The 474,274-nt window shown below is 44.3% G+C and overlaps 5 protein-coding genes across 32 annotated transcripts; 2 read left to right on the top strand and 3 right to left on the bottom strand.

Annotated features, from left to right (window-relative positions):
• Window positions 1–7,614: 7,614 nt before the first annotated feature.
• On the bottom strand, window positions 7,615–22,981 carry LOC146344366 (uncharacterized). 4 transcript variants are annotated; one of them, XM_084857155.1, is made up of 5 exons: window positions 22,635–22,936; window positions 22,181–22,266; window positions 21,511–21,603; window positions 18,583–18,701; window positions 18,412–18,495 (listed from the first exon to the last, which is right to left on the bottom strand). In XM_084857155.1, the coding sequence occupies exons 1-4, from the start codon at window positions 22,640–22,642 to the stop codon at window positions 18,586–18,588; spliced, it is 303 nt and encodes a 100-aa protein (XP_084713281.1). In that variant the 5' UTR covers window positions 22,643–22,936; the 3' UTR covers window positions 18,412–18,495; window positions 18,583–18,585. The 4 variants fall into 4 exon arrangements, 1 of the variants encoding a protein (XP_084713281.1); XR_014792200.1 differs by lacking the exons at window positions 18,412–18,495; window positions 18,583–18,701; window positions 21,511–21,603 and adding an exon at window positions 7,615–7,928 and having other exon boundaries at window positions 22,181–22,981; XR_014792201.1 differs by lacking the exons at window positions 18,412–18,495; window positions 18,583–18,701; window positions 21,511–21,603; window positions 22,181–22,266 and adding an exon at window positions 10,853–10,908 and having other exon boundaries at window positions 22,635–22,712.
• LOC146344367 (uncharacterized) lies at window positions 13,758–18,341 on the bottom strand. The gene is made up of 2 exons (XM_084857153.1): window positions 17,737–18,341; window positions 13,758–17,406 (listed from the first exon to the last, which is right to left on the bottom strand). Exon 2 carries the CDS (start codon window positions 15,198–15,200, stop codon window positions 14,172–14,174), a length of 1,029 nt encoding a protein of 342 aa, XP_084713279.1. The 5' UTR covers window positions 15,201–17,406; window positions 17,737–18,341; the 3' UTR covers window positions 13,758–14,171.
• A 188-nt stretch (window positions 22,982–23,169) lies between the features above and the next one.
• On the top strand, window positions 23,170–157,100 carry TULP3 (TUB like protein 3). Of its 4 annotated transcripts, none has more exons than XM_084859951.1 (11): window positions 23,170–23,231; window positions 30,147–30,198; window positions 39,622–39,784; window positions 63,621–63,797; window positions 81,096–81,229; window positions 103,214–103,411; window positions 115,855–115,967; window positions 116,619–116,733; window positions 128,770–128,868; window positions 136,623–136,794; window positions 138,108–157,100. In XM_084859951.1, the coding sequence occupies exons 1-11, from the start codon at window positions 23,188–23,190 to the stop codon at window positions 138,239–138,241; spliced, it is 1,401 nt and encodes a 466-aa protein (XP_084716077.1). In that variant the 5' UTR covers window positions 23,170–23,187; the 3' UTR covers window positions 138,242–157,100. The 4 variants fall into 4 exon arrangements, with proteins under 4 accessions (XP_084716077.1, XP_084716079.1, XP_084716078.1 ...); XM_084859953.1 differs by having other exon boundaries at window positions 136,623–136,760; XM_084859952.1 differs by having other exon boundaries at window positions 30,150–30,198.
• On the bottom strand, window positions 153,511–465,330 carry TSPAN9 (tetraspanin 9). Of its 22 annotated transcripts, none has more exons than XM_084859980.1 (11): window positions 463,934–464,025; window positions 340,825–340,950; window positions 333,686–333,942; window positions 328,994–329,073; window positions 195,262–195,290; window positions 194,481–194,595; window positions 193,071–193,145; window positions 190,547–190,648; window positions 186,818–186,955; window positions 179,696–179,779; window positions 156,435–159,120 (listed from the first exon to the last, which is right to left on the bottom strand). In XM_084859980.1, the coding sequence occupies exons 4-11, from the start codon at window positions 329,054–329,056 to the stop codon at window positions 159,049–159,051; spliced, it is 678 nt and encodes a 225-aa protein (XP_084716106.1). In that variant the 5' UTR covers window positions 329,057–329,073; window positions 333,686–333,942; window positions 340,825–340,950; window positions 463,934–464,025; the 3' UTR covers window positions 156,435–159,048. The 22 variants fall into 22 exon arrangements, with proteins under 22 accessions (XP_084716100.1, XP_084716106.1, XP_084716092.1 ...); XM_084859966.1 differs by lacking the exon at window positions 195,262–195,290 and adding an exon at window positions 286,798–286,995 and having other exon boundaries at window positions 194,481–194,672; XM_084859969.1 differs by lacking the exons at window positions 195,262–195,290; window positions 333,686–333,942 and adding exons at window positions 286,798–286,995; window positions 393,937–394,064 and having other exon boundaries at window positions 194,481–194,672.
• Window positions 306,269–312,154, top strand: LOC146344370 (uncharacterized). The gene is made up of 2 exons (XM_084859983.1): window positions 306,269–311,985; window positions 312,041–312,154. Exon 1 carries the CDS (start codon window positions 309,948–309,950, stop codon window positions 311,241–311,243), a length of 1,296 nt encoding a protein of 431 aa, XP_084716109.1. The 5' UTR covers window positions 306,269–309,947; the 3' UTR covers window positions 311,244–311,985; window positions 312,041–312,154.
• Window positions 465,331–474,274: the final 8,944 nt, after the last annotated feature.

The following is a 474,274-nucleotide window of genomic DNA, read 5'->3' on the forward strand; positions in this document are numbered from 1 at the left end:
CAGTTCTTCTCCACCCCATTCCTCAAGAGGCACATCATAAAGTAGTACAGGTTGCTCTGGATTACCACCACTCAGCATAGGGGCGCACTGGAGCCACTGGTCTTCATAAGGCCAGTCTATCTGATTAGCTGAAGGCATACAAGAGGAAGCAGCAGCCCTTATACTGTGCCTGTGACCTGCTGAACTTTGCAAATAAGTTCCCTGAATTTGCTTTTTTCCTCTCTTCCAATCCCCTTTCCTTTTGTGTTCTGTATTTTAGATTGTAAGCCTGCAGGCAGAGTCTTATTTTTTGTAAGCTACCTTGGGAGTCTTTTTGACTAAAGGGCAAGATAAAAATGCTATTAATAAAATGAATGCTAAAATATGTATGTTTGTGATCTTTTCTTTCTTTCCTTCTGGAAAGTAAGCCGTTCGCCTTTTGACTGACATAATTAATTTTGAAGCCAGGCAGCATCAATGTAAAATTTATTTCATGATGAAGTTCATTGGAGATACAGGGGGGTGGGGAAACAACAAGGCTGCTACCTCCAGGGGAGACGGAAAACTAACTCCAGGAGGGTACGGGACTCAGGCTTGGTTTCAGCACTAGCTTATTTCCCCAGGTCCTGTTATCAGTGAAGCCCCCAGAGCAATAGGGAGCATGAAAAGGGTCGTATATCCAGTACTTGTTTTTCTGTTTTGGAGGGGCTGCTACTGCCAAGGGGAAAGGGGCACTGTCAGCAGCTTGGCTGAGCTCGTGAAAAGTGATCGCAGCTGCACTCAGGAAGAGCGACAGGAATTTCTGCCACACTTGCTGAGCAGCTCGCTGCCCAATGCCCTTTTCCCACAATTGGTTGGCATGTCCGGTTCAGACAACACGCCAATCCATTATGGGGGAAACAACCCCTACAACAGACCATGGCTTATTAGGGTGGGTTGTTTGGGGAAAAAACCCACCTGATAACACTGGTCTGGGTTTGGATGACACACTAACCCACCATGGGTTGTTTCAGACAACAACCCATCATTGTTGGGTTGGCATGTCGTGTGAATGCAGTCACAATCATTGCCGCACCTCTATCCAAGCAACACCATAGAATCATAGAATAGTAGGGTTGGAAGGGGCCTATAAGACCATTGATTCTTATATGACCTAAGTCCAATCTAGGTCAAATCATCCCTGACAGATGGCTGTCCAGCTTCATTTTGAATGCTTCCAGTGTGGGAGTGCCCACTGTCTCCCTAGGTAATTGGTTCCATTGTCGTATTGCTCTAACACTCAGGATGTTTTTCCTGATATTCAGCCAGAAACTGGCTTCCTGTAACTTGAGCCCATTCTTCCGTGTCCTGCATTCTGGGATGATCGACAAGAGATCCTGGCCTTCCCCTCTGTGACAACCTTTCAAGTACTTGAAGAGAGCTTTCCTATCTCCCCTCAGTCTTCTCTTCTCAAGGCTAAACATGCCCAGTTCTTTCAGTCTCTCTTTTAGAGCTTTTTTTCCAGTCCCCTGATCATCTTTGTTGCCCTCCTCTGAACCCTCTCCAGTTTGTCTGCATCCTTCTTAAAATGTGCCCAGAACTGGACACAGTACTCCAGATGAGGCTTAACCAGTACTGAGTAGAGGGGAACTAGTACTTCCTGGGATTTGGAAGCTATGCTTCTCTTAATGCAGCCCAAAATAGCATTTGCCTTTTTTGCACCCACATCACATGGTTGGCTCACATTCAGCTTGTGATCGACAACAATTCCAAGATCCTTCTCGACGGTAGTGTTGTTGAACCACGTATGCCCCATCTTGTAACTGTGCATTTGGTTTCTTTTTCCTAGGTGCAGAACTTGGCATTTATCCCTATTAAATGTCATTCTGTTGTTTTCAGCCCAGTGCTCCAGTCTATCAAGATCACTTTGAATTTTGTTTCTGTCTTCCAAAGTATTAGCTATCCCGCCCATTTTTTGTGTCAATCTGATCAGCATTCCCTGCACCTCCTCCTCCAAGTCATTAATAAAAATATTGAAGAGCACTGGGCCAAGGACTGAGCCCTGCGGTACCCCGCTCGTTACCTCTCCCCAGTTTGAGAAGATCCCATTGATTGAGTCCGATTCTGTAGCCAACTGTGGATCCACCAGATCGTTGTTTCATCTAGTCCACTTTGAGCTAGTTTGCTCATCAGGATATCATGGGGTACTTTGTCGAAAGCTTTGCTGAAGTCGAGGTATATGATGTCTAAAGCATTCCCACAGTCCACCAGGGAGGTTACTTGATCAAAAAATGAGATCAGATTTGCCTGGCAGGATTTGTTCTTGACAAATTCATGTTAACTTCGAGTAATCACTGCATTGTTTTCAAGGTGCTTACAGATGGATTGCTTTATAATCTGCTCCAGAATTTTCCAAGGATTGATGTCAGACTGACTGGTCTGTAGTTCCTAGGTTTCTCCTTTTTGCCCTTTTTGAAGATAGGGATGACACAAGCTCTCCTCCAGTCATCTGGCACTTTGCCCATCCTCCATGATTGCTCAAAAAGAATAGACTGTGGTTCTAAGAGTTCTTCTGCCAGTCCCTTTATTACTCTAGGATGCAGTTCATCTGGCCCTGGAGATTTGAACTCATTCGAAGTAATGAGGTGTTCCTGGACCATATGCCTATTGAGCTCAAGCTGCAATCCTGCCCTTTCAGCCTGTACTTCGCCTTTGCCAGGGGACAAAGACCATGTGCTCCATAGTCTGGCTTTTTTCCTACATGTTTCTGAAGTCTATTATTGGGCGCTATTAGAGCTGTTCTCTCCGTTGTGGTGCATGAGCCTTCATCCATTGCTACCCCCAACTTTACGTCTCCCTCCCCTGTAGGATTCAGTTTAAAGCCTTCCTGATGAAGTTCTTCATGCTGTGGCCAAACATGTTTTTCCCAGCCTTTGTGAGGTGCAACCCATCCCAGCCAACAGTCCATCTTCCAGGAAGGATAGCCTGTGGTCCCAGAATCCAAATCTCTCCTGCCAGCACCACCTTCATAGCCGGAGTAATTCACCCGGAGTATTTTTGTTTCCCTTTCTATCCCTCTTCTGACTACTGGAAGGATGGATGAGAAAACTATCTGGGCTCCAAAGTTCTTGAGTTTCCTTCCCAAAGCTTCGAAGTCTGACGTGATTTCTTTGTAGCTCCATTTGACAGTATCATTTGTTCCCATACGGATGAGAAGAAAGGGATTCCTCACAGTGGGCTTTATGAGTGTAGGCATCCCTTCAGTCACATCTCTAATCCATCCTCCCAGGTGACAACATACCTGGCAAGTCCATGGGTCTTCGCGACATACTTGGGTTTCGATCCCATGCAGCAAGGAGTCTCCCACTACTACTACTCTTTTTGTTGTTGTAGGCCTTGGTTTCATCGCCTCTGCTTGACTGACCTTCATCCTCTTGCTCGCTCTCATGCAGGTTCCCCTGTAATTTTTCCTCTGCAGGCTGTCCTCCAGTCTCATCCTCAAGTACCTGGAAACGGTTCCATAGCAACACTGCTTCCACTGATGTAGAGTGGCTTCTAGTTCTTCTGCTCCTGTCACCCTTTTCCAAGGAGTATCCTCTACTTCATTTTTCCTCACCTCAGCATTTTCCTCTTCTGCCTCATCTTACTGTTGCTCTTCTAGCTTTTGTTCTTCACTTTGCTGCTGTAATTCCACCATTCTGTTCAGTTCCACCGTTCTGTTCAAGAACTCTTCTCTTATTCCCCGGAGGGTCGACACTCACCGCTCCAGTCCTCTTACTTTTTCTTCCAACAGCGTGATCAACTTGCACTTGTTGCACATGTAGGCCATGTTGATCTCAGGCAAGAAAACAAACATGGCACAGACCTTGCAGGTCACCATCACTGGAGAGTCTTTTCCTTCCATAGTCTATTCCCTTTATGTTTCTGGCTTTCTGATTGTACTGGAATAGCCTGTGCTTTGTCCTCTATTCCTTGGAAGTTAAAAACATAAGGGAAGATCAGTCTGGCCAGTTACTACCTAGTTCTCACATTGTCAAACTTATCTCCCCACTATCTTTCCCCTCCATTCCTCTTCTCTTGTAGGTTTTCTCTTTTTAGTTTGTAAGTTTGAGGGTAGGGCCTGTATTTCTCATTGTTTAACATAAGCTCCTTGGGAGACAATATTTGTCTTAAAAGCAGGATAAAAATATAATTAAATCTTGCCTGAAAGCCATGTCCTTTGAGCTAGTGCATATGGGTAGAGTTATTTTCCTCACAGAGCAAGAAGAGCTATTGTGGGTGGGAGAAGGCTCTTCTTGCTCTGTGAGGAAAATAACTCTACCCATATGCACTCATCTGTTTTCCTCATCACTACCCTCAGTGCTGGATTTAGGAACAAACCATGTAAGCCACAGTTTAGGGCCTCATATTATGAGGGGCCTCTAAATATGTTGAAGATAACCAAGATGTATTATAATTGAAATTGCTTTGGCTTAAATAAGTTGGAAAGTCTGGTGTGACTTACAGCAGAGCTGCCTTATATAGAGAAAGCATGGCAACACAGCATTTACTATTAGAGGCAGTAAGTGCAGATTAGAGCCAGTGTGTGAGAAACCATGTGGTGGTGGGGGGGAGGTTTGGCTAGCTCCTCACCCTACCTGAATGTAATTACAGCACCCCCAAAGGAAGTGGGAGTTGGCTGCCAGTTACAGCTAATGAGCCAACATGATAACGGGCAAGATACAAGAACAGAAGAAAGACCCAGGAGGAGAGGAGGAAGGAAGAGATACTGAAGAGTCCTGTTTGTGAGGCCCAATGTCAGGGTTGTCTTTGAGCATATAGAGTGTCAGAGCAGTTCAGATTCTGAGGAAGAGCTGCTTCACATGGAGGAGGAACTTTTCCAGGCTTCAGAGGCACAGCTGGACAGAGAGGCCCTCCCTTCACACATCCCTGTGAGTGATAGTGAACAGGGGGAGGTGAGGGAAGGACAATCTGAACTCTGAGACGCAAGGCACAGGCACAAGTGGGAAATCGTTGGGGCTGAGCTTAGGTGCTCTGCCCGATTGGCTCAACGTCAACAGCTGTGCCTAGAGGTGTCATGGGAGAGGGGGAGAGCTCTCCCCCTCCCACCCCTTAAGTTAAGAGAGTTTGCTGCCTTCCCCCCCCCCCCCCGAACAGAGACCAACTTTCGCTCCCCTTTGAACTCCTTGAAGGCTTTTCCTTTGTAGTCTGTGAGTCTAGCAATTTGCATCTGTATGCCTCATTAGGGTAAATGGAATTAAAGCCTTGGAAACGCAGCCTCTTGTCTGAGTGTTGATTTGGCTATTGGAGTTCTCAGCAGGGCAAAAGGGGAAACCTGAGAACGTACAGGCTAGTTTTTGGTTGGTTACATTAACTGTGATAGGAGATACCTTTGAGAAAACCTTAGTCTCTTTGATGAGCCAGGTATCTCTTATGTAGTGCCTAGCTAGAAAAATACTTAGATTTATCGAAGAATTGACAGAGACTAAACATCTCTGAGGGATTATTGTTAGCAGCTTATCACAGTCTAAAAGAAGTTCAAATCAACTTTATTAAGTGCTTTTATACACGCCTTCAGAGAAGGCTATCGAACACTGTTTAACTACAAGCACTGGGTGGTACCCTTTCATTACGCTTTTTATTATACTGTAATACACTTTTTTCTCTTTATTTTTATGGAATGGGCCTCTGAATCCTGATGTGGCTTAGGGCTTCAGCATGTCTTAAACTGGCCTTGACTACACTCATCTTTATTACCATTTAAATGGCAGAGTACTGAGAGTGAAATCCCATTCTATATTTTAGCTATGGTTTAGTTCTGAAAACTACTGTGATTGCTGGAAATCAGTTCTTGTAATAATAAGATTGCTTCAAGTCTGTGCAAACTGTCTTATCACCTAACAAAACTTAGGTCCTTCCTATCAGAGATTAAGGGAACAAATATTTGAGTGCAAAGGATGGTGTGGTTTTGAGCCAGGCATGAGACCTACCATCTCTTATTTGAGAAGCAACACCCTTGATTCTGATTTACCCCCATCTCTGTAGACCTCTTCGTACTAGCAAATGAATTCCATTTCATTGCCATGAGTTGTGCTGGCAGCTAGTTGTTTAGACCAAAAGAAAAAGGGAGGAAAGGATTAGACAAATTCAGAGATGGTAGGTCTTCTAATAGTTTTACCCATAGGAACTACATAGAACTTCTATGTTTAGAGGCAGTATCATTCCCTTTATTTCTGATTTAAGTCATCCTGTTCCATCAACATGCAAGAGAGAGATATCAGCAGACTTGGGGTAACCACACGGTTTGGTTACCAAAAAAATAGTAAGCAAAAACATACAGGAGCACTTCCCCACCACCCCATAGCCCAATGGTTCAATGGCAGGGAATGTTAGCTAACAGGTGGGGGGCAGAACTGACAACGGGAGGGGGAACAGAATGGAGTGGCTGGAGGAAGATAAAGAAAGAGGCAGATGGATGTTATAAAAGGGAGAGAAAACCATCTCATTTTCTGGATAGGTCACACCCTGGTTCACACTGAGAAGCTATCTTTAAATGCCCCCAGGGACAGAACTGAGCTGTCAAAAGAAATCAATGGAAAAATCCTGGATTTTAATGTAGCTGTGTTAAAGCCCACTGAGGATGCTCAGTAGGAATGCTGAGTGACTGTTGGAGACAGAAAATGGGGAGGAGCAATGGAACAGAGTAGTTACAACTCAGAACATTGCAGTTTTGGTGCAGAGCCCCACTTGTCCTTGTTGTGGTCCATCGACAACGTGAATCTTGAGATTTGCCAATGAGTGCACATGACTCCTGGCAACATGGATCTCTTTATGATTTATTTACAGGCCCTATGTTACTGGCTTTGTACTTTGGCCTGCACCTGTGTTTATAAAAATGTACAGGAACTTTTAAATGTTTTGTTAAATTTAACAGCTACAGTCTTCCTTTCTGAGCAATAACTAAACTTTGACTGGATTACTTTTGACTGTAGGTGTCTCTTAATCCCTACATGATTGTTTACAGGCCATATGTTACTGGCATATCGGTGTACTTTGGCCTGCACCTGTGTTTATGAAGACAGAGACTTGTTTGTGTTCATACTTCATTTTGCTCCAATTTGCAATTAAGTTTGTTTAATTATACTTGACATGTTTTTGATATTAATGTTTTTGATATTTTTGATATAGTACACTGTTATAAAAGATAGCCTAATTCTTGGAAAAAAAGCTTTATGGACATTAATCAGCTCCTAACTTTGAAATATGGTGAAAACCGTTGTTCATGGAATCTGTCTGTCAAGAGTTTTCCAGCGAAGTGGGCTACACAATAATCGGTCAACAGGAAGGCAGTCAAAAAGGGATGAGCAACTAACTCCTGACTTTGAATTTAAATACACACACACACACACACACACAGAGTCAGGGCCAGAAATATTGGAACAAGGATAACTGTTTTGGCAGTTGGCCTCTGTACACCACCACATCGAAGTTGAAAGGAAACACACCCAGATGGGAGCAAAGTCAGGACTTTCAGCTGTAATTCAAGGGGCTGGACAAAAGTGGGGCACTAACCATTCAGGAAGTACAGCCAGTGGCATACACACACACACCCATCGTTGGTGGCTCATAAGTAATGGAACAAACCAACATCATTTCAAACTTAAGGATTGCCTTTAATACCTGGATGAAAATCCTTTGCAGTCAATGACTGCCTGAAGTCTAGAACCCATGGACATGACCAAATGCTGAGTTTCCTCCCTCGAGATGCTTTGCCAGGCCTTTACTGCAGCTGCCTTCAGCTGCTGCTTGTTTGTGGGTCTTTCTGCCTTCAGTCTTGTCTTCAGTAAGTGAAAAGCATGCTCTATAGGGTTGAGATCAGGTGACTGACTTGGCCATTGAAGAACTTCCCACTTCTCTGCCTGGAGAAACTCTTGGGTAGCTTTTGCTGTATGTCTTGGGTCATTATCCATCTGCAATATGAAGCGGCATCCTATCAGTTGGGCAGCATTCGGCTGAAGCTGAGCAGAAAGTATATCCCTATACACTTCGGAATTCATCCTGCTGCTTTGATCAGCAGTCAGGTCATCAATAAACACCAGTGACCGGTTCCATTGGCAGCCATACATGCCCATGCCATAACCCTGCCTCCACCATGTCTGACAGATGATGTGGTATGCTTTGGATCATGTTCCACCACATTCAACAGTTATCCTTGTTCCAATATTTCTGGCCCTGACTGTATGTAAGAGAAGATATCAGCTCCTACGGACAAACAATGGGAGGATCATCACTTTTTAGCTCCTGCTCATCTGATTTCAAAAGTATCAGTCTCATGGAAATATAATGTTAAACTTCATGGACTTTGGTCTGATCTAGCAAAGCAATTCTTTGTATGACACTTGTAACATCAAGTAATAACCTGTACGTGTATATTAGAAAAATTCATGGAGGTTAAGTCTACCAACAATTATTGCCCATTAATGCTAAAGGTATACTTCTGAATTCTAGAGGGTGAAGAAAAAGGGAAGAGGACTGTCATCTTCATGCCTTGCAGGTGTGCTGTTTCCAGAGGCATTGGCCTGGGTGCTGTTAAAGTCATGATGCTGTAGTAATGGCCCTGGCTCTGATTTAGTCCGATCTTAGCATAAGAAAATGAAGAGAAACAGAGCCAGAGCCCTCCAGATCTACCTGATGTCATTTTGGAGGATGTGCACCATTTTTCACTTCCCCAAAGCAAGTCAGAGTTTCCCATAGGAAAATAATTCCCATTATTTTAGTGTAGCTATGATAAGACATCAGTGTTTCCATCTGGAAACAAAAGGCAGCAAGGAGTTCATGCTCTTTCTATTTCAGATCTTATATAATTTGAAAAGGATAGTGTGATGTTCGTTTTTTAGGTTTTTTTTTTAAGTCTTTACACTAATTTTAACATAAAACACTACACAAAACCATAACAAAATGCATATAACTATAACAAACAAATATACAAAAATGGGGGGGGGAGTAAATTCAGAGGCTGGAGCCCTCTGTCTATATGCCCTGCCGGCAAGAGCAAGGCAGGGTGGGAGGAATACAGAAATGATTTTGCCTCCTGTTGCTTCTTAAAAGAAACAACAACTTCGAGCCTATCTCGGTGATTCACCTGCAGTGGACAGGAATGGTGATGGAGAGCTGTAGGATCCTACAGATCCTGGCTTCTCCCCTGCCCACTGACCATCCTGCCTCCTTTTTGCCCTCTGCGCCTCCAATGCTGCAGCGACCTTGGAGGAGCAGGCATTGCAGTACTTTGCGCTGAAGCTGCGAGGGGGAGGCAGAATGCTCTGATGTCGGATTCTCCCTGCTGAAGTTGTAGAAGCATCTACAGCCTTGGGAGGAGGAATTCAACATATTATTTTTTATTTGATTTGAACCCCACTTTTCTACCAAAAATGGCACTCAAGGCAGCTTACAATCACTAATAAAACTAGATAAAAATAACAAGCAAATACATTAAAACAATTAAAAACACAACAACCACAGAGTAAAAACAGCATTCAGCTCAACAGACCCACTTAACCACCAAAGGCCTGCTTGAATAAAATGGCCTTTGCCTGCTGGAGGAAGGACAGCAGAGAGGGAGCCAACCTAGCCTCCCTCAGCAGGGAGTTCCACAGCCTGGGAGTGGCCACTGAGAAAACCCTCACCACCAAACTCACCTCTGAAGATGACAGTATCGAAAGAAGGGCCTCTCCTGAAGACCTCCTATATGATCCTGAAGGCAGGCTTGTATAGGAGAAGGTGGTCTTTCAGGTAGCCTGGTCCCAAGCAGTACAGGATTTTATAGACCAGCTGATATTTCCAACAGTTTTTGAAGGCAGCCCTATGTAGAGCATGTTACAGTAGTCCAAACAGGATGTAACAAAGGCATATGTAACTGTGGTCAGATCAGACATCTCTAGAAACAGGTGCAGTTGACCCACTAGCCTCAGCTGCACAAATGCACTCCTGGCCATCAACAGAACCTGGGCATCCAGGTTCAAGGCCGAATCCAGAAGTACATCCGAACTCTGAGCCTGAATCTTCAGGGAGAGCATAACCCCATCCGGCACAGGTTGTATCCCTTTCCCTGATCTGCCTTTTGACTAAACAGGAGCATCTCTGTCTTGTCTAGATTAAGCTTCATCTGCCAAGGTGGCCAAAGCAGTCTCAATCCCATCACCAAGCCTGAAGCCAGATTGAAATGGATCTAGATAATCCGCATCATCCACAAATCCATGGAGCTGAGAAGCCACCATATGCTCCAGCACCTTGGCCAAGAATGGAATACTAGAGACTGGCCAAAAATTATCCAATACAGTGGGGTTCAGGGAGATGGTTTTTAAAAAAAACACCACACACACACAAAGGTCTTACCAGCACCTCTTTTAGGCAACATGGAACCAAACCTGATTGTATAGAGGTGCTCACCACTACCATTATACCCACTCAGCCAGCCACTTCTATAAGCCAGGAAGGGCAAGGGTCCAGCACACAACTCGTAGGCCTCACTTCTCCAAGGATCCTGTTCACATCCTTGCACTGTACAAATTTAAAAGTATCTATTGTAACTGGGCAAGCAGGGGCCAACGTTATATCTACTGGATCTGTATCAAATATGGCATCCAAGTCAGCACAGATACGATGGATTTTAACTGCAAAGTATTTCATAAATTGGTCACAGCAGGGTATTGAGTGGTCCACTTTCTCTTCTTGTGGGAAGGAGTATGATAGGCCTCTGATCACCCCAAAAAACTCACTGGGCAACTCTGTGCAGATGCAGTAGTGGCAGAAAAGTGCACTTTCTTTGCCTCTCTCATTGCCATCGAGTAGGTTTTCAAATGAGCTCTAACCCATCTTCGATCAGACTTGTTTCAAGGTTTCTGCCAATGTCACTCTAGTTGATGTTGTACTCATTTCATCGCCCACAGCACCCTGGAAAAACAGGGCTTGTTAGGCTCCAATCCATGGGAAAGATGCTCAGGAGCAATTGTGTCAACCACCCGGCCATTCCAGAGATTAACCAGGGCTTCAACAGAATCCCCTGCCAAGATGACAGGGAAATTCCCAAGAGCCATCAAAAAACCATCTGGATCCATCAGTCTCCTGGAGCGGATTATCTTAATCTGCCCCAGGCCACCACAGAGGCTCTGAGTCCCAGCAGTCTAAACTCCGCAAGATAGTGATCTGTCCACAACAACATAGAATCATAGAATCATAGAATAGTAGGGTTGGAAGGGGCCTACAAGGCCATCGAGTCCAACCCCCTGCTCAATGCAGGAATCCAAGTCAGAGCATCCCTGACAAATGGCTGTCCAGCCTCGTCTTAAAGGCCTCCAGTGTGGGAGAGCCCACCACCTCCCCAGGTAATTGGTTCCATTGCCGTATTGCTCTGACACTCAGGAAGTTTTTCCTGATGTTCAGCCGGAATCTGGCTTCCTGTAACTTGAGCCCATTATTCCGTGTCCTGCACTCTGGGATGATCAAGAAGAGATCCTGGCCTTCTTCTCTGTGACAACCTTTCAAGTACTTGAAGAGTGCTATCATATCTCCCCTCAGTCTTCTCTTCTCAAGGCTAAACATGCCCAGTTCTTTCAGTCTCTCTTCATAGGGCTTTGTTTCCAGTCCCCTGATCATCTTTGTTGCCCTCCTTTGAACCCTCTCCAGCTTGTCTGCATCCTTCTTAAAGTGTGGTGCCCAGAACTGGACACAGTACTCCAGATGAGGCCTAACCAGTGCTGAGTAGAGGGGAACTAGTACTTCCCGGGATTTGGAAGCGATGCTTCTATGAATGCAGCCCAAAATAGCATTTGCCTTTTTTGCAGCCACATCACATTGTTGGCTCATATTCAGCTTGTGATCGACGACAATTCCAAGATCCTTCTCGCTCGTAGTGTGGTTGAGCCACGTATCCCCCATCTTGTAACTGTGCATTTGGTTTCTTTTTCCTAGGTGCAGAACTTGGCATTTGTCCCTATTAAATGCCATTCTGTTGTTTTCTGCCCAGCACTCCAGTCTATCCAGATCACTTTGAATTTTGTTTCTGTCTTCCAAAGTATTAGCTATCCCTCCCAATTTTGTGTCATCTGCAAATTTGATCAGCATTCCCTGCACCTCCTCCTCCAAGTCGTTAATAAAAATGTTGAAGAGCACTGGGCCCAGGACTGAGCCCTGCGGTACCCCGCTCGTTACCTCTCCCCAGCTTGAGAAGGTCCCATTGATAAGCACTCTTTGAGTCCGATTCTGTAGCCAACTGTGGATCCACATGATCGTTGTTTCATCTAGCCCACTTCGAGCAAGTTTGCTCATCAGGATATCATGGGGCACTTTGTCGAAAGCTTTGCTGAAGTCGAGGTATATGATGTCTACAGCATTCCCACGGTCTACAAGGGAGGTGACTTGATCAAAAAATGAGATCAGATTTGTCTGGCAGGACTTGTTTTTGACAAATCCATGTTGGCTTCGAGTAATCACGGCATTGTTGTCAAGGTGCTTCCAGATGGATTGCTTTATGATCTGCTCCAGAATTTTCCCAGGGATTGATGTCAGACTGACTGGTCTGTAGTTCCCAGGTTCCTCCTTTTTACCCTTTTTGAAGATAGGGACAACGTTAGCCCTCCTCCAGTCATCTGGCACTTCCCCGGTCCTCCATGATTTCTCAAAGAGAATAGACAGCGGTTCTGAGAGTTCTTCTGCCAGTTCCTTTATTACTCTAGGATGCAGTTCATCTGGCCCTGGAGATCTGAACTCATTCAAAGTAATGAGGTGTTCCTTGACCATATGCCTGTCGATCTCAAGCTGCAATCCTGCCCCTTCAGCCTGTACTTCGCCTTTGCCAGGGGGGTCATAGACCCTCTTTTGGGAGAAGACTGAGCCAAAGTAGGAATTGAGCACCTCTGCCTTTTCTTTGTCATCTGTTATCATTTTGCCATCCTTATTTAATAGCTGAACAACCATTTCTTTCCTCTGCCTTTTACTATGCACGTAGCTGAAGAAAGCCTTTTTGTTGTTTTTAGCATCCCTCGCTAACCTCACCTCGTTCTCCGCTTTAGCCTTCCTGACGCCATCCCTGCAATTCTGTGCTACCTGCCTGTACTCTTCCTTTGTTACTTGGCCTTCTTTCCACTTCTTATATGTGTCCTTTTTTGTTTTCAGGTCATCCCTAAGCTTTTTGTGAAGCCACATTGGCTTCTTCTGTTGTCTTCCACCTTTTCTTCTTGTTGGAATGGTTTGTGATTGTGCCTTGAGAATTTCCTTTTTTAAAAGTTCCCACCCATCTTGGACTCCTTTTCTCGCTAGCATTGTTTGCCATGGGACCTTACTGATCATTGTTCTGAGTTTATTAAAATCAGCTTTCCTAAAATCCAGGGTACGCGTTTGAGTACACTCGGCTTTTGCTTCCCTTAGAACCAAGAACTCAAGTACAACATGGTCGCTTTCCCCCAGAGTTCCTGTAACTGCTACTTTATCCACTAAGTCATCTCTGTTGGTTAGGATCAAGTCAAGGATAGCCGATCCTCTAGTTCCTTCCTCTACTTTCTGTAGGAGGAAGTTATCCGCCACACAAGTCAGGAATTTCCTGGAGGGGCCATGTTTTGCAGAATTTGTCTCCCAACAAATATCGGGGAAATTGAAGTCCCCCATTACTACTACACCATGCTTCCTTAAAACATTGGCTATTTGCTTTTCAAAAGTTTCATCCTTGGCTTCTCCTTGATTGGGTGGCCGGTAGTAGACTCCGACCACCAGGTTCCTTTTATTCTTTGCTCCATTTATTTCAACCCAGATGCTCTCGATGGGGCTACCAAGCTCCTCCTCCTGTATTTCTGTGCAGAGATATGTATTTTTCACATACAGTGCAACCCCGCCTCCCTTTCTGTTCCTCCTGTTCTTTTTGAACAAGTTATATCCTTCAACTGCTGTATTCCAGTCATGAGAGTCATCCCACCAAGTCTCAGTTATACCTATCAAGTCATAATTTCCCTCCTGTATTAAGAGTTCAAGTTCATTCTGTTTGTTTCCCATACTCTGGGCATTAGTATATAGACATCGAAGACCATGTGCTTCATAGTCTGGCTTTCTTCCTACATGTGTCTGAAGACTATTATTGGGCGCTATCAGCGCTGTTCTCTCCATTGCAGTGCATGCGCCTACGTCCATTGTTACCCCCAACATTACATCTCCCTTCCCCGTAGGATTCAGTTTAAAGCCCTCCTGATGAAGTTCTTCATGCTGTGTCCAAACACATTCTTCCCAGCCTTTGTGAGGTGCAACCCATCCCTAGCCAACAGCCCATCTTCCAGGAAGTATAGCCCGTGGTCCCAGAATCCAAATCTCTCTCGTCGGCACCACCTTCGTAGCCAGTCATTCACCCGGAGTATTTTTCGTTCCCTTTCTATCCCTCTTCTAACTACTGGAAGGATGGATGAGAAAACTATCTGGGCCCCAAAGTTCTTGAGTTTCCTTCCCAAAGCTTCAAAGTCTGACGTGATCTCTTCGTAGCTCCGCTTGGCGGTATCATTTGTTCCCACATGGATGAGAAGAAAGGGATACCTGTCAGTGGGCTTTATGAGTGCAGGCAACCTTTCAGTCACGTCTCTAATCTGTCCTCCCGGGAGACAACATACCTGGCGAGTCCACGGGTCTTCGCGACATACTTGGGTCTCGATCCCACGCAGCAAGGAGTCTCCCACTACTACCACTCTTCTCTTCTTCTTCTTGTAGGCCTGGGTTTCATCGCCTCTGTTTGACTGACCTTTAGCCTCTTGCTCACTCTCATGCAGGTTCCCCTGTGATTCTTCCTCTGCAGGCTGTCCTCCAGTCTCATCTGCAAGTACCTGGAATCGGTTCCACAGCTCCACCGCTTCCACTGGTGCAGAGTGGCGTCTAGTTCTTCTTCTCCTAACTGTCACCGTTTTCCAAGGAGTATCCTCTACTCCATTTTTCTTCTCCTCAGCATTTCCCACTTCTGCCTCATCTTGCTGTTGCTCTTCAAGCTTCTGGTCTGCCCTTTGCTGCTGTAGTTCCCCCATTCTGTCCAAGAACTCTTCGTGTTCTCTTATTCCCCGGAGGGTTGACAGTCGCCGCTCCAGTCCACTTACTTTTTCCTCCAGCAGCGTGATCAACTTGCACTTGTTGCAGGTGTAGGCCATGTTGTTCTCAGGCAAGAAAACAAACATTGCACACACCTTGCAGGTCACCACCACTGGAGAGTCTTGTCCTTCCATAGCCCCTTTTCCCTTTTTGTGTCTAGCTTTGTGATTGTTCTAGACTAGCCTGTGCCTGCTCCTCTACTCAGTAGAGGTTAAAAGCAGAGTCCCACTGGTGTGGAAGTGTGTGTTACAAGACAAATAAATGGGAAAAAGTTAGTTAAAAAAAAAATGTTAGGGGCCTCCCCCTTGACCTCCCCTGCCGAACTCCCCTGGCCAACTCCTGTTTGCTCCCCCTGTGCACTCGCTCTGTTCGCTCGCTCTCTGGGAGCTTGCCTGCTTCTGTAGTCCCTGGACCAGCTGGAGCAGCTTGCTCTGCTCTGCTCTGCTCAGCTGGGAGGCGGGAAACAGACTGAAGCTTCCCGCCCAGTCAGCTGCTGGGAGTACTCAGGCCACACCCCTCCAATTCAGTTGGAGCTCTCAGAAGCTCCTGGTGAGCTCACAGCCAGTCAGAAGGATAAAGGGCAGCGCCCTGGGCTTCCTGCAACCCACTTACCTCTTAGGCTCTGTCTCCTTTGTCTCCTTTGTCTCTTCAACCACTGCAACTCCCCTGGCCAACTCCTGTTTGCTCCCCCTGTTCGCTCGCTCTGTTCGCTCGCTCTCTGGGAGCTTGCCTGCTTCTGTAGTCCCTGGACCAGCTGGAGCAGCTTGCTCTGCTCTGCTCTGCTCAGCTGGGAGGCGGGAAACAGACTGAAGCTTCCCGCCCAGTCAGCTGCTGGGAGTACTCAGGCCACACCCCTCCAATTCAGTTGGAGCTCTCAGAAGCTCCTGGTGAGCTCACAGCCAGTCAGAAGGATAAAGGGCAGCGCCCTGGGCTTCCTGCAACCCACTTACCTCTTAGGCTCTGTCTCCTTTGTCTCCTTTGTCTCTTCAACCACTGCAACTCCCCTGGCCAACTCCTGTTTGCTCCCCCTGTTCGCTCGCTCTGTTCGCTCGCTCTCTGGGAGCTTGCCTGCTTCTGTAGTCCCTGGACCAGCTGGAGCAGCTTGCTCTGCTCTGCTCTGCTCAGCTGGGAGGCGGGAAACAGACTGAAGCTTCCCGCCCAGTCAGCTGCTGGGAGTACTCAGGCCACACCCCTCCAATTCAGTTGGAGCTCTCAGAAGCTCCTGGTGAGCTCACAGCCAGTCAGAAGGATAAAGGGCAGCGCCCTGGGCTTCCTGCAACCCACTTACCTCTTAGCCTCTGTCTCCTTTGTCTCCTTTGTCTCTTCAACCACTGCAACTCCCCTGGCCAACTCCTGTTTGCTCCCCCTGTTCGCTCGCTCTGTTCGCTCGCTCTCTGGGAGCTTGCCTGCTTCTGTAGTCCCTGGACCAGCTGGAGCAGCTTGCTCTGCTCTGCTCAGCTGGGAGGCGGGAAACAGACTGAAGCTTCCCGCCCAGTCAGCTGCTGGGAGTACTCAGGCCACACCCCTCCAATTCAGTTGGAGCTCTCAGAAGCTCCTGGTGAGCTCACAGCCAGTCAGAAGGATAAAGGGCAGCGCCCTGGGCTTCCTGCAACCCACTTACCTCTTAGGCTCTGTCTCCTTTGTCTCCTTTGTCTCTTCAACCACTGCAACTCCCCTGGCCAACTCCTGTTTGCTCCCCCTGTTCGCTCGCTCTGTTCGCTCGCTCTCTGGGAGCTTGCCTGCTTCTGTAGTCCCTGGACCAGCTGGAGCAGCTTGCTCTGCTCTGCTCTGCTCAGCTGGGAGGCGGGAAACAGACTGAAGCTTCCCGCCCAGTCAGCTGCTGGGAGTACTCAGGCCACACCCCTCCAATTCAGTTGGAGCTCTCAGAAGCTCCTGGTGAGCTCACAGCCAGTCAGAAGGATAAAGGGCAGCGCCCTGGGCTTCCTGCAACCCACTTACCTCTTAGGCTCTGTCTCCTTTGTCTCCTTTGTCTCTTCAACCACTGCAACTCCCCTGGCCAACTCCTGTTTGCTCCCCCTGTTCGCTCGCTCTGTTCGCTCGCTCTCTGGGAGCTTGCCTGCTTCTGTAGTCCCTGGACCAGCTGGAGCAGCTTGCTCTGCTCTGCTCTGCTCAGCTGGGAGGCGGGAAACAGACTGAAGCTTCCCGCCCAGTCAGCTGCTGGGAGTACTCAGGCCACACCCCTCCAATTCAGTTGGAGCTCTCAGAAGCTCCTGGTGAGCTCACAGCCAGTCAGAAGGATAAAGGGCAGCGCCCTGGGCTTCCTGCAACCCACTTACCTCTTAGGCTCTGTCTCCTTTGTCTCCTTTGTCTCTTCAACCACTGCAACTCCCCTGGCCAACTCCTGTTTGCTCCCCCTGTTTGCTCGCTCTGTTCGCTCGCTCTCTGGGAGCTTGCCTGCTTCTGTAGTCCCTGGACCAGCTGGAGCAGCTTGCTCTGCTCTGCTCTGCTCAGCTGGGAGGCGGGAAACAGACTGAAGCTTCCCGCCCAGTCAGCTGCTGGGAGTACTCAGGCCACACCCCTCCAATTCAGTTGGAGCTCTCAGAAGCTCCTGGTGAGCTCACAGCCAGTCAGAAGGATAAAGGGCAGCGCCCTGGGCTTCCTGCAACCCACTTACCTCTTAGCCTCTGTCTCCTTTGTCTCTTCAACCACTGCAACTCCCCTGGCCAACTCCTGTTTGCTCCCCCTGTTCGCTCGCTCTGTTCGCTCGCTCTCTGGGAGCTTGCCTGCTTCTGTAGTCCCTGGACCAGCTGGAGCAGCTTGCTCTGCTCTGCTCTGCTCAGCTGGGAGGCGGGAAACAACAGAACTATAGGAAGTTCCTCCACCCCCAGATCACCTTCATCCCATCCTATGCATAAGACGAGCCCTAAAGTGTGCCCTGCCAAATGAGTGAGGCCAGATACTAATTGGGACAGACCTATGGTTGCCATGAGGGACATGAAGTCCTGAGCCACTCCTGGCAAGGTAGATTCCACATGTGACTCCACCTCCCTGCCCCCCCCGGTCTTGCCTGCTGGAACACCAAGAACCCAGATGGGCATAGTTGGGCCCATCTGATATGGGAGACAACTTGGGAGCAACCAACACCCTGTTGTGCTTCCCACCCCCATAACAACTCAGCAGCCTCCAACCACTATATCTGCCCTTTACTGTTCCAATGGCTGCTCCCTGTACCTTCGTCTGTACCTTTTAAAAACACATCATCCCACCAGCAGGCAAGAATTGTAGGTCAAATAATATATATACAGTTGGCAGGCAGATGAACAAGCAAGTAGCTCTCCCAAAGGGGCAACCCCCATTGGTGGTAGCCCTGCCCAGGCTGCCCACCTTTTTATGCAACAGTGGGCTGATGCAATCTCTTGCAGCTGGCAGAAGGTCTCTTGGAGAGAGTGCAAGGTCAGGGGTCCAGTTCTGCAAAGAGAGGCAGCGTTTTCTGGCCTCCAGAAAGTCTCTCTGGGGCAGCCAGAGGTAGAAGACACAGTGGTAAAGCTTGCTTACAGTCTATCTGGGCGGTCTCTCTTCTGTGCCCTCTCTCAGTAGGGAGATGCTGGTGGTATCAAGCTGGTATCCTGTGGTCCCTGGGATACTCTCCCAAGGACCACAGGATTGCTCTGCCACTAAATAAGAAAAAAATAGTAATAAAGAAAACTGTAATATATATGATTGGACCTTGTCTTTTAAATGTTCAAAAAAAATAACAATCTTTGTACAAATTTGTCATGTTGTTACATTGTCCTTGGGTAAAATATTCTTGCAACAGCAATAAAAAGATATATCCCAGATTTTCCCAAACCAATCTGAAATACTAGGTGGTTCTGACATTTTCCATTGTTGGCCTGTATACATCCTTCTCCTAATATAAGTTGTAAATCTACAGATTCATTTTTCAAATAGCACAGTAAAATAGTCTTAAGATTAGCTAATAGTTGGAATCAGGTAATCTGATGGAATGTAACAAAAGTTCCATTCCAGAACAGTTTAATGCTTGGACAGTTTCAAAATATATGGATAAGATCTGCTCTAGGCAGTTGACACCACACCTCCAGCAGTTATCTGAAGTGTTAGGACAGATTTTACTTAACTCATATGGAGCATGATACAATTGATATATGATTTCGAAAAGGTTTTCTTTCAGACTCTCATTAAAGTAACTGGTATATTGAAGATCCTGGTCCATTTTTGTTCCTGTATTTGTATATCTTTATCTCACTTTTAAAAAGGAATCTGTGATTGTTCCAGATGAATATGATTACTAAAATTTCTACTTTATTTTTTAATCAAATTTTGAATTATATAGTTTATTTGGCCCCTCCAAGAGATTCCTGTCTTGTGTTGCAGATAACTTCCTCCTACAGAAAGTAGAGGAAGGAACTAGAGGATCAGCTATCCTTGACTTGATCCTAACCAACAGAGATGACTTAGTGGATAAAGTAGCAGTTACGGGAACTCTGGGGGAAAGTGACCACGTTATACTTGAGTTCTTGGTTCTAAAGGAAGCAAAAGCCGAGTGTAGACAAACGCGTACCCTGGATTTTAGGAAAGCCAATTTTAATAAACGCAGAACAATGATCAGTAAGGTCCCATGGCAAGTGATCCCAATGAGAAAAGGAGTCCAAGATGTTTTTAAAAAAGTTTTTAAAAAAGGAAATTCTCAAGGCACAATTACAAACAATTCCAACAAGAAAAAAAGGTGGAAGACAACAGAAGAAGCCAGTGTGGCTTCACAACAAGCTTAGAGATGACCTGAAAATAAAAAAGCACACATAAAGGAAGTGGAAAGAAGGCCAAGCTACAAAGGAAGAGTACAGGCAGGTAGCACAGAATTGCAGGGATGGCATCAGGAAGGCTAAAGCTGAGAATGAGCTGAGGTTAGCGAGAGATGCTAAAAGCAACAAAAAGGCTTTCTTCAGATATGTGCATAGTAAAAGACAGAGGAAAGAAATGGTGGTTCAGCTATTAAATAAGGATGGCAAAATGATAACAGATGACAAAGAAAAGGCAGAAGCGCTCAATTCCTACTTTGGCTCAGTCATCTCCCGAAAGAGGGTCTATGACCCCCCTGGCAAAGGTGAAGTACAGGCTGAAGGGGCAGGATTGCTGCTTGAGCTTGATAGGCATATGGTCAAGGAACACCTAATTACTTTGAATGAGTTCAAATCGCCAGGGCCAGATAAACTGCACCCTAGAGTAATAAAGGAACTGGCAGAAGAACTCTCAGAACCACTGTCTATTATCTTTGAGAAATCATGGAGAACAGATGTATGGGCCCCAGGAGCGTAGCCAAGTCATTTATAGTGTTAGAGGGCCCTAGAGATCCATAATGCTTGCTTAAGTTTATTATTGGTGCAATTCCCTTGCTAGGAAGCCTCTGAGCATGTGAAGATGATTCAAAAGGCCGACAACAGTCTTCTCAGTGCATTCCTTGCTAATGAGTAGAAAGCCTTACCAAGCACTCTGCCTGGGAAGCAAAGTTTGTTTACAGGTGGCTGTGCTTGAGAACCAAACACTGCTAGCCTATGCTGGGAATGCCCGCTAGGGGGCGCTTGCTGCTGTTATGCTGCTTATTGCTAACATGTATTGTATATTTGACCCATTTGACCCAATGGCTCTTGGTTCAGAGAAGCTGTCTGATCCAACCATTGGGTATGCCTGTGTGCTGTAAGTTACCCAATAAAGTACTCCTTGTAAGTAAACCTTTGAGTCTGATTTATCACTATCTTGGCACCTCTAACCTAAGAGTTCAATGCCCACGGCTGGGGCGACACAATGGGTGAAGTGCCAGATGATTGGAGGAAGGCTAATGTCCCTATCTTCAAAAAGGGCAAAAAGGAGGAACCTGGGAATTACAGACCAATCAGTCTGACATCAATCCCTGGGAAAATTCTGGAGCAGATTATAAAACAATCTATCTGTAAGCACCTTGAAAACAATGCAGTGTTGACTTGAAGCCAACATGGATTTGTCAAGAACAAATCCTGCCAGATGAATCTAATCTCATTTTTTGATCAAATTAACTTTGATTTTTTTGATTCCCCTTGTGGACTGTGGGAATGCTGTGGACATCATATACCTCGACTTCAGCAAAGCTTTTGATGAAGTGCCCCATGATCTCCGGATTAGCAAACTAAGTAAAAGTGGGCTAAAAGTATCTTAATATTCATCTTTGTAAGCCACTCTGAAAGCCTTTTTTGGCTGAAGAGTGGGGTAAAAACACCCCTAAAAAGATGAAACAACTATCACGTGGATCCACAGTTGGCTACAGAATCGAAGTCAAAGAGTGCTTATCAATCGGATCTCCTCAAACTGGGGAGAGGTAACAAGTGGCCCAGTGCTCTTCAACATTTTTATTAATTACTTGGAAGAGGAGGTGCAGGGAATGCTGATCAAATTTGCAGATGACACAAAATGGGACAGGATAGCTAATACCTTGGAAGACAGAAACAAAATTCAAAATGATCTTGATAGACTGGAGTGCTGGGCTGAAAACAACAGAATACCGAGAAATGCCAAGTTCTGCACCTAGGAAGAAGAAATCAAATGCACAGTTACAAGATGGGGGATACTTGGCTCAACAATACTACAAGTGAGAAGGATCTTGGAATTGTTGTCGATCACAAGCTGAATATGAGCCAACAATGGGATGTGGCTGCAAAAAAGGCCAATGCTATTTTGCATTAACAGAAGCATAGCTTCCAAATCCTGGGAAGTACTAGTTCCCTTCTACTCAGCACTGATTAGGCCTCTTCTGGAATATTGTATCCAGTTCTGGGCGCCACACTTTAGGAAGGATGCAGACAAACTGGGGAGGGTTCAGAGGAGGGCAACAAAGATGATCAGGGGACTGGAAACAAAGCCCTATGAGGAGAGACTGAAAGAACTGGGCATGTTTAGCCTTGAGAAGAGAAGACTGAGGGGGGATGTGGTAGCACTCTTCAAGTACTTGAAAGGTTGTCACAGAGAGGAAGGCCAGGATCTCTTCTCCATCATCCCAGGGTGCAGGACACAGAATCATGGGCTCAAGTTACAGGAAGCCAGATTCCATCTGAACATCAGGAAAAACTTACTGTTAGAGCAATACGACAATGGAAACAATTACCTAGGGAGGTGGTGAGCTCTCCCACACTGGAGGCATTCAGGATGAAGCTGGACAGCCATCTGTCAGGGATGCTGTGACTTAGATTCCTGCATTGAGCAGGAGGTTGGACTCAATGGTCTTATAGGCCCCTTCCAAGCCTACTATTCTATGATTCTGTGATTCTATTTTCCAAACCTCAGAATTTGTTTTATCATGCAATTACCCATATTTAGCTAATAACTGATTTACAATATGCCAGACCAGAGTATTGGAGGAGAAATCACATGATTATTCATAATCAAATATTGGTTTGCCAAGAGGCCATTTTGTGAAAAATCTAATAATTGACTACTTACAGATAAAGGGTGTGTGTGTTTTAAAACACAGCCCATTATCTCCATTTTGAGGAACTGAGAGAGTGGCCTATGACCACCCTGCAGTGTGTTCTACTGTTAAAATTGCAAGTTTGGATTACCTGTTCATACACGACAGCCCTCAGGTGGCTCGAAAAGCCAGTCCCCTTCAGTTGCACTCCTAAACCCCCTCCCAGCACAAATGCAGCACTCAGTTGCATGTAGAATCCTTGTGCTGCTTCCGTTGAATGCAGCATGCAGACAAGAGGTGCTTTTAAATATTGAAAAACTAAAAACAGCATTTCCCACAAGAAATACTATCTGAGTTAGAGCATAAACTCGCTCTGCTACATTTTACTTCTCTGTGAACACACTCCTGCCCAATCACAGCTATACTAAACTTCTAGATTCCCCATGGATCTCTAGGGGCAGCGCTCACTTCCGCTCTGGAAAAGGGAAAACGCGGTCCAAGGGAACTCAGAAGTTCGCCGCCTGTGTAAGTGATGTTATGAGGTCTAATTTCACACCCCCTTCATCGTATCCAATCAGAAGATGCCGTGTTAGGCGGGTTTGCCCAATGGCAAAAAACTGCAGTGTCGGCATTGGTTACCAAGGAAGGCGCAGGGCGCCTGGGAGCGAGCGCCCCCTGACCCGGGTCTCTCTCGGAATGGCAGGATGGCGAACGAGGGCGGGCCGGCCTATGCAGGCACGGGGGCCAGGTAAGGGCCGGGGCGAGGCCCTGGGCGGCACGCGTCTGGCGAGGCCGCCCTCGCCCCCTCCGTGCCTCTCTTCCCGGAGAGGGGCCCTGCCGCGTCAGGCGGGCTCCGGGGGCTGCCGGCGCGCATGGTGTGTTGATCCTGCGCGGGCGCGGCGCGCCCTGTTTACAGTTTCCAGAGAAGTCGCCGCCTTAGCTTGCCACAGAGAACAAGGGATCGCGGTTGCTGTTCTTTGTAGTGCTTAAATGAGGGCATAAGTACACTGACACCAAAAAATGCTTAGCACTGCGGCTTTTATTTGAAAGGAATTTCTATTTTGATTGTGAACAGAGGCAGTAGAGAGTAAACAGTAAATAGCGACGTCTCCTTCCCTTGGCGTGGAGCAGAGGCTGGACAGAAGCGGGGGAGGGACTTCCCGGCGAAGGGGAGGCCTTGGAACCTTCCTCCGATGGGTTCTGCTGCTTGAGGGAGGCAAGCAGCGACGCGTGCAGGCAGCCGCTCCTAGGTCTTCTCTCTTGCTCACCATTGCTGGGCACTGTGGCAGGGAGGATTGGGGCCCCAAGGGGCTGCCTCTGCACGCTTGCTCCCCCTCTCTGGGCAGTGCAGCATAGAAGGCTGGTCCTTGAAGGAGCAGCCATTCCATCCACTCACACACCTGTTGTTGTTGTTCAGTCGTTCAGTCGTGTCCGACTCTTCGTGACCCCATGGACCATAGCACGCCAGGCCTTCCTGTCCTGCGCTCTCTCCTGGAGCGTGCTCAAGTCCATATTCATTGCATCAGTGATGCCAACCTGACTACCACAATCAGACTACCACACACCACATAAGCCTGTAGAGGTGGCATTGCTCTTCCAAGGAAGCAAAAATTGGGCAAGTGATGGTTGCTGTTTTCTCTGATTGCTCACCCACCCTCTCCCTCTGCCGTGTTCTATCTGTTCTCTCATCCTCTCTCTTTGGACAATAAGGCAGGAAGGACTGGGTTTAGCAGGGCCATCCAGAGGGAGGAAGTGAGCAACAGGAGTTGGTGAGTCGCTCACTCACCCTATTTTACTGGGTGATATAAAGGAGTGGGAATGATACAGCAAAAGGTGTCAGCTCCTGGGTGGACCAGCTGCAGCATCTGTCTCTCAATTTGCCCTCTCTCAGTGGGTGGCCTGGAAGATTGGGCTAGTTGGGCCCAGTCTCCACCACCACTCCACTCAGAGTGAAAGTGCAGGTGAGTGAGTGAAACCATGAGCTGGGTGATCTTTCAATGATCACCCCTCTATGTTTCACTGCCCAGAGACAGAGGGCAAGCAAGTGGGCAGAAGTCGCTCACAGTCACTAGGCAGCATTAGGGATCCAGTCCTCCCTGCTGTTATGCCCAGAGAGTGTGAGTAAGTGAAAGGAGGTAGGAGCAGCCACTGCTTTCTCTTGCTTGCACGCTTCCCTCAGAAGTGGCAAAGCTCAGAGGAGGTGGTGTCATGGAGAGGACTGAGGAAGGGATCTGGGGGCTTCCTGACTGGGGAGTCCCTCCCCTCTGTTCTTTTCCAACCCTTGCTACAGGGGCAGCAAAAAGGTGGGAAGATTGCTATTTGCTGTTTACTGTTTACCTCTCCTCATCCAATCAGCTGCTTTTCTTCAAAATAAAAGTGGCAATGATAAGCATATCCTTTTTTTAATGCCATTTGTACTTATGCCTCATTTAATGACCACAAAGAAGAGAAAAAACTGTTGTTTCCTGCAACAGATTTTTGATTTGTAGTGCTAGGAGTCCTCTGTCTAGAAGCATCCTAAATTATTGTACATTGCCAAGAGGACTAGGTTAATGGGCAACTAATACATGTAAATAATAAAATAAGGGTAGTTTACCAAATTAGATTACTTTTCTCTATGAGGATTTTGAAGGATACGTACATCACCAAAATTTAAAATACATTTTTTTTATTCTCTATCACAGTGAAACATGGAAACTAAAATAGCCTCAAAAATTAAATGCGTGCCATTTAAAAATGTGTGCCATTTTGACAGGGCTGGGCAAGTTCTCTGAGCCTCCTCCCACCCCATATTTTCTTACTCAAACATAAGTTGGATTTACATTTTAGTTTCGGGGTAATGCATGGGCCAGTTTCCATATACCCCCCCCCCGCAAAAAAAACACATACTGACCTCTCCTGTGACCAACAGGCAAGCATGCAAATTCCCTGCCAGTTTTCAGGATTGTTCCTCAGGCCCATAGTCCTTCACTAGGCATTGCAACCTTAAATTCTCCCTCCAATTCACCGGTTATTGCAACCTTCCATGGTGGAAGCAAGAGTCCAAGATTTGAGCCACTTCAAACTCCTGACCCCCCATCAATCATTATCTGTGGGGGAGGCAAATTGGTAGTTCTGTGAGGGTCTCCAGAAACCACAGGAGAGAGCAGGGATCGATGAAATATTGGGTGGATCTGAACAGTGGTGGGTGTGCTTCAATCTGGTAGGGCCCTATTCTTTGGACATCCAGCTTCTGACTTGGGGCCCCAGAAGAGAGATTCTGAGGCAACAACCAAACCCAATGTTCTACCTTTATTTCAGGACCTTCTTGACACTGTCTGTTGGCGTCAACCTTGTAATCCATTTTAGCTTGCTCTAACTAGTCCTGGGAAAGGTGTTGCATTGCAGGCAGCTCGTGTAGGAAGGCTCCAGCTGCTGATACTGTCATGGATTCTAACCTCGGAAAAGATCTTGGATGGTAGTCATAATTAGCGAAGAATGGAGTCTGACACATTGAAGATGTGTTATATCTGAATTCCACCAAGGGAAACAGGGACACCCAATTATCCTCTTGATAATTCAGGGTTCTTAGCCCTTTGACAGGTTTCACAAGACCACACATAACTTTTCACCTCATGATTTACCTGAGGCCACAAAAAAATCTCGGGTAACAATGCATTACAATACCCAAAGTTTCCTACTGTTGGGAGTCGTGACAGTGTTGTAACACCTCTGCCCTCAGATGTCCGGAGGGTACATAAATACGCTGTAGGTGGCAGAGAAGCCCATCTTGCAGGAGAAAGGGGAGCCTGGATTTGGCCCTCCCCCCTAATTTGGTGTTTCCAAACTGGTCATGAAATTGCTCTTCTCATAAATGTTCCAACCATGGTTGGGGCTCAGAGATCGCTGCCAAACAATAACGTTTATAATATCTAAAAGCAAACCAAAATGTTCAGGTAGGGATCTTAAACACAGAATTTTAGGTTGGATAAAACAAGGAAGAAACCACTGAATCAGCAAATCAAGCTGTAAAATCTGTCAGTAAATCTGTCAGCACAGAGAATATTTAATGATAAAAAAAAACCTGCCAGTTTAAGACCAGAGTTAAGAGTATCTCTTGTTGGCTCAACTTCACAAAGCCAAGAACTGGAAGCTAAGGCTGATGTTTTAACAGAGATGCCCCATGATGAGTAATGATGTTATGAAATGGCACAAATTGTGCTTGCTTACAGCTTATGCTCCATACACCACATTTTTCCTCGGTCTTTGAGGCCCAGGTCCGGATGGGGAGGATGAACTGCCTGGGACTAGTGAAGATGCCCCATGTCCTAGTCCTGTGTTGCTTTATGAAGCATCTGAATCTACTGTATTGCTAGAGGGATCCTCCTGTGAGATGACCCAGGCCTGTTTGTTGCTTGTAAGCAAGTACAATCTGTGACATTGCACAACATGATCACAGGACAGGTCTGTTAAGGCATCATCCCTAGCTTCCAATTTTTTGGCTTTGTTGAGCTTGAGCAAACATGAGATAACCTTAACTCTGGTCTTAAACCAGCAGGTTTTTTATCATTAAATATTCTCTGTGCTTGTGTTTACTGATAGATTTTCTTCCTTGTTTCTCCCATCCCGGACATAACTTTGTCAGCAGTTGCTGCCATAGGCTTTCATGGGGCAGAAAAACTTTGATAACTTTAAACCACTGCTCAGAATTTCATCAAAACAATGAAAGACACACTTCTTTGACAAGCCAGAATAACATGCATCATTCACTTCCGCATAATTTGAAAAAAATATATGATGTATCAAGCTGCAGTGTGGAGTAAAAAGTACAAATGTGTTAATTTCCAGCACTTTTTAACTTGCTGGATGTGTGGCAATTTGGATCAGATTGATCTGAAATTTCGCACAATTGTAGTTCTCATCAAGTAGCTATGGATGCCAGTTTTCAAGATCAGGGTGTCATCTTTATAAGCAGTTGAATGTTGACCTATAAGGGTGGAAACTTTTTTTTCTGACTCACCTAAACTAAAGGGGCATTCCCATGCTCCTTTAATCTCCCTACTGCCATTAAATCTGCCAAACCAAGCTTCATGTACAACCCGAGGCTTAGACCATGTCCAAACGTGCAACTGCAGCAGCAAAATCCCAACCCAAAGAATTACTGTGAAATCGCCTTCTTGTTCTTCTGGAAAAGTTGTCTTTGAAAAGGTGAAGAGAGTGGAGCCACAGCAGCTACCGTGACAGCAGCAAAGTCCTGTCCAGAGGCACGCAAATGGGATTGCTCTCCTTCTCATCAGAATTTGATTAGGCTTGCACCCTAGGCTTTCACCTTAGGCAAAGATTGAGCCTTATTACCTGAAGGAGAAAGGGGAAAACACAAGATTGGCAGCAGCCTCAACTGAACTAAACAGCCCTCCCTAGCTTAGCTCTATCCCTCATATGGTTCACCGCAGTCCAAGGAAAGATTTAATAATGGCTGAAGACATCAATACTTAACAACAAAATAATTGCCTTGTAGGATCAGATGAAGGTCTTATCTAGTGCAGCATTCCATTTCTAATATCATCAAGAATGTGACGGACTTCTCCCCAAAATCTGATACTCAGAATTATTGTTCTTCTGAATATAGATGTTCTATTTACCTATTGACCTGGTTTGCACGACATGACAACCCATTGTGGGTGACAAGCCAGAAGACCGATTCCTATAGGGTGGCTTATGAGTGGGCAACAAGCCACCCCAATAACCTATGACTCGTTTTTGAGGTTGTACCCACGAAAGGCTGGCATGTTGTCCAAAACTGGACATGCCAACCTGTTGTGGGCATCAGGCAGTGAGCTACTTGGCAAGAGTGGCAGGAACCCCTGCTTCTTTTCCCAAGTGTGGCCGCAGTTGCACTTCAGCTATCAAAAATATACAGGCTTGCCTTGCCTGGAGCCTTGTATATTTGAGCTGTCAAACATACGAAGTAAGAGACAAAGACTAGACTGTATATAGGCTGGTTTGACAACCTTAGACAGTTGACAGGTGGAGAAAGGGGGTGTAGATAACCCCATTAGCAGGGTTATCTCCTTGCTAAGTGGGTAATGTTGAATACTTGGAAGGTGAGGAAAAGTGCTCAACGTTCCCCACTTAGCAATGAGTTCCCCAGGATTTAAAGGGTTGCCCCAACTCTTGGGGTGCTCTCCTTACCGTCCACCCCTCCCCGCGTCAACAGCAGCTCTTTTTCATAGAAAAGTTCATGCCACCCCCTTTTGACAGGTGTCAAACGAGACGCGGTTACTGTGATTGGGAGCAAAAGGAGGGCATGAACTTTTCTATGAAAAACAGTTGCTGGGGACTCAGGCAAGTGGGGATTTGAAGCAGGGCACCCTGAAAGTTCAGGGCAACCCTTTGAACCCTGGATAAAACCTTGCTAAGGCGGTGATCTACACCCCGTTTCCACACCTGTCAATGGCTGTCAAACTAGCCTATGCACAGTCTAGTGTTGCCTCTTATCTTGTATGTTTGGAAGTTCAAACATACAAGGCTCCAGGCAAGGCAAGCCTGTATATTTTTGACAGTCGGAGTTGCATTCTTGCACAACTCTGAAAACCCAATAAAAAAAATTAAACGGGGGGCCATTTACACATATTCCCGGGGGCCAGAAAAATGCAAAAACAATATTTTGGCCCTGTTTTACATAAATAAAAGAAAAAAAAATTTAAGGGTCCAATCACGACTGGAGTTGCAATCAGAGTGGAGACGGGGGACTTGGGGGCAGACAAGATGGGTTCTGCTGCCAATTCCCCTGGGATACCAGGTGGAGTTGGCTGTAGGACCAAAGGGGAAGGAGTGCCAGATCATCTGTCAGGCTCACCATGGGTTGTTCCAACAACAACCCACACTGTGTGGCTTATTCTGCAGTGTGGGTTGTCTTGACATGCGAACCTGGCCAGTGTGGCTAATACCTTGATAGATCAATCCTCCTGAACTGTGTACTCCTTTTTGAAAGCTTCCTTAAAGCTTCCTTAACCACATCTTTTGGTAGTGAATTTCTTAAGAGAACAATCCTACATAGGATACTTCGAATTCCTGGCTCCAAGGTCAGAGACAGAGCTCTGACCCCGGAGCCAGAAAACCGTGCTGCTCGGCCCCTCCCCCTTGTAGACAGCAGAGAGAGAACTGCACCAGCTACTTCTTCGCTCTTGGAAAACAGAGCGTGGAGCCGAGGAAAAGGGGACATTCCTTGGGGAGGGGAGAAACCCTGGGTGGCTGCGATATGACATAAACTATGGCTGCCCCAGCCTCTTTCCACTCTGAGGCACTGCTGCTAGATCGGCAAAATCGCCCATCTAGCAGAAATGAAAGGTGGCTGGAGCATGGAGGCGAAGATCTCCTCTGCTGTCCTCCAGCCCTGCATTGGATACTTGGCAGCCTCTGAGTTCAGAGGCTGCCAGCAATCCACATAGGATTGCACCCTAAGCTAATTATGTGATATGTGAAGAAGTACCCCTTTCGGGTTTTAAAAGTATGTCATGTGTTTAGAGTAGATTTAGTTAAGAGGCAGGAAAAGAACAACTGAATGTCAGTACTTTACAATTTGTGGTGTATGTTGGCAATTAGAATTTGGCTTTGAATCAATGATAGGAGTTTTGTGGGGGTTTATTTACTGGAAATGCTAATACTTTATTTCTTCTCTTAGTAGCTTTGAGGATGAAACTTTGAAACTGAGGCAACTGAAACTGGAGAACCAGGTAATCAAATCCACAAGACAGGGCTGACAACTACTCTAGCAGAGGAAAAGGGTAGTTGATCAAACTAATTTCAGAAATTAGGATCTTGATACAATTGTGTAAATTCATCTAGTTACACATCCTTTATACTTGGTAGATAACTGGTCAAGAATATTCAGTACTAGCAAAATGGTTATCCTTAAGATGGGTGGGGTGAGTACATGGAGAAGAACTGTATGTTTCAAGGACTCCTTGGGGTGCAGTGCATCTCTGGGTGCTCTGTACAGAGGGATATGGTGTAATACTGCAGAAATTTTTCTGTGAGTACCAAGCCACCCATTGTCACAGTGAAGGGAAAGTGTTACCGCACTTGCTTGGGATATGTGTCTCCATACACATATGAGAACTGCTTCCTGAGTTCAGGGAGTAAGCCTTTCTGAAACACAAATTACAGAAGTGGGTGGAATTAAGCTGTAGACTTTTCCCTCTGTGACCCTGACTCTATTCTGTTGGCTTCTGTTGATCCAGTAGACCTGGTCCAGAAACTAACACATCTACCAAAATGCACAGAATCACAGCGTGCATAAATTTAGGAACTTATAGCAAGGTAGCAGAGATGAGGCCAGAGCTTTTCCAGAAAAGAGATGCTTTACTGCCAGATTTATAAGAGATCATGGTAAATTACTGAAGGTTTGTCCTGGAAGGGTGGGGAGGGTGAGAGATATGGAGAGAGGGAGATGAGGTGACAGCAAACAAAGAGAGTCTGCATGGTGATGCTTCAGTGTTCAAGGGGAAAAGGTAGAGATGAAGTGGTGTAAGCTGGAAAGCTAAAGAGAAAAAGGAGAGAGACGGAGAGAGAAGAAATCAGAGGGCATTTACTTACTTATTTATTTGACATATAAATTGCACTCTCTGTCTACCAGGCACCCAGAGCAATGTACAATAAAAACAATAAAATGAAACACAGGAGGAAAAAACATACAATAAAATAAGAGTGGCATTAACATTAAAAATTGAAGAATGACAAAACATTATACAACATTAAAAGCCGGATAGAACAAATAATTTTTATTGCCTGTTATCACAACGCATGCCCCCTCTGCCAAGGCGAACAGGTCCCTCTGTCCTCTTTCCAAGGGCCTTTTGACACTCTGGACAAGACACGCAATAGCGGCGTAACTGTTCATAGATACCTGGCCAATAAAACCTTCTCAAAACCCTCTCTATGGTTTTCTCAAAGGCTAGATGGCCTGATGCAGGTATGTCGTGGGCCAACTGCTTTATTTCTTTTTGTAATGGCTGTGGAATTACTAACTGGTGCAAAACGTCTTGAGGTTTTTGGGGAACGACTCTATACAATAGGTCTCCTAACTCAAAATGAGGCCCTTGGACTGGACCTGGAGGTGACTCTGTAGAGGCATGTTCTTGAGCCATAGCTGGCCCTAGGGAGGAGTCATTCTGTTGAAATGCTACTAGCTGAGCTCGAAAAACCCGAGCTAGAATTGGAGGCATTTCTACCTGTTCTCCTGCATGGGCTTCAGTACTAGAGGACTGCGCTACCAGATTGGAGAAGCCTGGCCAGTCTCTGCCAACTAGTAGCTCCTGTGCTAGACCTGGCACCAGTCCTACTTGTAACAATTTAGTTTTCCCAAACAAGGAAATTTTGGCCCATCTAGTGCTATAGGGTTTAATGTCTGCATGGATGCACTTAACTAATAGTACTTTATCCAAAGGCTCCTCCCGGGTTGTCTTATAAGGGTCCTCCCATACCCAGTGTCAGTAAGAGCCAAAACCACCTTTCCATCCACCTCAGCTGTCACCAACCATTCTCCCATGGGCAAATTGCCTATCTTAGCAATGGCAGCCAATAAACTCAATCACGGGGTATTCCCCTTTAAGAGGCTTCATCTCATCTTCATTTCTGGAGACCTTGGATGCTTGTAACCATCTAGCCACTTGTTTTAAGATAGATGGCTGCCTTTATGGTTGTTGTTCAATCAAGCATGAATGTAGTACCTCTTGGGGTTTAGGATGGAACTCCCTTGGGATTGTGCCTGCATTCTCCACCAGTCAGAACATGTGCCCCCTCTGCCAAGGGGAACAGGTCCCTCTGTCCTCTTTCAATCCCCAAATAATTATGGTGACCACAAAAATGCAGAGATTATAGACTATATTAATTCCTGTTACAGCACAGGATCAGTCAAATCAGTAGCTGCAGGATCAGGATCTCTTTTCGGTACCTGTAGTAAATAGTTCCAGGATATGGCACATAGTCTCTTGATCAATAACAGTAAGTATCTGCAGGGTCCTGGAAACCAGGTCACAGCATGAGGAGCATAGTTGCAGGACTGGGGTGGGCGCTCTCAGGGCAATACTGGCAAGTATCTGCTGGAGCAGGCTGAAGGTCTACAATGCAGGTAGCTGTGGGTTGGAGTGCATAACCCCAGAGCAGTAGAATCTGAGGGACTGCATACATGCAGTTGTTTGAGGTTGATGAGTAGTTGCGGAGTCAGGAGGACCTGGTTCCTGAGCTTGTTGGGGAATGAAGCCAGTCTTTTCTCATCCACCAGTTCCTGTAGGCTTGTGACTGCTGTGGACTGAACAGGTAGGTCTCTTTTGGGTTTGTTAGCAGACCCTCCTCTGCTGTAGGTCCCTGGCCTTCAAGAAAGCCCAGCTGCTCTTCTCCCTTTGCCTTTCTCCCCTTCTTTACCTTCCTGTCTTTATTACTTCTAGTGGCTCCTTTTAGCCACTCTTCCTGAGCCTCTTTCCTCCCCACTTGAGCTTCTAGCCTTCAGGTTTTTATCCTGTGCTTCTGCCCCACCTCTTCCTCCTCTCCAAGAGTCCTGGACCCATTTAAAGAGCCCCTGTTGTGATTCCCTTTTCTTCTATTTAGCCAGCCCTAACTGTGGTTAGCTACTGCTGCTAGGTGACCAGGAATACCTAGGGGACTGTACAATGACCCCTGATGCCTCCTCACACCTGTCTAAAGCAAAATAAAGAAGGAACCAATCTCACCTCCCTCAGGAGGAATTTCCATAATAGTCACGCTGCTACACAAAGGTGTAGTTTGGGGTCTTGATAACTCACCAACATAGCCTCTCTAGGTGGTGGGACATATAACAGGATCTCTAATGATGATCATAAATTATAGGTTCATATGGAAAGAAGAGGTCCTTCAGATACCTTTGTCCCAAACTGTTTAGAGGTTTGTAGATCAAAGCCTGCACCTTGAATTGTGCCCCCAAATATACTAGAAGCCAGTGAACTTCATTCAAGATTGGTGTAATGTGCTCTACCAAGCACATTCCTGAAAAATGTCTAGCCACCACATTTTGTCTAGCTGTAGTTTCCCATCACTTTCAAGGGTAGCCCCACACAGAGTGCATTACAGTAGTCCAAACACAAGGTGATTAAGGCATGAATCACCATAGCCAGATCTTCCTGCCACAAGATAGGGCATAACTGACAAACCCGATGAAGCTGCGCAAAGGCACTCCTGTCCACTGTTGCAATCTGACCATTCAGGAGCAGTGCCAGATCCAAGAGCATCCCCAAGCTGCATACCTCATCTTTCAGAGGAAGTGCTACTCTATTCAGAACAGAATGTACCCCCAATTACAGATTAGGTTGCCTAATGATTGACAGAACCTCCATCTTGTCTGGATTGAGCCTCAGTTTGTTCACCCACACCCAGTCTCTCACAGTCGATGGTTCTGGAATTCTGCAGCCTCTTTGGCACCAGTTGAAAAGGAGAAATAGAACTGGGCATCATCAGCATATTGATGAGGCCTAACCCCAAAACTCTGAATGACTTCCCCTAGCTGCCTCATATAGATGTTTAAGAGCATAGAGGACCAAATAGAATCCTGAGGAACTCCACAGACCAAAGGTCAGAGGGCTGAGCAATGGTTTCCCAGTACTACTTTCTAGAAATGCTCAGCCAAATAGCCAACCACAGTAGAATGGTGCCTCCAAGTCCCAAATCAGCCACACGTCCCAGGAGGATACCACAGCCAATGGTATTGAATGCTGTTTAGAGGTCCAAGAGAACCAACAGGGACATACTCCACCTGTCAAATTCCTAGTGTAGGTCATCAACCAAGGCTGTTTCTGTCCCCAAACCAGGCCTGAATCCAGGTTGAAAGTAATCAAGATAATCTTCATCCAAAAAAACCTGAAGTTGTGACACTGACCCACCTCCCCACCCCTGCTCCAGGACCTTACTCAGAAGAGCCATCTTTGAGACTGTCCGTAATTATGTAGGATTGTGGAAGTCAATGACGATGTCTTTAATAAAAGACTTACTACAACCTCCTTTAGAGAGACCAGAACATGCCCGTCCCTCAAGTGGAACAATGCAAGACAAGTGAGATACAGCAAGAGCAGCCTTGACATTTTGAGGGTATCCCAAAAAGGACCCACGTATTTCTCTATGGACCATTGTTGTTAAAAGACAGACAGCTTAGAGGTGTCTCTAAGTAAGAAACTTACAACATTTCAGAAGGATAGGTGCCGCATGTGGAAGGGAAGCTCTCAATTTGGTGAAGGGGAGAGAAAGTGATTAGCTTCCCCTTCCCTCCCTGCCTGGGTTTTTTTTTTTTTTTTGAGCCATTTGTATGAAAATGGCACACATCATAGATGTGTCCCTAGGCAAGAAACCTGCAAAGTTTCAGAAAGATGCAGGGAGTAGGGACTTAACAATGCTTGCAAACCAGTGTGAGGCTTTTTTCATAGTGAAACTGGGTGGCTGCTCTGACATCAGAATGAGTGCAGGCTCCAATACAAGTCTTAGAAAGAAGAAAGAAACTAGAGTGGCAACTGAATGGAAGATTTCCAGGTGAACAAAAGGAAAATAATGTCTTAACTTTGATAAAGAGGAATGCTTGACTCTAGACGTGGATGTGTTTCTGTATTTATCAAAAAGTCACACAAGAACTTGAGGGTCTCAATAGGCAACTAATAAGTGGCATACTGTTATCTTGATTGAATTTAGAAGCAGGAATGATTTTAGCATTAGCATTTCCAAGAATTCCCAACCATTTCAATAGAGGGTGCCGATAGCACCTACAAAATACATCATCTGTTTAAAGCCCTTGCCAGCTAACATTTCCAGACATAATGGAGACATTCGACCCAAGGTGGGTAGTATGGGACCAAAGGTGGTCAGCTGTGCTCTTTGGTAACAAACATTTTGCACACATTGCAAGACTATTGTAGTGCTGTGCTTTACTTGTCTCTTTAGGAGTGAAAGGCAAGAATTCAATTACATGGAGGAAAGTATACATGGGACACCACTGGGATAGGTGCTAAACCATCTCCCTGCCCATGGGAAATCCTGGTGTCTGTAGTAAGGGTCAGATTCAGTCCCTCTCAGTGTTTAAGATCATATTTCTTGATCGCTTATCATGAGTGTAAGAGAATTTTGGGATGGAATATTGGGAATTATAAAGCTGTGCAAGCTGGCTACATAGTTAAGATGACTGGCTTTTTCAACTTTTTACTTTGTATATACCTTGAAAATATTTTGTTACAAATTAAAGACAATTTGACTGATCAGTATGAGGTTTGCAACAGAGAATCTACCTGTAGATAGGTATGATCTGCCCTAATATCAGAAAAAATCTGAGAAAAGTGGGGTGGAGGGCACTTCTCTATGAAAACCACTTGTTGCCGATTTGGGGAGGTTTAGACTGGGTGGCGTGTGTCTAGAAGGGTCGGGGAAGTACTTTACGTGAGGGAGGGGATTATTTTTTATTTCGACATGCCACTCTAGCGCAATTCTGATGGAGCATCTGACAGCTGCTGGGGACATCGCGTTCCTGTTAAATCTGCCCATGTTGGCTTTAAATGGGGATTGGACAAATGCAGGGAGGATAAAGTTGTCAATGCTTATAGTTGCTGGGGAACAAATAAGAATAAGAGTAAGAATAACAATAGTTGATGGAGGAGCCTACTCCGCAGGATGACTACATGCTACTGTTTAGCCTAGCCTTCTCTCTATTTTTCCACTTCAAAGATTGTTTAATTATAGGAAAGCATTAAAACATACAGGCTCCAGGGAGACAGTGGAGAAAGTGGCTAGGGGAAACATTTTTCTCCCTCTCTCATAATACTAGAACCCGGGGTCATCTATGAAGCTGATTGGTGGGAGATTCAGGACAGATAAAAGGAAGTATTTCTTCATACAGCTCATAAACGATGGAATTCACTTCCACAAAATGTAGTGATGGCTACCAATTTGGATGGATTTAAAAGGGGATTGGACAAATTCATGGAGGATAAGGCTATCAATGGCTACTAGTCCTGATGGCTATATGCTACCCCCAGAATCAGAGGCAGTATGCCTATGTACCATAGTTGCTGGAGAACATGGCTCTTATGTTTGTAAATGTACCTGTAGATCAGTTCTGTGTGCACAGAAGTTACTTTTCCGTACAAAAAGCTGACAATGGGAAATTGTTGATTTTGTGCTTGGGGCTGCATCACTGGATTACAGCATCTTTGGGCTATAATGTCATTTCAGGAGTATGGATTTAATAAAGGCTGATTAACCCATGAAGTGTATAAATGTATGTATTATATAAATAAACCTATGTATAAATATTTAAACGCAGCAGTTGTGGCCAATTTGGATTAATATGGATCCTTTCCCCATTTAAATAACCCATAGACAGAACTAAAATAAACTGAGCACAATTCATTCATTGTAAAAGCTTACAGGGATTTTAAAGTGAACTCTTTCACTCATCCCAATAAATTATTTTCTACATATAAACTATGTAGAAAAACTGCAAAGAAGTTGGGTTCTTGGGACCTACTGACAGCTGACAGATGGCTGTCCAGCTTCATCATGAACGCCTCCAGTGTGGGAGAGCCCACCACCTCCCTAGGTAATTGGTCCCACTGTCGTATTTTTTTATTTTATTTATTTATTATTGCATTTATATCCCGCCTTCTTTCCTCTTTCAAGGAACCCAAGGCGGCTTACATTCTCCTCCTCCTCTCCATTGCATCCTCACAACAAGAACCCTGTGAGGTAGGCTGGGCTGAGAGTCTGTGACTGGCCCAAAGTCACCCAGTGAGCTTCCATGGCCAAGTGGGGACTAGAACCTGGATCTCCCGGCTCCCAGTCATTCTTATGTTCGTGCTTCTAGGGCACCCTTTGCAGCCTGGTCCCCCCCTCCCCAGATGTGTTGGGCTGCTACTCTACTCCCATCATTTTCTGCCAGTCATTCTAGCCTACTCTGCAGGGTTGATGTGAACATGAAAGAATGAGGACAGGCACTTCAGAAAAAAATGGATTTAATAAACAGGAAGTTAACTATGTACAGATACCCACCCCAACACACCCCAAACTTGGGAGGTTGCTGCCTTACTGCTAGGACTGCTGCTACCACTCCTCCAGCTTGTGAATCCTCCTTTGTAGAGGGTGATCTGTAAGCAGCTTGTGAAACTTGGTTTGTAGAGAGTGATCTGTAAGAGAGGAAATAAGCTTTCTGTCAGTCTTGCAGGACTGTATGTGAACAGCGCAGTCCTCCCCCCAACACCACTGCAGGCACTTACAGTTCCTGTTAATGGAGCAGTGATATCATTCCACAGACCGGAGTATGTCCTCCACCCAGGTGGTCTGTGTCCAAATGTCTGTCTGAGTCCCCACTGACCATATGGATGGTGGAGGCTCAGGACTCCATTGTGCTGTGGTGCTTGTAATGTGAGGTGCAATATGCATCACTTGACAGGCAAGCAACATTCCCCTTTCCTGCCCTTCAACCAGGCACATTGCAGCATCCTTACTGTAGCTCGGGACAGGAATGGGATCCTCTTCCTCCTCTTCCTCTGGGAGGGCTGTCTCCTCTGGGGAGGCTGGTTCCTCCTTCTCCACCACTACTGCTGGTGTTCCTTGATCTGGCTGTTTGGGTTTGAGTGGAAAGAGAGGTTGTTGCCCACATGCACGCATGCACACACACACTTATCAGCCAAGATACTGAGGTCTCATATTGACTGTCACCCAAGATTCAACAAAATTCCAACCATCCTGCACAGAGTTGGAGTTTTCCATTGCTGTCATCCATTTTGGTTCATTATGGCTCCTCTGGTATTTGCTGAATACAGTGGTTCTTTGGGCCTAACAGATCCAGATTGCCAGACTTCTGTACTTTTGGTAGCACCTTCCTGTTCAAATAAAATAAATTCAGTAGAACCCTTTTCCAGAACCTTCTCCAAAGGAGAATATGCCTGGCCTTATCTATCTATCTATTTATCTATCTATCTATCTATCTATCTATCTATCTATCTATCTATCTATCTATTCATTCATTCATTCATTCATTCAAAGCATTTTAATACTGCTCTTCAGTCAAAAGGCTCCCAGAGCAGCTTACAAGAATAAATAGACATTCCCTGCACTCAGACTTACCATCTAAAAAGACTTGAGACAAAAAAGGGATTGGGAAGAAGGAGGGGAAAAGGCATGATGGCGATGCTTGATTCAGTTGCCCGGGTGGATGGGAATATTCTGGAACCAACTGAACTCAACTTTGCACTGCATCTATGCACCTTCTTGCATAGATGCAACTGAACTCAACTTTGCACTGCATCTTTGCACCTTCTTGCCTGGCATATTCCTACTTTCTTCTCTTCTGCAGTTGCCATTCTTTGAGTTCTGTTTCTTCCATACCATCCCATCAGGACAAAATCTTTCCTCAGAAACCCTTCTAGTGGCAGTGGAGGGAGGGAGGGAGGGGCCATGGCTGGGAGCTAGATGGTGGGCAGCTTACCAAGTTGTGTCTGCTTCTTCTACTAGCATGAAATTATTACCTAACTATCTGCATAAATCATTGTATCTTGGATACAATTAACTTTACCCATCCTATTCTTCAGTGGTGGAATGCCAGTATAGATGGCACCAAATTTTTGTGTTTTTAATTTGACCTCTGAAACTTGGTAAAAATCAATAGAGTTGATGATGTTAGCATTTCTCAGCTCACTCAGAGTATTTGCATTAAAGATGTATCCCAAAGCTGCTGCATAGTCTCTGAGACGGAATTCAGTTTGCATCTTGAGTAACCAGATGCTGGAAGATTCTTTTGTGACAGCAGTTGGTTTTCTGTCCTGATTTAGATTGGTCATGGTGGTTGGAACTTTCAAATGGTAACTATGTAAACTATTCATAACCTGTTTTACTATAACATCAGATCTAAAGTAGTGGAAGAAGTGGACATTCTGAGACCTTAGTGATATGTGTCCTTTCTCATTTTTTAACCAATAGAGTATTTATTATATAACATTTTCTTAGCTTTGGACTAATCTGAAATAGTCTTTGATCGAAAATAGACTAAGAAGTCCCTCCTTCTTAGTCTGAACTACTGCACCAAACACTACAGTCTTACAGGAATTGTTAAGACCTTTTGCCAGGAGTATGTAAATGATTTTATTCTTTGACAGAGAACTCTTCTAGAAAAGAAGCAGAGGAAGAAGCGCCGTGAGCCCTTGATGGTACAGCCAAATCCAGAAGCAAAGTTGCACAAGTTGAAGCCCAAAGTGTGTGAGGAGCAGATGCCCTTAGTGGGGCCCCATGCCCCAGCCTACAACAGCGTTGTCCTCCATGGTGAGAAAAGTCTTCATATGGATAGTAACCGTCCTAACAAAACCACCAAATTCATGGGCAACTGGCACTCTAACACCTTATTAAATATTCTCAAATAAGGGATCCATGTGTAGCAAAGTACATAGCTAATCATTTGTCAAGGTTGAAAAGGACACATATTAAAGACATTAAGAAGCTGCATAAAATGCACAGCTCAGACAACACACCCTTACTCATCTTGAGTGAAAAGCAGGCAACGTGTGAGGAATTCCAACGAGATGTCCTCTTCAGAGACCATTAATACTCTATCCAGTTAATGACTCTGTAAATATTTGACGCCCAAACAGCATGCCTGAAATCATTATTATTATTATCATTATTGTCATTTCAACAAATACCAGTCCTTATTTGCTATTGTGTTCATGTTTTCCACAAAATGATAGAATGAGGGGTTGCTGTGTTAGTCGCAGCAAAAAAAAAAGAAAGTCTTGTAGCACCTTAAAGACTAAGAAATTTATTCTGGCATAAGTTTTCATGGACACTGCCCATGTCATCAGATGCAGTAATTTTAACAATTAAAATATAAGATGTGCTAGTAAATGAAAATTGGATTCTTACTCATCTTGAGTGAAATCCCATGTTAGTCCTACTTGGAAGAGACCCATTGAAAGAAATATGACTTAAATTAGTCATGACTGACTTAAGTTCCATTCATTTCAATGGGTCTAAGTAGGACTAATTTTGGATTTAACCCCTTATTACTTAGATATTACAGACAATGTTCTGTGTTAACAGACAAGACAGACCACAGAAGTGGGTAAAGGAACATATAACAGATCATACCAATCTGCTTCATGGAAATTTTATTTATTGGTTTATTTATTGAACTGCAATCATGCCTTTTTACTAAAATTGTGTGTGAGCAAGTGTACCAGCTGAAGTTTCCAAACACTTTTCAAAGGCAGCCCCACATAAAGCACAAAGAGGATGTAACTAAGGTGTGTGACACTGTGGGCATGTCTAACATCTCTAGAGACAGGCACAGTTTGTGTACTAGCCTTAGTTGTGGAAACACACGCCTGACCACCATCATAAGCCTCAAAATTCTATTGCTTATAAAAATGGCACCTGTTGAGCAAATAACATGAAACTTGTGCCCATGATCTACTTGATGAAGTCTACCATCGTGCCAAGTTTCAACCCAACCCCATAAAAATTGCTAGAGGTAAAGCACATTTAAAAGTACTGAAAATTGACACTCTTTTTACTCCAAATTTTGAACATGTATTCGATATATTTCTATCAAATTTGGTAAAAACTACTTACGTACTTTATTCAGGGTTCTCAGGGGGGCAAGGCAAACTTTCATTGGTTTGGTAAATTTCTGAGCAAATGGTTCAAATTTATTAAGGTTTTCCTGCCCTGTTAAAGTCCATGGCAGCCACTTCTGGCAGTGTTGTGTTGTGCAGGCTCGTTTTCATTCTGAATCTAGAATGCTGTCAATATTCCAGAGTTTTCAGAGGGATTCTGTGTATTAGAGGGAATTGAGTGGATTATCTGTGCAATGCCTGTTCCATTAGGTATGGAATGTGACCTCACAAGGAGCAGAACCCTAGCATGGGGGGATAGGGAGGATTTAACCCTCCTCTCCATCCTGCAGAATGCCTGGAATATCCTTTTTGTCCTGAGGATCTGCCACAGTAGATTCTGAGAAGGAATTTATATCAGGCAGTTCTGAAGAAGAATGGAAGATTTGAGAGAGGAAAGAGACTGGGAGACCAGAAGGAGAGTGAATTAATTAAAAGCACCAGCTAGAAAAGGCACTGGAGCAGGGAACTGCAGCCAGCTGCAGACCACATTCATCCAGCAACAGCTTTGAGGCCAGAGAGTGACAGGCTGATGCCTGCATTTCCATTCCAGCCCAGGGCTGTGTAGCAGCGGCTTCCCTCCAATTTTTTGGACTTTGTTTGTTTGTTTGTTTGTTTGTTTAGAGACATACCTTAAATTGTATAGTTATCTGAATTGGTCCTATTGATTCCTTTCCTCCTTTCCCCTCCTTATTAAATACATTCTTGGCAGGAAAACATTTTTGACTTTCATTAGCATTTTTATTCAATTCTGAAAGTTTCATAGTGGTGTTTTTGGTGGGTAGTTAAAATATACACAACGCACACAACTTATCTTTTTATAATGGTTTAGGTACAACTAGTAACTTTTCTAGAGAGCACAATCATATGCATGCCCCACTAAACACAGCAGGACTTATTTCCATGTAGATTAGCAGAATTGTTTTTATGAGCAATTGCTTGCATTTTTTTTAAAGTAACCCAATAATTTTCAAAAATACATTATGTTAGGAAAATTGTTTGCGAAAATGTGTATATTAGGCAACAATGCATACAAAATGCATGTATTAGGACAGATGTGCAAAAAAACCTTATGAATTTTCATGCAAACTCAAAAAAAATATCTCAGAGTTCAAGATGAACCAAATGTAAGATTTGAAAAATGAGAAACTGAGGGAAGGCAACACTGACAGATTCACTCATCCCTAGTGTGAATTCACCTATTATCTTAGATCCTCCTACACTACTGTGAAGATAAACAGGGAGGGGATGACAATCATGTAAGCTATGTTGAGGCATTTCATTCAGGAAGAAAGGTGGGATAAAAATGAAATTTTTAGAACGAGTGTAATGTGTAGATACTTGGCATATTTATGTATAACCCCTGCTACTTTTTCCTAATTATTATAGGGCATCTGTAGTGGCCCAATGTTAAGAGTGAGTCAGCTGAATTGCATTCCGCCAATATAACCAGAAATTGGGGCGGGGGGTTATATGGTTTATGAGACAATAGCTCAACAGATTGATCTGAAACTTGGCAGTGTAGGAGAGGTGGGTTTGAGGATGGCCTGTGACAATTTTGAGGTTAAAAGGGGCAAGGAATCACTTATTTATATGAATTTAGAGTTTGATGATTGCCCACCAGCAGTTTCACAGATACCGTCTGTGTGTTTTTCCCCATAGACGTACATGGGGTTTACTTCATGGTAACATTTCTCCATTTGTACAGCATCTCTTGGGAAACAGTTTGTCATCTTAGGTAAGGGAGGATTTGTATGTGCTGTGTCCCAGAAGAAGTATAAGGTATTTGTAGGTTTTGAAAAAAGTGATTTTTTTCACCCAGTTTATCCAATGGAATTTTATAAGCTCATATTTGCAGGATAGGAGGGGAGTAACCTCGGAGAGAGCAAAAGGGTGGTGTTTCAGTGGGCGTGAGGAGACTGGAGAGGCCAGGATATGAGCTATGCTGGGGTCTCTCCAGCCTCCTTCCCTCGCCCTCTGAAGCATTGTTGCTAGATGGGCAAAAAAGCCTGTCTAGAGAAAAATGTAGGGTGGGCAGGCAAGGAGGCAAAGATTGCCTCTGCTGCTTCTCCCACCCTGCATTGGATGATCAAAAGCCTCTGAATTTGGGGGCTTCCGATCATTGAGGGTGCAACTGATAGGACTGTGCCCCTACTGCTCTTAGGCTTAGCCTTAGCAAACAGTTTTTTAGACTGAGTGTAGTGCAGCCGAAGCAGCCAGCAGCGTGATTTGTGATAGCTACTGCCAGCACACTGCAGAGATGAAGAGCTCATGGGGGGAAGAAGTGGGAAGCAGTAAGTAGGTCATTGCCCTCCTAGCCCACACTGGCCAGCTGTAACTGAAGTATTTCCTTCCCATCTAATGCCAATATGCCTGTCTTGACAAATTATGGTTCTCCAGCATTGTTGTGAACTTCTCAGGCCTCCAAATAATTCACAAGAGTTATTTCCTGTAATGTCTGTAGTTTCCATTTGTGAATTTATTTCATTTTTCAAAACACATGCATCTCTCTAATACTTCTATAATCTGCACTGCAAAATTTTCTTCAGATAACAAATAATTTCAGATATAACTTTATTGGAAAATCTGCTGTGACTGATTTGAGAGATCCAAAAGATTTCCTTAGAATATTATCTACAAAGGTTTGAGACATATATGCCTTTCAAACACATATTTCTATACTATAAGCTGAATTATGTATTTTTTCCCTTTGTTGTCCCTTTGTTGTATTTTGAACATGGATTTTTTTTATACAGCATGCTCCTTCTACTCTACCCGAAGGATTTGAGCTGGACTAGTTTTGCGGCCAACCTGTATTGGGATGGCACACATGTGGAAGAACACTCTGTCCTGACACTGGTTGTGAGCAGTGGACAGCTTAAGCCCCCTCCATCCCTAGCTAGTAGTTTTCTGCTCAGGGTTTGTTTTGGAACTTTGTTCAGTGATTGTAAAGCAGACCAGTTCAACTTGGAATGACTTGGAGAGTGCCCAGTCTGACCAGGGGTTGAATCTGAGGCGAGATTTATGGAAAACCTACAAATGGCAATAACATTATTATTTTTTAATTGAATTTCATTTCCAGACATAGTAGACAGTACAAAGGCAGCAGACTTTCAGACAAATAGGTTCAGCCATTCTGATGGTAGGCGTCTTTCAAATTTGATTTTTTTTAAAGATAAGTACCTATAACTGTCTGTGGTTGTTTTGTTTTTTAACAGATAATTTGTTAACAGTAAACAGATGATATTTGCAGCATAGTACCTCTTTTGTGACCATAAAGTCTGCCAAACTCCGGACTGCAGGATGTGGGTTGCAAGAGGAGTCTTTACGGTTTTAGGGTGGGAAAACGTTTCGCTAATTAATCCTGTTGTTTAGTGGGCAACGTCTATGAACACAGCAGACATTGTGGAGGTGCCTCTTGATAAGAAACATGCCAAATTACAGAGAGATAAAAGCAGGGGATTTTGTTCTAAGTTTGTTTATATTTATTTATTAAATTTATTACCTGCTGTTCATTATAAAATAATCCCAAAGGGGGGTACAAACAATAAAGCACAGTAAAATAGTACAGCATTGACAAAAACATAAGCAGGGGAGAACAGTAATAGATAAATAATAGTTTACCTGCTGCAGCAAAAGAAAAGTGAGAACAATTCTGTCAAAAGTCTGGGTAAACAAGTAGGTCTTCAGCTGGCACAGAAAGCTTGTAAGACTTTATGCCACCTGTATATGAGGGGGGAGGAATTCCACAGTTGAGTGCCTGTATGGAGAATGCCCTCTCTCAGATTGCCACATACTGAACTCCAGGCAAATGTGGCACTGTCAAGAGGGCATCCCCCCATAATCTTAATATGTAGGCAGGTACATAAGGGGGAAGGTGCTCCATCAGATAGCCAGGCCCTAAGCTGTGTAAGGCTTTATATGTCAGCATAAGCACCTTGAATGTGGCTCAATAGTTTATTGGCAGCCAGCGCAACTCCTTCAGGATGACTGTAATATGTTCCCAATAGGGTGTCCCACTCAGCAGCTTAGCTGTGACATTTTGTACTAGCTGCAGCCTCCTGGCCAACCTCACAGACAGTTCCACATAAAGATAGTCCAGTCTTGAGGTTACCAGTGCATAGATCCCTGTGGCCTGATGCATTAATCTGGGGTTCTGATCTTGTCAGGATCCTTACCAAAATAGATTCGGGATAAGCCAAAGTGAGACAAATTCACAAATGGATCAGTTTAACAGTTTATTGATTATACATCTGATAGTAAATAGATGCGGAAATAAAGCAAAGCAAAGAACCGCAAATCTCCTTTGTGCTGACCGAAGCTGGCGACTTCCCCCACAGCCACGCATGGATCTGGGTTCCAATCAAGATACACAGGCCCCTCTTCTCAGACTGATACTCAGTTACCCAGGTTGGTGTGCACACGTTTTCCCTCTGGCGCAAACCCAAATTGGTTGGGCCGTCGTCCATCTTTTATACCCTTTTCCAATTTCTTAGTGTGTGCTCAAAGCATCACAGGAAAGTAAATGAATTACTTCCCCTATGAGTAAGGGGTCCCAACATTCCAACACAGGGGGAAAGAAAATCCTCATTTCCTCAGTGCAATAGAAAAGTAAAGCAAATAGAGGAAATTAGGCAGCTTTGTAACTGTTGACATGAGGATTACACCCTTATCAGCATTAGACAGCTAGCAATTCTTAACATGTGGATTGGTGCCTGCTTGAGAAAAACCTATGTGAGTTGCCTAATGGCCTACTCTAAGAAACAAGAAACCTTCCTCAATTTTGCCTTTATACATTTAATAAATTCTGCAGGGCATGTCTATGAAAACTCACTAAACCCTTCACCATTTCTTCCAGTGTCCAATCCACTACACCAAGCTATTTCTGTCCAGGAATGGCTGTAGCTGGTATACCAAGCAAAGTCGGAAAAAGGCACTCCTTGCTGTATAGGCCACTTGTGTCTACATAGACACAATTGGATCTAGGAGCGCCCCCACAGTATACATCTGCTCCTTTATAAAGAGTGCAACCCCATCCACAGGCAACTTCCCTAATTCCTGGACATGGGAACCACCTATCCACAGTGCCTCCATCTTGTCAGGATTCAGCCTCAGCTTATTGGTCCTGATTCAGCCCACCACTGCATCTAAATACTGGTCCAGGGCCTGCACAGCCCCTCCTGACTCAGATAATATAGGGAAATGGAGTTTGGTATCATCAGCGTACTGATGACATTTTTACGCCATATCTCCTAAAGACCACCCACAAACAGCTTCATATAGATATTGAACAGCATCTGGGACACAATGGAGCCTTGAGGGACCCCACAAGTTAACTGCCATGGGCCTGAGGTATAGTCACCCAGTGGAGGAGGTAGCAGCATGCAGACTGAGGAGGCAAAAATGAGTGTCAAGTGCAAGTATGCCTTAGGCCTGTGAACTGAATTGTCACATGCAGGGTGACAATCACCAAGCCCCTCTAGGCAGGCTGGCAGCAGGCAGGCAGAGAGATAGGCAGCTAACTGAAGTAAGAAACAGTACATGTTTGTCAGGCAGGCACAGTTCCCCTATTAATGTGTAGGAGCACTATGATAGAGCAGCAAAAGGGGGTATGGATTGAGAGTTGAGATATTGCACTGAGAGAGCAGCATGAAGTGTGGCAGAGGCAGGAAGGCAGGTGGTGGGGGTGGAAGAGGGCAGTTTGAGGAGGCAGCAAGGAGTGTCAGTCTCAACTATGCCATAGGCCCATGGGTTGGCATGCAGTGAGTGTGACACCCACCAAGGCCCACTGCTTCATCATCCATGCACTAGGCAGATGAGCAGGGAGACACAAGCGGTGGTGGACGCAGGCAAGCAGTTTGAGGCAGCAATGAGTGCCATATGCAACTATGTCTCAGGACCATAGGTTGGCACATACTGATCATGATGGCCACTGATGGAATGCTTACTAATGATGCCTCCTGTTAGAAAGGCAATTAGCAGAGTAAAAACAAAAGGCAAAACAGAATGAGCGTTTCCAAGTCCCACTTGCACACGTGGCTATCTTAGAACAATAACAGAGAGACCAAACTCTTCTTCAGTGAAAGAAAAGAAAACAGTTTACTTACAAATATTCTTGCATATACAGTGCAGGTACAGTGTAGAATTCCAAAAGTGTTTGTTCAGTCCATTTCACCGGCTGGAGCAAGAGCAAAGACTTGTTCTCCCAGCAACGGTGGAAAGTCAGAAAGATTGGCTCCGTAGGGTTGTATTGGAATTAAAAAGTGTCCCTTGCCAAAAACTGGAGGGGGGGAATGCAACCCCCCACCATGGATTCTGTTGCCTCAGGGCTTCATGGTGGTGGTGGGGTTGGTTTTCCCTCGCCAAGCAGATTTTCGGCAAGGGGCGATTTTAAGTCCTAATACAACCCTATGGAGCCAATTGGCTCCATAGGGTTGTATTGGAATTTGAAAGTGCCCCTTGCTGAAAATTGGCAGGGTGGAGAAATCCAACCCCCCCGCCATGGATCCTGTTGCCCCTAGGATCCATTCCAGGGGGCTGGAATCCCCCCATCCGATTTTCAGCAAGGTATGCTTTAAAATTAAAACAAAAATTAAGCACATTCCCCAGGCACAGGTAGGTGCAGAAAAATTCCCCTGGTCCCATTTTTTTGCAGAAACGGGGCTGGTAAAAAAAGAGGAGGGCTCCGACCATGATCAAGATCATGATCAAAGCTGGGAAGGGTGGGATTGTGGGGGCGAAGGGGGGTGACAGCTAGGTGTCATTTGGTGTCATTTGGGCACCATTGAAGTGGTTGTCACTGGCAAGGTAAAAAGGGCATAGGCAGTGCCTCCATAGGGTTGTATTGCAATTTATAAGCACCTCTTGCTGAAAATTGATGGGGGGGGGGGATCCAACGTCCTGTCATGGACCCTGCTGCTCCAAGGATCCCCCCGCAGTTGATTTTTGGCACGGAGCACTGAAAAAAATTGCATACAGTCCCCAGGAACTGGCAAGTGTGAAAAATTTCCTAGTCCCATTTTTGCACAAAAATGGAGCTGGAAATATAATTTTTAAAAAGGGATCTGATCATGACAAGATTGTGATCAGAGTTGGGAAGGGGACTTGGTCTGCCCCCAAGTCCCCTGGAATGCTGAGTGGAGGACTGAGGGGGAGGGAGAGGGGATGAGAGGTCAAACAAACCATGCACTGCGAGTTGTTTGCCTGATCGTCTGCCGGGTGTGCTAACCACGCTCTGTGGGTTGTTCACAAAACACAGTGCATGGGTAGTCACCCATTAGGGGCTAGCATCTTGTGTGAATGTGCCCAATATAATGCACAGAGTTCAAGAGAAGGGCAGATGTACATGGGAGACAGTGTTACAGAATTGGCCTGTGCTGAGTGTTTTCAAACTATAGGTCCAGTATTTAGGAAGAGTTTGGCTACCCATAGCTGGTCAATACACTTTAAACAAAGCATATACCAAAAATTGTTTTAGGGTGCAATCCTATGCATGTTTAGTCAGAAAAAAGTCCTACAACTCCCAGCATTCCCCAGGGAGAAGGGCGTTGCTGGGAATGCTGGGAATTGTAGGACTATTTTCTCTCTAAACATGCATAGGATTGTGGCCTTAGGTGAATTTAATTTTAATTCATAATAACAAGAATTAGTAGGGGGAAAACCTTTTGATCCAGTTTTTATTTTTATTAGAAATACACTTGTAGCATCACATCAAATTATAACTTACATAAAATGACATAAAACACAAATCATTGCAAACACTGAGACATTACTATTCTTTAGACATAGAACATACTAAAACCTATTACAAACAATAAAAAGCAGTGATCCCCATCAAATACCTTAAACAATAAAACATCTAGACATCAATACCCTTTAAACAATGAAACGTTAAAGGACAATAAATTAGACAATCAAGGAAATGGATTACCATGTATCACACCTTGCTTTGCTCTTTGGTACTGCATCTTTCAGATAAGTTAATAAATAAATTCCAGGATCAAAGGATATAGTATATTGCAGAACGTTACTAATATTAAAATAATTTATTTCCAAAATCTCCTTGCGTCAGAACAATTCCACCAAAAAACCATAAATTCTGTTCTTCCCTTTCCACACTTCCAACTAATATCCTTAGAATTTTCACAAATCTTAGATAACTGTAAAGGAGTCATGTACCACTCACTGAGAAGCTTAATTACATTTTATATTAAAGACACAGAGGCTGTATATCTGTTTAAGTTATTCCAAATATATTTCCATATTTCATCTGATGGTCTTACTCCAAGTATTTTATCCCATCTTTGAGTGTAATCTGGTCTTCTGTGTTCTTCAGTGCGCATTATAATTTGGTAGATTTGGGTTAGCATCTTTTTTGGTTTGTCCCCATATCTGGGACAATTGTCTTAATCCTCACTCTTGATTTCTTAAGGCTCAGTCTTAACTAGATAGGCGGCAGCCTCTGAACTCAGAGGCGACTGCCTATCCAAAGCAAGGCAGGAGAGGCACAGGGGGATCGTTCCCTCCACACCTCTCCTGCCTTGCTATTTTTCACTAGACAGCCGTTTTGGGCTGTCTAGCTGCGGGGGGGGGGGGGCAACTGGGAGAGGAAGCTGCCATACGACACATTGGATGTGTTGTACGCGCAGCTCTGCTCTCCCTGCCCCAAAATGCCCCCCCCCCCGGAATACCCCCTTTCAGTCGCTCTGCACTCCTCTTCTGAGCGCGGAGGACAGGGCTTCTCCGCGCTGCCTCTGAGGTATTACGGACAACGGGGGAGGTCGGTTTTCTGGGAACTGGCCTCAGAGTGCAGGCTCCTAGGTCAGTTCCCGGAAATGAGCATATCCTGTGGCCCCCTAGACAGTGTCCGGTGGCCATAGGATTGCTCCCTAAATCAGCTATTTAAATATTCTCTAATTTGAAAGTATTCAAATAATAGTGATCCTGTGTTAAGTATTATACTCTCCAATTGGTCTAAAGGCTTAACCTGATTACCATCAATCCAATCAACAAATTTATCAACCCCATATTGTTGCCATTTTATAAAATTACCAACTACTCCATTTTTTAAAATTGTGGCTCAAATAAGACTGAAGCCATTGAGGGACATAAATAGCCTCTTAGTTTATTCCAAACTGTCAGTTAGGCTGTAATAATACAACTGATTTCCTTTAACAAATTTCTGTCTTTCAGATTTTTCCAAAACAGGGCTTTTAATGGTATTTTAACAAAACTTTGATCTGAATTATCTATATACAGTCAGGGACAGAAATATTGTAACAAGGATAACTGTTTTGGCAGTTGGCCTCTGTACACCACCACATCGAAGTTGAAAGGAAACACACCCAGATGGGAGCGAGGTCAGGACTTTCAGCTGTAATTCAAGGTGTTGGACAAAAGTGGGGCACTAACCATTCAGGAAGGACAGCCAGTGGCATACACACACACCCATCATTGGTGGCTCATAAGTAATGGAACAAATCAATATCATTTCAAACTTAAGGATCGCCTTTAATACCTGGATGAAAATCCTTTGCAGTCAATGACTGCCTGAAGTCTGGAACCCATGGACATGATCAAATGCTGAGTTTCCTCCCTCGAGATGCTTTGCCAGGCCTTTACTGCAGCTGCCTTCAGCTGCTGCTTGTTTGTGGGTCTTTCTGCCTTCAGTCTTGTCTTCAGTAAGTGAAAAGCATGCTCTATTGGGTTGAGATCAGGTGACTGACTTAGCCATTGAAGAACATCCCACTTCTTTGCCTTGAGAACCCCTTGGGTAACGTTTGCTGTATGTTTTGGGTCATTATCCATCTGCAATATGAAGCAGCATCCTATCAGTTTGGCAGCATTCGGCTGAATGTGAGCAGAAAGTATAGCCCTATACACTTCAGAATTCATCCTGCTGCTTTGATCAGCAGTCAGGTCATCCATAAACACCAGTGACCCGGTTCCATTGGCAGCCATACATGCCCATGCCATAACACTGCCTCCACCATGTTTGACAGATGATGTGGTATGCTTTGGATCATGAGCTGTTCCTTTCCTTCTCCATATTTTCTCTTCCCATCATTCTGGTGCAAGTTAATCTTTGTTTCATCAGTTCAAGAATCTTATGCCAGAACTGGGCAGGCCTTTTTAGGTGTTTGCTGGCAAAGGCTAATCTGGCCTGTCTGTTCTTGAGCGTTACCAGTGGTTTGCATCTTGTTGTGAAGCCTCTGTATTTACCTTCATAAAGCCGTCTCTTGACTGTAGACGTTGACGACGACATGCCTACCTCCTCAAGAGCGTTCTTGACTGGCTAGATGTTGTGAAAGAGTTCCTCTTCACCCTGAGCAGCATTCTGCGGTCATCCACTTTAGTTGTCTTCCATGGTCTTCCAGGCCTTTTGCTGTTGCTGAGCTTGCCAGTTAATTCCTTCTTTTTCAGGATGTTCCAAACTGTTGTACTGGCCACTCCCACTGTTTTTGCTATCTCTCTGATGGGTTTATTTTGTTTCCTCATCCTAATGATGGCCTCCTTCACTCGCATGGACACTTCTTTGGACCTCATGTTGGGAGTTCCAGTGAACAGCTACCAAATGCAAATGTAACACTCAGAACCACCTCCAGGCCTTTTATCTGCTTGATTGGTCATGGGGCACCCAGGAAACAGGCCACAGCTGGCCATGCAGCTGCTTGTCAGCCATTTGTTCCATTACTTATGAGCCACCAACGATGGGTGTGTGTGTATGCCACTGGCTGTACTTCCTGAATGGTTGGTGCCCCACTTTTGTCAAACCCCTTGAATTACAGCTGAAAGTCCTGACTTGGCTCCCATCTGGGTGTGTTTCCTTTCAACTTCAATGTGGTGGTATACAGAGGCCAACTGCCAAAACAGTTATCCTTGTTCCAATATTTCTGGCCCTGACTGTATCCTTCTCTAATTTCATAATTGTTGTTGTTGTTCAGTCGTTCAGTCGTGTCCGACTCTTCGTGACCCCATGGACCATAGCACGCCAGGCCTTCCTGTCCTGCACTCTCTCCCAGAGTGTGCTCAAGTCCATATTCATTGCATCGGTGATGCTATCTAGCCATCTCATCCTCTGCCGTCCACTTCTGCTTTTGCCTTCAATCTTTCCCAGCATCAGGGTCTTTTCCAGTGATTTTTCTCTTCGCATTAGGTAGCTAAAATATTTGAGCTTCAGCTTCAGTATCTGTCCTTCCAATGAGCACTCAGGGTTGATTTCCTTTAACTTTGACTGATTTTACCTCCTTGTAGTCCAGGGGACTCGTAAGAGTCTTCTCCAGCACCACAGTTCGAAAGCATCAATTTTTCGGCGCTCAACCTTCCTTATAGCCAGCTCTCGCAGCCATACGTTGCTACTGGGAAAACCATAGCTTTGCTTATATGAACCTTTGTCGGCAAGGTGATGTCTCTGCTTCTTACTATGCTGTCTAGGTTTGCCATAGCTTTCCCCCAAGGAGCAAGCGTCTTTTAATTTCATGGCTACAGTCACCATCTGCGGTGATCTTGGAGCCCAAGAAAATAAAATGTGTCACTGCCTCCATTTCTTCCCCTTCCATATGCCAGGAAGTGATGGGGCCAGATTCCATGATCTGAGTTTTTTTAATGTTGAGTTTCAAACCAGCTTTTGCACTCTCCTCTTTCACCCTCAACAACAGGCTCTCTTCGCTTTCTGCCATTAGGGTGGTTTCATCTGCGTATCTGAGGTTGTTGATAATTCCCCCGGCAATCTTAATTCTGACCTGTGATTCATCCAACCTGGCGTTTCTCATGATGTACTCTGCATATAAGTTAAATAAGCAGGGCGACAATATGCAGCCTTGTCGTACTCCTTTCCCAATTTTAAACCAATCGGTTGTTCCATGTCTGGTTCCTACTGTTGCTTCTTGACCCTCGTACAGGTTTCTCAGGAGAAAGGTAAGGTGGTCTGGTACCCCCATCACTTTAAGAATTTGCCACAGTTTGTTGTGATCCACACAATCAAAGGCTTTAGCGTAGTCAATGAAGCAGAAATAGACATTTTTCTGGAATTCTCTTGCCTTCTCCATGATCCAGCGAATGTTGGTGATTTGATCTCTGGTTCCTCTGCCTGTTCGAAACCCAGCTTGTACTTCCGGTAGCTCTCGGTTCACATACTGCTGAAGCCTAGCTTGTAGGATTTTGAGCATCGCCTTGCTGGCATGTGAAATGAGCGCAATTGTGCGGTAGTTTGAACACTCTTTGGCATTGCCCTTCTTTGGAATTGGAATGTAAACTGACCTTTTCCAGTCTTGTGGCCATTGTTGAGTGTTCCAAATTTGTTGGCATATTGAGTGCAGCACTTTAACAGCATCATCTTTTAGGATCTTAAATAGCTCAGCTGGAATACTGTCATCTCCACTAGCTTTGTTGTTAGTAATGCTTCAAAAGGCCCGCTTGACTTCACTCTCTAGGATGTCTGGCTCAAGTTCAGTGACCGCACTATCATGGCTATCAGGGACATTAAGATCTTTCCTGTATAGTTCTTCTGTGTATTCTTTCCACCTCTTCTTAATCTCATCTGCTTCTGTTAGGTCCCTGCCTTCTTTGTCCTTTATCATGCCCGTCTTTGCACAAAACGTTCCCTTGAGATCTCCGATTTTCTTGAAGAGATCTCTAGTCTTTCCTATTCTATTGTTTTCTTCGATTTCTTTGCATTGTTCATTTAAGAAGGCCTTCTTGTCTCTCCTTGCTATTCTCTGGAACTCTGCATTCAGTTGGATATATCTTCCCCTTTCTCCCTTGCTTTTCGCTTCCCTTCTTTCCTCAGCTACTTGTAAAGCCTCGTCAGACAGCCACTTTGCTTTCTTGCATTTCTTTTTCTTTGGGATGGATTGAGTTGCTGCCTCCTGACCTCTGTCCATAGTTCCTCAGGCAGTCTGTCTATCAGGTCTAATCCTTTAAATCTATTCCTCACCTCCACTGTATATTCATAAGGGATATAATTTAGGTCATACCTGAATCGTTCAGTGGTTTTCCCTACGTTCTTCAATTTAAGCTGAAATTTTGCAATAAGAAGCTCATGATCTGAGTCACAGTCAGCTCCAGGTCTTGTTTTTACTGACTGTATAGAGCTTGTCCATCTTTGGCTGCAAAGGACATAATCAATCTCATTTTGGTATTGAGCATCTGGTGATGTCCATGTGTAGAGTCGCCTCTTGTGCTGTTGGAAAAGAGTGTTTGCTATGATCAGCGTGTTCTCTTGGCAAAACTCTATTAGCCTTTGTCCTGCTTCATTTTGTACACCAAGGCCATGCTTGCCTGTTATCCCAGTGATTTCTTGACTTCCTACTTTAGCATTCCAATCCCCTATGATGAAGAGGACATCTTTTTTTGGTGTTAGTTCTAGAAGGTGTTGTAGGTCTTCATAGAACCGATCAACCTCAGCTTCTTCGGCCTCAGTGGTTGGGGCATAGACTTGAATTACTGTGATGTTGAATGGTTTACCTTGGATTCGTACTGAGATCATTCTATCGTTTTTGAGATTGTACCCCAGTACTGCTTTTCCCACCCTTTTGTTGACTATGAGTGCTACTCCATTTCTTCTAAGGGATTCTTGCCCACAGTAGTAGATATAATGGTCACCTGAATTAAATTCGCCCATGCCTGTCCATTTTAGTTCACTGATTCCGAAGATGTCGATGTTTAATCTTGCCATCTCATGTTTGACCACCTCCAGCTTACCTTGATTCATTGATCTTACATTCCAGGTTCCTAAACAATATTGTTCTTTACAGCATCGGATTTTCTTTTCACCACCACACACATCCACAGCTGAGTGTCCTTTCGGGTTTGGCCCAGCCGTTTCACTCTTTCTGGCGCTACTTGGAAATTCCCTCTGCTCTTCCCCAGTAGTATATTGGACAATTTCCGACCTGAGGGGCTCATCTTCCGGCGTCATATCTTTTAGCCTTGTGATACGTTCCATGGGGTTTTCTTGGCAAGAATACTGGAGTGGGTTGCCATTTTCTTCTCCAGTGGACCACATTTTGTCAGAACTCTCCACCATGACCTGTCCATCTTGGGTGGCCCTGCACAGCATAGTTTATGGCTTCACTGAGTTACGCAAGCCCCTTTGCCGCAACAAGGCAGTGATCCATGAAGGGGAATTCATGATACCAGTCCATAATTCACATTAAACAATTTGTTTGAAAATAGCTCTTCAAATGTGGTAAAGAAACCCCGCTTCTTTTCTATTGATAATTATTGTTATAAACTTTATTCTAGGTTTTTTATTCTCCCACACAAATCTATTAAACATATGTTGCCATAAGTTAATTCTTGATTTTGATATCACTATAGGAATATTTTGTAATAGGAAGTTTATTTTATCTTGTTCATCTTTATGGCTGCTATTCTTCTTAAAAATATAGTTTAAGATGTTCCATCTATCCAATTCCAATACATCATAATTTAGTATTTGTAAATATTCATTTGCAATGGAAAACTCAATCCCCAAATATTTTGCTGACATTTTGTTAACTTTAAATTTTTCTTACTTTCAAGTATCATTAATTCCTGTTCTGTAAAATAAAAAGTTAACAACTCTGATGTAATAATACTAATCTGACAGCCAGCTATTTTACTAAATTCCTTTAGGGCGCAATCCTAGCGGTTAGATGGCCATACGATAGGTCAGTTCCCAGGAACTGACCTCGGCGCCCACGCTCCAAGGTTGGTTCCCTGAGAACCGACCTCCACCCCCTTCCGTGCTGCCTCATAGGCAGTGCGGAATGGCCCCGCACTCGGAAGGGGAGTGCGGAGCAGCGAAAACAGGGCGTTCTTGGGGGCGTGCTGGGGTGGGGAGGCCGGAAGTGCCATTCTGACGCTTCTTATGCATCGTCCTGCGTCTGCCCACCCCACTTCAAATTTCTGCGGCTAGACAGCCAAAATCAACTGTCTATCTGCGAATGCGGGGCGGCTGAAGTGCGGAGGGGTTGATGCCCTCTGCGCTTCTCCTGCTCTGCATTGGATAGGCGGTCGCCTCCGAGTTCAGAGGCAGCCGCCTATCCCGATAGGATTGTACCCTTACAGTGTTAAAAAATAAAATTAAAGTTCCAGTTCCAGATTGATCAGGGAAACATCATCTTCATATGCACAGACCTTAATTTCTTGGGGCAGTGTCCAATAACATCATCCCACAAACTCTAATAGCGCTAACAGAGCTCTGCTGAGTCTTTCTGTTGCACAAGTGGTTACCCATTTGGTGGTTGCCCAACTGAGGTTTTCTCTACTGAGGTTTTCTCGCAAATCCCACAAAAACAAACCAGAGATGAGCTTGCAGTATCCCCTAGTTTGGAGGAAGTCAGTAAAGCCATTAACCAAATGAAAAATAATAAAGCTAGTGGACCCGATGGGATCCCTGTTGAAGTCTTTAAAGAAGGTGCGCCTGAAGCGACACAACAGCTTCACAAGCTCATCGAAAAAATCTGGATGAGGGAGGAGATCCTAGCAGACTTCAGGGATGCCATAATTATCACTCTCTTTAAAAAGGGTGATAGAACAGATTGTGGAAATTATCGAGGCATCTTCCTTCTAGCTATGGCAGGCAAAATCCTGGCAAGGATCCTCGCAAACCGCCTTCTACCTATCTCAGAAGACATACTTCCTGAATCCCAAAATGGTTTCCGCCCTTCCAGGGGGACAGTGGATATGATCTTCACTGCATGACAGCTCCAAGAAAAACGCAGGGAGCAAAACCAGCCTCTGTACATGGTGTTTATTGATCTGACTAAGGCCTTCGACACTGTAAATCATACTGCTCTCTGGACCGTCCTTCTGAAAACAGGATGCCCTAATAAATTTGTGAACATCTTGCGGCTCCTCCATGACGACATGACGGCAACAATCTTGGATAACAATGGCTCTCAAAGTGATCCATTCAAAGTGGGATCAGGCGTTAAACAGGGATGTGTCATTGCTCCAACCTTATTCGCTATCTTCATCGCTATGATTCTACACCTTGTTGAAGGGAAACTTCCCGCTGGTGTAGAAATCATATATCGAACAGATGGAAAACTTTTTAATCTCAGTAGGCTGAAAGCAAAAAGTAAGGTAATCCTCTGTCATAGAACATCAATATGCTGATGATAACGTAATCTGCGCACATTCAGAGGAATATCTCCAAACTATCGTAAACATCTTCGCAGAAGCATATGAAAAGTTTGGCCTCTCACTTAACATCAAAAAAACCAAAGTGCTTTACCAGCAAGCACAAACCAATCCCTCTGTAGCGCCATCAATCCAGCGTAACGGTGTGATGCTGGAAAATACCTATCATTTTTCTTATCTTGGCAACCATCTCTCCACAAAAGCCGACATCGATGCTGAAATTCAACATCGTCTGAGCTCTGAGACTGTAGCATTCTCCTGAATGAAGTGCAGAGTGTTCGAGGATCGGGACATTTGCAGGGAGACCAAAATGCTTGTTTACAAAGCCATTGTATTACAACCTTACTGTACGCCTGTGAAACATGGACCATCTATAACTTGATGGGTGAAGTGCCAGATGACTGGAGGAGGGCTAATGTCCCTATCTTCAAAAAGGGTAAAAAGGAGGAACCTGGGAACTACAGACCAATCAGTCTGACATCAATCCCTGAGAAAATTCTGGAGCAGATGATAAAGCAATCCATCTGTGAACACCTTGAAAACAATGCAGTGATTACTCAAACATAGATTCAAGAACAAATCCTGCCAGACGAATCTGATCTCATTTTTTGATCAAGTAACCTCCCTTATGGACCGTAGGAATGCTGTGGACATAATACACCTCGACTTCAGCAAAGCTTTCGACAAAGTGCCCCATGATATCCTGATAAGCAAACTAGCTCAACGTGGACTAGATGAAACAATGTTTCGGTGGATCCACAGTTGGCTACAGGATCGGACTCAAGGAGTGCTTATCAATGGGACCTTCTCAAACTGGGGAGAGGTAACGAGTGGGGTACCGCAGGGCTCAGTCCTGGGCCCAGTGTTCTTCAACATTTTTATTAATGACTTGGAGGAGGAGGTGCAGGGAATGCTGATCAAATTTGCAGATGACACAAAATTGGGCGGGATAGCTAATACTTTGGAAGACAGAAACAAAATTCAAAGTGATCTTGATAGACTGGAGTGCTGGGCAGAAAACAACAGAATGACATTTAATAGGGAGAAATGCCAAGTTCTGCATCTAGGAAAAAGAAACCAAATGCACAGTTACAAGATGGGGGATATGTGGCTCAACAACACTACCGTCGAGAAGGATCTTGGAATTGTTGTCAATCACAAGCTGAATATGAACCAACCATGTGATGTGGGTGCAAAAAAGGCCAATGCTCTTTGGGCTGCATTAATAGAAGCATTGCTTCCAAATCCCGGGAAGTACACGTTCCCCTTGACTCAGCCTTGGTTAGGCCTCATCTAACTGTACTCTGTCCAGTTCTGGGCACCACACTTTAAGAAGGATGCAGACAAACTGGAGAGGATTCAGAGAAGGGCAACAAAGATGATCAGGGGCCTGGAAACAAAGCCCTATGAGGAGAGACTGAAAGAACTGGGCATGTTTAGCCTTGAGAAGAGAAGACTGAGGGGAGAGATGATAGCACTCTTCAAGTACTTGACAGGTTGTCACAGAGAGGAAGGCCGGAATCTCTTCTCGATCATCCCAGAGTGCAGGACACGGAAGAATGTGCTCAAGTGACAGGAAGCCAGATTCCGGCTGAACATCAGGAAAAACTTCCTGACTGTTAGAGCAATACGACAATGGAACCAATGACCTAGGGAGGTGGTGGGCTCTCCCATACTGGAGGTATTCAGGACGAGGCTGGACAGCCATCTGTCAGGGATACTGTGACTTGGATTCCTGCATTGAGCAGTGGGTTGGACTCGATGGCCTTGTAGGCCCCTTCCAACCCTACTATTCTATGATTCTATGATTCTAACTTCTCAAAAAATTCCACCAACGCTGCCTCCAAAAAATTCTTCAAATTACTGGGGAAGACCGACGGACCAATGTGAACATACTGGAAGAAGCAAAAACCACCAGCGTTGAAACAGTGATTCTCCAACATCAACTTCGCTGGATCGGCCATGTTGTTCGAATGCCTGATTATTGTCTTCCAAAGCAGTTACTCTATTCCCAACTTATGAATAGAAAATGGAATATTGGTGGACAGCAAAAGAGATTTAAAGATGTTCTTAAAGCTAATCTAAAAAAATGTAACATAAGCACTGAGAACTGGGAAGCTCTAACTCATGAGCATTGCAACTGGAGGTCAGCCTATATTAAAGGCGCTATGGACTTTGAAGAAGCACGAGTACAGAGCAAAAGGGAGAAACGAGCTCAGCGGAAGGCATGTCAAGCAAACCCTCACCGTGACCGCCTTCTACCTGGAAACCTATGTCCTCACTGTGGGAGGCTGTGTAGATCCAGAATCGGCCTTTACAGCCACCTGCAGACGCACTGCTAGAGATTAACGTGTTGATTGACCTATCTTCTATGAATTTGTCTAGTCCTTTTAAAGAGTTATCTATATAGATTCTATCTTTGGAAGACAATCTTACTCAGTCACGAGTGATCGCCATGGTGATGATGATTGTGGAATCCAGAAACTGTTGTCCCTCCTTCAGATTAAATACCATTACTGATTTCCAGTAGCAAGAGCCAGTGATTTTCTTGAGTCCCTTGTCACACTATTGTTAAGGAAATATCCAAGGCAGGTTAGGTTGACCAGTCAGAAATTTATTAAAGTACATCACAGCCATGGGAGAGACAGATGAAACCGTGTTTCTCACCCTGCAAAAGAAAACAGGATGCATTTATTCAAACTGAAAGTTGGAGAACAAAGAAAATACACTATGCATGCTCAGAAACCAATTAGTACTCAGCAACAGTCTTATTAGCACAGCGGCCTTCTTATCTTTAGGGATGAGTTACTTTGGTGGATAGGAATTTCCTGCATATGAGCAAGTTACAGTTACGTTCTCATGGTCAGACACATACACATTCTCTAAATCCTATCAGGCACCTTGCCAGAACCAAACTACTTACAGGCCTAGTCAGGCCTACCTTCACAGTATCGAATGACAAGATGTGATGGGCCATTGACAGAATTGCTCCTGAGCACCCTCTTTGGCACTGTGGAGTTCAGAGGGCTCCTTGTTTTACCAAAGAGCTTTGGACAATGAAACAGGCCAGAAGACAGTTGGAGTGCAAGTGGCATAAAACTCATCATGAGGGTGATTGAACATGCATGAGAGCACATAATCGTGCCTACTGCATGGTGGTGAAAGTGGCAAAGAAGGTTTATTTTGCTACTTCTATCACATCCTTGAATTACTGTCCAGCTGAACTCTTTCAAGTGATTCAGGGGTGGCTGTCTACCTCAGTGAATCCAGCCTCAGAGGCCTTCTGGATGAGTTTGAATGAGTTTCAATTTTTGAAGCCTGAGGAGGTGGACAAGGCACTTGCATCTGTGTGACCCACCACATGTTCTCTTGACCCTTGCCCATCATGGCTTCTTTGAGTGGTTGAATCAGGGGAGTGATGAATGCATCACTGAGGGATGGTGTGGGCCCCATTGACTTGAAGGAGGTGGTGGTGCGACTTCTCCTGAAACAAACCTTCCTCAATCCAGAGATTTATACTATCACACAGTCACAAATATCCCTTTTGGGTAAGGTGCTCGAGAGAGTGGTGGCATCTCAGCTGCAGGTGCTCTTGGATGAAACTGATTATCTTGATCCATTCATGTCTGGATTCAGACCTAGTTTTGGGACAGAATTGGCCTTAGTCACCCTGATGGATGACCTTCTTAGGGTGAGGGACAGGGGGAGTGTGATCCTACTGATTCTTCTCAATCTTTCAACAGCTTTTGATACTGTTGGTATCCTCCTAAACTGGCTCAGTAATTTGGGAGTTTGGGGCACCATTTTACTGTGTCTGATCTCTTACTTACAGCGTCAGTTCCAGAGAATAATACTGGGTGACTGTGCCTCAGCTCCCTGGCAGTTGAACTGTGAGGTGCCACAGGGCACTATTCTGTCCCCAGTGAAGCCGTTGGGAGTGGACATTAGGAGATTTGGTAAGGTGTCATCAGCATGCTGATGACACTCAGCTCTGTTTTTCTGTAACAACTGAATTGGGAGAGGCCATGCACATTCTGAACTGGTGCCTGGATGCAGTTATGGGCTGGGTGAGGGCTAACAAATTGAAGCTTGAAGAGACACCATGGGTGGGTGGTTCTCAGATCTGGGGACTGGGTTGCTGACAAGTTCTGGATAGGGTTGCACTCCTCTGAACAAACAAGTACACAGTCTGGGGGTGCTCCTGGATCCATCCTTGTCAGTAGAAGCCTGGATGAACTCAGGGCTCAGAGCCCCATTACCAGCTTCGGCTGGTGCGCCAAACATGTATATTCCTGGAGAGGGATAGCATAACTGCTGTGATCCATGCACTGCTAACCTCACAATTAGACTACTATGTTGTTGTTCAGTCGTTCAGTCCTGTCCGACTCTTCGTGACCCCATGGACCATAGCATGCCAGGCCTTCCTGTCCTCCACTCTTTCCCGGAGTGTGCTCAAATTCATATTCATTCCATTGGTGATGCTATCTAGCCATCTCATCTTCTGCCGTCCCCTTCTCCTTTTGCCTTCAATCTTTCCCAGCATCAGGGTCTTTTCCAGGGAGTTTTCTCTTTGCATTAGGTGGCCAAAATATTTGAGCTTCAGTATCTGTCCTTCCAATGAGCAGTCAGGGTTGATTTCCTTTAGGATGGACTGATTTGACCTCCTTGCAGTCCAGGGGACTCGTAAGAGTCTTCTCCAGCACCACAGTTCGAAAGCATCAATTCTTCAGCGCTCAGCCTTCCTTATAGTCCAGCTCTCACAGCCATACGTTACTACTGAGAAAACCATACCTTTGATTATACGAATCTTTGTCGGCAAGGTGATGTCTCTGCTTCTTACTATGCTGTCTAGGTTTGCCATAGCTTTCCTCCCAAAGAGCAAGTGTCTTTTAATTTCATGGCTACAGTCACCGTCTGCGGTGATCTTGGAGCCCAAGAAAATAAAATCTGTCCCTGCTTCCATTTCTTCCCCTTCTATATGCTAGGAAGTGATGGAGCCAGATGCCATGATCTTAGTTTTTTTAATGTTGAGTTTCAAACCACCTTTGCACTCTCCTCTTTCACCCTCAACAAGAGGTTCTTTAGATCCTCTTTGCTTTCTGCCGTAGGGTGGTATCGTCTGCGTATCTGAGGTTGTTGATAATTCTCCCGGCAATCTTAATTCCGACCTGTGATTCATTCAACCCGGCGTTTCTCATGATGTACTCTGCATATAAATTAAATAAGCAGGGCGACAATATACAGCCTTGTCGTGCTCCTTTCCCAATTTTGAACCAATCAGAGTGCAGCAGCTAGGATGTTCAGCAGAGCACCTAGCTATACTCACATAACACCTGTATTAAAAGAACTGCACTGGCTGCAGTGCAGTTCTTTTAGCTACTGAGCTACAAAATAGTTAAAGGTTTTGCTGTTGACATACAAAGTCCTAAATGACTCAGGACCAGGCTACTTAGCTGACCTTCTTATTTTATTATTTATTTATTTAGTACATTTATATCCCTCTACTTTTCCTCTTTAAGAATCCCAAGGCGGCATACATAATCCTCCTCCTCTCCATTTTATCTTCACAACAACCACCCTGTGAGGTAGGTTGCACTGAGAGTCTGTGACTGGCCCAAAGTCACCCAGTGAGCTTCCATGGCCGAGTGGGGACTAGAACCCAGATCTCCCAGCTCCCAGTCCAACACTCTAGCCACTACACCACACCGTCTTCCCACATATATACCCAGTTGACCCCTGAGATCTTCTGAGGAGGTATTACTGGTGGTTCTGTGGCCAATGGAATGTCGTCAGCTAGTGGTGTGTAAACAGGCCTTCTGCATGATGGCACCCACCCTTTGGAACACTCTCCCATGTCTGGTTCAAGAGGCAGAAACAGTAGCAAGTTTTAAAGCCTCTTGAAAATATACCTATTCGCACAAGCTTTCCCTGACCTGTGAAGAATTCTGTTACTGACCTGTTGTTGTTATAGTATTGTAATGTTTTAAGATGTTTTTAATGTTTTAATTACTATTTTATCTGAGCTGTTATATTGTTACGTTGTATTTTAATGTGAACTGCTTAGGGATTTTAATATATTAAGTGGTACAGAAATATTTAAATAAGAGCCTCCATGTTCAGATGTAGTCTACTTCCGAATACCAGTTGCTGTTGGGTAGTCAACAGGCTTCCCGGAAAGACTGTTGGAAACAGGATGCTGGACTAGCTGGGCCCACTTCAGTATGATCCAGCAGGCCTCTTATACAGCTTGCATAATCTAAGGAACTCTGGAATGTGTAGTATTTAAGACACCATATCTTACAGGAATTACTTAATTGCTATCCATCACATGTTTCAACAATCCATTTCACTCTGGCTAACAGGCATTGACAGTCCAGCTATCTTTCTGAAACCAGTGATACAAGAATGGGGGGCTGAATGCCAGATACTTTCAGTTGGATCATCCACAACAGAAGAAGACACTGAGCTAGAAAAGAATGAGGAAGCTCAAATAGATACAGCTTCCAAGGTGGATCTGCAAGAGATCATGCAGAAACAAGGTGAGAACTGCATATAAAGAGTGGTTTAACAGGGATCTGAATCAGGATTATTTCAATTTATACTACTAGTATTATAATTAGATATTTTATGATAATATCACATTATGAGTGTGCCTAGGGTTTTCTCTACTTTGAAGTTAGATGATAATTTCCACATCACCTACTGGCAGAAGATCAGTGTTTTCCCCCCAGTTTATTTTGCAGTTAAGGGCAGATTCAGATAATAAACTTCAGTGGCATTTAGTGGAAGCCAGTGGGGGAGGGGCGGAGGACAGGTCAGCAGAGGTGGAGCCAACGGGGTCACAGGAGGTGAAACAGTCTTTGTATCCCTGACAGCCAGCAACCCCATACCACAGAAAGGAAGAACTGAGGCACATAAAGTTTTAGATTGTACATGCAAAGGAAGGGGTGGGGAAATCACAGCTGCGCAAAAGAACTCATTTGGACCCACATTCTCTTGTTCCGGAAACAACTCCCATTCCACAGAGAATCATGAGTGAATGGGGGGGGGGGCGCTGTCACACAATCACACAAAATCATGATGCTGCCACCACTAATGAGGATATTCTCAGAGCCAGATAGCCAGGGCCAGCTAAAGGCCATGATGGACCCCAGGGTGGCCATCTTCAGCCTCCTGTTCTGCCCCCAATACTGACTGAACTCACTACAGAAGATGCACACACACAAAGAGAGAGAGAGTCAACAATGTACAATAATAATGCAGAAATATTTTTCACTACATATTTTAGTGGAAATCATCTTCTACGCTTTCCAGGAAGCAAAAGACTTATCTCTCTTCCATGGCAGAAAATACAAACACAAGCTTCTCTTTTACAAAATACAGCACACAGACACAGAACACATAAACATATGTTGATGCACTCTCTCATACACACACGCACATACTCAAGAAAGAGACATAAACTGACTTGCTGCCTCTCTCAGATGCAACAGCCAAACAGGATGCAGACGTACATAGCCACTGGTGGCCCAGGACATTTTGCTGCCTGAGGAGGACCAACAAATGTCTCCCATTTCTCTCTTTTTTAAAAATCTCTTTTTATTTTATTTTTACAAGTAAAATAAACACTACCAGGAATATAATCAAAATCTTCAGTTTCCAACATTACAGTATTCTAAAAAAAGAAAGGAAAGGGAGGATAGCAAAAGAAGGAAGAGAAAAAACGAAAAAACAGAATTATATTAAACTTCAATAAAGATAAACCAAATATCCAAACAGTCTTCAAGCACAGAAATAGAAGTAAACAATCCATTTCCATTAGCCATAAATTACTATTCAGTTAACACATATTAATAAACATTAAAGGTTTAACCAGCAAGGAACAGCAACAACAATAATCCCATAGTGATAAATCCCATAGTGATTAATAGTGATAATACTAATAAAAATGGGGGAAAAGAGAAGTTTAAGAGGAAGACAAAAACAGGAACAATTTTTTTGTATATTTTAAGTGGTATCATATCTAAAAATAGATTTATATGTGTACTCACACATACGCACACAAATATGCACTTTATTACAATATAACATAAAAAAAGAGGAGAGAGAAGGGAAAAAAATGCAAACATTTATCTTTGGCCTACCTCCTGACCAGTTATCAGCTAAAACCCAAACAACACTTCAAAAGAACAGTAAAAATGGCTAAGTTCCAACTCCAGAGGCTAAGAGAGTTGGTTCCCCGAGTTTAATTTTAATACCATTTTAAAATGTTTCTGCACCGTCAGGATCCAAGAATCTCTTCATCTGATTTTCAGAAAGAACACAAAATATAGCCAGATATTTAATAAGATATTGCAGGTTAATTTGCTTTTCCAAACTTCTTGCCTTGGCAAATTGCCTTCTTCTGTCAGCAATTTCTTTAGTATCATAAAAGAGCATAATTTTGTCATTTGCTGGTCCCCACCGGAACTCACCTCATTCTCTTGCCAAACGCATAAGGTAGTTTTTTGTGGAGACTCATGAAAATTGAACAATAACAGTCCCAGAAGTCCCTTTCGTGCCACGCCTTGAACCAGGAACACAATATGCATGCTCAATATCAAGTAAGAAATCAGATGGCAAAGCAAATAGCTCATGCAAAAGTTTATCCATAAATTCCGCCAAGCCTGTATCGGTAGCCACGTCTTTAATACCAAGGATATGTAGATTCGCTCTGCGTTTGAAGGCCTCCAGCTGAGAGATTCAAGCAGACAAAACATTATGGGACACCTTCATGGCCGTTTCATGTGCAACAATCTGATCTTCAAGATCATTAACCTTCACTTCCGTCTTTTGAAAAGAGATTATTAATTAAACCCACAGCCCCCTGAAGGGCGGTTATTGAGTCCTGAATTGTTTCAAGTTTCTTTGACTGCTCTCGTAGCTGCAAAGACATAGTTTTTATCAAAGCAAGCAACTCTTAATCTCTGGCATTTCTAGAAACCTTTGCTGGGGGAGCCATTGGGAGGGTAGGTGGAGTTTTCAAGCCTTTCCTTTTTTCCTTTGGTTCTGCCATCCCCCACTTTCCAAAGCGCAACATGCAAGTATAATTGCAGAAACAAGAAAAACAAACCTACACAAATTTAATTACAAGTCCTCAGATATTGCTGGTAGTTTAAGTTCAGATATGTTGTTTGGAGCCGTTTGTCCTTGTGTCTCCTAATTGCTTAGAAGTTTCAAACAGTGTGCAGTGATGACACTCCGGCATCTATTCTTAGACTTCAGCCGCTCTGTTTCTTCACAAAAGGAACTGTTCTTCCAAGATTTCATTTGGATGGTACTGTAAGCTTCCCCTTTTAATTCCAGGGGAAGATAAAAAGGTTTCTCAACCGTTTCCCCACTGTTTGAGATAAGCAACCTGCAGAACTCTGCAAGTCACTGCCGGATGCCATGGCTCCAACCAGATGTCCACCAAATGTCTCCCATTTCTCAAAGGATGATCTGGGCCAGTCACTACCTCTCAGCCTAACCTACCTCACAGTATTGTTGTGAGGGTAAAATGGGGAGGAAAGGCAGAACATAAATGTAATAAAATGAAGTAAATAATTTTATACTAAAAATATAATTGTCTATGTTCATAATAAGCCTCCTAGCACGTAAAATGGCCATCTGTGCATTGCATTACTGTGTGCACATATTTGCATGCATGTACACCAGAAAGAAGCATCCTGTACTCCACTTGGGTATTTATCTTATAGAGGCCCTGGGGAGGGAGCCTGAAGACTGACACCAACTTTTATAACTCATGTTAAACATTTGTAAAACCTCTTGCTTCTCGTATGCCCCAGCCATATGTCTCTATCTTTTGCACGAACATCAGCTCAAAGAAACTTCATTAGTAGCAAAAACAATGAAGGGTCTTATGGCACCTTAAAGAGTAACACATTTTTTCTTTTTAAAATTTTATAAATTTTTATTTCTGGTTACATAAGTCAAAAAAATCTTCATTCAGCATCTGACATTTCAATTTCTATCTGGTATTTTAATATTAATTAATTTAATACTCCATAACTCCTTGCTCACAAATCTTAATTCCTAGGTCACCATTGACACATCAAGTTTGATTTCAGACACGTTGGAAGAGGAGTCATGTTTCCTTAGATCTATGCTCTCCAGAACACTATTTATGCCAACAGAGGCATATGCCCATGTTCTACCAAATTTACAAATTCAATAAATTGCATCCATACCCCTCCAAACTTATCTATCTTTAATTACCCTCAGGCTATCATTAACTTTTTTGTCAATTTCTCTAGGACAGTGATTTGCCATACTGTCTGGTACCAGCTTTCAATATGAAGCCCTTTACAATCCTTCCAGTGTTTGGCTATCAACCACCTTTCTGCTAACAGTAAATGGCTCACTAAATTCCTTACTTTGCAGACCATCATCTAATCCTGTGTATACATTCAACATGGCTAAATGTGGAGATGGTGAACCCATTGTCCCGTTATGGAACTACTCTCTTGAAACACTGTTTACCAGAATTTATTTACCTTGGGACACGCCCTCCACATATGCATATACATTCCTATACCTGTGCACCCCCTCCAGAACTCCAGGGATGTCCCAGGGCTCATCCTTGATCATTTCCTTTGTGTGAGATACCATCTGTGGGTCAGTTTTAACATTAATTCCCTATTTTTCACCGATACTGTTTTAAATGAACACTTATCCCACAATACATTCCAAATACCTTCCTCTATATGAATTCCAAGGTCAGTTTCCTGCACCATCCAGAGTGGGTGACTTATGCCTGTTTCAGATACTACAATCCACTTGTATAAATTAGATGTCAAGCTCTTGGTAACTCCTGCATATGTAACCAACTCCTGTTCGAACGCTGTCAACTTCCTGGTAGCCATGGTTTGTATTGCTAGCTGAGAGAGAAAAGACTGTAGTTGTGCAATGGTTATCACATTTATTGTGGCATAAGCCTTCATGGACTACAGCCCACTTCATCAGATGCATGGATATTATGTTGATTTTCAGGTTTGTATATGGTACATATGGTGTGCATGTGGGTGGTGGCGGCGGGGGGGCTTATAAGCAGTGAGGTCAGAAGGAAATTTAATGAAGAAAATGAAGGCCAAGTATCCTTCTTTCCATGGAATATTTCACAGTCCAGTTCCTCCCCCCCAACTGCATTTCTCTAAAAACAAATAAACACAAACCACCCAAGCCACAAGCCAACTAGATAACAACACTGGATTATACTGCAGTGATGTCACGCAGTACTGTCCCTCCCAACAATACGGCTATAACAACCACAGACTATTTCTGGCACTGATGTAACTCATAGTCAGACACAGCACCAAGTTCTCAGCACACAACAACCACAATAGTAATAATAATCCACACATAAGCACTCCTGTGAAACCACTTTTTTTTTTCATTTCAACAACAACCCAAATTGCACAGAGAAGGAAACTGAATTAACTGTCTTTGAAATAACCCAAGTGTGTGCAGGAAGTGGGTGGAGACACATCTATTCCTTTTCCTTAAGGCTTCAATCCTATGCATTCTTACACAGGAGTAAGGCCCACTGAATTCAGTGAGATTTACTTCTTAGTAGACCTATAGGATTGCTCTACTCATCCCATTAAGCCTCCCCCCCCCTTGCACACATGCACACACACACACCCCAATTTCTCCAGAGTATATAACAACACAAAAGCAATGTGTGGCTGAGTCGAGATTTAAAGCAAAGGGGTGGGGTGGGGTGGGGGGAGAGCAATAATAATAATAGTAGTAATAGTAATAATATTATTATTATTGATGATGATGATGAATCATATACTCTGCCTCCCCCCACTCTATTTAAAGAAGTTTACATACCAGGATTGTGCTGAGCTGAGCCAGCTCTTCAAAGTAAACAGAAAAATAGATAGCAAGTAAGCCAGCCAGACGAGCACGCACACATACGCTCTAACTTGCTTATCTCTCTCCTTTTTCCGCCTCTTTTTTAGCTTAATGATTGGCTAGCTTGGCTCAGCCAATGACCCAGCCAGCAATGCCTTTAAGGGCAACAACCCTTCTGGAGGGAAGGGGGTCTTATTGGATAGTACAGGCTCAGCACTTGCACTGAGCAAATTTCATATTATTATTTTTTAAGAAATGCCTAACCCAGAGCAGCTGGGCAGCCTCTAAGCATTTCAAGGCTCTGCGTGTGCAAGAGCAGGTGCAGTTGACGAAAGGAAGCTACTGTGCTGGAAAAGGGGCAGGCACAGCAGCAGCCGCTGCTGAAGATCAACAGGAGAGGGAAGCAGCAGCTTGGCGAAGGTTTGTTTAAAAAAAAAAAAATCAAGGGAGGCGATTTGGCAGTACCTGAAGAAAGAGTCTCCCTTTTCTTTTTTTAACATGACTCCTGGGCGGGCTCTGCCCTTCCTGCTGTTAATGGCCTACTGTCCCTGGTAGTGTTGCATGATATGCAACTGTATGGTGGATTGTACAATGTAAGTAGATTGTCGCATATTGTGTATTCTGCATGACTGCATTGTAAATTGAATGTGTATTTTTTAGTATACTGGATCAGGATAAATTTTCAGGAATATTTTAAGCCCTCATGCCCTTCTCTATTTGTAGTTTTTATTGATATTTTAAAAAATGACAATGCAAAATAGTATTCCATGAGACAAACCCATTGATTGCTCATCTTTTCCTAATCCACCTCAGCCTACTATCCCAATGAGAAAGGGAAATGGGTGGGGGAAAGTGAAAATGTGACCTAAGGAGAGTTTTAGAATTAAATTTTAGAATTTCCAGAGTTGTTTTAATAAAAAATGGGAGCTGATAAAGCCACACTTTCATCTTCTCCTTGCCCAACCTATAACACTTTCCCCAATTGTAGTAGTTGTGGCTTTCACTGTTCATAAATTGTTTAACCCTTTAATCTCCCTCGTAATGCTTGTGATGCAACGTTTTTGGAAGTTACTGGAAGCCCCAGAAGTGAAGCAGCTGTTATTACCTAGGCCTGTTGCAATGGCCTTCCAGCACATAGACAATCACAGGATAGGCATGAGCAGAAGAGCAGCTTGAAGGAAGTGCTGTGGAGGAGAGAGGCAACCACTGCTTTGACAGTTCCTTACTTGGTAAGTATCTGCTGCATTTTGTGTGTAACCTAAACCCCTTTTTGCTTTGCTTGTCAAGGCATGTTAGATGTGTGGGTTTTTAAAGAACCATTTGATCCAGTAAAGGAATAGCCTTACGCTGTACTATGCAAGAAAAGCAGAGCAAGCCCTGTGTGTACGTTCAGTGCAGTATCTTTTTTCTTCAGATGGGCCAAGATTTTAACTTCTGACGAATCGTGCCATGTGCTTCAGTGTATGCAAGAGGTCCAGGGAGCAGGATGGAGTAACGTTGGCAGATAAGAATGCATCAAGATAATGAGGAGCAACAATAATCTCAACCATTGTCACTAAAGCTTTGAGGTCACCTGGATGATCTCTTGAAATCTTTCCGTGGCAACACCAGCATGCCTATGATTTCCACCAGGATTTATTTTACAACTGTTTTAAATTAATATTGTAATGCTGTGAAATTTTTAAAAGACAGTGAAGTCTGTTTGCTTAAAATTAGGTGGCCTGTCTGTTGTGTTAGATGATCAAGTTTGTTTAGCAGTACAGACTGTTGTTGAGACGGAGATGTTTTATGTGAGAAAATGAGGCCTCCTTTTAATCTTTGTATAATTTGCCTGCCAAAGGGAATACTAATATTTTCTCTTTTTTATAGATGGGTTGAATGTCAGCAAGTCCTGCTTTCTCAGCTGCAGAAATCTAGGGATTTTAGCCACATGTTCCTGCACTGATGCACAGTTGCAGACAGTAACCTGGTGTTTGTTTTCTAGAGAGGCCCAAGTAGCTGTAAACAGCTTAGAAAGCACATTCTATTAGTATTTTCTTATCTACAGTTTGCAGGGGGTACAAGCTACTTCTTGCTAGATGTCAAATAGTAAATAAATGAGCAGATTTAATGAAGTGTCATAGAATCATAGAATAGTAGGGTTGAAAGGGGCCTACAAGGCCATCACGTCCACCCCCCTGCTCAATGCAGGAATCTAAGTCAGAGCATCTGTAACAGATGGCTGTCCAGCCTCATCTTGAATGCCTCCAGTGTGGGAGAGAACACTGCCTCCCTAGGTCATGGGTTCCACTATCGTATTGCTCTAACAGTCAGGAAGTTTTTTCTGATGTTCAGCCGGAATCTGGCTTCGTGTAACTAGAGGCCATTATTCCGTGTCCTGCACTGTGGGATGATCGAAAAGAGATCCTGGCCTTCCTCTCTGTGACAACCTTCCAAGTACTTGAAGAACGCTATCATCTCTCCCCTCAGTCTTCTCTTCTCAAGGCTAAACATGCCCAGTTGTTTCAGTCTCTCTTCATATGGCTTTGTTTCCAGTCCCCTGATCATCTTTTTGCCCTCCTCTGAACCCTCTCCAGTTTGTCTGCATCCTTCTTAAAATGTGGTGCCCAGAACTGGACACAGTACTCCAGATGAGGCCTAACCAGTGCTAAGTCGAAGGGAACTAGTACTTCCCGGGATTTGGGAGCTGTGCTTCTATTAATGAAGCCCAAAATAGCATTTCCCTTTTTTGCAGCCACATCACATGGTTGGCTCATATACAGCTTGTGATCGACAACAATTCCAAATCCTTCTCTCTTGTAGTGTTGATAAGCACTCTTTGAGTCCAATTCTGTAGTCAGCTGTGGAGCCACCAGATTGTTGTTTCATCTAGCCCACTTTTAGCTAGTTTGCTCATGAGGATTCGAAAGCTTTGCTGAAGTCGAGGTATATTATGTCCACAGCATTCCCATGGTCCACAAGGGAGGTTACTTGATCAAAAAATGAGATCAGATTCGTCTGGCAGGATTTGTTCTTGACAAATCCATGTTGGCTTCCAGTAATCACGGCATTGTTTTCAAGGTGCTCACAGATGGATTGCTTTATCATCTGCTCCAGAATGTTCCCAGGGATTGATGTCAGACTGACTGGGCTGTAGTTCCCAGGTTCCTCCTTTTTCCCTTTTTGAAAATAGGGACCACATTAGCCCTCCTGCAGTCATCTGGCACTTCACCCGTCCTCCATGATTTCTCAAAGAGAATAGACAGTGGTTCTGAGAGTTCTTCTGCCAGTTCCTTTATTACTCTCGGGTGCAGCTCATCTGGCCCTGGAGAGCTGACCTCATTCAAAGTCATTAGGTGTTCCTTGACCATATGCATATTGATCTCAAGCTGCAGTCCTGCCCCTTCAGCCTGTACTTTGCCTTTGCCAGGGGGGTCATAGACCCTCTTTCAGGAGATGACTGACCGAAGTAGGAATTGAGCACTTCTGCCTTTTTTTTGGTCATCTGTTACCATTTTGCCATCCTTATTTAATGGCTGAACCACCATTTCTTTCCTCTGCCTTTTACTATGCATGTATCTGAAGAAAGCCTTTTTGTTGTTTTTAGCATCTCTTGCTAACCTCAGCTCATTCTCAGCTTTAGCCTTCCTGATGCCATCCCTGCAATTCTGTGCTACCTGCCTGTACTCTTCCTTTGTAGCTTGGCCTTCCTTCCACTTCTTATGTGTGTGCTTTTTTGTTTTCAGGTCATCTCTAAGCTTGTTGTGAAGCCACATTAGCTTCTCCTGTTGTCTTCCACCTTTTCTTCTTGTTGGAATTGTTTGCAATTGTGCCTTGAGAATTTCCTTTTTTAAAAATTCCCACCCATCTTGGACTCCTTTTCTCGTTAGCGTTGCTTGCCATGGGACCTTACTGATCATTGTTCTGCGTTTATTAAAATTGGCTTTCCTAAAATCCAGGGTACGCGTTTGACTACACTCGGCTTTTGCTTCCTTTAGAACCAAGAAATCAAGCATAGCATGGTCGCGTTTCCCCAGAGTTCCTGTAACTGCTACTTTATCCACTAAGTCATCTCTCTTGGTTAGGATCAAGTCAAGAATAGCTAATTCTCTAGTTCCTTCCTCCACTTTCTGTAGGAGGAAGTTATCCGCCACACAAGTCAGGAATTTCCTGGAGGGGCCATGTTTTGCAGAATTTGTCTCCCAACAAATATCGGGGAAATTGAATTCCCCCATTACTACTACATCATGCTTCCTTGAAACATTGGCTATTTGCTTTTCAAAAGTTTCATCCTTGTTTTCTCCTTGATTGGGTGGCCAGCAGTAGACTCTGACCACCAGGTTCCTTTTATTCTTTGCTCCATTTATTTTGATCCAGATGCTGTCAGTGGGGCTACCAAGCTCATCCTCTTGGATTTCTGTGCAGAGATATGTATTTTTCACATATAGTGCAACCCCACCTCCCTTTCTGTTCCTCCTGTTCTTTTTGAACAAGTTATATCCTTCAGTTGCTGTATTCCAGTCATGAGAGTCATCCCACCAAGTCTCAGTTACACTTATCAAGTCCTAATTTCCCTCCTGTATTAAGAGTTCAAGTTCATTCTGTTTGTTTTCCCATACTCTGGACATTAGTATATAGATATCGAAGACGTCTATATACTATGTGCTTCATAGTCTGGCTTTCTTCCTACATGTGTCTGAAGACTATTATTGGGCACTATCAGAGCTGTTCTCTCCGTTGCAGTGCATGCGCCTATGTCCGTTGTTACCCCCAACTTTACATCTCCCTTCCCCGTAGGATTCAGTTTCAAGCCCTCCTGATGGAGTTCTTCATGCTGTGACCAAACACATTCTTCCCAGCCTTTGTGAGGTGCAACCCATCCCTTGCCAACAGCCCATCTTCCAGGAAGTATAGCCCATGGTCCCAGAATCCAAATCTCTCTCATCGGCACCACCTTCATAGCCAATTATTCACCTGGAGTATTTTTCTTTCCCTTTCTATCCCTCTTCTAACTACTGGAAGGATGGATGAGAAAACTATCTGGTTCCAAAAGTTCTTGAGTTTTCTTCCCAAAGCTTCCAAGTCTGACGTGATTTCTTTGTAGCTCCACTTGGCAGTATCATTTGTTCCCACATGGATGAGAAGAAAGGGATACCTGTCAGTGGACTTTATGAGTGCAGGCAACCTTTCAGTGACGTCTGTAATCCGTCCTCCTGGGAGACAACATACCTGGTGAGTCCACGGGTCTTCGCGACATACTTGGGTCTCGATCCCACGCAGCAAGGAGTCTCCCACTACTACCACTGTTCTCTTCTTGTTGTTGTAGGCCTGGGTTTCATCGCCTCTGTTTGACTGACTTTCAGCCTCTTGCTCACTCTCCTGCAGGTTCCCCTGTGATTCTTCCTCTGCAGGCTGTCCTCTAGTCTCATCCGCAAGTACCTGGAATCAGTTCCACAGCTCCACTGCTTCCTCTGGTGCAGAGTGGCTTCTAGTTCTTCTTTTCCTAACTGTCACCCTTTTCCAAGGAGTATCCTCTACTGCATTTTTCCTCACCTCACCATTTCCCACTTCTGCCTCAGCTTGCTGTTGCTCTTCAAGCTCCTGTTCTGCTGCTGTAGTTCCCCCATTCTGTCCAAGAATTCTTCGTGTTCTCTTATTCCCTGGAGGGTCAACTGTCGCCGTTCCAGTCCTCTTACTTTTTCTTCTAGCAGCGTGATCAACCTGTACTTGTTGCAGGTGTAGGCCATGTTGTTCTCAGGCAAGAAAACAAACATTGCACACACCTTGCAGGTCACCACCACTGGAGAGCCTTGTCCTTCCATAGTCTCTTTTACTTTTTTGTGTCTAGCTTTCTGATTGTTTTAGACTAGCCTGTGCCTGTCCTCTACTCACTGGAGGTTAAAAGCAGAGTCCCACTGGTATGGCAGTGTGTGTTGCAAGAAAAAAAATATATATTTTTAAAAATGTTAGGGGCCTCCTCCTTGACCTCCCCTGCCGAACTCCCCTGGCCAACTCCTGTTTGCTCTCCCTGTTCACTCGCTCTGGTTGCTCGCTCTTTGGGAACTTGCTTGCTTCTGTAGTCCCTGGACCAGCTGGAGCAGCTTTCTCTGTTCTGCTCTGCTCAGCTGGGAGCACTGGAGGGAGACATGGCAAATGTGACAGAGCCTGCTTAGTTTTAAAAAAAACCTTAAAAGAGTGGCAGATGAATATATTGGATTGAGGCTGGGCTGCCAAGAGGATAGAGAGCCTCCCATCTGCCCTATCCTACAATCCATTCTGCCCCTCCCTTCATCACTTATGTCTAGGTTAGCTGGGCAGGAAGGAAATTGAGACTAGGTTATGCTGAGGAGGGAAAATTTTAAACTCCCCGGTTCCCCTCTTACCTCCCCCTGCTCCCAGGCCCAGCCCAGTCTTGTCTTGATGTGAACTGATCTCCAAAGTTCCTCTCTTTGTGGCAGTTTCATTGTGATCTACTTTTCCACTATGGTAACTGGGCAGGAAATGAAAGGTCACACTTTGCAGGTGCTTATGTTGGGTTCTCCGCTCATTAAGGAATGAGGCTGAAGGTCAAGGTTGAGTTAAGCACTTCTTTATTCATGCATGAAGGATGGTCGCTAACAGGTGGGAACAGCAACCTTCTAATAAGCACACATTTTTATATTTGAGATAGGAGACAGCTTAAGGGCTAATCACAGTACAGCTTAATGGCCAATCACAATACAGCATATGTCATATATTATTCAAGATTATTTCTTATCATATGATGATTCTTAAATTAGTACAGATTTTGCAAAGCTTACAGAAACCGCTTCTTAGGAAACAGCAGGATACATCTGGCACATTACTCAAACCCTTACCAAGTTCTTCTTTCTATTTTGAGCACCCTTACCAGGTTCTTCTTTCCATGGAACCCTTGGGGCCTGGAAGTACTGACCTTTGATTTAGGACAAGGTTAACTAGGCTAATTGACCATTTTAGGATAATCAAATCTTTTAAATAAATGATTATACCCCTTAAATCTTCTCAGTCGCTCATTTGATACTTACATACGTGAAGTAAGTATCACACTTAAATTCTGCCTAGCCTTTCTGCTTTTTTTCCCGACTAAAATACTCTGCTCATCACTTTTATCTTCTCTAGGGACTTGTATTTCTTCGTACTCAACTTCATGCTCAACCCTCGCTTCTACATACTCGCCTCCGTCTTCTGTGGTGGTTATCATGCTAAAGTATTCATGTTCAGGGGTTATCTGCACTTTCTTTGCTTGTCGGCAAAGACACAAGGACACTTTTTATACTAGGGCTACCAACACAATCAGTATAACTACTCTTATTATCCCTATCAAGATTTTGGCTAGTAGGTGCTTTGTGCTATTCTAATGTCTGGCAGGAGGTGATCTAGCTAACCAAGATAACCTCTAGCCTGGTCATTGTTAACCTGATGCAGGACATGCACTGCTGCTTTCATTTTTGACAAGTCTGTTTCTATCTTGCTGTCATGGTTGACATAAAAACAGCAAGACTGATTTATTACTGTGCACACTTCTCTTTGCTATGCTAACAACATGTCTAAGGTTATTTTATTCTGTAACACCACTCTACTCAAGAGGAGATTTCTTCTTTTAACTCTCAAATGTCATCTATGGTAGCATTTATAGAAATCTCAATTTCTATGGACACATTCAGTATCGCTCTTTCTAGGTCATATATCCTCAACCTAGGGAGCAGTATATGCATGAAGGAATGGAATCTTGAGCTTCGTTTTATGAGGGGCTTCTCTGTTTTTGTGACCTCTTGCTTGCTACGGACTTTATGGGCAAAGCTCTCTAGGTTTGTGATGCTTTTTGAAGTCAGGCGCTTGTGTACAGCGTAATGAGGCATTACATACACGAGAGTGCACCTGCCTCACTAAAAGGGAGAGAGGGCTTTGGATACTTTTGTTCCACACTGAAAATAGAGTCCTTTTGTACTTAAGATGAGTGTTAGTGCATTCTCTTTTGCTTAGAACTTACCCTCTTTTGGATGGTTTGAGTATTGCAGTGTCTCATGACTGAAATGGTGACCTGCACATCTTTTAGCAAAATTTGTGGTAACCCACTTTTTTGTGGTCTCATCTTATGCTTTATTGTTTTTGTACCCACACAGTATACTTGTATGTACTTGCTGAGTATTAGGAGAGGGCACTAAGTTATCATTGCTGGAACATAAAGAAGCATTAAAAGAGGGTTTTTGAACAGCCTTATTCTCATAAAGGAAATAGAGAGAATGGTTGAAGAGAAAGGAAGATTCTTCAGTCTAACTGGGGTCTGTGAAATTCAAGCAATTTCTACTTACAGCAGATAACTCATAAGGGGGTAGTCTTGAAAAACCTAAGGTTTGTTCTTGTGCCCACTGGCTGACATCACCCTATACCCAGTTAAGTTTGATCTATTCTCTGTCTTCAGAATCAAACCACAAGATGTGAGCACATTGGTTCTCAGGTATTTACCCCAAATTTTGCCTTGACCTATTGCGGTGTTTTAGACATATTGGAAAAGTAACAGACGAGGGCTCTACTTAGCCTAGGGAATGCCTTTTGACAGAGCGTGGTTGTACTACACTTTTAAAAATTCTCTTGTGACATATTTTTGTGAGGCTTCTATGGTCCACTCCCCAGTGTGAACACGACTGGGACCCTGCTTTGTATTGCTCACTTACTCATACAAACAGTCTTCTGTATACTAAAACCTTCAGTTGGTACAAAAAATATGGCCATTCCACTTTTTCTGTTGCATAGTTCTTTATACCTGAAAGTATCATAGCAGTTCTGCTGTCATATGATGAATGAACAGCCACTAAGGTTGCTATCATGAAAGGTGGAAATCTCATGTAACAATTCATAGTGAATCCAGGTAAGATACTGGCCTGCTCTCAGACCTAGTCTGTATTCCTGCAAACACTTTCACATCTAGATACAATATCAGCAGCAGCAATGGTAGCTCGGACAAAGCAATCCTCTCTCCATTGATGTTCCCCAATTGCCACTTTGTTTGCTACCACAACTGCGGAGGAACAGACTACATCAGAACATTGTGGCCCAAGTGAAGAAGCTCTGTCCCTGTAAGGACTTTGGGCAAGTCATTTCCTCCGTGGCCGCTGTGGACAGTGGATTGTCCCAAATGGGTAATACCAAAAGCAGTTTGTTTATTTAAAATGTTTATATACTACTCTTCATCCTACTTAGGATTTCAGGGTGGTGGACAATAGAATTTCCTCACAGTATGCATACAATAATAAAGGCAACAGATAAAAACCTGTAACAATTAAACTCCAAACTATCTGGATGATTTTAAAGGGCTTTTTTTTTTTTTTTGCTGGACACCAAAAAGATGGTGTCATAAGCGCCGGGTGACCCGTTTTAGGGAGGGTATTTCATAACCAGAGCACCGCTGCCAAGAAAGCCATTTCGTTAGTTATTGAGTAAAGTACCTCTGATAAAGGAGGCACCTAGAGAATGGCCTCAGAAGACAATTTTAAAGCACAGGAAGATTGAGATGGGAAGAGGTGCTACTTCAACTGTTTGGGTGCCAAACCACTTAAGACTGTAAGGTAAGTACCAGCACCTTGAATTGGGTCTGGAAGCAAACAGGCAGGCAATGAAGTTCTCTCAGAATTGGCATAATATGCATAAACCTGGCCATACCATTTAAAATCTGGCAGCCATCAATTTTCACTCATTGAAGCTTCCAAGCTGTCTTCAAAGCCAGCCCCACATGTAATTCATAGCAGTAATCCAACCAAGAGGTTTGCAGTGCATGGATCACTGGGAGCAGACTATCCCTGTCCAGAAACAAACGCAGTTGAACCTGGTAAAAGGGACTCCATGTCACCAAGGCCAGCTGGACAAATCTGGATTTAGGATTTTCAAACCTACTGTTTCAGGGGGAGTGCAACCCCCTCCATAAAAGGTTGGACCTGAAAACCATCTACTCACACTGCCTCCATATGGTCAAGATCCATGAATCTGCATTTGTAGAGAGGCTGGTCTGCCCCAAGCTCTAAACAACTAATCAACAATCTCTAAGTAAACGAAATGAACCAGAGGGTAAAGGAAGTTGCAGGCAGTTTGGGTATGAACCTCCAGGCCAAGCTAGCTTCGCAGCGATACCCCTCCTTTAGGGTGGCTCCCTCCTACATTGGTTTCCAAGAGTGGCTATCTGGGTGGAGTGTCTGAGCCCTGCCCCTAACTTTTCCCACTTAGTTTTGTGACATGCCCTAGTGTATCTCAAGTCACGCCCCCCTTCCTCCTCGGAAACATGAGTTCCAATGGTGGAGGGAGGGGGCAGGGACTGAGCTTGGACCATCTGTTTGTCAAGGCTTTTGGAAGAATCTCTCCCAGCGTCTAGGTGCTCTAGGGAGGGTCCCTCCTCCATGCTTTGATTAAACAGTTCTAACGGAGCTCTCAGACATCTGAATGAGCTGGGACTCATCCCTGACATACATCCTAAAGTATCAGGTTTGCAGTCAGGGGGTGTTTATTGATCCAGCACTGTCATCAGAGGCTCAAGTGACCTTTGTGGCTTGATGAGACTTTTATCAGCCAGCTGCAACTTTACCTGGATGGAAATAGCTTGACCGCAATTACCTATGCTCTGGTGACCACCAGGTTTGGACTTCTGCAATGTATTGTACATGGGACTGCCTTAAAGAAATTGTTCAAAAAGTGCAGTTGGTGAAAAAATAGGATTGCTAGATTACTAACTGGAACTGGGCAGTTTAATCGTATTATGCCTGTGCTTTATCAGCTGCACTGGCTCTCACTTGGTTTCTGGGGCCAATTTAAAGTCCTGGTTTGAAGGCCCTAAACAGCTTGGGACTAGGTTATCCAAAGATCTTCCTCAGAGGCCCTACCTCGTGTGCCCCTGCCAAATGCAGTGAAGCAGGTGACTACCAGCAAGATGACTTTTTTAGTACTGGCATGGTACAGTCTTCCCAAAGAAAACTGTCTAGTGCCATCCCTGTGGCCTTTTCAGTTCCAGGTGGACCTTTCTGTTCACCCAGATCCTTTAAATAACTCATGTAGCCTCTCAGTTTTTAATTCTGTGTGGTTTTGGGGTGCTGTGTGTTTTGTTGTTGTAATTTATGTTGCTTTTGATATATGGTTTTATGTTTTATTTTCTACTGAATTGTTTTATGCTTGATGATTGTAAGCCTTCCAAAGAACTTTATGTTATGGAGCAGCATACAAATATTTAAAAAATTAATAAATAAAACCTCTAACATTTGTCCTCTTGTTCAGTATTTATTTCTAACATACGTTTACCCTGCCTTTCTACAAAAGCACCCCCTAAACAACTTATATTTCAATATTTGTAAAAATTTGTAAAAGAAATACAGGTGCTAACTATGGCACATTAGCTTCATTGATTAACGTTTCGCTCTTCTGATGTTACTATTAGTTGTAACTAGGGATGTCAGAGAAATCCACAACAGATTCAAATGAGTTCAGATTTCTATGAATCTGAGCTGTGGATTCTGCAGTGGACAGCCTTTTTCTGAGTCATGTGGATTCCTCAGACATGCAGACCAGTTTTTCACTTTTGCGGGGGATTTGCACTAATGTACACTTTTGCAAATGCACTAATACACTTATACATTTGCAAAAGTGCATCATAGTACTAATGTGACTTAGTGCAAGTTGAATGAAATTCTAGTAAAAAAAAAAATCCAATTCTGTCAGAGTGGATGATGGAACAAAAGGTGCCTGACAATCTGCAAAACACAGATGGAACAGATTTAACAAAATCCACACATCCCTAGTAGTAATGAATGTTAGTACCTCGTATGTGTATCTATAGTTATTTTGTGATTTAAATGTGTGGACAACCATGGGAAGGATATCTGTATATTGACGACCCTGGATTCATGGACACTTCTGTTTAAACATAGTTTAACCTAGTTTATCTGGCATTTTCACAGGTATCTCTGGAAGTATGAATTTTGATGAGGAGGACACTGCTGAAGAAGCAGCAGCTGAGAAGCAGTCAGGATCTCATTCACCCTGTTTAGAATCTCAGAGGCCTGCTTCTTCAAACAGCCAAACATCTGCTCCAGTAAGCATGAAGTCTCTTCTCCCAAAAAGAGAAGCCTGTGCTTTCTTGTGCCTGCCTCCATATTAACCCTTCTAAATTCAGTCTGTGGAATCTTGCCAATGTGCTCATCTGCAAACTTCATGAGATATTTTCTGTTAGTTTTAGTCCTGGATATGCCATGTCGTCTTGGGCTGAGAGCTGAAAATTGACATCTCAGTATAAAGTAAGGTGGCAAAACTTCACTACATTTTTTTTGAAGGTACAATCTCTAGATTGTATTTTCATGTGATAGCCTGTTCTGATGGGTTGCTTAAGCTTTTTATGATGTCCTCAAGATGGCTGAAGTCATCTTTTTCTAACTTTTCTCATTTAAGCTGTAACATATGAACCAAGTGTCCAATTTAAAATTTTAAAACTGCACTGGAAAACTAATGAATTCTCTTACAAATAACTAATTGTAATAATGACCTTATATGTTAACAATGTCATGGTACAAGCCATATATCAAGAAAAAAGTTAAATTTCTAAATTTATAGAAATTTCTAAATTTCTAATTTTGTATTTAATTTAATTTTAATGTTCGTCATCACTGCAGTCATCTTCTGAGCCCTCAAGTTCAACTGCAAAGCCTACATCTGTTTTCATGTTTGCTACATGACTGTAGTTTTCACACAGCAAGCAAGTCTATTGAACAGGCATGAGCAGTTTGGCAGTTCATAGGAATGCACACACTTGCATGACAACATCTCCAAAACTGCAATAGGTGCTGGTGGTTCATGCATCCAGTCAGTGACAAAATTGCCATCTCTCTCTGTCATCTATCCATACCCTTTGGGGCTAGGTACATGTGGCTGATTTTTTAAACTACATCTCAAAATTCCTACCTGGAAATTGGCCCTTTGAGTGTGTATGAAACAGCAGCCATTGCATGATGGAAGCTGACTGGACTCCACCTCTCTTCTCTTGGCCCAGAAAAGTTCATTGCATAGGTAATTTAAGTAGTGCGGGTAATTGGAACATAGATTTGACAGGTGAATTGCTGTAACTTCTCAAGCATCTCTGTAAAGATTTCCCATGACTTCCGTAGTTGACTGAACATCTAGTAGTTTTTGTCCTTTCTCAGTAGTTTCAAGGGAGTTACCTTGCCCTGACCTGCAAAAGCACTCACAGTGTCTCAGTCAATGAAAGCATGTGGTCCAATCAGGGCATCAGACACATCCTGTCCAATTGAACTTGTGAGTTTGCTTATATCAGTACATCTTGTGCAACTCGTTCCACACTTCACAAACATGGGGCATGGTATTTCATTTGCAAAGCTGATGTATAGTACCAGTACATCGGTGTCTTCTGAAATGATAATAGATTTTGTCCTTGCCTTTGCTGCCTGAAGTCAAGCAGCGGCATTCTAGTGTAAGCTTCTTGTGTAGACCTCAATTCACAGAATTCTTTCCAATAGTCTTTGGTGATTTTGAAAAAGGGCTCCTCACCTGTTACTTAAGTGTTTTGTCTTCCAGCTTCTTCATGTACTTAGACATCCTCCACCAAGAACTTGATGAGCTCAGGCTTGTTAGATGAGCTGCACAGATACCGTCTTAACTGCTGGATTTGTGTGCCAGTGCAATATTCTTCAACTGCAGACTAACGTTAGTGGCTCACTTGCATTTTTCAGCATCTTTGATAGAGGTTTCCAGGTAAACATCAAAGACAAAATCTGTCTGATCATGGCTCATTGGATTCAGCCAACTGGTTAATTAAAGCTTGGATATCTGACTCAGCTTTTTTTTAATTCTGTTCAGATGGAAATCTGGATGTGTCATTTGACTGCTGCACTGACCAATCATCTGTTTCAACTGCTTCAGAAACATGCTCCTATATTCTGATGTCAGATAGTACTTACTGACAGCTCCTTGATTGAGGCCAAATCCTTTTGTTCTTCCTGCCTGGTGTTTGAGTATCTTTGTTGACTGTTTCTTCTGTTGTCTGGTCTATGGGAATTTGTCCTAAGGAGTTGCTAGATCCCAACTGTACTGAAAATCTACCCTTGCATGAAATTTTCATGTATGTCTGGATGCTTAATGGGCAGCCTGGTCATCTGGGTATACTGGTGTAGAAGATAGCATGCATAACTCAGTCTATAGGCAAAGCACCATGGGATCATTGCATGGATGTGTGTCAAGCGAAGCATCCAATCACCTTTGTGTGATGCTCTAATTAAGCCCAGCAGACTTTCTACCATGTTGAGACAGTATACCCCAAATGCTGAGAGACTTCCATTTCTACATCTGAGGTAATTAAAATAGTCCTCAAAGAGCTCCATAATCCTTGAACAGGTTAGCTGACCAAGGATTTTCTGCCGCAAAGCTGTGCACACATCTTGGCAGAGGTTGCTTATGCTGTTCAGCATGTCATCCAAATATGCAATGCCTTCTGCATGCATGTCTTTCAACCATGACTGGAAACTATGCCATGCTAGCTGCATGAGTGAGTGCTTCATAAACCAGCTTGTGAAGTCTGACTGCATGGTTATACTTGTGACCTTCCATTATCCCTGTTACTGAACCTTCTGCAATTGTGTCTGACTCAGTGCACAAATCATGCAATCCTGAATCCTGAAACCACTTAACAATGATGGCCAAAAATGTGCATATGGTGTGAAATACACCTATTCCAATTATGGTGGTATATTTGAATTTCTCTGGATGCTTCTATGTGAATTCAACAGCTTTGGCATAAAGTGCCTGATCAAAAACACACACAATCTTGGACAACTACAGAGATTGCATGATGTTGATAGACTGGTTTAGCACCTCATATACAGTTGATATTTCAGTTGCTGGAGCATGTATTGTGGGCAAATAGCAAATATTGTCCTGCACTATGGTGACATCATCACAGACAAGTATGTTGAAGCCTGTCCAGTTGCTTGTTGCTCGCTCCTCATGATTTGACATGCGTGCCAGAAGCCATATGAGATTTTTCTGAAAAGGAGGGCAAAACAATATGTTTATGTTTACCTCTACAGTATAAGTTATGGGTGGCCCTTCCCTCTTGCCAGCATTTTATATTGGTAACATAAATGTCTGGCTAGAAATGCTTCTTTTCTTTGTTTTTTGTTTTTTTTTACCACCTGAGGCATTGGTTTAGGCAAATGAGGCCCAATGATCTTAAGCTGGATGGCAATTCCATTGGCTTTGTGTGATGTTCCCTTGCCACTGAGTGTGTCCTCTAACCAGTCTATATTGTCCCAGGACAAGGTGGTTGGGATTCTAGGGTAAAGATTAGATGGAACTGCAACATCTTCTCCTGTCGTTGCAAGCTTTTGCATGCAGGGAGCTATATCAATCACTAGAAGTAGGGAGTATGCAGTGATTGTGGATGGATGATAGAGATGGCAATTTTGTCACTGACTGGATGCATGAACCACCAGCACCTATTGCAGTTTTGGAGATGTTGTCATGCAAGTGTGTGCTTTCCTATGAACTGCCCAATGGCTCATGCTGTCCAGTGGACTTGTTTGCACTGCTGTGTGAAAACTACAGTCATGTAGCAACCATGAAAACAGATGTAGACTTTGCGATTGAGCTTGAGGACTCAGAAGATGACTGCAGTAGTGACGAACATTAAAATTAAATAAAAGAAAAAAGAAAATCTTTGTAGCTGCGAAATGATAACATTGTAACTTTTGTAAATTAAAACATGCATATTGAACAGTTGCTGAACAGATAAAACTACTAGATATTTCTTTGCAATAACACAAAGTTACCTGTTATCCACACATTGGGTAAAATTACATGAAATGTGTTTATGCCCATATGTGTCTAACTATGGCATATCAAAATTAATGTACTCAAGCTGTGGCTTGTTGGAAAGGTAAAAGAGTACCCTACAATTGTCTCATACCCTTTAGGTGCATATCTGGATCAGGTAACTTGTCATATGCAGTAAACTGTATAAAAATGAGGGGAAATTTAACTTTTTTCTTGATATATAGCTTGTGCCATGACATTGTTAACATATAAGGTTATTATTACAATTAGTTATTTGTAGGTAACTAATTGTAAGTTAACTAATTGTCCAATATACTACTGGGGAAGAGCAGAGGGAATTTCCAAGTAGCGCCAGAAAGAGTGAAGCGGCTGGGCCAAAGCCGAAAGGACACTCAGCTGTGGATGTGTGTGGTGGTGAAAAGAAAATCCGATGCTGTAAAGAACAATATTGTTTAGGAACCTGGAATGTAAGATCAATGAATCAAGGTAAGCTGGAGGTGACAAGATTGAACATCGACATCTTGGGAATCAGCGAACTAAAATGGACAAGCATGGGCGAATTTAATTCAGGTGACCATCATATCTACTACTGTGGGCAAGAATCGCTTAGAAGAAATGGAGTAGCACTCATAGTCAACAAAAGGGTGGGAAAAGCAGTACTGGGGTACAATCTCAAAAATGACAGAATGATCTCAGTACGAATCCAAGGCAAACCATTCAACATCACAGTCATTCAAGTCTATGCCCCAACCACTGAGGCCGAAGAAGCTGAGGTTGATCGGTTCTATGAAGACCTACAACACCTTCTAGAACTAACACCAAAAAAAGATGTCCTCTTCATTATAGGGGATTGGAATGCTAAAGTAGGAAGTCAAGAAATCACCGGGATAACAGGCAAGCATGGCCTTGGTGTACAAAATGAAGCAGGACAAAGGCTAGTAGGGTTTTGCCAAGAGAACACGCTGATCTTAGCAAACACTCTTTTCCAACAGCACAAGAGGCGACTCTACACATGGACATCACCAGATGGTCAATATCGAAATCAGATTGATTATGTCCTTTGCAGCCAAAGATGGAGAAGCTCCATACAGTCAGTAAAAACAAGACCTGGAGCTGACTGTGGCTCAGATCATGAGCTTCTTGTTGCAAAATTTCGGCTGAAATTGAAGAACGTAGGGAAAACCACTAAACCATTCAGGTATGACCTAAATCATATCCCTTATGAATATACAGTGGAGGTGAGGAATAGATTTCAGGGATTAGACCTGATAGACAGAGTGCCTGAGGAACTATGGACGGAGGTCCGTAACATTGTTCAGGAGGCAGCAACGAAATCCATCCCAAAGAAAAAGAAATGCAAGAAAGCCAAGTGGCTGTCTGATGAGGCTTTACAAGTAGCTGAGGAAAGAAGGGAAGCGAAAAGCAAGGGAGAAAGGGGAAGATATATCCAACTGAATGCAGAGTTCCAGAGAATAGCAAGGAGAGACAAGAAGGCCTTCTTAAATGAACAATGCAAAGAAATCAAGGAAAACAATAGAATGGGAAAGACCAGAGATCTTTTCAAGAAAATCGGAGAACTCAAGGGAAGGTTTTGTGCAAAGGACAAAGAAGGCAGGGACCTAACAGAAGCAGATGAGATTAAGAAGAGGTGGAAAGAATACACAGAAGAACTATACAGGAAAGATCTGAATGTCCCTGATAGCCATGATAGTGCGGTCACTGAACACTGAATGTCTCTGATAGCCATGATAGTGCGGTCACTGGGTTTCGAAGAGGCAGAGGAACTAGAGATCAAATATATCAGTCTGTTTCCCGCCTCCCAGCTGAGCAGAGCAGAGCAGAGCAAGCTGCTCCAGCTGGTCCAGGGACTACAGAAGCAGGCAAGCTCCCAGAGAGCGAGCGAACAGAGCGAGCGAACAGGGGGAGCAAACAGGAGTTGGCCAGGGGAGTTGCAGTGGTTGAAGAGACAAAGGAGACAAAGGAGACAGAGGCTAAGAGGTAAGTGGGTTGCAGGAAGCCCAGGGCGCTGCCCTTTATCCTTCTGACTGGCTGTGAGCTCACCAGGAGCTTCTGAGAGCTCCAACTGAATTGGAGGGGTGTGGCCTGAGTACTCCCAGCAGCTGACTGGGCGGGAAGCTTCAGTCTGTTTCCCGCCTCCCAGCTGAGCAGAGCAGAGCAGAGCAAGCTGCTCCAGCTGGTCCAGGGACTACAGAAGCAGGCAAGCTCCCAGAGAGCGAGCGACCAGAGTGAGTGAACAGGGGGAGCAAACAGGAGTTGGCCAGGGGAGTTCGGCAGGGGAGGTCAAGGGGGAGGCCCCTAACATTTTTTTTTTAACTAACTTTTTCCCATTTATTTGTCTTGTAACACACACTTCCACACCAGTGGGACTCTGCTTTTAACCTCTACTGAGTAGAGGAGCAGGCACAGGCTAGTCTAGAACAATCACAAAGCTAGACACAAAAAGGGAAACGGGGCTATGGAAGGACAAGACTCTCCAGTGGTGGTGACCTGCAAGGTGTGTGCCATGTTTGTTTTCTTGCCTGAGAACAACATGGCCTACACCTGCAACAAGTGCAAGTTGATCACGCTGCTGGAGGAAAAAGTAAGTGGACTGGAGCGGCGACTGTCAACCCTCCGGGGAATAAGAGAACACGAAGAGTTCTTGGACAGAATGGGGGAACTACAGCAGCAAAGGGCAGACCAGAAGCTTGAAGAGCAACAGCAAGATGAGGCAGAAGTGGGAAATGCTGAGGAGAAGAAAAATGGAGTAGAGGATACTCCTTGGAAAACGGTGACAGTTAGGAGAAGAAGAACTAGACGCCACTCTGCACCAGTGGAAGCGGTGGAGCTGTGGAACCGATTCCAGGTACTTGCAGATGAGACTGGAGGACAGCCTGCAGAGGAAGAATCACAGGGGAACCTGCATGAGAGTGAGCAAGAGGCTGAAGGTCAGTCAAACAGAGGCGATGAAACCCAGGCCTACAAGAAGAAGAAGAGAAGAGTGGTAGTAGTGGGAGACTCCTTGCTGCGTGGGATCGAGACCCAAGTATGTCGCGAAGACCCGTGGACTTGCAAGGTATGTTGTCTCCCGGGAGGACAGATTAGAGACGTGACTGAAAGGTTACCTGCACTCATAAAGCCCACTGACAGGTATCCCTTTCTTCTCATCCATGTGGGAACAAATGATAGCGCCAAGCGGAGCTACAAAGAGATCACGTCAGACTTTGAAGCTTTGGGAAGGAAACTCAAGAACTTTGGGGCCCAGATAGTTTTCTCATCCATCCTTCCAGTAGTTAGAAGAGGGATAGAAAGGGAACGAAAAATACTCCGGGTGAATGACTGGCTACAAAGGTGGTGCCGACGAGAGAGATTTGGATTCTGGGACTACGGGCTATACTTCCTGGAAGATGGGCTGTTGGCTAGGGATGGGTTGCACCTCACAAAGGCTGGGAAGAATGTGTTTGGCCACAGCATGAAGAACTTCATCAGGAGGGCTTTAAACTGAATCCTACGGGGAAGGGAGATGTAATGTTGGGGGTAACAATGGACGTAGGCGCATGCACTGCAATGGAGAGAACAGCGCTGATAGCGCCCAATAATAGTCTTCAGACACATGTAGGAAGAAAGCCAGACTATGAAGCACATGGTCTTCGATGTCTATATACTAATGCCCAGAGTATGGGAAACAAACAGAACGAACTTGAACTCTTAATACAGGAGGGAAATTATGACTTGATAGGTATAACTGAGACTTGGTGGGATGACTCTCATGACTGGAATACAGCAGTTGAAGGATATAACTTGTTCAAAAAGAACAGGAGGAACAGAAAGGGAGGCGGGGTTGCACTGTATGTGAAAAATACATATCTCTGCACAGAAATACAGGAGGAGGAGCTTGGTAGCCCCATCGAGAGCATCTGGGTTGAAATAAATGGAGCAAAGAATAAAAGGAACCTGGTGGTCGGAGTCTACTACCGGCCACCCAATCAAGGAGAAGCCAAGGATGAAACTTTTGAAAAGCAAATAACCAATGTTTCAAGGAAGCATGATGTAGTAGTAATGGGGGACTTCAATTTCCCCGATATTTGTTGGGAGACAAATTCTGCAAAACATGGCCCCTCCAGGAAATTCCTGACTTGTGTGGCGGATCACTTCCTCCTACAGAAAGTAGAGGAAGGAACTAGAGGATCGGCTATCCTTGACTTGATCCTAACCAACAGAGATGACTTAGTGGATAAAGTAGCAGTTACAGGAACTCTGGGGGAAAGCGACCATGTTGTACTTGAGTTCTTGGTTCTAAGGGAAGCAAAAGCCGAGTGTACTCAAACGCGTACCCTGGATTTTAGGAAAGCTGATTTTAATAAACTCAGAACAATGATCAGTAAGGTCCCATGGCAAACAATGCTAGCGAGAAAAGGAGTCCAAGATGGGTGGGAACTTTTAAAAAAGGAAATTCTCAAGGCACAATCACAAACCATTCCAACAAGAAGAAAAGGTGGAAGACAACAGAAGAAGCCAATGTGGCTTCACAAAAAGCTTAGGGATGACCTGAAAACAAAAAAGGACACATATAGGAAGTGGAAAGAAGGCCAAGTAACAAAGGAAGAGTACAGGCAGGTAGCACAGAATTGCAGGGATGGCGTCAGGAAGGCTAAAGCGGAGAACGAGGTGAGGTTAGCGAGGGATGCTAAAAACAACAAAAAGGCTTTCTTCAGCTACGTGCATAGTAAAAGGCAGAGGAAAGAAATGGTTGTTCAGCTATTAAATAAGGATGGCAAAATGATAACAGATGACAAAGAAAAGGCAGAGGTGCTCAATTCCTACTTTGGCTCAGTCTTCTCCCAAAAGAGGGTCTATGACCCCCCTGGCAAAGGCGAAGTACAGGCTGAAGGGGCAGGATTGCAGCTTGAGATCGACAGGCATATGGTCAAGGAACACCTCATTACTTTGAATGAGTTCAAATCTCCAGGGCCAGATGAACTGCATCCTAGAGTAATAAAGGAACTGGCAGAAGAACTCTCAGAACCGCTGTCTATTCTCTTTGAGAAATCATGGAGGACCGGGGAAGTGCCAGATGACTGGAGGAGGGCTAACGTTGTCCCTATCTTCAAAAAGGGTAAAAAGGAGGAACCTGGGAACTACAGACCAGTCAGTCTGACATCAATCCCTGGGAAAATTCTGGAGCAGATCATAAAGCAATCCATCTGGAAGCACCTTGACATCAATGCCGTGATTACTCGAAGCCAACATGGATTTGTCAAAAACAAGTCCTGCCAGACAAATCTGATCTCATTTTTTGATCAAGTCACCTCCCTTGTAGACCGTGGGAATGCTGTAGACATCATATACCTCGACTTCAGCAAAGCTTTCGACAAAGTGCCCCATGATATCCTGATGAGCAAACTTGCTCGAAGTGGGCTAGATGAAACAACGATCATGTGGATCCACAGTTGGCTACAGAATCGGACTCAAAGAGTGCTTATCAATGGGACCTTCTCAAGCTGGGGAGAGGTAACGAGTGGGGTACCGCAGGGCTCAGTCCTGGGCCCAGTGCTCTTCAACATTTTTATTAACGACTTGGAGGAGGAGGTGCAGGGAATGCTGATCAAATTTGCAGATGACACAAAATTGGGAGGGATAGCTAATACTTTGGAAGACAGAAACAAAATTCAAAGTGATCTGGATAGACTGGAGTGCTGGGCAGAAAACAACAGAATGGCATTTAATAGGGACAAATGCCAAGTTCTGCACCTAGGAAAAAGAAACCAAATGCACAGTTACAAGATGGGGGATATGTGGCTCAACCACACTACGAGCGAGAAGGATCTTGGAATTGTCGTCGATCACAAGCTGAATATGAGCCAACAATGTGATGTGGCTGCAAAAAAGGCAAGTGCTATTTTGGGCTGCATTAATAGAAGCATCGCTTCCAAATCCCGGGAAGTACTAGTTCCCCTCTACTCAGCACTGGTTAGGCCTCATCTGGAGTACTGTGTCCAGTTCTGGGCACCACACTTTAAGAAGGATGCAGACAAGCTGGAGAGGGTTCAAAGGAGGGCAACAAAGATGATCAGGGGACTGGAAACAAAGCCCTATGAAGAGAGACTGAAAGAACTGGGCATGTTTAGCCTTGAGAAGAGAAGACTGAGGGGAGATATGATAGCACTCTTCAAGTACTTGAAAGGTTGTCACAGAGAAGAAGGCCAGGATCTCTTCTTGATCATCCCAGAGTGCAGGACACGGAATAATGGGCTCAAGTTACAGGAAGCCAGATTCCGGCTGAACATCAGGAAAAACTTCCTGAGTGTCAGAGCAATACGGCAATGGAACCAATTACCTGGGGAGGTGGTGGGCTCTCCCACACTGGAGGCCTTTAAGACGAGGCTGGACAGCCATTTGTCAGGGATGCTCTGACTTGGATTCCTGCATTGAGCAGGGGGTTGGACTCGATGGCCTTGTAGGCCCCTTCCAACCCTACTATTCTATGATTCTATGATTCAAATCGCCAACTTTCGCTGGATCATGGAGAAAGCAAGAGAATTCCAGAAAAACGTCTATTTCTGCTTCATTGACTACGCTAAAGCCTTTGATTGTATGGATCACAACAAACTCTGGCAAATTCTGAAAGAGATGGGGGTACCAGACCACCTTACCTGTCTCCTGAGAAACCTGTACGAGGGTCAAGAAGCAACAGTAAGAACCAGACATGGAACAACCGATTGGTTCAAAATTGGGAAAGGAGTACGACAAGGCTGTATATTGTTGCCCTGCTTATTTAACTTATATGCCGGGTTGGATGAATCACAGGTCGGAATTCAGATTGCCGGGAGAATTATCAACAACCTCAGATACGCAGATGATACCACCCTAATGGCAGAAAGCGAAGAGGATCTAAAGAACCTCTTGTTGAGGGTGAAAGAGGAGAGTGCAAAAGCTGGTTTGAAACTCAACATTAAAAAAACGGAGATCATGGCATCTGGTCCCATCACTTCCTGGCATATGGAAAGGGAAGAAATGGAAACAGACAGATTTTACTTTCTTGGGCTCCAAGATCACCACAGACGGTGACTGTAGCCATGAAATTAAAAGACGCTTGCTCCTTGGGAGGAAAGCTATGGCAAACCTAGACAGCATAGTAAGAAGCAGAGACATCACCTTGCCGACAAAAGTCCGTCTAATCAAAGGTATGGTTTTCCCAGTAGTAACGTATGGCTGTGAGAGCTGGACTATAAGGAAGGCTGAGCGCCGAAGAATTGATGCTTTCGAACTGTGGTGCTGGAGAAGACTCTTACGAGTCCCCTGGACTGCAAGGAGGTCAAATCAGTCCATCCTAAAGAAAATCAACCCTGAGTGCTCATTGGAAGGACAGATACTGAAGCTGAAGCTCAAATATTTTGGTCACCTAATGCAAAGAGAAAACTCTCTGGAAAAGACCCTGATGCTGGGAAAGACTGAGGGCAAAAGGAGAAGGGGACGGCAGAGGATGAGATGGCTAGATAGCATCACAGATGCAATGAATATGGACTTGAGCATGCTCCGGGAGAGAGCGGAGGACAGGAAGGCCTGGTGTGCTATGGTCCATGGGGTCACGAAGAGTTGGACACGACTGAACAACAACATTAGCGCTAATGCAAATTAGTGCAAGTGGAACAGCATTCTGGTTTAAAAAGTCTGATTCCCTCAATGAGTGGATGACAAAATGAAAGACACGTGACAATTCTTGAAATGCAGACAGAATGAATTTAACAAAATCCATACATCCCTAGTGAGTACTCTTGAGAGCGAAATCTCAGCTGATTGTGCATGCCTCAAGGATTGAGCAAGGGCCTCCCCATTCAGCTGCCTTGATTTTACTTGTTTCTTTTCTGATCCCTGCAAGAGTAGGAGGTTAAAGAACTTTCTCTCCGGGAGTTTTGGGAGCATTCTTGCAACATTTTGGCCTTTTAATTTTAGTTTTATTTCATTGTCAATTTTCTTCCATTTTCTTCTGTTGTCTATCATTTTGACAGCCCATCGTAACTCTTTCAAGAAGTGTCGTAATTGCATGAAAAAGATACCTATTTCTGATAGCGACAATTACTACCTTGTGTTTAGTCAAATAATATAGAGTTAATACCTGTTTGAATTGTCTAAAAAGTCTAAACAAGCCTACAGAAGCTGCAGTTTGCACCTGATGGCTTCTCTGCTTTGCAGGCCTCTGATGCTATGTCATCTGAGAAATCTGAAATCATTTCCTTGGGCAAGAATGATCTATCTTTATCTGACCCAGCTGCTCTATTCATAGCTTCCTTGGGTTCGACTCTTCGCTGTACTGTTAGGATTGCTGTGCCTCCACCTTTGGTCTTAATTTCAGTTCCAGCCTTGGATTGTAAAAGCTGTGCTCCCTGTCCAATGTCTCAGAGGTTTTAGGACCATTAATCCTACTCTTAGCCTCATAAGAAGAGCCATGCTAGATCAGACCAAGGGTCCATCTAGTCCAGCATTCTGTTCATACAGTGGCCAATCAGCTGTTGACGGGAAACCCACAAGCAGGACGTGAGTGCAATAGCACCCTCCCACCCATGTTCCCTAGCAACTGGTGCACATAGGCTTACTGCCTCTGGTACTGGAGGTAGCATAGAGCCATCAGGACTAGTAGCCTTGTCCTCCCGGAATTTGTATTAAACAAGCTCCCTTTTAAAGCCATCCAAATTGGTGGCCATCACCACGTCTTCTGGTAGCAAATTCCATAGTTTGACTATGCGCTGTATGAAGAACTACTTCCTTTTATCTGTCCTGAATCTCCCACCAATCAGCTTCATGGGATGACCCTGGGTTCTAGTATTTTGAGAGAGGAAGAAAAATGTCTCCCTATCCACATTCTACACATGGTGCATAATTTTGTACACCTCTATCACATCTCCCCTTGCTCACCTTTTTTCCCCAAGCTAAACAATCCCAGTTGTTGTAACCTTCTCTCATAGGGGAGTTGCCCAAGCCCCTTCATAATTTCTGTTGCCCTTTTCTGCACTTTTTCCAGCTCTACAGTATCTTTTTTAGGCGCAGTGACCCGAACTTTAGGTAGTATTCTTAGTACGATCGCACCACAGATTTATATAAGGGCATAATTATATTTATATAATTGTCAGTTTTATTCTCTTTCCTAATTATGCCTAACATGGAGTTTGCCTTTTTTACGGCAGCCACACACTGGGTTGACATCTTCATTGAGCTATCCACCACAACCCCAAGATCTCTTTCCTGGTCGGTCACTGCTAGCTCAGATCCCATCAGGCTATACTTGAAGTTGGGATGTTTTGCCCCAATGTGCATCACTTTACACTTGCTTACATTGAACCCCATTTGCCATTTAGATGCCCCTTCTCCCAGTTTGGAGAGATCCTTTTGGATCCCTTTTTGTTTTAATCATCCTAAATAATTTGGTGTCATCAGCAAACTTGGCCACTTCCCCGCTCACTCCTAATTCCAAATCATTTATGAACAAGTTGAAAAGCATTGGTCCCCACTATTTACATCCGTCCATTGGGAGACTTTACCATTTATTCCTACTTTCTGCTTTCTGTTCTTTAACCAGTTACTGATCCATAAGAGGACCTGTCCTCTTATTCCATGACAGCTAAGTTTGCTCAGAAGGCTTTGGTGAGGGACTTCGTCAAAAGCCTTTTGGAAGTACAAGTAAACAACATCTACTGGATCACCCCTGTCTATATGTTTATTGACACTCTCAAAGAACTCTAAAAGGTTAGTAAGACAGGGCTTACCTTGTGGAAGCCCTGTTGATTCTTTTTCAGCAGGGCTTGTCCTTCTATATGCTTACTCATTTTATCTTTAATAATGCTTTCAACCAATTTACCCGGACAAGACGTTAAGCTAGCCCCCCTGTAATTTCCCAGATCCCCCTTGGATCCCTTCTTAAAAATTGATTTTACATTCTCTGGTACAAAGGCTGATCTTAGGGACATGTTGCATATTTTGGTTAGAAAATCAGCAATTTCATATTTGAGTTCTTTGAGAACTCTAGGATGGATACCATCTGGGCCCAGTGATTTATTTGCTTTCAATTTATCAATAAGGTTGAGAACGTCATCTTTTGTCACCACTATTTGCCTCAGTTCCTCAGACTCCCTTCCTGAAAAGATCAGTTCAGGCACAGGTATCTGTCCTATATCTTCTGCAGTGGAGACAGAAGAATTCATTCACCTTCTCCTCAGAATAAATGAAGAAAATGAGACATGGTAAGAAGGGAATGTTTGGTGCCTATCCTTGGCACTGAACACTTCCAGAATGGAACAGTTCATCTCATTTGCCCTGACCCCTCTACTATCTGACCTTTTAAATGACCTCTCTGCAATTGATGACAATTCACTCGTTATCAATCCTGACTTTGCTGCGTACATCTTTAATGGCTGCTCCTCCTTTTACAATCCCCAAAATCTGCATTCATGAACTTGATGGCCCCTTCAGATTTCTTGTCCTTCAGTAAGTTTTTGGATACAGTGTTGGATCATTTTCACTACCCCCTTAGTATGCTGTGAACTGAGTCTGAGTCTGATATTCAAGCTATTCCTCCTTTTTTGAAGGGGGAAATTGACATTTGCTTTCACCTCACTGGGTCAGGACCATACGGAAACTCATTGGATTTTTTTATCTGGACAAACCACAAGAAAGCATTTCTAGACCTCAAAATAGCCATGATCAGAGCTTAAATCCTTCATTATGAATATTCAGACTGTCCTTTCTGAGCTGAACACTGAATCCTCCCTGCCCATGCACCCCACCCCGATCCTATTATTACAACTCCTGTTACGACAGGGGAATTTTTACAACTTCTGTTATGACAGGACTTCCATCTGAGATGCTCCTTGGTATGCTCCCATTTATGATGGTTATGGCAATTGATCTTGATGTTTTTCACATCCCTGTTCCCAGCCTACCACCACCATTCTACAGCTTTACTGTCCTTCTATATACATAACTACCTAGCTTGTGTGTATCATTAAGCACTTTGCAGATAAAATCAATTGGATCAGGAGTGCTATTTCATGCACTGTGGATACAGTTAGTTAATGAGGGGCGGCCAGTAGCAGACTGGTTGTGTGGGATCGGTTCTAGCTTCTTCCTTCTGAGGAAGTGGACAAGATGCTTTCATCTTTAAGGCCGACCACCTGCTTACTCGATCCTTGCCCATCTTGGCTCATTATCAGCTGCAGGGAGAGACTTAGGGAGGGGATCAAGGCAGTGGTGAATGCCTCCCTCGAGGAAAGTGATGCCATCAGCCCTCAAGGAGGCGGTGATAAGACTACTGTTAAAGAAGCCCTCCTTGGATCCCCAAGACTTGAACAACTTTCTCCCAGTCTTGAATCTGCCGTTTTAGGGCAAGATCATTGAGCGGGTGGTGGCTTTGCAGTTGCAGGCACACTTGGAAGAAGCCGATTATCTGGATCCATTTCAGTTGAGCTTCAGGCCTGGGCACGGGACAGAAACGACCTTGGTCACCTTGGTGGATGATATGGGGAGGGCTCTGGATAGGGGTGAATGCTCCTCCCTTGTTCTCGTCGATCTCTCAGTGACTTTTTATACTGTCAACCATGGTATCTTCCTGGACCGTCTGGAGGGGTTGGGCATAGGGGACACCATATTACAGTGATTCCATTCCTTCCAGGTACGAGAGGGTAGCTCTGCAGGGGGAGACTTCAGACCCTTGGCTGCTAATTTGCGGGGTGCCACAGGGTTCTATTCTATCCTTGATGTTATTTAACATCTACATGAAGCCACTGGGGGCTAACATCAGGAGGTTTGGGGGGCAGCTGTCAGGAGCACCCTAGCGGCCTCTTTCAGTACACTCCAATAGCCAACTCAAGACACAGACGAAAGGATTCTTTTTTAAGGCTTTAATTCTTTTACAACTTAATGACTCTTTCAGATGCTAATCACCAGCGACTAAGCAATGAACAGTGGAGTAGCCTATGCTCCGGGTAGGCAGTTGGTCCCCGTTTGAAGGAGAATCACTTGAAGACCCTGAACTTATGGGCTAGGGAGAGATCCTCCCTCTTTCCCTTGGGTCCACGGGACGCGGCCGTTGCTTGCATGCCAAATGGGCGCTACGCCTCCTTTCCGTGCCCTCCATCGCTTGTCGCTCCCTGCGTCTGCGTCGAGCGTCTAGCAAGCCCCCCTCCCGCACTCTCTTACTGCCCGGGTCACTATCTATCTCAGGAATGCCAGCAGGCGGAATCTCTGCCAGCTGCTGTGCCTGTGAGGGATGAGCTGGCTCCTCTCCCACGGATTGCTGATCCTCCTCAGAATCAGAACTGCTCTGGGGTTCTATCGGCTCAGTTTCCACCCTGACAGCAGTGTCACCAATATGCAGATGACACGCAACTCTACCTCTCATTTAAATCCTCGCCAAGGTTGGCTGTAGAAACCCTGTCCAAGTGTCTGGAGTTGGTGAGTGGCTGGATGGAAAGGACTAAGCTGAAACAACCCCGACAAAACCAAAGTAGTTTTTCTGGGAGACAAGGGGAGGTTGGGGGATGTTGACCTGGTGTTGAATGGGGTGCAGCTAACCCTGAAGGACCAGGTCTGCAGTCTGGGGGTCATTTTAGACTCCCAGCTGTCCATGGAGGCTCAGGTGTCAGCCGTGAGCCAGGCAGTGCTGTACCAACTCCATCTGATACGGCGGCTGCACCCCTTTCTCCCTAACCATCTGCTCCCATCAGTAGTTCATGCCCTGGTCTCCTCTCGCCTGGACTACTTTAATGCACTCTATCTGGGGTTACCCTTGAAGACAGTGTGGAAGTTGCAGCTGGTGCAGAACGCAGTGGCCCACCTGATTAAAGGCAGCCATCAGCGAGATCACATCACTCTAGTGCTGAAGGAGTTGCACTGGTTACCAGTTGTTTTCTGGGCCCAATTCAAAGTGTTGGCATTGACCTTTAAAACCCTATATGGTTCTGGCCCAGTCTATCTTAAGGAGCGCCTCCAACAATACCAGGAATGCCACTCAACGAGATCAGCCTTGGTAGGCCTTCTGTCTGTCCCATCAGCCAGGACAGCTAGGCTGTTGAGGACTAGGGAGAGAGCCTTTTCTGTGGTGGCCCCCACTCTGTGGAATTCCCTCCCTAGTGACCTCCGCCATGCCCCCTCTTTGATGAGCTTCCACTGGGCTTTAAAAACCTGGCTGTTCAGGCAGGCATTTGGGGTAGGTTAGGGTTTTTAGAGCAGTGTTGTTTTGTTATGTTGTTTTGTTTAGTTGATTATGTAAATTCGTTGTATTTTGTGTTATTAATATTGTACGCCACCTAGAGTGGCCAGGTAGCTGGCCAGATGGGCAGCTAATAAATCTAATAAATACAATAAATAACTTGTGAGGAAAGGTTTCTCCGTTCTTCCAGCAACTTTTCCAGATGTTTTCACCCTGAAGCCTCCCAGCTGGCAAACAGTAAATCAGCACTGTTCAACATCAGCTGGTTATGGTTCAAAAGAAATTCCAGGATCAAGTGTCAAGTTAGTACAAAGCCATTATTCCTGGCTTTGTCTACTACATTATTCTTTGACATGAAGGCTCACATCAAAGATTTTCCCTTTGGTGCCCTTTTAAACATGGAAACAGGTGACACACTCTAACATATAAAAAAGACTAGATCTTTTTCATGATCCTTTGGTGTCACAAGTCAGTTGCCTCAATCCCAGAAGACCTGCCTATGGCATCAGTATCGATTACAGCCCTATTTGCTATCAGATCTGCAATCTTCTAAGCACTTTAAACCTCTCTCCTCCAAGAATCCCTATCCTTGTTCAAAGTCATTTACATCTAGACTGAAGTTCTCTGGTTCCTTCAAATGGAGTCCCTACCTTTAACAATTCATCTTCAGCAATCCATAGTTCCGATGATAGCGTAAACACCAGCATCCCTAGCATTCCTATAAACTCCTGCTTTAGCACTTGACTCCATGGATACGTAGAGCCTGGGACTCTACATAGGACTAGGGATGGCGGAGAATTCCACCACGGACTCCAGGGGGGCCGGATTCTTAGAATCCGGCCCCCCCGGGGTCTGTGGTGGAACGGACCACCCCACCCTGCCACCCCGTGAAGTCCGACCCGGCTGGATCCTACAATGGCCTTTGCCTTACTGTGATAGGCTACGTAAATCTTTACATAAAGTGCAGGGGAGCAAATGGCGTCTGCTACGCCATTTGCGTCCCTTTGCCTTACTGTGCTAGGCTACGTAACATACCTATGTAACGGTAAGGCAAAGGGACACAAATGGCGTAGCGGACGCCATTTGCATCCCTGCTCTTTACCGTGATAAGCTACTTAAAGATTTACGTAGCCTATCATGGTAAGGCAAAGGGACGCAAATGGTGTCGGCTATGCGAGACGCTATTTGTGTCCGAAGACCGGCTGCGGCCAGCGGCTCCACGGACTTGGAGCGGAGCCGTCCAGGGAGGATTCCAGGGGGGAGGACCAGATCACTTCCCCCCTCCCACGAACCCTCAGCAGAGCCAGGTAGGTGGGGTTCATACACCCCTACATAGGACTACTGGATTTTAGCTATTGTTCCTATGAGCTATGTGATTGAATTTGACAATCTTCTGTCTTTTTATAGGGCAACATTCCCTTCCTACCACATTTCTTGTAGAAGATGTTTGTGTGCTGCTACAGGTCACAGCTACACCTTGGATTACACTCCCAGTATTTTAAAACTAAGGAAGTTCTATACCACACAATACCCAAAGCTCTGAGTGGTTTGTTGTTGTTGTTGTTCAGTCATTAAGTTGTGTCCGACTCTTCGTGACCCCATGGACCATAGCACTCCAGGCCTTCCTGTCCTCCGCTCTCTCCCAGAGTGTGCTCAAGTTCATATTCATTGTATCCTTAAAAAATAAAATATTATACATAGTATAAAAACCATTTACATACAAACATATAAACAGACAGCACACACACACTAAAATATATATGCTATTTTAAACAAAAAACAATAAGGACCTGATTAAAACCTTATCATATGCTATCAAGTGCCTGAGAGTAGAGGAAGGTCTTAATCCAGCACCAAAAACATAACAGTGTTGGCGCCAGGTGGGCCTCATTGGGGAGATTGTTCCCCAGTGAGGGGGGCCATCACCGAGAGGACCTTCTTCCTTGTTGCCACCATCCAAGCCTCCCTCAGAGGAGGCACCTAGAAGAGGGTCTTAGATGATGAGCATAGTAAATGTGTAGGTTCATGCCAGGAGAGTGCAAGCAGGCCAGAATCAATGTTATATGTTCAGACCTTCTTGTCCTTGTTATCAGTCTGGCTGCTGCATTTTACACAAGCTGCAGCTTCTGAACCATCTTCAAAGGCAACCCCACGTAGAGCTCATTGCAGTAATTTAACTGGAGGTTACCAGAGCATAGATGACTGAAGCCAGGTTATCCTGTCCAGATAGGCCTGTAGCTAGGCCATCAAGTGAAGATAGTAGAAGGCACTCTATGCCCCTGAGGCTACGTCAGCCTGAAATGACAAAGATGGCTCCAGGAAAAACTCCAAGCTATGAACCTGCTCTTTCAGGGGAAGCTCAACCCCATCTAGAACAGGTTGACCACCTTCCATTCGGTCAGAAAAACCACCCACGAACAGCATCTCAGTCTTATCTGAATTGGGCTACAGTTTATTAGTCTTCATCCAGTCTGTTGTCACAGCCAGGCACTGATTTAGCACATCCACAGCCTCACCTGGTGAAGATAAAAAGGAGAAATAGAGGTGCATGTCACCAGCATATTGATGACAATGCACTCCAGATGACTGCACTCAGCAGTTTCATATAGATGGCGGACAAAACCAACCCCTGCAGAACCCCATACTGGAGAATCCATGGGGCTGAGCAATATTCCCCAAGCGCTACCTTCTGGAGCCTACCACCCAAGTAGGAGCGAAACCACTGCAATGAAGTACCTCCACTCCCAACTCAGACAGTCACCACAGAAGGATACCGTGGTCGATGGTATTGAAAGCTACAAAGAGATCAAGGACAATCAACAAGGTCACACTTCCTCTGTCTTTTTCCTGACATAGGTCATATGATCTTTTTCATTTGGCATTTTTATACTACTCACCAGAGATGTGTTCTTTGCGGTCATACATCAACAACCCCGAGGGACTTCACCAAATGTAAAGCCATGGTAACTGTTGATCTTTCTTGGAGTGTCACACTTGTCTCCTCCTCCTCTTCTTCTTCTTCTTCTTCTTCTTCTTCTTCTTCTTCTTCTTCTTCTTCTTCTTCACATTTCAACAACTTATATCAACAACTGGCTCAATGTTGCAGATGCAAAGGACCGACACCACCATGATCTCAACATCACTCTCCAGTTGTCATCTGCCCCTGATTTCTATGTCAACAGAAATGAGTCTCAGCTAAAACCCACACAGCATATCCAGTTTTGTAGGAGCTGTCCAGAATTCAATATCTGCATGAGCATTACTTCTCAAAGACAGAAACAGCAGCGACCATAGACTTCGAATCATAGAATAGTAGGGTTGGAAGGGGCCTTATAAGACCATTGAGTCCAACCCCCTGTTCAATGCAGGAATCCAAGTCAGAGCATCCCTGACAGATGGCTGTTCAGCCTCATCTTGAATGCCTCCAGTGTGGGAGAGCCCACCACCTCCCTAGGTCATAGAATCATAGAATCATAGAATAGTAGGGTTGGAAGGGGCCTACAAGGCCATCGAGTCCAACCCCCTGCTCAATGCAGGAATCCAAGTCAGAGCATCCCTGACAAATGGCTGTCCAGCCTCGTCTTGAAGGCCTCCAGTGTGGGAGGTCATTGGTTCCATTGTCATATTGCTCTAACAGTCAGGAAGGTTTTCCTGATGTTCAGCCAAAATCTGGCTTCCTGTAATTCGTTTTCTAGTTCTTAAAATACCAAGTGCTCCACCTTCTGCAGCAGGTGGGCCACAATGAAAACTCACTGAAGGATGCATTCCTGATGATAACCTGTTCCCACTGATTTCTCAGGTATCAGTATAGCTGACCTAGCCCTCCCAAATTTCTTCCAGATGCTCAGCAAGATGCAGAATTGTTGTGAGCCCTTGGTGGCTCCATCAGAGATCAGCACATTCTCCAAATTGGCACTGAGAACCTGCTACCTGCAAGGTTCTTCTCCCCCAGATCCATGGTAGTATATTCTAATGTGTGAATCTTGAATTGATGCATGGAGGTTCCAGCATTAGTGGGCAATTCCTGTTAAGCCTTTAGCCACCTGTGACTGTATCTTCTTTCCTTCATGACAGTTTTCATAATCTCCATAAATTCTGCTCATCATGCTATTGAACTCTGTGCCATCTGTTCCAATTCTCCTTCTATTCAGATGCATAAGAATAAGGTGACATTTCATTTTGATGCTACTTTCTTTCCAAAAGTGGATTTCTGACTTTCCCCTTAATCAGGACCTAGCCCTCCCAATATTCTTCCCAGATGTTCAGCAAGATGTGCAGAGAGCCTTTTCATTCTGCCATGTCACTTTTTTGTTTTGACCCACATCTGTTTTTCAGTCTCAGGAGCCTACAATGGGGACATCAGATTTCTCCTCAACTCCTTAGCTTCTACAATTTCTCTCTGCAATTGACTACTTTCACTGCTTTACTCAGAGGAGTGTAAAGCAGGTATTTGGTGTACCCCTGCAGTCTGCATAAAGCACTGTGCCTTGGATATGGGGGTCTGATGGGAGGCAGGATTTGGAAGGGCTATTCTGCATCATTTATTGTCTTAATACCTGAAATCCAGATACATCATGTAGTCTCCCATATGCGTGCCTGGACAGAGACAACAAATAGAAACAAATTGCTTACCTGTAATGGATGTTGTTTGAGTAGTCATTGAAGCTGCGCAACCCACCCACCTTCAGCAGGCATCCTAGGTCCCTATGGAGTCATCTCTGCAGTGGTCAAAATAAAAGTGAGAGGGAAGGTGGTTGCCTTGAGGGATGCAGAATTGTTTGGGAGTTCCCTCTTGAGGGGAAAGGTATGAATGCCTAGCTTTTTATGCACTTTTTAGCTCTAGAAGGCTCATTATACATGCCTATACAAATGACTGCTAGCTAGTCCTTTCCTAGTCCAACTTCCCCTCCCCAGCCATAAATATTCCTCTTGTTTAAGACATCCCTTAATCAATAGGCCTTTATTCTTCCACAATGTATGTGTTGCGGGGGCTCTTTGTCCTGACTTTGTTTTTCAGAGAAATAATTTATTCCACAGGAAATGGGTGCTTCCTGTGTGGCACTGCCTCAGACAGATGCACAGCTGGGAGAAGTGGAGAACTTGGAGGAGTTTGTACTACGTCCGGCCCCTCGTGGCATTACACTGAGGTGTCAGATCACAAGAGATAAGAAGGGGATGGACCGAGGCCTCTTTCCTACTTATTACATGCATCTAGAATGGGATGACAACAGAAAGGTACTGTGAGCAACAAGATAATGTTACTACATTAATTGTGTGTAATGCAGACGTTACAGGGGACCAAAAAAACAAAGGACTTGGACCCAGCTTTGGTGCTCCAGAAAATATACCACTTCTTCTTGGCCTGATTCAGAGCCAGTCCACTTCAACTTGGTACTGAACCTGAGTTGACGGTTCGAAAACCAAAGCTTTGTGCTTCCCATTGACTAGTATGGGAAATCTGAAAATAGCTGTAGCATTTGTTCTCTTGATCATAATTGGATGATACCTGCAGGCATAGCAGCCCCTTAGGAGGGGATTATGCCATCCCATTGTCAGAAAAATAGATGCAGTGGTCTTCGTGCTATGCACCTTTATATTTTGGGGGTTTTTAAGGAAATGTACAATACATTTTTTTTATTTCTTAACAGAATTGTATGACAGTTTCAAGTATTGTTGCCCCTTCTATGGGGATCAGATCTGCCAAGTTTCAGAAAAATAGCCACGGGGGGGTTGTGCAAGAGCTGCCTTGACATTTTGAGGGTCTCCAAAAGAAGACGTGCTTATCCTCCTTATGTTCCTTGTGGAGCATTGCTCTGAAAACTACCAGCAACCTAGAGGTGATCCTAAGTAATAAACCCAGGAAGTTCAAAAGGATAGGTGCAATGGGTCGTGTGGAAAGAGAGCTCTCCAATTTGGGGGTGGTGGAAGGGATGTGCCTCCCATCCTCTTCCCTATGGTTTTGGGGGTTATTTGTATAAAAATGGCACACATGCCAGAGGTGTCCCCAGTCAGGAAACTTGCCGTATTTCAGAAGGACAGGTGCACTCGTGAACTGTTACACTCTGTCTACTGCACAAAGCAATATCAATCTTGCAAGGGGAGAATTCGCATATTGTACTCTTTGGTTGGTTATCTGAACCAGAATCTTCACAAAGGCAACATATTTTGATGGTTTACTATATCTTTCTATTACTAGTATCATCTAATACTGTTTTACTTGAGTCAGGAGCTAGGCAAAGGCAATGTGGGAAAGAGAGCAGCTAGGCAGGTAGTAGCAAGCAGAGGAGGCAGGCAAGCAAAGGTAGTTGGTGGTGGAAGCTGGCAGAGGCAGGAGGCAGTGCCAGATGCAAGTACACCTAGATAGCTAGCCAATGAAGTACAGTGCTAATTAGTCAGCAAAATGCAAGTACCCTAGTGGCTCTTGAGCAGCCAGCAATGCCTTGAGCAGCCAGCAAAGCACACTTTACAGTTGAACTGACCAGAGCAATGCAGCCAATACTCACAAACCTTGACACCTCATTTCAACAAGATGAGGAAACGCAACAAACCAACTTGAAGATGATTCTAGTTCCATTTCTTATACAAAAACAGCTGGGGTGAGACCTTCTCTACATACAGAGCACCATTCACAGTGTAAAAGAGCAGAGCAAGGCAGCTTACACTCATAAATCTTGATGCTGTAGTACAGAAAACAAACAAACCAACTAGCAGATGATTCTGACTCCTTTTCCTCTATAAAAAGAGTTGCCTGACATTTGCAGTGGAACTGAGCAGAGCAAAACAGTAGTCTCTACTCACAATTCTAGCCTCATCTGCATACCATTTGACCAGGAAGCTGTTAATTTGCTCCTATTTAACTTCAGAACTTATACCAATCTGGTTCTAGATACCGTAGTGGGTAACCAAGCCAAGTACAAACATCAAGGCAGACATCAACACAGACTAAAAAGTAACTTGAAATGCAGTAAACACTTTATTTAAGAAAATTATAAAAATTAAGAAAATTAGCATAGTAGTTCCATGAAAATAATTTAGAAGCTTCTTTATGATTACATTATTAGTAGTGAAAGAGAATGTAACATGAGTTTAAGATTAACTAAAAGTATTGCAGTTGATAAAGCTGGCACTATAAATGTAGCAAGCAAGTTAAGAAATTGAGCTTCTAACGTTGTTGTTTGGATAATATGACTCCCTCTCAGCACCCACCTACACTTTACTTGTGTTTTAAAGCTAACCTAAAACTTGCTAACAGTTCTAATTTCACCTTGACTTCCTCCTTCACACTACTTAAATGTGAAAAGCTAAACTAAGGGCAAAATCATGTTTAGACAGAAAACAGTCCTACAACTGAGCTTAGACTTTTTTCTGTGTAAACATGCATAGGATTGCACCCTAAAGTATTATTAAGTTCCTCTAGGCATGTGGAGAATTAAACTTGACATTAAATATAGAAGTTAGAGAGAAAAACGTAAAGTCTAAAAGTGGCAATTAATGGCACTAAAGGGGTTAACCAAATCTGAGATTAAAGGGTTAACCAAGTTTGATTCTAAGATAGCTTCAAACTTCAAAATAATTCCATCTTCAGAAATAAGATGAAGTCCCAAGCTCAGGAAATATTCTAAGACCTAATTTCAGAAAGTAAAGGGTTAAAATTATTTGCAAGTGCTGAAGTCTAACTGTCTAAAGAGATCCATATTTATCCAAATCCTTGGGTCCGGTAATTCAATAAAAATCAAAGGCAAAGAGCAAGAAAGCGAAATAAAGAGAAAAAGAAGCCTAGAGCTTTTGTGCTTTTATACACTTGTTCTGGCCAGAGGTAGACACTGCAGTGAGTGATGAGACAACCATCTTCCAATCAAAAATAGGGTGCATGGGTGAGTCTTTCAGTGCCAGATTAACAGAAGCTTCAAGATTTGTCCTCCTAATCTGATGCACATCGACTATACTAGATATTACAGAAGCCACAGAGGAATACTTTGAACTTTTGAGCAACAAACAAACACGGATTGAGTTTGAGCCACAGGGTGCCATAAGGCATACTTGACAGGTTGATGCACCTGGAAAGTCTGCCACCAGCATAAACCAGTAGGAAAGCTGACTATGTCACCAAAGTGGTAATATAGGGAGCACTGACAGCAGAAGAAAAGCTGGAGTGAGACATGCCTAGCACCCTATTCTAGGGGCATGTTTCATGACTCTAGGACAGGAGTCATAAAACAGGAGCCATTTAGCTCCCTGCCCCCTAAGAGCTGCAGTCTGTGTGGCACCCTGTAGAAAAAGATCTGGCAGTTTGCCACCTAGCAAACCACTCCATAGGGATATGGAACACTAGAGGGTTTTAATTTAGCTTGTTTACAAGCTAAATGTGTCCCTTTTAGCACTCTGTAACAGGTAACAAATTACCCTCCATGCAGCCACACTTTTCCTTGGTCTTTCAAACCTAAATCCTAATGGGGAGGTTAAAGTGCCTGGGACCAGCAAAGATGCCCCATGTTGTCCTGGTCTTGTATCGCCGTATGAAACATCTGAGCCTTACTGTATTGCTAGAGGAATCCTCCTGTGAGTTGTCTATTGGATGCTTATAAACAATCACAGTTTGTGACATTGTACAACATAATTACTAATCATGTGCCACATCTGTTAAGGCATCAGCTTACAATTTCCTGGCTTTGTGGAGGTTGAGCCAACATGAGATAGTCTTAACTCTGGTCTTAAACTGTAGTGTTTGTTGATCATTAAATTTCCCTAGTTTTAAAAAATGAGATTAATTATTACAGTGTTCTGAAAAAAACAAAAATACCAATTAAAAAACATAACACAAACAAGTTATTAACTGAGTAAATGTGTACAAATGAATAGTTATATCCCTGTATGTTCAGAAAAGCTTGCTTTTGAGTAAGCTTGTCTAGGATTCTTTTCCGTTTCCTCCCTCTTTTTGTCCGTGATTTGTCAGGCAGAATGACTATCAAAATTACCTCACTCATGTCTCAGCTGACTGTTTCCCCTTACCCCTCTCCCATTGTCAGAATGCTGACAGGAACAATGGAATTCCTCTCAGCACTCTGAAGACACTGGCATACTGGCAGAATTCTAGCTTCAGAGTGAAACTGAGCATGCCCAACATAACTTTGCCAGCAATTGCATAGGCTTTCATGGAGCAGAAAAACCTTAATAACTTTTGAACTGCTGCTCAGAACTTCAACAAAACAATGAAAGACATCTTGACAAACTTGAATAAAGTATATGTTTTGTTTTCACCAAAATATGAAAGAAATATATGATATGCCGAGCTGCAGCTTGGAGTAAAAAGAACAAATGTGTCAATTATCAGGACTTTTAAACTTGCTGTACCTGTGGCAATTTTTATTGGTTTGCTTTGAGATTTGCAGTCGTAGACCTCATCAGACAGATCATGAGTATGAAGTTTCAAGTCATTTTTATAAGAAGTAGAATTTTGAGGCTTATACTGGTGGAACATTTGTGTGTGTGACTCACCTTAACTAAAGGGGCACTCCTGTACCCATCCAATATATTCACATTATGTTACACACAGTGTAGAAATGGCATGGTTCTCTACTTAGGCTTGATGAAAGCCTGATCATTGAGAGGGGAATGAGGGCGCTAATTAATAGCTGTTCGTTGAGATATTTGGAGATGCATCACATCCAACAGCTAGGAGAAATAGGATGAATAGCTGAGGTGCCGTCAGGGTTAGATGCTCAACTGGTGCCATTTTTACAATCAGTAGAAGTTTGAGACTTACAGTGGCAGAACCTGTTATCTTACAGGTGTTAATTGAGAGCCAGTGTGGTGTAGTGGCTAGAGTGCTGGACTGGGAGTTGGGAGATCCGGGTTCTAGTCCCCACTCGGCCATGGAAGCTCACTGGGTGACTTTGGGCCAGTCACAGACTCTCAGCCCAACCCACCTCACAGGGTTGTTGTTGTGAGGATAAAATGGAGAGGAGGAGGAGTATGTACACCGCCTTGAGTTCCTTGGAGGAAAAAAGGCGGGATATAAATGTAATAAATAAATAAATAAATAAATAATTTCTCCTATGGATGTGTCAGTCATATTAAAGAGTCCATTTCAAATGAGACCAACAGACAAGCCTGCTGTTGGGATTTTGAGGAGCGTTGATGGGTATCTTGTTTGGTGTATGCATTTATTTTACCTGGACAGTATATCTTTGGACTTTGATTTCTTTCAACACCATGTTTTGATGTAGTATTTCTTAATGTGTTTCCCACTCTAGTGGCCCGATGTTAAGAATGAACTGGCTGAATCATATTCTGTTAGTATAATCAGGAATTGCATGACAGTAGGTTATTTGGCTTATACTGAGAAAAGAGCTTGACTGACTGATATGAAACTTGGTTGTGTAGAAGAGGTGTATTTGAGGATGGTCCATGCCAATGTTGAGGTAGAAAGGGCAAGAAATTGTGTATTTATAGGACTTTCAATTGTGAGGAGCCCCAGTGAAGCTCCAGCTCTCAAAGTGCGAGGAGCCCCAGTGATGAAGTGACTCAGCCCCAGTGATGAAGCATCTCAGCCCCAGTGATGAAGCATCAGCACGCAAGCAAGTTAAGCACCCATGTGAGAATAAGGTAAGTGCTGTTTACTTATTTACCTATTAAATTATCTCAGGTAATCAGTTAAAATGTATTTTAAAATATATAGTCCTGTATTGGCAGGTGCCACTGTGCAGACCTAGCTAGTGGAAGACTCTGCTTATAAACGAAAAAAGTGTAGGCTAGCTTCAGTTTGGGCTCAGTGTAGGCTCAGGGTTTAGGTCTTATAAAGCAGCTTATAAACCAAATTTCAGCAATAGACTCATCTTGTTTGAGCATTTAGTTGTTCATTTAGTTTTTAAAAACACACAAAAAAGACTCAGCCTTGTAAACCACATCCTTTCCAAGTTCAGATACCTATTGTCAGCTCCTCAGCAACTGCAGACCAGTAGTTGAGCAAAAGCGTCCCTTGCTGATTAAATGAGGCTCTCTAATCAGTTTGGCTGCAGCAGCAGTTGGGGCAAGCTAGCTAGAGCTATAAAAGGAGGCAGGCTTATGAAGGAACCAGCATTCTGAGTGCAAGGAGCCCCAGCAATGAAGCATCTCAGCCCCAGTGACAAAGCGTTAGCATGCAAGCAAGTTAAGCACCCATTCAAGTTTAGCAACCAGGTGAGGAGGCCAGGGTAGTTGATTCATACCCACCTTCTTCTAAAAATAACTTAGTTTTTCAGGTAAACAAATCCAATAACAACGATAATGCTAATTTTAAAAGAACAGTTGTGAAGGTAGAAAGCGAGCAGTGGTATGGGGGCTATCCAGTATATTGCACTGAATGCCACATGTATGACTGTCTGCCAGCTGGACAGAAATTGTGGATGTGTGTTTGGTGTAATGAGCTCCTGGATCTCAGGGAACAAGTTTGTTCCCTGGCAGCGAAGGTTGCTGACCTGAAGAAGCTGAGAAAGGCAGAGAGGCTGGTGGATGAGACCTTCAGGGACCAAATAGTGGTGTCCCACTCCTTGGGTGATGGCTCCTCTGCTGTCACAGAAAATGGGAGTCTTGGCAAAGGAGAGTGTCATTCTGAGGAAGAGGGAAATGCTCCCTTAGAAGGGTCCAGTTCCTCAAATGACAAACAAATATCCTCCTGCATTGAGGATGTGCCTCTGTGCCTACTATCTCTGATAGTAAGAGATAAATCATTCGACACATAGATCACTAGATTTGAGATGGGTGTGTAGACTGCACAGTGAGAAGGTTGCGTGCCTGGTGCAAAGGTTGCAGATATCAACCTGTCTGTTTCCTGTCTCCTAGCTGAGCAGAGCAGAGGAAGCTGCTCCAGCTGGTCTAGGGGCTATACAAGGAAGCAAGCTCCCGGAGAGCGAGCAAACAGGGAGAGCAAACAGGAGCTGGCCAGGGGAGGTCAAGGGGAGGCCCCTAAGATTTTTTTAAAATTTCTTTTTCTTGTAACACACACTTCCATACCAGTGGGACTCTGTTTTTAACCCCCAGTGAATAGAGGACAAAGCACAGGCTATTCCAGTACAACCAGAAAGCTAGAAACATAAAGGGAATAAAGACTATGGAAGGAAAAGACTCTCCAGTGGTGGTGACCTGCAAGGTCTGTGCAATTATTGTTTTCCTGCCTGAGACCAACATGGCCTACATGTGCAACAAGTGCACGTTGATCATGCTGTTGGAAGAAAAAGTAAGAGGACTGGAGCGGCGAGGGTCGAATAAGAGAACACGAAGAGTTCTTGGACAGAACGGTGGAACTACAGCAGTGAAGTGAAGAACAGAAGCTAGAAGAGCAACAGCAAGCTGAGGCAGAAGAGGAAACTGCTGAGGTGACGAAAATGAAGTCGAGGATACTCCTTGGAAAAGGGTGACAGTTAGAGTAGAAGAACTAGAAGCCACTCTACACGGAACCATGGAACCGTTTCCAGGTACTTGAGGATGAGACTGGAGGATAGCCTGCAGAGGAAGAATTACAGGGGAACCTGCATGAGAGCGATCAAGAGGCTGAAGGTGAGTCAAGCAGAGGCGATGAAACCAAAGCCTACAAAAACAAGAAGAGAAGAGGAGGAGGAGTGGGGGACTCCTTGCTGCGTGGGATCGAAACCCAAGTATGTTGCGAAATCCAGGTATGCTTTCTCCCAGGAGGACGGATTAGAGACCTGACTGAAGTGTTGTCTACACTCATAAAGCCCACTGACAGGTATCCCTTTCTTCTCATCCATGTGGGAACAAGTGATACCGCCAAGAGGAGCTACAAAAAAATCATGCCAGGCTTTGAAGCTTTGGGAAGGAAACTCAAGAATTTTGGGGCCCAGATAGTTTTCTCATCCATCCTTCCAGTAGTTAGAAGAGGGATAGAAAGGGATAGAACAATACTCCTGGTGAATGACTGGCTACAAAGGTGGTGCCGCCACAAGAGATTTGGATTCTGGGACCATGGGCTATACTTCCTGGAAGATGGGCTGTTGGCAAGGGACAGGTTGCACCTCACAAAGGCTGGAAAGAATGTGTTTGGCCACAGCATGAAGAACATCAAGAGGGCTTGAAACTGAATCCTACGGGGAAGGGAGATGTAAAGTTGGGGGTAACAGTGGACAAAGGCTCATGCACCGCAACGGAGAGAACAGCTCTAATAGCACCCAATAATAGTCTTCACAAACATGTAGGAAGAAAGCCAGACTATGAAGCACATGGTCTTTGATGTCTATATACTAATGCCCAGAGTATGGGAAACAAACAGAACGAACTTGAACTCTTAATACAGGAGGGAAATTAGGACTTGATAGGTGTAACTGAGACTTGGTGGGATAATTCTCATGACTGGAATACAGCAATTGAAGGATATAACTTGTTCAAAAAGAACAGGAGGAACAGAAAGGGAGGTGGGGTTGCACTATATGTGAAAAATACATATCTCTGCACAGAAATACAAGAGGATGGGCTTGGTAGCCCCATTGAGAGCATCTGGATCAAAATAAATGGAGCAAAGAAAAAGAACCTAGTGGTCCTTTTTACTACTGGCCACCCAATCAAGGAGAAAACAAGGATGAAACTTTTGAAAAGCAAATAGCCAATGTTTCAAGGCATCATGATACAGTAGTAATGGGGGACTTCAATTTCCCCGATATTTGTGCCAGGTTCTGCACGTAGGAAAAAGAAGCCAAATGCACAGTTGCAAGATGGGGGATACCTGGCTCAACAACACTACAAGCGAGAAGGATCTTGGAATTGTTGTCGATCACAAGCTGAATATGAGCCATCACATGTGGTTGCAAAAAAGGCAAATGCTATTTTGGGCTGCATTAATAGAAGCATAGCTTCCAAATCCTGGGAAGTACTAGTTCCCCTGTACTCAGCACTTAGGCCTCATCTGTTAGGCCTCATCTGGAGTACTGTGTCCACTTCTGGGCACCGCACTTTAAGAAGGATGCAGACAAGCTGGAGAGGATTCAGAGGAGGGCAACAAAGATGATCAGAGGGCTGGAAGCAAAGCCCTGTGAGGAGAGGCTGAAAGAACTGGGCATGTTTAGCCTTGAGAAGAGAAGACCGAGGGGAGATATGATAGCGCTCTTCAAGTACTTGAAAGGTTGTCACAGAAGGGAAGGCCAGGATCTCTTCTTGATCATCCCAGAGTGCAGGACACGGAGTAATGGGTTAGACAGACATTGTCTGTTTTTTCTCCCCATAGACTTATATGGGTTCACTTTGTAGTAACATTTTCCCATTTGTTTAACATCTCTTGGGAAACAGTTTGTCATCTTAGGTAAGGGAGAGGGTATAGTCTGTTCTGTGCACCAGAAGAAGTATAAGGTATTTGCAGGTTTTGAAAAAAGTGTGATTTTTCTCCCTATTTTAGCCTACAGAATTTTATACACTCTTTTTCAGAGGATGGAAGGGGTAACAGAATGAAGTGTGAGTGCAGTGCTCTGGTAGAATGGCAGAATCTCAACCCTTTCGGCTCATGAGGAGACAACTGTAGGAAATTCTTACTGCGGGGACCATGTAAGATGAGAGAGAAAGAGGGATTGTGATGAGAGATTCTGAGGAGGTTGTACAGGGCCAAAGGAGAGGCAGAGTCAAATGTTTAATATATCATAGAATCATAGAATAGTGGGGTTGAAAGGGGCCTACAAGACCATCGAGTCCAACCCCTGTCTCTCTCTCTATAAGAAGTAGTGAATGGACCTGGCTTCCATTGATATGGTGAAAGCTGCAAGCAGACTTACACAGAGTTGGATGCATTTTGCCGTCCCTGTCTTAGTGAAGGCATGCTTGTTGGCATCCGTAGCCATGGCCCCTGCCATGGTGCAGCCCTATAGCCACCTGAGGGAGATGTCTTCTCACTCCATTCCCCTGAAGGAATTCTCCTGACAGGATGCTACCACACAAAGGGAGCAGGCATATAACATATTAAAGGTGAATTGCAACAACAACATAAAAGGTTCCCCCATTATAAACCTCCACATTCTACTGCTTATAAAAATGGCAGCTGTTGAGCTTGAAGCATGGCATCCATAATCTACCAGATAAGGTCTACAATCATACAAATTTTCAAACCAATCCAATGCAAATTACCACAGATCCAGGAATTTCAGTGGTCCTGTCAGCATTCTGATAGTGGGGGATGAGTAGCAGGAAACTGTCAACTGAGATAGAAGTGAGGTACTTTTGAAGTTGAGGGAATCACTGTCACTGATGAAGAGGGGATAGGGAGGGAAAGGAAGAAGGTATGATGGACTCCTGTGCAGGCTTACTCAGAAGTAAGCCTTTATGAACATAGAGGGACATATTTATTCATTTACACATATGTACCCAGTAGGGATGTACGAAAGTGACTTACCTTTCACGGATTATGTTGATGGTGTGGGGGGGAGGTGTTCCATCCCTCCCCCAGGAATCCTGGCCGGGGGGGAGGCGCTCCGTTCCTCCCCGCGGAATCCTCGAACGGCCGGCTGTGCTCCACGGCAGCTCCGTGGAGCAGCCGGCCAGGCCCAGCCAGGCCAGAGCTGTCCGCAGCCGGATTTCCGGCTGTGGAGGGCTCTGGGTAAAAAACAAAAACAAACCGCATACGCAAATGGCGGCGGCTATGGCCACCGCCATTTGCGTTCCTCTTTTTTGGCCGTCTTAATCTACGTAAATATTTACGCTGACTATGATGGCGAAAATCAAGGGGAACGCAAATAGCGTAGCGGGCGCTATTTGCGTCCCTTTTTCATTCACCGTTTTAGCCTACGTAAATCTTTACGTAGGCTAAAACGGCGAATCAAAAGGGGACGCAAATAGCACCCGCTACGCTATTTGTGTTCCCCTTGATTTTCGCCATCATAATCTACGTAAATATTTACGTAGATTAAGACGGTAAAAAGAAGGAACGCAAATGGCGGCGGCCGTAGCTGCCGCCATTTGCGTACGTGGTGTTGTTGTTTTTTAAACCCGCCCCCAACCATGATAGGCTACGTAAAGATTTACATAGCCTATCACGTCTTTTTTTTCTTTTTTTCACAAGCCTGGAAATGGCGGCGGCCGGTCAGAAGACCGGCTGCCGCCGCCGCCCGGAAGATCCGCCCCAGGTAAGTCTCGTCCTGGGGGGGATCTGCGGGGGAGTGGCAGGCCGTTCCGCCACGGATTTCGGGGGGCCGAATGCACTGGCATTCAGCCTCACCGAGATCCGTGGCGGAATTCTCTGACATCCCTAGTACCCAGCCAACTGTGTGTGTGTATGTTTCAGAATCATTCCATAAGTTGGAAGTACTGCAGGGCTATTGCCATCAGTATTGTGCCAGTGCTAATACTTGTAAGGTTCTGTGGTGAAGTGCATTAAACAGACTCTGGTGAATTAAGAGTTAATATTCATAGGAGGGGCCACTGCCTCTTAAAAGCAGTGTGGGAAGAAGAACCCCTTGTTATTTGTTTATTACATTTATTATTTTATTACATTTATATACCGCCTTTATTCCCCTTGCAAGGAACCAAAGACAGTTTACATGATCCTCCTCCTCCCCTTTTACCCTCACAACAATCCTGTGAGGTATGTTAGGCTGAGAGTAAATGTCTGGCCCAAAGTCACTGAGTGAATTTCATGGACTAGGAAATTTCCCACGTCCCAGTCCAACACTCTAACCACTACACCACACTGGCTGGTACTGTTGAGATGGCTGATGGAGGGAGGAGAGGGGATAGGAAACTAAAGTCTTGATGTAAGCCATACTCAGAAGTAAGTCACATGCCTCTGGAAATAGAGATGGGAGACTAGAACTACAGATGCTATAAACTATAATCCTATGCAAGTTACCCAGATGTAAGCCCTACTGACAGGGATGGACAAGTTCCTGGAGCCAAGTCCCTCCTCTTTTTTTCTTATTTAGATATAAGTTGGATTTCATTTACTGGGACAGATTTATCTGTCTAGTAAGTCAGGATAGAATTCCATTTGGAATCCACAATTTTATTATAAATTGCAGGAGGGGGTTCCAATAAACAGCTCTAGACACTCCCTTCTTTATTAAAATACAGCATAAAGAAACCTTCTAGGTATCTCAAAAGCTGGCTCCCTAGATTATGGCTTTGGTTATTTCTAATACTAGTATTATCATACTATTAGGCTTTTGATCTGTTTTAGTTAGCAAACATTGTTACCTGCATTTAATTGTTTGTTTGAGGTATACACCTAAAAAAATTACTGCAACTTCAAATGAAATCATTCCAAGATTACCATTTGTGAAGTATTTATTACCTGTGTATCATATAGATTGATTTACAAGAAAGCAGACTCAAATACTTTGGGGAGAAATTTCCTTTTTAAAACTGAGGGCAATTCAATCGTCAAAAAACCTGCCAGTTTAAGAACAGAGTTATGGCTAGCTCTCGTTGGCTTAAGTTCCACAAAGCCAGGAAACTGGAAGCTAAAGGCATAACTGACATGCCCCATGATCAGTAATGATGTTGTGCAATGTCACAAATTGTGCTTGCTTACAACTTACCCACAATTTTCCTTGGTCTTTCAGGCCCAAATCCAGATGGGATGGATGGAGTGCCTGGGACCAGCAAAGATGCCCCATGTCCTGGTCCTGTATGCAAATTGTAATATTTACTAGAGCTCTCCTGATTTTTTTCCCCAAAGGTCTTTCCTTGATTATTTTTTAAAATATTTCTAGGTTTTCCTTCTTGCGGGGAGAAAAAGGAAAAAGAGCAAAACATCAAATTATCTTATTTCAGTTGATCCAACAGATTTATCCAGGGGAGGAGAAAGTTTTATTGGAAAACTCAGGTGAGAGTTTCAAAGTGAACAAATGAACATGACAATCTGCCTTGTACTGTCAGACAATTGCTCCATTTACTGTGTACTTGAACTGATAGCAGGTCCCCAGGGTCTCAGGCAGAGGTCTTTCCCATCCTTCCTACCCAAGCCCCTTTTGAGCTGAAGATGCCAGGGTTGAACTTGGAATTGTTACCATGTAAAACTTTACCAGTGAATCCCCACCCCCACCCCCCGTATTCAGTGATATTTTTGCCCTGGAATAAGTATTGGAGGACTGCCATTACAGATTTCATGTCTTGGTTCCACACCAAAACAGCTGAACCTATCCTTACTTAGGCTGAGTATGTTTTCCTTTATTGTGTGGCTTGTAATGGCTTTTTTGTGTGATAGTGCTTATTGATATAGAGAATTTATACATTGAATCCTAATTTATATTGCTTATTTATATACAGAATCCTAATTTAGACAGCACTGGGCTTGATGGAGCAACTGTCTGCATATGCTCATATATGTGGAGGGCACTGAATCCCAAGGAGTTCAGGATCCAGCAAATGGGGTGGGGCAGATTTTCTTATTATGCCCAGGGCATAAAAAGACTACATTGAGCTTTGTGTGAAGAGAAAGGAAATCATCTAAGTGACTTGTGTTCCCAAATCCTAGATCAAATCTCATGGGGACCAAATTTACTGTCTACGATCATGGGGTTAGTCCGGTCAAAGCACAGGGCCTGGTGGAAAAAGCCCACACCCGGCATGAGATGGCTGCAATTTGTTATGTAAGTGAACTTACTGTTGGGGGTTGGGAGCAGAGGAAGAGGGTATTTTTTGTTTGTATCATTGCCAACCCATACTGGAGGGAGAACCTTTGGAGGTATGAGTTCCTGTAACCTCTGCTATCTTGGGTTGTAATCCTGACTGGGCTGAAAACCAGAATGTGGTAAAATGTATTTCACTCTATTTGTAATCTGAGGGGGAAATCTTGCTTTTATTGTTCATAAATCTTTGCTAAAACAATTTCTATCCAGCCCTTCTACACCAACTGTACTCAAGGTGGCTCACAATAAAACTAAGTTGTAAGCAGAAACTAGCAATGAACTGTCATCATCTAAAATAAGCGAGACCAAATTAAATTGATCACATTCTGGAATAAAATAACCTTTACTGTCCACAAAATGACAGGCCATGAGGGTGCCAACCATACCTCCCTAAGCAAACAACTGAGGAAGGCATCGCTCTTGTGTTCACTTATAGGACCTCTGGCAGAAAGGGAACACAAATAAGAACCTCTGAATGGAGATATCAGGAAGGTTCATATAGGAGGCAAATTCCAAAGAAAAGGATTTTGTAATCGAAGATAAAGAAAGATAACCCTTTCTTTAAGGAGAAAGTTGGAGTATGTGTATCAAATTACCTTTAGCTTTGTTGTTGCTCAGGTGCTTGTTAGAAATCTTTTGCTCTGTTCTCTTCTTGGCTTTTGATATAATTATGTGCTCAGTAAAATATATTATTTTTAAAGAGAAATCCAATTTGTATTGTTACCGAATGTGGTCCTCTAGACAACTTCCACATTTTCTCAAAATGCACATTCATTAAGGGACCTTTCAACTTTGGCAATAGGGCATCTGGCAGGAGGAACACAATGACTCACCTAGCTTCTTCAAGAACCAGGGAACTGATTAAACACGAGCAAGAATTTAAAATGTATACCCATTAATCTGGGGAAATTAACATGGTACAGGAGAAAGCTATCAGTGGTTACACGTCATGATGGCTGTATGCTACATCCGGTATCAGAGGAGGTATGCCTATGTACACCAGTTATTGGGGAACATGAGCAGGAGGATGCTGTTGCACCTACTTGTGGGTTTCCCACAGGCAGCTGGTTGGCCACTGTGTGAAGAGAAGCTGGACAGCCATCTATCAGGGATGCTTTGACTTAGATTCCTGCATTGAGCAGGGGGATGGACTTGATGGTCTTATAGGCCTCTTCCAACCCTACTATTCTATGACTCTGTGATTCTATAATGTTGGACTAGATGGACCCTTGATCTGATCCAGCACAGCTCTTGTTATATTCTTAGCATTCAGGAATCGAAACAGGGAAAACTTACGAAACTTTGCAAAAAAACCCCTCAGCGGATTCCAAGAGAACCAGATTGTGGTAGGAAATCTCTTAGTTCTCTCAGCAGCTGAATATGAGGGTCCAGTGATTAAAGGTAGGCCATGAATGTGCATGAACAGACTGATTTTGTATGAACTTGTGAATATAAAGAAGTCAAGAGCTGGGGATTAAGGAAATTTGAGTCCCTTAAACTCTTGGGAAAGAAAAAGAAAGGTTTGGTGTGAGCTTGCAAGAGTGGGGAGGAAAGAAAGGATTTCAGAAAGAGGCGCCATAATCAGGTTAGTCCCATTTTACAGTCCCAGGTCCCATGGTTTCCATAACCTCATAGGGTTGCTGATAGGGTAAGTGATGTCCCCTACTGTATGTCCCAGTGCTGATTCCCAAGGTAACCACCTTGGGAAGCACCACTGGGACATACAGTAGTGGATGAGTCAGAAAGATGCTGACCCCAAACTAGCATGCCATGCAACCAGGGGGGTGTTTCCACCAGCAATTTAGTCGGAGCATGCTGTGTGTTGAGGTCGTTAAGGATAGATGTCATGGCCATCCAGCAGCCACCCTGGAGGAAAAACCGGATTTCCTGAGATTGCTTCAAGTCCAATTCTTTTCCTCAAGTCGGGTTCTCCCCGGTATAGTTGCTGTGTCCCCCAACCCCTGCATTGACCTTGGGTATGCTAGCCCTGCCCAGGGTGTGCCTTTCGCCATGACCCCGGTCAAGGGGTGTTTCCTCCCATTGTGCTGAATGAGGCTTGCCCTCTTAATGCCCACAGAACTTAGAGAGAACCCCCTCAACTGACAAGGCACAGCACGATCTCGAGGCTCCAATTCTCCTTTGTTTGGTTAATTGCCTTAGGAAGAAACGTCGACCCTTTGTTATAGAGATCATGCAGGTTAAAATGGGGGCTGGTTTCCGTCTTTGTGTTTACTGCTCTCTTTCCCAGCACAAGCATTTGTGTGTCTACTCAGAAGTAACTCCCATTATGCTCAGTGAGGCTTGCTTCTGAAATGCAGGTGCATCTGGACTTTCAGGGGAAAGGAGAAAGGGGAGGGGGGAAGCCTCTCTTACTGGTTGAGTAGCCCTTGCCAGTCAGATGATGTTCACTCCAACCCCCACCCCCACCAGGAAATATGTTCTGTGAAGCGATTTTTACTGGTGCAGAGAACCTGCTCGTGGAGCCCTGCATGGACCAAAGTGCAGCAAAGCTGATTCCTTTTAAAAAAATCCATTACTCCTCCATTAGCTTCTCCTTCTGTTGTCATGGAAACACAGCCCAGGACCGTTTTCCCCTTGCAAACAGATGGGGGGAAACTAGTGAGCAACTTATAAAAAAAGAATTAGAATTTATTTAACAGGGAAAAGTGGGGAGGAAGCAAAACAAACACCCAAATGATTTCTGGTTAAAGAGCCTTTCTATGCAAGGTTCTTATTGTGCGCTCATGCTTCCTCACTCATGGTAATTTGCAGGTCCTTTACATGCCATCGTCATCCTTCAGGGCCTCTCCCTTACTTTGCAACATTATTGCAGGTTTTTTCCCCAACTGGGAAAATCTAGGTTTTTTTCTCAGTGGTATTATAAGAGCCCTGTGCAATTGCGCAACTCTGCTAAACCACAGCACCACCTAATGGTTGTGCAAAGGACACAAATGGAAAGGCAGAGAAAGACACACACACCTCGGGAAAAAACATGTGTAAAAGAGTCTATTTTAATCCTGTCAAGAATCTGAAAGCAAAAGCCTTGGTAAAGGTGCAGCTTAAAAGCCTCCTGTGGAAAAGCCCATAACAACAGAATGTGATTCAGCCAACTCACCTTTAACGTAGGGCCATCACAGGGCCCTACAGTTATAGTCAACTTGGGTCAAATATAATATCCTCATTTACCTTGATCAGATCTTCTGGAAGACATGACCAAGTGAAAGGAGTCTTAATGAGGAAACTTGAGGGAGCAACCAAAAGGTGTTTCAGCCACAGTCCTTTGCACTAGTTGACCAAGGAAAGCTGCACTAAGTGGCTGGGCCTCTGACCAAAAACAGTTCAAACTCACATCAAATTTGTACACATACACATCATAGAAAATAGGGTGCAGAATAGGAGGCTATACTTTGTACAAAAACCTCTTGAAAACAGGATAGAAATTTAAAGATACTTCTCCCTGAGTCTTTGTGACTCGTTCCTGTAGCTGAAGTTTGGAGTGTGTTGAAACTCTCGGATCTCAGCGGGTACATGAAATATATATCCATTTTTAAAAGGATTACAGTGGATCTTAGCCTGTGGTGAGGTGTGAACCTAAGCAGCCAGACTTGGATGAAACTGGGCAAAAAGTGGCAGAGAAGTGACAGAACTGTGGCATCCCATGTTTCTCTGTAGGCTTGCCCATCGGACCCCGGAGTTTGTTCTACTGCAGACAAGTGGTTGGAACTCCTTCCAGCAGTGGGGTGGCAAGGAGAACCAAAAGGCAATTTCCAATGGAATTTTTCAATTCTAAGTTGGTTCTAGTCCAACAGCTATGAACAGAAATGATCTATGAAGCTGCCACCTGTGATTTCAGCATAAGGAATCTGCCTTTTAGTGATTTCAGCAGCCAAATGGGACTTTGCCTCTGGGAGGAGAGGAACATTGAGGGCTTGGAGCCCTAGATTTTTATGCTGCTTCCACAAAGACTTCAAAGGAACAAATGAAATACATTTGCCATTTTTGCAGGTAACCATCTGAGAGGTGGATCAGAAGGGTTTCAAATAGATCATAGAATCATAGAATAGTAGGGTTGGAAGGGGCCTACAAGACCATTGAGTCCAACCCCCTGCTCAATGTAGGAATCCAAGTCAGAGCATCCCAGACAAATGGCTGTCCAGCCTCATCTTGAATGCCTCCAGTGTGGGAGAGCCCACTACCTCCCTAATTGGTTCCATTGTTGTATTGCTCTAACAGTCAGGACGTTTTTCCTGATGTTCAGCCGGAATCTGGCTTCCTGTAACTTGAGCCCATTCTTCCGTGTCCTGCAGTCTGGGGTGATCGAGAAGAGATCCTGGCCTTCCTCTCTGTGACAACCTTTCAAGTACTTGAAGAGCGCTATCCTATCTCCCCTCAGTCTTCTCTTCTCAAGGCTAAACATGCCCAGTTCTTTCAGTCTGTCCTCATAGGGCTTTGTTTCCAGTCCCCTGATCATCTTTTTGCCTTCCTCTGAACCCTCTCCAGTTTGTCTGCATCCTTCTTAAAATGTGGTGCCCAGAACTGGACACAGTACTCCAGATGAGACCTAACCAGTGCTGAGTAGAGGCGAACTAGTACTTCCCGCTGTGCATTTGGTTTCTTTTTCCTAGGTGCAGAACTTGGCATTTATCCCTATCAAATTTAATTCTGTTGTTTTCTGCCCAGCACTCCAGTCTATCAAGATCACTTTGAATTTTGTTTCTGTCTTCCAAAGTATTAGCTATCCCGCCCCATTTTGAGTCATCTGCAAATTTGATCAGCATTCCCTGTACCTCCTCCTCCAAGTCATTATTAAAAATGTTGAAGAGCATTGTGCCCAGAACTGAGCCCTGCGGTACCCCGCTTGTTACCTCTCCCCAATTTGAGAAGATCCCATTGATAAGCACTCTTTGAGTCTGATTCCGTAGCCAACTGTGGATCCACCGGATCATTGTTTTATCTAGCCCACTTTGAGCTAGTTTGCTCATCAGGAGATCATGGGGCACTTTGTCGAAAGCTTTGCTGAAGTCGAGGTATATGATGTCTACAGCATTCCCACGGTCCGCAAGGGAGGTTACTTGATCAAAAAATGAGATCAGATCCATCTGGCAGGATTTGTTCTTGACAAATCCATGTTGGCTTCGAGTAATCTCTGTGTTGTTTTCAAGGTGCTTATAGATGGATCGCTTTATCATCTGCTCCAGAATTTTCCCAGAGATTGATGTCAGACTGACTGGTCTGTAGTTCCCAGGTTCCTCCTTTTTACCCTTTTTGAAGATAGTGACAACATTAGCCCTCCTCCAGTCATCTGGCACTTCACCCGTCCTCCATGATTGCTCAGTGAGAATAGACAGTGGTTCTGAGAGTTCTTCTGCCAGTTCCTTTATTACTCTAGGGTGCAGCTCATCTGGCCCTGGAGCTTTTAACTCATTCAAAGTAATTAGGTGTTACTTGACCATATGTCTATTGAGCTCAAGCTGCAATCCTACCCCTTCAGCCTGTTCTTCACCTTTGCCGGGGGGTCATAGACCCTCTTTTGGGAGAAGACTAAGCTAAAGTAGGAATTGAGCACCTCTGCCTTTTCTTTGTCATTTGTTATCATTTTGCCATCCTTATTTAATAGCTGACCCACCATTTCTTTCCTCTGTCTTTTATTATGCACATATCTGAAGAAAGCCTTTTTGTTGCTTTTAGCATCCCTTGCTAACCTCAGCTAGTTCTCAGCTTTAGCCTTCCTGATGTCATCCCTGCAATTCTGTACTACCTAGATAAGACAGTTTGGACAAAACTGTTACTTTAATAGCTGCTATTTTCCCTTACCATGATAAATTGGGTTTTGTCCATTCTCTTAATATTTGTCTGAATAAACTGTAGTTCAGTTTAATTATCTTTTGTAGTTTGCCTGGTAACTGGATTCCCAGGTATTTTATGTTTGAAGAATGTGTTGGTTTACAGTTTATTCAATTCCATTCTGTTGTCACCTCCCATGTTCAGACTTAGAATATTTGATATTTGGTAACTGATTGTCAAACCTGCCTGTTTTCTGTATTCTGCTATGATTTGTAGTACCCTTGGTAACTCACCTTTGTGATTTGACAAAGTTAGGGCTATATTATCAGCATATAAATTAATATTGTGTTGTTGCCCACTGATTTGGATCCCTATTGATGGCTCCTTTCTGATATCATTTGCTAGGGGTTCTATCGAAAAAGCAAAAAGTAAGGGCAAAAGAGGACAACCCTGTTTTCTCCCTCTCTGTATATTGATTGGTGGTGACTCATAGCAGTTAATCTGAATTATTGCCTGATTGGATTCATAGTCTCTGAGGTACATTTATAACATTTGTGCCCATATCTAGACTTTTGCACATTTCAAGTAAAAAGGGCCATTCCAATTTGTCAAATGCTTTAGAAGCATCCAGAGAAGCAATTATAAATGGTTTAGTCTTAAATTAGGTACTATGATGAATGATATTGAGGAGTCTTCTTATAGGATCAACTATTTGCCTATTTAATAAATCCAAATTATTTATTATTTTATTTATTTATTTCATTTCTATACTGCCCAATAGCTGAAGCTCTCTGGGCGGCTCACAAAAATTAAAACCAAAAAACACAGGATAAAACCATATAAAATATAAAAGCATTAAAACCACAATATAACAATACAACCAGAATAAAACCTAGCAGCAATGCAGAGATTTAAAATACAGATTTAAAACACCAAGGCTAAAAGACTTGGAAGCTAAAATGCTATGATACTGGGAGAATAAAAATGTTTTCACCTGGTGCCGGAAGGAGTACAATGTAGGTGCCAGGCAAACCTCTCTAGGAAGCTCATTCCACAGCTGGGGTGCCACAGCAGAAAAGGCTCTCTTCTTGGTAGCCACCCACCTCACTTATTTTGGCAGGGGCTCACAGAGAAGGACCACTGAGGATGATCTTAGGGTCCGGGCACACACATATGGGAGGAGGTGATCCCATTGGTTTTCATATATGTAATCTGGGGGCAGAATGTTGAATTTGCTAGGAGGCTTGTACAGATGTTATCATCTTGATTCAATAGTCTGATCGGTCTATAGGAATCTGGATCATTTGGATTTTTATCTGGTTTTGGTATGAGAATTATTCTTGATGTTGGCCAAGGTGCTGGAATAGGATTATTTTCCAAAATATGATTAAACAAATTCACCCGGTATGAGGATAGAAGTTCTTCAAATACTTTATAAACATTGCTGTTGAAACCATCCATGCCTGGTGCTTTGTTACTCTTATTTTTTGTAATTGTTTCATAGAGTTTCTGAGAAATTACTTTCTGGTTTAGAAGAATTTTGTCTTCAGTAGATTTCTTGAATATATTGGATTGCAAATACTGTGGTTTAAATTTGGTTTAAGTTTGGGGGAGATGTGGTATAAAGTTTTTTTTAAGTCTTTGAAAAACTTCATTTATTTTTACTACGTGATATTCTTTTTCCCCTTTCTCATTTTTAACTGCTGATATTTTATTTTGTGATTTTTTTTCCTTTCTGATATAATTAGCCAAATGTTTTGAATTTTTATTTCCAAATTCATAACATTTTTTATTAATGTATTGTAAATTCATACCTACTTTGCCTAAATCTAGTGTTTTCAATTCGTTTCTTTTCTTGGTTAGACTGGAGTGTGCACTATGATGCATTTTTTAATGTTGTGATTTTAGTAATTTAATTTTCTGTAATAGTTGATTTCTCTTCAGTTCCTTACTTTTCCTTATGTAATTAATTTCTTTGATAAAATGACCCCAAATAACTGATTTCATTTAGCAGCTCGTTTCTGTACAACTGCTATCGCTTGTCAGAGGGTGATGATAAAATAATAATATTTTAACATTTTATCAAGGTTTTTATATTGGGATTTATATATTCTTATTATACTGTTCTGTGATTATTTGGCCTCAATTCCTTGTATACTGTAGTTTTAGTACTTTATATTTTACATGTGCTGGTCTTCAACCAAAATAATCTGAATCTGATTTCATTACATCTGAAAGGGTGGTAATATCTATATCTAGCATGTTACATTCTTTGAAGTAGTTACTTAGTTCCTGCACCAATTTTTCTTTTGTTTCCTGCCTAAGCAGAAGAATTGGGTTCAGCCTACATGAATGCCTAATCTCACTTTAGCAGACATGGGTGCATGATCTGAGACTGTAATGTTACCAATACTAGCTTTAAGCTATTTGGTAGACAAATATCTGAAATTAAAATGTAGTCAATTCTGGAGTATGTGGAGTGTTTATTTGAATAGAAGTTATAGTCTTTCTCTTGTGGACATTTAGTGCACCCAGTGTCTGAGAAGTTAAATTCCTGTAAAGTTCATGCGATCTGTCTCTCCTGTTTTTGTGAATGAATTCCTTCCTACCTCTGTCCAGACTCTCATCAATTACTGCATTCAAATCACAACCAAGTATTACTCCCCCTTCTTTGAACTTGTCTATAGCAGGGGTCCCCAACCCCCGGGCCGTGGACCGGGACTGGTCCGTGGTCTGTTAGCAACTGGGCCGCAGTAGGGGTGTGCGAAACCCCCTTACCTTGGGTCCGCGCGGATCCATCCCTCCCCCCCCCCCGGAATCCTCACTGACCCAGGCTGGCTCCGGCCGCTGGCGGACTTCCAGCCACTGGGTTGCAAATGGCATCCCTGCTCTTCAAGTAATAGGCTACATATATCTTTACGTATCCGATTACTGCAAAGAATAAGGACGCAAATGGTGTCCTTTGTGTCCCAGCAGCCAGAAGTCCCCAAGCGAAACCATCCCCCCCCGGTCCGTGGAAAAATGGTCTTCCACGAGACCGGTCCCTGGTGCCAAAAAGGTTGGGGACAGCTGGTCTAGAGTACATAGTGTGTCTTTTAGGAATTGTAATTGACCAACATTGGGCTATATATAGCTCTCAATGTCAAGTTCTCATTGTCTATAGTACCTCTAATAAAAATGTGTCTCCCGCATGGGTCCTAGACCCTTGTCTATTAATGTACTATCAACCTTTCTTGTTAGCACAATGAGTACCTCTTGAGATTTTGAAAAACTGGGGCGGAGTACACTTCTCCTATTCCTGGGTAATTGAGCACCTTGCTTTTTGGGGTGGGAGTTCCTGCAACATTATCACATCTGGGCTCTCTTTTTTAAAGAATATTCTGGACCTGCTGGCGTTTTCGTTGTGAACCCATACCCTTTTCATGAAATGAAACTACTTTCTGTTCTGCCATTTAAGTTTTAAATTGATTGCCAAAATATGCATATGCATATATACAGTCAGGGCCAGAAATATTGGAACAAGGATAACTGTTTTGGCAGTTGGCCTCTGTACACCACCACATTGAAGTTGAAAGGAAACACACCCAGATGGGAGCCAAGTCAGGACTTTCAGCTGTAATTCAAGGGGTTGGACAAAAGTGGGGCATTAACCATTCAGGAAGTACAGCCAGTGGCATACACACCCCCCCATCGTTGGTGGCTCATAAGTAATGGAACAAATGGCTGACAAGCAGCTGCATGGCCAGGTGTGGCCTGTTTCCTGGGCACCCCATGCCCAATCAAACAGATAAAAGGCCTAGAGGTGGTTCTGCGTGTTACATTTGCATTTGGTAGCTGTTCACTGGAACTCCCAACATGAGGTCCAAAGAGGTGTCCATGCAAGTGAAGGAAGCCATCATTAGGCTGAGGAAACAACATATGCTTCCCCTCACATACACTCACATACATACGCATATGGTGTATAGACATAGCCTTTTTGCTTAGAATAGATAGTGGCATTAATTTTCTTATCCCTGTATAGCCTCAGTATGCATTCCACACATATCGCACCTTGAACTAACAATAACAATATCTCAACTAAAACATCATCCCCGTTTCCTATTGTCCAGGTGCTCTCCTCTGAGGGCTCCCTTGTCATGGTTAGAGTTTCCATGACTACCATAGGGTGTAATCTATGTTGGGGGTGGGGCAGGAGCACAATTTCATTCGGATCACTTCTCCTCCCTCTATTGTACATATATCTGTAGGTTAACAAACACAGATTTCATGCGTGCGCTACCTGTAACTGCACTAGCACTCTGTTCTTCTCATGCTACTGTTAGTCCAGTCTCTGTCTTTTAGTATTTAATCTTCTTGTACCGGTTCTCTGCGCTTTCCTCTTTTTTTGCTTGATGATTCCCATTCCACATCCTGTGGGTCTGGGTCGGTCACTACTTCATCTGTGTCATCCTGCTCTCCTGGTGGATTCTCTACAGGGAATCTTAAAGGTTTAGGGCCTTTAAAAGATGGTTTGCTTTCTTTAGAATTTCTGGTGTATTTGTTCTATTTGCCTTGTAGACAATTAACTTGACTGGATAGCCAGTCTTGACTGGATAGCCTATACCCAACCCCCATTTTGCAGAGTTGCTCTGTATAGGGATGGAATGCCCTTCTTTTCTATAAAGTTTCAGGACACAGGTCCTGAAAAAAATTTATTTGAGCCCCTTCTTATTCCAGCTTCCCCTGATGCCTTGTAGCCTCCAAGATGGCCATTTTTTGTGAGTCTCTCCTGAGACATGCTATTATGTCCCATGGCCTTGCTCCAGGTGGGGGTTTTGCATAGAGGGCCCTGTATGCCCGATCAGTTTCTATATTAACTAGGTCCATTTCAGGGAACAATTGCATAAACTGTTTTGTTAAGAATTCACTCATGTTTCCCCTTCCAGAGTCTCCCTAAGCCCTCTAATCAAAGGTTTGGCTTCCGACTCCTGTTCTTCATGGATTCTAGCCGGTCCTGGAGATCCGCATTAGGCTGGATCAATCTTGCTAATAATTTTTGATATTTCAAACCAAGATTTAGGGCTTCATTAGGTGTGTTTGAGATGGTTGACATTTTCTCCTACTTCAGTTACCTTGTCTTTAAGGGCTGGATGGTCTGAGACCATTCATGCCTCATTTGCTTTAGATGATTAGCAACCTCAGCCATTGGGTGGGTTACTCCTATCAGGGGCTTTCGCACACTTTTCCCCATTAACCGCTCGTTGTCTTCTTAAGAACATAAGAAAATAAGAAGAGCCATGCTGGATCAAACCAAAGGTCCATCTAGTCCAGCATTCTGTTCACACAGTGGCCAAACAGCTATTGACAGGAAACCCACAAGCAGGACATGAGTGTAACAGCACCCTCCCACCCATGTTTCCCAGCAACTGGTGTACATAGGAATACTGCCTCTCATGCTGGAGGTAGCATATAGCTATCAGGACTAGTAGCCACTGATAGCCTTCTCCGCCAGGAATTTGTCTAACCCCCTTTTAAAACCATCCAAATTGGTGGCCATCACTAGATCCTGTGGTAGCAAATTCTACAGTTTAACAATGCATTGTGTTCAGTCCCAAGGCCTCAGTCTGAAGCTTTGTTTTTACTATTGCTTCTGGAAAGAGTGTCCATGCAAAAATGGGGTTGGGGGAGAACTTGCTTGCTTTTGAGCTTTTGTTCTGAACTTCCTAATGAGTACAAGAATAAAATGGGCCAATTCTGTGTTAATGTAATACAGTTCTTCTCTTTTATTTGTAACGAGCAAACTCCGCCCCCGTTATGATGGTGTGTGTGTTTTCATACATGCATGCACATTGTGAGGGCTCAGATATTATGACGACTGTTGTGTATGTGGGGGCATACTGTGTTGAGTCGAGTGAAGTATATATAATTGACAGGAGTGACACATTGCAACACCTACCAGACTACCCAGTGTCACAGGAGGATGGAAAACTTTGCTGTCAGTCAGCATCTCCAGGGGCAGCATTTTCTCTTTTATGGGAGAAAATAAACAGCTGTTAGAATGGGAAATAAGTCATAGAATCATAGAATAGTAGGGTTGGAAGAGTGAGATGGAATGTTGGGAGTTCATATGCCTTTTTCATGAAACCATGGGAAAAGTGTGGCCTTTCTAATACAGTAAAGACAGCATATTTAAGATTAATCTTATTTTTCCATTTCTACCTACTTTTTCAAAAGGAAACCAATGTGCTAGGATTCAAGGGACCCAGGAGAATGTCAGTTATTATTCCAGGAATGTATATAGATCATCAGCGAATTCCAATCAGGCCACAAAATGTAAGTTTGGAATTGGGTCACACTTGCAATATACAGAAAAAAATGGGGTTTCAGATTTGAAAGATCATAGCAAATATCAAGAGTCATACGGCTGGATCATTGGAGAAGGGATTTCTCAGTAGCATTTGTGATGCTGCTGTTCAGGTAACTTTTCAGTCAGTCTCCATAAATAAATTCCATTATTTCCTTTAAAGTCTAGCCAGTGTAGTAGATACCTTGAGTGATATTTTTGGTAGAAATGTGGTGTTCAAATCAAATCAAATCAATCAATCAATCAATCAGTGTGAATGTAGCATATATTCAAGGATCAAAAAACCTGCTGTTTTAAGACCAGAGTTAAAGCTACCTCATCTTGGCTCAAGCTCCACAAAGCCAGGAAATTGGAAGCTAAGGCTGATACTTGAACAGATGTGCCCCATGATCAGAAATGATGTGCAATGTCACAAATCATGCTTTCTTACAACTTACCTTCCATGCACCCACAAGGCCCAAATCTAGGTGGGGAGAGTGAAGGAGAAAAGAGGTTACCCAAACTCCCTTTATGTATGTATGTATGTATGTATGTATTTATTGCAATTATATCCCGCCTTCTTTCCTCTTTCAAGGAACTCAAGGCAGCTTACATTATCCTCCTCCCCTCCATTTTATTCTCACAACAACAACCCTTTGAGGTAGGTTGGGCTAAGAGTCTGTGACTGGCCCAAAGTCACCCGCTGTCAAGATTCCCTTAGCCCCCACTTCACTTCACACCCAAACATACACAGATGAGGGGCTTCAGTCTACAGCTTTTAATCCATTACTTCACAGGGTCATACAGATGCAAATTCTCAGAGACTCTCTGTCTACAAGGAATGCCTTCAGGGGTTTCAAATGGAATTTACAAGAGTTGCCTGCTGTTTGAAGAGGGAGGTGGGGGAATGGGAGGAGGGAAATCCTGGCTAGCAGAGCTCTTCTTGGCTTGTCGGTGCCCTTCCAGCCAACTGTCGATGTGCCGGCACAACTGGATGTGCTCAGCTCTCTTCTAAGATCTCGTCATTCAAGCTGTCCAAAAATTGGGCCACCATAGCTGCATCTTTCCACTGTAAATCCTGCATCAGCAAGTGAAAACTGGTAGCATAACCTGAAACAGTCCTTACCTTGCTTGAGGTGGTGGATATCCCGGGTCGCCGTCTCCGCATGAAGGAGGTCACCATCCCCCCCCATCGCATTCATGAAACCCTGGTAGTTCGCCAGCAGGGGGTCATTAGCGAGGAGACGCGCTGAAGCCCATTTAGCCTGAAAGCGGATTAATGATAAACCCCAAATGAATCTGGTGTGTCTGGAAATCCTCTGGCCGGAGGTGCATACACAGTTCTGACTGGGCACGGAAAATTTGAAACAGTCCTTTCTCTCCAGCAGATTTCTCCGGCAGTGCTACTGGGCATTTCCGACGGGGAGGGAGTGGGGGTGGAGCGGTCGATTGTAAGTCTTGAACAGTGCCCAATGATTGACCTGATCACGAAGAGCCTGGTTCTCCTGCGTCAATGTGTTGAAAGCCTGTTCCGTGGTGCTGCCTGAGAGCGCGGTCAATGAAAGAGACGGATGAAGAGAGGACAGAGGAAAAAAAGAGGACGGCGGGCAAGCTGTCAGGATTCCCTTAGCCCCCACTTCACTTCACGCCCAAACATACACAGATGAGGGGCTTCAGTCTACAGCTTTTAATCCATTACTTCAAAGGGTCATACAGATGCAAATTCTCAGAGACTCTCTGTCTACAAGGAATGCGTTTGGGGGATTCAAATGGAATTTACGAGAGTTGCCCACCGTTTGAAAAGGGAGGCGGTCTCGCTAGCCTAACTTAAGTAGGGGAGGTCCCTCTCTTGTTGTGAGGACTCTAAGCACAGCTTTTCATACAACGCCAGTTGGGTAGACCGTCTAGGTTCCACCCCTGCCTTCTCTCTCTTTGCTCTGCGCCTGCGCCTGTCATCTATTATGTCATCCTCCTGTTCGCTGCCTATCATGGGGGTGGTGAGGAAGGACCCTCAAGCTCAGCCATCTGGATGTTTGTAACCTGAGAAGCAGGCCTACTCATATCTGGACTAGCCTGGGAAAACACCTTCCCCATGAATGATGGTTCTCCTTCAGAATCTGAACTGCTATCCCACTCCCTGCGCTCAGAAACACCCCTGACACCCAATGAGTTTCCATGGCCAAGTGGGGACTAGAACCTGGATCTCCCAGCTCCTAGTCCAGCACTTTCACCACTACAACCCCTTGGGGCACAGAAATAAAAGTTCATGCCTACACCCTCTATTTCAAACCCCAAGCCTAAGGCTTTTCATCCCGCAATTTTACTGGGGCTTCTGCTTCTGGATTCTTTGTAGGATTAAGATCGGCCCTTTACATATGCTTCCCTTTCTCCCCTTTCCCCCCCTTTATCTGTTTTTCATTATACAGCCACTAGTTGGCACTGTTGTTATAGCACCACTTCATTTTTACACAGACAAATTCAAACTGATTCAAACCACTTCTTTTTATTAGCTCATTATTTCTGTTTCAAATTAAGCCGTGAAATGGTCAGAAATGACGGGAGAGGCACTGGAGGTTGACAACATCATGTAAAGGACCCGCAAACTTCCGTGAGTAACCAATCTTAATCACAGGATAAATTCTCATGTGGAGAAGCCCTAAAACTCTAAACAGTAGCAAGACCAAACAGAAGGCTCTGAATTTAGTACTGAGGCTTAACCAGAATAAAGCATGCACAAACTTGAAATAGGTGTGAATTTTATTTATAATAAGGAAGGGAGAAATGTATACAAAGATCAGAGAAAACCAGAGAAACCCTTTGGAATAATGAGAAACCCTTTGGAACAATGCTGCAGGCAAAAATAGCAAAGGAATACCTAAGTCTATCCTATACTTTACCTAAGTAACGGTCTTCCAATAGGACAGGGCCCAATCCAGGATCCAAGAACTCCACAAGCCTGGAGGCAACTTGGCACAGGTAAACAAATGTAAAAATGAAGACCAAAGGCCCTTGATAGATGTGAGGAGAGCTTCCATAGCCAATCCCTAGGTGGCTGGACAGTTTCTTCAGAGGTAACCTCCTGAGCCAGTTGCTAGCTGGCTGAATAGTGACAAGCCTCCTTAGCCACTCACTGGCGGACTGAATAACTTCCTTAGCTTTCAGGAGGGGAGGCGTGTGTGTGTGTGTGTGTGTGTGTGTGTGAGAGAGAGAGAGAGAGAGAAAAACTCTCACCACAGCCCAGCTGAAATCAGTCAAATTTTGGCAAGAGTTCAGCGCTGGCCTTGATGATCTGGAGGCTAAAACAACATGAAATCACACATGCAGGTGGCTTAATGAATGCATGCAGACCCAGCTTCAGAAAATGTAGTTTTTACAGGCAGCTCAGAAGGGAGCTTTCTTGACAGGGAGGATGGAACACCTGGGACCAGCCCCATGTTGTCCTGGTCCTCTATTGCCTTATGAAGCATCTGAGCAATACAGAACCAAGACAATGTGGGGCATCTTTGCTAATCAAGGAAAAGTGTGGTGCATGGCGGATACGTTGTAAGCAAGCACAATTCGTGACATTGCACAACATCACAGGTCACAGGGTACATCCATTAAGGCATTAGCCTTAGCTTCCCATTTCCTGGCTTTGTGGAGCTTGAGCAAACATGAGATAGCCTTAACTCTGGTGTTAAACTGGCAGGTTTTTTGACCATTGAATTTCTCTGGTTTTTAAAAAGGAAATTTATAATTACAGTGTTGGCAATCCTACCCTCCCAATGTATTTGAATCTGCTTTATTGCAAGTTTACCTATATGGGATTACTTAACTAGTGGCAATCATGATTTCATTTCAAGAATCAGGATTCTAAAATCTTGGGGAGAACTCCCATGGATAGAAGAGGCTGTCCTCTGCAGACAATAGCCATCCACTTGTAGAAGCAATGTGAATGGTAAGGGAGGACCTGGAGCTGGCGAGCTCATCCCTGCTTTCCTTCTTCACAGTTTATACATGATGAGAATTACTGAATAGGTTTAGATTCTCACAGCCATCTTACTGAGCATACAGTGTAATGTGTGAATATACCTCTAGTGTGAGACATGATCCTTGCATGTCCTTTTCCCGCCAACCAGAAAGTAAGAGCAAGGGTTGGGGCCCTTGTGCTACATTTCAGAAAGGTGGTGTGAGACCCTGATCCTTCTGCTCCCCCCCACCTGTGCATTCCAACCCCACCCCTCCCAAATTATCTGATGGTCAAACTTCATGTTACCTTGAAGATGTAACTAAGCCCCCCCCCCATTTTTTGTTCTCAAAGATTGATCAGGACCCTAGAGTTGTAGGTAGGTGACATTAGCCCTGTGCCCTATACCTGCAGTTCATATCACAAGTGGATGCCACTTGGGGAATGTAAACTGGAATCATGAGGAGCCTGATCCAGATTGGGACCACGGGGCAGGAGGAGAGGGGAAGGATTGAAGCCTCCCTGTCCCCACATGACAGGGTCCCATGTAATCTCACATTGCCTGGACATGTTCCATAACTGTAGGCATTGAGCATGGAAGCCCTCTATAACAGAATCCCTCTGAAAACCTTGGAGCTAGTGACAGAATTCTTGCTTCAGAGTGAATCTGAGTATGCCCAGCAGTTGCTGCCGTAGATTTTCATGGGGCAGAAAAACCTTAATTACTTTTGAACAGCTGCTCAGAACTTCACTGAAAGGACCATCTCCTCGACAAACCCAAATAAGGTACATCAGTCATTTTCACCAAAATTTGAAAGAAATGTATGATACATCAGCTACTGATGTAAGCAACAAACAGGCATGAGTCAACTCACTGGAGGATTTAGAATTAGGTTTAAGATGTTGAAATCATTTAGATATATAGTTTCAATAATCTTTACATCAACCCTGTAAGGTGAGCCATGACAAAGATTTCAAAAGAGATTCAGAACGGAACACTAAATGAAGTGAGCCAAGCCAGGAACATGAAATCAAGTGACATTGTGGAAGTTTCTCTCTGTCACTGTCTCTCCCCCCCCCCTCTCTCTCTCTCACACACACACACACACACACACTCAAACAAACACAGATATGTGCAACACACATGTCCCAACACACATGCAGCAGCAAGTCATGCGCAAACAAATGGAAAAGATATGCAGCACTGCTTCACAAACACACACACACACACACATACAGATACAGCAGCTTCCTCCGACCACCCACCACCCCATCTAAGTGTCTTCCACTTCTGCAGCTTGCTCATTCTACCAGTGGTCATTTTTCTTTTTCTGTGTTGCAGTTCTTGCCCTTAGTTTACTGACTGATAAAAGGGGAATTTTGAAACCTCGTAAGAGTGTGTGTAGTATTACCAGACCACCAGTTTTTTTTTTACATAATCTAAGTTGCCAAAAGGGGAAATTTATGGTATAATCTTATGTATCTCTACTCAGAAGTCAGTGGAGTTCAGTGGGATTCAATTGACTTCACTTGAAAGCAAGGCTTACAAACTACTATGATACAGTTATTCTTCATCAAGTAATCCCCATTCTTTGCTAGGTAATACCCATCACTCCATGCGAGATATACTAATGGGGTAAATCATCTTGATTTGCTAATGAATAAAATCATGATTTCGCCCATCAATAGAATAGCTGGCATGGAGATATTTGACATATTTCAGACACCAGGAGAGAGAGGGAAATAAACAACAGTAATCTCAAACGGTGGGCTGGAGGGGCCTCAACCCACCTTCTGGAGGGCCTCAGCAATTCAGCCTGTACAGCGTCTCCTCACTTACCTGCCCCAGGAGCAGCAGCAACTCCTGGCATGTGCAGTGCATAGGCAGGCATGGTAGCAGGTGTTAGTTAGGAAGCAAGGCTGTAGTATGCAAAGGAAAGAAAGGAAGAGAGGAGAAGAGAAGAGAAGAGAAGAGAAGAGAAAAGAGAAGGAAGGAAGGAAGGAAGGAAGGAAGGAAGGAAGCAGACAGCCTGGCTGGATGAGTGTGAGGAAGGAAAAAGAGTGAAGGGAGGTGAAAAGAACAGCTGGACTGAGGGAGAGGTATTGGCCAGTTTCCCACCATCAGCAACACTTCATTCCAAATGCCATAGGGAATCATTGGAGGAATCATGGGATCATCTTCAAATCAAAATATCTGCAAGAGATGAACATTGATTTTCATAGAAAACAACTACAAATCACAACACTTACTAATAAGAGTGGTTTTAGGGAACAACTCCAATGACCTGTAACACAGCTGTTTCTAGGGATCATCTCCAAATAAACAAAGAAATAAGAATGCAATGAACAAAAGGTGATTGCAGTGTTTCATAAAGATCTAAAAGCACCATTTTCAAATGGCCTAGACACATGCTGTTGGTGCGGGAGGGGGTTCCAATATCTGTCAAGGATTATTTCTTTGCTTTCAGATCTCCCCAACACACCCCAACAACTTCCCTTTACAAATGGCCTTTACTTCCAAAAGGCCATAGGAAAGCATTGGACCGAGACAAGCAGCTACACATTAAACAGCAGCAGCCCCAAAATGCTCACAGGTGATAAACGTCGTACCCCTAAACATCCCCAGAGCTGCAATTACATGAATACTCCATAGGAATATCTCCTCCTTCTACATGGCCTCAGTATTTAGGTGTCCTTCAGAATGGCCATAGGAATGCATTGGACTGACATAAGCAGTTCCCCAGAAAAGAGCAGGAGCCTTCAAAATGTTCCCAGGTGACAAAAGGAGTACCACCGAACACTCGAAGAGTCCCAGTTTGATACATGCTCCGGAGGAATAGCCCTTCCTTCCGCATGGCCATTATACTGAGGTGTCCTTCAGAATGGCCATAAAATACATTGCACTGACACAAATGGCTCCCCAGAAAAGAACAGGAGCTCTAAAAATGCTCACAGGTGACAAAGGGTGTACTACCAAACACCCCAAGAGTCCCAGTTTGATGCATGCCCCATTGGAATGGTCCTTCCTTCTACATGGCAATTATACTGAGGAGCAGCCCCTCAGGAAACAGCAGGAGCCCCCAGACTGCTCATGGGTAATAAGTGTTAGCACCCAGAACATACAAAGAGTCGCTCTTCGATGCATGCTCCATGAGAATGGCTCCTCCTTGCGCATGACCATAATATTCGGGTATCTTTCTGAATGGCCATAGGAAGGCATTGGGCTGGAAAAGCGGTCCCACAGAAAAGAGCAGGAGCCTCAAAACTGTACACGGGTGACCAAGTTAGTATTCATTTTACATATTACAGGCTATGTAATAAGAATAATGCAATACAGAATAATGGCTATGTAATACAGAATAATGGCTATGTAATACTGAATGTCTCTTCAATAACTTGAAAGGCAAAGTAGAAAACTTGACCTGAATGTATACATTTATTATGAGTAGTTAATTTGAAAAATAACTAATCCTCAACTATTTCTGGCTGTTTATAAAATGTGGAAAATTACTGCCATTATGAAATTTATCTAATTATGTGAGAATTAGAGAAGGATAAGACAACATTCGTATTTGTTCTATATTGGAATAAGAAATATCAGAACATCCAGCCCATTTCATTATGGGTAAGTATGTTTTCTTGCTGGATTTTTGCTAACTTGGACTTGTTCTGTTCAACATAGGAATTAAAAAAAGCAGGAATGTTGAAGAATTATTGGTAGTTTTACACACCAAGCAGAAGGGAAAGAGCAGTAAGGGAAACCCATATATGCTTTTTCCTTCTTACTCTCTTCCTCAGGAACATGAGAGTTTGCTGTCAAAATGGCAAAATAAAAACATGGAGAACCTGATTGAGTTGCACAACAAAGCTCCAGTATGGAATGACGATACCCAGTCATATGTCTTGAACTTCCAGGGGAGAGTCACCCAGGCCTCGGTAAAGAACTTCCAGATCGTCCATGAAAATGACCGTAAGAGCTAAGGAGGGTTGGAGGGCCAAACTCCCCATACCAAGGGTGAGGTGCCAAGGGTGAGATGGAGAGTACACGCAGAATCTTTCACCAAACACTTCAGGATTTGATTGGGAGGAGTCAGGACCAGTGGTTAACTTCTAAAAAAAAAACACTGCCAATGTCCCAATAAACCACTCATTACATGTTGATTTCCTAAATACTTTTACCAGCACTACAGCCACTCTGAATTGCCAGATTCCCACACCAGAGCCCCCTCCTTTATCTAAGCCTTCCTCTGATATGCTTTTTTTCCCTTCTAAAATCCTTGCATCCAAAACATAAGACCTTGGCCCAACTTAACCATCCCTTTCATCCAGGTCTCCCACTCCACTGGACACAAGCCACCATTACAATAATCCATTCAAACTCCCCTAGTTGTATAATGTTGGCGAATTTCACTCTCCATATTGCTAAATTTTAATACAATGGAGAGATACTGATGTTGCATGTTATAGAGTGACTGTAGCAGTGCTTGGGCTTCACCCATGGGTTATGTGTGGGCAGGTGGCAGTAACCTTTGTACTATCCCGAGCTCAGGATTAATCCTTTTAACTGAAAAACAAAAAGGAGAAGATGATCTGTGGCTAAGTGCATGGGTTAACAGAAATAAGGCTGAGGGGATCACAGCTTTCAATGTGCCCTCAGGCTAGCGCCCACCTTGTTACAAGATGATGGGATGAGCCAGGCCAACCATGCTGCATAGAGTTGGCTTTCTGTAATGGTCCAATGAGGGATGATTACTCCCTCTCTTTCTCTCCAGATCTCACAGAGATGGTGGTCAGCCTGTAAGGTCATCATGAGGTGAAGGAAGAGTACAGTACTGGGTATTGCACTACAAGCATATGGTATCAGTCATTGGTGGATCAGCACCTTTGCCCTTCAATGAGTATTAGCTATCTAGACCTTGATAGTTCATCCACTTCTGTTTCCCTAGGTCTTATGTTTGACTGTCCTGAACTTATGGACAAGAAGAGGTGGACAACCACTGAGGGTCCTTCAGGATTTGAAAAGCATGGGAATGAAAATGGGGAAGATAGTGATAGAGAATTTCTGCCTAAAGGCAGAGTGTATGCAGATTGGAAAATTGTGGCGGGGTGGGGGGAAAGGAGGAATAACCACAGAATTATTATCCCAACTAAAGTGTATACAAAGCAAAACAGAGATAAATTGGATGGTTCCAAGTTTGGATGTTCCCACTCAATACTGTCTCCATATGATTCAGCAAGATTATGACTGTCTCTCTCTCTGTCTCTCTCTCTCTCTCTCTCTAGCTGACTACATTGTGATGCAGTTTGGCCGTGTAGCAGAGGATGTGTTCACCTTGGACTTTAACTACCCCCTATGTGCTCTTCAGGCCTTTGCCATTGGACTCTCCAGCTTTGATAACAAACTGGCATGTGAATAACAGACATGACACACCAAAGCCTCCTGTTGTTTCTCATCCTGTGCTAATATCTGAGAATAAAAGGATATAGTTGGGGAGATTTCCCAAGTTTCAGGCCATAGTGGGGAACATTTTCCTTCAGTGTTTTGTTTTGTTTTTTAAATTTCAACCTGCTGAATACAAATCTATCTGTGCTTTAGCTTTGACCCTAAAACCAAGAGTGGCAGCTAACTTAGCTGACACCAAGTCCTTATCAGCACAAACTTGCTCTTTTTACTCATTTTACTCATAATAAACTCATTCATGAAATCTTGCACAATGAGTCTGTGTCATGAGAGCTACAGGAAAGCCACATTTTATAATGTTCATATGAGATACAGCAGTTTAAAGATTTTCCCTTGAAGTACAGCATTCATTTGTTTGCATTTATATTTTGTGCACTAACATACCCCCCCCCCCATTTTTCCTTTTGCCAATTTAGATTCTATCAAAACATGGAAACAAACCAGCTGTATGAATTCTGTAAAGTGGGTATCCTATTATTTTGCCTCCAGTATATCCTCAATAAAAATATTTAACGTGGTGATATAAGAATAACTGGAAGTCATAAATAGTTATTTTAAAGTATTATGGAATGTTCTTTCTGTGGTTTTAAACCTTTCATGGTTGTTCTGATCACAAAATTATGCATATATTTCAGCTTTAATTGAGATGTAGTGATTTTGGTAACCATATTGCTTTTAAATTTCAATTTACTCAGCATCACGATATCACAAAAGGCTGATCTATACACCAAACTATGCATAATTTAATGCTTTATGACTAGCACAGTTCATTATATATTTTGTCCAGATTTTGTATTGTTGTCTGATGGCTACCACTTTGTAATTTTTCAGCTTAGGTGTCTAAAAAGCTTTGGGATGGTCTGCCTAATATTAGCTTGCCCTCAAAATGTTGTCAAAATTAGCTAAAGAGTGTGGCTGCAAGAGCAAGTTTATGCTGGTAAGGAGCTCGTGTCAGTCATTTTGGCTGCTCTCCTTGGTTTTAGGTACAGACAGATTTGGATTCAGCAGGTCAAAAATGGTTTTTAAAGAAATCCTCAAGCAAACATATTCCCCTCAATTAGCGTGAACACCTGGGAAATCTCCCTGACAAATAATCTGTGGGGTATAGTGCAGAAAGTCGTAGTTATTGTGTGCTTGTTTACTTAGAAATAAATGTTGACATGGAGGTATTCGTGAAGAGAATAAAGAAAATATAATGGCGTTATTGCTGTCAATGCTGAGAATCCTGAGAGAAAGGCTTTTTAGGAAAGAAAGCTCTGGTATTAAGTCCTGCCCCAGAGCAGCTGAGCATCACTGGGGCGAAAAATTCCTGCTGCTAGAATCACATTAATGGAGATATGCCACCGATTTGCCTCAAATAGGATGCTAGTTCCACTGATATAACTATTCCCGTAAGAAAAGATGTCTTGCTATGCTGCATTCTTATTTTTCAGCAGTGTTTGTGGTCTCTGTCCTTGTTTGTTGCTCTGCTGCTCTCTATGTAATAAAAAGATTTATTGTAGGATTATATCCTCCAGTAGCACGTGTGAGAAGTAGACATTCATTGGCAGTGTGAATAAGGCAACATTCAAAGTGGGATCCTGTCATTTTGTCTCCTCTTCTTGATAATGCCTTGTAGAAATTGAAGAGGTGACTGGAAAGTCTCTGAATTGCCATGCTAGTTTGAAGATCAATATAAGGATTTGTAATTCTATGTTTCATTTAGAGAGCAATCTTATGGCCACTAGACACTGCCTAGAGGACCATAGGATTTTTCAGTTTATTGGCTCCAAGCTTGTAGACAGCACCCCGAGCTCAGAGCCTGGAAACCGTGCCCCCACCCTGCATCCTAGAGTAATAAAGGAACTGGCAGAAGAACTCTCAGAACCGCTGTCTATTCTCTTTGAGAAATCATGGAGGATGGGGGAAGTGCCAGATGATTGGAGTAGGGCTAACGTTGTCCCTATCTTCAAAAAGGGTAAAAAGGAGGAACCTGGGAACTACAGACCAGTCAGTCTGACATCAATCCCTGGGAAAATTCTGGAGCAGATGATAAAGGAATCCATCTGGAAGCACTTTGACAACAATGCTGTGATTATTCGAAGCCAACATGGATTTGTCAAAAACAAGTCCTGCCAGACAAATCCGATCCCATTTTTTGATCAAGTTAACCTCCCTTGTAGACCGTGGGAATGCTGCAGACATCATATACCTCGACTTCAGCAAAGCTTTCAACAAAGTGCCCCATGATATCCTGTTGAGCAAACTAGCTCAAAGTGGGCTAGATGAAACAATGATCCGGTGGATCCACAGTTGGCTACAGAATCGGACTCAAGGAGTGCTTATCAATGGGACCTTCTCAAACTGGGGAGAGGTAACGAGTGGGGTACCGCAGGGCTCAGTCCTGGGCCCAGTGCTCTTCAACATTTTTATTAATGACTTGGAGGAGGAGGTGCAGGGAATGCTGATCAAATTTACAGATGACACCAAATTGGGCGGGATAGCTAATACTTTGGAAGACAGAAACAAAATTCAAAGTGATCTGGATAGACTGGCGCGCTGGGCAGAAAACAACAGAATGACATTTAATAGGGATCAATGCCAAGTTCTGCACTTAGGAAAAAGAAACCAAAGGCACAGTTACAAGATGGGGGATATGTGGCTCAACCACACTACAAGCGAGAAGGATCTTGGAATTGTTGTTGATCACAAGCTGAATATGAGCCAACAATGTGAAGTGGCTGCAAAAAAGGCCAATGCTCTTTTGGGCTGCAATAGAAGTATAGCTTCCAAACCCTGGGAAGTACTAGTTCGCCTCTACTCAGCACTGGTTAGGCCTCATCTGAAGTACTGTGTCCAGTTCTGGGCACCACACTTTAAGAAGGATGCAGACAAACTGGAGAGGGTTCAGAGGAGGGCAGCAAAGATGATCAGGGGACTGGAAACAAAGCCCTATGAAGAGAGACGGAAAGAACTGGGCATGTTTAGCCTTGAGAAGAGAAGACTGAGGGGAGAGATGATAGTGCTCTTCAAGTACTTGAAAGGTTGTCACAGAGAAGAAGGCCAGGATCTCTTCTCGATCACCCCAGAGCGCAGGACACGGAATAATGGGCTCAAGTTAAAGGAAGCCAGATTCTGGCTGAACATCAGGAAAAACCTCCTGACTATAAGAGCAATACGACAATGGAACCAATTACCTGGGGAGGTGGTGGGCTCTCCCACACTGGAGGCCTTCAAGACGAGGCTGGACAGCCATCTGTCAGGGATGCTCTGACTTGGATTCCTGCACTGAGCAGGTGGTTGGACTCGATGGCCCCTTCCAACCCTACCATTCTATGATTCTATACCCCCTCCCCCCTCGTAGCCTGCGCAGGGAGAACCATGGTGACTGCCTCTTCCTGCTCATCAAATGGAGCGTGGAGAGGTTGAAAAGGGGCTGTTCTGAGTGGCGGGAATGGGAGGACCTCTTTATGTCATTTCCTATGGGGTCTCCGTGCCCATTCCTGCCCCCTCTCCAAAGCCCTAGCTAGACGCGTGAAATCGCGCCTCTAGCCAAGACTGCGGGGCGGACAGGGCATGGATCTGCGTCGGGTAGGTACCAGCCTCTGTGTTCAGAGGCTGACATCTATCTCGATAGGACTGCTCCTTTTGTGACAAGCCTTTCTTTTTTTCAAATGTTGAATTAGATTTGTTTCTTTTTGAGAACTTATTTAAGAATGCAGTACCTCATGTTACTAGGCCAGGAAAGCATTTTTGCATGTAAGTCAATCTTCCGTGACTTATACCTCCAACTCAACATTTAGAATGGTCTATTGTGTGTGTATTCTTTCCTTTGAACTTTTATCTCGGAGAGTGTAATCCTATGGTCCCTGGGGGAGCATCCCAGTGACCATAAGATGGCTCGGGAAACCCCTCCGAAGTCAGAGAAAATGCTCCAACCTCAGAAGGGGGAGTCAGGGGCAGCTGGCATGGAAATAACTGTTTCTCCGAGGTCGGGAAATCAACCTCGGAGGAGGACGAAAGGGAGAGTTCTGGTGGGCGGAGAGTTATGCTGAGCCTCCCCAGCCTCCTTCGTGCTCCCTCCAAAGTGCTCTCGCTAGAATGGCTGAAAAGCCCATCTAGCGAAAATACAGATCAGAGGGTGGGGAGGTGAAAATTGCCTCTGCCATTCCTCCAACACTGCTGGCTTCAGTCTGGCAGGGCATAGGAATCTCCCAAGCCCCTGAGTTTAAAGGCTTCTGAGCAGTGAGGGTGCAGTCCTACGGACTGCACCTTCCTAAAAGGAAGATAATTTCTTGCTTTAGATATTACATAGTGGCTGGTGGGATGCCAATAAGTATTTTGGATAAATACTTGGGATAAATACTTCCAGTGGAAATAATGTTAAATTCTGATTTTTACTGGAATATGAAAATAAAAACTTAATAATTGTGTGCATTTATTGTCCAAGGCACAAAAGAAAGCTGATGATTGTGCTTGTTAAGCCAAACCTTTATAGTCCATGGTTGCTTGCAGATTGTATCTTATAATAAGAAATATTGTTTTTTCACCGAAGGGGCCTTGACTGCCTCTTAGTTAATATCATCCTGCTATCTCCTTTCAAAGCAATGGGTAGGAGAAGGGAGAATTCTCCACATTATCACCAAACAGTCCCTGTTATCCTTTGGGTGAAGTCATGACGGTTTAACATATAAAACTAATATATATTTGTAGTCTGAACTGGCACATTTGGAGCATTTTGAGGGACTGCACCCAGTAGCGTTATCCACGTGAGCAGATAACTGGGCTGGCCGCCCGCGAGGCCAGACTTGGTTCCAGCTCACGGCAGAGTCAGACTCCTTTGGTTAATACTGGTAGATTTTCTGAAAAAGAAAGATGTGATTTCCCATAATATCATGCTATAGTCTGCCTGTGGAATTAGGCTACGACCATGATTTTAAACAAACATGCAATAGACTTGCCTGTTGGAGAAGCGCTATAAACTCTGGCATGTCGGAATTGACTAGATAGTTTTTTGATCTGGCTGTGGATTGTATTTCACATCTTTTTCGACTGTTAATATCAGTACAAAGGACACCATTTACATCTTCGTTGCTAATGCAAACGTAGTGTCATGCGTCACTTTAGTGTCTCCTGTGTGAGCTTTTGCCTTCTCTGTAATATAAATCAAGGGGCTGGGGAACTCTAGCTGCCTTACAAGTGTATTTATTCTGCAGAGACCTCCACTATGCCTAATCCAATATGGTATTAATTATCAGTGGATACTATGTACTATGGTCAAATAACTAATAAATTCTGATTGGTTGGTTGATTGACTGAATTATATGTATATGCAATTATCAAAATATCTGCTGGTTTAAGACCAGAGAGAAGGCTATCTCATGTTGTCTCAAGCTCCATAAAGCCAGGAAATGGGAAGAACTGGTCCCTGGGGGACCGGGGACCAGTTTTGGAAGAACTTAAGGTGCACTTCGTTGATATTCCTGTGGCAGCCTTACTCTCGGGAGCCATGAATCTTAAGGATGGGGATGCCCTGCTTAAGAATCTAGTGAAAAGCACATTGAAGCAGTGTTAAGGCTCATGAGGCCACTGTCTTGGTGCTTAGGGCTTCCTCCACAGCATCCTTTCTCTCTCTCTAGGACTTAACTTCCTTTGGGTAGAGGGTATTATTAACAATAAGGGGTTGGATAGTTTCACCCTACTTAGGAGTTCATTAAAACTATATAAGACTTAAACCTTTATCTCACATGCCAACAGGATTCCACGATTTACACGGCATGTTCCATTGCTGTGACTGCACTGACAAGATGTTCACTCTGGTTAAAACACTGCAATGTGAATGCTTAGTCCAAAGGAAACCTAGCCACTGTTCCCTTTGTAGGGCCTGCATTGAGCAGGGGGTTGGACTTGATGGCCTTGTAGGCCCCTTCCAACCCTACTATTGTACTACTATTCTATGAACTCAAGAACTTTGGGGCCCAGATAGTTTGCTCATCCATCCTTCCAGTAGTTAGAAAAGGGATAGAAAGGGGAAAGAACAATACTCCGGGCGAATGACTGGCTACGAAGGTGGTGCCGACACGAGAGATTTGGATTCTGGGACCACGGGCTATACTTCCTGGAAGATGGACTGTTGGCAAGGGACAGGTTGCACCTCACAAAGGCTGGGAAGAATGTGTTTGGCCACAGCATGAAGAACTTCATCAGGAGGGCTTTAAATTGAATCCTATGGGGAAGGGAGACGTAAAGTTGGGGGTAACAATGAATCCTATCTGTGTGGCCACAGAGGTGGAGGTGGCTGGGGAAATTAAGGGCCTGCTTTTACTGGGGTGAAGGACTCAGCGGCAGAGGCCCTCCTGCCCAGGCCTACCTGCCCAGGGATGCCAGCCTGGCAGGGTGAGGGAAGCAGTGGCAACATCTCCCTCCCTCCCTCCCTCCCTCCAAACACTGCAGTTCCCCCTACAGTGTTATCAGCTGTGAGGCAGAGATACCATCTGTAGAGACACCATCTGCTGCTGCGCATAATTAGGAGAGTTCCAAAGACTCTCAATCCATGTTAAACAGCTTTGTTTTTTAATGGAAACTTTATTTTGAAAAAAGAAATGGCATTTCACTATAATAGAAGAGGAATAGAAAGCCATCAGTGTTTAAGTGAGTAGCCTATATTTTTTTTCAGAAATAGTGCACCAAGAAAGTCACCAATCCATGTCTCAAAGTCTTTTATTTTTGGATTTAAACTGCTCTTTCTCCCTCAATCTGTCACCAATGTTCCTAAAATTGTCATGGTATGTAAAACCACCACTCGTTCTGGCACCTGTCAATTTCAAAAAGATTGGTTAAACCATTCTGATTTTGTAAAGGTTAGAACGACCCCCACCTGATAACTATTTTATATGGTGGAATACTTTTTTCTTTTTCCCCTCGGGATGATAACTATAGATGTGGTGGCTATATTTCAATTACAACTGTTAAACAACTTCTATGGCCTCGCTCCCTATATTCCAATAATTATTATTTTGTCTCTTCTGGTGAAAATGGCTGGTTGTCACCTCATGTTCCTGGAGAAGGAGCAATCTTCTAGGTCACCTTGTTCCAGGTGGGATTGAACTGGCACAGGTCGAGGGGGTCAGTAACATCACTTTCATCTAACTCAGCTAGTTATGGTACCACAACCTCAAGTGCCTCGCAGATGGCTACTGTCTCTGATTCATCCTACGCCACCAGGGTTTTGCTTTCATGGGAAAGCAAAACCATGCAGGCTGTCAATACATGGCTGGAGCACCCTCTGTCTGCAGGTGGCAAGTGCTGGAATATTACAACTGTGACACCTTTGTCTTCCAGAGATCTGAGGTTGTTCAGGGCCATAGGACTTGGGGATTTCAGGAGTATCTTTCCCCTTAGTTGGCTCAAGAATCCGAACCCCTTCTATGTCATGGGTTGTTAGATGCAACAGGTATCTCTGGTAGCACCATGTAATTAGGAACATGATCAGGTTCCCCTCTTCTCATTCTTCCAGATGTCTTATGTGCAGATTCAGTCTGTGAGTTTTGTTTTCCAGGTCCTCTACCTGGAATTCCTGGGTGAGGGTGGCAAGCTTTAGGATTTTCTTATCATGGCTTCCATGGCTTCATTTGCTGTAGGTTCCAAGTTGGTCAGTTTCACTGACAGCAGTGTCAGTTTTCCATCAAATGGCTTCAGTGCAACTGACCAGTCTTCTTAAAGCTCTGTCCATAATTGGCAAAGGAGATCTTTCATGTCATTGTCTGCCAGTCTGTCATCTTTGCCTTTGGTGCCTTTTGTGGCTTTTGTGGCTACTGACACAAACATGGTTCAGTTTTTGAAGTGGGATCTCTGGAAGCAAAGAAGTCTGTAGGGTACAAATATGTTGTTAAGGAGATTGTCTTGAGTTGGATAGAGGCTCAATTCATCCCTTTGATGCTATCCAGTTTTTTTAAAAAATGAAAACACAGAAATTTTCACAGTTGAAGAGGGTGGAATATAGGGCATGTTGTACATGGGGTAAGTAAGGTTCATAACCAAAAATCTAGAGACAGACATGAAGTTACGGGATTAACTATGACCACAAATTTATGAATGTACAACAGTGCAGGGCAGTGGGGCATGCCTGATGTGCAACCACTCTGGCCAGGCTTTGTGGCCAGCCCCAGTGCAAGGCAAGCATGCAAAAAGAAGTGCATCATAACACTGATGTCAGGTGGGCAAGGCTTGAGAAGCTGGCCCCACCCGACCATGGCTGTACTTGCTATTTTGCTGGCAACAACTCTTCCTCCCTGGAGTACGGGTATCATCAGTTGAGGTACTGAGGATTTTTTTTCCCTGAGCCCCCAGAATGGTACAGGGGATGCTGCATTTGCCTACTCCATACAGTGCACAAACTGGGGATGTTGGAGCAATCCAAAACGGACTCATGAGTCCAGATTTCTTGCAATCCAGTCCGTGAATTGCAATCCAGACAGGCATCTGTGTGCCAGGCAGATTCTATGGAAATGCAGCTTTTTTTAAACTCCAAAATTTACAAATAAATTCACAGCAAGTTACAGAAGCAGTGACTTCCTTATAAATTTAGTAGTGTGTGTGTGGGGGGGGGCAGTATTGTGCTTAAGGGTAACATAGTGAGCAGAGATCCTAATCTCTTCTGCAAAGTCTCCTGTCTTGGTGCACTTGCTGGAATATCCATAGGAGGACTTGAGGTCCTTTCATGGGCATTCCAGGAAGTCTGCTGGCTGGAATGCTGCCTATGTCTTTCATAGATGGAGGGAAAGCACCAACTGATAGCAAAAGGGATTTGCTTGCCTTCAATCTTATACATGCTTACCTGACAGTAACTCTCATTGAAATCAACAGGATTTACTTTTGACATCCAGACCTGAGCTGCAAATTAGTTAAATAACTGAAGTCTTCTCTGAGATCTCAATGAACACAACAATGCTTTCTTCTGAGTAAACACATCTAGGAACCTGGCTATAAGGTTGCACTGCTCTTACAGGTTTATGGTTACTTTTGTTGTTTTTAAATTTTAAAAATTCACTACGCTGGAATAGTGGCAATCTAAACTTGTGCAAGAGCTTTATTTTTTTAAGGTCACAGGGACTTGTTTTTCTCAACAAGCCTTGATGTTTTACTGCTCCAGTCCTCAAGAGTGTTTAGAATCCAGTGTCAATTCTAACTTCAACAGAATACAAATCGACTTTAAAAGAGGGAGTTTGGCTGAGCTGACTCATTGTAAAGTGGGACTCAGAGTGTGGTTTCATAAATACACATGATCCTTTACTTTCCTGGGAGCTACTGAAGTAAGTGGGGTTTGCTTCTGAGTAGGCTTGCATAGGAGTGTACTGTAGGTCTGCATAGAGTAGCAGGCTTCCTGTAAACTTGAGCCCATGATTCTGTGTCTTGCTCTCTGGGATGGTGGAGAAAAGATCCTGTCCTTCCTGTCTGTAATAACCTTTCAAGTACTTGAAGAGCGCTATTATCTCTCCCCTCAGTCTTCTCTTCCCTAAACATGCCCAGTTCTTTCAGTCTCTCCTCATAGGGCTTTGCTTCCAGTCCCCTGATCATCTTTGTTGCCCTCCTCTGAACCCTCTCCAGTTTGTCTGCATCCTTCTTAAAGTGTGGCGCCCAGAACTGTACTCCAGATGAGGCCTAACCAGTGCTGGTAGAGGGGAACAAGCACTTCACAGGATTTGGAAGCTATACTTCTTTTAATGCATCCCAAAAAAGCATTTCCCTTTTTTTGCAGCCACATCACATTGTTGGCTCATATTCAGCTTGTGATCGACAACAATTCCAAGATCCTTCTCACTTGTAGTATTGTTGAGCCAAGTATCCCCCATCTTGTAATGTGCATAATTTCATCCTGTTGTTTTCTGCCCAGCACTCCAGCCTATCAAGATCATTTTGAATTCTGTTTCTGTCTTCCAGGGTATTCGCTATCCTGCCCATTTTTGTGTCATCTGCAAATTTGATCAGCACCTCCTCCTCCAAGTCATTAATACAAATGAAGAGCGCTGGGCCCAGGACTGAGTCCTGCAGTACCCCGCTCGTTACCTCTCCCCAGTTTGAGAAGATCCCATTGATAAGCACTCCTTGAGTCCGATTCTGTAGCCAACTGTGGATCCACCTGATGGTTGTTTCATCTAGCCCACTTTGAGCTAGTTTGCTCATCAGGAGATCACGGGGAACTCTGTCGAAAGCTTTGCTGAAGTTGAGGTATATTATGTCCACAGCATTCCCACAGTCCACAAGGGAGGTTACCTGACCCAAAAATGAGATCAGATTCATCTGGCAGGATTTGTTTTTGACAAATCCATGTTGGCTTCGAGTCATTACTGCATTGTGTTCAAGGTGCTTACAGATGGATTGCTTTGTCATCTGCTCCAGAATTTTCCCAGGGATTGATGTCAGACTGTAGTTCCCAGGCTCCTCCTTTTTGAAGATAGGGACAACATTAGCTCCAATCATCTGGCACGTCACCTGTTCTCCATGATTTCTCAAAGATCAAGGACAGTGGTTCTGAGAGTTCTTCTGCCAGGTCTTTATGACTCTAGGATGCAGTTCATCTGGCCCTGGAGATTTGAACTCATTCAAAGTAATTAGGTGTTCCTTGACCACATGCCTGTCAATCTCAAGCTGCAATCCTGCCCCTTCAGCCTGTACTTTGCCTTTGCCGGGGTGGGTGGGTCATAGACCCTCTTTTGGGAGACGACTGAGCCAAAGTAGGAATTGAGCACTTCTGCTTTTTCCTTGTCATCTTTTATCATTTTTCCATCCTTATTTAATAGTTGAACCACCATTTCTTTCCTCTGGCTTTTACTATGCACATATCTGAAGAAAGCCTTTTTGTTGCTTTTAGCATCCCTCGCTAACCTCAGCTTGTTCTCTGTGCCTGATGCCATCAATCAACGCCCTGCAATTCTGTGCTACCTGCCTGTACTCTTCCTTTGTAGCTTGGCCTTCCTTCCACTTCCTATATGTGTCCTTTTTTGTTTTCAGGTCATCTCTAAGCTTTTTGTGAAGGCACGTTGGCTTCTCCTGTTGTCTTCCACCTTTTTTTCTTATTGGAATTGTTTGTAATTGTGCCTTGAGAATTTCCTTTTTTTAAAACTCCCACCCATCTTGAACTCCTTTTCTCGTTAGCGTCGCTTGCCATGGGACCTTACTTATCATTGTTCTGAGTTTATTAAAATCAGCTTTCCTAAAACCCAGGGTACGCATTTGGCTACACTCAGCTTTTTCTTCCTTTAGAACCAAGAATAACATGGTCGCTTTCCCCCAGAGTTCCCATAACTGCTACTTTATCTGCTAAGTCATCTCTGTTGGTTAGGATCAAGTCAAGGATAACCGATCCTCTAGTTCCTTCCTCCACTTTCTGTAGGAGGAAATTATCAGCAATACAAGTCAGGAATCTCTTGGAGAGGCCATGTTCTGCAGAATTTGTCTCCCAACAAATATCAGGGAAATTGAAGTCCCCCATCATGCTTCCTTGACACATTGGCAATTTGCCCTGAATACAGAGCTTGGCATGATGGCATGCAGAGCTTGTCACTTTAAAAAGTTTTTTGTAAAGGAGTTGCTTTAGATAAGGTGGGGAATGCTTGGGTGGGGTTTCTATCACCTCCAAGTCAAGAAAAACCTTTTGCTATCAATGGGCTTTCCCTCCATCCTTGAAAGACGCAGGGATCCTCCCACTTCCTGGAATACTGATGAAAGGAGCTCCTGGGTTTGCAATCGGTGGACCTAAAAATGCAATACAATCCTAACGTTTCCTATAGACGACAGAATGAAAGATGCCTGACAAGCTGCAAAACACAGATGGAAGAGATGTCATAAAATCTGTACATCCCCAGCACAAACAGGGCAACTGGCATCTGGTGGGGTGCTGTTAAATAGGGCACATAAGGCCTTGTGTGATGGCCTTATGAACATCCTGCACCTCACCTAAGGGCAGCAGGCTCACACTGGGTATGCGTGGCAGGTTGGCAAGGACATACAAGTAAGCAGCAGTACATGCCATAGACAGGCCCACAAGCCTTTCTGCTTCTGTCCGGGACTGCCACAAACTCTCAATGTCTGCAGTATATGGATACTTACGCTTTACAGCTCATGATTTATAATATAACAATATGTGTAACAAAAGAAGCAAAGCAAAGAAACATGTAGGCTAATCTCTTACATGACCATTTAAAAACAAACCAAGAACCTTGATATAGCTTGTGTATGTTGTGTATATATGTATGTCATCCTTAATATCAATTCAAATATGCGTAAAATATTTTACTCAATATCAGATTTTATTTAAAAACATGCTAAAAATGTGTAGCTAAATAATCAAAGCAATATTTGTTTCCTTTGGGAAAAAATGCATACCCACGCACTCACCAAATTCAAGGCAAAAATGTAGTGTTTTGAAACAAAGTCAGGCAAACAGGTTATAGGACAGTTAGAAAGTTTTAAAATATATACCAGTGAGTATAGAACTATTTTTCCTTAATAGCTGGTTTTATTCACCTTAGGAAGAATATTGCTTTTTGTTGTGTATCCACCCATTTGGGCACAATCCCATCCTCCCGCATATTAGGTAGAGCTACTTTCCCTTCCTCCCTCTCCCCATTGAACATGGCAATGCCATTACCTTCAATGTGCACCTCTCATATTTTAATCCAGCCATCTTGTTCCTCCCTCTGGGCCATGAGTGTAAATTGCCCAATGTTTGCTTTGAAGCCATGGTACTAGCAATGATTAGCTACCATTCGCTTGTTTAACTCGCAGCAGCATAGTCTGGATTTGGTAGTTTAATACTGTGCTCAAAATGCTGAAATATGTTAGGCAATATATATATGCTATACATACTGAGCTCTCTCTGAAGGTTTAAGAGAAAGCCTGCTATGTGATCTGAAGGCCTAGTTCTTAGTGAGGGGGTAAACAAGTATCTGGGCTATACCACTTCAGACTTATGGCTCCTCCATTAGGGACAGGAGATAAATTAATTGGATTTGCATTTTTATGTGAACTTGCCAAATTTGTACTTTCCGAACCTGCAAATGAACCAGAATGCAACATTCACACTTTTCTGAATACTGCAAAAAAAAATGCACACACACAAAAGCACATCACAGGGAAAAGCATGCACAAAATGCTTATATTAGAGAAAAGAGCACACAAAATACATATATTTGGAAATGTGAGTACAAAAATTCATATATTAGGAGAAATGTGCACAAAACTACATACGAATTTTCATGTGGACATTTTCGAAACAAAATTGCAAAATTGCTGAAATGGGATGGAATGAATGTTGGAAAAATGAATCTGAGCAGAATCTGAGCAGAATGACACTTAACAAATTAATTCATCTCTGTACATAGAATATTAGGGTTTTAAAGAGAAGACTAATCAAGAACCCCTCTCCCTGGCATCTATTTTTTATCAGGATATATTTTTTTTGTAAGGAAAAGCACTCAGCCATGTATGCCCCTATCTGCAGTCTGAAGTGGAACAGTCCAGACATATCACCTCAGTGAGGATCAAACTCCCTCTGTCAACAAGGCAAGATGTGCCACTTGATATACGAATGCCATGTCACATTACTTAGGCACTGCAAACAGATAACCATTGCAAACAGATTTACCATTATGATCAGGGTATTGAGAAACTCGACACTTTACATGGCAATCTTGTTTACTGTGAGCACATATGGCACCCCGACACATACATATAGGTATTTTTCAGTATACACATCTGTTCACAGATATATGTGTTTGCTGCAGGAAACACGTGTTCACTGCACAAAGTGTGAAGCTGCTGTTGTTTATCAACAAACTAGTTTTTTTCTGCCTTCGGTATAGAGTTCTTTTTTTTGGCTTTTGTTAAAAATAACACCCCACCCCAAATAAGAATTACAGATTAAAATGTTATGATTCTACAGGTACCACTGTGCAACTTTGAAAGGATTTTTTAACATGTTGCTGCTTAATTTCCTGTGTGTGAGATGAAGGGATAGTTAGAGTTGGCTCACAGAAAACACTTGAACTGACTGATTCCTCTGACAGCTATTCTTGAACAAGTTATCCACAAAATCAACAGCCTTACTTAGGGGATAAATAACACAAACCAACATGAACTGATGTCAGCCTTTGAATATGAAATTCGATATGATGACCATGGGGCTTCTGTCAAAATCAGCAATCTTTTATTGAATTCCCCCTTTGTTCCAATTACATATGATAATGAAACATGTGACATTTCATCACATCCATTCTCTCCCTGCCAGGCAGTGCCAGTGATTTGGAATAGGGGAAGGAAAATGCACAACATAACATGATGTCTTGCATTTCCATTACTATGCTTAACATTAAGCAAATTTTCCTCCTCCCTTTCCTTTCCATTCATACCCATATCAGACAGAACTCCTAGCACACATGGTCCCAATTTTTCTGTGATACGAGTCAGAAAATAAACCAGATGTTCTGACAACTCCATCTGAATATTTCAAGTCATGAAAAGTAAATATGAATGAAAATGAATTTCATAGTATTTCACTGTAGGATATTACCAGCAGGTTATAAGCCAGGCGTTCCCAACTGTTTTGGACCAGTGGGCACATTTGGGAATTTGCTGTGGGTACCAACACAAAATTACTCCCATGGAAGGTGTGGCTAATCACATAATGGCTGCCATGGGGGCCTGGCTAGTCAAAAGACAAGTAACCCACCCAAGAAACTGAGTAAAAGCAGAGAAAATGTCTGAACTTCAAATCCATTCCACATATCTGAAGCACAACAAAATACCAATTTAAGGTTGCAATCATATGCATGAGGCTAAAGGTCAGGAGGGGGAAGAAACCGGGAGGTAAAGAGGTGTGGGAGGGAAATAGTGAATCTAGAGGCTGTGAAGGAGGGGGAAATAAGGAAAAGGGGTAGAGGGGAGAGAAAAAGTGAAGCTGGAAGCCATGGTTGTGGAGGGAAGAAACAGAGGTAAATGGGGGGGGGGGAGATGTGTAGGGCTGGGGCGGGGTGATAGCAAAGTAGTGGGGAAGAGCAAGGCTAAGAGGGGGAGAAACAGAGAGGCAGAGAGAGAGAGCAAAAGGGAAAGGTCTGTGTGAGTGGAAGATTGAGTGGGGCCAGGAGGCAATTCTTTCCTTCTCTTCCTGCCCACAGAACAGCTGATAAGCAGCAGGTTCAAGAACAGGAAGGAGAACTTGGAGAACATTTTTCAATTAAATTTTTTTTTGAAGGGGGCAGGGAGCGGGTGCCATTGGAGGTCCTTACTGTAAGGACTTATTAGAGTCTTATATAAAGGTTGTTGTGAATGTCCACAGTTCTCAGGCATGGATTGCACAGCACATGCTGAAAACCCTCATTAAAGAGGCAAAGACAGGAAGCAAAAGGGGGAAAGCAGAGAAGGAGAGGTGAAGCTGCAAGTGTGGCGAGCAGAGAAGCCAAGGGCAAGCCACCTCCTTTATTCTTTCTGAACTCCCTCCACCACTATAATGAGGGAGTATAGGAGCCCTGTCTCCTTACAGGCAGGATAAGTCCCAGAGTGTGCCAAAAATGTAGAACTTGGAGACGTACAGAGACGGCAGTCGCTTCCCCAGTGAGGATGGAAGTAACGGCTTTCATAGTGAGTATTCCTGGATACTCCATGAGGATTTTAAGACAGACCAAAGCTCCGAGGGATGTTTAGGGGATTAGTCCATTCTCACTTCTGGATTGGGTGTTTCAGGACGGAAGGTTATTAATCCTGTTAACATCTGGTGAATGTCAGAAATTATGGCCTGTATCTGCAGAAATTATGGCCTGTATCCACATTCACTGGCCTATGTATCTGCGGTCTTGGTCATTTATGACTGATCTGTGATCATTGAGACCTTGAGTCTCAGAATTTTGGACATTCCCTGTACAACAGGGGTGGGGGATGTCTTTCAGCCTGAGGGCTGAATTCAACTTTGGAGAAACTGCCAGGGGCCCACCACTTTGCTAAGGGGCAAAGGTCCAGAATATTAAATATACCAGCATGTTGTAGCTCAAGGCTCTTCTTGCCAGTAGCTCGGCCTGAGGGGGCATTTCAACCTTTTAGGGCGGGCGGGGTGGAATAGCTCAAAAGTCAGGAAATCACAAGACAGTAAGTGTTTGGGGACGGGGGGCATGGAGAGGAGGCATGAACATCTAAGGAACCCCAGTGGGCCAGATTGGGACCCTGGGCCTGAGGCTCCTCTCCCTTGTATGTGGTGAATGTTAAACATGAATGAGACCAGGCCCTTTTGACACCCCCATATTAGTTCAATGATGATGACGCATATCTGTTCTCTTTCCCAGCTACTTTATGAACAACAAATACAATTGGGGAGGCAAGACCTAGTTCAGTCTTATCATGTCATCTGTTTTGGGGAAAGGGCCCCCGCGCCCTTTCCCCTCCAAACGGATTGTTTGGTGCTTGTAACTGAAGCAAGCAACACTATAAATGGCTGAACATTCGTTTTCATTCATATCTTCTTTTTACAGAGCAGCAAAATATAAAGAAAGGCCCTTGCCAAAGGGAGATGGCACATCGTAAGAAGCAGCAGGAGGGCTGCCATATGTTCAAGTTTGCATTCAGGAATGTCGGCAAAAAATGTAAAATACAATTTATATGCAGTCTTGGAAAACTGAAGCCAGACCAGCACTCTTTTGTGAAATGATCCAGACACATTGGAAACAAAAAAATGGTAATTTTTACGATTTTTAAATCGTCAGCAAAACACCAAATTCATCCTCTTCCAATCATTTCCATTTGGAACTGTCACAATTATTTCCCCTACTTTCCTCTAACCACTTCCATTCTCCTTGTTGGAATTTAAGGTTTTGAATAACAACAAATATTGTGAAAGAAACTGCTTTTTAGAAAAACATCCACAACCAATAATGATAATTTAAGCTGTCTGAAGGGCAAGATGGTGCTGTCCTTATTTCAACCTGCACAGATCGCATGAAATTAGAATTAATAGCCCAACCTGGGAACCTAATCTCACTAAATCACAGTGTGGCTCCCTTACTCAGCTGAAGGCCATTAAGGGCCAGTTTATACAGTCAGTAACATTGAGGGTTTTTTCTTTCAACAAGACTCCTTCAGGCTGCAGGTAAGGGGACTAGGTGTTTGCCTGCACATAGATAGCCAGCATCTCAGGACAGATGCCTTAGCCTAGCTTCTCTCTGACATTCTAATTTTCTGCATGACTGGGGAAAGGAGGGGACCCAGGCTGCAATTCAGAAGCACTAAAAGTGTGTGTGTGTGTGGTGGGGAGCCAAAGGAGAAGGTGCACCAAAAGGGGGGAGCAATATCTTTCTCTTGGCAACATGATCCTTTCACTTTTAAGTGTTAGACTGACACTTCTCAGTGTCCCCACCTTTTCCCCAAATCTCTAGCTACTGTGGGAGCTGTGAAAAGGGGGGAGTTAATACCTCCCCTTTTTGGAGTAGCTGGAGACTCAGGGAAGAGTTGAAAAGGCGGAGAACACTGAGAAGTGTCAGTCCTCACTTAAAAGTGAGAGGATCACATAACCAAGGGGGAGATATCTCCCCCCTTTTGGTGCGCTTACTCCCTTGGCTGTTTTCCCCAATTTTTGTGCTTCTGAATTATGCTACTGGGACCCTCTTTTCCCTTAATATTATTCCTCCCCAGGTCCTTCACAACTGTATGTAAAATAGTTGATAGGCAACTTCATCTTTTCCATTTCCTTGTATGTTACCTAGTCCTCTTTGCAGCTGCCTTTGACAGCTGAAACAGACAAGGAAATTGACCAGGCAAGACATATCTGCTAGCCACAAGACTGCACTTGTCAAAGACTGACAATTATCATCATCATCATCATCATCATCAATGAAGCCAATTGTGCATTTCTGAGGCACTGAAAAAAAGAAGTTGGGGGTAATGAAAAGGGGAAGCGACTGGAGCAGGGAGGGGGCCTGGACTAGAGACAAGGCATGTTCTGCCACAAAGGCTGGAGGACTGAGGGGGAAGGAGGGCCACAGCAACAAGCCACAGCAAGCCCAATAGTCTGTTGGCTGCACCGTGGGTTGTTCCACCAACACCCAACCCACCATGGCTTATTCGCAGGGTGGCTTAAGTGTAATGTGCAAAGTTAGGACTAATAGCATTGTTTTTCTCTTTTCCCTTTTGGTAAATCTAATTAAGGATGGATGTTAGGAAACATTGTCTTATTTCTACTTTGTAAATATGTGAATATATTTTGTAAATTTCTAAACTTTGAAAAATATATTTTTTTCAAAACAAACAAAGAAACCCTTGCTTTTTTAAGGTTTAAAAAGAGGAGCCTAGAATGAACTCCATGACTTGCCTGTCAGCTCACTTGAACTTTGGCAAGTAAAGAGAAATGCCTTGGCTAATCCTACAGCTGGACTTTGTCAGCACAAAAGAGTGGGGAAGCCTCCTCACTGACTCTTGTCTGCTGGTCTGGACTTGAAAAGATGGAGGGCACTTACAGCCCATATAAGAGGCATTGTTGTTGTTCAGTCGTGTCCGACTCTTCATGACCCCATGAACCATAGCACGCCAGGCCTTCCTGTCCTGCGCTCTCTCCCGGAGCGTGCTCAAGTCCATATTCATTGCATCGGTGATGCTATCTAGCCATCTCATCCTCTGCCGTCCCCTTCTCCTTTTGCCTTCAGTCTTTCCCAGCATCAGGGTCTTTTCCAGAGAGTTTTCTCTTTGCATTAGGTGGCCAAAATATTTGAGCTTCAGCTTCAGTATTTGTCCTTCCAAGGAACACTCAGGGTTGATTTCCTTTAGGATGGACTGATTTGACCTCCTTGCAGTCCAGGGGACTTGTAAGAGTCTTCTCCAGCACCACAGTTCGAACGCATCCATTCTTCGGCATTCACCCTTCCTTATAGTCCAGCTCTCACAGCCATACGTTACTACTGGGAAAACCACAGCTTTGATTATACGAACCTTTGTCGGCAAGGTGATGTCTCTGCTTCTTACTATGCTGTCTAGGTTTGCCATAGCTTTCCTCCCAAGGAGCAAGCATCTTTTAATTTCATGGCTACAGTCACCATCTATGGTGATCTTGGAGCCCAAGAAAATAAAATCTGTCACTGCTTCCACTTCTTCCCCTTCTATATGCCAGGAAGTGATGGGGCCAGATGCCATGATCTTAGTTTTTTTTAATGTTGCGTTTCAAACCAGCTTTTGCACTCTCCTCTTTCAAACGTTTGATATATGTATACTTTTGCTGAACAAAGTTGTAGGGACATTTCATTCTTAAGTTAGGAGTAATGCGAGTTGAACTGTTAATATGCCTATCAACCAGCCATTATGCACATTCACCATGCCTCATGGGTAATCTGTCCACAAAGAGGGAATTGGGAAATGTGCATTCCTCAACTGCATTTTGTACATTTTGTATGCATACCGGGCAGTATGCATAGAGACTGACAGGCCTTGGGGAACGTTGTATTTTTAACCTTCTCCTGGAAGTATGTACATCCCCCCATCGATATGCATAGTCCCCAAGAAACATGCCCTCTTTCACTGCACATATGCCACGTGTAGTCCACTGTTTAATTTTATGCAACTGGTGGCATCCACTTCCACTGATCTGCTGCCTAGTGAGCTTCAACCTCATTTTCTGCTGCTCAGCTGAGTAGCATGGGGGATTGGAAGAGGAGAGGATGAAAAAGTTTGTTGGCTCTTGTTGAGGAGAATCATAGGCTATCTTTCCTTTCAGTCCTAGGTTTTACAGGGAACCAAAAGGAAAACCTTAGTACAACATTTGTAAATGCACACCACTGGAATTATTAAAAGTAACCTGTTCTTACAGAGTTGTGAGAATATCCAGAAATAAGGAGTAACACATGGAAGTTTGAGGGCTCTTGGTGTCTTTGCAGAGACACGGGACCTGGCAGAAAAGCCGGGTTTCCTACCAAGTGTTAACCAGCAGGGAGAAGCAGCCAATTCTGGCTCTCTGATGAATATACATTTCCAAATACATGTTTGCTTCATTTTTACATTAAGTTTTAAGATGTACATCCGAAAAGTCTTAGATGTATATATCTAGAAAGTCCTGTGTGCCCCAGCACCTCATTATAAAAACAGCTGCATTTTTTCTGTTTTTAAATGGCAAAGTCTAAAATGGTACTCTTCAAAGACCGCACAGTAGAAGTCATGAGCAAAGCATGGAGGAAAACAGTAAAAAGTTATAAATGAGGCTACAGAGTAAGATTACAATAAGATAACCCACCCACAAAAAACAAACAAACAAAATGAAAAACAATCAAAGCAGCTCCAATTCACAGGGCTCTTCATCTGAGTGGCTTTTCCAAGTCTCTCAGAATCATGTTGGGCATAAGCAGTTTGTTGACCTATGAGAAGCACTTCACAAGGGTTCTTTCTAGAAGTTAAAACATCCATCAGTCAAGTTACTTTCACAGGTTTAACATGGATAAGTACAGTAAAGACTATTCCTTAACTAATGTTGGTCAGCAGTTTAAAAAATGGATCAATGTATTAGTGTAGAAAACTGATATGCTTTCAATAGGTTTCCTCTCTTCTTTGGCAAAAATGGTGAATGAGAAGAAACAAAAGGTAAGTCCAGTAATATGTTGTGTTCAGTTTTTAATCAATCATGTAACAGATGCTGTAGATTGATTGGTGGGTTGGAGGCCCCAGGATTCTGGATTCAACAAAGCTGGATTCTCGTTTCCAGGGTTGTCCCCCCCCCCCCCTTAGTGGCAAGAGAGAAGTGCTGATGTAGTTGTCTTATGCCATGTTTTATGCATCGTATTTTTTACCAGTCCTGCGAATCTGCTGGAAGAGAGTCATGGAAAAAGCCATGCCAAGTATCTGAAAGAAAGCAAAGAAAAATAATTTAAGATTTAGTGCTTACAGTTGATATGGCACTGTTTTACAGTGCTATCTGTAAGACAAGGTATTATTGTTAAGGACTAGGTGATGCTGAAGTGAATAGTGGCTGCTCTGAGACTAGAATTGCTGCTGAGATTGTGGCGCTCCTCTTCAGGTGACATAGATAAGGAATTCTGGGGGAAGCCAAAAGAGCTTCAATAAATCTTAGGGTATTTCCACACATCTCTATGTTGCTGCTGAGTTTCACCTCAAGCAAAATGTTAAGTAAATGTGAAAGCCCAAAGCGTTTTGACAAGCTAGCAAAATGCATCACGTTTTCCCCACATACCGCTGCCTAAGGATGTGCAGACCATCCTAGCTCGCACTGTCACAGACACACCCACTAGCCTGGGGGCTGCACGCATGTCTCTAGTGAAAAGGGGCTGTGTGCACAGGGTTCTTCTACACAATAAGGCACCCTCAGCCATTCAGGTTTTCAGTTCTTCTATGACAAAGAACTGTCATAGGGTGTTTTCCCATTGATGCTGAATCTGAAACCAGCAGATGCATCAGCATTTTGCAGACTTGGCCATAGAATCATAGAATAGTAGGGTTGGAAGGGGCCTACAAGACCATCGAGTCCAATCAATGCAGGAATCCAAGTCAGAGCATCCCTGACAGATGGCTGTCTTGAATGCCTCCAGAGACCACTACCTCCAGGTAATTGGTTCCATTGTCGTATTGCTCTAACAGTCAGGACGTTTTTCCTGGTGTTCAGCCAGAATCTGGCTTCCTGTAACTTGAGCCCATTATTTCGTGTCCTGCATTCTGGGATGAACAAGAAGAGATCCTGGCCTTCCTCTCTGTGACAACCTTTCAAGTACTTGAAGAGCGCTATCCTATCCTACCCCCCTCAGTCTTCTCTTCTCAAGGCTAAATATGCCCAGTTCTTTCAGTCTCTCTTCACAGGATTTTTTTTCCAGTCCCTTGATCATCTTTGTTGCCCTCCTCTGAACCCCCTCCAGCTTGTCTGCATCCTTCTTAAAGTACAGTGCCCAGAACTGGATACAATACTCCAGATGAGGCCTAACCAGTGCTGAGTAGAGGAGAACTAGTACTTCCCGGGATTTGGAAGCGATGCTTCTATGAATGCAGCCCAAAAGAGCATCTGCCTTTTTTGCAGCCATATCACATGGTTGGCTTATATTCAGCTTGTGATCGACAACAATTCCTAGATCCTTCTTGCTTGTAGTGTTGTTGAGCCACGTATCCCCCATCTTGTAACTGTGCATTTGGTTTCTTTTTCCTAGGTGCCAAACTTGGCATTTTTCCCTATTAAATTCCATTTTGTTGTTTTCTGCCCAGCGCTCCAGTCTATCAAGATCACTATGAATTTTGTTTTTGTCTTCCAAGTTATTAGCAATTTTGTGTCATCTGCAAATTTGATGAGCATTCCCTGCACCTCCCCCTCCAAGTCATTAATACAAATGTGGAAGAACACTGGGCCCAGTACTGAGCCCTGCAGTACCCCGCTTGTTACCTCTCCCCAGTTTGAGAAGATCCCATTGTGCTGCTTTCCCTCCATGGGTGCTTTCCCTCCCTCCCTTGCCTTGCCTTCCCTTTTCCAAAAAGTGTCATAGTGGAACCAGGGCTCACAGGGTCAAAGCGTCAGGGATTTTTGATTAACAGGGATGATAACCTCATGCTTCTCTGCTCCCTCTGAGCTTAGCTAATCTCCAATTAGCTGGGGAGCACAAGGGGAAATGGATTTTCCCAGCAATAATATATTGTTGTGAGCTATTCCCATTGCAATGCAAAGTATTTTGGAGTGAATGGAGTTGAAAATGGCCGGAACTGATTTGTTGATATGAATTCTCCTTTGGGCATGGCTATGGGGACTGTCATGATGAAACAGACTGAAACTACTCACCCATACAGCTGCCTGAGTACTCACAGGAGCTGTGTGGGCGGGGAGTTTCAGTATGTTTCCTGTCTCCGAGCTGAGCAGAGCAGAGGAAGATGCTCCAGCTGGTCTAGGGGCTATACACGCAAGCAAGCTCCCAGAGAGCAAGTGATCAGAGTGAGTGATCAGGGCGAGCAAACAGGGGTTCGGCAGGGGAGGTCAAGGGGGAGGTCCCTAACATTTTTAAAAATTCTTTTTCTTGTAACACACACTTCCATACCAGTGGGACTCTGTTGTTAACCTCCAGTGGATAGAGGTGAAAGCACAGACTGTCCCAGTACAATAAAAAAGCTAGAAATATAAAGGGAATAGAGAGTACGGAAGGAAAAGACTCTCCAGTGGTGCCATGTTTGTTTTCTTGCCGGGCCTACATGTGCAACACTTGCAACAAGTGCAAGTTGATTACACTGTTGGAAGAAAAAATAAGAGAATTGGAGCAGCAAGGTTCGACCCTCCAGGGAATAACAGAACACGAAGAGTTCTTGGACAGAATGGTGGAACTGCAGCAGCAAAGTGAAGAACAGAAGCTAGAAGAGCAACATCAAGCTGAGGCAGAAGAGGAAAATGCTGAGGCGAGGAAAAATGAAGTCAAGGATACTCCTTGGAAAAGGGTGACAGGAGCAGAAGAACTAGAAGCCACTCTGCACCAGTGGAAGCAGTGGAGTTATGGAACTGTTTTCGTGTACTTGCAGATGAGACTGGATGACAGCCTGCAGAGGAAGAATTACAGGGGAACCTGCATAAGAACAAGCGAGAGGCTGAAGGTGAGTCAAGCAGAGGCAATGATACCAAGGTCTACAAGAAGAAGAGTAGTAGTAGTGGGAGACTCCTTACTGCGTGGGATCGAAACCCAAGTATGTCATGAAGACCTATGGACTTGCCAGGTATGCTGTCTCCTGGGAGGATTGATTGGAGACGTGACTGAAGGGTTGCCTACATTCATTAATCCCACTGACAGGTATCCCTTTCTTCTCATCCATGTGGGAACAAATGATACCGCCAAGCAGAGCTACGAAGAAATCACATCAGACTTTGAAGCATTGGGAAGAAAACTCAAGAACTTTGGGGCCCAGATTTTTTCATCCAGTAGTTAGAAGAGGGATAGAAAGGGAAAGAAAAATACTCTGGGTGAATGACTGGCTACAAAGGTGGTGCCAACACGAGAGATTTGGATTCTGGGACCACGGGCTATACTTCCTGGAAGATGGGCTGCTGGCAAGGGACAGGTTGCACCTCACAAAGGCTGGGAAGAATGTGTTTGGCCACAGCATGAAGAACTTCATCAGGAGGGTTTGAAGCTGAATCCTACGTGGGAGGGAGATGTATAGGAGGGCTTTATACTACAGTGGAGGGAGACGTAAAGTTGGGGGTAACAATGGATGAAAGCTGATGCACCACAACGGAGAGAACAGCTCTAATAGCCAGTGTAGCGTAGTGGTCAGAGTGACGGACTGGGAGCCGGGAGATCCAGGTTCTAGTCCCCACTTGGCCATGGAAGCTCACTGGGTGACTTTGGGCCAGTCACAGACTCTCAGCCCAACCTACCTCACAGGGTTGTTGTTGTGAGAATAAAAGGGAGAGGAGGATGATAATGTAAGCCACCTTGGGTTCCTTGCAAGAGGAAAAAAAGCAGGATATAAATGCAATAAAAATAAATAAATAATAATAATAGTGTCTTCACGGACTATAAAGAACATTGTCTTCAGTGTCTATATACTAATGCCTAGAGTATGGGAAACAAACAGAATTAACTTGAACTCTTAATACAGGAGGGAAATTATGACTTGATAGGTGTAACTGAGACTTGGTGGGATGACTCCCATGACTGGAAGTTCAAAAAGAACAGGAGGAACAGAAAGGGACGTGGAGTGAAAAATATGTGAAAAATACATATCTGCACAGAAATACAGGAGGATGAGCTTGGTAGCCCCACCGAGAGCATCTGGGTTAAAATAAATGGAGCAAAGAATAAAAAGAACATGGTGGTCGGGGTCTACTACCGGCCACCCAGTCAAGGAGAAACTGAGGATGAAACTTTTGAACAGCAAATACCCAATGTTTCAAGGCAGCAAGGTGTAGTGGTAGTGGGGAACTTCAATTTCCCCGATATTTGTTGGGAGACAAATTCTGCAAAACATGGCCCCTCTAAGAAATTCTTGACTTGTGTGGCGGATAACTTCTTCCTACAGAAAGTAGAGGAAGGAACTAGAGGATTGGCTATCCTTCACTTGATCCTAACCAACAGAGATGACTTAGTGGATAAAGTAGCAGTTACAGAAACTCTTGGGGAATGTGACCGTGTTATATTTGAGTTGGCTCTAAAGGAAGAAAAAGCCGATTGTAGTCAAACATGTACCCTGGATTTTAGGAAAACTGATTTTAATTACCTCAGAACAGTGATCAGTAAGGTCCCATGGCAAGCGACTCTAACGAGAAAAGGAGTCCAAGATGGGTGGGAGTTTTAAAAAAAGGAAATTCTCAAGGCACAATTACAAACAATTCCAACAAGAAGAAAAGGTGGAATACAACAGAAGAAGCCAATGCAGCTTCACAAAAAGCTTAGAAATTACCTGAAAACAAAAAAGGACACATATAGGAAGTAGAAAAAGGCCAAGCTACAAAGGAAGTGTGCAATTCTGGCAGGTAGCATAGAATTGCAGGAATGGTGTCAAGGGACAAGAAAGCAACAAGCAAGGGACAAGAAAGCAACAAAAAGGCTTTCTTCAGATACATGCATAGTAAAAGCCAGAGGAAAGAAATGGTGGTTCAACTATTAAATCAGAATGGCAAAACGTTAACAGATAACAAAGAAAGGGCAGAAGTGCTCAATTCCTACTTCAGCTCAGTTTTCTCCCAAAAAGGGTCTATGAGCCCTCTGGCAAAGGCAAAGTACAGGCTGAAGGGGCAGGATTGCAGCTTGATAGGCATACGGGTCAAGGAACACCTAATTACTTTGAATGAGTTCAACTCTCCAAGGCCAGATGAACTAGAGTCATAAAGGAACTGACAGAAGAACTCTCGGAACCACTGTCTATTCTCTTTGAGAAATCATGGAGGACGGGTGAAGTGCCAGATGATTGGAGGAGGGCTAATGTTGTCCCTGTCTTCAAAAAGGGCAAAAAGGAGGAACCTGGGAAATACAGTCTGACATCAATCCCTGGGGAAATTCTGGAGCAGATTATAAAGCAATCAATCTGTAAGCACCTTTAACACAATGCAGTGATGACTCGAAGCCAACATGGATTTGTCAAGAACAAATCCTGCCAGACGAACCTGATCTCATTTTTGGATCAGGTAACCTCCCTTGTGGACTGTGGGAATGCTGTGGACGTAATACACCTCAACTTCAGCAGAGCTTTCAACGAAGTGCTGGATGATATCCAGTGTGGTGTAGTGGCTACAGTGTTGGACTGGGATCAAGGAGATCTGGGTTCTAGTCCCCATTCAAGCCATGGAAGCTCACTGGGTGACTTTGGGCCAGTCACAGACTCTCAGCCCAACCTACCTCACCGGGTTGTTGTGAGGCTAAAAGGGAGAGGAGGAGGATTATGTACGCCACCTTGGGTTCCTCAAAGACAAAATATAAATGTAATAAATAAATAAATAAAATTATATCCTGATTAATAATAAATTATATCTTGATTATATCCTCAATGGGCTAGATGAAGTGATCAGGTGGATCCACAGTTGGCTACAGAATTGGAATCAAAGAGTGCTTATCAATGGGACCTTCTCAAACTGGGGAGAGGTAACGAGCGGGGTACCCGCAGGGCTCGGTCCTGGGCGTAGTGCTCTTCAACATTTTTATTAACGACTTGAATGAGGAGGTACAGGGAATGCTGATCAAATTTGCAGATAAAACAAAATTGGGCGGGATAACTAATACCCTGGAAGACAGAAACAAAATTCAAAGTGATCTTGATAGGCTGGAATGCTGGGCAGAAAACAACAGAACATTTAACAACATTTAACAACATAACAACAACATTTAACAACAACAACAACATTTAAGAGGGAGAAATGCCAAGTTTTGCACCTAGGAAAAAGAAACCAAATGCATAGTTACAACAATACTACAAGTGAGAAGGATCTTGGAATTGTGATGTGATGTGGCTGCAAAAAAGGCCAATGCTATTTTGGGCTGCATTAATAGAAGCATAGCTTCCAAATCCCGGGAACTACTAGTTCCCCTCTACTCAGCACTGCTTAGGCCTCATCTGGAGTAGAGTACTCCAGATAAGACCTAAACAGTGCTGAGTAGAGGGGAACTAGTCCAGTTCTGGGTGCCACACTTTAAGAAGGATGCAGACAAACTGGAGAGGGTTCAGACAAGGGCAATGAGGATGATCAGGGGACTGGAAACAAAGCCCTATGAGGAGACACTGAAAGAACTGGGCATGTTTAGCCTTGAGAAGACTGAGGGGAGATATGATAGAGCTCTTCAAGTACTTGAAAGGCTGTCACAGAGAGGAAGGCCAGGATCTCTTCTCCATCAGCCCAGAGTGCAGGACACGGAATAATGGGCTCAAGTGACAGGAAGCCAGATTCCAGCTGAACACCAGGAAAAACTTCCTGACTGTTAGAGCAGTATGACAATGGAACCAATTAACCAGGTGAGTTGGTGGACCACTCTGGAAGCATTTGAGACAAGGCTGGAAAGCCACTTGTCAGGGATGGTTTGACCTACATTCCTGCATTGAGTAAGGGGTTGGTCTCGATGGCCCTTCCAACCCTGCTATTTGATGATTCTATGATGAATGCGCTTCACAATTGACCACATATGGGGGAAATGTTCACCTCTCTACTGACTTTGTGGCTGAGGTGTGAGTTGAATTGGGAAATTCCCTGCTTACAGCGAATGGTGTTAAACACTAACTCTCCATAGTTATTAAATAGAACAGCTCTAGTTATATTAAAGTATGTCTGTAGCATGCTGCTATGTCCGGGACTTCCCCCCTAACAAGTGGGAGGTGCGACAAATGCTGCTGTGCGGAGTGCTCCTCCTGTTCAGTGTTCCAACTGATCAGCCTTTTTCCAGGATAGGCAATGGAATTGTAAATTGCCCCCTCCCTCATTTGTCTGTCTCCCCAAACAGTGACTGGACTCCCCTTAAATGTTTCCTCCCCCTAAAGCAGGGGTGGGCAACCTGCAGCCCACCACAAGTGCCCTGACCCCAAATGCTGCTGCCGCCACAGTCAGACAGGGCACGTAACTCCGCACCTTTGTGCACCCTGTTCCCAGAAAATTGGCTCCCAACAGCCCATCCAAACAGCTCTTGGATGGGCTGTGGAAGTCTGATTCTGCAGGGGAACGGGGAATCCAGGGAGAGCCATTTCCCCGTACCGTGTTTCCCAAAGGATCACTGAGGCGTGTGGGGGAGGGGGAGAGAGGCTTTAACTTCCCCACACAGCGATACTGATCAAGATCACTGTTCCCTGTTGCTACTAGCAGCAGGGAAACAGAGATCCGGATCACTGTGGTGTGTCTGTGGTGTGTGCGTCTGTGATGTGTGAAGGGTGTTTCTGTGTCTGGGTTTGGCTGGCGGGTGGGTGGGTATGAACATGCGTATATATGAGAGAATATGTTCTACCACTTGTGCAACCCTGCTTGTTTGTGCAGCCCCCAAAGGGTTGTGGGTAACAAATGTTGCCCCCAACCTCCAAAGATTGTCCATGCCTTTCTTAAAGCATGGGCGGAGAACCAGCCCACAGTCAGACCTGCCCCCCGCCAACAGTCTTTAAAAATTGTTGCCAATAGAGGCATTTTTAAAGCATCACTACTGTTGGGGAGGGGGGAATGTGGAGGGTTTGCTTTTCCTGGGGGGTGGGGGGATGGATGCAGCTCAGGAGGGAAGGTTTAATCCTTCCTTCCCTGTGCTGGTCTGGGGAATTCCTCCCCCAATTCCCTCCATGATAAAGCTTTCAAAGGCACCAATGGGAGCCTTTTTCAAAAACTTATTGCTGCATAGGGCCGAGAAGGGGAGGCAGCAGGGAAGGGAAAGAGTGAAAGAAAGGGGAGGAAGAGGAGGGAGGGGTGAAGAGAGGGAATGTGTGTGTGTGTGTGTGTGTGGGTGTGAAAAAATTTGTCTCTAGCCCCACCCACTGCTGGCATGCAATCCCTGAGAGCTATCATCCAAGGGAACGGAGCCCTTGGGGAGAGGGGCATCCCCAACTAAGTGGCAAAGATTGATTGTCCTTCTGGGATCCCCCAAGCATGCTGATAACTCCCTCTTGATCATGGGTGGTGCTGTTTTGGCCACTGAATGATGGAATGAGTTCACTATTAGTATATATCATAGAATCATAGAATAGTAGGGTTGGAAGGGGCCTACAAGGCCATCGAGTCCAACCCCCTGCTCAATGCAGGAATCCAAGTCAGAGCATCCCTGACAAATGGCTGTCCAGCCTCGTCTTGAAGGCCTCCAGTGTGGGAGAGCCCACCACCTCCCCAGGTAATTGGTTCCATTGCCGTATTGCTCTGACACTCAGGAAGTTTTTCCTGATGTTCAGTCGGAATCTGGCTTCCTGTAACTTGAGCCCATTATTCCGTATCCTGCATTCTGGGTTGATCAAGAAGAGATCCTGGCCTTCTTCTCTGTGACAACCTTTCAAGTACTTGAAGAGTGCTATCATATCTCCCCTCAGTCTTCTCTTCTCAAGGCTAAACATGCCCAGTTCTTTCAGTCTCTCTTCATAGGGCTTTGTTTCCAGTCCCCTGATCATCTTTGTTGCCCTCCTCTGAACCCTCTCCAGCTTGTCTGCATCCTTCTTAAAGTGTGGTGCCCAGAACTGGACACAGTACTCCAGATGAGGCCTAACCAGTGCTGAGTAGAGGGGAACTAGTACTTCCCGGGATTTGGAAGCGATGCTTCTATGAATGCAGCCCAAAATAGCATTTGCCTTTTTTGCAGCCACATCACATTGTTGGCTCATATTCAGCTTGTGATCGACGACAATTCCAAGATCCTTCTCGCTCGTAGTGTGGTTGAGCCACGTATCCCCCATCTTGTAACTGTGCATTTGGTTTCTTTTTCCTAGGTGCAGAACTTGGCATTTGTCCCTATTAAATGCCATTCTGTTGTTTTCTGCCCAGCACTCCAGTCTATCCAGATCACTTTGAATTTTGTTTCTGTCTTCCAAAGTATTAGCTATCCCTCCCAATTTTGTGTCATCTGCAAATTTGATCAGCATTCCCTGCACCTCCTCCTCCAAGTCATTAATAAAAATATTGAAGAGCACTGGGCCCAGGACTGAGCCCTGCGGTACCCCATATAATATATGGGGTACCGCATATAATAATATCTACACAGCTACTGCCAAAAATGGCGACAATATATTGTACAACTTGTGTTCCCTTGTTTGTTTGTTTGTTTATATCCCACCTTTCTGTCAAAAAAACTCTGGCACTCAGCCCTTTCATACAGTTGGACTGGTATCTGACTATTAATACCACCATGAAGCAAATCAGTGTGGGTTGGAATCATGATCTATATCAATACTGAGAAATTAATTACAATTAATGATAGAACCAGTGTGCTATCATCCCAGTGATCTGAGAAAAGGCGAGATGAATTCAAATCCCCCCTTCAGTCATGAAACTCCAATTTGGTCTTAGGCATCACTGGCATGCTATGGTCCATGGGGTCACGAAGAGTCGGACACGACTTAACGATTGAACAACATCGCTATCAGGTTATATTGACAAGTAACTTAGCTCACTAGACTATTGTGAGGGTAACATGAAACAATCATTTTTCCTCAGAGGAAGAGCAGAATAAGTAGGACTTTTCTCAAGGTGGAAATCATATTCTCGCAAGATGCACAAGAAAAGACTCAACATCTTTGAGCAACATGTCCACCTGTTGTCTTCTATGAAGATGGAGAAAAATGTGGTGGGGAAGCTTTGTTCTGTAGCATAGGTTCTTATTGTAAGCATCTTGTACTCCATATTATTAGTTATCTCAATTAAAGAACATGCCTCAAATGATTCTCATCTTTGACAATACTTCAAAACCTATGATTTATCAAAGAGACTGATACATTTATTTTAAAAAATCTTGCTTGCCGTATCACCTGTTACAAAGAAACAAAGCCAGGAGGTTTTCTGAACTAGGCTTTACAGAAAGAGAAAGGGCCCACAAAGATTGTGTTTTGAACTATATACACTGCCATTTGAATATACTTCATAAAGAAGAATATACTTCACCTTGAAAAAGCATCTGATGGACTCTAGTCCACAAAAGCGTATGCCACAATATATGTGTTAGTCTTTATGGTGCTACAAGACTCCTTGTTGTTTTCATTCTGACCAAAAGGGTGTGAGTGCATGAAAGCTGTCCTTAAGTTGTCATGGGATTCTTTATTGTTCCCTGTATAAGTTCTACAGAACATCTACCCACAACATATTAAATAAAATTAATGAAGTATTTTATATTCCAGGGGTGGCCAAAGTTTTCAGACCCGCTAAGCCAAAGTTTGACAGCCACAAGACAAAGTTTACACATGCATTAAATATGTGATCATATTAAAAATATAATATAATATTAACATAAATTGGTTTCAGTTGTTGTGTTAGCTTCTCTAGTAAATTCTGAAAGCAGTGTTATTTTAACGTAGTTAGCTTATTTTTCTTTAATTCTATCAAGGAGACTGTATGGGTGGGAAGTGAGTAATTTACTTGTCCTATATAGAATTGCACTTCCCCTGCAGCAGGGGTGCACAGCTCATGATCTGCATGTGGCATGCTGTGTAGCCCCTCTACTCCCACCCACGTTGCCACCATCAAATTCCTCCTGCCCCCTCACCAAGCAGCATTGCTATTGTACAGAAGCAATAATAGCTTTAGCCTCTCCCTCCCTCAGCGACCCTGAAGCAGCCCTCCCCCTGTGATCTTGCTGCAGGATCTCTGGAATGGGCAAGGTTAAAGCCTCCCCCCGCCGTCGCCACTACAGCATTCTTGCAGGATCACTGGAATGGTAAGAGTAAAGCTTCCCTCCTTCCCCAGGGTCTGTGGCCCTGGGGGCCCCTGCCAACACTGGATGTGGCCATGGGCCCAAAAAGCCTGTGCACTCCTGCCCTACAGGGTCTGGGGCTGCTCTTGGATTCATCTCTGTCACTGGAGGCCCAAGTGCCTTGGTGGCAAAGAGCACCTATTACCAGCTTCTGCTGGTACAACAGCTACAACCACTCCTGGGAAAGGACAGATTGGCCACAGTGATCCATGTACTGTTCACCTCAAGACTGGACTTTGTAATGTGCTTTATGTGGAGATGCCCTTGATAATGGTTTGGAAGTTGCAACCGGTGCAGAATGGGGCAGCTAGATTGACCAGTGGAGCTTTCTACTGTGCTAAAAGATCTGCCCTGACTGCCAATGTTCAAGTTGTCATTGCTAGTTTATACGGCCCTAAACAGCTCAGGACCAGGTTATGCAAGAGACCACCTTCTTCTATATAGGCTACCCAGTCGGTACACTCTGAGAGCAAGGCCTTGTGCACCGAGGGCCTTCTTCCTTGTGGCATCCACCCTCTGAATGGAGACAGGTGAGCTTCTAGTGTAGAGTGTCTCAAATTGTCCACTGACAATTTGAGACACAGCTGTTTGCCCAGGCACAAGCACTGCCAGCTACCCTTGGTTATTGTAGCACAATATTTTATTGTTTTGTTACTGTCAATATTTATTCATTGGTTTTATTATATTTTATCAGGTTTTTACTTTGTGAACTGCTGGGATTATTTTTTTTTTTGTTCTCCTCTCCCTGCTTCATCTTCCCTGTCACTCCCCCAACCCAGTTCTCTCTCTTTGGCCATGTTTGGACAATCGTGAGGGCAAAAGAACTCCTTGTGGGTTCCTTCCCCACCCCCCATGCATGGCAGTTGCATAATTGCTGTGTTGTCTGAACCCGGCGTGCAGCTCAGCAGGGTACCCACCCCACAACCCCAACTGCAAGTTGACATGTCCCCTCTTGTGCCGTGTGCTGGGTTCAGATGACCCAGCAACCCGGGCTGCATCACAGCAAATTGCAGTTGCACGACCTGCATGCATGGAGGCAGGGAAGGAACCCAGACTGGGGTCTTTCACCCCCATGATCATCCAAACCCATTCTCTCTCTCCTTGAGGAAAATTACCCCCGCCCCATGGAATTAGACTTGGGAAAAACGCTGCCATTGGCACAAACGGAAGACATTTTTTTCTGAATTTAATTGACATTTTAATTGACAATTGATTTTCAGGGGGTATCACAGTAAATGGGGAGGGGAGGGGCTCTCCCTACTGAGGTGAGTCCCCCCTGAAAATCTTCCCCACACACAGTAATTAAGCACAGAAAATGCACACACACTCCACTGGCACCAATGGACGTTTTCCCCTAAGCTTATGTGAGGGGCTTCAGCATTCACAGAGGGGGTGGTCAGCTCTTCCCTGTCCAGCTTCAAACTCCCCCCTCCCTGAAAATGACCATCCACATGGCAATTAAGCTTATAAAAACCCTTAGTGGGTTAGTGGACACTCAGGGCTCCAGAAAATAGGCCTGAGGCTCTGGAAAACAGATTTGGGACATGAGCCCAAGGCTGAGCTGCACCTCTGACATTGGACCTACGTTCCTGGAATCCCCTCGCCTTCCTGCCCTCCTTCCTCTAGTGCTGGGAGCAAGGGCAGCCGTGATGGATTGTGGATTGTAGCTTTCCTAAACTTGTCTGAACTGCCACAACAATAGGGAATCATTCCAACCATGTTAGAGTCATCTTGAGCCCTGCTTCTGTCCAGCTGTGAGGCCTGGCACACCAGCAGCCCCAGAAAAATGACACTGGACTTGGAGTTTGGTTTTGAGAACCATCTCACTCCTCCAAAACAATATGCCATTACAAGGGGGCAAGGAATTCCTTCCATATAAACATATCTATTCTCTTTGGCTAGAGACTGTGGTATAATGATGAGTGATCACACTCCTGTCATCGAATTGCAGAGATGTCTAAGAAAAGCTTTGCTTAGGGCTATGACCTTGCAAGTGACACACTTCACCTGCAACTTCAGCTAACCTCCAAGAACTCTCTCAAGTTTTCTAATTTGTCCTGTGGAAGCTGACTAGGTTGGGCAGCCATATCTAGCTCAGTACCTAAGAAGGTAAGGCATGTGGCCAGGCCTTTGGGCTTCTCTACAGCCAAGGGAATTCCTAACAATGTGGATAATTCTGCAAAGCTGTTCATCAGTCAGGTGCACTGCCTGGAACCAGCCTGCCCAGCAAAGAGAAAGTCAGCCAAAAAATTTGCAGTGGAAGGTGAACTGGTCAAGTTGTGAAGGGCGTATTCCAGGAAAGTACAAAATGTCTTGAAAACAGAGCATGACATGGAACAGCCCATGGGAAGGGCCTTTCCCACATAATACTTCTCCTGAAACTTAAATCCTAGCAGATCAAGGAAGCTGATAAACAAGCAACAACCCAAAGACAGAATGAACGTTGCACTTATCAGCGAAAGACCCTCACGCCCTAACAACATTCACTTCCTTGTCAAATGATGAGTGTAAACTCACTCAGTATGCAATCATTGACAGATACTGCCCCCACCCCCCCCCAAACACATACATACAGGGGATGTGGATAAGCCAATATTCACTTGGTGCCAACTTATTTGGGACTATACCAAAAAGGGAGACCCTCAGATTTTGATGGGGAACACAGTCAATGGGGCCTCCATCTACTTCTGGATTTTATACAGCACAGCCTGTTCCATGCCTTGGAGTGAGCTTTGATTCTTGCTTTTGAAATGCTGGCACAGCCCTGAAAATTGAATTTTAAAAAGCCAAACCATAGCCAAACCACAAATCTGTTGTCTACCTGTCAGGGTAATGACCTAGTTGGGCTGTGGTCCTTGCAGTAAATTCCCCACTCCTGCACCACCTTTCCCCTCCTTATTGCCCTTCTTGGGTTATTGACCCTTAGCACATGATGCACTGGGATGGGATCTGCGACACACAGCACAGGTGTGCGGCCTGAGCAGCCCCGCTAGACTCAGATGAGCCAACCACCATCTTCCCTACGCTCTGAGTTAGATCTGGCTTGTGTCATACATTGCAGCCATAATTCTTGGTGTTCCATATCTCAGCAAATAAATGGGTGTCCCTCATGCAGAAAGTTTCATTGTACTGCAGCCATGAAGTTTGTACCCCATTAAATTCAAACTGCAGAACAGAACCACCACCACCTCTATTTACTCTTCCCCTTTCTCCTCCAGGCTCCTCGAGACACCATCCTTCCCCTCCCTCTGATCCCTACCTCCAAACCTGCCAATTCCTTCCTTCCTTCAGGCCCCCAAATCTCCTTTCTAATTCTCTTCCTTCCTCCTTTATTTCCTGTGCCCCACTCTCCACACCACTTTCTTCCACCCTCCACCCAGCATTTTGAACCCCACCTCACAAACAGAACTGTGACCATTTTATTTTATTTTATTTTATTTTGAATTTAAGTTATGAAGGTTTTATGAGCAGGGGGTTGGACTCGATGGTCTTGTAGGCCCCTTCTAACCCTATGATTCTATGATTTATGAATGGGGTAATTAATTGAAGGGGAACTGATTAAGTTTTTAAGCATTGGGAAATTAATTGCCCCCCTGATTTGCCCCTGGCTTGCTTTTGGATTAGTGGTCTGTCAAATTTTTGAAACTCAATTTTGGTGGTAAGGTTGCCATTTTTAGGTGTGTTTGTGTGTGTGAAAGGGCTCATGAAAAAAACTATCAACAACTCTTTTTGGTGCATTTTTCACATCTGTTCAGAGCCACTGAACATTAATTATAATTGAAGGAAGGAAGGATCTGCTTTGGGAAGATCTGGAGGTGGGGTGTAAATTAATGAAAAAACTTATTTGGGATAATTTGGATGAGAAATTGATTGGCTTGTTTTGCCTTCTGTGAAATTTAAATGAATCCTACCAATTGTTCCTAAAGTTGCATAGATAGATCGCATATGCAAATTTTTATGCTGATTTTATTGGCCTGAATCTTTTACATGCCCAGCAGTGCCCCTGCATGTTGTCAGCCTGGCCCAGCTTTATTGATCGTGGTGCACCTCAGGGCCTAGGGTGTCATGACCTCAGAATCCAGCAGTCCCCTGGACACTGTCTCAGAAACTGAAGAATCAGTGGTGTCAACAGAGAAAGCACTGGTCTCAAGTACCACTGAGGAATCAGAGACTACTGATCCCAAGGCTTGTAGCCTGGACTAAGAACTGTGGTCTGCAAGCCTATATCCAAGAGCTCCACAATCCATGGAGCTGGTGTACCAGTGCTGGCAGCGTGCCTAGTATGAGGTCTTAGAGCATTCCTAGGCTCTTAAACCCTTTCAGGCTTTGTTGGAAAGCCCTTCGGAGTCTGAGCAGAGACTTCTCAACCGAAGCATAAAAGTCTGGTCTCAGACCTTGTTGGAGCAAATTGTGCATTAGTGCTGCAACATTAGGTCTGGCTTCCTGCAGTGAGCCGAGTGGGCTCCTGCTTCAGACAGTTTACTCTGACCCACTGACACAGATGCTGTGTTGGCCCAAATGGCTATGTGGGCAGCTGAAATGGTTGACCCACTGGCTCTTTCACTACCATGCAGCTCCTCTCCCCCCCCCCCCCCGGAAGCATCCAGTGAGTCTTCTGGAGAGGTTTTCAAGGACGAGAGCCCTATTTCCCAGCTTCCTGGCTCAGTGTCAACCCTACATGGGAGTCAAGACAGGTTTCCTGCTGAAAGAGAATTCTGCTAGTTAACCATGTGTGTTACAGCTGTGTAGGATTTGTAGCTGAGATAAAGTAAGCCTTTGATGACTTGCTACAGGTGGAAACAGTTAGTCACCACATCCAGTGCTTACAACAAGGGCCCAGCTCAGTCCTAGAATATGGCAGCCCCTTTCACATGTGGGCAGAAGACCTGGCCTGGAATAAACCTGCCCTTGTTGACCAGTTGTTGGAGAAACTGAGAGGTGAGTTCCTGGATGAACTGGTCCAAGCTGATCCACCAAGGAACCTTCCAAACCTGTTTAACACGTGCCACAAAATTGAAGAACACATTGATCCTTGCTCTTGTACCCATCTGCACAGCTGGCTGTGGATCCAAAGGAAAACATTTATGTCAGCAGCTGGACCTCTGTCTGTACTATGGTGGGGTGGGCATTTTGCCAGTGTTTGTCCACTCAAAGACTCCAACATTAGTACAATTTGAACTCTACTGCCCCTGCTACATAAGGCCCACTGACACAGAAGATGGCGCCAGAGATTCACAAACTGGCACTCACTTGACCCTACTATTGGTCCTATGCCAAATAGCCAGCTCCTGAAGGCTAATGTCATTATAAACTTGGGGACTTATAAACTTTTAAATGCAGGATCACAACTCCCTTTTTCACATGCTTCCTTCTCCCCGTATCTGAGTCTTCCATTATCTTGCATTGATCTCGCTCCTCTTCTTGCTGCTTTTACTCTTTTCATGGAGGAAACTGAAGGGGAATACAGTGGGGTAATTTGATAGCTCATTATCTGCGATCTACTTAAAAATGGAACAAAGGGCATTTAGTGCAGGAGGGTCATGGCATTGTGTAAAAAACCTGCAAATGTCCGTGAAGGAGCAATCTCAATCGCAGGATAAAAGCTCCATGTGAAGGAGCCCTGAGCACTGTTGGACTGGCAAACCCCAAGGATGCAGGAAAACATGCAACAATTTTTAGGTTTTGCCATTTATTATAATCAGGACCTCTTTGCTCTTTCAGCATGTGTATGAGAGAGAGAGAGAGAGAGAGAGAGAGAGAGAGAGAGAGAGAGAATGCCTGTGAAAAAGAATGCCTCTCTGTGTGTATGAGAGAGAAAGGGAGAGAGAATGCCTCTGTGTGTGTGTGTGTCTGTGTGTGTGTGATACACACACACAGAGGAGGGTAGGTAGGGAGAGAGAATGTTGGTTGTTGTTTTTTACAGGAGCATGACTTCCCTATGGATACAGTAAAATTTGTACTAGAGCACATGTACATTGACTGCTACACTAAAAAAGAAACATGCAATACATTCAAGAAAATGGTGGAATTGGGAATGCAATATCATTTGCAGCTAAAGTGTAATGCAAAAACACTTTGAACTCCTGTTTCTTTGAGTCTGCTCTGTAACTAACATAATGCCAAAAGCTAGCAGCCTTTTCTGACTACATTTTAAATGCAAGCTACTATAGAACATGGGTGGGCAGCTTACAGAGTTCAGGGGACCAATTGCCCCCTGGACCCAACTGGGTGCCACCCCCTGGCCCAGCCACTGAACCACCAAATTTGGAAGAAGGATGGAAGAAGTGGGGTCCTGACTGAATTCTTGAAAGTCTATCAGCCTTTGCAGTGGAACTTTCAAGCCCAACATGCCTTTGACCAGTTTTACCAAGGCTCCAGTGTTGGTGCATGCCAATCCACAACTGCAGTTCATTGTGGAAACAGATGCCTCCAGTGTGAGGGAGTGAGGGCAACACTCATAGACTCCCCACACCTCTGTGCTTATTTCTCTAGGAAACTGACTCCATCTGAGAGTCAATGGGAGAAGGAACTGTTCACCAAAAATGCTGCCTTTGAAACCTAGTGCCATCACTTGGAGGGTGCCCAGTACCCAGTACCTCCCATCACTTGGAGGGTGCCCAGTACCCATCACCAACCCATACTCAGTACCCATACCCAGTACCCATACCCAGTACCCATCACCAACGACTAGAACCTAGAAAACTTACAGATTGCATGCAAGCTCACTTAGCCTCAGATTGATCAGGCTCTTTTATTCTCCCGATTCAAATTTCAGATCACCTATGTGCTTGAGCTCACAAAACAGGAATGCAGATGAGTGTTGGAATTGTTGTAGATCACAAGCTGAACATGAGCCAACAATGTGACGTGGCTGCAAAAAAGGGAAATGCTATTTTAGGCTGCATTAATAGAAGCAGCTTCTAAATCCCGGGAAGTGCTAGTTCCCCTCTACTCAGCACTGGTTAGGCCTCATCTGGAGTACTGTGTCCAGTTCTGGGCACTGCACTTGAAGAAGGATGCAGATAAACTGGAAAAGGTTCAGGGGAGGGCAACAAAGATGATCAGGGGACTGGAAACAAAGCCCTATTAGGAGAGACTGAAAGAACTGGGCATGTTTAGCCTTGAGAAGAGAAGACTGAGGGGAGATATGATAGCGCTCTTCAAGTACTTGAAAGGTTGTCACAGAGAGAAAGGCCAAGATCTCTTCTCCATCATCCCAGAGTGCAGGACACGGAGTAATGGGCTCAAGTTACAGGAAGCCAGATTCCGACTGAACATCAGGAAAAACCTGACTGTTAGAGCAATACGACAAAGGAACCAATGACCTAGGGAGGTGGTGGGCTCTCCCACACTGGAGGTATTCAAGATGAAGCTGGACAGCCATTTGTCGGGGATGCTCTGACTTGGATTCCTGCATTGAGTAGGGGGTTGGACTCGATGGCCCTTCCAACCCTACTATTCTATGATTCTATAAGTGCAGATCTGTAAACTAGAATATCTTGAGGGAGAGCAATGAGACCTCTTTGCAACTATCCTGAAGTGTGAACATTCTGCAGTTACTGTGGAAGACCATGCTCTCATAGAATTCATTTATTCTTATCAGCACAAGGATCCATGTGCCCTTCCATCACTCCAGGAAAAGGGAAGGGAAGGGAAAAGCTGCTCTACCAGCCTGGCAGTTATCCAAGTCAGCTCTATCAGAACTCTCAGCTCTACATTCTTGCTGGGCCTGTGAGGAACCAGGTGTTACATGTTTGCTACAAGCAGGACACTTCAGGCTGTATAAGATCTCAGAGTCCTCTGATGACTTCTGATGGCTCTGAATGTTGTCCACACTGCAATAATATGTGGGTACATGTGATACCTGCTGCAGATGAAAAAACCATACTGGAAAAACCAAAGGAGTGTTGCTGCCTCTACCAACAGGACCCTGGAAAGTACTGACAATGGATTTCATCACAGACCTACCTCTGTCCAGACAATTCACAAACATTTTTTGTAATTGTTAATGCCCTCACCAAGATGGCTCACTTCATTCTGTGCCAGGGGTCCCCAATCGCCCAAGAAACCAACACTGAATTCCTTCACAATGTCTTTCACCTTCTGGCCCACCTCAAGGGGCTTCCGTCTGGTCTCAGACCTTGTGGAAGCAAGTTGCTTTCTAGAAGCTCTCCCAGGTGCTGCAATATCTGGCCTGCCTTGCTGCCCTAAGCCCCCTGGGCTCCTCCAGTCTAGAACAATGATACATTCATGTCAGTTAGGACCCTTGGAGTCATTCTGCCCTTTAAGGCCAAAGCAGATAGTGTACCCTGGTTAAGGAAGATGCTCAAAAGCTGGTCCAGGGTGTTACCCCCTAGCCTAGGCAAGTATAGGCTGATAATCCTGGATATCTTGTAGGCAATCCTGGTTCAGTTCAGTAGGTTGTGCTATTCTCCAGTTGAAACCATTTTGTTAACAGCAGCTGGCCTCTTGGCATTTTTTTTTTGGCAATGAGTATGGGTGAGCTCTTTGTGCATTCCCAGGGGGACAAGTCCAGCAAGGCACCCAAACTTGGAGATGTGTGCTTTCCAGCACAGGCAGTTGTGGTCACCATTCACTGTTCCAAAATGAATCAGAAGGGCAAAAGGCTCACTGTTGATTTCAAAGGAAGCACTTCCCTAGCATTATGCCCTCTTCAAGCTCTGAGTTGTTTTAAGGAACTGAGGGCACATGGGAATTAATCTTTCTACTGCTGCTCACTCAATTTCAATTCTGGTCCATTATTTGGGTGGCCCTTGCATTGGCATGTCTTGTTCTGCAATATGATTCCCATTCCTTCAGAACTGGTGTGGCCACAGCAGCCTCCCAATCCAGGCTGTGGGAGCTGGCAATCAAGCTAATTGGCAGGTGGAGATTAGCTCCACAGAAGCTGGCTGCCAGTTAGCTACTGAGCCACATGTTACTGGTTTATAATGCCCTAAATGGTTCAGGATCAGGTTATCTGAGAGAAGACCTTCTCCTGTATAGGCCACCCCAGTCTCTATGTTCTGATGAACATACCATGGCCTAGAGAAGGAGGGCTTTCTCAATTGTGTCACCCACCATGTGCAATGATCTCCCCTCATTTATCTCATTGCAGATGCTTGTTTAGCTGTCAGATAAAGCTGTGGCCCTTTCAGCCCACTTACTGTTTTGTGTCTTCATTCTGAGGTGTGAGGCAACTGGTTTTGAAAAAAGATTTGACACTATGTGCCAAAGAAAAGAAGGACAATGTTTCTCCTTTGTTCAATGCAGCAATCTCAGACCAGATTTCAAGCCTGAGATCACTCTCTTTTATAATAAAATTAAAAGTGGTATGGTACTTGTGGCCAGATGGTCTCCAGATGTGGTCACAAAATCAAACAGTGGCCAATGGTGTGTGTTTTTTCAAATATGGTGGCCATTGCCTGCTGAAATGCCTATATTGTTTGGAAGCTGAACAACTATTCTAGTTTGAAGTGACCAAAAGCATTTTAAAGCAAACTGGTCTAAGAAGAAATTGCATTTCGACCTAGCCCTTACCTATATTGATCTATTTGCTCAACAATAATCATATTAGCCTTGCATTATGAGGATACACATACCTGCATTATCAGGATACACATTCCAACTGTCCCAAGAATATGTTTATTATCATCAAACCACATCTTGACTTTTTCATAGCAACCCTGAAAAGAATGTTAAAAAATCATTTTGATCATACATGGCAGGAGGTTCAGCTTGTATACTGAAAAAGTGTAGAATTTGCAAAATTCATACAGATTTTTAATCTGCTTAATCATGATGATAAAATACTTATCCTTTTGGCTTCTCATTTTAAATAAGAATGTTGTTGACCAGAAGGCTTTCATTCACAAAGAATGGACAAAATTAATATAATTGAACAACAACACCAATTCATGTTTATATGTTGAAAAAGCAGTTTGCGAGGTCAAATGGCCTTTAATCTCAGAATGTCAGCATTTTGGAGACTTATTTGTAAAATAGTTAAATCTACTATAAGATTCCCATGAAGCAACTCATGGGATACTTCATGAAGTATCCCATGAAGTCATATACACAATTGCACACATTTACATGTGCACATAACTTTTTACTATGGGGAATATCTGACTTGTGAAGGGTCCTCATCTGGCCCACCAGATGAGATTAGCTCCCCCAGTCACTGCCACTTTTCCCCAGGCTCTGCCCCTAACTGAAAAATCTCTGATTTTTACTACCATGCTGCACTTAAGTTTTTTTTTTAAAAAAACCTCCATTAGTGCGTAACTAAAGTACAGGGGGAACTTTCAAAGATGGTTTGCTACTGGGAAGGACTAACTCTCCCCTCCCCAATAGTTGTGACCCCCCTTGTGAAATCACCCCTTCATCCCAGTAGTGCCAATGGAGGCTATTTTGAAGCCTAATTGCAGTGCGTGAGGCATATTTTGGGGAGTGCTTCTGCTGGGGAGGGAAGGGCTAGCCACCCCTTCTCAAAAATCATCCCTCCCCCACTGAAATCAGGCTTTTAAAAAGCCTTATTGTAGGGGGGATTTTTAGGAGGGAGGACTGTGTGTGTGTGTATGTGTGTATGAGTGAGAGAGAAAAAACATGTGGCTGTGTGTAAATGGGGTCTGAACAATTTTGAAATGGGAAGAAGAAAGGCTTCAAATTTGAGCTTTGGTGACTAAAATGTCTAACTCAATAAAAGAGTAGGAAGAATGCCTTTTAGACCTTTTCCTCTTGCTCTTTCCTCTTACAAGCTCAGCCAGTATTGTAGAACTGATCACTTAGCTGAGTAAATCACAAGTATCATGGGCAGGAGGTAGAAATTTGGTGACAAGGGCGGCTATGGCAGGGGTAGGCAAGCTGGTGTCCTCTGGATGTTTGGGACTATAACCCCATAAACCCCAACCAGTATGGCTGACGGTAAGGAATTATGGGTGTTATCTGGAGATAACATCTCGAGGGCACCACCTTGCCTACTGAGCTATGAGCAACTCATTGAAAAGGTGGGTTTTATGCTGTTTTGTTCTTGCAGATTGTTTCCCCCAAAGATCTGAAGGTGATAAGAGTCCTCAGTACCAGCAATACAATTCAGCCCCCCACCTACACATTTTCATTCCTGATAAGAGCTATTTCTGTGTACAGTAAATGCTCTCTTCCTGTCCCCTCCTCACATGTTTCCACTGGACTGTACTTGCGGAGGGTGACTTGGAGGCTGACATGGGGGCTCCCCACGTGATTGAGAACACTGGAAAATAATGGGTCTCAATTGTGTGGAAAGCCTCCACAGATACAGAAGGCTTGCCTCTTCAGAAAGTCACTCTTTCTGGGCAATGGAATCATGGTAGGAGGGAGCAGACTGAAGTGCTCCCCTTCCTCACACATTTACTGTATACAGAAATAGGGCCAAGGTCTCTTGTCAAATAGGTTCTGTAGACATTTGAAGCACTACAAGAATTAGCATGCAAGGCAATTTGACAATGAAATATGCAGAAAAGGTGAGGTTATTTCCATTTATTAAAAGTGTTTACCACACAAGATGTAAATCTATTTGAATCTACTTTGACGTATTTCAACTTCTGGAATTTATTTATTGAATTATTATTATTATTATTATTATTACATTCATATCCCACTTTTTCCCCATGATGGAACTCAAGGTGGTGTACATAGGATTCCAAGCACTAGCCAAAGACACCCCCCCCCCCTTAGATTCAGCAAGGTTTTTCAATTGTTTATCTTCAGGTCATGCCCTGGGGCAAACTGGTGAGTGAACAATGCTAGTTATTAAACAAGTCTGTTAAACTGAAAGCTTTAGGCAGCAATCCTATACACACTTAACTTAGAGTAAGTCCTACTGAATTCAGTGGGGCTTAGACAAGTATAGGATTGCATTGTTTATTTATCTGTGTACTTAATTGCCAAGTTGGATTGTATTTTTCTTAATAAAAAAGGAAAACAATGAAGTTAGACTAAAGTCTAGGATCAGCATCAGATGTCAGCACAGTGGGGCAGCTGCCAAGGGCGCCATTCTCAAAAAGACCCACAGCTGCCTGACCGCCACCCATGACCTGCCAGTAGTCCTGCCACAGCTAGCCTGTGTGAATGAGATGCCAGCCCTCCTGGGGGAAGCCTCCCTTCTTCCAGGCACTGTCATCCACGACATCATCTGCGGGTGCTGGAAAGCACAGCAGGGGACTCAGGAGGAGCTGACTGGGAAGGAGGAGGCACGGCTGAAGCAGCCTGGGGGTGCTTCAAAATGCCAGTGACTAGCTGGGAGATTCAGGGGGTTTCTGCATGACAACGGAAGGAGAAGCGAATGGAGGATTACCCGGATATTTTCAAGGGATTGGCTTTGGTGCGCAGGGATCCATGAGTGAGTGCACCGCGCCAGTATAAGTCGCTTCACAGAAGATACTTCAGGGTGGGGGGTGGGTTGGAGTGAATGTCATCTGACTGGCAGGGGCTGCTCAGCCAATAAGAGAGGCTCCCCCCCCAGGCTCCCCCCCGCTTTCTCCTTCAATACAATCCTGAGAGGTTTCCTTCAGTGTCTTGCCAAAAATCACTCTCTTTCTCTCTCCCTCCCCCATTAAGTACTTTCTTAAACCAACAATCATCACAGGAACACAGAGATCCCCCTGCCTTGAAGCTGCCAAAGCTGTGAACAATCTTCTTTTCTCCCCCATCCCCTGTATTCCTTCCTTCCTTCAATAAACAATCATTATAGGAACACAGTATTCTCGCTGCCCTGCTGCGGTCAATTGAAGCTTCAAAGCTCTCATTATGGCTCTCTAAATGCATTATTTCGATTCATGGGAATCTAGTAACTTTGGGAGTGCGCATTTCAGGAACAAGCCTCATTGACCATAATGGGAGTAACTTCTGAGCAGACACACATATGTTTGTGCTGGGAAAGACAGGGAAGGGAAACAAAGAAATGGGAAACCAGCCCCCTTTCTAACCCGATGCTGGGTGCACAAAGGTGTGAGTTAGTTACTTCAGAAGGGAATAAATGGAGAATTGCAGCTTCAGGAAAGCGCTTTACAGCCTTTAGGGAAGTAGTGCTTTAAAATGTGCTATTTCAATTGAGGGGGATCTCTGTAAATGCTGGTGTGAGCATTCAGGGGACAAGCCTCATTGACCACAATGGGAGTTACTGCTGAGTACACAATAAATGGTTTGTGCTGGGAAACATGGGGACAGGAAACACATGGACAGGAAACACCCCTTGACTGGGGTCATGGTGAAAGGCACACCCTGGGCAGGGCTAGCATATGGAGGTTAAGGCAGGGTTGGGGCATACAACAACTACACTGCAGAGAATCCGACTTAAGGAAAAAATTGGACTTTAAGCAGTCTCAGGAAATCTGGTTTAGATTTCCTGGCAAGGGTAGGTTGTTGGAGAATGACTGAATTTCTTTCCTTCAGAGGACATGAGGCTCCTTTTCTGGGCTGGGAGTGGATGCTTGACAGAAGTGGGGGTGTAAAATTATCCTCCAAAGGGAATATAGGTTCTGCTTGGTGCCTCCTCCTCATCCAGAAGCTCCTTTGGGAGCTTTCACAACAAAATGTGGCTGAGGGACTGTTGGAGCAAAGGAGACCAGATGCACAAATACAACATACAGAGTGACCCATCTCATTGTCTGGTAGGTCACTTCTTCGTTCACATCAAGAAACCATTTTTAAATGTCCCACTGAGCATAAGTTCCCTTAGAAAGAAGTGCAGACATCCAAGATTTTAATGTGGCTGTGACTGAGCACCAGCTTGCCCATTCTCAAACAAAAGATAGCAAAAAGAGGAGTTCCTGTGCTTTCTAACTCAAATATTCTTTAGTGTGGAATGGGTTTTTTTCCCCAACATTTTAAAAATGTTGCCCTGCCGTAGCGGAAATGCAGAATGCTATGATTCTATGATTCTATGAATTTCAAGAAGTTAGTGGTGAACAACAATTGCTCCTTTCATGCCTAGACTTCCTGTTGGACCTGGGCCCTTTTAAGTAAGCAGCTATGCTTCTGTTTTTTACTGTTTCTCAGACTCAGCTATCTGACTGAGAGGGTATGACTCAAGAGGCTATTATTTACTTCTAGAGAGTCCTTGGCTAGATCGCAAGGTCTGTCCCCTTGTGTGGGCAAGAGCGTCTGGGATGCCATATGGCTAGCTCTGCTGGCTGCTTGCCACTTGCTAGGGCTAATCCTCTCACTTTGCAAGAACGTATAAACATTCTCAAAATTGGAATATGGCCAGAATATAGGTGTGATCAATGTGGGCATAATAATATATAAGTCTCTGAGTCACTCCCAGGGTGGAATCCCAATGCATGCTGACCCAGGATGCAGGGCTGCATTCCAGGCCATTACTGGAGTCTGGCTGTTGCTAATTCTAAGAGGGTTCCCAGCAGCTGTAGGGATGAAAGCATTATAATCTTGATATTGATGCAACCATTGCCTTGTAGTCTTTTACTTTCTAATTTTGTTAGTTTGTTCCTGCTTAATAAAATCTTTAGCCTGTACCCACTGCTGAGTTCATTGCTTCTGAATCCTAAAACGAACTGCTGCCTATTGGCAACACACCTGCCACTGCGAATTCAAGGTAAATGTGGGTCAACATCTGCATAATTGCAACTTGGAAGGGGCTTATGATAGCCCTGTGGTGTTGCTCCTGCTGAATGCTGGTTGAGATAATAGTTTATAGCAAGTCAGCAATGTTGTCTGACAATGTTGAGTATTATGCTCCTGTTGCAGATTGGGGCTGTGCTAAGAGACAGTAATGTACAGCAGCCCTGCAACCCAGCCTCAGCCCCATTGAGGGTCAAAACTGGGGCTGAGGCTGGGCTGGATTCCCAGCAGAAAACACATACGTATAAAACAACCTCCAGATCAGCAAAGGCTGATCTCCTAAAATTGCTCCCTCATAACGTCTCTCAGGCCAAACCCAGTATTCAATTTCATGCAAGAAGCCTCGTGCTCCAATAACTTGCAGGCAGACAGGTTGTGCTTTCAAATGCCACACCAACACACCAGTTCAATTTTGCACACCAAGGAGCAGGGGGTCCTGCCTTTGCTGCTATCTTTACTGCTATCTTTTGTTTACTGAGTGGACTTCTGCTGTCCAATCACAGATACAGTAAAATCTTGACTTTCTCCGTTGATTTCTCTCACTTTCAGTCCAGGGGTGGGGTGTGGGGAGTAAAGAGGTCTATTGAAATCAGAAATTCAAGTACGTCTTTGTATGGCTTTGTATCTCTGTGGGAAGAGAGGGGACAATAGGAAGGAGAGCAGGTGGAAAGGGGAAGAGAAGGCATGTAAGATTGTTAAAAAGAGGAGAAAGGAGGGGGGCCAGCAGGGAGGAGAAGGGGGTGTACATTGGCTCAAAAATAGTTGTAGCGGTTTATATCCATAGACAAAGCTTTTCAGTTAATTATGAAAACTGATGAGTACTATGCAAACATTTGCACAAACCAATGCTTGGAAAAATTCCTAAAAAAAACCCCAAAACCTAAAGGACAACGTTATCTGTGAAATCGTCACTTAATGCAACTTACTAAAGGGGCATGGGACAGCCCTTCTAGTTAAGGTGATTGCCAACACTGTATTTATAAATTTCATTTCCAAAACCAGGGAAATTCAATGAGCAAAAATTTTTCTGGTTTAAGACAAGAGTTAAAACTATCTCATGTTGGCTCAAGCTCCATGAAGTCAGGAAATTGGAAATCGGAAGCTGATGCCTTAGCTGATGTGCCCTGTGAGCAGTAATGATGGGCAATGTCACAAATCGTGCTTGCTTGCAACTTACCTTCCATGCATTCACACTTTTCCTTGCTCAGCAAAGGTGTCCCATGTTGTCCTGGTCCTGTAAGGCCATATAAGGCACCTTGCCTTGCTTCTAGAAGGCTCCCTCTCAAAATTTAACCCACCCTGCCAGCTACTGATGCAAGCAACAAACAGACATGGGTCAACTCACAGGGGGATTTCTCTACCAAAATAGTAAGGCTCAGATGCTTCATATAAGGCGATAAAAGACCAGCACAATGGGGGGCATCTTTGCTGGCCTCAGGCATTCCATCCTCCCCATTTGGGACTGAAAGACCAAGGGAAAGTGTGGTTACAGTGGTAAACTGTAAGCAAGCACAATTTATAACATAGTTCAATATCATCACTGCTCACGGGGCACGTCAGCTTCCAATTTCCAGTTTTCTGGCTGTGTGGAGTGTGAGCCAATATGAAATATCTTTAACTCTGGTCTTAAACCAGTAGGTTTTTTTGATAATTGAATTTACTTTGATCTGTGCAGCGCAATCTTATGCATGTTTACTCAGCAGCAAGTCCCAACGTATTCAATGTGGAGTCTATTCCTTAGTATGTTTGCTCAGGATTGTCAATGATTGAGGCTGCAATCCTATATTCATTTACTTGCGAGTAAGCCCCATTGAACTTATACAAATATAGCATAATCAATGCAGCAATACAAACGTATACATTGGTCTACACTTGTTTAAGAGTAAGTTAACCAGCAATAGTAAGAGTTAACCAGCAAGTCTTTAATCAAAAGTTTTTGTAATAAAATGCCTGCATACTGCTACAAGTCCCATTTTATATTTAAAAGATGAGGAAGGAGCAGCAGCAAAGGGGGCCCAGTGATACTCTGCTCTCCAAGTGCCCACAAAAACCTGGAGCTGGCCCTGCTAAAGACAAAAATCAGATTAGGCGTAAACTAGTATTACCGTTTTCCACACTAAACTTGTGTTGGTAGAATTCTGACCACAGTCTTGGGAATTTTCCATGCAGCATCTGTCAGGGACAGTTCTGTCACCCAGTACCGGATACCAATCTTTGTAATCAGTAACCCCACAGCAGTGCATCTATGAGACAAGGATAAAAAGAGACCTTATACAGCCTGGAACTGAAAGCACATTTTAGAGTAGTCTTGCTAAGATCACCACATTATAGAATCATAGAGTTGGAAGGGACTTCGAAGATAATCTAGTTGAACTCCCCACTCAGTGCAGGCTCCACATTGCAGGGTGCACCTACGGCATCCCTGACAGATGGCCATCCAGCCTCAGCTTAAATACCTCCAACCAAGGAGAAACTCCACCTCTCAAGGCAATCTGTTCTACTTCTGAACAACTCTCACTGTTAGGAAATTTCTGCTAATGTTAAGGCGAAATCTGGTTCCCTGCAATTTCTACCTGTTGGTTCTGCACCTGCCCTGTGGAGCAACAGAGAGCAAATCTGCTCCATCTTCCGCATGACAGCCTTTCAGATATTTGAAGACCACTGTCAGGTCTCCTCTTAAACTTCCCTTCTCCAAGCTCTTTCAACCATTCCTCAGAGGACTTGGTTTCTGGACTCCTCACCATCCTGGTTGCTCTTCTCTGGATGTGCTCCAACTTGTCAATGTCCTTCTTCCAGAACTGAACACAGTTCTACCAATGCGGCCTGGCTAATGCAGAATAGAATGGAACAATTCTGTGATTTGGACACTGTGTTTCTGTTAATGCAGCACAAGTTTGCATTAGCTTTTTTACCTGCTGGCTCATATTCAGCTTGTGATCCACTGAATATCCACTTAGATCCTTTTCACATGTACTGCTTCCAAGCCAGGTCTCCACCATCCTATGCATTTGACTTTGATTTTTTGTACCTAAATGCAAGACTTTACATTTATCTCTGTTGAATCTCATCTTGTTAGATTAGGCCTAGTGTCCCAGCCTGTCTAGATTCTTTTGAGCCTTGATCCTGTCTTCTATGGTGTTGGCTGACCCTCCTAGCTTCATGTCATCTTCAGATCTGATAAGCAACCTCTCTACACCCTCATCCAAGTCATTTATAAAAATGTTGAATCGCACAGGTCCTAGGACAGAGCACTGTGGCACTCCACATGATAGAGATACTGAGATCACCTCATTATTAACAAGTTGGATATTAATTTAAAAAATGGTTGTGTTATTTAAGAAACCTGGACACTAACAAAGGCAGGTTGCTTACCTGTAACTGTAGTTCTTTGAGTGGTCATCTGTGCATTCACACATATGGGCTCCATGCCTGAGTGGAGCCTCGTTTCAGGAAACTTCTATAGCTGAGGAATGTTTATGTCGGAACCCTCCCCTACTGTCCACTGCACATGTCCTAACGGGTTCCCGCCAGCTCCCTCAGTTCCTGGAGCCCGCCTAGTGTGGCCTTGAATTCGAGGGTATTATCACACCTCAGTATCAACATCAATACTGACATTGACACCAAAGCAGAGACAGTGGGTGGGTTGTGTGAATGCACAGATGACCACTCAAAGAACTACAGTTACAGGTAAGCAACCTGCCTTTCTTCATGGTATCTGTGCATCACACATATGCGCGATTAACAAGCTCACTTACCTCTTTGCCTTTGTCTCCTCTTCCACTGCAACTCCCCTGGTCAACTCCTGTTTGCTCTCCTTGTTCACTTGCTCTCTGGGAGCCTGCTTGCTTCTATAGTCCCTAGACCAACTGGAGCAGCTTCCTCTGCTCTGCTCTGCTCAGCTGGGAGGCAGGAAACAGACTATTTCACAGTCTGTAGGATGATAGGCAGAAACGGGATTGCCAGTGAAGCCGACACCTCTGTGAACACTGTGTCGAAAACTGGTTCCTGAATGCGCTCTGTTGGTTGTTGAGTGTCTATTCCCAATGACTGAGCCATCCTCATAAACTGATCTGTAAAATAAGCCATATCCTCCAAAGGAGAGGACCTATATGGCATGCTGACTACATTGTCCGGAGACGAGACTGATAGCAGTACTGAGGAGTAAGAGGATGAATCAGAGAGGTAGTCTTCACTGGATTGGGGGGAACAATCTCCTCTCCTCTCAATCCCTTTCTGTCCAGACCTTGGTGGTTGTGGTAGCAGCTGTGCAGAGACATGGTTAACAACCTCCACTGGTTTTTCAACTGGTTCCCTTCTCTTAAGAGACAATGACCTCAGGAAAACTGGAGGAGGTGCTACAAAGGGTTCTGTCAGAGGATGAGAAATTGTCGATTGCAGTGGTGGTCAGAATCGAGGAGAGATAGCTCCCAGGTATCTCACCCTATCATAGTTCTCTATGGGATTGCCAGTCATCCCAGTAGTAAGGCCTCCAAGAGGGAAGAGACCAGTCAGAATATCTGTCCCAGTCCCTAGGGGGGGAAGTGGAACACTCCCTGCTCCCTCTCCACCTCATATCGAGAAGATTTAACTGAATCTGGTGATCTGTCTCTTATGCGAGTGTCTCTAATCAGTCTCAGAGGCATGGTAAGGGTAAGAGGCCTCTGACTGCACTGTTCTGTCACAAGTGGGGAGTCTCTAATCTCTCCCTCTGATGTCGAATGTTCCTGCATCGATTCCGGCCTCGGTACCGATATGGGGATCTGCCATATCGGTGACTCGAACAGTGGTGGAGGCAGTGGCAGAGCAGGCAGAGAAACTTGTTTATGTTGTTTCTTTGCCTCCTTTTTCTTCTCCTTTTGTTCGTTTTATGCTCTCTAGCTCTCTTGGAGATGTTTTTTGTTGTTGTAAGAGCCAAGGCATGACCTGGTGTTGGAGCTCATTAGACTTGAGGTCGGGGCGAAGGTCCCGGGGAGGCTGGAATAGGCAGTGCCATTATTACTAGTTGTAAAGGGTGAGCCTCAGCTCGCTGGTCAACCACTTTGGCTGTGTGCACCACTTCCAGTGCCCTTTTCCACAGAACCGCCCTGAGATTATCTGTTCAGTTGCGGCAGGCCTGTTTTGAAAAAAAGTGTAGGCATGTCTCTGCAACATGGGCTTCACCCAAAGAAAACAAACAGAGTGAATGTCCATCTGTTGGTGAAAGTTTATCGCCACACTTTATGTACTTTCTGAAGGGTGCCTTCAAGGCCATACATGGCCCCCTTTGCGATCTCTGATTGCCTCAGCAAGCAAAGAAAGGACACAAAAACCACCACTTTTCTTTTTTAGACAAATGAGAAAAAGAAGAAATAATTACAAGATTGAAGAAAAAGCAAAACCTCAGCAAAATATTTAACAGCACTCCCTTGAGAAAGTTTCCTAAGAGGCAACTAATATGGCGGTTGAAAATGAACTGAGGGAGCAAGTGGGAACCCTTTAGGACATGTGCAGTGGACAGGGGGGCAGGGTTTCTGCCAAAGCGTTCCTCAGCTATAGAAGTTTCCCGAAACAAGTATCCATGCAGGAGTGGGGCCCATATGTGTGATGCACAAAGGTCATGAAGAAGTGAATATTTGCAGAGAATTAGGGTCCTGAAATATAGCCACTGTATGCTTTACCCATTTGTCACCAATTTCAGTTCATTCCACCTGTTCATTGTCATGTATATATTAATATCATGGTGTGCGGATGTTGCGTACCAGGACCATCCAACATACAGATGAGAGTTAACAATTATTAACATTGCAGAATGAGTATCTGTGCCATTATACAAAGAAATATGCCAGTGTCTTTACCTCTGCTTGAATGATATTCCAGGCATTCTTCAGCCCAACATTATTGTCTGTGTTGTAAAGCTTGAGACCTTCTTTCAAATCCTGCTTTGCATTTTCATTAACCTGTTTCATATAAACAAGTGTCAGCAACAATGTGCTACAATTATCACCATTTAGAAATGGAACCCTTTGATATGATGTTGTTAGAAATTGTATATGTGTGGGAAAGCAAATGGAGCAGAATCTCTCCCACTTATATGTCAACTTCATCTCAGTTTTGCAAGCTGAGAACCATTTGCCACATGCTGGCAAATCTAGATTAAAATATCTTTTTAGGAAGTGTTTTGCAGTTTATGCAAAGAGTAGACTGAATGGAAAGGAGACCCAGTGTCTTCTTCTAACAGCTGGTCACCCAATTTTATATACAATTTCTGTCATACAATTGTATATACAATTTGTGTCATACAATTTTAACACTATATGCATAGAAGTCCTATTCAATATTTCAGAATGTATTTCAGTAAAGAGAAGTTTTGTCTTTTTTCAACAGATATGTATCTGGGACCTGTGTGATGTGATGGACAAAGTATTGGACTTGAACTGGGGAAACCTTGGTTCAGATCCTCAGTCAGCTATAAATGACTCATGGGCCAGTCATTATGTCTCAGCCTAACCCACCTCTCAGAGTTGGATGAATGGAAATGGGTGGGATAAAAATCTGATTCTAACATTAATTCATTCACTGAATTCAGAGTATTTTTTTGCCATATGGTACCTAGGACACCGAACAAATTATTAACATTTAAAAGTCCCACAATTTTTATAGTAGAACTCCACAATAAGAACATAAAATAAAAAGGCAGAAAACATTCCAAACTAAACTAAAAAAACCTTACATAAATATATCAGAAACTCTCTCTCTCTCTCTCTCTCGCACGCACGCACGCACGCAAACATAAAATATATCAATTTGCTTTATGGAAATAATACTCCAGGAAGTGATGTTCCAAAAAACAACAGTGGGGTGAGAGCTATTCCCATATAAACTGATTTATTCATGATGGTCGCTCCCCCACACTGCGCCATCCAGTAACACTTTTTCTCTTGGGACTGCGGTGATCAACAGTCAAATACTCCTGTTGGGTTCTCAACACTGTTGGGAACAAGTATTCACTTTCACATCTAGGGTGCAATCCGATGGAGATAGATGTCAGCCTATAGACTATTGCAATGCCCTTTACATGGGGCTGCCCTTCAAGATGACTTGGAAGTTGCAGCTAGTGCAAAATGCAGCAGCTAGACTGCTGACTGGAACACCTCATAAAAATCATATAACACCAGTTTTAAAGGAATTTCACTGGCTGCCAAGATGCTTCTGGTGGGAATCTAAGGCTTTGGTGATAACATTTCAAGCCCAAAGCAGCTTGGGACCCCGATATTTGAGGGAGCGCCTCTCCCTATATACTTTCCTGAGGACTAAGATCGTTTGGAGGGGCCCTCCTCTGTGTCCCACCAGTGTGAGACATACACTTTGGTGGGATGTGAGAGAGGGCCTTCTCTGCTGTGGCAGCCCGGTTGTGGAATGCCCTCCCTTTGGAGGCCCAATTGGCGCAGACACTGGTCTCATTTCAGCGCCAAGTAAAAATGTGGCTTTTTACCAAAGCCTTTGAGGGCTAAAATGCATTCCCATTACCTAAAGTAGCACACTGTTTTAACTGTGATATTGTTTTAGACTTTAATTGGCATTAACGTGTTTAATGGTTTAATATGCTTTTAGCTGTTTAAATTATTTATTGTTTTATACTGCTTAAATTGATTTTATCTGAGATCTTAATGATATAGGGCGGGATACAAATGTTTAAAATAATAAATAAATAAATATCCTTTGCAGTGCGGCTGGAGCCTCTCCTCCATGCTCCGGCCGCCCTGAATTTTCAGCTAGATGTGTGATTTCATGAGTCTAGCCAGGGACTTCAGAGTGGGGGAGGCTGTGCAACGCATAGGAAGCCTTGTACAGAGGCGGTCTCCTCCCTTCCCTGCCCCCAGGACCGCCCCCTTTTCACCCTCTCCATGCTCCGTTCCCGAGGGGAAGAACCGTGCCAACTACAAGGGGGTGGGGAAGGGCAAGGGGAGTGCAGTTTCTGGGAACCGAGCTCAGAGCTAGGGCTCTGAGCTCAGTTCCCAGAAGCCGAAAAATCCTATGGCCCTCTAGACAGTGTCTTGTGGCCATAGGATTGCTCCCCTAATGTTCTATAATGTAATATAATTTCCATCAGTAAAATTTATGGCTTGGCAATGAACTGGTGAATCTTGCATAACATCACAAATGAGCGTCTATGTTTCCCATCTGCTTAGCTCTCTTTGCAGTTCTTTACTCTGCTGAATGTACCCTTCTTAGAGAACTTTTTTTCATATAAGCCCCCCTTGATACCAATTATCTGTGGAAGGGGAAAATGTCAAAGCTTCTTTTTGCCTAGAACACACACACACACACACGAAAGCAGCTTAGCTTCTGAGAGGGGCAAAACTTCTGAATGGGGCTTACCTTGTCCATATAAACAAAGAATAAAATGAGTAATATCAGTTCAGCCAGGAGAATGATCAGCAAAACAATGAAAAACTGAAAGAAAAAAGGAACAAAGAGGAATGTTACAGTTAGAGAAGGGGAAAGGTTAGAATGTCTTATGGAAATGAATAAGAAATCATGAGTTGTATTGTGTTAAATATTGTGATAAATTTCTGTCTAGCACAGTAAACTTTGTGTCATGACTTTCTTATATCCTTTGACATTCTTATGTGTTAAGTTCACCAAGTTTATTCCCATATTATCATGCAAACTTTTCTATTTGTTTTTAATTTAATTTAATTTGGAAAATGTGTAATGTTTTTAAAGCCCTATTACACAGTGACTAGGAGCCTCTCTACATGAGGCTTCTATGCTGTGACTGAAATTGGTTACTCACGGAAGTTTGCAGGTCCTTTCCATGACATTGTCAGCCTCCAGAGCCTCTCCCATAGGACCTTTATCCCATTTTTTTTAAAGATCAGGGATAATGAGCTATTAAAATACAGCATGTGGAATTTCTCCATGAAAAGACGAAGTCAGGTGATAACAGGCGCTATACCACAGTGCCATCTAGTGGGTGTATAATGAAACATATAGAACTCACAGATAAAGGGGGAAAAGGCGGGGGAGGGAAGTGCATGTAAAGGGCTGATCTTAATCCCTCAAAGCTCTGGTAAAATTGTGGGTTACAAAGCTTTAGGAATCTGTAGCTTTAGGAATCGGTAAGAAAAGGCAATGCATGTGGTACTGGGCATAGAACTCAGCTTCCTGGGATTCTCAGGGACCTGTGATTAGATATCCCATCTCCTTAAGGTTTGGCAAATGTTAGCTGTGGGGGGTGGGGGGTTTCTGATCCAGATCAGGCCCATTGCAATGAGGGGGGGCATGCCACTTCCTGATGAAAATCAACCCTGAACCCCAAAGTTTAAAGGTGTTACTTGTTTGATTTTTTTTTAATTGGGACAGGTAAGGCACCTTGGGTGCCAATAAAGATACCCAGGGGTTGCCTACCCCCACCCTAGAATATGCACAAGACATAGCAACCACTGTTGCCATGAAAGTGAATATTACAGGAGAGGAATATTATCCAGAAAATAATCTAATTCTGCCTCCTCTTTTTCCCCCTGCAATGACTATTTCAGTCTGTGGGTGGGATATGAAAGGGAAGAGAAGCCTGGATCATCCAGGACTCTTAACTATAGATGGAAAGTAAGAGTTTGTTTTAGCTGGTGACAGGGCTAGGTTGTAGACTGCTTCCTCGTGGAGCAGGGGACAGAGAACAATTTCTCAGTTTTCTGGTTTGACACATGCTTTGTAAAAACAAAGGGAAACTAACTAGCTAAATAAATTAATAAAAACAAAGAAAAGAAATCTGCTCTTCCTACTTACGCTTAGAAGGAGGCACTTATTTTCCTTGATAGCACCCAAGCAGCCCAGGAAGCCAGTCACCATGATGATGGCACCAATGGCAATGACCAGGTTGGCAGCAGACAGTGATGGGAAGCTGGGAGAAAATGTGGCAAAGTTTCCTTGTGACACTGACAGCCATATTCCCACACCCAAGAGCCCGCAGCCACATAACTAAAGAGAAAAAGAGACATTAAAAAGCACACGTTTAAGCTTTTTCAACCGGGACAAGAGTTGAAATTTAATTTGCAAATTTGTGGACTTTTTTTTTTTTTTAGTTATCAGGAGCCATACCTGAAAATGTGCATCCTCCTTCCCTGCCCAATTCAGAGCTATTCCCCTTCCCAGCCTTTACATGCATAAAGGACTAGAACTGTCTTCTGTTTTTGTATCTTGGTTGGTTTTATCTTTTTTCTTTCTTTTTTTTAATCCAATCTTTTGTGTGTGTGCTGGTGAGCATGACCCAAAAGGTCAAAAGTTTTGGATTATACAACCCAGATGTGTGCAGAGGACAAAGACAAAAGTTTGCAGGAGGCCAGAGAAAGGTCAGAGGAAGAGCTTAGGAAAAGGAATCTAGGGCAAATGTGAAAAAGAAACTATGCTTCTAATTGGTTAGAACTGAGGAGGGAAAAGAACGAATTTTAAGATAAAAAGTCTAAGGCAGAAGCAGAGAAACAGAGAGAACAGAAATGAAAGGAAAGAAGGCCAGAAAGTGTCAGAACTGCTGAAAATGGAGAACTGGTTGAAAGAGTGCTGGACTTACGACAGTAAGATATCGCTCGGATAACGGACCTGGATGAAATAGCAACAGTCTAGTTAGGGTAGCTGGATGTATTTATCCCTGTAATAACCTATTTTTACCCTCATATCCATTCAGATTTTAAAACATTTTTCTACTAACATTTTCTTCAGTATTTTTAATATTATTTTTAGCTATTTTTCATTACATATTTAAACAAAACATTAATCAACACTTTAGACTACAAGTGCATAAACATCCATATTCAGTACTGGAGTGGCAAAGTTATACTAATTATAGAGAGTTGTGCAATGTATATATTCAAATTTCTAAGACATTATATCCTTCCAAATGATCTCTGTGTGACTCGTGATCTGAAGTCATTTTCTTTTTGGTTAACAAAAGTCAAGAATGGAAACCACATTGCTATAAAACTATCTTTGTTGGTCATCTCCCTAATCAAGCTACTGTGATGATAAGTGAACTTCTCGACTAGTGCCGCTTCCCAAATCTTGGTAGGCCACCCTTGGGCAATATGATACCTTGGACTTGGTTTTCCACCCTTTTGCTAACCTCCATGCGTATCGCTGCTAATAAAAGAGAGACTAATACTTCATAGCTTACAGGGTTCATTACATCATCACAAATGGATAAATGTGCTAATAAAAGGTTTGGTGAAATTTGTTGTTGGGTCATGTCTGAGATTTCTTTAAAGATGTGACTTCTGGTTGGAACCAATGTCGCCCTGGCAGCATCCCACGGGCTCTCCGTGGGAGCTTTCTCAAACAGCTTTTTAAAAGGTTGAAAAACCTTTTCATCTCCCTGCTGGAATTAAAAGGGGGGGGGAAGACAGCATCTGGATAACATCTTGGAGAAAAGTACTCCCCACGAGGTAGCGGGGGGGGGGGCTGGATTCCAGGATTATCTCCCCAGAGCTTTACCAATGCAAAAAGCTGTTCTGAAACTCCTATTTATAGGAGAAAACAGGGCTGACATGTTCCATTGTAATATATGCTTTAAGAAATATCAACAACTCCTGAGGGATGATTTAAGAAATATTAACAATATTTGAGAACATCTGAGGACCTGCAAGAACTGTTTGAAAAGAAACATGGCTACACCGAGGAGAAGAAAGAGGCTGGCATCACCTCCAACTCCCCCCGTACCTCCTGTGTCAAAAGTTTCGAAAACAGAAGATATAGGGGAATTATTTACTCTGATAAAGACTTTATCTTTGCAATTTACGGAGCAAGCCAAAAGGTTGGATTTAATCCAAAATTCCATCACCGCCTTGCAAGGAGCTGTGGATCTAATTAATGCGTCTTGGCAAAAAATGGAGATGGAAATTAACAAGCCAGAAGACTGAGTGGCAGGGAATGAAACTACAACACAAGTTTGTTTTAAAAATGTCTCTGACAGAATTTCTCAACTGGAGGCCTTCATGCGCAGATCCAGTGTACATATTATTGGGATTAAAAATCTGTCTAATGATGTAAAATTGCCTATTTTTGTGGATAAACTTTTGCATGAAATACTCCCTGTCCCATCTGATTATTTACTTGACATTGAGCAGGCATTTCATGTGCCAAATGCAAAAGGGACTGACTATACCATCATAGTCCAATTTGCAAAAGTCTCCACAAAGAATTATATCCTGCATTTGGCAAGAGAGGGTGGAAGCCTTTCCTGGAAACAAGATAAAGTTATGTTATTTCCAGATTACATCAAAGAGGTGGCGAATAAAAGAAGGCAATTCATCAAAGCGACAAATATGGCAAAACAAATGAACTTACAATGTTACTTAAAATATCCTGCTACACTTTGCATTGTGTCTGACGGTCAGATGAAGAAGTTTCTAAATCATGAAATGGTGGAGGAATGGCTGAATGTAAAAATGCATGAGATTTCTGTTACAACCCCATAAACTGGAATCTTTAAACAAGCTCTGTTAACTGTTTATGTTTAGTCTACATGATCCAGGCTAGGTCAGAAGATACATGATTATAGATATATTAATTTATTCTCTTTCATTTTTCTTTTCTTGCTTTTCTTTTTTCTTTATTCCAAAATAGATATGATACGCTGTATTTAAATATATTGTTTGAGGGTGTATTGTGCACATGCATTTATATATCTAGTATAAAATATATTACTGATTGTTGAAGGTTTATTTTAAGCTTTATTATTATATAACGCTGTATTCTTTTTAATCATCATCATCATCATCATTAATATAGTCTACTGGGAATGAACTGTATGCCTGTTTCTTTGATATAAGATTGATGATATGATATTGAAATGTAAGGTTGTTTATTAAACTGTAAGATTGTTAATGTTTTTAAAAAAAATTTTTAAATTTTAAATAGTTTTTAAAATAGAATGGCATCGGAGGCCGGGAGGTATTGGAGTTTAAATTTAATCCTTTAAAGGGGAGGAGGAAGGAAAGGGAAAGAAATTTATTTTCTTTTTCTTTACTTCTTTTCCTCTTTTCTTTTCCTTTTCCTTTTTTTTCCTTTTTCTTTTTGTTATTGTTGTGTCCTCATAAGAATATTGTATTGCTGGGAAACTGTAGTATTGATCAGATTGTTGGTATTCTTGGTATTGTTTATTTCATTTATAAAGATAAAATAAATAAAAATATATATTTTTTTTAAAGATTTCTTTAAAAATGTTTGACCAAAATGCTTGCACATGAAAATATTCCCACCACATCTGGATCAGTGTCCCCTGGAATGACACCCTCATAGCTCTCAGTTTATGTGGTGTAATCTCACTGGTATAAAATGCCACCTGAATACAAGTTGAAACATTGATTTTTTGTGGGCTGATGTGGTACTTAATGGTTGCTTAGACAACATTAATTCCCAGCTTGTTTCTAATATTGTTCCCAAATCACTCTCCCAAACTTTTGAGCAAACTAGCTCAAAGTGGGCTAGATGAAACGACTATCAGGTAGATCCACAGTTGGCTACAGAATCGGGCTCAAAGAGTGCTGATCAATGGGATCTTCTCAAACTGGGGAGAGGGAATGAGTGGGGCACCGCAGGGCTCAGTCCTGGGCCAGTGTTCTTCAACATTTGTATTAATGACTTGGAGGAGGAGGTGCAGGGAATACTGATCAAATTTGTAGATGACAAAATTGGGCAGACTAGCTAATACCCTGGCAGACAGAAACAAAATACAAAGTGATCTTGATAGGCTGGGCAGAATGACATTTAATAGGGATAAATGCCAAGTTTGGCACCTAGGAAAAAGAAACCAAATGCACAGTTAAAAGATGGGGGATACTTGGCTCAACAACACTACAAGCGAGAAGGATCTGGGAATTGTTGTCGATCACAAGCTGAATATGAGCCAACAATGTGATGTGGCTGCAAATGCTATTTTGGGCTGCATTAATAGAAGTATAGCTTCCAAATCCTGGGAAGTTAGAAGGGGGAAAGAACAATACTGGTGAATGACTGGTGAATGACTGGCTATGAAGGTGGCGCTGGTGCGAGATATTTGGATTCCGGGACCACGGGCCATACTTCCAGGAAGATGGACTGTTGGCAAGGGATGGGTTGCACCTCACAAAGGCTGGGAAGAATGTGTTTGGCTACAGCATGAAGAACTTTATCAGGAGGGCTTTAAACTGAATCCGATGGGGAAGAGAGATGTAAAGTTGGGGGTAACAATGGACAAAGGAACATGCACCACAATGGAGAGAACAGCTCAAATAGCACCCAATAATAGTCTTCATAAATATATAGGAAGAAAGCCAGACCATGAAGCACATGGTCTTCGATGTCTATATACTAATGCCCAGAGTATGGGAAACAAACAGAATGAACTTGAATTCTTAATACAGAAGAATAATACAGAAATTAGGACTTGACAGGTGTAACTGAGACTTGGTGGGATGACTCTCATGACTGGAATACAGCAACTGAAGGATATAACTTGTTCAAAAAGAACAGAAGGAACAGAAAGGGAGGTGGGGTGCACTATATGTGAAAAATACATATCTCTGCACAGAAATACAGGAGGATGAGCTTGGTAGCCCTAACGACAGCACCTGGGTTAAAATAAATGGAGCAAAGAATAAAAGGAACCTTGTGGTCAGAGTGTACTACTGGCCACCCGATCAAGGAGAAGATAAGGATGAAACTTTTGAAAAGCACATAGCTTTTTAATGCGTTTCAAGCAAGCATGATGTAGTAGTAATGGGGGAATTTGATTTCCCCAATATTTGTTGGGAGACAAATTCTGCAAAACATGGGCCCTCCAGGAAATTCCTGACTTGTGTGGTGGATAACTTCCTCCTACAGAAAGCAGATGAAGGAACTAGAGGATTGGCTATCCTTGACTTGATCCTAACCAACAGAGAAGACTTAGTGGATAAAGTAGCAGTTACAGGAACTCTGGGGGAAAGCGACCATGAGTTCTTGGTTCTAAAGGAAGCAAAAGCCGAGTGTAGTCAAACATGTACCCGGGATTTTAGGAAAGCTGATTTTAATAAACTCAGAACAATGATAAGTAAGGTCCCATGGCAAGCGACTCTAATGAGAAAAGGAGTCCAAGATGGGTGGGAGTTTTAAAAAAAAGAAATTCTAAAGGCACAATTACAAACAATTCCAAGAACAGAAAAAAGGTGGAAGACAACGGAAGAAGCCAATGTGGTTTCACAAAAAGCTTAGGGATGACCTGAAGATAAAAAAGGACACATATAGGAAGTGGAAGGAAGGCCAAGCATCAAAGGAAGAGTACAGGCAGGTAGCACAGAATTGCAGGGATGGTGTCAGGAAGGCTAAAGCTCAGAATGAGCTGAGGTTAGCAAGGGATGCTAAAAGCAACAAAAGAGTTTTCTTCAGCTACATGCATAGTAAAAGACAGAGGAAAGAAATGGTGGTTCAGCTATTAAATAAGGATGGCAAAATGATAACAGATGACAAAGAAAAGGCAGAAGTGCTCAATTCCTGCTTTGGCTCAGTCTTCTCCCAAAAGAGGGTCTATTACCCCCTTGGCAAAGGCAAAGTACAGGCTGAAGGGGCAGGATTGCAGCTTGAGATTGACAGGCATATGGTCAAGGAACACCTAATTACTTTGAATGAGTTCAACTCTCCAGGGCCAGATGAACTGCAGTAATAAAGGAACTGGCAGAAGAACTCTCGGAACCACCGTCTATTCTCTTTGAGAAATCATGGAGGACGGGTGAAGTGCCCGATGACTGGAGAAGGGCTAATGTGGTCCCTATCTTCAAAAAAGGGCAAAAAGGAGGAACCTGGGAACTACAGACCAGTCAGTCTGACATCAATTCCTGGGAAGGCTGTGGAGCAGATTACAAAGCGATCCATCTGTAAGCACCTTGAAAACAATGAAGTGATTACTTGAAACCAACATGAATTTGTGAAAAACAAATCCTGCCAGATGAATCTGATCTCATTTTTGGATCAGGTAACCTCCCTTGTGGACTGTGGGAATGCTGTGGACATAATACACCTCGACTTCAGCAAAGCTTTCGACAAAGTGCCCCATGATATCCTGATGAGCAAACTAGCTCAAAGTGGGCTAGATGAAACAACCATCAGGTGGATCCACAGTTGGCTACAGAATCGGACTCAAAGAGTGCTTCTCAATGGGATCTTCTCAAACTGGGGAGAGGGCATGAGCGGGGTACCGCAGGGCTCAGTCCTGGGCCCAGTGCTCTTCAACATTTTTATTAATGACTTGGATGAGGAGGTGCAGGAAATGCTGATCAAATTTGCAGATGACACAAAATTGGGCGGTATAGCTAATACCCTGGAAGACAGAAACAGAATTCAAAGTGATCTTGATAGGCTGGAGCGCTGGTCAGAGAACAACAAAATGACATTTAATACAGATATATGCCAAGCTCTACACCTAGGAAGAAGAAACCAAATGCGCAGTTACAAGATGGGGGATATGTGGCTAGGGATGTATGAAAATCACTTACCTTTCGGGGATTATGCTGATGGTGGGGGGGGGGAGGCGTTCCGTCCCTCCCCCCGGAATCCTCTCCAGGGGGGGAGGCGCTCTGTTCCTCCCCCCTCCTGGAATCCTGGCCGGCCGGCTGTGCTCCGCAGGGATTCTGCGGAGCCGCCGGCTGGCTCCGCCAGCAGCCGGACATCCATCCCTGCAGTCACCCATGATAGGCTATGTAAATGTTTACGTAGCCTATCATGGCTGATTTAAAAAACAAAAACAAAAAAACGTGTGTATGCAAATGGCGGCGGCCATGGCCGCCGCCATTTGCGTTCCTTATTTTGGCATGTCTTAGTCTACATAAATATTTACGTAGACTAAGACGGCGAAAATAAGGGGAACGCAAATAGCGTAGCGTCTACGCTATTTCCGTTCCCCTTATTTTCGCCGTCTTAGTCTATGTAAATGTTTACGTAGAGTGAGACGTGCCAAAATAAGGAACACAAATGGCGGCGGCCATGGCCGCCGCCATTTGCGTATGCGCGTTTTTTGTTGTTAAGTCAGCCGTGATAGTCTACGTAAAGATTTACATAGCCAATCACGGTGTTTTTTTTAACATCTAGCCGTGATAGGCTACGTAAATCTTTACGTAGCTTATCACGTTTTGTTTTGTTTTTTAACCTGGAAATGGCGGCGGCGGCAGCCAGTCAGAAGACCGGCCGCCGCCGCCGCCACCGCCAGGAAGATCCGCCCAAGGTAAGTCCCGTCCTGGGGGGGTGGCGGGCCGTTCCACCACCGATTTCGGGGGGCCGAATGCGCTGGCATTCGGCCTCCCCGAGATCCATGGCGGAACTTTCGTACATCCCTATATGTGGCTCAACAACACTACAAGCGAGAAGGATCTAGGAATCATTGTCGATCACAAGCTGAATACGAGGCAACCATGTGATGTGGCTGCAAAAAAGGCAGTTGCTATTTTGGGCTGCATTAATAGGAGCATAGCTTCCAAATCCTGGGAAGTACTAGTTCCCCTCTACTCAGCACTGGTTAGGCCTCATCCGGAGTACTGTGTCCAGTTCTGGGCACAACACTTTAAGAAGGATGCAGACAAGCTGGAAAAGGTTCAGGGGAGGGCAGCAAAGATGATCAGGGGACTGGAAACAAAGCCCTATGAAGAGAGACTAAAAGAACTGGGCATGTTTAGCCTTGAGAAGAGAAGACTGAGGGGAGACATGATAGCGCTCTTCAAGGTTGTCACAGAGAGGAAGGCCAACATCTCTTCTCTATCATCCCAGAATTCAGGACACAGAATAATGGGCTCAACTTACAGGAAGCCAAATTCCGGCTGAACATCAGGAAAAACTTCCTGACTGTTAGAGCAATACAACAATGGAACCAATTCCCTAGGGAGGTAGTGGGCTTTCCCACCCTGGAGGCATTCAAGATGAGGCTGGACAGCCATCTGTCAGGGATGCTCTGACTTGGATTCCTGTACTGAGCAGGGGGTTGTACTCGATGGTCATAGAGGCCCCTTCCAACCCTACTATTCTATGATTCTATATAGGGCTTCTTCACACGGAGCTTTTATCCTGCTATTGAGATTGCTCACTCATAGAAGTTTGTGGGCCCTTTAGATGATGCTGTGAACCTCTAGGGCATCTCCTGAACGAAATGACCTTTATTCTGTTTTTAAATAAATTGGAGATACTGAGCTATCAAATTACCCCGCTTGTGTTCCGCTTGAGTTCCCTCGGTGAAAAAGGAAAAGCCGCAAGAAGAAGAGCTGGACCAATGAAACATATAGTCAGGGCCAGAAATATTGGAACAAGGATAACTGTTTTGGTAGTTGGCCTCTGCACACCACCACATTGAAGTTGTAAGGAAACACACCCAGATGGGAGCCAAGTCAGGACTTTCAACTGTAATTCAAGGGGTTGGACAAAAGTGGGGCACCAACCATTCAGGAAGTACAGCCAGTGGCATACACACACACACCCATTGTTGGTGGCTCATAAGTAATGGAACAAATGGCTGACAAGCAGCTGCATGGCCAGCTGTGGCCTGTTTCCTGGGTACCCCATGACCAATCAAGCAGATAAAAGGCCTGGAGGTGGTTCTGGGTGTTACATTTGCATTTGGTAGCTGTTCACTGGAACTCCCAACATGAGGTCTAAAGAGGTGTCCATGCGAGTGAAGGAGGCCATCATTAGGCTGGGGAAACAAAATAAACCCCTCAGAGAGATAGCAAAAACATTGGGAGTGGCCAACACAACAGTTTGGGACATCCTGAAAAAGAAGGAATTAACTGGCAAGCTCAGCAACAGCAAAAGGAAGACCACAGAAGACAACTAAAGTGGATGACCGCAGAATTCTGCTCATGGTGAAGAGGAACCCTTTCACAACATCTAGCCAGGTCAAGAACGCTCTTGAGGAGGTAGGCATGTCATTGTCAACATCTACAGTCAAGAGACGGCTTTATGAAGGTAAATACAGAGGCTTCACAACAAGATGTGAACGCCATTGGTAACGCTTAAGAACAGACACCCCCTCATGGATCACTGCCTTGTTGTGGCAAAGGGGCTTGCGTAACTCAGTGAAGCCATAAGCTATGCCGTGCAGGGCCACCCAAGATGGACAGGTCATGGCAGAGAGTTCTGACAAAATGTGGTCCACTGGAGAAGGAAATGGCAACCCACTCCAGTATTCTTGCCAAGAAAACCCCATGGAACGTATCACAAGGCTAAAAGAGATGACGCCGGAAGATGAGCCCCTCAGGTCGGAAGGTGTCCAATATACTACTGGGGAAGAGCAGAGGGTATTTCCAAGTAGCGCCAGAAAGAGTGAAGCGGCTGGGCCAAAGCTGAAAGGACACTCAGCTGTGGATGTGTCTGGTGGTGAAAAGAAAATCTGATGCTGTAAAGAACAATATTGTTTAGGAACCTGGAATGTTAGATCAATGAATCAAGGTAAGCTGGAGGTGGTCAAACATGAGATGGCAAGATTGAACATCGACATCTTGGGAATCAGCGAACTAAAATGGACAGGAATGGGCGAATTTAATTCAGGTGACCATCATATCTACTATTGTGGCCAAGAATCCCTTAGAAGAAATGGAGTAGCACTCATAGTCAACAAAAGGGTGGGAAAAGCAGTATTGGGGTACAATCTCAAAAATGATAGAATGATCTCAGTACGAATCCAAGGCAAACCATTCAACATCACAGTAATTCAAGTCTATGCCCCAACCACTGATGCCGAAGAAGCTGAGGTTGATCGGTTCTATGAAGACCTACAACACCTTCTAGAACTAACACCAAAAAAAGATGTCCTCTTCATCATAGGAGACTGGAATGCTAAAGTAGGAAGTCAAGAAATCACCGGGATAACAGGCAGGCATGGCCTTGGTGTACAAAATGAAGCAGGACAAAAGCTAATAGAGTTTTGCCAAGAGAACACGCTGATCATAGCAAACACTCTTTTCCAACAGCACAAGAGACAACTCTACACATGGACATCACCAGATGGTCAATATCGAAATCAAATTGATTATGTCCTTTGCAGCCAAAGATGGAGAAGCTCCATACAGTCAGTCAAAACAAGACCTGGAGCTGACTGTGGCTCAGATCATGAGCTGCTTCTTGCAAAATTTCGGCTGAAATTGAAGAACGTAGGGAAAACCACTCAACCATTCAGGTATGACCTAAATCATATCCCTTATGAATATACAGTGGAGGTGAGGAATAGATTTCAGGGATTAGACCTGATAGACAGAGTGCCTGAGGAACTATGGATGGAGGTCCGTAACATTGTTCAGGAGGCAGCAACGAAATCCATCCCAAAGAAAAAGAAATGCAAGAAAGCCAAGTGGCTGTCTGAGGAGGCTTTACAAGTAGCTGAGGAAAGAAGGGAAGCAAAAAGCAAGGGAGAAAGGGGAAGATATATCCAACTGAATGCAGAGTTCCAGAGAATAGCAAGGAGAGACAAGAAGGCCTTCTTAAATGAACAATGCAAGGAAATCGAGGAAAACAACAGAATGGGAAAGACTAGAGATCTCTTCAAGAAAATTGGAGATCTCAAGGGAACGTTTTGTGCAAAGACGGGCATAATAAAGGACAAAGAACGCAGGGACCTCACAGAAGCAGATGAGATTAAGAAGAGGTGGAAAGAATACACAGAAGAACTATACAGGAAAGATCTTAATGTCCTTGATAGCCATGATAGTAATGTCCTTGATAGCCATGATAGTGCGGTCACTGAACTTGAGCCGGACATCCTCGAGAGTGAAGTCAAGTGAGCCTTAGGAAGCATTAGTAACAACAAAGCTAGTGGAGATGACAGTATTCCAGCTGAGCTATTTAAGATCCTAAAAGATGATGCTGTTAAAGTGCTGCACTCAATATGCCAACAAATTTGGAACACTCAACAATGGCCACAAGACTGGAAAAGGTCAGTTTACATTCCAATTCCAAAGAAGGGCAACGCCAAAGAGTGTTCAAACTACCGCACAATTGCGCTCATTTCACATGCCAGCAAGGTCATGCTCAAAATCCTACAAGCTAGGCTTCAGCAGTATGCGAACTGAGAACTACCGGAAGTACAAGCTGGGTTTCGAAGAGGCAGAGGAACTAGAGATCAAATCGCCAACATTCGCTGCATCATGGAGAAAGCAAGAGAATTCCAGAAAAACATCTATTTCTGCTGCATTGACTACACTAAAGCCTTTGATTGTGTGGATCACAACAAACTGTGGCAAATTCTTAAAGTGATGGGAGCACCAGACCACCTTACCTGTCTCCTGAGAAACCTGTACGAGGGTCAAGAAGCAACAGTAAGAACCGGACATGGAACAACCGAGTGGTTCAAAATTGGGAAAGGAGTATGACAAGGCTGCATATTGTCACCCTGCTTATTTAACTTATATGCAGAGTACATCATGAGAAATGCAGGGTTGGATGAATCAGAGGTCGGAATTAAGATTGCTGGGAGAATTATCAACAACCTCCGATATGCAGACGATACCACCCTAATGGCAGAAAGTGAAGAGGATCTAAAGAGCCTCTTGTTGAGGGTGAAAGAGGAGAGTGCAAAAGCTGGTTTGAAACTCAACATTAAAAAAACTAAGATCATGGCATCTGGCCCCATCACTTCCTGGCATATAGAAGGGGAAGAAATGGAAGCAGTGACAGATTTTACTTTCTTGGGCTCCAAGATCACCGCAGACGGTGACTGTAGCCATGAAATTAAAAGACGCTTGCTCCTTGGGAGGAAAGCTATGGCAAACCTAGACAGCATAGTAAGAAGCAGAGACATCACCTTGCCAACAAAGGTCCGTCTAATCAAAGCTATGGTTTTCCCAGTAGTAATGTATGGCTGTGAGAGCTGGACTATAAGGAAGGCTGAGCGCCGAAGAATTGATGCTTTCGAACTGTGGTGCTGGAGAAGACTCTTACGAGTCCCCTGGACTGCAAGGAGGTCAAATCAGTCCATCCTAAAGGAAATCAACCCGGAGTGCTCATTGGAAGGACAGATGCTGAAGCTCAAATATTTTGGCCACCTAATGCGAAGAGAAAACTCTCTGGAAAAGACCCTGATGCTGGGAAAGACTGAAGGCAAAAGGAGAAGGGGACGGCAGAGGATGAGATGGCTAGATAGCATCACCGATGCAATGAATATGAACCTGAGCACACTCCGGGAGAGTGCGCAGGACAGGAAGGCCTGGCGTGCTATGGTCCATGGGGTCACGAAGAGTCGGACACGACTGAACGACTGAACAACAACAACAAGAACAGACAGGCCAAAAGTATGGAGAAGGAAAGGAACAGCTCATGATCCAAAGCATACCACATCATCTGTCAAACATGGCAGAGGCAGTGTTACGGCATGGGCATGTATGGCTGCCAATGGAACCGGGTCACTGGTGTTTATGGATGACCTGACTGCTGATCAAAGCAGCAGGGTGAATTCTGAAGTGTATAGGGCTATACTTTCTGCTCAGATTCAGCCGAATGCTGCCAAACTGATAGGACGCCACTTCATATTGCAGATGGATAATGACCCAAAACATACAGCAAAAGCTACCCAAGAGGTTCTCAAGGCAAAGAAGTGGGATGTTCTTCAATGGCCAAGTCAGTCACCTGATCTCAACCCAATAGAGCATGCTTTTCACTACTGAAGACTGAAGGCAGAAAGACCCACAAACAAGCAGCAGCTGAAGGCAGCTGCAGTAAAGGCCTGGCAAAGCATCTCGAGGGAGGAAACTCAGCATTTGGTCATGTCCATGGGTTCCAGACTTCAGGCAGTCATTGACTGCAAAGGATTTTCATCCAGGTATTAAAGGCAATCCTGAAGTTTGAAGACCACAGAAGACAACTAAAGTGGATGACCGCAGAATTCTGCTCATGGTGAAGAGGAACCCTTCCACAACATCTAGCCAGGTCAAGAACGCTCTTGAGGAGGTAGGCATGTCATTGTCAACGTCTACAGTCAAGAGACGGCTTTATGAATGTAAATACAGAGGCTTCACAACAAGGTGCAAACCACTGGTAACTCTCAAGAACAGACAGGCCAGATTAGCCTTTGCCAGCAAACACCTAAAAAGGCCTGCCCAGTTCTGGCATAAGATTCTTTAGACTGATGAAACCAAGATTAACTTGTACCAGAATGATGGGAAGAGAAAATATGGAGAAGGAAAGAATCAGCTCATGATCCAAAGCATACCACATCATCTGTCAGACATGGTGGAGGCAGTGTTATGGCATGGGCATGTATGGCTGCCAATGGAACCGGGTCACTGGTGTTTATTGTAGGATTCCACTATTGTGTTCCTCCTCCATATTGTCCACTTGCTGTGACAGATATAGCCAGAAATTTTGTGTGTGTGTGTATATATATATTTATATCAAAGGGGATTTGGGGAAAATGCAGCTCACATTAGGATCACTGTATAGTTCCAGCATTAGAACAGTTCAGACAAGGTATGGTCATAGTGGAAGGAGACTTCAGTGAAGTGTCAGATGTCACATTAAATGAAGTGGAAGAGCAGAAAGCGATTGGCAGGGTCCAAATACTTTAGCAGAGATACTTAGCAATCAGCACCAAAAACTATACTTTTTACTCTTCGAGGTATAACTCCTTGAAGATTAAAAGACTGATTACCTTGCAATGACCAAGGTGCAACTGATTACCTTAGGGTGCAATGACTAAGGTGCTAGAAACTCTCATAGGGGCTATCATGATCACTGATTATGCCCCAATAAGCTTAATGCTTGCTCTTCAGGACAAGCAACCAAGGTCATAAGCTTCGTGTCTCATTCCAAAGTGAATAGCTAAACTCAACTCAAGGCAACTCAAGGGGCCAAGGGGTGCCCCGATAATTGTGGTCATGGGTAGGGGGAGATATGACATAGGGGGATTAACAGGCCAGCTGAGGTGAAGAGGGGCTAGATCCTTACAGCTGTCCCCTCTTCTGGTTCTTCCCCCAATCAGATGGTTCCTGGTGGTCTTACCAGCTTGCCCTTGGGTCTGGTGCTGCTGCTGCTGAATGTCAGGTCGGTCTAAAACAAAATCTTCCTCATCAATGATTTGATTGTGGATGAGGGGGACGACCTGATATGTATTATTGAGATCTGGGTGGGTGAACTGGGAGGGGTTACTCTCCTCCAGCTGTGCCCTCATGGGTGCAGCACCAACACTGACTTGAGGGTCAGGGAGGGGGGGTTGCTGTGGTCATAGGAATACAATCTCCCTCTCTAGATTTCCTGTTCATTTGAGTGCGGGTCTTGAGTGCTTATACCTTGCATTGGGTACCCGGGACAGATTAGGGATTCTGCTGGTGTACCGCCTACGCCACTACCCATCAGATTTCCTACCTGAGCTGACAGAGGTGGTCTTGGATTTGTTGTTGAGGACCCCCAGGATAAAGGTTCTGGGGATCTCAACTTCCATGCTGAGGCCACTGTATCAGTGGCTCAGGACTTCATGGCTGCCATGACAACCATGGGACTGTCTCAACATGTCATCAGCCCAACGCATGCAAAAGGACACATGCTTGATCTGGTTTTCTTGACTAGGCAGGTGGATGGTGATCTGAAAGTGGGGGGAATTAACATCTATCCCCTTGTCATGGTCAGATCACTTCCTATTGAGGTTTAGACTCTTGGCTAGGGGTGTGCGAAACAATTACCCTGTTCCGGCTGGCTGTCTGCGGTGTGGGGGGAGGCAATCCGTCCCTCCCCCCTGGAATCCTCCCCGGCTGGCTCCGCAGCAAGGCCACGGAGCCGCTGGCTGGGGCCGGCCGCAGTCAGATTTCCGGCCGCTGCCAAGCTGCGGCCGCAAATGGCGGCCACTATGCTGGCCGCCATTTGCGTCCCTGCCAAGCTGTGATAGGCTACCTAAGTATCTACGTAGCCTATCAAGGCAAAAGGCAGGGACGAAAGTGGCGGCCACTATGCCATTTGCGTCCCTGTCTTTTGCCATGATAGGCTACGTAGATACTTACGTAGCCTATTAGGCCAAAGAGCAGGGGGTAGAGGCCGCCATTTGCGTCCCTGCCTTTTGCCATGATAGGCTACGTAGATACTTATGTAGCCTATCATGGCTTGGCAGAGACGTAAATGGCGGCCAGTGAAGCGGCCGCCATTTGCGACCGCAGCCCAGCAACAGTCAGAAGACAACCCAGAGCCGCCGCCAGAGCTGCCGCCGCCTCCTCCAGGTAGGTCTGTTCCGAGGGGAGGATTTCAAGGGGTGGCAGAAGGGTAGTCCGTTCCGCCATGGACTCCAGGGGGTCGGATTCTAAAGAATCCGGCCTCACTGGTGTCCATGGCGGAATTCTCCAACATCCCTACTCTTGGTGGCCTTTCCCCTCTGCTATTAAAATGGTCCACCCCGGAAGCTAATGGATTCCGATGGATTCCAGAGGGCTCTGGGGGATTTTCCTGCTGGTATGGCTGGTGCTCCTGTTGAAGCCCAGGTCACTCTGTGGAATGCTGAGATGACTTGGGCAGTTGACACGATCACGCCCCAGTGCCCTCTCCCTCTGAGCAGAGCCCAGCCAGCTCCTTGGTACTCCTTGGTACCTGAGTTGAGAGTAATGAAGCAAGAGGGGAGATGGATACAATGCAGGTGGAGGAAAACTCCTGCTGAGTCTGATCGAATACAGGTTAGAGCTCATTACTGAGCCTACTCTGTGGTGGTGAGGGTGGCAAAGAGACAGTTTTTTTTCCACCAGCATTGCATCTTCTCAGTATCGTCCAGCCTACTAACAGTCTGGGCCAGGGAGAGAGACTGTGAAACCCTCAGTAGCGCACTGTGATGAGTTTGCATGGCACTTTGAAGATAAAGTCGCTCAGATTCGTCATGAATTGCACACCATGATTAATGCAGTTCCATTAGTAGAGGCGTCCAGAGCACCATCTGGTCCAGTTGTATTGGATGAGTTTCGGTTATTGAGGCCCGAGGATGTGGACAAGGTACTTGGCCAAGTTGTCAATCACCGGTGTGCTTGGCCCTTGCCTTTCATGGCTTATCACATCGAACAAGGAGGGTATGTCCGGCTGGGTCAAGGAGGTTGTAAATTCCTCCTTGAGAGAGGGAGTGGTCCTGGCCTCTTTAAAAGAGGTTGTAATCAGGCCTGAAAAAGCCTAACCTGGACCCAGAGGATGTTAACAACTATAGGCCAGTGGCTAACATCTCCTTCCAGGGCAAGGTGCTTGAGCGGGGGGTTGCAGGACAACTTCAGGCACTCTTGAAGGAAACGGATTATCTAGATCCATTTCAATCAGGCTTCAGGCTTGGTTTTGGAATAGAAACTGCCTTGGTCACCCTGTGGGATGACCTTTGCCAGGAGAGGGACAAGGCGAGTGCGACCCTGTTGATTCTCCTGGACCTCTCAGTGGCTTTTGATACCATCGACCATGGTATCCTTGTGGATAGGTTGTCTGGATTGGGAGTTGGAGGCATTGCACTGCAGTGGTTCCACTGGATGGCCAATTCCAGAAAGTGGTGCTGGGGGATTATTGCTCTGTGCCATGGCAATTATGCCATGGGATTTCAAAGGGCTCTATTTTATCCCCAATGCTGAGCAACATCTACATGAAACCTCTAAGAGAGGTTATCCAGAGGTGTGGGCTGAGGTGCCATCAATATGTAGATGACACCCAACTCTACCTCTCATCAAACCCAGGTGAGGCAGTGGCTGTTCTGAACATGGTATGAACATGGTATTCTGAGCCTGGGCATGGTAATGGACTGCATCATGTGTGCTCTGTTTACCCACTGTAAAACAGTGGGGCTTACTTCTGAGTAGACAAGCATAGAATTACATCATTTAATCTCCAGCCAATAAATATGTGGGTTTAAAGATGGGGGAGGGGAAGGATTGAGAAATACACTCGTTGTGTGTGTGTGTGTCAGAAATTACCTTTTCTTTCATCACTTCCCTTCTACCAAGACATGCTAGGTCAATCTACTGGTGTGTGTGTGGGGGGGGGGGGGAGGCGCTACTTAATGCCAACATTCTTTATTTAATCAGGGGTTGGGAGAAGATAAGAGAGAAATATCTTCCTTTATGGTGGGTGGACTGGATATGAAATACTGCTCCGTTTTTTAAAAAATGGGGAGGGAGGGAGAGGGGGAGAGAGAATTATGGGAGGGGAGCAACATTCAATTTTCTCTGAAAATGTCTAAGAGATAGAACCTTCATGTTCAGAGGCCGTGTACCTCTGATTGCAAAAGAGAGAAAGGGACAGAGATATAGTGTGTGTGTGTGTGTGTGTGTAAGAGAAAGAGTTTTTTGTTTTTTTTAAAGAAAGCTTGTAAACATTTGTTACTGAAAAGCAACCTTGTGGTGGCTGAGGGTTTTTTTTCTTATTTTAAAACTGTAAAATTTATTTAAAATCCCTGTGCCAGCTGGCAACACCATGAGGGACTTTGCACATACTTTGCACAACACTGCCTAGAACATGATGTCACATACTCCTAACCTCCTTTTGGTATAATCTGATGCCTTCAGTTATGTGGGAGAAGTTAAAGGTGGTGGTGGTGGTGAGTTTTGGGGGGCTAATTAAATTCTTTCCTTCACTGAAGTGACCAACCTTCTGCAGAAGCCAAAACTTGCAGTTTGGGGCAGTAAAACCAGATGCTATGTGAAATACCAGTATTTCACAGGGAGGTCTTCCTGCCCTTCCCCCTCCCTCTTCATATTTTTATTGCATGCAAGCTCCCAGCAGTGAGCATGTAAGAGTAGAAAGGTAGGGAGAGACAGAAAAGAATAAGCAGACTATGGAAGGAAAGGTGGTAGTTTCTCCTATACTTTAAAAGGTTACTGAGTTGCTGTGGGAAGAAGCAGGGTTTTATTAAGGTAGAAGAAAAATATTCAGGGCATATGCCCTGGTGTGCCCTCTATAATAACACCATTGGTTCCACTTAAAAACAAAGTCTGGTAATACTAGAATCTGCCCATGCCTGTATAGATAAGATTATATTTAACTCCAGAAAATTTAGTACAGCATATTCCTAACTCCAACATAAAGTTTTCCCATTTTGTCCCAACAACTACCAGCCCTACCTGCAGCATTGTGTGAAGCAGGGCAAGTTGGGAGACAATGGCTGGCTCAAGGTCACAGGGTGAGCTTCTTATCTGAGGAGGGAGTTAAACCCAGGCCTATTCATTCTAGTTTTATGTAGCTGCAAGTTTAACTCTAAACCAGGAAACTCCAAGTCTGCTTTTGCACTCTTGAGTAGGGATGGACGGACCTACCTCCATACATGCTTGCAGGCCGCTCACGGAGCTGCTTCCCACCCCCACAAGCCCCACTGCGCGAGCCCTGGACATCCTGACAAGCACCCAGCGAGCCCCACAGGGCCACCCACCTCTTAGCGAACTGCCAATGAGAGGCGGCAGTGGCAAGGAGAGGCAGCGGGGCAAGTCATTGTGTCTTTGTCATTGTGTCACCTGTCATTGTGCCCAGGTCTCCCTTCTTCCTGCTGGGGCGGCCAAGGGAGCCTTGCATGCAACAACAGGCACTGGACTTCCCTGCTGCCTCTCCTTGTGAGCAAATCTTCTTTCTGCCTGCTGGGGTGTCATATAAAATAAACCTCAGTAAGTGCTGTACCTATGGAACTTCTCACCATTCAGAAGTGGGGTAAGCATAAGAACAATAAGTTCCTGCCCGCTACTACAAATCTTTCTTTTTTGCAATCTGATAGATGTTAACACATAAGAAGGGGATTTCCCATGTCTGTGTGCTTTCTTATTTTTTTTTTTTTTTATAGATAATGGCTATTAAGATGAAGTTGACCACTATGGAGTCTCTGTGGTGGGTCCTGGAAACAAATGTTCTGCCTGTTTTGGATGGGGTTATACATTCCCTGAAAGAGCAGGTATACAGTTTGGGGGCACTCCATCACCTACTCCTTCACTCTGTAGCAGCCATGTTGGGGGTCAGACTAAGTGGTCTCATGTTCTTGCTGAGCTAGCATAGTTTGGCAGGAACAGCAATGTAGAGACTTCCCCTGTCAGCAAGCCGAATTGCACAACACAGTCATGATTTTGCCTTTTTGCTTACTGCAAGACTGTATCCTTGTTCTCAAGATAGAATGTCCTATGGCCCATTTCCTGTACTATAAACAACTATACCAACTGTAAAACCACAGGAGAGGGAGTGGGAGAAAGGGTCGCTTGTGTGTCATCATCTCTATAAAAGTAATGTGTGGCTATGCCTCGGGGCTTTTGGCTCTTTGGAAAAGATTCCAGCCTTAAGCCCGCGCGTTAAATAAAGAATACTCATTTTTCTTTACTCCGTGGTCTCTCTGACTCTGATTTCTGCTACATAAATGGTGCCGTGACTCGGATGTGGCAGGCTCTGAGACAGAGAGGTGGCAGTTGCTCGGCGCACGCCTCCCTTTCTTGGCGCCACCGACCTTTTTGTCGGGTAAATGGGAGGGAGCCTGCGCCGGGATCGCCCAAACGGCAGCGAGCAGCAAGAGAACCTTGGGAAGCGGAGAAAGGAACTTGAGCCCTGCCTGTATCGCAGCTGCAATTGAGTTGAAACCCACATTGGAAGCCTTCAGGAGTAAGGCAAGTATGGAGTAAAAATGGGCCCCGCCTTTAGGGAGAAAGGCCACTGGGCAGAAAAAAAGAGGGCCCCGCCTTATGAAGAAGGTCAGTGTTAGTATACGTATACGAAAAGAACCTACTCCTTGCGAGTAGAAGGGGGGCCTGATCACACCCCCGAGCGGGCGCCAGTACCCAGCACGCCAGTACTCAGTAGGAAGCTGAGGAAGCTGGGGAAGCCGCTTTCCGCTCTGGTGAAAAGTGGAACTCTTTGCGTGTGTGAGTATGCCCGTCCCTTGATTTTAATGGGCCCTGAGCTTTCAGCCAGAAGAGCAGTATAATTGCTGGATCTGCTCCATCATGCCTTACCATGCAAAAAGTGTTTTCCATTCATTGTGTTAAATTGCAGAAAAAGTTTGTTGTGTATATTTTATGATTTCTTAAATATCATAAAATATATGTGATATTTGCAGATTAGTGTTAGTTGCAACTCCAAATAATACTAAGTGTGGTTCCCAATGGATGACAAGGAGAAAGAGAAAGGCAAGTAGAAAAGAAGGAATAGAGAAAGTAGAAGACAGATAGAGAAGAAAAAAGAAGAAGAAAAAGGAGGCAAGAAGCAAAGAGAGAAAACATTTGTAGAAAAGAAGCGTGGCCATAGTTGCCCCCAGGGTAAATTAAAAGCAGCTGATTGTGCCTGAAGCTTATTACCTGGGATAAAGTAGCCACAATAATGTAATAGTTCTTTAAGATAAAAAAAAAACGTAACTAGAAAGAGAAGAACAGCCTATCCCAAATGTGTGTCATTGAGACTAGTGTAGGGCAGAAAAGTTTAAGTAAGTGAGTTTAACTTGCAAAAAGACAAGGCTGGTGCATAGAGCGGAAAGTTTTATATAAAAAGTTTGAAATATGATCTGCAATACAGGCAGATCAGCAAAAGAGAGAAAAAGCAAGAGAGGGAGAGAGGTTTCTCTCTCCCAACACACAAGCGGGGCTAAAGCGCCTCACCCATTATCAAACCCTGCTGTTAGAAGCCATGACAGCAAGTATGAAAAAGTCAGTTAATATAACCAAAGTGTCTAAAGTGCTGCAAGGTGCCACCGAAGCCCCCAGAGCGTACTTGGAGAGTCTTTTAAATGCCTATTGCCAGTATGCCCCCTCGACCCAGAGGCCCAAGAAAACGGAGACGAAGAAATGAAAAAGACCCGGCAGAGGCAGAAGATTCTTAAGAAAAAAAACAGTGTGCCCAGTGCGGACAAGATGGACATTGGTGGCGTAAATGCCCAAATGAAATAAATCAAATACATGAAAGAGAAAACCAAAGGGGCCAGAACGGGCGAGGGAGGAGACAGCTTAGTTAGCAACCAAACTGGAAAGCAGGGGTCTATAAAAATGTATAAAGAAGCCCCCTTCATTAAAGTGGCTAAAGCCAAAAGTCTTAAATAAGACAGACCGGGCCCCCTTAATCTCAGCCCTGGGAAGCCCCTAGTCACTGCCACTGTGAGGGGCCATGACATTGACTTCATAATTGACACTGGAGCAGCATCAAGAGCAAGCAAACGTTAGCCTTAAACAAGAAGTCCAAACACTGGGCAAAGTTCTTCAAGCCCAGTGTCGCTTTGTCTTAGAAAATAAGCCCCAATTCCCATTACAGAGATTCATCCTTTCCAACCAGGAGATAAAGTATGAGTTAAAGAGGGAAAAATGACCCTTTGACTCCCAGATGGAGAGGACCAAAAACTGTTATACTTTCCACCCCCACAGCTATGAACTCGTGTACATTAAACACGAGTCAAGAGAGCGAAAGGAGGGGAATGGACTGTAAACAGACATCCTAAAAATCCTTTAAAAATCATTCTGAAAAAGCAGTAAGAAGACTCAGGCTAGACCTTACTGTGGACACACCCTGCGTACGGTCAGACCTGCAACTGGAGAATTGAAGAAGGGGACTAGACCCTACTGCAGCTTGCCAGGTGAATAGCTGCCCAGCGTACGGTCAGATCCCAAAGAAGATCAAACATGAGTGTTGTAGTGTTAGTAGTGTTGCATTGTGTTTCCTTAATAAGGTGCAAAAAGGGGGGCCTGCCCCTGGAGAAGGTAGTTTGTCCCAGCAATTTGCTGATAATTACTGGCTTCACTTAGCTAACATCACTGGGATAAAGTATTTTTGTTTACCAAAAGATATACCTGCAAACAGGCTTATTAGTTCTTGCCTAATACCTGTCTGTAGACATCCTGGGAAAATTCAAAAAGATACCATGTTAAGAGTTTAGGGTGTAAGTTTAACTTATTCCCAAAATGCTAATTGGGGCGTGGTTGCAAAGATCCTACCCCCTACAGAGTTCACTCTACGCACCCCCATCGTTGCTGAAACAAATACTACGTGTGCACGAATGCTTAATTGTCAAAAATTTTCCAGAAAATATAAAGCTATCCCTGGCCCCCTTCCACTGTAATAAAATTCAAAACATATCTTTTAATGATGCCCACATACTTTTGCCTCATGGATGGTTTTAGACATGTAGTTCCCGCACTTGGTCATTCATTCCTGCCAACTTGTCTAATAACCACCCATGTTGCCTCAGCCGCCTGGTGCCAATTCTTCCCCTGTGGCCCGAGAAAATCCGTTGACGGCAGCCTCGAGCACTCCAACTAACTAAAAATTGTAATAGTCATGTGCAGTTATATTCTGACTCAGAAAAATTGGCCTTAGCAATGTCACTGGTTGGGGTTCCAGGTTTAGCCTTGGCTGATGGTCTGGAGATCAACCGGTTAGCTTGCAGCTTAGCCAAAAGCATAAATGCCACCTCACGAGCATTGTCATTGTTAAATAAAGAGTTGCGTGATCTAAGAGGTGCGGTTCTAGAAAATAGAGCTAGTATAGATTACCTCTTCCTTCTTCATCATTTGGGTTGTGAGACACACCAAAAGCTCTGTTGCTTTAACTTAACTGATAATGGCAATGCTGTAGATGAACAGATCAACAAACTGCACCAAATAGTCGCTGATATCAAAATAGAGCAACATAATTGGCTCGACTGGTTGACCTCTTGGCTTCCAGATCTCAGCTGGCTCAAAGCATTATTTGTTCTGATTTTACCAGTAGCAGTGGTAGGGGTACTGTTATGCCTCTGCATCCCCTGGTTTATGCGTTGCTTAAACAATCTGTTTATTGCCTCAGCCACAAAAACAGCCGCCCGCTATGCTTTAATAGCTCAACAAGATATTAAATAAGAAAGTTGCCATAAAAATCCTGTGTTATGCCTTGCCAACCGAGATGTCTACTTGTGTAATGAAATGCTATAATTGTAATAAAATTATGCATTTAAGGGGGGAATGTAGCAGCCATGTCGGGGGTCAGACTAAGTGGTCTCATGTTCTTGCTGAGCTAGCATAGTTTGGCAGGAACAGCAATGTAGAGACTTCCCCTGTCAGCAAGCCGAATTGCACAACACAGTCATGATTTTGCCTTTTTGCTTACTGCAAGACTGTATCCTTGTTCTCAAGATAGAATGTCCTATGGCCCATTTCCTGTACTATAAACAACTATACCAACTGTAAAACCACAGGAGAGGGAGTGGGAGAAAGGGTCGCTTGTGTGTCATCATCTCTATAAAAGTAATGTGTGGCTATGCCTCGGGGCTTTTGGCTCTTTGGAAAAGATTCCAGCCTTAAGCCCGTGCATTAAATAAAGAATACTCATTTTTCTTTACTCCGTGGTCTCTCTGACTCTGATTTCTGCTACAACTCGAGGTCCAGGTGGTCTGTTATATAGAGAACCTTTTACCAGCTTTGGCTGGTTCACCAACTTCAACCATTCCTGGATAGAGATAGCTTGGCTATAGTGACCCATCATCTGGAAACCTCCTGAATGGATTGCCCACAAGAATAGGCAACCCTTCTTGGGTCAAGGGCCACTTTTTCATGTTCTAGAACTGGATGTGAGTTGCACATCAGAAGGAGACAGGGCCAGAATAAAAAGGGATGGGGCAGGGGAAAATAGGGTAGGGGCAGAGCAAAAAGGGGGTAATCAATAATTTTCTTGATGTCACATTACCTGCAAGCAAAGAACATTTTTATTTCCTTAAATTCTCCTGCCAAGTTATTTTACTTTTCATTTTAAAAAGTGCCATTATATTCCACCACCCCATTTCCACAGGTACACTTAGGTTCTTCTGGCTATGAAGCACCCCCATCTGCCCTCCAAATTCATACTCACTGAGTTTGCCAGCAAGAGCTCCTTTCAGCTGATGCCCTGGTTTCCAAACACAGAGGGCAGGAACCATAAAGCCCTGTGAGAGCAGATGCCAGAGTGTTTGCTCTAGGAGGGCCCAGAGGGGAGAGAATTGATGGCAGCAATGTAGAGTCAGTAGGAGGGAGAGAGGAGAAGGTGGCAAAGGCGGAGGAGCACAGAAAGAGAAGAAAACGCAATGGTGGTGCATTCCCAAAGAGGCGGGAGTGCAGAGGAGGAGAAAGAGCACTGGCAGGCATGCGATCCCACCTTTTGGAAGAGGTGGTGGAGAGGAAAACAGTGGCAGCAGGTATGCAATGCCTGCCTTTTGGGAGGGGTGGGAGATAAACAGCAGCAGCGGCAAAACCTGCATTGTTGATCACTGGGCAGGCCCACCTTCTGGAAGAGATGGTGGGAAAAACCAGTGGCAGTGGATGTTACCACTTTACCAATCAATGCAGCATTGGGGAGGGGAGGGGAGGGGAGGGGAGGGGAGCAAAGGCTGCAAAATTACAAAGGCAGCCAGGGCTGAGGAGGGTAAGGAGACAGCAGCAGTGACGCAGGAAGGGCTGCACATCTGGCAATGGTGTGGAAGGAGTAAAAATTGGCAGCATTGCTGGTTAACCCATGGGGGGGCACACAAAAGGTCTTGAGGTTGCCCACCTGGGATTACTATAATGTGTTGTATGTGGAACTGCCCTTGAGGCTGACTCAGAAGCTTCAGTTAGTTCAGAATAGGGCTACAAGAATTATTACTTGTTTAGCTAGGTGGAGTCATATTATATCTATCCTTAAGGAATTACATTACCTGCCTAATGTAATTTCTTTCTTAGCCTAATTCAAGGTATCGATGGTTACCTTTAAAGCCTTAAATGGCTTGAGACCCAAATACCCGAAGGAGCACTTTCTTTCATACCATCCTCCTCATGTATTAAGATCTTCAGATGAGGACCTTCTCCAAGGACTCTCAGTGGTTGAACTACATTATGCTTGTACAAAGGAGAGGATTTCACTTCCCCTGAAGGAGCAGGTTCACATCTTGGGGTTCTCCTGGAGCCATAGTTGTCACTTCAGGCTCATGTGGTCTCAGTAGCAGCAAGTCCTTATCTGGACAGGGATAACCTGACTTTAGTAGTTTATGCTCTGGTAACCTCCAAGTTAGATTGCTGCAATGCACTCTATGTAAGGCTGTCCTTGAAGACTCATGATAGTTATAATTATAACTAAAAAAATACAATATAATAAAATAATATAAAATCTTTAGTGCACAAAACTAAAAAAAAAACAATTTTAAACAGGTAAAAAACAGTTACAATAAAATACTGGGACCTGATAAAAAGGACATTAAAAGCCTCATCATATGTCATCAAATGCCTAGGAGTACAGGACAATCTTAATCTGGCACTGAAAAGATGACAATGTTGGTGCTTGGCAGAGTTCAGTGGGAAGACTGTTGCACGATTGCGGTGCGACCACTGAGAAGGCTCTCTCCCTTGTTGCCCCCCCCCCCCTCAGGGGAAGCACTTGGAGAAGGGCCTCAGATGTTGATTATAATGTCCAGATAGATTCATATCAGGAGAGGCACTCTGTCAGGAAGTGTGGTCCCAAGCCAGGTAAGGCTTTATAAGTTAAAACCAACATCTTGAATTTGGCTCAGAAATGTACAGGCAACCAGTGCAAGCAGGCCAGAATTGGTGTTTATATGCTCAGAATTTTGGGTCCCTGCTATGAATCTGGCTGCTGTATTTCGCATAGGCTGCAACTTCCAAATAATCATCATCTGATAGTCTTATCCTCCATGTGATTTACATAGGAGCAGCTCTAACAACTTTTCAGGACTCAAAACTATTCAGAGGAATACTTAGACATTCAATCTCAATCTCAATCTCTCTCTCCCTCTCTCTCTCTCTCTTTCTCTCTCTCACACACAAACACACACACACACACACACACACTTGGATCCAAGTAGACTCACTGAAATTAATGGCAGTTAAATTTTCTTACCTACTACCCTTCTCTTGGGGATTCCCCAAGATTTGCTCTGGATGGAATAAAGAAGAAAAAAGACCAGAATAGGGGAGGTTAGAACAGGAAAAGAAATTGTGACTGGAAATGGAGTGAGAAGAAAGATAATTCCCTAGGCCAAGGGGCTCCTTCAGAGAGGTAGCACTTTAGAGAAATCTGTAGAGGGGGTGGGAAAATTGTACATACTTTAATTAACTTTATGAATCAAGGTGGCTGAGGTGTTTTTCTTACTTTTTAAAGAAAGTACGAAAGTTTTTCTTACTTACAAACATTTAAAATCCCTACACCTCCTATCAGTGCCCTGAAGCACTTTGCACACAGAGCCTTTTTACATGAGAATAGTAGGGTTGGAAGGGGCCTACAAGGCCATCAAGTCCAACCCCCTGCTCAATGCAGGAATCCAAGTCAGAGCATCCCTGACAGATGGCTGTCCAGCCTCGTCTTGAATGCCTCCAGTGTGGGAGAGCCCACTACCTCCCTTCATCATTGGTTCCATTGTCATATTGCTCTAACAGTCAGGAGGTTTCTCTTGATGTTCAGCCGGAATCTGGCTTCCTGTAACTTGAGCCCAGTATTCCGTGTCCTGCATTCTGGGATGATGGAGAAGAGATCCTGCCCTTCCTCTCTGTGAAAACCTACTTGAAGAGTGCTATCACTCTCCCCTCAGTCCTCTCTTCTCAAGGCTAAACATTCCCAGTTCTTTCAGTCTCTCCTCATAGGGCTTTGTTTCCAGTCCCCTGATCATCTTCGTTGTCCTCCTCTGAACCCTCTCCAGTTGGTCTGCATCCTTCTTAAAGTGCGGTGCCCAGAACTGGACACAGTACTCCAGATGAGGCCTAACCAGTGCTGAGTAGAGGGGAACTAGTACTTCCCAGGATTTGGAAGCTATGCTTCTATTAATGCAGCCCAAAATAGTAACTCCCTTTTTTGCAGCCACATCACATGGTTGCCTCATATTCAGCTTGTGATCGACAACGATTCCTAGATCCTTCTCGCTTGCAGTGTTGTTGAGCCACATATCCCCCATCTTGTAACTGTGCATTTGGTTTCTTTTTCCTAGGTGCAGAGCTTGGCATATATCCGTATTAAATGTCATTCTGTTGTTCTCTGCCCAGCGCTCCAGCCTATCAAGATCACTTTGAATTCTGTTTCTGTCTTCCAGGGTATTAGCTATACCACCCAATTTTGTGTAATCTTCAAATGTGATCAGCATTCCCTGCACCTCCTCATCCAAGTCATTAACAAAACATTGAAGAGCACTGGGCCCAGGACTGAACCCTGCGGTACCCCACTCGTTCCCTCTCCCCAATTTGAGAAGATCCCATTGATAAGCACTCTTTGAGTCTGATTCGGTAGCCAACTGTGGATCCACCTGATCGTTGTTTCATCTAGCCCACTTTGAGCTAGTTTGCTCAACAGGATATCATGGGGCACTTTGTTGAAAGCTTTGCTGAAGTCGAGGTATATTAGGTCCACAGGATTCCCACAGTCCACAAGGGAGGTTACCTGATCCAAAAATGAGATCAGATTCGTCTGGCAGGATTTGTTTTTCACAAATCCATGTAGGCTTCGAGTCATCACTGCATTGTTTTCAAGGTGCTTACAGATGGATTGCTTTATAATCTGCTCCAGAATGTTCCCAGGGATTGTTGTCAGACTGACTGGTCTGTAGTTCCCAGGTTCCTCCTTTTTGCCCTTTTTTGAAGATAAGGACCACATTAGCCCTTCTCCAGTCATCGGGCACTTCACCCGTCCTCCATGATTTCTCAAAGAGAATAGACGGTGGTTCTGAGAGTTCTTCTGCCAGTTCCTTTATTACTGCAGTTCATCTGGCCTGGAAAGTTGAACTCATTCAAAGTAATTAGGTGTTCTTTGACCATATGCCTATCGATCTCAAGCAGCAATCCTGCCCCTTCAGCCTGTACTTTGCCTTTCCCAGGGGGGTCATAGACCCTCTTTTGGGAGAAGACTGAGCCAAAGTAGGAATTGAGCACTTCTGCCTTTTCTTTGTCATCTGTTATCATTTTGCCATCCTTATTTAATAGCTGAACCAACATTTCTTTCCTCTGTTTTTTACTATGCATGTAGCTGAAGAAAACTCTTTTATTGCTTTTAGCATCCCTTGCTAACCTCAGCTCATTCTGAGCTTTAGCCTTCCTGACACCATCCCTGCAATTCTGTGCTACCTGCCTGTACTCTTCCTTTGATGCTCGGCCTTCCTTCCACTTCCTATATGTGTCCTTTTTTGTTTTCAGGTCATTCCTAAGCTTTTTGTGAAGCTGCATTGGCTTCTTCCATTGTCTTCCACCTTTTTTTCTCTTGTTGGAATTGTTTGTAATTGTGCCTTTAGAATTTCCTTTTTTAAAAACTCCCACCCATCTTGGACTCCTTTTCTCATTAGAGTCACTTGCCATGGGACCTTACTTATCATCGTTCTGAGTTTATTAAAATTAGCTTTCCTAAAATCCAGGGTACACGTTTGACTACGCTCGGCTTTTGCTTCCTTTAGAACCAAGAACTCAAGTACAACATGGTTGCTTTCCCCCAGAGTTCCTGTAACTGCTACTTTATCCACTAAGTCTTCTCTGTTGGTTAGGATCAAGTCAAGGATAGCCGATCCTCTAGTTCCTTCCTCTACTTTCTGTAGGAGGAAGTTATCCACCACACAAGTCAGGAATTTCCTGGAGGGGCCATGTTTTGCAGAATTTGTCTCCCAACAAATATCGGGGAAATTGAAGTCCCCCGTTACTACTACATAATGCTTCCTTGAAACATTGGCTATTTGCTTTTCAAAAGTTTCATCCTCGTCTTCTCCTTGATTAGGTGGCCAGTAGTAGACTCCGACCACCAGGTTCCTTTTATTCTTTGTTCCATTTATTTTAACCCAGATGCTCTCGATGGGGCTACCAAGCTCATCCTCCTGTATTTCTCTGCCGAGGTATGTATTTTTCACATATAGTGCACCCCACCTCCCTTTCTGTTCCTTCTGTTCTTTCTGAACAAGTTATATCCTTCAATTGCTGTATTCCAGTTATGAGAGTCATCCCACCAAGTCTCAGTTACACCTATCAATTCCTAATTTCCCTCCTGTATTAAGAGTTCAAGTTAATTCTGTTTGTTTCCCATACTCTGGGCATTAGTATATAGACATTGAAGACCATGTGCTTCATGGTCTGGCTTTCTTCCTACATGTTTGTGAAGACTATTGGGTGCTATTAGAGCTGTTCTCTCCATTGTGGTGCATGATCCTTTGTCCATTGTTACCCCCAACTTTACATCTCCCTTCCCCATCAGATTCAGTTTAAAGGCCTCCTGATAAAGTTCTTCATGCTGTAGCCAAACACATTCTTCTCAGCCTTTGTGAGGTGCAACCCATCCCTTGCCAACAGTCCATCTTCCAGGAAGTATAGCCCGTGGTCCCAGAATCCAAATCTCTCTCGTTGGCACCACCTTCATAGCCAGTCATTCACCAAGAGTATTGTTCTTTCCCTCTTCTAACTACTGGAAGGATGGATGAGAAAACTGTCTGGGCCCCAAAGTTCTTGAGTTTCCTTTCCAAAGCTTCCAAGTCTGACGTGATTTCTTCATAGCTCCACTTGGCGGTATCATTTGTTCCCACATGGATGAAAAGAAAGGGATGCCTGTCAGTGGGCTTTATGAGTGCAGGCAACCCTTCAGTCACATCTCTAATCCGATCTCCTGGGAGACAGCATACCTGGCGAGTCCACAGATCTTCTCAACATACTTGGGTTTCCATCCCATGCAGCAAGGAGTCTCCCACTACTACTATTCTTATTGTTGTAGGCCTTGGTTTCATTGCCTCTTAACTGGTCTCTTGCTTACTCTCATGCAGATTCTTCCTCTGCAGGCTGTCCTCCAGTCTCATCCTCAAGTACCTGGAAATTGTTCCATAGCTCCACTGCTTCCACTGGTGCAGAGTGGCTTCTAGTTCTTCTGCTCCTGTCACCCTTTTCCAAGGAGTATCTTCTACTGCATTTTTCCTCACCTCAGCATTTCCCACTTCTGCCTCAGTTTGCTGTTGCTCTTCAAGCTTCTGTTCTTCACTTTGCTGCTGTAGTTCCACCATTCTGTCCAACAATTCTTCGTGTTCTCTTATTCCCTGGAGGGTCGACACTCACTGCTCCAGTCCTCTTACTTTTTCTTCCAACAGCGTGATCAACTTGCACTTGTTGCATGTGTAGGCCATGTTGATCTCCGGCAAGAAAACAAACATGGCACAGACCTTGCAGGTCACCACCACTGGAGAGTCTTTTCCTTCCATAGTCTCTATTCCCTTTATGTTTCTAGCTTTCTGATTGTACTGGAATAGCCTGTGCTTTGTCCTCTATTCACTGGAGGTTAATAACAGAGTCCCCACTCATGTGGAAGTGTGTGTTACAAGAAAAAGAACTTAAAAAAATTGTTAGGGGCCTCCCCCTTGACCTCCCTTGCCGAACTGCACTGACAAACTCCTGTTTGCTCTCCCTGTTTGCTTGCTCTGATCGCTTGCTCTCTGGGAGCGTGCTTCCTTGTATAGCCCCTAGACCAGCTGGAGCAGCTTCCTCTGCTCCTTTCTCATTTATTTCATAAAATTTAAAATTTATTTCATAAAGAGGGGGAAAGAAGCAATAGGAACAATTCTAATAACTATACAATTTAAAAGAAGTCCCTTTAAAAAAATAGGAGTGGATGCAATTCAGTATCTTAGCCACTACGCCCTACCAACTTACTGTGTATTTAGTCTGCAAGCTGTATTTTCCCCTAGATAAATAGAGATTGGTGGTGGTTAGAATTAAAGGCAATCCCAAAGCTATTTGTGTGTTTCATGAGGTAGCAAGCAAGTGGTTTCCTGAAATAAAGTGGGGTACCTTCTCCAAGTAAATCAAGAATTACCAGTTCAATCACCTGGGGAGGGTTTTCTGTAAAATGTAGCTTATACATCATTTAACTAAAATAAAATAAATAAAACAAAATGGGTATCCCCTACATGTAAACAAGTCCTAAAACTTCTTTAAGTTGAATTTACTTTAGACATTTGGTGAAGATGTCAATGCCCCTTTTGCATTTCTCCTAAATATTTATTTAGAAATTGATAAAAACAAATTGTTGCCCTGACAGATAAGGTTGTGCCAGTTCATTGTATAAGGATATAAGCTCTGTTGTCATAGACTGCCTCATGTTGTTGGCCTTTGAAATCAGGGAAAGAATGCCATCTACAGTGCCAAGCTTGTGTCTGCTGAAGCAGAGAGAACCTATTGCCCCCTAGTTTGCCAAGCTGCCTTTGGCCTATATATAGCAGTTCCTCACAGTCAGATGGGAGCTTGGCTGGACTGAGGCTGACCTTGTTCTTGGTGGGCCTGCATAAAGCAGATAACATTACTGTATGATCCATTTGAAGAGGCCTGCATGAACTGCTCAATGAAAGAGATATTCCAAAGGCTCAGCTGTGGCAGCCATTTGGCAAAAGGGCCAGAATTAATAATGTCATTGCAGTAAAGTCAGCTGTTCTCTAGCTGCAATCCCAGGCATTAGAGAAGTTGGTCCAGAAATATTTCATCCATCTGCCAGGAGTTTCAGATCAACTTGGCAAGTTTCTAATTTTAAACCTGCAAAGGGAAAATGCTCTCTCATTTTTGTGCAATATGATCTGTATATGTGGAGAACATTAAAGAATACCTTCTCTCTAAAATATCACAGTCCAGCAAAGTGATCTGAAGGCACTTATCCAGTGAAATAAGCCTAGGCTGATGCTTTCCAGTGTTTGTGTTCCAGATTTGCTAGCTTCAGCATCTGTCTAGCACTGCCCATTTTTGGGTCCTTGATTCTGACAAAATATGGATGTCTCTTTGACAATGCAATCATATGCATGTCTACTCAGAAGGAAGTTCCACTGAGTCCAATGGGATTTATTCCCAGTTACATCTATATACAGAATTGCAGACTTAAAGTTTCAAATCTGACAAAAAGGTGAAGGTAGAAGAATTTTTCCTGTAACTTTCTGGACTCTTCTGTAAGCTACAGCAAAAAGTGGCATAGGTCTGAACATTGCTTCTATTAACATAACTGATGGCCATCCTATTTTTCATTCAACAGATTCCATCTATTACACAAATTATTGAACCATGAAGATATATAAACTACAAGACTTTGGTAAAATAGGAAAGGCTGGAAAAAATATTTCAAATTACAAAAGGACACCAGCCAGCATATAACCACTAGACTTGCACATGGCATTAAAAACCAATGATGGAAGCATAATTTTTTTAGATAGCCAGCTATCTGATTTTTATGTGTGTTAATTCAGAATAAGACTGAAGACAGAGAGGAAGGGAATGTGACCCTGTTGATTCTCTTGGACCTCTCAGCATCTTTCAATACCACTGAACATCGTATCCTTCTGGATAGGCTCTCTGAGTAGGTTGTGGGAGACACTGCTTGGTGGTGCTTCCAATCCTATTTGGAGGGCCAATTCCAGAAGGTGGTACTAGGGGACCATTGCTTGAATCCTTGGGTGCTGTATTTTGGAGTCCCACAGGGTTCTATCCCCCCCTCATGCTGTTTAACTTCTACATGAAACTGCTGGAGAGGTCAACTAGAGTTATGGGTTGAGATGCCGCTATTATCGAGATGACACTCAGTTATATCTCTCTTCTCTGCCACATGTCGGTATGACTGTGGAAGTCCTGGATCAGTGCTTGGGCTGGATGAGGGTGATTAAACTGAGATTCAGTACAGACAAGAGTAGAGCGAATGAGAATCATGTAAGCCACTTTGAGGAGATTCCTTGAGGAAGAAAGGTGGGATAAAAATATAATTTTTAGAAGGGGCTTAATGTGTGATTACCTGACACATCTGTGTTTGTTGTCTGCTTAGAGTTACTTGTTCATAACTATTTCTTTAAGTTGAACATTCCCAGTAGATTCCCCAGTGTTCTGACAGGGAACTGCCACTGCTATAAACTACAGTCCTATGCAAGGTAACACATTGTGTTTGCTTACAACTTAACCTCCATGTACCCACACTTTTTCTTGGTCTTTCAGACCCAATTCCAGATTGGGAGGATGGAATGCCAGGGATGAACAAAGTGCTCTATGTTGTCCTACAAAAACTTATGAAGTATGTGGTCTTAAACCAGTAGGTTATATTATAATTGAGTTACAAGATAATATGTGAGAAACACTTTATAAATGTTGATAAGACCATTCAGATGACTGTACAGCACTCTCATACTGGAGTAGCTTGGCAATCTGCACCAACCTGCCAAATGGAAATAATTTTACACCAAGTACGCTAAAATCATTGTCTATAACCACCCAATGGGGTGGTTACATATACCCAGAATAGAGGATATAAACACACAAACTAACAAAAAGGCAACTGTAACAGAAAGGGGAGTGGCAGAATGATTGACAGCCAAGGCCAGAATGGAATGGTGGATGGAGTTCGTGGCAGCTGGAGAAAGTCAGTTAGAAGGTAGACAGAGACAGGAAGGAAGGAAGGAAGGAAGGAAGGAAGAGCAAATAAAGTGAGGCTAGCAGCACTGAGTGTTATGTAGTTGGCACATCCAACTGGACACTCACAAAGCCCTGCTCCTCCATTTTGTTACCAGGCAGGCAGGCAGGCAGATAGAGGCAGACTCTAGGTTGCTTCAGGCTGATTGCAAGGCCCACATGACAGCAACAATATCTTAAAAGTAAGTATTATCTGCCATGCCAACTTTTGATGGTAGTGTGCCTGTAATGGGGAATCTGGGTTTGATTCCAGAGAGGAAACCTGAGAGGGAGACTCAGGTGGTGACAAAAAATAACAATACAGGACTTTTTTGCAGCTCTGTAATTGGAATGAGTAGTACACTTTAAATCCTTCAATGAGGATGTATTAAAGGGCAAATCTGGTGCCCACCCAGCAGCCACGATAATTCCAGCTATGTTAAAGTTGCTGCAAATAAAAAGCTCATAGCTGTATCTTGGGATTCAGTAGTCAACAATGGTGCATGAGCAGGAGAGAGCAGACACTCTGCCTACAGTACACTTGCCATTTCCACTGAGCCACCCACAAGCGGCTCCTTTGTAGGTTGCTTAACGTGTCATCCAAACCTGGAGTGCAGGCCAATTAGGTTGTCTAGAGTCTTTGGTCAGCTTCTTAGAGCCTGATTATGTGTTTGGAAGAGAGGTTATGGGGACTGGGGCGGGGGGCGGGGGAATCAGTGTACTGATGGGTAGAGGGGGGCTAGAGAATGGCACTGGGAGGAAAGCTAGCCAGTTAAGGGGAAAGTGGCGCAGATAGTTAACAGCTCTGCCATGATCCAGCATCCAGAGGTTTAATGGTTGCCCTGTCAACCTGCCCTTGGGTCTCTGGATGCTGCTCTTAAATGCCAGATTGGTCTATAATAAGATCTCCCTCATCCATGGCGTAACAGAGAATGAGACAGCCAATCTGGTATGTATAACTGAGACCTGGGTGGGCAAACAGGGAGAAGTTAGTATCTGCCAGTTCTGTCTACCAGGATACTTGGTTCAGCATCAGGGTAGACTTGAAGGTGGGTGGGGTGTTGCCATGGTTGATAGGAGTTTTCTCCACATTCCCTGTCCATCTGACTACCAGTGTGGAATATTTGCATCTTGTGTTGGGCCAGTGGAACAGACTGGGGATTCTGCTGGTCTACCATCCACGCCACTGCCCAGCAGTCTCCCTACCTAAGCTGAGAGATGGTCTGGGATGTGATGCTGAGGCCCCCCAGGCAGCTGGTTTTGGGGGATATCAACATTCATATTGAGGGCACAATATCTCTGGTGGCTTAGGATTTCATGGTCTCCATGACAACAGACAATCGTGTCCATCAGGCTGACACATGTAGCAAGGCACATGCTTGACTTGTTTTTTTCAGCGGGCCATGGGGATGGTGAGCTGAAGGTGGTGGTGAAGTTCTGAATCAGTCCCTTTGTCATGGTCAGATCACCTCCTGTTGAAGACTTACAGCAGCTTTTCTCCTCAGCAATGGTTTAGCATCTGTTAAGATGCTGAAGAATCCAGATGGTTTCCAGACAGATCTGAAGGTTTTTCCAGCTGACATGGCTGGCTCTCTTGTTGAAACCCTGGTCATTCTGTGGAATGCAGAAAAGACCCAGGCAGTCAATATGATTGCTCCTGAGTGCCCTGTCCACAGTAAAGTTTGTACAGCTCCATGGTACACCCTGGAGCTGACAGCAATGAATCAAAATAGGAGATGGTATGAGCATAGATGGAGGAAAACACCTGATGTTTTCAGGAGTACTGTTATGTGCCTATGCTCAAATATAGTTGGTGAAGGTGGCAAAATATGGATGCCTCTGCCTCTATAGAATCTTCTATGCGCCACCCAGCAGAGCTTTTCAGCGTTGTTTGGGGCTTATTATATGCTGGCCCTAGGGAGGCTGTGGAGCCATCAGAGGCCTGCTGTGATACAGAATAATAGAATCATAGAATAGTAGGGTTGGAAGGGGCCTACAAGACCATCGAGTCCAACCCCCTGCTCAATACAGGAATCCAAGTCAGAGCACCCCTGACAGATGGCTGTCCAGCCTCGTCTTGAATGCCTCCAGTGTGAGAGAGCCCACTACCTCCCTAGGGAATTGGTTCCATTGTCGTATTGCTCTAACAGTCAGGAAGTTTTCTTCTGCCTCAGTTTGCTGTTGCTCTTCAAGCTTCTGTTCTTCACTTCGCTGCTGTAGTTCCACCGTTCTGTCCAAGAACTCTTTGTGTTCTCTTATTCCCTGGAGGGTCGACACTCGCTGCTCCAGTCCTCTTACTTTTTCTTCCAGCAGTGTGATCAACTTGCACTTGTTGCATATGTAGACAACAAGTTTTCAGGCAAGAGAACAAACATTGCCCACATATGTTTGCAAGGCACTTCCAAGATAAAATCTCTTGCATCTGCTGGGATTTAGACTTCAGCATTATAGCGGGTGGATCAGGTAAGATATCCAGAGCAAGGTCTTGCCCAGTTTTGTTGGATGAGTTTCAGTTGGTATAGCTCAAGGACATTGACAAGGTGCTTGAAGAGGTTGATGCAACCACTTCCATATTGAATCTTTGCCCCCTTGGTTTATCAAAACTGGCAGGGAGAGACAGCTGGCTGGGCCAAGGAGGTAATTAATGCCTCCTTGCAAGAGGGAGTGATCCTGGGCCACCTGAAAAAGGCAGCGATAAGACCACTCCTGAAGAACTCCTCTCTAGACCTGGAAGATCTTAACAACTTCAGGCTGGTAGTAAATGTTCCTTTCCTGGACAAGATCCTTGAGTGGGTGGTTGCCAACCAGCTCCAGATGCTCTTGGATGAAACTAATTATCTGGATCCATTTCAGTTGGGGTTCGGGCCAGGTTCTGATATGGAAACAGCCTTGGTCACTCTGTATGATTACCTATGTTGGCAGATAGACAGGGGAAGTGTGACCCCGTTGATTCTCCTTGATCTCCCAGTGACTTTTGATACCATAGGTCACGGTATCCTTCTAGGGCAACTGTCTAGTTGGGAGTGGGGGTACTGCACTGCAGTGCTTCCACTCCTACTTGCATGGCCAGTTCCAGAAGGTGGTGTTTGTGGGATATTATTCAGCCTCATGGGGTTCTGCAGGGGTTGGTTTTATCCCCCATGCTATTTAACATCTGCATGAAAACACTGAGTGGGGTCATCAGGAGTTCTGGAATGTGTTGCTATCAGTATGATGATGACATGCAGCTCTGCTTCTTCTTTTCATCTTCATCAGGTGAGGTTCTGGATGTCTAGATCACTGCCTGGCTGCGACAATGGACTGGATGAGGGCTAATAAACTGAAGCTCAAACCAGACAAGACTGAGAAGCTGTTATTGGGTGGTTCTTCTGACCGGATAGAGGGTGCTCATCTTGTTATGGAGAGGGTTGCACTCCACCTGAAGGAGTAGGTTTGTACTTTGGGGGTTCTCCTGGAGCTGTCATTATCACTTGAGGCTCAGGTAGCCTCAGTAGCACAGATTGCCCTTTTGTCAGCTTGGCCCAGCTATGCCCATATCTCGACAGAAATAACCTGTCTTTAGTATTCTATGCTCTGGTAACCCAAAATTAGATTACGGCAATGCACGCTACATAGGAACATGTTTGAGGACTGTTTGGAAACTGCAGATTGTGCAAATGCAGCAGCCAGATTAAGAGCAGAGTTCGGAAGGTCTGAACATATAACACCAATCCTGGCTCACTTTTACTGGCTGGCTGTATGTTTCCAAGCCCAATTAAAGGTGCTAGTTTTAACATATAAAGCTTTACATGGCTCAGGTCCACAGTACCTGATGGAGCATCTCTCCTGATATGAACCTACCTGGACACTACAATCAACATCTGAGACCCTCCTCCAAGTGCCTCATCCAAGGCAGGCTTGGATGATGGCAACAAGGGAGAGAGCCTTTTTAGTGGTAGCACCCCAACTGTGGAATGCTCTTCCAGGTGAGGTCCACCTTTCACCAACGTTGTCATCTTCACAGTTCCAGGATAAAGTTGATTGGATTTGCCTTGACTTGGACTCTGATATCGGGTCTTGTCAGAGTGATGTAACCTCTGCAACTGCTTGTCCAGTTGTCTTGGATTATTTTCAATTTATGGATCTCAAAGCTGTGGACAGGTTGTCTCAAGGAACAAGGGCTGCTACCTGTGTACTCGACCCTTGCACTTCTTGGCTGATTAATCAACCAAGGACGGACTGATGTTGTGGCTAAAGGAAGTGATTAATGCCTCTTTGAAGCAGGGGGTTATTCCCTCTTGCTTAAAAGAGGCAGTAATAAGACCTTAAAGAAAAGCTCCCTTGACCCAGGAGATCTATCTAACTATAGGCCAGTCTCAAATGTACCATTCTTGGCTAAGGTGATTGAGAAGGTGGTGACACTGCAACTCCAAATGCATCTGGATGAAATTGATACCTAGACCCATTTTTGTTGCGCTTTTGGCGAGGATATGGGACTGAGACTACTTTGGTTGCCTTGGTGCATGGCCTATGCTGGGAACTGGATGTAGGAAGAGCACTCTATTAGTTCTTGGACTTTCAGCAGCCTTTGATACCTTCTGGACTGCCTGGCAGGGCTGGGCCTTAGGGGTGTTGTTTTGCAGTGGTTCCGGTCCTTTCTGTTGGGCCATGTCCAGAAGGTGGTGCTGTTGGAGTGCTGTTTAACTCCATGGTCTTTGGTCTGTGGTTTCTCGCAGGGCTTGTCCCCCATGTAGATATTAAACAAAGTCATCTGGAACTTTGGAGTGAGGTGCCACCAATATCCTGATGACACCCAGTTCTATTGCTCTTCGTCATCTAACACCAGAGAAGCAGTCAAAACCCCTGTACATTGCCTGGGTTAAATAATGGGTGGGATGAGGGTGAATAATCTGAAGTAAGATCCAGATGAGACAGAGGTGTTGTTGTTCTGTAGAAAATCTGACTTGGGGATTGGGATTCAATCTGTCCTGGAAAAGGTTGCTGTCAGGGCTTGGCTTCAGCACAGCAGTAGGCCTTGTAGGTTATAGCCAGAATTTGATTAGAAGTAGCCCGGAAGGGCTTGGGCCTATTCAGCCTCTGGAATGTTAGAATCTGTGTGTGCTTAACTCTGTCAGTGTTCTCAGAGCAGAGCCAAGGGCAGTCACCCAACTCCCTGTCCACCTGCTGGTCTGGCCTTGGCAGGCAGGGAGGCTGGAAGCTGTCTGTGAGAACCTGACAGAGGTGGGGTGGGGATTGCAGAAGGGTCGCCCAGGTTGAAGCATCAGTGTTGGAGGGCTGAGCAGTGCTGCCCTCTTTAGACAGGGGCCTTGCTGAAAGGCTAAAGGCCCTTGTCTGTCAAGGCTTCCAGCAGGGGTGTCTTACAGTCATGCTTTCCCTTTTAAGCTGATGCATAGGCGAAGAGCCTTTCCTAGGAACAAATTGTCTTCATTGCCAAATGCCTTCTCTGTTTGGATCCATCATCATCTGGACTTTTGGAGGCACTCTGCACATGGACTCTCCCTAAACTGGAACTTTGGTCTTATAGGCCCCTTCCAACCCTACTATTCTATGATTCACAGACTTCAACTCTCATTTGTTGTGGATTGTGTGTCTTTGTTTGTCATCAGCTCAGCGTATTGGCAGGCTGGGTTTGATCTATGAGTTTTGGACTTTCCTTTGCCTGGATGCATGCAGTGTAGAGTTAGCAATGCGAAAGTAGCAGCACAGAACTCCGTGCATGTCTGGGTTTATCCTTCCCTTGATCTTGATAGGCCTTGACCATGTATCCTGGAGTTATCAACAAAAAGCTTCGAAGTTGGATTCTCTATGGGTGTGGTTTTGTTTAGGCCTTTCCAGAATTTATCCCTTGATTGCCTGAGGGGTCATTCCAGGAATCATTCTCATTCCTTGCCTGGGGTTTGGAACCCCATGTAAGGATTGCCTGGGTTAGGTACACCAGGAATCCAGAGTCCCTTCCCTTGTGTTCAGAACTGTGGAGATGGCAATGGGGAAACCACGTTGATGAGGATCTCAGTCACGGAAGTAGTGTTTAGTTTTGGACTGTTCTGGAATTACATAGAGCCTATAGCTACTGACCATCAGCTATATGAATTCTGAAGAGTGTAACCATTAAGCTTTTACCGTGGGATTTCCTGCAGTCAAGTTATCTCATTGATTTGGGTGTCTGGTGACAGATTGCCTAAGTGTGTGCACTGGGGGGATCAGGAAACCTGACAGTTTTGTTCCCCTGAAGAATCAGGTCTGTAGCTTGGGAGTGCTCCTTGATCCTACACTGTACTTTGACCTTCAGGTGACAGTGGTAGCAAGGAATGCATTTGCACAATTACGCTTGGTGGTCCAGCTGCAACCCTTCCTGAATTGGTCTGACTTGGCAAGAGTTATCCAGGCCTGTCACATGTTTGTTGTTGTTGTTGTTCAGTCGTTAAGTCATGTATGACTCTTTGTGGCCCCATGGACCACCCCCTGGCATGCCAGGCCTTCCTGTCCTCCGCTGTCTCCTGGAGTGTGCTCAAGTTCATATTCATTGCATCGGTGATGCTATCTAGCCATCTCATCCTCTGCCGTCCCCTTCTCCTTTTGCCTTCAATCCTTCCCAGCATCAGGGGCTTTTCCAGGGAGTTTTCTCTTCGTATTTGGTGGCCAAAATATTTGAGCTTCAGCTTCAGTATCTGTCCTTCCAATGAGCACTCAGGGTTGATTTCCTTTAGGATGGACTGATTTGACCTCCTTGCAGTCCAGGGGACTCGTAAGAGTCTTCTCCAGCACCACAGTTCGAAAGCATCCATTCTTCGGCACTCAGCTCTCACAGCCATACGTTACAACTGGGAAAACCATAGCTTTGATTATGCGGACCTTTGTCGGCAAGGTGATATCTCTGCTCTTACTATGCTGTCTAGGTTTGCCATAGCTTTCCTCCCAAGGAGCAAGCGTCTTTTAATTTCATGGCTACCGTCACCGTCTGCGGTGATCTTGGAGCCCAAGAAAATAAAATCTGTCACTGCTTCCATTTCTTTCCCTTCTATATGCCAGGAAGTGATGGGGCCAGATGGCATGATCTTCGTTTTTTTAATGTTGACTTTCAAACCAGCTTTTGCACTCTCCTCTTTCACCCTCAACAAGAGGCTCTTTAGATCCTCTTCACTTTCTGCCATTAGGGTGGCATCGTCTGCGTATCTGAGGTTGTTGAGAATTCTCCCAGCAATCTTAATTCCGACCTGTGATTCATCCAACCTGGCGTTTCTCATGATGTACTCTGCATATAAGTTAAATAAGCAGGGCAACAATATGCAGCCTTGTCGTACTCCTTTCCCAATTTTGAACCACTCGGTTGTTCCATGTCCGGTTCTTACTGTTGCTTCTTGACCCTCATACAGGTTTCTCAGGAGAAAGGTAAGGTGGTCTGGTACTCCCATCTCTTTAAGAATTTGCCACAGTTTGTTGTGATCCACACAATCAAAGGCTTTAGCGTACTCAATGCAGCAGAAATAGACGTTTTTCTGGAATTCTCTTGCTTTCTCCATGATCCAGCGAATGTTGGCGATTTGATCTCTAGTTCCTCTGCCTCTTCAGAACCCAGCTTGTACTTCCAGTAGTTCTCAGTTCACATACTGCTGAAGCCTAGCTTGTAGGATTTTGAGAATGACCTTGCTGGCATGTGAAATGAGCGCAATTGTACAGTAGTTTGAACACTCTTTGGCATTGCCCTTCTTTGGAATTGGAATGTAAAGTGACCTTTTCCATTCTTGTGGCCACCATTGAGTGTTCCAAATTTGTTGGCATATTGAGTGCAGCACTTTAACAGCATCATCTTTTAGGATTTTAAATAGCTCAGCTGGAATACTGTCATCTCCGCTAGCTTTGTTGTTAGTAATGCTTCCTAAGGCTCACTTGACTTCACTCTCTAGGATGTCTGGCTCAAGTTCAGTGACTGCATTATCATGGCTATCAGGGACATTCAGATCTTTCCTGTATAGTTCTTCTGTGTATTCTTTCCACCTCTTCTTAATCTCATCTGCTTCTGTTAGGTCCCTGCCTTCTTTGTCCTTTGCACAAAACCTTCCCTTGAGTTCTCCGATTTTCTTGAAAAGATCTCTGGTCTTTCCCATTCTATTGTTTTCCTCGATTTCTTTGCATTGTTCAATTAAGAAGGCCTTCTTGTCTCAACTTGCTATTCTCTGGAGCGCTGCATTCAGTTGGATATATCTTCCCCTTTCTCCCTTGCTTTTCGCTTCCCTTCTTTCCTCAGCTACTTGGAAAGCCTCCTCAGACAGCCACTTGGCTTTCTTGCATTTCTTTTTCTTTGGGATGGATTTCGTTGCTGCCTCCTGAACAATGTTACGGACCTCCGTCCATAGTTCCTCAGGCACTCTGTCTATCAGGTCTAATCCCTTAAATCTATTCCTCACCTCCACTGTATATTCATAAGGGATATGATTTAGGTCATACCTGAATGGTTGAGTGGTTTTCCCTACGTTCTTCAATTTAAGCCGAAATTTTGCAACAAGAAGCTCATGATCTGAGTCACAGTCAGCTCCAGGTCTTGTTTTTACTGACTGTATAGAGCTTCTCCATCTTTGGCCATAATCAATCTCATAAACATAATCAATCTCATTTCGATATTGACCATCTGGTGATGTCCATGTGTAGAGTCGCCTCTTGAGCTGTTGGAAAAGAGTGTTTGCTATGATCAGCATGTTCTCTTGGCAAAACTCTATTAGCTTTTGTCCTGCTTCATTTTGTACACCAAGGCCATGCCTGCCTGTTATCCCGGTGATTTCTTGACTTCCTATTTTAGCATTCCAATCCCCTATGATGAAAAGGACATCTTTTTTTGATGTTAGTTCTAGAAGGTGTTGTAGGTCTTCATAGAACCGATCAACCTCAGCTTCTTTGGCCTCAGTGGTTGGGGCATAGACTTGAATTACTGTGATGTTGAATGGTTTGCCTTGGATTCATACTGAGATCATTCTGTTGTTTTTGAGATTGTACCCCAGTACTGCTTTTCCCACCCTTTTATTGACTATGAGTGCTACTCCATTTCTTCTAAGGGATTCTTGCCCACAGTAGTAGATCTAATGGTCACCTGAATTAAATTCGCTCATGCTTGTCCATTTTAGTTCGCCAATTCCCAAGATGTCGATGTTCAATCTTGCCAGCTCATGGTTGACCACCTCCAGCTTACCTTGATTCATTGATCTTACATTACTAAACAATATTGTTCTTTACAGCATCGGACTTTCTTTTCACCACCAGACACATCCACAGCTGAGTGACCTTTCGGCTTTGGCCCAGCCGCTTCACTCTTTCTGGTGCTACTTGGAAATTCCCTCTGCTCTTCCCCAGTAGTATGTTGGACACCTTCCGACCTGAGGGGCACATCTTCCGGTGTCATATCTTTTAGCCTTGTGATACGTTCCATGGGGTTTTCTTGGCAAGAATACTGGAGTAGGTTGCCATTTCCTTCTCCAGTGGGCCACATTTTGTCAGAACTCTCCGCCATGACCTGTCCATCTTGGGTGGCCCTGCACGGCATAGCTTATGGCTTCACTGAGTTCCGCAAGCCCCTTCGCCACAACAAGGCAGTGATCCATGAAGGGATCATATTACATGACATAAACTGTCACATGTTTAAACTACTGCAATGTGTGGGGCTACCCCTGAAGAGTATCCAGAAGCTTCAATTAGTGCAAAATGTGGCGACTAATCGGTGCATGGTATTGGGACCGTATTACACATGTCCTGAAAGACTTGCACTGGTTGCCAATTGTTTTCCGGGCACAACTCAAGTTGCTGGTTTTAACTTTTAAAGCCCTAAAAGGCTTAAGACCAGGCTATCTGAACGACCACCTGTCTCACTATGAACCTGTCTGGGTGTTAAGATCTGGGAGAGGGACTTTTGAGGGTGCAATTACCCGCAGAAGCCTATTTGTTGGGCACGTGTGATAGGTTTTTCTCTTGTACTGCTCCCAAACTATGGAATGTGCTTTCTCAAGAACTACGATTGGGCCCCATTCTCTTGGCCTTTGGAAAGGGAGTAAGGATGCATCTTTTCAATTTAGCCTTTTAAATGTGTAATGTTTTCCCCATTTTTTATGTTCTTGTTTTTATTGTTTTATTATTTCAAATTGTTGTATACCACTTTGATGGCTTTTTATACATAAATGCTAATAATTAATATATAAATAAATAAAGACTTTCCTCTATTCCCAAGGAATTTGATCCATATGATGGGCATTCATGTCAATTGTTTGATCAGGCCCCAGTATCTAATTGTAACTGTTTTCTGCTGTTTTATATTGTTTTTAAATGTAGGTTGAAGATCCTATATTATGTTTTTATTATCTTGTATTTCTGTGTTGTAATTTTGTGACACACCCAGACAGCTATAGAAATGAAATAAATGAAATGGGTACGAGGGCTGCAGGAACAAGAAGGGAAGGGGAGACATGATCACATTCCTTGTCAGTTGGTTTGCAGAGATCTGTCCCTACCTACATCTAATGTACATATAGAAATATAGAACACATTCTATATAGAGCTATATAGAAAGTGCTCATCGCGCTCTTGGACCTTGACCGCAATCCAGAAATATTACAACCCACTTTGCAAGATAGCCTGGAAGATCCAAGCTATGACAGCCTTAAACAATCTCAGGTCTCCAGAATACAAAAGTACCAGATTACAAATATTTCAGGACCTAGCATCTGAAACACTCCACAAATGGAAAGCACTCTGACCATAGTGGCTATAGATAGCCTTATCATCTATGAACTTGTCGAATCCCCTTTTAAAGCCACCCAAGTTGGTGGTCATCACTACATCGTGTAGTAGCAAATTCCACAGTTTAACTATGCGCTATGTGAAGAAGTACTTCCTTCTTTCTGTCCTGAATCGCCCACTAATCAATTTCATGTGTTTCCAGGGATCCCAGAGACCAGGGATTTCTCCAAGGGTTGGAACACAAGTACAGTAATCCCAATCTTCAAAAAGGGGACCATAAGTTTGCACCAACTAGTCTTATTGATATTGCAGCAAAACTATATGCTAGAGATTTGTTAAATAAACTGGAATATTGGGCCATCATTAACAATATCCTGATTGAAAAACAAGCTGGGTTTCAAGCAGGCCATTCAACTCTAGATCATCTTTTTATTGTTTATCACACTTTTGGGGGGGATTTAAACAAACGTTTGTAGCACAATTCAGGCTTAGGGTAAAATGCAGCATAGATCTTACTTAGAGTAGACCCATTGAAATGAATGGTATTTAAATTAGTCAGTTACTGAGATTTGCATGCACTGAAATAACTCATTTAATTAATGTGAAGCTTTGAAGCCTCGATTGTTCAGCTTCAAGGGAGGGAGAACACTGTGTTCCTTTACTGATTGTTGCTTTAAGGAAGTAATTCATGTGGGGGGGAGATTGTAGGCAGCATTGGCAACTTCAGAGGAGGGAGAACACTGTGTTCCTTTAATGATTGTTGCTCTAAGGAAGTAATTAATGTAGGGTTGGGGAGAGAGACAGGAGGGTGATTTTTGTCGAGGCACAGGAGGAAACCTCCCAGGATTTTTTCGAAGGAGAAAGGGAGGGGGGAGAGCCTGGATGGTGGGGGAAGCCTCTCTTATTGATTGAGCAGCCCCGCCCCACCCAGAAGTTTGTTTTGTGAACGTACTGGTATGGTGCACTTTTTCGTGGAGCCCTGCATGGACCAAAGCCGATTCCTAGGAAAATCTGGGTAAGCCACCATTCCCTTCTCCTTCCGTGGTTGTGGAGACACCACCCAGGTCTCATATAAACAATCAACACACTACTGAAGTAACTTTAAAAATTAACTGTTTATGAGTTCCATCCTGCAATATTTCACACCAGAAAGGAGAGGCCCCTCTATTCTATTGATTCTCAGTTAGAAAATATCTGTCATTAATGAGACAGAGGCATCTCTGTTCTCTTGTAATCCAGCAAAGATGGAGGCAAGGAGGAGTTTAAAAGTGGGAATTCAAGGACCATCAAGAAGCAGAGGAGGTCCTTTATTTGAGCAATCAGTGGATACAACCTCTATTTGCCATCATGGAGAGATTCGATCTCATCAAGACAGGGATGTAACATAATCACATCTGACTGTTTTAACAGGACCAATGGAGTCACCAGATATTTAGAGGAATAGGTCTCATTTCCTCCCAGCAATTCTTCATCCAGGTATCCTATATCTTGCCACCTTCACTACCTTTGTTGGCACTGTATCTGCTTTGCAGCTTTTCCTGATAACTTACCATACATGGCTTATTCTTTTCAAAGAGGGGAGTTATCTCTACTTCTACCTGCACAAGCTTACGGGCTGGAAGTTCCATCCTTTCACTAGGGGGGCCATACTGTAGACAAATGCTATGTGGGGTACCTGTAGAATGCTGTTTTATATAACCAACCGAACCCTTTTCTGTATTGAAATATTGATGGTCTTGCAAAGACAAATTTGCCCCTGGGGCCTTAGATTCAGCTAAATAATTCGGAGTCTCTAAGTGATGAGCTGGCTTTGTTTTCAGCCTATGCGATTGGATAGTAGCTTTCCCTCCATCCTGCTGATCAACAGCATCTATGTGACATTTATTTAGATTATTCTCAGAATCCTGATTACACTTATTCTTCAATATATTGTTAAGGGTAGAAAGACTCAACAGAATACCTTGCTGTTAAAGCTGGAAGGACATAAAAACTATTAGCCCTTCCTCTTCTGGGAACAGATTGCACAGGCTGGTATCTTTGATGCTCTTAATCTTCATAGCACTGATGGGACTTTGTAGGAATCCCTTATCAGATGACTAATTAAAAGAAGTACATATCCAACTGGTGGTGGATCAGTAAAAGTATAGCTGGAGAGGTTCTCTGTGGCTCTTCTTACTACCCCTAAAGAGATAACATGTCCCTAAACTACCTGCAACGTTTTATACCCTTCTCAGAGACTAGCTCTTTAACACCCTATATTTTTTCTACTACAGTATTTACTGCAAATGTTATAATAGCTTGGGTAGAATTATAGTTGTAGAAGAAATATTCTGTCTCTACTATGTACTCCATTGTCAGTGGGATTACAGTCAGAGATGTAAATTGCAGGAAATGTAATTTGTGCTCAGATTCTGACAGCTTACTTTTGGGTTTTAGGTAATTTTTATTAACTGCAGTTATTATGATTTATTTACCAGTGTATGCTGCTGCACAGTTTCCTGGCCAGTGGGTCTCAAGGAGGTTCAAAGGAGACTTTGGGCACAGTCACACAGCATGCTAACCCATGATGGGTGACAAGCTACACACTGTGGGTCATTTTGCAAACAATGCACAGTGTATGGTTGGTGCACCTGACGGACCATCAGGCGCCCCCCCTTCCCCCTCAAGTCCTCCAGCTGGCTCTGCCTGGCATCCCAGGGGACTTGGTGGCAAAATGGTCTTGTCTGCCACCAAGTCCTCTGTCCTTGCTCCAATCATGATCGTGATCAAAGTTGCTTTCCCCCTTCACCCCACCTCCTTTCCACTAGCCAAGCTCGAGCTTGACAGCTTCTTTGAAAGCTGTCAAAATCCCATGTGGTGAATAGAAAAGGAGTGAAAGGGGGAGGGGAGGGATGCACTTTTCTATGAAAGTGAGGTCCTGCCAACTCAGGGTGGGGTGCACTAGAATTTATTTATTTTATTTATTTAAAAAATGTATCGGCTGCCTTTCAGGGTAGAAACCCTCCCAAGGCGGCTCACAGCAATAAAATACATAAAAACAGTTAAAATATTAAAAGCAATAAAAACATAAACACAATATAATAGCGATAAAAACAACAATAAAAGCTGACAATAAAACCAACAATGACAGCAACGACAGCAATCATATCAAGAGAAGGCCGTGGTAAAATAGCACATTTTCAAGGCCTTCTTAAAAGCCTGCAATGACAGAGCATGGCAGACCTCTGATGGCAATTTGTTCCAAAGGTGTGGGGACACTGGAGAGAAGGCCCTCTCAAGTGTGGTCACCCACCTAACTGCTCTCATGGGTGGGCAGATGAGAAAGGCCTCTCTTTCTGATCTTAAAGTATGGGCAGGCTGATATGAGTGAAGGCGGTCCTTCAATTAACTTGGTAGCAAACCATTTAGGGCTTTAAAGGGCAAAACCAGCACTTTAAACTGGGCTCAGAAACACACCGGTAATCAGTGCAGCTGGTGCAGTACAGGCATTATGTGATTGAATTGCCTCGCCCACACCAATACTCGGGTGGCCGCATTCCGCACCAGCTGAAGTTTCTGAACCATCTTCAAAGGCAGCCCCACATACAGCACATTACAGTAGTCCAGCCTGGACATGACTAGTGCATGGATAACTGAGGCAAGGTCCACCCTCTCCAGATAGGGCCACAGCTGGTATACCAGCCTAAGCTGGTAAAAGGCACTCCTGGACACCAGAACCACCTGAATACTCCCAGACTGCATACTTGTCCTTTAGGGGGAGTGCCCCAACTAAGACCAGTTGTAAACCTCCATCCGAAGTAGTTGGTTTCCCAACCCACAGTACCTCTGTCTTGTCTGGATTAATTTTCAGCTTGTTCACCTTCATCCACCCCAAACAGCCTCCAGTTCAAAAGTTCCACAGCCTCCCGGGGATGTACAGATGGAAACAAGAGGTAGAGCTGAGTATTATCTGCATACTGATGACATTTCAGCCCAAACCTCCTGATGACTTCCCCCAGTGGTTTCATGTAGAGGTTAAAAAGCATGGGGGAAGAGACAGAACCTCACAGCACCCCACAGGCTAATGGCCATAGGGTGGAACAGAAGTCTCCCAGCACCACCTTCTGAGAGCACTCCTCCAGAAAGGACCAGAACCGCTTTATAGCTGTGCCTCCCAAGCCCAGTCCAGATATACGATCCAGAAGGATGCCATAGTCAGTGTATTGAAAGCCACTGAGAGGTTCAGAAGAATCACAGAATAGTATGATCGAGAAGAGATCCTGTCCTCTCTGTGGCAGCCTTTCAAGTACTTGAAGGGCGCTATCATATCTCCCCTCAGTCTTCACTTCTCAAGGCTAAACATGCCCAGTTCTTTCAGTCTCTCTTCATAGGGCTTTGTTTCCAGTCCCCTGATCATCTTTGTTGCCCTCCTCTGAACCCTCTTCAGTTGGTCTGCATCCTTCTTAAAGTGTGGTGCCCAGAACTACATACAGTACTCCAGATGAGGACTAACCAGTGCTGAGTAGAGGGGATCTAGTACCACACGTGATTTGGAAGCTATACTTCTATTAATGCAGCCCAAAATAGCATTTGCCTTTTTTGCAGCCACATCACATGGTTGGCTCATATTCAGCTTGTGATCTACAACAATTCCAAGATTCTTCTCGCTTGTAGTATTGTTGAGCCAAGTATACCGCATCTTGTAATTGCCCCCCCAAAACCAACAGGGTTGCACTCCCCCCATCCATTCCCTGGCATAAGTCATCAACCAAGGCGACCAAGGCTGTTTCCATCCCATAACCAGGCCTGAAACCTGATTGGAATAGATCTAGGTAATCAGTTTAATCTAAAATGGCTTAGAGTTGTGAGGCCACCACACGCTCCGGCACCTTCCCCAAGAATGGCAAATATGACACAGGGTGGTAGTTATCTGAAACCATAGGATCTAAATTTGGTTTTTTCAACAAGGGCCTCAGCACAGCTTCTTTCAAAGCTGCAGGGACGTCACCGTCCCTCAAGGAGGCATTTACTACCTTGGAGGTCCAGATCTCACAAGCCAGGATGGACAAGGGTCTAAAGGGCAAGTAGTAGGCGTCAGTCCTCCACGCAGTTTGTCCACATCCTCAGGTTGCACAAACCAAAAGGTATCCATAACATGACTAGATGGTGCACCAGCCCTATCCATATCTGGCTATGTCAAAACAGTGGCATCCAAGTCAGCATGAATACAAAGCAATTTTATCTGCAAAGTGTCTGGCAAATTGTTCACAGCAGCCTTTGAGGGTCCGAGTTGTTGTTTTCCAAGGCCTACACCCAAGAGGCCCTTAACCACATGAAAGAGTGCCACTGGATGACACTGAGCAGATGCAATGGTGGCGGAGAAGTAGGATTTCTTCACTGCCATCACCGCCACAGAATAAGATTGCAAGTGGATTCCTACCTGTGTTTGATTGTATTCGTTCCGAGTCTTCCACCACTTGTGCTCTAATCGTCGACATAGTCGTTTCATCACCCTCAGCTCCTTGGAATACCAAGAAGCTGACACGGTTCTACGACTAGGTCAAGGACGTTTGGGAGACATCATATTAATAGCCTGGGTCAGCTCCTCATTTCAAGTGGTGACCAGGACCTCAACAGGACCGCCAGCTAAGCCTGCGGGAAATCCCAAAGAGACCTAAAAAATCCATCTGGATTCGTCAGCCTTTCGGGACAGACCACCAAATTTGGTCCCCCACCCCTGCAGAGGTTACAGGTGGCCTGAAGGTCAAAACTGATCAGATAATGATCTGTCCATGTCAAAGGAGTCACTACTGGCTCCCACACCCGCAGATCATTTTCTCCCAAAACAGCACGGAAAACCAGGTCCAAAGTGTGACCTGCTACATGTGCTGGGCAAGATATTATTTGAGACAGGCCCATGGTTGCATGGCAGCCATGAAATCCTGAGCCACTCCTGACAAAGTAGCTTCAGCATGAATATTGAAATGCCCCAAGACCAAAAGCCTTGGGGTCCTCAAAATCACATTCGAGACCACCTCAGTCAGCTCAGGTAGGGAGACCATTGGGTAGCAGAGTGGGCTGTACATAAACAGAATCCCTATCCTGTCTTGAGTGCCCAACACCAGGTACAGACACTCAAAACTGGCTGACTATTGGATAGGGAATCTGACCAGGGGGCTAGAGTCTCTGTAGATCAAGACTACCCCCCTCCCCGCCCCTCTAGTCGAGCGTGGTGCTGTATGAGAAACCCTGGTGGACACATTTGGGAGAGATTGACTCCTCCCTGTTCATCCAACCAGGTTTTGGTAACACAGGCCAGGTTGGCATGTTCTTCAGCTCCTTAAGCTCAGGAATGATACTTCCTTTTCGAGTAACCGTCCTGGCATTCATCAGCAGCACCTTCAGGCTACAGGTGACTGCAGGCAAGCCACCAGAATTACTGAGGTTGGAAGGCGAACTGGAAGGGGGCAGAGCACGCAGGTGTCTCAATCGCTTCCCCCTGTCCCAATGTCGTCACCTCCCACCAACACCACACCCTCTGCCCAGCACTACATCTATAGCGGCCCCAATTTCCTCCACCAGTAAACACATTTCAGGCCCACTAAAACCACATTCTAGATTAGGGTTAGCTGATGTTGCTCTCCTGTATTACAGATTGGCATGCTGGAGGAGGTTAGGTGGTAATACCTCCCCCCAGGAGTAGATGTTCCTGCTGCCATTTTTGCTGTTGTACCTGTGTCTTATTTTGTTTGTTTATTTACAAGCAAAATTTATTGTTTACAATATTTATATACTGCTCCACATCAAAGATTTCACAGTGGTGAACAGCAAGATAAAATCCTATAATTAAAATAATTAAAACATTTTAAAAGAACAGATTCTGAACATAATAAACCGTGGCTGGTCACTCAAGGAAAGCCTCTTGGAATAACAACATCTTCAGGAGGCGCCGAAAGCAACACAACTTTGGCTCCTGCCTGACCTCCAAAGGCAGGGAGTTCCACAGGAAGGGGGCCACTATGCTGAAGGCTCTCTTCCTGGTAGACTCCAACCGGGCCATAGGTCCATGTGGAACCACCTGATGACCTCAGTGAGTGGGCAGGTTGGTAAGGCAGAAGGCGCTTTCTCAGGTATCCAGGTCCAAAGTTGTTTAGGGCTTTGTACACTAGTACTAAAACCTTAAACTTGGCCCGGTAGCGAACAGGCAGCCAGTGCAGTTCCCTCAGCAAAGGAGTTATATGCAGAAAAGGGGCAGCTCCCGACAACAGCAGAGCCACTGCCTTCTGCACTAGCTGCAGCTTCCGGACCAGCCTCAAGGGCAGCCCTACATACAGCACATTGTAGTAATCCAGTCCCAAGGTTACTAATGCCTGTACCACTGTGGCCAAGCTATCCCTGTCCAGGAGAGGCCGTAGCTGGCGAACCAGCCAAAGCTGGTAAAAGGCACTCAAAGCCACAGCGGCCACTTGGGCCTCCAGCAGCAATGATGGATCTAGGAGTACCCCCAAACTACAGACCTGATCTTTCAGAGGGAGTGCAACTCCATCCAGAACAGGCAATGCACCTATCTCCCGGACTCAGGAACCACTCACCCACAGAGCTTCCATCTTTCCAGGATTCAGCTTCAGTTTATTGGCCCTCAACCAGCCCATTACTGGGTTTAGACACTGATCCAGGACTTGCACAGCCTCTCCTGATTCAGGTGTCACAGGGAGAGAGAGCTGTGTGTCATCAGCATACTGATGGCATTTAGCTCCAAATCCCCTAATGACCGCTCCCAGTGGCTTCATATAGATGTTAAACAACATTGGGAACAAGATGGTGCCTTGAACCATCTTCAAGGGTAACCCCACATAGAGCACATTACAGTAGTCTAGATCCTAAAGGAAATCAACCCTGAGTGCTCATTGGAAGGACAGATACTGAAGCTGAAGCTCAAATATTTTGGCCACCTAATGCAAAGAGAAAACTCACTGGAAAAGACCCTGATGCTGGGAAAGATTGAAGGCAAAGGGAGAAGGGGACGGCAGAGGATGAGATGGCTAGATAGCATCAGTGATGAAATGAATATGAACTTCAGCACACTCTGGGAGAGAGCAGAGGACAGGAAGGCCTGGTGTGCTATGGTCCATGGGGTCACAAAGAGTCAGACACGACTTAACGACTGAACAACATGATGAGAGGAGACCAAGGCATGTACTACCGATGGGAGCAGATGGTCGGGAAGGTAGGGGCGCAGCCGCCATATCAGATGGAGTTGGCACAGTGCTGTTCAGCTCACAGCTAACACCTGAGCCTCAATTGCCAAGGGGCCGAGGAATGGTCACCCAATGTTACTCTCTGGAATTCACCCCGCAGGTAGGACTGGAACCACTGTAACACAGTGCCTCCGATACCCATCCCACGGAGTTGATCCAGGAGAATACCATGGTTGATGATAGAGAATACCATGGTTGATGATATCAAAAGCTGATGAGAGATCGAGCAGAATTAACAGGGTTGCACTCCCCCTGTCCCCTTTTCAATAAAGTTCATCCATCAGGGAGACCAAGGCTGATTCAGTCCTGTAACCAGATTGAAACCCAGACTGGAATGGGTCTAGATAATCAGTATCCTCCCAGAGTACCTGCAGTTGCTCCACCATGACCCTCTCAAGTACCTTCCCTAGAAAAGGGGTATTTGCGACTAGGAGGTAGTTGTCTAATACCGTGGGGTCCAGAGTGGGCTTCTTCAGGAGTGGTCACACTACTGCCTCCTTAAGGACAACAGGGACCACCCCCATTTGTTTGTTTATTTATTTGCATTTATATCCCACCTTTTTTCCTCTTACAAGGAACCCAAGGCGGCTTACATTATCCTCCTCTTCTGCATTTTATCCTCACAACAACAACCCTGTGAGGTAGGTTGGGCTGAGAGTCTGAGACTGGCCCAAAGTCACCCAGTGAGCTTCCATGGCTGAGTGGGGACTAGAACCCGGATCACCCAGCTCCCAGTCCAACACTCTAGTCGCTACACCACACTGGCTCTCACACCCCTTCCCACAGGGAAGCATTTATCACTCCCTGAACCCACCCAGTCATACCTCCTTGGCTAGCTTTTATCAGCCAAGAGGGGCAGGGATCGAAAGGGGACGTCATTGGTCGCACTACTGCAAGCACCTTGTCCACATTATCAGGCCGCAGGAACTGAAATTGATCCCACAAAATTGGGCAGATGGTGGCATCAGACACCTCATCTGGAACTGTGATAACAACAGCATCAAGTTTGCTGCAAAGACAAACGATTTCATCCTCAAAGTGAGATGCAAAAAGGTCTCAGCGGGTCCTCGATGGGGCCAGGGCCCCATTTGCTGAGGAGGGTGTTAGACCACCCAGAAGACTTCTGCTGGATGGCTACTCGAGGACACAGTGGAGGCAGCAAAATAAGTGAGGAAAAGGTGGGATGAGATAAAACTTGTTTTATGCCATCACAACCTACCTATAGATTAATAATTTCCATGGTGTAATGCAGATAGATCAACAATCGACGTCCAAACATAAGCATGCAGGTGGAATAGATTTTGATTTGTGTTTATTGTGTTAATGCCCAAAAAAGGAGGCTTTAGTTGAAAACTCAACATCTACACAAAGACTACTCGATGTTGGAACAATTCGAAATGAGGGCGAAAATAGTGATTAGAAACACCTTGCAGAACACTTGCAAAATACAATTGCAAAGGAAATAAACCAATATAATGCAAGGTAGCATCTGTCCTTTTATAAGAACTGCACACACAAAGGTAAATCTTGATAGACTAAAGGCCAGATACAAAAAACAACTGGCAGAACATGAAAATGCTGGTGAGAGCTCAGTGAGCAAGGAGGAACTTCTCTGTTGTTGTTGTTTTTCAGTCGTTCAGTCGTGTCCGACTCTTCGTGACCCCATGGATCATAGCACGCCAGGCCTTCCTGTCCTGCGCTCTCTCCCGGAGCGTGCTCAAGTTCATATTCATTGCATCCGTGATGCTATCTAGCCATCTCATCCTCTGCCGTCCCCTTCTCCTTTTGCCTTCAGTCTTTCCCAGCATCAGGGTCTTTTCCAGGGAGTTTTCTCTTCGCATTAGGTGGCCAAAATATTGGAGCTTCAGCTTCATTATCTGTCCTTCCAATGAGCACTCAGGGTTGATTTCCTTTAGGATGGACTGATTTGACCTCCTTGCAGTCCAGGGCACTCGTAAGAGTCTTCTCCAGCACCACAGTTCGAAAGCATCAATTCTTCGGCGCTCAGCCTTCCTTATAGTCCAGCTCTCACAGCCATACATTACTACTGGGAAAACCATAGCTTTGATTAGACGGACCTTTGTCGGCAAGGTGATGTCTCTGCTTCTTACTATGCTGTCTAGGTTGGCCATAGCTTTCCTCCCAAGGAGCAAGTCTCTCTGTACAAGATCCCAAAATGCAATTACAAAACACACACACAAAACCCTGCTTTTTTTGCGCTAGATCTGAAGCTAGGAGACATCCATTGCATACTATTTCCACTGAAGATGCAGGTCAGAAGATCTATGATGCTGTTCAGTTGAGTTAAAATAGCCAATGGAAACTGAAGTTGAGTGGATGCATCAGTCAAAAAGATGCTCATGCATATGACATTGTATATCACAAAGACTGCTATACAAAAAATGTATACAATGACTTGAAAAGTGCAGAAAAACCTCCTGAAACATCACCAGAATGTGCCAACATATGCAAGTCAGGCAGAATTCATTGACTGTTAATTAGAAGCCCTTTTGGAAGGTAAGGTTGTCACAATGGCAGATGCTGAGAGACATTACAAGGAAATCTGTTACTCAAAAGGTGTTAAAGAGGAAGATAAAATATCGAGAAAATCTCTGACACTTATTAAAAATGAAGCTTTTGAATGGACGTAGTATTCAGCAAACCTGTCTCCAAGAACCAATCACAGCGTATTTCTTTGACATCAGTTAATGATGCTGTGCTTTCACATGCTGAAGAAAGTTTCAACATAAATTCAAATCTGAAGACTCTGTATCAGCTGCTAAATTACTACAGAAAACCATCCAGACAGAGAAGTGGAAATTTACAGGTTTCATCATGCAGGAGCAAGTTACAAAAGCAATACCACAGGAGGTGTTATCCTTTTTCAAATGGTGTATAGGTGGGAGAAGAATGTTTGATAGCTTGCAGGTTGAAAACAAACATCTGAACCAGAAGGCTACTGCTTGTCACAAATTCTTATGCATGAGTGCCTAACAGAAAGGCAGGCCTCCTACAGTACCTTAACCTTAGTAAAGTCAAGACACACATGTGAACTTCAACTTCAGGTCGCTGTTGGCCTAATAATACATTCTAAAACTCACAGTAAATTCTTGGTGCAGCTTATGCATGGTTTGGGATCCTCAATCAACTATAACAAAGTTCTCCAGCTTGAGACAAATAATGAAATTAAGCAATCATTATGGATCTCTAGGCCCCTCTAATACTATAAATGACTTGGCTACGCTCCTGGGGCCAAGAAATCAATAAACCTTAAAAACTGTTCCTCTCCTCAATTAGTTTTTCAAATTTAGACAACTGCATTCTTAGAATGCCTGTCCTAGACTGAGTATTTATGTAGCTCATAATTTGCCAATATTGGAACCACTGGGGCTGATCCAGTTGCATTTGTTCTTAGTTCAGTCCAACACATACATTGTCTTTGTCTTAACATGTCCTTATTAGTTGTAACACCATATTTTACCCACAACGAATCTTTACCAGCATCTGAAAATATTTTGTTATATATGAAGGAAGTTAAGGGGGATACACCTGGACTTAAATATTGTTTTACTGTATCCCATACTTGTATTATGGCCAAAATAAAAGGGTTTTTAAAACCTAAATTATATTACTATTTTTACTGAATTTTGGCAAATGGTAGAGGGGAACTTTACAACTATTTTGTTCGATCATATACCAAGGGTTAGTGTTGTTTACCGTATTCCATCATATTATCTCTTTTAATCTCATTGCTTAGTAGTATTTTGCAATGTTTGGGCATAATATTCCACCTTGAGATTTAGGTCTTTGTAATGCTATTAAAGCTGTTCTGCGTTTCTTATTACCCCATATAAAATCTTGTAATGTTTTTTGCCACAAAGCTAGGTCTTTGTTGTTTATCTCAATTGGAACATTTCTAGAATAAACAACCACCTAGGTAATACTGTCATTTTAATAAGGGCAACCCTACCAAACCAGGAAAGCTTTAAGTTATTCCATCTATTAATATCCCTTTTTACGTTCCCCCAAAATGTGAAATAATTTATCTCCTTCAGTTCTGAAAAATCAGTTGATTAAAAAAATACCAAAATAACAGATGAGTTTACTTGGCCATTTAAAATTATATTATTGGACTATTTCTTCTCTATCCTGTTCTTGAACATTTATTCCCATCAATTCTGTCTTTAATTTATTTAATTTATATCCAGAAACTTGGCTGTATTAATCTATTATTTGTTATACATGAGCCAGCAATTCTTTAGGGTCTTGTAGTGATAACATCACATCATCAGCATATAAGCTGATCTTTAAGTCCTGATATCCAAATTTTATTCCTTTAATATACTGATTTTCCCTAACCTTTTGTGCTAAAGGCTCTATGCTTATGACAAATAAAAGTGCAGATAATGTCAAGTTCCTTTTTGGAGACTACATGTATTTGATAGTTGACCGCTGATCATTATTCTTGCTGTAAGTTCTTTATAGATTGCTTTTATACAGTCAAGAGAGGATAATTCTATGTTGAATTTCTGAAGAGTCGGAAATAAGAATTGCCATTCTTCATGATCGAATACCCTTGCAGCCTGGTGACTGCACATATGTATGGCATTTTTGTGCTACTGGCACTTTTATTGATGGATCTGATATTCCTGAATTGTGGCATGTTTGGTACAGTGAGAGCACTGTGCAACAAATCATCATGGGAAAACATATTCAACATGCTGAAGAAGCTCACAAATGCACACTTGTTGCACTGTATGACTGCTTGTTGAAAAACACCTGGAAGTGGGCTTCAAGAAACATCCATGTGCGGAAATTCTTAGTAAGGTTGAAGAATTACAAACCAAATGTATCAAAAGCTGAACTATTCAAGACCTGCTGGCAACCATCAAGAAATGTAATATCTCTGGAAAAATGAAGGAAGTTGACAATGTTCAAGGACAGTCTAACCCAACATTTAAAATGATGTGGGAATATATGGCAATGGTGGAATCTTTGTTGCAAGTAATAAGAACTGTGAGAAGTAGTGACTGGAATGCACACATTTCATCAGTTGAAGGAATCGCTAGGTAATTATTATCTTGCAGAAATGAGTGCTTTGAAAGAGTCAGATCCTGACTCAGGGAAGAGTCTGAAAAAGGAAACTGGGTTTGAGGAAAACTAGTATTCCATTCTGTGCTCTTGGAGCTGAAGAACTTGAACATCAAAACAGAGCTTTGAAGGTTACTGGGGGTTTAGCAGACATTCCACAATATCCTAGGGCACTTGCACGATATATTTTTAACAGCACCAGTACCTGAGGAGACATCAAGCGTGGCAGGGATACCAGAACAAGCAGCACCACTCAAACATCATTATGACTCTGAAGAAGCAGTAAACAGGGAGGATACTGAAATAAGCCAATTGTGTATTGAATTTAAACAGATTGGAAATCCATTTTCATATGATGGACCTAAACTTGTTAACATTGCAACCAAGGCAGTTTTTAGTGAGAGTATTACAAAAGATGTTGGTCAGCTCCATGCTCTTGGCATTAGATTGTATGATGAGTTCAAAACACAGAGACTCACCTCTGAAACTAGCACCATGAATTTATGGGATCCTATCAAGAAGAACACACTAAATCTGTCTTCAAGTGCCAAGAACAAAATAAAAATAACAGTGGCTGGTACTGTTAAAGAGTTAAGAGCAGACAGATCACTATTTGCCTGACTACTTGTTGTAAGCAGATCATAACGTCAAGTAGACTTACATGAGACATTAGGACTCTATGAATTCTCTGTTGTACCACAATCACTGTTTAATGATGATGGCACTATGCATCTTTGCCAGCAAAAAAGCAAATTGACTGAAATCTTGATGTCAATTCCACCACTATCACTGACACAAAGCAGCAGCACAAACAGCAAACAACTCCAAAACCAGAAATTACTAATACTCCACATGAAAGGACCTTCTCTATTGCAATTGTTGATGGCATAGCAGAGATACAAGCTTTGGATAAGTCAAATAGCATTCAGACATGCAAAGATATGGCTGAAGCATTCACCCAAAAAATTTAACATATACTGGGGGTATAATGAAATACACTTAGTGTTTGACACATACAAAGAAAAATCAATCAAGGGTATGACAAGTCAAAAGGGACTCCAGGGGATTGCACCAACCCAATACAAAATAATGGACAGCACAAACATAGCTAATGTTACTATGTGAGCTACTTTCTCACATTAGCACCAAAGTTGAATTAACTGCTTGCCTAGCTGAAAAATGCTTCGGCATGTACAAATGACCAAAAAGGACTTTGTAGTGGTGTGGCATACAGAAGTAGCCACCTCGCATTGTCCTTTGAACTGTCTTCGTAGTACACAAGAAGAGGCAGACATGAAGATAATTCTTCATGCCATCAATGCCATAGAAAGAGGAGCTACAAAACTCTGTATATTTGCACAGGACACAGATGTTTTGTTTCTTGCTATAAGACGGTATCCAAAACTTCCCGCTGAGTCTTACTTAGTGCCTAATTCAAGAAACATTATTTCAATTGCAGAGATATTCCTATCAATAAGCTCCTTAAAGGCTTCTGCATTACTTGCATTTCATGCCTTGTCCAGATCTGATTGCACAGGTACTTTGTCAGGGAAAGGTAAAAATTTCATACGGGAAAGCATTCAGTACAGTGATTGAAGTAACCCTTTCGGCCCTTAATTCACTAGGAACATAAGAAGCAATTCCTAACAGGTCCTGGATAAATTGGAAGCATTCATTTGCCAAGTCTGTCAGCCCAGAACCAGTGTAACTAGACTCAGAGCTGCGCTGGTCTATGTTTTCTAAGAAACAGACAAGCTGGGAAAAGTTACCACCTACAAGAAGTGCTTTTGTACCTGCAAGGAAGAGTCCACCAGGTCATGATCTGGAACCAAGCTGACCAATCATGGCCAATAATGGACATGGATGGAAAATGGAGAATGGAAAAATAGCTCCCATTCTCTGTGAAATGCCATGTGCTCCAGATTCCATTCTGCAGTTGATAAGATGTTTGTGTGTGAAGAACAGATGCAGTCCACCATGTAAATGTTTAGTAAACAACCTACCATGTACAGATATGTGTGAGTGTGGAGGAAATTATGAACTCTGTAATAATGATTCTCACACTGTACTGGACTTAACAGACTCTGACAGTGAAGATGATTTCAGCCAAGATGATGTTGATCACAAGTAGTGATCTATTAAAGGACACTATATAATTAGGTTATGTCAAGTTTAGTAATTTTACCAGTTCAGTCCTAGTATATAATCACATTTCACAACTTAAAATAAAGTTACAATAGCACAAATTTAATTTTTATATGTTTTATTTCCTGTGGAACATCCCCAAAACGGTACAAATGAGGTTAAATACTATAACTATGCAAATACCTGAGAAACCATTGACTTTACAGTGAATGTTGAACAAACAAATGTTGCAAATGTTGCATTAAAATATCTTTAAAATGAGACCTTAACATTTAAAATCTGTCCATAAATAATGGAGATATTGACGATTTTATGAATTTCATTGGTGGCTATCTTGATGACAACATCAATACTACATGACACACACCAAAGAGTGACACCATGGAAATTATTCATCTATAGGTAGTTTCTGATTAGATGAAACAAGTCCCACCTTTTCCCCACTAAAACTGCCACAGAGCATGATTTTTAGAATCAAAGAATAGTAGGGTTGGAAGGGGCCTATCAGACCATCAAGTCCACCCCCCTCCTCAATGCAGGTATCCAAGTCAAAGCATCCCTGAGAGATGGCTGCCCAATTTCATCTTGAATGCCTCCAGTGTGGGAGTGCCCCCCCCCCCGTAATTGGTTTCATTGTCGTATTGCTCTAACAGTCAGGAAGTTTTTCCTGATGTTTAGCTGGAATCTGGCTTCCTGTAACTTGAGCCCATTGGTCTGTGTCTTGCACTCCAGGATGATCGAGAACAGATCCTGGCCTTCCTCTGTGACAACCTTTCAAGTACTTGAAGAGTGCTATCATCTCTCCCCTCAGTCTTCTCTTCTCAAGGCTAAACAGGCCCAGTTCTTTCAGTCTCCCTTCATAGGGCTTTGTTTCCAGTCCCCTGACCATCTTCCTTGCCCTCCTCTGATCCCTCTTCAGTTGGTCTGCATCCTTCTTAAAGTGTGGTGCCCAGAACTACATACAGTACTCCAGATGAGGACTAACTAGTGCTGGGTAGAGCAGAATTAGTACTTCCTGGGATTTGGAAGCTATAGTTCTATTAATGCTTCCCAAAATAGCATTTGCCTTTTTTTGCAGCCACATCGCATTGTTGGCTCATCTTCAGCTTGTGATCGACAACAATTCCAAGATCCTTCTCACTTGTAGTATTGTTGAGCCAAGTATGCCCCATCTTGTAACTGTGCATTTGGTTTCTTTTTCCTAGGTGCAGAACTTGGCATTTATCCCTATTAAATGTCATTCTGTTGTTTTCAGCCCAGCACTCCAGTCTATCAAGATCACTTTGCATTTTGTTTTCTGTCTTCCAGGGTATTAGCTATCCCACCCAATTTTGTGTCATCTGCAAATGTGATCAGCATTCCCTGCACTTCCTCCTCCAAGTCATTAATAAAAATGTTGAAGAGCACTGGGCCCAGGACTGAGCCCTGCAGTACCCCACTCGTTCCCTCTCCCCAGTTTGAGAAGATCCCATTGATAAGCACTCTTTGAGTCTGATTCTGTAGCCAACTGCAGATCCACCAGATAGTTGTTTCATCTAGCCCAGTTTTAGCCAGTTTGCTAATCAGGATATCATGGGGCACTTTTGTACATATGCTCCTGGACTAAATAGCATCCTAGGGTACTAAGGGATAAAATATGTGGGTATAATTTCAGAGCCTCTGTCTATAATTTTTTTAGAAAACTGGGATAACAAGTGAAGTGCTGCAAGACTAGAGGTGGGTAAATATTGTCCCTGCCTTAAAAAAAAAGTGTGTTGGGGGGGAGAATCCAGGCTATCGGCTAGTAAATTTGATGTCAATATCTGGGAAAGTTCTAGAAGAGATAATTAAGCTGTCACTCTGTCAGCATTTAGAAAAGAATAATTTCATCAGAAAGAGCCAACATTCTTAAGAACAAGTCATGTCAGATTAACCTTATGACAGACTAAATTTATCTCCTTTTTTGATAGAGTTGCTAGCCTGCTTGATCAGGAGAATGTTGTGAATATATATCTTGATTTCAGCAAGGCTTTCAAAAAAGTCCCCCATGACATCCATGCTGGCAAGCTTGGTAGAGTAGGGACTAGAAGTTGCTACTGTTCAGTGGATTTATAGCTGGTTGATACAAAAGAGTGCTCATCAATAACTCCTTGTCACCCTGGTGAGAAGATGCAAGTGGGGAGCCACAAGTTTCTGTTCTGCTGCCACCAATTCACTTACAATACTTTAAAACCTCCTATTAGCCTGATATACGAGTCCTAGGCATGAGATGGACACCAACACTAGAGATAAGATGAAATATTAAACAAATTAATTTATTAAAGGGATATTTTGTACATAATGGATTATGAATATTTACTTTGCGGTTTTCATAAGACTGCTTAGTAGCAATGATTAAAGACTCAACAGACACTGTTGCTGCTACAAGCCTCTTAATGACTTCTTTTATCTCAGGCCAAATTCCCTAAACCTCCACCCCAGCCAAATACACTCACAAGCAGGTCCAGCTTCTGGGTACACTCTTCCTCTGACACCTCTGGTTGTATTTCTGGCTACTTGGACAGTTTCTCAAGGTTTTTACTGCCTGCTTGTATAATCTTCTTCTGGCAAGATCTAGGGCAGCCTGCCAGCATAACACAGCCTCCTGCTCCCTACCTGATCGTCACCAGCCACCAGGTTATCGCACAGAGAAAGAATAGCTTCACATCCCGGCCTAAGACATTCACTTTCTCCTCACCTTTCCTCCTAGTCCTTCTACATCACCACACACCAGCCAGCAGACCTTCTCCCTCCCTGACTCTCACAGACTAACTCTCCCCACTCGCAACTGTCATTTCCCAACCACTCTTTTCCATCTATGTAGAATCCCCAGCCAATCAGAATTGAATTTACCTGATCCAGGCCATCTAACGATATTCAAAGCGATTGTCTCTCTCCCCACTTCAGAAAATCCCTAAGCAACTACTACACAGGCCTTTGATAGTAACAAAAGAAGGCCTCAGGCCTACTCAGATACACTGTAGCTTCAAAGAGGTCACACAACAACCACAATATTACACAACAACAACAGGCATTTAAAGGGTCCCCCCTTTAAAAATCATATGAAATCATGAGGATCCCCTTTTGATTTCATGGATCCTTTTTTTAATTTCTTCCAACACAAAGACAGAAACCAGCCCCCATTTTAACCCACAGGATATCTATAACTAAGGGGCACTGTGTCTTGTCACTTGAGGGAGTAAATTGCTGGTGGAAACACCCCCAAGGACTGCTAGCCATCTCCTGCTCACAAGGAGGAGACAGCTGCAGGGGGGGGGGTGCTGCACTGCTGGTTGGCTGTCCTTTACAGCCAACCAGGGAGGAGAAGAAGAGGTGCATCGCACATACACCCTGGCTAGCTGTCTCCTGCTCCTGGGGAGGAGACACCTTGCAGCTCCTCCTCCTCGTGCCTGGGCAATTCACAGTGCTTTTTGCATATAAATCTATGTGCACACAGACTTCCAATCACCATGTTTTTAAAAAACATGGCGATGGTGGCAGAGGTGGAGGGACCAGCAATTGGAGCAGGGGCTGGGGGGGCATCCGGAGAACCCAGACAGGGGTGGGTTCTCACTTCTCACATCCCTAAGTAACACCACCAGAATTATCTCTGTCTCTGAAACACAGCAATTTTTCTCCAGCTATTCAGTCTTCCCCCCTCCTCCACCACTCTCTCTGACTGGAGATTGCTGGGTTACGTTCAGCCCTGATTTGGCAACTAGAGTTTCCATTTGCCAAAGTTCCCTCCCTCCTCCTCCTCCCTTCTCCCCTTCCCTCCTCCACAACCACTCGCTGAACTTTCTTAAGCTGATACTTTTGGCACCAGGCTGTCTGAGTTGCTCAGAGTGAATCACTGACTTGGACGAGACACTTCTTATACAAGCTGCTTTGCCCCAGGGTGCCTCGTTGCTATTCTGCTTCACTTCGTATCACACAGAGGCACCTCCGAAGCAGCCCGCTTCGACACTTTATTCAGGTTTCAGACCGAGGCGGTGCACAGCCCTAGTAAAACCACATTTTTGCAAAGTCCTTTTGTGATGGATTTTTCCTTTATTGTGACTTCCCTGCCGTTTTGGGACTCAGTGTGTCCTAAACTGGCAGTACTACTGGGGGATGGTGAGGGGTGGTTTATGAGGAACGGAAAGTTGCAACAGCAAAGGGTGGAGGAGAGGAGAGGTGTTAACTCATTCCCGTTGGCTTCACCCTCCGCTGACCAAGATCGGTGGATTTTTTAAAATAGTGTTTGCTAATGCATACCTGCAGAATTGTGAAACTGAATAACACACACACATTTCTGCTTGCTTCTCTCCCGCACTCTCTCTGTGCCCTGCCCAGTGAACTGAATAGAATGCTGCTTTGCCCACCCCCCCCACCGCCACCTTTGAAAAAAATAAAGTTTGGAACGTCTTTTCAAGCCTTCGCAATTCTCTCCTTCATCCTTTTTATTTCTTTGTCTCAAGGAACAACTAGCTGAAAACACAACGATATACATGTCTGCTCAGAAGTAAATTATTTTCTTTTCAGTGAGGTTTACTACTGAGAAAGTAAGCACATTGCTTTTGGAATGACTTTTAAAAAAATCCACTCCTTCCCACCATCACACCTGTGCAAAAGCTTAATGGATGTAAAAAAGAAAAAGAAAAGAGGAATGAAACTTGTTGATATCCTGAGACATCAACCACCTTCAGTTACACACACAGAGATACTGCATATCACATGAGCACACAGAAGAGAAATGTGCTGTTGAGGAGTCTCTGAAAACATGATGGGGGAAGGATAGAGCTGAAGCAGGAAGGCCTCTCTGCCACTGGAAAACAGACTTAAGAAAGAGCAGAGGAGGGCCAGGAAAATTGGGGTGGTGGGGTGGATAGAAATAAAATTGAGGGAAGAGAAGGGGGAAATGCCCTAGCTTCACCCACGCCACCTCTGCACTGCATGAAGGGTCAATCCTGGCAGCCATCACCAACAGAAAGGAGTCAAGTGGACAAGCAAGGAAGGAAAGGCTCTGGCTTCCCTCCTCCCCCATAAAAAGCCTCCACGACCACGCACCTCAAAACAAACAAATAGGGCTGGGTGGGGCAGCCATCAATCCCAGAAATCTAGCACACGCAATGACCCAAAACAGTGCAGGCGTGTGAGTGAGCATGTAGCAAAATCCTTAACTTTGCACATGCTCCCCACATGCACCAAACAACCTCCAGAGTGCCACAGCAAACACAAGGCAGGCGGTCACAGGGGAGAATGGGAAATGCCCCTGCATCACCACTACCCAACACAAAAGCATGGAGGTAAAGCAACACTGCCAGATGAGTTGAACGGGCTGGAAATTCCACTGCTTTACCCACCCAACCCCAACAAACAAACAGAAGGCACAGAGGACAAGCACCACATCTCAGTGCAGTAACTGAGTATCAGCTGTTGGCAAGCATCCATCCTGTCCAGGGAAGGAACATTAAGCCCCTTTCCAGATAACAGACTGTGTGAATGCCTCCAAGTAATGTGGCTACTAGAGCATGGCTAGAGTTCTTCCCGATATGTGACATATTTCTCTGCATAAAAGTTTACCCCACTGAATAGTCGGGGCTCTCTGCCCCTTTGCTGACAGAGTGCCTTGCTGGCCATGCAATAAAGCACTTTCAGATCCAGAAGTCTTACCTGTGTCTAGTGTGATCCATTGTCCGGCTCGACAACAAACAAGGAGCATGTTCCGCTCATACAACAACATCTACATCAAACTGCTGGGGGAAAATGATCCAGGGATGCGGACTGAGGTGCCATCAATATGTGAATGACACCCAGCTCTACCTCTCCTTTTTATCTCACCCAGGTGAGGCAATGGATGTACGGAATCAGTGCCTGAGCAGGGTAATGCCAACGAACTAAAGCTCAATCCATGACAAGATAGAGGTACTGTTAGCATGTGGTTCATCTGCCCAGTTGTGTGGTGCTCAGCCTGCCCTGGAGAGGGTTGCCCTCCCCCTCAAAGATCAGGCATGCAGCTTGGCAGATGGTTCAGAAACTTGAGTTAGTTCAAAACAGAGCTGCTAGGTTACTAACTGGGACTGGCTAATATGATTATTCCCTTCATGGATCACTGCCTTGTTGTGGCGAAGGGGCTTGCGTAACTCAGTGAAGCCATAAGCTATGCCGTGCAGGGCCACCCAAGACGGACAGGTCATGGCAGAGGGTTCTGACAAAATGTGGTCCACTGGAGAAGGAAATGGCAACCCACTCCAGTATTCTTGCCAAGAAAACCCCATGGAACGTATCACAAGGCTAAAAGAGATGATGCCAGAAGATGAGCCCCTCAGGTCAGACGGTGTCCAATATACTACTGGGGAAGAGCAGAGGGAATTTCCAAGTAGCACCAGAAAGAGTGAAGCGGCTGGGCCAAAGCCAAAAGGACACTCAGCTGTGGATGTGTCTGGTGGTGAAAAGAAAATCCGATGCTGTAAAGAACAATATTGTTTAGGAACCTGGAATGTAAGAACAATGAATCAAGGTAAGCTGGAGGTGGTCAAACATGAGATGGCAAGATTGAACTGTAGCAGCCATATCGGGGGTCAGACTAAGTAGCCTCATGCAGTCTCATGCTTCATGTTCTTGCTGAGCTCTTTCTCCCTTGAATATATTGTTGTAAGCTGACGAGACACAGGAATTCCTTATCTTGTCAAAGGTCATACAATTGTATATCTTGTTCTCTGCTGTTCTCTTCTGTTCTCTCCTTATCATGGCTACCCTATAACCCAGTTCTTGTATTATAAACAATAGTGCTAAGAGAAAAAATGTTGAGGATTGCAACCCCATGCGGGAGGGAGAGGAGGAGCCGTTTCATATGTGTCACAATGTCTATAAAACCAATGTGCTAATGTAAATCAGGGCTTCTGGCTCTTTGGAAACGATTCCAGCCTTAAGCCCGCGCGTTAAATAAAGAATCTCTTTTTCCTTCACTCCGTGGTCTCTCTGACTCTGGGTTCTGCAACATAAATGGTGCCGTGACTCGGATGTGGCAGGCTCTGAGCCAGACAGGTGGCAGTTGCCTGCTCTTGATCGCTGCACCGGGAAGACGAGCTCGGCGCATGCCTCCCTTTCTTGGCGCCACCGACCTTTTTGTCGAGTGAATGGGAGAAAGCCTGCACCGGGATCGCCCAAACGGTAGTGAGCAGCAAGAGAACCTTGGAAAGCGGAGGAAGGAACTTGAGCCCTGCCTGTATCGCAGCTGCAATTGAGTTGAAATCCACATTGGAAGCCTTCAGGAGAAAGGCAAGTATATGGGAAAAAGAGGGCCCCGCCTTTAGGGAGAAAGGCCACTGGGCAGAAAAAAAGAGGGCCCCGCCTTATGAAGAAGGTCAGTGTTGGTGGTATACGTATACAAAAGAACCTACTCCTTGCGGGTAGAAGGGGGGCCTGATCACACCCCCGAGTGGGCGCCAGTACCTAGCACGCCAGTACTCAGTAGGAAGCTGAGGAAGCTGGGGAAGCCGTTTTCCGCTCTGGTAAAAAGTGGGAAAAGTGGGTGGCAGGGACATATGGATGTAGTGGAGAGATTGATGATTGTGTGAGTGGCTACTGTGGTTTCTGACGCATACCGTTGACCGTCCGGGTGCCCAGGCCAGTAGCAAAGTGCGTGGTGTGAAAAATCCTCTTGTGTCGGCCAGTGAGACCCCTTACTCACTGACCAATTCCCATTCCCTAATTGTGTCTGTCTTCAATTTAGGAGGGAGGCTATGGGTGGTGGGGGAAGCAAACCTTGCACCCCCTTGAGATGTATGTCAAACAAAGAAGGAAAAAGGTTTTTTTAAAAAGATTCAGAATAGAGAGAGAAAAAAGCAAAAAGCTCAAGGTCGAGCTGAGAGGAAAAAAAACAAGATCTGAGGCTGTTAATTAGAAAAATGTTGCAGGACAGTCTGGCTTTTAAGAAAGCGTGGGAGCGTGAGAGTGTAAGGCCGAAGAAGTAGCTGTTAGCCTAGCGCGCCGAGAGAGGGGGGGCCGGAAAATTGCCCACAACGTTCTGAGTTGTGCAACATCATCACCTCGCCTAATTGAGATAAAATCCCTAAGAAATGGAAACTGAAAATGAAGACTCAGAAGATGAAGGCAAAATAGAAAATAAAGGTGAAGAATCAGCCCCAGAGCACAGGCTAGACCCCTCTTCGAGTGAAAAGTGTGCCATAAGACTGTCCCAAAGCAGAATGAAGCGGAAAGACCACGTTGAAGATCTCTGTCAAGGTAACCGTGTTTAGCTTTGAACTGTGTTAAAATTGCATAGAGCCTGTAGCTACTGACCATCAGCTATATGATTTCTGAAGAGCGTAACCATTAAGCTTTTGCCGTGGGATTCCCTGCAATGAAGAAATCTCACTGATTTGAATGTCCAGTGCCTAAGTGTGTGTGCTAAAGAGACCGAGAAACCAGACAGCATGTTCCTGGCCAAGCCAAAATCACGCTACTGCCATGCTCCTGGAAGCTGCAATAAACTGTGTAAGCTGGGAGACCCAACCTGATTGAGAAGAAAAGAAGATATTGGAGCAACTGTCTTGAAAAAACAATGAGATCTGTGTAGCTGGCTGGCTGACGCTGTCAGTGATGTTACAACTTTAAATTAAGACTGTTTTCCTGTTTGAGACCCCAGCGAAGAAAGCTAACCCGAGTTATTTGTTGCCCGTGCCAAAGCAAGAATTTGGTGGCCCTGTACCTCATCGTGTCCTGTTTTGAGCTTGGGATTTACAAATACAGACAAACTGAGAAGCTTGCCTTTGAAGTCCTGCAAATCACCCCACCGCCTTCCCGAAGATTAATGGCTGCCTGAAAAATGCAAGTATAAAGCGATGCCCATCACCCCCCAGCGTCCTGAGTTTCGGCACTCAGTGTTTCAGTGCTTTCGTGTACCAGGTTAGAAGAGAAAAAAAAAAGAGTAAGTTTTTAAAATGTCTGTGAGAGAACCTGACAGAAGTAAAATAAAATTTACAGAGGAGTTGCCCAGGTTAAAGTGTCACGGCTAGAGAGCTGAGCTGTGCCGCTCTGTTTAGACAGAGGCCTTGCTAAAAAGTTAAAGGCCCTTGTCTGTCAAAAGGGGTGTAGGGCCACACTTTCCCTTTTTAAACTGATGCAAAAGTAGAGAGCCTTTGCTGGAAACATCACATCTTCATTGCCCAGAGCCGTCTCTGTTTGCTTCCATCAATGTCTGGGCTTTTTAGAGACACTCTGCACATGAACTAAAATTTTAAATTGTCACAAACTTGCCATAGACAGTGCTATGAAGCTTTTGATAAACTTGAACTCTCATCGCTGTGGACCATGTGTCTGTGTTTGTAGTCAGCTCAGTGTACAGCAGGCTGAGTTTGATCTATAACTTTTAGATTTCCTTCTGCCAGAACTCATGCAGCATAGAGTTGCCGATGCAAAAATGGTGACCTAGAACTCTTTGTGTGTGTGGGTATGCCCGTCCCTTGATTTTAATGAGCCCTGAGCTTTCAGCCAGAAGAGCAGTATAATTGCTGGATCTGCTCCATCATGCCTTACCATGCAAAAAGTGTTTTCCATTCATTGTGTTAAATTGCAGAAAAAGTTTGTTGTGTATATTTTATGATTTCTTAAATATCATAAAGTATATGTAATATTTGCAGATTAGTGTTAGTTGCAACTCCAAATAATACTAAGTGTGGTTCCCAATAGATGACAAGAAAAGAAAGACAAAAGCAAGTAGAAAAGAAGGAATAGAGAAAGTAGCAGACAGATAGAGAAGAGAGGAGGGAAAAAAAGAAAGAAAAGGCAAAAGGCAAAGAAAAAACATTTGTAAAAAAGAAGCGTGGCCATAGTTGCCCCCATGATAAATTAAAAGCAGCTGATTGTGCCTGGAGCTTATTACCTGGGGTAAAGTAGCCACAATAATGTAATAGTTCTTTAAAATGAAGAAAATGTAACTAGAAGGAGAAGAAGAGCCTATCCCAAATGTGTGTCAGTGGGACTAGTGTAAGGCAGAAAAGTTTAAGTAAGTTTAACTTGAAAAAGACAAATAAAGAAACAAGGCTGGTGCATGGATCAGAAAGTTTTATATAAAAAGTTTGAAACATGATCTGCAATACAGGCAGATCAGCAAAGAAAAAGAAAGCAAAAGAAAGAGAAAAAATTTGTCTTCCCATACTAATAAATAAAAGTGTTATCAAGCACTTTGGGAAGCGAAATTGTTTACAGGAAGCTGTGCCTGAGAACCAAACACTTCTAGCCTATGCTGAAAATGCTTGCTAGTGTTGTGCTGCCTCATGGGTAACATGTATAGTATAAAAACCCATTTAGCCCAATAGCTCGTGGTTCAGAGAAGCTGTCTGATCCAACCATTAAGTACGCCTGTGTGCTGTAAGTTACCCAATAAAGTCTCCTTGTAAGTAAATCCCCCCCCCCTGCTGGAATCCCAAAACACAAGTGGGGCTAGAGCGCCTCACCCAGTATCAAACCCTGCTGTTAAAAGCCATGAAAGCAGGTATGAAGAAGTCAATTAATATGACCAAAGTGTCTAAAGTGCTGCAAGGTGCCACCGAGGCCCCAGAGCGTACTTGGAGCATCTTTCAAATGCCTATCGCCAGTATACCTCCCTCAACCCAGAGGCCCAAAAAGACGTGGACGAAAGGAAAAAAAAAGAAGACCCGGCAGAGGCAGAAGATTCTTAAAAAAAGAACCAGTGTGCCCAGTGTGGACAAGATGGACATTAGTGGCATGAATGCCCAAATAAAATAAATCAAATACACAAAGGAGAAAACCAAAGGGGCCAGAATGGGCGAAGAGGGAGACAGCTTGAGAGGGGCCGTGACATTGACTGTGAGGGGCAGTGACATTGACTTCATGATTGACACTGGAGTGGCATCAAGAGCAAGCAAACGTTAGCCTTAAACAAAAAGTCCAAACACTGAGCAAAGGTCTTCAAGCCCAGCATCGCTTTGTCTTAAAAAAATAAGCCATTCCCATCACAGAAGTTCATCCTTTCCAACCAAGAGTTAAAGTATGAGTTAAAGAGGGAAAAATAACCCTTTGACTCCCAGATGGAAAGAACTCAGAACTGTCATACTTTCCACCCCCGCAGCTATGAAAGCAGCTAGAGTTAAACCCTAGATACATTGGACACGAGTCAAGAGAGCGAGAGGGGGAGAGTAGACTGTAAACAGAAATCCTGAAAATCCTTTAAAAATCATTCTGAAAAAGCAGTAAGAAGACTCAGGCTAGACCTTACTGTGGACACACCGGGAAACTGTCCCCCTGCGTACGGTCAGACCTGCAACTGGAGAATTGAAGAAGGGGACTAGACCCTACTGCAGCTTGCTAGGTGAATAGCTGCCCAGCGTACGGTCAGATCCCAAAGAAGATCAAACATGCGTGTTGTAGTGTTAGTAGTGTTGCATTGTGTTTCCTTAATAAGGTGCAAAAAGGGGGGTCTGCCCCTGGAAAAAGAAGTTTGTCCCAGTGATTTGCTGATAATTACTGGCTTCACCTGGCTAACATCACGAGAGTAAAACATTTTTGTTTGCCAAGAGGTATACCTGCAAACAGGCTTATTAGCTCTTGCCTAATACCTGTCTGTAGACATCCTGGGAAAATTCAAAAAGATACCATGTTAAGAGTTTATGGTGTAAGTTTAACTTATTCCCAAAATGCTAATTGGGGCGTGGTTGCAAAGATCCTACCCCCTACAGAGTTCACTCTACGCACCCCCATCGTTGCTGAAACAAATGCTACGTATGCACAAATGCTTAATTGTCAAAAATTTTTCCAGAAAATACAAAGCTATCCCTGGCCCCCTTCCACTGTAATAAAATTCAAAACATAACTTTTAATGATGCCCACATACTTTTGCCTCATGGATGGTTTTAGACATGTAATTCCCGCACTTGGTCATTCATTCCTGCCAACTTGTCTGATAACCACCCATGTTGCCTCAGCCGCCAATTGAACTGGTGCCAATTCTTCCCCTGTAGCCCGAGAAAATCCATCAACGGCAGCCTCGAGCACTCCAACTAACTAAAAATTGTAATAGTCATGTGCAGTTATATTCTGACTCAGAAAAATTGGCCTTAGCAACGTCACTGGTTAAGGTTCCAGGTTTAGCCTTGGCTGATGGTCTAGAAATCAACCGGTTAGCTTGCAGCTTAGCCAAAAGCATAAATGCCACCTCACGAGCATTGTCATTGTTAAATAAAGAGTTGCGTGATCTAAGAGGTGCAGTTCTAGAAAATAGAGCTGGTATAGATTACCTCTTCCTTCTTCATCATTTAAGTTGTGAGACACACCAAAAGCTCTGTTGTTTTAACTTAACTAATAATGGCAATGCTGTAGATGAACAGATCAACAAGCTGCACAATATAGTAGCTAACAAAACAATAAGACAAAACAATTAGCTCAATTAGTTAACCCCTTGGCTTCCAGATCTTAGCTGGCTTAAAAGCATTGTTCATCCTAATTCTACCAGTATTGTTCATAAAAGTTCTGTTATGTCTCTGCGTTCCTTGTCTTATGCGCTGTTTAACCAATCTGTTTTATGTCTCAGCTAGTAAAACTGCTGCCCTCTATGCTCTAATAGCCCAACAAGAGGCTAAGTAATATGTATGTCACAAAAAGCTTTGTATAGTTATCAGAAATGCTATAATTGTAATGAAATTATGCATTTAAGGGGGGAATGTAGCAGCCATATCGGGGGTCAGACTAAGTAGCCTCATGCAGTCTCATGCTTCATGTTCTTGCTGAGCTCTTTCTCCCTTGAATATATTGTTGTAAGCTGACGAGACACAGGAATTCCTTATCTTGTCAAAGGTCATACAATTGTATATCTTGTTCTCTGCTGTTCTCTTCTGTTCTCTCCTTATCATGGCTACCCTATAACCCAGTTCTTGTATTATAAACAATAGTGCTAAGAGAAAAAATGTTGAGGATTGCAACCCCATGCGGGAGGGAGAGGAGGAGCCGTTTCATATGTGTCACAATGTCTATAAAACCAATGTGCTAATGTAAATCAGGGCTTCTGGCTCTTTGGAAACGATTCCAGCCTTAAGCCCGCGCGTTAAATAAAGAATCTCTTTTTCCTTCACTCCGTGGTCTCTCTGACTCTGGGTTCTGCAACAGAACATCGATATCTTGGGAATCAGCAAACTAAAATGGACAGGCATGGGCAAATTTAATTCAGGTGACCATCATATCTACTACTGTGGGCAAGAATCCCTTAGAAGAAATGGAGTAGCACTCATAGTCAACAAAAGGGTGGGAAAAGCAGTACTGGGGTACAATCTCAAAAATGATAGAATGATCTCAGTACGAATCCGAGGCAAACCATTCAACATCACAGTAATTCAAGTCTATGCCCCAACCACTGATGCCGAAGAAGCTGAGGTTGATCGCTTCTATGAAGACCTACAACACCTTCTAGAACTAACATCAAAAAAAGATGTCCTCTTCATCATAGGGGATTGGAATGCTAAAGTAGGAAGTCATGAAATCACCGGGATAACAGGCAAGCGTGGCCTTGGTGTACAAAATGAAGCAAGACAAAGGCTAATAGAGTTTTGCCAAGAGAACACGCTGATCATAGCAGACACTCTTTTCCAACAGCACAAGAGGCGACTCTACACATGGACATCACCAGATGGTCAATATCGAAATCAGATTGATTATGTCCTTTGCAGCCAAAGATGGAGAAGTTCTATACAGTCAGTAAAAACAAGACCTGGAGCTGACTGTGACTCAGATCATGAGCTGCTTCTTGCAAAATTTCGGCTTAAATTGAAGAACGTAGGGAAAACCACTAAACCATTCAGGTATGACCTAAATCATATCCCTTATGAATATACAGTGGAGGTGAGGAATAGATTTAAGGGATTAGACCTGATAGACAGAGTGCCTGAGGAACTATGGACGGAGGTCCGTAACATTGTTCAGGAGGCAGCAACGAAATCCATCCCAAAGAAAAAGGAATGCAAGAAAGCCAAGTGGCTGTCTGATGAGGCTTTACAAGTAGCTGAGGAAAGAAGGGAAGTGAAAAGCAAGGGAGAAAGGGGAAGATATATCCAACTGAATGCAGAGTTCCAGAGAATAGCAAGGAGAGACAAGTAGGCCTTCTTAAATGAACAATGCAAAGTAATCGAGGAAAACAATAGAATGGGAAAGACTAGAGATATTTTCAAGAAAATCGGAGAACTCAAGGGAAGGTTTTGTGCCAAGACGGGCATGATAAAGGACAAAGATGGCAGGGACCTAACAGAAGCAGATGAGATTAAGAAGAGGTGGAAAGAATACACAGAAGAACTATACAGGAAAGATCTGAATGTCCCTGATAGCCATGATAGTGCGGTCACTGAACTTGAGCCGGACATCCTAGAGAGTAAAGTCAAGTGGGCCTTAGGAAGCATTAGTAACAACAAAGCTAGTGGAGATGACAGTATTCCAGCTGAGCTATTTAAAATCCTAAAAGATGATGCTGTTAAAGCGCTGCACTCAATATGCCAACAAATTTGGAACACTCAACAGTGGCCACAAGACTGGAAAAGGTCAGTTTACATTCCAATTCCAAAGAAGGGCAATGCCAAAGAGTGTTCAAACTACCGTACAATTGCGCTCATTTCACATGCCAGCAAGGTGATGCTCAAAATCCTGCAAGCTAGGCTTCAGCAGTATGTGAACCGAGAACTACCGGAAGTACAAGCTGGGTTCCGAAGAGGCAGAGGAACTAGAGATCAAATCGCCAACATTCGCTGCATCATGGAGAAAGCAAGAGAATTCCAGAAAAACGTCTATTTCTGCTTCATTGACTACGTTAAAGCCTTTGATTGTGTGGATCACAACAAACTCTGGCAAATTCTTAAAGAGATGGGAGTACCAGACTACCTTACCTGAGAAACCTGTACGAGGGTCAAGAAACCTCTTGTTGAGGGTGAAAGTGGAGAGTGCAAAAGCTGGTTTGAAAGTCAACATTAAAAACACTAAGATCATGGCATCTGGCCCCATCACTTCCTGGCATATAGAAGGGGAAGAAATGGAAGCTGTGACAGATTTTACTTTCTTGGGCTCCAAGATCACCACAGATGGTGATGGTAGCCATGAAATTAAAAGACGCTTGCTCCTTGGGAGGAAAGTTATGGTAAACCTAGACAGCATAGTAAGAGCAGAGATATCACCTTGCCGACAAAGGTCCGCATAATCAAAGCTATGGTTTTCCCAGTAGTAACGTATGGCTGTGAGAGCTGGACTATAAGAAAGGCTGAGTGCCGAAGAATGGATGCATTCGAATTGTGGTGCTGGAGAAGACTCTTACGAGTCCCCTGGACTGCAAGGAGGTCAAATCAGTCCATCCTAAAGGAAATCAACCTTGACTCCTCATTGGAAGGACAGATACTGAAGCTGATGCTCAAATATTTTGGCCACCTAATGCGAAGAATAAACTCCCTGGAAAAGACCCTGATGCTGGGAAAGATTGAAGGCAAAAGGAGAAGGGGACGGGAGAGGATGAGATGGCTAGATAGCATCACCAATGCAATGAATATGAACTTGAGCACACTCCGGGAGAGAGCGGAGGACAGGATGGCCTGGTGTGCTATGGTCCATGGGGTCACGAAGAGTCGGACATGACTTAATGACTGAACAACAACAACAACAGTTCCATGGAACATGGGAGAGTGATTGCTATGGATTCATGTTTTTACATCACGGGTACTCCATGAAGTACAGGATCAATAATTTTAATACTTTGCTCTGTGGCCATGGATGTGATCTGTGATGTAATGTTGCATTTGTGGGAACACTATATTAAAATCCAGAGGACCCATAAGAACTGCATCTTGAAAACATTTTTTTCTTGCCATCCTGGATCTGAGAAATCTAGGATCCATGGACTTGCTTTGTGATATGATTTTGGATGTACTACACATAAAATCCATTTGATCCATCAGGATCCATGCCTTGCATAAATGGTTCACACCATTTGAGGTGAAGCAGAAGATCTGGGATCTGCTGGGAAGCAGTAGGTGTGGGATTCTTAGTTTGCATACTTGGACAAAGATGGGTTCTGTGCTTTGATGGGGGGGTTGGGCAGGGGGGACCCAATGTAAAAATTCAGAGGATCCATATTGAACTGTGCTTCTTATCCATGGTCTTATGACGGTGCTATGAAGCCCCAAATCTATGTTTTTTGTCACTCATTCCCTTGGCTTTGATGTGTTCTGCGATATGATGGTGTTTGGGGGGCATTTCCCTGTAAAAATCATGAGGCTCCCTGCTTTTGGATCCATGTTTTTGTCCTGTGGTTGTGCCCATGAGCAGCGGAACCCTGGTTTTTCTGGTTCAGTCCATGGAGGCAGATGTGCTCTGTGATTGGATGGTGGTTTGGCAGATTTGCTCTGTAAAAATCATATGAAATCAAGGGAATCCTTGCCTCGGATCCATGTTTTTGTGCCATGGCTGTGCCCATGAGTGGCCGATCATGATTTTCATGGTCCAGTTAGTAGAGGAAGATGTAGTCTGTGATTAGGTTGTGGTTTGGGGGATTTTCCCTATAAAAATCATAAGGATCCCTGAGGATCCCTGCCTGTAATCCACATTTTTGTGCTGTGGCAGCACCAACGAGTGGCAGAGCTGTAAGTTTCATGGTTCAGTCAGTGGAGGCAGATGTGTTCTCTGATATGATGGTGTTTGTGGGTATTTTTCTTGTAAAAATCATGAGGATCCCTGCCTCAGATCCCTGTTTGTGTGCCGTGGCTGAACTCACGAATGGCACATCCGTGATTTTTCTGGTTCAGTCCACGGAGGCAGATGTGCTCTGTGATTGGATGGTGGTTTGCGGGATTTGCTCTGCAAAAATCATATGAAATCAAGAGGATCCCTGCCAAAGATCCATGTTTTTGGGCCATGGCTGTGCCCATGAGTGGTGGATCCATGATTTTTCTGGTTCAGTCCATGGAGGCAGATGTACTCTGTAACTGAATGGTTTTGTGGGTCTCCCCTTTACAAATCAGATGAAATCATGAGGATCCCTTTTTGATTTCATGAATCCTTGTTTTACCCAGTCCCTTTCTCTCTACCCATGTGTTTATGTTTATTATAGGGCCAAACTTGACTGCTTCTGAGAGTGGCCTCCTTCATTTGCGTTCTTTTTACTGCAAAACTGCTAGGACTCACAGCTGCTGTTTGGCTTTTACCACCCTCTATCCTTGTCTCTCACAGACAGAAGGGGCTGTTGAGTTCCTTGTAAGGGAAAGAGGGCTTAGTACTCTTATAGCATAAAAACCTAAGAACATAAGAAGAGCCATGCTGGATCAGACCAAGGGTCCTGTCAGGAGCACCCTAGCTGCCTTTTGCAGTCCCCTCCAATAGCCAACTCAGGACACAGACAACGAGGATTCTTTCCAAGGCTTTATTCTTTTATTTCTTTATGACTCTTTCAGATACTAATCACTAGCGACTAAGCAAGGAACAGCACTGGGGAAAGATAGCAGAGTAGCCTAAGCTCCAGGTAAGGCAGTTGGTCCCCGTTTGAAGGAGAACCAAGGGAAGACCCTGAACTTATGGGCTATGGAGAGATCCTCCCTCTTTCCCTTGGGTCCTCGGGACGCGACCGTTGTTTGAGCGCCAAATGAGTGGTACGCCTCCTTTTGGCGCCCTCCATCTGTTGTTGCTCCCTGCGTCTGCGCCGAGCGTCCAGCAAGCCCCCCTCCAGCGCTCTCTCACTGCCAGGGTCACTATCTATCCCAGGAATGCTGGCAGGAGGAATCTCTGCTAGCTGCTGTGCCTGTGAGAGATGAGTGAGCTCCTCTCCCATGGATTGCTGTTCCCCCTCAGAATCAGAACTGCTCTGGGGCTCTATGGGCTCAGTTTCCACCCTGACAGGTCCATCTAGTCCAGCATTCTGTTCATATAGTGGCCAACCAGCTGCTGACTGGGAACTCACAAGCAAGGCATGAGTGCAACAGCACCCTCCCACCCATGTTCCCTAGCAACTGGTGTACATAGGCTCACTACCTCTGGTTCTGGAGGTAGCACATAGCCATTAGGACTAGTGGCCTTTGATCGCCTTCTCCTCCATGAATTTGTCCAGCCCCTTTTTAAAGCCATCCAAATTGGTAGCCATCACTGCATCCTGTGGCAGCAAATTCCATAGTTTAACTACGTGCTGTGTGAAGAAGTACTTCTTCTTATTTGTCCTGAATCTCCCACTAATCAGCTTCATAGGATGACCCAGGTTCTAGTACTTTGAGAGAGGGAGAAAAATGTCTCCCTATCCATATTCTCCACACCATGCATAATTTTGTAGACCTCTATCATGGCCCCCCCACTTACCTCTTTTCTAAGCTAAACAGTCCCAAATATTGTAACCTTTCCTTGTGTGGGAGTTGCTTCAGCCCCTTGATCATTTTAGTTGCTCTTTTCTGCACTTTTTCCAGTCCTACAGTATCTTTTTTAGGTGCAATGACCAGAACTTTACACAGTATTCCAAATGTGGTCGCACCATAGATTTGTATAGGGGCAGTTATATTCTCAATTCCTTTTCTAATTATGCCTAACATGGAGTTTGCCTTTTTTGCAGTGACTGTACACTGGGGGCCGATCTCCATTGTGCCCATCATCGCAATGAATTCGGTGTCCTGTTGGGTTAAGCACTCTCGCATTAAAACGTGATTATCCACACTCACCCATTTTCCCCGTTGCAGTGCTTCATCGAATGCACGAGCTTGGTTCACACTCGAACGCTGTGCTGTTTTCCTGCTCTTAAAGATGGAGGCTCTCATTGGAGGATCAGAAACTCTTCCTGTTTCTGCTGATTCCACGCCCACCATACTCACAGCTCTCGACGGCCCCATGTCATCTTCCGGCTACTGATCGCATAGCTTCCTCAGCACTCAATGTTTCCTCAGCAACAAGCAAAGGGCTGGATGTGCGTGTGCTTGTCTGATCTTGGAAGCTAAGCAGGGTCAGCCCCGGTCAGTAGTGGGATGGGTGACCACCTGGGAATCAGGCTTCCTGCATTGAGCAGGGGGTTGTTCTATCCCTTCAAATGAGACTTAGTTTTACCCACTTCTGCTTTTTTTTTTTTTAAGGCGTTATCTTCGAAGAATCATGCCTTCTCCACAATTTTTTTTTCTAATTCAGGCATGGTCTTCGAAGATTACGTGCCCATCTAATCACAGATTAGATGCCCATTCTCCCAGCTTGGAGAGATCCTTTTGGAGCTCTTCACAATCCCTTTTTGTTTTAACCACCTTAAATAATTTGGTGTCATCCACAAACTTGGCCACTTCACTGCTCACTCCTAATTCCAGATCATTTATGAACAGGCTGAAAAGCATTGGTCCTAATACCAATACCAATCCCTGTGGGACCCCACTATTTACTTCCCTCCTTTGGGAGAATTGACCATTTATTCCTACTGTCTGCTTTCTGTTCTTTAACCAGTTACTGATTCATAAGAGGACCTGTCCTCTTATTCCATGACTCCTAAATTTGCTCAGGAGTCTTTGGTGAGGGGCTTTGTCAAAAGCCTTTTGGAAGTCCAAGTAAACAATGTCTACTGGATCACCCCTGTCTACATGTTTAAGGTAAAGGTAAAGGTGTCCCCAACCAGTCGTGTCCGACTCTAGGGTGCGGTGCTCATCCCCGTTTCTAAGCCGAAGAGCCAGCGCTGTCCGAAGACGCTTCCGTGGCCATGTGGCCGGCATGACTGAACACCGAGGTGCACGGAACGCTGTTACCTTTCCCGCCGAGGCAGTACCTATTTATCTACTTGCAATTTCTTGCTTTCGAACTGCTAGGTTGGCAGAAGCTGGGACTGAAGACGGGAGCTCACTCCGTCACACAGCACTCGGGTCTCGAACTGCTGACCTGCCGACCTTCCAGTCTGCAGTTCAGCATCTTAACCACTAAGCCACCGCAGCCCTTACTGTCTACATGTTTACTTAAAGGAACTCTAAAAGTTCCTTTAAGCCCTTACTGTCTACATGTTTACTTAAAGGAACTCTAAAAGGGTAGTGATACAGGACTTACCTTTGTGGAAGCCGTGTTGATTCTTTTTCAGCAGGGCTTGTCCCTCTATATGTTTGCTAATTTTATCACCCTATGTTAAGGGTGAATTGGCTGAATTGCATCCTGCCAGTATAATCAGAAATTGGGGGCAGTGGGCCATTTGGCTTATACTGTGAAAATGGCTCAATAGACTGACCTGAAACTTGGCAGTGTAGGAGAGTTGGTTTTGGGGATGGTCCATGCCAAAAGGAGAAGATGCCCCCTCTGTGGTTACACAGTCTCCCATAGCACTAGTTGGTCCTCAGGATCCTTACAAGTATTAACTCAAAAAACACACAAAGTCACTAACTGGGTAGAAGTGTAGAAATGAAGCGATATTTCCAATGGAGCAGAATCCAATTGAGCTCCTATGCTCCCGCTGATTCTTTTCTGTTCCGATTCCCTTCTGCAAGCAGTGGGTCCTGCCAATTCCATTGCGGAAGTTGGACCCACCACTCACCCAAGGGAGATTTAGTGCTTCCTAGGGGAAGCCCTGGAACAAGCCGAAACACTAATTTCTGGAAGAAGCCCAGTCAGTGGAGCTCCCTTATGCAAGCTCTGTGGACCTGCCTCCTTCTAGAAACAAGTGTTTCTGCTCATTTCAGGTTACCCTGGAAATGCTAAATTGCCATTGCGCAAGTGCTAGGGGCTGCTTGCGCAGCAGAATTAGCACAAGAGAATCGGTGGGGGCATAAGCGCCTTGTTGGATTCTGCCCTTTATGTTCAGAAAGGCACAGCTTTGCAGAATACCTTTATCTTTTCCCTCCCTATCCTCTCTTCACCAGTTATATTTTTCAGGCAGAGTGACTTCTTCAGACTTCAAAATTGTCTCATTTGATAGCCCCGCACTGCCAGAACGTTGATAGGAGAACTGCACTAGGAAGCTTGACATGTGATAAGAAGATCCCATTGACTTGAATGGACTGGGGCACTCAACACTCAGTGAATCTCAATGAAAATTAGCCTATTTACTGGCTATTCTCAGAATCCAATTTATCAAACCTTTCCCAACTTTCTGTTTTGTCTCTCCTAACCCCTTTTTTGTTGTTTATTCGGTCAGTCACTTCCGACTCGTCGTGACTTCATGGACCAGCCCACGCCAGAGCTTCCTGTCGGCCGTCGCCACCCCCAGCTCCCACAAGGTCGAGTCCGTCACCTCCAGAATATCATCCATCCATCTTGCCCTTGGTCGGCACCTCTTCCTTTTGCCTTCCACTTTCCCTAGCATCAGCATCTTCTCCAGGGTATCCTGTCTTCTCATGATGTGGCCAAAGTACTTCAGTTTTGCCTTTAATATCTTTCCCTCAAGTGAGCAGTCTGGCTTTATTTCCTGGAGTATGGACTGGTTTGATCTTCTTACAGTCCAAGGCACTCTCAGAATTTTCCTCCAGCACCACAGTTGCTGTGGTTGCTCCAGCATCTATCTTCCTTCGCTCAGCCTTCCTTATGGTCCAGCTCTCGCAGCCATAGGTTACTACGGGGAATACCATTGCTTTCACTATGTGGACCTTTGTTGTCAATGTGATGTCTCTGCCCTTCACTGTTTTATCAAGATTTGTCATTGCTGTCCTCCCAAGAAGTAAACGTCTTCTGACTTCCTGGCTGCAGTCAGCGTCTGCAGTAATCTTTGCACCTAGAAAAACAAAGTCTGTCACTGCCTCCACGTTTTCTCCCTCTATTTGCCAGTTATCAATCAAGCTGGTTGCCATAATCTTGGTTTTTTTGAGGTTTAACTGCAACCCAGCTTTTGCACTTTCTTCTTTCACCTTCGTCAGAAGGTTCCTCAGCTCCTCCTCGCTTTCAGCCATCAAAGTGGTATCATCTGCATATCTGAGAACGTTAATGTTTCTTCCAGCAATTTTAACTCCAGCCTTGGCTTCATCAAGCCCAGCATGTCGCATGTTGTGTTCTGCGTACAGGTTGAATAGGTAGGGTGAGAGTACAACCCTGCCGTACTCCTTTCCCAATCTTAAACCAGTCCGTTGTTCCGTGGTCTGTTCTTACCGTTGCTACTTGGTTGTTATACAGATTCCTTAGGAGGCAGACAAGATGACTTGGTATCCCCATACCACCAAGAACTTGCCACAATTTGTTATGATCCACACAGTCCAAGGCTTTAGAATAGTCAATAAAACAGAAATAGAGGTTTTTCTGAGACTCCCTGGCTTCTCTGGAATTTTGCTTTTAATTGGGCATATCTCCCCCTATTGCTGTTGCCTTTTGCTTTCCTTCTTTCTTGGGCTGCTTCCAGTGTCTCAGCAGACAGCCATCTTGCCTTCTTGGTTTTCTTTTTCTTTGGGACGTTTTTTGTTGCCGCCTCCTGAACAATGTTGCAAACTTCTGTCCATAGTTCTTCCGGGACCTTATCTACTAAATCTAGTCCCTTAAATCTATTCTTCACCTCCACTGCATATTCATGAGGAATATTAGTGAGCTCATATCTAACTAATCTGTGGGTCTTCCCGATTCTCTTTAGTCTGATTCTAAATTGTGCAATAAGAAGTTTGTGATCTGAACTACAATCAGCTCCAGGTCTTGTTTTTACCAACTGCATAGATGTCCGCCACCTTTGGCTACAAAGGATGTAGTCAATCTGATTTCGGTTTCGACCGTCTGGTGAAGTCCATGTATAAAGTCGTCTCTTAGGTTGAAGTATAAGGCATTTGTAGGTTTTTCACTCCATTTTAGCTTATGGAATTTCATAAGCTCATATTCACAGGATGGAAGGGGGAATGAAATGTGAGTGCAGTCCTCTAGTGGAATGGCAGCAACTCAAACCTTTTTGACCCAGATGAGCTGCTGTGGGGAGATTCTGAGGGGACTGAAAAATAGGAAAGATAGAGATTGTGAAAAAAATAATAAGAGGTGACTGTGAGGAGAGAGAAGGAGACAAAGATGGTAAAGGAAGGTTCTCAGGAAACTGCAAAGAGGCAGAGACTGAAATTGAAAAGAGACATCCTCAGGAGGCTGAGGAAAGACCACGAAAGAGAGGAGGAGCAGCAGCATTCTGCCCCCCCCCCCATTACCAGTCAGTAGGTGCTTGACAACCAACTGTCAGTAACTGCAAGGTCTACAATTACTTCTGTGTCCTGGACTGCGCAGCTAGAGACAGGTTTTATTTTAGGAACATATCACTATTGGTAGTGGCAACTGATGGCCCATCTGACTGGTGGGGGTGGAGGGCGGGTCAGCAGAGGCAGAGCCAAGGGCATCATCGGAGGCAGAGTAATCCTTTGAAATACCACAGAAAGGGGAAACTGAGGTACAGGAACTTTAAGATCATGAATGCAAACGTGTGTGTGTGTGTGTGTGTGTGTGTGTGAGCTACACAAAAGCACTCCTTTAGACCCACATTCTCCAGCAACAACTCCCATTGCACAGACAATCAAGTGATTTAAAGATCAGGAGTGTAAACACACCATTCACACAGACACTCAGGCATTCTCAATCACTTTAAGAAGAGAAACGCTAAATATTGTTGTCTGGATTATTAAATATCTTCTACAGCTCTGACAGGAATTCTCACAAACATCAATAGACAAGCCACATAATTTTAAACTACTATTTTCTTCAGGAACAGGAAGAAAGAGTATCTCAAAGTTTTAAAGTATTTTATAAAGAAATAGAATTCTATGTTAGAGAACTTCCAATTCAATTTCCTGCGATTTGAGGGATCCAAAATGCAATCGAAAATGTCAAAACAGGTAATTAAAAAGAAATGCTAACTTTCCCCCCAAAATTAAACTTTACTTTTTGCATTTTAGCTTTGAATCCTCACAGAAAAGCTAACAAGATATTCATCTAATTTCACCATTTATTTATTTCTGTTTTAAAAAATCAAGGCAATTTGAACAAATATTTTTGAGAACTAATATCAGTACTCTGGTCCCATTTGTGATTGAAAGCCACAAATGCCCCCCTTTTACAGTCTGTCTCACATGCATCCCATTCTCACAGTCACCCAGGCATTCTCAGTCTCTCTCTCTCTCCCCTCCCCCTCCCCAGCTTAACAGCAACATTATTCTTGGTTTTCAATTACCAAAAGGGAGGGAAAAAATTATTCTGTATTTTTGGAGGGGAGAGCCTGCAGAGGGAGACAGTAAAATGGTTATTTTCTTTTTTCCTCTTTTGCTTATTGCCTGCAAGCCTGTTATTAAAGCGCACTCCAGCTCGTATCCTAACACCACCAAAATAACCATGGGCATAAGAATCCAGATGAAGCAACAGATGGGAACCAAGTACAAGTGGTGCAGGGAAGGTATTACTTAGCTCAAGCCTATCTTTTCAGGAATTATCTGTTTTGGAGCATGAACAAAATATACGTATCTCCATGTCACATATAGCTCTCTGTTTCAATAGTAATACTCTTAACATTCTTAGATTGCTGCAATCCTATACACACTTACCTGGGAGTAAGTTTCATTGAACTAAATGGGGCTTACTTCTGAGTAGATATGTGTAGGATTGTACTGTTTGTTTGTTTTACAGTTAATTTACATTTAATTGTTGTGAACTGCCCAGAGAGCTTCGCCTATTGGGTGGTATAGAAATGTAATAAATAATACAATTAACACTCTTGACAATATTTTTATTCCAATCTTTTAACATCTCACTATATTTTGGAGCAAAAAAATTAAGTTCATGAATTTTTAAATTTTGTGGGTTGAGGGATTTCTACTAAACTCTGCATTTTATATCATAAACTTGCTTCATGCTCATAAATAAACATTATTGACAGGCTCTTGGCTACATTAACTTCACATATTTATTTTGGGTCTCATTTCACTTCTGAAATGGGCTATTTCAATTATTTACCCAGCAGAATGGAATGAAAATATGCTGCGGAAAATCCATGAGAAAAAGGTAGCGGCGCGGGGCGGGGGGGAGGCCGGGAAGGTGCATCTCTCGGAAATCTAGTTCAGAAACAGGACTATCTCTGTAGTGGAGCAAGCTTCCCCTCCTTGGCTTAGCTCATTGAAGACTTCTTTACTGCTGCAGAAAGGTAATTCTACCTTTCCTTCCTGCTCACCCAGCTGTGTGTGAAATATATCTTCTTTTCCTGGCAGGCAGTTTTCAAGTCACTGCCTCTCATTCAAATCAGTGCTATTACATCACCACATACCTGCAGTCTCCTAATTGGTAAAAAATCAATTTTGCAACACCCTCCATGTTCCCCCATGCTCAAAAATCAAATTGATAACACCCCCATGCATGCCCAATTCACAAAAATGATGCTTCCGCAGACCAGGAGGGTGTCTCCACCAGCGATTTACTCTAAGCTGACTGCCTTTGGAGGTCATTAGGGATACATGATGTCATAGCCATCCAGCAGCCATCCTGGAGCTTATCACGGAAAAAAACGGATTTCCTGAAACTACTTAAAGTCTGATTCTTTTCCTTCAGTCAGGTTCTCCACAGTATAGTTGTTGTGTGCCCCAACCCCGATTTACCTTGAGTATGTTAGCCCTGCCTAGGGGTGTGCCTTTCACCATTACCCCGGTCAAGGGGTGCATCCTGTCCCCGTGTTTCCCAGCACAAGCCAATTAGTGTCTACACAAAAGTACCTCCCATTGTGGTCAATGAGGCTTGTCCCTTGCATGTGCACACCAGCATTTACAGAGATCCCCCTCAATTGAAATAGCACATTTTAAAGCACTAATTCCCTAAAGGCTGTAAAGCGCTTTCCCAAAGCTGTGATTCTCCACTGTTTGGTTTATTGCCATTTGGATATAACTACTTCTACCTTCGATCATCTGATCATTGGGTTAGAAAGGGGTCTGGTTTCCTATCCCTCTGTTTCCCCTCCCTGTCCTTCCCAGCACAAGCATGTGTGTGTCTACCCAGAAGTAACTCCCATTGTGGTCAATGAGGCTTGTTCCCTAAATGTGTACTCCTGAAGTTACTGAGATCCCATGAATCAAAATAACGCATTTAGGAGCCTTTGACTGATTACAACATGGCAGGGAGAACACTGTGTTCCTATGTTCTTTGTTGCTTTAAGGAAGTAAGGGAGTAAGTAATGGGGGTGAGGAGAGAGAGAGAAGGAGATCGCTCACAGCTTTGGCAGGTTGAAGGCAGAGAGAACACTGTGTTCCTTCCTGTAATGATTGTTGCTTTAAGTAATGCAGGGTGGGGGAGAAAAGGAGAGTGATTTTATTGAAGGAGAAATGGGGGGAGAGCATGGATGGGGGGAAGCCTCTCTTATTGGTTGAGCACCCACTGCCAGTCATTGCAACACCCCACCCCACCCAGAAGTATGTTCTGCGAAGCAACTTATACTGGTGTGGTGCACTTGCTTGTGGAGTGCTAGCTCCTTGAAAAATCCAGGTAAACCACCATTTGCTTCTCCCTCGATTGCCATGAGACACCCCCCAGGAGTTACTTCCTAGACGCAACTGAGCACAGAGCAGCCAGTGCACTGCTGAAAGGCAAGAAATGAGAGGGTTTTTTGTGGGGGTGGGGGTGCTGCTGGACCTGGACCTGCTTTTTGAGGACAGGTGTGGGCAGCAGCCTAGAAACCAAAAATAACCCAGAAAAACAGAAACCAAAAGTGCTGACAAGGTTCTCAGGAAATGGATAGCATGCATCCTTTTCTTGAGAAACAAAAACTTAGCGCTACGGTTTATTTTATTTATTATTTATTCATTTCATTTCTATACCGCCCAATAGCCGAAGCTCTCTGGGCGGTTCACAAAAAATTAAACCCAAAAAGTACACAGTAAAAAAATACAAAAATATAAAAGCATTTAAACCACAATATAACAACACAACCAGAATAAAACCAGACTAAACCTAGCAGCAATGCAGAGATTTAAAATACAGATTTAAAACAGCAAAGCTGAAAGATTTCAAAGCTAAAATACTAAAATGCCTGGGAGCATAAAAAGGTCTTCACCTGGTGCTGGAAGGAATACAACGTAGGTGCCAGGTAAACCTCACTAGGGAGCTCATTCCACAGCTGGGGTGCCACAGCAGAAAAGGCCCTCCCCCTAGTAGCCACCTGCCTCACTTCCTTTGGCAGGGGCTCATGGAGAAAGGCTGCTGAGGATGATCTTAAGGGCCGGGCAGGCACATATGGGAGGAGGCGATCTTTCTGATAACCTGGCCCCAAGCCATTAAGGGCTTTGAATGTTAATACCAGACTGGAAAAGTACTGGCATAATATGAACTCATTGGCCAGTCCCTGTTAACAATCTTGCTGCCTTGTTTTGGACCAGCTAAAGTTTCCATATCGTTTTCAAAGGCAGCCCCACGTATAACACATTGCAGTAATCCAGATGAGAAGTTATCAGAGCATGGATAACTGTGGCTAGGCTATCTCTGTCGAGATAAGGACATAGTTGGTATACCAGCCTAAGCTGATAAAAAGTGCTCCGTGCCACTGAGTTCACCTGTGCCTCAAGTGACAGTTCTGGGTCCAAGAGCACCCCCAAACTACGAACCTGATCCTTTAGGGAGAGTGCAACCCCCTCCAGAACAGGTTGAACATCACCTAGCCGGGCAGATGAACCACCCACTAACAGTACCTCCATCTTGTCTGGATTGAGTTTCAGTTTATTGGCCCTCATCCAGTCCTTTACCATGCCCAGGCACTGATTCAGAACAGCCACTGCCTCACCTGGGTTTGATGAAAAGGAGAAGTAGAGCTGGGTGTCATCCGCATATTGATGGCACCTCAGCCCACACTTCTGGATAACCTCCCCCAGCAGTTTCATGTAGATGTTAAGCAGCATGGGGGATAAAATAGAGCCCTGTGGAACCCCATGGCATAATTGCCATGGCACAGAGCAATAATCCCCCAGCACCACTTTCTGGAATTGGCCATCCAAGTAGGAGCGGAACCACTGCAGTGCAGTGCCTCCAACTCCCAACCCAGACAACCTATCCAGAAGGATACCATGGTCGATGGTATTGAAAGCCACTGAGAGGTCCAGGAGAATCAACAGGGTCACACTCCCCCTGTCCCTCTCCCGGCAGAGGTCATCCCACAGGGTGACCAAGGCAGTTTCCATTCCAAAACCAGGCCTGAAGCCCAACTGAAATGGATCTAGATAATCTGTTTCATTCAAGTGTGCCTGGAGCTGTCCTGTAAGCACCCGCTCAAGCACCTTGCCCAGGAAGGGGATGTTGGCCACTGGACTATAATTGTTAACATCCTCTGGGTCCAGGTTAGGCTTTTTCAGGAGTGGCCTGATTACCGCTTCTTTTAAAGAGGCCAGCACCACTCCCTCTCTCAAGGAGGAATTTACAACCTCCTGGACCCAGCCGGACATACCCTCCTTGTTTGATGTGATAAGCCATGAAGGGCAAGGGTCGAGCACACAAGTGGTCGATCGGACTTGGCCAAGCACCTTGTCCACATCCTCAGGCCTCAATAACTGAAACTCATCCAATAAAACTGGACCAGACAGTGCTCTGAATGCCTCTACCAATGGAACTGCATTAATCGTGGTGTCCAATTCATGACGAATCTGAAGTATTGTAAGCGCCGTGCAAGCTCATCACTGCATGCAACTGAGGGTTCCAAAATCTCTCTCCCTGGCCCAGAATGTAATAGGCTGCGAACCACTCAGAAAAGCTCTGCTGGATGACACTGAGAAGATGGAATGCTGGTGGAAAAGAACTGTCTCTTTGCCACCTTCACCACCACAGAGTAGGCTCGATAATGAGCTCCAAGCTGTGTTCAGTCAGAATCAAGACGAGTTTTCCTCCATCTGCGTTCTAGCCGTCTCCCCTCTTGCTTCACTGCCCTCAGCTTGGGTGTGTACCAAGGATCTGGCTGGGCTCTGCTCAGAGGGAGAGGGCGCTGGGGCATGATCGTGTCAACTGCCTGAGTCATCTCTGCATTCACAGAGCGACCTGGGCTTCAACAGGAGCACCAGCCATACCAGCAGGAAAATCTCCCAGAGCCCTCTGGAATCCATCAGAATCCATTAGCCTCCAGGGGCGGACCATTTCAATAGGTCCCCCAGCCTTGCAGAGGGGAAAGGCTGCCAAGAGTCTAAACCTCAGCAGGAAGTGATCTGACCATGACAAAGGCACAGATGTTAATTCCTCCACTTTCAGATCACCATCCTCCTGCCCAGTCAAGAAAACCAGATCAAGTGTGTGTCCTTTTACATGTGTGGGGCCGATGACATGTTGGGGGACAACCTCATGGTTGTCATGGTGGCAATGAAGTCCTGAGCTGCTCTGGATACAGTGGCCTTGGCATGGAAGTTGAGATCCCCCAGGACCATCATCCTAGGGGTCTTCAACACCAAGTCTGAGACCACCTCTGTCAGCTCAGGCAGGGAGTCTGATGGGCAGTGGGGTGGGCGATACACCAGCAGAATCCCTAATCTGTCCCGGGTACCCAACACAAGGTACAAACAACCAAGATCTGCACTCAAATGAGCAGGAAGCCTAGAGAGAGGGATCAAATTCCTATAGACCACAGCAACTTCCCCTACCCTACCCTCGAGACAATGTTGGTGCTGCACTGAGTACCCAGGGGGGCACAGCTGGGAGAGAGTAACTCCCGCAGTTCCCCCGCCCAGGTCTCAGTAATACATACTAGGTCAGCCCCCTCATCCACAATCAAATCATGGATGAGGGAGATTTTATTTTGGGCCGACCTGGCATTCAGCAGCAGCACCACCAGACCCGAGGGCAAGCTGGTAAGGCTGCCAGGAACCTTCTGGTTGGGGGAAGAACCAGAAGAGGGGATAGCCATAAGGTGTCTAGCCCCTCTTCTCCTCAGCTGGCTTGTTAATCCCCCAACGCCATAACTCCCCCTACCCGTGACCACAGTTATGGTGGCACCTCCCTGACCCCCTGAGTTACTCAATGGCCTTCCCAGGCACATATTAAAAATGTTTAGATTGATTGAAGATTCAGAGAAAGGCAGAAGTATGTAAGGTTGCTAGAGAGAGAAAGCAAAGAAGCAGAGCTGTTTCTATCTGTTCAGCTATGGTTATCCGCAACTTGAAAAGCAGAAGACAGCTAGTGAACCCCAGATATATACTGAAGATGCTACTTCATCAGACATCATGCAAGTAGATCTCAACATGTCTGCCTCAAAAGAGACAGAAAATATCCAGGTACAGGCAGGGGCAGGGCATGAGAACACCCCAGCTGAAAATACTGAGGCAGCTACCAGTACTCGAATGACAGGAAAAGGTGGATGTTGGGAACTACATATTGAAAGTGAATCCCCTATCAGATGTGTTTAAATCTGAGCTGCTTACACAATACTGGACCCCTACAGAAAGTTATGACTTCAGGCATGATGGTACAGGTCCAAGAGCATTTTGCCATGCATGGTTTTCTAAATATTCCCTCGGTTAGCATACTCTGCTGTTTGGAAAGGACCTGTAGGTTGTTATTGCATTTTATTTCCCCAGCCAGTAGTACGAGCGGTACAGGGCACATTCATTACCAAAGTCTGTACCAAGCACAAAGACTTCAGTGAAGCTGTACTCAAAAAGTGGATGGCGTAGTGGTTCACATGAAGATACTTCTAACTTCCTTTCTGTTATGAACAGGAAAAAGGTGTCAACTGAACAGCAACTTAGGGTGCAATCCTATGGCCGTAGGCTGTGTGGATCGGCCCTGTGCTCTGCACTCGGAAGAGCAGCACAGAGCAGGGACAACGGGGCATTCCTGGGGGTGGGCTGGGGCAGGGAGGTCAGAAATGCCAGAACGACACTTCCTATGTGTCATCCGGCCACCTCTCCCTGTGCTCCAAGGTCCCATGGCTAGACAGCTGAAATTGGCTGTCTAGCCATGAAAGCAAAGCAGTGGGAGGGAGGAGGAGATCCGCTCCTCACTCCTCCCACCTTGCACTGGATAGGTGGTCACCCCCGGGTTCGTAGGCAACCATCAATCACAATAGGATTGCTTCCTTAATAAGTCATATGCAAGAGCTATATAGAGCGAAATAAACAGAACCTGTACTTCATAATATCAACCACTGTGTATTGTGAGTCACATGACCTTGCTCTTCATGGTAAGGCCATGAAGATAACAGATAACATGATAGACTTTTTACAGTTTTGTGTTGAGGAAGGGCATGAAATATTTTTTTAAAAAATTGGAAACTGGGGCAGGTAATGCTACGTACACATCTACAATAATGCAGTATGAGTTAATAAAGTTGTGTGGCCAAATTTTGAGGGAAGATATTGTTGTGAAGGCTAACACTTCCAAGAGATTCTCAGTTTGAGCGGATGAAACAGCAGATATTTCTGGCATGGAACAACTGTCTCTAGGTGTAAGGTTTGTGGAAGAAAGGGATGGGAATGCATCTGTACATGAAGAATTCCTTGGATTCATTTCAATTTCAGACCAAACTACAGTGGGCATAGCCAACACAATCTTATCTTCCTGTTCTGAGTTTGGACTAGACCTCAATAAGTGCATTGGTCAAGGATATGATGGTTGTTCAACCATGCCAGGAAAACAAGGTGTGTGGTTCAAGCACAAATCAGGGTAATCTGCCCTCAGACAACCTTTGTCCACTGCTTATTCCATAGACTTTAAAGCATCTAGACAAACCATACAACAGAAAAACCATCCCAATCAACCCAACAATCCACAGAAGAGTTCTCCATCTACATTCCCTACTTGGATTCACTTATTGCCTCACAGAGGACTCGTTTCAGTGATGAAAAACAACCTGCTTACAGTTTGCTGAAACTACATCCATCTCAGATGTGCCACACTGAAAAAAAGACTTTCAAACCCATGTCAATTCTATTCAGGAACTTTACAAATTTGAAAACTTTGGGGATGAATCTGTTATTTGGTATGAGTAGTGGACAAAAAGACATACCAAAGAAATACACCCATCATTGTGTGACATATGCAACATGACCCTTACTGAATCAAAATATGTAAATACACACACTCAGGAACAGAAATTATATATATACATGGTTATACATATGCAAAAAGGAAAAAAAGGAGGGGAGGAAGAATAGAAAAAGAAAAATGGAGAAGAAGAAGAAGAAGAAGAAGAAGAAGAAGAAGAAGAAGAAGAAGAAGAAGAAGAAGAAGAAAGGAATAAGCAATAGAATGCAATGTAATTAGGTCTGGCATGTCACCCAGACTTGATATCAGAAAATGCCAGTGCAACACCAGAACAAGACTTGAAAATACTGACTAGCAGCCCAAAAAAAGAACAAAGAAGAAAAAGTAGCTGAAGTTCAGATTCAAGGAGCTGAGGGAGACAGCCTTAGTTTTAATTTTAATGCCAGTAAGAAATGATTCTGCAAAATCAGAACTTAAAAACTTCTTCATCTGGCCTTCAAAATATGCAAAATGTGGCAGGGTATTTAATGTGATATTGCAAATTAATTTGCTTTGCCAGGTTTCTCGCCTTGGTAAATCATCTTCTTCTATCAGCAATTTCTTTAGTATAATCAGGAAAGAACATAATCTTATCATTGGCTGGCCCCCATCGAAACTCTCTACTCTGTCTCGCTGTATGCAGCAGATATTCTTTAGTGGAGGCCCGTAAAAACTGAAGATAACTGGCCCCACTCTAGAGCCTCGTATAGAACCAGGAACATGATAAGCACGCTCAATATCAAGTGGAAAATCAGAAGGCGAAGCCAGTACCTCACAGAGAAATTTATCCATAAATTCGGCAAGACGGAGATCTGTAGCCAGCTCTCTAAGGCTGAGAATATGCAGATTAGCTCGCCGAGTGAGGGCTTCTAATTGAGAAATTCGAGCAGATAATACACTATGAGAGGCATCCATTGCAGTTTTGTGAGCAGTGATTCGGTCTTCAAGTGCATTAACTTTTGATTCCATCTGTTGAAGACAAATATACATTGAATCTTCAGACCCTTGAAGAGTAGTGATGGAATCCTGAATTGAGCTGCTTTGACTGAAAAGATAATTGCAAAGACAATTTTTTTTTATCAAAACAAGCAGCTCCTCTCCCTCAGTTTCTTCTTTAGAAACTTTTGCTGGGGCCCCCACTGGTGGGGTGGGCAGTGTTCCCAAGCTTTTCTTTCCTTTCGGTGTTGCCATGCCCCCTCTCACCTCCAGAAGCACAACAAGCAGATATAAATGTAGGGAAAAAAAAAAAAGCTTAAGCAAGGTTAATAGCAAATACCCAGATAACACAACAGTCTCAAAGAGGCATTTTTAAAACTGTAACTCAGGAGAGACGCAGCGAAAATCCTACACAACGCCATCTCCAACCGCAAGTTTGATTAAACATAGGTTATATGTAACTATCACATTAAACTTAGGTTATTAAGGTTGTGTGTGTGTGTACATATATATGCATGTGTATGTGTATATATAGATGTATATATCACCAGATAAAATTACTTAAAATACCCATTTTTTAAATTATTTTTTATCATTATTATTTCTTGCTGGTTACATTTGCCTGTTTGTAAATTTGCTCTGTGTATGTATTCAATATGCGGGACAGCCTAGCTGAGTACTGCAGTTGCACATTGGTCCAAATGGAAAGCAAATGTTTTTATGTTTTGTTTTTGTTTTTATTTTATTTTTTGGTTTGTTGGGGGGGTTAGCACTGGGGGGCATTAGATAAAAGATGTGGACCCAAACTGGATTATTTTATTTTTATTTTGGGTTTTTAAATTTTCATTTATTGTTTATATTTTTGAATAATATTAATTTTTTCCTCAGTTTCTATGCAATAAGAACTATTCTGATGATGTTTGAAATGGTTAGTCCTAAATGTAAACTTAGGCAAACTTAAAGGCAAAACTGAAGTACTTTGGCCACATCATAAGAAGACAGGATACCCTGGAGAAGATGCTGATGCTAGGGAAAGTGGAAGGCAAAAGGAAGAGGGGCCGACCAAGGGCAAGATGGATGGATGATATTCTGGAGGTGACGGACTCGACCTTGGGGGAGCTGGGGGTGGCGACGGCCGACAGGAAGCTCTGGCGTGGGCTGGTCCATGAAGTCACGAAGAGTCGGAAGTGACTGACTGAATAAACAACAACAAAATGTAAACTAAGGATGTATTTCTTATACCACTTATGTTATACAAATTTAGTTATTTGTTGTAAATCTGGAAAGATGTGTTTGGGTGGAGGAGCAAATAATTTGCTTTTGCTTTTTCAATGCTTAACATGACTTCATGGAATGTCAAGGGGCTGCAAAATGTAAACAAGCAGAAAATAATTCTTTCTAAGATAAAAGAGCTTAATGTTGACATGGCCTTTTTACAAGAAACCCATTTGATGGCTGCAGATGGACAGATGTTGCAAAAGGACTGGGTTGGTGATGCTTATGCCGCAGATACTTCAACACGGCGTAAAGGGGTTGCGATTTTAATTCATAATTGACTTCCTATTTCAGTTCAACAGGTGATTCTTGATACTAAGGGGTGTTTTTGATTCTGGTAGGGAAGCATATGGGTAAATTATCAATGTATATGCTCAATGCATATGGGCCAAACATTGATTCCTCCGGGTATGTTTCGTGATTGTTCTGCTAAACTGATTGATATTGCTTATGATTATTTGATTGTGGGTGGGGTCTTTAATGAGGTCTTAGATCCTTTGCTAGGTAAGAGTACAGCTTCTACTAAGACCCAATCGGCTGTGAGACTGGCACTCCAGGCTTACATGAAGGAATATGGTTTAACTGATGTTTGGAGAATTTTACATCCTGCCAAAAGAGTATCATAGAATTATAGAATAGTAGGGTTGGAAGGGGCCCGTTGGACTCGAGGGAGTATACTTTTATTTCACCAGTTCCCCATAATTGCTTTAGATTAGACTATTTTTTTTATCTCTACATCTTTAGTATGTCAAATTAAAGACTGCAAGATTGACACACTGGTAGTGTCAGATCATGCCCCAGTATGCTTGGAACTGCAGTTTTCTGACACTCCTAGTCTTTGGCGCTTTAATGTTTCTCTTCTCAATAATGAGAATTTAAAACTCAGATGTTAGCTGAACTAACAGAGTATTATAATACTAATGAGGGCACGGTGGGTTCATGTAACATTGAGTGGGAGGCGAGTAAAGCTTTTATAAGGGGTTGAATTATTTCTTATGCTTCTTATCAAAAGAAACTTTAAAAAACTCAACAGAAGTTTTTAAATAAGAAGTTGAAATCTCTTATAACTCAGTTTGCCACTTCCCCCAGTGCACAACTTTACCTAGAGCTGCAGAACACTAAGCATGAGCTGAATAATATTCTTTCACAGCAGGTGGAATTTGCTGTGACTTGTTTACGAGAGAAATATTAGGAAAATGGTGAACATCCTAGTAAGATCCCTGCACATCATCTTAAACAGCATCAACATCAAAAGATCATTTCTGCTATTAAAGATGAGAGTGGCAAAGTATATACTTCTCCTATAGACATAAGCTCTCAATTTTTAAAGTTTTATTTGATCTTTGCAGCACCAGTAACAAGATATCAGAGCAAGATATGGATGCTTTTTTTCTCAGATTAATCTTCCATGTTTAGATTTTTCACAACAACAGCTTTTAGCTCCTCTGCGTTTAGAGGAAATTATGAATGCAATTATGAAAATGAATACTGGTAAATCACCCAGTCCGGATGGATTCCCAATTGAATGGTATAAAATATTCTCCAGTTTTTTAGCTCCAAAGTTGTACTACTTCTATAACCATATTTTTGAGATGGGCTCCCTTTCTTCATCATTAAATGATGCTTATATTACCGTGATTCATAAGCCTGGCAAGGATCATACTATTGTGCTAATTATTTACCTATATCATTAATTAATGCAGATATCAAAATATTAACTTCACTCTTGGCTGATCGATTGCAACAAGTTATGGCCACATTGCTTAGACCGGACCAGGTGGGATTTATTAAAAATAGACATGGGGCTAATAATCTTAGATTAGTCTTTGATCTAGTCGCTTTAAACTCTGAAAGAACTGACCAAGCGTCCATCATTTCTTTGGATGCAGAAAAGGCCTTTGACAAAATTCATTGGAAATTTATTTTTACCACATTGACTAATTTTGCATTTCCTATAGAATTTTTGAAATGAGTTAAAATGTTATACTCAGCTCGTAGAGCAAGTTCTTTTCGGCTTTTTTTTTTTTACTTGGATGGGGCACTAGACAAGGTTGTCCACTTTCCCTATTGATATTCAACTTATATTTGGAGCCCTTGGTGCGTGCTATTAGACAAAATAGGAGTATTCATGGATTTGTCCATTTTGGCTTAGAATTTAAAATGAGCCTTTATGCTGATGATCTTTTGTTGTTTACCTTGAAACTCTAGTCATTGGTTCCAGCTTTTATGAAATTGATTACTACTTTTGGTGAATTGTCTGGCTATTCAATTAATTGGTCAATTTTGGAAATGCTGCCGATTGGAGGTAGGGTATGCTCTAGTGTATTGGCCAATTGGCAATTTTGACAGTGCCCAGAGTCCATTACTTATTTGGCAATAATTATCCCTAGAGATATATTTCAAATGATTAGGTTAAATTTAAATAAGTTGATTAATAATATTTCATGAGATATAGAAAGATGTTCTATATTTAAAGTTAGTTCATGGGGAGACATTAATACACTTAAGATGAATACTATACCTCGAATTATTTATGTTATACATGGGATGCCCATACTTATACCTGGCAAATATTTCCAAAAACTTAATGTTTTGTTTCATAAATTCTTTTGGGGTTCCTTTCCACCAAGAATATATTTGAAAGGGAAACAACTTCCTATTAATGAAGGTGGGTTCGGTTTTCAGGATCTTGCTACATACCATCAGGCTTATTTGCTGACCTGTACTAAATTTTGGTCTTTTCCACTCAGATTTGATTTTATACCTTGGTCAGTGTTGGAATCTTATTGTCTGGAGCCTCTCTCTAAATGGATGGCATTAGGTTCTTGGCATATTAAGGCTGATAGAGCTCCTCCCATAATCTTGGCAGTTAGGGACGTGTGGCTTATGTCACGCCAATTACAGTCTGACCCATTTTCCAATGCCAAATTGACTTTATGGGGAAAGCCAGATTTAAGAACTGGAAAGAGAATATTCTTGTGGTGGACCTGGACAGATAAAGTGATCTTTACCCTGGATCAATTATTGGGTGTTGATTTTGAGTTTTTGCTATTTTCACCTTTGCGAGATAAATTTGATTTGCCTGCTACAGCAGAATGGCAGTATTGGCAATTGAAACATTTGAAAGTATCTAGATTTGGTCCTGCTGCTTTTACTGCCTCAGAGTTTCCTTTGCTTTTGGAAAAACGTATTGAAACTGACCAGATATATGGACCCAGTATTCATGTTTACCAATACTTATTATCAATGAATAAATGATACATGTGGTCTACAGCAGGATTGGAACAGGGATTTGGAATGTCCTATTTTGTCTAATCAATGGACTGCCATTTTGGAGTCTGTTTCAGATATCTCTATGGATCTTCAGTTACGCCTTATTCAGCAAAAACATTTGTTTCAGGTCTATTGGACACCATAATGTCTCTTCAATAAAGGTTTGTCAAACTCAGCTAATTGTTGAAGGTGTAATGCAGTTAATGCTTCTCTTATTCACATGTTTTGGAAATGCCCAATGGTTGCCTCCTTTGAGGAGGAAGTTATTATACGGATAATATTATTATACGGATCAATTTTGTATTGGAAAGCTCTTTAATATTTACTGATGTAAATGTTCTCTTAAATTACTTACCTGCTTTTTGGAATGTAATACATGGTCAGCGTGAATGGATCTTTTGTGCCCTTTTGGTTGCTAAAAGACTGATATTACGATACTGGAAGAATAAAAGCTCAACACCTATAATGCAATAGATTGAAGACTTAACAATGCTAGCAACGTTTGAAAGAGTGGTATATAGGCATAACTTGCAGATGGACTTATATTTAGATATCTGGCCTGCTTCTACTGAAGTTTACGTGTAACCTATTATTTCTCTCTTTTTTTCTTCCTAGAATATTGTAATATTTGAAACTGAGGATTTCAGAATATGTTATGTTTTTAATTTTTGTCTGGTTTTGTTATTTTTTGTTTTGTTTTGTTAAAACTTTCTCTCTCTTTCTCTCTCTCTCTCTCAAATGACCCTTACTGAATATTGGCCCACTCCAAAGTGTTCCCTGCTTTTAAAATGGCCATCCTTACTGCACTTTAGCTCTCAGTTACAACTTGCACAATTGAACAATCCTTTAGCACTTTGTGCCAGGTGAAGACTGGCTACGTTCGACAATGACAAAGATCAATTGTCTGGCTTGTGTTTGTTGAGTGTCCATAGAGAAAAGCTGAAAGAGAAATCTATCCCAAGGAGAAATGTATAAAATATATTATTGACTGCTTTGGCCAAGACCCTCAAAGATTCCAGTTTTTGTTTAAAGAATGATCCACTTTGTATTATATTTTCCTTTAAGTTATGGACAGACAGGAATTAACAAAAGAAGTATGACTGGTTTCGGACCTTATGTTTGGCATTCATCACAGCCAAGGCAAATTCTATGTAAAGGGTGTGAAATTCAGCCTTAGGAATTTTAATTTGGTATAGAGTCCTGCAGTATTGTTGTTCAATGGACAAATTGAAGATATGTATCTTTCTTTTGCTTTACTCTGTTATTATGGACAAACAAAGCAATTCGTTAGAAGTTAGTTCTGAAATGTATAAAAAGGTAAAGGTAAAGGTGTCCCCAACCAGTCGTGTCCGACTCTAGGGTGCGGTGCTCATCCCCGTTTCTAAGCCGAAGAGCCAGCGCTGTCCGAAGACGCTTCCATGGTCATGTGGCCGGCATGACTGAACACCGAGGTGCACGGAACACTTACCTTTCCCGCCGAGGCGGTACCTATTTATCTACTTGCGATTTCTTGTTTTCGAACTGCTAGGTTGGCAGGAAATGTATAATCCCATACAATACAGGAAGTCACCAACAGGCACAGCCCACCATTGTTTCTTGTTGCTTCTTGTTTACATGCATGCACATGTAATGTTGTAATAGGGTTCAGTCGTATAAAGACTGCGAAGAGTCAAGTCAACAGCCTGTAGTTACAAGTCATAGATCTTGCGAGCCTCCTAGGATTTTTCTGTGGACACACATGCTAAAGTGTTCTTTTTTTACTCAAAAGTAAGCTCATGCGATGTCATAAGGATCAGGACCCCGGAGTGGTGGGTAGGCGGTTTTAATGCTTTGCCCTAGGCCTTCAGTTTCCATTAAAACTGGATGCTTTTTCTGCCAATGTAAATTGGAGGCATGGCTGGGCTGATCCAGATTGGGATCGGGGGGGGGGGAGATTCAAGTCTTCCTACCCTCCCCCCCATGCTAGGGTTCCAATCCATGTAGTAATATGTGCTCACCTTGTGAGGTCACATTCCATAACTAAAGGAATAGGCATTGCACACAGAAGCCCTCTGTATTTAGGGATGGGTGAATTCCCCCATGCATGCCGCTTGCTGGACCCCTGCCACTTGCCCAACCCTGGCGGGTGCTCGGGACAAGACACTAGACCACCTGCAGGTGCCTGGTGGGTGGCACCCAGGATCTTGCTTTCCTGTGAGCTGCCATTTTATGCAAAATTGCAGGTAAGCCTTTTACAGGCTTATGATTTTGCATAAAATGGCAGCCTGCAGCGAAGTGGGGAACCGCAAGCTTGCCCAACTTGACGCACACTGAGTTGGGCAAGTTTGGGGGTCCGTGAGCTAGCATCTAGGGGGCTGAGCTGGCGACAACTCGCTGGATTCCCAAACCAGATTCCTCCGACATCCCTAATCTGTAATAGAATTCCTCTGAAAACCTTGGAGTACCAACAGCATTCTAGCTTTGAAGTGAAACTGAACATGCCTAAAGGAATCCTCCTATGAGTTATGTCTTTATTCTGTGAGTTGACCCATGCTTTTGCTAGGTGAGTTGACAGTGAGAGATGGGGGTCTCCTTTGATGCAGTAGGGCTGAGTCGTACTGTTGCTAATGACTTGTGCTTGTAGCTGTATTTCCTAGCACCATTGTGACTGATGATGTTGCCAGTAATGAAGAGAAATGTCAAAACATGGGGGGGGGGGCGTGGAGGGAAAGGCTTCGTAGATTTTTAAGAAGCACTAAGAACAGGTATATCTTGGCAGTGTGGGGAACATATTGATTCTGAAGAGGAATGGGTTACTTATTTATATTAAAGTACATTTGTAGGCCAGTGCCTTTTCCTCTCTAAAAGGTGCTTACAGGGGACTTACACAGAGAATGAAGTTAGACAATTTAAGCTCACAAACCAAAGCCCACACCTCTTTTCTGGTGTGAAGTGATTTTGGGAGGATGCAATTTGAAGCAAGCAAGTAGTGAGTTGGCAGAGGGTGCTTAACTTATCACTCTTTTTACCTGCAACACCATAACACCAAAACTGTTTTATCCTTACCAGGCAGCTCTAGTCCCAAAGCAGCCTGCAGCACGCGTGCTGGTGGAAATCTCGATGTGGTACAGAATGAACATTTTTCTTTCAGTTTCCCAACCCATTCTGTCTGAAACAAGCGTCTCAGAATCCAAAGCAACACTAACTATCTTGTTGCATGCCTGTTCAGGGAAATCTCAGTGTGGTGGTCAATTTTTTTTTTTTGTCTCATTCATCATGGTGCAACTGAAAATCTAGAAACTTGAACTCTCATGTTATTCAGTCTTACCACAGTGCAACAGCAACAAAAACAGAATAAGGATGTTGAGGATCGGCTAGAAGAGGGCTCTCTCTCTCTCTCATTGTTCAACCTATCCTGCCAGCTACTGATGTAATCAACAAACTGCACTGGTCAACTCATAGGAGAATTCCTCTAGCAGTAAGCCTATACAGTAAGGCTCAGATGCTTCATAACGGAATATAAGATCGGGACAATGTGGGGCATGTTTGCTGGTCCCAGGCACTCCATCCCATCTGGATTTGGGCCTGAAAGGGAGTTATCAAGATATGAGAGCCAGTGTGGTGTGTTGGACTGGGAGCCAAGAGATCCAGGTTCTAGTCCCCACTTGACCATGGAAGCTCACTGGGTGACTTTGGGCCAGTCACAGACATTCAGCCTAACCTACCTCACAGGGTTGTTGTTGTGAGGATAAAATGGAGAGGAGGAAGATAATGTATGCCACTTTGGGTTCCTTAAGGAGGAAAAAAGGCAGGATATAAATGTAATAAATAATTGATTGATTGATTGATTGATTGATAAAAGGGGCATGCTACTTGGCATGAACACTGTAGCTAGTATGTCACTAAGCAGCTCTTTTCACTTTGCCACACTAATGATGTGGCATTGTAATATGGACAGCAGACACCGACTAGTGTGAAGTAGTGGGGTTCTGTGGCAGCCATCTTGGTCTGACCATAGGATAGGTTTGGAAGATTGTTTAGTTAATTTAATACTTGTGCTTTTACCATGGATAACTCACATCAGAATGAAAAGGAATTTCCAGCACAAATCCTTGCTATTCCAAAGACACGAAAATGCATAATTTAAATGTCTCCTTCTGATTCAGTAACCTTGAATAAGTATGTTCAGAAATATATTTAGTGCCATTAGGAGTAAAATCTATCTTCCATCCCTATGATTATTATAGTTCCATGATCAGAGCATACAACCTAATACAGGGCTTGTCATATCAACTTTATTTTTGTCTAGAACCCCAAGATCTACCAACCAGACCTAGATGCAATTGATACACTTAGAATTAAAGAACCATGTGCCTCTGAGCACATTCTGAGCCTAGGAATTTTGTTTTCACAGAATCATAGAATAGTAAGGTTGGAAGGGGCCTACAAGGCCATCGAGTCCAACCCCCTGCTCAATGCAGGAATCCAAGTCACAGCATCCCTGACAGATGGCTGTCCAGCCTCGTCTTGAATGCCTCCAGTGTGAGAGAGCCTACTACCTCCCTAGGTAATTGGTTCCATTGTCATTTTGCTCTAACAGTCAGGACATTTTTCCTGATGTTCAGACGGAATCTGGCTTCCTGTAACTTGAGCCCATTATTCCATGTCCTGCACTCTGGGATGATAGAGAAGAGATCCTGCCCTTCCTGTCTGTGACAACCTTTCAAGTACTTGAAGAGCGCTATCATCTCTCCCCTCAGTCTTCTCTTCTCTTGTCAAGGCTAAATATGCCCAGTTCTTTCCGTCTCTCTTCATAGGGCTTTGTTTCCAGTCCCCTGATCATCTTTGCTGCCCTCCTCTGAACCCTCTCCAGTTTGTCTGCATTCTTCTTAAAATGTGGTGCCCAGAACTGGACACAGTACTCCAGATGAGGCCTAACCACTGCTGAGTAGAGGGGAACTGGTACTTCCCGGGATTTGGAAGCTATGCTTCTATTAATGCAGCCCAAAAGAGCATTGGCCTTTTTTGCAGCCACATCACATTGTTGGCTCATATTCAGCTTGTGATCGATAACAATTCCCAGATCCCTCTCGCTTGTAGTGTGGTTGAGCCACGTATCCCCCATCTTGTAACTGTGCATTTGTTTTCTTTTTCCTAGGTGCAGAACTTGGCATTGATCCCTATTACATTTCATTCTGTTTTCTGCCCAGCGCTCTAGTCTATCCAGATCACTTTGAATTTTGTTTCTGTCTTCCAAAGTATTAGCTATCCCGCCCCATTTTGAGTCATCTGCAAATTTGATCAGCATTCCCTGCACCTCCTCCTCCAAGTCATTAATACAAATGTTGAAGAGCACTGGGCCCAGGACTGAGCCCTGCGGTTCCCTGCTCATTACCTCTCCCCAGTTTGAGAAGATCCCACTGATAAGCACTCTTTGAGCCCGATTCTGTAGCCAACTGTGGATCCACCGGATCGTTGTTTCATCTAGCCCACTCTGAGCTAGTTTGCTCATCAGGATATCATGGGGCACTTTGTCGAAAGCTTTGCTGAAATTGAGGTATATGATGTCTACAGCTTTCCCACAGTCTACAAGGGAGGTTACCTGATCCAAAAATGAGATCAGATTCATCTGGCAGGATTTGTTTTTGACAAATCCATGTTGGCTTCGAGTAATGACTGCATTGGTTTCAAGGTGCTTATAAATGGATTGCTTTATAATATGATCCAGAATTTTCCCAGGGATTGATGTCAGACTGACTGGTCTGTAGTTCCCAGGTTCCTTCTTTTTGCCCTTTTTGAAATACGGACCACATTAGCTCTCCTCCAGTCATCTGGCACTTCACCCATCCTCCATGATTGATCAAAGATAATAGACAGTGGTTCTGAGAGTTCTTCTGCCACTTCCTTTATGACTCGAGGATGAAGTTCATCTGGCCCTGGAGATTTGAACTTGTTCAAAGTAATTAGGTGTTCCTTGACCATATGGCTATCGATCTCAAGCTGCAATCCTCCCCTTTCAGCCTGTACTTCGCCTTTGCCAGGGGGGTCATAGACCCTCTTTTGGGAGAAGACTGAGCCAAAGTAGGAATTGAGCACTTCTGCCTTTTCTTTGTCATCTGTTATCATTTTGCAATACTTATTTAATAGCTGAACCACCATTTCTTTCCTCTGTCGTTTACTATGCACGTATCTGAAGAAAGCCTTTTTAGAATCCCTCGCTAACCTCAGCTCATTCTCAGCTTTAGCCTTCCTGATGCCATCCCTGCAGTTCTGTGCTACCTGCCTGTACTCTTCCTTTGAGCTGAGCTCACAGTCCTTCCACACAAACGTCCACTGCTGGTTATCCCAAGCTTTCTTCATTGCAACAGCTTTATGAGGTGCAAAAAATAATGTTGTTACTTTGTTAAACTGGGAGTCAAGAATCTTGCTGATTTACTGCAAATCACCCAGAGATGTACTAGTAGTTCCCTATTTAACTTCTGCCTATCTCTTAACTAAAAGACCTGCTTAATTAATACCTTAATACAAGAACTACCAAGAGCCAAAATGATTATATATGTATAATTGCTGGAAATACATGAAGCTGAAGGTTATTGCGTGTCAATGAACACTTGCTTAGATGAACCATTTTTTTAGCTGCACATCCAGCTCTGAACCTAAGCACTATCAGATTGGAAACACCACCACCACCACCGCCCAGTCTGAACAGTATGACAGGGAAAAGGGGTTTCGCTATTTGTCTGGGAGAGTTCCTTTTTTCCTTGTTGAAGAGAATGGGGAAAAATAAGTAATCATTATTGGATATTATTTATCATTTCTCCCTCAAATACTGAACTAGAGGGAGGTATGCTGCTTGCTGTGTAGTCAAAATGGTGCCACCCATAACAAAATTGAGTTTGGGGGAACTTTGAGATTTGCAGGAGCACAAAAAATTAAACTCCCCCCCCCCCCCATGAGATAGATTATGACTGGTCATGCGTACCAGACATGCATGAATCACCCTGTTCTATGACCATTTCTCTTTCATTCTTATCAGGGCTGGTGGGAGGAAAGCACTCCCAGGGGTTGTCTCTATGAGTGAGTTGGCTGTGTTTGGAGGTCATTTGGGGCACATGACATCGTGGCCATCTTGCAGCCATCCTGGAGATTTTCATGGAAAAAACGTTTTTTCTGAGACTACTTTTAGTCCAATTGTTTCCCTTAATTCAGCTTGTCTGTGCCTCTGTTGTGGTGTGTACCAACCCTCTGCATTTACATCGGCATGATAGCCCTGCCCAGGGATGTGTCTTTCACCTAGCTGTGACCTCAGTGACCCCAGTTAAGGGGTGTTCCCCCAATGTTTCCCCTGCATGTGTTTCCCTGATGTTTCTGCCATTTTGCAGCTGGCCGTTCAGGAGTTCCGAGCTACCTCATGGTATTTGCTTTGCCTTGCCTACCACTAACCTCTGGCAGCCATCCCCCTGAAAGTATAGGTGTGGTCTGCTCAGAAGCCTCTACCTTAAAAATAAACCCCTTAAAAGCACAACATCAAAATAGCACATTGCCGCTCCATAATGAACCCGAAATATGTGCTCCAGTTTCATCAACCACAGCCACCAGGGGCGGGGGGGGGGGAGTGGAGTTATTTACAAGTGGGGTATGAGGTGGGTGGACATAGAGTAAAAAAGGCGAGGAGACTAATGAGTGAGGTGTGTTTCCCGCCCTTGTCCAGGGTCCCAGCTGCTACTACATTATGAATGCTCCCATAAACCAGAAAGAACATTACTGCGATAAAATAATAAAGCGGATTTGGGATTTTACATAACTGAGAAACCAGAGAAGATCAAAGAACCCCTCACATTACCGCAGTAGTGGGGATACTCAATCACTTTAGTTAGCCTGCTTTCAATCTTTAACATCCCCTCCCCTTCTGTGCATGTTTACTCAGAAGCCAGAAATAAATCTTGCTCCCCTGCAGTGAAAGGATTAAAGGCTAACTGTAGTAACTCATGCTCTTTCTGCTCTCTTAGGATGTTGTGCTTCTTTGATGTTCTGTAGTTTGTTGTTATGTAAAGTCCCTTCTCCACTTTATTGCAGTAACAAGCAGTGCACACATGGGGAAAAATGGGTGAGGAGCAGTAACTCTGCAGCAGATTGCAGAGATGTGGAGAAATTGGGGTGAGGACTAGAAATGGGAACATGGCAATCCCATGCATCTCTACTGAGAAGTACGCCCCATTGGGTTCAGTGGGGCTTCCTCTCCTGTAAGTGGGTTTAGAATTGCAGCCTCCATCTCCCAGAGGAGTTCTGAGAAACAAAAAGAGGAACATTTAATGAAGAGGAGGAGGAGGATCCTTTTCAAAATGGGCAAGCTGAAATCTAAATCTGAATTTGAAGACTGAATTTGAAGCAGATTGCTGGGGTGTGGTAAAATTGGGGTGGGGGTGGGAGCTCTGGAGGACTGGGTTCACAAAGAAGTCTTCAATTTCAGATTTCAGCTTGCCCATTTTGGAAGGGATTCTTCTTCTTCTTCTTCCTAATGTCCCTCTTTTTGTTTCTCAGAATTCCTCTGGGAGATGTAGGCTGCAATTCTAAACCCGCTTACAGGGGAGGAAACTCCATCAAACACATTTTAACGCATCCCATTCTCTGGTTTCTCAGTTATTATGTAAAATCCCAACTCTGCTTGGGATTTTAAAATCCCAAGTCCACCCAGCAGACCCAGGCATGAGCTCCTCCCCAAACCACTGTTCCCAGCCTGGAGCCCCCACCACCAGCCCCCCACCCCAGGCACACCGTTTACCACACTGGCAGCAGAATTTCATCTCTATGTCACCTGGTGCAACCAAGCAGAGGGGTGCTGGCTAGTGTGCAATGTCAACCACCTATCTGTACGCAAGCGACTTCCGACACATTTAAAGGTGCACACATTCTGTTTGTGGCTAAGAAAGAACAGACTGCTGTTGCATGGTGCTTGGCATGAAGAGGTGATGGGAAGAGCAACCAGGCAGGTTTTAATCAGTATGATAATCTGATGATACTGGAAAGCATACTAGTCACAGTCAAGGCTTCTGGAAGGTCTTCGGTTGCCAGTGACAGATGTTCTTCCTTGACCACCACTTGTGCCCAACTTCCCTGCTCCCAGACTTCGTGGCTTCTTCGGCCTTCTGAATTGTGGCTGGTGCCTGGTATTCCAGGGTGAGCCACAGCAGATGTGCCCTCCTGCCACTTCTGGCATACTGGTAGCCAGATACTGCAAGGGGTTTGGAAGCTGCGAACAGAAGCTCCTCACACCCAGCTGCCATGGTCTGTTCCTGCCCACCACAGACTTCTTCAGACCACCACTTGTCCCCAACTTCCCTCCCCCATACTTTTAGCCTGCCCGTTTCCTTAGCCACTGTACACTCCAGAAGACACGTAAAATGTAGAAATGCTCTAAATGTGGGGAAATCTTCTCTTACAACTCCAGTGTTGATAAGCTCCAGAGTCTCCACACCCCGTTGTGCTCTTACATCCATGATGCAACACTTGTGGGGAGGCAGGGGTGAAGCAAGAGGGGGGCACCAAGGACATGTCTTTAACACTTTACTAACAAAACCTGTGATATCAGTGGCAAAACCTACCGTGGTTCGTGACTTATGGTTGAACCGAACACACAAAAGCTGGGAAATCAGGCTGTGGACTGTTAGGTCTCAGAGCCCTGTGCTTCAACAGTCCCGTATGCATCCCAAGGGGCTCCTGCCCTTCGTCACTTGCCACACATGTGCTGTTCCCTTTGCCCAAGGTGCGTTGTGATTTGAAAGGGGGCTGGCGTTATGGGTAGAAAAATTATTTCCTAGCTTTTGTGTATTCAGCTTAGCCATAACTCATGAACCACTGTAGGTTTTGCCATGATTTTGCTTTAGACAAGCAGCAAGGACTGTTCTGTTCCCTTTTTGAAAGATGATGTTATACTGACATGGTTCACATGATGGTGGGGTGGTTCACAAGGCACAGTGGCTTGTTAACTTTGCCGCAGGTGCTGGTCAGATTTTCCTAATTACCCTCACTGGCACGGTTTGCCAGGTTATCCAAACCCAGGTGGCATGGCTTGTTTGAGGAGGAAGCAACCTTCATATAACCCATGGGCTGTTGTTGGGTTATTTGAGTGTTGCTGCCACCCCCACCCCCACCCCCTACAGGCTAGGTTGACCAGGTTTGGATGACATGGTAAGCCACACTAGTGAGGGTAATTAGGAAAATCTGGCTGGCATGCACAGCAGGGGAAATAAGCCACCATGGCTTATTTTCCTCACTGCAATTATGCGAACCAGCATATTGTGTTAATGTGCGTCCTCAAGTATACGTGTTTAGTAATGCACACAGTTGAGAAACATATGTCACGAATCTTTAACCAGAGTCATGATGTGCTTTGGCAGCAACTGGGGTGCTCAGATAGAGAATTAACAAGAAATCACATTGAGCAGAGCTTTAGAATAATCAAATTGCAGTTTTATCCCAAAGGTAAATGTGAATGTGTGCATGAGCAATATTTAAACAGGGTTAGTGCACAACCAGCACTTGAAAAGGACTGTTTCAGATCATAAATACAGGATAGAGTCAGAGAAGTGACACAAAGTTTGGGTTGGTGTGGGTATAGTGGGTTGAGCTCTGGAGAGAGAAAGGGTTAGAACAGAGGAAATCAGTAAGCAGATATTACCTAATCCTGAGTGGAAAGGCAAAAGGGTTTCTCTTCAAACAGGGCAGTTGAGTATTTCAGGTCGAAAGGTTCTTTCTGCCAGGCTATGGGGTTATCCTTTTGTGAGTCTGTGATGGGGAACTGGGGGCCACAAATGGCCTAGCAGGTCCTTTTAACCTTTGCATATTATGTCCTTTGTACACAAGCTTGTGTGTGTGTGTGTGTGTGTGTGTGTGTGTAGGCATGAGGCTGTATGTTCCCATGAAACCCTGACTACACCAAGAGAAAAGTCACAAACATGGATAGGGAAGAAAGACTGGGGGAAGAAGAGCAGGAGTGAGCGAGCTACAATGCTGAACCTGAGCCACAGACTGAACCTGAGCTTTAGCTTGAGAATTCTTTAAAGGTTTTTCCGTAGGTGGGAGGAGTCACTCTAGAACAAAAAGGACAACAGGGAATCTAGGTAACGCTTCTTCTTTACCATGGACCCTGCTGAAAACTGAAGAGGAGATCTAAGTTAAGCTGATTCTCTACTCTGGATGCACCTGTGCAAACTCTGAGTAGGAAGTCCCTCCCTTTAAAAGGAATGCTAATGAGTACTATTATGTTTACTAGTGGTGACAGAGCTTTTGGCATGGTACTTTACCATCACTAGGGTGCTCATTGGCAAACTAAGCGGTTGTGCCTGTGGTGGCTTGGTCATGATCATAGCTAAGTATCAATGGAGGCTGGTGGCTCCGATTGTGGTGGAACTGCGAATCCATTTTGGTTTTAGCCAGAACTAGCCAGAACTCTAAAGGAGCTATCCAAAGTGCTGAATCTGTTTGGGGGATAGGGTTCAGCACCTTGAATAGCTCCTTTAGCATTCTGGCTGGTTCCAACTGAAACCCAGAATGGATTCACAGCTCCACGGAAATCAGAGCCAGCAGCCTCCACTGCTAAGTTAGGCATTTGCATGCATCTATAGGTCTCATGCTTATTGCAGGTGGGCAGTACCTCCACCTGCTGTGGGTATCAAAAGAAGGCAGTCCATAAGCTTCTACTTTCTTGCCATATATGTCCAAACTCTTATGTAACATACCTTACCCAACAAAGTCAAGATGCTAGGAATATACTTAAAAGAGCAGCAAGATTGAGCTGCTTAGTAACAACTGGCTGCTTTCCACCAGATGTCAAACTGAAGAACAAGTTGCATATTTTTGTTAGAAGATCAGCAATTTCACATTTGAGATCTTTAAGCACTCTTGGATAAATACTATTCAGACCCAATTATTTGATAATTTTAACTTGATAAAGTCTAGAGCTTCATCTCTTGTCACCACTATTTGTCCGAGTTCTTCAGACTCCCTTCCTGAAAAGGCCAGTTCAGGTATGGGTAAACGCCTCACATTTTCTGCAGAGACGACAGACACAAAGATCTACCAGCTTTTCAGGAATCTCCTTATCCTCCTTTAGCATATATTAAATTTCCAACAGTCCAACTGTATCCCTTGCTAGTTTCCTGCTCCTGATATATTTAAAGATGTTTTAAATTGTTTTAACTTAGTTTTTGGTGATATGACCTTCACATCCTTTTTTTGCATCCCTTATTGTCCCTTTGAATTTGGGAGGAGGGCTGCAAGTTTGTGCTCCTTTTTGTTCTCCTCATTTGGGCAAGACTTCAGTTTTCTGAGGCTTCCATGACTCTGCTCATTAAGAATGGTGATCTCTTGGATTTGGTGGTACCTTTCCTGATCTGCAGTATGCATACTAGCTGAGCTACTATTTAATGTGGTTTCAAATAACCCTCAAGGTTTCTGGACAAGCTTCACCCTCTTTACTTTCCCTTTCAACTTCCTTTTAACCAATCTTCTCATTTTTGAGAAGTTTCTTCTTTTGAAGTCAAATGTGACTGTGTTGGGCTTCCTTGGCAATTTTCCACATATGTAATTAAATTTCAAAATGCTGTGATCCCTGTTTCCAGTCAGTTAACAACAGTCTACTGAGACAAGAGTTTATTTATTTATGTATTTATTCAATTTCTCAAATTATCATCGTTACTCAAATAACCAGCTGAGGAAGTTCCTCTGGCTGACCAACAGATTGATGAAGGCGTATGTGCGTGTGCATGTGCAAGGTATATGAAACTTAAGAAGCTGCCTAATATTGAATTAGATCCATCTAGCCCAGTATTATTGGCAGCAGCTCTCCAGAGTCTCAGGCAGTTGTTTTTTTCTGCCCTACCTGGACACGACAGGGATCTAACCTGCAGTCATTTGCATGAAAAGCAGGGGCTCTACCACTGCACTACAGCTCCTCCTGCTTTAATGTTAGAATCCTGTTCAAGCTTACTCTTCTAAACATAGAAGGGACATGCTTATTCATAGAATCATAGAATCATAGAATAGTAGGGTTGGAAGGGGCCTACAAGGCCATCGAGTCCAACCCCCTGCTCAATGCAGGAATCCAAGTCAGAGCATCCCTGACAGATGGCTGTCCCGCCTCATCTTGAATGCCTCCAGTGCGAGAGAGCCCACCACCTCCCTAGGGAATTGGTTCCATTGCCGTATTGCTCTAACAGTCAGGAAGTTTTTCCTGATGTTCAGCTGGAATCTGGCTTCCTGTAACCATTATTCCGTGTCCTGCACTCTGGGATGATCAAGAAGAGATCCTGGCCTTCCTCTCTGTGACAACCTTTCAAGTACTTGAAGAGCGCTCTCCAATCTCCCCTCAGTCTTCTCTTCTCAAGGCTAAACATGCCCAGTTCTTCCCGTCTCTCCTCATAGGGCTTTGTTTCCAGTCCTCTGATCATCTTTGTTGCCCTCCTCTGAACCCTCTCCAGTTTGTCTGCATCCTTCTTAAAATGTGGTGCCAAGAACTGGACACAGTACTCCAAATGAGGCCTAACCAGTGCTGAGTAGAGGGGAACTAGTACTTCCCGGGATTTGGAAGCGATGCTTCTATTAATGCAGCCCAAAAGAGCATTGGCCTTTTTTGCAGCCACATCACATGGTTGGCTCATATTCAGCTTGTGATCGACAATTCCAAGATCCTTCTCGCTTGTAGTGTGGTTGAGCCACGTATCCCCCATCTTGTAACTGTGCATTTGGTTTCTTTTTCCTAGGTGCAGAACTTGGCATTGATCCCTATTAAATGTCATTATGTTGTTTTCTGCCCAGCGCTCCAGTCTATCCAGATCACTTTGAATTTTGTTTCTGTCTTCCAAAGTATTAGCTATCCCGCCCAATTTTGTGTCATCTGCAAATCTGATCAGCATTCCCTGCACCTCCTCCTCCAAGTCATTAAGAAAAATGTTGAAGAGCACTGGGCCCAGGACTGAGCCCTGCGGTACCCCACTCGTTACCCCTCCCCAGTTTGAGAAGGTCCCATTGATAAGCAGTCTTTGAGTCCGATTCTGTAGCCAACTGTGGATCCACCGGATCGTTGTTTCATCTAGCCCACTTTGAGCTAGTTTGCTCATCAGGATATCATGGGGCACTTTGTCGAAAGCTTTGCTGAAGTCGAGGTATATGATGTCTACAGCATTCCCACGGTCTACAAGGGAGGTTACTTGATAAAAAAATGAGTAGGGATGTACGAAAGTGACTTACCTTTCACGGATTATGTTGATGGTGGGGTGGAGGTATTCCGTCCCTCCCCCCGGAATCCTGGGGGGGGAGGCGCTCCGTTCCTCCCTCCAGAATCCTCAAACGGCCGGCTGTGCTCCGCGGCAGCTCCGCAGAGCAGCCGACCAGGCCCGGCCCACCCAGGCCAGAGCCGTCCGCAGCCGGATTTCTGGCCACAGAGGGCTCTGGGTAAAGAAGAAAAAAAAAACCGCGTACGCAAATGGCAGCGGCTATGGCCGCCGCCATTTGCGTTCCTTCTTTTTACCGTCTTAATCTACGTAAATATTTACGTAGACTATGACGGCGAAAATCAAGGGGAACGCAAATAGCGTAGCGGGTGCTATTTGCGTCCCTTTTTCATTCACCGTTTTAGCCTACGTAAATCTTTACATAGGCTAAAACGGCAAATCAAAAGGGGACGCAAATAGCGCCTGCTACGCTATTTGCGTTCCCCTTGATTTTCGCCGTCATCGTCTACGTAAATATTTACGTAGATTAAGATGGTAAAAAGAAGGAACGCAAATGGCGGCGGCCGTAGCTGCCACCATTTGCGTACGTGTTTTTTTTTTTAAACCCACCCCCAACTATGATAGGCTACGTAAAGATTTACGTAGCCTATCACGTCTTTTTTTTCTTTTTTTTAAAACCTAGCCATGATAGACTATGTAAATCTTTAGGGAGCCTATCACGTCTTCCCCCCCCCCCAAAGCCTGAAAATGGTGGCGGCGGTAGCCGGTCGGAAGACCACCCGCCGCTGCCACCCGGAAGATCCACCCCAGGTAAGTCTCGTCTAGGGCGGGATCCGCGGGGGGGCGGGGGGCGGCATGCCGTTCCGCCACAGATTTTGGGGGGCCGCCTGCACTGGCATTCGGCCTCACCAAGATCCGTGGCGGAATTCTCTGACATCCCTAAAAATGAGATCAGATTCGTCTGGCAGGACTTGTTTTTGACAAATCCATGTTAGCTTCGAGTAATCACGGCATTGTTTTCAAGGTGGTTCCAGATGGATTCCTTTATCATCTGCTCCAGAATTTTCCCAGGGATTGATGTCAGACTGACTGGTCTGTAGTTCCCAGGTTCCTCCTTTTTACCCTTTTTGAAGATAGGGACAACATTAGCCCTCCTCCAGTCATCTGGCACTTCCCCCATCCTCCATGATTTCTCAAAGAGAATAGACAGCGGTTCTGAGAGTTCTTCTGCCACTTCCTTTATGACTCTAGGGTGCAGTTCATCTGGCCCTGGAGATTTGAACTCGTTCAAAGTCATTAGGTGTTCCTTGACCATACGCCTATCGATCTCAAGCTGCAATCCTGCCCCTTCAGCCTGTACTTCGCCTTTGCTAGGGGGGTCATAGACACTCTTTTGGGAGAAGACTGAGCCAAAGTAGGAATTGAGCACCTCTGCCTTTTCTTTGTCATCTGTTATCGTTTTGCCATCCTTATTTAAGAGCTGAACAACCATTTCTTTCTTCTGCCTTTTACTATGCACGTAGCTGAAGAAAGCCTTTTTGTTGTTTTTAGCATCTCTCGCTAACCTCAGCTCGTTCTCAGCTTTAGCCTTCCTGACACCATCCCTGCAATTCTGTGCTACCTGCCTATACTCTTCCTTTGTTACTTGGCCTTCTTTCCACTTCCTATATGTGTCCTTTTTTTGTTTTCAGGTCATCCCTAAGCTTTTTGTGAAACCACATTGGCTTCTTCTGTTGTCTTCCACCTTTTCTTCTTGTTGGAATTGTTTGTGATTGTGCCTTGAGAATTTCCTTTTTTAAAAGCTCCCACCCATCTCGGACTCCTTTTCTCATTAGTGTCGCTTGCCATGGGACCTTACTGATCATTGTTCTGAGTTTATTGAAATCAGCTTTCCTAAAATCCAGGGTACGCATTTGACTACACTCGGCTTTTGCTTCCCTTAGAACCAACAACTCAAGTGCAACATGGTCGCTTTCCCCCAGAGTTCCTGTAACTACTACTTTATCCACTAAGTCATCTCTGTTGGTTAGGATCAAGTCAAGGATAGCCGATCCTCTAGTTCCTTCCTCTACTTTTTGTAGGAGGAAGTTATCCGCCACACAAGTCAGGAATTTCCTGGAGGGGCCATGTTTTGCAGAATTTGTCTCCCAACAAATATCGGGGAAATTGAAGTCCCCCATTACTACTACATCATGCTTCCTTGAAACATTGGCTATTTGCTTTTCAACAGTTTCATCCTCGTCTTCTCCTTGGTTGGGTGGCCAGTAGTAGACTCCGACCACCAGGTTCCTTTTATTCTTTGCTCCATTTATTTTGATCCAGATGCTCTTGATGGGGCTACCAAGCTCATCCTCCTGTATTTCTGTGCAGAGATATGTATTTTTCACATACAGTGCAACCCCACCTCCCTTTCTGTTCCTCCTGTTCTTTTTGAACAAGTTATATCCTTCAATTGCTGTATTCCAGTCATGACAGTCATCCCACCAAGTCTCAGTTATACCTATCAAGGCATAATTTCCCTCCTGTATTAAGAGTTCAAGTTCGTTCTGTTTGTTTCCCATACTCTGGGCATTAGTATATAGACATCGAAGACCATGTGCTTCATAGTCTGGCTTTCTTCCTACATGTGTCTGAAGACTATTATTGGGTGCTATCTTGGCACTATATCTTGGCGCTATCTTGGCACTATATTGGGTGCCAAAAACAACCCAGTGTTGGTGTCTGCCGGACACCCAGAGGCAGGGAGTTCCATAGGAAGGGGGCCGCCACACTGAAAGCTCTTCTCTGGGTGGACTCCAGTCGGGCCATAGGTCCATGTGGAAATGCTTTCTGATGACCTCAGCGACCGGGCAGGTTGGTAAGGGACAAGGTGCTCTCTCAGGTATCCTGGTCCCAAGTTGTTTAGGGCTTTGTACACTAGCATGAAAACCTTAAACCTGGCTCGGCAGCAAATAGGCAGCCAGTGCAGTTCCCTCAGCAAAGGAGTTTTATGCTGAAAAGGGGCAGCTCCCAACAAACAGGGCAGCCCCACATAGAGCGTATTGCTGTAATCCAGTCTTGAGGTTACTAGTGCCTGTACCACTGTGGCCAAGCTATCCCTGTCCAGGAGATGCCGTAGCTGGAGAACAAGCCAAACCTGATAAAAGCTGGTAACAGGTTTTCTGTTATATTAATTATTGGTTTCTGTATTTGTGTGTGTAAGTTGCTTTTAGATGGCTTTTTGCATTGGGAAGCAATTCATTCATTCATTCATTATTATTATTATCATCATCATCATCATCATCTGTCTATACTTAACCTGAGAAAAGCTGAATTATGGAACTCCCTGCTACAGGAAATCACTGTTGCAAAGCATTTAGCAATTTCTACATCTCTGAAGGTGATAAAAAATGACCATGGCCATGCTATAGCAAATCTTATCAAACAGAACTTCCCATATATAATAAATCAATAGAAACATTTACCAAACCCCTAATGCAAACAACAAATGGTTTATGTCTGAACAGCCAAAACATAAACATTTCTAAGGGAAAACTTCGTAGTTTTCCTATATTAAAGGAAACGGCAGAAGACAACACTGTAATGTTGAGATCAGGAAGAGACAGGCACAAAGATGAAGGATCCAACCCTCTGTGCCTCTCTAAAAGAAGTAAGATGGGTTTCTTATCAGCATTCTGATAAAATGCTGATGGAGTCTGAGCTGGCAGGGACTGACCAAGAAAGGGATCTTGGGGTTCGGTGTGTGGCTGCTGTGGAAAAGCAGGAACAAATTCCACACTGGGGGATCTTCAGGAAAGGAATAAAAAATAAAACAAATAATGGTTTTTTTATTGTTCTTTTTATTGTTTTTTGTTTGTTTGTTTGTTTTTAATTTCTGGGAGATTTTGCTGTGTTTTTAGGGGTGGGTAGCCTGCCTGATAGGCGGGAGCGAGGGGGCATGTGTCCACCTGATGGAGGCAGTGGGGGGACTGTTGGGGGCCAGAACATACTGAGGCTGGGCAGCAGGCGCTGGCGGAGCACTAGGGGCAGGCCATGCCAGGTAAGGGGAACAAGGGAGAGATGTGTAGTATCTCTCCCCTGCTCCGGGCCTTTCCAGAGCCAAAGGATGGCTGGGGGAGGCGTGACCCCATCTTCTGGCCTTCGTTTGCTGCTCTGCAATGCCAGGTCTGTTACCCAGAAAACCTCCCTCATCCATGACATGATCCTGGATGAGGGTGCAGACCTGGCATGTATTACGGAGACCTGGCTGGCCGAGGCTGCTGCTCCAACCCTTGCAGCCATGTGTCCAGCTGGATTTTTGTATGCATAGCAGCCGAGGGCTGGGGATCGGGGAGGGGGAGTGGCTGTTATCTACCGAGAGTCCTTGGACTTCACCAGACCCCCCCTCTCCGGGAGACCAAGGTTGCTGAGTGCATGTACTGGAGGTTGGGCCCGAAGGGGAGTCTGGGGATTCTGCTCGTGTACCATCCACCCCGCTGCACGACTGACTCCCTGGCCGAGGTGCTTGAGGTGGTCTCTGATGTGCGTGTGCAGTCCCCTAACTTATTGGTGTTGGGGGACTTCAACGTACAGTCAGAGGCCATCCTCACAGGAGCACCTCGGGACTTCATGGAGACCATGGCTTCCTGGGAGCTGCACCATATTCTAACTGGGCCCACCCATGTAGTCGGTCATGCACTAGACCTTGTGTTTGCTTCTGGAGAAGCAGGGAGTGATCTCGAAGTCGGGGGTATATCCACCATCCCCTTGTCACGGTCAGATCACTATCTGGTGACGTTGGACTTCTCGGTTCCACAACTCCTCCGCAGGGGTGGAGGACCCATTAAAATGGTCCGCCCCAGGCGTCTTATGGATCCAAATGGATTCCTGAACGCGCTTGGAGATTCTCTGGGGTACGCCAACGGCCACTCGGTCGAGACCCTGGTGGGTGGCTGGAATGCCGCAATCACTGGGGCATTAGATCAGGTGGCTCCGAAATGCCCTCTCCCCCTGAACAGGGCTCGGACTGCACCATGGTTCAATCCACAGTTACGAGCTCTGAAACAGGAGGTGAGACGGCTAGAGCGCCAGTGGCGGAAGTCTCGCTCCAAAGACGATCAGACACGGGCTAGAGCTGTATCTTCAGCCTATCACGTGGCGGTGAAGGCAGCAAAAAAGGAATATTATGCTGCCTCTATCGCATCTGCAGAGTGCTGTCCCAGGAGGCTGTTCCAAGTGGTCCGGAGCCTGGTCGGTCCTGTGGCTCCGGAACCACTGGAGCATTCTAAGGCCTCCTGTGAGGCCTTGGCAAGGCACTTTGCAGATAAAATTGATCAGATTAGGAGTGTTACTCTGCACGCTGTGGATACAGTTAGTGAGCAAGAGGCGGCCTGTGGCAAACCGGTTTTGTGGGATCAGTTCCAGCTTCTTCCTCCTGATGAAGTGGACAAGGTGCTTTCATCTGTAAGGCCGACCACCTGCTTACTTGATCCTTGCCCATCTTGGCTCATTATGGGCTGGGTGAGGGGATCAGGGCGGCGGTGAACGCCTCGCTTGAGGAGGGAGTGATGCCATCAGCCCTCAAGGAGGCAGTGATAAGACCGCTCTTAAAGAAGCCCTCCTTGGATCCTCAAGTTCTGAACAACTTTCGCCCAGTCTCAAATCTGCCATTTTTGGGCAAGGTGATTGAGCGGGTGGTGGCGGTGCAGTTGAAGGCACACTTGGAAGAAACTGATTATCTAGACCCATTTCAGTCGGGCTTCAGGCTTGGGCATGGGACAGAAACGGCCTTGGTCACCTTGGTAGATGATATGAAGAGGGCTCTGGATAGGGGTGAATGCTCCTTCCTTGTTCTCGACCTCTCAGCGACTTTTGATACCATTGACCACGGTATCCTTCTGGACCGCCTGGAGGGGTTGGGCATTGGAGACACCGTATTGCGGTGGTTCCGGTCCTTCCTCTCCGGCAGGTACCAGAGGGTAGCACTGGGAGAGGAGGTTTCGGACCCGTGGCCACTCCCTTGTGGGGTGCCACAGGGTTCCATCCTCTCCCCAATGCTATTTAACATCTATGTGAAGCCGCTGGAGACTATCATCAGGAGGTTTGGGGTGCGGTGTCATCAATATGCAGATGACACACAGCTCTACCTCTCATTCAAATCTTCACCAAGGTTGGCCGTAGAATCCCTGTCCAAATGTTTGGAGACGATGAGTGGCTGGATGGGGAGGAATAAGCTGAAGCTGAACCCTGACAAGACCGAGGTACTTTTGGTGGGAGACAAGAGGAGGTTGGGGGATGTTGACCTGGTGTTGAATGGGGTACGGCTACCCTTGAAAGACCAGGTCAGCAGCCTGGGGTCATTTTAGACTCCCAGCTATCCATGGAGGCTCAGGTGTCAGCTGTGAGCCAGACAGCGCTGTATCAACTCCATCTGATACGGCGGCTGCACCCCTTCCTTCCTGACCATCTGCTCCCATCGGTAGTACATGCCCTGGTCTCCTCTCATTTAGACTACTGTAATGCGCTCTATGTGGGGTTACCCTTGAAGACGGTCCGGAAGCTGCAGCTGGTGCAGAACGCGGTGGCTCGCCTGATTAAAGGCAGCCGCTGGCGAGATCACATCACTCCAGTGCTGAAGGAGTTGCACTGATTACCAGTTGTTTTCCGGGCCAAATTCAAGGTGTTGGTTTTGACCTTTAAAACCCTATATAGTTCCAGCCCAGCCTATCTTAAGGAGCGCCTCCAGCAACACCAGACAGGCCGCTTAACAAGATCAGCCTTGGATGGCCTTCTCTCTGTCCCATCAGCCAGGACAGCTAGACTGGTGGGGACGAGGGAGAGGGCCTTTTCTGTGGTGGCCCCCACTCTGTGGAACTCCCTCCCTAGGGAACTCCGCCATGCCCCCTCTTTAATGAGCTTCTGTCGTGCATTAAAAACATGGTTGTTCAGGCAGGCATTTGGGGTGGGTTAGGGTATTTTAGAAAACGTTTTTATTGTAGAATTTTATTGTTTTAAACTGTTTTATTATACGCTGTACATCGCCCAGAGTGGCTGGGTGACCAGCCAGATGGGCGATTAATAAATTTAACAATAAATAAATAAATAAAACTGGCAGTATGATAATGCCCTTATACAAATGGACAGGGTTGCATCCTAATTCTTCTAGAGCTCTTTATATAGGGTAATCCAGACTTAGAGAATATTTTCCTTGCAGCTGTGGCATATACAACAGTGGCACCCTGTTTAATTTGAAACTGTGTTGCCTTGATTCTTAAGTTAACTAGTTGAGCACATATATCAATCTTTCATGCAGGCATTGCTGCCATACATGCCATAGATACTTAACCTTGCATGATACTTAACCTTGCACATGCAGCTCCTTGAAATGAGAGAGCAAAATTGAAAAGTGCAGGCAATATAAAACTAGAAACGCATTCAAATTAATTTTATTTTCTGAGCTGGCCCTACCTGTATTATCATTTAAGAAGTACAGTGTTATGTCACATGAAGTGCATTACAATTTTTGAATCCAGGATGTCAAGACCAGATGATTTTGAACAGATAACAAAGATGCTTTTCTCGTAACACATTCTCAATAAAAACAAGTGATTATAAAATGTGAGGCTATCCCTGAAGAGTGTTTGGGAACATCAATTTGTGCAAAATGCAGCAGCTAGGTTGCTAACCAGTGCACAGTATTGGGATCATAATACACCTGCCTTGAAAAACCTACACTGGTTGCCAATTGCTTTCCAGGTGTTGGTTTTAACCTTTAAAGCCCTAAACAGTTTAGGACCTGGCTATCTAAGGGGCTGCCTGTCTTACTATGAACCTGCCCAAGTATGAAGATCTGCAAGATAACCTCTTTTGAGGGCGCCATTACCCTCAGAAGCCCGTTTGTTAGGCACATCTGACAGGGCTTTCTTCTGTGTTGCCCCCAAACTCTGGGATGCACTCCCACAAGAACTACAATTGGTGCTCACTCTCTTGGCCTATAGAAAGGGTGTGAAGATTACTCTCTTCAGTGTAGCCTTTTAAAATACGTAGCTTTTAATTAAGGACTGAATGCATTTAGGGCACAATCCTATGCATGTTTAGACAGAAAAACATCATAGAATCATAGAATAGTAGGGTTGGAAGGGGCCTCTAAGACCATCAAGTCCAACCCCCTGCTCAATGCAGGAATCCAAGTCAGAGCATCCCTGACAGATGGCTGTCCAGCCTCGTCTTGAGTGCCTCCAGCGTGGGAGAGAACACCGCCTCCCTAGGCCATGGGTGCCACTGTCGTATTGCTCTAACAGTCAGGAAGTTTCTCCTGATGTTCAGCTGGAATCTGGCTTCCTGTCACTTGAGCCCATTATTACATGTCCTGCACTCTGGGATGATGGAGAAGAGATCTTGGCCTTCCTCTCTGTGAGAAGCTCTCCCCACTGCCCACCCCCCGCCCTGCACCTTGTCCCTGTTATGGATCCCACATTGGGGGAAATCCAGAGGGCCAATGTCATTTTCTTCCTTCTGCCTTGGTTTGCACCGTGGACTCTCCTCAAGAGCAAGCCCACCTTAAGCTTTAAAGCAGCCCCCATGAAGTGTGCCTTTGATGGACAGAGAAAGCAACACACTCCCTCCTAAACACACACACACACACACACGCGCGCTTACCCCACCATCTCCCACAGCTCTTCCCTGCCCCCCCAGTGATGATCTCCTGCAAGCCGGGAGGGTGCACAGTTGGGCCAGGTTGCACCTCTGCCCGGGGGGCGGGGGGCTCCACCCCAACCGCTCCCCCTTGCTCTCTCCACCAAGAGCCAAACATCACCACCAGCAACCTGAATGCATGGCTCTGTGCTGAGGGGGGTGGGCATGGCATCTGAGCCTGGCCCAAAACTGAGCGACTTGGCAGGATGGGGCCAAGCAGAAAGGAAGAGGAGCACCAGATGGATGAGGACAGAAAGCAGACTCGGGGCGCTTGTGCAGCTCAGACGGAGTGAGAGCTAGAGAGAGGGAGGGAGGGAGGGAGGGAGGGAGGGAGGCTGGAGGGGAGGCAGAGGCCCCACTCAGCATTCCTGAGAGTTGTAGGACTTTTCTCTGACTAAACATGCATAGGATTATGCCTTTGTTTTTATTGTTTTAAGGCTTTACTGTTTTAAATTGTTGTACAGCACTTTGATGGCCTTGCAGAAGATAAGGCAGTATATCAGTGTTAATAATAAAAATAAATGGACAAACCTAATAACCTCAGAATCCTTCCTGTGCAACCACGTGAACCCACTTTCCTAAAGGTAAGAAGAAAACCAACAAACCCTTTTGTCTGTTTGTATGAAGTCAAATAGAGTTCAGAACTTCTCTTACCCACCACCCTCCCCTCTTGAGAATATCCCAAAACTTGCTCTAGATGGAACAAAGAAGAGAAAGAAAGACAAGTAGAGGGGAGGGGAGGAAAGAAGAGGGAAAAAAAGAATAGTGACTGGAAATGGATTGGAGAGAGAAAGAATTCCCAAAGCAAAGTGGTTCCTTTCATAGGGGTAGCACTTCAGAGAAATTTGGGGTGGGGTAGAAGGTGTGGGAAGGTCTAATACCTTAATTAACTTTAGGAAGGGAGGTGACAGAGGGCTTTTTCTTTTTTAAAACTGTAAAACTTATTTAAAATACTTGCAGTTGTTGGCAGTGCCATAAGGCACTTCGCACACAGCATCCCCAACACTGCCTGGAACACGATGTTACATAGTCCTAACCTCCTTTTGGAATAATCTGCTGCCTGCAGCTACGTGGGGAAAGTTTAAGGTGGAGAGGGGAAAAGGACGTTTGTGGAGGCTAATTAAATCCTTTCCTATGCTGAAGCCTCCGAGCTTCTGCAGGAGCCAAAAGTTCCAGTTTGGGGTAGAAAAATCAGATGTTATGTGAAACACAAGCATTTCACAGGGAGCTCTTCTGCCCTTCCCTTTCTCTCTTCATACTTTCTTTGCACGAAAGCTCCCAGCAGTGTGCATGTAAGAGAAGAAAGGTTGGGAGAGAGGGAAAAAAACAATGAGCACACTGTGAAAGGAAAGGTGGCAGTTTCTCCTATAGTTTAAAAGCTGCTGCCGTGATGTTAAGCTCTCTATTGGACTGCTAAGGAAGTGAGTCCTAAGGTCACCTAGTCACTGCAAAGCTACTGAGTTACTGAGAGAAGAGGAAGCCTTGTAGCAAGGCTGATGGTATCACTGGGACAGCTCAAAAGATTTGGGGCACAGCTCGGAAGATCTGGGGCACAGCTCGGAAGATCTGGGGCACAGCTCGGAAGATCTGGGGCACAGCTCGGAAGATCTGGGGCACAGCTCGGAAGATCTGGGGCAGAGCTCGGAAGATCTGGGGCACAGCTCGGAAGATCTGGGGCACAGCTCGGAAGATTTGATGCACATGCCCTAGTGCGCCCTCTTATAGCACTGCTCTTGATGTTGGCTCAAACTCCAAAAAGACCTGGTTCGCAGGATACAATAACATACCATGTGTGATCAGCCGCGGTGAGTTGTTGTATTGTGTGAACTCAGCACGGTTTCTGTAGGGTGGCTTATTTGTTTTAGGCTGTTCAAACCCATGGTGGCTTGTGTGTAAAACTGAACCTGGCAGGGCAATTTTATCATGGGTTGCTGAGAACAGCTAGAGAGCTGCCTGGCCAGAGCGGCAAAAACCTTGGCTGCTCCTTGTGATCTTGCTCATGCCTCTGCCATCCTCCCTCATTCCTTCTCAGTGCCCTTGGCCACATGCCCCTACAAATCACAAACAAAGGACACTGAAGGTTGTCCCAATGCGTTCACAACCTCTAAAAAAAAAAGAAAAGAAAAAAAGTGGGCAATGGAGGGAAGCAATAAGCAGGAAGGGAGAGGGGAGCTGAACGTGGCTGGAGAGAAGGCATTTTGCCAGCTGATGTTCTTACTTTGGGAGTGGGTGTGCTTACTCTAGGTGATGTGAAGCAGTCTTTGTTTAAAAAGGTGTTTTTTAGCTAGCAATGTAAGCATTGGAGTGAAAGAGGGGGAATATGGGGATGCTTGGCTAAATATCGGAGAGGTGGATTTGCTCAACAGCGAAAGTCCCCCCCCAAAAGGTGATGAATGCGTTCATAAGGGCTCAGAAAATTAACTCCATCTGGTGAGCTGATGCAGGGGGTGGGGGGAGTTTCCCTTGGTAGGTGGCAGTCCCAATGGACCAACTGCAGAAAGGGTGCCGACATAGCGACTGAGACTATGAGGAGTTCTGCCAGCCCGGGATACATGCCAAAGCCGGTGAGAAGACTGAAAGGGAATGAGCGGGAGAACAAGCCATGGCAAGCCCTATTGTCTGTCAGGAGTACTGTGGGTTGTTCAGCGAACAACCAACTCATGGTGGCTTATTCACAGGATAGCTTAGCATCATGTACAAATCTGCCCAAAGCCAGGAAACTGGAAGCTAAGGCTGATGCCTTAACAGACGTGCCCCATGCTCAGTGATGATCTTGTGCAATGTCATAAGTTGTGCTTGCTTATAACTTACCCTCCGTACACCATACTTTTCCTTGGTCTTTCAGACTCAAATCCAGATTGGGAGGATGGGATGCACTGTGTTAGCAAAGATACTGACGCCATGCATTGTTCTGGTGGGTAACGGTCCAGAGGCTGTGAGATTTTACCTGGGCTCCTGCTGGCTCCCTGAGCTGCCCTTCAGCCTTACTTCCATCTGCTCCTCCTCCCCCTGGCAAGTATTTAAGGCGTGGCTGCCACAGACTGTGTTTGGTGAGGGTCAAGAGGCTATGAAATTTTACATCCACCCTTCGAGATGCACGAGGGACACACAAGTCTTTTATTTTTTCTCTCTCTCCTTTTATTATTTATTTATTTATTTATTTATTAAATTTATTAATCGCCCATCTGACTGGTCACCCACTCTCCTTGTCGGGCTGGGCTGTCTATTTTGAAGATGTTTTTAACTCGGAAGCAGCACAAATTAAGGGTGGATAATTTTGTGTCTGGAACTTCCACTAAACTTAAACAGCTTTGTATTGATGATTTTACTGCTTGGTAAAAGCTCGGATAGAATTAGGGATGTACGAAAGTCACTTACCTTTTCAAAGGGTGACATTCGCGGTGGGGGGGAGGTGCTCCGTCCCTCCCCCTGAAATTCTCCCCAGCTGGCTGCGCTCCGCAGCAACTCCGTGGAGCCGCCGGCCGGGGCCACCCGCAGCCAGACATCCGGCCGCTGGGCTGCACAAGGACACAAACAGCAGCCGCCGTAGCCACCGCCATTTGCGTCCCTGTATTTTGCCGTGATAGGCTACGTATATATTTACGTAGCCTATCACGGCAAAAAAAAAGGGAACACAAATGGCAGCGGCTATGGCAGCCGCCATTTGCGTTCCCTTTTTTTTGCTGTGATAGGCTACGTAAATAATTATGTAGCCTATTACGGCAAAAGACAGGGGTGCAAATGGCGGCCACTATGCCATTTGCGCCCCCGTCTTTTGCCATGATAGGCTACGTAAATATTTACATAGCCTATCGCGGCAAAAAAAGGAAATGCAAATGGCGGTGGCTACGGCAGCCACCATTTGCGTTCCCTTTTTTTGCCGTGATAGACTACGTAAATAATTACGTAGCCTATCACGGCCTCGGCAGGGACGCAAATGGTGTCCCTGCGTTATCCGTGATAGGCTACGTAATTATTTACATACCCTATCATGGCGATAATGAAGAAGCGAATGCCAGCCGCAGCCGCAGACGCCATTCGCAGAGCAGCACGAACGGTACCAGGGACGTGTCCCGTTTCGCGTGCCTTTCGCAGGGTGGGGGGGCGGGGGGCTTTGTTCTGCCACGGATTTTGGGGGGCCGAATGCACTGGCATTCGGCCTCACTGAGATCCGTGGCGGAATTCTCTGACATCCCTAGAATGCATAGTATAGGTTAGCAAAGGTACCACCTAGTGGTCACCAGCATGGTTAACAAACCATGTCAAGGAAGCTATTAGAGAAAAGAAGTCTTCCTTAAGAAAATGGACGTTCTTGACCAAATGAGCATAAAAAAGAACAAAAACCTACAAAAAAGAAATTCATGTAGCCAATCAAATTTGACTATGTGACAGTGCCATTGACCTGCAAATAAGCTAATTCAGAATGAGGGCAAAGACTGTTCAGGAAGCACTGACCTCACTATGAATTTGCTTGTTTGTTCTCATGATGTTACAGCCAAATCTGACTGGCTACTTGAAAACACATCTGCTTCTAAGAAAAAAAGGCAATATTTTTTAAAAAAGGAACGGCAGCACTTTTAACAGATTTAATAATCCTCTGTTAATAATCACCTGTAAAAGGATTATACTTTTAATGAGAAGTGGGGAAGTTATGTAGAATAACTTATTTTACAGGATGGATGGGATTGGATTGGATATGGAGGAATGTTCCACCTAGATTGATCTCAGCAAAATTGAAGGAAAGTTTCTATAAAATCCAATATCAACTGTATCTAACACCTCATACAATTTGTAAATTTGCTTTATAAAAATAGGTTATGATGTATGCTGTTGATGTTCTGCCTCACAGCAGACATTTTAAAATATCTTTTGAATGTCCCAATAGTTGATAAATTTTGGTAATGTATTACTGAGAAAATCAATGAAAATTAAAGGATATCCACCAGCTGATCCTAAAGTGATTTTACGATGTCATTTGAAGGAGATAGTGGTAGGATTTAGAGTTAAGAATTAATTGACTAACTACAGCTAAGATCAGTATTGAAAGAAATCAAATACCCTACTTTTATCAGATTGTTTTTTTAAAATATGGCATCTTGCAGTTATGTCCAAGATAACTTATTTCTTGAGGAATCAATGGGAAGTGGAAAGTTGATACTGATGTGTTTATGACAGGGGAGGGAGGCATGAAGGACAAGGGAAGGGGTGTAGCTTTTTATGGATTTGGACCCTGGCTGGAGATTCTGAATCCTTCACTAGTTGACGGCACTAGGCATGACAGCCTATGTGTGTGGAGAGTGTGATGCATTCCCCCTCTTTTGAGTCTACCTGAAGAAATGCCAGGAGGGAAGGCAGACCAAAGCTAGGGTGGGCACGAAGGGGAAATGCATCAGCAAAAAAAGAGGACAAAAGGGGACAGATTTGCATAAAAATGGCATGTGCTAATTTATATGTATAGATGCAAATTTAGAAATAATCACTGCAGTGTAAATGGAAATACAACACATTTCACCATAGTGGGAATGAGAATGCCTGCTCAGTGTGCTGTCCAGGTGCTAACCTGCCTTTCAAAGAGAAGACTGTCCTCTGTAACGTAGGCCACATGGCCTCCATACACAAAGTTGAGGCAGTGAAGTTATAGGAGTCCTAAGATTTTTTATTTACCATAGAACACAGAGGGACAGTATTCCTCTGTTGCTCTGTGTGGTTCATAGAATCACAGAATAGTAGGGTTGGAAGGGGCCTACAAGGCCATCGAGTCCAACCCCCTGCTCACTGCAGGAATCCAAGTCAGAGCATCCCTGACAGATGGCTGTCCAGCCTCCTCTTGAATGCCTGTGTGGTTCTTAGCCACACTGATGGTTCTTTGGCCATCTGGTCTTCCTTTCTTTTAGAGATTAGAAATGTCTGAGCTAATGGATAAGGAAGCTTATGGTACTTAATTTTGTGGCTGGGATCATGATTTACACTATATTCATCTTAAGTGCATAATAAATTTGACACACACACCCCCATCTACTGATGTCAGCAAGAAACAGGCCTGGATCAACTCACAGGAGGACTCCTCTAGCAATAAAGTAAGGCTAGTTGCTTCATAAGACAATACGGGCCAAGGTCAATGCTAGTATTGTATTGTTAATTATTTGTCCATAGCACAAAGGCCTTTACAAATATAAATTACAATACAGGTGTATATAAAATAAACCCAAAGCAGAGGAAGCTGCTCCAGCTGGTCTAGAGGCTATAGAAGCAAGCAAGCTCCCAGAGAGCAAGCAAACAGGGAGAGCAAACAGGAGTTCGGCAGGGGAGGTCCCTAACAAATGTTGTTTTCAATTTCTTTTCTTGTAACACACACTTCCATACCAGTGAGACTCTGTTGTTAACCTCCAGTGAATAGAGGACAAAGCCCAGGCTATCCCAGTACCATTAGAAAGCTAGAAACAAAAAGGGAATAGAGACTATGGAAGCAAAAGACTCTCCAGTGGTAGAGACCTGCAAGGTATGTGCAATGTTTGTTTTATTGCCTGATAACAACATGGCCTACACCTGCAACAAGTGCAAGTTGATCACGCTGTTGGAAGAAAAAGTAAGAGGACTAGAGCGGCGAGGGTCGACCCTCCAGGGAATAAGAGAAGACTAGGACTTCTTGGACAGAACGGTGGAACTACAGCAGCAAAGCAAAGTACAGAAGCTAGAAGAGCAACAGCAAGCTGAGGCAGAAAAGGAAAACGCTGAAGTGAGGAAAAATGAGGTAGAGGATACTCCTTGGAAAAGGGTGACAGGAGCAGAAGAACTAGAAGCCACTCTGCAGCAGTGGAAGCAGTGGAGCTATGGAACCATTTCTAGGTACTTGAGGATGAGACTGGAGGACAACCTGCAGAGGAAGAATTAGAGGTGACCCCACATGAGAGCGATCAAGAGGCTGAAGGTGAGTCAAGCAGAGGCGATGAAACCAAGGCCTACAACAACAAGAAGAGAAGAGTAGTAGTAGTGGGAGACTCCTTGCTGTGTGGGATTGAAACCCAAGTATGTCACGAAGAGCCGTGGACTTGCCAGGTATGCTGTCTCCCAGGAGGATTGATTGGAGACGTGACTGAAGGGTTGCCTACATTCATTAAGCCCACTGACAGGTATCCCTTTCTTCTCATCCATGTGGGAACAAATGATACCACCTAGCAGAGCTACGAAGAAATCACATCAGACTTTGAAGCTTTGGGAAGGAAACTCAAGAACTTTGGGGCCCAGATTGTTTTCTCATCCATCCTTCCAGTAGTTAGAAGAGGGACAGAAAGGGAAAGAACAATACTCTAGGTGAATGACTGGCTACGAAGGGGGTGCTGACGAGAGGGATTTGAATTCTGGGACCATGGGTTATACTTCCTGGAAGATGGACTGTTGGCGCTTGGAACTGTTGTTACAAGCGTCGCACTTGGAGATGCATGGAACAGCACATGAAGACCCACCCACTGCCTCTCCAGAGACACCAGCAGCCACAGATATCAGCAGCAAATAGCAGCAGCAGAGGGCAGCAGCTTTAAAGACCAGGGAGAAAGGTACAAATGTAGATTTTATCTGCTCCTTCTTAGCTGCTGCTCTCTTTTACCTCTTTTATCTTATTTTATACTGTTGTATATTTTATATCTTAACATTTTAATATGTGCCTGGGAGGACCACTGAGCAACTCAGGGGGGCAGGGAGGTGCCACCATAACTGTGGTCACGGGTAAGGGGAGGTATGGCATTGGGGGATTAACAGGCCAGCTGAGGAGAAGAGGGGCTAGACACCTTACAGCTGTCCCCTCTTCTGGTTCTTCCCCCAATCAGATGGTTCCTGGCGGCCTTACCAGTCTGCCCTCGGGTCTGGTGGTGGTGCTGCTGCTGAATGCCAGGTCGGCCCAAAATAAAATCTCCCTCATCCATGATTTGATTGTGGATGAGGGGGCTGACCTGGTATATATTACTGAGACCTGGGTGGGGGAACTGGGAGGGGTCACTCTCTCCCAGCTGTGCCCCCCTGGGTACTCAGTGCAGCACGAACACCGACTCGAGGGTCGGGGAGGGGGGTTGCTGTGGTCTATAGGAATTCAATCTCCCTCTCTAGGCTTCCTGCTCATTTGAGTGCAGATCTTGAGTATTTGTACCTTGTGTTGGGTACCCGGGACAGATTAGGGATTCTGTTGGTATACCACCCACCCTGCTGTCCATCAGACTCCCTGTCTTTGCTGACGGAGGTGTTCTCAGACTTGGTGTTGAGGACACCTAGGATGATGGTCCTGGGGGATCTCAACTTCCATGCCGAGGCCAATGTATCTGGGGCGGCTCAGGACTTAATGGCTGCCATGACAACCATGGGGCTGTCCCAATATGTCATCGGCCCAACGCATATAAAAGGACATATGTTTGATCTGGTTTTCTCGACTGGGTAGAAGGATGGTGATCTGAAAGTGGGGGAATTAACATCTGTGCCTTTGTCATGGTCAGATCACTTCCTGCTGAGGTTTAGACACCAGGCAGCCTTTCCCCTCTGCAAGGCTGGGGGACCTATTAAAATGGTCCGCCCCCGGAGATTAATGGATTCTGATGGATTCCAGAGGGCTCTGGGGGATATTCCTGCTGGTATGGCTGGTGCTCCTGTTGAAGCCCAGGTCGCTCTGTGGAATGCAGAGATGACTCGGGCGGTTGACACGGTCGCACCCAAGCGCCCTCTCCCTCTGAGCAGAGCCTGGCTAGCTCCTTAATATACACCTAGGCTGAGGGAAATGAAGCAAGAGGAGAGACGGGTAGAATGCAGGTGGAGGAAAACTCCTGCTGAGTCTGACCGAGCACAGTTAAGAGCTCACTATCGAGCCTACTCTGTGGGGTTGAGGGTGGCAAAGAGACAGTTCTTTTCCACCAGCATTGCATCTTCCCAGCAGAGCTTTTCCGAGTGGTTCGCGGCTCGTTACGTTCTGGGCCAGGGAGGGAGATGGTGGAACCTTCGATGCCACGCTGTGATGAGTTTGCAAGGCACTTTGAAGATAAAGTTGCTCAGATTCGTCATGAATTGGACACCACGATTAATACAGTTCCATTGGTAGAGGCATTCAGAGCACCGTCTGGTCCAGTTTTATTGGAAGAGTTTCAGTTATTGAGGCCTGAGGATGCTAACAAGGTGCTTGGCCAAGTCTGATTGACCACTTGTGTGCTCGACCCTTGCCCTTCATGGCTTATTACATCAAACAAGGAGGGGATGTCCAGCTGGGTCCAGGAGGTTGTAAATTCCTCCTTGAGAGAGGGAGTGGTGCCAGCCTCTTTAAAAGAGGCAGTAATTAGACCACTCCTGAAAAAGCCTAACCTGGACCCAGAGGATGTTAACAATTATAGGCCAGTGGCCAACGTCCCCTTTCTGGGCAAGATGCTTGAGCGGGTGCTTGCAGGACAGCTCCAGGCACTGTTGAATGAAACAGATTATCTAGATCCATTTCAATCGGGCTTCAGGCCTGGTTTTGGAACGGAAACTGCCTTGGTCGCCCTGTGGGATGACCTTTGCTGAAGAGGGACAGGGGAAGTGCGACCCTGTTGATTCTCCTGGACCTCTCAGCGGCTTTCGATACCATCGACCATGGTATCCTTCTGGATAGGTTGTCTGGGTTGGGAGTTGGGGGCACTGCACTGCAGTGGTTCCGCTCCTACTTGGATGGCCAATTCCAGAAAGTGGTGCTGCGGGATTATTGCTCTGTGCCATGGCAATTGTGCCATGGGGTTCCTCTATTTCCCCATGCTGTTTAACATCTACGTGAAACCGCTGGGGGAGGTTATCTGGAGGTGTGGGCTAAGGTGCCATCAATATGCGGATGACACCCAGCTCTACCTCTCTTTCTCATCAAACCCAGGTGAGGCAGTGGCTGTTCTGAATCTGGTCCTGGGCACACTAATAATCAGCTGGTCCAAAATAGGGCAGCAAGATTGTTAACAGGGACTGGCCAGAGAGCTCATATTATGCCAGTACTTTTTCAGCGGCACTGGCTGCCAGTCCATTTCCAGGCCCAATTCAAAGTGCTGGTATTAACATTTAAAGCCCTTAACCGCTTGGGGCCGGGTTATCTGAAGGATTGCCTCCTCCCATATCTGCCTGCCCAGACCTTAAGATCATCCTCAGCGGCCCTTCTCAGTGAGCCCCTGCCAAAGGAAGTGAGGCAGGTGGCTACTAGGAGGAGGGCTTTTTCTGCTGTGGCACCCCAGCTGTGGAATGAGCTCCCTAGTGAGGTTCGCCTGGCACTTACATTGTATTCCTTTCAGCGCCAGGTGAAGACCTTTTTATTTTCCCAGGCATTTTAGCATTTTAGCTTTCTAGACTTTTAGCTTTGCTGTTTTAAATCTGTATTTTAAATTCCTGCACTGCTGCTAGGTTTTATTGTGGTTATATTGTTATATTGTGGTTTTAAAGTTATATATATTCTATATTGTTTTATTGTGTGCCGTTTGGTTTTAATTTTTGTGAACCGCCCAGAGAGCTTTGGCTATTGGGCAGTATAGAAATGAAATAAATAAATTCATTAAAAACTGGCACTAAGAATAAAAACAGTATCATATAATACTGGGCACTGCATTTTGAGAAGGATGCAGAGGGAGGGTGGCAGAGGGTTCAGAGGAGGGCCACACCGATGATCAGGGGACTGGAAACAAAGCCCTATGAAGAGAGACTGAAAGAACTGGGCATGTTTAGCCTTGAGAAGAGAGGGGAGATATAACAGTACTCATCAACTACTTGAAAGGTTGCCACAGAGAGGAAGGCCAGGATCTCTTCTCGATCGTCCCAGAATGCAGGACATGGAATAATGGGCTCAAGTTACAGGAAGCCAGATTCTGGCTGAACATCAGGAAAAACTTCCTGACTGTTAGAGCAATACGACAATGGAACCAATGACCTAGGGAGGTAGTGGGCTCTCCCACACTGGAGGCATTCAAGATGAGGCTGGACAGCCATCTGTCAGGGATGTTTTGACTTGGATTCCTGCACTGAGCAGGGGGGGTTGGACTCGATGGCCTTGTAGGCCCCTTCCAACCCTACTATTCTATGATTCTATGATTCTACGATTCTACGATTCTAATAGAAATATACCAAACGAACAAGCTGGACAAGCTCATGCAACTTTATGTTATAGCAAATGATCTCCTTGGCAATTCACAGCAGTTGTCATTAAAAGTTACTGCAAAAGATGCGACCCTCGTTGTAATAAATTTGCTATAGTCTGCCAGTAGATCACAAATGATTTCCACAGGAGACCTGCCAGCTCTCCTTTTCAAGAGGTCCCCCAAAAGGCAGGTCCAGGGTTCCTCATACAAGGGGCAATGAAGAAGATAATGTACTATATCCTCAACTTCCCCAGAGCCACAAATGCAGGTCTGCTGAGCCAAAGGGATCCCATTGTACCTCCCATTCAAATAAGCTGTTGGCATGGCTTGAAATCAAAGGGCTCTAAATGCCTTTCTGAGAGCCACAAAAGTAAAATTTTGGAAATACTGTTGTAAATATTGTCCTCTCTTGAAAAAACTGAACCATGGTGAGAAGGCCTGGCATTGGCAAGCCAGAATAGTTTGATGGCAATCTGCTTCAAAAATTCTGTTTCTAATGCTCTGCTTATCCAAGTTAGTTAGGGAATTGCGGGGATCCTCAAAATAGGCCTGAGACAGCACTAGCCAACATTGGGCCCAACCACCATCATCAATTTGCTCAAGGAAGCTTTATTTTGCCAAATTCCTGTCAGTGGAGTTCAGAAGTCTTTCACCGTAAAGGATGACAGCTTTGTCTGTTCTTGCTTTGATAGACATAATTCCAGCTTCCAGTCTTAGCAGGGAAGAAGGGACCCCCGGAGGGAGTGCCAGCAGCTCTCTCAAAAATTTATTTTGAATGGTCTCAGCTGTAGTGCAATGACCCTGACCCCAGATCTCTGCACCATAGAGAAGTTGGGGAAGCACTTTAGCTAGACATATTTCCAAGGTTGGGCCCACCAGAGAACCACCGTTGTGCCACCTGAAAGATGAGGTTGTTTTAGCAGTCTTCTCTCTTAGACATGCTGGAGTGACTGAATGTTGGAGGGTTGTGACAAAGAGAGATAATGCTGAGAACTGGCAGATAGGCAGATAGGTGGAAGTTCATGAATAAACATTGTGACACAGATGATATTGCTTGGATGATACTCTTGCAAGTTGATCTAAATAACAGGGCCGGCCCTACAATTATGCAGGCTGATGTGGGTGCATCCGGTGGCACAGAACAGGAAGAGCAGAAAATTGCACTGCTCTCCCCACCGAAAGGGCCTGACACCTGCTTAGCTGGCTGGCCGGCCGGCCAGCCAGCCAACAGCTTGTGCCCAGGTGGCGGCAATGGTGGCAGCTCCCCCGACCCCCGCTTGCTGGCTGCTCCCACCTTCTGCCCCAGCCGCGGGACTCCTAGGAGACTCATCTGAAACATTGTGAGAGCGTTCTGAGCTCCCACGGGAGTGTCAGGGACCTCTTGACATATTTCGGATGAGTCTCCCTGAAGCCTCACAGGTGGGGCAGAAGTGGGAGCAGCCGGTGAGCGGGAGGGGGAGCTGTTGACCAGCTGGCTGGCCGGTTGGCCGGCCCAGCAGGGAGGGAGGGAAGGAGGTGGTGCCCCACCAGAAAAAGTGGGGCAACGTCAGCAGTGCCAGCACCAGGGCAGCACTGCCACCTCGCTTGAGGCAGCAACATGCCTTGGGCTACATACATAATTTTAAAACTGTGGTCCATGGACCACCAGTTGTCCCTCCTGCCGTTTCCAGATGGCCCAAATGAAACAGATGCAGATTCTAGGGAGCCTCAAGTTTCTTTGAACTTTTTACCACGTTCTGAAAAGGCAACCCTCTTTCATTTCAGTTGTAAAATGTAAACTGAAAAATAGTTTGCCTCTTCAACAGAGCAAGCTGTTTCCACTTACACAGTTCTTCAAGCCCAAACATCAAAGAACCCCACCAGCCATGTGCTCATCTCTTCCCCTGTGTGTGTGTGTGTAGATCCAGTGGCTGTGGACCATTCATTTAATCTGAATGCCTTTCAAGCATTCACACACTTGGTGATAATACATAAGAAACTATGGTTGGCCACAAAGAGCAAGCAAATGGTCCTCAGTACAACAAAATTTAAAAACCATCAGATTAAAGTATCTTCAAAGCCTAGTGTGTTTCCATGCAATTCAAGACATGTGGTAGCATTATACAGAACAATGAACAGATACCAAAGATGAAGCCCATACAGTAACATTGTAACATCCTATACCCGCAATTCTATTATGAAATTAATCTAGAAGTGAATGGGGCAAATTTCTGCTGTTTAAGTGAGCTGGTGGGATACAAACACAAGGGGTGAAGGAGCTGGGATATAAGACAATTATGACTGGGAGAACATTCAATTTGGATAGTTATCTTTAAAGAAGATAACTACACCTGCCTCCCGTCCATTAACTGTTCAGGAATACCAACACACCCTGTCCAGTCCTCCCAGTACATCTGGCCTTCAGATGATAAAATGGGCCAATCAGACAGAAAAGCCAGCTGCCAAGAAACAAAAAAATACCTTCTGAACTCTAATTTAATCCAAATTAAGCAAAATTTAACCCAAATTATGCCGGTTTATTATAAAAATCATAAAAGAAAATAATTGGCTACTAGCATTTCTATATCTAGATTATTACCTTGATCTTCAAGCCCAAATCTATGAACATTATTTTACCTTTTTCTAATAATTCAAACCTGCTAATCGTTGGCTTTCATCAACAAAACTTTGCAACTGGATGTGTTCCAATGGATCACAGATATGAATTACTTTCCTCATAATCTTTGTAAACTAAAAACTATTTGTTGACTGGCATTGACTGCCTGATTTTCCAAGTATACATGACATTATTTTGATCTCTAGGATTGGCTTACTGAAACATGATTGCAATGTTGCAATTCCAAATACCTCCTGGCTACCTGATGGAGGAAAATCAATTGTCATCCCACAGCACAGCAAATTATGATCCCTACGGTCTGCAAACTTAATTCACCATGAGCAAAAGTGGCTGAGATGAAGTCCACAACATTTATCATTTGTACTGACAATATTAAGGGCCAGGCTGTGTTGTTTTTGTTTTGTTTTTTTAAGCTCACTAATGAATGGAAAAGACTAAATTCCATTCATACTGAAAAGTAACTTAGCAATTACTTTTTCTTTTTCTTTTTTAGGAAAGTGAGTCAGATGAATAGGGACAGCTGCATACTAACTGCAGCTTGGTGTCCTACAAGACATTAAAGGAGAATTCAAAAGCTACCACTGTGCTGATATGAATAGTCTTGGCTAGGACAAAGGCTGTGTTTTCTTTAATGCAGCCTGCCCAATACACAGTTACAATCTAGTCAAAGTACAGTATGAGAAAGGCAAACAAAATATAATACTTGGGATTTTTCTCTCGCTAGCATATGACATGGATTTAGCACTGTAAATATATGTAAAAGAAAGCTGGGGGATGGGGGATCTTAACTGTTAAGCTTAAACAATATATTGTCCTCACACCGAGGTAGGAAAAAGGAATTTTTAATGAATAGAAGATGCAGTACTCACCCAAAATATTAAATTGAAAAGGAACATCATGTATTTCAAACAACACAAGCAGCCTCTCGCCATGCTGCACTTCTTAAATTCTAAAAGGAAAACAAATGATAGATCCAGGTAAAAGACCACATATTTGCTGCCTTTGGGTGCATTGTATTTGTCACTTTTTAAACCAGTCTCAGTTGCAGCTGTGTTGTGGTTCTCTGTGTGTGATCCAGTGGTACCATAAAAAGCTCCAGCAGTGAAGCCTCGACCAAACTGCCTGCCTGAGGTAGAAGGTTTAGTAAAGTCTGAGTCTTTGCTATCCAAAGATGGACTCCGGTGAATTGAGGAATCCTCACTACTTGACTTCTCCATGGTCTCTCTTTGCACAGTTGTCAGATTTAATGTCTACCATCTCTCAGAATTCAGCATAGTATCTCATGTCAACTCCGCCATTCACGAGGCAGACTTCTCTTGGCTTCACCCTTTCGTTATTAAATCCAACGACCGAATGCAGACCTCTATTATAACACTCCTTGCATTGCCTCCATTCCGTTTTTCTCTACTCTTACAACAGAGCAGGCTGTTCTATATGCATCAGTAGCTTGGATTTACTTGCCAGCATTTCATGCAGCCGCATTTCTTAGTCTGCCTTGCCAAATCAGTTATGCATAGCTTAGCATTTTATTCAACAGAGCTGTGAAGTCGTTCCCCCCGCTCCACAGTCAGTCAGTCCATAACCCCTGATCTATAGGCAGCAAATGGTCCTTGTATCCATTTCCAAAGGGGCTTTTTATTTTTCAGTACACCTGGAAGACATTCAGCATGAGCATTTATTTTTCTCTCTCTCTCTCTCTCTTAGCTCCTCTGTTTCCCTCTTTACTCTGACTGCTGCTCTCACACACGCTGCTTCTTCTCTCTCCCTTTTCAGCTGTTTTCTGTATCTCATTCAATAATCAGCTACCAGGTCACTCCCTCTTGCTCAGCAGTACACTGCTGCCAATGTGAGATCATCAGGAACCGCAATGTCTGGGCATTTCCCACAGAAATCCCTGATCTAACTATATCAAGTCATAAATCCTCCCCCCTCTCAAAAGTCCCTCCCTTTCTGCTTTGCATCCAGCCAATCAAAATAAAACTTCCACCGCACACACATTGAACCTACCCCCTCCTCTATGACATAAGATCTTTAATAGGATTATCATTACTCTTTGACCATACAAGTGCACAACAAGAAAATCACTTTTAAATGTCAAGTGCTGCTTATCATTTATGAGCTTGAAATGTAAAGGGGATAATAATGCAAAGAGCAACTGTAAGAAGCTGAAACTAGATATCAAGGCATTTGCCTACCTCTTCACAATTAATTTGATAGCAACTATACATGTTTGAATTCCTTGAAGCTTAAAACAAACAACACAGCACAAGCAGTTTGTAATATGGAACTCACAGACATAGTTGCCATCATGAAACCATCAAATTTGACAAATTTAACCATAAAACAAAATACAGGGGGTTACATCCAAAGAGTTCCTTTCTCCAGAGGAAGGAGTCTTCCTGCAGGGGAAGACACGAGGAGCATGACTGTCTGTCGAGGACAGCCTTCTCTCTCCGTGGAAGTTCTCCCTGAGATTTCAGAATCCTGATTCTTGAAATTAAATTTTAACTAAGTATTTATAATCCCATTCATCATACAGATAAACCTGCAAGGAAGCAAATTCAAATACAGTGGGGAGAGGGCAGACTTGCTAACCCTGTAATTATAAATTCCCTTTTCAAAAACCAGGGAAATTCAATGATAAAAAACCTGCTGGTTTAAGACCAGAATTCATGCTTGCTTACAACTTACTCTCCGTGCACCCACACTTTTCCTTGGTCAGCAAAGATGCTCCACGTTGTCCTGGTCCCGTGTTGCCTTATGAAGCATCTCGCCTTAAAGCTAAAAGAGGGCCCTCACTCACTGTTCAATTCATCCTGCCAGGTACTGACAGGAGGAGTCCTCTAGCAAAACAGTAAGGTTCAGGTGCTTCATAAGGTAATAAAGGACCAAGACAATGTGGCATATCCATGTCGGTGCCTGGAGGGTAAGTTGCAAGCAAGCACGATTTGTGACATTGCACATCATCACTGATCAATGGGCACATCAGCTAAGGATCAGCCTTGGCTTCCCATTTCCTGGCTTTGTGGAGCTTGAGCCAAGATGAGATAGCCTAAACTCTGGTCTGAAACAGGCAGGTGTTCCTTTGTTTTGTTTTTTATCATTGAAAAATGTGCATCCAGTTTTATCTCAGGAAACCACTGTGCCCTGGGTATCAGAAGTCTGGAAAACACTGCATTGAAGATTTTGGCTTGTTTGCAAGCTATCCTCAACATTTTAATTGCTTTTTATTTTGCTGCAAACATATGAACTTCAGATACCTCTTTCATGTCAGCTACCTTCAAGATACCTTTAAAAAAGAAAAAAGATGAAGAACATGAAGACTTGCTCCTAAGTCCATATTTGGGTATGAGGAGCTTTGGGAGATCTTGAGCATTTAAAATCTAAGCAGGTAACTAAATATAGATTTTTAGCTTCTGCTGTGGGGGTGTGGTGGGGGGAGCTTGGCTATTAGTAATGTTCAGACATCTTCATGGTGTATTTCAGATAATTGTTCTAAGATATTTATTTAATTCAATAAAACATCAACGGACTGAACTTGACCCTTCCAAATGTTCTACATATTTAATCTCTAGCAAAAGCCCATTGTTATCATCGGAGAGATTTAAACCTTCCTCCTGATGCACTGAGATCCAACTGCTCCTCACTTGACTGATGCTGGGATCAGCAAAGGAGTGTGGCAATCACTGCAGGGGCAAGGCATGCAATGGCATCTCAGTGATCCCATTGCCCAGCAGACTGGCTCTGGAAACAGCTGAGGAGCATGGGAATAGGGAGGGTGAGGCACATGAAATTGGCCAAGGATTACAAGTGGCTCACAGGTTGTCCGTATGTGTGCTAGAGCATAACAGAATGGTGGGAGAGTTTCACAGAGTACTAAGAACTGGTGTATTAAAGGAGCACAGGAGTGCCCCTTTAAGAACATAAGAAGAGCCATGCTGGATCAGACCAAGGGTCCACGTAGTCCAGCATTCTGTTCACATAGAGGCCAATAAGCTGCCCACAGGAAATCCACAAGCAGGACCTGAGTGCATCAGCACCCTCCCACCCATGTTCCCCAGCAACTGGTGTGTATAGGCTTACTGCCTCTGATACTGGAGGTAGCATATAGCCATCGGGACTAGTGGCCATTGATAGCCTTCTCCTCCAGGAATTTATCTAACCCCCTTTAAAGCCATCCAAATTGGTGGCCATCACTAGTTAAGTTGAGTCACAGACCCATAGACACAGGTTCCATCACTGTAAGTCTCAAAATTCTATTGCTTTTAAAAATAGCACTTGTTAAGCTAATAGCTCAAAGTGGGCTAGGTGAAACAACGATCAGGTGGATCCACAGTTGGCTACAGAATCGGACACCAAGAGTGCTTATCAATGGGATCTTCTCAAACTGGGGAGAGGGAATGAGCGGGGTACCGCAGGGCTCGGTCCTGGGCCCAGTGCTCTTCAACATTTGTATTAATGACTTAGAGGAGGCGGCGCACAGAATGCTGATCAAATTTGCTGATGACACAAAATTCGGCGGGATAGCTAATACTCTGGAAGACAGAAACAGAATTCAAAGTGATCTGGATAGACTGGAGCGCTGGGCAGAAAACAACAAAATGACATTTAATAGGGATAAATGCCAAGTTCTGCACCTAGGAAAAAGAAACCAAATGCACAGTTACAAGATGGGGCATACGTGGCACAACACTACAAGCAAGAAGGATCTTGGAATTGTTGTCGATCACAAGCTATGATGTGGCTGCAAAAAAGGCAAATGTTACTTTGGGCTGCATTAATAGAAGCATAGCTTCCAAATCCCGGGAAGTACTAGTTCCCCTCTACTCAGTACTGGTTAGGCCTCATCTGGAGTACTGTGTCCAGTTCTTGGCACCACACTTGAAGAAGGATGCAGACAAACTGGAGAGGGTTCAGAGGAGGTCAACAAAGATAATCAGGGGACTGGAAACAAAGCCCTATGAAGAGAGACTGAAAGAACTGGGCATGTTTAGCCTTGAGAAGAGAAGACTGAGGGGAGAGACAGGAAACCACAGATTCCGGCTGAACATCAGGAAAAACTTCCTGACAGTTAGAGCAATATGACAATGGAACCAATTACCTAGGGAGATAGTGGGCTCTTCCACACTGGAGGCTGGACAGCCGTCTGTCAGGGATGCTCTCACTTGGATTCCTGCACTGAGCAAAGGGTTGGACTCGATGGTTTTGTAGGCCCCTGTCCAACCCTACTATTCTATTATTCTAAGTGCAGAAAATTGACACATTTGTACTTTTTAGTTCAAGCTCAGCATATCATATACAGTCAGGACCAGAAATATTGGAACAAGGATAACTGTTTTGGCAGTTGGCCTCTGTACGCCACCACATTGAAGTTGAAAGGAAACACACCCAGATGGGAGCCAAGTCAGGACTTTCAGCTGTAATTCAAGGGATTGGACAAAAGTGGGGCACTAACCATTCAGGAAGTAAAGCCAGTGGCATACAGACATACCCATCGTTGGTGGCTCATAAGTAATGGAACAAACCAACATCATTTCAAACTTCAGGATCGCCTTTAATACCTGGATGAAAATCCTTTGCAGTCAATGACTGCCTGAAGTCTGGAACCCATGGACATGACCAAATGCTGAGTTTCCTCCCTCGAGGTCCTTTGCCAGGCCTTTACTGCAGCTGCCTTCAGCTGCTGCTTCAGGAAGTGAAAAGCATGCTCTATTGGGTTGAGATCAGGTGACTGACTTGGCCAGTGAAAAACATCCCACTTCTTTGCCTTGAGTAACTCTTGGGTAACTTTTGCTGTATGTTTGGGGTCATTATCCATCTGCAATATAAAGTGGTGTCCTATCAGTTTGGCAGCATTCGGCTGAATCTGAGCAGAAAGTATAGCCCCATACACTTCAGAATTCACCCTGCTGCTTTTATCAGCAGTCAGGTCATCAATAAACACCAGTGCCCTGGTTCCATTGGCAGCCATACATGCCCATGCCATAGCACTGCCTCCAACATGTTTGACAGATGATGTGGTATGCTTTCAATCATGAGCTGTTCCTTTCCTTCTCCATACTTTTCTCTTCCCATCAGTGTGGTACAAGGTAATCTTGGTTTCATCAGTCCAAAGATTCTTATCATAGAATCATAGAATAGTAGGGTTGGAAGGGGCCTACAAGGCCATCGAGTCCATAATTGTTCTAAGATATTTATTTAATTCAATAAAACATCAACGGACTGAACTTGACCCTTCCAAATGTTCTACGTATTTAATCTCTAGCAAAAGCCCATTGTTATCATCGGAGAGGGAGTGAGGATGAGGGGGTGGGGTGGGGTGGGGTGGGGGTTGATTTCAAGGTGCTGTGCATAGAAACACACTGCGCCCTCGTGGTGTCTCTAGCAGTACAGTTAATCCCTCTTCAGGCATTTGCTGCAAACAAATAACGAGGGCTGTGCAGCTGCATACACAATGCCCCCACTCCCTCCAATCTTGTCCTTCAGTACAGAGAGTCAAACTGAGACTAAACCAAAAACTGGAATGAAACTTGTTTTCCCCTGAACCAGAACAAAACCTGAACCTTAAAGTCTCTGTTGAACCTAAACTTGAACAAAACCAGGGGGTGGGGGTGGGAATCAGATTACTGATTAAGAATAAGGTTTCAATAAAACAATAAAGCACTTGACTTTGTACACTCAGGAGACATATGCAGGCATTCACATACAACACCTGAGAGCTAAACTGGGGGAGGGACATGGGCGCACAGGCAAATCTCACCCCCAAATCCCCATGCGCATGGCTGTGCAGAGATCTAAAAGAGCTTTGAAAGCACATTCAGGCAAATGCACTTACAAAGCTCTGCATTTTCAGGAGCCCTGCTTTATAAGGGTTCCCAAGTGTGGGTAGGGTTGTAAGTGAACTGTAACAGTTTTCCAGTTTACTTTAAGAGCAGCTGTTCACATGGGGATATTTGGGGTTGGGTTTGTGCACATGCCCAGGTCCCCTCCACAGTTTAGCTCTGATCAGGCCTGCCTGAGGGGGGAGCAGGGCAATTCACCCTAGGCCCCATGCAGTGGGGACCCCCAGCAAGTGCTATTTGTTTGTTTTTGATAAAATGGGAGCCATTCACATGAGCTGAGGCAAGGAGGGCATTTTTTTACATTTTGAAAAACTCAGGATTTCAAAAAATAATTATAATCTTGTGAAAGGTAAAAAAATTCCGCTTTAGCGTTTAATTATGTTCCTTGAAGACAGTTGCTCTGCAACTACCATTTAATCGATTTTCCTAGAATTCAAATAAGTACCTGGGTTTTTGTTTTTTCCTAGAATCCCCCTAATTCCACCCATCTATGTACTCAGTTCAGGCTCTAATTTTTGCAGTATACAATGATCTGTTGTGCATTCAGTTTCATTTAACATTAATTAGTTTTAAAAAGTGTTTGTGGATTGAGGATGTGGAGGATAAAACAGTAAACAAGCAAGTACCATGTTGTAGCAATAAAAAAAAAATTACATTTACCTACTCATTATTAGTGGTGGATTAGTACAGCAGTATAGGGGGAACATCCTATGGTTTTATTTCAGGAAATTCTGCTGTTTAATATTATTTTATTTATTTATTTATTTATTTATTTCATTTCTATACCGCCCAATAGCCGAAGCTCTCTGGGCGGTTCACAAAAACTAAAACCAAACAACATACAATAAAACAATTTAAAATATATAGAATATTAAAACCACAATATAACAATACAACCACAATAAAACCTTTAAAAGGCATAAAACATTATTTAAAAGGCCTTGCTTAATTTTTTTGTTTCCATTTCTGTTTAATGTTTGCAACACATCTGAATCTGATCCAGCACTGATTCTGAAAAAATACCTATGGCAGACTGAGAGCCCGGGCAGCTCCAGACCGATAGGAGCCCCTTCTCCATCTCGAGGCGCATTGGCCATTTAATTTTTAATCATTTTTATTTAACCCGGTACTTAAGGGCCCCACCTTTTATTTCCAGTTTTTAACTTAACAAATAAAATGCAAAAGTAAAAAACAGTGTCAAGGGCCGCCGAAACCTGGCTTATTATGATCGCCCGGGCAGCGATCGCCACCCAGCTTCCTGACCTGCCAGTGCCACGCTGATTTGCCCCCGCAGTGACAGCGTTTTGAAGTGGGGTCGGAGCGCCCCCTAATACTTTGCCAACAAGCTACTCAGGCTGTCGCTAATACGAAATTATAAATTTTAACTAAATGAAAAACAGTAAATGTTTAACAATTTTTTTCACCAAAATTTTCTTTAAAATATTGTCCATGTCAGGGTGGACACTGAGCCCATAGAATCCCAGAGTAGTTCTGATGCTGAGGAAGAGCAGTCGCTCCTTCGGGAGAGGAGCGCGCTCCTTTTTTCCCAGGACCAACAGCTGACGAAGATTCCTCCCACCCACATTCCTAGTTTAGAAAGCAGTCCAGGGAGTGACTCAGCACAGATAGCAGACTGGGGGGGGATGCGCGGCGCAGACGCAGAGCGCGGCACCAAATGGTTCGCGCTCAAAGAACGGTTGCGCCCAGAGGAGCCAAGGGAAAAGGGGAGGGATTCTCCCTAGTCCTTATATTCAGGGGTCTGCCAGTAATTGCCTTTCAAACAGGGACCAACTGTTCCAACTTAGGGCATAGGGATGCTGCTGCTCAGATCTAGTTGCTACCTGTAGAGTTATTAAGTTATAAAAGAAGAATAAAGCTTTGAAAAGAATCCCTTTGTCTGTGTCTGGACTTGGCTACTGGATTAGACTGAGAGAGCCCTCCAAGGAGCCCTTGACAGTCCATTTGTAAGAGATGAACAACTTATATTTAAACACGAAAATACTCGGCCCAGTAACGGAGGGGACGTTAATCTCCAATCCTACTTTAACATTAGGTCTGAAATAGTTTTAATTACCTACTGAATATTTACTTTTTAATTATGTAGGTATTTATATGTATACTATAGTTGTTTGAGAAGCTTTTGGGGTTTTCGTTTTCCTGACAGGCTGACTGGGCAACTTAGTTTCTTTTATATGTTTTATTGGATTTATGGGCTTTCAATTATACATATTTTCAAAATGATTGTAGTATTTGTGTGTGACAGCACACCCCCCCCCCCCGCCCAATGCCATTGCCTTGGCCCCCAATTTCCTCTGGGCAGCCCTGGTTCTGATGTATTGCAGGCAAAGGTCTGCATTAGGGCTATTGGCGCTACCAGAACCAGAATGAGCACATGAAATAAAACCAATGTCTATGTTTTACATATGTATGTATTTTGGGTTGGTACAGGCTTCTATACTCTGCCCTCTTCAAGGGATAGACTTAGAAAGCATTAGGCAAGGACTGGATCAGAGACCTCCTTCCCTTTTCTGACAGGGGTGCTGTCAGGATCCCCTTTGCCCCTTCTGAGAACTCCAAAAGCTAAATCAAACACAGACAAGAGGCTTCAATTCCACGGCTTTAATCCACTTACTCTAATGGGTTATACACGTGCAAATTGCTAGTGACTCACAAAGAAAAAGCCTTCAAGGAGATCAAAGGGAAGCTACGTTTGGGAAAAGGTGGCAAACTATCCTAACTTAAGGGGTGGGAGGGGAAGATCTCCCTCTCTCCTGTGACACCTCTAGACACAGCTGTTGACGCCGAGCCAATCGGGCAGACCACCTAAGCTCTGCCCCTGCCATCTACCGCTTATCGCTGCGTCTGCGCCTGGCGTCTCAGAGTTCAGGTTCTCCTGCCCCCGCCTCCCCCAGTTCACTATCTATCACAGAGATGTGTGAAGGGGGCCCCTCTCCAACCAGCTGTGCCTCTGAAGGCTGGGAAAGTTCCTCCTCCACGTTTTGCAGCTCTTCCTCCGAATCTGAACTGCTCTGACACTATGTGCTCAGAGGCAACCCTGACAGGCTTAGTCAACATGCAAGTTACAACATGGAAGGGATCCAACATGCATATGAGGTGACACAACAACACAACACAGGTGACGTAGGACATATTTAGTGTCTGTCAAATGGTCTTTACATGTACAGTTCAATGAGAAGATATATGTAAGTGTAAAATAAAGTAGGAATATGTTTGAAATATGGATTAATCTGTGACTCCAAAATTGGGCCGGGAAAACAGGATATAGTGAGATTACAGAAAGACAGGAAAAGCAGAGGGAAGGATCAAATAGGGCCTATTCAAATGAATAGGTGTGAATACAAATCTTGGTGGGCAAGGTGACAAGCTGAAGGGCTTACAGTGTACTTACTGGAGGAAAGGAAGGAGGAGGACACCACTGCTGTGCACTGCAGAGTATACCCCCACCTCCTCCCTGCCATCAACGCCACAGTGTTCAGCCAGCCTCTGCAGGTAGTGGGTGTGCTGCTAATGCATCTGTGGCAGCCTTCAGGGCTCCAGGCAGAGCGAAGTGCATGGTACAGCAGTCTACTAGCTTGGGGCTCCATCTCAGGGGGCAGAAATCCGCATCAATCCCGGTGCTTCCCTCATCTGGTGTCATTGTGGGATGGGATTGTGCTCCTTTCTAAGGGGGTCCCCATTTTGCCATGGTCCATGCTTTACCTTTTCACGGGGGATGGGAAGCCCCACCCCCTGCACTGGTTTTCCAGTGAGTTGCTGGATTCCTTTCATGTGCTCAAGATCTCTGCTGCTTACCCCCCCCCCCCAGCCTTCACTGGCTTATGGAAAGCAAGGAACCCATGTAGACTTGAGTGGAGACAGGAGTTGCCTTCCAACCATGTGCTCTCCCCTCCTTGCAAGGAAGGGACAGAGCACAGTTGGCAGGTGACTCCTGCCTCTGCTGCCTGACTCCAGCTTTCACGGGCTCCTTGCAAGCAAGGAAGGAGGCCATGCAGACCTGACAGCTGGTGTCTCCCGCTTGTTCTTCCCTCCTTGCCAAGGAGATCCCCACTCAGGATCTCCCGGGTGTGATATACCCCGCAGCCCATCCTCAATGCCTTCGTCAGTCTGACTGCACCCCCAACAGCTGAAAACAAATGCCTACAGCTGCCAGACACAGCGGTTTCTTTGCACTAGTGGAGAATTTCACGAGGAGGTCATGGTGGTCCTGTTCTGTGGGCTGGAAAAAATACATTTTTTGCGTTTGGGAAAAACAAAGGATAGGCCGGGGAAAATGGTGAGAGACACCCTGGAGGTTCACAAAGTCATCTAAAGGGCCCACAAACTCCCATGAGGGAGCCCTCTCAATGGTAGGATAAAAGCTCCATGTGACAGAGCCCCCCGTGTCCCGCCTTGAGAATCAGAGAGGTGAGTGCGCAGGCTGTCCAAGACCCTGAAAGCCTGAAGGAACCCTCATCCAAGACACCGCAGAGCATGGTATCCACGTGCGTGTAGGGTTATTGGAGAGGGAATTCCACTTCTGGGCTTGCTCTGGGGTTTCCTGCTTCCCAAGGGATTAAAAATGTTTTGAATGCCCTTAATACTAATGCCAGGTAGACTTAAGTGCTGACACTTAGTTGCAACAGTTTTAGATATATTAGCTTGTTCACTCAGTAAATGATCATTATAAATAATGTGTCTTATATTTAAATTGGTTTGACTTCCTGGCTTTGCATGAAGATCTGAAGGAGGATTCTAAGCATGTTCAGCTGAACACACTTAGAATAGAGAGACCACCTGCCCAGGTAGACTGCGAGTATGCAGTACCATGCTACTGCTTTCCTGATCCCTGTGGCTATTCCAGTGAGACCCCTGGGGCCAGAGAACACTGTCTCCTTGTGGAACTAGGCCCCTGACTTGGTACTTTCTTCCAGGGACTTCCTGCCACCTTGCATCAGCTTCCTGGGGCTGAAGCATAAAAAGGTGGACTACCTGGAGATGGAGTTGCTACCAAAGGGTTGGCCCATTTAGGGGAGCCTTTTAGGTGTGAGCAAAGATTTAAAAAAAGGTAAAGGTGTCCCCAACCAGTTGTGTCCGACTCTAGGGTGCGGTGCTCATCCCCGTTTCTAAGCCGAAGAGCTAGTGCTGTCCGAAGACGCTTCCGTGGTCATGTGGCCGGCATGACTGAACACCGAGGTGCACGGAACGCTGTTACCTTTCCCGCCGAGGCGGTACCTATTTATCTACTTGCAATTTCTTGCTTTCGAACTGCTAGGTTGGCAGAAGCTGGGGCTGAAGATGGGAGCTCACTCCGTCACGCAGCACTCAGGTCTCGAACTGCTGACCTGCCGACCTTCCATTCTGCAGTTCAGCGTCTTAACCACTAAGCCACCGTGGCCCCATGTTCAGCTGAGATTATGTTCAGCAAAGATTAGAGCCATCCTATTTGTTGGGCAGTGGGGAGGAGGAAAGTGATTGCCTATATATCTGCCTGCCAGTTTTGCATGTTTTTTATTAGAACTACAGTTATCGCTTGCTGGTGGAAGAGATCCGTTTCAAAAAGGAACAGAGAGGTGAAGGGACACAGACAGGGGCCATTGTAACACTAGAGGGCAGAAGTAGATATGGTGGCAGGAGGAAATTTGGTTGTTATGGAGTGGGGAGTGCAACAGGGTGTTGGTATCCCATTTCAGAGATAACCTGAGTAGCCTGGGTTGGGTACTACTGCTGAATGCCAGGTTGATGAATGGGTGGGTGGAAACTTACCATCAGGACTTGATCCAGGATGTGCCAACCTGGCCTGTATCAAAAGACCTAGTTAGATGAGACTAGGCAAGTAAATATCACCCAGCTTTGCTCACCTTTGTCCTCTGTGTTGCAGTAGAAAACACCTTGAGGGTGAGGAGGCAAAGTTGCAGTGGTCTATCGAGACCGTATCCCCATCCAGGTATCCCATTCCACAGTCTTCCAGTTCCGAGTGTGCCGATCTGAAGGTGGGTGTTCAGGATAGAATTAAATTATGAGTCTGTGGGTGTACTGCCTGCTCAACGGTCTCCCTTCCTGAGCTAGCCAGCATAGTCTTAGGAGTGACGCTGGAGTCTCTTTGGCCTGTTGTGGTGGGGGGACTTCAACAAATATCCTGAGGCGGTCTTGTTGGGAGTGGCTCAGGACTTCATGGCTTCCATGGCAACCATGGCTCTGTCCCAATTAGTATCTTGCCCCACTCATTCAGCAGAGCACACTCTGGTTATGGTTTTCTGTGTAGTGTGGGGATGCTGGTGATCTGAGGATAGAGGAACTTTCTATAGTTCTGTTGTCTAAAACCCACTACCTGGTGAGGTTTAGACTTGCTGGAACTTGGAGCCTCTGCAAGGGCAGGGGGACTAATTAAGGTGGTCTGCCCCAAGAGAATGATGGATTTGGATGATTTCCTGATGGCTCTTGGAGATTTTCTGTTACTTTGGCAGGTGATTATGTTAAAGCCCTCATCGACCTCTGCAATAGGGAAATGCCTGGGCAGTTGACACAATTGCTATTGAGCATCCTCTCTCGCTGAGTGGAACCAAATGAGCTCCCCAGGGAGCTGGGGACAATGAAATGACTAAGATAGCTACAAGAGACATTGGCAGAAAATTCAGAACAAATCCGACCAGACACTGGCTAGAGCTCGTTTGAAAGTCTACTCCTTGATAGTGAGGGCAGCAAAGAAATGGTACTTCTCCATCACCGTTGCATCTGCATAGAGCCACCCAATGAAGCTTTCTGGGGTGATCAAAGGCCTATTACTCTCTGGCCCACTAGAAGAAAATGTTAACAACTCAATAGCCTATTGTGATCAATTTGCCTGACACTTTGCAAATTGTCATGCAAATCAATTGTATCTGTGCTTACTTGGATGCTACAGTTGATACGGGCCCAGTGGATGTAACTTGGGCCTCTGCTTGCCCAGGTCTAATGGATACTTTTTCAATTTGTACAGCCCAAGGATGTGGACAAGATCCTTGGAGAGGTAAGGCCTACCAGTTTGGGGCTGGACTGTTGCCCTTCACAGCTTATAAAACTGGTCAGAGGGGGACTGGCCAAGTGGGTGTGGATAGAAGGCGCAGCTGCAGGGAGAGCCCCCCCCCCCCCGCTCACATTCCTGAGAGAGATAATGACCCTGGCAGCGAAACAGCGAGAGACTGGTTGTTGCTAGACACAAGGCACCGGCGCAGAGAGAGGCGCGAGGTGGAGGGAGCCGAGAGGAGATGCTCAGCCCGCTTAGCACTACGGCAACAGCTGCACCCCAATGCCCCACTGGTAAGGGGGGGAACCTCTCCTCCTAGCCCATAAGTTTCAGAGCTTTCCTGCCCTTCTCCTCTAAACGAGGATCAACTGCGTACATGGAGCTTAGGTTACCCTGCTAAGATACCCTTTGCAGTTCCTTGCTTAGTCACTGGCAATTAGCATCTGAAAGAGTCATTAAGTTGTAAAGGAATAAAGCCTTGGAAAGAATCCCTTTCGTCTGCGTCTTGTTTTGGCTACTGGAAGGGACTTTAAGAGGCAGCTAGGGCGCTCCTGACACTACCTCAGAAAACTGTTCAGAAACTTCAGGTTGGGTGGTCCAGAATGCTGCAGCCAGACTGTTACAGGGAGCATGTGACTCCCTTGTCACAACAGCTTCACTGGCTACCAGTCTGTTTCCAGGCACAATTCAAAATGCTGGTTATAACCTAGAAAGCACTATACAACTTGGGATCAGGCTACCTGAAAAACCACCTTCTCCTATATTAGCCTAGGCAGGTTTTAAGATCTTTGGGGGAGGCCCTTCTCTTGATACCATTACCATCAGAGGCACGTTTGGTAAGGATGCTAGAGAGGGCCTTCTCAGGGGCCACTCCCAGGATCTGGAATTCACTGCCAAGGGAAGTTAGGTTGTCCTTCTGCTTGCAGGCAAAGACATTTTTATTCAGGCAGGCCTTTGGCATGTAAGCTGGTCTGTTACTGAAGGGAGTTTTAATTAGCTGGTGCTATTTCTTTATTTTTGTTGTATTTTAATTGTGTTTTCAATTTATTTGTTTATGTTATGTTTTAATTAAGATTTTGTTTTTAAGCTGGATTTTATTGTTAGCCACCTTGAGTGCCAATTGTCTGGTGAAAGGCAGGATATGAATTAAATAAGTCCTCCCCAGGATTGAGAACCCTGCATTCTCCTGGCATCTGCTGAACACACTTGATGTGTCCCATCAGACCTTCATGCTCAAGATACCGAGGTTAGGAGCGGAAGGGACCCTTCTCTACATAGGCTCACTCTAGGTTTTGCCTCCTGGTCATTTTAGAGCAGGAGTGGCCAGTCTTTTTGCCTCCGAGGACTATATGTGGAAATGGGTGGCAGGTCAGAGGCAGCAGGCTGACGGCTGACAGTGGTGAAGCCGGCAGTGGTGGGGCCCAGGCTCCCCCTCTGTTCTCTCTTTTTCTCGCACACAGTCTCCTCCACCACTTACACATGTGCACACACACACACGCCTCCCTACACACACACACACACACACCACACACACACTTCCCCATCCCAGGGATGCGGAGGTTTAAACCTTCCTCCTGATGCACTGAGATCCAACTGCTCCTCACTTGACTGATGCTGGGATCAGCAGAGGAGTGCGGCAATCACTGCAGGGGCAAGGCATGCAATGGCATCTCAGTGATCCCATTGCCCAGCAGACTGGCTCTGGAAACAGCTGAGGAGCATGGGAATAGGGAGGGTGAGGCACATGAAATTGGCCAAGGATTACAAGTGGCTCACAGGTTGTCCGTATGTGTGCTAGAGCATAACAGAATGGTGGGAGAGTTTCACAGAGTACTAAGAACTGGTGTATTAAAGGAGCACAGGAGTGCCCCTTTAAGAACATAAGAAGAGCCATGCTGGATCAGACCAAGGGTCCACGTAGTCCAGCATTCTGTTCACATAGAGGCCAATAAGCTGCCCACAGGAAATCCACAAGCAGGACCTGAGTGCATCAGCACCCTCCCACCCATGTTCCCCAGCAACTGGTGTGTATAGGCTTACTGCCTCTGATACTGGAGGTAGCATATAGCCATCGGGACTAGTGGCCATTGATAGCCTTCTCCTCCAGGAATTTATCTAACCCCCTTTAAAGCCATCCAAATTGGTGGCCATCACTAGTTAAGTTGAGTCACAGACCCATAGACACAGGTTCCATCACTGTAAGTCTCAAAATTCTATTGCTTTTAAAAATAGCACTTGTTAAGCTAATAGCTCAAAGTGGGCTAAGTGAAACAACGATCAGGTGGATCCACAGTTGGCTACAGAATCGGACACCAAGAGTGCTTATCAATGGGATCTTCTCAAACTGGGGAGAGGGAATGAGCGGGGTACCGCAGGGCTCGGTCCTGGGCCCAGTGCTCTTCAACATTTGTATTAATGACTTAGAGGAGGCGGCGCACAGAATGCTGATCAAATTTGCTGATGACACAAAATTCGGCGGGATAGCTAATACTCTGGAAGACAGAAACAGAATTCAAAGTGATCTGGATAGACTGGAGCGCTGGGCAGAAAACAACAAAATGACATTTAATAGGGATAAATGCCAAGTTCTGCACCTAGGAAAAAGAAACCAAATGCACAGTTACAAGATGGGGCATACGTGGCACAACACTACAAGCAAGAAGGATCTTGGAATTGTTGTCGATCACAAGCTATGATGTGGCTGCAAAAAAGGCAAATGTTACTTTGGGCTGCATTAATAGAAGCATAGCTTCCAAATCCCGGGAAGTACTAGTTCCCCTCTACTCAGTACTGGTTAGGCCTCATCTGGAGTACTGTGTCCAGTTCTTGGCACCACACTTGAAGAAGGATGCAGACAAACTGGAGAGGGTTCAGAGGAGGTCAACAAAGATAATCAGGGGACTGGAAACAAAGCCCTATGAAGAGAGACTGAAAGAACTGGGCATGTTTAGCCTTGAGAAGAGAAGACTGAGGGGAAAGACAGGAAACCACAGATTCCGGCTGAACATCAGGAAAAACTTCCTGACAGTTAGAGCAATATGACAATGGAACCAATTACCTAGGGAGATAGTGGGCTCTTCCACACTGGAGGCTGGACAGCCGTCTGTCAGGGATGCTCTCACTTGGATTCCTGCACTGAGCAAAGGGTTGGACTCGATGGTTTTGTAGGCCCCTGTCCAACCCTACTATTCTATTATTCTAAGTGCAGAAAATTGACACATTTGTACTTTTTAGTTCAAGCTCAGCATATCATATACAGTCAGGACCAGAAATATTGGAACAAGGATAACTGTTTTGGCAGTTGGCCTCTGTACGCCACCACATTGAAGTTGAAAGGAAACACACCCAGATGGGAGCCAAGTCAGGACTTTCAGCTGTAATTCAAGGGATTGGACAAAAGTGGGGCACTAACCATTCAGGAAGTAAAGCCAGTGGCATACAGACATACCCATCGTTGGTGGCTCATAAGTAATGGAACAAACCAACATCATTTCAAACTTCAGGATCGCCTTTAATACCTGGATGAAAATCCTTTGCAGTCAATGACTGCCTGAAGTCTGGAACCCATGGACATGACCAAATGCTGAGTTTCCTCCCTCGAGGTCCTTTGCCAGGCCTTTACTGCAGCTGCCTTCAGCTGCTGCTTCAGGAAGTGAAAAGCATGCTCTATTGGGTTGAGATCAGGTGACTGACTTGGCCAGTGAAAAACATCCCACTTCTTTGCCTTGAGTAACTCTTGGGTAACTTTTGCTGTATGTTTGGGGTCATTATCCATCTGCAATATAAAGTGGTGTCCTATCAGTTTGGCAGCATTCGGCTGAATCTGAGCAGAAAGTATAGCCCCATACACTTCAGAATTCACCCTGCTGCTTTTATCAGCAGTCAGGTCATCAATAAACACCAGTGCCCTGGTTCCATTGGCAGCCATACATGCCCATGCCATAGCACTGCCTCCAACATGTTTGACAGATGATGTGGTATGCTTTCAATCATGAGCTGTTCCTTTCCTTCTCCATACTTTTCTCTTCCCATCATTGTGGTACAAGGTAATCTTGGTTTCATCAGTCCAAAGATTCTTATCATAGAATCATAGAATAGTAGGGTTGGAAGGGGCCTACAAGGCCATCGAGTCCAACCCCCTGCTCAATGCAGGAATCCAAGTCAGAGCATCCCTGACATATGGCTGTCCAGCCTCGTCTTGAACACCGCCAGTGTGGGAGAGTCTTATTCCAGAACTGGGCAGGCTTTTTTAGGTGTTTGCTGGCAAAGGATAATCTGGCCTGTCTGTTCTTGAGTGTTACCAGTGGTTTGCACCTTGTTGTGAAGCCTCTGTATTTACATTTATAAAGCCGTCTCTTGACTGTAGATGTTGACAATGACATGCCTACCTCCTCAAGAGCATTCTTGACCTGGCTAGATGTTGTGAAAGGGTTCCTCTTCACCATGAGCAGAATTCTGCGGTCATCCACTTTAGTTGTCTTCCGTGGTCTTCCAGGCCTTTTGCTGTTGCTGAGCTTGCCAGTTAATTCCTTCTTTTTCAGGATGTTCCAAACTGTTGTGTTGGCCAGTCCCACTGTTTTTGCTATCTCTCTCGATAGGTTTATGTTGCTTCCTCAGCCTAATGATGGCCTCCTTCACTTGCATGGACACCTCTTTGGACCTCTTTGGACCTCATGTTGGGAGTTCCAGTGAACAGCTACCAAATGCAAATGTAAGAACCACCTCCAAGCCTTTTATCTGCTTGATTGGTCATGGGGTACCCAGGAAACAGGCCACACCTGGCCATGCAACTGCTTGTCAGCCATTCGTACCATTATTTATGAGCCACCAATGATGGGTGTGTGTGTATGCCACTGGCTGTACTTCCTGAATGGTTAGTGCCTCACTCTTGTCAAACCCCTTGAATTACAGCTGAAAGTCCTGACTTCGCTCCCATCTGGGTGTGTTTCCTTTCAACTTCAATGTGGTGGTGTACAGAGGCCAACTGCCAAAACAGTTATCCTTGTTTCTGGTCCTGTCTGTATTTCTTTCCAATTCTGGTGAAAACTACCAATGTACTTTAGTCAGGCTTGTCAAGAACGTGTGCCTTTCATTGATTTGGTGAAGTTCTAAACAGTTATTTGGAGATTTCACAAGACATTGCCCACATATGTTCAAGTCTATGGTTGTAGCTACAATGGCTATAATAGTTTAATTTGAAGGAGGGGGAGAAACCTAAAAATCTCAGGATGCTGAATTCTAAGTATGCATTAGTATTCTTTCAATAACCTTTCTATAACACTGTAAAACTGGAACAAAACCACAGATAATAAAGTTTGGGCCTACAGAACTGTGGCCCACCAAGCCAAATGCAGCCCATCAGCTATGGATTGTGGTCTGCCAGGTGCCTGACAGCACCAGCACCACCCTTTTTGAAGCTTCAGATAAAAACTGGAGGTTTACATGCCTCTGGTAGACTGCCACATATAGCTAGTGGACTGTTTGGTTTGGTAGATTGTGCAGGGCTACCTTACGGTTGAACTACACACAGTACATAACAGGAATTTGCCTCCATATATACCCCTAAGCTGCTCCCCACTCCTGGCTGGGATCCAAGTATATATTTGTGAAGGGGGAGCATGCATTTGGAACTCAACAAGTAGGGAAAGTGGCTGGGGGTCAATTCAGAATACAAAAGGTCCAGTTGGGTTAAGCACAATTTCCTCTTGCTCTCTCTCCATTCCAAATGACCACTTCTCAAACCTGTTTCTGCTTAGAAGGTGACTTTTGTAGGTTTGTTACACACAAATGTGTCTGTTTCATGGATCTAAGTATTCAGTCCCCCCCTCCCCCCATCAAGCAATTCCACTCAGACATTATTGTCATTATAAGACATTATAAGTTAAGAATAGTTAAGATGTGTAATGTTAATCTATACAAAGTCTTTTTCTGCCCCACTGTTGTATTGGGGCTGCAAGAATACATGTACAGATCAAGCAGACCTTATAACACAACTGCCCTTTACTGCTAGATAACAAGTCTGGAAAAAACTCCTCCTATGAGCTACGGGAACATGCAAACTACAAGAGCTCAAGAGATCAAAAAAACACTAACATTGAAGCATAGCATCCCCTGGCATACATAACACCCCCCACCCACAGTTAACATAATGGGCTGGTTCTCCCATTATGACAAGCCACCCTGAATATAAGCTACCGTGGGTTGGTTGTTCGCTTGCTAAGCCACGTTACTCCTGACAAGACGATCAGGTGCTCTGCAGCTTGTCATGGCTTGTTTCCCCCTTAGTCCTCCTGCTCAGTCCTGGCATGTATCCCCTCGGCCTTTGTGGCACAACTTCAGCAGCCTACTCTGCTAATGAGCGCAAATGCGCTCAGGGAGATTAGCGCAAACTTAACTAAAAAAAAAGACTTTTGGAGAGATCTGTGCAAATTTGCTAATATACAGTGTCATTTCAAGACATAATAGAGAGATGATATCATTAACAAGATTGCAATGGGCAACCGGATTTTCTGCCGCTCTTGCCAGGAGGCTCTGTAGCCCTTTCTGACAAGCCATGCACAAGCTATCATGCTGGGCTGGCGCATCATGACAAGCCACTCTGAAAACAAACCACCCTGAACAACCCGCAACAAGCCATGGGTTTTCAGGCTGTGTGCAATTAAGGAATTACACTGAAGAAGCTGCGCCAGATTCGGATGTCATATCAAGCCATCTTGAAACAAACAGGGCTGACAACCCACCATGAGTTATTATGTCATGTGAATCTCATCAATCTTTTAACCAATGGAGCGGGGGGGATGTCCTTTCATGGTGCTACTTCTGTATTTTATCAATGGGTGTAGAAGCCTCAGGTGACCACTTTGGCAGCTGCTGTGGGCAAGGCAAAATGATTTCTTCCTTCAGTTAGGGCACAATCCTATGTATGTTTATAAAGAAAAAAGTCCTACAAGAAAAAAGTCCCACAACTTCCAGCATTCCCCAGCCAGCCATGCTCTGAGAGGAACACCCTCTCAGTTGATCAACATGATGATGCCACACCAGCCCACCTGCACTCTGCACCTTGTATGATACAGGACTTCAATAATTGTGGCAGGAACCCACCTTGGTCCAGATTCATAGTTCCTAGGAAAAGCCAGTTCTTGAGGTACAAATGAACCCAGAATAGGTGCTGACTGAACAGCATCCAGAATATGTTCTTGTTTATACTGCATGTTCTCAGCTAAGTCTGGATGGAGATGGTGAAGGCAAATCTTGAGATATCACTCCATTGGCAACTCAGTAGGACTGACTCCTGTTGTTGAACATAGAGTGAAATGTTGAGCAATGAGGAACCTTGCAAATCTTGTTGGCCAGTATCCTACAACAATCCGCTTCAGGGCATCTTTTGTTGATTGCAACATCCATTCAGCTCAACCGTTTGTTTGAGAATGACAAGGTGCAAGTGATAGCTTGGATAAGTTTTCTGTCCACAGATTCCTTAAATTCATGGATATAAACGCAGACCCATTATCAGAAACTATAGTGTATGACATATAATTGGTGCAAAGCTGTGATTGTCACAGCAAATGTTTGTGATTGGACAAAGAGCATTTCAAGCTATTTTTAGTAGGAGTCTACCATGACCTTTCCCTGGAATGGGCCCACAAAAATTAATGTTGATTCTTGACCAAGGCTTCTTGCTCACTTCCCATGGAATGTAGGTGTCTTTCGTGAGCTATGCCAAGTAGCCTAACATGTGCTGCACTCATTGACTGTCTTTTCAATGTCAGAGTCAATTCCAGGCCACCAGACATAGCTTCTAGCTAAAACTTTCATGCATACAATTTCCAGATATGCTGCTTATAATGTGGCCAAGATGATTTGACAACTGTCTTCTGGAATGACAACATGGTTTCCCCACAGAAGATACCCTTTTGGGGCAGAGAACTTGAATTGGCTTGCAAATGAATTGAATTCCTCAGTAGTTTCTCCACTGGCTGTCCCCTCCACGCTCAGTTTAAGGAATGGACCATTATAGGATCCTGAGAAGTTAATCTTGCAATTTGTTCAATTTGAAGAGATGGGTCTTGGAGGGTTTCTAATATCAAAACTTCCATTAAGGGTGGCACATCATAATCTGGGATCTGCAGTGGCAGATGACTCAAGAGTATCAGAATCAGACATTGTTCTTCCTGGTTTGTAGATGAGCATGGCTTCCCTGATCCCCCTGCTAGCTTGCCAGCTTCCTATCTAGACCCCCCTTCTCTCCCTTGCCCCCTGCTACTCTCTTTAGTCCCCTCTACATAACATCCCAGACAGATGTGACAGGAGTCCCTTATTCCTTCCCCCCTTCTTTTTCTTGGTGGCTGAGAATGTGGCAGAGGAAAGCATCAGCCTGCAGTTGCCCACCATCTCTATTTCTTAGGTTGGTCCAAAACAGGGCAGCAAGATTGTTAACAGGGACTGGCCAGCGAGCTCATATTATGCCAGTACTTTTCCAGCTGCACTGGCTGCCAGTCCATTTCCAGGCCCAATTCAAAGAGCTGGTATTAACATTTAAAGCCATTAATGGCTTCGGGCCAGGTTATCTGAAGGATCGCCTCCTCCCATATGTGCCTGCCCAGACCTTAAGATATTTCAAAGTGGTCCACAGAGGACAGAGATGTGTATCCCATAAAAACCTTCTGCACTCTCTCAATAAAAACGTAAGAACAGCATGCTGGATCAGACCAAAAGCCTATCTAGCCCAGCACTCTGTTCACACAGTAACTAACCAGCTGCCTGCAGAAAACCCACAAGTAGGACATGAGTGCAATAGCACCTTTGCATTTGTGTTCCCCAGGAACTAGCATACAGAGGCATACTGCCTCTGATACTGGAGGCAATATATATAGGCACCATGACTAGTAGCCATTGATACCCTTATCTTCCATGAATGTCTAATCCCCTTATAAAGCCATCTAAATTGGTGGCCAACACTACATCTTGTGGTGGCAAATTCCATAGTAACTATGTGCTGTACTTCCCTTTATCTGTTCTGAATCTCCCACCATTCAGCTTCATAGGATGACATAGGAATACTGTGTTCTAGTATTATGAAAGAGGGAGAAAAGTTATCCCGATACACTTTCACCACACCAGGAATACTTTTGTACACCTCTATGTCTCCCCTTACTTGCCTTTTTTCCAAGCGTTGTAACCTTTCCTCATAGGGGTGTTGTTCCAGCCCCTGGATCATTATGGTTGCACTTTTGTGCACCTTTTCCAGCTCAACAATATCCCTTTTGAGATGTGGTGACCAGAATTGTGCACAGTATTCGAAGTGTGGTTGCACCATAGATTTGCATAAGGGCAGTTTTTATTTTCAATACCTTTTCTAATTATGCCCAACATCGAATTTGTCTTCGAATACGCTCAGATCTCATCAGCATATCCATGAAGTTTGGATGTTTTGCCCCAGTCTGGATGACTACATTTTCACATTGCCTTTACACATTGAATTACATGTGCCATTTTAATGCCCATTCTCCCAGTTTGGAGCGATTCTTTTGGAGCTTTTCAGAATCCTTTTTTTAAAACCACCCTAAATAATTTGGTGTCATCACCAAAACTGGTCACCTCACAGCTCACTGCTAATTCCAGATCATTTATGAATAAGTTAAAAAGTACCAATCCCAATATAAATCCTTGGGAGACCCCACTGTTACTATCGCATTTGACATTATGCCGTGGTTCAAAGGTTATTAAGTGTTTCTTGTCCCTGTTAAAGCTTGGGGCAGCAGCTCATGGAAAAGTTACATCGTGCATGCTCGGTTTCACTGCAGAGGGATTCTATGCTGCAGTAGAAATCTGGTGGGTTCTATGCGCAATGCATGTTCCTTTAGTTATGAAATGTGACCTCTCAAGATCAAACTACATGGACTGGAACCCTAGTGTGTGGGGTAGGAGGCTTTAACCCTTTGCCTCCTGTTGTGGCTGCACTCCAGATCAGGGCCCACATGCCTGCAAATTACATTGGCCCAAAGTGATCCAGTTGTCATGTAAATTGCAGGCACAGGACCCTAGAATGTAAGGCATAGGGGGCTTTTGCCCTTTGTACCCTGCTGTGGTCACAATCCAGGCCAAGGGGGGTTGTAATTTACGTTGCAAAAAATGACTGAATTGAAATGATTTTAATTGGGACCCACATTAGTCTTGATCCATATCAGGTTTCCTGCACTTACTTTTGAGCAAAAAGAAAGTAAAGCACACCTATTATCTACAGCTTCAAAATAATGTGCAATTTGACACTCAGAAAATTGGGAGGGGGGCACAGAATGTACAGGTGGGGGAAGTGGAAAGATCAAGGCCTCCCACTATCTTTCCGAAAGTGGAAATGCAGCACAAGATCCCTGCTCTTTCCTTTCTGTGTGGTGGGAATAGGTGTAGGGCTGAAGACTCACTCTAGGGGTGTTATTCACATGTTACATGTGTTGAATGTAGGTTATAGAAGGAGTCTAATGTTTGGATACTCTGCATATTTGTTTTTATTTCTTGCATATAGTTGGTAGATGTTCATAATAATTACTTTGAGTGTGCCCAGTAGAGTGCTCCAGTGTTCTGATAGGAAGTTGGTAAAATGTGTGTAAAATGTAAGACAGCAGCAAACTGCACCCGTTGCCTTACTAGTTTTGTTCTTTGGTATTTTAAACAAACCATCATGATAATTATACTGACATAGGATATTTTTCATTGTAAACATTTACTTTTTTTTGCTGAGGTCTAGGGGTTAGGAGCTCCAGCAAAGGAGATCGTTACCTTGTCGTGGTGCTGGAGCTTGAGCACCTCAATGATGTCATGAGCTAAACCATGAAGGGACACCCAAGACAGGAGGTCATGGCAGACAGGTCAGACTAAATATGATCCCTGGGGAAGGAAATGGCAACCCATCCCAGTATTCTTGCCATGAAAACTAAATGGATCAGTACAACCAGAGATATGTCGGTATACCATCGGAAGATGGGACTCCTAGGTCGGAAGATGGTCAAAATGCTACTGGGGAGGAACAGAGGATAAGTTCAACTAGCCCCAGATGTGATGACGCAGCTAGCTCAAAGCCAAAAGGATGGCTAGCAGCCGATGGTGCTGTTGGGAATGACAAATCCAATGTTCTAAAGATCAACACACCACAGGAACCTGGAATGTAAGATCTATGATCCAGGGAAAATTGGATGTGGTTACTGGGGAGATGTCAAGATTAAATATTGACATTTTGGGTGTAAGTGAACTGAAATGGACTGGAATGGGCCACTTCACATCAAATGACCACCAGATCTACTATTGTGGACAAGGGGACCATGGAAGAAATGGAGTTGCCTTCATAATTAATAATAAAGTGGCTAAAGCAGTGCTTGGATACAATCCAAAAAATGACAGAATGATCTCAATTGGAATTCAGGGTAAGCCATTTAACATCACAGTGATCCAAATATACACCCCAACCACAGATGCTGAAGAAGCAGAAGTAGACCAGTTCTATAAGGATCTGCAGCACCTACTGGATAGTACGCCAAAAAAAGATCTTATTTTCATTACAGGAGACTAGAATGTTAAGGTGGGTAGTCAAACGACACCTGGAATTATAGGCAAGCATGATCTGGGAGAACAAAATGAAGCAGGACATATGCTGATAGAATTTTGCCAAGACAACTCACTGTGCATAACAAACGTTCTCTTCCAACAACCTAATAGATGACTTTATACATGGACTTCACCAGACGGTCGACACCGAAATCAGATTGACTACATCCTTTGTAGCCAAAGGTGGCGGACATCTATGCAGTTGGTAAAAACAAGACCTGGAGCTGATTGTAGTTCAGATCACAAACTTCTTATTGCACAATTTAGAATCAGACTAAAGAGAATCGGGAAGACCCACAGATCAGTTAGATATGAGCTCACTAATATTCCTCATGAATATGCAGTGGAGGTGAAGAATAGATTTAAGGGACTAGATTTAGTAGATAGGGTCCCGGAAGAACTATGGACAGAAGTTTGCAACATTGTTCAGGAGGCAGCAACAAAAAACGTCCCAAAGAAAAAGAAAACCAAGAAGGCAAGATGGCTGTCTGCTGAGACACTGGAACCAGCCCAAGAAAGAAGGAAAGCAAAAGGCAACAGCGATAGGGGGAGATATGCCCAATTAAAAGCAAAATTCCAGAGGTTAGCCAGAAGAGATAAGGAATTATTTTTAAACAAGCAATGTGCGGAAGCAGAAGAAGATAATAGAATAGGAAGGACAAGAGACCTCTTCCAGAAAATTAGAAACATCGGACGTAAATTCCAGGCAAAAATGGGTATGATCAAAAACAAAGATGGCAAGGACCTAACAGAAGCAGAAGAAATCAAGAAAAGGTGGCAAGAATATATGGAAGATCTGTATAGGAAGGATAATAATATCAGGGATAGATTTGACGGTGTGGTCAGTGAGCTAGAGCCAGACATCCTGAAGAGTGAGGTGGAATGGGCCTTAAGAAGCATTGCTAAGAACAAGGCAGCAGGAGATGATGGTATCCTAGCTGAACTGTTTAAAATCTTGCAAGATGATGCTGTCAAGGTGATGCATGCCATATGCCAGCAAATTTGGAAAACACAAGAATGGCCAACAGATTGGAAAAAATCAACTTATATCCCCATACCAAAAAAGGGAAGCACCAAAGCACCAAAGAAACTATCGAATAGTGGCACTTATTTCACATGCCAGTAAGGTAATGCTCAAGATCTTGCAAGGTAGACTCCAGCAATTCATGGAATGAGAATTGCCAGATGTACAAGCTGGGTTTAGACAAGGCAGAGGAACTAGAGACCAAATTGCCAATATCCGCTGGATAATGGATAAAGCCAGGGAGTTTCAGAAAAACCTCTATTTCTGTTTTATTGACTATTCTAAAGCCTTGGACTGTGTGGATCATAACAAATTGTGGCAAGTTCTTGGTGGTATGGGGATACCAAGTCATCTTGTCTGCCTCCTGAGGAATCTGTATAACAACCAAGTAGCAACGGTAAGAACAGACCACGGAACAACGGACTGGTTTAAGATTGGGAAAGGAGTACGGCAGGGTTGTACTCTCACCCTACCTATTCAACCTGTACACAGAACACAACATGCAACATGCTGGGCTTGATGAAGCCAAGGCTGGAGTTAAAATTGCTGGAAGAAACATTAACATTCTCAGATATGCAGATGATACCACTTTGATGGCTGAAAGCGAGGAGGAGCTAAGGAACCTTCTGACGAAGGTGAAAGAAGAAAGTGAAAAAGCTGGGTTGCAGTTAAACCTCAAAAAAACCAAGATTATGGCAACTAGCTTGATTGATAACTGGCAAATAGAGGGAGAAAACGTGGAGGCAGTGACAGACTTTGTTTTTCTAGGTGCAAAGATTACTGCAGACGCTGACTGCAGCCAGGAAGTCAGAAGACGTTTACTTCTTGGGAGGACAGCAATGACAAATCTTGATAAAACAGTGAAGGGCAGAGACATCACACTGACAACAAAGGTCCGCATAGTGAAAGCAATGGTATTCCCCATAGTAACCTATGGCTGCGAGAGCTGGACCATAAGGAAGGCTGAGCGAAGGAAGATAGATGCTTTTGAACTGTGGTGCTGGAGGAAAATTCTGAGAGTGCCTTGGACTGCAAGAAGATCAAACCAGTCCATACTCCAGGAAATAAAGCCAGACTGCTCACTTAAGGGAATGATATTAAAGGCAAAACTGAAGTACTTTGGCCACATCATGAGAAGACAGGATACCCTGGAGAAGATGCTGATGCTAGGGAAAGTGGAAGGCAAAAGGAAGAGGGGCCGACCAAGGGCAAGATGGATGGATGAAATTCTAGAGGTGACGGACTCGACTTTGGGGGAGCTGGGGGTGTCGATGGCCGACAGGAAGCTCTGGCGTGGACTGGTCCATGAAGTCATGACAAGTCGGAAGTGACTGACCGAATAAACAACAAAAATGGGGTTAGGTGAGACAAAACAGAAAGTTGGGAAAGGTTTGATAAATTGGATTCTGAGAATAGCCAGTAAATAGGCTAATTTTCATTGAGATTCACTGAGTGTTGAGTGCCTCAGTCCATTCCAGTCAATGGGATCTTCTTATCACATGTCAAGCTTCCTCGTGCAGTTCTCCTATCAACGTTCTGGCAGTGCGGGGCTATCAAATGAGACAATTTTGAAGTCTGAAGAAGTCACTCTGCCTGAAAAATATAACTGGTGAAGAGAGGATAGGGAGGGAAAAGATAAAGGTATTCTGCAAAGCTGTGCCTTTCTGAACATAAAGGGCAGAATCCAACAAGGCGCTTATGCCGCCACCGATTCTCTTGTGCTAATTCTGTTGCGCAAGCAGCCCCTAGCACTTGCGCAATGGCAATTTAGCATTTCCAGGGTAACCTGAAATGAGCAGAAACACTTGTTTCTAGAAGGAGGCAGGTCCACACAGCTTGCATAAGGGAGCTCCACTGACTGGGCTTCTTCCAGAAATTAGTGTTTCGGCTTGTTCCAGGGCTTCCCCTAGGAAGCACTAAATCTCCCTTGGGTGAGTGGTGGGTCCAACTTCCGCAATGGAATTGGCAGGACCCACTGCTTGCAGAAGGGAATCGGAACAGAAAAGAATCAGCGGGAGCATAGGAGCTCAATTGGATTCTGCTCCATTGGAAATATCGCTTCATTTCTACACTTCTACCCAGTTAGTGACTTTGTGTGTTTTTTGAGTTAATACTTGTAAGGATCCTGAGGACCAACTAGTGCTATGGGAGACTGTGTAACCACAGAGGGGGCATCTTCTCCTTTTTACCCTATGGCCCATTCCCCCCTAGCTATGCTTCTGGGGGAAGGGGTGGAACTCATCCTGTTGAGCGTCTCCTTGCTTGTGCACTGGTACATGCCACAGCACTTTGTGCAACAGGGTTTATATTACACTGGCTTAATTGTTGTGAGCCAGATCATTAATGTGAAAACTGGAAAATAGGGGACAAAAGGCAGCTTTATAAACCCCCTGTAATACTTGGATTTAATTGGTAATTGTTCCTTGACTAGGTTATTGCAAAGAGATGCAGTGTTCTTAACTTTTTAAAAGATTAAACTAAATGTAAGCAGATGTAACTGAAACAACCACACATTCCTTTCCTGCTTTGACTTCCCTCATCTTTCCCTGTTGTTTCCCCTGTGTTAAATTTTAGATTGAAAACTCCTCAGGGCAAGGACCTGTCCTCTTGTATTTTGTAAAGTGCCATGCACACCATATAAATAAAAAAATAAAGAGATAGATGAAAAATGATTTCCCCCTTCCTCTATAAGCAAAATGTTAGTTAAAAAAATAGCTGAGGCCTATATTGAAAACATTCATGTTTTTCTTTAGTTAAATTAAAATGTTGAAAACCCCCCCCCATTTTAATTTCCTCATGTACATGAAAATGACAAATAACAGCTTTTTTCACAAAGTGAGGAACAGATTAGAAACAGCCACCCATTTGAGCCACATCAATCATCATATTATGTGGGTTGGTTATTCTTAGAGGTTTGCTACAGAAACACACACACACACACACACACACACACTAATAAAAAGAAGCACATATGTTCCTCAGGGTGACAGGAAAGCTAGCAGAGTCAGAAATTTTAGCCAGCAAGTAATTTATATATTTTTTCCTATGAGAAAAGAATGAGAAGAATGCAGCGTGCCCAGTGAGAAATCTACTAGATAATCTACACATTAGAATAGTTGTGCTGTGAGGGGTCTTGGGAGAGGGCAGAAATCCAAAATGTAGGTATTAAGTCAGAAAAATCCTTCCTTAGAAATCTGAGCCAGCAGCTGAAAAGATGCGATATACTATTAGAACCTTACTTTAAGTTCCCCAGAATCCACACTCTCTGAGAACAAGGAATCACTATGACCAGTCATGTGAAATCTAACTGAAACAGCCTTTAGAATTTAAACAGAATTAAGCAATATATATATATATATATACTAGGACTTTTTATTAACTTACTGGGACCTATTCATAAGGAAATATCCTGACCACAAATCTGTTTCCAAATTTTTCCATTTTGTGAATGCTGCTGTGGTTCTTTCATTCATCAATTCAATTCATGTGCCTGATCTTGTCTGATCTCGGAAGCTAAGCAGGGTCTGCCCTGGTCAGTACTTGGATGGGAGAACCGCCTGGGAATCAGGCTTCCTGCATTGAGCAGGGGGTTGGACTCGATGGTCTTGCAGACCCCTTCCAACCCTATGGTTCTATGATTCTAAGAGAGGAAAATAGAGTGAGCCATAACTTTGTGTGTGTCTGCGTGAGTGTGCGTGTATTTACATAGGTTTCTATGGCAGCAAAAATTAACAACTCATACCACTACCATTCAAAAGGCATTGTAGAGCTATTCTGTCTTCCTCTTTTTTTCTTCCTTTTTCTTTTGTTTTGAGCGCTAAGAAAAAAAGATGAAAGAAGCAGAGGAAAAACATGGAAGGGTTACAAATGGAAGATGGCACCCGCTGGAGAAAAAGCCTACAACATTTTAGCTATGCAGTGTGATGCTATTAATGCCACTATTATGTTTGTGCTTTTATGCTTATGATTCTATTTTAATGTATTTTATTATATATAATTTTGCACATGCTTGTCACAGAAAGGTGGGGTAAAAATGCTAATAAAAATAAATATATAAATAGAGAACATGAAGACAAATGCAATGAGGAAAAAGATAGGGGAGTAGCAGGAGTAGGGTAGGACAGGGCAGAAAACACAAGACTTCCAGTCTAGCAAGGCTCTGAAATACATATACTGGCAAAATGTGATTTATTATGAATAAAACATTCATGGAGGCTGGAGGTGCTGAAGTGTGTGTGAAGAGTGTGTGAAGAGTGTGCAGGAAGAAGTGTGAGAAAAGAGGCAGGAAGAAATCATTACCAGTGCTTTCTAAAAACCTCTAGATTGGTGCTGCACTGAGTACCCAGGTGGACAAAGCTGAGCCAGATCCTCCCTGCTCAGCTCATCCCCCCAGGTCTCAGTGGAACCCACCAGGTCAGCCCCTTCACCCACCATCGAGTCATGGATAGCAATTGTTTTGTTACGGACCGGCCTAGCATTCCAAAGCAGCACCAACAGATCAGAGGGAGGGCTGACAAGCCAACCTAGATTTTGAGGCATGGGGGAAGGACCGAAAGATGGGACAGGTTTCAAATATCTGTCCCGCCTTTCCCTCACTTGACATGTCTAACCCCCAACGCCATGCCTCCCTCTGCCCGAGATGACTCCAAGAGTTCCTCCCCCCTCCTCTGGGATTCACCTGAGCACACGTACAACTTCAAAATGATATAAAATTAATAACAGAAGCCCAGTACAGCCAGGCAAACAAACCAGGCCAGTAAAAGGCTGTAGCAACACCCTAAAATTAAAATAGGCCTACTCCGCCTCCCCCCTCCAGCACTCCACCTTTCTACACTCCCATGAGGCTGTCATCCAGGCTGTGGCCAGCCCCTCACCCTAGCCAACTGCCCCCACCCCTCAGGTCTCACCTAATGGATGTGTGGAGCTCACTGCATGTGCACAGTTGCTTGGGGGCAGGTGCCCTCGCCCTTGCCCAAGGGGCGACCCCTTTGGTGGCAACCCGCCACCTCAGCCAGCCAGCTTAAATACCTCCTTCCAAGAAGTTATGTTTATGATTCTATTTTAATGTGTTTTGTTATGCATAATTTTGCATTGTAAGCTGCCTTGCGCGTACTTGTCATTGCCAGTGCTTTCTAAAAGCCTATAAATAAAAGCATTTCCCCATATAAACACAGATGATGTAACCGATCTGGCAACGTTGCTCTTTAGACGTACGTTGATACAACTGGATGCCGAACCTTTTGGGCATCATTTGCAGGTGTGTCCCTTGCTCCTTTCTATATTTTTCCCCCAGTGGCAGCAGTTGGCCTGGGAGAGGCCCATATGGGTTCCTATATCCACAATTGTGAGTGAGCAAAACATCAGTCTCATTGTTTGAGCTTCTTATATTGAAGAACTTTCAGAAGGTAGGTCTGTGCAATAGGAGTGTGTATTGCTATATTTAAAATGCATGCACTTCTGCGTTTGTGAGAAGAGTGACGGGGACAGAGAAAATATGCCCTGGCTGGTAATCCCCAAATTTCCTGGTGCCCCATCCACTTTAACCTGCAGAGGGGCAGCTGTGTTAGTGTGCTGTAGCAAGCACGCCGTGTTGGGCCACCTTAACGGCTATAAAATTCATCAGGGGCTGTAGTCCACAGGATCTTATGCCATAATAAATACGTTCGTTTTTCATGTGCCCCAACACCTTGTTCTCCACTTCAACCTGGTCAGCCCTACACAAGACCCTTGGATGGAAGTGCTGAGGACACGTTTGTGTGCTACGTTCCTTGGTTGTCAATACAATCCCAGCTGCTCTGCACCCTCACAAATTAAGGAGTGCATTTCCTGCCATCCCCCGCACAGCAGGCCAGCTTCCTTCCTCCCTCTCTCTGACAACCCAGCGTTCTCAGCAAAGTCTGTATACAAATGCAAGCTTTATTGTAACACCGCCGTTAGACGGTGAGACTTGCATCACCCACCAACAGTAGTTTGGGTGTGTGGAATTCCAATATGAATTCTTCCCCCCACCCCCAATCAAGGCTACCAGCATTTTTCTAACAGTTGCAAAGAAGCAGCCAGCAGGAGCTGTTAACCTGCTGCTGTTAACCTGCTCAAATAGGGTTTCTCACAACAATGCAAACATGTGTGGCTGCCTGAACGAATGTACTCTGGGCTCACTGAATGTACTCATTGGTAGCTTCCCTCTCCGTCACAGCAGCCGACACACAGGCACACACTAACGTAGTGCAGATGAGTGGGCCCCTCCCCTTTGCCACGTTATTGGCCAGAGTTTGGAGAGGCAAGCTCCTTACTGACTAATCCCATTGTCCCACTGTTGGGGAACCTAGGTTGACTGTGCAAAGAAGAGCAAGCCAGCGGTGCAAAAGAAGTAGGAAGATGTCGGGATGTACGAGAATTCCGTTTTGGATCATTTGTGATCAGAACTTGCCCCATTCTCACCCCCAGCGCAGACATTAACGGGAGCCCGTTTTGCAAGCAAGGCTCGCACGTTGCTGAGCTTGCGCTGCTGGTTTGAAAAGTGTGAATGTTGGAGAAGCTCGCAATTTCAGAAGTGCGTGCTTTAAAAAGTGTGTGCTTTGACACTTTAGTCAATGGGGGGAAGTATGCATGCGGCTGTGCACTTTAGGAAATGCGCACCCAATGCGCACTTTCCCTGTTCAAACAACAAAAAGCTTGCGACGTCGATAGGCTCGAGTTTCACTGATTCTCCCATCGCTAGGAAGCCATTGTCAAAGGAGGAGTCTGCTCTAAGAGGCGATTATCTGCTCATGCACAACACCGCCTAGGGGTCCCTGCCTACAGGCATTGCAGCCACCCCACCTCACAAGGCATGCAAGAATTGCAGCCATGGCAGGCACCCACATCAACGCGGACTGACAAGGCTGGCCTTCCCGTGAGGAGGAGACGCTTGTTGAGAGCCGCTCCGGGGCACAAGGCAGGAAGAAAATGCCCTCGTAACTCTTCTCCCTGCAGGACTTTGCTGTTCTCCATAAAACACAGGGACAGCAGTTTGCAGGGCGGGATGTTGTTCCTGCTTCTTGCCCTGAAGCCACTCTCAACTGCCTCCAGCTGGGAAGCTCAGCTTTCTCAGTCCAAGGCTGAGGAGCACCTGGCTAGCAGGAGCTGGCCGCCTCTGGGCCTGGGCTGATGAGCAGTGGCTGCTGCTAAGAGCGTTTCAATGCGGAAGAGAAGACCAGCCAGCCCAAGCACAACACCCAGTTGTCTCGGGGGGGGGGGGAGACCTTCAGTGTTAGAGACCATCTGCCACCCACCCTCTCTCCCTTCCTCCTCACACACCTAATGGAAAAAATAACCCCTGAGGTCACAGTTCAGCATGGCCTCCCCTCCCACAGACTGCTTCCTCGATGACCCTTAGACAAGTTTGCAACCAAGCAGTTCCCACGGCCTGTTGTAAATGACCACATCTGCTGAGATAGTGAGAGGCACCTGCTGGCTCCTCCTCTCTTCCTCTTACTGGCCAGGGCCAGGTGCTCTGTCGCCCAGCTCCAAAAGACGAAGGAAAAGAAAAAGAGTCACAGATGCGCAGGTGAGCTATGAATGCAAGAGCTCAAGAACCGTCTTGTCATTTGATCAATATGCACAAGTGCCCAGACCAGCCATGAAGATTCTGGGTCAGACATCTGGGGAACAAGCCCTGATGTGTCACCCCCTCCTGATGCCTCTGTTCTTAACCTAGCATTCTATTTCAATTTGCCACTGCTCCCTTCCTCTGTGATTTGCCACACTTGTGGCCCCAGCAGAGTCCCAGAGAGGTGTTGAGCGAGCAGCACCCATCGTTGATTTCATTCTTGGCCGATGTGTTCACAGCCTGCCCGTTTCAGTCACAACTGCAGTTGTGAGAATCATCAGTGTTGCGGGCACCCGTGGCAGATCTGCACAGTCAGATTTCCCAGAACTGCATTGGCCAGTAGCTCAGAGAAAGCAAATGCAACAATGGAGAGAGGAGGCAGCCCTGTTTGGTACCTCTGATATATTGGATCCTAGATGAGGGAGAACAAATTGAAGCTTAATCCAGACAAGACAGAGGTGCTCCTAGTTAGGGAACGCCACAGCAGTGAACAGGGATTACATGTGTGCTGGGTGGGGTTACAAACGTGTGCTGGATGGGGCCACGGTTACACATGCTTTCGTTGTATCCCACGTGCAAGGCCGGCCCATCCATTACGCAAATTGAGGCTCCTGCATCAGGCGGTGCCCCTGCAAGCAGCGGCAGATTGGGGCAGCTGGTGCTGCCTCCCTCCGCTCCCGAATGCTGCTTTGCTGGCCCTTTCAGGTGTAGACAAATGTGGGGAACAGGAATTGCGAGGTGCAGTGGACTGAGGCCCTCTCCCCTACTGAGCTTCTGTCCTCCCATCCCAATGAGCTCTGCAGCCCCTGCTGAGAGAGAGAGAGAGAGCGTGAGCGCGCAGCTGCTGGAATCTGAAAGGGGAAGAAAAAAAAGAATTGCAGTGCCCCGAGGTCCTGCCTGGATAAAGAGGATCCAGCAGCACCTTTCTGCATCCAGCTTCAGGTTTGCAAGAGCACAGGACTGCTAAAAGAATTCCTATCTGCCCCTGCTTATTTTAGGTGTCCCAACCCCTTTTTTCAAACACATATAATGCAGTAATCAGCAGGTGGTTCTTTTGGAAAACATGGGGTGTGTGTGTGTGTGTGTGTGTGTGTCTTATGGCACCTTAAGAACTGAGTTGAAGCACAATCCTAAGTATGTCTACTCACTTCTGAGATCAGTAGGACTGAAGTAAATGTGCATGGGATTGCAGCCTGAAAAAGAAGGGAAGGTGGAGAAAAGGCAGGAGAAGGGGATACAGATGAAGGCATTGCTAAATAGAATAGTAGGGTACTGTGGGATGTTTAACTATATAAAGATGATACTGAGTACAGTAATAGTGCCCCTAAACATATATAGAGCGCCTCTCCTTCAGTCATGCATAACTGCATTTCCATCCCAGTCAAATAATCACAACAGTGAACCAGCTAGATTTTCCATGGGAAAACTCTGTACATGGTGACAGACATTTATGTTTACATTTGAATTACAATATATATTATCCTTTCCTACAACAAAATGGTACTTACTCCTAAGTAAGTGTGTTCAGCATTAGGGCAGCAGAAGGAAATCCTATTTTATTCCTGTAGTCATGCTGGTGTGACATGATGAGTTAAAGGCACAATCCTGTGCCTGTTTAGACAGGAAAAAGTCCTACAGCTCCTAGAATCCTCTAGCCAGCATGGCTGGCTCGGGCATGCTGAAAGTTGTAGGACTTGTGTGTTCAAAATGAGTTTAAAATGTGAAACTCTGCACGTGTGTGGAATCCTAGATGAGGGAGAATCCTAGATGAGGGAGCAAATAGTATCATTGCTCTAGCATCAGGAATGTAGCAGCTGTACAGTGTGGAAAGTATACCTGCTATTTGAAGGGATGCATTTTAAGATATAAAGGGGGCTATAAGACTATTACATCCAGGGTCATAAATTGTTTAGCAACACCACTGTTGCTAACATGTTCCCAATGACATGTTCCCTGGAGTGCCAGAGGCCTTCCTTACTTGTTGATTCTTCCAAGCTGGCCTAGGCCCCTTATCTGGGACAGGGGGACCAAAGTGGTATTGCAGCACAAAGGGATGTGAGCAGCAATGTTTGGTCTAGGAGCAAGGTAAGATGTGAGTATGGAGAGTGGCTTGGCTTGACAGGCTTGAGTGTGTTTGGATCTCCTTGGCTCTGAAAGCATCTGTCAGGACTGCACCTGCTGACTGATCCACGAGGCCAGGCACTGGCGGGTGCAATGATCCTCCTTGACAGCAGGGGCCACATTTGTTCGAGAAAGCTGAACCGATGTGAAGAAGCAGAGGGACCTCTTCTTGTGTGTTCAAAAGCCACAAAGTGTCTTGTGGCATCTTGAAGACTCACAAATTTATTATAGCATACTTTTATTTATGTTATTATGCATTATAACTTTTGTCGACTGGCCTCAAGGGCCAAAATAACTTGACTGGCTTTGGATATTATGGACTGTGTCGGGCGGGGGGGGGGGGCGTCATTTGCTGTTCCACTTCCAAGCTGGCCCATTTGGACTACTGTGATAGTCTCTATGTGGGGCCACTTTTGAAAAGTGCCTGGGAGCTTCAGCCTGTCCAGAATGCTTCCGCCAGACAACTGACTGGGGCCAGTTAGAATGTTACAATGACCCAGTTTGCACAATTGCAGCTGGGAAAATAAGCCACTGTGGCTTATTTACGCTGCCGTGTATGCCGGTCGTAAATACCCTTGGGTATCATAATTACCCTTGGCAGCGTGCCTTGTCATGTTGTGTGAACCCAGCCAGGGTGGCTTGCTGCCGTGGGTACCAAGCCACCCAGAACTCATGGGCATAACCCACCCTGGCTGTGTTCACATGATACGATAAGCTGTGCTGCAGAGGGTGGTTATGCTAATCCCCCAGCACATGACTGGTATGTGCAGAGTGGTTAACAAGCCACTGTGGCTTATTAACCACTGTGGGATCGTGCAAACTGGGCCAATAGCTTCACTGGCTACTGCTCTGTTTCTGGGCACAATTCCAAGTGCTAGTTATGATGTATGACTGGTCCCTATATGACTTGGGACCAGGCTACCTGAAAGACCACATTCTCCCATCTGAGTCTGCCTGGGTTTTAAGATCTTCTGGGGAGGCCCTCTCTTGGTCTCGCTTCCTTCAAAGGCACGTTTGGTGAGGGTCTTCTCGGTGGATGCTTCCAGGCTCTGGACCTCCCTGCTGAGGGGTGCTACGATCTCTGCAGTCCTTCAGCCAGGAGGCAAAGGTGTTTTTATTCAAGCAGGCATTTGGCATATAAGCTGGTCATTGGGTTAGGTGCTGCATTTCCTTTTTTAAAATAGTTTCTAATTGTGTTTTTAATCTCTTTGTTTGTATTATTGTTTTAACTAAGGTTTCGTTTTAATCTTGGTTTTATTATTGTTAGATACCTTGAGTGCCATTTTTTTTTGGCAGAAAGGCTCTGCCCACTGTGACCCCTTGGCTCCACATCTGTCAGTGTGTCCCCCGCCCCAGTAGTCACTAGCCACCACTGGTCAGTTACACTGTGGCAGGGCCAGAGTAAGGGGTTGTCACTGTCAGGCATCTGTAGAGGCCCTCATGCCAGGAGAGAACCCAACGGCACTGGCCCCGATTGGCTGCTGCCAAGGAAGAACATTGGAAAGTTTTGCCCCCTTGGGTGGGTCTCTACACTGTGATGCACCATTACTTCTGATGGTGACCCAAGCAGTGGGTTGCCCTGCAGAGACTTGGCATTTGGATGTTATTTGAAAGCACTGCTGAGTGATTCAGTCCCGCTTACTTCTGAGTACACATGCAAAAGCCTTGTCCTGCTTACTTTTTAGTAGGCTGAAAATAGATGATGATGATGATGATACTTTGGCCCTGTCCACTCTGTCTTTGTCCCTACCCACAGGTGGAATATGACCCCCAAGTCCTTTCCCAGATTGAAATTCAGCTCTCGGGTTCAAGGGGCTGTAGCTTGCAACTTTTGGGGCTCTTTAGCCTAGAAAACAATCAAGAAAGGCAGAGATGGAGGTTCATGATACAGGGGTGTAAAATTATGCATAGTGTGGATAAAATGGATAGGGAGCCTCTCTCATAATACTAGAACCTGGTGTCTGACAATGAAGCTGAACAGTGGGAGATTCAGGACAGTTAAAAGGAAGTAATTCTTCAAAGAGTGCATAGTTAGAATGAGGAGTTCACTATCACAGGATGTAACGATGACCACTAGCTTGGGCAGTTTTTAAAGGGGATTAGTGTTGTTTCAGCTAGTGAGGTCTGTTGCAATGAGGCCTAGCACTGCTGAGCACTATGAGGTCCAGTTCATAGCAAGGACTTGGGGCAAGTCAGGTTCAGAGGATTCCAACCAAGCAGGAGTCAGGTTTCACAGACAGACAGGAAATAGAGGCACCACAGAGAGCTCTGAGAGAGTCTGGGACTGGCCTATATATTGCTCCAAATAAGCAGCAGATTGTGACTGAGCCTTAAGTATGGTTTTGGCTTCCTTTACATGGGTTAACCCTGCTTTCCTATTGACTGAAGCCTTCTCCCTTAAAGAGGCCTGGTCTGTTTCAGCTGTCTTGGCCTGCGATGGCACGGAAGTAGATGTGGCATAATGATATACTAATGAATGGAGTCATCATCAGGATCTGAGGACTGCAACATGACCTCCTCTGAACACAAGGGAGCTGGTCCCTGGGGCCTTCCTGGGAACTAGGTCCCAAGGAGGTGGGAACCTCATGACACCCTCTCAGGATGAGGGGTCAGGCTTCTGGATCATGACAATTAGACAAATTCATGGAGGATAAGGCTATCAATGGCTACTAGTCATGCTGGCTATATATTCCCTCCAGTATCAGAGGAAGTATTGTTGCAGAACCCAGAGTCAGAGAGACCACAGAGTGAAGGAAAAAGAGATTCTTTATTTAACGCGCGGGCTTAAGGCTGGAATCATTTCCAAAGAGCCAGAAGCCTCGATTTACATTAGCACATTGTTTTTATAGACATTGTGACACATATGAAACGGCTCCTCCTCTCCCTCCCGCGTGGGGTTGCAGTCCTCAACATTTCTTTTCTCAGCACCATTGTTTATAATACAAGAACTGGGTTATAGGGTAGCCATGATAAGCAGAGAACAGAAGAGAACAGCAGAGAACAAGATATACAATTGTATGACCTTTGACAAGATAAGGAATTCCTGTGTCTCATCAGCTTACAACAATATATTCAAGGGAGAAAGAGCTCAGCAAGAACATGAAGCATGAGACTGCATGAGGCTACTTAGTCTGACCCCCGATATGGCTGCTACATTCCCTCCTTAAACGCATAATTTCATTACAATTATAGCATTTCTGATAACCATACAAAGCTTTTTGTGACATACATATTATTTAGCCTCTTGTTGGGCTATTAGAGCGTAGAGGGCAGCAGTTTTACTAGCTGAGACATAAACCAGATTGGTTAAACAGCGCATAAGACAAGGAACGCAGAGACATAACAGAACTTTTATGAACAACACTGGTAGAATTAGGATGAACAATGCTTTAAGCCAGCTAAGATCTGGAAGCCAAGGGGTTAACTAATTGAGCTAATTGTTTTGTCTTATTGTTTTGTTAGCTACTATATTGTGCAGCTTGTTGATCTGTTCATCTACAGCTTTGCCATTATCAGTTAAGTTAAAACAACAGAGCTTTTGGTGTGTCTCACAACTTAAATGATGAAGAAGGAAGAGGTAATCTATACCAGCTCTATTTTCTAGAACTGCACCTCTTAGATCACGCAACTCTTTATTTAACAATGACGATGCTCGTGAGGTGGCATTTATGCTTTTGGCTAAGCTGCAAGCTAACCGGTTGATCTCCAGACCATCAGCCAAGGCTAAACCTGGAACCCCAACCAGTGACATTGCTAAGGCCAATTTTTCTGAGTCAGAATATAACTGCACATGACTATTACAATTTTAGTTAGTTGGAGTGCTCGAGGCTGCCGTCGACGGATTTTCTCGGGCCACAGGAAAAGAATTGGCACCAGTTCAATTGGCGGCTGAGGCAACATGGGTGGTTATTAGACAAGTTGGCAGGAATGAATGACCAAGTGCGGGAACTACATGTCTAAAACCATCTATGAGGCAAAAGTATGTGGGCATCATTAAAAGATATGTTTTGAATTTTATTACAGAGGAAGGGGGCCAGGGATAGCTTTATATTTTCTGGAAAATTTTTGACAATTAAGCATTCGTGCACATGTAGCATTTGTCTCAGCAACGATGGGGGTGCGTAGAGTGAACTCTGTAGGAGGTAGGATCTTTGCAACCACGCCCCAATTAGCATTTTGGGAATAAGTTAAACTTACACCATAAACTCTTAATATGGTATCTTTTTGAATTTTCCCAGGGTGTCTACAGACAGGTATTAGGCAAGAGCTAATAAGCCTGTTTGCAGGTATACCTCTTGGCAAACAAAAATGTTTTACTCTCGTGATGTTAGCCAGGTGAAGCCAGTAATTATCAGCAAATCGCTGGGACAAACTTTCCCTTTCAGGGGCTGGCCCCCCTTTTTGCACCTTATTAAGGAGACACAATGCAACACTACTAACACTACAACACGCATGTTTGATTTTCTTTGGGATCTGACCGTACGCTGGGCAGCTATTCACCTGGCAAGCTGCAGTAGGGTCTAATCCCCTTCTTCAATTCTCCAGTTGCAGGTCTGACCGTACGCAGGGGGACAGTCTCCCGGTGTGTCTACAGTAAGGTCTAGCCTGAGTCTTCTTACTGCTTTTTCAGAATGATTTTTAAAGGATTTTCAGGATTTCTGTTTACAGTCTACTCTCCCCCTCTCGCTTTCTTGACTCGTGTCCAATGTATCCAGGGTTTAACTCCAGCTACTTTCATAGCTGTGGGGGTGGAAAGTATGACAGTTTTCAGTCCTCTCCATCTGGGAGTCAAAGGGTTATTTTTCCCTCTTTAACTCATACTTTAACTCTTGGTTGGAAAGGATGAACTTCTGTGATGGGAATGGCTTATTTTTTAAGACAAAGCGACGATGCTGGGCTTGAAGAACTTCGCTCAGTATTTGGACTTCTTGTTTAAGGCTAATGTTTGCTTGCTTTTGATGCTGCTCCAGTGTCAATTATGAAGTTAATGTCACGGCCCCTCACAATCAATGTCACGGCCCCTCTCAAGCTGTCTCCCTCTTCACCTATTCTGGCCCCTTTGGTTTTCTCCTTTGAGTATTTGATTTATTTTATTTGGGCATTCATGCCACTAATGTCCATCTTGTCAACACTGGGCACACTGGTTCTTTTTTAAGAATCTTCTGCCTCTGCCAGGTCTTCTTTTCTTTTTTCGTTTACGTCTTCTTGGGCCTCTGGGTCGAGGGGGGTGTACTGGCGATAGTTATCTGAAAGACGCTCCAAGTACGCTCTGGGGCCTCGGTGGCACCTTGCATTACTTTAGACACTTTGGTCATATTAATTGACTTCTTCATACCTGCTTTCATGGCTTCTAACAGCAGGGTTTGATACTGGGTGAGGCGCTCCAGCCCCGCTTGTGTTTTGGGATTCCGGGGGGGGGGGGGTTACTTACAAGGAGACTTTATTGGGTAACTTACAGCACACAGGTGTACTTAATGGTTGGATCAGACAGCTTCTCTGAACCACGAGCTATTGGGCTAAATGGGTTTTATACCATACATGTTACCCATGAGGCAGCACAACACTAGCAAGCATTTTCAGCATAGGCTAGAAGTGTTTGGTTCTCAGGCACAGCTTCCTGTAAACAACTTCGCTTCCCAAAGTGCTTGATAACACTTTTATTCATTAGTATGGGAAGACAATTTTTTTCTCTTTCTTTTGCTTACTTTTTCTTTGCTGATCTGTCTGTATTGCAGATCATGTTTCAAACTTTTTACATAAAACTTTCTGCTCCATGCACCAGCCTTGTCTCTTTATTTGTCTTTTTCAAGTTAAACTCACTTACTTAAACCTTTCTGCCTTACACTAGTCCCAATGACACACATTTGGGATACGCTCTTCTTCTCCTTCTAGTTACAATTTTTTCATCTTAAAGAACTATTACATTATTGTGGCTACTTTACCCCAGGTAATAAGCTCTAGGCACAATCAGCTACTTTTAATTTACCCTGGGGGCAACTATGGCCACGCTTCTTTTTTATAAATTTTTTTTTCTATGCCTCTTGCCTTTTCTTTTTTCTCCCTTCTCTATCTGTCTTCTACTTTCTCTATTTTCTTCTTTTCTACTTGCTTTTGTCTTTTCCCCTTGTCATCCATCGGGAACCACACTTAGTATTATTTGGAGTTGCAACTAACACTAATCTGCAAATATCACATATATTTTATGATATCTAAGAAATCATAAAATATACACAACAAACTTTTTCTGCAATTTAACACAATGAATGGAAAGCACTTTTAGCACGGTAAGGCATGATGGAGCAGATCCAGCAATTATACTGCTCTTCTGGCTGAAAGCTCAGGGCCCATTAAAATTAAGGGATGGGCATACCCACATACGCAAAGAGTTCTAGGTCACCATTTTTGCCTCGGCAACTCTATGCTGCATGAGTTCTGGCAGAAGGAAATCTAAAAGTCATAGATCAAACTCAGCCCGCTGTACACTGAGCTGACTACAAACATAGACACACGGTCTACAGAGATGAGAGTTCAAGTTTATCCAAAGCTTCACAGCACCGTCCATGGCAAGTCTTTGACAATTTAAAATTTTAGTTCATGTGCAGAGTGTCTCTAAAAAGCCCAGACATTGATGGAGGCAAACAGAGAAGGCTCTGGGCAATGAAGATGCGATTTTTCCAGCAAAGGCTCTCCACTTCTGCGTCAGTTTAAAAAGGGGAAATGTGGCCCTACACCCCTTCTGACAGACAAGGGCCTTTAACTTTTTAGCAAGGCCTCTGTCTAAACAGAGTGGCACAGCTCAGCTCTCTAGCCGTGACACTTTAACTTGGGCAACTCCTCTGTAAATTTTATTTTACTTTTGTCAGGTTCTCTCACAGACATTTTAAAAACTTACTCTTTTTTTTTCTTTTAACCTGGTACACGAAAGCACTGAAACACTGAGTGCCGAAACTCAGGACGCTGGGGGGTGATGGGCATCGCCTTATACTTGCATTTTTCAGGCAGCCATTAATCTTCGGGGAGGCGGTGGGGTGATTTGCAGGACTTCAAAGGCAAGCTTCTCAGTTTGTTTGTATTTGTAAATCCCAAGCTTAAAACAGGACGCGATGAGGTACAGGGCAGCCAAATCTTTGCTTTGGCACGGGCAACAAAAAACTCAGGTCAGCTTTCTTCGCTGGGGTCTCAAACAGGAAAACAGTCTTAATTTAAGGTTGTAACATCACTGACAGCGTCAGCCAGCCAGCTACACAGATCTCATTTTTTTTTAAGACAGTTGCTCCAATATCTTCTTTTCTTCTCAATCAGGTTGGGTCTCCCAGCTTACACCGTTTATTGCAGCTTTCAGGAGCATGGTAGTAGCGTGATTTTGGCTTGGCCAGGAACATGCTGTCTGGTTTCTCGGTCTCTTTAGCACACACACTTAGGCAGTGTAACACTGGACACTTAAATCAGTGAGATTTCTTCATTGCAGGGAATCCCACGGCAAAAGCTTAATGGTTACGCTCTTCAGAAATCATATAGCCGATGCTCAGTAGCTACAGGCTCTATGCAATTCTAACACAGTTCAAAGCTAAACACGGTTACCTTGACAGAGATCTTCAACGTGGTCTCTCCGCTTCATTCTGCTTTGGGACAGTCTTATGGCACACTTTTCATTCGAAGAGGGGTCTAGCCTGTTCTCTGGGGCTGATTCTTCACCTTTATTTTCTATTTTGCCTTCATCTTCTGGGTCTTCATTTTCAGTTTCCATTTCTTAGGGATTTCATCCTAATTAGGCGAGGTGATGATGTTGCACAACTCAGAACGTTGTGGGCAATTTTCCTGCCCCCCCTCTCTCGCCGCGCTAGGCTAACAGCTACTTCTTCGGCCTTACACTCTCACGCTCCCACGCTTTGTTAAAAGCCAGACTGTCCTGCAACATTTCTCTAATTAACAGCCTCAGATCTTGTTCTTTTTTTCTCAGCTTGACCTTGAGCTTTTTGCTGTTTTCTCTCTCTATTCTGAATCTTTTAAAAAAAAACCTTTTTCCTTCTTTGTTTGACATACATCTCAAGGGCGTGCAAGGTTTGCTTCCCCCACCACCCATAGCCTCCCTCCTAAATTGAAGACAGACACAATTAGGGAATGGGAATTGGTCAGTGAGTAAGGGGTCTCACTGGCCGACACAAGAGGATTTTACACACCACGCACTTTGCTACTGGCCTGGGCACCCGGACGGTCAACGGTATGCGTCAGAAACCGCAGTAGCCACTCACACAATCATCAATCTCTCCACTGCATCCATATGTCCCTGCCACCCACTTTTCCCACTTTTTACCAGAGCGGAAAGCGGCTTCCCCAGCTTCCTCAGCTTCCTACTGAGTACTGGCGTGCTGAGTACTGGCGCCCACTCGGGGGTGTGATCAGGCCCCCCTTCTACACGCAAGGAGTAGGTTCTTTTGTATACGTATACCACCAACACTGACCTTCTTCATAAGGCGGGGCCCTCTTTTTTTCTGCCCAGTGGCCTTTCTCCCTAAAGGCGGGGCCCTCTTTTTCCCATATACTTGCCTTTCTCCTGAAGGCTTCCAATGTGGATTTCAACTCAATTGCAGCTGCGATACAGGCAGGGCTCAAGTTCCTTCCTCTGCTTCCCAAGGTTCTCTTGCTGCTCGCTGCCGTTTGGGTGATCCCGGTGCAGGCTTTCTCCCATTCACTCGACAAAAAGGTCGGTGGCGCCAAGAAAGGGAGGCATGCGCCGAGCTCGTCTTCCCAGTGCGGCGGTCAAGAGCAGGCAAATGCCACCTGTCTGGCTCAGAGCCTGCCACATCCGAGTCACGGCACCATTTATGTTGCAGAACCCAGAGTCAGAGAGACCACAGAGTGAAGGAAAAAGAGATTCTTTATTTAACGCGCAGGCTTAAGGCTGGAATCATTTCCAAAGAGCCAGAAGCCTCGATTTACATTAGCACATTGTTTTTATAGACATTGTGACACATATGAAACGGCTCCTCCTCTCCCTCCCGCGTGGGGTTGCAGTCCTCAACATTTCTTTTCTCAGCACCATTGTTTATAATACAAGAACTGGGTTATAGGGTAGCCATGATAAGCAGAGAACAGAAGAGAACAGCAGAGAACAAGATATACAATTGTATGACCTTTGACAAGATAAGGAATTCCTGTGTCTCATCAGCTTACAACAATATATTCAAGGGAGAAAGAGCTCAGCAAGAACATGAAGCATGAGACTGCATGAGGCTACTTAGTCTGACCCCCGATATGGCTGCTACAGTATGCTTCTGGGGAACCCAAGCAGGAGGGTGCTAGCAAGTTCGTGTCCTGCGGTGGGTTTCCCATAGGCATCTGGCTGGCCATTGAGGGAACAGAATGTCAAACTTCTTAGGCCTTTGGTCTAATATAGCACACTCTAATGTTTTTATGACATTCTTTACATTGTACGGTTGTGACTTCAACTCCACAGAAGAGACTGAAGGTCATAAAGACGGAGCTATCACTGAGAATGATGAGCCAGTGATGATGAGCCAGTGAAAACACCCTGAAAACCACAACTGAAGGATGTGCATCCATAGCCTTATTATCATGCTTGCTCAGGACCGATGTATCTAACAGGCATCTGAACCTTCTTCCATATTCAGGGACTAAGCCTCTCAAGAACTGATGAGTGGGGGAATCAGTCTGGTCCTTAGGGAACTTCTTGTCTCTGCATTGTTGTCAATACCCTTTGGAGAACAGCCTGCTTCCTGTTGGGTAGATCTGGCAAACTAGCATGTTTGCTAATATAAGAGAATCACGGGGCAGGCCAGTTAGGAACTTTGGTTGAGACACTGTAAGGTTTTTTGGAAGGAAAAAAAATACAGGACCTCACAACTCAGCCTAAAAATTGTAGTTTTATTAGGAGAAAGACTAGTGCTGAAAATTTCTTCCATATTTTTGACTATTCTCATTTAATTTGATAGAAAAAGAAATTGCTTTCAAAAAGAAATTCTAAGGAGAAGAAATTTCTAGAGAAATTCTCATGGGTTGGGTTCAGGTTTCTTATGCTTTACCTTGCACATAGAATCATCGAATCATAGAATAGTAGGGTTGGAAGGGGCCTACAAGACCATCAAGTCCAACCCCCTGATCAATGCAGGAATCCAAGTCAGAGCATCCCTGACAGATGGCTGTCCAGCCTCGTCTTGAATGCCTCCAGTGTGGGAGAGCCCACCACCTCCCTAGGTCATTGGTTCCATTGTCGTATTGCTCTAACAGTCAGGAAGTTTTTCCTAATGTTCAGCCAGAATCTGGCTTCCTGTAACTTGAGCCCATTATTCCACATCCTGCATTCTGGGATGATCGAGAAGAGATCCTGGTCTTCCTCTCTGTGAAAACCTTTCAAGTACTTGAAGAGTGCTATCATCTCTCCCCTCAGTCTTCTCTTCTCAAGGCTAAACATGCCCAGTTCTTTCAGTCTCTCTTCATAGGGCTTTGTTTCCAGTCTCCTGATCATCTTTGCTGCCCTCCTCTGAACCCTCTCCAGTTTGTCTGCATCATTCTTAAAATGTGGTGCCCAGAACTGGACACAGTACTCCAGATGAGGCCTAACCAGTACTGAGTAGAGGGGAATGGGTACTTCACGGGATTTGAAAGCTATACTTCTCTTAATGCAGCCCAAAATAGCATTGGCCTTTTTTGCAGCCACATCACATGGTTGGCTCATATTCAGCTTGTGATAGACAACAATTCCAAGATCCTTCTTGCTTGTAGTGTTGTTGAGCCACATCTCCCCCATCTTGTAACGATGCATTTGGTTTCTTTTTCCTAGGTGAGGAACCTGGCATTTATCCCTATTACATTTCATTCTGTTGTTTTCAGCCCAGCACTCCAGTCTATCCAGATCACTTTGAATTCTGTTTCTATCTTCCAAAGTATTAGCTATCCCGCCCAATTTTGTGTCATCTGCAAATTTGATCAGCATTCCCTGCACCTCCTCCTCCAAGTCATTAATACAAATGTTGAAGAGCACTGGGCCCAGGACTGAGCCCGGCGGTACCCCCCTCGTTCCCTCTCCCCAGTTTGAGAAGATCCCATTGATCAGCACTCTTGGAGTCCGATTCTGTAGCCAACTGTGGATCCACCTGATTGTTGTTTCATCTAGCCCACTTTAAGCTAGTTTGCTCATCAGGAGATCATGTGGCACGTTGTTGAAAGCTTTGCTGAAGTCGAGGTATATTATGTCCACAGCATTCCCACAGTCCACAAGGGAAGTCACTTGATCAAAAAATGAGATCAGATTCGTCTGGCAGGATTTGTTCTTGACAAATCCATGTTGGCTTCGAGTCATCACTGTATTGTTTTCAGGGTGCTTACAGATGGATTGCTTTATACTCTGCTCCCACTACTGACTGGTCTGTAGTTCCCAGGTTCCACCTTTTTACCCTTTTTGAAGATAGGGACAACATTAGCTCTCCTCCAGTCATCTGGCACTTCACCCGTACTCCATGATTTCTCAAAGATAATAGACAGTGGCTCTGAGAGTTCTTCTGCCAGTTCCTTTATTACTCTAGGGAGAGTGCAGTTCATCTGGCCCTGGAGATTTTAACTCATTCATAGTAATTAGTTGTTCCTTGACAATATGCCTATCGATCTCAAGCTGCAATCAGCTTGATTGCCCTTGAGCTTGTACTTTGTTTGTGATTGTGCCTTGAGAATTTCCTTTTTTAAAAGCTCCCACCCATCTTGGACTCCTTTTCTCATTACCGTCGCTTGCCATGGGACCTTACTGATCATTGTTCTGAGTTTATTGAAATCAGCTTTCCTAAAATCCAGGGTACGCATTTGACTACACTCAGCTTTTGCTTCCCTTAGAACCAACAACTCAAGTGCAACATGGTCGCTTTCCCCCAGAGTTCCTGTAACTGCTACTTTATCCACTAAGTCATCTCTGTTGGTTAGGATCAAGTCAAGGTTAGCCGATCCTCTAGTTCCTTCCTCTACTTTCTGTAGGAGGAAGTTATCTGCCACACAAGTCAAGGATTTCCTGGAGGGGCCATGTTTTGCAGAATTTGTCTCCCAAGAAATATCGGGGAAATTGAAGTCCCCCATTACTACTACATCATGCTTCCTTAAAACACTGGCTATTTGCTTTTCAAAAGTTTCATCCTTGTCTTCTCCTTGATTGAGTGGCCAGTAGTAGACTCCGACCACCAGGTTCCTTTTATTCTTTGCTCCATTTATTTCAACCCAGATGCTCTCGATGGGGCTACCAAGCTCCTCCTCCTGTATTTCTGTGCAGAGATATGTATTTTTCACATACAGTGCAACCCCACCTCCCTTTCTGTTCCTCCTGTTCTTTTTGAACAAGTTATATCCTTCAATTGCTGTATTCCAGTCATGAGAGTCATCTCACTAAGTCTCAGTTATACCTATCAGGTCATAATTTCCCTCTTGTATTAAGAGTTCAAGTTCGTTCTGTTTGTTTCCCATACTCTGGGCATTAGTATATAGACATCGAAGACCATGTGCTTCATAGTCTGGCTTTCTTCCTACATGTGTCTGAAGACTATTATTGGGCGCTATCAGAGCTGTTCTCTCCGTTGCAGTGCATGCGCCTACGTCCATTGTTACCCCCAACATTACATCTCCCTTCCCATAGGATTCAGTTTAAAGCCCTCCTGATGAAGTTCTTCATGCTGTGGCTAAACACATTCTTCCAAGCCTTTGTGAGGTGCAACCCGTCCCTTGCCAACAGCCCATCTTCCAGGAAGTATAGCCCGTGGTCCCAAAATCCAAATCTCTCTCGTCGGCACCACCTTCATAGCCAGTCATTCACCCGGAGTATTTTTCGTTCCCTTTCTGTCCCTCTTCTAACTACTGGAAGGATGGATGAGAAAACTATCTGGGCCCCAAAGTTCTTGAGTTTCCTTCCCAAAGCTTCAAAGTCTGACGTGATCTCTTCGTAGCTCCGCTTGGCGGTATCATTTGTTCCCACATGGATGAGAAGAAAGGGATACCTGTCAGTGGGCTTTATGAGTGCAGGCAACCTTTCAGTCACGTCTCTAATCTGTCCTCCCGGGAGACAACGTACCTGGTGAGTCCACGGGTCTTCGCGACATACTTGGGTCTCGATCCCATGCAGCAAGGAGTCTCCCACTACTACCACTCTTCTCTTCTTCTTCTTGTAGGCCTGGGTTTCATCGCCTTTGTTTGACTGACCTTCAGCCTCTTGCTCACTCTCATGCAGGTTCCCCTGTGATTCTTCCTCTGCAGGCTGTCCTCCAGTCTCATCCGCAAGTACCTGGAATCGGTTCCACAGCTCCACTGCTTCCACTGGTGCAGAGTGGCGTCTAGTTCTTCTTCTCCTGTCACCCTTTTCCAAGGAGTATCCTCTACTCCATTTTTCTTCACCTCAGCATTTCCCACTGCCTCATCTTGCTGTTGCTCTTCAAGCTTCTGGTCTTCCCTTTGCTGCTGTAGTTCCCCCTTGTTTTATATCTTGGCAGACCTGGGTGAAAATTGCAGGGGAAATTGTCTCTTTTGAGGGAATCAAACTACATGGTTCTTTTTAATGCACTGACATATTGCGGGTCTCTGAAAGAGGACACACTTATCCCTCTATGTTCCTTGTGGACCATTGTTCTGAAAATGACAGACACTATAGAGCTGTCTGTAAGTAAGAAACCTGTAAAGTTTCAGAAGGATAGCTGCAGTGATTCATGTGGAAGGAGAGTCCTCAAGTGGGGGGGGGATTGATTTGTTCCCCCTTCCCTCTCCCTCCCCCTCAGGTTTTTTTGTGCAATTTATATGAAAATGGTACATGTCATAGAGGTGTCTCCAGGCAAGAAACTTGCAGAGTTGCAGATGAATAGATGCAGGGACTATGATACCTGAAACCCAGTATACAGCTTTTTTTCATAGTGAGGCCTGGTAGTCCATCCTTAGCCCACCCATCTACACTGGTGGTAACTGTCATGCTCTGTCTATAGTCCAGGGAGCAACACTAATCTTGCAAGGAGAGAATTAACAAGTTTAACTGCTTGGTTGGTTATGTGAGCCAGGATCTGCACAAACCTTGCTGGTTTACTAATACTGATGTGCTTGAGCCAGGTGCCAGGCAAAGGCAATGTGGAAACAGTGATAGCAGAGAGCAGCATTGAGAAGAACAATGGAATGTGCAGCACTCCAAAGGCAGGCAGGTGCTAGGATTGGAGGAAGGAGGCAGTCAGAGACAGAGGAAGGTGGGTAGCTCTGTAGAGCTAAGCACCACCCTCACCAGGCAGACATGATCTCTGTCACAGCAAGTGAGATCCTTGTGCTTGGGCAGCAAAAAGTGAAAAATCAGCTCAGGCTGCAGGGTGCCTGCACTGAGCAAGCAGCTCAGTGAACAGATGGTGGAGCAGACAGGCAGTCATGGCAGTGGCTGGCAGGCAGAGCAAGGGGTCAGGGTGGAGGCAGGCATGCAGAGAGAGGCAGAGAGGCCAGCAAGCACCTATCTATCAGTAAAAGTAGCATCTGTGCCAGGTGGGCATGTGGGATCACTGTGAGTAGGATCACAGTGGTAAGTGGCAGAAGGTGTGCTGGGAGTTCTAGCTAGAGTGTCTCCTCTGCAACAAGAGAACAGCTTGCTGGGAACAGAAGAGGCAACAGGTGCTGGTGGCGCCGGTGGTGTCTTGCAGGCTGGCAAAGAAAGAAGGCAGGTGGTGGTGGTGGAGGCAGGCAGGCAGGCAGGCAGACTGAGACAGGGGCAGGTGGGAAGGCAGGTCGCTGTAAGAAAGCAGCAACACCCTTCCCAGGCAAGAATGGTCCTCCTGAAGGTAAGTGGAAGTACCATGCTAAGCAGTAGAAGTTGAGTTAGTTGTTCTGGATGGAGCTGCTGCTGCTGCTGCTGCTGTGAGAGTGAATGGGCCCCTCTTCCTTCTCCCTTGTTGCCCTTTCCCTATTTTCTGGGGAGTACTTCACCCTTCACCAACAGAGCCTGCCACCTCATGCTGCTGTTGGGGCTGCAAAAGGTGCCCCACACTCTACGGTCACACATAGTGGCCAATATGCATGCCCTCCCCTGGAATCTCCAGCATTTAGTAACTTGCCCATTTGTTAACCTCCATGACTGGCTATGAGAACCACCTGAGAAAAGGGGACATTGTTGGAGCTGAGTATTTCAGTGGCATCCAGAAAGAGCTTTAGGACCACCACCAACTGCAAGGTGACACCACTGATGCCTCAACAGTGGCCCCTGAACCCAAGATCCCTTAGCCTTTCCACCTCATGCACCATTCTGCTCTGCTCCGCTCCAGCATAAGGAATGTCAGCTTCCACCTCATCCCTACATCCTGATTCATATGATGCGTAAGGAGCCCAAATTCAGCCTGTTTTTCCTGCAGGGTCCAACTGCCCTTGACACTGTGGTGGAAGTAGCCTGAGACCTTTGGACACACATCAGTGAGGGTGCAGATGGTGGCACATTGGGATGCCAGGTCCTGTCCCCCCCGCCCTCAAACCCAGAGCATCACATATTATAAAGTGGAGTTTGTGAGTAATGCAGCTGATGCTCACAAGCCTCCTGTACTTCCTTTAACATAGTCTTCCCACCATTGGTGACCATATAACCTCAGCTGAGCTGATGTCAGGATTGGATCTGAGCCCATAGAGTCCCAAAGCAGCTCTGATTCTGAGGAGGAGACACAATCCGTGGGAGAGGAACTCTCTCAGGTTTCAGAGGCACAGCTGGAGGGGGAGACCCCCCCTGCTCACATTCCTGGGAGCGACAGTGACCCTGGCATGGAAAGGGAGGGACAACTTGAGCTTTTAGACGCAAGGTGCAGGCACAAGCGAGAGGTTGCAGGAGCCGAGCTCAGGTGCTCAACCCGATTGGCTCGACATCAACAGCTGTGCCCCGAGGCCCCACAGGAGAGGGGGACACCTTCCCCTCCTACTTCTTAAGTTCAGAGAGCTGCCGCATTTTTCCCCAAATGGAGACCAACTGATGTCTTAACTCTAGAAACCGCTGGTAGGCTGTTCCTTTGTATTTCCTCTGAATCTCAGGCAATTAGCATCTGTAAGTTTCATTAGGTTGAATGGGATTAAAGCCTTGGAAAGCAGCCCTTTTGTCTGAGTGTTGATTCTGGCTATTGGAGGATTCAGAAGGCAACAGGGGCAATCTTGACAGCTGATGACTGCCCCACAGCCCTCCTGAGCTGATCACCTACCACCCCCTTCCTGCATGTTCAGCTGAATGTGGTTGCAATCCCCCACAGGATTGATAATCTTAGATTCCTGATCCTATGGAGGATAGGAGGATATCCTATGGAGGATAGGATTCTCTATGAAGAGAGACTGAAAGAACTGGGTATGTTTAGCCTTGAGAAGAGAGGACTGAGGGGAGAGATGATAGCACTCTTCAAGTACTTGAAAGGTTGTCACAGAGAAGAAGGCCAGGATCTCTTCTCGATCATCCCAGAGTGGAGGACACGGAATAATGGGCTCAAGTTACAGGAAGCCAGATTCCGGCTGAACATCAGGAAAAACTTCCTGACTGTTAGAGCAATACGACAGTGGAACCAATTACCTAGGGAGGTGGTGGGCTCTCCCACACTGGAGGCATTCAGGACAAGGCTGGACAGCCATCTGTCAGCAATGCTCTGACTTGGATTCCTGCATTGAGCAGGGGGTTGGACTCGATGGCCTTGTAGGCCCCTTCCAGCCCTACTATTCTATGATTCTATGAGGACTGTAACAGCATTCAACTGCATATCACACTTATTTATTTATTTATTACATTTCTATACCACCCAATAGTTGAAGCTCTCTGCTTTAATCACAACAATTAAAACCATAAAATACAAGAGAATAAAATACAATATAAAAGTTTAAAACTTTAAAAGTACAGTAGTTGGTGTATCAGCCTAAGCAGATAAAAGGTGCTCTGTGCCACCAAGTCTACCTGTGCCTCTAGTGACACTGCTAGATTCAAGAGCACCCTGAAGCTACAAATCTGATCTTTAAGGGGGAAGTGTAAGTCCCTCTAGAACAGGTTGAACGTCACTTAGCTGGGCAGACGAACCACCCATTAACAGTACCTCTGTCTTGTCTGGATTGAGCCTCACTTTATTGGCCCTCATCCAGTCCATTGAACCAGGCACTGGTTCAGAAAGCCCACTCCCTCACTTGGGTTTGATGAAAAGAAGGGATAGAGCTGAGTGTCATCCACATATTGGTGACACCTCAGTCCATATCTCTGGATAAGCTCTCCCAGTGGCTTCATGTAGATCTTAAATAGCATGGGGGATAAAATAGAGCCCTGTGGCACCCCATGGCATAACTGCAAAGGGACAGAGCAATAATCCCCCAGCACTACCTTCTGGAATTGGCCATCCATGTAGGAGCAGAAGCACTGCAGTGCAGTACCTCCAACTCCAAGCCCAGATAGCCTATCCAGAAGAATACTGGATAGTATTCAATGGTATCAAAAGCCGCTGCAACAGAGTTGCACTCCCCCTGTCTCTCTCCTGGCAAAGGTCATACCACAGGGTGGCCAAGGCTATTTCCATTCCAAAACCAGGCCTGAAGCCTGACTGAAATGGATCTAGATAATCAGTTTCATTCAAGAATGCCTGGAGTCTTGAATGAAAGTCTTGAATGCTCAAGCACAATGCCCAGGAAGGAGATATTAGCAACTGGCCTATAGTTCTTAATATCTTCTGGGTCCATGTTAATAACTGCTTCCTTTAAACTGGCCAGCACCATTCCCTTCCTCAAGGAGGAGTTGATAACCTTCTGGACCCAGCTGGACATCCTCTCCCTATTAGATGTAATAAGCCATGATGGGCAAGGGTCAAGCACATTGGTGGTCGACCAAACTTGGCCAAGCACCTTGTCTGCATCATGGGCCTCAACAACTGAAACTCATCTAAGAAAACTGAACCAGATGGGGTGCTCTGGACACCTCTACTAACGGAACTGCATTGTGGTGTCCAAGTCATGACAAATGCAAGTGACTTTATCTTCAAAGTGTTGTGCAAACATGTCACAGTGTGCTACCGAGGTTTCCACCATCTCTCCCTGGCCCAGATAGCAAAAAGCCATGAACACTAGGAAAAGCTCCACTGGACTACACTGAGAAGATGCAATTCTGGTGGAAAAGAACTCCCTCTTTGCTACCCTCATTGCTACAGAGTAGGCTTGATAATGAGCTCTAACTTGTGTTCAGTTGGACTCGGCATGAGTTTTCCTTCATCTGTGTTCTGTCTTCCCTTTTGCTTCATTTCCTTCAGCTCAGGAGTATACCAACGAGCTGGTTGGGCTCTGCTCAGAGAGAGAGGGCACTTGGGAGTGATCATGTCAACTGCCCTAGTTATCTCTGCATTCCCGAGTGACATGGGCTTCGACAGGACCACCAGCCATACCAGCAGGAAAGTCCCCTAGAGCCCTCTGGAATCCATCAGAATCCATCCGCCTCTGAGGATGGGCAATTTTAATGAGTCCCCCCACACACACAGAGGGGAAAGGCTGCCAAGAGTCTAAATCTCAATAGGAAGGAATCTAACCATGACAAAGGGATGGATGTTAATTTCCCCCACTTTCAGATCACCATCCTCCTGTCCCGGGTACCCAACATAAGATGCAAACACTCAAGATTGGCACTCGAATGGACAGGAAGCCTAATAAGGGAGATAGAATTTCTGTTGACCACAGCAACCCCCCTCCACAACCCTCAAGTCGGTGTTGGTGCTGCACCGAATACCCAGGAGGCAAAGCTAGGAGAAACTAACCCCTCTCGGTTCCCCCACCCAGGTCTCAATAATGCACCCCAGGTCATCCCTCTTATCCACAATTAAATGATGGATGAGGGAGGTTTTGTTTTAGACTGACCTGGCATTCAGCAGCAACACCCCCAGACCCAAGGGCAAGCTGGTAAGGCAGCCAGGAACCATCGGGTTGGGGGAAGAACCAGAAGAGGGGAGAAGCATAAGGTGTCTAACCCCCTGCCTTCTCCTCAACTGGCCTGTTAATCCCCTAATGCCATACCTCCCCCTAACTGAAACCACACTTATGGGGGGACCCCCATCCCTTCCCAGGCTGTCTAGTGAATTTCCCAGGTACATGTTAAAAATTAAGTTTAAAATAGTTATGGCTACCACAAGGATGCAATTTTAAAGACCCACCAAGGTGTGCATTCACAGGCAAACCCAAGCTCTTACCTTGGCCACTATCCCCCCCAAACTCAGTTCTCACCAGAACATGGCCTGAAAGCCATCCCCATACCCACCCTCGGGCACTCCTTGCTCTCATACAGGAGAGTCCACAACTAATAGCCCACATAAAAACATTTACTCTACAGGGGAATGTGCGCACTGTTGGCAGAATGACAGCTCTTTGGAAGCAGGGGACCACATATACTCAATTCCAGCTCCTTCAGTGTGCCACTGCGTCTTGTGACATGCCTCCTGCTCGCTTCCCACCTCAGCAGAGAGCCACAGGATAGGGATGTAAGAACTCACCCTAGTTCGGTTCTCTGTGCACTCGCCGAAGCAGCGTCCCTGCTCGCTTCCCCCTCCCCCCCGCCGAACCTGTGCTCAAGCCACCCATGAGTTGGGTGAATTCCCCAGCACTCAGCACGAACCCATTCGGTGACCACTGCCATTTTCATGCCTTTGCTTTCTAGGAAAAAAAGGAAGTTAAAAAAATGTGCATATTCAAATACGCGCAGTTTGGAGCTGGGAAAGCTAAATAAGTGCAATATTAGAGGGATTATACCTCTAATATTGTGCTTATTTAGCTTTCCCAGCTCCAAACTGCACATATTTGAATATGCACATTTTTTTAGCTTCCTGTTTTTCTTAGAAAGCAAAGGCATGAAAATGGCAGCGCTCACCGAATGGGTTCGCGGTGAATACTTTGGAGTGCAAGCGGGCACAAGCAGGGGGCAAACAAGGACAGCGCCTTGGCGGGCACAGTTTGGGGGTCGCAGGAGGGGGTTGCTCGATGAATTCCCGAACCTCGAACTGCGCTCGCGACATCCCTACCACAGGACAAGAGCCCTTGTGCTCTTGCCCTTCGGCTTGGACCACATCCTTGTGCCTTTGACCAGACCCAAGCTTTATATTACCTGGAATGGGGGGGGGGGATGAAACAGCCTGAAATCAGGAGCCCCAGGTGAAATAAGGTGGCCAAATGCACCCTCCAGTAAGCTCTTGTACCTGTATGGTTCTAGTGCCTGTGTACAAATCAGGTATAAACACATGTAGATAAAAGCCCTATTCAGATGTTCGGAAATGTTAATCATGGAGGGGAGCTGGGGATGTTTGCAGGGTTCTTGATCACATGGAGTACTGTAACCATGTTCAACCAAATGTAGTTACAGATTCTCTTCAGACCTCTGCCATCAACAGAGAGTTCAGGGGTAGAGGGTGTGTGCTCCATCTCCCCTGTATGCTTATGATTTTTGAATGCCTGAATAGGGCTAGATTCTCACAACCATCTGAACGATTGTATATGCAGTGTGAATGTACATTCAGTGGAATCTGTGAAAACCCCTAGTGTGAGGTCTCATCCCTTCATGTTCTTTTCCACGACATGGAAAATAACAGCAGAGATTGGGGCCCTCCAACTGTATTTCTCTCTTAAGAAAGTCAATGCAGGGGCCCCAATCCCCATCACACAGAAAAGAAGATAAGGGATCAGAACTCTTGTGGTACAGTTCCTCCTTCACAAAGGTAGTGTGATTCTTCTGCTTCCCCCATGTGTGCATTCCACCTGCCCCCCCCAATTCCATGAGGATTAAACTACGTTACTTCAAAGATGTAGCTAGTAGCTATACCATTTTTCTGTTTTTTTCAAAAGTAAGTGCAGAACCAAAAAATTGTGTTCAACAGCATGTGTACTTCTGAAAAATGTGCACAAATATGCTTCAATTGATGGGGAAAGAATGTGTACACTTCAAAGATGCATACAAGTGATGCATATATTTGGAAAAATATGCACAAAAATATGCACAGACTTTGATATGAAAAAAACCAAAGCTCGCAATCTGATATGGATTCAAGTCAGAATGAGCTTTGAGATGGAATTCAGAGAACTCCATTGAGCTCAAGTTCTGCTGATTTGCACATCCCTAGATTTACCCAGTTCACACCTTTCCAGACTGAAGATGGACTTTAATGCAATCTGCAGTTGAAGGGCAGTATCTAACTATGTCATTCTGTTCGTTCAAATGATGTTGTGCTAGCAGAAACTAAATTCCAAATTATGCACAAGAGGAGAATCCAACTAAAGTTACATTTGCGCAAGCACAGTTGTGCAAGTGGTTGCGCATTATGCTTGCACAACACATTGTGCAATCAGTTGTGCCTAAGTCTTGTGCAATCCATTGCGCAACCTATTGTGCAACCAGCTGCACATTCCACTTGCACACCACTTGTGCAAGCATGATGGGCAACCCCTTGCGCAATGGAAAGATTAAGTGGAGCTCTGCTATTGCTATTTGAGTTTGCAGAATAACACTGTTGGATACATCCCAAAGCCCTACATTTCCGAGCTTGCAATGTGATTCACGGACCAAAAAACGTGTTCAACAGCATGTGTACATTTGAAAAATGTGCATGAAAAAAAATGTATTTTTGAAAAATGACCACAAATACACTGTAATCAATAGGAGAAGAATGCATACATGTCAAAGATGCGCACAATTGATGAATACATTTGGAAAAATACACATGAAAATACACACAAATTTTCATGCAAAAAGAAAAAAACAAAGATCACAATCTGATATGGACATGAGATGGAATGAGCTGTGAAATGGAATTTGGAGAACTTTGAGAAATGTGAGTTTTGCTTATGCACACACCCCTACTGCAGGAACCAAAATTTGCTTTTAAGATATGGGTGGCTGCTGAGGCACCCCTAGCCAAGCAGAGTTAAAATATCCTCTCCCTGCACAGTCCATCCCATCAGCATTCCTCCATGGCTGCCCATAGCACAACAGCAGCAGAATGCTTTGTGGAAGGAAGGAGATTGCAAGTAAGACATCAGGGGAAATCCAGGGCTGGGGAGGTCTGAGTGGGCTGTCTTCTGTGTGAATGGTGTGTGTGTGTATCTGTAAATGGGATGTGTGAGTATGCATGAAAGGGATTGAAAGACTGAGAATGCCTGATGCCTGTGTGAAGGGGTGTGTGTGTGTGTGTGTGTGTGTAAATGGGTCAGTGAGTGTGAGTCGGTTTTGCAGACATGCTGTCTGTGTCCCCTTTTGCAATTTTTTTTATTATTACATGCAAACGGCATCAGTCACCACTGGATTTCACTTCTAACAGGATGCAGAATATAGTAGTGAGATAGTCAAATCCTTGGGAGGTCACTGATAACAACTAGCTTACAGCTTGGCCAGCAGCTACGTCTAGGCAGTAGGAACCTTTTCTAATACTAACCCCAAAGACTTCATTCTTCATTGCTGAGACTCCATTGTGGTCTCAGAACTTCAAAGCGTGCTTCCGCTGAATGGGGCCAAACACATGGAAGCTATCAGAAAAGCCCACAAGAACATAATAAGCAAAACGAGAATTTCCAGAAGAATGGGTTGGTGTATTTTTTCAGGGTCATCCAGGGCCTATAACATGCTGGCCCTAAGGACACTGCAGAACCATCTCAGGCCCACTGTGACATATTTACACATCCGTCTGAGGCCCATTAGGCACTTCCAGGATAAATTATCTTGCATTCACCAGGACTTAGACTCCAGTGATACAGCAGATGAATCAGGTGAGCACAGCTATCCAGAGCACAGCCTGGTACAGTTTTCTTGGATGAATTTCTGAAATCTCTGTTCCTCCCTTCATGAATATTAAAGTGTAACCCACAGTGCCTTATACCAAAGCAGATAATTAGTCCATCTACCTGTAATTGCCAGCCCTAACAGCAAGTCTCCAAGGCATTAGGCAGAGAGGTTTTTGTCAGCCATGCTACCTAATATTTTTCAAATGAGAATTGTTGGGACTGAACGAGGGTCCTCCTTACTCATACAAAGCATGCACTCTACCATTAAACCACAGGCCCTTTTTCTTTGTGCTACAAGTCCTCCCTTGCACAGCTGGCACTAAAACCAATAGCAGGGTTTGTGGTGTACAGGAATGTGCCCCACCCTCCAAAAATGTAACAGCTTGCAGCTGTATTAAAATAGTCCAACAGGAAAAAGGAGCATTTCTTCTGCATAGAAATAGAAACATTTGGGGACGGTCACTGTTATGTCATACTGCATTTTTCACACATGTCATATTGCGGAACCATGCTTCCTAGCATCCAGAGATAGTAACACCTCTGTTAGTGTAGGTCCCCTAGCAATAATTTACGTGCAACATTCCCTTTAGAGCAGAAGAGGCTCTACAGGCACTAATGGGAAATGTGGTATTTGAAGAGATGATAAAATGGCAACAGCTGCAGGAAGAAAAATGAGGGAATGGCTGGAGCCATTGTAACAGCTGGAGCTAAAGCAGAGAGAGATTTCTCAAAAGTTCCCATGAGCAAGCCCCTTTGGCACTTCCCATCCCCGCCCCCACCTCAAGTGCCTATAACTGGGACTGCTGAGTTTTACCCAAGAGATATAATCAAACACATCCTAGTTTAAGTCATCACATACTCTAGAATTTTTGAGCAAGTGGTTACTAGGGTGTATACAAGACAGAACTAAGATTTGGCAGATAATTTATTTCTAATTATTATTAAGTCAAAACTGACTTGAAAAGAAAAGAGGAATTGAGACTGGGAGGAGAATGTGTCGAAGTCCCACATCCCGCACTTGTGATGTCAGTACAGCATACGCAAAAATGCAACTCTAAACCTATGGATGGTGCATTCATTTCATTTTTCCTTGCTACCTCTTATGCCTGGAACTCTTGGTGCTTCTTTGTGATCTCTGTGTAGTCACACATGTAGGATCTGTGCCTGTGCAGAGCAGCACTTCAGAAAACGTCTTAAAAGGGCCTACAGTCCCTGCCCCTGAGCAGGGAAATCACATGCCCTTACATGGCTCAGAGTAAGAGCAAAAGCTCTCTCCTTAGTTTCTTTTTGACCACTACCTGAAAGAAAATTTCTCCAGAGCTTCACAAAAATTCTCCTCATAACTGCTCCTTGAAAAATTTTACCTTACAATTCGGGGGGGGGGGGGGTCTTTGTCATTGTTTTTTTGTTTTTACCTTCCTTGGTAAAAACAAAGAAAGAAAAGAAAAGAAAAAGGTCAGAGAACAAGCCTTCTTCCTATTACAGCTCTCCTTCTATCCCACCCCCCACTAACCAGTACTTTTCATTTCGTTCTTAAGAAAATACTCAGAAATATGTAACCCCGAAATATTACATATATTTTTTAAATGACTTTTAATTTGTAATATAAAAGTAAAACTAAATAAACCAACAAAACTTAGTGTCAGTTCACAATAACATTAACAAAGATTCAACATTCATATTTTAGATATACACATTAAGTTTTGTATAAGCAGGCCATATGTCTGCACAGGTATCCAAATGAGATTGATGACTATAGAATATATGTTCAAATCTAGACAGAGCAGTAAGATTCTCAGAACACTGAATAATAAATAGATGATGGGTGTTTATCATTCCAGGCTTATAGTATAAGTTTCTTTACAACTATAAAGGCTCTCAGGATTCATTGTTGCTGTCTATCCACTATTCTCAATGCATAATGCAAAGTAAAGCACTCTGTACAAACACACATATGTTTGCACTATTTAGAATTAGGATCTCCTCATCACAGGGCATTGCCAGTCCTGTGATTTATGTTATTTTAAGGCGCAATCCTATCGGGATAGGTGGCCACCTCCGAACTCGGAGGCGACCGCCTATCCAATGCAGGGCAGGAGAAGCCTGGAGGGGATTCAGCCGCCCTGCATTTATGCCTAGGCAGCTGATTTCGCGGGAAGCAGCAGCCACATGACACATAGGATGTGTCGTACCGGCATTTCAGACTTCCCCGCCCTGACACGTCCCCAGGAACACCCCGTTCTTGCTGCTCTGCACCCCTCTTCCGAGTGCGGAGCACGGGGCCATTCTGCGCTGCCTACGAGGTGGCATGGGAGGGGGTAGAGGTTGGTTCTCAGGGAACTGACCTTGGAGCGCAGGCTCTGAGGTTGGTTTCCAGGAACCGACTTATTCTATGGCCATCTAGCCACTGACTAGCGGCCACAGGATTGCTCCCTTAATTTATTTTATGTATCTATAGCCCAGCTTTTTTATAAGGTGGCTTACAAAAATGTAATGAAACATCATATATTCAATTAAAAAAGCAATAAAATTGCAATATAACAAAATTAAGAAGCACAGGTAAAAAGTCTTAAAAATCATGCCAGAACATCCAGATTAAAACGAATACTAAAAGCCCCCACCCTACATAAAAGTATTTTCAAAGCATCTGTAAACACGTAAGAGAGAGGGAACTTGCTGGATTTCTCTAGGGAGAGTTACAGAGTCTGGGAGCTACTGCAGAAAAGGCCCTGTCTCCAGTACTCACCCAATGAGTCTGATTCAGTAGAAGTCCAGAGAGCAGGGCCCAGATGAAAATCTTTAAACCTGCGTAGCTTCATATGGGCAGAACAGTCCTTTATATAATAGAGCCCCAGACAATTTAAAGCTTTAAAATGAAAATCAGAACCTTAAACTGAGCACCAAAACAAACTGGTTACCAGTGTAATTGTGTAGAGCACATGTTATGTGACTTCCTTCCTCCTATGAATATCCTGGCAGCCACATTTTGAACTAACTGAAGTTTCCAAAATGTATTTAAGAGCAGCTCCACATAGAGAACATTGCACTAATCCAGTATGGATGTCACCAGTGCATGAGTAAAAAAAAGCCACATGTTTTATCCAGATAGAGAGGAGTTCCCAAGTATATTGCGGGTATGGCCGTCAATGTTACTAGACTAGCTTTTATTTCTACTGCTACTCTTTGTGCTTTTGTCCTTGCTGCTGTGAGAGTACAGAATTATAACTATATTACATGGATACAGTTCTGGCATTAGAAGAGCATACAGAATTGGCCCGCCAATTATATAATTCAGCCAGTCTACAGCAGAAACCAGCAGCCTCATTACTGTCAGGCATTCAGTTGAGAGATATGATCCGTAATATTAGATGAGAAAGAGAGAAGCTGTATGGTGAAAGGATGGCTGTGGGTGATCCTGGTTTCTCAGTCCTTTGATACAGTTAAGAATTTGAGGACTGCCTGGAACAGAAGTTTATTATAGCTATCACAGCAGTTATGGCTGTGTTAAGGCCAATCCATAAACCGAGCATTCCACCATGTAAAATGATTGTTAGGGTGGGTCATTCAAGCCCTTATAAAATCAAAATGGTTTGACCAACCTTGCTGAAATTTTTGGGTGCCAGAAAGAAGCATTCATTTTACAAACTCTGAAAATTTCAGGATGACTGGTGAAACTTTTAGGGAGAAAGCAATTTAAAGACAAAAAGCAAAAACAAAGCAAAACACCTCCCTCTGTCAAAAGTGACTTTGAAAAAAAAAACCTGTGGTAACTATTTTGTAGTCACAGCTTCTGAACAGACCAGCAGATTTTCACCTGAACCTCAAATGTGACAAATGTGGGAGCCGTTTCACATTACTGAGAATGTGGAGGAGAAAGTAAAGGAGCATTATTTGCCCAGCCCTTGCTGCTAGCTATTTGTTTGTTTGTTTGTTTAATTGTTATACCGCCCAATAGCCAAAGCTCTCTGGGCGCTTCACAAAATTAAAACCACAAAATACAACAGAAAATACAATATATAAGACAGTAGATTAAAACTACAGAATAAAAATACAACCAGAGTAAAACCTAGCAGCAGTGCAGATATTTAAAACGCAATAGCATATTTAAGACAGCAGAGCTGAAAAACTGGAATGCTGAAATACTAAAAATTCCTGGGAAAATTAAAAGTTCTTCACCTGATGCGGGAAAGAGTACAATGTAGGTGCTAGGCAAACCTCTCTAGGGAGTTTGTTCCACAACCGGGGTGCCACAACAGAAAATGCCTTTTTCCTGGTACCCACCTGCCTTACCTCTTCTGGTAGGGGTTCCCGGAAAAGGGCCCCTGAAGATGATATTAGGGTCCGGGCAGGTACATATGGAAGGAGGTGATCCTTCAGATAACCTAGCCCCAAGCCGTTTAGGGCTTTGAATGTTAAAATCAGCACTCTGAATTGGGCCTGGAAAGGGACCAGCAGCCAGTGCAGCTGGGAAAGTACTGGCATAATATGATCTCTTTGGCTAGCCCCCATTAACAAATCTCACTGCCCTATTTTGGACCAGCTGAAGTTTCCAGACCATTTTCAAAGGCAGCCCCACATATAATGCATTGCAGTAATCCAGACGAGAGGCTATCAAAGCATGGATAACTGTAGCTAGGCTACCTCTGTCCCGATAAGGGTGTAGGTCGTGTATCAGCTGATAAAAAGTGCTCCATGCCACTGAGTTCACCTGTGCCTCAAGTGACAGTTCTGGGTCCAAGAGCACCCCCAAACTATGAACCTGATCCTTTAGGGAGAGTGCAACCCCCTCCAGAACAGGTTGAACATCACCTAGCCAGGCAGATGAACCACCCACTAACAGCACTTCCATCTTGCCTGGATTGAGTTTCAGTTTATTGGCCCTCATCCAGTCCATTACCGTGCCCAGGCACTGATTCAGAACAGCCACTGCTTCACCTGGATTTGATGAAAAAGAGAGGTAGAGCTGAGTGTTATCCACATATTGATGACTCCACAGCCTGCACCTCCGAATGACCTCCCCCAGCGGTTTCATGTAGGTGTCGTACAGCATGGGGGATAAAACAGAGCCCCATGGACCCCCATGGCATATTTGCCAAGGCACACAGCAATAATCCCCCAGCACCACTTTCTGGAATCGGCCATCCAAGCAGAACCATGGCAGTGCAGTGCCTCCAGCTCCCAGCCAAGACAACCTATCCAGAATGATACCATGATCAATGATATTGAAAGCCGCTGAGAGGTCCAAGAGAATCAACAAGGTCGCACTCCCCCTGTCCCTCTCCTGGCAAAGGTCACCCTACAGGGTGACCAAGGCAGTTTCCATTCCAAAACGAGGCTTGAAGCCTTAATGAAATGGATCTAGATAATCCGTTTCCTTCAAGAGTGCCTGGAGTTGTCCTGCAACCACCTGCTCAAGTGCCTTTCCCAGGAAGGGGATGTTAGCCACCAGCCTATAGTTGTTAATGTCCTCCATTTACCAGAAGATTCAGGCCCCCACCCCACCAAACAGCTATGTCGCAGGCAGTGGGAGGGGGGTTATTCTGCTTGGAACCTGGCATATGAGGTAGACTCTCCTCATAAAAAAGACTTTCCTTTTTATTTACAGTGCAGTCATATATGTGTCTCCTCAGCTAAGTCCCACTGAATAAATTGGGGCATACTTCCAAGTACACAGGCATAGGATTTCAGCCTTGGTATATTATTAGAGAGAGCATAACTTCTGGGGCCCATTTATTAATTTGAAAATGGGTTTGAACTCATAACCTTCACTTTGATTTTATATTAGTTGACATGGTGTAAAGGTCTAGGCTGCGAGTGGTCTGATTGCCAAGTGAAAAATATCTGCAGATCAATTCCTCCATTACACAAACCCATGAAATTCAATAAATGTAAAAGCTATGGTTTACAACAGCAACAAAAGTTAAGGCTATAGTTTTCAACCAAGCACCAAAAAGCAAGGAAATTGTGATGTAAGGCAGAGCCAGCACCTAATACTCTCATGTGTAAAGGTAATTTAAAAATTAATGATGAAGATTATTTTTGTGTTCCCCATAACATGCTACAAGAATTTCTCTGCTTTTTGGTACTTGGTTGTAAACTGTATAGCTTTAACTTTTTTTTTGTAAACTGTAGCTTTTTTGTTTATTGAATTTAGGTATTTATTTGGGGCAGTATCCAATACTGCCATTGTGCCTCAGCTAGTTCTGTTGCGCTCATGGGATCAACATGAGCACAACAGGAACCTAGCAGTTCTCAAAACAATCAGAAATTAGCCAGAACACTCATTTCCAGAACAGAAAGGTCAGCAGAGCTCCTTCCTGTAAGCTCCACTGACTTGCACTGTTTCCTTCTGTGAGGTCTGCTAACCTGTGCCATTCCAGAAACAAGCATTTCTGCTCATTTCTAGGGTTCCATTAGGAAGTGCTAGTTCTAACTGCGCTAGTGGTAGACCCCACTAGCACACAGGCAGTGTTGTACGCTGCCCTTAATTTATATCCCCTTCCTCACAAAGAGCCCACAGTGGCTATAAAACACAGAACACAACATGAACAACATTAAAATCATGACTCTAAAATCACAAATATACAATAAAATAGAATAAAACCATCAACACAATCAATCGATTGATCAGTCAAAAACCAAATTGACCACTTGTGTACACCCCCAAAGCCTGCACAAAGGAGAACTGGCACCTAATTGACAACAGTGTGGGAAAAAGCTGAATCTGTACCAGAAAGGAGTTCCATAGTCAGACTGCTGCCATTAAAAAGTCCCTGCCATGTGTGGTAGCTCCACAGGACACATGTCTCTAGGACATCACAAAAAAAGTCTCCCTGGTCAATTTTAAATCCCAGGATAGTCAGTATTGGGGAAGGTGATTCTTCACATACCTGAGTCCTGAGCTGTATAGGATTTTCTACATTAGTTCCAACTCCTTGAATTACATCTGGTAGCTCACTGGCAGCCAGCCAGTGCAGAGATTTCAAAACTGGTGTGATATGCGCATATCTCACTGCCCCTGTCAACACATGAGCAACATTCTGCATCAGCTGCAGCTTCCAGACCATCTTCAAGGGAAGCCCCATACAGAGAGTATTACAATAGTCCAATCAAGAACTTATCAGAGCATGGGCTACTGTTGTCAGATTATCCTGGTCCAGCAATAACTGCAGCTGTCCATAAATACTCCTCACCACTGAGGCCACCTGGAGTGCATACCTGCTGTGTCAGGAGAGGGAGGAGTGTGTGCTACTTCATCCAGGACAGGTTGTCAACTCAGTGGAACAACATAATCTCTGATATCCCTGTTGACCTGCCTAGGGATATACTACAAACCTACGTAGGTTTTTCTACCAATTTAATGCCCCCACCAAAGAATCATGGCAATTTTAAGGAGTGTTCAAATATGCATCCCTTACACGGTATATGTCTGAATACCAAACACAAGTGACAGTCATTTATTTGCTTAAAACCAAAGCCAGCACAAAATTATTGGGGACAAACAGGTAAAGCTCCCAAAAGCACCTGGCATAGGTCTGATGAAGCAAAGCTACTCTTATCCATCAAGAGAGGTTATAATTTGAGCTGAGGTAGGCTATGAGGAAGCAAACAGCCTCTTGAGGTCTCTCTAGGTGTCCACACTACACTGCCTGAGCAAGAGTACACCTATCCCATCTATTTGGGATCATCTTGATCCAGTGCTTGAACTATGGGGGAAAGGGTAGGGGATCATAATGACATCCACAAGTCCCTGACTCTCCACAACTTCTAGCCAAATTCCTCTCTCTCCTTCTCTCTCTCTCTCTCTCTCTCTCACACACACACACCTCTTCTAAAATTGTAGCTACTTGGGCTTAGAGATGTGAAGGCCCACCCCCACCCCCATAAAAACAGGAAAAAACCTTGTTTTTTCCCCGAAGATCGTTTTTGTTATTTTCCGAAAATCTGGAAAAATTGAACAGCTTTGGATTATGAAATATTTTCTTTTAGAATTTAAGACAAAGTTTTTTGATATTGTTACCCAGCTTTTACTCCCCCCAAAATGATTTGTAAAAACTATGTAATTAAACTTTTATAGAAATACTAGAGATGTAAAATGTCTGGAAATAATGAAGCCATGGAGAAAAATGTTTTTTTTAATCTTCTCCATAAGATTCCAAGCATAGTTATTTCTTTCATTCCTTAGTAAAAATAGAGATATGAGGTATATTTTACTGGTAGACATTTATGCTCAGTTTCCCAACATGTGAGTTGAGTCGCCACTGTGCATTCTTGACAATAAATGTGCATTCTTGACAGCTTGGGTTTTGTTCTATTGAGTCCTGTGTTCCTGATGCTGTAGTACTCATTTAAGGTAGTTCTAATCTATTCAGACAATAATTATTAATTTATTAACTGAGTTTACTTTTAAAAGTTTTAAAATATACTGATAATTTTATGAGCAAACTAAGTCATACATAAAATAACTTTAGGAACAGGAAGACTTCCTTATGTCCCCAAAGCAGCCTTCCTCAAGCTGCTGCCCTCTGGATGTTTTGGACTACAGTGCCCAGCATTCCTGACCACTGGCCATGCTGCCTGAGGCTGATGGGAGCTGAAGCCCAAATTTCTGTTTTTTTCCAGAAGCCTCAACATTTCTAGTAGAGTGTGATGTCTCTACTTGGGCTAATGCAAAAAGTAAGGGGGCTGCCCCCCAACCCACCTGTAATTTGAACACTGCCTTAATGTCTTCTTTGTTGAATTCCCGGTGCTTATCTCTCAGTGATTTACTGTTAAGCCAAATGTAGCACTGTACTCTGTGATACAGTTTTGTGGGGAGGACATTGAACAAAAGAGCATTTTGCTATCTGAATTAGTGGCCTGTTTGGGGTCTCCAGATGGGAAAATTATCATGCTGAGAAGCTTTTATAACCTGTGGGAGACAGAAAAGTTTTCTTTCCCCACACTATCCTTCTGTTTAAGACAGGCATGTAAACTATGACCAAATTATAGAGCTTAACAAAATGAAGGTTATGTCTGTTCATGCAGCACAAAAATACAAATTTGTTCTTGTCTTGTGGGTTGTTGATGTTGTTTACTTAGAAAGGTATGTTGGTGGGAATTTGCATGTCTTTGTCATCCACACACTTCCAGAACAAACAGAGCAATGTTCCAACATTATTTTACATTGAAGGCCCTCAAGGAATTATCATACTATTCTTGACTTTATGATGAGGTGTGAACATGTGAAGCAATAAGCAAATCAGTAGATAAACGTAAATCTGCTTAAATATATGTACTTAAGTCATCTTGCTGCTGTAGGCATTTGTGAAAGGGTCTTGCCTTTGTTTCTTGTTTCTTATTATCTTTTGTTAGGCGTTGTTGTTCTTCTAGGGGTAGGGGGATGGGGTTTTAAATACATGGATAGTAAATCAGAAAGAGGTTTTATGTTGTCTAAAGGCATTTTACTGGAAAATCCAAGTGGCATCTCTCTTTGCATTAGTTGGTAGGAGCACAATCTGCTAAGAAGTTCTTGAGCACAAGCCTCCTTGAAATGCATAAGAACAGTGCAAGGTTAAAATGCATATATTTTTTTATCATCATTAGCAAAATGCTGAAGAATTTTTTAACCAGTGTGTTTGTATCATAGATACCATATGTATCATAAATACCATACTGTAGATACCAAGGAAATAAAGTCAAAGCAAGTGAATGTGGAATGGATCATCAGTGCTTAAACATTCTACGTTTTATTTTACTCGTTTAAATTTTAAGCAGCTGTCAGCCATCTGGAAGAAAAAGCTTCTTTTGTGAAAGATTTAAACTATCTTTCTCCCATCAACTGATGTGTAAGAAAGATCCCATTATCGCATTAGAGGCTCTTATAATTTCAGTAGGGGAAATGTGTCCATATGGAAGAAACAGCAGCAGTTTACTGACAGGAATAGTAAATGAGCAATGGGCAGCCTGATCTTACAATCCTGCTATGTAGGCAAGACTATGATTATGCTATGATTATGCTGGTACAATGCTGGCATAGATCCACTATGCCACTGTATCTTTGGCCTCTAGTGGTGCAAGAGAGCTTATCCTCATCCAAAGAGCAAACCTGAGGTTAGGATTGCATTTTCAGACAGTAATTCCCAAACTCTAAGCTACTGTATTATTATTATTATTATTATTATTATTATTATTATTAAATTTAATCACCCATCTGGCTGGTCACCCATGACTGTGTGTCATGAAATAACTGCTAACGTGTTGTGAACTATTAAATATGAATATGAGCCAGCAGTGAGATGTGGCTGCTAAAAAAGCTAATGCAATCTTAGGCTGCATTAAAAGAAGCAGAGTGTTCAGGTCATGGGAAGTAATAGTTGGGTTCTATTCTGCATTAATCTGGCTACATTTAGAGTACTGGGCACCACATTTTAAGAAGTGATATATTGGCTTTTGCTAGTGAAACACTAAGTTACAGTTAAAAGAACACTAAGTTACAGTTAAAACAACAAAGTTACAGTTAAAAGAAAACAAATGATAATGCCTTCTACAATCTACTAAATTTAGTTTCTCTTCTGTGATGATAAGTATCCTGGTGTCATTTAATCATACCACAAAACTCTTTTTTAATGGAAGCTTGTTACTAATTTGAATAAGAACACTGGGTCAGCAACTGATACTTCTGAAATTAAAAATGTGAGCTGCTTTTCACAAATACCATCATAATACCACTAGATTGTGTTGTAAGCACCATCTAGTGGCAAAAAAGCCACTAGGGCCATGTAAGTAAACAGACGAACAGCTGACATGATAATTATATATCAGGCAGCAGTTACCAGACATAAAATTTATGTATCTCCCCAATTGATTTATTTTAAACAAAAGACTTTCTTAAAAGAGCTCCAGTTAAGTCTGGCTCACAATATATTTTATAAACTTCACAATACTCAAGAGTAATGAAAATGCACTGCATATTTTTCATTTAAATAAAAGCTGGAAAAGATGATCAAACCTTGGTAATCAGAAACTCTGTGTTATAACTAGAATCACTGTTAACTATCCACATAAACTACACAAAGCCATGTGTAAGTACATTTAATCTAGTCTGGGGAAGAAAAATCTGTATATATTAGCAGCCTTGTGGAATAGACTCTTGTGGCAAAATATACATCTGTCCTGATACAGAAAGGCAGAATACATGGATGCAGAATTCTATGTTATGATTCTCTTGCTGGACTGGGAATAGCATACACATTGGATGTGGATGTGCATGGGTATGAAACATATCCGAATGCAAAGCAAGCAGTGTGATCCCATCTGCACTGCAAGAATAAGTGTTCCCATCTGTCTTGGAAGATGGATGCAAATACATATGCCCATTAAGCCACATCCTGTACACAACTCTCTGGATCAAGGCCATAGGTATTTTTAGGAGCTATGGGAACCATGTTCTTAATCATCCATTGCTCAAGCACTGTACAACTGTACAGATTAAATGGAAGAAGGTGAGAACCATGCTGCAGGAAGAAAGTTAATAGGCTTCCCTTCTCCCTACTCTTTCCTTTTAAAATGGCTGATAAATGCAAATGAAGACAGAAACAATCGTAAGTTAAAGGCATGATCAACCGGGCGATGTTTAACTATTACTGACATCAGTTGGCTTTCACCAATCTGTACACGAACATGGCTGCTTGACCGCAGCTGCCATTTTATGCTGCTACTGACCTGAATAAACCAAAAGCAGTACTTAAAATATTGATGGTCCAAGACTTCTGTTAATGCCAACATGAGACGAGATCAAAAATCTCCTGCATAACAAAAGCCTTCTTCTATATACTTATGAACATCATTATTTGAGCATCTGAGCTCACCTGTGACAATAAACTCTACATGTAGGCAGAGCAGAGGCAAACGAACTCAATGAAAGTTGATCGTTTTCATGCCCCCCCCCATTAAGCCCTAGACACTTATTTTCACATAATCCAATCTCAGTTGCTTTTCTCTGTAAGGCAAGGAGCAGGTTTCACCAGCATGTGGAATTTACCAGTTGTTACTAGTAAACTAGTAAAATGCCCATCATCAAAATAGGTTCAGGAGGGGGAGTGGAGAGAGGGGCCTATAACTGCAGGAATCTCTGCAGGGTGCGGAAAATAAGAGGCACACCTTGTATTCTCCAAGGGTTCCTTCAGGATGAATTACTCAGTGCCAGGCACAAAGAGGGGAAGATGCTCCCAATGCAATTTCCTCTCAAAGTATAGCACTCAATTTTCTCAATAGTAGTGTACTTATATGAGAGTAAGCATATGGGTGTACTCTGGGATGTCACTGGAGAGGACATAATCATGTCCCTGGTGACCCAATGACAAAGTAGAAATGTAACATATAATGGTATTCACTGTCTTTTATACAAGCATTTACTTCATTGTAATCTGTGTGGTTTGCACTTTAAGTGCAAAATGTGTTCCTTGAACTGGGGCAAGGGAGCTTGCTATAGGTTCTTTGAGAAAGTGAAAAACTCCTTAACTCAGGAAAAGATGGACCTTCACAGCAGTGCTCCTGAAGTTAACTGAAAGCCTGGCTTTGTCGAGAAGCTTTCTTGCAGTTAGGTGGAGGCTCTATGACTAGGTCTGAGGCTCTTGCTTCATTGCACAGATGTTTATTTCAGATAAGGACCTGAGCTAATGTTAGGTAGAATGCAATATAAAAGAAACGGCTGGGAGAGAGGTCCTGGGGGAACAAGAAACCTGCTAAACATGCTTATTCTTAGATAACTGACTATCTATTAAACGCTGTCATTGACTAATTAGAGTACAATCCTATTGGGATTCCCATCAGCTTCTGAATTTGGAGGCTGACATGAATCCTATCCAGAGCATGACGAGTGTGGAAGCGATCTTTGTCTCCACACTCCTAGCACTCTGTATTTTAGCTAGATGACGTGTCAGGGAGAGGGAGGGACGGAGGCTTGGGAAAGCTGGGGACAGGTTGTATACCTGCTTCCTGAATCCCCTCCACTCCCCGCCCACAGAACTGCCCCTTTCCCTCCCCTACAAGGCGGCTGGCATGGTTCTCCCTGCACTGGCCAGCAGGGGGAGTGGTAGCGGCAGCTGGAAGCTCTGACTCACAGCCCTGGGGTCAGAGTGCTGTCTACTACACACTCAGGGCTGGGAATCCAAACATTCCTATGGCCCCCTGACTCTAGGGGCCATAATATTGCTCTCCCCATCATTAACTAATAATTGAACACTGATCGAATGGACTAGGCTGCCTCTGTATCCTTGGACAATAATTATTTTGTCTCCCATACTTAATACATTTGTTCCATTGATCTAAAGAATATTTTTTTAACTTGATCCTCCCATTTTATTTTATTTTATTTTTATAATATGAGGGCTTATGCATTAACACTGTCTGCCAAATTTTATTTTCCCATTTCCTTAGATATGGAATTTCTTATTTTTTGCCAATTTCTTGCTGTTAAGAATCTGATCTGAAATCAACATAGAATCATAGAATAGTAGGGTTGGAAGGGGCCTATAAGACCATCGAGTCTAACCCCCATGTTTGCAATCATCTGTTCATTCTTAGTTGTTTCCAATCCATCTATCTTACCTAACAATAAATTGAAAGTCAATTTATACACTGTAATTTTTCAATGCTTATAATTACATTAATCATATATTTTCGTAGTGCCATCATATGTGTCTAAAATCTGCAAAATGCTGACTGCATCTCTAACACAATGAATTTATGTTTATACAGTACATTTTCTGTAGTCTGTGAGGTATTAAATACTACAAATATAAGATCTTATAGAAATTTTACCTTTCTGCTACAGCCATAAAGTGCTTTAGACATTGCACACATGCATCCTTCCATTGTTTATCCGATATATTGATGGGTTGTTGTTTTTTTAAAAAACCCATCTTGCTTTTATCCCCATCTCCTGCTCTTGTAGTTTTGAAAGCATATAATATTATTTTGATACAAATACCCTTTGGGAATCACAAGTAACTATTAATTTTTCAAACTTAGTTAAGGATCTATGTATATTATTGGTCCTAGACATGTTTGTTTATACAACTCCTTATTTGTAACTACTGAAATATCAGACCATGAATAACTCTACATCCCTGTATTAAATTATTCTCCCTTCTTTCAAAAAAATCACATAGTCTTTCCAATTCTTTCTGCTTCCAAAAACTCCTATCGCAATACTTTTTAGCCCGCTGAAAAAGTTGGATAGAGGTAGAGAATCTGGTTCATTTTCTCCCAGATTTTGGAATGCCCATTGTATCTAGAATTTTGGAATGCCCACTGTATCTAGATTTGAGGATTTGGTAACTTGATCCCTTCACTAATTGTATTAGAACTAACTCCTCTTTAAACAAAACGTTATTTTTATTGATGGGGATAGATTATTTTGTGACATGGCGACTGCTAAATTTGCCTAAGGTGACACATGCCTTAGTTACATCCTGTTTGGATTACTGCAACGCGCTCTACGTGGGGCTGCCTATGAAGAGTGTTCGGAAACTGCAGTTGATCCAAAGAGCTGCTGCCAGACTGTTGACTAGGGCTGGCTACACGGAGCATACAACTCCCTTGTTAAAACAGCTTCACTGGCTTCCAGTCTGTTTCCAGGCACAATTCAAAGTGCTGGCTATGACCTATAAAGCCCTGTACGGCTCTGGTCCAGGTTATCTGAAAGACCATATCCTCCCTTCTGAACCTGCCCATGTCCTGAGATCTTCTGGGAAGGCCCTTCTCTCAGTCCCACCACTCTCACAGGCATGTTTGATGGGAACCCAGGAGAGGGCCTTCTCAGTTGCTGCCCCACAGCTTTGGAACGCCCTTCCCAGGGAGGCTAGGATGGCTCCCTCCTTGATGTGTTTCCAGAGGCAGGCTAAAACATTTTTGTTCCAGCAGGCCTTTGGGACATAGTTGGAACCTGGGGGTAAGCTGCTAAACTGCAGTTTTAAAATGCTGTTTTAATGTTTTTAATATAATTATAATTGTATTGTTGTTTAATTATATTTTAACTTTTGTATATTCTCATATGTTTTAACTTTATATGTTTTACTGTATGTAAGCCACCTTGTGTCCCAGCAGTGGGAAAAAGGTGGGGTATAAATAATAATAATAATACTAACAACAACAACAACAACAACAACTTTGTTAAGTTGGCTTTAAGGAAGAAGGCTTTTACTCTGACAGATGATAATACAGGCCACTGAGCTATTTAAGTTAATGTAATAACTTTTAGTATACAATCAGTTGTTGGTATTTTATTAAATTATTACTTATTTCTCTATTATTATATTTAGCCTAATATTTGTAGGTTGACACTACAGAATCAAAGAATGATAGAATAGTAAGGGTTGGAAGGGGCCTATCAGATCATCGAGTCCAATCCCCTGCTCAATGCAGGAATCTAAGTCAAAGCATCCCTGACAAATGGCTGTCCAGCCTCATCTTCAATGCCTCCAGTGTGGGAGAGCCCACCATCTCCCTAGGTAATTGGTTCCACTGTTGTATTGCTCTAACAGTCAGGACGTTTTTCCTGATGTTCAGCCAGAATCTGCCTTCCTGTAACTTGAGCCCATTATTCCGTGTCCTGCACTCTGGGATGATCGAGAAGAGATCCTGGCCTTCCTCTCTGTGAAAACCTTTCAAGTACTTGAAGAGCGCTATCCTATCAACCCTCAGTCTTCTCTTCTCAAGGCTAAACATGCCCAGTTCTTTCAGTCTCTCTTCATAGGGCTTTGTTTCCAGTCCCCTGATCATCTTCCTTGCTCTCCTCTGAACCCTCTCCAGTTCAACTGCATCCTTCTTCAAGTGTGGTGCCCAGAACTGGACACAGTACTCCAGATAAGGCCTAACCAGTGCTGAGTAGAGGGGAACTAGTACTTCCCAGGATTTGGAAGCTGTACTTCTATTAATGCAGCCCAAAAGAGCATTGGCCTTTTTTGCAGCCACATCACATTGCTGGCTCATATTCAGCTTGTGATCGACAACAATTCCAAGATCCTTCTCGCTTGTAGTGTTGTTGAGCCAAGTATCCCCAATCTTGTAACTGTGCATTTGGTTTCTTTTTCCTAGGTGCAGAATTTGGCAGTTCTCCCTATTAAATTTCATTCTGTTGTTTTCTGCCCAGCACTCCAGCCTATCAAGATCACTTTGAATTCTGTTTCTATCTTCCAGGTTATTGGCTATCCCACCCAATTTGTGTCATCTGCAAATTTGATCAGCATTCCCTGCACCTCCTCCTCCAAGTCATTAATACAAATGTTGAGGAGTACTGGGCCCAGAATTGAGCCCTGCAGTACCCCGCTTGTTCCCTCTCCCCAGTTTGAGAAGATCCCATTGATCAGCACTCTTTTGAGTCAGATTCTGTAGCCAACTGTGGATCCACCTGATCGTTGTTTCATCTTGCCCACTTCGAGCTAGTTTGCTCATCAGGATATCATGGGGCACTTTGTTGAAAATTTTACAGAAGTCAAGGTATATTATGTCCACAGCATTCCCACAGTCCACAAGGGAGGTTACCTGATCCAAAAATGAGATCAGATTAGTCTAGAAGGATTTGTTCTTGACAAATCCATATTGGCTTCGCGTCATCACTGCATTGTTTTCAAGGTGCTTACAGATGGATTGCTTTATCATCTGCTCCAGAATTTTCCCAGGGATTGATGTCAGACTGACTGGTCTGTAGTTCCCAGGTTTCTCCTTTTTACCCTTTTTGAAGAGAGGGACCACATTAGCCCTCCTCCAGTCATCTGGCACTTCACCCATCCTCCTTCTCAAAGAGAATAGACAGTGGTTCTGAGAGTTCTTCTGCCACTTCCTTTATTACTCTAGGATACAGTTCATCTGGGCCTGGAGATTTGAACTCATTCAAAGTAATTAGGTGTTTTTTGACCATACGCCTATCGATCTCAAGCTGCAATCCTGCCCCTTCAGCCTGTACTTCACCTTTGCCAGGGGGGTCATAGACCCTCTTTTGGTAAAAAGACTGAGGCAAAGTAGGAATTGAGCACCTCTGCCTTTTCTTTGTCATCTGTTATCATTTTGCCATCCTTATTTAATAGTCGAACAACCATTTCTTTCCTCTGTCTTGTATTATGCATGTATCTGAAAAAAGCCTTTTTGTTGCTTTTGGCATCCCTCGCTAACCTCAGCTCGTTCTCAGCTTTAGCCTTCCTGACACCATCCTTGCAATTCTGTATTACCTGCCTGTACTCTTCCTTTATCACTTGTCCTTCCTTCTACTTCCTATATGTGTGCTTTTTTTGTTTTCAGGTCATCTCTTTTTGTGAAGCCACATTGGCTTCTTCTGTTGTCTTCCACCTTTTCTTCTGGTTGGAATTGTTTGTAATTGTGCCTTGAGAATTTCCTCTTTTAAAAACTCCCACCCATCTTGGACTCCCTTCCTCATTAGAGTTGCTTGCCATTGAACCTTACTTATCATTGCTCTGAGTTTATTAAAATTGTCTTTCCTAAAATCCAGGGTATGTGTTTGGCTACACTCGGCTTCTGCTTCCTTTAGAATCAAGAACTCAAGTATAACGTGGTCGCTTTCCCCCAGAGTTCCTGTAACTGCTACTTTATCCACTAAGTCATCTCTGTTGGTTAGGATCAAGGATAGCTGATCGTCTAGTTCCTTCCTCTACTTTCTGTAGGAGGGAATTATCAGCAACCCAAGTCAGGAATCTCTTGGAGGGGCCATGTTTTCAATAATTTGTCTCCCAACAAATATTGGGGAAATTGAAGTCCCCCATTACTACTACATCATGCTGTCTTGCCCCTGCTGGAGGGATCCTGCTTGTCTTCTGAGGAGCTATCACTCCCTGAGACTGATGAAGCCATGGAGGCACTTCTAGCAGAAGACATGGTGCGCCTGGGCCCTCAGGGGAGAGGATCAGGTCTCTGTCCCTGTCAGAAGAGGGGGGTTCTCTTTCAGAGGCAGAGGCTGAGCTTCCAGCCAGTCCCAGAGAGCACTGTTATCTTAAGAGGCAGATCAGTAAGGCTCCTTTAAGATGAAGTACCCAACTCCAAAGAAGAACTCCGCTGGAGTAAGGACTGTAATATGCAGCACCTGAGCTGTGGGTGGGGCTCAGGAGGCCCTGGGAATATAAGCCTGCATTTTCTGTCTGGACTTTGTTGAAATCAACACTGGTTCTCAGCTCCAGCTTTTTGTACCCTGACCTTAACTCATGTTTGGACATCTGTATTATCAGCCTTGGACTTCTGCCTGATGATGCCTCTGCATTCTGATTATACTTGCCTGATATCCTGTGTATTTGATTTTGGCTACACCCCTGACTTATCTCTGGAAAATCCTTATTTGTGGGTAAAAAAGTGCTTAATTCTTGGCCTGCTTAATTGACTCCTCCATTGCAATTAACTGTGGGTGTTTATGTAGCAAGGAGCTGAACAGAACAGTATCTTTCGTGTTTTATGTTTTTAATCTGATGCATATGCAAAAGCATGGTTGGCTATCGAGTAATAAATTAACTAATTCAAAGAAAAAACTGACAATAATGGAGGAATTCCAGAGGCAAATATGTGCCTAAACTTCAGCCATACATGCTTTATCACCTCACATACAGCACTGGGATGTGTTGTTTGATTTCTTTCTATTTCCTATATACAACCTTTTAAAGGTATTAGAACACCCACTTGTTCTGAATTCCAATATGCGCTCTGCTATGTAAACCACTGAGTCAAAGCAGATAAAGTAACTGGTAATATAGATTAATGGAAACTGCCAAGCCTCCACCCTTAATTTTTTCTAGGCTGCCTTAAATGTAATTCTTAAAAATTGTGACTTAGCGATAAATTGATTCATACTAATTTTATATAATTTTAATAATATTTACTTGAATAATTAAAGGCAAATGCAAAAATAAAAAAATTCCCCTGGGCAAAACGTTAATTTCTATTTTTGCACTATGACCCAACCATGATAAAATATCCCATTGACCATTTATCCAGATCACCTTTCACTTTATTAATCAATACCTGAAAATTACTTTTAACAATTTCTTCAGGAGTTTGTGCAATCAACATATCTAAATACTGAATTCTACTAAATTTCCATTTTACTTTTATCTTATTTGTTAACTCTGTCAGTTCCTCATTTATATTAATTCCCCAAACCTCAGATTTTACTTTATTTATCTTATACCCTGAGACATTACTAAAATAACTTAATATAGCCATCCACTTAATAACCAACTGTCTTGGGTTTTCCATCAAAAACACTACATCTCCGTAGATAGACAATTTGCTACCTACCCCTCCTGATTGGATTCCTATCACTCTCTCATTAGGTCTAACCAAGATCACCATAATTTTAATACAAAGATTAAAAGAATAGGCCAGAGTGGACAGCTTTGTCTAACTCCTCTGTGAAGGAAAAACTGTCTTGAAACTCCCCATTATTCCCAATTCAAACTTTAAGACAGTCCTGTATTAGAGATGCCCATGTAAAGAATATATCTCCAAAAGCATATCTTTTTAATACCATGTTTAAATATACCCATTCTATTCTATCAAATGCATTTTTGGTATCGGCAAAATACAGAATAGTAGGGAACAGATTTCAATTTGTATTGTCGTATTATTTTTTGGATATTACCTTTTAATTGTCAACTTTTGACAAACTCCTTTTGCTCTTCGTGAATGTAGGAAGCTATTACCTCATTAAGGCTATAATCCTCTACAGGTCAATAACACAGAACTCACTGCAAGATGCTGGAAAATATAATTTTATCTCCTATATATATAAAAGTCATTGTGTGGGGGTTTGTGTGTTTGTGGCTGGCTGCAGGGCCATCTGTAACACAGGGCATAAGGGGGAGCTGCCCTGGGCCTAATCACACTGCAGGGGCCCACTGAGCCTGCCATTTGGGCCCTACAGTTGCTGCCTCTTTTACTTCACATTCTCACTTGCCAGAGTGTATGACAGGAGTCAATGGGTAACATTATTACTTTGTTTATACTTTCCCTTATTAACAAGTACACCCTCTCAATCATGGTACAGGCCAGGTTTCTGATTTCAGCTACCAGTCATCCTATTGGCCATCTTTCATTCTCTTGGTCTCTCTCCCATTCACTCTGACTTCCTTCACCTTGGATTGGCTGGCTGCCGTTTGTTCCCTCCCCTTTACTCATGGTTTCTTTTCTGACTGTGGGGAGCATTTAGTTTCTCTCCCCTGTTCCTGCAATATCCAGCAAGGAGGCCTCTGTTGAACATTTTAATAGTGGTATGAGACTCAGTGTGGATAATATTGTAGTAGTGCTTACAGATTCAGTCTCTTGCATTTTTAGTAGTGTTTTTTATTCAATCTGCTCATTATTATTGTTGTGCTTTTTTAATCAAGTCTGGCGGATTCAACTTTTCACCTTTCTTATGGGGCCTTTCTGAGAAGCGTAAACTTACCTTAATGTGTTTCTAACCAATAGTGCCTATGACAAAATTACATCCCGGGCAACGCCGGGTATATCAGCTAGTTTTCAATAAAGCACAATGCATTTCAGCCGTGATATTTTTAGGATACTTCTTCAGGAGCTATAAAACATGTGCTTTTATCTTTTTTTATCTCTGTGGTAGATGTTTTCCAGTTTGTCTAAACTCATAATGTAGCAGCCATATCGGGGGTCAGACTAAGTAGCCTCATGCAGTCTCATGCTTCATGTTCTTGCTGAGCTCTTTCTCCCTTGAATATATTGTTGTAAGCTGACGAGACACAGGAATTCCTTATCTTGTCAAAGGTCATACAATTGTATATCTTGTTCTCTGCTGTTCTCTGCTTATTACGGCCACCCTATAACCCAGTTCTTGTATTATAAACAATGGTGCTGAGAAAAGAAATGTTGAGGACTGCAACCCCACATGGGAGGGGGAGGAGAAGCCGTTTCATATGTGTCACAATGTCTATAAAAACAACGTGCTGATGTATTTCGGGGTTTCTGGCTCTTTGGAAATAATTCCAGCCTTAAGCCCGTGCGTTAAATAAATAATCTCTTTTTCCTTCACTCCGTGGTCTCTCTGACTCTGAGTTCTGCAACATAAATGGTGCCGTGACTTGGATGTGGCAGGCTCTGAGACAGAGAGGTGGCAGTTGCCTGCTCTTAATCACCGCACCGGGAAGACGAGCTCGGCGCACGCCTCCCTTTCTTGGTGCCACCGACCTTTTTGTCGAGTGAATGGGAGAAAGCCTGCACCGGGATCGCCCAAACGGTAGCGAGCAGCAAGAGAACCTTGGGAAGCGGAGGAAGGAACTTGAGCCCTGCCTGTATTGCAGCTGCAATTGAGTTGAAACCCACATTGGAAGCCTTCAGGAGAAAGGCAAGTATATGGGGAAAAGAGGGCCCCGCCTTTAGGGAGAAAGGCCACTGGGCAGAAAAAAAGAGGGCCCCGCCTTATGAAGAAGGTCAGTGTTGGTGGTATACGTATACAAAAAGAACCTACTCCTTGCGTGTAGAAGGGGGGCCTGATCATACCCCCGAGTGGGCGCCAGTACCCAGCACGCCAGTACTCAGTAGGAAGCTGAGGAAGCTGGGGAAGCCGCTTTCCGCTCTGGTAAAAAGTGGGAAAAGTGAGTGGCAGGGACATATGGATGCAGTGGAGAGATGGATGATTGTGTGAGTGGCTACTGCGGTTTCTGACGCATACCGTTGACCGTCCGGGTGCCCAGGCCAGTAGCAAAGTGCGTGGTGTGTAAAATCCTCTTGTGTCGGCCAGTGAGACCCCTTACTCACTGACCAATTCCCATTCCCTAATTGTGTCTGTCTTCAATTTAGGAGGGAGGCTATGGGTGGTGGGGGAAGCAAACCTTGCACCCCCTTGGGATGTATGCTAGCAAATTTTAAGAAAGGTTTTAGTGGAGAATATGGGGACCCCCCCATGAATCCTCAATGGTTGCAGACTTTGTGTGAAATAGAGTGGCCGTCTTTTGGTGTAGGATGGCCTACTAAAGGCTCTTTAGAGCCCAGCAAAATCAGCCATGTATATGCCATTGTGGTTGGGAGACCTGGACACCCCGACCAATTTCCCTACATAAACTCGTGAGATTCCATAGTCCGCGCTTCTCCTCCATGGCTAAAGAAATGACTAGAATCCCAGGCAAAAGTTTTGGTGCTCAGAAAAGAAAAATTGGCCAAAAAGAAATTACAACCAGTGTTAGAAGCCCTGTGTGAAGATCTGGCAGAGCTAACGGCGTTTCCACCTGCTTATGCCCCGCTTCCACCACGGGCCATGTTACTGTAAGACCGCCCCGTCGAGATCCAGATCCGGTGGCTCCTGAGCCCCTGCCATCCCCCCTGTAGAGGCATTGCCCCTCGCTTTGACTTAGAACTGTCGCCATCAGTTTCAAGCCCCACCGGCAGTAATTCGCCGATTTCAGCTACGGTCCTCAACTCCCAGATATTGTCTGCCGAGACTTTCATCTCTATGGGATCGGGAGGTTCCCCTCTTACACCTCAATCAGCATTAATAAAAGAAACTGAAGAACTGAAGTGTTGGGCAGAAGATTTAATAAAATCGGCAGTGACCCTTAAAAAGATGTGTTCTCACAAAAAAAGGGGAGGCGAGCTCGTCTACTGCTCAAGACTTGCACCCCCTTGAGATGTATGTCAAACAAAGAAGAAAAAAGGTTTTTTTAAAAAAGATTCAGAATAGAGAGAGAAAACAGCAAAAAGCTCAAGGTCGAGCTGAGAGGAAAAAAAGAACAAGATCTGAGGCTGTTAATTAGAAAAATGTTGCAGGACAGTCTGGCTTTTAACAAAGCGTGGGAGCGTGAGAGTGTAAGGCCGAAGAAGCAGCTGTTAGCCTAGCGTGCCGAGAGAAGGGGGGCAGGAAAATTGCCCACAACGTTCTGAGTTGTGCAACATCATCACCTCGCCTAATTGAGATGAAATCCCTAAGAAATGGAAACTGAAAATGAAGACCCAGAAGATGAAGGCAAAATAGAAAATAAAGGTGAAGAATCAGCCCCCAGAGCACAGGCTAGACCCCTCTTCGAGTGAAAAGTGTGCCATAAGACTGTCCCAAAGCAGAATGAAGCGGAGAGACCACGTTAAAGATCTCTGTCAAGGTAACCGTGTTTAGCTTTGAACTGTGTTAGAATTGCATACAGCCTGTAGCTACTGAGCATCGGCTATATGATTTCTGAAGAGCGTAACCATTAAGCTTTTGCCGTGGGATTCCCTGCAATGAAGAAATCTCACTGATTTAAGTGTCCAGTGTTACACTGCCTAAGTGTGTGTGCTGAAGAGACCGAGAAACCAGACAGCATGTTCCTGGCCAAGCCAAAATCACGCTACTACCATGCTCCTGAAAGCTGCAATAAACGGTGTAAGCTGGGAGACCCAACCTGATTGAGAAGAAAAGAAGATATTGGAGCAACTGTCTTTAAAAAAATGAGATCTGTGTAGCTGGCTGGCTGACGCTGTCAGTGATGTTACAACTTTAAATTAAGACTGTTTTCCTGTTTGAGACCCCAGCGAAGAAAGCTGACCTGAGTTATTTGTTGCCCGTGCCAAAGCAAAGATTTAGCTGCCCTGTACCTCATCGTGTCCTGTTTTAAGCTTGGGATTTACAAATACAGACAAACTGAGAAGCTTGCCTCTGAAGTCCTGCAAATCACCCCACCGCCTCCCCGAAGATTAATGGCTGCCTGAAAAATGCAAGTATAAGGCGATGCCCATCACCCCCCAGCGTCCTGAGTTTCGGCACTCAGTGTTTCAGTGCTTTCGTGTACCAGGTTAAAAGAAAAAAAAAGAGTAAGTTTTTAAAATGTCTGTGAGAGAACCTGACAAAAGTAAAATAAAATTTACAGAGGAGTTGCCCAGGTTAAAGCGTCACGGCTAGAGAGCTGAGCTGTGCCGCTCTGTTTAGACAGAGGCCTTGCTAAAAAGTTAAAGGCCCTTGTCTGTCAGAAGGGGTGTAGGGCCACACTTTCCCTTTTTAAACTGATGCAAAAGTGGAGAGCCTTTGCTGGAAAAATCGCATCTTCATTGCCCAGAGCCTTCTCTGTTTGCCTCCATCATCATCTGGGCTTTTTAGAGACACTCTGGACATGAACTAAAATTTTAAATTGTCAAAGACTTGCCATGGACAGTGCTGTGAAGCTTTTGATAAACTTGAACTCTCATCGCTGTGGACCGTGTGTCTGTGTTTGTAGTCAGCTCAGTGTACAGTAGGCTGAGTTTGATCTATGACTTTTAGATTTCCTTCTGCCAGAACTCATGCAGCATAGAGTTGCCGAGGCAAAAATGGTGACCTAGAACTCTTTGCGTGTGTGGGTATGCCCATCCCTTAATTTTAATGGGCCCTGAGCTTTCAGCCAGAAGAGCAGTATAATTGCTGGATCTGCTCCATCATGCCTTACTGTGCTAAAAGTGCTTTCCATTCATTGTGTTAAATTGCAGAAAAAGTTTGTTGTGTATATTTTATGATTTCTTAGATATCATGAAATATATGTGATATTTGCAGATTAATGTTAGTTGCAACTCCAAATAATACTAAGTGTGGTTCCCAATGGATGACAAGGAGGAAAGACAAAGGCAAGTAGAAAAGAGGGAATAGAGAAAGTAGCAGACAGATAGAGAAGGGAGAAAAAAAGAAGAAAAGGCAAGAGGCAAAGAAAAAAAACATTTGTAGAAAAGAAGCGTGGCCATAGTTGCCCCCAGGGTAAATTAAAAGCAGCTGATTGTGCCTGGAGCTTATTACCTGGGGTAAAGTAGCCACAATAATGTAATAGTTCTTTAAGATGGAGAAAATGTAACTAGAAAGAGAAGAAGAGCGTATCCCAAATGTGTGTCATTGGGACTAGTGTAAGGCAGAAAGGTTTAAGTAAGTGAGTTTAACTTGAAAAAGACAAATAAAGAGACAAGGCTGGTGCATGGAGCAGAAAGTTTTATGTAAAAAGTTTGAAACATGATCTGCAATACAGACAGATCAGCAAAGAAAAAGAAAGCAAAAGAAAGAGAAAAAAATTTGTCTTCCCATACTAATAAATAAAAGTGTTATCAAGCACTTTGGGAAGCGAAGTTGTTTACAGGAAGCTGTGCCTGAGAACCAAATACTTCTAGCCTATGCTGAAAATGCTTGCTAGTGTTGTGCTGCCTCATGGGTAACATGTATGGTATAAAACCCATTTAGCCCAATAGCTCGTGGTTCAGAGAAGCTGTCTGATCCAACCATTAAGTACGCCTGTGTGCTGTAAGTAGCCCAATAAAGTCTCCTTGTAAGTAACCCCCCCCCCCCGCTGTAATCCCAAAACAAAGCGGGGCTAGAGAGCCTCACCCAGTATCAAACCCTGCTGTTAGAAGCCATGAAAGCAGGTATGAAGAAGTCAATTAATATGACCAAAGTGTCTAAAGTGCTGCAAGGTGCCACCGAGGCCCCAGAGCGTACTTGGAGCATCTTTTAAATGCCTATCGCCAGTATACCCCCCTCGACCCAGAGGCCCAAGAAGACGTGGACGAAAAGAAAAAAAGAAGACCTGGCAGAGGCAAAAGATTCTTAAAAAAGAACCAGTGTGCCCAGTGTGAACAAAATGGACATTAGTGGCATGAATGCCCAAATAAAATAAATCAAATACACAAAGGAGAAAACCAAAGGGGCCAGAATGGGCAAAGAGGGAGACAGCTTGAGAGGGGCCGTGACATTGACTTCATGATTGACACTGGAGTGGCATCAAGAGCAAGCAAACGTTAGCCTTAAACAAGAAGTCCAAACACTGAGCAAAGTTCTTCAAGCCCAGCGTCGCTTTGTCTTAAAAAATAAGCCATTCCCATCACAGAAGTTCATCCTTTCCAACCAAGAGTTAAAGTATGAGTTAAAGAGGGAAAAATAACCCTTTGACTCCCAGATGGAGAGGACTGAAAACTCATACTTTCCACCCCCGCAGCTATGAAAGCAGCTGGAGTTAAACCCTGGATACATTGGACACGAGTCAAGAGAGCGAGAGGGGGAGAGTAGACTGTAAACAGAAATCCTGAAAATCCTTTAAAAATCATTCTGAAAAAGCAGTAAGAAGACTCAGGCTAGACCTTACTGTAGACACACCGGGAGACTGTCCCCCTGCGTACGGTCAGACCTGCAACTGGAGAATTGAAGAAGGGGATTAGACCCTACTGCAGCTTGCCAGGTGAATAGCTGCCCGGCGTACGGTCAGATCCCAAAGAAGATCAAACATGCGTGTTGTAGTGTTAGTAGTGTTGCATTGTGTTTCCTTAATAAGGTGCAAAAAGGGGGGTCTGCCCCTGGAAAGAAAAGTTTGTCCCAGTGATTTGCTGATAATTACTGGCTTCACCTGGCTAACATCACGAAAGTAAAACATTTTTGTTTGCCAAAAGATATACCTGCAAACAGGCTTATTAGCTCTTGCCTAATACCTGTCTGTAGACATCCTGGGAAAATTCAAAAAGATACCATGTTAAGAGTTTATGGTGTAAGTTTAACTTATTCCCAAAATGCTAATTGGGGCGTGGTTGCAAAGATCCTACCCCCTACAGAGTTCACTCTACACACCCCCATCGTTGCTGAAACAAATGCTACGTGTGCACGAATGCTTAATTGTCAAAAATTTTCCAGAAAATATAAAGCTATCCCTGGCCCCCTTCCACTGTAATAAAATTCAAAACATATCTTTTAATGATGCCCACATACTTTTGCCTCATAGATGGTTTTAGACATGTAGTTCCTGCACTTGGTCATTCATTCCTGCCAACTTGTCTAATAACCACCCATGTTGCCTCAGCCGCCAATTGAACTGGTGCCAATTCTTCCCCTGTGGCCCGAGAAAATCCGTCGACGGCAGCCTCGAGCACTCCAACTAACTAAAAATTGTAATAGTCATGTGCAGTTATATTCTGACTCAGAAAAATTGGCCTTAGCAATGTCACTAGTTGGGGTTCCAGGTTTAGCCTTGGCTGATGGTCTAGAGATCAACCGGTTAGCTTGCAGCTTAGCCAAAAGCATAAATGCCACCTCACGAGCATCGTCATTGTTAAATAAAGAGTTGCGTGATCTAAGAGGTGCAGTTCTAGAAAATAGAGCTGGTATAGATTACCTCTTCCTTCTTCATTTAAGTTGTGAGACACACCAAAAGCTCTGTTGTTTTAACTTAACTGATAATGGCAATGCTGTAGATGAACAGATCAACAAGCTGCACAATATAGTAGCTAACAAAACAATAAGACAAAACAATTAGCTCAATTAGTTAACCCCTTGGCTTCCAGATTTTAGCTAGCTTAAAAGTATTGTTCATCCTAATTCTACCAGTGTTGTTCATAAAGATACTGTTATGCCTTTGCATTCCTTGTCTTATGCGCTGTTTAACCAATTTGTTTTATATCTCAGCTAGTATAACTGCTGCCCTCTACGCTCTAATAGCCCAACAAGAGGCTAAGTAATATGTATGTCACAAAAAGCTTTGTATGGTTATCAAAAATTCTATAATTGTAATGAAATTATGCATTTAAGGGGGGAATGTAGTAGCCATATCGGGGGTCAGACTAAGTAGCCTCATGCAGTCTCATGCTTCATGTTCTTGCTGAGCTCTTTCTCCCTTGAATATATTGTTGTAAGCTGACGAGACACAGGAATTCCTTATCTTGTCAAAGGTCATACAACTGTATATCTTGTTCTCTGCTGTTCTCTGCTTATCATGGCTACCCTATAACCCAGTTCTTGTATTATAAACAATGGTGCTAGGAGAAGAAATGTTGAGGACTGCAACCCCACACGGGAGGGGGAGGAGGAGCCATTTCATATGTGTCACAATGTCTATAAAAACAATGTGCTGATGTATTTCGGGGCTTCTGGCTCTTTGGAAATAATTGCAGCCTTAAGCCCGCGCGTTAAAGAATCTCTTTTTCCTTCACTCCGTGGTCTCTCTGACTCAGAGTTCTGCAACAATACTGCCCTGTACTCACTTTCTTGGGAGTAAGTCCTATTGAATTAAAAATGGGGCTTACAATGGGGTTGAATTCAATGGGGCTCACTTCTGAGTAGATGTATGTAGGATTGCAGTACAGGTCTATTTGCTAGAATTGAAGCTAAAGTTTTATAATCCACGTTCAAAAGAGACACTGGTATATGACTACTTTTTCAACATCTTTCTGGGGCTTAGGGACAAAAATTATATTTGCATCATTCCAATACTCTGATAAATTCTGATTATGAAGTATATATTCAAATAAATCTTTCAATATTAATTCTTCACTACAAAATTAATAAAATTCCATGCTTAAACCATTTGGCCCTGTGGCTTTATTTACTTTCATGCTATTAATTACCTTTGTTATTTCTTGTACAGTAAGCTCTCTGCTTACTATATCCTTAACGCTGCTGAGAAATACGTGGAAAATGTATCTGACCTGATAATTGTTCTTTCATAAGTGCAGTTTATCAGATTCATAATGTTTTTGAAAATAATTAGTAAATTCCTCTATTATGCACTCACTTTGATTTTTAAAAAATGTTCATTTCCCTTTATTCTAGATATATGTACATTTTTATATGAGTCTGATGTAAGAGTTTTTGCTAACATTTGTCCTTGTTTATTTACAAATTGAAATATTGATCGTCTATGGCATAATGATTTAGCAACTAAATATGGATCCAATAATCTTAATTAGTTCTTATCCTTTTAAAGTTTGCTTTTACTTTATTACTATTTACTATTACTATTTTGTTTATGTCACTATTGTAATGTTTCCACTTTTACTATGTTTTGTCTTTGTAAATTTCTTTGCTTTTTCAAATACATTGCCTTATTTATTCACATACCCCTGATATAACCTTTATATTTCCCAAATATTCATATCAATGTCATCAGTTCTATTAATTAAAAAGAACATTAATTTGCTTTCTCGATTCTTCCTAAATCTCATTGTTCTATAATATATTATTTAACTTCCACCCCAAATATGATCTTTCTGTTTTTTTATATATCCATTCAAAAGTTACTGATTACTCACAGCATAATTCATAGCCCCAATTCTACTTTCTTTGATATCTTTAAGAACACCTGCTAAAACAAAAATATAATCAATCAAAAGAATAAGCCTGTCTATGTGAAAACAAAGTATGGATGAAGTATGGATCAATTCATCCAATAAAAGTATGGATATTTTCATGGGGTGAAAGTATCTCTATGCATCTGCCAGTAAATTTTCTTCTAACTTTTAAATAAGTTTTAGAAAGCTTCATGAGTAGCTGTTCCAGTCACAACTGAGTTATTGTTATTAACTGCATTGAAATCTCCTGCGATAATAATTCCTCCAATTCATTTTTTATAACTTTGATACCATGCAAATATAAAAAATAACACGCTTAATATAAGGTCAACATTTTTGCTTCTATCTTAATCTTAATATTAATTCAATGATTAAAAAAAAAACCCTGCCAAGGGGGGCAGAGCATGTGAGCAAGGAGAGATATGGGTTGTGTGAGCTCAACAATAAATAAGAAAACAACTAGAGACGACTCTACACATGGACATCACTAGATGGTCAATATCGAAATCAGATTGATTATGTCCTTTGCAGCCAAAGATGGAGAAGCTCTATACAGTCAGGAAAAACAAGACCTGGAGCTGACTGTGGCTCAGATCATGAGCTGCTTCTTGCAAAATTTCGGCTGAAATTGAAGAACGTAGGGAAAACCACTCAACCATTCAGGTATGACCTAAATCATATCCCTGATGAATATACAGTGGAGGTGAGGAATAGATTTCAGGGATTAGACCTGATAGACAGGGTGCCTGAGGAACTATGGACGGAGGTCTGTAACACTGTTCAGAAGGCAGCAACTCAATCCATCCCAAAGAAAAAGAAATGCAAGAAAGCAAAGGGGCTGTCTGAAGAAGCTTTACAAGTAGCTGAGGAAAGAAGGGAAGCGAAAAGCAAGGGAGAAAGGGGAAGATATATCCAACTGAATGCAGAGTTCCAGAGAATAGCAAGGAGAGACAAGAAGGCCTTCTTAAATGAACAATGCAAAGAAATCGAGGAAAACAGAATGGGAAAGACTAGAGATCTTTTCAAAAAAATCGGAGATCTCAAGGGAACGTTTTGTGCAAAGACGGGCATGATAAAGGACAAAGAAGGCAGGGACCTAACAGAAGCAGATGAGATTAAGAAGAGGTGGAAAGAATACACAGAAGAACTATACAGGAAAGATCTGAATGTCCCTCATAGCCATGATAGTGCGGTCACTGAACTTGAGCCGGACATCCTAGAGAGTGAAGTCAAGTGGGCCTTAGGAAGCATTAGTAACAACAAAGCTAGCGGAGATGACAGTATTCCAGCTGAGCTATTTAAAATCCTAAAAGATGATGCCGTTAAAGTGCTGCACTCAATATGCCAACAAATTTGGAACACTCAACAGTGGCCGCAAGACTGGAAAAGGTCAGTCTACATTCCAATTCCAAAGAAGGGCAACGCCAAAGAGTGTTCAAACTACCGCACAATTGCTGGCATTTCACATGCCAGCAAGGTGATGCTCAAAATCCTACAAGCTAGGCTTCAGCAGTATGCGAACCGAGAACTACCAGAACTACCAGAAATACAAGCTGGGTTTCGAAGAGGCAGAGGAACTAGAGATCAAATCGCCAACATTCGCTGCATCATGGAGAAAGCAAGAGAATTCCAGAAAAACGTCTATTTCTGCTTCATTGACTACGCTAAAGCCTTTGATTGTGTGGATCACAACAAATTGTGGCAAATTCTTAAAGTGATGGGAGTACCAGACCACCTTACCTGTCTCCTGAGAAACCTGTACGAGGGTCAAGAAGCAACAGTAAGAACCAGACATGGAACAACCGAGTGGTTCAAAATTGGGAAAGAAGTACGACAAGGCTGCATATTATCGCCCTGCTTATTTAATTTATATGCAGAGTACATCATGAGAAACGCTGGGTTGGATGAATCACAGGTCGGAATTAAGATTGCCGGGAGAATTATCAACAACCTCCGATACGCAGACGATACCACCCTAATGGCAGAAAGCGAAGAGGATCTCAAGAGCCTCTTGTTGAGAGTGAAAGAGGAGAGTGCAAAAGCTGGTTTGAAACTCAACATTAAAAAAACTAAGATCATGGCATCTGGCCCCATCACTTCCTGGCATATAGAAGGGGAAGAAATGGAAGCAGTGACAGATTTTACTTTCTTGGGCTCCAAGATCACCGCAGACGGTGACTGTAGCCATGAAATTAAAAGACGCTTGCTCCTTGGGAGGAAAGCTATGGCCAACCTAGACAGCATAGTAAGAAGCAGAGACATCACCTTGCCGACAAAGGTCCATCTAATCAAAGCTATGTTTTTCCCAGTAGTAACATATGGCTGTGAGAGCTGGACTATAAGGAAGGCTGAGCGCCGAAGAATTGATGCTTTCGGACTGTGGTGCTGGAGAAGACTCTTACGAGTGCCCTGGACTGCAAGGAGGTCAAATCAGTCCATCCTAAAGGAAATCAACCCTGAGTGCTCATTGGAAGGACAGATATTGAAGCTGAAGCTCAAATATTTTGGCCACCTAATGCGAAGAGAAAACTCTCTGGAAAAGACCCTGATGCTAGGAAAGACTGAAGGCAAAAGGAGAAGGGGACGGCAGAGGATGAGATGGCTAGATAGCATCACAAATGCAATGAATATGAACTTGAGCACGCTCCGGGAGAGAGTGCAGGACAGGAAGGCCTGGCGTGCTATGGTCCATGGGGTCACGAAGAGTCGGACACGACTGAACGCCTGAACAACAAAAAATTGGATTTCTAAATCTAAACTTATCACAAATACAAGGCTTAAACATCAAACTGGTAAGTAAAGCTGAACTTAGAGGAAAAACATTACTGTACTTCTTTAAAATTAAAGTTAAAGAAGCAGGCCTACCAGAAGAAGAAATGAAACAACCTTGCAAGATGGCTCTCGGCCATCTTAATCTTAACTAATATTAATTCGATTATTTTTTTAAAAAACCTGCCAAGGGGGGCAGAGCAAGTGAGCAAGAAGAGACGTGGGTTGTGTGAGATAAGCTGAGATAGTTTTCTACTGCAACAACTATAGTACGGGGGAGACCTGAATTGGACTCTCCAAGGGGTAGATCCCAGAAAACTGGAGAATAAGGAAAAAGGTACACTACATTCATCAAGACAACTTGTAAAACAAAAAAATCTAATGAAAGCTTTCAGGATATTTCGGAACCATGAGCTAAGGGAAGTGGGGGGACAATGTAATCCAAATGATGATAGTTATACTTTTTACTCAAAAGTGCATGATACTTGCTCAAGAAGGAGAATGATCTAATATGAGTAACACTACAGTTAATACAATTAAGATTACAGATGATGCTACACTAAATGTACCTGGGCCCAGGGCTCTTCAACATTTGTATTAATCACTTGGAGGAGGAGGTGCAGGGAATGCTGATCAAATTTGCAGATGACACAAAATGGGGCGGGATAGCCAATACCCTGGAGGCCAGAAACAAAATTCAAAGTGATCTTGACAGGCTGGGGCGCTGGGCAGAAAACAACAGAATGAAATTTAATAGGGATAAATGTCAAGTTCGGCACCTAGGAAAAAGAAACCAAATGCACAGTTACAAGATGGGGGATACTTGGCTCAACAATACTACTAGTGAGAAAGATCTTGGAATTAATATAGATCACAAGCTGAATATGAGCCAACAATGTCATGTGGCTGCAAAAAAGGCAGATGCTATTTTGGGCTGTATTAATAGAAGCATAGTATGCCTCCTCCTTTTCTGACCAAACAGAAATTGACTCTTTGAAAAGCAGATCTCCTGGTGGAACACTGCTAATCAGCCAGACAGTTCGATCTATTTATAAATGGCTAGATAATATTGTGGAGAAACTGGATCGCCTAATCAACAGGTGCCCCTACATTCCTGTACTCCCCAATATCCATCTTCAGGAAAGGCAGGGAGAGACCAAGCAAGCACCTTATAATAACTCACCAAAGGGCAAAAGAAACAGGAACTTTTTCCCACTCAAGCAGTTTGATATTGAGACCATGCAAAATTGTCATTCACCATTTGACATACAAGGGCCCACACCCTAATTGCGGCTGTGTGTTTTGGGTTAGATGACATTTGAAACTATTACTGGGCCCTGCTTCAGGTAATATAGATTTAAAATCAATTAAGAGGCTTCTCAATAATGGACATGCTATGAAAATTCTTTTAGTTTTTAGCTCCCGAAGAATACCAGCACTGATAATGGAAAAGAAAGATCAGCTAGCCCAGAAAGGGGTGCTCCCTCATCTGCATTTTAAAGACACAACAGTAGATCCCTGTTGTTATCTAAAAAAGAGGACATGGAGAAGAAATCATTTCTCCTCCTTCAACGAGACCCACTTCCAACTCAGGTGGGTGTAATGATCTAATTCAGTGGGATGAATCAATCACAGTGCCTATTGGAGACATAATAGTATTGGAGGAAAATCTTAAGGCTCCTATGCAAGCGATATCAGATCAGAGTAAAGCAGCCCCCAAGAACTCAGCTTCAGATCAGCTGGATTGGACAGAGCCAGCAGAGGAAGATCTGATAACCACCTTTCACAAACTTCCTGATAAGGAACAACGTAAAATCATGAACAAGTTAAAGAAGTTACAGACACTAAGTCAAATACAGACACTTAATCAACTAAATACAGGGGAATCAATGGTAAATCAACTTTCTCATTCTAAAGTGATTTCACCTACATTTAGGGTTAAAAGAGAAGATAGAATTGGAATAGCTAAATCCATGGAGGTTGAACTACCCAAAGTCCCCCTTGCAAACAACAGAAAGGAAATAGAATTTATCTCAGGTCAATACCTACAAGTGAGGGGTGGACATCTTATGGATATTTAACCCCCACTCCCTCCAATGAATGGGTCCTGCATTTTAGCAAAATTTTGGGGAATTCTTCAAATGAAGATTCTGCTACCCCCACCCTCCCTACGAATCAGGTTCTTCCCCAGTGGCAACCAGTGACTATAGAGGAAGTGCTGGAAGATATTAAAGCACTAACTAAAGGGAAAGCACCAGGTATGTTACCACCTGAGATATATAAGATCAACCCTGAATGCTGGGCTCCTATACTTGTCAGACTTTTCACATGTATCAATACCAACCCCCTGGCTGGTCCTCTAGCGTGATTATTCCTATATTTAATAAAGGAAATATCCGTGACCCAAATAATTATAGACCAATAAGGCTTTTGAATGTAGTTTCAAAATTATAATCCAAATACTTACTACGAAAATTAATGGCTTGGGAAGAAACAAATAATGTAATTAATTAAGCAGGGTTTTCATAAAAGCGGAAGCACAATAGATTAATGCTTCGTCCTTAACCATTTAATAAAAAAAACATACAAGAACCTTCAAAAAATTATACGCAGTCTTTATTGATTTAACTTCTGCATTTGAGTCAGTAAATAGGGCCCGTCTATGGGAGAAGCTTGCTGATTCCAACATTGATGCAAGACTTCTTTGGTTAATTAAAACACTTCATCACAAAAACATCTCCCAGGTAAGAGTGGGATAAAATGGCCACCTTACAGAAAACATTAAAGTGGGCCAGGGAGTCTGTCAGGGCTGTATTTAGCTCCTTTCTTATTCAACCTCTTTGTCAATAACATAGTGCAAGAAATGGAATCTCCAACCCTTTCCCCCCCCAACTCTTGACTCAAACAAGGTCCCAATTCTGATGTATGTGGATGATGTAGTTCTTCTGTCACTTAACCAGATAGGTTTGAGATGCATGCTAGTTAAGTTTAGCCCCTTCTGTAGAAATGAGTATCTTAGTATTGGCTACTCTAAAACCATGAGCACACTCCGGGAGAGAGCGCAGGACAGGAAGGCCTGGCGTGCTATGGTCCATCGGGTCACGAAGAGTCGGACACGACTGAACGACTGAACAACAACAACAACAACTCTAAAACCAAGATAGTGGTCTTTGGGAAAGGAAACAAAAAGCACAAATAGACAATGGATGGCCATCCCATTGAGCAAAGTAGCTCATTCAAATATCTGGGTATCCATTTTAATGAAAGAATTAACTGGAAAACACACTATGCTGCAATTAAATTGATTGTCTCACCTTGTGTCACAATGTAGTGGATGAATAATTTAATAATCTATCTACTATCTGATGGGATACATATTCCTGTTCATCAAGTTACTTTGTATGCAATTGCAGCAAAGAAAATTAGAGCTAGAACCCTGAAGGAGATGGCAGCAGTCGGTAAGGAAGATTTAATGATCTGATAAGGCTATCTCGGGAGGAATTTTAACAAGTTTTAAGTTCCATCTTATTCTTGAGTATTTCAGCTTTTATATGTTTACTTATCCCACACTTATGTTAGTACTTAAATGGATGATGATTCTATAGGCAGATTTTGAGAACAATTTTTAACATGATCCAGGCTTCTATTTTAGCGAATGTTTTAAGGTGTATTTTATTTGTAATGTTTAAATACCATGTATAATCTCTGTCTATTATTTCCTATTCGTATCCATTTTGATGGACGTTGCTTAGTTGTGCTCTTCTGCAACGGCCTATGGCTAAAAACAATAAACATGTTGTTGTTGTTGATCTTATAGATATCTAGAAGCACATGAACTGGGTAGCACAACTTTAAACTTGCAACAAGTATCTGATGTGGATGGGTATAAACATATGGGACCAGCCCAGGTGCCTACTGGCAGTGGGTTTTTTAGACACTGCAGGTCTCTTAAACAAGATAGACTAACAGCAGAACAGCCTGAGTTTTTACTGTGTCTTCTGTCTTGGAACAGGGCAAGCTGGACAAATAAGCTTATTGACCCTGAATATACCCCCTATATGCAGTCATTTGACCTGCTGTGTTTACAAGAAACTTGGCTCATAGATGCTAATGATATTCAGGTGCAAGGCTTTAAAATGGCAGCTCTTCCAGGTCTCAAAACACAGACGCCTGGGTGCAGAAGTGGAGGCTGGCTGTCCTCCTCTCTATAGATACACAATTGAATATAAAAGATTTAAAGCTAACAAATAATGGATATATTCAGACGATACTAGTGAATATTTCAAGAGTCAATCCAGTCCTCTGTTCGAATGTATCTAAGCAAGATGGATGGATGATATTCTGGAGGTGACGGACTCGACCTTGGGGGAGCTGGGGGTGGCGATGGCCGACAGGAAGCTCTGGCGTGGGCTGGTCCATGAAGTCACGAAGAGTCAGAAGCAACTGAACGAATAAACAACAACAAAGCCTCCTAAACCTATAAATCAGCACGTCAAACAAGTCTGGCAGGATATGGAACAAGTGCTACAATATACTACTGAGGAGGCATTCCCAAGATCAGAGTTTTTAATGTGGGGGTTTTAATGCCTGAATTGGTTGAAATAATGAACAAATGAGTAAAGTTATTGCCTTAGATGAGGATAATGTTAATATCCCAGATAGACACTCACAGGATAGGTCTATCCATAAAAATGGGCAAATACTGTACTCCATTGCATATCAACATTAGTTACAATGTTTAAATGGAGGGCTATTGGATAGGGCCATCAGCCACTATACTTACTTTAACCAGAATGGGGGCAGCATGGTTGAATACATCTTTGCATCACATAACATTTATTCAAAAGTTCAATCCTTCTATTCAGAGGAACAGACAGATAGTGATCACTTTTCATTGTTCACAGATGTAGGCAATATAAAGATCAGTAAGCAGCTTACCACTTTACATCCCATGCAAGATACCCACATTAGGGAAAGATGTATCAGATGGTCATTACCTGTGGCAGATCAAATAAGGCAAATTCTGGGGAATTGAATTATGATGTTCAGAGGTGAATTCATAAATAGGGCAAGTAATTATCTTAACATATACCAGGTCCTGCTAGAAAATCTAAGGCCCTCTTTGTTAAAGTCTGGACAGCAGAAGATGGAACCTGCACATAATCGTGGGTTAATGCAGAGTGTAGAATTAGCAAACAGTCCCTGGTAAAAGCAGCTAGATCTTTTAAAGATAATTACATCTGATGATCAAATTAGGAGGTTTTTAATACAGTGACATGCATATAAAGACCTAAGAGGAAAAAAGAGTCATGCTAATAAATTTTGGAAATGTCTTGGGCAAGCCGTTATTAAGTAAGAATGAAAAATATTTCTGGGATCTTGTAGCACGTGGTCTTAAACAAATTAAACCAGTGGTAGAGGGCCAAATCCCAATGGCAAAATGGGTTTTGTAGTCTGGAAATATGTATAAAGGTGACCCTGAAGAAGGTCAAGTAAGGAGGTATGAAAGAATACATAAGTCAGTTCTAGAGGTGCTACCTGTGTAGCCCCCTGTTAGCAAAGCAGAAGTTAAAAGTCTCATTGGAAATTCACTTGAAGTAAGGTGCCAAGATGGGATATGCTGCCCCCTGAAATCTTTTGTATGGATCCAGCGTGGTGGACTCCAATTCTGGCAACACTATTTACATATATTAAATACAACTGGAATATTGCCAGTTGTCTGAATGTCTACTATTATAGTTCCAATTTATAAGAAAGGCAATTGCAGGGATCCCCAAAATTATCGCCCAAGAAGTCTGCTTGATGTTCCTGCTAAAATATATGCACAACACCTTCTAGATAAATTGGAACAATGGGTGGAAGAGCAATAGATTTTATCCCCAATGCACACAGGATTTTGTAAGGGGCATAGCACAATTGATCAGTGCTTTGTCTTGAACTATATTATTCAAAAATATGTAAATGGGCCATCAAAACAGTTATGTATTGCATTCATAGATCTATCATCTGCTTTTGGTTCTATAGACTGACAGCCTTTATGGGAAAAGTTAAATGCCAGCTCATTAAATAAACGCTTGCTATTTCTTATACAGCAGCTTTATTCTAATACTGATATCAAAATTCGAATTGGTATGGCAGGTCCCCTTTCAGACCCTATTCCCACAGCAAGTGGTGTCAAACAGGGTTGCATCTTGGCACCACTTTTATATAACTTTTACATAAATGACATAACCCAGGAACTCCAACTCCTCCTCCCCTCCCCCCGCCCCACTGTTGGGAAACAGAAGATCCCAGTTCTGCTTTATGCAGATGATAAGGCCCTCATTTCCTTGACCCAAATGGGCATGAGAAGATTTTTTACCAAATTTGGAACTTACTGTAAGCAAGAAGGTCTGTCTGTTAATTCTAATAAGACTACAGTGGTTATGTTGGCCAAGAGGCGTGAGCAGCACAAATGGGCTCTGGATGCACACAAGATGGAACAGTGTTGCTCATTTAAATATTTAGGGCTTCATTTTTCTGAAAATATTCTATGGTATACCCACCTTGAGGCAATTACATCTTCAGCCACCTGCTCAGTGGGGCCCATAAAGAAGCTTTATCATACTGAGGGCCACCGCATAGTAGAACCAACACTAAAAGTTTATGTTGCCAAGACTGTATCCCGCCTTCTATATGGAGCAGCAATTTGGGGCAGTCACTGCAGAGATGAACTTGATGTAATTCAAAATAAGTTCTTGTGACTGATTTTGGCCATAGCACACAGCACACCCGGTGCAGTATTAAGGAGTGAACTATGTCTTCTTTTCTTTAAAAGCGCACATACACAAATCCATTGTACTGTACTGGAAAAAGCTATTATTGATGCCGGATCATTATTTAGCAAAACTGTGTTTGATGCAGAGCTATTTAATCTCCCCAGTAATGATGATGCAAGATGCATCTGTAAGATCCAGGACTTAATCTTTGTTGAATATGCTAAGAAAGATTCTGAATATATAAAGAACTGTAAGTCTGCTATTTAGGGTGCAATCCTAACTACTCAGTAGCTAGATGGCCATAGGATTGGTCGGTTCCTGGGAACCAACCTCGGAGCCCGGATGAGTCAAAGGTTGATATTGCCGCCTCAGCACATTCCATGCTAACAAGCTACCGTTTATCTTATCAGGGCCTAGGAAGCGCCTGAGAAGTGAGGCTCTGTTTAGGCTATGTTTACAGGTGTCTGTGCTGAAAAAGTTCTGATTGTTTCCCCTCTGACGTTGGGCTGTTGGCCTATGCTGGGAAAGTTGCCCTCAGAGGAGGGCAACAAAGATGATCAGGGGACTGGAAACAAAGCCCTATGAAGAGAGACTGAAAGAACTGGGCATGTTTAGCCTTGAGAAGAGAAGACTGAGGGGAGAGATGATCGCACTCTTCAAGTACTTGAAAGGTTGTCACAGAGAAGAAGGCCAGGATCTCTTCTTGATCATCCCAGAGTGCAGGACACGGAAGAATGGGCTCAAGTTACAGGAAGCCAGATTCCGGCTGAACATCAGGAAAAACTTTCTGATTGTTAGCGCAATACGACAATGGAACCAATTACCTGGGGAGGTGGTGGGCTCTCCCACACTGGAGGCATTCAAGACGAGGCTGGACAGCCATTTGTCAGCAATGCTCTGACTTGGATTCCTGCATTGAGCAGAGGGTTGGACTTGATGGCCTTGTAGGCCCCTTCCAACCCTACTATTCTATGATTCTATGAACTTTAAACTGTTCTGGAATTACATAGAGCCTATAGCTACTGTCCATCAGCTATATGATTTCTGAAGAGTGTAACCATTAAGCTTTTGATGTGGGATTCCCTGCAACAAAAAAATCTCACTGATTTTGGTGTCCAGTGTCAGACTGCCTGAGCATGTGCACTGAAGAGATCGAGAAACCTGACAGTGTATTCTAGCCAAGCCAAAAACACTACTACCATGCTCCTGCAAGCTGCAACAAACCCGGTAAGCTGGGAGACTCAACCTGATTGAGAAGAAGAAGATATTGTAGTAGCTGTCTCCAAAAACAGCAAGACCTGCATAGCTGGCTGGCTGATGCTGTACATGATGTTACAATTGCAAACTAGGACTGTTTTCCTGTTTGAGACCCCAGCGGAAAAAAGCTGACCTTAGTCATTCGTCGCCCCTGACAAAGAAAAGATTCGGTTGCCCTTTACCTCATCGTGTCTTGTTTCAAACCTGGGATTTACAAATACAAACAAACTGTGAAGCTTTTTTTTCAAGCCCTGCAAATCATTCCCCCACACACACACCTCCCAGAGAAGATTGATAGCTGCATAAAGAATGCAAGTACAAGGCGACCCCCATCTCCCTGTAGTGTCCTGAGTTTTGGCACTTTGTTTACCTGAAAGTTTGTGTGCCAAGTAAGGGAGAAAAAGGGGGGAGTCATGTTGTGAATCCCAGACTAGCCTATCTAGTGATGGATGGCCCCAAGAATGTTTCCCCTCATTCAAGCCTCAGTTTCTTTAGTCCTCGTTTGAGAACCATTGAAAAGTTCCTTGCTGTTAAGAGCCCTGCAGTTCAAAACTGCCTGGTAGCTGTAAGTTTACTTTTGAAAAGGGGAGGGGATCATAGCCAATTATAGTGTGTAAAGCCATGTGAACAGCTTTAAGAATGACAGCCAAATCTCTCCTTTTCTCCTTGCAAAAGAGATGGTTTTGTTGTTTTTAATGTGTTTAAAAAAGTTTAGGTTTAGATTTCCAAGTAGACCCACTAAAAGCTCAGAAGCACTGGCAATGTCTTTGCAAGCTCCCTAGTCAGACAGTCGCTTCCCCTCAGTGATCTCCAAGCAACCAAGCTGAGAAAGTGTGAGGGGAGTAAATTTTTAGAGTAAAGAGGCGCTATGGGAGCAAAAATAATGTCAAGGCCCAGTACTGAGCAGTGAGCCTTGTAAGTTATAGCCAAGATTTGATCAGAAGTAGCCTAGAAGGGCTTAGGCCTATTCAGTTTCCAGAATGTCAAAGTCTATGTGAGCTTGTCTCTGTCAGTGTTCTCAGAGTGGAGCCAGGGGGAGTCGCCCATCTCCCTGTCCTCCACTGGTCTAGCCTTGTCAGGCAGGGAGGCTGGAAGATGTCTGTGAGAACCTGACAGAGGTGGAGTGGGATTTGCAGAACAGTTGCCCAGGTTGAAGCGTCACTGCTAGAGAGCTGAGCAGTGCTGCTTGGTTTAGACAGAAGCCTCGCTTGAAAGGCTAAAGGCCCTTCTCTGTCGGGGGATCTGGAAGGGGTGTACAGTCACACCTTCCCCTTTGAGCTGATGCAGAGGCAGGGAGCCTTTGCTAGGAACATCTCTTCATTGCCCGAAGCCTTCTCTGTTTGGATCCATCATCATCTCGGCTTTTGGAGGCACTCTGCACATGGACTAGAACTCTGGACTGTTAAGGACTTGCCATGAAAAGTTTTGTTGTTCAGTCGTGTCCGACTCTTCATGACCCCATGTACCGTCTTGGGTGGCCCTGCACAGCATAGCTTATGGCTTCACTGAGTTACACAAGCCCCTTCGCCACAACAAGGCAGTGATCCATGAAGGGGCCATGAAAAGTACTGTGAGGCTTTTCATAGACTTGAACTCTGGTTGCTGTGTACTGTGTATCGGTATTTGTAGTCAGCTCAGTGTATGGCAGGCTGAGTTTGATCTACAGCTTTTGGACTTCCCTCTACCAGAACTCATGCAGCGTGGAGTTGCCGATGCGACAGTGGTGGCCTAGAACTCTTTGCATGTGTAGAATCATAGAACAGTAGGAATGGAAGGGGCCTACAAGGCCATCGAGTCCAACCCCCTGCTCTATGCAGGAATCCAAGTCAGAGCATCCCTGACAGATGGCTGTCCAGCCTCGTCTTGAACGCCTCCGGTGTGGGAGAGCCCACTACCTCCCTAGGTAATTGGTTCCATTGTCGTATTGCTCTAACAGTCAGGAGGTTTTTCCTGATGTTCAGCCGGAATCTGGCTTCCTGTAACTTGAGCCCATTATTCCGTGTCCTGCACTCTGGGATGATCGAGAAGAGATCCTGGCCTTCCTCTCTGTGAAAACCTTTGAAGTACTTGAAGAGCACTATCATCTCTCCCCTCAGTCTTCTCTTTTCAAAGCTAAACATGCCCAGTTCTTTCAGTCTCTCTTCATAGGGCTTTGTTTCCAGTCCCCTGATCATCTTTGCTGCCCTCCTCTGAACCCTCTCCAGTTTGTCTGCATCCTTCTTAAAGTGTGGTGCCCAGAACTGGACACAGTACTCCAGATGAGGCCTAACCACTGCTGACTAGAGGGGAACTAGTACTTCCCGGGATTTGGAAGCGATGCTTCTATTAATGCAGCCCAAAAGAGCATTGGCCTTTTTTGCAGCCACATCACATTGCTGGCTCATATTCAACTTGTGATTGACAACAATTCCAGGATCCTTCTCGCTTGTAGTGTGGTTGAGCCACGTATCCCCAATCTTGTAACTGTGCATTTGGTTTCTTTTTCCTAGGTGCAGAACTTGGCATTGATCCCTATTAAATGTCATTCTGTTGTTTTCTGCCCAGCGCTCCAGTCTATCCAGATCACTTTGAATTTTGTTTCTGTCTTCCAAAGTATTAGCTATCCCGCCCAATTTTGAGTCATCTGCAAATTTGATCAGCGTTCCCTGCACCTCCTCCTCCAAGTCATTAATACAAATGTTGAAGAGCACTGGGCCCAGGACTGAGCCCTGCGGTACCCCACTCGTTACCTCTCCCCAGTTTGAGAAGGTCCCATTGATAAGCACTCTTTGAGTACGATCCTGTAGCCAACTGTGGATCAACCGGATAGTTGTTTCATCTAGCCCACTTTGAGCTAGTTTGCTCATCAGGAGATCATGGGGCACTTTGTCAGAAGCTTTGCTGAAGTCGAGGTATATGATGTCTACAGCATTCCCACAGTCCACAAGGGGGGTGACTTGATCAGAAAATGAGATCAGATTCATCTGGCAGGATTTGTTCTTGACAAATCCATGTTGGCTTTGAGTCATCACTGCATTGTTTTCAAGGTGCTTACAGAAGGATTGCTTTATCATCTGCTCCATGAATGTTCCCAGGGACTGATGTCAGACTGACTGGTCTGTAGTTCCCAGGTTCCTCCTTTTTACCCTTTTTGAAGATAGGGACAACATTAGCCCCGCTCCAGTCATCTGGCACTTCACCCGTCCTCCATGATTTCTCAAAGAGAATAGACAGTGGTTCTGAGAGTTCTTCTGCCAGTTCTTTTATTACTCTAGGATGCAGTTCATCTGGCCCTGGAGATTTGAACTCATTCATAGTAATTAGGTGTTCCTTGACCATATCCCTATCGATCTCAAGCTGCAATCCTGCTCCTTCAGCCTGTACTTCGCCTTTGCCAAGGGGGTCATAGACCCTCGTTTGGGAGAAGACTGAGCCAAAGTAGGAATTGAGCACCTCTGCCTTTTCTTTGCCATCTGTTATCGTTTTGCCATCCTTATTCAATAGCTGAACAACCATTTCTTTCCTCTGCATTTTACTATGCATGTAGCTGAAGAAAGCCTTTTTGTTGCTTTTAGCATCCCTCGCTAACCTCAGCTCGTTCTCAGCTTTAGCCTTCCTGATGCCATCCCTGCAATTCTGTGCTACCTGCCTGTACTCTTCCATTGTTACTTGGCCTTCTTTCCACTTCCTGTATGTGTCCTTTTTTGTTTTCAGCTGAGTATGCCCTTCCCTTGATCTTGATGGGCCCTGACCGTGTAGCCTAGAGGAGCAGTAGGATTGCTGGATCTGCTCCATCATGCCTCACCACGCAGGAAGTTTTCGATTCCTGGTGTTAGGTTTCAGTGAAAGTTTGTTGTGTGCATTTCATGATTTTTTAAATACTACGCGATATCTGCAAACATCTTTGATATCAGTTACAATTCTGAATGATACTGAGTGTGGTTCCCAATGGTTTGATGTCAGTGCCACCCAGGACAGAGCCTTCAGAGTAAACATGCAGAAGGCAAACAAATCCATGCGAATCAGAGGAGGATTTGAGCATTTACACGATGGCATAAGATGGCTTACCCCATTAAAGGTGTATTCCCCACCATGGCTATTAGTGTGTTGGCAACAAGTGAGACACAATAGGGTGGCACCATGCTTTCAATAAGAAGTAAGGTTCAGTAGGGGGTGCCAGACCACATGTTCATGCCCTAGTGACAACACTCAAGGATGTGTATGCACAAATTGGAAAGAATGCCCTGGCATTAACTGGGCTGCCCCTAATGGTAGTTATTAGAACTGTGGAAAAAAGGCATGGCTGCGGTTGCCCCCAGGATGGATTGGACGGTGGTTCCTGGGGTGAATACCTTGAAGAGCCCTGCAGTAGGTAATTACAGGGCCTGGAAGGTGAAATGGCAATGATACATCTTCAGTTTGGCTGATTATGCTTGGAGTTTATTCCCTGGGAGTGGGGTGGCTACTATAATGTACAAGGTAAATGTTTTTGGAAGAGCAATAGAAATGGCATTGAATACCACTGCTGAGGCACTAGAAGCCATTAGAATAGAGATGACAAGCATGAGAGCTGCTGTTTTGCAGAACTGCCTGGCCTTAGATATGATTACAGCAGCCCAGGGCATTATTTGTGCCATGTTGCAGCAAGAATGCTGTGTGTACATTCCTGACAAGCAGAGTGTGATAAATCACAGTCTAGGAGCTTTGTATGTGCAAAGTGAGAAAATACATCATGTAGAGGAGGATTCCCTCTTCAAATCGATTTCAGACTGGTTTCAAGGAATCGGGGGGTGGTAGAAGCAAGTTGTTGCCATAACCGTGCCTATCATAGGTAGTTTTATAGCTTTCTGTGCTTGCTCATATGGCTGTCATATTTTAAAATATAAAGTAAAATAGTTATCAGTCCCCTGGTGATCCAATGACAGGGCAAAGAAAATCCGGCCCTCTGGGTACTCAGTCGTCCTTTGATCATCTGGGGGTGGAGTGTAAGGCCTCGGGCCTGTAACCAAGTCACCAGTAGTTTTAGAGGGGCCTAGAGATCCATAATGCTTTGCTTTGGTTCATTATTAAGTGCAATTTCCTTGCTAGTGAGCCTCTGAGCTTGTGAAATGAGTCAAAGGTTGATATTGCCACCTCAGCACATTCCATGCTAACGAGCTACCGTTTATCTTATCAGGGCCCAGGAAGCGCCTGAGAAGTGAGGCTCTGTTTAGGCTATGTTTACAGGTGTCTGTGCTGAGAAAGTTCTGATTGTTTCCCCTCTGACAATGGGCTGTTGGCCTATGCTGGGAAAGTTGCAGATGAACGCTAATTAATGCTTGCTGCTGTCATGCTGCCTCATTGCTAACATGCATGGTATAAAACCCATTGTACCCCTTGGCTCTGTGTTCAGAGAAGCTGTCTGATCCAACCACTGGGTACACCTGTATGTTGTAAGTACTCAATTCAACTCAAGTACACCTCCAAACCTTAGCAGCCCACGGCCAGGGCAATACAGAACTCTTGCATATATTTGTGATATATTGGGAGCAGGGTAATCCATGCACATGTGTACCTGTAATAGGAAATTGTATTAATAAAATAAGATTGATTGATACATCATTAAACCAAATTTCTTTCATAATGTGGTTTTATGGGTATCAAGGGGGAGACAACTGGTAAGGATTTTCTTGGGCCTTGCAATTTACATTTGAGTACAATATGGGGAGGGGGTTAAAGCTAATGGGCAATGGGGCAAGTAGGAGAGTACGATCCACTGTATTAAAAGCATGCTAGATGCTGATAAGAGATGTTTTGATAACCTTCCAACCTTATCCTCCTTATAAGGAAACTGGGTAAAAGATAAGGGGTCATAGATAACACATTGTGGTTTGGGATTCCCGTCTGGAAATAAACGGAAGAAAAAAGGAGCTGTTGACCACATAAAAGGAGAATGTAGACCTGTTTTAGAGTAAACAAGAGCTAGGAGGGAATATTTGGGAAGTGTGTCATGAGATGGAATGTATAGGATGACATGGACAGTTGTAAAGATTTTGGAATATGTATTAGAGGGGAAGACACCAAGTTTGAGAGGGTATATAATGGGGTACATGGAAGAGATCTGGATCTTCTTTCTTTATTCTGGGCGAGGCTGCTACACTGTGGTCTATGTTATAGGCCATGGTTGAAGCCAGGGTTCGGAGTGGGTCCCTTCACTATTCATGGTAAAGTAGCACCTTGTGAGTATGTCTTATCTTTGCTTTGTTGCTGCGTGGAAGGTGTGTGTGTTTGTTAAACTTTTCTTTACCTTTCTTTAATAAATGCATTTAGCTTATGCCGTTGTTTTAATCCTTATTTATAGAACTTAAGTAAGTCTGGGTGAATGTGAACACTCTGGTCTCAGTCCCCAGAACCACACCTACCACATCAGGGCCAAACTCAGGCTGGTTAAAGTAGGTGTACTTAGTTACCGAATACCAGGGACCCTGAAATTTTAGCCTCCAGTTTTTCCCTTACAGATGGATGGACATAGAGGGGGAGGGGAGAGGAGAGGAGAGGAGAGGAGAGGAGAGGAGAGGAGAGGAGAGGAGAGGAGGGGTCTGGAAGTCATTGTGGGGGATATCCCCCTCCCTCCCATATTATGAGCCACAGCTGAAGGTGGGATATAAATGTAATAGATAAAATAAGCTACAATCATACAATTCATTGGAGCACACTGACTGTCAATGCATTCGTTAATAATAATAAAACAGCACTAATGCTCAAAGCCCTTCACTTACATTATATCAGTATTCTTTACAGTAGATTGTGATGGAAAGTAGACAGTGGACCACTGGTCTAGGGGATCACCTAGTGCCTCCTGGTTTCTTTCAAATGATGTTGAACTCAGTGGATCAGGAAGGCATGATCCAGCATGGAGCATCTTATCTTCATAAGCAAAGATCACTTAGCACATCAGTACTGCCTCATCTGTTAAGGCAGGGGTTAAGACAGTTTGCTAAATAGCCATTTCACAAACTGACAGGAGCCCAATTTGCAGAGTTCATGGGGATGAGTTTCCAGCAGGATCACTGGTAAGAGGGTGAGGTTAAAGCTTCTCTGTCCTCCCAGCAATCGTGAGCAGGAGCACTGGGTTGGGTGGGGGAGAGGTTAAAGTTTCCCCACTTCAAACCCAATGATCTGGATCAGAAAGTGTTGGATGGCAGGAGTGTGTATGGATGTGTATGATTTTATGGTCCCCAGCCAGCCACCCCCCTGACACCACTTGTGGCCCTCAGGGTGATAAAAGATGCCCACCCCCATATTAAGAGAAAACAAATATGCAGTCTTGCTTCAAATGTTTAAGACTTCTCAATGGACCACGGCTAATGATTCCAGTCATTAAAAAAAAAACAACCATTAAAAATGAGTCTCCCAATCCTTGTGTTCCAACAACCAGAAACGTTACCTACATTCCTCAGGGTGGGCATGCTGCTGAAGCTGAGAGAGAACGGCTTGTCACTCTCTTATTTACCCTTGCAATACCCAGGGGCATTGCAAGGTTCTTAAAAGATTCAGGGGTTTGCCCATAACACAAATTTGCAAATGTCCAAGTCTAAGTGCACCTCTAATACATATATGTATGTATGTGTGTGTGTATATATATATATATATATATATATGTGTGTGTGTGTGTGTGTGTGGTGTGTATGTGTGTGTATAGATTACAAACATACATAAGTGTGCACTGACCCCCACCCCACTTCAACTCAGACCCAATACAGCGTTTTGGAAAACATTCCGCTCCTGCTCAGGGAAATTTGCAGCTGATCCACTTCAACACAGCACAAAACCTACGTCAGGGTTTGGAAAAATGAGTCTTTATGCTTTCTGTTGACTACCATGGGAAATTAGGGGAAAAATGTAACTTTTTTCTCTTGGTCAGAACTGGATGATAATTTCAGGCATAGTAGCCCCCTAGAAGGGAATTACACCAGTCCAATGTCGGAAATGCCCCTTCATGGATCACTGCCTTGTTGTGGCAAAGGGGCTTGCGTAAGTCAGTGAAGCCATAAGCTATCCCGTGCAGGGCCACCCAAAACGGACAGGTCATGGCAGAGAGTTCTGACAAAATGTGGTCCACTGGAGAAGCAAATGGCAACCCACTCCAGTATTCTTGCCAAGAAAACCCCATGGAACGTATCACAAGGCTAAAAGAGATGACGCCGGAAGATGAGCCCCTCAGGTCGGAAGGTGTCCAATATACTACTGGGGAAGAGCAGAGGGTATTTCCAAGTAGCGCCAGAAAGAGTGAAGCGGCTGGGCCAAAGCTGAAAGGACACCCAGCTGTGGATGTGTCTGGTGGTGAAAAGAAAATCCGATGCTGTAAAGAACAATATTGTTTAGGAACCTGGAATGTCAGATCAATGAATCAAGGTAAGCTGAAGGTGGTCAAACATGAGATGGCAAGACTGAACATCGACATCTTGGGAATCAGCAAACTAAAATGGACAGGCATGGGTGAATTTAATTCAGGTGACCATTATATCTACTATTGTGGGCAAGAATCCCTTAGAAGAAATGGAGTAGCACTCATAGTCAACAAAAGGGTGGGAAAAGCAGTACTGGGGTACAATCTTAAAAACAATAGAATGATCTCAGTACGAATCCAAGGAAAACCATTCAACATCACAGTAATTCAAATCTATGCCCCAACCACTGATGCCGAAGAAGCTGAGGTTGATCGGTTCTATGAAGACCTACAACACCTTCTAGAACTAACACCAAAAAAAGATGTCCTCTTCATCATAGGGGATTAGAATGCTAAAATAGGAAGTCAAGAAATCACCGGGATAACAGGCAGGCATGGCCTTGGTGTACAAAATGAAGCAGGACAAAAGCTAATAGAGTTTTGCCAAGAGAACACGCTGATCATAGCAAACACTCTTTTCCAACAGCACAAGCGGTGACTCTATACATGGACATCACCAGATGGTCAATATCGAAATCAGATTGATTATGTCCTTTGCAGCCAAAGATGGAGAAGCTCTATACAGTCAGGAAAAACAAGACCTGGAGCTGACTGTGGCTCAGATCATGAGCTGCTTCTTGCAAAATTTCGGCTGAAATTGAAGAACGTAGGGAAAACCACTCAACCATTCAGGTATGACCTAAATCATATCCCTGATGAATATACAGTGGAGGTGAGGAATAGATTTCAGGGATTAGACCTGATAGACAGAGTGCCTGAGGAACTATGGACGGAGGTCTGTAACACTGTTCAGAAGGCAGCAACTCAATCCATCCCAAAGAAAAAGAAATGCAAGAAAGCCAAGTGGCTGTCTGAGGAGGCTTTACAAGTAGCTGAGGAAAGAAGGGAAGCGAAAAGCAAGGGAGAAAGGGGAAGATATATCCAACTGAATGCAGAGTTCCAGAGAATAGCAAGGAGAGACAAGAAGGCCTTCTTAAATGAACAATGCAAAGAAATCGAGGAAAACAACAGAATGGGAAAGACTAGAGATCTCTTCAAGAAAATCGGAGATCTCAAGGGAACGTTTTGTGCAAAGACGGGCATGATAAAGGACAAAGAAGGCAGGGACCTAACAGAAGCAGATGAGATTAAGAAGAGGTGGAAAGAATACACAGAAGAACTATACAGGAAAGATCTGAATGTCCCTCATAGCCATGATAGTGCGGTCACTGAACTTGAGCCAGACATCCTAGAGAGTGAAGTCAAGTGGGCCTTAGGAAGCATCATTAACAACAAAGCTAGCGGAGATGACAGTATTCCAGCTGAGCTATTTAAAATCCTAAAAGATGATGCTGTTAAAGTGCTGCATTCAATATGCCAACAAATTTGGAACACTCAACAATGGTCGCAAGACTGGAAAAGGTCAGTTTACATTCCAATTCCAAAGAAGGGCAACGCCAAAGAGTGTTCAAACTACCGCACAATTGCTGGCATTTCACATGCCAGCAAGGTCATGCTCAAAATCCTATAAGCTAGGCTTCAGCAGTATGCGAACTGAGAACTACCGGAAGTACAAGCTGGGTTTCGAAGAGGCAGAGGAACTAGAGATCAAATCGCCAACATTCGCTGCATCATGGAGAAAGCAAGAGAATTCCAGAAAAACGTCTATTTCTGCTTCATTGACTACGCTAAAGCCTTTGATTGTGTGGATCACAACAAACTGTGGCAAATTCTTAAAGTGATGGGAGTACCAGACCACCTTACCTGTCTCCTGAGAAACCTGTACGAGGGTCAAGAAGCAACAGTAAGAACCAGACATGGAACAACCGAGTGGTTCAAAATTGGGAAAGGAGTACGACAAGGCTGCATATTGTCACCCTGCTTATTTAACTTATATGCAGAGTACATCATGAGAAACGCCGGGTTGGATGAATCACAGGTCGGAATTAAGATTGCCAGGAGAATTATCAGCAACCTCCGATATGCAGACGATACCACCCTAATGGCAGAAAGCGAAGAGGATCTCAAGAGCCTCTTGTTGAGGGTGAAAGAGGAGAGTGCAAAAGCTGGTTTGAAACTCAACATTAAAAAACTAAGATCATGGCATCTGGCCCCATCACTTCCTGGCATATAGAAGGGGAAGAAATGGAAGCAGTGACTTTCTTGGGCTCCAAGATCACCGCAGACGGTGACTGTAGCCATGAAATTAAAAGACGCTTGCTCCTTGGGAGGAAAGCTATGGCCAACCTAGACAGCATAGTAAGAAGCAGAGACATCACCTTGCCGACAAAGGTCCGTCTAATCAAAGCTATGGTTTTCCCAGTAGTAATGTATGACTGTGAGAGCTGGACTATAAGGAAGGCTGAGCGCCGAAGAATTGATGCTTTCGAACTGTGGTGCTGGAGAAGACTCTTACGAGTGCCCTGGACTGCAAGGAGGTCAAATCAGTCCATCCTAAAGGAAATCAACCCTGACTGCTCATTGGAAGGACAGATACTGAAGCTGAAGCTCAAATATTTTGGCCACCTAATGCGAAGAGAAAACTCTCTGGAAAAGACCCTGATGCTGGGAAAGACTGAAGGCAAAAGGAGAAGGGGACGGCAGAGGATGAGATGGCTAGATAGTATCACCGATGCAATGAATATGAACTTGAGCATGCTCCGGGAGAGAGCGCAGGACAGGAAGGCCTGGCGTGCTATGGTCCATGGGGTCACGAAGAGTCGGACACGACTGAACAACTGAACAACAACAATGTCGGAAAAATAGGTGCAGGGTTTATATTTTGATGTTCTTTTAAAAGGAACTCCCAATAACATTTTTATTCTCTGGAAGAATTGGATAATTCAGGATTCATTGCCCCATCAGAGGAGATCTTGTCTGCCAAGTTTCAGAATGATCACTGCAGTGGGTTTTGTGCAAGGGTAGCCTTGACATTTTCAGATCTCCAAAGCAGGACATACTTATCTCCCTATGTTCCTTGTGGACCATTGTTCTGAAAATTACAGATAGCCTAGAGGTGTCCCTAAGTAAGAAACCAGCAATGTTTCAAAAGGATAGCTGCAGCAGTTCATGTGGAAGGGGAGTTCTCCAATTTGGGGGAGGAAGTTATTCGCTTTCCCTTCTCTTCACCACCACCACCACCCCACCATAGTTTTGGGGTAAATTTGTATGAAAATGCACAGGTCATTAGAGGTGTCCCTCATGCAAGAAACCTGCAAAGTTCCTATTTGTGGATTTCCCGTGGCATCTTGTTGGCCAATGTGTGAACAGAATGCTGGACTAGATGGATCTTGGTTTGATGCAGTACAGCTCTTCTTATGTTCTTAAATAGAGAGTGCCTCTGAGCATATGCAGAATGCTTTTCTTTCACCACTGAGCACCTACATTCTCCCCCTACCAATTCTGTTCCCCTCCAGGCAAATATCCCTCCTCATCCTACCATCCTCCAGCAACTCTTCATAAAAACAGATGTCTTATTTTGTGCAACTCTCCTCTACTTCCTTCTTGTTATGCACAAACTCTCATTGTATCTTCCTCCTCATAACTTCATTTGTGCCAAGACTTCACCAGGATTCAGCCAATGAGTCTGTTTTCAAAAATAGGGCTAGGTTACAAAGAAACTCTGAGCATGTACTAAGTGCCTTTCCCTCACTGAAGCTAGACTTCATGGACCCCCCACCCCCATCCCACCCTATAAATGACAAAACTTGCATAGGACTGAGCTGAAAGGGTAGTCAATTCATTAGACGGAATTGGATAGGCACTATATTAAGCTTGCAGTACTATGCTCACAACTCAGGACTTATTGACTTATTTCTGAGTAAATATACAGTACATAAAGGTGCAAACCTCCCTGCAAAAGTAACTTGTGCTGGAATCCTATGCACACTTTCCTGAGGGTAAGTCTCATTAATCATAATGGAGCTTCTGAGTAGGCATACATAGGGTTGTATAAATGACCAATATTTATCAACCCTCCACTTAAAACACAACCCCAAACCTCTGTTGAGCTTTCTGTTCATAGGAACATAGGAAGCTGCCTTATACCGAGTCAGACCTTGAGTCCATCTAGCTTCGGATGATTCTGAAGCCCAGACAGCCTGTCTGGGAAATATAACAATTTCTTTAAGATTAGGGAGGGGAAGAGGAGGAGTTAGGAGTGGGGGACTGAGCCTTGGCAAGTGTCATCTAGTTGCCAACAGGGCTGAACTTTTAACTCAGCAGTCTCCAATCACAGTGCGGTGATTGAGAGTGGGGTGTAATCACTCCTCTATAAAGGGAGAGTTCAATGTTTGGGCTATTTAATTTAGAAGAAAGACAAATAAGGGGGGAGGTTTATGAAATTACATGAAGTAGTGAAAGGAGAGCAGAGTAATAAATAAGCTGAGTTCAGTGTGACTTTTTCCCAGGTAATGTGTATTGCAGCCAAAGAGATTTTTAACTTTTTTTCTTCCCTTAATGAGAAACCTCAGGTCATCCAGTGAAGCTGAATAGTGGCAGATTCAGGAGAGACAAAAGGAAAGTACTATTTGCACTTCAAAAAAACCTACACTAGAGATTAGGGGTAGTGACCTCCTAATGGTCACCTTAAACACCTGATTAGGACCTCTAACCCCCTCTGTGGCTTGACAGTTTTTAACTTTTGTTTTAGTCTTTGAGAAAAGGCAATTTTATGCACGGGTAGCACAGAAGGCACTGGACCTAACTGTCTGAAATTTGGCAGGTTCAGACAGCTTTATAGGGGCTGCCAGGTCCCCAAATTCCATGCACTTATGTGGAAGCACAAAAAACGAGATAGTTCTTTGCTTTGACAGATTTTCTTGAAAAAGGCAAATTTTACCTGTGGCTAGCAGAAAAGCCACTCAACCTAATTGCCTCAACTTTAGCAGGTTAGATCACTTCTATGGGGGCTACCAGGTCTCCAAATTTCATGTATTTATCATACAAATTTAAAAAGCTATGGCCTTTTCTGTTTTCCAATGCAAGTTTTCAAAGGGAAAATGTAAAAAAAAAAAAAAAAAAACGGCAATTGATCCAGGGCACAGATCAGAATCCATGCCCAGGTAGGCCTCTCTCCAGAGATGCCCATGCTGTTCTCCTTTTTCTTACATTTCTAAACCTTCCATTTATAATATTCATTAAAAGGTACGATGTGTGCTGTACTTTATGGCCTCTACATGTCCTTCCAAATTGAGCTCAGATCCTATTATGATAGTTTCAGAGCAAGTTAGGCTGGTTAATTTTGAATTTCTTTATCTGTCACCTCATCTAAGGGTCTGACATTCATCATTTTCTCTTAAGATGCTGAGACAGAAGTTGTGGATTCTGTGTCCTTGCCATATTAAGCACATCGACAGGAATATTACAGAGATGTTAGCATTCATGGTTGACAGTGACACAGTTGTGTGTCATTGTTGTCACTTAATAGGTTAATTCTTCACTTATTCCATCACTGTGTTCTGTAAAATACCATAGTCATCGCTGACTTTGGACAGTTCTCTTAGCCTTTTCTCCATCATCACCTAATGAAACATTTGAGGACATATTGCTACCAAAATATGGACATTCCAACATTGCAAAGATGTAGCCTCCTTTCTACAACTCACATGTGCCAACATGACATCTCAACTCCATGGGTCAAAGGTTCAATAGCATGGGCATTCAACTTTTGAGCATTGAAAAATTGAAAAATTAAGTCCAGGCTTCTACAAATCCATTCACCAGTTCACCAGGGCCAAACTGTCTGGCAAGAAAGACATCCAGCAGGCTCTGACATGCTCTCATTTGCACTGCCATCTGGAGAAGCAAAGAAATGGTAGGAATTTCCCCGCTGGTTATCTTATTTAAACATCTGAACAAGTGAAACTGCCTCTCCCTTGAATCCTCTGACATGCAGAGGGCTCAAGGCAGGAGTTTCTCTCATTTGTACTGCACCAAACTCCTGTGGTTTCATCTCAAACTGCAGTGCAAGTGAGAAAAGACTCATGTCTCAATGGGTAGTATCCAATGCAGGCCTAGTGTGGGTGGCCCAGAGTGGCTGGCAGGAGCGCACGAGCAGCCCTTAGTGCTGGCGGCCAAAATTTAGCACTTCAGGAAGGAAGTGCCACAAGCAAAAATGCTGAGTTCTGGAAGGGGTGTGACCTGCCCCTTTCAGAAATGAGCATTTCTGCTCATTTCGCCACTTCTCCCCAGAAATGCTACATCACGGCCGCCAGCAGTAGGGGCCGCCTGTGAGCCACCACCGCTGGCCACCGGGTGTTACATACTACACCCTATCTGGTGAGTGAAGAGAGCTTGGGAGAGAGGTGGAGATTTCTCTCACTTGGTTTGAATAAGAGAAGAAACAGCAGGACAGTCTCTCACTTGTTTCTCATCTTATTTCTTTTATTTTTATTTATTGTATTAGTAGACTTCTACCCTTCAATACATTTAAACAGGACAACTTACAAAACCAATTAAAGTATAATATTTTATGATATATATTTATAAAAATATTCTTAAAAAATTTAACTAAGAAAAATAAAACAGCAGGAAGCTGCATAAAACCAGATTTAAAAGCCTTGGGTAGAAAAAAGATCTTTGCTAATCAAGTCTTCTTCAGGGAGAGCATCCCATAGGCAGGGCACGATCACAGAGAAAGCTCTCTTTCTCTGGTTGCCACCTTCCACACCTGATTCAGTGGGGGCAGCCAGAGAAGAGCCTCCGACGATGACCTTGTGTGCTGGCAGGCAGATGTGGAGGAAGATGATCCTTGAATTACTCTTATCCAAACATCCACAAAAGTTAAACAAGGCTCCATATCTCTCGCAAAGTCTCTGTGCTTTCCAGAAAACCTGGGAAAGCGGCAGTTCTGGGTATGAAGAAGCTCCTTCTGCTTCTTATTCATACCTCAGTGTGAATACAATAAATCCCCATCTCTCCCCCTAACCCTCTGCACTTGCCAAAGGACATGGGGAAGTGTTTTAGTAAAGAAAGGCTAGCTCAGGGGCAAGCAACCTTTTTGGACCCATGGACACATTTGACTTTTTGAAAGTGTTCTGCACCACCACAAATTACTGTCAGGGCGTGGCCAATCAAAAATGTTGGAAGCGCCCCCGCTTTTTTCTGTGTGTAGGTGTGCATGTGTGAGAGAGCTGTGTGTTTGTGTGTCGGGGGTGTCTCTCTCACTCTGGCTGCTTTTCTCTCTACCTGGCTGTCTCTTGCTTCTTTTCTGTGTTCTCTCTCTCTGGCTTCTGTAATTTCTCTCTCTTCCCTCCTTCCCTCTGGCTTTTCTCGGCTTATCTCTCCCTCAGGCTTCTTTCTCAGCTGTTCCTCTCACCTTTCTCCTGGCTTACCTTTTAGCATTTTTCTCTTTCCTGCTCCCCCACCCCACCCTGCCGTTCCTCCCCCTTCTTGCCCTTAGGGTGCAGCAGCAGCAGCAGCAACTCCACAAGCCCAGTGCTGCTGCTGCTCCTCCTCCTCGCCTGCTGATGCTTGTGAGGTGCGCTCTGCAGGCAAGGAGGAAAAGCAGCAATGGGCTCACAGAGGCAGTGGGAAAGAGGTAGCTGCTGCTGCTACCTGTGGGGTGCAGTGACATGTGAAGTAGAGGGAACGGTGGGGAAGGTGCACAGGGGTTGAGGAAGGAGAATGGAGATTTGGAGTGTGCGGAAGTCAGGTGGGGAGAGAAAAATGCCAAGAGAGAAGCCAGAGAACAGGAGAGAGGAAAAGCTAAGAAGGCTGAGGGGAAGACACAAGGGGAGAAAAGCCAGAATCCATGGAGCCGTTTCCCACTGCCACTTTCCCTCCCTGAGCCTGTCACTGCCCCTCCTCCTCTTCACCTTCCAAGCAGCAGCAGCAGCTCCCCTGTGAGCCCGGCATGCATGGGTGGGGCTCCTGATTTTCTACAGAGCCAGAAGCTTCCATCAGAGGAAGTGAAGCGACTGTTGCCACGTGAAAGAGGGATGTCACGGAAAGGAAAGGAAAGGAACTTTAGGGAGCAGAAAGGAGGAGGACGGAAAGGAGGAGAAGCTGGAACAATGATAGTGAGGGGCAGAGAGGGGAATGCAAGGGATCTTGGCAGGCACATTAAGGGGTCTGGGCAGGTGCAGGTGTGCCCATGGGCACCATGTTGCTGACCCTTCCTGTCAATATTTGTGGTCACCTCTTTAAAGGCACCATGGTGGATGGATCCACCACTCTATCACCCTCAGAATAGTGAGATACTTACAGAATTGAATCAACATTCTGCTGATGTTTGGACAGTGACATCATCCCAAGGGAAAGAGTAAGCATTCACCAGGATTTCCTGATATAGGCAGCTCTAACTGACAGGTGCAAGAGGGGGAATCCCAGAAGCATCACCACTGCCCAGAAAGCAAGGACAATGGAATTAAAGGAGTACTAAAGGAGAATAAGGAGACTGCAGAGAAGCTGAATGAATTCTTTACTTCTGTCTTCATTGCAGAACATGTAGGGCAGATGCCCATGCCTGTACTGGCATTTTTGGGAAGGGAGTCTGAGGAACGGAAGCAAATAGTAGTGACAGGATATGATGTTCTAGATGTTATTAACAAATTGCAAATAAACAAATCACTGGGTCCAGATGGTATCCATCCTAGAGTTCTTAAAGAACTCTAATGTGAAACTGCTGATATTCTAACAAAAATATGTAACATGTCCCTAAGATTGGCCTCTGTACCAGAGGGCTGAAGAATGGTCAATGTAACACTAATTTCTTTTTTAAAGGATTACATGGGGGATCCCAGAAAATACAGGCCAGTTAGCTTAATCTGGTTCTGGGTAAATTGGTGGAAAGTGTTATTAAAGATAAAATAATAAAGCATGCAGAAGGACAGGTCCTACTGAAAAGGAATCAACATGGCTTCTAAAAAGGTGAGTGCTGTATCACTAACCTTTTAGAGTTCTTTGAGAGTATCACTAAGCATATGGACAGGAGTGATCCAGTAAACATTGTTTATTTGGACTTCCAAAATACTTTTGACAAAGCCCCTCACCAAAGACTCCTAACCAAATTTAGCTGTAATAGCATAAGAGGAGGAGTTCTCTTATCACTTGTAACAATTTCCACTGGGGCAGCTGTTAGTCTGTTGCAGCAACAGCAAAAACAACAAAGGGTCTTGTGGCACCTTAAAGACTAACAATTTTATTCTCATGGAGTAGACAGTGTCCACAAAAGCTTATGCCAAAATAAATTTCATTGTCTTTAAGCTGCAACAAGATTCTTGGTTATTCTTATGGATTGGTAATCAATTCAAGAAAATAAATTAAGGGTAGGGGTAAATGGTCAATTCTCACAATGAAGAGAATAACAACAGGGTCCTCCAATGACCTATATTGGGACTGGTGTTTTAACTTGTTCATATATGATCTGAAGTTATGGATGAGCAGGCAATAAGGTGGCTAAGTTTGCTGACAACACCAAATTATTTAGGGCGGCTAAAACACTTGGCTGCATAGGCTGTCTGCGTGTCAGGTTTCTGGGGAGCTTCCTGTTAAGTCCTCCAGGAGAATGATTGTATCCTCCATGCCATGATCTGCAGAGCAGCGAGGTCTGCATGTTGGATCTGGCCTATGTCTAAGCTAATGAGATCTGGAGCCAGTGGTAGGTGAAGCAATATCCTGTGTGAAACCAAAGGAAGGTGGTGAACCACAGTTGGCATGGACACCATAGTGTGAGGATGATGCAGTCCATTGTATCCTCACCAGAGCTCTGGAGATGAGCGGAAAAGGAGAGAACAGCTAGAGCTGATACTTGCCCTAATGGTCTATCCCTGCCCTGCTGCAGAATCTCAGGCACTGGCAGTTGTGTCTCCTGGATCCATCTCTGGGGTGCCCCACTGCCAGAACAGGCAATGCGCCATGGGCTGTGCAAGCATCCATTCATGGAATACCAAAAGGGATCCTGCTTACATCATCTGCTACATGAACTTCAACCAGTGAGATCCTGCAGGGAAGGCACCAAAGCCAGATCAGCATGGTTAAAGATAAAGGAGTGAAGGAGGGTGGTTGGGTTGTCTCTACTTTCTTGGGCCAACCTGTTGTGGACTAAAGCATTCTTGAACCCTGGCTGGTGCCCTGTCCTGTGGGAGACCCTTACTTCGCTAACATATAGGCTGGTTTGGGCAGTGCTTCATTATTTTGCTTGGGGTATTGCACCAAAAGTTCTCTGTGATTTCCTGTATAACTTTTACTTCCTGTTTCCGTCCCCCCTTCCCCCATCTTAATGAACTACTTATCTACCTCTAGAGCTGTGTATGCTTCCTTCCAGGTAAAACTTGGTGCTACCTTCAGTGCCTTTTGGCTGAGTGACTTGCTACCATGTAATGTTTTGGGCTTGGGGACCAAACCTGAAGGCGCCAGCTTGAACCTGTGTTTTAGTTGCCCCAAGTGCATCTGGGAGGTCTGAGTTTCCCTGACTCAGGCTGTAGTGGATGAACCAGACGTAGTGGCAGCCTACTGACGCTTTGTGATCCCTGCCTACTTTGCAGGGAGTTTGGGAAGGAATTCTCTCTTCACAACTCTCATACAGAGAGAAACAGACAGACATGTTACACAGCTACATTTTATAACAGTGTCACAAAACTACTAATCAATCACATGAAGATCAGTGAAAGTGTTAGGGGGATTAGAGAATGACTGCAGAGATACAAACCTTGAAATGCCAAATATAAATACATAATTAGATTTAAATATACTGTACGTGTTTTTAAAATACCTGGTTTGAAACCAGAGATTTGATCAAGTGAAAGTCCTATATTAGCTACGAGACACAAATTACATTGTTGTTACATACATAACTAGATGTCCCCAGCTATATCAATTCGTGTTCAGATGTTCTGTGGTAAAACATAGAGGCTGGTACCACTCTCTAATATAAACTTCTGCATTATTTTTTTAATATAAACTTCTGCAATATTATTCTTCACGTGTGGGACCTGCAACAAAATGTTGCAGTGTGGAATGTTCAGTGTTCTTTCGAAATACTGTATTGCATTCCACTTCCCCCTCCAACCTTCAGCCAGCATTCCATTGCTACTGAGCACTGAGATGGGGGAAGGGGGTCTGCCCCCTTGGATTTTCCCCCAAAATGTATTTTTTACTTCTGCACACCTTGGAGTTCCCACAAGCCCTGCTGATTCCTCCTTCTTGTGTCTCAGTTGTGCTAAACAAGGACTGACACTGAAAGCACTGAGGTTGTATTAGTAGATACATCACAAATGGAAAAGAGACAGACGCCCTAAAGATTTTGCAAACTTCTCCACTTCTTCCAGCCTCAACCCTAATTCCTAAACTACATTTAATAAATTTCTAGTTGGGAAAGCAGTACAGGCCTCAACGAACAGGAGCTTATTTACACTGGCTGGGTTCCTAAACCTAACCCCACATCCACTGGTTGTAGTTGGCTGGTACCAGCCAACTCTAAGCCACTGCTCCTGGACAAACATCTATTGTTAAAATAATGCAAGGCATTTAGTCAATCCACTGTTCTCAGTTGCTATCAAAGGAAACACTCATACAGAAATATAAAAGCAGGAAGCATAATTAAAAACACACGCAGCTGTTGGCATGAAAAGAGTGCTGACTAGGGTTTTCATCGAAACTATACTTGCAAAAAGCACTTTACTAAATTGATATTGTGGTCAAAAAGATGTCATTTTAAAAATAAAATGCATTTGACAACAGCAGCAATTTTACATACAAATATGAAATTGTAATAAAGACTGTTGTCTATAGTACAGAGCTACAACAATATAGGGGTACTATCTGGATATACAATGCATACATACATACATACATACATTGCATATATAATGATATGAAACAGTAATTCCTATGTGGTCTCTTAGCCCTCCAAATACCATAGTTATGCCACTTTTCCTTCAACTCAAAATATCCTCGAGATATGAACCCAGACCAAGACCAGACTCTGAAAGAAAACCCCTTACCCTAAAAACTAAAAAGCAAACCAAATTCCACCAACTGGCCAGGAAAAGCCTACGTAAACATTTACGTAAACTATTATGGCAAAAAAAAAGGGGAACGCAAATAGCGTAGTGGGTGCTATTTGCGTTCCTTTATTTCGCCGTAATAGCTTACATAAATATTTACGTAGGCTAAAACGGCGGGCGGGAAAAGGAACGCAAATGGCACCCACTATGCTATTTGCGTTCTCTTTTTTTTCGTCATAATAGCCTCTGTAAATATTTACGTAGGATAAAACGGCAAAAAATAGGGAATGCAAATGGCGGCCGCCGTAGCCGCCGCCTTTTGCGTACGCTGTTGTTGTTGTTTTTTGCTTGCCGCAATAGGCTATGTAAATACTTACGTTAGCCTATCATGGCAGCCTAGCTGGACACAAACGGCCGCCGCTACGGCGGCTGCCATTTGCATCCGCAGCAACCCATCCGCGGGCGGAACTCCGGCTGGAGACGGCCCTGGCCGGCTGCTCCGCGGAGCCGCCGCAGAGCCGCCGCAGAGCGGAGCTGGCCGGGCAGGATTCCGGGAGGGAGGACTGGATCGCCTCCCCCCCCCGTCGAGGATTCTGGGGGGAGATACGGAGCGCCTCCCCCCCCCACTGCGAATCAAATCCACGAAAAGGTAAGTGACTTTCGTACATCCCTAGTCAGGACACATTTGAAATACTGTATCCAGTTTGGAGCACCACATTTTCAAAGGACACTGACAACTAGAGGGTGTCCAGAAAAGAGTGACCAAGATGGTGAGGGGTCTAAAAATCATGTCCTATGGGGAACAGTGGAAAGAGTTGGATATATTTACTCTGGAAAAGAGAAGATTAAGGGGAGAGGCTGTCACAACACATGAGGCAGAGTTGCTCCAGAGGGCAAGACTGGAGCAAGGAGAAACCTTCCAACAAAGGTTGGAAGTTACAGGAAAGCAGATTTTGTCTAAACATTAAAAGAAACTTTCTAGCAGTGAAGGCTGTTCAGTAGTGGAACAGACAGCCTCAGGAAGTAGTGGGTTCTCCTTCACTGGAGGTATTTAAGCAGATGGATGGCCATCTGTCAGGGATGCTGTAGCTGCACCCTTCACTGGAAAGCCTGCATTCAGCAGGTGGGAGGACTAGATGATCTCCAAGGTCATTTCCAACTCTTATGATTCTATAATTCTTTCTTATTGTCACAATAAGGCTAAGATTATATCAATGGTCGAAGGCTTTTGCCCATTTTTGTAAAACAAATCATTTAGTTATTAATTTTACAAAACACCGAAATACACAAAGTATGTAGAAAAGTATATAGATGGAGTTTTAATGGGCAACACATCTAACAAATATATAATTATAAATATCTTAATTTGGTGTCTCCAGAGATCTTGCCTGCTACAAATAAACAGTCCCCTCTACATCCCCATCCAAGACATTTATAAAAATGCTGAACAGCACAGGGCCGGAGGGACTCAACTTGAGACCTCCCTTCAGGAGGTTGCACAGCCCTTAATAAGCACTCACTGAGTACAGTTGCTCTGAGGGACTCTCCAGGAGGATGTGCAGCCCTTAATAAGCACTCACTGAGTACAGTTACTCAACCAGCTGTGGATCCATCTATCTGTAGTAGCATCCAATCCACAAGTTACTATCTTGTCAACAAAGATATCTTGGGAACTGAAATCAAGATATACTATGTCGATGGCATTCCCATGAGACACTAAACAAGCAACTCTAAAAAAGAAAAGAGATAAATTTGGTCTGGCATGATGTATTCCTGACAAACCCATGTTGGCTCCTACTAATCCATTATTTTCTAGATGCTTACAGACCAACCACTTAATAACCTGTTCTAGAATTTTGCCTAGCATTGACATCAGCCAGATTAGTCTATAGTTTTCTGGATCCACTGTCTTCCCCGTTTTGAAGATGGAGACTATATTTGCCCTTCTCCAATCTTCTGGCACCTCACCTGTTCCCCAGGAATTCTCAAAGATTACAGGCAGTGGCTCTGAAATAATGTTTCTGGCTAGGTCCTCAAGAACATTTTTCAGTTAAATGAGAGAACCATATATTGATGGGCCAGACTTAAAACTGGCCAGTTCATTTCCCAATATAATGGATATGGTAGCTAATTTAATATATGGGCTGTATACATTTCCCCAAGAACTAATAGTAAGCTAATGGATAATAATTTGATAGATTAGACTTTGCTCCCTTTTTAATTATGGGAATAACTACTGCCCTACTCATAAGTCTGTGATGATGCCTGATAGTTATATGAGTATAAATAGCATTGCAAGCAATGGTGCCCACCAGTTTATATTAAATTTTATTAATTTTGGAGGGGCATAATCAGGTCCTAGGGCTTTCCCATTATTTAACTGGAGAAATGCATTTCCTCTGGATCCACAGGAAGCCCTTAATTCTTTGACTAAAGATATAATACACAATCCTCTTAGCTCAGGCTTCCTTATGAATCCAATTTCTCTAAAGTCTGGAGTCTAAACTGAGATGAGCAATGTGGCTGCTGCAGGCACACTAGCACCTGCCAACACACCCTGAGTGTGCCCTCCAGGCCCGTTGTGCATCCCTCCACTCACAAACACTGCATTGACTCGAATAGAGGAGGGGAAATAATGAAGCCATGGGGGAAAAAAAATTTTAATCCTCTCTGTAAGATTCTCAGCATATTTATTTCATTTCTTATTAAAATTATTGACCCAGTGTATCTTTTACTGATAAATATTTTGGGATGCTCCAAGTCATGCTCAGTTTCCCAACATGAGAACAGAGTCATTGTATCATAATAAGGAAGAAAATGTATATTCTTGCCAATTTAGGTTTTGTTCTACACTCCTGTGTTTCTGGACTTGTCTTCCTCTGCCTCCAGTTCTTCCTGCTTCTTCTGGCTTCTAGGATGATTCAGATGTTTCAAAGACTACTTGCTGAAGTTCCCTCTGGTTGGACATAAACTAGGAATCTAAAATATGTAATTATTTCCTCAAAAAAACTAATGAAGTTTGGTATATTACATTTTTAAGTATAGTTTATTCAGACAGTAATTACTAATTTACCGAGTTCACTTTTTAAAGTTTTCAAATATAATGAGAATTTTCTGAGCAAATCAAGTTATACATAATATAACTTTTGGAACGTATAGGCTGCTTTACTTTCCGAAAGCAGCCTTCCTAAACCTAGTGCCCTCTGGATGTTTTGGACTACAGTTCCCAGCAGTCCTGATCAGTGGCCATCATGCCTGAGGATAATAGGAGCTGAAGTCCAAAATATCTGGAGAGCACCATGTTGGGGAAGACTGTCTTAAAGGTACAAAGTAACTTTAGATCTGTAAAGAGCACTACAAAAATTAGTATTGCTTATTTTTCCATTTTCCCCAAAATTTCCACACACCCCAGAAAAAAACTAGTTTTTCCCACGGCTCCAAAATTTCTGGAAATTTCACATCTCTAAGCCGCTCCCAAGCCATATAGAGCTTTATAGGTCCTAACAGGCACTTTGAATTCTGCCTGGAAACAGACTGGTAGCTAGTGAAGCAGCTGTAACATCTGTCCCAGTCAACAGTCTGGCTGCAGCATTCTGGACCAGCTGAAGTTTCTCAACAGTTTTTGAAGGCAGCCTCACGTAGCGCATGTTACATTAGTCCAAACAGAATGTAAGTAAGGCATGCACTACCATGCCCAGATCAGGTATCTCTAGGAATGGGCACAGTTAGAATCATAGAATCATAGAATAGTAGGGTTGGGAGGGGCCTATCAGATCATCAAGTACAACCCCCTGCTCAATGCAAGAATCTAAGTCGAAGCATCCCTGACAGATGGCTGTCCAGCTTCATCTTGAATGCCTCTGGTGGGGGAAAGCCCACTACCTCCCTAGGTAATTGGTTCTATTGTCATATTGCTCTAACAGTCAGGAAGTTTTTCCTAATGTTCAGCCGGAATCTGGCTTCCTGTAACTTGAGCCCATAATTCCGTGTCCGGCACTCTGGGATGATGGAGAAGAGATCCTGGCCTTCCTCTCTGTGACAACCTTTCAAGTACTTGAACAGCGCTATCCTATCAACCCTCAGTCTTCTCTTCTCTAGGCTAAACATGCCCAGTTCTTTCAGTCTCTCCTCATACGGCTTTGTTTCCAGTCCCCTGATCATCTTTGTTGCCCTCCTCTGAACCTTCTCCAGTTTGTCTGCATCCTTCTTAAAGTGTGGGGGACAGCATACCTGGTGAGTCCATGGGTCTTCATGACATACTTGGATTTCGATCCCACGCAGCAAGGAGTCTCCGACTACTACTACTCTTCTATTCTTGTTGTTGTAGGCCTTGGTTTCATCGCCTCTGCTTGACTGACCTTCAGCCTCTTGCTCACTTTCATGCAGGTTCCCCTGTAATTCTTCCTCTGCAGGCTATCCTCCAGTCTCATCCTCAAGTACCTGGAAATGGTTCCCTAGTTCTCCTGCTTCCATTAGTGTAGAGTGGCTTCTAGTTCTTCTGCTCCCAACTGTTACCGTTTTCCTCTACTTCAGTTTTCCGCACCTCAGCCTTTTCCTCTTTGGCCTCAGCTTGCTGTTGCTCTTCTAGCTTCTGTTCTTTGCTTTGCTGCTGTAGTTCCACCATTCTGTCCAACAACTCTTTGTGTTCTCTTATTCCCTGGAGGGTTGACACTCGCCGCCCCAGTCCTCTTACTTTTTCTTCCAACCGCATGATCAACTTGCACTTGTTGCACATGTAGGCCATGTTGATCTCAGGCAAGAAAACAAACATGGCACAGATGTTGCAGGTCACCACCACTGGAGAGTCTTTTCCTTCCATAGTCTCTATTTCCTTTATGTTTCTAGCTTTCTGATTGTACTGGAATAGCCTGTGCTTTGTCCTCTATTCATTGGAGGTTAAAAACACCAGCCCACTGGTATGGAAGTATGTGTTACAAGAAAAATAAATTTAAAAGAACAAAAAAAAAGGGGGGAAAAACATTAGGGGCCTCCCCCTTCACCCCCCTGCCAAACTCCTGTTTGCTCTCCCTGTTTGCTCGCTGTGATCGCTCACTCTCTGGGAGCGTGCATGCTTGTATAGCCCCTAGACCAGCTGGAGCAGCTTCCTCTACTCAGCTAGGAGACAGGAAACAGACTGAGACTTCCTGCCCACACAGCTACTGGGATTACTCACACCCCCTCTATTCAATTGGAGCTCTCAGGAGCACTTGATGAGCACACGGCGACTCAGAATGAGAAGGACAGCCCCCTGGGCTTACTGCAGCCCACTCACCACTTTGCCTTTGTCTCCTCTTCCACTGCAACTCCCCTGGCCAACTCCTGCTTGCTCTCCCTGATCGCTCGCTCTGATCGCTCGCTCTCTGGGAGCTTGCTCCCTTGTATAGCCCCTAGACCAGCTGAAGCAGCTTCCTCTGCTCTGCTAGGAGACAGGAAACAGACTCCAGTTGTCAGATCCTGACTTCCCAGAGATAAGGCATAATTCACAGTGAGTAAACCCTTCTATTGCAGCAATTCCAGTAATTAAACATTACCTTTTCCATCCCAATAAAGATCCAAAATTAACAGTTCACAATGCGCATCCTTGAGCAGAAGCAGTCCTTAAGCATCACAAGCAAACAGGCAAACAGCTCTGGGTACAGCTCACAAAATAAAACCACACAGATCCAGAGTTCCAGTGAAAGCGGGAAGCTTTTCAGATGATCAGAGTGTTGCTTCCAGGAAAGTCTACTTCTGGTTGCTCTGGTTTAAATAAAGGGGAGTAGAAGCTGAAGATCGGTATTGGGCATTTGATCCTGGCAAGGAAGCCTGGCTCTTACACAGTTGCTACACCTCATGGGACACCTCTGCTCCATCTGCTTCAGTTGACATTGAACTAAAGGAGACACCCCCAAACCTCCTTCTCCTGCAGAGACCTCCTCCTTCTGCCCCATTCGCACTGAAGATGACTCTGGTTGAGAAGCAGGGGCCTCCAACAAGGTCACGTCTCCTGACTGTGGGAGATAAGCCATGTCAGTGTCCTGCAACTCATCCCCTCCCAGCTTGTAAGCCAGTGAGAGACCTGGCAGAACTGAATCCTCTTAACAAAGTTACTTCCAATGCTCATAAAAATAAATTACTATTTCCCAGTCAACAGTTGAAACAAATACTTCTGCCCTTGCATATTTATTTTTAAGTCCCAGGGCTTCACAGGCCACTCTTATTTGTACCATCTGGCAGGGGCGTTGTTAGGTTCTTAAAAGATCTGGGGCACAGGCCCATATCAAAAATTTGCATATATATATATATATATATATATATATATCAGGGTCTAAGCACACCTCTAGTGTGTGTGTGTGTGTGTGTGTGTGTATGTACACATGTGGTGTGCTTCCGTGTGTGTATAGATTATATATATATACATACATACATAAAAAGTGTGCACTGACCCTGCCCCCACTTGAACTCAGAAAACATTCCACTTCTGCTCAGGCCATTGTTGTTGGTCGGCTTCAGCATAGCACCAAACCTGAGTCAAGGTTTGGAAAAATGAGTCTTTATGCTTCCTGTTGACTACCATGGGAAATTAGGAAAAAAAATGTAACTTTTTTCTCTTGGTCAGAACTGGATGATTTCAGGCATAGTAGCTCCCTAGAAGGGAATTACATCTGCCCAATGTCAGGGGGGAAAAAAGGTGCAGGGTTTATATTTTGGTGTTCTTTTAAAGGAAACTGCCAATAACATTTTTATTACTTGGAAGAAGTGGATAAACATTTCAGGATTCATTGCTCCATCAGAGGAGATCATGTCTGCCAAGTTTCAGAATGATAGCCACAAGGGTTTTTGTGCAAGGGTGGTCTTGACATTTTGAGGCCTCCAAAAGAGGACATACTTATCTCCCTAAGTTCCTTGTGGACCACTGTTCTGAAAATTACAGACAGCCTAAAGTTGTCCCTAAGTAAGAAACCAGCAAAGTTTCAGAAGGATAGGTGCAGCAAGTCATGTGGAAGGGGAGTTCTCCAGTTTGGGGGAGGGAGTGATTTGCTTTCCCTTCCATTCACCCCTTCCCCAACAGTTTTTGGGCAAATTTGTATGAAAATGCACCGGTCATTAGAGGTGTCCCCCAGGCAAGAAACCTGCAAAGTTTCTGAAGGATATACATGAATGCAAATTTAGAATTACTAGAATTTCTTTACATTTCACCAGTGTTAGCAGCAGGGGAACATGGGTGGGAAGGTGCTACTGCACTCATGTCCTGCTTGTGGGTTTTATGGGCATCTGGTTGGCCACTGTGTGAACAGAATGCTGGACCAGATGGACCTTGATCTGATGCAGCACGGCTCTTCTTATGTTCTTAAATAGAGAATGCCTCTGAGCATATGCAGAATGCTTTTCTTTCACCACTGAGCACTTACATTCTCCCTCTACCATTTCTGTTCCTCTCCATGCAAATATCCCTCCTCATCCTACCATCCTCCAGGAACTCTTCATAAAAACAGAAGTCTTCTTTTGTGCAACTCTCCTCTACCTCCTCCTTGTTATGCACAAGCTCTCATTGTATCTTCCTCCTCATAACTTCATTTGTGCCAAGACTTCACCAGGATTCAGCCAATGAGTCTGTTTCAAAACTAGGGCTAGGTTATAGAGAAACTCTGAGCATGTACTAAGTGCCTTTCCCTCACCACTGAATCTAGAGTTCATGCACACACCCCATACCCTGCAAATGACAAAACATGCATAGGACTGAGTTGAGGGTAGTCAATTCATTAGACGGAATTGGGTAGGCACTATATTAAGCTTGCAGTACCATGCTCACAACTCAGGACTTATTGACTTATTTCTGAGTAAATATGCAGAAGATCAGGGTGCAAACCTCCCTGCCTAAGTAACTTGTGCTGGAATCCTATGCACACTTTCTTGAGGATAAGCCTCATTAAACATAACAGGGCTTCTGAGTAGGCATACATAGGATTGTATAAAAGAGCAGTATTTATCTCCCCCTCTACTTAAAAAACAAACCCCAAACTCCTATTTTTATTAAAGCTTTCTGTTCATAGGAACATAGGAAGCTGCCTTATACTGAGTCAGACCCTGGGTCCGTCTAGCCCAGTACTGTCAACACTGACGGGCGGCAGCGGCTCTCCAGAATTTCAGGCCGGATTCTTTCCTAGCCATACCTGGAGATGCTGGGGACTGAACCCGGGACCTTCTGCATGCCAAGCATGTGCTCTGCCACTGAGCTACAGCCCTTCCTATTGCTGGATAATGGCAACTGACAAACAAAACAGCCCCAGATTTGTTTCTCTGCAACCATGTGAACCTACCTTTCTCAAAGACTTGAGTGAGAAGGAGAACAACAAACCCCCTTGTCTGTTTGTATAAAGTCAAATACAGTTCAGAACTTCTCTTGCCCACCAAAGAGAATTCTCTTTACGAATTCCCCATGCTCTGGGTGGAATAAAGAAGAGAAAGAAAGAACACGATAGGGGAGGGAAGAAGAAGAGTGGTGATTTCAAATGCACACGGGGGCGTGGGGAGAGAATTCCTTAAGCTAAGTGGCTCCTTTCAGAGAAGTAGTACTTCAGAGGAATTGCTGTGCAAGATTCGCAAGGATTGCACATACTTAAATGAACTTTATGAGGTGAGGTGGCTGAGGGCTTTTTCTAGCTTTTTTAAAACTGTAGAACCTATTTGAAAGCCCCAGCAGTTTCTCAGTCATGACGCCACATAGTCCTAACCCTCCCTTTGGGATTATTTGAGTCCTACAGCTATTTAGGAGAAATTAAAGTGAAGGAGGAGAAAGAAGTTTGTGGAGGCTGATTGGATCCTTTGCTGTACTGAAGCTACTAATCCAAAGGTTCCAGTTTGGGGCAGTAAAATCAGATTCCATGTGAAATACCAGTATTTCACATGGAGCTCTTTCTTCCCTTCCTTCTCCCTCTTCTAAATTTCATTGCAGGCAAGCTCCCAACAGTCGGCATTTAAGAGCAGAAAAGAAAAGTAGGGGAGAGGTTTTTTGCACCTCAAAAAAAAATACCTATACCATAGATTAGGGTAGCGACTTCCTAATGGTCATCTTAAACACATTCTGATTAGGATCTCTAATCCCCTGTGTGGCATAAAACCCCATGAACTATCACTCCTATACTGGGGCATCTGCTTCGTGCCCCTGAGCAGCTCAGAGAAAGCCAGCAGTACAGGGGTTAACACTTTGGCACCCATAGCCTCCACCCCATATATCCCACTTCCCATTTGTTCCACCACCCTTGTGCCACTGTCAGCAGTGGAGAGGATAACAGCCTGAGTGCTAGTTGGCAGAGAGTAAGTTGGGAAGTCATACCAAATAGAGAGGAAAGCCAGTGCCCAGTATAACAAAAAGTTAACAATTTGGCCCCCATTGGGCTGCAGCAGCATGGCAAGGGCAAAGAGCCCCCCCACATAGCCTCCACCCCATTTCTACCTGCCTATAAGAGTGTAGGAGTTAATTTCAGCCAGCTCCAGTCACTAGCTACAAAGAGTATTAGTTCATTGTTCAGGCTATCAGTGGCTGAGTATATTTGTAGTGGCTTGTAATTAGAAGGGGATGCATTCTCAGCTACAAAGTGTCAACCGGTTGTTGAAGCCTCTTAGCTACTACAATGCGTATTGTCCCTGAAATACTACATGCTGCTAGCAACTTCTGCAGATAGAGTTTGATCTATGACTTTTGGACTTCCCTCTGCCAGAACGCATGCAGCGTGGAATTGCCAATGAGAAAGCAGTGGCCTAGAACTCTTTGAATGTGTGAGTATGAACTTCCCTTGATCTTGATGGGCCCTGACCACGTAGCCTGGAAGAGCAGTATGATTGCTAGATCTGCTCCATCATGCCTCACCTCATGCAAGAGGTGTTTTCTGCTCATGGTGTTCGATTTCAATGAAAGTTTGTTGTGTGCATGTTATGATTTCTTAAATACTATGCAGTACCTGCAAACGTCTTTAATGTCAGATACAACTCCGAATACAGCTCTCCCAGAAGATTGGGAGAGTTGGGGAAAGCAGGGAGAGGGACACAAGGTATATGCTATAGAGGCTGTTAACCCCTACAGCGGTGTTGCAGGGGGGGGGGGGGGCAAGGCAAACTGTTAACCCTTGTATTGCTGGTTGCTGGCTTTCTCTCTATATCCCAACTTCTCTGCTAGCCAGAACTCAGGCTGATAACCCCTTCACTGCTACAGGACTACAGGCAGCTTGATCTTCAGGTACAGAGAAGGTTACAGAAGCAGACACCCAGAGATGCTTAATCACATGAAATGAGGGGGCAACTTTGAGTTGGCATGCATATTATCTGACATGTCTGAGCACTCAGGCTGCTGGCTGATAGGTCCCAGAGACCTGTGGTTCAACAGCCACGTGTGCATCCCAGTGGGCTCCTGCCCTTTGTCAAAGGGACCAACACATGTGCTGGTGTGTCGTGGCTTGAAAGGGGGCTGGCATTATGGGTGGAAAAATGACTTCCCAGCTTTTGTGTGCTCAGTTCAACCATAACTCATGAACCACCTTAGGCTTTGCCACTGATAGAAGAAAATGAAAAACAAAAACAAAAGGCAATCCAAAAAACAACAAACCAGCCACACCCTACCCCCAATTAATAATAATAATAATGATAAAAAGATCAAAAAGTCCATAGGGAAAGGGGGAAAAAATGAAAGAAAAAAGAAAAACCAAAAACCCAGTGCTTCCAGGCCAGATGGCAGCATATCCTGACCACACAGCCTTCCTCCTCCCCTTGCCAACAAACAACTTTAAATCAAGCCAAGCATATTATATTCCCAATGCCTGATATACAAATATATGCACACATACATATGCATACAATATGCATACACACATATACATGCGATTCTAGTTCTGAAATGTAAATATCTCAAACTTAGTCAGTAGAAGAAAAGGGTGGGGGGAGTACCATGTTGACACAAAAAAGAAAAAAAGGAAAGGACCTTGAAGCTTTTTAATGCCATGGGCAGCTTTATCCCTCTTTCTCTGCCATAGCAGTTGGACTCATGCCACAAAGATAATCTTCTGCCACTGCTGGTGCACTGAATGTTTTCAGACAAGATTCCATTCTTTTGCATGCTGCTTCTGTAGGCTTAGAGAATGCATGCAGTTTATCTGCTATCTCCTTACTATAATTTGGGGAAATAATAATTTGCCACTTATCCACTCCCCATTTCAGCTCTTCCCCCATGCTTTTCACAGCTCTTAAAATAAACTCTTCATCACAAAGCCTTGAAAACTTCGCAATGAATGGAGAGGTCTTCCTTCAACATGGGAGAGGAGGACTGGAATTTGGTGTGCCTGCATGATATGTAATTGATAGTCCTCAGACAGATCAAATGACTCATGCAAAAAGGACAAGATGGGCGATACTTGCCTCAACAATACTACAAGCAAGAAGGATCTTGGAATTGTTGTAGATCACAAGCTAAGTATGAGCCAACAATGATGTGGCTGCAAAAAAGACAAATGCTATTTTGGGCTGCATTAATAGAAGTATAGCTTCCTACTAGTCCCTCTACTCAGCACTGGTTAGGCCTCATCTTGAGCACTGTGTCCAGTTCTGGGGGCCACACTTTAAGAAGGATGCAGACAAACTGGAGAGGGTTCAGAGGAGGGCAACAAAGATGAGCAGGGGACTGGAAACAAAGCCCTATGAAGAGAGACTGAAAGAACTGGGCATATTTAGCCTTGAGAAGAGAAGACTGAGGGGAGAGATGATAGTGCTCTTCAAGTACTTGAAAGAAGGGATGGACGAAAGTCCCTTAGCTGGTTCCGCAGCCTGCTTCGTGGTGGGGGGGAGGCGCTCCTTTTCTCCCCCCAAAATTCTTGGCGGGTGGGGAGGCGCCCCGTCCCTCCCCGCCGAAATTCTGGCCGGGGGGGGAGGCGCCCCATCCCTCCCCGCCGAAATTCTGGCCGGTGGGGAGCGCCCCACCTCTCCGGCCGTGAAAGTTCTTCAGCCGGGAAGAAGTAAAAATAACAAAACAAAACGTGATAGGCTACGTAAAGATTTATGTAGCCTATCACGGCTGACTTTGGGGGGGGGAGCGCGTACGCAAATGGCTGCGCCCATGGGCACCACCATTTGCATTCCTTATTTTGGCACGGGTAGTCTACGTAAAGATTTACATAGACTACAGCGAAAATAAGGGCAACGTTGCCCTTATTTTCGCCGTAGTCTACGTAGATCTTTACGTAGACTACCCGTGCCAAAATAAGGAACGCAAATGGTGGCGCCCATGGGCGCCGCCATTTACATACGCGCTTCCCCCCCCCCAAAGTCAGCCATGATAGGCTACGTAAAGATTTACGTAGCCTATCATGGTGTTTTTTGAAAATCTAGCCGTGATAGGCTAAGTAAATCTTTACGTAGCCTATCACGTTTTTGTTTTGTTTTTTACTTGGAAATGGCGGCGGTGGCAGCCAGTCGGAAGACCGGCCGCTGCCGCCAAACCGCCGCCGGGACCCGCTGCCGCGAGGGACATTTGCATGAGGTAAGTCCCATCCCGGGGGGGGGGGTGGGGGGACCGTTTCTCCACCAATTTCAGGGGGCCGAATGCGTTGGCATTCGGCCTCCCGGAGATTCGTGGAGAAATTCTCCAACATCCCTACTTGAAAGGTTGTCACAGAGGGGAAGGCCTGGATCTCTTCTCGATCATCCCAGCGTGCAGGACACGGCATAATGGGCTCAAGTTACAGGAAGCCAGATTTGAGCTGAGAGGTGACCAGGGGAGTTTGTCAAGGGAGGTCAGGGGGGAGGCCCCTAACATTTAAAAAAATAACAAAAAACCCCAGAAAACCAAAACACAACATTTTTTTTACTTTAGTTTTCTTGTAACACACACTTCCATACCAGTGGGACTCTGCTTTTAACCTCCAGTGAGTAGAGGACCAGGCACAGGCTACTCTAGAACAATCAGAAAGCTAGACACAAAAAGGGAAAAGAGACTATGGAAGGAAAAGACTCTCCAGTGGTGGTGACCTGCAAGGTGTGTGCAACGTTTGTTTTCTTGCCTGAGAACAACATGGCCTACACCTGCAACAAATGCAAGTTGATCACGCTGCTGGAAGAAAAAGTAAAGAGGACTGGAGCGGCGACTGTAGACCCTCCGGGGAATAAGAGAATACAAAGAGTTCTTGGACAGAGCGGTGGAACTACAGCAGCAAAGTGAAGAACAGAAGCTAGGAGAACAACAGCAAGCTGAGGCAGAAGAGGGAAATGCTGAGCTGAGGAAAAAGGCAGTGGAGGGTACTCCTTGGGAAAGGGTAACAGTTGGGAGCAGAAGAACTAGACGCCACTCTGCACCACTGGAAGCAGTGGAGCTATGGAACCATTTCCAGGTACTTGAGGATGAAGCTGGAGGACAGTCTGCAGGGGAAGAATCACAGGGGAACCTACATGAGAGCAAGCAAGAGGCTGAAGGTCAGTCAAGCAGAGGCGATGAAACCTCTACAAACAACTACAAGAGTAGTAGTAGTGGGAGACTCCCTAATGGATGGGATCGAAACCCAAGTTTGTTGCAAAGACCCAAGGGACTCTAACAGTAACAGGAGTTCTGCACCTAGGAAAAAGAAACCAAATGCACAGTTACAAGATGGGGGATACGTGGCTCAACAACACTACAAGTGAGAAGGATCTTGGAACTGTTGTCGATCACAAGATGAATATGAGCCAACAATGTGATGTGGCTGCAAAAAAGGCAAATGCTCTTTTGGGTTGCATTAAGAGAAGTATAGTTTTCAAATCCTGTGAAGTACTAGTTCCCCGCTACTCAGCACTGATTAGGCCTCATCTGGAGTACTGTGTCCACTTCTGGGCACCACATTTTAAGAAGGATGCAGACAAACTGGAGAGGGTTCAGAGGAGGGCAACAAGATGATCAGGGGACTGGAAACAAAGCCCTATGAAGAGAGACGGAAAGAACTGGGCATGTTTATCCTTGAGAAGAGAAGACTGAGGGGAGAGATGATAGCGCTCTTCAGTTACTTGCAAGGTTGTCACAGAGAGGAAGGCCGGGACCTCTTATCCATCATACCAGAGTGCAGAACACGGAATAATGGGCTCAAGTTACAGGACGCCAGATTCCAGCTGAACATCAGGAAAAACATCCTGACTGTCAGAGCAATACAACAATGGAACCAATGACCGAGGGAGCTGGTGGGCTCTCCCACACTGGAGGCCTTCAAGACGAGGCTGGACAGCCATCTGTCAGGGATGCTCTGACTTGGATTCCTGCATTGAGCAGGGTGTTGGACTCGATGGCCTTGTAGGCCCCTTCCAACCCTACTATTCTATGATTCTATAACAGCTGGGTAAGCAGCAGCAAGGGCAGCTAGTGGTGCTAGTGGAGTCTTGCAGGACTGCAGAGCGAGGAGGTAGGTGGCGAAGGAGGCAGGCAGGCAGAGCAAGATAGAGGCAGGTGGGCAGCCAGGTAACTGAGTAAACAGCCACGCCCTTGCCAGACAGGTACAGTCCCCCTGATAGTGAGCAGGATCACTGTCCTAAGACACAGAAGGTGAGCTAAGTGCTCTGGATAAGAGCTGCACTGAGAGAGCAGCTAGGTGGGCAGTAGTGATCACCCTCTGTTCTCACTTACAAACAGTGCATGGGGTGGCTACTTTCTCTTTATAAAGACAGAATCAGCTATTTTCCTAAACTGACGTTGGGGCAGGACGTTTACTGGCACAGGAAGGTTGTAACATTTTACACTCTAAAAATGAGACCACCCGACCATGATTTTCTAAGTATGTCTTTTACCCTGAGCAAATGTGTTAACAGACATGCCCATAATGAAAGTTCCTTTATAAATAAGCAACACACGTCTTTATAGGTAGAATGTGGAATAGAATAGAAAATAGGCACTATTTTAAAAACTGAACATCTATGAAAGTAGTATTTTTACATTTCTGGCCTGTGTCTTTTCTTATCCTGGGTGAATTGCCACAAAAGGAATATTCCTTGACTTTTAAGAATACATATTGCCTTACTTTATGTTCTTCTGGGAATAAACTGTTTTAATTATTATTAAAATATAGGAAAATAACTTTGCTTTAGTATCTAGCTAATTTCTTTTTGCTCCTTGAATCTGGGTATTTTGCTCTACTTGAATTTATTTCACATACATTTCTAGTCTTATGCTGCTGAAGAATTCTTCTGGCCATTAAGATTTGTTTTATATATGCAAACATATTAATTATGTGTTGTGCATTGACAATTTTATCAACTGTGTTTTGTAAAATAAATGTATACTGCTTTACTTCTGCATCAGAGTTCTGCGTTGATCACCTTTTAATGAGGGAGCATTCAAACATGAAAAACCTTTTACCATTTGATTTTACAGGATGTATCAACTGTTTCCCTGTTCTAAAGAAAGAGAACTCCATATTTCTATATTCCAGCAGGCATTTACACAGCTGGTAAGAAAAGATCATCTGTCCTAAACCCCTGCTGCTGGGTATCCACCAACACCCTCCCTTAACTGCTAGTACCCAATATTAACAATGGGATTGTTAAAAATAAAAGGACATTTTCTTAACGCTACCAAACAAAATTCATTTGTGTGGTCAGCCCCCATCTAAGTAACTGGCTCTGCTGCTTTGCCTACAAATCCCCCAGCCCCCGGTTTCACCAAGTTACAGAAAGGGCTATCTATGTGAGTTTCTATCACCCTCTGTTCCATTCAGGAATTCAAGAGGTATTACAGAAATACACCCATTTTATGCCATCTCCCATGCCAATTCCATAACAAACATGTTACAGAGTTGATTCACTCTCACCTGATCTGCAAAAAGCAGAGAAGGAAATCCTAACCCCTTTTCTTATGAGGCCAAGGGACTCTGTACTATGGGATTCCCCTTCAAACACGCATTTCCTGTGAAGTGCAGTAAACTGGGATTAAAATGGAGGAAACAGCAGCACATTACCAGGAAGGCAGAGAACAGCCCATGCATTCCTTGCATTGGCTGAAAAATGTCTGTTGGGCTGGGCTACCTCCAAGTTTGTTCATTAGTTTTTGGAACATAAACACACCATCACGTAACAACCTAAGGAAGCGGGAAGCCAGCCTTGATCCTATACACTGCAGCGATAGGAGTATAAGCCTCCTTTCTCCAATTTCCAGCCAGGGCAAAGCAATTCAGTTGGGCTGCGGCCCCAGTGCCAGGAAAGTATGGTGCACTACGGACTTTCATTCAGCGAAGCCCAGTTCTACGGTCCTTGTATAGCCTCTCTGTGTCTCAACAAACACAACACACCCCGTCTTCACTTATGCATCGCTACACTTTCTCACTCTCGCGAAAGTCTCTCCGCTGTCCTCCACAACTAGCTGATCAACGCCGCCCATACCCAAAGCTGCCTCCCCCCCCCCCCCCGGATTATCACCCGACTATAGGGGACCTGCAAGCTGCGACGCCTGCTGTGCTCCGGACCCCATTTCTTTTGCTCCCCCACCCGCTTCCTCCCAGCACTCTCACACGCTCCGCCGCTGCCAGAGACGGCGGGGCCGGGCTGGCCTCGAGGCATCTTCTCGCTCTCGAGGCGCTGCTTTGCCCAGGGCGCACCGCGCTGTGGCTGCACAACGGCAGCGGGGAACTCGCGACGCCTCTTCCCGCCCGCCCCGACGCTCCTGCTTGCCACACGGAGCACGGGCCCCGGGGCCGACCTCTGCCCCGCTGCAGCCCAGCCCAGCCCGTCCCGTCCGGAACGCGCTCTCCGCACTTACCCGTCCTGGAAGCAGCCCGATGCGAGCCGGGAGCGTCGCCGCGCACAGAACGGGCCGCTTCCCCGCGGGCTCGCTCCGCTCCGCCGCCCGCCAGCGGGAACGGGGGCGAGGCCGGGAGGAGCCAGAGCGGGCGCCCGTGGGAGCGCGCCGCCCTCCCGAGGCCCGCCCTCTCCGGAGAGGCTGCCTGCCCGGGCGCCGAGGCTGCGGCCTTGCCCGACAGCGAGGAGGGGAGCTGCGAGGCTGCAGATTTGCCCGCTATCCAGACCGCACTGGGAAATGCGTGTCCCCCACCCCTTTCCAAGAGCGGGAGCCGGCGAAGGGGGGCTGCAGTTTCCATGGTAACTCTTGACCCTGGAGGAAGGAGTAACGGGGGAGGGGGAATGCAGTGAGGCGGGACCAAGGCTGGTCCTCCAGGATAAAAGGGGTCTCCCGACAACAACACCCCCCCCCCGCTCAGAGGGAGAAGGCGACTGGGCGGAGGCTGCAAGGAGCAGCTGCCCCCTCTCGCTCCCGTGCTTGCCTCTGCTGTCCCTCTGGCGTGCTGGGGAGAACTGACCCGAGCAGGGGAAGCAACCCTCCCCTTCTTCTGGGGGGTGGCCTGCTGGTCCCAATCCCCTCCATCTTGCTACCCGCGGACAGCGAAGGTGAGTTTGCGAAGGATACTGATGCAGGCAGAGGAGGTGCTGCCTCCTGCTGCACACTTGCAGGCTCTCTGGCCATGCGGCGCCCAGTCCTCTGTGCCAGTGCCACCCACAGAGAGAAGGTGTGCCAGCAGGTAGAGGCGGCAGCAGGCTCCGTGCCACGGTCACTCACGCATTTGGAAGCAACAAGCACGTCCACTTGCCTGCCTGACCCCTCTGAGCAGCAGCACTGGAGCCCACCCGCCACATGTGAGCAGTTGTGGCAGCCACTCCGGACCTCCAATACTCACTTTCCCACTTTCAGCCTGCTTTGTTCACTCTCGCGCCGCATCTAGGAGAGAAAGTGAGGGGGCAGGGGGGTGCTGGGCTCCCTGCTGTCACCATCAGATGTAATGGTGCATCACAGTGTAGAGACCCACCCAAGGGGGCAAAACTTTCCAATGTTCTTCCTTGGCAGCAGCCAATCGGGGCCAGTGCTGTTGGGTTCTCTCCTGGCATGAGGACCTCTACAGATGCCTGACAGTGACAACCCCTTACTCTGGCCCTGCCACAGTGTAACTGACCAGTGGTGGCTAGTGACTACTGGGGCGGGGGACACACTGACAGATGTGGAGCCAAGGGGTCACAGTGGGCAGAGCCTTTCTGCCAAAAAAAAATGGCACTCAAGGTATCTAACAATAATAAAACCAAGATTAAAACGAAACCTTAGTTAAAACAATAATACAAACAAAGAGATTAAAAACACAATTAGAAACTATTTTAAAAAAGGAAATGCAGCACCTAACCCAATAGAACTCACTTCAGCAAGAGACCAGCTTATATGCCAAATGCCTGCTTGAATAAAAACACCTTTGCCTCCTGGCTGAAGGACTGCAGAGATCGTAGCACCCCTCAGCAGGGAGGTCCAGAGCCTGGAAGCATCCACCGAGAAGACCCTCACCAAACGTGCCTTTGAAGGAAGCGAGACCAAGAGAGGGCCTCCCCAGAAGATCTTAAAACCCAGGCAGACTCAGATGGGAGAATGTGGTCTTTCAGGTAGCCTGGTCCCAAGTCATATAGGGACCAGTCATACATCATAACTAGCACTTGGAATTGTGCCCAGAAACAGAGCAGTAGCCAGTGAAGCTATTGGCCCAGTTTGCACGATCCCACAGTGGTTAATAAGCCACAGTGGCTTGTTAACCACTCTGCACATACCAGTCATGTGCTGGGGGATTAGCATAACCACCCTCTGCAGCACAGCTTATCATATCATGTGAACACAGCCAGGGTGGGTTATGCCCATGAGTTCTGGGTGGCTTGGTACCCACGGCAGCAACCCACCCTGGCTGGGTTCACACAACATGACAAGGCACGCTGCCAAGGGTAATTATGATAATGCGACCGGCATACACGGCAGCGTAAATAAGCCACAGTGGCTTATTTTCCCAGCTGCGATTGTGCAAACTGGGTCATTGTAACATTCTAACTGGCCCCAGTCAGTTGTCTGGCGGAAGCATTCTGGACAGGCTGAAGCTCCCAGGCACTTTTCAAAAGTGGCCCCACATAGAGACTATCACAGTAGTCCAAATGGGCCAGCTTGGAAGTGGAACAGCAAATGACGCCCCCCCCGACACAGTCCATAATACCAAAAGCCAGTCAAGTTATTTTGGCCCTTGAGGCCAGTCGACAAAAGTTATAATGCATAATAACATAAATAAAAGTATGCTATAATAAATTTGTGAGTCTTCAAGATGCCACAAGACACTTTGTGGCTTTTGAACACACAAGAAGAGGTCCCTTTGCTTCTTCACATCGGTTCAGCTTTCTCGAACAAATGTGGCCCCTGCTGTCAAGGAGGATCATTGCACCCGCCAGCGCCTGGCCTCGTGGATCAGTCAGCAGGTGCAGTCCTGACAGATGCTTTCAGAGCCAAGGAGATCCAAACACACTCAAGTCTGTCAAGCCAAGCCACTCTCCATACTCACATCTTACTTTGCTCCTAGACCAAACATTGCTGCTCACATCCCTTTGTGCTGCAATACCACGTTGGTCCCCCTGTCCCAGATAAGGGGCCTAGGCCAGCTTGGAAGAATCAACAAGTAAGGAAGGCCTCTGGCACTCCAGGGAACATGTCATTGGGAACATGTTAGCAACAGTGGTGTTGCTAAACAATTTATGACCCTGGATGTAATAGTCTTATAGCCCCCTTTATATCTTAAAATGCATCCCTTCAAATAGCAGGTATACTTTCCACACTGTACAGCTGCTACATTCCTGATGCTAGAGCAATGATACTATTTGCTCCCTCATCTAGGATTCTCCCTCATCTAGGATTCCACACACGTGCAGAGTTTCACATTTTAAACTCATTTTGAACACACAAGTCCTACAACTTTCAGCATGCCCGAGCCAGCCATGCTGGCTAGAGGATTCTAGGAGCTGTAGGACTTTTTCCTGTCTAAACAGGCACAGGATTGTGCCTTTAACTCATCATGTCACACCAGCATGACTACAGGAATAAAATAGGATTTCCTTCTGCTGCCCTAATGCTGAACACACTTACTTAGGAGTAAGTACCATTTTGTTGTAGGAAAGGATAATATTGTAATTCAAATGTAAACATAAATGTCTGTCACCATGTACAGAGTTTTCCCATGGAAAATCTAGCTGGTTCACTGTTGTGATTATTTGACTGGGATGAAAATGCAGTTATGCATGACTGAAGGAGAGGCGATCTATATATGTTTAGGGGCACTATTACTGTACTCAGTATCATCTTTATATAGTTAAACATCCCACAGTACCCTACTATTCTATTTAGCAATGCCTTCATCTGTATCCCCTTCTCCTGCCTTTTCTCCACCCTCCCTTCTTTTTCAGGCTGCAATCCCATGCACATTTACTTCAGTCCTACTGATCTCAGAAGTGAGTAGACATACTTAGGATTGTGCTTCAACTCAGTTCTTAAGGTGCCATAAGACACACACACACACACACACACACACACACACACACCATGTTTTCCAAAAGAACCACCTGCTGATTACTGCATTATATGTGTTTGAAAAAAGGGGTTGGGACACCTAAAATAAGCAGGGGCAGATAGGAATTCTTTTAGCAGTCCTGTGCTCTTGCAAACCTGAAGCTGGATGCAGAAAGGCGCTGCTGGATCCTCTTTATCCAGGCAGGACCTCGGGGCACTGCAATTCTTTTTTTTCTTCCCCTTTCAGATTCCAGCAGCTGCGCGCTCACGCTCTCTCTCTCTCTCTCAGCAGGGGCTGCAGAGCTCATTGGGATGGGAGGACAGAAGCTCAGTAGGGGAGAGGGCCTCAGTCCACTGCACCTCGCAATTCCTGTTCCCCACATTTGTCTACACCTGAAAGGGCCAGCAAAGCAGCATTCGGGAGCGGAGGGAGGCAGCACCAGCTGCCCCAATCTGCCGCTGCTTGCAGGGGCGCCGCCTGATGCAGGAGCCTCAATTTGCGTAATGGATGGGCCGGCCTTGCACGTGGGATACAACGAAAGCATGTGTAACCGTGGCCCCATCCAGCACACGTTTGTAACCCCACCCAGCACACATGTAATCCCTGTTCACTGCTGTGGCGTTCCCTAACTAGGAGCACCTCTGTCTTGTCTGGATTAAGCTTCAATTTGTTCTCCCTCATCTAGGATCCAATATATCAGAGGTACCAAACAGGGCTGCCTCCTCTCTCCATTGTTGCATTTGCTTTCTCTGAGCTACTGGCCAATGCAGTTCTGGGAAATCTGACTGTGCAGATCTGCCACGGGTGCCCGCAACACTGATGATTCTCACAACTGCAGTTGTGACTGAAACGGGCAGGCTGTGAACACATCGGCCAAGAATGAAATCAACGATGGGTGCTGCTCGCTCAACACCTCTCTGGGACTCTGCTGGGGCCACAAGTGTGGCAAATCACAGAGGAAGGGAGCAGTGGCAAATTGAAATAGAATGCTAGGTTAAGAACAGAGGCATCAGGAGGGGGTGACACATCAGGGCTTGTTCCCCAGATGTCTGACCCAGAATCTTCATGGCTGGTCTGGGCACTTGTGCATATTGATCAAATGACAAGACGGGTCTTGAGCTCTTGCATTCATAGCTCACCTGCGCATCTGTGACTCTTTTTCTTTTCCTTCGTCTTTTGGAGCTGGGCGACAGAGCACCTGGCCCTGGCCAGTAAGAGGAAGAGAGGAGGAGCCAGCAGGTGCCTCTCACTATCTCAGCAGATGTGGTCATTTACAACAGGCCGTGGGAACTGCTTGGTTGCAAACTTGTCTAAGGGTCATCGAGGAAGCAGTCTGTGGGAGGGGAGGCCATGCTGAACTGTGACCTCGGGGGTTATTTTTTCCATTAGGTGTGTGAGGAGGAAGGGAGAGAGGGTGGGTGGCAGATGGTCTCTAACAGTGAAGGTCTCCCCCCCCCCCCCCGAGACAACTGGGTGTTGTGCTTGGGCTGGCTGGTCTTCTCTTCCGCATTGAAACGCTCTTAGCAGCAGCCACTGCTCATCAGCCCAGGCCCAGAGGCGGCCAGCTCCTGCTAGCCAGGTGCTCCTCAGCCTTGGACTGAGAAAGCTGAGCTTCCCAGCTGGAGGCAGTTGAGAGTGGCTTCAGGGCAAGAAGCAGGAACAACATCCCGCCCTGCAAACTGCTGTCCCTGTGTTTTATGGAGAACAGCAAAGTCCTGCAGGGAGAAGAGTTACGAGGGCATTTTCTTCCTGCCTTGTGCCCCGGAGCGGCTCTCAACAAGCGTCTCCTCCTCACGGGAAGGCCAGCCTTGTCAGTCCGCGTTGATGTGGGTGCCTGCCATGGCTGCAATTCTTGCATGCCTTGTGAGGTGGGGTGGCTGCAATGCCTGTAGGCAGGGACCCCTAGGCGGCGTTGTGCATGAGCAGATAATCGCCTCTTAGAGCAGACTCCTCCTTTGACAATGGCTTCCTAGCGATGGGAGAATCAGTGAAACTCGAGCCTATCGACGTCGCAAGCTTTTTGTTGTTTGAACGGGGAAAGTGCGCATTGGGTGCGCATTTCCTAAAGTGCACAGCCGCATGCATACTTCCCCCCATTGACTAAAGTGTCAAAGCACACACTTTTTAAAGCACGCACTTCTGAAATCGCGGGCTTCTCCAACATTCACACTTTTCAAACCAGCAGCGCAAGCTCAGCAACGTGCGAGCCTTGCTTGCAAAACGGGCTCCCGTTAATGTCTGCGCTGGGGGTGAGAATGGGGCAAGTTCTGACCACAAATGATCCAAAACGGAATTCTCGTACATCCCGACATCTTCCTACTTCTTTTGCACCGCTGGCTTGCTCTTCTTTGCACAGTCAACCTAGGTTCCCCAACAGTGGGACAATGGGATTAGTCAGTAAGGAGCTTGCCTCTCCAAACTCTGGCCAATAACGTGGCAAAGGGGAGGGGCCCACTCATCTGCACTACGTTAGTGTGTGCCTGTGTGTCGGCTGCTGTGACGGAGAGGGAAGCTACCAATGAGTACATTCAGTGAGCCCAGAGTACATTCGTTCAGGCAGCCACACATGTTTGCATTGTTGTGAGAAACCCTATTTGAGCAGGTTAACAGCAGCAGGTTAACAGCTCCTGCTGGCTGCTTCTTTGCAACTGTTAGAAAAATGCTGGTAGCCTTGATTGGGGGTGGGGGGAAGAATTCATATTGGAATTCCACACACCCAAACTACTGTTGGTGGGTGATGCAAGTCTCACCGTCTAACGGCGGTGTTACAATAAAGCTTGCATTTGTATACAGACTTTGCTGAGAACGCTGGGTTGTCAGAGAGAGGGAGGAAGGAAGCTGGCCTGCTGTGCGGGGGATGGCAGGAAATGCACTCCTTAATTTGTGAGGGTGCAGAGCAGCTGGGATTGTATTGACAACCAAGGAACGTAGCACACAAACGTGTCCTCAGCACTTCCATCCAAGGGTCTTGTGTAGGGCTGACCAGGTTGAAGTGGAGAACAAGGTGTTGGGGCACATGAAAAACGAACGTATTTATTATGGCATAAGATCCTGTGGACTACAGCCCCTGATGAATTTTATAGCCGTTAAGGTGGCCCAACACGGCGTTTTGTCCCACTGGGGGAAAAATATAGAAAGGAGCAAGGGACACACCTGCAAACGATGCCCAAAAGGTTCGGCAATCCTTTGTTTTATTAAAGAAGAATTTAAAGTGAATTAAAATCATTCATCAGGGGAATTGGAATCCTACATTAACACCGAGAAGGTTAAAGATAATCAAGCATTTAAAGTCAATAGTGACGCTAGGTACACTAGGATTTACAGAAAATCATGTGTGTGCGTGTTCAAAAGAACAGTTTTAATTTCTAGTAAGGGGTGTGTCTTCAAAAGAAGTTTGATAAAAGTGCAGCACCTCAAGGAGAAGTTTTAACACCTAGTGAGGGGTGTGTGTGTGTGGCTGATCATGCAGGAAGGGGGAGAAAGTGCGGAGGAGGGGAAAGAAATACGTTTCAGCTTGGGATCATTTGAATGGGGGAGAAACAGACTCTTTTGGGGGAATTGTGCGAGAGTTTGGAGGAGGGGGTTAGAGCAAATGCAGGGGTTTGAGAAGAAAGTGGATGGAGAGGAGTAAAAGAGCAGGAGGGAGCTCCCAAAGCCAAGGGCTTTTGGAGTTTGGAATGGGATGGAATATTAGGAAACAGGGAGGAAAAGAGAATAGCTGGACTATGGACTGTTTAGAAGGAAATAGAAGATAATACAAAGATTTACCTTGCCATATCTGCTGACTTGTGAAGCGATGGGAAGCTCTGTTGAGCTCCTTCTGTGGAAAAGAAGGGGAAACAGGAGAAGGGGGATGCTCTTCTGAGCAAAAAGGATGGAAGGAGTCCTCTTTCCTTCTCTCTGTGGGCATCTATGTTGTTGTTGTTCAGTCATTCAGTCGTGTCCAACTCTTCGTGACCCCATGGACCATAGCACGCCAGGCCTTCCTGTCCTGCGCTCTCTCCCGGAGCGTGCTCAAGTTCATATTCATTGCATCGGTGATACTATCTAGCCATCTCATCCTCTGCCGTCCCCTTCTCCTTTTGCCTTCACTCTTTCCCAGCATCAGGGTCTTTTCCAGGGAGTTTTCTCTTCGCATTAGGTGGCCAAAATATTGGAGCTTCAGCTTCATTATCTGTCCTTCCAATGAGCAGTCAGGGTTGATTTCCTTTAGGATGGACTGATTTGACCTCCTTGCAGTCCAGGGGACTCGTAAGAGTCTTCTCCAGCACCACAGTTCGAAAGCATCAATTCTTCGGCGCTCAGCCTTCCTTATAGTCCAGCTCTCACAGCCATACATTACTACTGGGAAAACCATAGCTTTGATTAGACGGACCTTTGTCGGCAAGGTGATGTCTCTGCTTCTTACTATGCTGTCTAGGTTGGCCATAGCTTTCCTCCCAAGGAGCAAGCGTCTTTTAATTTCATGGCTACAGTCACCGTCTGCGGTGATCTTGGAGCCCAAGAAAGTAAAATCTGTCACTGCTTCCATTTCTTCCCCTTCTATATGCCAGGAAGTGATAGGGCCAGATGACATGATCTTAGTTTTTTTAATGTTGAGTTTCAAACCAGCTTTTGCACTCTCCTCTTTCACCCTCAACAAGAGGCTCTTGAGATCCTCTTCGCTTTCTGCCATTAGGGTGGTATCGTCTGCATATCGGAGGTTGTTGATAATTCTCCCGACAATCTTAATTCCGACCTCTGATTCATCCAACCCGGCATTTCTCATGATGTACTCTGCATATAAGTTAAATAAGCAGGGTGACAATATGCAGCCTTGTCGTACTCCTTTCCCAATTTTGAACCAATCGGTTGTTCCATTTCTGGTTCTTACTGTTGCTTCTTGACCCTCGTACAGGTTTCTCAGGAGACAGGTAAGGTGGTCTGGTACTCCCATCACTTTAAGAATTTGCCACAGTTTGTTGTGATCCACACAATCAAAGGCTTTAGCGTAGTCAATGAAGCAGAAATAGACGTTTTTCTGGAATTCTCTTGCTTTCTCCATGATGCAGCGAATGTTGGCGATTTGATCTCTAGTTCCTCTGCCTCTTCGAAACCCAGCTTGTACTTCCGGTAGTTCTCGGTTCGCATACTGCTGAAGCCTAGCTTGTAGGATTTTGTAGGGCATCTATACGCCAGCCTAAAATCCTGCATTTAGAACAGGGCTTTCTGCTTCTGTTTTAAATGTAAGTTCACAACAACTCCGTTTCATGTGCTTCCTTTCCCCCCACTCCTTCCCCCTCACTCCTTCCCCCTCCTTCTCCCCATACCACTCCATTCTCTTTCATTGAACTCGCTCCTCTTCTTGCTGCTTTTCCTCTTTTCACAGAGGAAACTGAAGTGGAATGCAACAGAGTAATCTGATAGCTCATTGTCTGTGATCTGTTTAAAAATGAAACAAAGGGCATTTAGTGCAGGAGACGCCTTGAATGATCACGGAGTCATGTAAATGGCCCACAAACTTCCGTAAAGGAGCAATCTCAATCGCAGGATAAAAACTCAGCATGAAGGAGCCCTGTGCGTGTTCTATGAATTTGGGTTGCTGTTTTTATCCCTCTTCTCTCAGGAATCAGTAATCAAAATAAAAACAAGTCTTCTAAGATTGCTCATGGATGTAGGAAAATGGATTTTTAGGTGGCAGACATTAAGGGAAGAAAGAAGATAATGGGCTCCACTTTCTTTCCTGTTAAGGAAGGATGGGAGTTGACGAGTGCATATCTCTGGCTATCAGAGGTCCAGGTGAGCAAGATAGCCAGGGGGATTTTGCTGATGGTCTTAAACACAGATGACAAAAGAGTCATGTAGGCATCCCTGCTCAGACAATATTGGGTTGTCAGGGTTCCCCTTATGTCCTGAGGGCTGCCTTCACGAGCAATTTAATATGAAGTCAGAGCTGTCTGAATGCCAGCCAGCTGCTTCCATCTTGAAAAGCCGCATTTTCTGAAACTCCTTTTAGTCTGACTTTTTATACTGAAAGCGACTCCCTAGTGGTTGTACCACAGTGTGCCATGTGCCCGCATTGAATCCTGGGCGTGCCACTGTGACCTGGCAGTGACGTGGTCAAGGGGGTGGGATGCCCCATTCCCTCGTTTCCCCAATGGAAGTAGTTTTTCCCATGAGATGATCCCCAGGAGCGCAGCAGCGACCTGTCACACTACTTCAGTAGTGGGGCACTCATTCACCTTACCCGGCCTGCTTTTAATCTTTAACTCATCCCCCCCTTCTGTGCATGTTTACTCAGAAGTAAGAAATAAATCTCACTCCCCCACAGTGAAAGGGTTAAAGGCAAACTAGTAACTCGCTTACCCTAAAGCACTCTTTAGTTTCTCTGATAGAGCTTCTCATTGTGAGCAGGGAGAAGGAGTGTGTTTCCATGACAACGGAAGGGTGAAGCAAATGGAGGAATACTGGATTTTTCATGGAATCGGCATGGCTCCACGCAAGGCTCCACAAAGGACTGCCCCGCACCATTATACATTGCTGACAGAAACTTCCGGGTAGAGTTCAACTCAAAGGCTGAACTGCTCAACTCTCCCAAAAGAGGATCTGTGTCCCATCTGGCATATGTCGCAAATAGGCTGAAGGGGCAAGAGTGCAGCTTGAGAGTGACAGGGAGATGGTCTCAGCATTTTAAATGAGTTCAAATCCCCAGGTCCAGATGCACTGCATCAAGGGATGGTGAAGAATTCCACTCC

Source organism: Heloderma suspectum, chromosome 5 (genome assembly GCF_057233095.1).
Source record: "Heloderma suspectum isolate Gila_16-S chromosome 5, 16-S_ref, whole genome shotgun sequence".
Lineage (NCBI taxonomy): Eukaryota > Metazoa > Chordata > Lepidosauria > Squamata > Helodermatidae > Heloderma > Heloderma suspectum.

What these genes read in the sequence shown, in the direction of transcription:
- TSPAN9 (XM_084859960.1), bottom strand. Translation starts at nt 287,217, where the DNA reads ATGGCAACACCGAAAGGAAAGAAAAGCTTGGGAACACTGCCCACCCCA. An exon ending in GGAATATCATTCAAGCAGAG is followed by an intron (nt 186,956 to 190,546) that starts GTAAAGACACTG and finishes CTTGTCTCATAG; the next exon opens with ATGCACTGCTGTGGGGTTAC. An exon ending in TGTGTATCCTGATAATGCAG is followed by an intron (nt 159,121 to 179,695) that starts GTATGTGTATCC and finishes GCTTTCTTTCAG; the next exon opens with ATACTTGGCATGGCTTTTTC.
- LOC146344366 (XM_084857155.1), bottom strand. An exon ending in AGAGCTCACCACCTCCCTAG is followed by an intron (nt 21,604 to 22,180) that starts GTAATTGTTTCC and finishes TCTTCTTCCTAG; the next exon opens with GTGCAGAACTTGGCATTTCT. An exon ending in TTTTGTTTCTGTCTTCCAAG is followed by an intron (nt 18,702 to 21,510) that starts GTATTAGCTATC and finishes TTTCTTATTTAG; the next exon opens with TGGCAGAGCAATCCTGTGGT.
- LOC146344370 (XM_084859983.1), top strand. Translation starts at nt 309,948, where the DNA reads ATGTATTACGGAGACCTGGCTGGCCGAGGCTGCTGCTCCAACCCTTGC.
- TULP3 (XM_084859951.1), top strand. Translation starts at nt 23,188, where the DNA reads ATGGCGAACGAGGGCGGGCCGGCCTATGCAGGCACGGGGGCCAG. An exon ending in TATGCAGGCACGGGGGCCAG is followed by an intron (nt 23,232 to 30,146) that starts GTAAGGGCCGGG and finishes TTCTTCTCTTAG; the next exon opens with TAGCTTTGAGGATGAAACTT. An exon ending in AGAGATCATGCAGAAACAAG is followed by an intron (nt 63,798 to 81,095) that starts GTGAGAACTGCA and finishes GCATTTTCACAG; the next exon opens with GTATCTCTGGAAGTATGAAT.
- LOC146344367 (XM_084857153.1), bottom strand. Translation starts at nt 15,200, where the DNA reads ATGGAAGGACAAGACTCTCCAGTGGTGGTGACCTGCAAGGTGTGTGCA.